General features: G+C 40.6%; 6 protein-coding genes, 1 long non-coding RNA gene, 1 other non-coding gene and 1 pseudogene across 23 annotated transcripts in view; 4 read left to right on the top strand and 5 right to left on the bottom strand.

Moving 5' to 3' along the window:
- The window catches only part of Gk5 (glycerol kinase 5), a 70,993-nt gene extending 7,061 nt beyond the window's left edge, over positions 1-63,932 (bottom strand). The window contains exons 1-15 of the mRNA XM_052717209.1: positions 63,680-63,932; positions 52,755-52,848; positions 48,255-48,330; positions 42,229-42,322; positions 40,132-40,263; positions 33,781-33,856; positions 27,961-28,022; positions 27,706-27,779; positions 27,425-27,485; positions 25,109-25,235; positions 23,104-23,208; positions 8,210-8,304; positions 6,105-6,208; positions 3,481-3,540; positions 2,139-2,272 (exon numbers count right to left, since the gene is read on the bottom strand). Of these exons, the coding sequence (XP_052573169.1) occupies positions 2,139-2,272; positions 3,481-3,540; positions 6,105-6,208; positions 8,210-8,304; positions 23,104-23,208; positions 25,109-25,235; positions 27,425-27,485; positions 27,706-27,779; positions 27,961-28,022; positions 33,781-33,856; positions 40,132-40,263; positions 42,229-42,322; positions 48,255-48,330; positions 52,755-52,848; positions 63,680-63,847 (1,462 nt within the window). The 5' untranslated portion in view covers positions 63,848-63,932. The remainder of the gene's footprint in view (positions 1-2,138; positions 2,273-3,480; positions 3,541-6,104; positions 6,209-8,209; positions 8,305-23,103; positions 23,209-25,108; positions 25,236-27,424; positions 27,486-27,705; positions 27,780-27,960; positions 28,023-33,780; positions 33,857-40,131; positions 40,264-42,228; positions 42,323-48,254; positions 48,331-52,754; positions 52,849-63,679) is intronic.
- Positions 63,933-105,083: 41,151 nt separating this feature from the next.
- Positions 105,084-217,764, bottom strand: Xrn1 (5'-3' exoribonuclease 1). Of its 4 annotated transcripts, none has more exons than XM_052717065.1 (42): positions 216,696-217,755; positions 204,291-204,523; positions 201,316-201,413; positions 198,788-198,897; positions 198,574-198,684; positions 196,916-196,998; positions 194,200-194,287; positions 193,946-194,114; positions 193,033-193,100; positions 192,483-192,620; positions 189,096-189,162; positions 188,787-188,892; positions 186,560-186,649; positions 183,872-184,028; positions 181,189-181,308; positions 177,466-177,635; positions 173,823-173,943; positions 173,633-173,731; positions 169,007-169,110; positions 165,457-165,588; positions 163,816-163,978; positions 161,473-161,586; positions 158,812-158,910; positions 155,772-155,887; positions 155,036-155,182; positions 149,766-149,855; positions 149,412-149,547; positions 144,118-144,174; positions 143,713-143,845; positions 140,561-140,630; positions 138,377-138,584; positions 136,459-136,554; positions 130,327-130,435; positions 125,716-125,777; positions 123,990-124,100; positions 123,719-123,841; positions 122,749-122,908; positions 118,309-118,484; positions 116,289-116,402; positions 114,993-115,092; positions 110,854-110,975; positions 105,084-110,300 (listed from the first exon to the last, which is right to left on the bottom strand). In XM_052717065.1, exons 1-42 carry the CDS (start codon positions 216,768-216,770, stop codon positions 110,004-110,006), a joined length of 5,142 nt encoding a protein of 1,713 aa, XP_052573025.1. In that variant the 5' UTR covers positions 216,771-217,755; the 3' UTR covers positions 105,084-110,003. The 4 variants fall into 4 exon arrangements, with proteins under 4 accessions (XP_052573025.1, XP_052573016.1, XP_052573035.1 ...); XM_052717056.1 differs by having other exon boundaries at positions 110,854-111,014; positions 216,696-217,752; XM_052717075.1 differs by lacking the exons at positions 196,916-196,998; positions 198,574-198,684; positions 198,788-198,897; ... (1 more) ...; positions 204,291-204,523; positions 216,696-217,755 and adding an exon at positions 195,437-195,455 and having other exon boundaries at positions 110,854-111,014.
- Positions 217,765-217,969: 205 nt separating this feature from the next.
- Positions 217,970-218,076, top strand: LOC128106075 (U6 spliceosomal RNA). Its single transcript, XR_008216586.1, has one exon. It is a non-coding gene; the product is annotated as a U6 spliceosomal RNA (small nuclear RNA).
- Positions 218,077-220,355: 2,279 nt separating this feature from the next.
- Atr (ATR serine/threonine kinase) lies at positions 220,356-333,397 on the bottom strand. Of its 2 annotated transcripts, XM_052717037.1 has the most exons (47): positions 333,243-333,397; positions 328,050-328,141; positions 325,896-326,045; positions 323,293-324,170; positions 322,339-322,517; positions 321,138-321,329; positions 319,629-319,819; positions 318,941-319,090; positions 315,970-316,162; positions 315,486-315,742; positions 314,398-314,588; positions 314,214-314,314; positions 313,759-313,930; positions 312,837-313,007; positions 309,922-310,116; positions 307,548-307,733; positions 304,230-304,322; positions 301,798-301,928; positions 298,341-298,484; positions 295,756-295,849; positions 294,545-294,670; positions 289,680-289,886; positions 288,315-288,428; positions 283,037-283,152; positions 278,029-278,149; positions 275,809-275,946; positions 274,570-274,762; positions 272,406-272,584; positions 268,994-269,158; positions 267,771-267,862; positions 262,228-262,319; positions 261,618-261,795; positions 260,588-260,767; positions 259,490-259,649; positions 255,994-256,173; positions 248,100-248,242; positions 244,314-244,411; positions 243,426-243,658; positions 242,180-242,314; positions 240,443-240,643; positions 238,846-238,989; positions 234,336-234,486; positions 230,664-230,820; positions 230,402-230,555; positions 229,098-229,249; positions 221,364-221,469; positions 220,356-220,551 (listed from the first exon to the last, which is right to left on the bottom strand). In XM_052717037.1, exons 1-47 carry the CDS (start codon positions 333,299-333,301, stop codon positions 220,378-220,380), a joined length of 7,908 nt encoding a protein of 2,635 aa, XP_052572997.1. In that variant the 5' UTR covers positions 333,302-333,397; the 3' UTR covers positions 220,356-220,377. The 2 variants fall into 2 exon arrangements, with proteins under 2 accessions (XP_052572997.1, XP_052573005.1); XM_052717045.1 differs by lacking the exon at positions 333,243-333,397 and having other exon boundaries at positions 325,896-325,977; positions 328,050-328,080.
- LOC128105983 (uncharacterized) lies at positions 245,591-245,772 on the bottom strand (annotated as a pseudogene).
- Positions 333,398-333,498: 101 nt separating the features above from the next.
- On the top strand, positions 333,499-443,589 carry Pls1 (plastin 1). 7 transcript variants are annotated; one of them, XM_052717171.1, is made up of 18 exons: positions 349,748-349,826; positions 356,748-356,850; positions 400,165-400,269; positions 408,123-408,286; positions 409,617-409,746; positions 411,247-411,379; positions 413,365-413,446; positions 419,487-419,652; positions 419,730-419,872; positions 421,790-421,885; positions 422,568-422,763; positions 423,339-423,359; positions 427,217-427,295; positions 431,306-431,420; positions 435,690-435,823; positions 436,682-436,805; positions 441,256-441,380; positions 441,829-443,589. In XM_052717171.1, the coding sequence occupies exons 3-18, from the start codon at positions 400,200-400,202 to the stop codon at positions 441,962-441,964; spliced, it is 1,914 nt and encodes a 637-aa protein (XP_052573131.1). In that variant the 5' UTR covers positions 349,748-349,826; positions 356,748-356,850; positions 400,165-400,199; the 3' UTR covers positions 441,965-443,589. The 7 variants fall into 7 exon arrangements, with proteins under 7 accessions (XP_052573137.1, XP_052573121.1, XP_052573154.1 ...); XM_052717177.1 differs by lacking the exons at positions 349,748-349,826; positions 356,748-356,850 and adding an exon at positions 333,499-333,695; XM_052717161.1 differs by lacking the exon at positions 356,748-356,850 and having other exon boundaries at positions 349,741-349,826.
- A 3,815-nt stretch (positions 443,590-447,404) lies between these two features.
- On the top strand, positions 447,405-503,615 carry Trpc1 (transient receptor potential cation channel subfamily C member 1). 6 transcript variants are annotated; one of them, XM_052717102.1, is made up of 13 exons: positions 447,410-447,748; positions 455,977-456,131; positions 462,937-463,038; positions 467,872-468,074; positions 475,910-476,041; positions 478,594-478,789; positions 481,772-482,108; positions 489,141-489,280; positions 491,027-491,170; positions 497,807-497,982; positions 499,320-499,521; positions 499,795-499,989; positions 501,726-503,615. In XM_052717102.1, the coding sequence occupies exons 1-13, from the start codon at positions 447,529-447,531 to the stop codon at positions 501,951-501,953; spliced, it is 2,430 nt and encodes an 809-aa protein (XP_052573062.1). In that variant the 5' UTR covers positions 447,410-447,528; the 3' UTR covers positions 501,954-503,615. The 6 variants fall into 6 exon arrangements, with proteins under 6 accessions (XP_052573083.1, XP_052573091.1, XP_052573062.1 ...); XM_052717123.1 differs by lacking the exon at positions 491,027-491,170 and having other exon boundaries at positions 447,405-447,748; XM_052717113.1 differs by lacking the exon at positions 462,937-463,038.
- Positions 493,044-496,971, top strand: LOC128096992 (uncharacterized). The gene is made up of 2 exons (XR_008213776.1): positions 493,044-494,472; positions 496,402-496,971. It is a non-coding gene; the product is annotated as an uncharacterized LOC128096992 (long non-coding RNA).
- A 17,664-nt stretch (positions 503,616-521,279) lies between the features above and the next one.
- On the bottom strand, positions 521,280-575,946 carry Pcolce2 (procollagen C-endopeptidase enhancer 2). The gene is made up of 9 exons (XM_052717024.1): positions 575,601-575,946; positions 574,708-574,816; positions 543,362-543,617; positions 537,131-537,255; positions 533,946-534,082; positions 530,741-530,895; positions 523,778-523,861; positions 522,040-522,207; positions 521,280-521,828 (listed from the first exon to the last, which is right to left on the bottom strand). The coding sequence occupies exons 1-9, from the start codon at positions 575,687-575,689 to the stop codon at positions 521,698-521,700; spliced, it is 1,254 nt and encodes a 417-aa protein (XP_052572984.1). The 5' UTR covers positions 575,690-575,946; the 3' UTR covers positions 521,280-521,697.
- Between the last annotated feature and the right edge of the window lie 770 nt (positions 575,947-576,716).

The raw sequence follows: 576,716 nt of genomic DNA, 5'->3' as shown, positions 1-576,716 counted from the left end.
TTCTTCTTCTTCTTCTCCTCCTCCTCCCTTTTTTTGTGGTTTTTCGAGACAGGGTTTCTCTGTGTAGTTTTGGTGTCTGTCCTGGAACTTGCTCTGTAGACCAGGCTGGCCTCGAACTCACAGAGATCCGCCTGCCTCTGCCTCCCGAGTGCTGGGATTAAAGGTGTGCGCCACCACTGCCTGGCTCATAAAGGGTTTTAAACAACTACTAATAGTTTTCATTTTTATATCAGTAAATAAATCTAGTCATGAAAATGAATGTTTTGTGTGTTTGGTAACTCATTTAATACCAGCCCTGAGAGGCTGAGACAAAAGGATTTTGAGTTTGAGGTCAGCCTAGATTACATGGCAAGATTGCCTATAGAGTAAATAAATAATATATATTTTTTAAAACTTTTATTTCTGGAACTTATTATTTATATTTAGGGTAAACATGTATAAGTGTGTCATTTTACTAAATATGTGTAGAACAGACCAGTTTCTAGGTAAATTTAGAAAACACAGAGGCTATCCATACTCTATATATTTCTAAGAGAGAAGCAAAAGTTTGGAATTAAATATAGATTTAATGACGTAGATAAAGCTCAAACCTCTTGAGTGTATTAATCAGAGTATTTGTGTGTCTTTGTGTGTGTGTGTGCATGTGTATTTATGTGTATGTGTCTCTGTGTGTGCATCTGTGTGTCTTTGTGTTTATGTATTTGTATCTTTGAGTGTGTGTATTTGTGTGTATTTATGTGTGTGTGTGTCTTATTTTTTTATTTTTTAGGTTTTTTTCTAGACAGAGTTTCTCGTAGCTTTGGAGACTGTCCTGGAACTCACTCTAGCCCAGGCTGGCCTCGAACTCACAGAGATCCACCTGGATTTGCCTCCCAAGTGCTGGGATTAAAGGTGTGCACCATCACTGCCCAGCATGTGTGTGCCTTTGTGTGTGTGTATCTGTGTGTCTTTGTGTGTGTGTGTGTGTGTGTATTTATGTGTGTGTGTCTTTGTGTGTATCTGTGTGTATTTATGTGTCTTAGTGTGTATCTGTGTGTCTTTGTGTGTATCTGTGTGTATCTGTGTGTATTTATGTCTTTGTGTGTGTGTGTGTGTGTGTGTGTGTGTGTGTGTGTGTGTGTGTGTGCTTACACGCATGTGCATCTCTGTGCCTGGGTCTCACTGTGGAGCCCAGCAGCACCCCTCTTTCCCTCCACAGCAGTGCTTTCCTTTGGAAAAGTCTCTTCATCTCACAGCCTCTTGTCTCTGGAACCACCCACTTCTCACTCTCCCCCACCCTGCTCTGTTAGTCGCCAGGCCACAGCTGCCTCTTCCGGAACTTCTACCCCAGTGGCTTCCCACCATCAGTCTCCGCTGGGTTTATCACAGATCTGACTCGGGCTGCATCTGCCTGATCCCACCAGAGATCAGGGACCGTGGCTTTCATTTCTTGATTCCCAGCAGTGACTGTCTTATAGAAGACACTCAACAAAAGCTGTAAGTAAAGGAACGGCCGATTTCCAAAACGACAATGGGTCTAGGGGCAAACACCCTCAAACTCTACACTGCAATGCATCTGATCTCTTTTTAACAATGTCACAGCTTCTGGGCCTCAAGGTTCACCCCAGGCGCTATCTGGTAACCCTTGCCTGCTTCAGGAGTATCCTGTTAGGTTGGGTTAGCTACAATTTCCTCTCAGCACTAACATTTCCTTTCAGTTCATTTTCACCTCTTGGTCCTGACCCTGCCCTCTGGCTCTACATTTTCACTTTTCCTTGTAGTGTCCACCACAAGGGGTAACTATGGTGGTTTCCACACTTCAAGAGACCCCCCTGAACAACACCCATCTTAAGGTTCTTTTCTTTAATATTGTACACTGAGAAAGTTCATCCTAAGACCATCCCTTGCTGGAGACCAAAGCAGCTGACCCTGAAATGCCCTCACTTCACAGTTCTTCTAGGTAGTAAAGTTAGGACGGTTAGGCTGACACACCCAAGGGGGTCAGAGGACAACTGGTGAGCCAGAAGTCTATGTACAATCCCCTGTGTGCATACACACGCCTTCCGGACGCTCTCTCTAGTTCTGTGACTGCAGAGGAGCAGTGCTATTGCAGAAACAGCTCCCAAGAAAGCGCTCACTTTTACAAAGACCACACGTACCAACAGCAAGGCCAGCCAGGGTGGCCGCGCCCAAGCAGGACATGTCGAAGTGGGCTGGTCTGTCTATCCTCTCATTAATCAAGTCTGAAGTCATCTGCATAACAAAACCGTTGTTACAGACTCCTCCGTCTGCCCTGTGGGAAGCAAGATAGGGCAGGTGAGCAACTGGAAGAGCATGAACTGTTTTTATGTGGGTTACCACAGTATGAAGTTAGCGTCTGGGGGAGCCACGCCAGGGCTTTACAGGTACTAAGTAAGCAGGTACCACTGAGCTGCGTCTCCAACCCATCCACGCTTTTATTAGTATAGTAGGAAGGTTTTTGTTTGGTTTTGGTTTTTCTGGTCCTGGAACTCGCTTTGTAGACCAGGCACATTTTTATTATTGCCTAGCACTGAACTTATGACAAGATCTTTACAACAGAAACAGAAAATGAAGCCCAGGTTGGCCTGTACTCAGTAGCACAAACTCCTGATTCTCCTGTCCCTGACTCCCAAGTGACTCCAGGTCCTCCTGTCCCTGCCTCAGAGTGCTGGGATCTGGCATATGCCATCAGGACTGGTTTATAGGATCTTACTGAGTAATCTTCAAAATTTTCCTTTTTATTCTTAATTAAATTTGCTCGTTGAGAATCTCACACATGTACATAATTCATACTAACTACGTCACCCCAACCCTCTCCCATCTCTCCACTATCTGTCTATCCACCCCTCCCTACAATCTTTCTTCTCATGTTCATGTCTATTAGTCTTATTCTGTGACCCACTGAGTTTAACCGGGGCCATCTGTGTGGCCATGGCTCTGGAGCTGTCTGTCTGTTGGTGTGTGGTGGACTCAGTGTGTGTGCAACTCAAGTCACCAATGTCCCTTTCCTGGTAAATACTATCCTTTATCCAGGTCACCGCTTTTACATCTCTCATTTGTTTTGGTACCAGTTCAAAATTATGACAAGTAAAATAAGGTAAAACAATTTGATGCTTCCACACCAAAAAGATAGCTACAACACAATAGTGAAATGTTAATGATTTCTATATAATATACATACTTGACAGGATCCCCTGAAATTTCATATTGTGTTACAGTCTCAATAATCCAAAACTAGCATTTTTCTCTCCACATCGCTATGACCAACAATTTTATTGCTGAAGAAGTAGACATAAGCTTTGGAAGTCAAGAAAAAATGAAGATAAATAACAGCTATTGCTTTTTTTTTTTCTTAATTTCTACTTTGATTGTTTCGTAGTGCCGGGGCTGAAAACCATGAGAATGTTCAATCACTGAACTAACTCATCAGGCTGATTTTGTAGCTCCTAACTGGACCTGTTATAAACAAGACTTACATACCGGATATTCGTGACCGGGATCCGGATTTCCTTCTGCATCATGTCGTATAACTGTTTGTTCCTAGTCAAAGACAAGATAGCGATTGAGAGCGTACTCACGTCATAATTCTGTATTTCACTCTGAAGTTTCAAACAAATATCAACTACGGTTTTATTTACTTAACTTGATAAAAGATGCAAAAGAAACTACTGAAGAAATACTGGCCAACTGGACACCGATAAACCTGACGTGCATCCTCCCGTGGTCCACCTTCATGTACAATAGTGCAATCTTTACTCGACAACTAGGTTTAAATTATTGCCAGTCTATAAAGGAGCATTTCAAGTGAGTATCTATTTAGTTGGTAGCCTTTACTATGATATACTCAAACAACATGTAAATGTACCAAATGTATCGTTTTGTATTCATAAAAAATTACTTTAAACAAAACAAACACTCCTTATTTATGACAATTTAATCATTTTCTGAAGATTTATTTAAGTGTATGGGAATTTTGCCTGCAGCTGAGTATGTGCACAATGCAAGCGAAGTGTCTGGGAGAGCCTCTGATGAGGAGGACATCAGATCCCCGGAACTGCAGTTAGAGATGGTCCCTGAGCTGCATTTGGGTCCTGGGAATCAAACCTGGATCCTGTGCAAGAGCAACCAGTGCTCTTACCCACTGAGATAGCCTACCAGTTCCCAGTTATTATTATATATTTTTTGTGAAACAGAGTCTCACCTTGTCAGTATTGCCTTGAACTCCTTCCCTGTGTAGCTAAGGCTGTCCCATACCTCCTGATCCTATTGCTTTTGCATCCCAAGGTTTCAGGATTATAGGCATGTGACCTCACACCTGCTGACAGTTCCTTTTTATAAATTTCTTTTTTGAAGACAAGATTTCATTATGTATCCCTGGCTGGCCTAGAATTCACTCTGTAGACCAGGTTGGCCTCAAACTCACAGAGATCCACCTGCCTCTGCCTCCCGAGTACTAGTTACTTTTCACATTGCAATGATAAAATAAGTAACAAAAAGAACCTTAAGGAAGGAAGGGGTAATGTACGGTCACAGTTGGAGGGCACAATCCATCATGACAGGAAGCTTGGGCAGTGGAGGTGTGAGGCAACTCCACAGTCAGGAAGCAGAGAGAAGTGCATACTGGCTCAGTTCAGTTAGAGAAGGTCTCCCTACTTTAGTTAACCTGCTCTGAGACATCCTCGTACACATGCCCAGAGATCGGTCTCCTGTGAGATTCTACATCATTTTAAGTTGACAATCGGTATTTACCATACACTACACTTGTCCAATATTCAAGAGACCAGGGAAACATACATAAAGAATAAATCTTATTATTCAGTCTTTGGGTGTAACAGACTGTTGTTAGTTTGAATTCTCCCTTTGAGAATTAGAGAGACAAAATTCAGACCCTCACATGCTCAAAGTACAAGCTCTATTCTGGGCTAAAGTCCCAGCCTGGGCTATCTTAAAAAATCATTCCGTTTTTAGGTATCAAATCTAAGTGGTACTGGTATTATCAAATAGAGCCACAAGAACAAATTATATCATGTATACCAGATACTGAATTGAGGGGCCAGAGAGGTGGCTCAGTGGTTAAAAAACTTGCTGATCTTCCAGGAGACCTGGATTCAAGTCCCAGGACCCAAATGGAGGCTCACAATAGTTTGTAAGTCCGGTTCCAGGGGAATCTGACACCCTCTTCTGGCTTCTGTAGGCACCAGGAATGTATATGATGCATAGACAGAGATTAAGACAGGACATCCATGCACATAAAATAAAATTTAGATTTTCTAAAAAAATAAAATAAAAATTTAAAACCATGCACACACACACTACATTGAAGGCATAAGTTTAATGATTTAATTAAAATTAGGAGTGTCAGCAAGGTGGCCCAGCAGGTAAAGGTCCTTGCCACCGACCCTGGGGACCTCAGTGAGGTTCCTAGAAGCCATAGAAAGGTGGAAGGAGAGAGCTGACTCCACAGCGTTAGTTGTCTTTTGGCCTCCACATGTGTGCTATGGTGCACACACACATCTACCCAAACACACAAACAAATAATAAGTCATAAAATAAACATTCTGAAATAAACAAAATGAAGTAAAGTCTCTCTTTCATTTTATAAAATGAAGTTGCTCACAGGTGTAATTTCAGTACTAGGTACCCCAAACGAGAGGATTGCCATGATTTTGAAGCCAGCCTGGGCTGCAAGAAGAGTTCCAGGCTAGCCTGAACAGTATGATACCCTGTCTCAAAAAAACAAAAACAAAAACAAACAAACAAAAAAAGAAACTATCAAGAGCTGGAGGGATGGCTCAGTGTTGAAGAGCACTGACTGCTCTTGCAGAGGATCTGGGTTCAGTTCCCAGCACCCACATAGCAGCTCATATCTGTCTGTAACTCCAATTCCAGGGGATCTGACAGATGTTCTGGCCTCTGAGGACTTCTACATGAATGCAGCACATATCATACATATATTCAAGTGCTTCACATATACACACAAAATTAAAGAAATACATATATTTGTAAAGAATCCTTCCACCAGAAAAGAAGATTTCAGTTTGGCAACAAATCTAAAGGAAATGACATAGTACGAAGGCAGCAGAGGGAGTTCCGGCACCTTTTACCTGAAAGCTATTGACTCCAGGATTGCTCGGACGAGATGGTATTTACTGGTGGAATGTTTCAATCCCATAAAAGAGGCACACGCACAGGGATCATTTAATGGGGCCTGAAGTAAGAGACAAAAAGAACATCATTTACGTTTTAAATTACATCTACAGGCTCGATGTATATCATAAAACACAGCCAAGCTAGAAGATGTTCATTTTAATAATTTAAAGTAAATTACAATCCAAAGAGCTGATTAAACAAGGTAACTATTTATTTTATTTATTTTGAGGCACAGTCTCACCATGTAGCCCCAACTGTCCTGGAACTCATTATGTAGACTAGGCTATCCTCAAACTGACAGAAACCCACCTGCTTCTGCCTCCCCAGTGCTGAGATCAAAGGTGTGTGCCAACATACTTGGCGGTTGTCCTTTGGTAGGGTTCTCATACAGGCCAATCTGGTCTTGATTCACCATGTAGGCAAAGCCAGCCTTGAACCCCTGATCCTGCTTCCGCCTTACAAATGCTGAGTTTACAGGCTTGAGCCACCACCTTGAGATTTTCAGATTTTTTTTTTAATTTTTATGTATGGCTTATGTTCTTGTGGATATATGCCACATGTGCAGGTAGCTGTAAACGCCAGAAGGGGGCACTAGATCCCCTGGAGCTGGAGTTACAGACTGTGGTGAACTGGGAAGTAACTACTGGACCTTTGGAAGAGCAGCAAGCTGAATCCCCACACTCGCCCCTTTTAAATTGTAGAGTCTATTATTTCAGAGATATGTGAGGTGATGAGAGGTCATAGAGATGCTGTCAAAACAAACACTATAAAATCCTCAGCACAGTTTTCCCTCAATCCTACAGGCATGCACCACCACACCCTGCAATATTGGAGATCAAGTCAGGACTTAATGTATTCTAGACAAGTGCTTTATTAATAGAGCTACATTTGACTTCCCCAGCCCTGAAAAAAATTATTTACAGGAGTTGCGTTTTTTTTTTTTTTGTTTGTTTTGTTTTTTTTGTTTTTTTGTTTTTTTTGAGACAGGGTTTCTCTGTGTAGCCCTGGCTGTCCTGGATCTCGGCTCTGTAGACCAGGCTGGCTTCGAACTCACAGAAGTGCTGGGATTAAAGGCATGTGCAACCACTGCTCAGTTAATTTTGTTCTTAATTCTTTTTTTTTTTGATATAGCTATTTATTATAAGTGCTAGAGATGGTTGAGAGCCACCATGTGGTTGCTGGGAGTTGAACTCAGGACCTCTGGAAGAACAGTCAGAGGTCTTAACCACTGAGCCATCTCTCCAGCCCTGTTCTTAATTCTATACTGAAAACTTTTCCTAAGTCTTTGTGATCACATTCTAAGTCAGAGGCAAGCACAACTCTGTTAATTAAATACAAAGTTAATTATTTCAAAGCCAGGCCTTTTACTGGGTTCACTTGTGATCAGGCAAAGTAACCAATACTCTACCATAAAAGTTGAAAAGAAAGGTTGATTTTTGGAAAAAAGCTAAGGAAACCTATAGATACACTTCAGAACATATACACAGGTATGTGTGTGTCCCATGATGTCATTATCCTTTTCTCTTTCTCTCCTTTTTGTTTTCTTTTGAGAAAGGGCCTCTCTATGTCATCCTGGCTGGCCTTGAGTTTACAGAGGTCTTCCTGCCTCTGCCTCTAAAGTGCTGGTGCTGGGATTAAAGTCGTGCACCACCAGGGCCAGTGACATCATTTTTCTAATTCTCAAGAGTATACGGTCTTTAAAGAATACCCATTTGCTGATACACACTGCCCAACAACTCCACAGTGCCTATTTATAACACAACCCTAGGCCATATTAAAAGTTCTCTGACTAACAGCTAACTTTTAGGTCCCACTTCAATAGAGCTGAAAGTTGACAGCAGCTGAATTCTGCCAGTGCAGCCGAACCATCAGGGGCTCAGTTAGAGAACACGGCTCGCTTACAGCATTTGTGCTCACGCAGCATAGTTTCTCCGTCCTAGAATGCACCTTTCATGTCAGTTCTGGTTATCCGTTCAGGTAACAGAGCCACAGCCATGTAATTCGGGGTGTGGCTGGAGGAGAAACTGTTTGCAAGTGCTGTAACTTTTTAAAAGAATACCTGTAATCCATTAAATGATGGAACAAAATAGACCCCTTCAGAATCTTCCAGACTCAGGGCCATTTTTTCAGTCTCAGCAGCATCTGTGAAAAGATCTGCAAAAACACAACACATGAACAACAATAAAACCCTAAAACAAAAGGAAGGGGTTGGGGAAGTTAGAGGGTCCCCACAAATTACGACCAGAATGTAAAAGCTCTTCATTTAAAAGGGTCAACACAAAAGGCATTCATCCTGTCTGACCTGTCACTGTGCGAAGGTTTACAGCAAAGGTTTACACAAGGGAGACGCTCCTAAAGGTCCTTTTAGATAAGTTCTGTACTTAGCAGGCCTTACTTTTTTCATTAAAGGTACTTGGGTAAGTTGAAGAATCCATGCTATGGGTTTTGTCTGTCTGTTTGTTGTTGTCGTTAATGTACATTATTCCCAACTGGACTTGGTGATGTATATCTGTAATCTTAGCATGGAAAGCTGAGGCAGGAGAACCCCCGTAGATTCAAGGCTAGCCTGGGCTACACAGGAAGATCCTGTCTCAAAAGCAACAAACAAAAGATTATTTTCCTTTGGCTGGCAGTATAGCTCAGTGGTACAGTGAGTGGGTACCTCAGTGTGTTTAATATGTAGTAGGCTACGGGTTCGAGTCTCAGCACACACACACAAAACCAACAACAAAAAAGATTCACAGATAAGAGACAGCCCAGTTTTTTTGACACAGGAATCCTCTATCCTATACAAGCTTATTTTACTTGAGCCGATGGGATCCACTTAATCAAGTGAAAAAAACTTCTCATTTAGTGAGTTCAATAAGGAGCAGTAATAGACTAAAGGTCACTCCTTTACAAAACAAGCAAACGAAAGCAATCGGCCTTCATTCATTCATGTTTTTACTGAGGTGTATGACATATGGAGGAAAATGTCCAAATTCAGGAGACTGAGACAGGAGGATTGAGAGTTCAGGGCATCTTCAGCTATATATCAAATTCAAAGCCAGCCAGGGCTACAAAAGTCCCTGGGGGGAGGGGGGGGAGAAAAGGAGAACACACAAGTATAAGGCACAGAGCTTTAATCCCAGCAGAGGCAGGCAGGTCTCTGAATTCAAGGATAGCCTGGTCTACAGAGTGAGTTCTGGGACAACCAAGGCTAGACAGACAGAGAGAAGCCTTGTTAAAAAAAAGTACAAGATTGATCAAATTCTTTTGTCTAGTGCTGTGGACAAAAGACCCAGGGTCAGCCGGGCGGTGGTGGCACACGCCTTTAATCCCAGCACTTGGGAGGCAGAGCCAGGCGGATCTCCGTGAGTTCGAGGCCAGCCTGGGCTACCAAGTGAGTTCCAGGAGAGGCGCAAAGCTACACAGAGAAACCCTGTCTCGAAAAACCAAAAAAAAAAAAGACCCAGGGTCTTGTGCATGGTAAGCTGCTGTGGAATAATACTTCTGTTCACTGTGAAGATGTGTTGCTCTCGTTGTTAATAAAAAGCTGATTGGCCAATGGCTAGGAAGGATTTTCTGGACAGAGAGAATGCTGGGAAGAAGGGCGGAGTCTGAGGAGATACCATGAGACTCAGAGCAAGCAGGATGGGAAGTAAGTACATGAGGTAACAAGCCTTGGAAAAGCACACAGATTAATAGAAATGGGTTCATTTAAGTTATAAGAGCTACCTAAAAACAAGCCTAAGCTATTGGCTGAGCATTTATAATTAATATCAAGTCCCTGTGTGGTTATTCGCGGAGCGGCTGGCGGGACAGAAAAGTGGCGTACAGTAAGCAAGCACCGACTCACTGAGGTACACCCCAGCCTCCACAAGAGCTTGCACAGTATAAACACACCTAGGGGACCCACACCTAGATGGAGACAAATCTCTCTTGTTTAACACCGTGCCTATGAGAGGCACTCATCTCACCACAGGTGTTTGTAATCTACTTATTCTCACATGACACAAAATTTCAGTGTGAGATTACATAACTCACAAGTCCATTCGATGAGAATATGGGGAGTTTCTGGCGTTTGGCCATGCTGAACGGTTGTGTGCACTCTTTTCAGTGGAAGTGACTGACATTTTTCTGTTTATTAATGCCAATGAATGAATAGCTAATTAAAGGAGCTTCACATTTACAACTAGCTTTGGCAAGACAGCTGAACAACTATTTAAAGTGGTTGTATTAGTTTAAGATTCCTCCTGGTTGGCTCAAGATTTCCAGTGACTTCATCTTCTTCCCAGTAATTATCATCACCATTTTTTCATTTTAGCTATTTTGGTGGTTTCCATGACAGTCTGAGTCTCACTTCCCTTGATCCTCTGTGAACAATGCAGGCTTTTTTGTTTTTTTAAACAGGGTCTCATGTAGCCCAGGCTGCCCTAAAACTTGGTATGTAGCCAAGGATGGTCTTGAATAACTACTCATCCTGCTTCGATTCCCCATCTACTGGGATTACAACCATGTACTATTATACTGTTTTGTTTTAGTTTGAGATACATAGTTTCATGTAGCCCAGGTTGGCCTAGAACTCTCCTGTGATACCAGGGATGACCCTGAATCCCTGACTTCCTGCTTCTAACTCTCCACTCCTGGGATCACAGGCACACACTACCATACTCAATTTATGCAGTTCTGGGGTGAACCTTAGGTAAATGCTCTACCAACTGAGCTACACTGCCTGTCTGAAGTAACTTTTAAATGAGAAAGGGGCAGAGTTTATGTGAAAAAGCTCAGTCATCCGTCAAGTATCATGCTGTCATTTCAGCCCTTAACTGAAGTGGCTTTATTTCACTTTTAGGTTTGGTACACTAAGAAGAGCTGGTTCGTTACACTAAAGAAAGACAATGTTGAAACAAGTTCATAAAAGCCATTTGCAGTTGAGTATGCAGCCCAGTGGTATAGTGCCCCACCGAGAACATGCAAGGTTTGCTAACACTGCAATCAGTCCGTCAGTAGAACACCTACAAACTTTACTCAATATGACAGGTATCAGATCTAGTAAGTCAAAACATCCAAATGACAAATCCAAATACTTCTGGTATTTCAAAACCACATGTTTAAAGAAATTTACTTGGGGGCTGGAGAGATGGCTCAGCAGTTAAGAGCACTGACTGTTCTTCCAGAGGATCTGGGTTCAATTCCCAGCACCCACATGGTGGCTCACAACCACCTGTAATGAGATCTGGTACCCTCTTCTGGCTTGCAAGGACACGTTCAGGCAGAACACTGCATACATAATAAATAAATAAATCTTTAAAAAAAAAAGAAATTTACTTGGGATGGAGGCAGGGGAACTAAGGTCATTCCCAGCTACAGAGTAAGTTCAAGATCAGCCTAGGCTACATAAGACCCTTTCTCAACCTCTCAACTCCCCTAAATCTAACCTTCAGAAAAATGAGGCGGTAAAATGGTTTAGCAGGTAAGCCCACCTGCTACCAAGTCTGATGACCTGAGTTTGGTCCCCAGAAGCCACACAGTGGAAAGAGAGAACCAACTCTCCCATGGTGTCCTCTTCCTCCACTGCGGCGTGTTAGCATTCCTGCACACATACAATAAATAAATAAGTGGAAAAACACATACCTAATAGCTGGACATGGTGGTCCATGCCCAAAATCCTAGCATTTAGGAGGTAAAGACAAGGGACCCAGGAGTCCAAGGCCAGCTTCAACTACGGAGAAAATTGAAGGATAACCTGGACTACAAAAGAATTGTATCCAAAAAAAAGGATCATTTTTAATTTTTATAATCAAGATAAGACATGCAAAATCAAAACTAGACAGCTGGCTGGGTATTTTAATTCCAGCACTAGAGAACTCACTCTCTGTGTGTTCAAGGCCAGTCTTGGCAACATGGTGAGACCCCCGTCTTAAAAAACAAAACCATAAAACCCTAGACAGCTAGCCGCATAGGCGACAAAAAAGCAGAATAAAAAGGTGCTCACTTAGTCACATTCTTCGCGGCTTGTTCCACTCTTGCTTGAAGAATTTCTCTAAATAATCTTGAACTGTCCTCCACTGGGCTTTCTGGTGAAGCTTTCCCATTAAGCAGCCTCCACACTCTGCTCTGTGTCTTCCACCGAATGCATTTAAGAATTCTGCGTGGAATTCGAGGCAAAGCTATCTGTGGACTCTGAGAACAGGCTGCAGGCAGGTGGGAAGACACAAAGAGCCACCAGACTGCCAGTCAGTTTCCTGTCTTATTTTCTCTGGTGTCTCCTGGCCTAGACCAGGACAGTCTGAAACTATCAAGAGCTTCTAGCATGGCAAGCAGGAGATGATAGGGGTTCTCTTGGTCATGTTGGGGAGCTCTACTTTTCACTCTTAGAGATTTTTTTTTCCTTTTTCTCAGGTCCAACCTCCTATGGTAACAGCAACCGCAATCTCTTACAGCCCAGAGAGTCTGAGTACAGGGGAGGGCAGGGCACACCCACCCCAGGCAGCCCTATGTCTGGAACACACACAGCAGCAATCTTAACAAAAATTCAGGATGAGGGCTGGGGAGATGGCTCGGTGGGTAAGTGTGCTAGCTCTGCCCGCATGGGGACCCAAGTTCAAATACGCTGGACCCATATAAAAACTGGCCCTGGTTTCACATGCCTGTAACTCTAGCATTGTGGGGGCGGGGCTCACTGAGCAGCCACCCTAGCTAAACGGGTGAGCTCTGCCTTCAGAGAAGAGACCCTGCCTTAAAGAAATAAACCAGGGCTGGAGAGATGGCTCAGCAGTCAAGGGCACACTGGCTGCTCTTCCAGAGGCCCCAGGTTTGATGCCCAGCACCCACGTCATGGCTGACAACCATCTGTATTTTTAGTTCCAGGGCATCCATTGCCTCTTCTGGCCTCAGAGGACACCAGGCATGCACATGATGCGCAGATGTACACGCAAGCAAAACATTCACACAGATTAAATAAGCAAATCTTTTTTTTTTTTTTTTAATTAGGAGAAGAAATAAAAGCAAGACAGAAGGACATACTTGAAGTTCTCGCTGGCCTCAGCACACACACACAAGTATGTAACACACACACACACACACTAAAAAAATTAAAATTTTTTTTTTTAAACAAGACAGGGTCTTACTATGTAACCCTGGCTATCCTGGAACTCACTATGTAGACCAGGCTAGATTTGAACTCACAGAGATCCATCTGCCTATGCCTCCCCAGTGCTGGGATTAAAGGTGTGCACCACTATGCCTGCCATAAAATTAAAAATATTTTTTTATAGTATGGCTTTCAGTTTGTTTGTTTACTTATTTATTTATTTATTGTTTTTTTCAAGACAGGTTTTCTCTGTGTTGTTTTTTGGTGCCTGTTCTGGATCTCACTCTGTAGACCAGGCTGGCCTTGAACTCACAGAGATCCACCTGCCTCTGTCTCCTGGGATTAAAGGCATGCGCCACCATGGCTGGGCTAAAGGCTGTTTACTAATGAGAGACAGACATGGAATGGATTGGTGGGATGGGAGGTGGGAAGGAACTGGAAAGCGTTAAGGGAGAGTGTTAGGTCTCAAACCTGGGACAAATGTTCCTATTTAACATATCAAAGCGGACTCTGGCCACCAGCCTCCACGCTGTGACAAAGTCCTGACTCCTCAGCACTTTTCCTTGGGCCCCTACCCTGAACTCTCCAGCTCTAAGCTTCACTGCTCCCACCCCACCCCATAACTGCTCTGCCCTGTGTAACCTCAGCCATTTTGGCTGTATGGCTCCTCACTTCTCTCTCTCCTCTCCTCTCCTCTCCTCTCCTCTCCTCTCCTCTCCTCTCCTCTCCTCTCCTCTCCTCTCCTCTCCTCTCGTCTCCTCTTCTCTTCTCCTCTCATGGCCCAGTTCAGTCTGGACCCTTCTAGATGCCTCTGGTTGTACTCTCCCTTTTATCTACAATAAGCTTTCTCCTCAACCCCTACCTAGGAGAGGTCAAGTTCTCATTTTTTTCATTCAAGGGAAAACCGTAATCAGGATATATTATGTAAGGGGAAAAGACAAAACCAAAAAACAAAACCAAGAAACTATCTTCAATGAAAGGGAAAAAGGGGGGGGGGGAAGGTCAGGTCAAGGGCACACAGAAGAGGCTTCCCCTTTCTTCCTTTCCTCTCTTATCCCTCTTGCCAAGTAGACAGAAGTAATTACAGAATGTGTGCAGCAGCGGGAGACTAAAACACACTGCCCAGCCAGAACTCCAGGGCGCAGCCCCTGCCAAACTGTCAGGGAGATCGCTGAAAGAAAGATTGGCATTCAAGACAATTACCTTGCAAAGATCTTTTTTAAAGGCTCGACCTCCCTCTCCACTCAGAGCTGCCCAAGTGAAGATGTGACCACAGCTAATAAACCAGGATCACTGAGAACAAACATCTAAGCAGAGCACTGCCAAGACTGGCCGCCAGGGGGCACAAAGGAGAGACAGATCCAAACCGCAGAACAAATGCATAGAAAACCGCAAGGACAATGGAAACATCCAAACGTACGGCCTACAAGAACAACTTAAGGGGCCACGGGGATGGCTCAGTGGTTGGGAGTGATGACTCCTGTTGACCTTGCAGAGGACCTGGGTGTTTGGCTGGAAGCTCCAGCTCACTCCTACTTGATCTGGAAAGCCCCATTCCTGTCTCTCCAAACCCCACCCTCTCAAGAATGTCCAAGAAAGAAAGGGTGCCAGAAAGCCCAGTTCCACATTCTTGGCGGCTGTGGCAACTCCTCCACTGAAGTTGCCAGTAGCTCAATACCTGGCCTAAATCGGTCAGATTTTGACTGTACTTGGGCACAAATCCACCCTGTGGAGGACCGTCAACACCCCTCGCCTGCAGGGTACATAAGCTCCCTGCTTCCACCCTGTGGAGGACCCGTCAACACCCCTCGCCTGCAGGGTACATAAGCTCCCTGCTTCCACCCTGTGGAGGACCCGTCAACACCCCTCGCCTGCAGGGTACATAAGCTCCCTGCTTCCACCCTGTGGAGGACCCGTCAACACCCCTCGCCTGCAGGGTACATAAGCTCCCTGCTTCCACCCTGTGGAGGACCATCATCACCCCTCGCCTGCAGGGTACATAAGCTCCCTGCTTCCACCCTGTGGAGGACCATCATCACCCCTCGCCTGCAGGGTACATAAGCTCCCTGCTTCCACCCTGTAGAGGACCCGTCAACACCCCTCGCCTGCAGGGTACATAAGCTCCCTGCTTTAGTTCGGCCACGTGACTTCTCCAGTCCCAATCTCTGGGGCTGGAGGACTCAGCCAGGAGTTGCTTTGCTCAAATATACCTGTTCTTTTGCTTTTTCAGTTCGGCTTGATCTGGCTTACTGTGTCGGTGGAGAAACCTATTATCGCCTTACAGAAACCTATTACTGAATTCAGTTCCCAGTTAACATGGTGGTTAGTACCCATCCGTAATTCCAGTTCTAAGGGATCCGACAGCCTTTTCTGACCACCATGGGCACCAGGCAAAACATTCATGAGTAGAAAATCAACAAATAAAACATTAATTTAAAGAAGAAAAACTTAAAATATCAAAATTCCATAGGATTTAAACAAGAGTCTCATAAATAGCATAACATCAGAAACACCTTAAAATTAATTAATTTCCTCTCTTGCAAGGGAATAGACAATAAACCCAAGATGCCATAGACATTATGATTATCAGAGGAAAATGTCAAGACAGCTGTTATGGCCACCATCTGAGAGGTGGACCTGAAACAAAAGACAGAGAGTGCAGAAAGAAAGAGAAGGAGCTGGAGAGATGGATTAGCGGTTAAGAGCACTGGCTGTTTTCACAGGGGACTCCGGTTTGGTTCCCAGCACCCACATGGCAGCTCAACTGTCTGTAACTCCAGCTCCAGGGGATCTGATGTCTTCTAGGCTCTGAGGGCCCAAGCACATCTATGGTGCAAACATGCACATAAAATCAAAATAATCTTTAAAAACATCCTCTTCCTCAATTAAAAAAAAAAAAGATACGAAGACCAGCCAAATGAAGATTTCAGAAATGAAAAACATAATAAACTATGAATTCACTAGATGGGCTGAAAACTTGGGGACGACAGAGGCCAACTGGGTCAAACTGGAGGCGGATGGCCGAACCGATCCTGGGGGAGAGAGGAAAGAGCCCGAAGAAGCAAACAGGAGAAACAGAAGCTCCAGGACTGTGGGGACACAAGAAGACAGCACAGACTCCTCTCATTTGAGTCGCGGAAGGAGGGTAAACGTCAGATGAACTACCCCTTGAAAAATAAAATCATTATAAGCTTCACCAGTGAAAGGAAAAAAACAAAAACAAAAACAAAACCCTATACCTTCAGGGGTTCCTAGAGTCATACACAAGGCCCTGGGTCGGATCCCCAGGACCCCCAAATCAAAATCTATTGCTCAGCGGGGTAAGTTCAGGAAACAGTCTCAGGCCACACTGCAAAAGCCAGAAGGAAGGAGTCTGAGGTGACACCCTGAAGACCTGCTAAGTATTTGAGGAAAGAGAGACATTCCCCTGGTTCAAACACCACAGGGTTCAACACATGAACTGAAACACAATATGGTACCCCTTTAAGACAGGAGGTTTCTTTATATTTAAAGATGGGGTCTGGGGCTGGAGAGATGGCTCAGAGGTTAAGAACACTGGCTGCTCTTCCAGAGATCCTGAGTTCAATTCTCAGCAACTACATGGCAGCTTACAACCATTTATAATGAGATCTGGTGCCCTCTTCTGGCATGCAAACATACATACAGGCAGAACACTGTATATGTAATAAATAAATCTTAAAAATAAATAAAGACAGGGTCCCATGTAGTCTGAGCTGGTCTGTGACTCACCAGAGCCCAGGATGGTCTTGAACTCCTGGTCTCTTACCTTTACCACCCTCCTAAGTGTCATGGTTTATTGGTATGTACTGCCATGCTCTGCTAATGCATAGGACTGTGGGTTTAAACCAAAGCCTTCCTACTAAGAAAATATTCTTTTGTCCAACTATACCCCAAGCTTCTATAATGGATAAATTAAAAATAATCAATAGATAACTCTACGCTGGGTATGGTGGTGCATGTCAATCATCTCAGTACCCGAGAGGCTGAGATGGAAAGCGTGCCAAAAGTTGGGCTACAGAGTGAGACCTGCCTCAGGAAGGTGGAAGAAAGGAAGGAAGGGGTGGGTGTGGGGGGAGGCACTCTAAGCAAATAAAAGGGAACCCCAACAAATTCCACACAGAAATGGGCTGGAGAGATGGCTCAGTGGTTAAGGGCACTGGCTGTTCTGCTAGAGGTTCTGAGTTCAGTTCCCAGCAACCACATGGTGGCTCACAACCATCTGTAATGAGATCTGGTGCCCACTTCTGCCAAGCAGGCAGAACACTGTATACATAATAAATACATCTTAAAAAAAACAAAAACAAATTCCACACACAAATATATGCTTAGACACACCATAACAGAGCTGAAAGTCAAACACTAAGGGCAAAGAAAAACAAAACTGAGGGGCTGGGATGTGGCTCAGTTGAGTATGTGTCCAGCAGTCGAAGCCCTGAACCCTATGCTTAGAACCACACCATCCTGGCATGGTGGTGCAAGTTTGGAATCCCAGAGAGTTAGAGGCAGAGGAGGAGAAGTTCATGGTCATCCTCCACTACCAAGGGAGTTCCAGGACAACGTGGTATACACGAGATCCTGTCTCAAAAGACAAACAAACAAACCAACAAAAACAAACCATAGACAAGCTGTATATGAGTAACAAACATTTCAATCATGGTGGACTGAGCATTCCTCATCAGAAACTCTGAAGCCAAAAGGCAGTAGAACAATGTCCTTTTTATCATCTATTTCTATTTATGTATTTATTTTGCAGTACTGGGAATTAAGCCCAGGTCTGGCGCATGCCAGGCAAGTGCTCTGCCGTGGAGCTACACCCCAGCCCAGAACATCTTTTAAATAATGAAAGAAAAAAGACTATTGTCCCAGAATTCTACATCCAGAAAAACTAAACTTCAGAAAAAGAACAACAACGAAAAACAAAAACAAAACCCCACAGTCTCCAAGGAAGGAGAATTCAGAACATTTGTTACCACTAACACCTAAGTTTTTAAAATAAGGAGGGCCAGCAAGGTGTCTCAATTAGTAGAGGTGCTTGTGTAAGCCCAACAACGGGAGCTGTGAGGTAATCACCTACCAGACACAGGGAGGCAGGGTGTTGTGACAGAAGTCATCTCTTGGTACACCTACTTACACAGCTCTGCTTTGGGGACCACGTTAATGCTCCACATTTAAACAGTAAAATAAATCCAGGCACGGCAGTGCATGACTGTCATCCCAGTACTCACGAGGCTGATGCAGGAAGACTGTGAGTTCAAGGCCAGGCTGGACTATATAGTAAATGCCATGCCAATCAAAGCTATACATTGAGACTGCCTTAAAAAATAGTGATAAATTAATAAATAAAAATAAACTAAATAAAGAGTTTTACATTTTTGTTTTTAGTCAGGGCCTCTGTGCTGGTTAGTGTTTGTCAATTGAAACAAGCTAGAACCACCTGAGAAGGGAACCTCAATTTAAGAACAGCCTCTATAAGATGGGTCTGTGGAAAATTACAGCCTCCACTAGATTGGAGTGTGGGCTGGTCTGTGGGAATTACAGCCTCCATCAGACTGGTCTGTGGGAATTACAGCCTCCATCAGACTGGTCTGTGGGCTTGTCTGTGGGGGATCTTCTTGATTAATGATTGATATGAACAGGCCCAGCCCACTGTGGGTGGCATCACCCCTGGGCAGGTGGTTTCTGGGTTGTATAAGCAAGTGAGTGAAGGAAGCCATGGGAAGCAAGCCAGCAAGCAGTCTTCCTCCACGGTTCCTGACTGCCCTCGAAGGTTGGCTGTGATCTGATGTGTAAGCCCAGTTAACCTCTAGTTGGTTTTGGTCGGTGTTTTATCACAGCAGCGGAAACCTAGCTAGGAGAGTCTGAGTCTAACCCAGGCGGACCTGGAACTTACAGCATTCTTTCTTCGCACCTTCTCAAGTGCTGAGATTATAGGCAAACAAAAAATAAAAACAAAGAAATGTCCCTCCTCTAATGAGGTAGACTTTATCTCTCTCAGGAAGGGGCCAGAGAGCAGGAGCCATTTACTCCAAGTAAACAGTTCAGAATGTGTACTTACAAAGAAGTCTTATGAGGACTGCGTGGGGCAGGCAGATGTGACTAGGAGTAGCAATTACAAGTGATCCTGCTAAGAACTACGTCCCCTGACGTTTGTCAGCTGAGGACAGAGGAGCTGAGAACTGCCACCACTGTAGGAGAGAAACAGGACCTTCGGGCATGCTCTTCCTCTGACTCTCCTGCCACAGTGGTCCTGAGTGCTTGGACCACGACCAGAGGCCTCCTCCACCTGACCAAGGGCCTAACCTTTCTTCTGCATCCAGCCTAACCACTTCTGGTTTGTTTCGTTTTGTTCAAGACAGGGTTTCTCTGTGTAACAGCTCTGGCTGCTCTGGAGCTCAGTCTGGAGACCAGGCTGGCCTCCAGAGAGCTGGGATTAAAGGCATTCGCCACCACTGCCCCAGCCAGCCTAACCACTTTTTTGTTTTGTTTTGTTTTTTACAGACAGGGTTTCTCAGTATAGCCCTTGCTGTCCTGGAACTCACTCTTTAGACCAGGCTAGCCTGGAACTCAGAGGTCCACCTGCCTCTGCTTCCCGAGTCAGCCTAACCACTTTTAAAGAAGCCTTCTGACCTTCCCTGTAGAAAACAACCCGCACTTACTCTGCCGCTCCACTTAAAAGTTAACACTGATATATATGGATTGTAAATACATATATGTAAGTATGTGTTCTAAATTTAAATTTTTTTTTTGCAATGAATTAAACTCAGGGCCTTAAACACGCTAGGGATACCCAGCCCATCGATTTACTTATCATTTTCATGGACAGGGTCTCACTAGGCAGTTCCTGGTTGTCTGGCCAGGGGCTCATTATACAGCACAGGGTAGTCTCAAATTTGAAATAATCCTCCAGGGAGCTGATGTCATGGTTGGCCCCATCACACCTCATGGACCTACTTTCTTATGACAACCTAGGCTATCCCTGAAGAACTTCTAGGCTCAAGCAATCCTCCTGTCTCAGTAGCTATGCCTAAAGATACACACCACTGCACCAACATTAGCATTTTTTAAATTTACACTTAATGTATGTCTCTCTTGGAGACTGGAACTGCCATGAGGGCAGGAGGTCCAGTCACCCTTACCGTCCAACATACAGTTCTGGGCTCTTCCCAACCACTCACCTACTTACGAACGGACCAAAGCTCACAGATAGGAAATGTTCGTAAGACTGAAATCATAAAGACAGGCTGAGGAAGGGGAGGACAGTGGAGTAAAGCAGGGTCTAGAGAAGGCCCGTGGAGAACTGTGAAAAGGAAGAAACAAACTTGAAATAAAGACAGATAACAGGGTCTCTACGTAGCCCTGGCTGGCCCAGAACCTGCTGAGGTGTGTGTGTGTGTGTGTGTGTGTGTGTGTGTGTGTGTGTGTGTGTGTGTGTGTGATCACACCCAGTTTGAAGACTGACTTAAAACAGCCTTTTCACCTGATTCTGAGCTTTCCCATTAAGGGTAGAAGGGAGGGAGGAGGCAGCAAAAAAGATGTATGCTTGTGTGGAGAGAGCCTGGGACAACGGCAGGGCTACTCAGTCTGACCAGCCATTTTCCAGAATACAGTTTAGGATTTTTTCAATGTACTCATTAAAATTCTCAGACAGGGGTACATCAAATAAATGTTTACTTGTTATGTGGATTTCTGACAAATAGACCAAGTATTAGCTACAGGCAGATTGAAAGTAAATGGTAAATCTTCAACGGACCATCTGCTCTTCTGGTTGAAACATTGTTTCATTTTCCTGCCAGAGGCTGGACTGGCCTCAGGAAGGGCTTGTCTCCAATCTGAGCCAGGAGTCCTGCTGCCTCTCAAGGTCAGGGTCCTGGCTCTCCCGAAAAGGCTTTCTCCCTGAGAGAATCCCCAGGAACAGCACACCCAGCTGGCTCCACACCCGCTTCAGCTCCCTCAACTATCGAAAATTCTGAAATGAGTGTGTGGTGTCACATGGAACTTGAACTCCAATGAATGTGAAATTAAATAGTCTAGGCTTTTCTTCCTACCTCTGTGGGTAAAACTGAAAAGCATTAACTAACTAACTAAATATGTGTGTGTGTGTGTGTGTGTGTGTGTGTGTGTGTGTGTGTGTGTGTGTGTATAAAATTTCTGATAATCTAAAGTTTTTTAAACTTCAAAATACTTTTTAACCTTACAGCTAGTGTCCTTAGCCACTGAACTATCTCTCAGCTCCCTAAACTTTCTTTTTAAAGTGGCTTTTGTATAAACTGAGGAATGACCACTCCATGGTATGGTTAAGGGGAAGGTTTTAATTGTGGCTATGAGGGAACAGCCAGAGGCATCTGGAAGAGTCCAGAGCAGAGAGAAGGAAGCAGACATGATCAGCAGACTGGACATGGCCAGGAGAGAAGCAGAAACAGAGTGGAGAGAGACAGAGGAACATAGAAAGAGGAGAACATCCCAAGGGTGGAGGCACAGGCCTTTAGTCCAGTACTCGGGAGGCAGAAGCAGGAAGATCTGTGGGTTCGAGGCCAGCCTGGTCTAGACAGAGTTCCAGGACAGCCACACAGCAGCAGCAAGCATCTTTATCTACCCAGCCACCTGTTTCTACTTCTGTTTGTTTGGGTTTTTCTGTTTTTTGTTTTGAGACAAAGTCTCACTATAGCCCTAGCTGGCCTGGAACTTGCTATATAAACCAGACTGAACTCAAACTTGGTGTCCATGCTCCGGTCTCTGCCTGTTCAGTGCTGGACTTAGAGGATTACCACCAGCTGGCTTGCTCCTTGTCGTTTACTAATCTCGCTGACATCTGCTACTGTTGGTTCTCTTGTTGTTGTTTTTTGAGACAGGGTCTCCCTCTGTAGACCAGGCCGGCCTCAAACTCAGAGATCCACCTGCCTCTGCCTCCCGAGCGCTGGGATTAAAGGCCTGCGCCACGATGCCTGGCTGCTACTAATGGTTCTTATCCCTTTGTCCTTTTATTTTGCTTGCAGCATAGCTCTTCCTATACATTTTGGTGTTCCAGATGCTTACATCTCTTTTTTTCCTTCCTTTCTTCCTTCCTTCCAAGACTAGATCTTACTATGTAGCTCATGCTGGTCTTGAATATGCTATGTAATGAAAGAGACCTTAAACTCTGCCTCCCAGATGCTAGGATTAAAAGAGTGTATGAGTTGGGTGTGGTGGTGCATGCACTCAGAAGGCAGAGGCAGGTGGATCTCTGTGAGTTAGAGGACAGCATGGTCTAGAGTGAGTTCCAGGACAGCCAGGGCAACACTGAGAAACTCTGTCTGGAAAAAACAAAATAAATAAATAAAATAAAAAGCATGTATGACTATTGTGTGATATTTTGATCATATTCAGACAATAAAGCTTGTTTGGAATCAGGGCGGAGCTAGCCATTCGCTGGCCAAAATTAACCATAGAGGTTTTGGTGGACTGAGGACAGACAGGAGACAGGAAATAGTAAGCTGAGTCTGAGAGAGGATCTCGGCCCTTTTTGGATGGAGAAAGTGAAGAGATAGGAAGTCACTGGTGGCTACTCTGCTGCTTCTCTGATCTTTCAGGTTCTTACCCTGATATCTGGCTCCTGATTTTTTATTGATAAAGAATAGTTAGATAAAGTCTTCAGACTATAGCTTATTCTTTTTCCTTTAAATTCCTAGCCTTAATACCTAGCCTTAACCAACCCAATATTTGAAAAAATATATTTAAATACTATTCTATATTTTCTCCTAGTACATGTTACTTTATTTTGGTGTCTCATCTGAATGGTCCATTCTTCATCTATTGATCTAAAACCTGTGGCAAACTTAAATCCAAGTCCGGCCTGTGGGTTTTGTTTAGCAATGACTTACCTAAGTTTTGAGCCCATATTATAGCGGTGCCTGTGTCTCCTGCATTGCCTTCAGCTAAACATACAACTTCTTGGCCAATCTTCCATCCAATTAGTGGATAAAAGCCTTAGAAAGCAAACAAGCAAACCAACAGTAAGTCACACAGCAAACACACCATGAATTGCAACACCACCCACAACACAAGAGTCCATAACACAAGAGTCTGATGACACAACCACCACCAAGTGCTTACGCACTAAGCCCGCCTGAGTTCAAATCCCAGCCCTCACTAGGTATGATCTTAAGGCTTCTGGACTTTCAGCCTTGGTTGTTCCAAGTGAAATGAGGCCTACCCCAGAGAGCTGCTGTAGGCCTAAACAGAGTTAACGCATCAAGGAACAAGCTCAGTGCCTGGAATACAGTATGTACAAGAAATGTGAAGGGCACATTCTGCTTTTGTTCTTCTTTGCTTTGCTGGTGGATGGCTAGTCTTGGTTCGGGAGCTGGCAATTGAATTGAGGGTCTGGTGCATGCTGGGTAAATACTCCACCACTGAACTATATCCCCAGCCCCTGGCTATTAGCTTTTAATACCTACCGGTACATCCATGTCTCTACACACATGGCAATGAGCATCTGAACTGCAAAATAAAGGTTACTAGAGATAACTGTGCCAGAACACCAACTACACTATTGTGTTTATTTGTAGTCTTCCAGCAAAGTCCTAAGTCAGGACAGTGAAATACAGTGACCACCTTCTAGCTTTGACCCTTGCCAGCCTGGGAAAAGGGCCCAGGCTGCAGAGGGAAGGCTGGGAAAATGATTTTTAAATGCATCTTTGACAACACTGGGGATGTAGCTTAGCTGGAAGAGTTCTTGCCTAGCACACACGAAGCCCTGTGTTCCATCTGAAGCACCATCTAAACCAGGCATCGTGGCAGAGCTATAATCCTACCGTCGGGGGTGTGGTGGTGGGGGGGTGGAGGCAAGGGGATCGGCGATTCCAGGTCATCTTTGTCTACATAGCAAGTTCAAGGCCAGTGTGGGCTACATGAGACTCGGTTTCAAAAAACTAAAAAGGCCCTAAACACATATTCATCAATAGTTGGCAATTACCACCCCCAAAAGTTTCTAGTGCATAGAAAAAAGAAAATAGGGTTGTCTCCCGAGGCATACAACACTTGCCTAGCATGTGTAAAGCCCTGCGTTTGATTCCCCATTAGCAACATCAAAATAAATCAATTAATCAATCAATAAATAAATCAGAGAAAGAAAGATTTAGACTTGAAAATAGCATAATCCATCTAACATTTTTTTCTATTAACAACTTTGGGGCTTTCGGTTTTGGTTTTTGGTTTTTCGAGACATTTTTCTATATAGCTCTGGCTGTCCTGGAACTTGCCCTGTAGAACAGGTTGGCCTTGAACTTGGGAGATCCACTTGCCTCTGCTTCCTAAGTGCTGGGATTAAAGGTGTGCACCACCACCACCTGGCAACATCTTTATTTTTTTTTTATTTTTTTATTTTTTTTGGTTTTTCAAGACAGGGTTTCTCTGTGTAGATTTGCGCCTTTCCTGGAACTCACTTGGTAGCCCAGGCTGGCCTCGAACTCACAGAGATCCGCCTGGCTCTGCCTCCCGAGTGCTGGGATTAAAGGCGTGCGCCACCACCGCCCGGCAACATCTTTATTTTTAATGCTGCCAATTTAATTCTTTTAATTATTTTAAAGGCAATGGAAATTAATTATCTCTAATAATAATAATAATATATCAAAGAATATCCTTAACATAAAATGGGAAATTAGAGCCAGGCAGTGGTGGTGGTGGTGCATGCCAGTCTATACAGAGTGAGATCCAGGACAGGCACCAAAACTACACAGAGAAACCCTGCCTGAGGAGAAAAACAAAGTGTGTGTGTGTGTATGTGTGTGTGTGTGTGTGTGTGTGTGTGTGTGAATTCGTATATACATCACAAAGAAACACAAGCATAATTTTATCTTAGGAACAAGATACATCCTGATTACTTACCTCCATTACTATGTTGAGGGCTGTTTCCTGTATTAATATCCAAAAATGTCCCGGTTCCCATGGTTAACTTCACATCTCCTGTCTGGAAGCAGCACTCTCCAAACATGGCCGACTGCTGGTCACCAACCTGCCAAGGTGTTCAACTGTCAGACGCACACTCTACCAGCACTTACTCAGTATCGTCCAGTTCCCGTTTACAGGAGTCTCACGATTACATATTTCACTTGCTTTTTTTTAGCCATTTCCTTAATTTAAAAATAAACCCCAAAGACAACAGTTGCATAGTTCAGGGTCTCTCTGGACAGCACTTCGGGCAGCTGACTGGTCTAAAGGGTACTGGTGCCAATCTCGTTCACGAGTAATTCCAGGAACGTCAGCATAAAATTGTTCCAAAAAACTGTCTTTTCATTTTCATCTTAGAGGGCTTCACTCATTTGTCAAGATCTCACGAACTTCTCTTGTACTAAGAGTGACAGAGGTTATAATAAAGTCAGAAGTCTTAAACCACATGTATTTCCTTTTCTTTTTTTTTTTTTTTAAAGACAGGGTTTCTCTGTGTAGCCTTGGCTGTCCTGGAACTCCCGCTGTAGACCAGGCTGGCCTCTGACAACTCAGAGATCCACCTGGCTCTGCCTCCCAAGTGCTGGGATTAAAGGCGTGCACCACCACTGCCCGGCCTAAACTTGTATTTCCTATTTTAAAAGATTTTAATTTTGCTATGATGGCTACATGTAAATACACATAAAGCTGCTCATTTAACTTCCTACAGCGATGGAAATCAATCCAGAAGCCTCACATGTGCTGATGAGTTCTCCACACTAAGTCACACTCAGAACTCTATTTTTATTCTTTGTAGAGACAGGCTGCCATGCTCACCAGGGCAGCCTAGACCTCCCCTCTTGCCTCAGCCTCCTGAGTAGCTGGGACTATTAAGCACACACCACTGCAGAGCACTTGCCTTGTCTGCACACGGTCATGGTCACTAGCACCATATTAAACAAAGAAATAAAAAAAAATAAAAAAAAAAATAGGGCTGGCAGGATGGCTCAGCAGATAAATGTATTTGCCACTAAACCCGACACTGAGTTTGATCCTGGGGAACCCCACACGGTGGAGAGAGAGAACTAACTCCTAGAAGCTGTCCTTTGACCTGACCTCTACATGCATGCCATGGTATGTACACACACACACACACACACACACACACACACACACACACACACACACACAGAGATAAATGTATGTTTAAAAAATAAGAGATAAATAAACCTTTTTGAGGCCAAACATAGCTGAACACACAACCCCAACACTGGAGAATCTCACAGGAGGATATTAAGTTAGAGGCAAGCCTGAACTGATAACAAGATCCTGTCCCCACCACAAACAAATTTAAAAATTAAAGCACCGTGGTAGGGGAACACATGCATGCGATCCCAGCACTTCGGAGACTAAGCGGCTTGCACAGAATTCAAAGCTAGCCCAAGCTACAGAATAAGACCTTAGCATTTATAAATCAACACATTACTTTAAAAAACAAAATAAATAATTCCCCCCTTTTAAATTAATCTCAGCGATACCTTAATCTAACACTAAACCTATCCTCAGCAATTATTTCATTTTTATACCGACATCTACCCGGGCAGTTGCATGCTAAGGGTTTTGTAATCAAATACAACTTTTGTATTTTGGATGTTGTATTTTGTAATCCAAATACAACTTCCTCCTCTAATATCAATTCCTTATTACTGGTTTGGGCTGTTGTGATGAAATGTAATCTAAGCAGTGGCCCCTCACTGCTTTTAAAACTGTGGCATCAACAGAAGTAAAATACTACTCAGAACACAGTATCTTTAGAAAATGTAACAGTTGGAAATGGTTACAGAGTACTTCCACCGTAGAAGATTGGCCAGCGGTCCTCCACCCAGAATACAGGGGATGCTTCCCATTATATGTATGACCCTTTCAACTTGAAAGAAAGGAAAGAACTAGTAGGCATAATGTCTGTTTCTTCTTCCGTGCTGACATTGAACCCAAGCCTGGCACATAGTGGCAAATGTTCTAACGCTAACATTGAGAACAGTAGGATCTCACTATATAGCCCTGGCTGCCCCAGAACTTGCTATGTAGACCAGGTCAGCTTTGAACTCACAAAGATCTGTCTTCTTGTGCCCCTGAGTACTGGGATTAAAGCCATGAGCCGCCACACCTGGCTCAGGCATTAGTGTTAGTCTACCGAAGACCTTTATTTCTCTTAAAGCCAGTTCCCAACTATTCAGACATATTCATTTAGTTTTTACCCCCATGTCGTTTACTTACCAAGGCAACAACTGGTATAGGCACACCAAATATCTCTTCATCCACTGATCCAAAATTATGGCTTCAAAGAAGATGAATGGAAGAGTTAATTGTTGCTCTGGACATATTCATTCTAAAAATTCAGCAAACTGCTTTTCACACAGGCCACAGCGTTACAGAACTGATACAGAGGCAGCAAGCGTGTGAACAAAACACAAAACAAAACAAAACATCCCTTCCCCACCAAAGCAAAAAGATTTCAAAGGCAGTTTTATAGGTCTGTGTCTGATGCTCACATTTACCTTGTGTCCTTCACAGGAGGCAGGATAGAGAGCGGTATGGAAACTATGGAGGCCATGAGCTTGCTCCAACACATCTGGGCATGAAAATATGGCGTCAGGACATGCAAGCTTGAATGCTTCACACCTCTACCCACACCGCAAAACATCCCATTGTACACAATAAACAGGACTGTTAACTACAATCAGTTAAAAAAAGAATCTAGCCTAAATTACAGAAAAAACTGCTGATTCAAAAAAGAAGATAAAAGTCTTTACCCCAAATGGATCAAAAAATCCAGTTGTACTGGCATTTGAATAATCCGTGGCATACGAAGAACCTAAATTTACATTAGAAATAACACATTTATTATCAGGTAATATAAATCATCTAACCTTGGTGTACAATCTAGACCTTTGTCTACCTTCAAATTCATCCTAAAATGAATGTTTGCTACATTCAAGTTTCCAGGAAAATTCCCACCAAATCTTTATGAACCTTTATAGTTTTTGACTCTATTTAAAATTCTCTAAATTGCAACTATGTATGTGTGTGTATGAATCACAGTACACAGTGAAGACAAGAGGGTGATTTCAAGTGTCTGCTCTCTCTCTCCACCATGGGTCCCGGGATCAGATTTGGTCCTCAGGCTTGGCAGTGGTGTCTCACCAGCCACTGTCCCCCTCCCAATACACACCACTGTCTTCATATGGAGGTCAGAGGATGACTTTATGGAGTCAGTTATCTTTACCATGTGGGCTCTAGGGACTATCTCAGGTCATCAGGCTTGGCAGTAGGCATCCTTACCAGTCAAGCCATCTTACCAGTCCTTGAAGGCTACAAAAGCAATTTTGTAGATAAAACCTTAGGATCCTGAGTTTTGTCTTTTTCTTTCTTTTTTTTTTTTTTTTTTGGTTTCTCTGTGTAGCTTTGGAGCCTGTCCTGGAACTTGCTCTGTAGACCAGGCTGGCCTCAAACTCACAGAGATCCACCTGCTTCTGACTCCCGAGTGCTGGGATTAAAGGCGTGTGCCACCACTGCCCGGCTAGGATCTTCAGTTTTAAGGGAAAAGGTGTAGAGATTAAGTTAACTGCCCCAACACCCCCCCACACACACACCGGCAAAGTATATCCAAGTACAGTGTTATCACTGTTTTATTTATTTTTCAAAATTTAAAGTTATATTTACTTTTTTCATGTGTATTAGCGTTTCGCCTGCATGTATGTCCGTGCACCACATGCATGCCTGGTGCCCTTGGAAGTCAGAAGAGGGCATTGGGTGCCCTGGAACTGGAGTTCAGAATGATTGTGAGCCAACATGTGGATCTTTGGTAATTAACAGCTGAGCCAGCTCTTCAGTCCCTTAAATTACTTTTTTTTTAAGTTAGTGTAGCATGAATCTTAGAAGTTCTTATTAATAGAAATAAACCTGGAGCTGGGTATTGGGGTGAATGCTGGAAGATCAGAGAAGCAGAACAAGCCACAGCCACCTCATCTTGCCAATTCCTCAGCTGATCCTGTTTCCTCAGACTGGAAACCTCTGGATCTCAGCTGAACTGTGCTGCTCAAAAGCCTAAAAGCTTAACCAGCTCTAGTTCCTCGTCCTCATGCCTTAAATACCTTTCTGCTTTCTGCTATCACTTCCTGGGATTAAAGGCTCTTTTTACCACGCCTGGCTGTTTTCAGTGTGGCCTTGAACTCACAGAGATCCAGATGGATCTCTGCCTCTGGAATGCTAGGATTAAAGGTGTGAGTGCCACCATTTTCTGGCCTCTGTATCTAGTGGCTGTTCTGTTCTCTGACCCCAGATAAGTTTATTAGGGTGCACAATATTTTGGGGAACACAATATCACCACAAGTTAGTACACAAATCAATGTGTTTCATTATGGCATTTTCATATACGTAATTGTACTTTATGCTAATTTGTCTCGCCCCCTATGCACCACACCCATTCTAACTTTTCCCTTCCTTCCCTAGACAGACGGCACTTTGGACTTGATGTTACATGCATTCCACCACCCTCTGTTCCCACCCCTTAAAAATCTCTTCCTTCTCTCCCATGATCCTCTGGTTCAATGACCCAGACCCCCCTACACACACACACACACACACACACACACACACACACACACACACACACACACACACACGTACTTAAATATAGATTCCACATATGAGAGATAACGTGGTATCTTTTCTTCTAAGTTTGGCTTATCTCATTGAACATGATTTCCAGTTCCATTCATTTTCCTGCAAATGTCATGACTCCTTTTTTTTTTTTTTTTTTACAGCTGAAAGAAACAGCATTTTATGTTTGCACCACATTTTTCTTGTATTGATTCTGTGTTGGTGGACTTCGAGGCTGGTTTCCTTTCTTGGCTATATAAATAGGACAATAAACATAGATGTGTAGGCGTCTCTGTGGCATGCTTAGAGTCCTCCAGTTATGGTGATATTTTATTTGTATTAAAATGTTATTTGTATGTTAATAAATAAAGTTGCCCGGGGGTCAGAGCTATTAGCAAGCCATAGGAAAGCAGGGCAGTGGTGGCGTACGCTTGTAATTCCAGCACTTGGTAGGCAGAGCTGGGTAAGTCTCTGTGTGTTCAGGGATACAGCCATTATTGGATACACATGCCTTTAATCTTAATACCAATCATGGAAAACCTGGAGGCCTATACAGACAGGCTGTGAGGAGGCGGTCATGTGGTTGGGTTTACAACCAATGAGAAGGCAGGACAGGAACTCTATATAAAGACTTTAACACAGGGGTAGCTCTGGTTCGGAGAGGTAGGACCACCGCAGGAGGAAGGGTAAGGTTTTAGCTCTTAGCTCTGACCTCTTGGCTTTCTTCTTTGCATTGGTTCTGTGTTTATTATTTAATAAGAAGGTTGGATACATCTACATTCAGTTATATACTTGAGTGGTATGGCCAGGTCATATGGTAATTGTCTTTTTACTTGTTGAGAAGCCTCCTTGATGGTTTCCACTGTGGCTGCACAAGCTCACATTCCCAGCAGCAGCAGTGAAGAAGGGCTCCTCTTCCCACATCCTCACGAGCATTTGCTGCCATTTATCTTCATGTGTTTTTGTTTTTGTTTTATTTTGAGACAGGGTCTCTCTCTATTGCCTTGGATGTTCTGGAACTTGCTATGTAGACAAGGCTGGCCTTGAACTCACACATAGTCACTTGCCTCTACCTCCCAAATGCAAGGATTAAAGGCTTGAGCCACCATACCTGGCTTCATTTATCCTCTTGATGACAGTCATTCTGATCTGGGCAAGATGGAATTCAAAGCAGCCTCAGCGTGCATTACCCTCACGACTAAAAATACTGAACACTTTTTAAAATAACTATTGGGCATTTCTATTTCTTCCTTAAGATGACTGAGGGGTTTGTGTTTAATTTTTACATTCTTTAAATATTCAGATATTAATCACTGGTCTGATGTGTAGGTGGCAAAGATTCCCCACTCCCTACTCTTTAGGGTGTTTCTTTATTTAAATGACTGTTTCCTTCACTGTGCAGAAACTTTTCATTTCGAGCAATCCTATTAATCAATTATTGGGATTATTCCTGTGCTAATAGAGTCCTTTCCAGAAAGTCCTTGCCAAGAACATATCCTGATGCATTTTGCCTTAAGATCCTTTTTCTTTTTAAGGTTTATTTTCTTTTTTATCTGTGTATGTGCCTACATATATGAAGGTGCCCACAAAGGCCAGAAAAGGGCATGGGATCCCAGGAGCCAGAGTTACAGACAATTATTAGCCACCTGAAATATAGAGAACCAAACTCCGGTCTTCTGGAAGAGCAATAGCAAATATTCTTAACCACTGAGCCATCTCTCCTGCCCAAAATAATCTGTGGTTTTTGTTTTGTTTATTTGAGACAGGGTCTCACTATGTAGTCTGGCTGTCCTGGAGCTTGCTCTGTAGACCAGGCTGGCCTCCAATTAAAGGAAATCAGCCTGCCCCTGCCTCCTGAGTGATGGAATTAAATGGGATGGGTGGCATGCCACCACCACACCCAGCTGTCTTGTGTTATTTTTATTTTTGTTTTGAAACAGAGTCTTACGCTGTAGCTCTAGCTGGGTTAGAACGTGCTATGTAGACCAGGCTGGTCTTGAACCTCGAAGATCCACCTGCCTCTGATTCACAAGTGCAGGGACTACAGGAATGCATCACCATCTCCAGCTAGGATTGTTTTCTTCTAGTTCCGTGATGAAGAATATCACTGTGTGCTGAGGACACAACTCAATAAATGTGTCTGCCACCCTGCCTCTGGCCCCACACGGTGGACAGAGAACACTGACTCCAGCAGCTTGTCCACTGGCTCCCACGGTGCATCACCTAGTTATTTCTCTGGTTGGCCACACACTTGTTCTTTTCTTTCTGCCCCCCATCAGTATTAAGGCCTGGCTGGTTTACTGTGCTGGACAAGACGGATTCCTTCCTAGTTCTCTTCTGTTGATCCCTTCCTCTCATAAAATGTACTCTTTCCTGTATTCTTATGATTGAGTCTTTCTTCCTCTTCGGCGTACGGTATTCCTTGATGCATCGTCTGTATCACCGGCTTGAAAGTCAAGGACAGCCTGAGCCTGGCTGTCCTTGAAATAAATGTCCTTGTTTCTCCATCATCTGTAAAAGGTAGCTTTGCCAGGCACAGCACTGTTGGCTGGCAGTTTGTACTTTCGGGGCCTGAAAGCATCATTCCACGCTGGACGTTGACAGGGCTGGGATGGCATTCTGACGTGTCTGCTTCTGTGAGTGAGTTGGCATTTTCTCCTGGCAGCTTTCGGTGTTCTTCACTCTGTGTTTTGGCATTTTGACTAAACCATGAGAAGGTTCTTCTATGGACTACCTATGTGGGGTTCTCAGCACCCCTTCTATTGGACATTCATTTCTTCTCTTGATTTAGGAAATTCCCTGCCATAATTTCTTCAAATAGATGCTGCTTCTTAGTGTTTGTCTCTTTATCCCATGAAAGTGTAGCTTGGGACTCGCAATCACACCCCAGATTTTCTGGACGTTGTGGTCATATTTGTTCTTTTTTTTTCCCCTTCTTGGGGTCTGGCTGTGGTACTCCGTGAACTCTGCCCTCTGTTCTTTTTATTCTTTCTTCCGGTTGGTCAGATACATTGGTGAAACTTTCCACTGTATTTCTTACTTGATTCACTGAGTTTTTCATTTCCAACATTCCTATTTGTTGTTTTTCAGAATATCCATTTTCCTACTGGACTCTGCCTTCATGTGGTCATCCAGATAGCTGGTGTTTTCTTTTAAAGTACTGACCTGGAATTCAACTAATCTGCCTGTTTGTGTCCTCTTTCCTGGCATCCATCATTTTTTTTTTTAACCAATAAACTTGAACTCTTCACCTCACACTTTACCTCCTTCTCGGCCTTTGATGAAGTTTAGTCATTGAGAAGTTATGGTCTTTCTGAAGGAGTCACGTTGCTTTATCATGATGCTTTGGTTCTCTCTGTTGCAATTTGGCTAGCCCCTCCCATTTTACCTGGGGATTTTCTTAATCAGCCAGCTCTTGAAGGCTCCATCCCCACTATGAGTCAGTGAAAGGGACACACAGTGCTTGAGGACGTGCCTAACCTTCCCCTACTTCTCGGGGAGCTGTGGCGCCCAAGCTGTGCTCAGCCTCGGCACTGTCCATCTCTGTCTCTACCCTTGTGGGCTTCCTTCTATTTCCTCCGTAGGTTTCTGAAGCTCTTTCTCTCTCTGGAATCAAGTCTGTTTCTTCTTATTCTGACTCTTTCACTATCACATACGGGGGTGCTGCTTCTAGCTCCCCATCTTACCTGAGAGTCTTATTTAAGCACTCTGAAATCAACACTGTTCCCCAAGTCTTAGACTTTGAAGTTTCATCAGCATCTTTAAGCCGTCTTCCTCTTCCAAAAAAAAAAAAAAAGGAAATACATCTAGCTTTATTGCAACATGCAGTTACTAGTGTGCCAAAACAGCAGAGCATTTGGGATATGGGAAGAAAAAACTGTGGTAGAGGTAATTTCTATTGTCTTTTAGGCAGCTCTGGTCCCTCAGCCTCGTTCTGATTAATTGCAACAGGCCGGTGAGGCGGCCCTTACCTTTTGTGAGCTTGTGTAACAGCCAAGTGTCAATGGTCCCGAAGCAGCAGTTGTCTTCCTCAGCCGCCTTCTGCACCTGGGAGACAAGAACGACATTGAGTCAACTCGAACGGACCACAGTATCAAGCACATGAAAAAATACACATCAGTGGATTCGCTGTAATCTCAATTATGAAAAATGCACCTAAAAAGATGATTTCTAGAATATATTCCAAAAGATTTTAATTATCAGTGAATGGGATTTAGAAGGGAGTACCTCCTATCATCTATGTGGTCCACTGAAAAATTTTAGTTTTACATCAACACATATTTTTAAAAAAAGAGAGCATGCGTATTTTTAATTTAAATACACAAATATACTAGTATGTCCTAAAGAAGTAATATTACACTATGGCTCAAGGGCTAAATCCAACCTATTGCCTATTTTTAAAAAAATGTTTATCCACCCCCGCACAACTGGTCAAAATACAGAGAGAACAGCTGACTGTGGTGTGCACAACCCATCTGATACAATACGACCCACATGGAAGTCTCAGGGAACATTGCAGAAGAGGGGTCGGGAAGACTCAGAGAACCAGAGGACCGAGGAGACATCTACTGCAAGATAGTGTCTTCTATACAGGACAGGGCAGCTGCACCAGGAAACCACAACAATAAGGTCACCTGAGGAAGATCGGCATGGCAATACCACTCTGTATGCCAACATGGATGGGGGAAATCTCACAGTCCCCACGCCTAGATGAAGAGCTACACACGCTGGCTGTCGAGAAAGGAACAATCAGTATTCTCTGGGCACGAGTCCCCTGAAAGGTTATCTAATCCCAAGTGCTGAGCTCTAAATACATGCACATATATATGTATTTATATGTATGTGTATATGTAATGTATATTATAATAATAATTACAGAAGAGGTCATGAATTTGAGACAGAGTGAAAAAGACATGGGAAGAGTCAGAGGGAAGAGAGGGAGGGGTAGAAATGATATAAATGTAGCACTCGTCTGAACTTCTCAAAAAACAACACTTTTAAACTTAAAAACAGGGAGGGAGCCGGGCGGTGGTGGCGCACGCCTTTAATCCCAGCACTCGGGAGTCAGAGCCAGGCGGATCTCTGTGAGTTCGAGGCCAGCCTGGGCTACCAAGTGAGTTCCAGGAGAGGCGCAAAGCTACACAGAGAAACCCTGTCTCGAAAAACCAAAAAAAAAAAAAAAAAAAAAAAAAAACAGGGAGGGAAGAAGGGGAGAGAAATAGCTCAGTGGCTAAGAGAATTCATTCGCAACCACCTGTAATTCCAGCTCTAGGGGATGCAATGTGCTTTTCTGGCCTCCACAAGTACCCACATGGGGCACAAGTGTGTGTGAGCACACACACACACACACACACACACACACACACACACACACCCCCCTAGGGGCAGTGGAAAAGTTCTCAACACAAAAGGCTTCCATACATCAAATCAAAAGGAGCTCGGGGCACTGAATGGCTTCTCAGGAAAGCGATAGAAAGAAGACTAACCTGTCAGTCTGTGTCTGTGTCATCATTTTCCTAAGATAGTTTTTTTATAAGGTCACTCACCTTCTCCCCCTTTCCTGATGACTGCAGCCTAGATGGATGTGTAAGTGCCAGGGAATGGGAGGAACTTTACAGATCTGTGGTGATATTGTGTTCCCCAAAATATTGTGCACCCTAATAAACTTATCCAGGGTCAGAGAACAGAACAGCCACTAGATATTAGAGGCCAGAAAATGGTGGCGCACACACCTTTAATCCTAGCATTCCAGAGGCAGAGATCCATCTGGATCTCTGTGAGTTCAAGGTCACACTGGAAACAGGCAGGCATGGTGACACACGCCTTTAATCCCAGGAAGTAATGGCAGAAAGCAGAAAGGTATATAAGGCGTGAAAACCAGGAACTAGGCTCATTAAGCTTTTAGGCTTCTAGCAGCACGGTTCAGCTGAGAGCCATCTAGTCTGAGGAAACAGGATCAGTTGAGGAATTGGCAAGACAAGGTGGCTGTGGCTTGTTTTCTGATCTTCCAGCATTCACTGGCCTTGGGTTTGTTTAATTAATAAGACTCTTTAAGATTCATGCTACACACATCCCCTGTAGATGAATGCTGGATCATTGCCAGACCATAGGTAGGTGGGAAGCCCACACCTGGGTATTATTTCTTTGATCAAAATGTTAATTACCATTTGTTTTGTTTCTGTGGGGCTAAGGATAGACCATGAAGCTTCAGACAGGCCAATCAAGTGCTCTGGCACTAAATTACACTCCTGTTCTCCCCCCCACACACACACCTTTGCTCTGGGGCTGGTGAGTGAACCCAGTCCTTGGTTGTACTAAGCAAATACTTAATCATCTGAGTTACATCTCCAGCTCTAAGCTATTTTTAAAGATCTATTTTTATTTTACATGGATGAGTGCTTGCTTGCCTGAACGGGCGTTATGTGCCTGGAATCTATCCATAGAGGCCAGAAAAGAGTGTTGGATTCCCAGGAACTGGAATTACAGCTGGTTATGAACCATCAAATGGATGCTGGGAACTGAGCCCAGGTCCTCTGCAAGGCAGGAAGTGCATCTGATCATCAAGCCATCATCTCTCCAGTTCCCCCACTTTCCTAACGGCTAAAACGTCAAACGAAGCTTTGAGGAATGGCAGTATCATAGATGATGGTTTATCCAAGGCAATTACTATTAACTGAAAACTCAAATACCCTAACAGCTATAGTTGATGGGATAGTTTTCATTGTCGGCTTGACACAGCCTAGAATCATCTGTAAAGAGAGTGTCACCGAGGGACTGTCTAGATTAGGTGGACGTGCCTGTGGGGGAGATGTCTCGATTACCTTGACTGATGTAGGAAGGCTCAGCCTAAAAGAGGGCTCCGACATGCCCTGTTTGGGTCCGTCTATAAACACAGAGAAAGTACCAGGTATGGTGGTGCACACCTTAGTCCAAGCGCTTGAGGCAGAGGCAGGTGAATCTCTGTGATTTCTAGGCCAGCCTGGTCTTTATAGAGAGTTCCAGGACAGCCAGAATTAGAGAGACCCTGTCTCAAAAAACCCAAAACACCAAAGCAAGAGAGAAAGTGCGCTAAGTCCTGGCAGCGCTTCCTGCCTTCTCTGTCCTGGGTTCCTGATGAAGGCTGCCACGGGACCAGCCTTCTCCAGCTCCTGCCATGCAGCTCCCCTGCTCTGACGGACTGGAACCTGGAACCCAGAGCTGGAATAAACGCTTTCTGCCAGAAGTCGTATTCGTCAGGGTATGTCATCACAGCAACTGGACCTAAACTCAGACAGTTGCCTTGGCAACTTCCGACACTCTCTATGAAGACTCAATATTGTTGGTTTAAAATTAGTGAGGCATTTGTGTCATGATATTGAAAAAAACATGTATTTTATGACAAAAATTATATGAAATTCAAATTTTAGAATCTCTAAGTAAAGTTTGACTCGAATCCAGCTGTGTTTATTTGTTCAAGCTGCAACAGCTGAGCAGCTGTGACATAGGTCCTCAGAACCTAAAACAGCATTCTCTGGCCATTCAGTACCAACACCAGGCCAAAAGCATGCCAAAGGGAAAAAAGGTATCAGAATCCCTTTAAACCAGGTAATATAAAAGTTGAAATTCTGGATAGCATTAGTAGACTACAAAATAATTTCCTAAAACATGGTTTACCTCAACTCATCTGTCCTCATCTGCCCAAGCTGCCCTCCACCTCACCTCTAACTCACTCCTCAGCACCCTACAGGGACCCCCGTGTGGCCACTGTCCTGGCCACTGCTTCTCTACTGGACTTCCACATGCCCATGGGCATTCATGCTTAGTTATTATTTATATTTATTAGGTGTGGTACATGTGTGGGCACATGTCTGTACACATGCAGCCCCGTCATCTACACACGATTATCTTTCTCCACGGCTCTCCACTTTTTTTGAGACACTACACTAACTGAACCTGGAGCTCACCATTGGGCTAGACCGGCTGGTCAAGAGCGCTCGCTGCCTGTCTCCACTGCCTACCCCAGTGCTGGGACAGCAGATGCGTGCCACAGTGCCGAGCTTTTATATGGGTGCTCAGGATCTGAACTCAGACCCTTCTGCTGTGTGGTAAGCACTTCAACTAAGCCATCTTCATTTATATTTATTTATTTATTTATTTATTTTTATTTTTATTTTTTTTTCGCGTCAAGGTCTCGTTTATTGACTGGGTATTCTTCATTTATATTTAAAACCCCCACATTTGGGAGTTTTTTTTGGGCAAAGAGCAGAAATTAAAGAAGAAAAACTTAAGTAAATAGCTGAAATAAAAATAACATCAAGCCGGGCGGTGGTGGCGCGTGCCTTTAATCCCAGCACTCGGGAGGCAGAGGCAGGCGGATCTCTGTGAGTTCGAGGCCAGCCTGGGCTACCAAGTGAGTTCCAGGAAAGGCGCAAAGCTACACAGAGAAACCCTGTCTTGAAAAACCGAAAAAAAAAAAAAATAACATCAAATGGAAACAAAAGAAATTACATTTTGGTAACAGAAATGATCCATGAAAGGAAAATGATACATGGTCCAAAATGAGTGTCATTTGGAAGGTATCTACCATGATTAGTTTTTGAAATGGAATCTATCTCACTGTACTGCCCAGTTGATTTCTGGGGCTCACATGAGCCTCCAGCACCAATCTCCCATGATGCTCAGGTAACAGGTACACACCACCACACCCGAGTCTATTCCAAATACTTTGAAGATTACATTCCAGAGTCTGCCACTTAAACACGAAGTATTTTAAAGTAATTTCTTACTTAGAACTGTTAGGTCAAATTTTTATTCTAAAATTGTTTCAATATGCAACTTTAAAGAAAACAATGGAATGCTTTATGAATTTGCTTATCAAATTTTATCCAGGGGGCATGCTGATCTTTTCAGGATTGTTACAGTAAAGTGTGACACCAAAGTGAGCCCCACATACAACATTCTTCACATGCCAAAGGTGGCCGGAATCAATGAGGTTTTCCTTCCTTCTTTCTCTTTTGAAAAGCAACCATTTATTAGAACAAATACAAGGGTATAAAAAGCGGGAAAGAGGGGGAAAGGGAGGAGAGTGACATCAGAATTGATTGTCAGCTGTAGAAAGACATAAACGTCTATTTTTTTAAAGCATTTACACTTAAAATGCAGATACATACATACATACATCACTTATCCTTTAAAGAAATCAAAAGCAGACAAATTTGACTAAAATAAAACCAAGAAACGCAACCAAAACTCCCCCACAAACCAAAAAAGTCCACAGAGAATTGAATGTCTCACTTCCATTCAGACCCTGGCTCCAAGGTATGCCCGCTTCCTACTCAGAAGAGCACAATGCCGAGGTGACCCAGCCTTTAGGCTCTCAATGGGGATTTTCTAATTCAGAAAAAAATATCAGGGCACAGGAGTGCACACCTATAACCCCAGCATTTTGGAGGTAGAGGCAGAAGGAGTCAGGTGTTCAATTCCTCATTGATCCATCAGGGCTGACATCACAGGACAAACAGCTGTCCTGAAAACTAGAAACACAGGTAAACATGAAGAACAGCTTCTCCGGCAGTAGGAGCCAGGGAGGAAGGCCGACAGAGCGGCTGATGAACTGCTGCAGGATGTAAGACAAGAATGAACGCCCGGGGCCCTCGTCTTTGAGGCTGAGCTTCTGGCAGGGGGGATGAAGTAACCACTGTGAAACAAACCCAGATTGTGCTGTACTCCTTAAAATTGGTCTGCAATCAAAAACAACAACAACAAACCAACAAACAAAAACATCAGCTCTGCAGAGCCTGACCAACTTTGGTTTTACCTGAGCCTAGTTCAGTCTCCTGTAGCATGCCTGACTTACCCAGAGCTGAGTGAAGGCCACAGGCCAGGACACACACTCACTAGAAGACTAACAGGTAACTGGCAGGCAGTAGGGTGTTTCCCCTTCATGAATGTCATCCCATCATCATCTCCCCAATGTAGCCAAGGCCAGCTTCAAACTAATTGTCAGTCTCCTGCCTCAGCCTTCCAATTGCTGGGGTTACAGGTATGCCCCATCATGCCCAGCTGTATCACAGCACTTGACTCAGGTGGTGCCACACAGACGTCTATTCCACAAGACACCACTGATTGGCACACTTCGGTTGTGCCCACCCTCCTACATGTGCTAGGATAGAAGACGAAGATTTTAAACACAGGAACCAAGTGAGGACGGCTGTCTTCCACATCAGTATCACCACCGAGTACTTCGTTTCCCCCCAGACAGCTCGATTACTGTTCTTCTTACTCTTCGGCTTTTTCTTCTCCGCCGTCATGATCCCCTCTTCACACTTACAATCTTTTCTTACCTCAGACAGGTTTTGTAGAATCCAGACCAATCTCAAGGTGACATGCTGGGTGGTGAAATTGAAGCGACTGATTGTGGACATTAGTTTACTTCTACTGAAGAAGTGAAGGACTCGGCAGGCTCCGTGCAACAGCTGTTTTAAAAACAAGAGATATTTTTAAGAAAACACATTTAGTGGTACTTGATTTTCTTTTTCTCTTCCCACTTTTATTTTTTATTTTTTGAGACAGGGTCTTACTATGTAGTCCTGGCTGGCCTTGAACACAGAGATCCAGCTGCTTCTGCCTCCCAAGTACTGGGATTAAAGTCCTGTGCCACAGTGTCCAGCTTAAGTAGTTTCTTTCTTTTTTAAAAAAGATTTATTTATTTATACATATACAGTGTTCTGTCTGCATGTTGCCTACATACCCAGAAGAGGGCAGTGAGCCACCATGTTGTTGCTAGGAATTGAACTCAGGAACTGTGGGAAGAGTAGCCTGTGTTCTTTTTTTTTTTTGGATTTTTCGAGACAGGGTTTCTCTGTGTAGTTTTGGTGCCTGTCCTGGATCTCGCTCTGTAGACCAGGCTGGCCTCGAACTCACAGAGATCCGCCTGGCTCTGCCTCCCGAGTGCTGGGATTAAAGGCGTGCGCCACCACCGCCCGGTGACTCAGAGGTTAAGAGCACAGGCTGGCTGGGCGGCGGCGCACGCCTTTAATCCCAGCACTCGGGAGGCAGAGCCAGGCGGATCTCTGTGAGTTCAAGGCCAGCCTGGGCTACCAAGTGAGTTCCAGGAAAAGGCGCAAAGCTACACAGAGAAACCCTGTCTCGAAAAACCAAAAAAAAAAACAAAAAAAAAAAAAACAAAAAAAAAAAACCTCTGAGTCATCTCTCTAGCCCTTAAATAGTTTGCTACAAAACAAAACAGAGGCTGGGGAGGTGGCTCAGGGTTAAGAGCATCTGTTGCTCGTGCAGAGCACCTGGGTTCGGGTCCACCACCCACATGGTGGCTGACCATCTTCTGTAACTCCAGCTCCAGGGGATTCACCTCCTTCTTCTGACATGTGTGGGCCCTGGGCACACATGTGGTGCACAGACATATATACATGCAGACAAAACACTCAGACACATAAAACAAAAACGTATAAGTCTTTAAAAAATACTTTTTAAGAACAAACGAAAACACAACATGGAGTCAGGTGTAGTGGTGCATACTTCAGTACCTGGGAGACAGGTAGGAAGACCACAAGTTCAAAGTCAGCCCGGGCACCATAACGAGTTCTAAGTCAGGGGCTACAACGGAGACCCCGTGTTAAAGCAAACGAGGGGGAGCTGGCTCAGGGGTGAGGGTGCTTGTTGTACACGTAGAAGACTGAAGTTCTGATCCCCAGCACAAACACAAATGTCATGAGGATGTGGAGGCCCACCTGTAACTCCCCAGACACTCTTCCTGCACCCACTCAGAACACTACTGTAGCTAAGAAGGCATCTAAGCACGGGGCGTCAGAAGTCAACACCATCAGGACTGAATATCGGTAATAACACCGAATGCTGCAGGATGCACCACATGCTGCAGGCTGCATCCTGTCGGAGGGGCCAGAAAACGACTTCATCTTTTCCCTCAGTAACAGCACACTTGGGAGTGTGGGGTACTTACAGAAATAACGTGACAGCGGCCAGGACACGCTGTTCTTACTGTGCTTACAGTCACTACCCTTTACGGGTGGCCCACAATGCACCAGGGTGTCATGTGAAGAACTGTGAAAGCCTGCTGGCTAGCTATGTCATACCCATTCACTTAGTTAGAAACGATGATGTAAATTGGTCATTTCAATCCATGTAGTCTAAACCTTTTCCCTTTTCCCAGGCAGAAACATGAATTCTCTTAATCATGTGAAACACAGGTCCACCCCAACCCCCCTCCAGCCTTCCTGAGGGTCAGTAGAAAGCACTAAAATCTACCACAAATGCTTTTTGGGGCTAGCATTACCTTTCATTTTTTTGGGGGAAATATGTGATTGACTCTTTTAGTCTTAATGTCCTAAAACAAAAGGTAGGGGACTCTTACAGTTAAGAGTCATTTATAGAAAAAAATAAAAACATTTGATTTTAAAAATTACCTTCAGTACAAGAGAATTATTCCAGGATTTTACAAGCTCAGCTGCCCTTAGGTCTCGCCAACTAATGAAGTTGTGAAAATGATGTCCTGTTTTCCTAAGGGAGACAGAAATAGTAAAGTATAAATCAGATACTATATTAAAGGTCTGCCACACAGGGCTGGGGATATTGGCAGGACATTTGCTAGAATGTGTGAGGCCCCAGGTCCAATCCGTAAAAAAAAAAAAAAAACTACCAAAAGAGAAAACAATTAAAAAAAAAAAAAAGATACACTATAATTTCAAAATACAATCAAGTAGATGGAACTTTCTATTGAATTCTCTGGTTTTCATAAATTGAACACGTGACATACAATTCTGTGACATTAACTGGATCATGGCTTATTCCACACTTGAGAGGCTGAAGGAGGAAGGCGGCCCTGAGTTTCAGGCGAGCCTGGGACACAGAGACCTTGTTTCATAAGCCAAGCCCCCGCCCAACCAAGAAATATTATGTAACATATAGTATCAGATTTTGAACAGACTTTACCGGAAAGACTGTCCTTTTGAAACAATGTAACATGTACACTTTCAACAACAAAATTACTGAAAAGGCCTTCGAGATATGCTCTATGTTTTAAAAAGCAAATAGGTCTGGCATGGTCCCACATGCCTTTAATCCCAGCACTGCAGAGGCAGGCAAATTTCCGAGTTCTAGCCCAGCCTGGTCTACACAGGGAGCTCCAGGTCAGCCAGCGCTACATAGTAAGACTCTTTGTTTCACAAATCATGAAACAAACAAAAAGCCCATGGGTCCCCTTCCCTCAGCTCACCCCGATACAATCATGTATCAACGTCTGACCCACAGGCGATCTCCAGCACTCCTCAGCCTCTCCATCTCCCTCAGCTTTAGAACCTGGTATCCATTATGATTATCAAGATTGTGTCCAGTAAAGAAAAGTCCAGGGCTATCGAGATGGCTGGGCAGGTAAAAGCGATAGCAGCCGAGTTCAATGTCAAGAGCGCACTGTGGAAGTAAAGAACCAACTCCCAAAAGTGCCTCCACACACACAGCGACACACGGCGACACACTCATACACATTCACACACACATACAGACACACGCGCAGTAATATTTCATCTTATCTGTGTGTACGGGTGTTTTGTCTGCATATGTCTGCATACGACATGCACCCAGAGCCCACAGAGGCCACAAGAGGTCATCGATCCCCTAAAACTGGAGTTCATTAGCTGTATTATGGGATTCTTAGCCATCATATGGGGGCTGAGAATCAAACAGAGGTCCAACTCCCAATAATAAAAATTTTTAAAAGAAAGAAAATAGAAAACTCAAAGCCAGGCACAGTGACACATGCCTGTAATCTCATTTAGAATGTCTAACGCAGGAAGACTGTAAGGGATACCACGCCAGCCTGGTCTACCTAGGATAGAGTGAGACCTCATCCAAAATTACTTATCTTCCAGTGGTGATGGCTAACACAAATAGGAACACTGAATAGGCAGGAGGATGAGTTCAAGGCCTGCCTGGGCTACATCATTCTCTTCAAAAGAACAAGGCAAAGCAAAGAAAAATCTAGCAAACCCTGGGTCAACACTACAATAACAGTACAGAGGTAAGAAACACAGAAAGAAAAAGCTGTCTTCTTCTGAGGCTCCTGCAAGTTACCCGCTGGTGTGTGCTAATATTTTCCTTTTTTAATTTTTTAAAATTTTTTTATTTTTACAGTGCTGGAGATTGAACCTGGGACCGGAGCTGCAGGCTCCAGTCCCGACCTCTTCTGTCCAAGCACAGGTCTTTTTCTGTGTCTTTTTCTGCATCATCAACTTAACCATCTTCAGCTCCTAATACTATCACTCCACCATTCACTTGGGCAGCCCATACCCCTAGTCACTTACTGGTTTCAGCAAACATTTCTGAAGGTGTTAGTTTCAGAAGATAGAGATAGAGAGGTGAACAGAACACAGGCACTTTTGCTCTGGAGAATATACTTTTACCTTTACCATGAGACTCGAATAAATAAACAATCACCCCATCGCTTACAGACAACAGGAACAAGCCCCACAAAGGAGAAATACAAGCACTTGAGTATCACATTAGGGACAACCCGCCTGTCGCCTGTCAGAAGGGAAGGCTTCACTGAGAAAGGACAATGGAATTGGCTCCCCGGAACCACAGCATCAACCAGGAGGTAAGAGCTCCCACGGAGAGGCTGTTAAGTGTTCAACGGTCCCACGGTAGGTGAAGCACAGAAGCGCTGAAAGGCTAACATGACGGAAGAGGAGAAAAATCACAAGACGGAAATGGGCTTAACTCAAAACACGCTACAAAACAATCGAGAAGCTGATCTCAAGTATTGGCACATACTCCAATATTCATTTACCCCAGAACTAGGTTAGTTTCAGCTCTATAAAAGCAGGAAACAGAGAGGACCGTGAATGACAGTATCATAAACGAACGGAATCCTGGTAACACTCTACCCCTTTCTGTAGCTTGGTGTCAGAAACAATTAGTAATAACCATTAACACAAACCTCACATGCTACAGTAACAGCCACATTTGGCTCGGGACAGCCATTTCTATAGGGTAACGGCCAATACAAATCCCCCGAGGGCATCCCCTTTGTATCCAGTTCCGCAAGCAGCACAGAGTTCCTGGCTGAGAACCTCAGGAGTTACTGAGTGATCCCAGTGTGTGACTCACATTTTACACTGCTAATTGGCACACACCCTGATCTGGGGTTGGCTGGCAAAGTCTCCCCGAGAGACTCCCTCGGCAACTGAAGAAACAAACAAGTCGTGATTTCTCAAAAGCGGCAAAATGGAGGAAATCCGAATTACAATTATTGCAGAAAGCAAGCTAAGTACACTGTGGACTAAACATGAAAAAAAGGCTTAGCTCAAAGAATATGAAAAAAATTAGGGACTGAAAAACATTAACACTGAGCTTCCTGACTTTGTGGGAGTATGAGGGGGGAGCTCAAGGAGAAAACATGAAATTCAAAGTTTTAAACTTCTGGATATGAACACCATAAGGAAAATCAGTTTCTAAGGCCATGAAGACAGGAATGCACTATGGTTAAAAAAAAAAAAAAAAAAAAAAAAAAAAAAAAAAAAAAAAAAAGCAAAGCCCAACATGATGTCTCACACCCAAAATCTCTGAATTCAGGAGAGTGAGCAAGAGGATTACCACAAATCTGAGGGCAGTTTGGGTTATTTAGTGAAAGCTTATCTCAAACAAAGCTACAGAGCCAGGGAGACGGCCAGCGGGCAACAAGCCACACGCAGTGTGTACTTGTAATCCCAGAGCTGGAGAGGCAGGGACCGGAGGACCCCTTGGTGCTTCTTAGCCAGTCCAGCCACTGGTCAGCTCCAGGTTCAGTGAAAAACCCGACTCAAGACTAAGGTGGAGACCAACAGAGGAAGACCTTTGACCCCTATACATGTGTGCTCACATAAGCATGTGTGCACATGGGGGGACGACAAGAAGGAAAGGTGCTGACCAGATTGGAACGAACAGTGACTGTGGCACGGGTCCCAGTCTGTCTTTCTCTCAGCGGAACAGGCCGTACTTCCTGCTCACTCTGAGCTATCTAATCTGGGGTCATCTTGCCATTTATGGGGAGTGGGTGGATGTTGCCATCAGGACACACATAATGGTTCTCTACTGCCCAGTGGGCAGAATAAGACTCCATTATCTCATCATAAAACAAGGATGGGGCCGTACACATTTCTTTCTTTTTGTTTTTTTCGAGACAGGGTTTCCAGGGTTTCTCTGTGTAGTTTTGGTACCTGTCCTGGAACTCACTGTGTAGACCAGGCTGGCCTCGATCTCACAGAGATCCGTCTGCCTCTGCCTCCCGAGTGCTGGGATTAAAAGTGTGCGCCACCACTGCCCAGCTATACATAAACATTTCTTTAAAACATGTTCATATTTCAGATTCTGCCTGCAAAAAATTTTCCAAATTTTTCAAAATTCATAAAATATAAACATTTCAAGATAGAAAAAGAAGGACAGTAAAGAAAACAAACAATAAACTGTTTGACTGCTACACCAGTACAGTAACTGAATTGTCCCAGAGCCTGACCTGCTTTTTCTAAAATTAAAGTATTGCCCCACTGTCACAGAAAAACTGTTGCCTAATACTTGCCTTCTGCCAGGGGCCAGGGATGACAGAGCAGCCTGGGTCTGATGAAAACAATTTAAGGGACCAATGACCTCATCTCCAACTCTGACCAACAGGGCTATCTCCTGCAAATCCCTTCCTGGGGAACTCTCCAGCCTCACCTCCCCATCATATACTTCTCACATCTGCCTTGGTAGTGCACTGTCAGGCATCCTCCTGGCCCTGAATCTCTTTAAGGACGGGAGGGAAGAAAACCTCAACGTAAACCTGTGACCTGCTTCTTTCTCATCCACTTAAGTGTCTACCAGAGATAATATGTCTGCTTCTGGAGACTTCTGCTGGCAATTCTCAAGTGAGAGCAGCTTTACAATGTCTGGAGACATGTGAGTTTGTCCTGAGGGGCGGGACATCTACAATGCATAAAACATCACCATCTTGCAAAGAATCACCCGATACAAATTGCCACAGGCTGGGTCTGCAGCTCACTCGGACTGATTCAGTATTATGGTTTTTTGTTTGTTTTTGAGACACGGTTTCACTAGATAGCCCAGGCTAGCCATGAACTAGTAGTAGGGTCTTCCAGCCTCAGCCATCTAAGTGCTGGGATTACTGGTGTGAGCTACCAAGCCTGGCTACATTTCTTCCTCTGGCCTAATACAGAATCAAAAGCCAGATCCTTGGGAATTCACCCCGATTCTAGCTTCAGGCTCAGCTCTTCCTGTCACCTTTTGGCCTGACTGCCCAAGCTCAAGACATCCGACAGAGTCCAGAGCTTTGATTCAAAAAACCATTTTATGGTTTTGTTTCTCCCTTCATTTTGACATGTTTCTCTGCAATGGTAGGCTGGTTTTGAACTCCTGGACTTAAGCAATCCTCCAGACTCAGATCCCTGAGTGCCGGGACAACAGGCACATGCTACCACTGTGCCCAGTCCCTTTTTATTGTTTTAAAAGTAGAAAAAAAAAAAAAAACCCACAACTATTGAAGGCAAGATGGTAGTGTTTAAAAATAACAGGCTTCACAGTTAAAAAACAAGCTAAACAAACAAACAAACAAACAAACAAAAAACGAACAAAAGACAAACTGCTTTGGGGCTAAGGAAGCGACTCGATGGCAGAGCACTGGCCTGGCCCCTTGAGACCCTAGAGCCAATCCCCAGCACTCAAAAAAAGGTGAAATAATAAACAAACAAAAACGCCAAGCCAGAAGCTGGTTTGGAATCCCACTAGTCACTGGGGGACCTTGAACAACCTACTAACATCTTCGCTTCGGCTTCTTCCTGGGTTTGTCGTCCAGACTGACATGAAGTTGGAACAGCAAAGGCGGCCACCACTCGGAAGCTATGACGGTGTCGCCACTGTGTCTACACACGCACACACACACACCTGCGGAGACTTACACACTAATCGGAGAGCATCGTCTTACGCTAGCCGTGTGTCTGATACCTGTTAGGACCTCTGACTCGCTGCAAGTTCAGGCGAGTTTTTCAGACCTTCATGTTCACTGGGAAAGTCAACTTACCCAAAAGAGAGGAACAGAGAACTTCATCTCCTTACTGTGATTTCAAGTTTTCTTTTGAAATGGGTACTCACTGTGTTGCCCAGGCTGCCCTCAGACTCGCCAAAAGGAATCCTCCTGCCTCAGCCTCCCAAGTGCTGGAACTGTAGGTATGTTCCACTCTGCCGCCTCGTTTTCTGCATGGTTTTGATTTCGCTATATGTACTACTGAAGTGGGTGCCATGCCGGGCTTCTTTCTCATTTTATGTCAGTTAAATTCAGATGACAAGCATTCTAATCTCTCTTAGCCAAACACAACAGTCCTCCATTCACAAACTGAAAACTCCCCGGACAGGTTCCCTGAGCCGCCAACTCCCCCAAGCAGTGCAGGCCACACAAAGCACTTACTTGTTCCACGTAATGAAAGTGGCTCTCTGCGTGGACATGCCAAGACCAACAATTTGACTCATCTGTACTCCTGCAGCTAAAGGTAAAGACAGATAAGACATGTTAAAAAGCCGGCGAAGTTGAACTGTGTAACAATACAGTACGGAATCTCTAACCAGGATGTCTGAGCTTAATAAGCAAAGTCTTACTAAGGTAAATTTTGCATTATTTTTACTTAAAAGGAAAAAAGATATACTAATAAAAACACCACCCTTTTGAAAGTTTAAATGACACAGAAAAACAAACACCGTTTCAGTCACACTCCGTTTTTGCTTTTTTTTTTTTTTTTTTCTGATAATCCTAAAAACCTGAATCTTAGTTAGGCAATAACCAATTATAATAGAAGCTGCCTGACTGACTCTGCTGCATGGAAACCCCCAGGGAATTAGGGTAACTGCTGAAGTTGAGATCGTATTTTTCAACACAAACAGATGTTAAGTATAGAAATAAAAACATGAGTTTTCTTTTTGTTTGCTTTGTTCTTCTGAGATAGGTCTAATTCTGTAGCCCAGGCTGGCCCAGAACCAATCACCTAGCCCTACAGCAATCCTCTTGCCCCAGCAACCCGAGTGCTGGGAGTAAGTCATGGACCTCCACACTTAGTTAACATTATGGCTTTGGTTGTTGTTACTTTGTTATTACTTTGCAAAGATTTATTTTTATCCATCTCTGTGTGTATACCACATGTGTGCAGGTGCCTGAGGAGGCCCAGGAGGGATCTGGCAACCCCAGGACAGGCAGTCGTGAGCCACCCAACATGGGTTTTGTGAACTGAACTCGCGTCCTCTGGAAGAGTAGTAGGCACTCTTTTTTTTTTTGGTTTTTCGAGACAGGGTTTCTCTGTGTAGCTTTGCGTCTTTCATGGAACTCACTCTCTAGCCCAGCCTGGCTTCGAACTCACAGAGATCCGCCTGCCTCTGCCTCCCAAGTGCTGGGATTAAAGGCATGCGCCACCACCGCCCGGCTGTAGTAAGCACTCTTAACCACTAAGCTGTTGTTTTGTTGTGAAAGGAGGGGGGAGGTTATATGATGGGGGGCACATGCCATGGTACATCTCTCTCCTTCAACCTTTCCATGGGTTCCAGGGATCAAACTTAGGTCACCAGGCTTGCATGTGGCAAGTGCTTTTACCCACGAAGCCATCTCACTATCCCTAAACAGTTTTTAAATTTTTTGTTTGTCTTTTGTGCTGCGGGGAATAGAAGCCATGGCCTCACACATGCTGGGCAAACACTGTATACCACCAAGCTACCTCACAAGACCAAAACATGAGCCTTTTGAATCAAATTTCCTAAAATACAGAAATGTGGTTTTTGTTTTGTTTTGTTTTGTTTTGAGACTGGATCTGACTATGTAGCTCTGGCTGACCCAGAATACAGAGTGGCCTTGAAGCCACACAGATCAACCTGCCTCTGCCTCCTGAGACAGAGATGTGGTTTTTTTGTTATGTCCTTTTTTCCTTTGCAACTAGGTTTCATTATGTAGTACAAGCTGGCCTCGATTTTCTTAACCCCCACAGCGTTGGGATTACATGGCACGTCACCACAATTCAGCTTGTAATATTCTTTTAGAATCAATTCACGTGAGTACTGAGAAAAATGTATCACCTCCTATACAGTATTTCTTCCAAAAATGTTCAACCTGAATCTAATCATGAGGAATCAGACAACTCAAAATAAGGAATGGTCTACTATACTGGCCTGTCCTTTTGAAAAAGGTCAATGAAAAAGGGCTAGAGAGATGGCTCAGTGGTTAAGAGCACAGTTGCTCTTGTAGAAGACCCGGGTTCGATTCCCAGCATCCACAGGGAGACTTACAACTTGAGTCTATAATTCCAGTTCCAGGGAATGATTCAGGCCTCCACAAGCACCAGGCACAGACTTGGTGTACAGACATACATGGATTTAAAACACCCATACAAATAAAATAAAAATAAATACATCCTTAAAAAAAAAATGTAACCGGGTGGCAGTGGCACACACCTTTAATCCTAGCACTAGGGAGGCAGAGCCAAGTGGATCTCTGTGAGTTCGAGGCCAGCCTGGTCTACAGAGCGAGATACAGGACAGGCACCAAAACTACACAGAGAAACCCTGTCTCGAAATAAAAAAAAAAAAAAGTAACTGTCAATCTCAAAAAGAGTGTGCTCTAGATGGACAGAACAGACCAATAGCTACATGAAATGCCTCACATGCTTGGTTTCCAGACTGAAAATAAAGTAATCTTTTTGCTTTGTTTTTCAAGACAGGGTTTCTCTGTGTAATAGCTCTGACTATCCTAGAACTCACTTTGTAGAACCAAGCTGGCCTTGAACTCACAGAGATCCACCTGCCTCTGCCTCCCAAGTGCTGGGATTAAGGGTGTGTGCCACCACCACCCGGCTAAGGTTACCTTTTAAGAGAATCCTGAAGAGTGAGTACTAGAAAGTAGTTTTAATGTGTATTCTTGCGGAATGTGAGGACTGTATGTTAGTCACATAGGAGGTACCCCTTTCCTATAGGGTCATCTTGTAATGTTCAGGTGTGACGGCGTACATCACAACTGGCCAAAGAGCTCAGAAAGGGGACTTTGCATAGAACCATAAACAAAGCAAAACTATGTTTCTATATCACACTGGTTAGTCTCTCGATTTAACACAGCTCGAGTCACCTAAGAAAGAATTTCAACTGAGAAATGCCTGCATCAGATCAGCCTAAAGGCAAGCCTGTGGGGCATTTCCTTGATCAATGATTTGTGTGGGATGGTCCAGGTCACTGTGGGTGGTACTTTTCCATGGGCTGGTGTTCTGGGTGTTTAGGGAAAGATGAACAAGCCAGTAAGCAGCACCCCTCCATGGCCTCTGTTTCAGTTCCTGCCTCCAGGTTCCTGCCTTGAGTTCCTGTCCTGAGTTCCCTGAATGATGATGGACGGACTTCTAAATTGTAAGATGAAATAAACTCTTCCTCCCCAAGTTGATTTGGGTCAGAGTGTTTAATAACATTACTAACAACCTAACTGACAGTCTAGCCGAGGAGTGTACACATGTTCACTGTACGGCCCTTGCCAAGACCAAAAACAGGGCATTATGCTAAGCATATTTTCTACCATTGAGCTATCCATCAACCCTTTATTCTTGCAATTGGTAAAGTAGATTCTGAAATAAAAACTAAAAAGACAAACAGGCAAAACAATCCAGTCCCCCAGAATTTGCAGCGTTCTTAAACATTACACTAAACACAGTGTTTCCCCTTCTTTCTTCTTTAAAAAGAAATTACATAAACGTGTGTGAGTGTGAACGCAGTACCTGCAGAGCCACAAGGGCCCAAACTCCTGGAGTTGGAGTTCAAGCTGTGGTAAGCCATGGATGTTGGTGCTGAGAAGCCAAGTTAGGGCCTCTGAAAGAGCAGCAAGTGCTCTTAACAACTGAACCATCTCCAATTGTTGTGGTGATATATTTGTAATCTAAGAAATAAAGCTTGCCTGAAGATCAGAGGACAGAACCAGCCACAGAGTTAGCCACTGTGGCACACACCTTTAATCCCAGCACTAGGAAGGTTGAGAAGTGATATGGTTGGGCAGAGAGGGAATATAAGGCAGGAGGAGACAGCAATTTGCTCTCCTGCAGAGGCTCTGTCAGGCTGAGGGGTTGGTGAGGTAAGAGGTGGTAGCTGTGGCTTGCTCTGCTTCTCTGATCTTTCAGCTTTCACCCTGATATCTGGCTCCAAGTTTTCATTATAAGACCATTTAGGATTCGTGCAACAGATGGTCTTCTTTTTCTTTTTCAAGACAGGATCTCCTAAGTAGCTCAAGCTGAGTCAAGTGTTACAACGGGTGTGTGACCCCAGCACATTGCACCAGGGGACCATGCAGGAAAAACCAGTTATCTCGCAATAAAGGTCAAGGGGTCGTGGACTGGTGAAGACGGAACAGTGCATGGTGACGGTTTCTAACCCTCTGCATGCTGCAGCCACCAGGGAACCCGATGAGCCCTAGCTGTAACCTGGGGCATTTATTTATCCTATATCGGAAAAGGGGCAAACGGAGACAGGGCTGCTGTTACTTTTCCTTGACAACGTAGCTGACTGTAAACTATAAATCTTCCAGCAAAATACTGGGAAACTAACACTTCCTCCAAAATATTTTATATATATTTTACATATATAAAATCATATATATGTGTATACATGTGATAATATGATAAATGATATATAATATAAAGACCATATATAAAATAATACTCTGATAAATGATATATAATATGTGTTTATATATATATTTGTATGCATATATTTATATGTATCATATATATGATAAATGATATAGTAACACACAAAATATCAAAGACTATATATATTATGTAAGTTTGTGTATATTTCATATATATATTATAAATAGAAATCCACAAAATTCTCCCCAAATCTGAGGAAAGCTCATCAGGAAAGAGTCCACTGCAGACTACAGTCTTTTTGTAAATCCTATTACCTTTGACAGCATCTTTTATTACGGTGACAAACTGAACCCAGAGAGTATCAGGATCGATTTCAACCCAGCCAGGCTGAGGGTACACATTCTCCACCTAGTCATGAAAACAGAAGGGTTAGTGAGGGGAATCAGACCAAGCTGACCACAGCTGCATCTCAAGACTACCGGTTAAAATAAGTAACATAACTGCATTTAATTATTTTTTACGTTCAAAGAGAGAGCTAGGTATAGCTCAACACCGGTATGTGCAAAACCACGGGTTCCTCCTCCACCTCACCCCCAAATGTTGAAAAGGAAGTCCACGAGTGAACTGGAGAGCTGTCTGTCACCACCAACGCCGTACTCACGCACTGACAGAGGGGTTACACTTACCATTCTAGCTTTACAGTCACTCTTCAAGATTTCTACAGGGAAGGTGCTTTGTAATGAAGATACGAAAGATTCCTTTAAATGTTTTTGTGTAAAACAAAGAGAAAACTTCTGAAAAGAGGAGGAGGAGGAAAGGATGGCGGCGGCGGGCTCTAATGCCAGTGAAGCGGCAGGGGCTCCTCAAGCTTAAGAACAGCCTGGGCAGCTGGGGCGGTGGTGGCGCACGCCTTTAATCCCAGCACTCGGGAGTCAGAGCCAGGCGGATCTCTGTGAGTTCAAGGCCAGCCTGGTCTACAGAGTGAGATCCAGGACAGGCACTAAAACTACACAGAGAAACCCTGTCTCAAAAAACCAAAAACCGGCCGGGCGGTGGTGGCGCACGCCTTTAATCCCAGCACTCGGGAGGCAGAGCCAGGTGGATCTCTGTGAGTTCGAGGCCAGCCTGGGCTACCAAGCGAGTCCCAGGAAAGGCGCAAAGCTACACAGAGAAACCCTGTCTCGAAAAACGAAAAAAAAAAAAAAAAAAAAAAACAAAACCAAAAACCGCCAGGCGGTGGTGGCGCACGCCTTTAATCCCAGCACTTGGGAGGCAGAGCCAGGCGGATCTCTGTGAGTTCGAGGCCAGCCTGGGCTACCAAGTGAGTTCCAGGAAAGGCACAAAGCTACACAGAGAAACCCTGTCTCGAAAAAACCAAAAAAAAAAAAAAAAAAAAGAAAGAAAGATACAAATTGCCAGCTGTGGTGGCACATAGCTTTAATTCCAGCACTGGGGAGACAGAGGCAAGCAGATCTCTGAGTTCAAGGCCAACATGGTCCACATGTGGAGTTACAGGACAGCCAGAGCCACATAAGGAAGTCCTGTCTCAACAAAACCAAAAATAAATTAATAAATAAATAAACAAATGAAAGAAAAAGAAAGAAAGAAACCAGTTGGAACGGGAGAGATGGCTCAGCAGTTAAGAGTACTGGCTGCTCTTCTACAGTGAACCTGGATTCCATTCCCAGCACCCACATGGAGGCTCACATGGATCTCCCAGTTCCTGGAAATCTAACGAGCACCCCCTTCTGGTTCCCATGGGCACTGCACACACATGGTGCACAGACATACATGCAGGTAAAAGACCCATACACACAAGTTAAAAGTTTTAAAATCTAAAAAAAAATTTTTTAAAAATAAGTAAACAAACCAATGTGTTACCATTAACCGTAGATAACTAAAGGGTGATAGTAATAATAATAATAATAATAAACGAGGCACTGTAGAGATGGCTCAGCAAATGAAGGTACCTGAGTCCCATCCCCAGACGTCAGATAGAGGTAGAAAGAGAAGTGATGTCACAAAGCTGCCCCTCTGGCATCCACAGGAGCAATATGGCACTGTGCACACAACAGCAATACTCAACGTAAATGAATACACAAGCCAGACAGTAACAAATACTGATGGAAATGCAAGACAACTAGGTCTCAGTGAACTGATAGCAAAAATGCCAAATGGTACAACCAGTGTAGAAAAGGGCTTGGGTTTTGGTGTGGTTTGGTTTGGTGTGATGTAGTATGGTTTGATAGGGTTTTGAGACAGAGTCTCACGTGTAGTTCATTCAGGATGGGCCCAAACTTGGCTTAGCTGAAGATGACTCTGAACTGCTAATTCTCCTGCCTCAACCTTCCAAGTATTAGGATTACAGGTGTGTGCCCATACCCCTGACCCAGCAATTTCTTATTAAGATAAACATTCCTTTCTGGACATGACATGATGGTGTCCTTAATCCTAGCACTCCGAAGCAGAGGCAGGAGGATCTCTATGAGGCCAGTCTTGTCTACATAATGAGTTCTAGGCCAGCCAGGGCTACATAGTGAGCATATGTCTTAAAAAAAAAAAGAAGAAGATAAACACTCATTTACTGTATGACAACACACCCACTCCTAAGTATTTACCCTAGAGAAATGAGAACACATGCTCCCATTGAAGTCTGTACATAAACATTTATAGCAAATCTATTCATAACCACCAGAAATTGAAAACACTCCAAACAGACCTCAATAGCAGAATGAATGAGGTACGTCTGTATGATGGATTTCCATCAGAAATAAGATGGAATGGGCTGGTCTGAGATTCAGTTCAGTGGTAGGACATTTGCCTAGCAAGTACAAGGCCTTGGTTTAGTCCCCAGGACCAGAAAGAAAACAAACAAACCAAGAATGAACTGTGGATGAACTGTGGATGCACATGGCATGGGCAAATCTCAAAAAGCTATTAGCTGAATAAAGCTGCCCCGAGGTTCCTACTTACTGTATGATTCTATATAAGACATTTCTTTTTCATTGTTCTTGGGGATTTTGTTGTTGTTGTTGTTACTGTTGTTGTTTTTAATTCCAGTAGAAAGAAATCTTTATGTAGCACACCGCAAGGGGTGGCGGCCTGCAGAGCAACAACCTTGTGCTGCCCCTCAGGCCTCAGCCTCCTACAATTAAAGCATGCACTACCACATCCAATTTGTGTGTATGTGATATGTATGTTTGTATGCATGCTTGAATGCATGTGGGGGCACAAGCATGCATGTGTGTATGGAAATGTCTTAGTTCCTTATCTCTTGCTATGATAAGATGCTCTGATAAAAGCCAACTAAGCCGGGCGGTAGTGGCGCACACCTTTAGTCCCAGTATTCGGGAGGCAGAGCCAGGCAGATCTCTGTGAGTTTGAGGCCAGCCTGGTCTAGAGAGTGAGATCCAGGACAATCACCAAAACTACACAGAGAAACCCTGTCTCAAAAAAAAAAAGGCAACTGAAGGACAATCCTTTCTCAGGACCCATTCGGGTTACATAGGAGCTCTGTCTGCTTCTCTTTTCTTACGTTACAATAAAACTTCTAAGAAAAAACCACTTAGAGCAACAGGAGACAAAGGGTCTATTCTGGCTACAGTTCAAGGGTACAGTCCATCATGTCGGGCAAGTCAAGGAGGCAGGAACTTCAAGCAGCTGGTCCCAGTGCATCCACAGTCAAGAACGAAGCAATCAGTGCCCTGATCACAGTCCGCATTGTCCACAGCCCAGGTTCCCCAGCCCAGGCAATGGTCCCACCTGCAGTTAAGACGGTCCTCTCATATCCATCAACCTGATCGGATAATCCCTCACGGCCTCGTTGCATTATCGAGAGACACTCTCCCAGAAGATTCTAGATCCTGTCAGGTTGATAATTAGCCATCCAAGAAGGCTGCGAGGTAGAGGCTCTTATTTGATCAGGGACTTGTCTATTCAGCTAGTTGATTAGATCCAGCAGCCCTTCCTCCACCACCCAAGCACTGGGATCCTGGGCGGGCTGCCATGCTCCCCAATATCAACGTGGGTGCTGGAGACCCAGTCCTCATGCTTGTACGGCAAGTCCTGTACCCACTGAGCAACATCCCCAGTCCCACACTCAACTTCTATATGGTCATCTTCAGAAGACAAAACTATGTAACGGAGAAAGTTAGGTGGGTACTTGCAGGAAGACTACACGGTGGTGCGTGAAGGAGTTTTTAGGTTAGTCTCACAGGTACTAAAACGCACAGACAGGTGGTGGTGGCGCACGCCTTTAATCCCAGCACTCGGGAGGCAGAGGCAGGCGGATCTTTGAGGCCAGCCTGGTCTACAGAGCGAGATCCAGGACAGACACTAAAACTACACAGAGAAACCCTGTCTCGAAAAAAAAAAAAAAAAAAGAAAGAAAGAAATCTCCATTTTACTTTTTAACTTGGTGGTAATTAAAAAAAAATTCAAAGCAAGTTCCAGGACAGCCAGGGTTACACAGAGAAACCTTATCTCAAAAAACAAAAACAAAGCAAACCAAACAAACAAAAAACCCCATTCCTTTTTGCTGTCGGGTGCGTGTGTAGGTGCACTTCAGTGCCGGTGTGCATGTCCGTGCTCGTGTGGAGGTCAGAGGTCACCATCAGGTGTCTTCCTCTCCCATTTCCACCATGTGCTTTCGGACTTGCTCTTGTTCTGTCACTGTGTCAGCGAGAATGGCTGACCTCCCCCACTCCCCCCCCCCACCCTTCACCCTCCCCTCAGCTCCAGGGATCTGCCTGTCTCTGCCACTGTCGCTCCCTGGCAGTGACATGGCTGCCCATGCCGCACAGCAGCCAGCACTGTAGCCAGAGCCTCTACTCAGGTGAGGACTTGCTGTGTAGCTCAGGCTGGACTCCAACCCCTGGTGCTTAGCTAGGTGGGCCACCACCGCACCTAACCTGCCTTGGTTTCCAGTTTTTTCATTTGATTTCAGTTAATGGCTAGAAATACAAGCGTTTTAAGGGGCCAGAGAGGCGTCTCAGTCGTTAAGAGCGCATGCTGCTCCTCCTGAGTCATCGAGTTCAGCTCTCAGCACCCATGGCAGGAGGCTTACAACCATCTTTAGCTCCAGCTCTACCCTCTGCAGGCACTGGCATGCATGTGGCATACACTCTCACACACAAGCATACATACCCATAAATAAAAATATAAAAATAGTCTTTAAAAATGTTTTAAGAGCTTGTGTATAGCTTAAAGCTTAACTGATGACTTGACCATATATGTTTATTCCCGCTACTTTTCGGGGCTGCTAAAAGACAGACATCAAAAAACAGCTCCAAGATAACCAGGTATGGGTGGGCTACACACCTGTTATCCCAGCACCCAGGAGGTCTGTTTTGAGTTCCAGGGCAAACAGGATCAGACTGGATTTAACAAGTGAACAGAGCACGGGCAGGTGGCAAAAGCCTGGCACGGGGACAATGCCCTGCTCGGATTATGCTGTCACTCCCGCCAACCCCTTCTCCCCATTTCACTCAAAGTAAAGGCATAATTCCTTCTAATGCTCTCTGAGACCCAAGTCTGATTGCCTCTCCTCTGTCCCCAGAACGGGAGCACCCACAGCTGTCTCCTCTGCTCATTTTTCCCTCAGCATCTATGAGTGCCTGTGACTTCACAGGCGCTGCAGAGACCAAGGGTGTGTGTGCGCTATGGTGATATTTTATTTGTATTAAAATGTTATTTGTATGTTAATAAATAAAGTTGCCCGGGGGTCAGAGCTATTAGCAAGCCATAGGAAAGCAGGGCAGTGGTAGCTTACGCTTGTAATTCCAGCACTCGGGAGGCAGAGCAGGCGGATCTCCATAAGTTCAAGGCCAGTCTGGGCTACCCAGGCTGGAAACCGGACCTGCCGCCAAGCCAAGCCGCGGTTTTTAATGAATTCTCCCCACGTTGGGCGCCAAATGTAGATGTATCCAACCTTCTTATTAAATAATAAACACAGAACCAATGCAAAGAAGAAAGCCAAGAGGTCTTTAGCCAAGAGCTAAAACCTTACCCTTCCTCCTGCGGTGGTCCTACCTCTCCGAACCAGAGCTACCCCTGTGTTAAAGTCTTTATATAGAGTTCTTGTTCTGCCTTCTCATTGGTTGTAAACCCAACCACATGACCGCCTCCTCACGGCCTGTCTGTATAGGCCTCCAGGTTTTCCATGATTGGTATTAAGATTAAAGGCATGTGTATCCAATAATGGCTGTATCCCTGAACACACAGAGACTTACCCAGCTCTGCCTACCAAGTGCTGGAATTACAAGCGTAAGCTACCACTGCCCTGCTTTCCTATGGCTTGCTAATAGCTCTGACCCCCGGGCAACTTTATTTATTAACATACAAATAACATTTTAATACAAATAAAATATCACCATAGTGCGCCAGTCACCCAAACTCTCAGACAACAGCCCATGGCAGAAAGTGGAGATTCTAAGGCTGAGCCCTGGAAAAGGTAAGACCCAGGGATGCTGGAGGGAAGGCTTTGTAAGGCTCCCTGAAGCCACTGAGCCCCGCCACTGCTTCTCATCACCAGGCAACCGGCACTAGGTTTACTCTCTGGAGAAGGGGAGCTTACAAACATTAGCCAGAGTTCAGTGTTCCCGGGAAAGCATGGTACTGAAAAACGAGCAGACAACCCACCAAGAGCACCAGTTGAAGGAACTTTCCAAAGCACAAGAAGTGGTCACAATAAAGAAAACTGGAGAGCCGGAGGGAGTTGACTTAAGTAACAAGGTCATGTGGGGGGAAAATCTGCTATTCTCTAGTGTGTTCTTCAGAAGCAGGTTCAACAAAACCTACTCCCCTTCCACCGAGTAATTCTGCAAGGCTTTTCTGACTATGTTAGAATGTTTCCACTGCAACAAACAATTCCTCCCTCAAAACAACTTCATGTAGGTAACTTCGCTTCAAACCTCCAAACCTTTAGACCTAATGGTGGGACTTGAAGATTACATCCCTACACTGCACCAATCTGGACAGTTATCTGTTTTCCGTTGCTGTAACAAAACACCCGAGGTTTTTATAGTTCAGTTTTAAAGGCTGACAGTTCAAGATCACACAGCCCTCTTAGGTCAGCAAGGGCTCCCTTGGCTGCATCTTACCATGGTGGAGGGAGACAGCATTCTACCAGGAGCACATACAAACAGAAGAAATAGCCAGGCATGGTGGCGTTCCCCTATGATCCAGGCACTTGTCTTGAACAGGAGTTTGAAGTCACCAAAAGTGGGGGAGCAGGGAGGAAGAGGAGGAGGAGGAGGAAGGAGGAGGGGGGGAGGGGGAGGAGGGCGAGGGGGAAGGAGGGGGGAGGGAAAACAGGGGGAGGGGGAAGGAGGAGTGGGAAGGAGGAGGGGGGAGGGGGAGGAGGGGGAGGGGGAAGGAGGAGTGGGAAGGAGGAGTGCAAAAGAGGAGAAAGAAAAGAAGGGAAGGATGAGAGAAGAGAAAGGAGGAGGAAGAGACTGGAAGCAGAGAACAGGAAAGCAGTGTTGGCAGTATTCTTGCTGTTACAGGGAAGTACCTTAATCCCCTCTAAGGACAGCTCCCTTGTGAGTTTATGATTTCTCCCTAGGACCCACTTCTTACAGATTGTACAGCTCCCAAAGCACCACACTGGCTGCCAAGATTCCACACTTAATCCTTAGGAACAAACTCAAACCACTGGATCCCTAAACGTGTAACATGAAAAATGTGTCCCCTACGGAGGAAGTCTAAGCCCAAACAGGACAAAACAGTGAAAGTTAAGAAGAAAACATCTGCTGATTAAAAGGCAGAGTCTTTTCTTCCAGTTCTGGAGGGCTCCATGCCTCCATGCTGGGACTTTCTATCCTGCTCTTCCATCCATTCCATTTTATGGGTTTTCACAGAAGCATCAGTTCCACTGGGAGGAGCATGATAAATTTCCTCCAATTTCTAAAACGAAGTATCAAACATACAGGTGAGGGCTGCAACTATAGACCATTGTTCTAGGATTTCACACCAATATTAAGGGTCCCTTAAAAAGACTTTTTTTTTTTTTTTTTCTGAGAAAGGGTTTCTCTGTGTAGCTTGGGAGCCTGTCCTGGAATTCACTCTGTAGCCCAGGCTGGCCTCAAACTCAGAGATCTGCCTGGCTCTGTCTGGGATTAAAGGCGTATACCACCACCACCCTGCTTTTTTGTTTATTTGTTTGTTTTGTTTTTAGTATTTTCTGTGTGTGGACAAACACTCATGCCACAGAGTATGTAAGAAGGTCAGAGGTCAACTTGGACAAGTCATTCCTCTCCTTCTACCATGTGGGTCCCATCTCAGGTCATCAGACTTGTCAGCAAGCGACCTCACCCACTGATCCATCTTGATGGCCCCAAGAAAGGCTTTAAAACAAACAAACACACAAACAACTACTAGGGTTGAGGTTGTGACATGCAGGGTCTTGTGGGGGTGGGGTAGGGTTCTCCAGCATCACCATAAAAAATGAAAAGAAAATATTACTGAGTCTCCTGAGGCACCTCACACAAACTGAATACAAAGGTTCATATTTGGATTTCCATTTTAACTTAAAGATCATGGAAGCCTGTCCTGATCATGTATCCAAAGGATCATCTCTTCTTGATTTATTTCTTTTTCACATGACTTGTTTGGCTATATGAATCAAATCCTCCTATACTAAGAATTTATGGAATTTTATGGATTTAATGGAATAATCCTTCCATTGCATTAGAAGGGGTGTGACTTCCATTAAAAAGACAGACACAGGGCTGGAGAGATGGCTCAGCAGTTAAGAGCACTGGCTGCTCTTCCAGAAGACCCAGGTGCTGTGGAATAATGCCTTTGTACACTGATTTAATAAAACACTGACTGGCCAGTAGCCAAGCAGGAAGTATAGGTGAGATAAGCAGACAAGGAGAATTCTGGGAAGAGGAAGGCTGAGTCAGGAGATGCCATCCTGACATCCAGGGAGCAGCATGTAATGGCACACAGGTAAAGCCACAGAACATGTGGTGATATATAGATTAACAGAAATGGGCTGAGTTTAAGTGTAAGAGCTAGTCAGTAGTTAGCCTGAGCTAATGGCCAAGCAGTTTTAATTAATATAAGCCTCTGTGTGTTTATTTGGGTCTGGGCAGCTGCAGACTGGGCGGGACACAGGAAAACTTCAGCTATACCAGGGTTCAATTCCCATCACCCACATGGCAGCTCATAACTGTCTGTAACTCCAGTTCCAAAGGATCTGGCACCCTCACACAGACATACATGTAGGCAAAACATCAATGCATGCAAAATAAATAAATATTAAAAAAGAAGACGGAAACAAATTATATGGCTAAGTCACATAACCCATGATGTAAACTGAATTCCTAGCACTTTAATTAACTGTATATCATTTATTCTATTTTTACTTCATCTTATTTTGAAACAGGGTCTCACTGTGTAGCCCTGGTTGGCCTGGAACTCAGAGGTCTGCCTGCCTCTGCATCAAACTCACAGAAATCCACCTGCTTCTCTCTGCCTCCTGAATGCTGGGATTAAGGGCTTGTGCCACAGCTTAAAGGCAGAGGTCAGAGGACAACTTGCAGGAGACAGTTCTCTCCTCTCTTAATGTCCCTCCCAGGGGTCCAATTCAGGGTGTCAAGCTTAGGAGCAATGTGCAATCATCTTTACCTGCTGAGCTGTCTCCTTTTTGATCCAAATACTCATTCATTAAATTAAAAAAAAATTTAAAATGCACTGCTTAAGCAAAAGTACTTTGTGACTAGAATTATAAGAAAAAACTACAAAGTATCATTGTGTTTGTGATAAAGACTTGCAGTAAGACAAGAGCTCAGTGTCTGCCTTTTGTCTGTCCTCTCAGGTTGGAACAGGGATGGACTAAGTGGGGGGACCATGCTCTTACACAGCTAGCCAGAGAGGGAGCTGCTGCAGGCCATCTCAACTCAACTCCTAGTACAGAACCATGAATGATAAAAAAAAAAAAGTCTAGTTCCTCAAAGTATGCGCTCAAGGCAGTCACTGCTTACTTTCACTCTAGCCAGTGGGTTTCTGGGATATTGCTGAGATGAAAAACACCCACAGAGTGAGAAGTAGGGTAGCACACTGAAAAAGAGTCCAGTGCTGTAGGGAAGGGGGGTTAGATGTCTCTCATCTTCACTAAAAAAAATTTTGTTTTTTTCCGAAGCTGAGGACCGACCGAACCCAGGGCCTTGGCAAGCACTCTACCACTGAGCTAAATCCCCAACCCTTCACTAAAATTTTAAACATTAAAAAATGCTGGTATTGGCCAGGCAGTGGTGGTGCATGCCTTTCATCCCAGCACCAGGAGGCAGAGGCAGGTGAATCTTTGAGTTCAAGGCCAGCCTGGTCTACAGAGCGAGATCCAGGGCAGCCAGAGAGCTGTTACACAGAGAAACCCTGTCTTTAAAAAAAAAAAAAAAAGGAGGTGGAGGAGGAGGATAAAATAATGCTGGTATTGAAACGAGTAAATAAGAATACTATACCAAATCAACTGCATTGACCATTGCATAGAAATCAACACTTCATTAATACGGGTGTTAGCTCTTGGCCAATATCATTGGCAGTTTAAAGCTCTGCTAACAAAGCCCAATCAATGGCTTGGCAGGCTTCTCAAGCTAGAAGAAGATATTTTTATGAATTCTCAAAGATGGAAAGAAGTATGGACTACTCAGCTTTCAAAACTTGTTCAGTACGTCCGATGTCCATGGCAGTCAGATGCTAATGTGAGGACCAAGCACTTTTAGGAACACAAAGGTGACAACGAGTAAGACGGCTTGGCAGGTAAAAGTATTTTTACCAAGCCTGACGACCTGAGTTCAATTCCAGGGACCAACATGGTGGAAGGAGAAAACGGATTCCCAAGAAAGTTGTCCTCTGAACGCCAAAAGTGCACCATAACACGTGAGCACACACAGATACACATAATAAATAAATGTAAGGAATTGTTTTTAAATGACATAACTGAAAACTAAGTTTACATTCCATCAAAATCTGAAGAACTAAAACGTGTGAAGACAAGAGTTGGAAGGTCGATGAGGAGTGCAGAAAAACCAAGCAAATCACAAACCACCTTCTGTCCACACACACGCAGCCTGCTCGCATACACGCAGTTCCACCCAGGTAAAGCCAGAGCCATGAGTCTCCCGGGACAGGAAGCGAGCGGCCAGCACCGGGCCACATTGACCTGCGTCCCTAGGGGTGCAGAAAGGGCGAGGGTGCAGCCAGAGCCCCAGACCCGCCCTCCGCTCCCCGTCACCTTCTGCGCGCTGGAGCCTCGCACCCGTGCCATCCGGTCATAGACGTGGCAGCGGATCACCGTGCTGCCCACGTCCAGTCCTAGCACGAAGCGAGAGGGCGACGGGGCCCGCGCGCTCGACTCCTCGCGCCGCTGCTGCTGCTCTGCACCCGCCTGCAGCCCCGACATCGCGACCCCGCGCACCGCACCGCAGCCGCCGGGGGCCCGGCCAGCGCCGAGCTATAAACGCCCGACCCCGGGCGGAGCGCGCGCCGCCCGGACACCGCCCCCGCCGCGCCCTGCCCCACCCCTCCGGGAGACCACCGCCCCGCCCCTCCGCGAGGTTCGGCCCCGCCCCGCCGCGAGACCCCGCCCCCGCCTCGCCCAGCCCCCGCTTCCCCGCCTCCATCCCCGCCCCCTCGCCCCGTGACGTCAGGGCCGCGCGCCGGGCGCCGCGTGGGAGCTCGGCGAAGATGGCGTCTGCCGCCGCCGTGTGCTGGCTCTCACGGTTCAGCCACCTTTACTTTGAAACTTTAAGTTCCCTTCTAACCCAGATTACTTTTTACGAATGTCTGTTAAGAAAAATCAGGTGACACGAAGGAAAAGTTTTATAAAGTTTTTCTTGTAGATTGATGCGTTTTGCCTGCATTTATGTATGTGCTCCATGTGTGAGCCTGGTGCCTGTAGAGGGCAGGAGAGAACGTCGGAGGGTTGTGAGCGGCCATGTAGGTGATGGGAACCGAACCCAGGTCTTCTGCAAAAGCAGCCAGTGCTCTTAACCACTGAGACAGCTTTCCAGTCCCAAGAAAAAGCATATTTGGACAAAAGCAAACAAGGTTTCTCATGACTTCTTTACCCAGAAAAGCTCTGTGTATAATAACACAGCAATGACTAAATGTCCATGTGACATGGGTCTTTGCCGACACAAAGAAAGCAAGCTTAGGGTTACTTTCCATCGCAGCATCTGCAGATTGGAGAATCCAGGAGCCTCAAAGGCGCACTTTATTTATCACCACTACACATAGGCCCAAGGCTCTTCCAGGTATATGGAAAAAAAGGGCAAGTAGCCCTCTAGCCTCAGGCTCCCTGACTGATCTGTGGGAAGTGGTAATGTCTGCTCCACCCACCTCCACTTCGCTCTGTAAAATCCGGGGACTGTAGAAGTTCCTTGGCTTTTGTAATATGGTCAAAGCTAGACTTCATGAAAATGTTTTGTGAGGTAATTTGTCATCTTAAAGGACTATTATTTTCTTGTTCTTGTTATCCTGTTGGCTTACTTGCTCTCCACAGATTTGCCTGAATTGGGTTTGAACTATGTTACTTGAAGCATGAACATGAATGAGCTCCATGTTTTTGTTTGTTTGCCTTTCTCTGTCCTTACACAACACACCCAATTGTTCTGTATGGCCTCAGCCTGCCCTCCCATAGCAGACCATTTGGTCAGGAGAGTGTGTGTGAGTGGGGGGACTTCGCAACGTTGGAATTATTAGTCATGTGTATGACTAATAGTCTATGCTGTTCTGGTTCTGAGAAACTGAAACTGAACAAATACCAGAGGGAAGAGAGAGCCAGCGCCTGAGAGCCACAGCTTAAGCTTGAGCTTGTTCCTCGAGGCCGTCTCTCACTAGGACTTGGGGCTCCCAGGGATTAAATATGCTTTTAATACAGACTCTGGGGCTAAAGCTCAGGTCCTCATACTTGACTGGTAAGCATTTTACCTACTGCGCTATCTTCCCTGAGGGAAAGAGGCTTTAAGGAATTTGGTATACACAGCTGTGGGACCTGGCAAGCCTGGAAACGTGTAGGGCAGGCTGGCAAACAAGGCACGTTTCTGTGCTACAGTTTTGAGAATTCCTACTTTCCAAAGCTTGCCCTTGCCTTTAAGATGTTTAACTAATTGGGTGAGGATGAATCACATTTTAGGGGCAATCTTCTTTATTCAGGGACACTGACTTAAATGTCAATCACATATAAAATATACCTTCCACAGCAACATGGAAATAACTTAGCCAAGCTTATACATACGGTTAGCCATTAGTTTCCCTGCCTACAACTAAGGAAAGTTCTGTGTTACTAGTGTTACCAACGTTAATGTTTGGCATATTTCTCACAGCAATATTTCTTGGGATTCTTGGACTCTGGTACTTTCTTTGTGATCATTTTCCAAAGCTCAAGCATCAAAGATTCCTGAAATGTGAAAATGTGGACCTAAAAACTAAGAACCTCAAAAAAAAACTTAGTCTAAGATTTTTTTTAAAACAGTTTTCTAATTGCCAGGCGGTGGTGGCGCACGCCTTTAATCCCAGCACTCGGGATGCAGAGCCAGGCGGATCTCTGTGAGTTCGAGGCCAGCCTGGTCTCCAAAGCGAGTTCCAGGAAAGGCGCAAAGCTACACAGAGAAACCCTGTCTCGAAAAACCAAAAAAAAAAAAAAAAAAAAAAGCCAGTTTTCTAAGTCTTGTTTTATTTCTCTTTAGACAGAATCTCACTGTACCAGAGACTGGCCTACAACTCAAGGCAATTCTCCTGTCTCAGCCTCATATTGGTATTATAGCAATGTGCCACTATGCCAAGCTTTTGTTTTCTGATTTCAAACAAATCTGAAACCTTGATGAGTGCTGTCATCTGAAAAAAATTCAGTGTTTTAGAATATCACTTATTCTTTGGTGATATCATAAATGCACACAGTGTATCTTTTTAAACATTATTTTTTTTTATTTTATGTGCATTGGTGTTTTGCCTGCATGTATGTCCTTAAGGGTGTCAAATTCCCTGGAACTGGAGTTACAGACAGTTGTGAGCTGCCATGTGGGTGCTAGCAAGGGGGAGGTCATTTGCCCTGCCCCTTGGCATTGTTATAAAAAGTCCTTTTGAAGAGGCAGAAGGGTTCTTTGGATATCGACCCAGGTCCTCCTGAAGCTATCCTGTGTTTCTGTCTTTCTTTTCTTCACTATCTTTCTATCTAAAAGTTTCTGATCCCTCTCTCCTCCTCATAGGAACCCTTTGAAAAGGTGAGAGCTGGCCTCCCACAGATGGAGCCAGAACTAGGGACTTGGGTGCAAAGGAAGTAAGTGGGGGAGGGAGCACTGTGGAAGAAGTTGGACATGTATGGTTTTATATTAAGATTAAGGTGGTGGTATTTTATTCTTTGGGAGCAAAAACTAGATAAAGCAGAATGGTTTAAGTTAGGCTACAGCAAGTATGTTTCTCTGTCTAGGTTTCTCTCTTTCTCTCTCTCAATTTCTATTAAATTAGGTAAAAATATAGGGTTAGGTATACAGATATTATGTATGTTTAATAGGAAGGAATTTAGGGTAAGAGTAGAATTTCCCTAGTGCTGACCTGGCACAGAAAACAGCAACCAGGAATGAGCAGCCACCGTGGACTTAGCAGTCAGAGAAAGAGAAGCCGATATGGGGCAGGGAAGTAGTAAGCAGATGTCTGTATATTCACTTGTAGAGAGTTTGAAAACTAGGGGAGTTGAGGTAGAACAGCAACAAGTACAGAGGTTCTTGGAGTTCATAGAGGAGCTATGTCCTTAGTTCTCTGATTATGTGACTCTGGACACAGACTCGTGGGGCAGAATTGGAGCCGGAATGCAACAATATTATGAGGAACATGGGCCAGAAAAGATTCCAGTGGAAGCTTTTGGCCCATGGACACTAATTCAGGACAGCTTAGATCTAAGTCCTGATCTAAAGGGGGAATTTTCCCTGAGGCAGATATGGGTGGAACCCTCTGCTCCACTGGAGCTGCCACCAGATGAGAACACTTTTACAACATTGTTTAATCAGGTTCAGTTCCCTCTTGGACGTGAAGCCTAGTTTAAGGAACAAGAAGTCTTGGGATGAGACAAGGGAGGAACTGTAGGGTTTGAGAGACTTAGTAATTTCTCTTTCCCCCAAACTGGAGGCTCTTCAGGTCTCTCTTTCTCAGAAGGGTACTCCTCTTCCTTTTGTAGGGGTGGAATTAGACTCACCTAGGGGGTCATCTATCAGAATGGCAAAGTTGCCCGTAATTGCCCTGGCACAAAAGCCTTCCAGAACATGGCAAACCCTTGCTGCTAGTCCTGCGTCCCACCCACCCCCCCCTCAAGCCAGTATTAGAGAAGCAGCTAGCAGAGGGGAGAAAGTGCAAGGATTTCAAATGTTTCCCATAACTGAACAGGCATATGCCCAGGGTAATATAGTGTAAGTGAATGTAAATGGAACCAGGGGTACAGCAGCCACAACTAGTTGCAGATGGGTTTCCTCCTGGACCCTAAAGGGCTGTTTGAGAACCATAACTTATAACATTGGGGTGGCATTCAGCCATGTAGCACAAGGCATGAGAGAGCCCTCAGGGTCTCAGGATGCTGGGGTCTCTAGGTGGGCAGGCCCAGAGACAGGAGGCACAAACAGACTGGGACAGTAAAAAGCTAAACGGAGCCAGCAGCCAAAGTCATGCAGTCTCTTTTTGCTGGCTGAGCAGAAAGCTTTCTGAAAGGAGCGTTGTTGCAGCTCAGTTACCTTGACTGTAGGCCATCTCTCCTAGGGAAATCTAACTGAAACTGCCTCTGTGGCTGAGAGAGAAGCTTCAGTGCTGCTTGTTTGAACTTAGTTGAATTGTTGCATTCAGGGGAGCTGCAACAAATTTAAGTAAAGGGACTGCTCCATGACCAGCAACTGGTCACTGCTGAGTGCACTTCCACTGTGGCAGGGTGCTGCGACCGGCTACAGGATGCCTGGGAGGGCCCGGTGGGGAAGGTGGCTGGGGGGCGGCATAGCCCCAAATGTTACAGCATAGCTGCTGATTAATTAGGCTCTGATTTCAAACTTTCAGGGGAATTTTAAGATTGTCATTAGAACTGACTTTTTTGAGCTTTTGCCAAACTTCAGAAATGAAACAGTTTTGAGTTCACTTAGAATTTTGACTGTGGTGACTCATGATTCATATATCCTCTGTCTTGTTTGAAGAGAATGTAAATAGTTCTGTTAAGAGATCTCTTTTGAATGTTTGCTAAAGTTTGTAAAGTGTAAATAGTCCTATAGCATTTGCTTTTGAATGTAAGTTTGTAAGAATTGTAAATATGTATAGTAATATTCATACTAGAATTATGTTAATCTGTTGATATTGATGAACCATGGTTTGATGAAGCTAAGGGAGTCTTTAAGCTAAGGGAGTCTTTAAGTTTGATGCAGTTGCATCAGGAGTTTATTGATTTATTTGATGCATTTGCATCAAGATCTTATTGATTTAAAAAAGGGCTTGGCACAGCTAAGGCTGTTATAGACATCTTAGACCCATCCAAAAATGACATTATATCTTGGTCATCTTCGACTCTTTTTTTTTTTTTTTTTTTTTTTTTTTTTGGTTTTTCGAGACAGGGTTTCTCTGTGTAGCTTTGCGCCTTTCCAGGGACTCACTTGGTAGCCCAGGCTGGCCTCGAACTCACAGAGATCCGCCTGGCTCTGCCTCCCGAGTGCTGGGATTAAAGGCGTGCGCCACCACCACCCGGCATCTTCTACTCTTATTAATGGGTGGTATGGCAGCCATAGGGATTGTTGTGGTTGTTCCAGCTACTTGCAAGCTCTTGGTAGGGACCTGAGTCAGAGATGAGTTAAGCTCTGTACTTTCCCCTGCTACAGGCTGGTAGTAAGAGATGGGTAAAGTTCTTCTTGCTATCTGCCAACCTAAGACAGAGTACACTTGATGGAAAACGTATCTCCATGACGGGTAAGGCTGATTAGTGAAGAAGAAGAAGAAGAAGAAGAAGAAGAAGAAGAAGAAGAAGAAGAAGAAGAAGAAGAAGAAGAAGAAGAAGAAGAAGAAGAAGATGACCTAAGGCAGGCACAGTCTATCTGAGGGGTTTGAGGGGCCCTTTAAAATATTAAGAATGGGGAGTTGTAGAGACCCACAAAGGTTTCCTAGTGGGTTGCTCAGGGTCAGAGAATCTGGCCTGCTTTACTCAGCAGGGCTGCATAAGGGGAAGATTTGACCATGGGCATGGTTACCAGGTGTTTGGAAGGATCTACACTTGGCTGTGTGGTGTGCTTTGATCTAGCAAGGAGGAGGTCTTTTGCTCTGCCCCTTGGCATTGTTATAAGAAGCCCTTTTGAAGAGGCAGAAGGGGCCATTGGGTATTGACCCAGGTCCTCTGGAAGCTATCCTGTGTTTCTGTCTTTCTCCTCTTCACTATCTTTCCATCTAAAAGTTTCTTATCCCTCTTTCCTCCTCATAGGAACCCTTTGAAAAGGTGGGAGCTGGCCTCTACAGGGGAGGAAGTGTTCAGGTCAGTCCAGCTTGAAATTTCTGTTGATTCTTGGATAAAGACAGTTTTGTTTTGGTTGGTTTGGTTTGGTTTTCTGAGACAGGATGTAGTGGTTTGAATAAGAATGGCCCCCATAGGCTTTTATATTTGAAAGCTTGGTCTTTAGGGAGTGACACTACTTGAGAGGGATTAGGAGGTGTGGCCTTGTTGGAGGAAGTGTGTCACTGGGGGTGGGCTTTGGGGTTTCAAAAGCTCAAGCCAGCTTCAGTGTCTCTCTCTTCCTGATGCTTGTGAATCCAGATGTAGAACTCTCATCTACTTCTCTAGTACCATGTCCTGCATGCTGCCATCCTCCCTGCCATGCTGATAATGGACTAGCCTCTGAAACTGTAAGCTGACCCCAATTAAATGATTCATTTTGTAAGAGTTTCCGTGGTCATGGTGTCTATTCACAACAATCAAACACTGACTAAGACACAAAGTCTCATGTAACTCATGCAAGCCTTGAACTGAGTATGTTGCCAGGGATCACTTTGTACTCTTAATCCTACTACCTGTTCCTTCCAAGTGCTGGCATTACTGGTGGGCATCACCTGTGCACAGTCACAAGTAAATTTTGCATGCAAATTTCAGATATTGATTGTCAAGGAACCTAAATGCAGGGCTCATTAAAAATCACCCACTGAGGGCTGGGGAGATAGCTCAGAGATTAAAAGCACTGGTGCTCTTCTGGAGGTCCTGAGTTCAATTCCCAGCAACCACATGGTGGCTCACAACCATCTGTAATGAGATCTGGTTCGCTCTTCTTGCCTGCAGGCATACATGTAGGCAGAACACTGTATACATAATAAATAAATCTTAAAAAAAAAACAAATCACCCACTGCCCAAGAGGGCAGACTGCTACCTGATGAGGCCTGGAGAAATAAAGGATCCTGTGTTTCTCCCAGGTTCATCTTTCTCAACCAGCACTTCTCACCCTGCTTTGCCCATAGGGGAAAAGAGTCCCTGCAGCACATAGGGCATAGAGGTTTCTAAATGACTTTTGCTAGGTCAATCCATTGTCCATTATGCAGAGGCCACTGCTTCCCATGGCTTTAATTTACAGCTGGGCTGGTTACTCCTTCTCCTCAGATTCTAGGCTTGGCTGTTCTCCCAGGCTCTTTCCTCACCACTATCACTTCTTACACTTAATCCTCTTACCTCAGGATTAGAACCCATGTACCTGCCTCACACACACTGAAGGAATTTGTACGTACTTCCCAGGCCAAAAATCAGAAAGGTCGCCATTTCTTCATATCCTACAGAGAAATGGATGATACTTCAGGTCTGAGCTCAGCAGCCTTGGTGGCCTTCTTCCTTCCAGGAGACTTGTTGGTGGCCCTCCTTTGTTGACCCCTGCTTTCCTGGGACAGAGGAATTTCTTGGAACACAGACCAAAGCAAACTGGGCCAGTTGATGGCCGACTCCTCCCAGAGCTTCAAGGCCAGCATGCATTTTCGTCTTCCAAGCCCACTCCTGCACATGTGCCAGGAACTAGCTTTCTCAGTACACCTGTCTAAAGGAGAAGACATGGTTCTAGTGATTTCTGTTGAGGATTTCAGCTACATAGTGTTTAGGGTTCATTGCTGCTTTTAGGCAATAGACTCCTTGAGGGAAGGCACTGGGTCTCAGTCTTTTTCTATTTTTTTTTTTTTTTTGGCCTCTTAGGCACAGAAAATATTCAGTGACTAAATGAAATATCCAATCAGTGTGTCCATGTCCTTCTCAGACCTCATCTTCTGCTTGACTTGGCCACAAGACACACAGGCTGCTGAGCCATCCTTGTCTCCATGTTAATGGGGCCATACAACCACAGGAACACACTTGGCCCACTTGCCTGAGAAGCCTAAGCCAGGTACAGACTAAGTTCATGAATGTCAAACCACTGGCTTGAAGCTCAGACAGCAGGTCCATTACCTCCTGTTGAGACCTAGAAAAGAGTCCTAAAAATTCTCCCAAACCTGTGCTTTACAGCATTTACAAGATGAGGTATTTGGATACATTGTTTTCTGAAAGAAGGTTTCTCAAACTGTGCAAGTTTAGGGTCCCACAAATCTTCACCCTTTCTCCCTTATTTAGTTCTTAGAAATCCCTGCTTTCCTAGAGCCTGAACTCCTTCTGCACACCCAAGTGGTGGTCCACGATCCTGCCATACACCCACCCAGAGCAGCAGTACCCACTCCTCGCCATCTGAAGCCCCTCAGCTCTAAGCCAGCTGAGGCTGAGCCAGTCCTCCCGGGGAGCTGAGTACTGTGCTGTCTAGCCCTGGCTTCTGGCTGGGGCAGCTCCAAGAGCAGGAGAGTTCCGAAAGACGAGGAACCCTGCCCAGTCCTCACGGCTATTCCGTTGAAGTTCATCCCATTCTCTCCCTGGAGCAATGAAGTCAGAAGAAATTAGAACAAAGAACTTCAAACTTGCAGCCTGGGGTCCTTCAAGATCTGGAAAGACAAGAATCAAAATCTAAAGGAGCATTGCAAATTTTAAGGTGAAATACTACGAGAAAACTCCACGCTAGAGAAAGTGATTTTGTAAATCAAATAAGTAGGCAGAAACTTGACTCCGCATTTCTTTAGCGAGCAAGGCTGGGAACCTCACCATGCTCTACCCTTAGGAGAAAGACCCTATGGGCCTCAAGCTGCCCTTTGCTGGTGGGATAGAAGGTCAGCGTGCTGGCTTTCCTATTCCTTTCCCCTCCTCTACTTCTTTTTTGTTGTTTCTCTCTCTCTCTCTCTCTCTCTCTCTCTCTCTCTCTCTCTCTCTCTCTCTCTGACAGTGTCTCATTGTGTACTTGAACCTAACTTCAGACTCATGACCCACTTGCTTCAGCCTCCTGAGAGCAGGGATTACAGGTGTTCACCTTGATCGAGAGGCCACTGTGTTGATCTTCGGCACCTGATGGCCTTAACCTTCATCCAGCCTGGCTACTGCTTCCCAGCTTCTGGGCTTGGCGGCTTTCCTGCCACTTTCCTCACCACGGTCACCTTTTGTACTCCATCCTCTTTCAGCAGACCCAGGGTCACAGCTCAGTGTGCCAACCTTCCACAATGCTCCAGAGATTTGGACAGAGTCCCTGGCACTGGGTCAGCAGAAGCCATTCCAATCACTGCAAAGGAGTTTCCTGTGTGAGCCTGTGTTTAAGTCTCCCAGAACCCAGCAGTAGACCACCGCTTTGCTGCAGTAGGGAATACCACCCTCCCCACACAGCCGATAAGTAATGGGAGAGGATTTCTCCCTACTCAGTAGTTCTTTGGGCATCCTGAAACCTCCCCTCTTTCCAGAGGTAAGAGTTAGAGTGTGGCCTGTCCCTCAGATATGATTGCAAAAAAGCCAGCTGTGGACCTGATTTTGTATCTGAAGCCAATGAGAGATGCTTGAATAGCCACAAGGTTTCAGCTGGCCAGACCCTGGCTAACCCTGGGGAAGTTGTGGTTATTCTTGTAGTTGAGCTCTGGGGAGACTTCAAAAGGGTTACCATCTAATCTAAGGGAAACCAAAGTCACAGTGGCACACCTGCCCTGTGTATCTGCCATCTCCAGGCCCCTGAGAAGCATCCAGTGTCAGAAACACGAGCAGGCTCGTTCCTCAGCTCTTCAAATCTTCCCTCCTGAAGTATTAAGTGACAGGAAATCCTTTCATCCACTGACTTATCTGTATCAAGTCGTGGGAAGGAAGAAACCACAAAATGCACAGGTTTGTGAACCAGCTTCTTGAGCATGTGACACCCAGAGGCTGGTGTGTCACTAGAAAGACCTCTGCTTGAGAGAAGCACCTGCCTCTTCTTCTCCTCTCAGTAACAAGGCTTCCCAAAGATGAGTTGAGCAGGAATGATTGCGTGGCTCTGGACGTACAGGGCATGCTACCGCGCGAGGCCGAGGAGCCTGAGATGGAGCCTCCCCGGAGGGAATCCCCCAGCAGCGGTCCTTTCTCTTCTGTCTGTGGTCATGCTATGGCAGCAGGTGCTTGCTTCTTGCTATGGTAGTGAGATGTTCAACTAAAACTGAGCCATCAGTAGTTGGAGTGACTGTGTGTGGAATGCCAGGAAAGCAATCTACATCTGTGTGGTAAGGGGTGGCAGAGCAGCGTGATGAGTTGGATCTGGATCTGCTGGGTGAGCATGGAGATACCCTGAGGGCTACGTAAAGGTTTAGGAAAATGTTTGCAGTCTATGAGAAGAGCACATAAGAGTTGAGAGTATCCAAAAGTGGCCAGGGAGGTGGCCTGGGCAACGCTGTGTGGAGGAAGAAATGCATCTGAGGCCAGGATGGTGGCCAAGAAGGGGTTTGTTTGTGTAAAGGAAAAATTATAACAGAAAAAGGGAGCTGCAGCTAGCATCCTCCATTAGTCTTTGATTTGTTGAGTAACTTGGTATATGCAAGAAGATGACCGTACAGGTTAGATCTGTGCTGAAGGGCCTTTCCTGGGATCAAAAAGCTTGGAACATGTGGGAGAAGTCAGATGAGAAGAGAGAAAAGTGAGGCAAAAGTACTGGTGAAGACAGGGCTCAGAGAGACAGGGCTCAGCGGTGAAGAGCACTTGCTGATGTTGCAGAGGTCCTGGGTCTCATTCCCAGCATCCACATGGAGGCTTACAGCTGCCCATATCTTCAGTTCCAGGGAATCCAGCGCCCTCTTCTGGCCTCTGCTGGGGATGGGGCACCAGGCACACACATGGTACACATACATACACACAGGCAAAACACTCATACACATAAAATAAAAGTAAATGAATCTTTTTAAAATAAAAAAAAAGTGCTGGGCGGTGGTAGCACATGGCTTCAATCCCAGCACTTGGGAGGCAGAGGTAGGAGGATCTCTGTGAGTTTGAGGCCAGCCTGGTCACAAAGCAAGTCCCAGGACAGCCAGGGCTGTTACACAGAGAAACCCTGTCTCAAACATATAAACAAACAAAAAGCCAAGCCAAACAAACAAAAATAAATAATAATAGATAAAATAAGATAATAAAGATAAAAATAGTGGTATTTGATGTCCAGGCCACTAGACCTGATAAGACTGTTTACACAGTCTTATCAATTCAAAGGAGACCTGGGGACTGGAGCTTGAGTGACTCTGGTGAGCACCATGGTGGGATGGGATCTTTGTGAGGCCCGGCAGTATGTACCTTCACTGGCCATCTCACTGGCCAGGTTTGTGATTTTGTAACAAAAGGGACGAATGGGGGCAGTATAGCCATCACCCCAGTCAAGATGGAGAGCATTTCTACCCTCTCAGAAAGTGGCCCCCACCCCTCCCCCACATCACCCCACAGTGCTACACAGTGAGGGGAAAAAACAATGCCTTCTACTTATGTAACTCGGAATTCTTGAACTTAGCACTGGTCTCAATCATTACAGAGGTAAGCTCATCTGAAAATGTTACAGTTTCCAGAGGAGTTTTAAGCTATTGTAAAGATGATTATTATTTTAATTGTACATATTTGGTTCTTTGTTCTTGTTTTTGAGACAGGGACTCACTCTGTAGCCCAGTAATCCTCTGCTACTCAGCCTCTGCCACTCAGCCTGGGATTGTAGGTATGTACCGCCACACCCAGCCAATTCCTCATTTGCAGGTAGAGCATGCATATCACTGTTTTCCTTGCTTTGCTAAGATACCTGAGAGAAGAAGGAAATGTGTATTTTGGCTCATAGTTTTGATCAAGAGTGTGATAGCTAATCCTGATTGTCAGCTTGACAGGACCTGGGATCCGCTGAGAGGTGTGCCTGTGGGCAGGTGTGTGAGGGCATCCTCAGGAAGGGTGATCTGAAGGGGAAGACCCTCTGAGAGAGTAGGCAGCACATTCTGACGGGCAACATAGGTACAAATAGAAAAAGATTGTTGGCGGTGAGTTTGGGCATCTTTCCCTGACCACAGACTGCAGCTTCTTTGGCTTCTCAGCCATGACTCCTCACAAACCCTCCAGGCCTCCTAGTGCCAGACTGAGGCTGCTGAGGCCTCCAGCCCTGCCGACTGAGCAGCTGCTGGTTTCTCCGCCTCTAGCGTGCGCATGGCCCTTGTTGGACTATCCAGCCCTGTGGCTTGTAAGCCGTTCTAATAAAACTCTTTGTAGCTTATATGCAGTCTGTCCATTCTGGTTCTCTAGAGAATCCTAATGCAGGCGGCATGGTGGAGGCGAGAATGTCTTCTCAGGGAATGAGGAAGCAGAGAAAAGGCAAAGCGGAGGAGGCAAGGACAGGGACCCACAAGCGCCCGCTTCCAGTGACTACTTCCTCTAATGAGAGCCCGTCTCCCAAAACTTCCAGAACCCCAAATGGTGCTACTAGATGAGGACAGAGTGTTCAGAATATGAACCTTGGAGAGACATTTCCTATTTTAAAAATCTAGTAGTGTGGTAATTCAATATAAGGATATGCAAATCAAAATGACAATGAGGCCGTCTGATACGGCTCCCAGCAAAGGATGTGCAGGAAAAGGAACGCTCAACCCAAGTACACACCTGGATCCCCACACGTGGGAGCTGGGGAAGCGTGGGTTACATGAGACTGTGTCTCCAAGCACACAAACAAGTGAGGAAAACCCAGGCCTTCAACTGAGAGGAAATGTCAGGTGTGGTGGTGCATGCCTATAATCCCAGTACTCAAGAGGCAGAGGTAAAAGGATTTCTGTAAACGTGAACCTAGCCTCATGTACACAATAAGTTCCAGGTCAGCCCGGGTCTTTAAAACAAATGGAGGGACTGGGCAGATAGCTCAGTTGGTAAAATGCTTGCCTTGCAGGCACACAGGGCCTGTGTTTAATTCCTAGAACTAGTTTTAAAAGAGCTGAGCACATGTATAACACCAGTGCCGGGGGAGGCAGAGCCCCATGGGTTTGCTGGATAGCTAGTTCCAGACCAGTGAGAGACACCGTATCAGCAAAGAAGTTAGACAACACCTCAAGGATGCCCTGAGGTTGATCTCTGGTCTCCACATACATGGGCAAACACATGTAAAACACACACACACACACACACACACACACACACACACACACACACACATATACATGGGCAAACACATGTAAAACACACACACACACACACACACACACACACACACACACACACACATACCCAGTGAGGCGTACAGAACAAAAGAAATTACAGCTAATCATTATGTGCAAAGTCTGCTAAACCAGGTGGGGTTGCTGGTAATCCAGCACTCAGGAAGCTGAGGCATGACAATTGCCACAATCACTGCAATGCCAGCCTGGGTAGACTGAGACTTTGTCTCACAAAACAAAAACAATGGCTGGGGAGAGTGTTTTTGTATGTTTGAAGCCCTGGGCTGAGTCCTCAACACCATGCAAAGCTAGGTGTGGCTTTGAGCTCACAGAGATCTGCCTGTCTTTCTACCTCCTGAGTCTTGGGATTATGGGTGTGTGAGCTATGATGTGCCTAATGATGTTTTCTTTCTTTCTTTTTTTTTTAACATTTGTAAATTCTATAATCTTCACTTAAAAATGTTCCTCCTTTAGATACATTATCTTTTTTCCCTCAAGTTTTGTTCCTCAGGCACCACCTGCTAATGTGGTGATTTGAATGAGAACAGCTCCCATAAGCTCATATATTTGAATACTTGGTTCCATTTGGTGGAACTGTTTGGGAAGGATTAGAAGGTGTGTTAGAAGAGGTGTGTCACTGGGCGTGAGCTTTGAGGTTTCAAAAGCTCACACCATGCTTTCTTTGCCTAATGCTTGTGGATCAGACGTAAACTCTCAGCTACTACTCCAGCACCATGCCTGTCTCCTGCCATGCTCCCACTGTGTTTAGTATAATGTTTAAAAAAACTGCAATTTTTTTTTGGGGGGGGACTGGATTGTTTTTCCTTCTCATCTTTTTAGTTTTTATTTCAGAATCTACTTTACCAATTGCAAGAATAAAGGGTTGATGGATAGCTCAATGGTAGAAAATGTACTTAGCATAATGCCCTGTTTTTGGTCTTGGCAAGGGCCTTACAGTGAGCATGTGTATACTCCTCTGCTAGACTCAGTTAGGTTGTTAGTAATGTTATTAAACACTCTGACCCAAATCAACTTGAGGAGGAAGAGTTTATTTCATCTTACAGCTTGGAAGTCAGTCCATCATCATTCAGGGAACTCAGGGCAGGAACTCAAGGCAGGAACCTGGAGACAGGAACTGAAACAGAGGCCATGGAGGGGTGCTGCTTACTGGCTTGTTCATCTTTCCCTAAACACCCAGAACACCAGCCCAGGGAAGAGTACCACCCAGTGTGGACTGGACCATCCTACACAAATCATTAATCAAGAGGAGACAATCATGAACATTTATCAGCTATCAACGGAGCTTTTTATGCTTGAATGTGCCTTTTAATGTCTGGTAGACTGGGGGCCCCTGAATGGATTAAAAGTAGATAAGAGAGGAAGGGCCGAGCAGCATGTGAATGTCATTCTCCCTAAGTGTCTACTGCCCTGCCATCACCAGCCATCTTGCTCCTTCCACCTCCCAGTGTAGACATAGAACAGAGGCCTCTGGGCCTTCAGCTTTAGACCAGGGCTACCTTGTTCGTTCCTCTTGCTGTGAGGATTGAGTAGCTACTGGGCTCTGTCTCACCACTGTTCATGTGGTCCATGTGGACTATCCAGTCCCTAATCATGAAGTGAAGCCAATAAACCTCCTTTACAATTTGGATGTTTTTGAGATGTCTCATGTAGCCCAGGCTAGCCTCTGATTCAAACTTACTTTGTGGCCAAAGACGACCTTGAACTTCTGATCCTCTTGCTTCTACCTCCCAAGTGCTGTGGTTATAGGTATGCATCATGGTGCTTGGCTCCCCTTTCACAGCTGTCTGTTATGTTTTCTGTTGGTCCTGTTCCTCTAGGGACCCTGGGTAATAAATCCAGATTTTAATTAATTAATTAATTAATTAATTAATTAATTAATTAATTAATTAATGTGTGTATGTGCGCGAGTGTGTGCCACCACCGCCCAGCTCCCACATTTTATTCTGAGCCACTGAAAATTAGTGCAGGCAGGATGTTCCTATTTAGACTACTTGACTTAAAATTTCCTCAAAAGCAACTGTATTCTCTTACGTGATTGTCATGAATAGTGTGTGAGCTAGAGATCTCATACAGATTAGCCAATTGCAGAGTTTCCCTTACAGGAAAAAAAAATTTCCAGATCATGTTTGTGTGCCATGTGTCTTTCATTCCCTTATGTTCTGGACCATTACACAATCTTGTCTTTAGTTACATTGACTTTGTTTATTTATCTAGACATGGCCTCAGTAGTTTATGTTGACCTGGAACTATTTCACAGTGTCCAGGTTGACCCAAAACCCGATGTTACTCCTGCCCCAGCCTCTTGAGTGCTGGTATCAGGTGTGTGTGTCAGCAGATAGCCTTTCCTCCTCCTCCTCCTCCTCCTCCTCCTCCTCCTCCTCCTCCTCCTCCTCCTCATTCATTTCTTGTTTTCCTTTTCAGTACTGGGGACTACAACTTCTACATGTTAGGAGCATTCTACCACTGAATGCTATCCTCATCCCCCCCCCTTTCTTCCCTCTCCCCCCTTCCTCCTCCCTCTTCCCCCTCCCTCCCTCTTTCCCTCCCTTCCTCCCTCCCTTCCTAATGACATTCAAGGATAGGAGACAGTTATTTTGTAGACTGTCCTTCTTCATTTTGGGCTTGTCGGGTATTACTTCACAAGCATACTCAAGTCACACGTTTTTGGCTGGGTTAACGCCTGGATTGTGCTCCTGTCAGCTGACCTAGTTTGCTTTCTGTTGCCGTGATAAAGACACCTGACCAAAAGCAGCCAGTGGAGGAAAGGGTCTGCATTTGGCTTCCACATCCATATCACAGCTCATCATGGAGGGAAGCCAGGCCAGGAACTCAGAAGCAGAAACTGAAGGCCATAGAGGAATGCTGCTTGCTGACTTTGTAAAAAAATTTTTTTTTTTTTTTTTTGGTTTTTCGAGACAGGGTTTCTCTGTGTAGCTTTGCGCCTTTCCTGGAACTCGCTTTGGAGACCAGGCTGGCCTCGAACTCACAGAGATCCACCTGGCTCTGCCTCCCGAGTGCTGGGATTAAAGGCGTGCGCCACCACCGCCCGGCTGTAAAAAAATTTTTTATTTTATGTGCATTGGTATTTTGCCTGTATGCATATCTGTGTCTGATATATCTGTGAGGGTGTCTGATCCCCTGAAACAGGAGTTACAGGCAGTTGTGAGTTGCCATGTGGGTCCTGGGAATTGAATCCAGGTCCTCTGGAGGAGCAGCCAGTGCTCTGAACTGCTGAACCATCTCTCCACCCCTATGACTTAGTCAACCTGACCACCTGCCCAGGAGTGGCTAGCCCACAGTGAGCTGGCCTCTCCCACATCAATTGTTAATCCAGAAGTTGCCCCCACAGACTTACTTTCTGGCCAATCTGATGTAGGAATGTTTTTCAGTTGAGGTTCCCTCTACCCAGATGTCTCTAGCTTGTGTTAAGTTGGCAAAAAACTAAGCAGTTAGCACAGGTGCCCAGCAGGCACTGAGGAGGGCTGTTCCTCAGATCCCTGACAGAGCAGGGCCAGCCATGCTGCCTAGTGTGCTCCATGCTAGTCACAGCTCTGCTTCTTAGGGTGTGGCGCTAACTGGAGCGTGGAGTGAGTCCACAGCAGTCCTGCTGTCGGTGGCCTGGTTCAGCTGTTGTCCATCATATTTCCTCATTGTACAGTTCCTGTTACTGTTTTTGTTGTTAGCTGAGATCTTGAGGTACTTTGAGGTCACATAAATACCCTGTCACTCATCAAACTTCCACTCAGTGCTCTTAAGATCCACTGATGACTCTTGGCCTAATCAGTAAGGACAGCTACTGAGTGGTGAGGTTTCATTCCATTCTTCCTGCTGCACCTGCTAGTTGCCCTTCTGTGACAAAGAAAGTTCTCCCACATTCCATCTGTCGCTTTACATTGATACACACTCCTGGATTAGGATAGTCCAAGGGTCACAACTCACTGCTGTCCTTATTCTGATACTAAAGCATGAGCCTCTTTGACATTTTTGTCTTTTCTGTGACACTCATTCTATATGCATTCCTTAATCTGGAAGCATCTCCATCCCTCTACCTGAGTCCTGGGAGCAGCCACTTCTTCAGGAAACCTTTGAGAAGAAAAGAAAGGAAGGAAGGAAGGAAGGAAGGAAGGAAGGAAGGAAGGAAGGAAGAAGAAAGGGAGGGAGGAAGAGAGGAGGGAAGGAAGGGAGGAAGGGAGGAGGAAGGAAGGGAGGAGAGGAAGAAAGAGAGAGGAGGGAGGAAGGAAGGGAGGGAGGAAGGGAGGGAGGAAGGAAAGAAGAAAGAGAGCAAAGAAGGAAGGAAGGAGGAAAGGAGGAGGGAGGGAGGAGGGAGGAAGGAAGCTCAAGCTTTTAAGTGTAGACAGGTGTTAAAAGGCACACCTATGCCCACCCAACCATCCCCATGGCATAGTGGCCCCCAGAGACACAGGCACCACCTCCACTGACTGGTAAGAGTTCTGTGGGCATGTCACCTCCCCCCATTATACTGCCACCTACAAGTCTCACTCCACCCCAAAATCCACAGAACTCCTCATCCTCCCCCCAACCATCCCTTATGGCGTCAGTGGCCCCTAGAGGCACAGGCCCCACCTGCACCAATTGGAGGAAGAGATGGGTAGATGACAGTGTAAGAATATATTCAACAACATAAAGAGCAATACGGCACCACCAGAACCTAGTGGTCCTACAACAGCAAGACCTGAACACCCCAACGCAGATGAAGCAGAAGAAAACAACCTTAAAGTAATGTTATGAAGATGATAGAGGCCCTTAAAGAGGAAAGGAAAAGTTCCCTTAAAGAAATCGAGGAAAAGACAAACAAAAAATTGGAAGAAATCAATTAATCCCTTAAAGAAAAGCCAATAAAGCAAAGAAAAAAACAAACAGATGAAGGAAACAGTTCAAGACTTGAAAACTGAAATAGAAGCAATAAAGAAAACACAAACCAAGGGAATTCTAGAAATGGAAGATCTGGGTAAACAAATAGGAACTACAGAGGCAAGCATAACCAACAGAATACAAGAGATGGAAGAGAGAATCTCAGGTGTTGAAGATATGATAGAGGAAATAGACTCATCGTTCAAAGAAAATGTTAAATCCAACAAATTCTTAACACAAAACATCCAGGAAATCTTGGACACCATGAAAAGACCAAATCTAAGACTAGTAGGGATAGAAAAAGGAGAATACCAGCTTAAAGGCACAGAAAATATATTCAACCAAATCATAGAAGAAAACTTTCCCAACCTAAAGAAAAACATGCCTATGAAGATGCAAGAAGCTTACAGAACACCAAATAGAGTGAATAAAAAAAAGTTTTCATGCCACATAATAATCAAAATACTAAACATCTCTGTGAGTTAGAGGCCAGTCTGGTCTATAGAGTGAGATCCAGGACAGGCACCAAAGCTACACAGAGAAACCCTGTCTTGAAAACAAAACAAACAAACAAAAAAACTGGAATAAACACCTGTATCTCATTGAATCACCATGGTTTAAAGTTAGAATACAACAACAACACAAATCACAGAAAGCCTACAAACTCATGCAAACTGAATCACGCTCAACTAAAACACCACTGGGTCAAGGAAGAAATAAAGAAAGATATTAGATTTCCTAGAATTCAATGAAAATGAATGCAAAACATACTCAAACTTATGGGACACTATGAAAGCAGTGCTAAGAGGAAAATTCATAGCACTAAATGCCCACATAAAGAAGATGGAGAAATCTCTCACTAGTGACTTAACAGCACACCTGAAAGCTCTAGAACAAAAAGAAGCAAAGTCACCCAGGAGGAATAGATGGAAATAATCAAATTGAGGGCTGAAATCAATAAAATAAAAACAAAGAGAACAATACAAAAATCAATGAAACAAAGAGTTGGTTCTTTGAGAAAATCAACAAGATAGACAAACCCTTATCCAAACGAGCCAAAAAACAGAGAGAGAATATCCAAATTAACTAAATCAGAAATGAAAAGGGGGATATAACAACAGATAATGAGGAAATCCAGAGAATCATCAGGTCATACTTCAAAAACCTGTACTCGCCGGGCGGTGGTGGCGCACGCCTTTAATCCCAGCACTTGGGAGGCAGAGCCAGGCGGATCTCTGTGAGTTCGAGGCCAGCCTGGTCTACAGAGTGAGTTCCAGGAAAGGTGCAAAGCTACACAGAGAAACCCTGTCTCGAAAAACCAAAAAAACTAAAAAAAAAAACCAAACAAACCTGTACTCCACAAAATTGGAAAATCTAAAAAAAAAAAAAAAAATGGACAATTTTCTGGATAGGCACCACATACCAAAATTAAATTAAGACCAGATAAACAATTTAAATATAATTATAACCCCTAAGGAAATAGAAGCAGTCAATAAAAGTCTGCAAACCAAAAAAAAAAAAAAAAAAGTCTGCAAACCAAAAAAAAAAAAAAAAAAAAAAAAGCCCAGGGCCAGATGTTTTCAACACAGAATTCTACCAGAATTTCAAAGAAGAGCTAACATGAATATTCCTCAAATTGTTGCACATAATAGAAACAGAAAAAAAACATTGCCAAACTCTTTTTATGAGGCTACTGTTACCTTGATACCAAAACCACACAAAGATGCAACAAAGAAAGAGAATTGCAGACCAATCTCCCTTATGAACATTGATGCAAAAATACTCAATAAAATACTGGCAAACCAAATCCAAGAACACATCAAAAGAAAATCATCCACCGTGATCAAGTAGGCTTCATCCCAGAGATGCAAGGATGGTTCAACATATGAAAATCTGTCAATGTAATCCTCCATATAAACAAACTGAAAGGAAAAAACCACATGATCATCTCATTAAACACTGAAAAAGCCTTTGACATAATCCAACACCCTTTCATGATAAAGGTCTTGGAGAGATCAGGGATACAAGGACTATACCTAAACATAACAAAGGCAATATACAGCAAGCCAAAAGCCAATATTAAATTAAATGGAAAGAAACTCAAAGCAATTCCACTAAAATCAAGAACAAGGCAAAGCTATTCACTCTCCCCATATCTATTCAATATAGTACTTGAAGTTTTAGCTAGAGCAATAAGACAACAAAAGGAGATCAAGGTGATACAAATTGAAAAGGAAGAAGTCAAATTTTTGCTATTTGATATGAGTGATAGCATACATAAGTGACCCCAAAGATTTTACCAGGGAACTCCTATAACTGATAAACACCTTCAGTAATATGGCGGATACAAGATTAACTCAAAAAAATCAGTGGCCCTCCTATATACAAATGAGAAAGAAATCAGAAAAACATCACCTTTTACAATAGCCACAAATAATATAAAATATCTTGGGGTAACACTAACCAAACAAGTGAAAGATCTGTATGATAAGAGCTTTAAATCTCTGAAGAAAGAAATTGAAGAAGATATCAGAAAATGGAAAGATCTCTCTCCCATGCTCTTGGATAGGTAGGATCAACATAGTAAAAATGGCAATCTTAGCAAAAGCAATCTACAGATTCAATGCAATCCTCATCAAAATCTCAACACAATTCTTCACAGATCTGGAAAGAACAATCCTCAACTTCATATGGAAAAACAAAAAACCCATGATAGCTAAAACAATCCTGCACAATAAAGGAACTTCCAGAGGCATCACCATCCCTGACTTCAAAGCTCTACTATAGAGCTATAGTAATAAAAACAGCTTGGTTTTGGCATAAAAATAGATATGTGGACCAATAGAATCAAATTGAAGACCCTGACATTAATCCACACATCTATGAACACCTGATTTTTGACAAAGAAGCCAAAATTGTACAATGGAAAAAAAGAAAGCATCTTCAACAAATGGTGCTGGCATAACTGGCTGTCAACACGTAGAAGATTGCAAATAGATCCATATCTGTCACCATGCACAAAACTCAAGTTCAAGTGGATCAAAGACCTCATCATAAATCCAGTTATACTAAATCTAATAGGAAGTGGGAAGTAGCCTTGAATGCATTGGCACAGGAGACCACTTCCTAAATATAACACCAGTAGCACAGACACTGAGACTGACAATTAATAAATGGGACCTCCTGAAACTGAAAAGTGTCTGTCAGATAAAGGACATGATAAATAAGGCAAAACGACAACCTACAGAATGGGAAAAGATCTTCACCAACTTGACATCTGACAGGGGGCTGATCTCCAAAATATATAAAAAATTCAAGAAACTAGACATCAAAATACCAAATAATCCAATTAAAAAATGGGGGTACATAGCTAAACAGAGAAATAACAACAGAAGACTCTCAAATGGCTGAAAGACACTTAAAGAATTGCTCAACATCCTTAGGCATCAGGGAAATGCAAATCAAAACAACTCTGAAATACCATCTTACACCTGTCAGAATGGCTAAGATAAAAAACACTGACGGCAGCTTATGTTGGAGAGGATGTGGAGTAAGGGGAACACTCATTCACTGCTGGTGGGAGTGCAAACTTGTACAGTCACTTTGGAAATCAGTATGGCAGTTTCTCAGAAAACTGGGAATCAATCTACCTCAAGACCCAGTGATACCACTCTTGGGCATATACCCAAAGGATGCTCAATCATACTACAAAGACACTTGCTCAACTATGTTCATAGCAGCATTATTCATAACAGCCAGAACCTGGAAACAACCTAGATGTCCCTCTACCGAAGAATGGATAAAGAAAATGTGGTACATTTACACAATGGAGTATTACTCAGAGGTAAAAAACAATGACATCATGAAATTTGCAGGTAAATGGACGGAACTGGAAAAAAAAATCATTCTGAGTGAGGTAACCCAAACCTAGAAAGACAAACATGATATCTACTCACTCATAAGTGGATATTAGATGAAAAGCAAAGGATAACCAGGCTACAATCCACAGCCCCAGGGAAGCTATGTAACAAGGAGGACCCTAAGAGAGATGCACTGAAGGGGAAATAGATGAGATCTCCTGGGTAAACTGGGGGTGAGGGGGGGATAGAGGTGAGGGAATGGGAGATGAGAACATGAGGGAACAGGATGGGTGAGTTGGGGGAGGGAGGGGGAGGGAGAGCAATGAAAGAGATATCTTGATAGAGGGAGACATTATGGGGTTAGGGAGAAACCTGGCACTAGGGAAATTCCCAGGAATCCACAAGGATGACCCCAGCTAAGACTTCTAGCAGTAGTGGAGACGGTTCTTAAACTGGCCTTCTCCTGTTATCAGATTAGTGACTACCCTAATTGTCATCATAGAACCTTTATCCAGTAACTGATGAGAGCAGATGCAGAGATCCACAGCCAAGCACTGGGACAAGCTCTGGGAGTCTAGTCGAAGAGAGAGAAAAGGGATTCTATGAGCAAGGAGGGTCAAGATCATGAAGAAGAAGCCAACAGAGATGACCCGAGCTAGTGGGAGTTCATGGACTCTGGACCTACAGCTGGGGAACCTGCATGGGACTGAACTAGACCCTCTGCATGTGGCAGACAGTTGTATAGTTTGGTCTGTTTGAGGGGCCCCTGGCAGTGGGATCAGGATCTATCTCTGGTGCATGAGCTGGCTTTTTGGAGCCCATTCCCTATGGAGGGATGCCTCACCCAGACTTGATACAGCGGGGAGGGGCTTGGTCCTACCTCAAATTGACATGCCAGGCTTTGTTGACTCCCAAGGGAGGCCTTCCCCTTTCTGGGGAGTGGAAAGTGTGTGTGTGTGTGTGTGTGTGTGTGTGTGTGTGTGTGTGTGTGTGTATGTGTGTGTGTGTGTGCAGGGGAGGGAGCGGGAAGATGGGATGGAGGGTGAACTGTGATTAATATGTAAAACAAATAAAAAAATTTTTAAAAAGCACACCTATACTCTAGCTATGCAATTGCTACTGGAGCAAAGATTCATCTAGGTCCTGTCACTCACACATATGGGCATTCCTGGATCTGCCTACATTTATATCTATCTAATCATCTATTTTTAAGAATTTGCTTTTATTATTTTTTCTAAATTATATGCATCTGTATGTGTGCAGGTTTGTGCACATGAGTGTGGTGCCCACAGAGGCCGGATGTGTCAGATCTCCTGGAGTTGGAGTTACAGACAGCTGTGAGCTGCCTGATGTGGATACTGGGAACTGAACCAAGGTCCTCTGCAAGAGCTGAGCTATCTTGTTAGCCCTCTCACTGTCGTTTCTTTATTAGAACTCTACCCCATGTACACCCCTCCTATGTACAATGTGTGTGATGTGAGTGGGCACACTCATGCCTTGGTTAGGTGTGGAGACGGAGGGCAGCTAAACTTGGTTCTTTCTGTCATGTGGGTTCAAGGGTCAACTGCAAGTCATCACACCAGGGAGCGGGTGCCTTGAAGTGCCGAGCCACCACTCTGGAACCTGCTATTTATTTTTAGCTTTTAAAGATTTTATTTTTATTAGTGTGTTTGTCTGTGTGAATGGAGGCCATGTGTGTTTGGATATGTGCAGAGGTCACAAAAGGGAATTGGAGCTACAGTTACAGGCAGTTGTGAGCCACCTGACGTGGGGCTTGGGTCCTCTAGAAGAGCAGAAAGCACTCTTAACCCTGAGCCATCTCCCCGCCCAACCTGTGTGTTTATTTATCCTCTAGAACAGCAGCAAGTACTCTTTAAAAAAAATTATTTATTTATTTATTTATTTTCTATTATCAGCTTGATACAGTACAAATTCTTATCTGAATAGTGAAATGTTTCACTGAGGCTTGCCCAGTGATTGAGTAAAACCAAAACTTATTCTAAGCCACAGTCATCCTAGGGTCCCCCCTGCTAGGTAGCCTCCCTGGTTCTGTGGGTTGCAGTCTAATTGTTCTTTGCTTTACATCTAGAATCCACTTATGAGTGAGCACATACCATGTTTGTCCTTCTGGGTTTGGGTTACCTCACTCAGGATGATATTTTCTAGTTCCATCCATTTGCCTGCAAATTTCATGATGTCACAGTTTTTTACTGCTGAGTAGTACTCCATTGTGTACATGTACCACATTTTCTTAATCTATTCTTCGGTTGAGGGGCATCTAGGTTGTTTCCAGGTTCTGGCTATTACAAATAGTGCTGCTATGAACATTGTTGAGCAAGCGTCCTTGAGGTATGATTGAGCATTCCTTGGGTATATGTCCAGGAATGGCAGCAAGCACTCTTAACCTTTAGCCATCTCACCAGCCCTCCGCCACAACCTGTTTTTAAAGGCACACTGAGATTTCTGGTTTTGATTCCTTGAAGGAAAATCTAAGTTTTTCTTTTCCCGTTTATCTGTAATCCATTCTTTGCCAGTGAGAAGTCTTGCTCCTGTGACTCAGGTATATTTACTAATTCAATTGATCTTAGAATGCAAATAAATTACTTTCAAAACTGCTACTCTGTGTTTGTGTGAAATCAAAGTCTACGAGCTAGAGGCCAATATTTGTCTAACCTGGTGACAGAGGGTCAAATGTTCTTTGCTGCAATTCTTCCCCGCCAAAATACGTTTGCATCATTCATTTGAAATACGATTTAACGCCAGCTGTTTAGCTCAGTTGGCTAGAGCATGGGGCTGAAATGTGACTTAGGGAGTCATGTAGGTGGTACCTCTCAGTAATGCCATCACCTGAGAGGCAGAGGCAGGAGGATCAGTGCAGCTATGAGACCAGCTCGTCCATTCAGCACGGTCGAGGCCAGCTAAGGCTTCCTAGGAGACCCTATCAAAAAACAGAACAAAAATAAAATAGAAATAAACAACAAAGATTTTAGATTTCTTTCTGTTTGTATTTCATCTGATGTTCTCCTTTAGGTTTGTTGGTTTCATTCACTTGTATGTTTTAGAACGGAAACATTTGCATCTTTTAGAAAAGCATAATGACATACAAAGGTGTGCTCAGAGAGCAGCATTCTTCTCTCTCCTTTGTCCATTCTTTTCTCACCGTCACCCCAGACATCACCTCCTACTCATTCCTTTCCCTCCCTCCCTTCCTCCTCCCTTCCTCCCTTCCTCCCTTCCTTCCTCCCTTCCTTCCTTTCTTTCTTTTTTTTTTTGGTTTTTTTTTTTTTTTTTTGGTTTTTCGAGACAGGGTTTCTCTGTGTAGCTTTGCGCCTTTCCTGGAACTCGCTTTGGAGACCAGGCTGGCCTCGAACTCACAGAGATCCACCTGGCTCTGCCTCCCGAGTGCTGGGATTAAAGGCGTGCGCCACCACCGCCCGGCTTTTTTTTGGTTTTTTGAGACAGGGTTTCTCTGTGTAGTTTTAGTGCCTGTCCTGGATCTCACTCTGTAGACCAGGCTGGCCTCGAACTCACAGAGATCTGCCTGGCTCTGCTTCCTGAGTGCTGGGATTAGAGGCATGCGCCAATGCCACCCTCTTTCTTTTTTTAAAGCTACATCTTCAGCCTATCATAAATTATATTTGCTATATTTTATCTTGTTTATTTATTAATTTTTCTGGGACAGGGTCTCTCTATATAACCCTGGCTGTTCTGGAACTCACTACGTAGACCAGGTTAGCCTTGAATCCACAGAGTTCCACTTGCTTCTGTCTCTTGCTGTTACATTTATTTATTTATTTTTCCTGTGTGTGTGTGTGTGTGTGTGTGTGTGTGTGTGTGTGTGTGTGTGTGTGTGTGTTCCACATTGTGATTGTAAAAGTTAGAGGCAACCTGTAGATGTTGGTTTTCTCCTTACACCATGTGGGTCCCAGGGATTGAACTCAGGTCATCAGACTTGGCAGCAGATCCGTTTACCTGCTGTGAGGCTTTTCATTGGCCATTGTGGTAGTTTGAATGAAATTGGCCACCATAAGCCCATGGAGAATGGCACTATTAGGAGGTGTGGCTTTGTTGGAGTGGATATGGTCTTGTTGGAGGAAGTGTGTCACTGTGGGGCTGGGCTTTGAGGTTTCCTATGCTCAGGATACTGTCCAGTGTCTCAGTCAATTTCCTGTTGTCTGCAAGATGTAGGACTCTCAGCTATTCCTCCAGCCCCATGTCTGCCTTCATGTTGCCATGCTCCCCACCATGATCATAATGGATTGAACCTCTGAAACGATAATCAAGCCCTCTCAAATGTTTTCTTTTAATAAGAGTTGCAGTGGTCGTGGTGTCTCTTCACAGCAATAAAAACCCTAAGTAAGACAGAAGTTGGTACCAGAGACTGGGGTATTGCTATAATAGGCCTGACCATGTTTTTGTTTTGATAATATGGACTTTGGGAGTTTGGGTTAGGAAAGCAGTGGAATGCTTTAAGTGCTGTTTAATGGGCCATACTAGTGGGAACATGGAAGACAGTGTTGCTAAATGTGATTTGATGAACTGTGGGGATCAAGAAGTTTTAGAGGAGAAGAATATTAGTATGTGGCCTAGAGACTGGTCTTATGATATTTTGGTGAAGGAAGTGGCTGCTTTTTGCCCTTGTCAGAAGAGCCTGCCTGAGGCTAAAGTGAGGAGTTTTTGATTAATTCCATTAGCAGAAGAAATCTCAAAACAGCCTAGTATAGACTCTGTTGTGTGGATATTAGTGGTTATGCTAACGAAGGTTTATAATGAAAAGGAGTAAGCTGAGCAGGGTAAATATAAATTTTAAGGAGAAAAAAGAGCACCAGGAGCTAAGTCCTGTGTTCAAGGAGATAAACGGATTAAGGAATGAAATAAAGGGAGTGGTGACCTCAGGGCAAGATCCACTCAGCTAAGTTTCCTACTTGTGGAAAGAAACTAAAGAAAATCTTAGAGCTGGGTGTCATGGGGCACAACTTTAATCCCAGCACTGGGAAGGCAGAGGCTGGCAGGATCTTTGAATCTGAGGCCAGCTTGTCTTGTGATCCGGTTTCAGGACAGTCAAACTTAGGCAGTGAAGGACAGTGAAGGACAGAAATCTGGTGGAGATAATTGAATGAGGGGACCATGCTCCAGCCCCAGTGAGCAGCAGAACTTGGTAACTTTGGCCACATAGTTCTGGCTTCAGAGTTAAGGAGAGAAGAAATGGATTATAAAATTTGCCTTCTTGTCTAAAAAAAAAAAAAGTTGCTGAGGCCAGACGTGTGTCAGGGGTGTCCCTGATGGATCTTCCAGTTCCCTCTCTGCCAGGCCATTGCTTGCCAAGGAGAACTGCTGACAGGGAATGGAACCAGAGAAAGAGTATTGCAGTCAACAAAGCTGAACAGAGCTGGCAATCTAAAGAGCGTTTGGACATCAGACATGGAGATGTAGTTTGGAGTCTGCCCAGCTGATTTTTGGTCTTGCTTTTGTCCAGCCTTTCCTCACTATGCTCCTTCCCTATGTTTTAGAGTCGGAATGTATCCCACAATTTTTCTTTTGGGTCACCAACCAGCTCCCAAATCTTGAGTAAATGTACTCTTTCTTTCTTTCTTTCTTTCTTTCTTTCTTTCTTTCTTTCTTTCTTTCTTTCTTTCTTTCTTTCTTTCTTTCTCTCTCTTTCTCTCTCTCTCTCCCTCTCTCTCTCTGGTAGCTAAGATGGAGCTCAGGGCCACACCACATCTAATTTCTCTTTTGTCTTCTAACTATTCCCGATGGACCCCCATATGCTTATTGCTTTATGTCACATTATAGACAACTTCTCTGGTCCATTTTCAATCTATTCTCTTTGCACCTGTGTTTCTGATATAACTAAGTTTTAGAATTTATATAATTTAGACATTTTGATGCAGTACTGTGGATTGTATCCAGGGAACCTCTGTGATGGTATTGTGTTCCCCAAAATATTGTGCACCCTAATAAACTTATCTGGGGTCAGAGACAGAACAGCCACAATATTAAATATGAGGATAGGCAGTGGTAGCACACGCCTTTAATCCTAGCATTCCAGAGGCAGAAATCCATGTGTTCAAGGATACAGTCAAGCATGGTGACTCACGCCTTTAATCCCAGAAATCGAGCCTTTAATCCCAGAGAGTGGTGGTAGAAAGCAGAAAGACATATAAGGCGTGGAGGACCAGAAACTAGAAGCATTTTGGCTGGTTAAGCTTTTAGGTTTTGAGCAGCACAGTTCAGCTGAGAGCCAATCGGATATGAGGACACAGAGGTTTACAGTCTGAGGAAACAGGACCAGCTGAGGATCCGGCAAGGTGAGGTAGCTGTGGCTTGTTCTGTCTCTCTGATCTTCCAGTATTCACCCCAATAACTGGCCTCAGGTTTGATTTATTAATAAGACCTATTAAGATTCCTGCTACAAACCTCTGTATCTGCTTTCCTTCTTTTTCTTCTTTTTTATTTTCTCCTTTAAGACAAAGTCTGGTATAGTCCAGATCGGCCTTCAGAGTGACTTTGAACTTCTGGCCTTCCTGCGTCTACCTCTCAGTGCTGGGATTGCTGGAGTGCTCGAGCATGCTCAGTGTCTGCCTCCACCCCACACTGGGGATACAACCCAACCATGGCTTTGTGCAGACCAGACAAACATCTACCAACTGAACTACATTCCCAGCTCAAATTCTGTCTGTTCTTGCTTCTGATGATTCTGCACTACTCTTCTGTTGAGTGTTTTTTCTTTGCTTTTCTTGTTTGGTTATTTTGAGCACAATAATTGTGAAGTTTCTCACATTTTTTGCTTGTCTCTGGCTCTCAGGGTGTAAATGTTTCCAGTTCTCACCCTCTGAAGTATGTTTCTTTCTGTTTTGTCATTTTTATTGGATTTGTGTGAGTGTAGGTCATTTTTATTGGATTTATGTGTGCACACACTTACACACGTGCATACCACAGACCTCGTGTGAAGATACAGAGACTATTTGAAAACAGCTCACGGGAGTTGGTTCTCTCCTTCCACTATGTTGTTTCCAGGGCTCAGCTCAGGCCCCTGGGCCACGTCGCCAGTGCTTCACTCACGGAGTCCTCTCACTGGCCTGGCTGCACCATTTTATTTTTAACACTGTGAAATTGTCTTTCATGGGGTTCTCCATAGACATTGCTCATGTTGTGGGTTATAGAAGCATCCCTGGACAAGTTCGTGTTTGCGTCTGCAGCTTCAGGGGAGTTTCTGTGCTAACTTCTCAGCCCAAGAGTCTCACCATAGTGAGTGTTCAAATTCAGACCCTGCACTTGTTGGTGGGTGACCCCGCCCAGCAGTCCCTAAGCATCTGTGACAACTGTGACTACTGGATCAGCTTCCTGCACTCCATCTAGTCAGCCACCAGGAGACAAGTCCAGACATGTCACACTCATTGCCCTTGCTCCTGAGCACCAGGCATATGCTGGGCACAGTGGTTGGTACCATAGTGGAGAAACACTGAGCCTAGAAAACCCTAATCTTTTCCTTAATTTTATATGCCATCCAAGACAGGGCCCCCTTATGTTGCTCAGTCTAGCCTCAACTTCTTCAATGATGTCATCCCCCTGCCTCAGCCTCTTAAGAACTAGAACTACAAATACATGTCTGGCAAAGCCCAAATCTGGCCCTTTGGGTTGTGAGCCTAGCCTTTGAGCTATCTCTCCATCACAAACCCAAAATTTCTCAAACAGGCTGCTGGCAAAAGTGTCTTATCTTTGCCCTGAGGAAGACCTTATCTTGCTTCTCATTATTGAGAAACACACAGGTTCTCTCACCCAGATGGGAACACTAACATCTTTAGCTTCCAAGGCTAACTGCTGTACAAATATACTTAAAAAGAGAGTCTGAGATAAAAACTGTTGACAGGCCTGTGCGAACACAGCAGAAAATTACCTCCACTGAGGAGGTGACACTCTCCATTCATACCTGCAGCTGGCCGCTCAGGGGCTCAGAATGTGTCTTTCTTGATATCATGCATGGGGGTGTGTGTGTGTGTAAACCATTATCTTTTAGTTGCCTATGTGTGTGTGTGTGTGTGTGTGTGTGTTTCTTTATCTCTTTAAATCTTTTTATTACATTTATTTATTTATTTTTTCTGTCTCTGTGTGTGTTTGTATATAAGGCCGAAAGCATACCGTGGTGCACATGTGGAGGTCAGAGCACAGATTTCAGATGTCAGTTCTCTCCTTCCATCTGTGAGTCCCAGGAATCGAACTCATGTCATCAGACTTGTTGGCAAGAGTCTTTACCCACTGAACCACCCTACTGGGCTCCTGGTTGCTGCTGTTAAGCATTAACCAACCTCTCTTTCTTCTTCCCTCCCTCTCTCTCTCTCTCTCCCTCCCTCCCTCCCATCCTTCCTTCCTCCCTCCCATCCTTCCTTCTGTCCTTCCTTCCTTCTAATATGACTTTCCTGACAGATTTGATTATTCTTGCTCTGATCTCATGCCCTTTCAAATGCCTCTGTATCTGTGTCAGCTTGAGTCCTATCAAGCTTACATAGCCAATACTTTCCTTGGAGAGAGACCCTCTTGAGGCTGGGGACCCATCACTTTGTCACCTCATCCAGCACAGCTGGGTGCGATAAATGCTTGTTGACTAGCCCAGGAAGGAAGGAACACATCTAAGTTTAAATCATTTTACGGCCATTCCTGTTTTCAGATCTATACACCAAGCTATTGACTGGCCTGGGGTTTGGGGGCCTGGCTCAGTGGTAGCACACTAGTCAAGCATGGGCAAGCCCGGGTCCAATCCTCAGCACCAAAAGTAAACAAGGAAAAAGTGGAACTAAGCTCCTCCAGGAGCTGCTGCCCAGGCTGATTTCTTTATAATCCACATTTGGGTTCATCAGATAACCTAAGTACTTCACCATGAACTTTTCCCAGGCCAATCATCAAGCGCTTCATGAAGTCAGTGCACTCCGATGACTGAGGTTGCATGTTGCGGTAAGACAGAAGTCCCTTGATACTTCTCTAGTTCTTATCTCAGAGGCTGCTCACCATGTACATTTCCCGTAAGACTCAAGCCAGGCATTGGGGTTTATTCCTCTAACCCCAGCACTAAGTCAGGATGGCTACTGTGAGGTTAAGAACAGCTTGGACTCAAAAATGAGACACTGGGTTTTGTTTGTTTGTTCTAAAGATCTCTTTAAAAAACAGGACAAACATGTGCACCAGTGAGATAGCTCAGAGGCTAAAGGCTCTTGCTGCCAAGGCTGGCAACCTGAGTTCAATTGCTGGACTCTGTATGGTGGAAGGAGAGAGCTGGCTCCCACAAGTTATCCTCAGAACTCCATGTGTACCTTGCTCTGTGTGTGTGTGTGTGTGTGTGTGTGTGTGTGTGTGTGTGATAAATCGGGAAATATAGTTAATAATTGAGATAGGCTGTGGATGCAGAGTTGCCTAGTGTGCATGCGGCGCTGGGTGTGATCACCAGCCCCACATCAGCCCAGGAAGATGGCACATACCTGTAATTTCAGAATTTAGGAGATGGAGGTGGGACAGTCAGAAGTGCAGGGTCATTCTTAGCCATATAGCAAGTTCCTAGGGATCCACGGGACTCTGTCCAAAAGAGAAAAACTGTAAGGGTGAAGTCTTGTCCCTCTTTTGCTGACTGACTGAATTTTAATCTGTTTTTATGTTTTGTACCCTTTAAAGATAAATTTTGAGTTGGGTGTGTCTTTAATCTCAGCACTCGAGGGGCATAGATAGGCAATCTGTGAGTTTGATGCCAGCCAGAGCCATGTGGTGAGACATTGTCTCATAACAGATTTAGCTATTTATTTATTTATTGATTGATTGGAATTTTTCCACTTAAACAAACTAATTCCTGGCTGGCCCAAATCCATTAGTGTTCACTGAGTTAGTTCCTGTGCTCCCCTGGTCCTTGGGCATTCACAAGTTTGGAATACACATGAAGCATTAAGTCCTTATCTTACGTTCATTATGGTCTTCTATGGTTGTTGATACAGTTGCTGGTGTAGCTAGAAAAACTGTCTAGCTAGGAGTTATGGCTTCCTATCCACTAAAAGAGATACCACAATTGGGTTCTTTGTAGTTTAACTTTTAACCAATTCTTTTGAAAGATGAATGGGATTTAATTGAGGAGGCTCACCGTGTCCCCATTGTGTTTAACATCTCCCATTACAAGAGCTAAGCTCAGGTAATCAGATTTTAAGATTTAAATTTCAGTTTAACCTAATGCCTTGTAATCAGGACACCCAGTTCTTCTTTTCCCTCTCGTTGAAAATAGATTCTTTTCTAATATGCTGTATCCCCTCTATCTACTTCTTTCAGTTCCTCCCTACTTCCCCTCCCTTTGGATCCATTCCCTTTCTCTTTCATTAGAAAAGAACATGCTTCTAAGAGATAACCACCAAACATCACAACATAAGATATAAGATGAAGCAAAAACTTTCATATCAAAGTTGTACGTGGCAACCTAGCAAGAGGAAGAGTCCCAAGAGCAGGCACAAGAGTCAGAGACCCACTTGTCCTCAGAGTCAGGAGTCTCATAAAAATATTAAGTTAGTAGCTATAATGTATAGGCAGAGAACATGGTACCTAGGCCCTGTGCTTCCTGCTTCAGTCTCTGGGAGCTGATATGTACTTTGCTTAGTTGATTCAGAAGACCATTTTCTTCTGGTGTCCTCCATCCCCTCTAATTCTTACAATATTTCTGTCGAGTCTTCTGTAGGGTTCTCTGAGCTCCGAGGGGAGGGGTTTGATGGAGACCTCCAATTTAGACACTCTCTCTCCATAGTGTCTGGCTGTGGGTCTCTGCATTTGTTCCCATCTGCTGCCAGAGGAAGCGTCTCTAACGGTGGCTGGGAAAGGCACTGATCTATGAGTATAGCAGAATACCATTAGAAATCATTTATTGACTTTTTAAAAAGACTAGTCCTCTTTGGTTTTACCCTGGGTCTCTGGGCAATGTAGTCTCTGGTTCTTGGTTACCCAAGCAGTATTGGGTTTGGATTCCTTTTCATGGAGTGGGCCTTAAGTCAAATCAGACATCAGTTGGCTACTCCCACAAGTTCTGTGCCACATCTGCCCTAGCGGTGTTCTGTGGTTGGGTTGGTGTCCATGTTTCTCTTTTGGCAGCCTCAAGAGTACCTTCCTGTACCAAAGAGACTAGAATGTAGGGGAGAAGGCTCCATGTAGGCACCAGCTGCATTTCTCCATGTTCAATGAGTTGTGTGGGTATTGTCCTCAGCAATGGGACTCTACTGTCAGTTTGTGGGGAGCAATCCTTTGTCTTAGCATCAGCCTGGGTTGTTTGGGGATTTCCATGGGACCCTCTTGGCCAACAACTCAAATGAATGCAACCTGGTCCCTTCACTAGAAGCCTTGCCAGCTGTAAGAGATTGCCAATTGAGATTCCATATCCTCTATTACTATGAGTCCTCATTAGGATCACCTTCATAGATTCTAGGAAGTTTCCACTGCACTAGGTTTCCACACCATCCTCGAAAGGCCCCCCAATTCCAGCTGTCTCTCCTCATACTCTCTCCCTCTATCCCATCTCGCTTACTGGCCCCCTACCATAATCCTCCCATGCTCCTGTCTCCACTCACCTCCAGTCCACCATAAAATCGAGTCTATTTCCCCTTCCCAGGGAGAACCATAACTTTGCCCCTAGAAACCCCCTCTTTAGTTAACCTCTCTGAGTCTACAGATTGTAACATGATTATCATTTACTTAATGACTAATATCCACTTATAAGTGAATACATACCGTATTTGTATTTCTGGGGCCTGGGTTACTTCACTCAGGCTGGGTTTTTCTATTTCTATTCATTTGTCTGCGAATTTCATGTCATTTTTAAAATAATTATTTTATGAGCAGTGATTGGTATTTTGCCTGCATGTATGTCTGTGTGAGGGTGTCAGATCCCCTGGAACTGGCGCTACAGACAGTTGTGAGCTGCCATGTGGGTTGCTGGGAACTGAACTTGGGTCCCCTGGAAGAGCAGCCAATGTTCTTAATCACTGAGCCACCGATCCAGCCCCACACATGTCATTTTTTTAACAGCTGAGTAATACTCCATTGTGTAAACATACCACATTTTCTTTATCCATTCTTATGTTGAGGGACATTTAGCTTGTTTCCAACTTCTGGTTATTATGAATAAAGCTGCACTGAACATGGTTGAACAAGTATCCTTGTGGTAGGATAGAGTGTCCTTTGGATATATGCTCAAGAGTGGTATAGCTGGGTATGGATGGTAGATTGATTCCTGTCGCGTCCGCCTCGACCAGCAAGGAAGGCGAAACACCAGGCTCTTCTCCAAGCAGTTTATTCAGGAACCTTGAACAATCTTCTGACCCCGGGGAAAGCCGCCTTCTCCTCTTCTTCTTCTTCTTCTTCTTCTTCTTCTTCTTCTTCTTCTTCTTCTTCTTCTTCTTCTTCTTCTTTCTCTCTCTCTCTCTCTCTCTCTCTCTCTCTCTCTCTCTCTCTCTCTCTCTCTCTCCCTCTGATCTCCTCCCGGGAAAAGCCAGCCCATGCCCTTTATAGCCACTGGGCAATCAACCACGTAGTGCCACGTGGACAATGCCGATAGGGTCAGACATACGCAAGCAAGCCAGATTAGGTCCAGGTGTGCGGAACCTAGTCAGATCCTAGCCTTAGCCAAATAAGGAGCACCTGCCATCGGGAAGGCGGAAGCCAGACGCCGCGCCATCTTTGAGGCGCGGCCGTGCACGGCTTTATTGTTTTAAGCAGCAGGCAAGAGCAGAGGTCTAATCTCTGCCAAAAAACAACTTGGACATTGTACTGGTGTTAGTCCAGGTGTCATCCACCCAGAGAACACTTGACCCGTCCGATACCCTTTTTTGCAGAGGTGGGAATTAGGGTATCAACCCACATGCAATTAGACTTGCTCTTCTTGGGTTTTGCAATACAGCTAGACCCAAGTGCAGTGCACTAGCCTCGCATCCTGCGCGATCAAGCTTTTAATGTGGCCAGCCAGGCCTGGGGAGACTGTCCAGCCTCTATGGCTGTAAAGGCTTGGATAATCATGGCTGCATTGCGCTGCTGAGAAACCCTTAAATGAACAATGCACCACAGGCACATCAGGGAGGCAAGTACCAGTAGGCCTGCCAGGGCACCTAATCCCGCCCACTCCTTTAAAAAGGTGATAGGCCAGGTGCACACAGGTGGAGCTGACCGCAATGATCTCATTGTGCAGGATCTGAGTTCTGCTCCTGCAGCAAGTCAACTCAAAAATAAAGCAATACACTAGAATGTGATGTTATGGGTAAAGGATATGGCCAGGCTTTTATAAGAGCCCAGAGTAGTCGATCCTCAGCTGCTCCCGCTGGTATGCTTGTCAGAATCAGGGCTATCAGGATCAGGCACATCAGCTTCTGGGGTGTCATCACGTCTCTCCATCTGAGGGGCCGTCGCACCAATCGTTCAGGTACCCAGATAGGGTCTAGCCGGTCCTGTGGGAAAACACAAACAGAACCTCCCGCCCATGTCAGCACGGGATAGGAGCCATGCCAGCTACCCGTGAGGATATCTTTCCACTTCACCATGCCCTTCATAGGGCTGTATGGATTAAGACCTCTTATGGTGGTGGAGGATCTTCCTATCAATAAACCCACCATTCCTGGCTTCAAAGGGCCTTTAAAATCAGACTCCACTAATTGTACTCCCGTCTGCGGAGTCAGTAATTTTAAACCGCACCGTTTTCGCTGTTAGCTCAGGTTTTTCTGTGTTGCATTGATTTTCCACAGATCTCAGCTGTAGATGCCTTGTTGTGCTGGTTCTGGCGTCCGCCATTCTTAGCTTCTTAGCGGCTTTTGGAGCTTTTAAAAACCGCTCAGACTGCCTGCTTTGCAGTCTGCTAGGACACTAACCTTCTGTGTCTCAGGTTCTTTCACCACATACATTAAGCTTAGATTCACAATCAACATTTACACCTTTTCACAAACTCACATATAACATGTGCTTAGGCCTAAACTCACACTCAACATTTACACATTTTTACAAACTCACATATAACATATTAACATCTATTTATTTATACTCTTTAATGAAACTATAGAAGTTACCTTCTCCTTGAGGGCAGCTACGTTTGAGATGGCCCATTTTTCCACACCGAAAACATGCCCCAGTGTTCCCTCCTTTCTTGCTACTAAGTTGTATAACTGCAGCCGCAAGACCTGCGTTAGTTAGAGGTCCCCCTAATTCTCTGCACACTTTTTTTTTTTTTTTTTTTAAAGATTTATTTATTTATTATATATACAGTGTAATGTCTGCATGTATCCCTGCAGGCCAGAAGAGGGCACCAGATCTCATTACAGATGGTTATGAGCCACCATGTGGTTGCTGGGAATTGAACTCGGGACCTCTGGAAGAACAGCCAGTGTTCTTAACCGCTGAGCCATCTCTCCAGCCCCTCTGCACACTTTTATCCATACTTCTAGACCTTTGTTCTTATAAGGGGTGATTGCAGCCTTGCATTCTTTGGTACATTGTTCATAAACTAGCTGCTTTATAAGCGGCATTGCGGCATCTGGGTCCCCAAAGATTCTGCCTGCAGCCTCGACCATGCGGGCCACAAAATCTGAAAAAGGTTCCATAGGTCCCTGAAGGATCTTAGTAAGGTTACCGCTCACTTCCCCTTTATTAGGTAGGGACTTCCAAGCCCTTGTTGCTAGTTGATTTATCTGGTCATGGTATCTCTGTCGAGTCTGGGCATTGAGAAACACTGGGCAAGCTAGCTGCATTTCAGTTCTAACCTTTCTCCAAACCTCCGGGTTACTCTTCTTAATCTCTAATTTCTTTGAAAGGAGCAGCTCGTTAAGAGCCAGAAAAATTGGGTGCGAAGAAATTGCGCCCATGATACTAGCAGCACTTTTGCCTTCACCTGCTTTCACTTTCTTTAATTTTCCTGTCCGCTTTTGTCGTGGCTCCACTTAAACTTCCCGTCCGCTTTTGTCGCGGCTCTACTTAATTTTCCCGCTTTTGTCGTGGATCCCCACCTTACCTGGGGACTTACCAGTGCACTGCCCTGACTGCGAAGAGTTCTGAGCCTTAAAGGTTTCCCCGTACGGGCCACCACTTGCCCCTTCCGCCTCGACCAGCAAGGAAGACGCAACACCAGGCTCTTCTCCAAGCAGTTTATTCAGGAACCTTGAGACAATCTTCTGACCCCGGGGAAAGCCTTCTTCTCTTCTCCTTCTCCTCACTCTCGCTCTCTCGCTCTCTCGCTCTCTCGCTCTCTCTCGCTCTCGCTCTCTCTCACTCTCGCTCTCTCTCTCTCCCTCTGATCTCCTCCCGGGAAAAGCCAGCCCACGCCCTTTATAGCCACTGGGTAATCAACCACGTAGTGCCACGTGGACAATGCCGATAGGGTCAGACATACACAAGCAAGCCAGATTAGGTCCAGGTGTGCGGAAGCAAGTCAGATCCTAGCCTTAGCCAAATAAGGAGCACCTGCCATCGGGAAGGCAGAAGCCAGACGTCGCGCCATCTTTGAGGCACGGCCGTGCACGGCTCTCTACAGATTCCCAATTTTCTGAGGAACTGCCATAATGATTTCCATACTGGCTATACAAGTTTGCACTCCCACCAGCAATGGAGGAGCGTTCCCCTTGCTCCACATCCTCACCAGAATGAGCTGTCACTTGTGTTATTGATCTTAAGTCATTCTGACAGGTGTAAGATGGTATCTCAAAGCAGTTTTGATTTGTATTTCCCTGATGGCTCAGGATGTTGAACATTTATTTCTCAGCCATTTGAGATTCCTCTTTTGAGAATTCTCAAAATGTTTAGATCTGTACCCCATTGGGTGGGGGGAGTGTTTTAAGACAGGGTTTCTCTGTGTAGCCTTGGCTGTCCTGGAACTTGCTTTGTATCCCAGGCTGGCTTTGAACTCACTGAGATCCACCTGCCTCTACCTCCCAAGTTCTGGGATTAAAGGTGTGCACCACCACCGACCAGCTTTTTTTTTTTTTTTTTTGAGCTGAGGATTGAACCCAGGGCCTTGCGCTTAGCTAGGCAAGCCCTCTACCACCGACCAGCTTCTATACTCCATTTTTAAATTAGATTATTTGGTTTTTTGATATCTAGTTTCTTTTATATATTTTTGGATATCAGTCCTTCTACCAGGTTCAGTGTATCTGGATTCATGTTGTGGTCTTTGATCCACTTGGACTTGAGTTATGTGCAGGGTGATAAGTATGGATCTATTTGTATTATTCTATGCAGACATCCAGTTAGACCAGCACCATTTGTTGATGATGCTTTTGTAATGCCCATGTGTGAGGCCCCCAACAAAACCATCAAGGAGTCAACTTCTGACGTAAGAACAGTCCTGGAAGGTGAGGTCAGGGGTCAAGCTGATTAGTGAGACCAGTCACAGTGGGGTCTAAAATTGGTTGAGACCCTTCATCATTGAATAAGGTGGAAGAGCAAAGCTGGCATCAATCTCAGGTCTCCACATGTACACACATGTGCCCACATACATATATCCTCCCATACACGCATGAAAAATGGAATAAGAAAAGGGACAAGGCATGGTGGTATCTGCCTATAATCCCAGCACTTGGGAGATGAAGAAAGCAGGGTCAAAAGGTCAAGGTCATCCTCATTTATCTAGAGACTTTGAGGGAAGCATGGGTGTACAAGATCCTGTCTCAACGACAAAATAAACAAAAAAGGGAATTAAGACTGGACGGATCAGTCTGTCTACTGGTTGAGCTGCATTTAAGACTTTAAAAAATATTTGTATTTTATGGGTATGAGTGTTTTGCCTGCATATTTGTAGGTATACCCCTTCTGGTTCTCCTTCAAATTCATGGCCCCTTTTAGAAATTTGTTGTTGCATACATATACATGTGTGTGCATGTATGTGTGTCCCTAAATACGGAAGTACAACTTTAGTTTGAATCTTAAATCAGTCTTTTAATAAAAAACCTGGTTCCAGATATTAGGGATGCTGAAAGATCACAGAAACAAAGGAACAAGCCACTGCCACTGTCTTAACCTCTAGGACTCCTCAGCCTGAAAAGCTCAGCTGAAAGCCTTCAGTTCCTGTCTCCTCAGGCCTTATATACCTTCCTCTGCCCAGCCATGTCACTTCCTTCTTAGTGCTGGGATTAAAGCCGTGTGATTTCCAAGTACTAGGATTAAAGGTGTGTGCTACCACTGCTTGGCTGTTTCTCTCCTAGACTGAATCAATCTCATGTAATCCAGGGTGGCTTTGAACTCACAGAAATCCAGACAGATCTCTGCCTCCTTAGTGCTAAGATTAAAGGTGTGTGCCACCACTGCCTGGCCTCTATGTTTAGTCTAGTGGCTTGTTCTGTTCTCTGATCTTCAGGCAAATTTTATTAGTGTACACAATGTATCACCACATACAAGCCATACAGTCTGTGTAATGTCACTTGTATGTACATGTCCTCAGGGCTGATCATTTGGTATTGGATAACCAACTTGTGTGCTCTTCCCTAAGGAAGACTGTTTTTCCTGCTCCCAGCATCCCTTAGTTGTCTGTAGTTATTTGCCTAGGGCTGAGGCTTCATGACCTTTCCCCATCCATGTTAGTATGTCTATTGTGTCATCCTTGTTTAAGTCATGTTCAGACAGCCATGATGGTGAGACTCCATGGGTGTAGCTTCTGACACTTACAGGAGACATAATTTCACATCAAACTTCCTATTCCTCTGGCCCTTACAATCTTTCCACCTTCTCTTCCACAATGTTCTCTGAACTTTAGGTGCAGGAGTTGCATTGCCTATCAGTTGGTATTGGGCCTTTCAACTCTGCATTTTGATTGGTTGTTGTTTTTTGTAATGGTCTCCATCTGTTGTGAAATTTCCTTGATGAGGGGTGAAGACTATACTTACCTGTATAAAGAGCTATTTAGGATGTAGCTAGGGATTATATTGGCTTGGCCAAGTGGTAGTTGTAAGTTCTTCTCCAAGATTGTGACTTCACTAGCCCTGGATTGTTGGCTAAGTTTCCACTTCTAGGAATGATTTTCTTCTTGTTGAGTGTCTTAGTCCAGGTAGAGTGCTTGTCAGTTACTAACAAGGTATTCAAGCCTCTATTGCACCCTTAGGTTTACTGTGCCTTGCTGGATGTGATTCATAGGTATCATAGGTTGGTGGTACTGTTGGTGGCTTCCCTCCTTTGGAATCTTCTAGTACCACGAAAGGTAGTCCTCAGAGGAGGTTTTCAGATCAGATATGGTTGAGGGGCCTCTGACACTGTGTCTGGTGTGCACGATGCTATCACCTCTTGGGGAAAGCCAAGGCCAACAGCATTAGTGTATAATGTCTGTGGAGTCTCTTGGACAGCCCTGACCAACAACTCAAAAGAGGGTTTCTTCTGCTGGTTCCTGGAGGTGTCGTTAGATTATCTCTGGCTCTTGGTGGGAACGCTGTCAGCACAGATGAGAGAATTTTATAAAAAAAACAAAAAGCACACACACTTATATTTTTAGGCAGTTAATAGCATGATTCCTTATGACTTTGACGACATTCTTACTGTTATTTTAGCTACCTCCCCCTTTCTAATGAGATCCCTCAATTTTCCCCATTTCCTCCTTCAGTTCACTTGTATCTTGCTATTCTTCTCTCTATGGCTCCCCCATACAACGGTCCCTTCTTACTCTCCTGGTTTCTGCAGTTACTCCAGGTTATGAACTCACATCTCAAGATTTGGAGCTAGGAAGCTCAGATGATAGAACATGAGACTTTTAAGTCTTTTTATTATTTTTTTAAAGATTTATTTATTTATTAATTATGTATGCAGTGTTCTGTCTGCATGTACCTCTGCCCGCCAGAACAGGGCATCAGATCTCATTGTAGATGGTTGTGAGTTACCATGTGGTTGCTGGGAATTGAACTCAGGACCTCTGGAAGAACAGCCAGTGCTCTTAACCTCCAGGCCATCTCTCCAGCCTGACTTATAAGTCTTGCTGGATCTTTTCTCGTTCATCATTTACCCAGCTAGATCCTGAGGAAGGGTATCTGTCTCCTTTCTTTAGGGGTTGCAGCATCAGAAACAAAAACTTGACATTACCTGCCAGTGATGACATTCTGATATACTTACAAATAAGATGTAGAGCCAAGATGTGAATCATACCACCTGACTCTGTAATTCAGACTTCCATCAACCACAGTGACTCAGTTTACAATAATGCAGCACTAGATTGAGAACTGAAAGGACATCCAGGTGGGGCATGGTGGCACAGGCCTGTAACACAAGTACACAGTAGTCTGAGACAGGAGAATCTCATGTTTCAAAATCAGCATGGGAAATCAGAGTGACTCAAAACAAAGACTCCAATCAGAGGTTACATACGGAGGGGTTGAGACGCAAGCGGACACTTGGCTTTCGTATTAACGCACAGAACAGCAAACACCAAGTACTTCTGCCACCATTCTGTCTTTAATCAAAAGCACAGCGCATTTAACACGTACATGCCCAGACCTTCAGTGACATTTGCATGTTGAAATCCCTTTGCACAACTCTTTGAGGCTAACTTCGTGCTGTCTTTACAAATGTACAACATAAAAATACATTTGGAGTCCATTCCATGAAAGTTTAAAACACTTTAAGTATAATTGACAATGTAAAGGTATTTAAAATAAAAATTACAAAATGAGCACAAAGAAGTCTTCCCTTTGGAATTTTTAATAAAATACTGCTCTGTCTAAGATCTAATGAAAAATTCCAGTTACTTACAAAATAGTTACATGAGGAAAGAAACCAAGGAAGATAGATATGTATGAAATCACAGCTTAAATGAGGAAAATGCTAAACACTTTGATACACAGCACACCACTGATTACTCAAATGTTAAATGAAAACACTCAAAGTAATTTGTTTAGGAAAATGGAAGTATAAGATATTTAAACCCTCACCCCCCAAAAAAGAAAAAGTTAAAAAACAAAATCTAGCTGTGTGGTGTTGGCATATACCCTTAATCCCAGCACTTGGGAGGCAGAGGCAGGAGGATATCTGTGAGTTCAAGGCCACCCTGCTCTATAGAGTGAGTTCTAGGACAGCTAAGGCTACACAGAGAATTCCTGTCTTGAAATACAAAACAAAATACACACACACCCACACCCACACACGTAACTAAAGGAAAGGCAGGATTAATAGAGCTTAAAGCACACTGGGCATTAGCCATACTCTAATCTTAGAATTTAGGAGTTGAGGCAGGAGAACTCAAAGGGCTTTGTAGCAAGAGGGAGGAGGGGAGAGGAATTGGTTGGAGAGGGGAGGAGAGACTGAGCCTGAGTGAGCCAGAGTGAGCCCTTAGAGCAGGCTGTGGGGCACATTCTCACCCTATCATTTTGAGAGAAACAGAATGAAAACTTGGTTTCTAATCCCTAAGCAGCTACACAGACCACCACCTGCCGCACTAATCGGTAGTGATGGGCCGAGTACTGGGAAAATCAACTTTTATCTACAGCTTTCGATATGTAGATTAGTCTACTGGCCAGCAGTCTCCGTCCCCAGCTGCACTTGAGACCAGTCACTGAAGAGCAGGGAGTTTATTCTTGTCACTTCAACTCTCTCCCTCCTGCCCTCTCTCAAAAGAAAGGACCAGTGCTGTCTAGCTCAGCATGTGAGAGTCAAACTCAGCCTGCCTGTCTGCTCCTCCGTTACTGGAGAGCCACTGTCTCCCTCCAGCTGTCTCTTACTGTGCCTGGCAGAAAATGAGGATGTCTAATGGGAATATGAATTGTCAGGCTGAAAAACACTAAAAATTTAAGCTTTATGTTTTTGCTAGCAAAGGATGTGCCTGCAAAAAAAGACCATTTCATTGCAAACAAACAAACAAACAAAGGAACATAGAAATGCACACAAAGAACTGTAGTTTCAATCCTGTCACCATTTCTAAAAAGAAATGATCATTTTTTTGGTGACAGATTTTAAAAAAAAGATACAGAATACCTCTCATAATAATTTCTAACAGATTCTCTTCTATAGTAAAAGAAAAGTCTGGAAGCAAGCTGGTACAAAGAACTATAGCAGAGTGTGAGAGCGACCTTCAGTGGAGAGCCATGGAGTTCTGTCATATAAGATGGAAACTAAACAACCACTATGAAAAAATATTTGATACAAAGAGAATGGACACACAGAAGGGGAGTAAATAAAATGACTCCATAGTTCATTTCCTTGAGATAAAAAAGTACACTGAAGTCTGCAAATACTATTGGATCCTACAGGTCTCCCTCTTTGCCTCCTCCCGAGAACCAGGAATCTAGAACTGTCTAAACACACAGGAACGGAAATAGTAACAGGAAAAAAGACATCAATACTCCTCACTCTGCTCATCAGGGAAGGAGGGGAATACCTTCAGTGTTCGTTACTTACTGCTTTGAAAAGGAAGAAGGGTCTTTTTTCTAGACAGCGTCTACATAGCCCAGGCTTGCCTTGAATTCATGGTCCTGCTGTAGCATCCAGAGTGCTGGGATTAGAGGTGGGGGGTACCATTCTCAGCAAAGGACAACCTTAAATTGAAACTGGGATTCAGAGGAAATAATTTTCTGATGCAACTGAGGTTTCAATGTTTAAGCCTTTAGTCTGTGAAGTGTTTAAGTCAATTAATGCATTTTATCTGCCAAATTTTAAAATTAAGGTAGTGACTAGGTAACACACAGAATTGTGAAAAGAAACAATGGCTGAAAGGATCCATCTTTAACTTAATTTGCTTAAAAAAGACAGACTTACTGAACAAGGATATTTGCAATAGTTTTCAGTGAGGAGAGGAAGGTTTAATCAAGTAACTTTAGTTACATGAAAAACAGAGTCTGGGGGAATTTTTCCTTTTGTGACCGAAGTTTACCATTTCCACCAAAAGTTCTTAGATTGGACAGTCGACTGAGCATATTTTAGAAGCTTGAGGGTGGGCTCAGACTCCATCCCAGAGGGGAAAACCGTATGGTTCCCACAGTACAACTACGTTGCAGAGCAACTATGTTGCTAGACCCCTCCAGACGTGTCCACAGATCCAGTGTCCTCATAGCTCTCCAGCTAGTAAGTCTTGTCTCACATCTTTCATAGGTTGCATGTTTCCACAGATGTCAGACCTGCATTGACAACAGAGCTATGGGGGAGGGGCAGAAAATACGTAATCACTCCCTATCTGCTGGTATGCAGTCCTCTCTTATTTTAGTTTCCCTTCAAGCTTGACCCTTAGAATTTTTGTTTTTTGAAGGAAGGTCAAATATTCGTACTGGCTCTCCATATATAATTACTAGCTTGTGCTCAAATTTTAGAGAAATACCCTCACAGGTTCAATGGCACCGTGTTTACTAAAATCTCTCAGGGGATTTTCAAAAGGAATCCTTCCTCTGTGTTCTACAGGGAACAGAGTTATACACCATGGTGGACCCATCACACAGGATTAAGTGAATGGTAGAATAAATGTAAGTGAGGCTCTTGGAAGGAGTTACCATGGCACTGTCATAACTGAACATCCCCTTGTGTCTCCAATGAATGTTTGTGACAGTGAGGGTGGACACTGAGAATGACCTGAGCCTTAGCCCAGTGTCCCACTGCATGTGAGGGAGTGCTGGGCACTAACAAACAGCTCAACTTCTATCAATGGAAAACAAAGTTACAGAAAGTCACATGACCATAGAAGAGGACGATAACGACCATTTACCTCTCTACACTAAAGGCACCAACCACTAGTACACATATATCCTGGCACCATTTCGAGAAACACTGAAAACAGCAGAGAAAGGAATTCAGTTCAACACAGCATTTTAAAAAATAGTAAAACGATTTTAAGACTTATGGCAGAGTTTTCAATGAGCTAATGAAATCACACACAACAATAAGCAGCTCCATATAAAGACTGGTTCCTACTTTTTAAAAAGTATGATCATTTTACTCTTTAAAAATATAAACATATCACAAAACTAAAAGATAAATATATGCTCATATATAAATGCAGGCCCTGATGTCATTGAGAAATTTGCATAAAATCCCAATCGTTTCAATGGTGTGAACACAGATATCCATGAGTGACATGCAGAGACTAACGTGGTATCACCGAGAAGTTCAGCAAATGCTAAAGATGTACAACTGAATGGGACAGGCAGTCAGCAACATACACACAAACATCTGGAATTTTATAGTTTAAAATGTTATCAGTCCCAGGAAGCTCTACACATGGACCCATGATGAGCTTTCACCTATGTGAAGTACACAGAGAAAAGCCACACAAGTGGGTGTGGTGATGCATGGCTGAAATCCCAGAACTTGGAGGATTGCCATGAGTACCAGGCCAGCCAGGACTACACAGCAAGACCTCGTCTCAAAACAAACAAATCCCAAGAAGCCTAAGCAAGAATAAAGTGATTAACATTTTGTACTGTATTCTATTTGAAGACTGATTTGTAATCACTGTACCCTGTAGATTTTGAAACTTAATTTTATTAGATATTCTTAATGCTGGTTCTTGAATAATCTTAAAAAAAAGTCATCATTTCTCAAATCTAGATTGCTATTCCTAGTTCGAAGCAGCCAGACGAATGATCTGGAGGGTTTTCTAAAGCTGCTTTGGTACAAGATTTATAACAGAGCAACACTGGCAGCACCAGCCAGGGTGCTGGCTCCACGGCCACGGCCAGTGCGCTGGCTCTGCAGCATGCTGGGAGCGAGTCTGGCAACAGACTGAAGTGGTGACAGAGAAAGGGCCACTCTCCCAGCCACGCTGCTACATTATTAAAGAGAAATAAAACCCACATTTAGGAAATTATGAGGCCTAATTCATGCTACACTTAATTATCCCTCAATAATAGTGTAAAAAAGCTTATTATTATTATAATATGATGACTAATTTATAGTTCAAGGATGCTTCTAATGAGGAAGCCAATGGTTAGAGTGTACATTTTAACATTTAGCCCACTGATATCTACTTTATGTTTTTGGTTTTTGAAGCAAGGTCTCAGGCTGGCCAGGAACTCACTATGTAGCCCTGGCTAACCTTGATTATATGGCAATCCTCCCGTTTCAGCCTCTCAAGCACGAGGGTTATAGGCATGAACTACCATGCCTAGTTTGATGTTTATTTTAATACAAGATTTAATTTGATCTTTTTTTTTTACAGCTTTATTGAGGTATCACTGATGTACAACAAATTGCACATATTTAAAGTGCACAATTTGATATATAGTCTTAAATAGCATGAAAAGTGCCTGATAACTTAAAAATAGAAAATATTCAATCTAAACATATTCTAAAATAGTACATTTCTGACACATAGATATCAATTTATAAAAATGTAGATGGAAAGAAAAGACATTCATTCCCAGGTATCAAATTTATTCAGAAGGTTTAGGAACACTAAAGTTGACAGCCAGTTTCCTTGACCTCCTCCTCGAGGAGCTCGGGGCTGATTTCTGGTGGGACACACCATGGCCTTGGGAGGCAGTTTCGACTTGAGAAGACACAGGCTGAGCAGCTGGAGAGGACTTCAAAGAGGCTGATGGGCTTTCTTGTGGAATTATTTTGGTGGCTTCAGAAGACCCTGGCTTGCTAGTCTGAAGCGGTGTGGCTTGAGAACTCTGGGCCTCCTTATTCTCAAAATTCTTTCTGTTTGCAACCCTTTTTTTCGTAACCTTAAAGGAGTAAAAGCATCATTAAGTAACAATATAGGCAGAAAAAAAAAAAAAGCTTGTGTCAGAAAACACCATAAATCAGACTGTTACTATGTGCCAATCACTGCTGATTTTTGACTTCTATTTATTAACAGCAGCAAAATATTTACAACGGGGGCTGGAAAGATGGACAGTAGATGAGGTACTGCTCTTGCAGAGGATCTGAGTTTGGTTCCCAGTATCCATGTCTGATGGCCTGTAACTCTGCTTCAGGGGAACCAACACCTCTGAATTTCCAGGGCATCTGCCCTTGTGCAGAATATACCCTCCCTCATGCAATAATTAAACCAAAATAGATCTTTAAAAATATGTACATTACTTGCTACAATTAGTATTATTTATTAGACCATAAACAGACCAGAGATCAGCTGAAATGTATCACTACTGCAAGCTTAATTCATACACAAAGGACTTCCAGGGAAGTACTAACTATGTACATTTTTTATGAATAGCTTTGTTCTGAATATTAAAAAAAGGTAACTGTTAAAGCCACAGTTTTCTCGACAGCTCTCACCTGCAGAGGTATGAACTGATTGTGCACTCCGCCTGGCACTCCTCCAGCCAAGGGCATGGTCCCAGGATGTGGAGGAGGATGGAAGACCTTCCCAGCAACCGGCACTGCTGGTCTCCACGGCACTGAGCCGAAGAGATGAGACGAGGAAGGCATTATATTAGCTGTTAAGAACCGAGATTCAGAGATGAAGACTTCTCTCTCGAGCCTTGGTTAGTTCCTCCACCTTATTTGGCAACGGTAACTGCTCTTGTCTATCACATCACTCACCCTGGGGTCCTTTCTTAGGGCCATAAAACTACCTACAGAAATGCAGTTTTTGTGATGCTGGCCCACAGAGGCCAATGGTACCAAATGCTGACATGAGCTTTAGGAACAGTTGTAATTATGGGACTTTGAGGAAGATGGACTTTCCTGTGGAATCATTTCAATGGCATCAGAAGACCCTGGCTTGCTGTTATGAAATGGTGTTGAGTTGCAAAGAACTCTGGCCCTTCCTTATTCTCAAAATCCTGTTTGTTTGGTTTCATGACCATATAAATGATCATGAAGCTACTCCTTGAGGAAGGCCTGGGAACAAAGACAGAAATCATAAGGCTCTCACCTGACCCAAATGCTAAGTTTCATCCACAGTGAGCGTAGAATACAAAAAAACCTAAAGCTCAAGTCTTGAAATATGATCACTTTCATGGTACAGGGAGAGTTTCTTTTCTCTATTCTAGTAGAATTCAAGGACTCTTTTTTGTTGACTATTGGAAACACACTGAACTGGCAATTCCTAAAACTGTCTCTCTGAGCCACTTGGAGAGCTGGTGAAATTCAGACTCTTAACAGAGTGACTAAAATTTAACAAGCCAGATTCTCGAGGTCTCAGGAATCTTTGTATGCAGATAGGAGGACATTTTGTGGAAATCAGTTCTCTCCTTCCACTATGAGCCACACAGGAATTTAACCCAGGTTGTCAGGTTTTGCAGCAAGCACCTTCACCTACTGAGCCATTCATTTCTCTGGCCCTGGTGTTTTGAATTTCAAGGCAACCTGTTTTTTGTTTTGTTTTGTTTTCAATCTAGAGATGCATGTCCTTTAGCTCTAAGAAAACTTTATCTTTCCTTCCTTACCACTCATCTCTTTCTCTGGAGTGCCTATAACAAGGTTTGTGGATCTGTGCATTGTTATGCTAAATATTTGCTACTTCTTATTTTCTAGTTTTTAATCACCCTTTTACAATTTCAAGTCAACAACTGTGATCATTTAAATGAGACATGTCACCCACAGGCTCAGGTATTTGAATACAGTCCCCAGTTGGTGGTACTGTTTGGCGAGATTATGGAATCTTTAGCAGACAGAGTCTTGCTGAGGAAGTGTGTCCCTGGCAACTGGCTTTGAGAGTTTATAGTCTCACCCCTGTTCTCTCTCTCTCTGCTGTTTGAATATGTGATCTCTCAGCTTTCTGCTTCAGTCATCTGTTACCATGACTGTTTCCATTATGGAATCCCCCTCTGGTATTTTATCACAGCAACAGAAAAGCAACTGATAGAGAAGTTGGTACCAGGAGTGGGGTGTTGATGTGGAGAACCTGATCATGTTGTACTTCTGAAGAATATGGAAGACTTTGCAAGTTTGGACTAGAAAGGTGGCTGAATGCTGTAACCAGAGCTTAATGGGCCATTCTAGAAGACAGGAGGGATGAGAGTAATGCAGAAGATAGAGGCCTAGCTCATGATGTTTCAGAGGGGAGAAGGGCTGTATTAACTATGGAGTAGAGACAGTGTGATATTTTTGTAAACAATCTCACTGTTTTCTGTCCATGTCCTGAGAATTTACATGAGGCTGAACTAAAAAGACTAATTTCTTTGGTAGAAGAACTTTCAAGACAGCATAACATTGAGTCTAAGGTATAGCTCTTATTGATAATATGTATACAGGTCTGTAATAAAAAAGAGCAAGTGGGGCAGAAAGAAATAAAAAGGGAATTTGGAGATAAAAGGGGATTTCCCCTTTAGAACCATAAGCAAAAATAAACTATTCCTTTTGTAAGTTGCTTTTGGTTATGGTATTTTAGATACATTAGGAAGCTTAATGTACAGCCAAGGCATGTGCTAAATGAGGCTGTCATTATTAAGGAGATTAGCGTCACTCCGGGAGAGACCTCCTGCTCTGCACCAGAACAATGGGAAAAATGCCATCAGGGAGGACCCCACCTAGCTATGTCTCCACCTTGTAAAAGGAAAAAACATAAAGGGCAGCTTGTTCCTAGAAAGCAACTGCTTCAGCCCAGGAAAGCTGCTACTAAAGTGGTTGAAGGGGGTGAGGATCCAGTGTTAGATGGCAGTCAGACTTGTCAGTGTGCCATCTTTGGAGGCATGAAAGATGCAAGAGTGAGGGAGAGGGGGTCATGGATTCTATCTGCATGGTTTCAGAGAGCTCCCGAGGCCAGACAATAATGTGTGACAGAATCCCTGTAAGGAGCCTGTGAGAGGCCATCACATATAGCTATGAAAATGAAGTTGGGGTTGTGTTGAAGATCATAGGTATGAGACATCTGCCAAAGAGAGCTGATACAGGAGTGGAGCCACTCTAAGAGCAAAGCTGGAGCCATCTAAGTCTCATGAAACTAAAGTCCAGACATTGGACACAGAGTTGGAAGATTTTGTGTTTGCTCTGCTGAGCTTAGATCTTGTTCTGATTCAATCCTCACGATGCCCTCATTTCTCTCTTTTGGATTAGGGATGTATATTCTTTGGCACTATATGTTGGAAGTATGTAATTTGCCTTTTGAATTTACAGGGGGGTCACAGTTAAGAGACTGCCTTGGGTCTCAAAAAAAGAAACTTGGGCTTTGGACTTCTCAACAGTGTTGAGACTGATAAAGACTACTGGGACTTTTAGGGTTAGACTAAATGCACTTTGTGTTATGAGATGGCTGTGAGCCTACAGAGGCCAGAGCAGAATGTGCTAGTTTAAAATTGCCCCATAGGCTCAGATGTCTGAACCCATGTTCCCCAGTTGGTGGTGTCATCTGGGGAGTTATAGAGCCTTTAGGAAGTGCAGTCTTGCTGGAGAAAGTGTGTCACTGGGGGAAGGCTTTGAGTTTATAGCCTTGCTCCAGGGCCAGTTTGTTTTCTCTATTTGATGCCTGAGGTTGAATATGTGATCTTTCAGTTTCTGGCTGCAGCTGCCTGTCACCATGCCTTCCTGCCCATTAGGGACTCCTCCTCTGGAACAGTAAACCAAAATACACCCTTCCTTCTGTAAGTTGCTTTTTGTCATGATGCTTTATCAGAGCCACAGGAAGTAACGGATACAACTACAAACTTTTTTTTTTCAATTATTCTTTTTTCATACAATCTTGATTTTATTTGGCTAGCTCTGTAGAGCTAGAGATTAAGCCCAGAGCTTTGCATATGCCAGGTAAATGCGGTATGTGAGGAGGATGAGGAGCTCTTGTAACCTCTACTGCAGGGACTATGGTTTGTAATTTAACCCTACTCTGCTAAACTGACTACTTCAATGTTTTATTCACGGCAAACTGATTTCAAATTTCTAGTCTGCTGATATTTCTTCTATTTATCCCCAGAGGTTTTGTTTTTAAAATCCCTTATTATTTAATTTAATAGACTTTGGGCAAGACGACAAGGTAACTGAAAGTTATAAACTTTTTTGATTTTTAGTGATAGTTCAACTCAGGATGGTGGGTACACTGTAATCCCAGCACTCAGGAGACAGAGGAGGAGAAATTAGAAATTCAAAGCTGGTCTAGGATACATGAAACACTGTCTTTTTTTTTTTTTTTTTTTTTTTGGTTTTTCGAGACAGGGTTTCTCTGTGTAGCTTTGCGCCTTTCCTGGAACTCACTTGGTAGCCCAGGGTGGCCTCGAACTCAAAGAGATCCTCCTGGCTCTGCCTCCCGAGTGCTGGGATTAAAGGCGTGCGCCACCACTGCCCGCCTGAAACACTGTCTTAAAAACAAAATCAAACCTTAAAACACTAAAAATGGTACAGCTCAATGTATGCATACATGCACTAAATGTATTAAACAAAATAAGACAAACCCAAAAACCTCCTACAAAGACGTAGTTCTTAAAAGAATTTAGAGAAAATAATAACTCAAGGATAATACTTAGAAAAGCAAAATATCTTACCAGTAGGTTGGTGAAAGATGGGAGGAACGGTTCCGGATGGAACAGCAGGAGGATAATTTGGAAATATTGGTGGAGGCAAAGGATAATTCACACCAAAGCCCTGTGTAAGTATTTTAAAATTATAAGACAAAACATCCAAACATTTCTGTAGAGACTAATTAAAAATCTAACAGATGGCTTTGTCGGGTGGGAGAGCTGTCCCTGTCATGAGAGAGTGGGAGAACAGGCCCTACACCTCACCAGGACAACTCAGTAGAGCTAACCTTGTTGGCAGAAGTGCAGGTGAGCCTGTCCTGAAGGCATGACAGTAGAAGAGCTGACTCTGTCCCCTACTTATCTGCCATATGGTGGCATGGGCAAGGGAAAGATGCCCCCCTCCATCCCTTACCACCTGTGGCAGGCAGGAGAGCTGGTGTTGGGAGCACAAGAGTAGAAGAGTGGGCTCCTTACCTCGCCTGGGCAAAACAACAGAGCTGCCCCTGGAGGTGTGAGGGCGTGATAACAGGAGAACTGGCCCACCCTTTGCTGCCTGCTGCACTGAGTGAGCTAGACGGGACAGTGCTGGAAGCTCCCCCTGGTCGTTTTAATGAGGCAAAGCTGGCAGGCTGACCAACTCAGCTACCACCCAGGCCCAGACCCAGAGCTAAGAGTTGGCCCACCCCAACATCCACCTCATCTATGAACCACTGGAGCATGTGAAGGGGCTGGACCTGTAGATTCAATGCTGCAGGATCTCCATGACACAGGATAACAACAGGATATCCAAGAGGAGTCCCAGTGAGAGCCCAGTATCAACAGGGTAGAAGAAGCCAGAGGCCTCGAACCAGACCAATGACTCACTGCAATGAATACTTACAAGATGAACTCAAGGGTATATTGTATGACTCACTACAGCCTCCAAGCTGAGACTTTTTTTTAAATTATTTTTTTATGTTAGTTTTTTTATTTTATTTTGTTTTGAGGGGGAGGTGGCAAAGGCAGAGGGTAGATATGAATGGGATCAGGATGCTTGATGTGAAACCCACAAAGAATCAATAAAAAAAAAAAAAAAAGAAAAAAAATCCAAAAACCCAAAACTAACAGATGGGCTAGAGAGATAGCTTAGTTGTTAAAAGCACTTCCTGAGGATGGAAGTTTGATTCCTAGCATGCATGTAGGGCAGCTCACAACCACCTGTAACTCCAGATCCAGGGGATCTGATTCCCTCCTCTTCTAGTCTCCTACACACACACACACACACACACACACACACACACACTTTAAAAACTTAGTAGGGAATTCATGAATGATTCTTACCAGTTGTTGTAAAGCAAAAAGTGCAGCTCTCTCCTTGGCTTCACTTTCAGAGTGGCACTGTGGCCCATGTACCAGTAAACCATTAGACAATTTCACCTGACAAACTGTCATTGTCTAAAACAAGAGAATATAGACGTCTGTAAGATTATCTGTCTAGGAACCCAACTTCCTCTCCTAAAGTTTTGTCCAATCAAAGAACAATCATTTAAGTTTTAGGTTTCCATGAAAACCTTTTAGAATTGTGCCTTATCTTTTTTTCCTTAAAAGATAAATAAAGAAATAAAAAACAAACAAAAATTCAGGGTCTATGTAGTCCTGGCTGGCCAGGATCTATGTAGACCAGGCTGGCCTTGACCTCAAGACATCTATCTGCCTGCCTCTGCCTCCTGAGTGCTGCTCAGCTCAGTGTCTTACCTTTTAACATTTACAAGACAGAATGTTCTTTAGAGCAGGCACTGAAGGCCTAGCTCTGTGGAAGGCTGGAGGGGAAAGACAAGATTGTTTGAACTTAGGAGTTAGTGACCAACCTGACTGCACATGAAGGAAGTTTAAAACAGAATCAAAGAACAAGCTGTCCCTGTCATGAGAGAGTGGGAGAACAGGCCCTACACCTCACCAGGACAACTCAGTAGAGCTAACCTTGTTGGCAGAAGTGCAGGTGAGCCTGTCCTGAAGGCATGACAGTAGAAGAGCTGACTCTGTCCCCTACTTATCTGCCATATGGTGGCATGGGCAAGGGAAAGATGCCCCCCTCCATCCCTTACCACCTGTGGCAGGCAGTATTTCAATGAAAACAAAGGCTAGCAAAGCTTTTTTTTTTCTATTCCAAGAATTGGCAAACTAAGCCTTTTGCTAAGAAAGTTTTACATTAAAAAAACAAAACAAACAAACAAAAAACCAGCTGGGCGGTGGTGGTACACCCTTTCATCCCAGGCAGAGGCAGGTAGATCTCTATGAACTCCAGGCCAGCCTGGTCTACAGAGTGAGTTCCAGGACAGCCAGGGCTATTACACACAAAGCCCTGTTTCAAAAAACAAAAACAAAAAAAAAAAAAAAAAAAAAAAAAAAAAATCCAACCCAACCCAAACCCAACCCAACCCAAATCAAACCCCAAACCAGAATTGCTTATGAAAACCTTCCCACTATTGTAGAGATGAGAAAATGTGACAAAGACTGTATGGTCCACAGTATGAAATAATGGCCAGTGACAGAAACAGCTTGTACACTCATGTTTCCTACCACCCTCAAGCAGCAGCTGGGACTATTAACCGCCCAAGTGTGAGAGACTCAGAGGTTCTTCTTTGGTTGGAGCCTCCAGCTCGCCCCTGCATGGTCTAGAAAGTCCCATTCCTGTCTCTCTCTCTTTCAAAACCCTCTCCCACCTGTAACCCACACCCTGAGAATCTCTGAACAAAGGAAAGGCGCCAAAAAGCCCAGTTCCCCATTCTTGGTGGCTGTTGCAGCTTCTTCCCCTGAAGTTGCCAGCTGCCCAAGCTCTTGCCTAAGCACTCAGCTCTTGACCGTACTTGGGGACAAACTTAGCTTGTGGCAGACATCATCCTCTCTCACCTACAGCCTGAAAATTTCTCTGCTTTAGTTTAGGTGAGTGACTTCTCTGGCCTTGATCTGTGAGACTGGAGGAACCAGCCTGGGAGTTGCTTTGCTTAATATACCTCTTGTTATACTTTTTCAATTCGTCTTGACCTGGTTTACTGCATCTCGGAGAAACTTATGATGGGGAGAGGGGGGGTTGTACAGAAAACCTATTACTGTCATTGAGCTTTAGGAGGGATCTTATCTATTCTGTTGGTACAATATGTGAGGCCTTGAGTTCAGTTCCTAATGCTGTTGAAAAACACAACTCCTAAAACCACAAACATGCAAAATCCTCACACTCACACACACACAAAAATCCAACCTCCACACTACTGCATTTTTTTTCTAGCTAAAGATCTTTCAGCCAATTATGCTCAGTTAAAGATTTATATCCGTGCAAACATCAAGCAGCAGTATACTCTACCTGTGTTGTCCTCAGAAAGGAGAAATCTGGTTGTGGCATTCCAACAAGGGAACAAATTCGAGCAAGTTCAGTTACTGGTGTGGACACAGGAGGGATATGGCTAGGCCAACACACACTATCCACAGATGCAATATTTTGGTATTCACTAGTACCATGAGGCTTGTTCATAAAGCATGCTATCAAGAGAGAAGGGAATATTCATATTAATTAAAATTATCTTGGACTATCCAGTTGTGGTGGTTTGAATAAGAATGGCCCCCACAGGCTTCTATATTTGAATGCTTCGTCATCAGGGAGGGGAACGGTTTGATGGATTAAAAGGACTAGAAGGTGTGGCCTTGTTGGAGATGGGCTATGAGGTTTCAAAAGCTCAGGCCAGGCTCAGTTCCTCTCTGTCAGCCACTGCTCTAGAGCCATGTACTGACCATGATGACAATGGACTGAACTGAAACTGTTAAGCAAACCCACAATTAAACTCTTTGATAGGAGTTGCCTTGGTCATGCGGCTTCCTCAGAGCAAAAGAACAGTAACAAAAGACATCAGTTACTGCAGGTTTGTAGTCAATCAAACAGAAACTGCTAGATGGTCGAAAAATGACAGGCTGGGCACAGTAGATTGCACCGGTAATCCTGAGGCAGGTGGATTGCCACCAGTTTGAGTCCAGTCTGGGATACAAAATAAGATTCTGTCTCCAAAAACCACTAGAAAAAAATAGTCAAGAAGTAAATTTAGATGGTTATAGTTGATTAATGAAAATTACCAAGGTAAAACTTGAAATGGGGCATGATAGAGCTTATCTGAACAAAAGTATATGTCAGTGAAGAATTAATCCACCCTAGAATTTATTATGTGGACCATGCTGTCCTCAAATTCAAAGAGCTCTATCCACCTCTGTTCCCAGAGTGCTGGGATTAAAGGGTATGCTACCATATCTACCTCACTTCCTGCTTTTGACTGGGTGTCATGAAACTTAGATGAGCTTCAAACCTGTTACACAGTCCAGGCTGGTCTTGAACTCAGTATCCTCTTGCCTCAACTTCCCAAGGGCTGAAAGCACGTGTGCATCAAAACTCTGTTTATGCAGTACTGAGAACTAAACCCAGGCACTCTACCAGTGGAGCTACATGCTCAGCCTTGAAACCTCTATTTTAGAAAAGAGATTAAACATCTGGGAATCTGAGGCAGGAGGATCACCAGTTCAAAGTCAACCTGGACTACTTAATGAGATCTCAAAAAAACAAAATAAAAAGGGTTGTGGGGTACAGCTTAATGGTAAAACAGTCTAGCTTACTTGAGGCCCAAGTTCAATCTCTTATAATAAATACTTTATAAAACAGAAGGGGGAAGGGTGCTGAGTGACCTTGCCCAAAGTCACAGAACCAGTTAGTTGTACGACACAGGCTAGATTCTTAAATACTTAAATTCTTCACATTTTCAAAATACTGAAATTAACTGAAACCTACTTGTTTCTGAAGCTTATCAATTTTGCTTAAAAATTATTTTGATTTATTCCAGGAACATATCTATCACTATGATAAATATGTAATTAATTTCTAATAGGTTTTGAGAGCCAGTGAGATAGCTCAGTGGTTAGAGCCACCTGATGCCAAGCCCAAAGACCTGAATTTGATCCCCCAAAATCACATGGTGGAAGAAGGAAACTGATTGCCATGGGTTGTCCTCTAACTTCCAAATGGCACCATGGCATGTGCATGATCCCACCTCCACAATCAATAAATCTGAAATATTTTTAAAAATCCATTAAAAAAGAAAGCTATAAATATAAGTACCTATATATGTATATGTACACACATACATATGTATATATATGTATATATAGATACACACACACACACACACACATATATATATAAAAGCATCATAATAATATATTTTAAAGATGGGGTTTCTATATGTAATCTGGCTGCCCTGGAACTCTCTATGTAGACTAGGCTGGCTTTGAACTTACAGAGAGCCACCTGCCTCTGCCTCTAAGTGCTAGGATTAAAGGTATGCTACTACACCCAGCTTCTAATAGCTTTTGAACTTATTAATTACCCAATATTTACTGGAGTATATTGGAGCTAGACATTGCCTTTGGTCCAGATTTTGATACTTAGTAAGTTCAGACTGAATTACTCAAAACTTTTTTTTTTTTTGGTTGTTCGAGACAAGGTTTTCTCTGTGTAGCTTTGTGCCTTTCCTTGAACTCACTCTGTAGCCCAGGCTGGCCTCGAACTCAGAGATCCGCCTGGCTCTGCCTTTCCAGTGCTGAGATTAAAGGCATGCGCCACCACCCAAAACTTTTTTTTTTTTTTAATACTCTGAGAAACTTCAGTTCCAGTGCAGTTTTGTCTGAGTCGTTCTCCCTGGTCAGTCTTGGCAGATGATTACACAAGTGCAATATTAAAATGTAAGGTCCCTGAGGCACAGGCACAAAGACAGATCGGTACTGAGATTCATCACTGAGCCACATGTTACACTACAGGTTTCATAGATTTAAAGTATACTTCCAATATGTACCCTTGTCAATAATTTGTAATTGATGTGATAGCCTTTTCAGTATCTACACTGGGTAATTTATTATAATTTAATGCTGTTGTCAAATGATGGCATCTATATGATGGGACTGATGTACTATTGCTTTATATATTACTATCACAAGTTATTTGGAATGATTGTGCTCATTTTATAAACTGGAAAGATATTTAGAAAAGTTAAAAATGTATTTAATACATACACAATCACCTTTAAATTATGAGGGATAAAAGGATGTGAAACTTTCATGACTGTGTATTTATCTGTAATAGTTTAAGTTGTCACAAGAAGATGTAGGGCTGACAAATCTTTTGATTACATATTTATTTATACTGCTGTATAAGTGACACAAACAAAAACCTGTGAATTGTTTTTGGACAGACTCCAGTTATGTAGCCTGGGATGGCTTTGAACTTGAAGCAATTTTTGTTTCAGCCTCTCAAGTGCTGGGATTAAAGGTGTACATTAACAAGCCTGGCTTTAAAAAATGATTCTCAGCTGGGCATGGTATACTTGGTGGGCAGTGTCAGGTGGATCTCTGAATTCATGGCCAGTCTGATCTACATAGTAAATTCTAGGCTAGCCAGGTCAGAACTACACAGTGAGACCCTGTCTTTAAAAAAAAAAAAAAAAAGCCCAAAATAAACCCAAACAAAGCACGGTGGCTGGTGTATGCCTGTAATTCCAGCACTCAGGAAGCTAATGTCAGGAGGCTCATGAGTTCTTTTGTTTTGTTTTGTTTACTGTTTTTTTGAGACAGGGTTTCTCTGTGTAGTTTTAGAACCTTTCCTCTGTGAGTTTGAGGCCAGCCTGGTCAGGGCTGTTACACAGAGAAACTCTTCTCGAAAAACAACAACAGAAAAAAGATAAAGAGTTCTTGGTCAGCTTGAACTGTAGACCTCCACAGTGAGACTCCATCTTAAGAAAAGACAAAAATACATTAAGATAAAATAAAATCAAGTAAAACAAAAGCTTTATTAACAAAATTATTTATTATTTATTTGTATATATTAATCCTAAGACAGGATTTTACTATGTAGCTCAGGCTGACCTAGAACTCATCATGTAGTGCAGGATGGCCTTGAACTCATGGAAATTGTTCTTCTAAGGGCAAAGACAGCATGTGTGAGGCACTATACCAGGCTCCAAAGAACAGCTACTTATTTACTTAATTTTTAAAAGATCTGTTATTTTAAATTGTGTGTGTGTGTGTCCACGTGTGGGTTTACGAACATGAAGGCAGGTGCACGAGGAGGCCAGAGGTGTTGGAGCCCCTTGAGCCAGGGTTATATCTGGCTGGTAGCCACCTGACAAGGTTGCTAGGAACTGAAATCTGGTTCTTTGCAAGTGGAGTGCACTCTCTTAACCTTGAGCCATCTCTCTAGCCCTATTTCTTCATTTATGTGTGTCTGTGTGCAGATGAAGGCCAGAACAGCGTGTATCCTCACTGTCTGCTATTCCTTTGAGGCAGGGTCTCTCCTTGAACCTTTTCCTAGTAGCTGGAATAATAGGTGTTTATGGGCTACCTGGTTTGTTATATGTGTGCTATATAGGTGAACTCCAGTCTTTATAAATATGTGGCAGGTATTCTTCACTGTTGAGCCACCTCTCCGCCCCCTAGTTTAAAAAGAACAAATGGGGTTGGAGAGGTGGCTTAATGGGGAAAGGTGCTCGCTGTCAAGCGTGATGACCTGAGTTCAATCTCAGGGACATGCACGATGGAAGGAGAGAAGTGATTCCTCCAAGTTGTCCTCTGATCTCCACATGTGTGCTGTACACATAAATATACACCAAACAGACAGGCAGACAGACAAACATAATAAACTTTTTTGGAAGAAACCAAACGAAGCAAACTTTTGGAAATGATATTCACTATTACTAACAGTACTCAGTTAACTCACCCAGCTTCTTATTTTGTTCAGGATGTGCTAACAGTCCATGTTCATCTCTTCTACTGGAAGAAGCAGTGACTTCTTTATCAAATTGTTTCCCATCACTCTTACTGTCTGCTGTGTCAGGGCTATCAATCTTTAGAATTTCTTTAAGCATCCGTGTTCCTTTCTTTTTAGAAGATTCATAGGTAGGTGCGGGGTGAGAAGAAAGTAAATGTTAGGCTTATGTAGCTTATTCATTTTCTGAGGTTTTTTTTCTTTTGAGGTGTTGTCCTTATGCACGCTAGATAGGAACTCTACTATTGGGCTGTCTCTTCAACCTCTGCTCATTCTTTTGAAGAGTTCCTGTTGTTAAAAATTAAGATGCTAACTAAACTCCTCTAAGACAAATAGATGGTCAACCGCTGAAAAACATTCACTTTCAAAGTACAGAGATATTTATGCTATTTGACTTTTAGTCTAGTCAACAGCAATGTTTTAAAAAGCAGGGGACTGACGGGCGGCGGCGGCGGCGGCGGCGGCGGCGGCAGCGGCGGAACCCTGTCTCAAAAAAAAAAAAAAAAAGAAGAAGAAAGCAGGGAACTATAGTCTATTGGGATAGCAAAAGAAAACCCGACAGAAACAACAGCACAAAAGGATGGCTGAATTGCTCAAAGCATCCTGGTTTTCCTCACATGATGACGATAGTTATTCAAGAGCCAGGTGTTGAAGCACGCCTTTAATCCCAGCACTCAGGAGAAAGAGACAGGCGGATCTCTGTGAGTTCAAGACCAGCTTGGTCTACAGCGTGAGTTCCAGGACAGTTAGAGCTGTTACACAGAGAAGCCCTGTCTCAAAAAACCAAAACCAAACCAAACAAAAAGGGATGCAAGATACCATGCAACATGAGACACAGGGTTTGAACAGATGCATGGGGTACGCATGCATGGCCAATGGAAGAGAAATGACTGTAGTTCCCAAAGATGCCGAGCATACAAACCATAGCAAACGACTGTGGTGATAGATGCTCCTCATCTGGGGGCTCTCCATGGTGAGGTGACTGTACATCAATTTCTTTAGAGATATTCAAAGATGCTAAAAAGTTCTCAATTCCAGAGTGAGGCTAAAAAAATAAATATTTATACATAAAGATCAAAGAAGGAAGAAGTAGTAAAAAGCTAGATTTTACTCTAAAAATTCAACTTTCACTCAATCATTTTCCTAGATGTACAAGTTTGGGGAAGAGACACTGAATTTATTTATTTATTTACCTTATCGACAACATTTGGGTAACCAGTCACAACCTTCTGGGCTTCTGAGGCTCCTGGACTTTCATTTCTCTTCAATAGTTTAATATTACATTTGGCAGATCCTCCAGAAGTCTGGAAGGAAGAATAAGTTTTGTGCAGGTAAACTTATAGTTACCATCTATTCTAAATAAACTGAGCAAAGTATCTATGTATTGCATTCTCTCTCTCTAAAGATTTATTCATTTGTGTGTATGAGTGTTTTACCTGCATGTCAGTGCACCACAGCTTAAGTGAGCTGTCATGTGGGTGCTGGGAACCGAACCCAAGTCCTGTGGAAGAGCAGTCAGGGCACTTAACTAAGTGAGCCAACTCTCCAGCTCCAAGTACTTTCTTTTAATGCCATAAGAAAAAAAGGGGAAGGAGAGGCTATTACCTTGAATGGGGGAAAATTATCTTTATTTTCATTAATCTGTGAATAGATTTAGATTTCATTCAGTTTTGAATATGGACAATAACCACTGATATGGACTGTGTGTTTGTGCTGCCCCACCTCAATCAGGAACTATCAGCTTTGTGAGGTGGCATTCTCATGATAGGACTGGCAAGTGTAATAGGAGAAAGAAGACAGTGCATCCTCTCTAACATGTCAGAATTTACGACAGGAGCCTAGAAGGCCAAGAAAGCCCTGAGAGGACAGAGGCCTTACCAAATCCTAACTATTTCAATGCTGCTGTCTCTCTCAACTTACACATTTCACTTTACTATTAAAAATGTTATTTTGGCTGAGTGTAGTGGCACACACTTTTAATCTCAGTACTCTTTTGAAGGTATAGCTGGAATGATCAGGAGTTCAAGGCTAGCCTTAGCGACCTACATAGTGAGTTAAGAGGCTAACTTGTGCTACAAGAGACCTTGTCTAAAAATCAGCATTTGCTCCCAAGCCTGGCCACCTTTTTTTTTTTTTTTTTGCAATGGTAGAAACTGAACCAGGGCCTTCCACATTGAGATATGGAAGCTCTCATCATTGAGCTACGTTCCCAGCTCAAGAGATGCACTCAAAAATGTAAAGTATGATATAATTCATAAAAGTATACATAATTATATATGCCAAATTCCTTGATTCTTAACATGTCTACATGCTCTTTATTAATCCATAGAGACTTTGTAAAACAAAATAAAATGCATGATCTCAGCTCCCCCTTTCTAACTCTATACAATTTGACTTTTTAGATGCTGCTACCAGTGTACATACAAATAGACACTCTGGAATATTTTTATAAAATGTGAGGAAAGCTTTAAGTGATCAAAAGTTTACTTCCATCTTAAAGATAAAGAAGTTGAGGCTATTAAGAGTTGCTCAAGACCACCCAACTCCTTTTTTTTTTGAGACAGGGTTTCTCTGTGTAACAGTCCTGGCTGTCCTGGAACTCGCTTTGTAGACCAGGCTGGCCTCGAACTCACTGAGATCCACCTGCCTCTGCTTCCCAAGTGCTGGGATTAAAGGTGTGCACCACCACTGCCTGGCAAGACCACCCAACTCTTAAGTGGTAAAATGAGGACGACAGATGTCTATTTTAAACACTAATCTCCAGCTATGTTCAGTCTCTGTCCAAGTGACTGTGACTATGGCTTTTGCCACATTCCTTACAGATGGTTGAAAAGGCCGCAAAATTTACTTAGGTGCTATACAACAACCAAGTGCATAAGAACATCCATCTATGAAAAAGTTTATTTAAAGAAAAATTACCTGTTTATTGGACAGTTTTTGTGTCTGACACTCAGCTTTAGGACTCTTATATTCTTCCTTAACTGGAGACAAGAAAACAGAAATTTTTGGAAGCAAAAGAGCTTACTAAACCCCAGTTAAATCAAGTATTTCCCATAGCAAACAGTGTTTAAATTTCCTCCCGGGTCTGTGCTCCCCCTCCCCCATGCTGTCAATGCTGGAGAGCAGACCTAGGTGCTGGTCCACGCCAGGCAAGTGCTCTTCCACTGATCACAGCCCCAGATGAGAAGATGTATAAACTGAAGAAATTTATAATCCAGGTGAGGTAGAGAAAGATCATTGCAGATTATCAGATGGAAAAGGAAAGTGGCATCTGAATTGGGTGACGCAGGGGTGGTAGATTCTCCAAGTGCAAAAGAAGAGGTTTAGAATTCTAGGCAAAACAAGCAAGCAAACAAACAAACAAAAAAACACAACCCAAAAGGATTCGAGAAAAGACATGAAAGCAGAAAGGACTGTACTTTTGCAGTTCTAAATGAGTCAGTTCTGCAGGAGCTTAAGGAGTAACATCAAGCTTAGTGGAACTAAAGAGGCAGGTGAGTCATAATCGGGGAGACATTGACACCTATGGAATTAAGTTGTAAGCAATGGGCAAGCAATCACAGAACGATTCTGAGCAGGTAGTAATCTGATCAGAATTGTAATTTGGTAATATTAAATTATGAGCAATACACTATTGGCTAGATAAAGGAGAGTAAGAGACAAATAAAAAAGCTTTTAAAATTTTCATTTCTGAAGCTGGGGGGTTATGGTGCATGCCTTTAATCCCAGCACTGGGAGGCAGAGGGAGGCAGATCTCAGAGTTTGATGCCAGCCTGGTTCAGGAAAGCCAGGAATACAGAGAAATCCCATCTCAAAAAACAAAAACGCAAAAACCAAAACAAACAAATACAAACAACCATTTTTTGAGTTTGTGTGTGTGTTTGTGTTTATGTATGCATGGTATATATACGTACATGTGCATGGATGCCAGATGTAAACAAGGGGTTTCCTTCCTTATGGATTTCCACTTAACTTTTCTGGACAGGGTCTCTCACTGAATCTGGAGTTTACCCATGCAGCTAGATGGGGAGGCCACTGAATTCCAGGGGTCTGCCTGTCTCTACCCCTAGCTCCCCTTGGTGCTGGAACTACAGACAGTGGCCTTGGTGCCTGCCTTCAACAGTGTGCTGAGGATCTGAATTCAGGTCCTCAAGCCTGTGCTATAGGCACTTTACCAACTGGAATAGTTCCCCAGGCCCTAATTGCTTTATTTTGAGACAAGGTCTTGCTGTGTATCCTAGTTCGGCCTGGAAATCACTATATAGCCTAAGGCTGGCCTTGAACTTGTGGCCCAATTCTCCTAACACATCCTTCATAATGCTGGGATTATAGGTGTATACCATCATGCTCATAAAAGCAACTTTTACCATTTCTGCTAAGGGGAAGCTAAGAGACAATAGGGGAAATAAAAAAAATTGAGAGATTATCTTTAGAACAGTTAGGAAATGAAGGATACAGAGATGAAGGAGATGAAGCTAGTATATAATCTCCTACTGTATTAGATGCACTAGGTTATATGGTTGTTTGTAGCTATATTTTACTCCTTACCACCAGACTGCTTATCAAGCCAGATGGAGAGGAAAGAACAAAAGACTGGCCATAGTGACACCTGCCTGTGATCCCAGCATTTAGGGAGTGGGAGCAGGAGGATCAGCAGTTCAAAGTTATCCTTGAGTACACAGTGAGGTCCCAGCCAACCTAGGCTTTGGGAGACTCTGTGTCTAACAACAATGAAAACATTATCACAACAACCAGCAGCAAAAAGCAGGTGAGGAGATATGAAAGGAAAGGAGACACCAAGGGAAGAGCATGAGGAACATGTCAGGACATGGGAAGGGAGAATAAAAACGGGAAGGAGACAAGGAAGACAGGAAAGGAAGGGAATGAAAAGGTGAGGGCACACATGACTAGAGCTTTGTTGAGACACATGGCTTCATAGAGTAACTTAAGTCACTGTGGATAGAAACAATTTTAGTACATTTTCATTAAATATACAACCTTTAGCTGAAAAAGCCAAAGCATGGAGAGAGATAAAAGAAGGTTGGCCGGGCGGTGGTGGCACATGCCTTTAATCCCAGCACTCGGGAGGCAGAGCCAGGTGGATCTCTGTGAGTTCGAGGCCAGCCTGGGCTACCAAGTGAGTCCCAGGAAAGGCGCAAAGCTACACAGAGAAACCCTGTCTCGAAAAACCAAAAAAAAAAAAAAAAAAAAAAAAAAAAAAAGAAGGTTGGATTTGATTTGGGTATGTAGTATGTACGTGTGGAAATATATGGAACCATATTAGTAGCTACAATTAATATATACTAATGTATAATAGAAAATAAAAAAAATGTCCCCCAAAAGAACTGAGGCCCAAGTCCAGTCAGTTTTCTGGTGATTTTTACTAATCACTGTAAAAGGATGTAATGGCATTTTTTCCAAAACTCTTCAAAAATATCGGAAGGACTATACCTCACTTCTTTCTCCTCAAATTAACACATCAGGTAAATTGAATAAAGGATAAATCACCGCCTCACCCCCACCCCCAAATACAGAAAAACAGAACAAAGCTTGTCAAGGATCTAGGGGAGGGACAGGAGGAGGAGATGGCTCATGCAGGAACCTGTCAGCTGCACAAGCATGAGTGAGGATCTGAGTTTGGGTCATCGGCATCTCTGTAAGAACTGGACTGGGAAGTATGTACCTGTTACCTCAGCTCCAGGTAAGGGTGGAGACTCAATCAGTGAGCTCCAGATTTAGTTAGAGACTCTGTCTTTAAAAATGAGGTAGACGAACCAGCAAGATGGCTCAGTGGATAAAGGTCCTTGCTGCCATAGTGGAAGAAGAGAACCAACTCCCATAAGCTGTCCTCTGACCTCTACACATGTACACAAAATAAATGAATGGAATAAAAAGTTTAAGAAAAACAGTGGAGAAAGACCGTGGAAGACACCTGGCACCTCTCACACACATGCCTGTATGCACATGCAGATAAATCTACATGAACACGTAAGACCCTCATAAAGGAATTTAAGGCTCTAGATATGTAGCTTAGTGGTATATTGTTTGCTTGGTGGGTTTGAGGTACTGGGTCAATCCTCAGAACTGAAAAGGAGCCGGGCGATGGTGGCACACACCTTTAATCCCAGTACTCGGGAGGCAGAGCCAGGTGGATCTCTGTGAGTTTGAGGCCAGCCTGGGCTACCAAGTAAGTTCCAGGAAAGGTGCAAAGCTACACAGAGAAACCCTGTCTCAAAAAAACAAACGAAAACAAAACAAACAAACAAAAAAACTGAAAAGGAAGGGAGGAAGAGAGGGAGGAAGGAAGGAAAAAAGAAAGCAAAAATAACAAATATTTAACTAAATCTAGCTCCTCATAGGCCAAAATAAGAATTTAGAAAATAGAGAATTTACTAACCAAATAGAGGACAATGAAACCCATAGCCAAAAATCACATGTGATAGTAAAGACAGAAAGTTCACTTCTAAGATCAGGGTCAGGCAAGAATGACTGTTCTTTTTTTAAAAACAAAAAATTAACATATGGCCAAGTGGTGGTGCATGCCTTTAATCCCAGCATTTGGGAGGCAGAGGCATGTGGATCTTTATGAGTTCAAGGCCATCCTGGTCTACAGAGTGAGTTCTAAGACAGCCTTGGCTATATAGGGCAACCCTGTCTAGAAAACAAAAACAAACCAACCAACCAACAAAGAAACAACAAACATAGCTTTATCAATAACAGCATCAAAAAGAATAATAGAGAAATAAATTTAACAAAAGAAAGAAGTCTAAGGATCATGTACTGTAAATGATAACACATCAATGAAAGAAATTAGAAAGAACTAAATAAATGGTAAGGCATTTGTATTCACAGGCAGGGAAATGTAAGACACTGTACCCAATGTAATCTATGAAAATTCCAGGCAGTGTTTGCAGAAATAGATAAGATTATGGAAAGTCTATATGGAAATGCAAAGACTCAGAATAAATGAAACCATCCTGGAAAAGGCAAATGAAGCTGGGGGACTCCAAATTGTTTGATTTCTAAACTTACAAAAAGCTAGAGCAAGGAAGACAGCATGTTGTTTGTATGGATGTGTATAGATCAGTGGGCTGGAACTGAGAGCCAACGAATCATCACAAATACGTACAGTCAGCTGATTTTTACTAAGGGTACCAGGATGATGCAATGGGGGAAAGAATGTTCTTTTTGACAACTGTGCTGCAAAAACTGGGCATGTATATGCAAAAGCATCAATAACCTACCCTTTCCTCATTACAGAAGACTTGAAAATGATGGTTGTGTTTTCTCTGTCTCTGTGTGTGTTTGTGTGGGCATGTGCATGACAGGGCACACATGCAGTTCATGGGTGTCTTGGGGATTGAACTGCAAAGCCTTTTACCTGCTGTGTCACTGCACTTGCCTGATGAATTTATTTTAAAGTGTGAGTTATATTTCAACAAAGCTGTTCAAACAACAAACAAACAACAACAAAAACAACCAAAAAAAAAAAGCAGATAGCACATAAACACTTTTCTACTTAAAACTTACGTTTCCGGTGAGGGTCATGTTTTCTTTGCTGATATTGAACACTGTTGTCATTAAAGTCAGATTTATGTGGTTGAGTTACTTGACTTATTTCTTGATGTAGAATTGCACCCTGAAAGTTCAAATTCTCAGAAATCAACTAAACAAAACCTTAATATAACTTCAAAAAATTTTAAAATTAATTTAATAAAAATTACACAGCTTATTAGAAAAACACACAGAAAACTATAAAGAACTAAAAAACCACCGTGGAAATAAGAATCATTAACACAATGGCCACCACCCCAGAACTCCTCTATGTGTTAGTTAGAAAACAAGAGAAGTAAGAAACAAGCACCCTCCCAAAGTTCTCTTTTCAATAAAAGTAATTCAATTCAATTTTGTTTCAAGTTAACAAATACAGAAACTAAAGACGTGTGAATCTTTGAATGGTTCTTCATAACAGACACTTTCCTAAATCTTTTTAAGATTTCCTTTATTTATGTGTATGAGTATTTTGCTTGCGTTACGTCTGTGTACCATGTATGTGTGCCTGGTGGTTAAGGAGGTCAGAAGAAGGCATCAGGTTCTGGAGTAACAAGGTTGTGAGTCACCATTCGGACAATGGCAACCAAACCTAGGTTCTCTGTGAGAGCAGTAAGTGTTCTTAACTGCTGAGCTATCTCTCCACCCCCCCAGAAACGCCTCTAAAAATTTCTCTAGGTCTGCTTCCAAACAAACTCCCTTTCAGTGTAAGTGGGGAGTTGGTTAACAGAAGGAAAGGGTTGACAAGAGAGCTAAGGAATGGGAATATGCAGATTCACCTGCAGGATTCTCTTGATTCCTTAATGTTAAAGATTTTTCCAGTAAAAAGTTTTAAGATTAATAATTTTTCTTGTATATTGTGAAAGCTGAAGATATTAATTCATTTACATTCTTTTCTACGTTTCTTCTCCAATAGCTGATTTTAAAATTAATATTTATATTGCCAAATGAAACACATCTTTGCAGCAAGATTGATCACAAAGCCATAGTAATTAAGATAATTTATAAATAGGCACGATAGCAAAATGACATGACTAAGCTTCACATAGACATTTTACAAGATCATTTTTATCGTGTGTGTGTGTGTGTGTGTGTGTGTGTGTGTGTGTGTGTGTGTGTGTGATTACACACTGATGCCTTTCTCAATCACTTCACCTAACTTTTTGATAAGGTCTCTCATTTCAGCTAGACTTGACTGGCCAGCAAACCCCTAGGATCTGCCTGTCTTCACACCCCCCCCCCCCCCCCCCCCCCCGCCCCCAGTCTTGTGGCTACAGACATGTGACATTATGCCTGGCTTTTTACTTGAGTGCTGCGGATCCAAATTCATGTCCAAGTACTTTACCCATTGAGCCAACTCTCCAATCTTAAGATCCTGTTTTTTGAAAGGAAGAGAAAGCCTGAGGGCAAAAGAGACAACTTGCTATAGCTGAATCTGCAAGAGGAAGTAAAAACGGAAGCTGGGAAGCTTTAATACAAAGTAATTTTCTTCATTTTTCTCTTGGCAAGTCCTATTTATTTTCAATTCTGGGCACATACAAATTCACATTGGATACGAACACACATCATATCCTAGTGGTCACTGAGCTTGTCCCAAAACACTTGTGATATAGGATGGAGTTGGGGGGGAAATCCCTAGTGATCTCAGTCAGGGCTCTTCATTAACAGTCACATGGCATGAACTTCTACCATCAGAGCAAGACAGGTAATAGAGCTTTTGGGAACAGCAGTACTTTCTGAGGGGTTTGGGGTCTGAGAAAGCGAATTAGAACAGAAGGATCAATAGATAAGCACGAATAAATATTATGTGCCTACTACTGCCAGGCATGTTAAATGTATTTTGCTTCTATTACCTCAGTATCTATAGTAATGCTACCATCATAATAATGTTATGGCATATTTTTACTTTGTTTTACATATAAATAAACTGAAGTCCAAAGTGATAATTTCATTGAAGAATTACTGAGTTTTGAGCTCAAACTCCAAAATTTAAGTTTAAAGTACTTCAAAGAACAGATATATAATTCTAAATTGAAAGCAAATACTATAGTTGTAAATAGTTCTTTGGGTCATTCTTTAATTAAAACAAATCAAAAACCTTACGATTTCTGTGTGTATGTGCATGTGCTGGAGTTATGGGTGGTTGTGAGCTGCCTGACAGGGCGCTGGGCACCAAACTTGAGTGCTTTGCAATTAGAAGTACCCACCACTCTTAACTGCGAAGCCATCGTCTCTGTAAAAACACTTGCGTTGGGCACACTGCTATGTATTACTAAGGAATGCCTGGATTTTTCTTTCTTTCTTTTTTTTTTTTTTACTCTTGGTGAGTTCTCTAGAATTTGCTTAGGTTCAGCTTCCTCCTCCTCCTCCTACTGGTGGTTTTTTGAGACAGGGTTTCTCTGTGTAGTCCTGGCTGCCCTTGAATTCACTCTGTATACCAGGGTGGCCTCGAACTCAGAGACCTGCCTGTCTCTGCCTCCAAAGTACTGGTATCAAAGGCATGCACCACAATGCATAACTATGCTCAGCTTCTTAATACTTCATGAGTTTAAAAGTGTTGATTTAGGTAGCTTACAATTCTTGGAATATACAGGAGATAGACAAAACATGGCTGTGTTCAGCTGAAATAAACTGTATCTGATAACAGAAATGACATGCAGAGCCGGGCGGTGGTGGCACACGTCTTTAATCCCAGCACTTGGGAGGCAGAGCCAGGCGGATCTCTGTGAGTTCGAGGCCAGCCTGGGCTACCAAGTGAGTTCCAGGAAAGGCGCAAAGCTACACAGAGAAACCCTGTCTCGAAAAACAAAAAACAAACAAACAAAAAAACAAACAAACAAAAAAAGAAATGACATGCAGATTATGAAACAATGTATCTCATGAGTCTCAAGGAAGGAACAGACCTTGACCCAGATCTAGAAGGATTTAGCAGTTAAGGAAGAAAGCATATTCTAAGTAGAAAGAATAAAAAGAACATACAATCCCAATTGGAAATCATTTGTGGGAAATGCAAAGTAAAAAGCACTATCTGAAAACATTATTTTATCAAATAGTTGGACATATTTTATGTGAATTAGTATGACTCTTAGACTGGAGTTCCCAGAGGTTTCTGGTCTTAGAGAAAGAATTCAGAGAAAGACTGGGAAGAGACTCATCAATGACAAGCTTGTCAGAGCAAAGCACCAGTGTACTCTCCAGACACAGAGGGCAGGCAGGCTCAAGGGTCAGTGTGTCCTGGTGGTCTCTGGAGCCTGGATTTTTCTTAGGGTCTTGTTCATTATCATAGATCTTTCCATACATCTAGCAGGGGACTGTTTTGATCTTGAATGGCCCCACAAGGACTGTCATACCACCTGGTTAGGTGCACTGTAATGAAGTCACAGATGTACTTTTAAAAGCCAATTTCAATGCCATTGTTTTTGGCAAGTTTTAATAAGTCCCTACCTGTCTTTCTTATCAGTTAGAGATTACAAAAGACCTTATGAGTGAGAGGATTCAGGCTGGAATCCAATGGTACTGAACAGGGAGCCCAATGCATTCAAAATTAATAGAGCCACAAATTGTTAGGGCTGGCAAAGATATCAGCAGTCTCCAACACCTTCATTTTATATGTGTGATCACAGCAGTCCAAAGAAGTACATTTGTGTAACTTGTATTATGAACCCTGAACTCCAGAACTTGAGGTTCAGTGCCTACTACAATCTACTGCTATAGGGCATAAAGTGGTTTTCAACCCAGAAGATACTTTACCCAATTATGCCTGGAGGCCAATGCAGGTGAAAGGATCTTTAAGAAATATTAGGAAATATATACACAGAACTCTAAGTGAAAGAGAGAACATGGAAGAGCATAGACTAGAGCTTAGGTTAAACCTGGGGAAAACAGTCTAAAGTCTATTGTGAGAATTGAGAAGTTACAAAAAGATAACAGGAAGAAGACAACAACTAAAATTTTCTTTTAGGGGTGACAGCATACCAAAGTAGCAGCAGAAAGCCAGTGTGGACAGACAGAGACTCAGTCAGACATGGGGGGACAAAAGTTCTTGATTCCAAGCTTTTTAGATTGACTGCCAGGGCATCAATGGTGTTAGAAACAGGGGTAGGAAGAGAGGCTTCAGATGAGGTTAATTCTGGGACATCTTGAGGTTGCTGTGACAGTGGAGTATCCATACACGCCTTCTCTACAGGCTGGCAATACTGGATTAACTACTTGATTGAGAGGTCTGAATCAGAGGTTATTATAGATCAGTTACACTTAACAGACAGGGAAGAGTTCAAGTCATTAGTCAGATGATAAGGCAAAAGGGAGAAGAAAGCCTGTTTACTTCAGTGGAATGGTTTCTATTCAAACGTTGGAAAAGCAAGAGGTAAAAAAAGAGGGCACAGGAAAGAATCAGGAAAACGTTTTCACTCACTCACTCACCTACTCATTCATTTTAGGAAGCTGAGTTATGTAAGCTGGTCTTGAACTCCTGGGTTAAGTGATTCTTTTGTCTTAGCCTTCTGAGCTGCACAGAGTAGTTGGGACTACAAGTATGTGCTACTGTGTACAGCTTGGTAACACTTCCTTTCAGAGCAAACTTCTTTGAGCACAGAATAGTGACACCTATAATCCCAACCCTTGGGAGGTAGAGACAGGGATCAGTAGCTTAAAAATGCCTGTAAAAGTCACCTATATATGTCACTTTCAATTCTTCCTCTCTCTAGTTTTAAAAAAGATATTATTATTTTTGTCTGTCTGTCTGTCCGTCCGTCCATCCATCCAATATTTGCCACATGTGTCATGCCTGAAGAGGCCAGAAGAGGGCATCAGCCCCCGCTTGGCATGATCAAGGCAACTCTTTTAAAGGAGTATTTAATTGGGGGCTGGCTTACAATTTCAGAGGTTTAATCCATTATCATCATGGCTGGGAGCATGGCAGTACACATAGTGCTAGAGCTGTAACTGAGAGCTACATCCTGATCCACATGTGGAGAGAGAGAAAGAGAAAAGAAACACTGGACCAGGTGTGGGCTTTTAAAAACCTCAAAACTCATTCCCAGTGACACACTTCCTCCAACAAGGCCACACCTCTGAATCCTTCTAATCCTATCAATGAGTTCCACTAGCTGGTGACTAAGCATTCAAATATACGAGCCTATGGGGGCCATTCTTATGCAAACCACCACACTGAGCAATTTTCTCAAGCTAATGAATTTTTTTGTTTTATATTTGAGATAAGGTTTCAGAGTAGCCTAGGCTAACCTCAAATTCCCTATGTAACTGATCTAACTGTCTCTTCAGCTTGAGTGTTGGGATAACAGGCATATACCACTACAAATGGTGAAGTTCATTCTTTTGTGTGTATGTATGTACAGACGTTCATGCGTGTGTGTGCGCATACATGAATGTGTGCTGGTTCCTGTGCATGTGTGTACTAGGTATTTTGCCCACCACTTTATTTTTTGAGCCAGGGTCTTTGGTTGAACCTGAGTTCATTGATTCACCTGGCCTGGCTGATGAGCCAGCCCCAGGGATGCTCTTATACCTGGTTCTGCAGCACTGGGATTAAAGAGTTACTGGTGTGCTGCACCTAGCTCTTGCATGTGCTGCTGAGGACTGAACTTGGGTCCTAATGACTTCACAGCAAGCACTCTACCAACAAAGCCCATCCCCATGCCTCTTTTGGTTTCATTTCTTGGTCCGAGTTTCTACTCTCTAAGCATTGCTTCTGTTTTTTTGAAGTGCCAGGCTAAACTCAGGGAAGATGAGGAAGCTCTGTATCATTGCCTAGAGTCTCAAACCTCTTCTTCATCTCTGTAAATGTTTGCTCACTACCAGCACAACACTGTACATTCAATTGGGAAAATATAAGTTAATGAATGCCATTAAGGCCTTTGTTAAATTCAAAATGTAATTATTACAATTTTCTGAACAAATAAAAATTATGCCAAAATCGATTTCAAAGAAGTTATATTCCCACTTACTGGCCCAAATGTATGTATGCCTAAAAGGAATTATGAGAATTCATGACAGAAACTGTCATGAAATTTGGAGGGAAATATATCATTGCAAATGAAAAGAAAAGTTTTTTTCTTTAAACTAACTGTCTATAAAACAAAGAATGCTAACCTTTTCTTGTACCGTTGTCTGAAAGTGTTGAATTTTTCCAGATCCCTGTAGAGATTGCCAAATGTTGCAAAATTCATCATCACCTTTTGTAGGTACCTAGTAAATGAACAAAAATTTATATAAAATATGATGTTAAAAATAAAACTGTTTGTTAAAATTATTGAATAATTAAACAAGACACTTAACTTTCACTATTTGAACGTTCCAGTTTCCCTGCTCTGAAGCTGAGCATAGTGATTGCTATGTACTGTACTGGAATGTAACTAGTCTTCATAAATATATGGTTCTCAATTGTTCTATTGAAAAGTACTGAAGTCCAAGCCAACCATCCTATACAGATGATACATAGAGGTGGAGGTAGAAAGATCAGGAGTCTGAGGCCAGTCTCAGCTACGTAACAAGTCTGAAGTCAACCTGGGCTTATGTGAGAACCTGTCTCAAACTTCCCTTCAAAGGATGATAAACAATATCCCCACCAACAGACTGATTTTTTGTTTTCTAATGTGCTAAACTATTAACTTATTCAATCTTTCACTTCAAGACTTTATTTAAAAACCTTCACCTTTGGGCACACACCTAGAATCCCAGTACTGGGAAGTGTAGGCAAGAATACCAACTCCAGGCCAGGCCACCCAGTGAGAACCTGCCTAAAAACAAACAAATACATCTCCATCTTACACAGAAATAATGTATAATAACTTTAAAAACTAGCTACAGGAGGTAAATCGTTTCCTGCAGATTAAGACTGGAAAAACCATGCACCAAAACTTAGCACTGGGCCAGTAGAGGTGGGGTTGCCTTTAGGAGGTAGAAGCAGAGGCAGGCAGAGCTCTCAGAGTTCAGCCTGATCTAGTCTATATAGCAAGTTCTAGGCCAGCCATAGCTGCATAGTGAGACCCTGTTCAAAAGAAATAAACCCCTAAAGAAGAAAAACTTAATTGTGCTTACTTGTGTAATTGGAGAGAATTTTGCTTGTGTTTATTAACATTTAATTACCTGTTTTTTTCAAACTGCTTTATAATAAACATATATCAATTTTGCAATGATAAATCATACATGGCATTTGTACTAAAAAATATGACTAAGCCTAAGACTTGGAATCATGGAATTAAAACTGTCTCACAGACAATAACCTAATTTTGATGCTCAGAAAGATGAAGAACACGATCATGAAGTGCACGGCAAGGATTTGAAACTTGTTTCTTGTTGGATTTACACAGGAGGCCTCACTCTCACGTAGTGGAGGATGAGCTCAAACTTCTGAGCGTCCTGCTTCCAACTACCAAGTACTAGGATTACAGGTTTTTTAAAATTAAAACTTGTTTTTGATGAGTATGACATAATCATCTCCCATTATGGTTCAAATTTCTTGTCATTCCTAAGGTATCATAGGACATTTCGATTACATAAGAATGTAAGTGATGGGCTCTTCAGTTTTATGTCAATGGAAAAGATGGAGTCATTTGGGAAGAGGGACTCTCCACTGGGAAAATGTCTGGAGGCAAGTCTGTAGTGCATTTTCCTGATTGATGATGGATGTGGGAGGGCCCAGCTTACTGTGGGCAGTACCACCCTTGGGCTGGTGGTCCAGGTTCCTATAAGAAAGCAAACTGAGCCAGGTGGTGGTGGCACACATATTTAATCCCAGCACTCTGGAGGAAGAGGCGGGTGGATCTCTGTGAGTTCGAGGCCAGACTGGGCTACAGAGCTAGTTCTAGGATAGCCAGGGCTACACAGAGAAACCCTGTCTCAGAAAAATAAAACAAAAATAAATAAAAACTGTATCTTTACATCAGGCTCTGTATCAATTTTTTTTTAAATCAAGAAAGAAAACTCAATCAAATCAAGTTTCCACTTAGAAGTTCTCTATGATTTTTGATTTGCAAAGAGAGTGGAGAGAAATAAATGAGAAACTTACTTGAGTAGGGACAAAAAGTGACTGAGGGGAATGGTTGAGTCCTCCCAGGTGCCCAGATGAAACTGACGAGTTTGAGCTGCAATAATTCACAGCTGGTTGTGGTTTCACAATGGCTGTCAACTTCTGATTTCCAGTTTCAGATCGACTCCCATGAGAAAGGTTCACCAAGGCACTTGTTGGCAGTCGGTAGCCCCTACCTGGTGAGCACCTGTGATTAAAAAGTTAGTTTAGTGGTGGGTCTGGTGCATGCCTATAATGCTTGTGGTTGACAGCCAGGAGTAGGAAGATCAGGGATTCAAAGTCATCCTTAGATACACAGGCCATTCAAGGCTGCCTGTACTACAGAGTAAGACCTGCCTCAAAAAATGGGGAAGAAAACCAAAAGCAAAAGAAATTTGGTAATGTAGTTCAGGGTTGGATCCCTGCACTTGAGAAAAGGGGACTGGGGAGTCTTGTCAACTGTTTCAACTCTATTGCCTAAAACTTTTCCTCTTTCAAAATACTATCTTCTTTTATTGAAGGACACTGAAAAAGTGGAGTTCCTTTATGAGTTTCAGGTTGCTACAATATGTGTGTTTTCATGAGAACGACACATAGTACTGATTCTGCATTATAAGTGAGTATGCATGCAGGGATTGTTCACACAGCTCTCTATCAGATGCCCTTAACTAGGACTAGGAGAAAAAGATATCAAGAAAACAACAACAAACCAAGCCAGGCATGGTGCTGCATGCCTGTAATCACAGCACCAGAGAGGCTGAGGCAGGGTATCAGGTGTACAAAGCCAGCCCTGGCTACATTTCAAGTTTGAAACTAGTCTGCCTAGATGAAATCTTTTGTTAAAGAAATTAAAACAATGAAAAAGAAAACAAAACCCAAAGCCTAAAACATACAGGTATTTTTTGACAGTGTTCTGGTACATGGCTGTCTGCCATTCCTGCATTTGGAATGTAAAGGAAGGAAGATCTTAGGTTTAAGGACAACTTTGACCAAGCTCTTGTCTCAAAACACACATAAAACAAAAAGTCATGTAATATATATACTAAATATATATGCACTTATTGTGCAAAGCGGAGTTACAACCGAACAACTGAATAAGAGATCCAAATTCTGTTGCTGCATTTGAAGAGTACAAACTGGAAGGTCTTAGAGGAAGAAGCACATTCAAGTTTCAACACAATAAAAGTTTTATATTATCACTCAGTGTGCACAGGGGTCAGAGAACAACTTGACGCAATCAGTTCTCTCCTTCCTTCAGCTCTCTGTGTCCTGGGCTAGCCCTCACTGCCAGGTTTGGGCAGCAATCTCCTGCACCTGCTGCACCACCTACCTGACCCAATAAGGGCATTGTTAAAAACCACTCAGTATAGACTTCGGATTTTATGTCAGGAGGCTAAACAAGAGGAGTTTGAAAATTATAACTACCCACTAACCAAAACACAGACACAAAGGAAATTAAGGTCATGTCAGCTTTGCAGTTAAATTAAGAAAGAAAAGCTGGAAAAGGATCCTATTTCTTCCTTCCAACATTCTAGTAATCTTTATTACAAAGTCGAAATGAGAAAGTTCATCCTAACTATTATCTCCTGTAACTTTAAACTTGGTAATTTGTCAGCTTAAACTTCGTATTAGAGCTTCCTCAAAATGACTTCATCTTCATTTGTTTTGAAATAAAAGCAACTCAACTCTACTGCTAAACCTGATAACTTCCAGTTATTGCCTTTCCCCTTCAGAATCAAATTTCCTGTCTCCCTTACTATAGAGCCATTCACTCCTCGGGCCACTACAATCTGGCTAAGCACCTACAACTGCACTACATTAGACAGTAAAGACTTACATGTCACTGAATTCAGCTAGCGCTATTCAAGTCACTTAACTAGGAAATATTCTTTGTTGCATGTTCTAGCCTGTCTTCCTGAGTACTTTTCACTCTATTCTTCCATCTTTGCCCAGTTAACCACTATTCATGTACTTGTCACATTTTAATGAAATAATACAGTCAGGTGCTGACTCTCCTTTGCTCAAATGGAAACTCTAAAGGGTAGACAAAATGTCTGTCTTACTGTTATAACAGTGGGAGCAACTATGGCGTCAAACTGTGGGCAAACACATGTAAAAATAACACAAAGTCAGAGAGAGGCTGCACGGACTATTCAAAAACAGTTATTATGTGGAAATACAAACCTTATTGTTAAGCCTCCAGGAAATTCCTCATCAAATAATACTTCAAATAGTACATCAGCTTCTCTACTAGCTGTTAAAGATGAAGAGAGGGAGTCAGACTGATAAACCATACGAGAAGCCAGTAGCAAGTTTTTAAGAGTGCTCAGAGCATTTGTTTTATTTTAAAAGTTCACACACACACAAAACCATTTTAAATATGAAGAATGACATAACAACACACTGACTGTCATCCAAAGCAAGAAATAACACAAATGCCTTAGAAGACCATTGTGTCCTTATTTCTGAAAAGGCAACCACAACCTTTACCTTGGCAGTTTCGTTTCCTATATATATCTTTACACTTTTACTATCTATGGACATATCTGAAATAATGTATAGTAGTGTTTTGAAAGTTCTAAGCAATATATATATACATATATGTGTATATATATATATGTATATATATATATATATAAAAGATAGAGAATATACTCTTGTAACACACTTGTATTTGTTTCAAAATCATGAGATTCATTCCTACTTTCTGAATATACCTCAGTATTTCTTGTATTCTATCTATGATTATATATCACTGATCTGTTTTCTCTGCTAATGGACACAGTTTATAATTTATGCTATTATAAGAATGCTATTATGAATATCACATAAACGTGTCCTTTATGTAGTAGGCTAATCCTTCCCTAGAAGTGAAGTTACTAAGTATTAGGGAATGCATTTAAAATTTTTTGAATTAACGTTGGCATATGATATTACATATTTAAACTATGTAATGTAATAAACTTTACCATACGTAATTAAAGAAGTCACAATAAGTGAGATAGTTATTCTCAAAGTCTTCTGTGTTATTTTGTTATGCACACCTTACTGATTAGAAAACTATTAAAACACTATAGACTAGTGCATATATCTAAAATTTTATTTAAATAAGATTATATAGCTTATATTCTTTTTTGTTTGGCTTCTTTCAACACCATCATTTTGAGAGCCATCCATTTTGAATGTACCATTTTTTTCTTTTTTATTATTGAGAAGCATTTCATCATGTAGTATCCAGTTTATTCATTCACTTACTGACAAGCATTTGGATTTTTCTAATTTTTGGTTATTACACAAGGCTTGGTGTAAATTCAAGTCTTCTTTTCTTCTGGGTTGGTATCTAGGAATGGAATGACTGAGAAGATGGCGTATTTTAAGAACTTATAGCTGGTGAAATGACCTGAGTACAATCCTCAGGACTCAAATGGTAGAAAGAGGGAATGTTTCCTGCCAATTGTCCTCTGATCTCCACATACACACACTGTGGCACCCAAGTGAGCATACACACATCCCCCTCCACACACACACCCTGACACACATAAAGAAAAAGAAAAAAGATTTTTTAGAATACCTATAATGCGAGCACTTGGGAGACTGAGGCAAGAGGATGCTGAGTTTAAGATTAGCCTGTGCAACATACTATGTTCCAGGAGAGTCTTGGTTACATAGGAAGGCCATGTCACAAACAAAGCCAGACTTGGTAGTGCACAAACAAATTTCAATACTTGGGATGCGAATGGACAAAGACCATGAGTTTGAGGTTAGCCTGGACTATGAAGAGACTGTGTCAAAAAATAAAAATATCCGTCTTCAATTACAAAAAAAAAAAAGACCTATCAAACTACTTTCCGAAGTGCCTGTGTCCACATTCTCACTGACAATGTAGGAGAGGTTCTAGTCATTCCACGGCACTGCTGGCACCTGCACACTGCCTTATTTTCTTTCTTTCCATCCTTCCTTTCTCTTCTGAGGTAAAGCCTGATGTAGCCCAGGCTGTCTTTGAACTCACCATGCAGCCAGGGATGACCTTGAACTTCTGTTCCCACTGCCTCTGCATTTGCCTGTGGTGCTAGAGCCGGAACCCAGTGCTTTGCCCGCATGCTGGGCAGGCAATCTACCAACTGAGCTGCACCACAAACCCCCTTTGCATTTGAGTCAATCTAGTTGGTGTATGGCTGTATCTTTTTTCCTGCATATATCTCCACCTCTGTAAAATATCACTCAGTTATTATGCTTATTTAAAAAGAGCAGTTAAGGGATGTTCGGTGTCAAAGGCACTTGCTGACGAGCCTGAAGACCGGGGCACTAGCCCTGGAACCCCAGATGATGGAAGGCAAGAACTAACCCCTGCAACTTGTCTCCTCACCTCCACATGTACCCACACCCACACACAATATACACTTGGGAGTCAGCCAGTAAGCGCCTCCACGGCTTCTGCCTCCAGGTTCCTACCTGGTTTGAGTTCCTGTCTTCCATTCCCTCAGTGGAGTACAACTTGGGATATGTAAGCCAAATAAACCCATTCCTCTCCATGTTGTTCATGGAGATGTTCCTCTCTCATGATGGTCATGGTGTTCATCACAGCAACAGAAACCCTAACTAAGACACCTAAGTTTTTATGAGTTCTTGGGATGAACGTGGGTCCTTATTCTTATTAGCAAACATTTACAGACGATCTCTTTATCCCCATTTTCTTATTTTTTCAGTCTCACTCTGTAGCCTAGACTGGCCTGGAATTTTCTATGGATCCAAGGTTAGCCTTGGACTTGGGTAATCCTACTGCTTTAGCTTCCCAGGTGTTGTGACTACAAGTGCAGACCTCCACAACTGCCTATAATCTAGTTGGATTCCTAAAAGTCAAGTCAATATGTACAATCATCTAAAGTCTTCTCACTGTAAACAACATAGTGTTTATTTTGAAAGATTTCTAGATTATCAGGCTTACTCGAACCTATAGATTATAATGCAAATTAAGGTAAAACTATGAATAAGATCTGTCAAAAGTTTACGATGTGATGAAAATTTCCTTTTAGTTTCATAAAAATGTAGTATATCCTCTAAGTCCTTATTTAATTATAGTGTGATATACATAAACTACCAAATTATCAATAGTTCTTCTCAATTTCCCCTCCATTCACCCACTTCTCAGATGATTATGTGAAAGAGAAAAAGAGAATTTTCTTTGAAAAGTACAACCAAAAGGTAAAAACACTCAAAACATAAAAGGATTTAGCCTTTTCTCTGATTTATTTTCTGCTTAGAGGCACACAATACACAAAACTGTGTTCTACTTCACCATGTGAATGCACTGCAGACATCAAGTTCTGAAACCTTACCCCCTTTAATTCCAATGATGGTGCCTCGGAGGCCGACTGGTACTGAGAAGCTCTCTCTGACGTTCACAACGCGATCAAACAGACGGAACTCAGCATCCCGATCAGGGACGACCCCATGTTGCTGCTCTAATGGCTGAAAAGAAGAGAGCATGCATTCTAAGGAAAGAGCCTCCTCCTTACACCGGAAACGGTGTGTGTTTGTGGAGGCATGGTCTTATGTAGCCCACACCGAGTGCAAACTTCTCCTACAGCCTTAGCCATCCTCTAGAAGAACCAGCAGACTTCTGACTCGGTCTCCTAAGTGCTGGCATTCCAGGCATGCCACCATGCAGGCTTGAGACAATTGCTGTTTCCTCCGTGTTTTCAAAGGAAAACAGTGACTTTCAATTCCCTACAGATACTTACTCTGTAGAGCAGATGGGGCTTCACTGTTACTCGTACTTTCTTATTATTCTTTCTTTGCTGAAGAAAAAAATCCAAATAGAAAATTACAAAACCATTCAACAGTTTCAACATCTATGTATTTTATAAAGCCAAATAAAGGGATTACATTTTAAGAATGCCTAAGGTTTGGCACTTGCAGGAGTGAAATACATATTTATAAGATGAATATAGCCTAAATTCTTAAATTGTGTTATTTTAGGTAGTATGTGTGCAGCTGGTTCTCCCCTTTACCTTTATGAAGAGCCCAGAGATCAAACTCAGATCACGGGGTGGCAAGTGCTTTTTACCTGTTAAACCATCTTGCTGGCCCTAATTTTTTTGAAGTAGGTCTCACTATGTAGACCTGGTTGTCCTGGAACCTGCTATGTGAACCAGGCTGGCCTTGAACTCACAGATATCCACTTGCCTCTGCCTCCCAAATGTTGAGATTAAAGGTACATGTCATGGCCCTCAATTCTTATTTATAAGTTTTAAAGCTAAATATGTAAATCATATTTATTTTTAATTCTATTTTTGTGTATGCGCGTGCACGTGCATATGTGTCATGGCCTAGAAATGGAGATATGGGGACACCTTGAAGGAGTCAGGTCACTGGGCTTGATGACAAGCATTTCACCCACGGAGCCATCTCACTGGCCCCAGTAAATTGTATCTATTGCACAGAACAGAAAAATTCAAAGTTAGAAGTACACTGAGGATTAATACTTTAGACTACTCAAGTGAAGTAGTGGGAAGGAGGATAATCAGATCAATTTTTACAGCATGGGTAGGTGAGTAGGTCTAGGCAGAGTCTCCTCTTTTCCAGTGCTGGTGGTTAATTTCAGGTCCTCAGTGGTGCTAGGAAAGCACATGACTTGGAGCTGTATCAGCAGTCTTGCTGTGAGCACATTTAATGTGTAACTGGCAACCCGAGACACAAGCTTACTATGTAAAGCCTAAGAAACTTACTTTTAATACAGAAGATTTTATATATTTTAAAGATTTGTTATGTATAAAGTGTTCTGCCTGCAGGCCAGAAGAGGACACCAGATCTCATTATAGATGGTTGTGGGTCACCATGTGGCTGTAGAGACTTGAACTCAGGACCTCTAGAAGAGCAGTCAGTGCTCTTACCTGCTGAGCAGAATCTCCAGCCTGGAAGATTATATTTTGTTTTGAACTTTATACAATGTATTTTTTTTCTAAGAAGAATTACAAAGAATAGTCAATAAAAGTTTTTCTGAGATAAGGTTTCACTCTGTAACACAGGTATCCTCAAATTAATGACGATCTCCCTGCCTCAGCCTTCTGAGTGCCAGGATTACAGGCACCAGTCATCATGCTAAGGAAGATTTATACTAAAGAGAAAAAAAGTATGAAGCATTTATCTACAAAAACATTATCTGGGGCATGTGAGTGTATACTCAGGTCTTAACCTTAGACCAAGTGACTCAGAACCAGGTGGTTGCTTTTTTGTTTTTGCTGAAACAGACTAGAATTTATTCTGTCATTTTAAAAGAAAATATAAATTAAACCAAACCAACCAAAACTAAAAGACCCAACCAACCAACTAATCACTAATATTCCCCCCAAACAATGAGAGGAAAAGGGAAGGGAAAAAGGGGTTGGGTTACTAGGATCAAATGATTGTTAAATAAAGTCTTTTCTTTCTAACCTGTTAAAATAGGCAGACTAACATAGCTAAAAAAGCCACCATTTTTCAGTCTTTCAGGTAGGAGTGAAGAGAGTAAAGATGAAAAACTTATGCTAGAAGAGTAAGTTAAACAGTGGGTAGGAGCTTTCAGTGAACCATTCTGGGAGCTATCCATAACGGTTCTGCTCCCAGGTTCTGACTGTAACATCTTGTGGTCACATCTAGCCATGAAGGAGGTTGGGAAGCACAGCCAGGGAAATGGACACAGGTAAAAAATTGGACTCTGTTACAAAACAAATAAAAAAAAGGTTGATTTGGGATCTGAAATTGTCCCCATCTGTCCCTTTGCTGGTCTGCAGGCACACTCATTCCTATTTCTGTGTATACAGTATATCCACTTCTCATAAACACATATTCCTTTGACATATTCCTGAACCCAGATCTGATATCCACAGCTCTTGCAGTCAAGTTTACAAGCATCTTCTAAAGGTCTAGTTATCTATAACTGTGACAACTTATAGTTAAAACTAACCCATTTCATACTGACAGAAAAGAAAAAAAATAGGTCATTAAATATTCTTTCTAAATATGATATCTTGTGTATATGTAATTTTGCTTTTAAATTTTATTTTAAAGTTAATTTAAAATAAGTTAATTATTTTTAAAACTTAAACAAAAATGAACAGAAACTTTCCCAAGAGATGGAGAACAACAATTAAGGTTCCTGGCCAGGAACAGTTACATCTAAGCAAGCGTCACTTCTCCAGCATGGCTTTGCACTTTGGAGTGTGGCTTCTCACAGAATCCATTATGGCTCTGTCAGAACTGCAAATGAAGTCCTGTGCAGCCTCTCCTCTGCTCAGAGCTCAGGGAATGAGCAACTGTTCTGAGGCGTGGCACAGGCCATCTTCTGCAGGTCAGAATCAAACAGACCCAGCCTCTGGCTTTTCCTTTCAACAGAGTCTCGTTATTTTAGCCCTGGCTGGCCTGGAACTTGCTAAGCATGGGCTGGGTTTACATTTATGACAGCCCTCCTGTAGCCACCTCCCAGTGCTAGGATTATGGCTGTGCACCACCATATTTGGCATTTCAGAACAAGTACTTAACTAGAGTCCATGGTCATTTACTTGTACCTTCAAGTTTTAAGAATCATTGCTCTTGAGTGAAACCCAGAATGCTTAAAACTGTTCTTCCAGTATGATTACTACTGTCTAATAAGAGAACGCATTGTGCGTGTGTGGTGTGAAGGATCCAATCCAAACCTTAGACATGTAGGTAAGTGCTCTACTACTGAAGCACATCCTAGTCTAAAAGCTACTGAAAAATTCATTTAATGATGGCCCTGCATTATAAAGAAGTTTATATCATTTTCAGAACGTTGTATTTAGTTTTTTCTTCTTTCCTTATTACTCCAATAACACACCTAAACCCTAATTACACTCCTTTCACATATAAATACACTTTAAATTCCTGTCTTACTTCTATGCATGTTATAATAAAATAATAAACTATAATTTTGTATATGTATTTTATGTTTGGAAAATAAAAAATGAGTAAAAAATTGTGTTGTGTGTGAATATAAGATGATGTATATATGAGTGTTTCTGTGCCTACAGACACACGTGAGGCGGCTAGAGGAGATCAGCTGTCCTCCTCTATCATGTTCTGTTTTAGACTTTTGAGATAGGGGCTCTTCCATGAACGTGAAACTTGCTGTTATCTTTCCAACTGCTACCCCCAACTAGATTGGCAGCTAGCATACCCCAGAAATCCTGTCTGCCTCCTAAACCCTCTGTCCCCCCCCACCCCCCAGGGAGTGCTGGGGTTACAAGCATGCATGGCCACGCCTGGCCTTCTATGAGTACAGGGTTTCTGAACTCAGGCCTCAGGCTTATACAGTGAGCACTCCCATCGCGCGAGCCATCTTCCTAGGCCCGTTTTTATTTTGGAGACAGGATCTCATTCTAGCCCTGGCTGGCCTCAGACTGGTACAATCCTCCTATGACAGCCTCCTACGTTCTGGGACCGCAAATGGGAACCAGAGAATCCTTTGTATCCAAATGAGCTCACTGGCCCGAAAAAAGCTTTTCAATACTCATTTTACTTGTATGTGTGTAGATGTTTGCCTGCAGGTAGGTAAATACAACACATGCATGCAGTGTCTGCAGAAGGCAGAAGGGGGAGTTGAATCCTCTGGAACTGAAGTTATAGATGGTTTTGAGACACCATATGGGTGCTGGGAACTGAACCCAGGTCCTCTCCGAGAGCACTAAGTGCTCTTAGCCATGGAACCACCTCTCCAGTGCCTGGTGTGAATAATTAAACTCTTAGGGGTGAGGGTATTATCTCAGTGGTAATGTCCTTGCCTAATTCACAGTACTAAAAACACATTACACAAAACAATTCTCTTGGCTGTGAGTCTATTAATTTTTCTTCAAAGAGAAAAAAGTCATGCAGTTGAGGTTTTTGTGGCTATCACCAAAGAGTCTGAGTATATTTCATGAGAATCCAAACACTACCACCATCAGCATTCATAGCAGTGAACTCACTCTGTAGACCAGACTGGCTTTCACTCAGAGATCTGTCTCCTGAGTGCTGGGATTAAAGGAGTGTGCTGCTACCACTAGTATATATAGGCCAATTTGTTTGCTTTTCGAAACAGGCTTTCTTTGTGCAGTCCTGGCTGTTCTGGAACTCACTCTGATTCTCGCCTTTACTTTTGGAGTGCTGAGATTATGGGCATGCTAACTACCATACTTGGCTTGATGTGGTGCTGGGATAAGATCAGGGCTTTGTGTATCTTAGGAAAGCTCTATATCAACTAAGCCACATTCCCAGTCCTGAAGATAACATGTTTTATTCAAGCTGATCTTACTGATGATCATAATTTATGAGGTAGGCATTATTTTATTACTGATTTACCAATGATGAAATGGAGGCATGAAAAAATTAAAATATTGAAAAAGAATCTTAGTTCACGGTGGTAGGAATGGCTCTTGAGCCCAAGCTTTAACTGATTTTGCTAGTAATTCAAAAAAGAGTGTGTCATCAAGGCATCATTAAGAGAAATTAAAGTTTAAACAAATATTAACATAACCAATCTACTTCTAATGTACCGTTTATTTAAAAAGGATAAAACAGGTTAAGTCAACTATCTAAGTTTGTTGTTTTGAAATAGCAGAATAGAAAAATAAGAGATTAGTGTGTGTGTCTCTGTGTGTGCATGTGCCTGGGTCTGAGTGCACACACCATGTGACAAATGTGGAGGTCAGAGGACAACTTTCGGGGAATTGGTTGTCGTCTTCTACCATGTGCATCCTGGGATTGAATTCCCATCATCAGCACCTTTACCGATTGAGCCATCTCACTAGCTCTCAACTGTGTCATTAAAGAATGTAATTACAAGAGTGACCAAGAGGAAATCATCATTATTTCTCATCCACAAACTTTCCATTGTAACGAGAATCATATAATTAGAAATATTACAAAGAAACAAATTTTAAAATTCATAGTTTTGGCACACTGGATTATTCAGTATTAATGAGAATCATTAAGTACATACATTAGTTGGCCATTTTAACTTCAGCTCTCATCAGTAACCATGGTTACTGAAAGTTAGTACCTTGCACTTCTCAACTTCTTCCTCAATTTTTTCAACAATGGCTGCATCCAGAATGTGTAAGTCACAGGAAGAACGGGACAGAGTGCTGACAGGGTGTCCTTTGAGCCAAGTCATAATTTCTTGAACTTTTTCAGCACTACAATAAAAACAGCAGTAATTTTTCCACACTGATTAAAACTTTCTGAGGGTTTATATTAAGAATCTGATAAAAATTTTCTGGGAACTGTGAATTAACAGATTTAAGAAATTAAAGCAAAAATCAAACAATATAAAATAAAAGGTAACATTAGCTGAACTTTCAAACCTAGTTTTGAATTGAACTACAGGGCAATAAGTACCACAAATCTTGCTCACCCGTTCTCATTTTCTCCAGGCCAGATGTCATCTTCATAGAACACATCTTCTTGGCTGTTTTTGGCTATATAACTAAACAGTTCCGGTGCTCTAGTCAACAAAGAAATAAAACACTGCCTTAAAATATGCAATTATCTTCATATAAACTTCCTGTTAAGTGATTTTGGATTCTAATGGGGACATGTGGAATATACTGAGGATTATTATAGTATTACTAAGGGGTCGTATTAATAAGGAATGAGACTAAAAGGCTTGATAGAGTATTCCTATAGCTCCAAGAAATTCCCATTGGCTGAGAGAAATAGTTCAATTGCTTAAAAAAGTCCAGTTATGACTGTGATTCTTCTTTGATTAAAATATGAGGGATTAGATGTATGAAAACAGTATTTGTGAGTTCACTGTTTTTGAGACAGGGTTCCTATGTAACCCTGGCTAACTTCAAACTTATAATCCTCCTGCTCCAGCTTCCTCAGTGCTGGAAGATAACTGTGCTACAATAATGTATAGGTTTTAAAAGTTAATTTTCTAATTTTTGTAACAGAGCTGGAACATTTCATAATGTAGCAAATTATAACAGTTTCTAAATTTCTTCTGATAGTCTTCAAAATTATGTTTCTTTTGGAATCATGTATAACTCTCAGGTACACCCAAGCAGATTAAACAAATCTTTGGTCCTTCCTCAATTCACTAAAATAACAATAAAGTAGAAAACTGGACATAGACCAAAAAAGAGAAATGGGGTATGTAATGTCCTATAATGGGGAAACAAACTTTTAGAAATTAGACACTGGATGGATGAGATGCAGCTGAACTGATGGACAGGAATAAACCGAATAAACAAATAGGACAAGTCACCGGAAGAAAGAGCAGCTGCCAATCACATAAAAGGCCACAACACTTCTGGCCTAGTGTTTCATGAGCTGAACTAAAAGCGAGTTTCTTACTCCCTGTTCAGTTTCTCATGTGTGAACTGCTCTTTAAATATGCACAATAAACTTATACAACTGAAAAAAATAGGTACACAAAAAAGTCCAAGATTTTTTTGAATCTGTAAACATTCAGGAATTATAGGCTTCAGACATATTTAATAGCATTTACATTGAAAATGTGTATGGCAAGCAGTTGGAATAGTTGTTTACTTGCTACCACCCTTGCATAAATACCTGCAGTTATATTTTAGACAGGTTAGCCAAGAAATACCCTAGCTTTGGTTATACCAGAGACAGAGAGCTGTAGGGGGCAGGGATGGTACAAGGGCAAAGGACAGGTGCTGAGCTGTATGTGGAATTCATGCACACATAGGTAGTATATAGCATGTCAGAAGCATCGCGTCTCTCGAAAGCAGACTCTGAGGAGACAGACCTGCAGTTTGTGGGGAGACTTGGAAATCAACACTGTGGGGAGGGGAAAGGAAACAAGCAGAAGCGGGCAATGGACACCGAAGACGCTGAGCTGTGAACTGTTCTCAGTGAACCTCCTGGCCAGTCCCACAAAGATCTCAAACCGGGGCAGCCCTTCGAGTTTGTCCTGGGCTGGGGCAAGGAGGTTGCCTTTGCTTTTGTATCTCCTGCACCAGGAACTGTGTGGTGGCAAGGGAACATGACTTTAGGTGAGGTAGTTCTCTTTATCCACAAAATTCCAGAAGGTGGAGGGCTGTTAGCAGCATTACTACTACCAGGGGAAAATTTCCTTCAGTCTAAGAAAGATCTAGGGTGGGTGGGAAGTAACCACAGAATCCATGGGACAACAAAACCCATTTTACCTGGTTAATTTCCAGAATACTAGCAGTCAGTTTTGTTCCTTACATCCATCATGCAAGGAAAAGGCTAGAAGATACCTCTCTAGGAAAAATTAGCCAGTTAGAGAGAAGATATACATACAGGGTAATGAATATTAGAAGGTCATTTTTAGAAATAGTAACGTCCCATGTGATAAGCCCCACCCAAGTGCACTAAATTCCCAATAGGCTTTTTGGTAAATCCTTGTTAAATACAGACACCAAGAAGCATTAGAAAGTGGAGAAAAAAATTCTAACATAAAAGGTGCAATAAATAAAATAGAGGAGAAAAAACAATTTGGAGAAAATGGAAATAAAGACATTTAGGTGGCTCACAACTGCTTGTAACTCCAGCTCCAGGGGATCTGATGCCTTCTTCTGGCCTCTGCAGGCACCCACAAACATGTGGTATATGCAGACACATTAAAAAGAAAGACATTCCACTCATTTTATATATAGATATGATGAATGTATGTTGATGCATGCCTATAATACCAGCACTCAGGAGGCTGAGGCAGGAGGTTTACAAATTTCAGGCCAGTCTGTACTCTTTTTGAGTTTGAGACCAGCCTCGGGGGAGGGGTGCCATACTGGGAGACCTTGTCCTTAAAAACAAAAACAAAAAAACAAAACCAACCAACCACCAACCAACCAACCAACCGTCCAACCAATGAAGAAGATAAAACTGAAGATGTCTCCTCGAGTAGGACAGTACGGAAAAGGGATGAGAAGAAGAGAAGGAAGAGACAAAAACTGGTCCAGGAGTCCCACAGAGGAAGAACAGAAAAAAGGTTGATTTTGTTGTTATTAAAGAAACATCACAAGGCAGAGTCCCCGAATGTAACGGTTATCAGTTCTAGGGGCTAACCAACAGAAGAGATGGGGAACAAATCTGTACCAAGGCACATATCATCACAGTCAACAGAACTGACAGAAAGAGTCCAGAAAATGAATATAGGTCACCAAGGGGATGAGAGATGGCTTACAGGTTAAGAGCACTGGTTGTTCTTATAGAGGACCAGGGTTCAGTTCAAAGCACCCAAATGGTGACTCAGAGCCATCTGTAACTCTAGTTCCAGGGGATATGATGTCCTCTCTTCTGGCCCTCCACAGGCACTAGGCATATAGTAGTGCATGGGCATACATGCAGACAAAACACTCATACATACAAAATAACCTGAAACAATAGTATTTTTAGAAAAAGCAGATAGATCACAATACAAAGAATCAAGCCAGGACTCACAGGACTTATCAATGGCAATAAAGGAGACAAGAAAAGAATGGAGCAGCGCTTTCAGAATCCTGAGTGAAAAGGATCTCTGGTCTAGGACTCTACCTAGACAAGTTACAATTAAGTGTAGGAGAAAGAAAAAAGTACTTCCAGACACAAAGCCGCCCACCCCCATCCCCACCAGTTACTGTGGTTAAATGTACCATCAACATGGGGATAAAGATTAAGGAATGGGAGCCAGAAAATAGAAGAATTTGTATGGACATAGAGACCGTCTCTGGTCCAAGAGCTGGGCCATAAGCTCAGAGTCACCAGTTTTAGCTGAAGTAGAGACCAAAGTGTTGTGGGATGGTCTGTATGTCAAGTGTGTTGCTGATTGGTTAATAAATAAATCACGGATTGGCCAGTGGCCAGGCAGGAAGTATAGGCGGGACAAGGAGGAGAATAAAGCCGGGAAGTGGAAGGCTGAGTCAGAGATACTGCCAGCCACCAAGATGACAAACAGCATGTGAAGATGCCGGTAAGCCACGAGCCATATGGCAAGGTATAGATTTATGGAAACGGATTAATTTAAGCTGTAAGAACAGTTAGCAAGAAGCCTGCCACGGCCATATAGTTTGTAAGCAATATAAGTCTCTGTGTTTACTTGGTTGGGTCTGAGCGGCTGTGGGACTGGCAGGTGAGAGAGATTTGTCCTGACTGTGGGCCAGGCAGGAAAACTCTAGCTACACCAAAGGCTTAAGGACAGAGATGAAACTAAGAGAACTCTTCATCTCTACAGCAGAATTTTCAGCTCAGGTCATATATATGTGTACAGATGTCAATCAACTGAAAAAAAAACAGTGAAAATAAAAGTGTGGATAGGTAAGAAAATGTAATGATAATATATGACATGGTCTAGCTGTGAGTATTTATCATAACCATGTAAACCTTATAAAATTAACCCAAAATTGTAATAAAAACTGTATGAAATATGTTCATGTCTACCAGGGAGCTGAGAGAATGAGGAAGAGCTGGAACTCATAGACAACCCTTTCACAGCTGGAAATCAATGGATATATGACAACTAGAAAAATAAAAACTATTTTTTGTAGTACTTCAGACCAAACCCAGAGCCATGAACATGGTAGGCAGGAGTTGTTAAATCTCAAAGTTAAGAAAAAGAAGTCTGAATGTAACCTTTTAAGGAAATATGGAAATGAGTATAGAAACAAGCTAAATTTTCATATGGCAATATGGAACTATATGATCCCCTTCCAAAGAATCTGAATGGTGAGCCAGGAAGATGGCTCAGTGTATGAAGGTATTTGCTTCCTGATGATGTAAGCCTGACAACCTCAGTTAAATTCTTGGAACCATGTCAAGGTCATCAAGAACTCCCTGACAAGGTTGTCTTCAGACCTCCCTAAGTGTGAGTATGTGCACTCTAGTGCATACACACACATGCACAAATAGAAAATTTAAAACAATATTTTAAAATAGATACAGAATATGACTTTATTTGGAACTGAGGTTCTACTAGAGACAACTAGTAGAGAGGGCTCTAATCCAATATGACTAGTACCACTGTAAAAAGGAGAAAGGAAGATAGACACAGGTGAAAACTTAGGTGATAACGCACGGGGAGAGAGACTGTCACTTGAAGATAGAGGACTGGAATGATCAATCTACAAGCCAAGTAACACATAAAGTTACAGGAAAGTAAGAGAGCTAGGGGACTATAATCCCGCTGACATCTTAATTCTGGTTATCAGAACTGTGAGATAATGAAGTCCACCTTGGTGAAAGCAGCTAGCTTGTGGTACTTTATTATGAGAGCCTATGAAACCAACACAGGGATCCTCAGTGACAAGGAGGATAGAAACCTGCGCAACAGTATGAAGAACATTAAGTTGTAAATCAGAAGTGAAAACATTTTTTCTAAGTAACTTAGCACTTACTAATAAAAAATGGTAACACATTTCCTATGGGATTATTAATGCAAATATGTTGTTGCACTTTTTTTTTTTTTTTTTTGAAACAGGGTCTCACATAGCCCAGGCTGGCCTTAAATGCATTACACAGGTAAGACTGGCCTCTAATTCCTGATCCTTCTACCTTTCCTCCCTTGTGCTGGGGTTAGAGGTGTATGCCATCATGCCTAGCTGTTGCTGTACATTGTACTGAAGGACATACTCTCCCTTTCAAATGGGTATGAGCCAGGCAAAATAGACAATACATGCCTGAGCTGAGAGGCTGGGGAGAAGCTGGCTGGACACTCACCTCTCTATGTACTCTGCGAGAAGCTGCTCTGCTGCCGATGAGTACATCCACTCACTCCCAACTTTCTTTGTATATCCAGGGACTTCCTCATTCTTCTTGTTGAATTTGAGATTTAAACCCACATTTGCTTTATGGTCTCCATGAGGGCTAAGTTTAAACCACATATACATACAAGTGTTTTAAAATTTGTTCAAAAATAAAAGTTTTTTTTTTTTTTTTTTTTTTTTAAACAGTGCTAAGAGATTGAATCCAAAGTCCCGAGCATGCCAGACAAGTGGTATAACACTTAGCTACATCACCAACCCCAACAATTATTTTCAACTTTCAGAAAAGCTCAGTTCTGATTGTTCTACATTTTAGTTTGCATGGTTACTACTAACTAGTAGTAATTAAAAAAAACTACAGGACAGGTTTTAAAATCCAAGTTAAGAAAGCATATAAATAAATTATGTAATTAGAAAAAAAGAAAGTAACAAAATTCACAGAAATATATTCCCAAGGCTCACACACACCCTCTGATACCTTTTTTCAAGGTTAGCTGCTAAAATTTCATACTGTCTTGAAAGCATCTAAAGCATATGCTGCTGTTCATGTAAATGACCACCACAGAAGGAACTGATGGGCAACTTAGTCCACAGTCATGAATTGGAGAAAATTAATACTGAGATAGTAAGCATTTAATCTCTATATTTAATTTTTCTGCCACTTTAAGCAAATATCCCTAATACAAACTTACTTTCTCCTAGATCCTCTTCCAATAAAAATACTTCCTGTAAACCTTGAAACAAGGTATCCACTCACTCCAAGGCGACCGGCCAACACATATCCTGGGTTGTACTTTATAGAGTATTTCTTTAAATATAAAAATAAAGAGGTCAATTATGGAAACATGTTTACATTAAGTACTATCTGGTTACCTCTGAGATCTGCACATAATTAAAACACCACTGACCACTGGATTTTGGCAACATAATCACACACAGTCCCTTGGTCCCCCGACCCCTGAAGGATCTGAAAGGCCCTCTCTTTCTCTTTAAAGCACAGTCTTCCCAAGAATGAATGAAGGAGTAGGAAGCATAGTTTATAAATCTGTCTTAATAAATTCTGTAGGCACGAAACAGAAAAGTCTTCACACAACATTTTTAAAAACTAATTTTCATATTTTAAGCAGAGCTAGCTAGAGAGTATATGGGATAAAGTAAGGCCTCAAAAATGAGTACACTGAGCTTGGTGGTGGTAGCGCACGCCTGTAATTCCAGTACTCAGGAGGCAGAGGCAGGTGGACCTCTGTGAGTTTGAGGCTAGCCTGGTCTACAGAGCTAGTCCAGGACAGGCTCCAAAGCTAGAGAGAAACCCTATCTCGAAAAACAAACAAACAAACAAAAAAAATCAATCAAGAAAAATGAGTACACTGAAGTCAAACACAGCAAATCATCAAATCAGTTGCAAGTAAGGGAAGTAAAAAGTGTCCTTCATATACGAATGTAAGTAATCTTTTCCATTAATATTTACTATTATATGAAAGTCACAGTCAAACAAATGGAAACTTAATTTGTGTAGTTAATGACTGTGAAATTAAGAAAAAGAAGGGAAAACAGTAATCAAAATATATTGTATGAGAAAATATATTTTCAATTAAAAAATAAAATATATGGCAGGACAAAAGAAGAAAAGACAAAAAAAGAAGTATTAGATGGTATAATTTTTAATTAGGAAGAAATTTGCAAATCTAATATCAACTATCACTAACAATCATATCTAGTCCTTATATGATGCATATAGAAAGACACTAATTTTTATTCATAGTCTAATACTTTGTAAGTTATATGACTATATATATTGAGACCATTTCATGTAGCTCAGGTTGGCCTTGAACTTTCTATGTGCTTGAGGATAATCTTGAACTTCTGATCCTCTTGCCTCCACCTTCTCAGTGCTGGGGTTATAGGTTTGGGCCACTAAGCTGGTTCATATAGTGCTGGGGACTGAACCTAGGGAAGCTCATGTAGGTTAGGCAAGCACTCTACCCAATGAGCTCCATCCCCAGCCCCAACAGTTTATATTCTTACTTTATGCTCATACATGAATATGGAAATATTTTCACCAACATAAAATCAATTTCTTGGAGTGGGTAAGAGATTAAGTCAGCTACCATTATTTTATTGATCATATGTATCTACAATGATGTCCAAATAGGTAATTGTTTTTGGTGGGCTGGAATATCAAATTACTATTAAAATGTATGAATATGTTAGTAGGCAAATATGGCAATATATGTACATAGCCCTAATACTTGGAAGACAATGGCAGGATGATCAGGAATTCTAGGTTATTCTTGGTTACTCAGTGAGTTAAAGGCCAGCCTGGGCTACACAAAATATTGTCTCAACACTCACACAGACACACAGAACATGGTTGTTCAACAAGAGTATCATCAGATTTAGTAATAATAAAATATAGAATAAGAATGCTTTGTAAACAGATCAAAATAATTAAGATGGTATTTCTTGATTATAAGAAGTATCACTTTATTACTAAGCACTTTGAAATGTGCAGAGGCACATTCAGTTATGATAATTGGCATAGGTTACTAGCATTTAGAGCCCATGGACAAAATGTCCTATTTACAAAGCTGCCATAGATACAAGTGTCCTATTCCAAGTACTAATGGTACTCCATTTGAGAATTCTAAGCTGTGCTGTAATTCAAAGTTAATTAAAATCATCAATAGTACCCTAAAAAACATAAACGGTATAGCTAAAATACTAGGGTAAAGAAAATAAGAGTAAAAGGAACACCTTTTATACAGGTCTTCCAGCTTAATCATCTAATGGCACACTGATGCCTTCTGACCCTGTCTTCTAAACGCTTTCTATAATAGTTGATGGTAAGATTTTAGGGACACCTCTACCTTCTATACCCAAAGTTCCCTCCTGAATATGCTGATCCTTAATGCCTTAAGTCAGATCACAACAATACAGAATAAACACCAATTAATAATGTAATCTCTGCATTTTTTTTTTTTTGCTAAAGATTTACATACGTGTGTGTATATACTGTTTCAATGCTAGGGGTTAAACCTGGGTACTTACATGCTATGCTAGGCTGATATGAATAGGTCTACATGAGATTTGGGGAACAGATTTCTACTTTTCCCTTATGTTTTTAGTGTGTGTGTGTATGTTTATGAATGGGTATGAATGCACAGTGCATGTGTGAAGGATAACCTTGGTGTCATTCCTCAGATCCATCTACTTGAGTTTTTTCTCTTGTGAGGCAGGATCTCTCACTAATCCTGGCATTCATCAATTAGGCTCAGCTGGCTGGCAAGCTAGCCCCAGAGACCTGTCTTCCCAGTACTGGCAGTATAGCATGTGCCATTAGCCCAGCTTTTTTTTTTTATTATTATTATGTGTATTGGTGTTTTGCCTACATTGTATGTGTTTGTGAGGATGTTGGGTTCCCTAGAACTGGAGCTACAGACCATTGTGAGCCACCATGTGGGTGCTGGGAACTGAATCCAGGTCCTCTGGATGAGCAGTCAGTGTTCTTAACCACTGAGCCATCTCTCCAGCCCCCATAAGCCCAGTTCTTATCCATGAGTATTGCAGATATGAACTAGGGTCCTCATGCTTCATTAAAAATACTTTACTGACTGAACTATCTCTCTATCCTTTACGCTTATTCTTAAATATTGAAATTAATTTTAAGGAGGCAGAAAAAATATCCGAGCATTAAAAAAGTTTATTCTAAACAATACCAACTATTGTACTTACATGCTGGTTCTGTATTAAAGCATCAAGGTTTGGTTCACATGGAATGCTGAAAACCACACGAATCCTACCTTCTGTAATCACGTCACCCGAATCCTGAACCTGGGGGTAGGGTAATCACAGTGTTTTAATCTTTCATTACATTCATTTACTTTTCTCCTTATTTGAATGATACTCTCCTAAATTAAAATTTTATTGTCATAAAGTTAGAAAGTGGAAATTTTCTTGTAATTTATAGTAGGATTTTAAAATATTGTAAGAGTGAGTCATTTTATATTTAATAGGTATTAATCACATATAAAAATTAACTTATTTGTAGATAATTTCAAATTACCAAAATGTCTGAAAACATTGACCTAGATTCACTCATTGTTAATACTATAAAGAATATGTCTTTAATATTTGTATACTATGTGCATATGTACATGCATATAACAACAACAACAAAAACAACTACTACTGCTACTACTACTACTACTACTACTACTACTACTACTACTACTACTGCTACTACTACTATTTGGAACAGGCTTTCAGTATGTATTTCCAGGTTAGCTTTGAACTTATTTTGTTGTCTAGGCTGGCCTCAGACTTGGTGACCCTCAACTTCAGCATCCTGAGTGCCGGGGTTACAAACATGCATGACAATCCCAGGTCCTTTCAGTGTTTTGAGGATACCTTACAGACATTATGTCCTTTACCTCTAAGTATTTTGTGTATATTATTAAGGATATTTTATTATAAAACAACAGTATCATTATTAGGCATATAAATTTACATTGATATTTTAATTTCAACTATTCTTTACATTCCAGTTTTATCAATGGACCCAATAATGTCCTATGCAGAATTCTTTCCTCTCTCTCCAAGCTACCATAAGATATTGAACTTAGCTATCTGTGTCTTTTTGTTATGGAGGCAGGTAATGCTATGTAGTCCAGGCAGGCTTCAAATTCATCCTCCTGCCCCAGCCTCCCAAATGTCAAGACTGTAGATACTCCCGTGGCCACTATTAAGCTATGTTCCCAGCTCCTAGCTGTATATTGAGCATTCTTTAATGTAAACTATATCCAGATCATTTTTTGGTGTGTGTTTTAAAAACAATAAGTATTCTAAAGAATATAATTTGTTCTTCACGTTTCATTCTGCCTTTTTCCTTTGTATATACTAGAGACTGAACATAGTAAGTTAAGCAAGCACTCTACCACTGAACTGCACCACTATTTCCCTCAAAGTTCCTTATTTTGCTTTTTGTAGTGAAGTTATATGTTGTGGAATATCAGTTTAAGATGTGTTACATTCATTTATGCTGTGGAATATTTGTTTAATAATTCAAAGAAGTGTTGCATTCTTTAATGCTGCATTTGTTTAACTCTGTAAAGCTGTGTTACTTTGCCTATCTAAAACATCTGATTGGTCTAATAAAGAGCTGAATGGCCAATAGCAAGGCAGGAGAAAGGATAGGTGGGGTTGCCAGGCAGAGAGAGTAAATAGAAGAAATCTGGGAAGAAAAGATTGGGGAACAAGAAAAGGAGGAGAGGAGGACATTAAGGGTCAGCTACCCAGCTACACAACCAGCAATGGAGTAAGAAGGAAAGAAAGATATATAGAATAAAGAAAGATAAAAACCCAGAGGCAATATGTAGTTAAAGAGAACGGGATAGTTTAAGTTAGAAGAGCTGGCTAGAAACAAGCCAAGCTAAGGCCATGCATTTGTAAGTAAGAATAAGTCTCTGTGTATTCTAATCTGTTACTGTACTCAATCGTTTTGCTACTCAAACATTTAAGATCTGGCCAGTAGGAGTTCTTTCACCTTGTTTCTGTGCTTACTGGCATAGGTCTTTCTATTCTTTTAAGCACTTTTACTTTTTGGCATCTGATGTATCAAAGTCATTTTGTATCTTACCTGCTCCAGACCTAGAACCAGATACTTTAGTGAGAAGGACTATTGCTTTTAGTGAAGTGCTATGGTCTTAGAGGTCAAAATTTGAGTATTATGTATGTTCACTGCTACCAGAGTGTGTCTGTGTCTTATTCTTTTGAAAAATAGAGCTAGAAAAATATGCATGTATACACACACAAACATGTGCCATATGCACATATGCTTCAGAATCCCTAACAGTACTGCCAATCTGTCCCCCAAAGACTCTTATTTTCTCTTATTCCATATCTGTATGTACTTTTTTCTGTGTGAGAAGTAAAATTATTAAACATATCAATACATTTAAAAATTCATTAGCCCTGAGCCTAAAATCTACTTAAAATAATTTTAAGGTTGTTTCAGATAAAACCTAATAAACAAGTATATTATAAACACAAACCAGGTGGTGATGTTGTACACCTTTAATCTCAACATGAGGCAGACACAGGTTAATCTCTGAATTCAAGGCCAGCCTGGTCTACAGAGTGAGTTCCACGACAGCCAGGGCTACACAGAGAAATCCTCTCAAAAACCCCAAAACCCCAAAACCAAACCCACTAGATTTTGAATACTTTCTCCCACCTCCTGATCACCCACTTGTCTCTATAGCTCAATACTGTGTTCTTAAGTTTCATGAGTGAATTCTTTCTTATGTTTCCCCTTTAGCATTACATTTTTATTTTGCACTTAAGATGAAAAACTGTATTAATAAAAAGATAATTAATAACAAAATTGAAACTAACTTCTCCAGTGCAGCCATAATAAGGAGTTCCCAGCATAAAGACCATACTTCTCAGAGGAAACAAATCATCCAATGTTTTGATATTGGAGAAACGAGAGTCAAAAGCTCGGATGTCCTACACAAAATGAAATAGGAGTTAATCATCACAGCTAGTATTTCTAAAGCCTGCACATCATCTTTTCTTCTTATGAGATTAAATCTGTTTTATCTGCAAATGTCAAATATAAGATTTTTCTACATAATAATACCAAAACCTAAAACATACTGACTTGTTACATCATTCTCTCTTCTAGATACTTCATACATTTATCTATTTCATTTACTTCTTACACAACCTTTGGTTGCAGACCTTTACTTTTAACCTCATTTTATGAAGACTGGCACAAAAGGCAATGAATCTTGTCCAAGGTCACATAGCAAAGAAGCCACCTCAGGCAATCTGTGCTCTTAATTACTACACTATAGTTTATTTCCCAAATTTAGGGTTAGTATAGATAGCAGTATTCCCTTTATCCATGGGATAGGGTAAGATTTCAAGCCCCCTCCACACTACGTATGTCTGAAGCGATGGTCAGTACCAAAACCTATAAGTACTTTTTTATACTTACACATCTATGACAGCATTTACTTTATACACTAGATAACAGTGAAAGATAACAGTAATAGAAGACTAAGACTATGTGAATGTGGTCTCTTCCTTTCAAAGTGTCTAGCACTGTATTCACCTTTTCCCTTCATGTGATGATGTGACGATACATGCCTCCATGGTGAAATGTGGTTAACAAATGAGAACTTATGAAATGTGGACACATGCTCCAAGCTTTACACAGAGCAGCAATAGCGAAACAAGCACTTTCCCTTACAATTTCATGAATTACAATTTCCCTTACTATCTGTAATCGGACCATCCTCATCCTATGAGGAAGTTCATCTTTTCACTTAAAGGGAGCATCTTCTAACTGCCAGTACCATGTTCTTGCACTTGGGAGTCGTTTAGTAAAGTAAGTGTTATCACACACATGATCCTGTGACGGTTGAGCTGGCACTGAGATGCTACTCAGTGGAGAGCCCACCCAGCATGGATGCACCGGACAAAGATGATTTCCACCCGAATGACAGCTTAAGACTTGTCTCAATACTCAGAATGGTGATCAGTTTTAAATGCATGAACCAACTCTTGGATAAAGAGTACCTACTGTCCCCTCACAATATTAGAGATTATGCACACAAAGGGAAAGCCTTTAATATTCATTAGGCAATTTCTGGCAAAAAGAATTTTTTTAAAGAAAGGATCTTGATATGTTGTCCACCATGGTCTCAAACACACAATCTTCTTGCTTCAACTTTCCAAGAGCTAGGACCACAGGTGCTCATCACTACACCTGGCTAAGACCAGGATTATTGAAGTATTATGAAAAAATGCCAACATGTTAAGAATGGTGTGTTGTAGAAAATTTATTCTAGAAAATAAGTTCTTAAAAACTACCACAAAATCAGCCAAGCATGGTGGCATACACCAACAATCCCAGCACTTGTGAGTTCATGGCAAGTCTAGTCTATATGGTGACTTCCAGGACAGCCAAGGCTACATAGAGAGACCCTGTCTCAAAAAACCAAACATCAATGAACCAACCAAAGGAAGAACAATAGAAAAACAACCATAAAATCAAAACCGTATTCCTACTTGTACATGCTGAGTGGGCATGGACTAATCTTTAGACAGAATAATATTAAAAAATCTAAAAAACCCAAAGCAGAGCAGACCCATTTCTTTAGCGTGTGTGTTTGTGTCAGAGGACAAACTTGTACGAGCTGGTTCTCTCCTTCCAGCACAGGGGTCCCAAGGACTGGACTCAAGGCCTCATGCTTGGTCATTCCACAGGTAGAAATTCAGTTGTCAGGCTTGTCTGCAAGCATCCTGACCTGCTGAGCCATCTGGGCAGCCTCCAAATAATGTATTTTGTGATATATATATCCCTTATTATACATTGCTAAGTTATTATTATATTCATAAATAAATATTAATTATTGTGACTGTCTTTTTTCTTTTTCACGTTGCTGAGTCTTCAAATATCTAGGACTTTATGAATGCTAGGCAAGCACTCTATCACTGAGCTGTATCTCTAGTTCCCCCCAAATTTTGAGAAACGTTCTTGCTAGGCTGACCAGCTGTCTATGCTGGCTTTGAACTATTTGGTTTCGATAGACCTTGAACCTGTATTCTTTCTCGTTTACCTTCCAAACAGTTGGGATTACAGGCCTCGGCCACCAGACCATGCTGCCAGTATTTTTAACCAATGTGTAACAGTGACATTACAAAAGAATTGAGACTTGGGGACCTTACCTTAACAATAGTTTGATAAACAAAAGGAAGAATTTGTTTTGACCACTGTTTTTCCAGATGAACTTCACCATTCTGATTGATTTGATATTTACGACCCGTGAGCAACTGAGCATACACAACAGCAGATGTTTCATTTATTATTATTCCCTTTCTTCTTAGGTATCTAAAGGAAAAATAAAAAAGAAGATATATATGTAGAAGTATGTACACAGTCCAGGGATAATCATCAATCAAACCAACTATTCACAATCAAATACTTACTGCAAATAAATGCACAGCAGTTCTCAGCAACCTATAGAGCAGTGATTCTCAACCTTCCTTTTTTTGTTTTTGTTTTTGTTTTTGGAGACAGGGTTTCTCTGTGTAGATTTTGGTGCCTGTCCTGAATCTCGCTCTCTAGACCAGGCTGGCCTCGAACTCACAGAGATGTGCCTGGCTCTGCCTCCCGAGTGCTGGGATTAAAGTTGTGTGTCACCACTGTCTGGCTGGTTCTCAACCTTCCTAATGCTTCGACCCTTTAATACACTTCCTCATGTTGTGGTGAACTCAACCATAAAGTTATTTTTGTTGCTACTTCATAACTGTAACTTTGTTACTGTTGTGAATCCTAATGTAAATATCTGTGTTTTCCGATGGTCTTACATGACCCCTGTGAAAGGGTGGCTTGACTCCAAAGAAGTCCCATAGGTTGAGAACCATTTCCATAAAACCTTTGAGTGTTGATTTTAGTCTGTGGACCATTTCTCCACTGTCACTATGTGACTGAATGAGAAATTAATCTGTAAAAACTCTAGAACTTCAGCCGGGCGGTGGTGGCGCGCGCCTTTAATCCCAGCACTCGGGAGGCAGAGGCAGGCGGATCTCTGTGAGTTTGAGGCCAGCCTGGGCTACCAAGTGAGTTCCAAGAAAGGCGCAAAGCTACACAGAGAAACCCTGTCTTGAAAAACCAAAAAAAAAAAAAAACTCTAGAACTTCACATTCAAGAAAGCTCCCCTTTCTTGTAATAAATGTAATAAAAAATTTATATTTAAGAGAAAGTAAAAACAGGCACCATGGAACTCACCAGAGGAGTATTTTAAGTATAGTATTCATTGCAAAGGCTCATTTGTTCCATTTATATATGATATAAACTTTTCATAAATAATTACCTTATTGATTCTTTTGGCTTTCAATTAAAATTTGCATACCTTTTAACACTCCAATCCTTTTTTTAAAAAATGGCTTTAGGGATTGAACTCAAACCTTGAACATACTAAGCTACAATCCCCAGGCCCCTGGACATATCTGCATTTCCTCATCACATAGCTGACACTGCTAGAAGAGTGAATCGATCACATAGTCCTTTTGCCTCAGTTTTCCGAGGGTGGTAATTAAAGTTGTGTGCCATCATGCTCAACTAAGTTATTTTTAAAAAATGTGTCTATTTAATGTGTGTGGGTGTTTTGTCCCAGTGTTTGTCTGTGTACTGTGAGTATGCCTGGTGCCATTGAGACCAGAAGAAGAGGGCACCGATGCCCTGGGACTGGAGTTAAAGAATGAGAGAATCACTACATGGGGTCTTAACTCTGGTTAAAAGAAGCCAGTGTTCTTAACCTCTGAGACATTTCTCCAGCCCTCAATCAAATTCTCTATGACACTCACTGTTCTGAAATTCCTTGTATTTCTTTAGTCCAGTTTGACTGTTCTTTATCTGCAAGTTGGATGACTTTAGTTGGTGGAGCAGTTTTCCCCAAATAAACCTTCTGTGTTCCTGGAGGTTCTTCTAAGTAAAACCTTAGAATCAAAACAAAGTAGAAATTATGTTAAGTCCAAACTTGTGCTTTAATGTAGAGCTTTTTGCAGGGTCAGTGTTGATAGTAAACAAGTTTTACATAGTACACTTGTAAAAACAAAACCCCCAAACTCAAACCTTTATGGAATACAATAATATAAACTGGAGAATAAAGACATGTGGAAATTTCCTTCGTTGGGCAAGTTGGTACATCCCTGGATGCTCAGTTACTTGAGGAGCGGAGGGAAGAGGGTGTCTTGGGTATGAATTTGAGACCAGCCTATACAACATAGCAAGACCCTGTCTCACCTCAAGAGAAGATGAACTATTCAAGTATAAACATAACAAGATGATATATCATTAGTGTAGTAAAAAAAAAACACTAATAAAAGAAATCAAAGAGTTAAATAATGGAGAGGTACATAGTGTTCATGGGTTAGACAACTCAATATAATAAAAGTATCAAACCTTCCAGAAATTCATCTATAGGTATAAAAAATTTTCTTTTTCTTGTTTTTAAGTTTTTCCCCTCTTTTTCTTCCCCCTTCTCCCCCCTCATCCCCATTTCTCTTTCAAGACGACATAGCTCGGGTTAGTCTTGAACTTGTAGAGATCTTCATGCCTCAGCCCAGAGTGCTGGAATTATGAGTGTGAGCAATTATATCCTTTAGGTTTAATAAAATTTCTATAAAAATTCCTTCAAAATTGATAGATACAGAACAATTTCTCTTAAAAATCCAACAAATTAGAATAGCTAAAACCATTTTTAAGAAGAAAAGTCATAGCCTGGCGGTGGTAGTGCACACCTTTAATCCCAGCACTTAGGAGGCAGAGACAGGTGGATCTCTGAGTTTGAGGCCAGCCTGGTCTAAAAAGTGAGTTCCAGAACAGCCAGGGCTACATAGAAAAACCCTGTCTTGGGAAACCAACCTACCAACCAAACAAACAAATAAACAAAACAAAACAAAACAAAGAAAAGAAAAAAAATAAAAAGAAAAGCCAAATGTGTCACTTTGATGTTAAGACTTGGCATACAGTTATAATCAAGGAATGGGCATAGGAGCTGGAGAGATGGCTCAGCAGTTAAGAGCATTGGCTGCTCTCCCAGAGGACCTGGGTTCAATTCCCAGCATTCACATGGCAGTTCACACCTATCTGTAGTTCCAGTTCCAGGGCTTCTGACACCCTCACACAGATATATATGCAGGCAAATCACCAACCGACATAAAATAAAAATAAATAAAAAAATGAGCATAAAAGAGTCCATAAACATGAACAGACTAGAGAACCAGACAAACATACACACAAATACACTCAGCTTTAAAAAAGGTTTGTTGTTGTCATGCCAGGGCTTTGTGCATAGCAGATAAAAGCTCTAGAACACTCTACCATGACTCAGATCCTAAGGCTGGAACTAATTGTTTTTCTTAATTTTTAATGATTTACTTTATATGTATAAAGTAGAAAAGCCTGTATGTATGTATGTATGTATGTATGTGCCTTTAGTGTGTGCCTGAAGAGGCCAGACAAGACTTTGGATCCCCTGAAAATGGATTAAAATGGTTGTAAGATGTGCTGGTGCTGGGATGCAAACTCAGGTCCTCTGCAAGACTGCAAGTGTTCTTAACTGCTGAGCCATCTCTCCAGCCCCTGTACCTAACTTTAGACAAAAGCAATCCAACAAAGAAAAGCTAATCTTTAACAAATGATGTAGCAACTGCATGATTCATAGGCAAATATATTAAACAACATACATTTGTAAAATTATGCAAAAAATCATTTAAAATGATTACTAACTTAATATAAAAGATGGCAAAAACCATGAAATACTTAAAAGAAAATATTAGCAAACTGGACTACATCACAAAGGGAGAACTAAATTCTTTTTTTTTTTTTTTTTTGGTTTTTCGAGACAGGTTTTCTCTGTGTAGCTTTGCGCCTTTCCTGGAACTCACTTGGTAGTCCAGGCTGGCCTCGAACTCACAGAGATCCGCCTGGCTCTGCCTCCCGAGTGCTGGGATTAAAGGCGTGCACCACCACCGCCCGGCGAGAACTAAATTTTACTCTTTCAACAAAGACTCCTCAAGACTTCTCACAGAAAGACGAGTGCCAGCAATTACAATTTCAACACAAGTACAATAATCAATAACATTTATGAAATAACACAACTGGGAGATGTGTGCAGGGAGAAGGGGAAAGAAGAGTGGACAAAGACTGGTCTTCTAAAATCATAATCAAATGTACAATAAAAACACATAAAAAGATATTTTTTGACATATAATAATTCAGAATACAACACTGACCCAATTTCTCTGAACAAAACTTAGTTTTAGCTATGCACAAGTAAAAAAGAGGACAAACTTTATATGAAATAAAAGTTTAAAATGACTAAGAAAGACCTGCCTAACTATTCACTAATTAAAAGAGTATGAGCTTAAATAAAATGGCAAAAAGTTATTCTTAAAAATATAAGACAAGGGGGGCTGGAAAGATGGATCAGTGCTTACGAGCACTGGCTGCTCTTCCAGAAGACCTAGGTTCAATTTCCAGCACCCACATGACAGCTAATAACCATTTATAATTCCAGTCCAATAACCTCTTCTAGTCTTTGCAGGCAACACTCATACACACAGTACATAGACATATATGCAGGCAAAACACCCATACGCATACATAAAATAAACGACTCCTTCAAATAAAAAGGACAAGTATAGGTACAGTGGTGTACTCACATACCTTCCACTCTCAATGGAGTTAAGAAGATGTGTGCACGTATGAGATGAGACTTGTTAATAAAGTGTGTTCCAGACAAGCCAGAACCACACAGCAAGGGCTTGTCTCACTGATTTGATTTAAAAACTAATGTAGTATCTATTTGAGCATGTAGAAGCATTTACTGTACAGGCCTGACAATCCCCAGAATCTATAGTAGAAGGAGAGAACAGCCTCCTTCTTTTTTTTTTTAGTCTTACTTAAAATGGTTTCATAAAGGTAATTATTAAATAAATGTTAAGACTTTAAATACTGATTCAAGGAAATACATACACATAATAAATCAGTGTATTATTGAAATGAAATCTGGGAAGAATACAGAAAAGGTAAGGTTATATATGTTGTTAATTCTTATCAGAAAGAAAAATATATTTGCTAAATAATATAATAGTTATCACTCAGAAAAGAACTGGGTGATAAAACTTCCAAGCTATTAAGAACAAAAGAAACTAACACAATGTAATATGTCTAAAATATCCACAGGGGTAGATATAATAAACTCTGAACTGTGGTTGACTTTCAAATAGTGGGAGAATAGTTTTGCACTAGAGTGTAAATGTTCTTATAATAATTTTATCACTCAAAAATAAATGAAAGTGATCAAGCAGCAAAGCAAATATGTTAGAAAAATCATAAATTGCATCTTACTTGGTTTCACCATCTGATACTGCCACAACTCTAGCTTCTTCCAGATGGGGCCAGTTAACAAAGACCGACTTTCCCAGCACCGATGAGGCAATGTTTTCTATACTCTTAAAAGCACAAACAGAAAAGTTCATTCATGGTTTAGGTCCTTTTTAGAGGCATTCTCCAGTTCCATTTAAGTTTAATTTGTAAAATAAATGAGGTGAATTAAAGGTGTTACAAAATTTCCTTCACTAGGAAAATTCCGATTTTACTCGTTAGATTCATATTTATCTTTCTTACCTCTCTGATAACAAAGAAAACTGAAAAGAACAGTAGTGAGGTCTCTTTAGTTTCATTTTGGTTGATACTCAGAGCAGAATCTAAGAAATATCTCACATGAAAAAGAAGTATCTCATTTCACTTGTGGTATGTTAGCAAAAAAAGAACATTAGAATTAAAGTCAGGGGACCCAGTTCCAAATTTTGGTTTTACTCCTTCGGATCTGACCAAATTATGTTTTCCTTTATGAATAGAAAGGATAATGTATTCCTTCCAATGTTGAGGATAAAGGAAAATAATACACTATTCTGTACAAGGTAGTATTTTAAGTAAAAAAGTTCTAGCTTTAAAAAGAAGATATTATTCAACTTACACATATAGACTAGAAAACAACTTTGTAGTAGAAACTGATGTGTAACTGTAAATTTTATTTATCTTTTGAATTATATTTAACTTTTTTTGTGTTTGCTGTTTGTTTTGAGATTAAAAAGGTCTTATGTAGCCTAGGCTGGCCTGGAACTTGCTATGTAGCCAAGGATTACCTTGAACTTCCTGATCTTCCTGCTTCCCCTGACCAAATGTTGGACTGCAGATGTGCTCCCTTAACCATGCCCACTTTAGTACGGTTCTCCCAGGACCATATTCTAACCCAGGCTTTGTGCACACTAGACAGGCACTCTATTAGCAGAACTACACTACCAGCTCAGATGCTAGATGGCTTCCTTAGCCTTCACAGAGCCCTGAGTTCCATCTCCAGAACTACAGAACAGGGTGCAGGTACGCCTTTGATGCGAGAGGATCAGGAATTCAAGGTCGTCCTCATTTAGGGAATTTGAGATCTGACATACATTAGATTCTGTCTTAAAACATACATATATACACACATAAATAAATAATATTTGAGTAGTAAGATGACTTTTTTTTTAGCTTTTTAGGAATATTATTCTGATAATCAGACTTTTCTTAAAGTGAGCATCTAAAAATACAGAAAAACAATTCTGTGAAAGAAAGTTTGAACATCAGAACTGTGTTCATTAATTATTTGTTCCTTTGTCTATATTAAATTATTTATCTCACTGCCACTTTCAGTTGTTTTGAAAACAAAACAAAACACCTTCCTTTCCCAGATTACTTCTTTCTGAAGCTTTAGATGAAATCCACTATTATGTCATGTGCAGTCTTGCTAGTATATACATCTTTTCCATTACAAAAGCCTGACGACTTCCCAAAAGTTCTACTTTCTTCTGTAGAAGCTTTTCTGGAAGATCTTCCTCTTTTCTGCCTCCATTTATGCTTGCAGCCTTCTCTGCCCTAATAAAAGTAAATCTTTAAAAAACAACAACAGGCCGGGCGGTGGTGGTGCACGCCTTTAATCCCAGCACTCGGGAGGCAGAGCCAGGCGGATCTCTGTGAGTTCGAGGCCAGCCTGGGCTACCAAGCGAGTCCCAGGAAAGGCGCAAAGCTACACAGAGAAACCCTGTCTCGAAAAACGAAAAAAAAAAACAAAAAAAAACAACAACAACAGCAATAACAACAACAACAACAACAAAAAACCCTCTGTTTTTGAGACAGGGTTTTGCTGAGTAGCTCTGGCTGGCATGGAATTATGTAGATCAGACTGGCCTCAAACTCATGGAGATCCATCTGCTTCTGCTTCTGCCTCTGAGAGTGCTGGGATTAAAGACATATAGCAGCTAAAAAAAAAAAATCCATTTTTATTTTATGTGTATGTGTGTAAGTGTGTTCATGATAGACAGAAGTGGGCACTAGATCCCCAGGAGCTAGAGTTACAGCAGTCTGAAATGGGTACTGGGAACAGAACTTGTCCTCCACAAGAACAGCAAGTACTCTTAACTGGTGGGCCATCGTTCCAGTCCCAATCATAGCTTTCTTGATCAAGAAAATAATGCCTGCCTCCTTTACTTCCTATCCACCTACTCTTCTTACTGCCTAGAGTCTTTTTTTTTTTTTGGTTTTTCGAGACAGGGTTTCCCTGTGTAGCTTTGCGCCTTTCCTGGAACTCACTTGGTAGCCCAGGCTGGCCTCGAACTCACAGAGATCCGCCTGGCTCTGCCTCCCAAGTGCTGGGATTAAAGGTGTGCGCCACCACCGCCCGCCCTGCCTAGAGTCTTTAAGAATTGAACTTCTGCCTTTACCAATGGGGTCTGGCCTGGCATGGTGCAGCAGCATCGCCACAGATGGCACTGAGGCAGAGCATGGGGAGGCCTTGCCACTGTTGCTGGGGGGCTGGCCTATCTGCAGCTTCCTGAGTCCACAGCAGCAGGCCTAAGGCTCATGGGAGCCCCAATGAAGATGACAATGTCTCAGGGGCAGCCTGTAAAGATCAACTGTAGCAGGGAGGGAATGAAGAATCCTAACATACACTGGATGAAGGATAGGGCTGTGATCCAGAATGCAAGCCAGGTGTCCATCTCAATAGGCAAGCAATATTGGGTTGGCTTCCTCAGCCTGAAGTCAGTGGAGCAGTCTGATGCCGGCCTATACTAGTACCAGGAGTGATATATTGGAATAAAATTCAGACTTTGTTTCAGTTTCTACTTTCCTTCAAAGTTTTGCAACATAAAGCTTTTGCTCCAAGTCTTCCTGATACCACTTAGCTATCACAAGTTGTGATACTAACTTGTGACTCATTTTTTTTTTTTTTTTTTTACTTCTGAGTCCTCAATGTCACTTTAACTGGCTCCTTTTGCAGTTTTTATAATGTGAATATGTCTTTCTTTTTTTTTTTTTTTTTTTTTTTCCAGTTTTTCAAGACAGGGTTTCTCTGTGTAGTTTTGGTACCTGTCCTGGATCTCGCTCTGTAGACCAGGCTGGCCTCAAACTCACAGAGATCTGCCTGCCTCTGCCTCCTGAGTGTTGGGATTAAAGGCGTGCACCACCACCGCCTGGCCTTTCATTTGTTTTTTAAAAAAAGATTTATTTATGTGTATGAGTGTCTTATTTACATGTATGTCTGTACTTCACAAGCATGCCTGATGCCCACAGAAGCTAGAAGATGATATTAGATACCCTGGAACGGGACTGTTGTGGGTGCTGGGAACCAAATCCAGGTCTTCTGGCAAGAGCAACAATTCCAGCCATCTCTCCAGCCCTAATTGTGGGAATTTTTTTAATGTTGAGACCATGAACATCCAGTGTAACTTTGTTTAGGGAACTGAATCTCAAGACCTGAGCCATCAGTTCTCTCTTGGGAAGTTACAGTAACAGTAACTGTCTCCAACCTCTAGCTTGAGGAACTTAATATATATCAGCAGCTTTTTTAATGGAGTTTCTCATTTGAACTGTGGTACATAAAGTAATAACTGGTCTATTTTCTCAGTTTTTCCAATACAGTACAAGGCTAGTCTCATTCTAAATGCACAGGAGATTTACTACCTACAATATAAGCTACTATTTACAATGAACAACTGAGGGTACTAGGGTTTCTATTTTTGTGAAATACTAGTTAAGAAAGGTTACCAGGATAGCTTTAATTAAAAATCTTAGTAACCACCTTAAGATTTCATCATGATTAATCTCCCAAACCAGTAACTTTCCTATTTTAACTTTTCTTGTCCATCAAACTACTACTACTTTCTAGCCTATTAGCCTGACAGCTAAGTTAGTTACTATTTCCTTCTAGATCTATTGCTACTTTGTTTATATCCTCATCTTTTAAGTCTACAAACTCTGAACTTGTAGGTTTTACTATTTTTTTTCTTTTTTAAAATTTGGTTTAGAATACTGCTAAAAGATTAATCTTTATGAAGATATCAATTTCAAACTAACAGTAACAGGAGGGAAAACCCAAACTCCTTAGCCTGGTATTCAAGGGCCCCCATAATCTGCCTCAGTTTGTCTTCCAGCCTGACCTGCCACTGCTTCTCCACACAAGTCCTCTGCTTCAGTCCACTTTACCTATTCCTTTCCCTCAAATAGATCACAATTGTTCAAAAAGAAAAAGTATTAAGAAATATTTCAGACACAAAGGTTAAAAAAAATAAGACAATGCACCCCAACTATTTATTCTGAAGTTGATACTACTTCCTTTCCTTCAAGGAGAATGCCTTTCCGCTCCTTGTCCTAACGTCTCTCAGCACCTAGCTCAAGCCTCTGCTCATCTTCTCCATGTGTGTCCCTAGTCACTGGTCAGCAGAGTTCATTACCTCTTCAAACCCGCTTCATGTGGTGCTAGGTATAGAGGCTCATAGTCCCTCCTATCTCATGTTGCTGTGTGTTATCTTTAAAGCTGAATCTGCGTTACGGCACATTAAATCTCTTTGTTAAATGCCTTGGCAGGTATAAGCAGTTTTATGCATGCCAAATATTCTATAAGTGAATGAATAAATGAATAAATAAAGTACTTACAAGTTCATCTGATTCTGCATTCACTGAGATTTCCAACATCATGTTCTCACCACGACTACTCTGCTGGAATACTTGAACACCACTTTTCTTCAAAAAAAACTTTAAAAGAATTCAAAGAATTTAGTTTTATTTTTTTATAATCATTTCACTTTTAATAAAGTGAAAAAATCTGAATTAAATAGCCACTGACTTTATGTTTGATGTGTTTCAAAGTAGGGAATCCACAGAAATATAATGCCTTCTGGTCAACCTTGGTTATTCTGTTCTTGTTTATGTCTATACGCCAAGCATCTAGTGATATTACTTTATACCTAGAAAATAAATCAAGGTACTTAATTTAAAATTCAAACATTATAAGCAATTATAGCTTTCAATCTTCTCTTGACTATTTCATAAGAATCATTGTTGCTTTAAAAAAGAGAGATGTGTATGGTAGCATATGTCTGTAATTGTAACACTTGAGCAGCAGAGGCAGAAGAATACAAGTTCAAGGTCATCCTGAATTACATAATGACTTCTAAGCCAGCAGAAGCAAGATAGTGAGACCTACAAACACACACACACACACACACACACACACACACACACTAGAAGAGGAGAACTATTATTCCTTTAAAGAAAAGGGTTTATACCTATAACCCAAACTAGGGAGACTGAGGAAGGAAGATTGCTCTGAGCTCAAAGCTATTCTGGGGTATAGAATAAAATTCTGTCTTAGAGGAAAAACAAAACTGTGGTGATTCCCCTGCAAGCTTTAAAGCAGGTAAGGAAAATTGATCCTCAAAGACAAGAATGACACTCGGCTCAGCCTGATTTTATTGTAACTTGGGTTGGACCAGGACTTCTAGAGTCTGGCCCAGATCACTTTACTTTAGTCGTATTTAAGCACAGCACATTCTGGAGAAAAGTATTCAGATAACAATTAACTCAGCCCTCAGTGCACAACAATTTAAGACATATTTACATTGAGATTTTTTTTTTTTTTTTACAAAGTACATCTGGCTTCTTTCACAGGAATGAGTAATGTTAACTCAAAGAGAGTACCCAAAGATTTAAGGTTGAGGGAGAATGACTGAGGTAAACATAACACCTGTGGGTGTCAGGATTGGCCTGGCCCTAAGATAACATAGAAGTCACACTGTTGTAAAGCACAAGTGACATCACTCATAAGAATGGTTTCATGATCTAAAAGCAATGCTCAAGATTTAGGGGAAAACGTCTTTAATAAGTAAAAACAAACTCTGGAAGATATGGGCAGAGCCTGTCTCAACAGACAGCAAAGGATCACCGGGTTGTAGAACATCATTCCTAGCATTCCAGGAAGAGCAGTTGGGCACCTCATTCCAGAGGTAAGCTGTGTGTTTAACTTTCCTGACTTTTTCAGTGCCTTGGCTCTTTGGGGACCCGTCACCCAGCTCCCAAATAAATCACACGGAGGCTTATTCTTTCTTATGAATGCCTGGCCTTAGCTTGGCTTATTTCTAGCCAACTTTTCTTAAATTATCCTGTTTCTCTTTATCTACATTTTGCCTCTGGGCTTTTACCTTTCTTTATTCTATGTGTCTTCCTTTTGTTCTTACTCCATTGCTGGTTGGGTAGCTAGGTGCCTGACTCCCAACATCCTCCTCTCCTCCTTTTCTCCTCCCTCTTCTTGCTTCTCTCCTATTTATTCTCTCTGCCTGGCAGCCCCGCCTATCTCTCTCTCTCCTGCCTAGCTATTGGCTGTTCAGCTCTTTATTAGATCAGTCAGGTGTTTTAGCAGGCAAAGTAACAGCTTTACAGAGTCAAACAAATACAACATAAACAAATGCAACACACCTTTGCATCATTAAACAAATGTTCCACAACATAAACAAATGTAACACATCTTCAACTAATATTCCACAACACAAGGCCTTTTTCCCCTCTACAAAAAACAAACAAACAAAACAACAAAAACCAAATCAGGGGCCAATGAGGTAGGTAAAGGCACTTGCTGCCAAGCTTGACAACTTGAGTTAATCCCTAGGGCCCACATGATAAGAAGGAGGAACTGACTCCCAAAAGTTGTCCTCTGATCTCCATATACTCATAACACACCTGTTTACACACACACACACACACACACACACACACACACACACACACACACACACGTGTAAAACAAAACAAAAATTCTAAAATATGACAAACAAACAAACAAAAAACCCAAAAATAAAGCAAAAACAAATAAACAAACAAAAAAAAACAAATTCAGAGCAATCCAGCTTCTCTGTTGTTACTAGTCTAGATACAATTAGGTCTGTAATTCCTAACTAAAGGTTTTTAATCCACTAATTTAAAACAAGCTACATATAATTTATTTATTTATTTAAAAATTGAGGGGCCTGTTGGTGGTGATGCATGACTTTAATCCCAGCACTTTAAGGGCAGAGGCAGAGGCAGGTGGACCTCTGAGAGTTCGAGGCAAACTGAATTTACAAAGTGAGTTCCAGGACAGCCAAGGTTACACAGAGAAACCCTGTCTCTAAACAAACAAACACAACCAACCAACCAACCACCAATTGAGGAGAAGGAGATGGCTCAGGTAGTAAACTGCTTGTCTCCCAAGCTTAAGGAGTTGAGGGCAATCCCCAGCATCCTCTGAAAAAGGCTAGTGTGGCAGCGTGCCTCTGCAATCCAGTGTTGAGGAGGCAGAGACAGGAGGAGCCCTGCACCTGCCGGCCAGCCAGTCTAGTCCAATTGGTGAGTTCCAGGTTCTATCAAATATAGATAGATAGATAGATAGATAGATAGATAGATAGATAGATAGACAGACAGACAGATAGATAAACGAGTAAATAAATAAATAAATAAGGAAGGTGTGGGATGATTGAGAGAGATATCAAACCTCTGGCTATGAACATACATGAACAAAAAGGGAAATATAAAGCATAATGTAAATCTATATTTCATGTTCTAAAAGATTAACACTTCACCAGTCTATTTATTTTTCTTTGTACTTTTACAAAAAGAAATACCACAAATGAGAACTGTTCACTCAGTTGTCACTCACATACATGATTTTCAGGATGGCAAAAAAGAGAAAAAATAGGGATGGCATTTTAATGGGAAGTGAATGAAAAAACAGGATTTAAGGTAGGAAAATGGGGGTTCTCTGTTTTTTTTTTTTTAAATCTCTGGCTGGGTAGTTGATGGCTGTAAGAGGTTAAGTTATAGCTTATCAAATAATGCTGGGACTAGAGACATGGACAATGAGAACAAAAATCACAAAAATTTAAAACAAATTTTCTAAAGTACAGAGATACACTAGACAGAAAAAACCATAAAACTTTAGTACAAGGAAAGAGAATTAGCATCTGCTCAAAGTAGAGAATGATATGATCCATGGAGAGAGATGCTTTGATGCTCAGCAAGCTGGGTGTTGCTCATTAATTATTAATTTTGTTTTGAGATCGGGACTTCTTATGTTGCTGATCTTGAATTCCTGGGCTCAAACAAGATCCTTCCACCTCAGCCTCCTAAGTAGCTGGGACTACAGACTTGAACCATTATTCCCAGCTTATTGGATATCAATTAATTGTCATAAAATATTAATTCTTCTCATAGATACTCAAGCCTCTGTGTGTGTGTATATGGAAGTTCTTTTTTTTTTTTTTTTTGGTTTTTTTGAGACAGGGTTTCTCTGTGTAGCTTTGCGCCTTTCCTGGATCTCGCTCTGTAGACCAGGCTGGCCTTGAACTCACAGAGATCCGCCTGCCTCTGCCTCCCGAGTGCTTGGATTAAAGGCGTGCGCCACCACTGCCCGGCACGGAAGTTCTTTTATTATTGGAAAAATTACCAAATAACATTACCTTGTACAGCACCGTTCTATGGCAGGGAACTTTTCTGGCCATGGAGAGGAGTAGGTGAACTCTGTGTCTCTATCATACCAGCACATTAGACATTCACTGTGCTGGTTTCTTTTCCTCTCTTCCTTTTTGAGGGAGTGATTACATGTCTCCATGGCTTCCAACAATCGCTTCTGATGTAAATAACAGTAAAAGATTAAAAGAAAAATTGCCATAATCTCAACATACAGAAAAGTATTTTCCTCTTTGTATACTACCAGGCTCTTAAAAAATAAGATCTTGGGCTGATGGGGTGGCCCAGAAGATAAGGGCACTTGTTGCTGTCTGAAGACCTGAGCTCAACCTCTGGGACACACATGATGGAGGGCGATAACCAATGTTCACAGGTTGTCCTCTGACCTCCACCTGTGGAACATGTCATGAATGACATGCATGAGGGTGTGCAAGCAAAACAAGAGGTCAGTGGCTTTCTCAGGTGCACAGCGAGTTTGGCACCAGCCTGACTTAAAACACAAGGCAATGAAAACGGTCCCGAGAGAAGAAACCATGGAGTAAGAAGTTGAACTAGAAGCTGCCCCAGTGTAGAGGAGAAGAGGATAAGAAGCAGACTCAAATCCAAAGACAGAAAGAGGAAACTTGACAGACAGGTCATGTACTGAAATGAAGTATGCCCAGCTGGGCATGTGGTGCAATCAGGAGACCAAAGTACCAAAACGAAGAATCCATGGGATAAAAAAACTAAAAACTAAAAGCATAGAAATTATACTAGAGTATTTCTCAATTCCAGAGAAAGAAATGAACATCTAAACATAAGAGGCATTCAATTTTTACTTATTCACTGATTTACTGACAGGTGTGCACACATGCAGGCATGCTTGCTTGTGTGAAAGGTTAACATCAATTGTGTCTTGCTCTATTGCTCTCCACTGTATAATTGTTTTATGTTCTTTATTTTTAACTTACTTATTTTATGTGTATAGGTGTTCTGCTTGCATGTAAGTTTATGCACTATGTACATGCCTGTTGCCTATGGAGGCCAGAGGAAGGTGTCACATGCCCTGAAACTGGAGTTACAGATAGTTGTGAGCAGCCATGTGGGTGCTGGAACTGAACCCAGGTCTCTTAGAAGAGCAGTCAGTGCTCTTCACTGCTAAGCCATTTCTCTAGTCCCATTTTTGTTTTTTTGTTTTTTTAAATTAAACTATTTACTCTGTGTGTGTGTACACACATGTATGTGTCTGTGGATGCACAGATGCCATAGCACATGTGTGGAGGTCAGATCAAAGAAAAGTAGGAAAGGAGCCAGGTGGTGGTGGCACATCCTTTTAATTCCAACACTTGGGAGGCAGAGGCTGGCAGATCTTTGTAAGTTCAAGGCCAGCCTGGTCTACAGAGTGAGTTCCTGGATGGCCAGGGCTACACAGAGAAACCCTGTCTCAATAAATAAACAAACAAACAAAACCCCCCAAAACAAAACAAACAAACAAACAAACAAACAAACAAAAAAACCCTGGGGCTGGAGAGATGGCTCAGAGGTTAAGAGCACTGACTGCTCTTCCAGAGGTCCTGAGTTCAATTCCCAGCAACTACATGGTGGCTCACAACCACCTAATGAGATCTGGTGCCCTTTTCTGGTGTACATACATGCAGACAGAATACTGTATTTATAATAAATAAATAAATCTTAAAAAAAAAACCCTGATCCAACCAATCTGGATCATATTAAAAACAAAAACCCCCAAATTATATAGAAATTAGCAAGCCTCTTTCAGTAATAACCTTAAATGTAAATGGCCTCAACTCAACAAAAACAATGAGAGAGAGAGAGAGAGAGAGAGAGAGAGAGAGAGAGAGAGAGAGAGAGAGAGAACGCAGACTATAGCTGACTGGACTGAAAACCAGGATTCAACTGTTTGCTGTCGCCAAGAAACACCTCACTGGCAAAGGTACCCACAGACTGAGATTCAAAGTATTTCAAGTCAGTCTATCAAGTGAACAGAAGGAAAAAAAGCTGATGTAGCTAACCTCATATCTGAAAATGTAGACTTCAAACCAAAATTGGTCAGAAAAGATAAGAAGGCCATTACATATTAAGGGAAAATTAATCAAGATGACATAATAACTGAGATACATCCACTAAATGTTGCAGTTCTCAATTTCACAAAATAAATACCAATAGGCATAAAAGGTCTCACAGATCTCAATAGAATAATAATGATGACTTTAGTACTGCACTCTCATCCACACAAAAATGAATAGAGAAACTTCAGATTTAAATTATACCATAGATCCAATGGACCTACGAGGAATCTATCTACAAGAGATACCAAATACATATTCTGAGCAGCCCATAAAACCTTCTCTAACACAGACCACATTCTTGGCCACAAATCAAGTCTTCACAAATACAAAAGAATCAAGATATGTATGTAGTATACCCAGTAAATCCAGCACTTGGAAGGCAGAGACTAGAGGATCAAGAGTTCAAAGTTATTCTCAGCTACACAGCAAATCAAGGCAAGCTTGGACTATGAGATTATCTTAAAAGCCACAAAAAATGAATTGAAATAATTCATTATATCTTATCAGATCATAGTGGAATATTATGACATCAATAGCAAAGAGAAACTACATGGAAACTGAATAATATACACTGGCAGGAAGTGGGTGAATGAAGAAATCATGGAGGAAATTTAAAAGTTTCTGGAATCAAATGAAAATGAAGGCACAACATTCTGGTATACAGTTAAGGGGGTTATATGAAAGTGGAAAACTATGAATTCTTACATGATAAAAAGAAGTCAGTGATCTCAAATAAACCATCAAATAAACGCCCCAGGCTTTAGAAACAAAATAAGGCATATCCCAAACAGTAGGTGTCAAGGACTTTCTGAAAGGACTCTAAGAACAGAGGATATAATCCCAAGAATTCAATGAGATTCAGTGAAATTAAGAAATTTCTAACAGTTGACAGGCAGTGGTGGGGCATGCCTTTAACCCCAGCACTCGGGAGGCAGAGGCAGTCAGATCTCTGTGAGTTCAAGGCCAGCCTGGTCTACGGAGTAAGTTCCAGGACAACCAGGACTGCTTCACAGAGAAACCTTGTCTCTAAAAACCAAAACCAAAGTACCTTCTAACAGTAAAGAAAACAATCTGTTAAAAGTTAAGAGACAGCGTATAGAGTGGAAGAAAATTTTTGCTAGCTATACATCTGATAGGATTAATATCTAGAACCGGTAGTGATTCTCAAAAATTAAGTAAAAAAAAAAAATCATTTAATGAAAAGTAGACAAATGAACTAAACAGACAGTTCTCAAAAGAATAAATATAATAGCTAATATATGAAAAATGTTCAACATTCTTAGCCATCAGGGAAATACAAATTAAAAGAACTCTGAGTCTATCTCACCCCAATTAGAAGGACAATCATTAAAATAACAAATGATAGGGGCTGGGAAGACAGCTCAGTTGGTAAAGTGATTAGATATTAAAACATCAAGACCTGTGTTTGATTCCTGGCTTGCCCATGTATTTTTGCTGGGCATGGTGGTGTACACTTGCAATCGAAGTGCTGGGTAGATGGAAATAAGGAAGGCCCCCTATTAGGCCAGTGGATGGTGTCTGAAGAATGACACCTAAGATTAGCTTTGGCCTACACACACACATATGCACACACATACACATCTAAAGACTATGCGTTTATATGTAATTATTTCATATACTGACCTCATCAATAAAGGGTATTAATACCACAGCTTCCCATTCCTGTTGTTTCCCATTTAGGTCAGTTTTAAAATCAGGTGGATAATACTCTATAATTGGTGAGTCCTCGCTGGTCATCAAATGCTGTGAAAATATAAACAGGAAAACAGATATCAGAGACAATATCAATACAACTTTTCATTAACATATTTAGAACATTTCCTTACCTTACTAGGTTACAACCATGTATTTGGTACATTATAGTTTTCAACTCAATGAATCTATTTTTTCCCTTTTGTTCTGAGACAGAATCTCCCTGGTCTTGAAATTAAGACCTACCTGGTCTCAGTCTACCCAGTGTTGGAATTATAAGCCTGTGTCAGCTTGGTCAGCAAACTGTACGCATTTCAATTGTACTGCTATTCATTTCTTTCCTGTTTAACTTAGCTATGTAGCAAAATCACTTTTACTATGAGTTACTTCTCTTTCTCTCTCTCTCTTAATCCCAGTCTTGAGACAGAATTTAAGTAGTCTAGGCTGGCCTTGAACTCAAGAGTCTCCTGCCTCAGCCTCAAGAATGCTGGAATTATAGGTGTGCACCACCACATCCCTGCTACTATTAGTTTTAATTCTGTCATTTTTACTTAGGAACTTTTATTACATTTATGTATTCGTGTGTGTGCACATATATTATGGGGTGCACGTTCACGGTATGTGTATGGAGGTTAGAGGACAACCTGTGGGAATCAATTCTCTCCTTGCATCATGTGGTACTGGGGATGGAAGTCACTAGGCATGGCAGCAAGTGCCTTTTACTTGTTGAGCTTCTTGCCAGCCCCATTTCTAGTTTTCTACTGTCTTTTCGCTCTGGAAGATCTACCACCTAAATTCTGTTGTTTTGTTTTATTTTGGTTTTTTTTTGTTTTTTGTTTTTTTCTTTTACTTACAAGTTCAGTTCAGTTCTTTTCATATATTTCTAAGAGTTCTTCATTTCAACCTCAAATTAGTAATTTATTTCCATGCCCTAATCAGTTGATTCTAGTAATATGATTACTAGCATCAAAGATAATCTAAAAAGAAAAAAAGTAAAATCCAAGACCCACCATACCATTAATAACAGTCTGATAATACAGAATTTTATTAAATTTTATAAAAGAGGTAGACAAAGAAAGCATACCAATGTCTTACGCAAAAAAGCATTAGGAAATGTAAAGGGAAGATTATAAAATTAAAAAGCAAAGTAGCATATTCCTAAAGTGATAATCTAAAATTTAATTGCTATTGCATGACACTAAACAAATAACACAAATGTGATTATAACACACTTATTGGCTAACCGTGGTAGTCTAGCAGAGTTAATATAGCTGAAGGAAAAACCAAAAACAGACATCAAAGATATTTAAGAAAGGGAGGCTGAGGCCATGATCGAGTATAGGACAGGGCTCAGGAAGAGGCAGAAGGGACCATGACAATGTTAAAGGAGCAATGGCTTATGTGTGTGCATCTACTCCAAGTTGTGAGACCAGACATGGAATGAGAGGTACAGACACAGACTTAGAAAAACTAAATTACTTTTATAACTTGCTTAGTATGCTTAGTGTGACTTTGGAGACCCTGTCTTCTTCTTGTTATATGAAATATGTTCCCGGGCGGTGGTGGCACACGCCTTTAATCCCAGCACACGGGAGGCAGAGCCAGGCGGATCTCTGTGAGCTCGAGGCCAGCCTGGTCTACAGAGTGAGATCCAGGACAGCCAGGACTGTTTCACAGAGAAACCCTGTCTCAAAAAAACAAAAAACAAAAAACAAAAAAAGAAATATGTTAATAAGAGAAAAGTCCTTCAATTTGATAGATGGAATGATTGAAAATCTATGTCCTGAGGTGATACTAGTGTCAAGATAACAGCTCATTAGAATGGCCCTCATTCTAATAGTGGAGGGATAGTAACAGAAAACAGGACTTAATCTTCAGACGTGTAGAAAAGGAGATGGCATCTGATTTTTACCTGTTTTAGATGAATTTCTTCAGTTTAGAAATAAAGATGTTCTTAAAGTGATGAAAAATGAAGAAACTAGGTACTGAAAAGTTTATAGATTTTCCATTAAAAAAAGTCAGTTAAAAGTGAAGAAATTACTTGTCAAAGATTTGCTAAAAATGTAATGTTGTATTTAACTCAAACTCAAAATAAAACCAGGCGGTGGTGAAGCATGCCTTTGATCCTAGCACTTGAGAGGCAGAGGCAGGAGCCTCTCTGTGAGTTCAAGGCCATCCTGGTCTACAAGGTGAGTTCCAGGACAGCTAGGGCTACACAGAGAAATTCTGTCTTGAAAAAAACCAAGAAACAAAAAAGTTGAAAATGAGTATTGTCTAAGATAAATAAAAATTTGTTTATTAAATTAATTTGGGCAGCAGTGTTTCCAGGCTTATATGAAGAATTAAATATAAAAAAATTATATAAGGGGGTTGGAGAGGTGGTTCAGTGGTTAAAAACCCTAACTGTCTTCCCAGCATCTACATGGAAGCTCACAACTGTACATAACTCCAGTTCCAGGGAATCCAATGTCCTTATCTGACTTCTATGGGTACTACGCATACATGTGGTACATAGATATACATACTTGCAGGCAAAACACCCATACATATAATATAAAAATAAATCCTTATAAAAAAAGAATATTAAGAAAAATCATTCAATTCCAAAGCCTACCTGGTAGCACGTAGGAAGCAAATTCTTGCTGGCTGACGGAAGGACAGCAAGAAGCTGCTCGAATGGCTTAAAGGGTTTCCCCAGCTCAAAGCGGATTGTAAGTGCACTGATGTTGCGGATGTCAGACAGGAAGGGTGCATAATGATAGGGATAATACCTATGAAAGAAAATGACTTTGAAACTGGAAACTTTATATATATAGATATAAAGATAGATAGATAGATAGATAGATAGATAGATAGATAGATAGATAGATAGATAGGTAGGTAGGTAGGTAGGTAGGTAGGTAGGTAGGTAGATAGATAGATAGATAGATAGATAGATAGATAGATAGATAGATAGATAGGTGGGGACTTAAGAGACAGGGTTTCTTCACCTAGAAAACCAGGACTGGCCACCAAATCACAACTTTCTTAAATGTGCATGGTGGTTTTGGGGATGTTTCTTTTTAAGTCCCAAATGTGGATCACAAATCTTTCAATGTACTGGACAGTAATGAGGTGGTTAGAACCTTCATTCTAGTCATTTGAACCTGAACCCTCATAGCAAAGGGCTGGACACCTAGTAAACCAGCCCCTGTAGGACAGTGGGTGTGGGCTCATACAGCCATCAGTCAGCTCTAAGAACATTTTATCTTTCAATCAGTGTACACATCACTGCATTTGGGATAGAGATTAAACCACAAAATTATAAACTGTTTATAATATAATCTTCCCATCTTTAACTACAGACATGTTTTAATAAGGCTTTGAAGATAAAATTAAAAACATTTCAATATGACACAGGGAGACAGAGACTTGGGATATAGAGAGAGAAAGGAAGAGAAAAGAGGGAGACCAAAACTTGTTTTAAATTTTATTTGTGTATGGGGATGTGCATGCATGTGGAGGTCAGAGGACATCTTGTGGGTCCCAGGGAGTGAACTCAGGTTGTCAGGCTTGGTGGCCAGGGCCGTTACCTGCTTAGCCAACTTACTTGCCTGAGAGACTTTCACATTCCATAATTATGACATAATTCTGTCGACAGCTCTAATGCACAGGAAAGTTTAGAAGGTAGAATGGCATACAGAATAGTGTAAAATATATTGACCTTCTAAACAAATAGGCTTGACTTGACTTTTGCACAATCTTGGGATGATTACTTAGGTTTTCTAAGCTTTAATTTTATCCGTATCGAGTAGGAAACATATACTTTGAGTATATGAAAATATAGTTTTGCAGTGCCTGATTTTACTGCTTGGCAACTAAGCAGAATTACTGGCATTTAGCCTTCTTTAGAAATAACAAATAAGAATTTTTACATTTAGATTTTTCTTAAGAGAGGCCCGAGAATGTAAGAATTTCTTTTCAGAGCTGGCTAACAGGTAGATTAATCCCTAATGCCACATTATTCTGCATTGTTTCGAGCTTCTTGATATTCTAAAGAGAGTCCACCACACTGCTCTGAGGACAGCTGAAACAGCTGTCTTCACAACAGTCTTTTCTAAATGCTGAAGAACAATTTGGGTTTCTTTTTCCTCTTCCTTCTTTTTCTCTTTCTTTCTTCCTTTCTTTTTTTTTGAGGCAAGGTCTTGCTATGCAGTATAGCTGACCTTGAACTTATGGTGATCCTCCTGCCTCAGCCTCCCAAGGGCGGGATTACAGATACGAGCTGCCACATCTGGATGTTATTTTTCTGTTTTAGCAAATGAGTAGATGTAATTTGATATGAAGTATCACCCCCCTAATACTCATGTATAGAAAAGACTGGTTCCCTTCTGTTGTGCTATTTGGGAGGTTCTGGAAACTTTAGAAGGTGGGACTGGATGGATTTGGGCCACTGAGACATGTCCTGAGGGGCTCTTGTCCCATGCCTTCTTCTATCTTTCTCTCTACTTCCTGGTTACAAGGAGGTATTAACTGTTCCTCCATGTCCACCCTGCCCTGATACTTTGTTTCACCACAGCTGAAAGAGAATGGAGCTGGCTGAGCATAAACTGAAGCCTGAAACCATGAGTCACAATGATCTCTCTTTTTTAAGTCGTTCTGTCAGAAATTCTTGTCAAAGAGAAAATCTGACCAATACAGGAAACAGTAGAGAAATGGTGAATATTACTATTTTTAGTAACACAAGCAAAGCCTTTCTTTCAGCCACACATATAAGTAGTTCACTCTTCAGAAATCACTCCTGTTAACAAGTACTGTTTTTGAGTACACAAAAATGTGGAGAGTATTACAAACACCCTCATGTAGTTATCACTCAGACTCAAACAGCTAAGACACTGTCATTCCTAACAGACTCTTTCATTTTGACTTTCCTGGTGGCACTAGGAAACAAACCCCAGACTTCATCCATGCTAGATAAGTGCTCTAGGATGGAACTATAACCATGATTTTCTCTCTTTCTCTCTGGTACTGGAGAATGAACCAAGAATCTCATCCAAATGCTTTAGTGCCAAGCTATATCCCAAGCCCATTTTGATTCAGACTGTTAGAGTATTTTGAAACTTTAGATTAACAAACACTAGGGCTATACATATCTTTCTTTGTAGAAAGTCTTTAAAATACTTTCATTTAAAAACAGACTGTATTTAATTTAAACTTGATTGTATACATATATGAAAAATGCTTTTAAGTAGAAATAAAAGGAAAAGAGATGTGTAAATGAGACTCTATTAGTAGAAACCATTATAAAATGAGATGCCTTTACCAGCTCCAGGATTGGACTCCATGATAGTAATAGTGTAAGATCCATTGTATAGCTTGAACATAACAAGCAGCTTGATCAGCCAGAAACTCACTGAAACAGAAAGGGGCATTTTCATTATAACATTGTTTTCTGAAGATAGGCCAATGTCTTCAGTTGTATTTTTAATACCTAAAAATTATAAACAGAAAAATTCCAAAATATTTACAATTCCATCTTGTCACATGAAAGGTTGCTTTAGTTTTCTAAGCCAACCATCAATATCGTTAAACCTATTGTGCATACTTAAGTTGTCAGTCTGTTATATTTTTGCCTTAATGTTTGTGAAGATTCCATCTAATGAACTTTCCACAAAGTGGTACTATCACTCTAGTGATAGTGGGAATGAGAGTAAACCCGGGACTTCTTAGAAACCTAGTGATAGCATTACAACACCTTTTAGAAAGTGTTGTATGTTCTGATCAAGATTCCCTCTAGTCTTCTTTCTCAAAAGCCAAATGCTATTATTAAGATTTGGGGAAAACAAATCTTCAAATCACCACAACAAAACAGACCATAGTCTAAAGCCAAAAATAACCACTTAGAAATTTTGTATCTCTGTATTTCTAGTAGGTATGGTTATATCTTTAAAACGTCTTGTTATTAATTTATTTGTGTGCGTGTATGCATGCCATGTACTTGTATGGAGGTCATGAGACAACTTTCAGGAGTTGGTTCTCTTGCTAGGTATGCTTTTAAACGTGACATATAACACTTTCATACTTTAAACAAGTATTTCCTGATTGGTAGAAATATGGAAAATGGAGAAAACAATTCTTATCACCTTCTACCAATTACTAGTCATTTCGGTGTGCTGCTTTTCAGTCACTGCTGAGATGAGGCCGCGCTATCTTGCCCCGTGAATTTCTGGGCTCCAGTGATCCTATGGGCTTAGCTTCCCAAATAGCTTGGACTGGCCACACACTACTTACTACCCCAGTTAGTTTTTCTTGTTTACCCAATTAAAAAAGTACCAATAAATGTGTGTATTATACATGTGTGATTGTGTTTCCTGTCTTTAGATTATACCCATCTTTCTGAGTTGTGGGGAACTTTTTGCAATCACCATTGAATAGGTGTCCACATTCTGGAGACGGGGAGAGGAGAGATGATGAGCCAGAGGTATACTGAGCCTTCCTTTTTAAAGACAAGATCTTGCTATGGAGCTGAGTTGGCTTTCAACTTTCACCCTCGTGCTTTGACCTCTTGACTGTACTCAAGTGTTACAACCCCTGGCTCTCGGGTGGTGCTTCTTGTCAGACTTAAAAAATTGATTTGGTTGTTTCTGAGACAGATTCTTGTAATGTAGCCATGACTAACCTGGAACTTGCTTATGTTAAGTTTTTTGATTCCAAATTGTGGCAATCCTTCTGACTCTGCTTCCTGAGTCCTTCCTAAGGGATTACAGGCACTGGCTACCATGTTGAACCTTAGACATTTATTAGTATTATTTTTTCTCTGATATTAGAAATCAAACTTGGGGCCTCCCAGAGTCTAGACAAGCACCCTTCCACTGAATTGTATCCTTGGTCCATTGATTGGACATTTAGATTCCTTTTAATTTTTCAGTAGTTTAAATACCTTGAAATATGTATAAGGATGTTTCCATTTGCTAATTAAATCAAAGTCATTTTTATGCATGTGTCGTGTGCATGCTTGCATGTGTGTGAGTGTACATGTTTGTGTGAGGGTGCTTATGCACATGTGTACTTGTTTGTGGAGGCCAGAGACCAATGCTGGTTATTTTCCTCAACTGCTCTCCACCTTGTATGTTGGGGAAGGGTCTTCTGTTGAACCCAGAAGTTACAATTTGGCTATTATAACTAGCCAGATTGCACTGGGGACATCCTGCTTCTACATTCAGGACATCCTCCTGAGCTCTAGGACCATAGGTGGGTTGCCACACCTGCTTTGGTATATGCACGGGTGCTAGGGATGAGAACTTGGGTCCTCAGGTAGTGGGGCAAATGCTATCCACTAAGCCATCTCTACTTACCAAGCTATCTCCCTAGTTCATCTCATCAGCAATTTTTATTATAGAAAGAGAACACATGCCAGAATTACTATCATGAAATGCATACTTTAAGAAACCAATAAATCTCCCACTACTTCATTAAAATCATGATGTTTTCTGAAGAATTGTAAAATCTAGTTTTTCTACTGCAAAATAAAACAATCAAAAAAAGCATACTCAGATACTACATCGACCCCCATCTTCGTCATATAGTATGTTCTTTTATATTGTCTAAATTCAGTTTCAAACAGATCATCATCTTCCGTCTCATCTTCAAAATTATCTGTGAGAAAAACCAGAAAGATGTGACTGATATATATGAATATTGTTTTCCACCTGATGTGGCGACGAATGCATATCAACACTGATGCTTATAAACTATCATAGGAACTTATCCAACTAAATATTGCTGGGTTAGTACTAATAAAGGAACAGCTAACAACTATTGTGTCAAAGAAATAACATTAGAATACAGTGTGTACTCACCTTTGGAAGCCACTACTTCACCTTCACTTTTGTCTAAAGCAGCCCAACTTAAGGAATTTTCCTGGCCCTATAAAATTATAAATTATCATAAGATGAACAGCAAGATGTTTCCAAGTCAGACATGTAAAAAGGAGATTAGGAATATACTAAATACAACTGAAATAATCTTTAAAGGATACTCTACAGCAGCTTACTTTAAAAATAAGATTTAAGCCAGGCAGTGGTGGAGTACGCCTTTAGTCCCAGCACTTAGAGGGAAGAGGCAGGCGTATCTCTGTGAGTTCAAGGCCAGCCTGGTCTACAGAGTGAGTTCCAGGATAGGCTCCAAAGCTACACAGAGAAACCCTGTCTCGAAAAACCTTGAAAAAAAAAAAAAACAAAAACCTTGAAACTGTATGTCTTTTTGCTTATCGTTTTCTAAAAGTATATATTTTATTATATAGAACTGATATATAATAAATGATTCTCACTAATGTAAAAGTATATTTAATTATATGTACCAAGACCAAGAGTATTTAGTTTATCAATTACAATACAAACAAAAATGAAATAATTTTACAACCTATCAACTTAACATTGTTAGACACCATTGTGGTGATATTGTGTTCCCTAAAATATTGTGCACCCTAATAAACTTATCTGGGGTCAAAGAACAGAACAGCCACTAGATATAGAGGCCAGAAAATGGTGGCACACACGCTTTTAATCCTAGCATTCCAGAGGCAGAGATCCATCTGGATCTCTGAGTTCAAAGCCACACTGGAAATAGCCAGGCGTGGTAACAAGAGCCTTTAATCCCAGGAAGTGATGGCAGGAAGCAGAAAAGTATTTAAGGCATGAGGACGAGGAACTAGAGCCTGGTTAAGCTTTTAGGCTTTTGAGCAGCACAGTTCAGCTGAGATTTATTCTGGATAAGGACTCAGAGGCTTCCAGTCTGAGGAAACAGGATCAGCTTAGGAACTGGCAAGGTGAGGTGGCTGTGGCTTGTTCTGCTTCTCTGATCTTCCAGCATTCACCCCAATACCTGGCTCCAGGTTCGTTTTTATTGATAAGACCTTTTAATATTCGTGCTACACACCAGATTTTGAGCTGTTCCTAATACGACCTATCGTTTCAGCTTGACCCCAATGAGCACTTCCTGAATCTCTGACTCCAGTCATTCTTGAGTTTCTCCTAACCCTGGATCTTCCATGCTCGCCCATGTTTTTATTTTTATGATTGTAACCTTTCCTCTCATGTTTCTGGTAGCTTAGCTACCAGCAGTGACTCCCGTTAGCTTTTCTTTATACAACTCTGGCCTCTACCAGCTTCACAGTCATGGGCCATGCCTGCATGTATTTTTACTAAATAACTAACTCACATATTCCTGGAAGACTGGTGAAATTTATGAAGTTTAAGGACTGAGCTAAAGTAGAGGAAGCTAGGAGTTACTAACATGCAGGTTTTGTGAAGAGGTTTCCTCCACAGTTGCAAAGTTTCTTCCTTCTTTCCTTTTTCTTTCTTTCTAGTTGAGAGAGCCTTACTGTGTGGTGCAGGCCTGACCTGAAATTCAAGATCCTCAAGCTTCTGCATTTCCAGTAGGAGTTATAAGTATGCACCATCACACATAGTACAAAGCTTGTTTTCTTAGGAGAAATACCTGTAGTGGAATCAAACTGATGACTGCTAAGTTCCACTAAAAAAGAGCTATGCACATATGCTAGGCTGGAGAGAAAGCTTGGTGGATGAAGCGTCTGATGGCAAATGTGAGTACTGGAGCTACATCCCCAGCACCACGTAGAAAGGCAGCCAGCTGTGGCACCTGCCATAATCCCAGCACTTGTGAGGCAGACATGGGGATGCCCTGAGCTAGTGGCTAGCAAACTAGCTGGAATCGGGGAGACTAGGTCAGCTGTGGTCACCTGCTTCAGTAAAGTGACGAGCAACTGAGGACAACAATTTCAGATCTGAACTTGCACCAACGCACACATGCACTCACACATACAAATACACACAAACACTACACACATAAATGTGAAAAAAAAAAAGAAATAGAAAAACTGTGCCAGAGAAAATTAGGATATTTACATTTCCTAGGGGAAAACTTACTAGTCATGAGCCTAAATAGAGCCAGGATGCCATCATTATGGATAGGTTGAAGAAAAGTTGAGGTTTCTTTTACAAACTAACACAAGCAAGACATCGTTTAATTGGAGATCTTCTGTAGACACTAGAATATTCTAAGGGAGTCTATCATTCATTATTAAGCAGAAACATTTACTAGATATTATACTATTTTAAAAAGATTTATTTATTTTTATTTTGTGTGTATGAGTGTTCTGTGCACATATATGTAAGTGTACTGCATGCATGCCTGATGCCTATGGAGGCCAGAAGAGGGTGCTGGATACCTTGGAACTGGAGTTACAGATGATTGTAAGCCATCACATTTGTGCAGGAATAAAACCTGGGTTCTTTGCAAGAGAAGCAAGTGCTCTTAATCACTGAGCCATCTCTCTAGCCCTTAGATACTGTTCTATTAATTATTCTTAGTCTACTGCTGGCTTAGTGTCACAAAATGAAATGCTATAAATATTCACAGTTAACAAACTAGTTCAAGAGAACCATGTAACATACTTAGGAGATGGAGGGAGGAGATTGGGAGATCGAGGCCAGCCTATGGTACATGAGAGCTGGTTTCAAATAAATAAACAAGTAAACAAACAAATAAAAAAATCCCACAGGTCCCAAATAAATATAAAATAATCTAGTGATCTGTTGTTTTAAAATAACACAATTTAAATATATGATTTTAAAAGCTAACTTACTACTTCCTAAAACATTCTCTCTCTCTCACACACACACACACACACACACACACACACACACACACACACACACACACACACACACAGTGTTCCTAGTATCCACAGAGGCCAGAAGAGGATGGAAGAGCCCTGAAACTGGAGTTACAGTTGTAAGCTGCCTATGGGGCTAGGAACTGAACTTGGGTCTTCTACAAGTGCTCTTGACTGCCGAGTCAACTGTCTAGCCCCATTTATCGGCTTCTTGATAGAGGAAACATACTGCTATTCCTTAGAGGGGAAAGTAAGAAACTAATTTTTCCTTAAATACGTATTTATGATATGAGAGAAACACAGAGAGACAGAAACCAAATCAATTTTAGATGCTCATAAGAAGAAGAAATGAAAACAATGCTCCGAAACCTAAGGAACTGAAAAACAAGGAATATTAGTTTAACCATTACAGTTAAAAGAAAGAAAGAAAGAAAGAAAGAAAGAAAGAAAGAAAGAAAGAAAGAAAGAAAGAAAGAAAGAAAGAAAGAAGAGAACAGGAAAAGAAAGAAGAGAACAGGAAAAGAAAGAAGGGACACTAGAAACTGGTCACCTTTGATTTTCTCTTTTCCTTGCAGTTCTTGGCTTCTTCGGCTGCCACACCTGCTGCTTCATTGAGATACTTGTTACCAACTTTGCTTTCAAACCATTTGAGGTCCACAAAAACTTCACTGAAGTGCTCTCGATCAAACTGAACAAAAAAATTATATTTTAAAATGACTTAAACATGTGTGAAAGAATACAAACTAAATTTCTAACAGCAACTATTTCTGGGGTATAGAAAATAGGAGAATGTTTACATACACACACAAACACATACATACACAGTATCATTAACTTGGATAATGTTTATATATACACACACACAATATCATTAAATCTGAAAATTAAACATAAATAATTAAAATCAAATAATTCAAATGAAATTATACAGAATGAACAATCAGAACAAAGCTACAAAATAGTTTTATCCCCCCTCTCGTATTAACTAAGTGATTAGTGACCATTCACAGCTACCCCAGGATAGCAAAAAACCTTGTTAACTAAATGATTAGTGACATTCACCGCTACCCCAGGATACCAAAAACCTTGTAGTTACTTACATCTGACAGTTTCACAAGGTATTTCTCAAATCGTGGTAAGTTGAGATGCCCACTTTCATTAATATAACCTAAAATGAATCAAATTTAAACTTGTAGTTTAAACTGACATTATTTTCTAAATAGCTCTATAAAATTCTTTCTACAAACTGCTGCATAATTATTTTAATGAAGAAAACCCTCCGTTTTACTGTCTATAAACTAGCTTTAGTTCTTATAACCTTTATACTACTATATTTTAGCCACTGGAGTAAAATATTGGAAAGTCCAGGTTACATAATAATAATGCTTCCGTATTTCCAACCATATTTGTAACAACACCATGTGTATTACAGTCTATCTGGATCATTCAATTGGACATGTTTATGCAAGAAAAAGGGTGTAGCTGGTTGTAGAGGAACACATGTATTCTGTTATATGAGGTTATACAGGCTGAGGAAGGAGGATTTTGAGTTTGAGGCCAACCTGGGAATACATGGTAAGACTAAAAAGAAGAAGAAGGGGGAGGAGGGAAGAAAAAAGAGGAAAGGAGTAATTTCCTGTAATTTAGAAAAATTGTTTACCAATTTCCCATTTTTACTGAAAAAAAATTTTGATTCATATTAAATACTTTTACGTATACTTTGAACAACTGGATTTCTACAATGAAATATGAACGAAATGAAATGAAAGTAATGAGGTCTGCTGGTTTTCTTAAGGAATCAGAGGTGACATTAGTTATTTAATGAGTGAGGTTATTTATATGTGGTCACTTTCTTTAGTGACCACTGAAAATAACAACCTCAGTGCCTACCACTTAGACTAAAAGGAGTCCACAATGTTTTCCTAATTTAGTCATGCATGCAATAATCTAATAAATAGAGAGAAATCTTTAGGGTGAGCTGGTAACTAAATTAGCAGTAAAGAGTGGTCTTACCTCCAAGTTCTGGCAGGATGGCAATATATGTTCCATAAAGAAGAGGCAGCGCATCATGATTAATATGTAAATGAGGTAGATGAGGGATAAAATCATTGCCAACAAGAAATCCCATCAAAATCCAATCATCTATAATTTTTTCAATATCATATTTAAATGTGATCTTTTCCTATGGCAAAATGGAGAATAAACTGAAATCCTATAGAAATTTCTATATGCAAGAAACTGCAGTCAATGGCTATATTAATACTTACTTTTAATGCTGAAAATTCATAATCAATATACTCTCTCATTAAAGACAAGTGTAGGAGGTGAAACGTCGTTTCTTCTGGTGCACATACCCTGCAATTAGTCAAGTGATCAAAACAGAGTGGTCCAACTTCAAAAATGCAGCAATGGTTAAGTAAAAGTTATCATTAAGAGATAATTCTTATATTTAAATCAAGTAATTTATATACAATTATATGAGAATGCCATCATAATGGGTGAAACATGGTAAAGTTCAAAATAATTGGTTTACATTATACTTTTGGTGGAAGGACTCTTAAGAACTTGTATGATCTAAATACACAATACATATAAGAAACTAGTGTGGCTACTGGTCATTGTAAGAAGTGTACAAATTAGTGAGGGCGTGAGGGTGGATGTACATTTTTAAATTTATGCAATGTGGATTATCTCTTGAATTGGTTAGGAAGCTATATTGGCTTATACTCCAAGTTTAGATATAAAAAAGAATATTAGGGGGACAGTAATATATTTAAATAGATAATACATAAGCAAGATTTATGATAAGGATCCAAGGGCAGTTCAACATAAGAAAACCAACATCATATAGCACATGAACAGAGTGAAGGGGAAATTTTTCTGGGATCATTTTGCAGAAAAAGGATTTAACGATATTAAACACTCTCCCATAATAACACCTGAAATGTAAGTACTCAGGAGGCAGAGGCAGCAGGATAATGAATTTGTGGCCAGCCTGGTCTACATAGAGTTTTGGCTGGCTTAGCCTATAGGAAGAAACTATACATAGAGTTTTGGCTAGCTTGGCCTATAGGAAGAAACAGTGTTAAAATTAGAGAGAGTGGGCTAGCAAGAGGCTCACTGGGCAAAGATATTTGCCATTAGGTCTGATGACCTGGAGTTTGATCTCCAGAGCCTGCTTCTACTACAGGCTGTCCCTCTGACCTCCACACATGCCATAGCATTGCATGTGTGCGTGCACACACACATTCTCTCTCTCTCTCTCTCTCTCTCTCTCTCTCTCTCTCTCTGTCACACACACACACACACACACACACACACACACACACACACACACACACACACACACACACACATTGTAAAATATACTCTCAAAAGAGAAAAAGACCTATAGAGATAAATTTATTTCCTTAATATGACAAAGGACATTTATGAAAACACATAATTAACATTATAGAGTGAAAACATTATTCCTAAGACCAGGAATAAGACAAGGATACCTACTTTACCACAGCTATTCAACACACCATAGCTATTCAACACTGTTCTTTAACTCCTAGCCAGGGCAATGAGGCAGGAAAGATAAAGAAATGGAATTAAAATTGGAACGGGATAAGTACAATTTTATCTGTTTTCAGATGGTGTGATTTTACATACAGAAAACTCCATAGGATATATAAAAACATATTAGTGCTAATAAACAAATAACGCATCTACAGGGAACAAAATAGGTAGTGTTTCTGTACACCATCAAAGGAAATTAAGAAAATTATTCCAGGGGCTGGAGAGGTGGCTCAGAGGTTAAGAGGACCAGGGTTCAGTTCCCAGAACCCACATGGTGGTTCACAACCATCTGTAACTCTAGTTATAGGACCTGACATCCTCTTCTAGCTTTGGGGGGCACCACACATGCATCTGGTGTATATACATACATGCAAGCAAAACACTCATGCACCTAAAATTAAATAAAAAAATCTGAAAAACTTGATTCTATATACAAATGGGCATCCAGAAGAGTTAAATACTTAGGAATAAACTTAACTAAGGGTATATCAGGGAAACTACAAAATATTACTTAAAGAAATTAAAAGAAGACACAAAATGTGTACACATGGATTAAAAGGCTTAACATCAAGATGTTTTAAAAGATCTACAGATTTCTTAGATCTTTCTTAAAGCTATCCTTTATCAAAACCCCAATGATGTTTTTCACCAAAATAGGAAAATCTATCATTTAAATCACCAAAATAGGAAAATCTATCATTAAAAAATAAATAAAGAAAAAAAAACACCATACTTCCAAGAGACCCTAAACATACAAAATAATCTTGAAAAAAGAATAAAGTTGGGGTTTCATTCTTCTTGATTTCAATGTTAACTACATTAAAATCTACATGAATACACCAGTAATGGTATAAAAACAGGTAGATATTACTAAAAATAACATCGAAACACAAGAAATAAAACTTTGCATACATGAGCAAATGATTTTCAACAAGGAACCAAGAATTTCAATAGGGAAAGGACAGTTTTCTCAACAGTCAGTGATGGGAAAATTGAGTTCCCACATACAAAGAATGGAGTTAGATTTTTACCTCATACTATATACAAATACTAATTCAAAATGGATAAATGATTAAACTATGTAAGCTGAAACTATGTAACTCAGAGCGGAGTCGAACTCAGCAGCAGAGTGTTTACTGCTGGGTTCAAGTCCAGCACTGCAAAAATAACCAAAGCCCAAACAGCAAAACAAACCCTCTACAAAACTTTTAGACTAAAACACAGGGGTAAACTTTAGGAGATTAGATTTGACAGTGTTTTCTTGGGTACTACAGACATCTAAAGCATAGGCAATAAAAGAGGAGGATGCCCTGGACTACAGCAAACAGCACCCATGAATGAAGACTATCTGCAGAGCCCATCTCTAAGGGACTACTAGCCATGCTTCAGTTTTGGTCCTTCTCCCAACACCTGATTTACCTTTGTGGTTTTTTTCCACCAAACCGAACTTCTTCTCTTAAGAGAGAAAAATGTGCCTCGTGACTTGTTAATCCAAGCATGATCTGTTGAAAAATAATTATGAAATATTTCTATCCTACCTTTGTTCATACCATTAGGTTTACAAAAGCAACTTAATATCTATATGGAGAAGATTGCAAAGTCAAAATGTGAAAATTGAAATCAAATATGCAGATATCACAGAATGACCCAATGCCAGGATATGGATGGAATCAAGGGAGTTCACTTTTCTAGAACTATGTCCACCTCAGAGCCCACGAGCCTTGTAAGTGACACTATATTCTCCACTCCTCCTCCCCTAAATCACAAAACTTTCTCTGGATTTCCACAAATTCCTACTTCTTATGAGGATTAGAAATTAGAAGCAGCAACTCTCCTATGCTACAAAAATATAGAGGATGCTTAGAGGTCAGGGTGACATTAATATGAAAATTCATCCCAACACGGAAAAGGGCACTTTAATTTTCTCCTATGTCTTACTCCCTCAAGTGAACTCAAAAGTGTAGTGACCATGTGAATCAATGGCAATATATATTGTTTATTTTATTTAAATTCTTATTCAAACAACAAAACAAAGTGAAAATTTACAACACAATCAGCAGATGTGGTGATTTACCTTAAGCAATTATTATTATGTATGTGATAATGGCACTGTGGTTAAGTACCTTAAAAACTTGTTTATACAAATATGAAAATATGTATTTATTAGGTAAAAACAGTGTATGGAATTTGTTTCAATAACCCATGTTGGTAGAAAAGAGGCAGATGACTACATTAAATTAAAAAAAATTAATACTTAAGGAAACTTGCCTGGTGTGATGTTGCATACCTTAATCCCAGCACTCAAGAGGCAGAGGAAAGCAGATCTCTGAATTTGAGGCCAGCCTGGTCTACAGAGCAAGTTTCAGGACAGCCAGGGCTGTTACAGACAGGGCTACACAGAGAAACCCTGTCTCAAAAACAAACAAACAAAAAAGCCCAGAAAACTTAAGGAAATTTAAGAGTACAAAGAAGGTCATTATACTAGCTTGCTTGTTTAGTTTTGGTTAGTATGAAAACTTCTCTGATAGGGGGCTGGAGAGATGGCTTCAGCAGTTAAAGAAAGGTTAACTACTGCTCTTGCAGAGGACCTGGGTTCAGTTCCAGGTACCTACAGGGCAGCTCATAACTACCCCCTAACTCCAGTTCTAGGGGATCCAATGCCCTCCTCAGGCAACAGGCACACACATGGTACACATACATACATGCAGGCAAAATAGTCATACATATAAAAGGTATTTGAGGCATGGAGCTATGAATTAGGAGGTTTTCGTGACAGTAAAAACATGAGGTTAAACAGTTCTCTTTCCTTGGCTTCAGCATTTCCTCCTCAGCATCATACTCATAGAACTAGGGTTACTCAGGTCTGTAGACTATACTGACATCAGTTATTCATAATCTATAACAAACAAACAAAGCTTATTTTCTCAATTCTTTTAGAACTTAGATAATGGCAAATGTCAATCACTGCCTTCTATATTTGTTGCTACAGCCAATGAACTTCCTGCATTAAAAACTCCACCTCTTAGGTATTTAGTTCTATGACACAAGCTTATAATGACAATAAGTGGTATACCTACCAAGTCAGCATCTAAGCCATAAAGACAATGTCTGGTGTTTGGATCATGATCTGGCTTTGCTTTCTCGGATCTGATAAATTCCATGATTTTATGCTCTCCTTCTCCAGGAGTCTAAACATAATGTTTAAAAAAGAAGGTGGTAATATGCTATGCTTCAAACTTTTAAAAATTTTAAACTTTTAAAAATTCCTTAGATTAAAAAAAAGATGATAACCTCATGGCCTGAGAAGTAGATGGTAACGCCTTGCCATGATTTGTCAGTGGAAATTTTCATATTTACAAAATACTTCAGATGTTCATGCAACCTGGCCATGAATTCAGTCCCTATAAATAAAAAGTTTTAAAAAGGTTAATCTGAGAAAGATGAAAATACCAAAAACAGTTAAGTTCCCAGTAACAACATAGAATCAGTATCTTCAAAGAAAGCCCGAAGCTCTTTTGTTTATCCTGCAAGCAAATAATAGACTGTGTCTTCTAGCAAGTATCTTCAATGCTTCAAATGTCACTAGCAACCTTAAATGAAGTCAGTGCCACAAAGGTAGTCATGAATTTTACACAATCTACACACCGTGCTTGAAGTATTTTATCTAAGAGCAGTTTGAACTTTAATTAACTCCAACTTTGTCCATTTTTGCTGAATTCCTAAGCATATTATTAATTTTATTTATTATCATTATGCCTGTGTATGGTGTGTAATGTGTGAGGGTGAGTATATGTATGCTATGGCACATATGAGGAGGCTAGAGGAGTTTTCTGTAGTTCATTCTATCCTTCGACCATGGGTTCTAGGCTTTGAACACAGGTCAACTTGTGTGGAAAATGCTTTTACACACTGAAATGTTTTTCTAGATCCTGAAGTATTTTTATAAGACATGGAGTTTTAATCAGATTGCTAACAATAATTATTATTGTTAATTTATATTATTAATAACTAATATTGCTTTCTTTTTTTTTTTAAGTGTGTAGTCCAGGTTAGTCTTAAACTCACTATGAGCTAAGGATAACACTAAACTTCTGATCCTCTGCCTCTATTTCCCAAGTCCTGGGATTACAGGCATGCACAACCACACCCGATTTACACTGTGCTGAGGACCGAACCCAGGATCTCATGGTGCAAATGATGGCCTCTACCAAATAAACTGTACTCCCACTCCAACAACTACTAGGATGTGTATATATAGGTTCGTGCAGAAGCATGTGTTTATATGGAGGTCAAAGGACAACCTGTGATTGGCTGGTTCTTCCTTAGATACCATCCACTTTATTTTTTCACTTTTTAGTCAGAGTCTCTATGTATCCCTGGCTGCCCTAGAACTTGCTATTTAGAACAGGCTGGCCTCTAACTCACAGAGATCTTCCTACCTCTGCCTCCCAAGTATTGGAATTAAAGCTGTGTGCCACCATGCCCAGCTTGTCTTTTGAGACACAGATTCTCACTGAAATCTAGGATTCAATAAGTAGGCAAAATAGGTTGACCAGGAGCTCCAGGAATCCTTCTAACTCATCTCCCCAGCAAGCTTACAAGTGTGCACCACTATACCCAGTTTCTTATACGGGTGCTGGGGATTGAACTCAGGTCCTTATGTTTGTGTGATTAAGTACCCTACTGACTGAGTTATCTCCCAATAACTGCTATGTTTTAATTTTTAAAATACTTATTTTATATATATAGTGTTTTGCCTGCACATATGTATGTGAACCATGTGCATGCAGTGCTCTTGGAGGCCCAAAGAGGGTATCTGATCCTCTAGAACTGGAGTTACAGAAGGTTGTGAGCCACCATGTGGATGCTGGCAATCGAACCCAGGTCCTCTGCAAGAGCAATTAGTGCTTTTAACCATTGAGCCACCTCTGTAGCCCCAATAACTACTATTCTTAACATGAAAAATTATTTTAATCTGGAAAGTCAGTATACAATGATTATACCATAGAAAATCTCAGATGATCAACAGTCAAAGGCAATACTATCTTAAACTATATCCAGGAGAAACTGGTTATTAAACTGAACAATGTGTACCTAAAACAACAACAAAAATCACTAGTTTGTATGGAATTTAAAGTTACATTTAAGATTTTTGCCCAAAATAAAGGATTGTAAAGATGCCAGTCAACCCCCTCAAGTGTATCAAGTAGGGTAATATATATAGAATTAAGTTAAATAAATTACTCATAAATTACTATTTTTTTTATATTTATGTATTAATTTTATTTGTGTGTGTGGAGGTCAGAGGATAACTTGCAGTAGCTCCAGCATGGAGCCTGGGAATTGAACTCACGTCATCAGGATGGGCAGCAACTGTCTTTATCTGCTGAGCCATTTCCCTGGCCCTATTTTCTTAAAGTCACAGAAATCCCAGATTCCTTTGGGAGGTAGAGGAGTAAACTCTCTGGACTGAAAGAATGGATTTCTCATCCTGAAGCCATGGGGTAGGTATAGAAACTTGTCTATTTCATACTGGTGAGTAAGCAGAATCAACTGAAAGCCCCTGTGAGTTCCTCCAGGTTAGGAACTCTATGTAGCTGACAAAGTCTCTCCATATCTGCTCATCAACACCTGGAAACACTACAGGGGGTCTTTATAGGAACCTTACAGCCAACATGATGAGATCATCTCATGAGCAGATAGAAATGGGAAAACATGGCTAATGAAGGCCTGAGGACAACTAGTCTAAAAACAAATCCCATTAGGGAAATCTTCAGTTTCTATCTGAAATCTTTCAGAATGACTTTCAGTCAATTTACCTGGCGTAATACAGTTAGAGTCAAATCTGGCTTCTGTGGGAAGCGTTTCTCCCTTTTCTATTGCTTTTTTAATTTTGTCTTCTGCCTCCTTGGCTGACCTTAAAAGAGAAAAAATATCTTACATTTCTAGAAAATAAACATTTTACACAAACTATTATTTAGAAGCTTTTTTATATAAAACACTAATTTGTTGGCCCTAAGGTTCAAAACTATACAATTTAAAAAATAATCATAATAGAAATGAATAAGCCTAGGAATTCTTTGCTTTTATTTACAGAATTGAGGTTTGCTTTTTTTTAATATGAAGACTATAGAAGATGGACATTAAAATAGTAAAAAGCTCACAAATCATTACAAACACTTAAGTAATTCTAACATAATATACAGCAAATTTATTCCAGAAACAAGGACAAAGGTTTTAAGTGTCAATTGTGTTTGCTATATTTAATTATATCATTTAATGATTTTAATAATTTTACTAATCATCAATGATATGAGTATATAAAATATAGCAAAAAAATGATTCCAGGCTTTAAAGATTACATTCTATGGGGGAGCAGGGTGGGGAACAGCAAGGGGAGATATTGAGTAGCCATTCTTAATTTAGCTGCAATATAGAAACAACTATTAAAATAATCTAAGTAAAGATAAAGACAGCCTACACTGAGATACTAGATTTTAAAAAGATGACAAAAAGAAGTATAAATAGGTTGTAGATGTGAGAAGGAGTTCAAATTACTCTTGGACTTGGGTTGGGCAGCTATCATACAGTATGGAAACAGGAAAGAGAAAAGAGCTGCTTTGGGGAGGAGGAATTCAGTTCTGAGCATGGGAAGCCTGCTGGGATCTAGGCTATCCAAACAGAGACAGTCAACAAGTGTTTCACTAGAAAAGGAACTTGGGAGTGAGAAAACCACCATAAAGATGAATTTGTGAGTACTCAGTAGAGACATAGTAGTAGAAGTTATTAGATGTGATCACTCGGGGCTCAAGGAAGTTAACTTTAATGATAATTTAAGAAAAAAACAGCAGCAGAGAAAGGGAAGATGACAGAGGTCCAGCATGATACCAAGAGAGCAAAGCTACATGAAGGTGAAGGACAGAAATCCCAGAACGAAAGAAGGATCAGCACTGTTACTTGCTGTGGGCGGAGAAAGCAATGCACACTTAGTCTTTGGATTAGGACATAAGCCTGTGATCTTGTAAGGAAATTTTAGTGGCACAGTATGAATAAAAACCAGAAGGCAGATTCAGAGCTAAGACATCAAGCATTAAAGTATGAAGATGCCACGGGACTTTCTAGGAAATATGGGGCTCTTGGAGACAGCCTAGCATTTACTACATGTTTGTGGTAGTTACAACAGATTGATTGGTCCTGAATTCCCAGCCAGTAAGTAGTCTATACTTCTGATACTGAAAAGGTTCTGAAGTTAAAAACAGAGCTGGAAGGCTTCCCTGCAGTTCAGTTTCTGGAAGTGAGTTGATTTTTGTTAGTTAGATGCCTCCATAAAAGTTGGGAAGGTGGGAAGAAGTGAGAAGATACCACCATGACAGTTGAGACACTAAGGCTGTTGGGGGTGAGGGTTCAGCTATGATAGAGGAGTGACAAGAAGAGAAACCAGTACTTAGGAACATTTCAGTACTGAGAAGCAAGGAGTAGGGTATCCATTCTGTCTAATGTAGATCTAGTAGACAGAGCTAGGATGCACTGATACCTTCTGGTGGCTGAACTCTATGGAGACCAGGCTGGTCTTGCACTCAAGGAGATCTCCCTGTCTGTGCTCACAAATATTGGGATAAAGGCCTGCACCCTCAGCATCTTAACATGAATTTTTAGGCTAGTAGCTACCTAATACTAGTTTAGTAAATACCATGTATAGATACCTAGTATAAACAGTTTTCCAATGTCTAGAAATTCTGATTAAATCTTTAGGTAGTCCTCAAATATCTAAATTTTAGTTTAAAAAAAAGCCAATTTGGGTGGCAGTGGCACACGCCTTTAATCCCAACACTCAGGAGGCTGGCGGATCTCTGTGAGTTCAAGGCCAGCCTGGTCTACAGAGAGAGATCCAGGACAGGCACCAAAACTACACAGAGAAACCCTGTCTGGAAAAAAAAAAAAAAAAAAAAAATAAAATAAAATTAAATTAAAAAAGCCAATTAAGGATCCTAGTATTTTCAATACTTTTAGACTGTTTTTTTCTTTTAGTAGTTAAATCAATACTCTGCCATTCTCTCCTTAGTCTCACTGGAAGGTTTCTCTAAGACATTGTCCCATCTTTCTTGACAACGTTCACATTTGATGCAGGAATACTCTGTTATTCTTTATCCAACCATTATGATTAAATGAGCCAGCCTTTCATTATGCTAACACCTCAAATACTCTGGACTTAGGATACCTCCAAACAAGCACAGAGCCTGACTTCACTGTTATTTAGATATACTCCACACATCCAGGATTTTGATTTTAAGACTCTTTTGATTTCCAATCCTTTTACTTCTACAGAGTGGTGCTGATAATGCCAGGTTCCTACCTGAACTCTCTCTCTTCCCAAATCCCAGTCACCGTCTCCTCTCATTTGCCTTACTGCCCATTAGGGCTCATGTTTACTCAAAGTCAGCATCTAGACTAAGACACTCACTCACTAGGGTTGTTGAGTCACTGTCATTAAATGACCTCCTGGCACACTCTGGGGTGACTGAAGCAAGGTGGATCACCACAGGCGTCCTGCTCTACTTCACTACTTACCGGTCATCAAAGCCAAGTTTGAAGACTTAGAACTAAGAGCGGAGTGACTTTATATGAAACCCAACACAAGCTTTGAGATATAATTCATCAGAATTACTAGTTGATTATTTGACTAGTCAAATATGATAATAAGTATGGAGTATACCAGTTACTTTGAGGATTTAAATAGAAAACAAATTTGAATAGAAGATGCACTCTATTATGTCAACTGTTTTAAATAATTTACCTAAAACGCCTCCCACGCTGCTGGTTCATTTTTGCTCGAGGAGCCACACCATCAACAGCCATAAAGAACACTTTCCTAGGTTTAATAATTCGAAACAACACCTCTAAGTAGTGAAAAATGTCAGTAAAGATTTTGTCATCTGAAATTCTGAAGTGAACATCATCATCATTAGGATGGGAACATTGATGTATAATTCCATTCATATCCAGGTACAAGTTATCAAATTCTGGAATCTAAAAAGCAAAAAAAAAAAAAGTTCCAGATTATTAATTATTGTAACTATTTTAATGCCTGGCAAAAAGTGATTCTTCAATGGTTCAAAACAAAAAAAACAGACAAAACAAAACAAAACAAAAAACAGGATGTAATATATATAAAAACTCAAGGGGGCCTCTTCCAGAGGACCCAAGTTTGGATCGTAGTTTACACTGGGCTGTGCACAACCCCCTGTATCTCTAGTCCTAGGGGATCCAATACCCTCTTCTGACCTCCTCAAAAACCACATGAATGTGCACAAACATGCAGACACACATGCCATAAACATACATATAAAGTTAAAAAACACATCTTAAAAAAAGTTAATAAACAATCACAGTTGAATAAAGTAAGCAGAGGAAAGCAAACAGGAGTAACTAGTAATGCAGAGACAATCACGTAGTTATATAATGTACAGCTTGACCTAACTTACTATGAGGAAATAATCTATTTATTCAAAGAAAGAGCCTCAGGAAAAAACCAGAGAAAGCACTTAGTTAATACGGCACTCAAAATATTAGTTTCTCCATGTTTGCTACTTGGCATCGCAAAGTCTCAATTTCTTATATAAATGGGAAAATAATGCCCATTTACATCAAAAGGTTTTATAAAAGAGTATTAAAGGTTTTATAAGTGACTTAATACCTTTTGCATTTGGTTTATGCGAACAGAGCCACTTACTCGTTACATTAGTTTTTAAAAGCTTAGATTATCTGAAAATGGAGGCAAAATAGTGAGTTGATGGAATGGAAAGTCAGACTCCAGGCTTCACTCAGGGGCTTGGTAGGGGAAGGTGGGGCATCTACTTTTATAGAAGGTCTCATGACTCTGGTTTTCATTTTTTTTGTTTTGTTTTAAGCAAGCACATTATCAACACAAATGTACACTGACAGAGAACTGAAATGGCTGTAAGTATCCAGTTCAATCAAATAATTTTTTTTACTAGTCTCCTTTATACATTAAATAAAGAAAATTAGCACTAATTAGTAAACATGTGCAGTAACAATATTATTTGCTCATTATTTAAAAAATGGCATGCCTTTTGAGGTTTCTGGGTGACAAGATTTAGATCATTAAATACTGCCAAGCATTTATCTAAAACATACCTACTTTACAGAATTAAATAAGTGCTAAATAAAAACTCTTTAAATGTTCTTATTGAGTAACAAATAGGATCAACTGAAATTAACAGCCGTAATTGCAAGATTTTAAAGAGCATTCAAAACTTACTATTTGTTTCAGGAATCTGAAAACCCCAAATGAAGCCTCATTGTAAGTTCTTGAGAGTGGAATAATTTATACAAAATGATCCAATTTCCTTTTGTTTTGTTTTGTTTTTGTTTTTTCTTAAGACAGGGTTTCTCTGTGTAGCTTTGGAGCTTTTCCTGGAACCCACTCTGTAGCCCAGGCTGGCTGCAAACTCACAGAGATCCACCTGCCTCTGCCTTCCGAGTGCTGGGATTAAAGGCGTGCGCCACCACTGTCCGGCTAAATATAATTTTTAAGACTTAAAATAATTCAAAGTGAGTGTGTGTGTGTGTGTAAGTGGTCATGGAAGCCAGAAGAGGGTGTCCACACATTTGGAGCTGGGGTTATAGTTATAGGTGGTTGTGAGCTTCCCTAGGATTTGGGTGCTGGGAACTGAATGCTAGTTCTCTTCAAGAACAGCAAGCATTTTTAATACAGAATCATCTCTCTAGCTACACAGTTCTAGCTATTTTAATACTAATAGCATTGTGCTAGATCAAAGGGTTGTACAGCTCTAAGAATTTATGATGCAAGTTGTATTTTTTTTTTCCGTAAAGAATACGTTTACATTCTTTCCTTTCTGAACATCCTATAGGAAGCCTCAGACAAGTATAGTTTTCTAGAAAGGAGTGAATAGGCTTGTACTAATGGATTTTAAAAAGGAAGGCTTCCTGTACATCAGGCAACAGCTATACCCAGGAGCTTCCTCCATATTAGTCAAGTGCTGTTCCATGGAATTACACCTTGACTATAATTGTTATCTCCTCTCTTCTCAGTGGTGGTGCTACTGACTCGAAAACCACACCAGCAGCCCATCTACAGGAAATGGAATGTCCCTAGCAGAAGGCCAGCAGCGTGGCCTCTGCCAGCAGTGCAACCTGAGGAGTCCTCAGAATCTTGGAGACATCTGGGTTTTTGCTGTCCACTACAGAAAAGAATTTCATGATGAGTGAGACTGAAGCAAAGTTAGCAAATTAATTTATCAATCAGAAAGGCAATCGGTATTTGAAGAGAGTCAGGTGTGGGCGTTTTGAGAAAAATGTATGTAGGGTCTATGTAGTAGCAATATATGCGGTTGCAGGCTTGAAGCTACTTACTCTGCATCTAAGTTTAAATATTAAGAGAAAGTGAGTATTGGCATATTTTTGTCACTTGTAGAATTTTGTCCTTGAAGAGAGGCTAAGTACACTGTGCGGGCTGGTAGGTGAGGGGAGTACAATCAGAGATAAAACATTGATCAAAATGATCCTTACTTATACATTAAGGTCACAAGGAGGCCGGACTTAAGGAATAGTTCATTAGCAATTGTAACCACCCCGACAGTGATACTTCTTAGAAAGTGGAGTACAGCTGTAGCCAGACTTTCTTTTTGGCTGCCAGCCCCAAATAATGACATAGAGACTCATTATCAATTATGAAAGCTTGGCCTTTAGCTTAGGCTTGTTCCCAGCTAGTGCTTATAACTTAAATTAACCTGCTTCTATTAATCTACGTTCTGCCACTTGGCTTTTTACCTCTCTTCCAATCTGTATGTGTGGACAGGTTTTTCTTTGGACTGCCAGCTCACAAAAAAACGACATGGACACTTATTATTAATTATGAAAGACTGGCCTATAGCTTAGACTTGTTCCTCTAGCTCTTATAACTTAAATTAACTGATTTCTATTTATCTATGTGTTGCCACATGACTCATGGCTTTTACCTCTCCTGCATCTTGCTCCCTTTCTATGTCTGGCTGTGGATTCTGCCTTTTTTCTTCCCAGCATCCTCTGTGCCTGGAAATCCTGCCTAGCTATTGGCCATTCGCTTTTTATTAAGACAATCAGAGTGACACATCTTCACAGAGTTAAAAAAAGGTTATTCTACAACATTTCCCCCTTTTTGTCTAAATAAAAAGGAAAGGTTTTAACTCTATACAGTAAAACTATATACAATAAGAAAAACTGGGCTAGAGAGAAGGCTCAGAGGTTAATAGCACTGACTGTTCTTCCAGAGGTCCTGAGTTCAATTCCCAGCAACCACATGGTGGCTCACAACCATCAACAATGAGATCTGATGCCCTCTTCTGGTGTGCAGGCATACATGCAGGCAAAATATTGTATACATAATAAATAAATCTTAAAAAAAAAAAGAATATCAGGTAAGAACTACATTTACAATATCCAGTCCATTTGAATTTGGCAAATTTGGAGAAAGTACTGTATTAGCTATCCTATTCTGATGAATCAAAAGTTTTGTACCTAATTTTCTTTTTATCATAGCTTATATTACCAACCTAAAAATAATGTTTTAGACCTTAAAACATTTTCTTAAACAACTTAAGCTTTTATGTTTCTCAACCATATATACTTAACATCTTTTTTTTTTTAAATTTGGTAACAAAACTATAACTATAACTATCTCATCCTCAGCTCCACCAGAGACCTGAGAAGGATAAAATATTACTTGAGTAAATAGGAAGTACAGAGCAAACAACATCCAAAACTAAGAAACTACAGAGACATCTGACTGCCGGACAGTCACCCAGGTTTCCTCTGTAATGTTGGGGTATCCATCTTCAGCCTACAGGCCTAGAATAACTGACAGATTTTTCTGTGAAGCAGGAATTTTGAAGGACTGTCCCGCCTTGTCTTGGCAAAGTTTGGCAGTCACGTTCTTTTGTGTCCTGTTTGTCCAACTGGACAGCAACTGTCAGCAGTCAAGGCAAGGGCACTTTCTTGACCAGTGGCTAACCTTGCCACAAAGAAAGCAAACTCCATATGGAGGTTCTTCAAGGCCCATCATCTTCTCTGAAGTAAATTGGTGCTGCCAGAAGCAGACATGTCTCACTGTTGTGAAAAACCTTATGTTATTAAAACATCTTAAATGCCATATTCTGTAGGTCTCTAAAGTGTTTGAAGACCTGTCTATTTAAAATATCTTTTTTTGACCTTGAAAACATACCTAACATGACTACAAGTTTGTTATAGGTGACTAACTACTAACCTGGATTTCTTTATTATCCTAAATAGTTTGTAATAATAACTTTCAAGGACTAGAAATTTACATTACATTGTTAAATGTGCTCCATAGGTACAATACCTTAAACAAGATTAGAAACTTATGTACAGTATGTTCTAACAAAAATTATCTTGAGTTTGTATCACTACATAAAAATACCTTAAACAAGAGTAGAAACACATATACAGTATAACAAAAATAACCTTAAATTTGTATCGATATACAAAAATCCATACCAATGCAAAATATTTAAGATTAGTAGTTGCTTTTTTAGTTTAAAGGTAGATTAAGTAATCTACCCTTTTATCCTATTATTCCTTTATCCCCCCTTTTCTTTTCAGAACAATATTCCTTAATCTGATCTCCTTTGTTCAGCTTTTTTCCTGACCGTTACCAATAACAACTTATAACCAACCCCTCTAAATGATGACAAAAATCCATAATCCACTGAATGACAAAAAACTACCCACTCCACCTCTTGGGAATGTGGGCATTGTGTTCTCTAGACTGCTTCCTGTTGTTTCTGAGTGGAATTGGCAAAAACTGAGATAATGGTCAAGTCCTGGGGGAGCTAGTTGTTGTTCAGTCTTGGTGTGATAGGATGATGCAAGACTTATCTGCAGTCCTGGCTAGAATAGTCTGTCATGCTGGACCATCTTAGCCAGCAGCCTTGAAACTGTTCTTGATGCAGAACTCTGAGAAAACTACAACAGAGGCACTCTGAGAGACTGGATCACCTGGGCCACCCCTTTTCATTAGTGTCTGGTCTTCTTGCTCAGGAAACACACAAACTTTCAAAGATAACATATATATCGGCATTAACACAAGTATGGTCTCTGTGTTGTACACAAATCAGACAAAGATGATTTTTTTTGTTTTATGTTTGAGCAGGTAAAATATATGTCACTTGTCTTGTAGGTTTTTTTTTTTAAGTTTATTTCTTTATGTCTGTAGCCAGGATTTTCAGGGGGTCTCCCCAATCAAATCTGATCTCTATCAACCTTGAACGAATCAACACCCCTTTCATTTTCTGTGGAAACAAAAGCATAACCTCTTCTCCAATGCAACATACTTTTTGACTTCCAATTTGAAGGCATTTAAAAAATATATAGGTTGGTTTAATTTAGCAGTTTCCATAATCAATGTCTCTCGACAGCTATTATGTGTTCATCAGCAATCAATAAATTCAAAGTCAATGAGATGCCATATAAGAGCCAGATGTGTATTTCCCACCTTCATGTGGCTTATCCTTTTGATATTATTTTAGTCTCTCTTTAAAGACTTTATCATATCATTTATAAACTATTTTTTCTAGGATTGTCTATACCCATTTTTTTAAGCCTATGCACATTTTAAAAACACACTGTAAACTGTTTAGAGTTTTTTTCTGTCTGGATCTGTTTTTACTGAGCATCTGTTGTGTTCTCTGATTGCATGAGACAAATCTTAAATTGCTATGTCAGCTGCCGAATGGCTCAGTTTAGTGCATGGACCTGGCACATGGTGCTGGCAGCTGCCTACAGCCTGCAGGCAGCAGGTAGCTGTACCTCTGTATGCCACTGTGCCTACCCAAGAGAACATGGTCACCAGGAAGCCGTGTTCCTAACCTTTTTTTTTTTTCTCCCTTTTCTTAAAAGCTTTCTCAGGCTTTATTTGTATATACATGAGAAGATGTTGGGTGCCATATGTAGAAAGATTTTTCTTTAGGCTGCCAGCTGACAAAAAATGACATGGAGACTATTATTAATTATGAAAGTTCAGCCTATAGCTTAGGCTTATTCCTCTAGCTCTTATAACTTAAATTAACTCATTTCTATTTGTCTATGTGTTGCCATGTAACTCATGGCTTTTACCTCTCCTCCAGCATCTTGCTCCCTGTCTCTCAGTCTGGCTGTGGATTCTGCCTTTCTTCCTCCTAGCATCCTCTGTGCCTGGAAATCCTGCCTAGCTATTGGCCATTCAGCCTTTTATTAAGCTAATCAGAGTGACACATCTTCACAGTGTACAAAAAGATTATTCCACATTTCCCCCTTTTTGTCTAAATAAAAAGGAAAGGTTTTAACTCTAACACAGTAGGCCAGGTTGGCCTAGAACTGAGAGACCCACCTGCCTCTGCCTTCTGAGCACTACCACTCAGCCACCATTTCTAATTTATAAAAGTATTTTCATTTTGTCTCCTTCTGTCCTTCAACTGTTGAGGGACACTAATAGGAATAGATATGCTATTTCCCATTTAGGAAATCTCAAGCTAAAGTTACTACCTTTTCTTTTTCAATGAGGTATGGTAATTTTAACTAGACTATGTTTGGCATTGGTCAACTGAATAAATATTCTCAGGTATATGATATATTTTTTAACATGTGCTTTCAACTTCTTTTTTAATATATAGAACGTTTTAGAACTTGCTCTGCTGTGCTCCCCCACCCCCCCAGGAATACCTGTTATTTACTTATTAGCCCTTATATTACCTTATCTCTCCTATTTGTTACTTTCTCCTGAAAAACTTTTCTTCTTTTTTCCTGGTGCTAAGGGCCTGAAGCATGATAGACAAATGTTTTACTGTTGAGCTGCATTTCCAGCCCTTGAATCCTTTTAAGTCTTTTAATTTTTAAAATTTCTTCTTTCCACCTTGCATTAGTCAGAGTTCTCTAGAGGAACAGAATTGATAGACAGAAGGAATCTTTCTATATTACAAGGAGATTTATTAGAGTGGCTTATAGGCTGTGGTCCAGCTAGTCCAACAATGGCCATCTCCTCACAGAAAGTCCACAAACCTGACAGTTAACAACACAAAACTGGGTGTCTCAGATGATCTACATTGGAATCCTGAAGTAGGTTCTAATCCCAGAGAAGGAATGCCTCAGCAGCAGGATAGATGATCTTGCCTGCTGGAATGAAGATAGGCAGGCAAAAGGAAAAACCTGTCCTTCTTCCATGTCCTTTACATAAGTCTGCCACCAGAAGGTGTTCTAGATTTACAGAGGGTCTTCCTACCTCAAATAATCCAATCAAGAAATATCCCTCACACATGTGCCAGGCTGCTTGGTTTTTTATTCCAGATGTGGTCAAGTTGACAACTAAGATTAGTTGACAAATAAGATTAGCCATCATATACTTCTTAAAATTTTTCCCCCGAGTATTTGCATGTATGTGCGTATGTGCTACTTGGTGTCCAGAGGTCAGAAGGGGCACTAGATTTTTGGGAAGTGTAATTACAGATGGTTCTGAGTCACTATGCTGGTACTGGGGACCAAACCAGGCTCTTCTGCAATAGCAACAAGTGCTCGTGATCACTGAGCCATCTCTCTAGCCTCTCCATCTCTTTTTAAAAATTCTCATAGCACCACCTGTTTTTGCCTTTTTCTCTCGTAGGCATCTTTTTCATTTATTCATTTATTTTTTTAGTAATCTCTAGGTTCTGTTTTCATAACTGGTAAATATAGTTCTTTCACTTTTTTTTGTTCTTTCATGGTTTATGTAATTTTCTTAGTGCATATATTTACAAGTTTTCAATGTATGTAAGGAAGTTTCTGTGCTTCTTTTTTTTCCCTATCATAATTTTATTTGACTTTTTTCTCTGCTGGTATCTGCCATAATGGACTGACACTTCTGAAAGGCTCTCTTCTTCCACACACTCCCAACTGCCACAATGTTCTGCCTAAGTGCATGGGCAGGCATGTGAACTCTCTGAATGGATCATTTGGGAGTAAAGTTCTAAGGCCTGGATAGTAGAGGAGAAAAGCAGGTGACTGTTGCATGAAATCTTTGGGTTCACTAATTGTCAAGAAAATTCACGAGACATAACCTCTTTACCTCCTTGGATCCTAGAATCCATATTTACTTGCTTGAGTGACTTTAGGGTCATTTCTCTTATCATTTAATCTACTATGTGGATATAAGAAATGAAAAAAAGTACCTGAATCTTCATTGTGCAAGGGAGGACACAAATTAGGCAAAGTTCAGTTTGTGTCCAGGTGCCTCATTTGAGGAAGGGAAGTACAGCCTCTCAGAGGACTTCCCAGCTAAGTGCAATCACACTAGGGGATCGACTTGTACTGCTATGACATGGAGGCAGTTTTCTTTCCAATGAAGTCAGGTAAAAATGAACAGTTGCTGGCAAAATTAAATAAATAAATAAAAATAAAAAAAGAAGAGGTGGAGGAAGGGAGACAAAGACTCAAAACACAAATAGTTTGGCCTGTAAGATGGCTCATGCCTGACAACCTATGTGGGAGCCCTGGAACCCACAGCAGGAGGGAGAAGAACTGACTCCCGAATGTTGCTGTCTCACCTCCACAATATGCACCATGGCACGTTCCTACATTCACACACGTATCATTCATAGCAAACACACACTAATAAAAAAGTTCTCCCCACCCCTGCAGTTTGGGGACATTAAACTCTGGACCTTCATGCTCTGCAAGTGCTGTATCACTGAGCCACAAACCCAGCCTCTGCCCGTCCCTCTCCCTTGTCTGGGTACTAGGGGATAAAGCCTTAGAACTTCATGTAGGCTAGGCAGGTGTTCTAACACTGAGCCAGCTACCCCCACAATGCTATTCTCAAAAGTTTGACACGGTCCCACTAAGTGACTCAAACTGCTCTTGAACTCATTTTGTAACCCAGCCTCTCAGTCTTTGCTTTTTTTTTTTTTTTTTTTTTTTGAGATAGGGTCTTACTATGTAGTTCATGCTAGCCTTGAAATGGCCATCTTTCTTCCTCAGCCGCCACACTGCTCGGTGTATCACCACTGCTGGGTGGGAAGTAAACAAAGCTTTGTATTCATAGCTAGAGAGATGGCTCATAGGTTAAGAACACCTGTTACACCTGCAGAGTACCCAGGTTCGGTTCCCAGAAGTTACACACTGGTTCACAATCATCTGTACCTCCAGTTCCAAGGGTCCATGGCCCCTTTCTGATCTCTAAGGGCACCAGGCATGCATGTGGTACACAGACATACATTCAGGCAACACACTCATACACAAAAAAGAAAGAAGCCAACTATATAAATAAATGTATGCCATTTGGCCTTAGTCCTTCTCTGTTGTTCATTTTTCAAACGAACTGTATTTTCTTAAGCTTTGGAATGAGTAGAGGTTCAGATAAGCTTTAATTTAGCTTTCTTTTGCAGTTTTTAGGAAGTTTTAAAACATGGTAGCTTGTTTTGAAAGATTCCTTGACTCTAATTCTTCCAAGCTGAATCTGACCATCTTTTCTCTATTTCCCCTGTCTCTTCTCTCCATGAAAACATTTACTTTTTTTTTTAATTTATTTTATTTATTATGTATACAGTGTTCTGCCTGCATGTGTCTTTGCAGGCCAGAAGAGGGCACCAGATCTCATTACAGATGGTTGTGAGCCACCATGTGGTTGCTGGGAATTGAACTCAGGACCTCTGGAAGAGCAGTCAGTGCTCTTAACCTCTGAGCCATCTCTCCAGCCCCAACAACATTTACTTTACTCTTAGTTATTTCTCCTTAGGGTACACTGTGCCCCAAGATGGTCACTTGGTAGGTCAGCTTTGAGTGTACAGGTGGACACTGCTTTTTCTTCTGATGACCCCTCACACTGCTTTTTCTTCTGATGACCCCTCACTCAGTCTTAAAAAGGACACCCCTCCTCCCCACCCTGCTTTAGAGACTGCTGTCTAATTGGCCAGCATAGCCTTTGTGAAACTAACACGGGAAGTTTCTGGAGTTCGAAAGTTCATCACATATTTCTTTCTCTTTCCTCTTATAACCCTGTCTAGAGTCTACTGGCTATTTGTCATTATCTTGTAGTATTTTGAACCAGTAACATGGGGACACTGTATCACATGACTTGGTATAATTGTTTTATGGACTTTTAACTTTGTTATCTAGTTTCCTTTTTTATTTTCATGTGAGGATTCAAAGACTGTGCTGGTCCCAATCCTCTCTCTGGTCCCCAAACCTCTTCCTCCAGGTACGCTCCTGCTTACCCTGCCACCCACACAGCAGGCCAGTGGTCAACTTTACTTTTTGAGACAGGATCTCTCAGTGAATCTGAAGCTCGCTAATTCAGCTGGACTAGCTGGCCAGTGAGCCCTCAGGATCCACCTGTCCCTACTCTCCAGTGCTGGTGTTATCGGTACCCTATGCCACTTCCAGCTTTTATGAGGGTGCTAGGGATCCCAACTTGGGTCCTCCTTCCTCAGTCCTCATTTTTGGTCTCCTTTTAATAAAATATTTGTGGAAGGCATTACTTTGATACATCAAGATTCTATTTATCCATTTATCCATTTATTTATTTATTTATTTACTTATTTTTTTTTTTTATTTTTCTGTGCATGGTTGTTTTGCCTGCGTGTATGTCTGTGTACCATGCTCTGGAACTGGAGTTACAAACTCAGGTCTTCTTAATCACTGATCAATCTCTTGGTCCCCTATTTATCTATTTATTTATTTACCTTGAGTTAGGGTCTCAGTATGTAACTCTGGCTGGCCTCAAACTCAGAGATCTGCAAGCCTTTGCCTCCTGAGTGCTGGGATTAAAGATGCTGATGCACCAGGTCTTACTGTTCACTTACAGTGTAATTTTAAAGCAATCCTTACTTTCAATTTCAATCTACTATGAAACTTTCAGAAAAATCTATCTTGCTGTCCATGTCATAATGTTGCTTTTAATGATTGCTTTGTTTTTGCAAAATTCCTCAGGATACAGAATCCAGGTAGTTTAACCAAATAAATTATTGTGGCCAAAGCACAGAAAAAAAATGTTATTGAACATATTAGATGCTATCAAATATTTATTGATCAAAGAAAAACAATGTCTCCATTTTCACTCTTCTCCCTGGAAATAATACCTCTAAATCTAACTCAACCTATGTTTCAAATAAATGAAAGACAAGTTAGCACTCTGGAACTTTTTATAAGCTTTTTTTTTTTTTTTATATGCCAAGATACTGGACTCCACTGTTATCCTTACAAGTACCTTAACAAACAAAACAAAACCCCATATAATTGACAGCTCCCAGTATTAATACAGTGCTACTTATGACAAGTAATTCAATTAGCTATACAAATTTTAAAAAACTAGTTTCTTTTCTTTCTGTAAACCAGACAAAGTCATTATCAAAGTCATTCAATGTGACACACTAAATTTATCATTCAAAGTCTAGTTTATCTATTAGAATATTTTGTTTCTCTCCTCTGTTATTTAAACATGCAAATATATTCCAATATATAGATATACAAATACACACTTTTAGAATTCACATAAACGCTGCTGTGGGGGGTCATTATACACCAACTATTAGTAATAATGTTTCAGGCTTTTTCTGCCATATCAAAGCCACTAAGCACCAACCCCCACCCCTACCCTCCAGCTAAACGTTTTGTTCGTTTAGACAAAAGGGGCGGTGGGTACTGTTTGGGAGCTAACAAGATTATCAAATGGTATCACAATACAAGTCACTGGCTACTTCAATCGGTCCAGGCGTCGGGGATAAATGCAGCTCTTCACAGCTGGAGTACTAGGTAGGCGATTCCACAGTAGGGACATTTGTTATTGCTTGTACACAGGTCTGTTGCTTTGCGTGGGACAAGAGACCCGGGAAGGCATCCCACTCAGTCTCGCATCCTAAGGCGAAGCCAGCTGCAGCTCCCGGAGGACAGAGGGCTCACTTAAAGCCTCCTAACTAAGGACTCCTTTGGAAGTCGCGGAAGGCTCTCCCAGGGGAGCTACCTGCCGCAAGCACCCAGCGCGGCCACACGGATCGTACCTGCCTCTACCCGGTGCTCACCCGGAGGCCGCCAACCCCCAGTCCTCCCTGTCCTCCTGTCCGGCTGCTGACCAGCACCGCAGGCAGCTCGAAGGCCCGGGTCCCACAGCACAGAGAGGCCCGCGGGCCCGCCTTTTGCGCCGCGGCCTGTGCTCACCCACCTGATGCTCCTTCACCACTTCGCTGAGGCAGGGATACCGCTCCGAGATCCATCGGTAAAACTTGGGGACTCCCATTTTGACCGTCGACACTAATTCCAGTCGGAGCAGAAACGAAACCAAACGCCCCGCCCGGGCCTACGCGGCCGCCTCCGGCCGTCGCTCGGAGGATGACAACACAAGGTCCTCCAGACCATAGAGCAACCCGCGGGCCTAGAGGGGCCGGACGATGCCGGTGGGCGGGGCGTCCTGTCTACCTCGCCGCTTTTCCGTACTCGTTGGTGACGGCGTGACGGCTGTGGAAAGCAAGCTCAGTTTGAAAATGCCAATTGGTAGAGGTGTGGACTTGCAGATGGTATGAAAACAGTTAAGGGACATTTGGGAGAGTTAATTTTATGTCAGCTTGACACATGGCAGAATCACTGGGAAGAGGAACCTCAACTCAGAAAAACGCTGCCTCCAGATTGGACTTTGGGAATAACTTGATTAACGATCCATGTAGAGGGCCCAGCTCATTGTTGGCTGGTACCACCCCTGGGCAGGTGGTCTTGGGGTATGAGATAGCCGACGACTGAGTGAACACGCCAGAAAGCAGCGTTCCTTCGTGGCTTCGATTCCTGCCCCAGGTTACTTCAATGATGGACTGTGATGTGGAAGTGTAAGCCAAATAAACCCTTTGCTTCCTTCCCAAGTTGCGTTTGGCCATGGTGTTTATCACAGCAATAGAAACCCTAAATAAGAGAGGGTACTGGACATTGGATTTTGTACTGCGGGCTTTCCCTCCTGGGATCGCTAAATGGACTGGAAAATGTCTGGTTAGTTTGTGAGGGGAGTTATTTTCTGACTAATGTAAATCTACATTAGTTTCTTTTAAAGAGTCATTTTCCAGCGTTTAAAGACTGTGGGTTACTTTCCTTACCCTCAAATTTTAATACCCTGTTTCAAAACAAAGAAACCAAACCAAAGGCCTGCTGTGGCCGTGCAGGCCTATAAATCCCAGCACTTAGGAGGCATAGGAGGACCAGAGGTTAAAGGCCATCCTCAGGTACATAGCCAAGTCCAGAGAGATCCTGGGCAAATCAAATAAAAAACTCAAAAAGGAGCCGGGCGGTGGTGGCACACGCCTTTAATCCCAGCACTCGGGAGGCAGAGCCAGGCGGATCTCTGTGAGTTCGAGGCCAGCCTGGGCTACCAAGTGAGTTCCAGGAAAGGCGCAAAGCTACACAGAGAAACCCTGTCTCGAAAAACCAAAAAAAAACAAAACAAAACTCAAAAAGGTGCTCGCTTCGGCAGCACATATACTAAAATTGGAACGATACAGAGAAGATTAGCATGGCCCCTGCGCAAGGATGACACGCAAATTCGTGAAGCGTTCCATATTTTTCATGGATCATAAAAAAAAAAAAAAAAGAAAAACTCAAAAAGCCTGGTGTGGTATGCAAGCCTTAATCTCAGCACTTGGAGGCAGGAGGATCAGGAATTCAAGGTCATCTTCACCTACATAACATAAGTTCCAAACCTGTCTGTCTTACATGAGCATCTGCCTCAACCAAACAGTTCAAAAGCCACCATGAACATCTCTATACCTGTCTCTATCATTATGTGACTTTCATTACAGTAAGTACTTCCGAAGTTATTGAATTTTTTCCTTTGGTACCTGTCTTTCATGATTAGGATTTGGACAGCATCCATCTTTAGTCAAGAGAACCTTACATATATGTGACTTCAGTTTCCATGCAAGGACTGTATAGAGAAGACTCATTCTCATGCACTCTCCTTTTTTTTTTTTTTGGTTTTTCGAGACAGGGTTTCTCTGTGTAGCTTTGCGCCTTTCCTGGAACTCACTTGGTAGCCCAGGCTGGCCTCGAACTCACAGAGATCTGCCTGCCTCTGCCTCCCGAGTGCTGGGATTAAAGGCGTGCGCCACCACCGCCGCCCGGCCCACTTTCTCTTCTTAATGTCTACAAACTCACAAAACAAAACTGTTTTATTCTTTGAGTCTCCCTATGTAGCCCTTGCTGTCCTGATCCTATGCAGACCAGGTTAGTCTCAAACTCAAAGAGATCCACCTGCCTCTAACTCCCAAGTATTGAGATCAAAGGTGTACACCACTACACCCAGCTTGTTTTATTCTTAAAATGTTTTCAAATCTCAAGTCTTTATACAAGTTAGATTTGTAAAAAAAGAAATATATATGATTTTGCACTGGAAAATGAAAATCAGGTTGAATTATTTAGATTATAAAGCACTAAATATTGACTTCGACCTTCTAAGAGATTAGGTTGGCATTGCATTTAGAAAATGATTCTTAAAAAAAAGAATGAAATTATATATCATTTGCAAGAAAATGGATGCAAGTGGATATCATTATATTAAGTGAATTAAGTCAGTCTCAGAAAGATAACTTTTTCTTTCATTTATGTTTCCTAGATTTTATATAGCTACTTAAAATCATGTTTGTATATGTGACATGAAAGCAGAAACAACACTGTTGAAGGGAACAAAAGGGATGGAGGCAGGGGCCAGCAGGAAGTATGGAAGCTTTCAAAGTATATTGTATATTGGTATGAAATGACCCTTATGTAATCCAGTACTGTATATAACAAATATACATCAGTGTAAATTAACTACTTAGTTTAAACATGTCTATATGAATAAACCACCAAAATAAAATTAAAATGGATAAAAAGCACACACATGCCCCCCCCCCCACCTACATAGTATTTGAAAACAAGATTGCCTGATTACCCTGTCCTTAACTGTTAGCATCAAGTTCTGAGTAGTATATTATCATTCATGCCTTCTGGCTTATTATGCTTTACCTCACTATACTTTTTCTAATAGGAAAAAAAGGCAGAGTTCTATTTAGCAGTTTTCCATTTATCTGTAATAAATGTATTATTTTGCAATTCTTTTCATTTAAATCTATAAGAAAAATGTACAGAAAACAACCAAATACATTAAAAACTTTAGATTTTAAAATCTTACAGAATTTTAAGTATTGTGTTTTCCATGACTACTGTACTGTGTATTGTGGTACACCAACAGAATGGTAGTGTCTTTAAAATTATAGAATGTTGGGGTTGAGCTGTAGCTCAATGGTAGAACATATACCTAGCATGGTTCAATCTTCAGTATCACCAAAATAAATAAATGAATAATTACATCGCTGATTAAGTTTTTACATTCATGTTTCTTGAGTTTCTCTCCCTTGATCACATTTTCATGTATACTACAGAGCTTTATGAAATGAATTTAATGATGTGCTATCACTTCCTACAGATCAGAAGAGGTAGCTCTGTGTACAGGTCCATTCCAGTTCCTGCCCACAACATGAAGTCAATACAACTTTGTTGCTGTTCAAATGAAACCTTATGCTAACACTTTGAAAAGGAAATTGATAAAAACTACAAAATGAAATTAGGTTGGCTGGTTCCTTGCAATTACATTTTTTTTTTTTGATCATGAGAATACAATGTTCTGTCTCTAGTTGGAATATACAAGTATGTACTAAGAAAGTAGTGTTTAAGAATTGAATACATTATTTTAAATACAATCACAGAGAAATACTAGTTTCTTTGAGAATATAAGTAAATATGTGTTGTACTTTAGACTTAAAGGCACACCACTGATTAATAACACCTGAATTTTAGATTATTAATATAGTGTTTGAAATAATTTTATTTTACATATATGGGGTCCAACCAAGGTACATCTGACATAGTAAGTTTTCATCAGTAGCTTCTTGGATGAGGTAATGCACATGTCCTTCAATAGATAACGGCAACCCTGTTACTCTATTTCGAGTCTTGATTACACCTTGTAGTCGCTGTTCAATGTCAAGAACATGGGTCTTGGCCTAAAAAGATAGAGAAAGTTGTTAAGACTATAGACCCAATAACATGTAGTGTTGGTAATTTGGAGTTTCTACTTTTCTCACTACTTAATGTTTTACTAAACAATATCCCATTTGTAGCAATGAAACAAAACCTGAGATGCTGACTTTGATGTTTACAATGATTAACATCTACTAATGAGACATGTTTCTGTACTATAAAATTTACCAGGTAACTCTGCACATCACAATTCCAGAAAGGTAATAATTTAAAACATCTGTTTTGAGGGCTAGGGGTGTAGTTCAGTAGTAGACAAGAGACCCTGGGTTCTATTCCTTTCTACTATCAGAAACAAAATAAAGCAAACAAAAAGTAACCTATTTTGAAATGTTAGTTCTTAAATATTTGAGTGAAGATTCTAATGATGGTGGTAATGCTCTAATGGCTAATAAATTAGTTCATGTAAATGGAATTTTAAGTAAACTACTTGGAATTCTTTACATCTTTTTGAGAAGTAAAATTGAGAATGATATTAGAATAATATTAAATTATTAAAATTATTTGAAAAATAATTTTCAGGATGAGGATGAAGTCTGGTGATGTTGAAATTAATTAGAGCATGTACTTAGCATATACAAGGTCTTGGGTTGAATCCAGCAGGAAAATGGGGGTGGATGAGAAAAAGACTCCTCAATCTATTTCTGTATTTCTGGGGTTGTAACTAATTTTAGATTTAAGAGTAATAAATATTTAGGTCACCAAGAGTATTTGGGATCAGCTCTCACTTAAACAGAGAGAAACTATTAGCTTATGCCAAGCTGCAGCTTTTACTTACCTTTTCATTGACAACTTCCCCAGTTTCGTTCAGTGGTGCTTTGGAATGTCCTTTCACTGGTTTACTCCATTCCACAAGAGGATCATGTAGAAAAGTCTTTAAGACACTAAAATTGAAACAAATATAATATAGTAATGATAAATTCTTTACATTTGCAAAAAGAAATCTTACTAAAATTAGTATTTAAAAGTAGAATAAACAAGGAATAGGGAGATAAGGTAGTATTACAAGTTCTAGGACTATACTACATTTTCAGATAGTTTATATGAAACTATTTTGGAGAGTGTTGAGGGGGTAGGGGTAAGGTAAAGGTAAGGAGGTAAGGTAAGGGAGAGTCAGGTGTTTTGGGGGGTGTTAGCTGAATTCTGTGTGACATCTCAAGAGATATACTGTTAACCCGTTAAATGAGTATTTATGAACTTATCTTCTACCATGTTCAAGGAATATACAATACGTTCAGTTACCATACAGATTAAGCCCACACCTTTCTTCTGTGCTCTAGATATCAACTCCAACTACCTATGAGAAAGCTGTTTGGATGTATTACAGATACCTCAAACTATCTTCAAAACAAAATTCATTGTCTTTTCCTAACCATTCTTTTCTGTATTCCTAAAGCAGTAATGAGTGTCATTTGCAGTCTTGCCCTGGACTAAAAATAAGCTATCATCCTTAACTCTTGTTCATCTGTCATCCAGTTTTACATCCTAAACCCATATGGAATTTCCCTACTTACTCCATCTCTACTATCGCTACACTATTCGAATACAGTCTGTGTGGTGATATATTGTGTACCCTAATAAAATGTGCCTGAAGATCAGAAAACAGAACAAGCCACTAGATTAAACATAGAAGCTAAGCAGTGGTGGCACACATCTTTAATCCCAATACTTGGGAGTCACACACCTTTAATCCTAGCACTTGAGATCTCACACCTTTAATCCCAGTATTTGGGAAGCACACAGGCCATTAATCCTAGCACTAGGAAGGAGGTGATGGCTGGGCAGAGAATGGTATATAAGGCATGAGGAGATGGGAACTAGAGCCTTTTCAGGCTGAGGAGTCCTAGAGGTAAGAGGTAGCTGTGGCTTGTTCCTTTGTCTCTCTGATCTTTCAGCATTTACCCCAATATCTGGTTCTGGGTTTTTTGTTTGTTTGTTTAAAGAAGACCATTTAGATGTCAAGTTACAAGTCTGGAACTCTGATTGTTCTGCAATGCAGAGTGGATGCTTTCATTTCCTCTCCCTCTACTTCTTTTTAAAAAATTCCTTCTTGAAACTCGCTACCCTTTTACTTCTCAGAACACTTTCCTCTTGTGCTTGGTTAACTACTTAAGATTTCAGCCACTTCAAAAGGTCATTTCCTGACTTTACTAGAAAAAGTGTGTTGTGTATAGGCTCTTTTAATGACTCATAACAAGATGATTTCCTCTGAGTGAAATGTCCCCTTTTCTACGTTTAACAGATATTCTATACCAGTCTAACAGATATTCTGTAATTCTCCTTTTAAAAATAAAAGAGAACTTTACATGTCCTTTAAAAACCTGCTTTTAGCCGGGCGGTGGTGGCGCACGCCTTTAATCCCAGCACTCGGGAGGCAGAGGCAGGCGGATCTCTGTGAGTTCGAGGCCAGCCTGGTCTCCAAAGCGAGTTCCAGGAAAGGCACAAAGCTACACAGAGAAACCCTGTCTCGAAAAGCCAAAAAAAAAAAAAAAAAAAAAAAAAAAAAAACCTGCTTTTCTGAACTGAGGAGGTGACTCAATCAATAAGATGCTTGCTGTACAAGCCTCAAGACCCAAATTCAGATCTCCAGCACCCATGTAAAAGGCTAGGAGAGGAGTGCATGTCTCTAAGTCAGACACTGAGGAGGTGGAAACGGTGGGGACTGTAGCTCAGTGGCCAGCCAGTCTAGTCAAATCAGTGAACTCCATGTTCAGTGAGAGGCCCTATCTCAAAAACTAAGTGGAAAGCAATTAATGAAAACAGCTGATGCTGACATTTGGCCTCCACATGCACAAGACTACATTAAAAATGAAGGACTGATTGCCTTATCTCTAAGATCAACAAAATTCCCCTTGCTCCATTAAACCTGGCAATTAGACAATAAAAAGAAAGAAAAAGCATTACAATTGGAAAAGAAGTCAAACCTTATCTGCAGCTGAGTTACTGTTGTAGAGGGAAACCCTTAGGTATCCACAAAGTAACTACTTAGAGCAAATGAAACCCAGTAGGCTTCAGGACAAGAGCAACTGTACTTCCGTGAACTAGTAATCAACACTAGAAATAAAATTGACAGAAACACCACGTATGGCACATGTGTGTGTGTGTGGGGGGGGGGGGCAGAGGACAGCATCAGCTGTCGTCATTAGTTGCTTTCCATTTATTTTATTGGCCCTAAGGTGCCTTCCACCTTTTGTCTGAGACAAAAGGGTCTCTCATTCACTGACTTTGCCATGTAGGCCAGACTAGCTGGCTAGCAAGATCCAGTCATCTGCCTGTCTCCACTTCCTGTTTTACCATCAATGGGATCATAGGCGCTTGCCACAACACCCAGCTTTTTACACAGATTCTGGAGAGCTGAACTCAGATCCTCACACTTTTGAGGCAAGAGCTTTATGGACTGAATAGTCTCCCAACTAAGGAAAGAAACTCTTGAAAAAATTTGTATGTGCACACAGAGTACAGATGCCTAGGGAGGCATTGGGTCCCCTGTTCCCCTGGAGATGGAGTTACAGGCAGTTATCAGCTGCCTGCCATGGGCGATAGGAATTCAATTTGGGTCCTCTACATACAAGAGCAGTATATGTTCTTAACCACTGAGCCATCGCTCTAACTTTTAAAAGTGGTTAAGGACACTGGCTGCTCTTCCAGAGGACAATTCCCAGCACCATCATGGCAGCTCATAACTGCCTATGACTCCAGTTCAAAGCGATCAAACACCCTCTTCTGGCCTTCACAGGCACCATGCACACATGTGTTTCACAGACATACATCTAATCAAACACCTATACCATAAAATACAAATTTTAAAAATGAGAGAAAGTATTTGTTGATCATATATATGTCAGAAGGTTCTTGTATCCAGAATAAGTAAGAATTCTTATAATTCAAGAATAAAAGACAACCCAATTAAAAACAGGCAAAGGAGGCATGCAAAATGGTATGTGTCCATTGTTCTAGCTAATAGAGATACTGAGGCAGCAGGATAGATTGAGTCCAGGAGTTTAAGGACAGATTAGGTTAACACAGCAAGATACACCCAAAACAAGAATAATATGTTAATGATTTGAAATATATTTATAAAAAGAAGATATACAAATGCTAATAAGGGAACAAAAAAAACAATGCTGAACATTCATGGTCATTAGGAAAATGCAAATTAAAACTACAATGGAATACTACTCCATCTCCAGCACGACGATTAAAATAATAATGACACCTTCAGTGTTGGTAAAGATGTGGAGAATTGGAAACCCATACACATTACTAATGGAATTACAGTTTTTATAGATGCTCTGGAAAAGTGTGATGGCTATTCAAAGTACCATGATTCACCAGTTCCACTCCCAGGCATACACAAAAGAACTGATAATATTCATCCACATAGTGCTTTTGCACAAAATTCACAGCCATGCTATCCATAATAGCCAAAAGGTGGGACAAATACAAAAATGTCTATTAGCTGATGGTTAAATAAATAAAACATCATATCATTCATACAGAAGAACACTAGATGGTAATTAAAAAGAATGAGGTACTTACACATGATGAACCTTAAAACCACTATGCTACATGAAAGAAGACAGACATAAAGGGCCACAAATAATATGACCAAACTGACAATAAATGTCAACTATAGGAAATCCAGAGATAGGAGTGGATTAGTGGAAGTGCAAAGGAGGAAGTTGAGAATAATTGATTGTTAATGCCTCAGAAGTGTCTAGTGGAGTGGAGAAGATGGCTTAGCTATTAAAGGCTAGACTCACAACCAAAAAATATTTGTTTTGTGTCAGGTGCTGTGGGATATCTTTCTGTATGCCATGAATATGTGTTGCTCTGAAACAGAGTCAGGCATGGTGACACGTCTTTAATCCCAGGACCAACCATAGAGGTCTGGAGGTCTATACAGACAAACAGGAAGTGACAGAGATGGGCAGGAAGAGGAAGTGATGTAGCTGGGCTGAGAGAGCAAATGAGAGAACAGAAAGGCATATAGGTGTGGGTAGACAGGAAGTAGCTCACTTTGGAAGCTGCAGAGTTGGTGAGGTGAGGTTAGCTGTGGCTTTTCCTATTCCTCTGATCTCTCTCAGGCTTTAACCCCAATTTCTGGCTCCGAGTTTTTTTTTTTAATTAATGAGACCATTTAGCAATTCATCTACAAATGGCGCACAGACGTGGCGGCAAGACCTTCCACCTAAAACTTAAGAGAACTTAAAAAAAAATTCTAGCCGGGCTGTGGTGGTGCACGCCTTTAATCCCAGCACTCGGGAGGCAGAGGCAGGCGGATCTCTGTGAGTTCGAGGCCAGCCTGGGCTACCACGTGAGTTCCAGGAAAGGCGCAAAGCTACACAGAGAAACCCTGTCTCGAAAAACCAAAAAAAAAAAAAAAACCAAAAAAAAAAAAAAAGATTCTAAAATGGAGCTAAAAACAGCTTCTTAATGTCTCTCAGGCTAGCCGCAGCCTGCGAGCTTGAGCTATGATGGCGGGTTTGAGGTTTGTGGGCTTGACCTGCAGCATGGAGGATTCCTGCCATGATACACAGAGGTGTCTCCAAGCTGTGCAGTACACACACACACAAACACACAAGGTTTCTGGGTTATAAGCTGCTGGATGGAGGCATAGATCCACTGCCTCTCAACGTCAGTGTAGAGCATGGCTCCCAGAGCTGGAGATGAATTACCTCTGCCATGTTGAAAAGCTGAAATGGGCGGAGTCAGCAGCCAAGGCTGCTGATTCAGTCCTAAACACCAGTTTGGCAGTTTAAAATCTCTCTTGGTCAGAGAAGGATTATAGATTCACAATAAGTCAGATTCAGATGAAATAAAATTCTAAATAGTTTACATTATATGTAAAAATGTACATGGGCTTGAAAGAGAGAGGAAAAGGAGTATATGCAGTTATATTAAGAAATAGTGTAAAAAAAAATAAAGTCTTTAAAGAGACAGTAAAAGTAATATAAAAAATTTGCCCCGTAAAGATGGAAATCACACAGAGTCTGGATTATACTGTCTTTGGGATTTTTAACTGGAGAGACATTTGATTGTAAAGGCTACTGAGTTAAACATATATATATATTTTAAAGGTACCTTGACTTCAAAATTTATATTTAAGGATACGATGCTTTGGAAAAGAGGTTCTGCTTTTGTTTCCACAGAAGATGAGAACTTGTGGATTGATTCCAGGCTCATATGGTTTGATCAGCCAAGAACCCCTGAAAGGTCTCAGATGATACCATGGCCCAGATGATCCAGCATCCAGAACAGCTTCAAAGCAACTGGCTCAGACAATGTAGCCTCATAGACTATTCCAGTCAGGACTTGATCTTAATTCTTAATTTTCTCAGAATCTCCATTACATTGCCAGTGCCCTCAGCCAGCAGGAAGTAGTATGAGAAGCTATGCCCAAATTCCCAAAATATTATTTATAAATGTTTATTTTTATTTAAAGGGGGTTGATTATAAATGCAATCTCTTTCTAAAGAAGAAAGGGGGATATTGTAGATATGATAGGATGAAAGAGTAGATTATTGAACCTACTTTTTTTTAAAAAAGATTTATTTATTTATTTTATGTATGAGTGCTCTATCTGAATGTACACTATGCCAGAAGAGGGCATCAGATCCCATAATAGATGGTTGTGAGCCACCATGTGGTTGCTGGGAATTGAACTCAGGTTCTCTGGAAGAGCAGCCAGTGCTCTTAACCGCTAAGCCATCTCTCCAGCCCCTATTGAACCTACTTTTAAAGAGCAACAACTTGTTTAAAAATGTTTTACATTGCTATAGATTTTAGCTTACTGATACAAATTTAAAGTTAATTTTGTTATACTATATGTATATTTGTACTCTTGTTTAAAGTATTTTTTGTGCAACTCATTTGAAATTGTAGTGTATAGTTGAGAAATACAGATTAATAATTAGTCATCTATGATAATCAAACTTATAGTCATGTTAGTTAAGTTTTCGAGGTATATATAGATATATTTCAGTTAGGTAGGTGATCTTCAAACACTTCAAAGACCTACAGAATATGGCATTTAAAAATGTTTTAAAAACTTAAAACTTTCCTGGACAATGAGACACATCTGCTCATGGCAGCACTGATTTACTTCAAAGAGGAAGATGGGTGTTGAAGACACTCGGTATGGAGTTTATCTTTTTCCTGGCACAAAATGGTCATTTGGACAAGAGACTGTTCTTGCCTGGACTGCTTGACAAAATGTTGTATTGATGGGACATGCAGGACCCATGGAAAAATGACCACTGAATCTGCCAAAACAAGGTGAAATGGTCCTTCAGGTTCCTGTTTTGCAGAGGAGACTGCCAGATATTCCACAGGACACAGAGAGAAGTGACTGAGAGATTCTGGCCTATAGGCCGAAGATAGATGTCCCAATGTTACAGAGGAACTTTGGATGACTATCCAGGCAGCCAGCTGTCTCTGTCATTCTGGATTTTTGGAAGTTACTTACAATGCTCTTCCTGTTTACTTAGGTAATATTATATTCTTCTGGGGTCTTTGATGTAGTTGAAGACTAAATAATTATAATTTTCCTTGGTTATGATAAAAGATAAATCAGATATAAAATTTTAGACTCACAAATATAGGATAGATGATAGAATATTTTCTTTGATTTTGCAAAATACAAATCAACTAGATATTGTAACTGTAATTCTTGCTTGATAACTGTTTTGTTATATGTAATTTTACTATGTTAAAGTTAAAACCTTCCTTTTTGATTAGATAGAAAAGGGGAAGTGCTGTGGGATGTCTTTCTATATGCTATGAATATGTGTTGCTCTCATTGGTTGATAAATGAGGCTGCATTGGCCTATGGCACGGCAGGATGGAGCCAGACAGGAAATCCAAAAGAGATAGTGAGAGAAGAAAGGAGAATGGGGCAGACGCTGCTAGTTGCCACCAGGAGAAGCAAGATGTAAAAGTACGGGTAAGTCATAAGCCATGTAGCTAAGTACAGATTTATAGAAATGGGTTAATTTAAGATGTAAGCACTAGCTAGTGAGAAGGCTGAGCCATTAGGCCATATAGTTTGAAAAATAATATAAGCCTCTGTGTGTTTATTTGGGTTTGAGCAGCTGGAGGACTGGGCAGGACACAAGAGAACTTCCAGCTACAGTCAGGTGTTGAAAATATCTTAAAATTAGAGAATGCTAATGAATGAATAATTATGGGACTATACCCAAACCCATTGAAAATCAGTGTTTTGTTTTGTTTTTGTGGGGGGTAGGGGGAGGGAGCAGATCTTACTGTGTAGCACTGCCTGGCCTGGAACTCAGTATGTAGACCAGGATGGCCTAGAACTTCATGATTCTCCTGCCTCTGTCTCTTTGAGTGGGATGACAAGCATGGATCATTATGCCAAGGCTTAAGTTATTATTTTTAAAAATATACTTTGGCTAACAAAAAGTGGTTTCTATATAAAGAAAATGTATTAAGTGACCAGTATTTACATTCAAGGCCACTAGTAGATTATTTTCAAAGCACAGATGATTACCTCATTAAAGGTTCTCTCTGATCCCTCATCAGTCTCAGTGTGACTTCACATGCTCTTCGAAACAGACCTTCCGTTCCCATAGGACCCATTCCATTAACCATATTATGAGTCAGGCGAAATGGTACAATTTCTGGAACTTCAAAAGTTTCTCCCTTAAAAACAATTTTATTATATGGTAACAAGAAAATTATAAAACCTTTGCTCAAAGAATTTGGAACTTCATGTCTAGACTCCTTTAGGAAAGAGAAAAAAATATCCTGCAAATATTTATGTAATTACATCAGAGTAATTGAGTAATTGAAAAGAGTCACATAACTCTGCCTTTGCTTCTAGGCAATCTGAAACCATGGATTAATCTTAGGTAAAATCAAGAAGACAGATGGATTTCTCCAATTTAGTTTACTGAATATTGGTATAAAGAATATTTATGCACTAAATATTTAGTACCAATAATAATATACAATTATTCTCATGTCTTTCTTTCCTCCTCTTACTTTCTTTTTACACCTATCACTTTAAAATAGAAAATAGCCACAGATTTTTCCCTCAGATAGGGAAAGAAACAACTTAGTCTAGCTGTTCATTTTCTGACATTATTGATCATGTCTCTCCCATAATTCTTTTATCCCTCTAAGCAGTTACCCAAAATTCTCCTTTTGTATGGTTTGATCTATACTACTTATTATCTTTGATTTCTTCTCAGCTGAGTCTATGAACTTTTTCACCTTCCTGTGATAGCTAATAGCGACCGAAAAAAGATTAGGGTCAAAGAAACAGATGACCTTCTAAACTTCCTCCAGAACTGTAATTGTAGAAAATTACATAAGTTCTTAGAGATGTATCCAATAGCCTTAATTTCCTTTCAAGAACCCACCCTGGACTATTTATTTTGTTGCTAGGGCTTGAATTCAGGGCCTAGCACATGCTAGGTAAATGCTCCACTGAACTATCCCAGCCTGACACTTTTTCGTTAACCAAGACCATCCTCATATATTGTCAGATTTGGAATTATTAAACAGCTCTGACTTTATGGGACTAAGTGTCTGTAAAATGAACTTATCTGCCCATGTTTATATAGTTAGTTACTTACTGAGTCAGGACTTAAAGTTCATGCTAGCTTTCATACATCATTCTTTCAAGTTCTCTGCTTTCTAAATAGCTTTCCTAAGGGATCCACTAATGAAAACCAGTTAAGAGATGCCCAAAATTATGTAGTTGTAACTGATAGGTATAGTTAGGGAGAGCAGTGGTTTGGGAGAGAAAATACAAGGGATTATATCCAATTAACTGAAGTCATATCATACCTTATTAAAAAGACAGTTGAAGTCTACATGTACACATTCACCAGTGAAAGAATCAAACAGAATGTTTTCGCCATGACGATCTCCAAGCCCCAGGATATAGCCAACCATTGACATGACTGCAGTCGAACGGCAATATGCAGATCTACTACTGTACCTAAGGAAATACAACCCCAGTCAAATACCTTGTGCCAGCTTTAGTTAAAAAAAAGATAAAAAATTTAAACATTCAACGATAACAATGTATATATTCTTGGTAACTTGCCATGATGTAGGATCAGGGAATGTTCTCAGAAACCACTCATGAAAAACAGGAGGGTGCCTGGGCAGGAGTAAATCTTGGAATACTTTCAATTTTTCAGATAAGGCTGCTGACTTTGGTAGCATACACTGGCGAAGCTCCTTTCCTGTCATGTACACTCCTACAAAGCAGAATGATTTTAATTGCTCACACAGCCAAATAAGAAGCAAGAATAATTTTTATTAAAACATGACAGGAATTGTTAACTTTTGCTCCAACTGAAAAGGATGGAAAAATACTAGTTATGCATCGAAATGATTATAACTTGATAGCATACAAAATAATAAACTCTGTTTTTCCTTAATACTCATCGAAAGTATAGCTTCTTATTGATGAAAATTAATGTAAACAAAAAATTTATGATTTAATAACTCTAGAATATAAGATTCAGAAAAATTCAGGTGTGAGTGATCACTCTGGACTGTGAAAATACTGTCACCCTTACTAAAATTATAGTAACCTCTTTTGATCAGGATGTCATACTGAGGTAAGCTGAACCACTAGTTTAAAGGACACACTGGTATTCTGAAATAATTTAAGGCTAGTCTATGAAATTCATGGGTTACCGTGGTGGTTAAAAAGAAAATGGCTCCCAAAGGCAGTGGCATTTTTAGGAGGTGTGAGCTTGTTTAAAATAGGTGTGGCCTTGTTGGAGGAAGTGTGTCATTGTAGGGGCAGGCTTTGAGGTCTCTTTTGATCAAGCTTCGCTCAGTATGAATCTCAGTCTACTTCCTATTGCCTATGATCAAGATGTAGCCAGCACCATGTCTGCCTGCACACTGCCAATGCTCCCTACCATGATGATAATGGATTGAACCTCTGACACTGTAAGCAATCCACCCCAATTAAATGTTTTCATTTAAGAGTTGCTGTGGTCATTGTGTCTCTTCACAACAATAGAAACTCTAACTAAGACAGTTACCATTACTACTGTTATCCAAATCCAGGTCTCACTCTGTAGCTAGGGCTAGCCTGAAACTTAGGAATTAATTTTTTAAACCAGGCAGTCCTCAAACTTTTGGGTATCCTTCTTCTGCATCCTGAGTGCTGGTATTATAGGTTTGTGCCACTATACCCAATATGTTCTTGACTCTCTTTTCTTTGTTGAGAACTGTCTCACTATGTTGCTCTGGATAGCCTGGAACTCACTTTGTAGATCTGGCTGACCTTAAACTCAAAGACACTTGCCTGCCTCTCCCTCCTGAGTGCTAGAATTAAAGGAGTCCAACCATGCCTGGCATGTAACTAATTTTGTTGTTTGTATGTTTTAAGACAGGGCCTTACTACATAGCTCTGGCTATCCTAGAATTCACTGTGTAGATCAGGATGGCCTTGAACTCACAGAGATCCACCTGCCTATGCCTACCAAGTGCTGGGAATAAAGGTGTGTGCCAACACGCCTGGTGCTGGCATGTTATTAATTCTTAAGATAAACCTTAAACTGAAAATCATCTGGACACAAAAGTCTATGGACAAGCTTATGGTTTGAGACTTTTAGCCTCATTCATTGCATAGTTCTACTATTTTCATAAGATGGGATCCTTAACATTTGATTGATGTTTTTTCTGTTCAAGATGTTCATTCACCATATGAAGTTTAACTAGTTATTTAGGTAGTTTGGCTTGTTAATAACAACAATGATCTATAAAACATGCTTAGTATAATACCCACACTATAATAATTTATCAGTACTAGTTATTGTTATGGACTAAATTGTGTTCCTTAAAAAGTATGCTAAATAGCTGGAGTGGTGGCACATGATTTTAATTCCAGCACTCAGGAGGCAGAAACAGGAATATCTCTGTGAGTACGATGCCAGCCTGGTCTACATAGTAAGTTTCAGGACAGCCAAGGCTACATAGTTTGACCTTGTCTCAAAAAACAAAGCAACCTTCCAAAAATTTGTTAAAGAAGGTAACCTTATTTGGAAATAAAGTCTTTGCAGATAAAACTAGGTTAAGAAAAGGTCATTAAGGTGGAATTATAATTCAATAATCTAAGAACTGGTATTCTTATAGTAGAAAAAAGAGATTTGGGCCAGGGAGATGGGGTGAGTGGATAAACTACCTGCTCTATAAGCATGAGGATCTCCGTTCAGATCCTCACAACTCATGTAAAGCTGGATGCAGCAGTGCACATTTATCAACCCAGTGTCCCCAGAGCAAGATGGGGGACACAGATTGAAGAATTTCTGGAAGCTCAAGGGCATCTAGCCTGGCCTCTGCAGCAACAAAAGACGCTGTCTCAAACCAGGTAGAAGGTGAGGACTGACACTCCAGGTCATCCCTGACCTCCACATGCACACTGTAGCTCTGTCATACTTGCACATACGAACACATGTACACAGATTTTAAAAAGATAAAGATTAAAATATATTGTATACATGTGTGGAACGGTTAAAGAATAAATTAGCTGAATTCTAAAATAACAAAAACAAAAACCGGGCACATTTGGTGGTGCACACCTTTAGTCCCCGCACTTTGAGGGGCAGAAGCAGGCAAATCTCTTTGAGTTTGAAGCCATCCTAGTCTACACAGTAAGAGCCTGTATCAGAAAGAAACTAAACAACAACAGAAAATAGCTGTGTAACAATAGAGAAATCTCATCAGTTATTTTTCTCTATTAAAAAGTTACTTTTTTTTTTCTGTTCATGATAACAAGTATCTCATGAAAAAGGATTTGACACCACAAATGACTTGTTTCTTACCATACTGTTTTTCTTTTTAAAAATTTGAGACATGGTATCACTCTGCAGCCATGGCTGGCACTGAACTGATGATCCTCCTGCCTTGGCTTTCCTGACTGCTGGGATTATAGGCAAGCACCACCAAACTCAACTAACTTTGCCTATTAACAGTAGAACCCATTTATAGTCATTGCCTATGACAGAAATTCTTTTTTTTTTTAAAGATTTATTTATTTATTATGTATACAGCATTCTGTCTGCATGTTCACCTGCAGACCAGAAGAGGGCGCTATATCTCATTGCAGATGGTTAGCCACCATGTGGTTGCTGGGAATTGAACTCAGGACCTCTGAAAAAACACCCAGTGCTCTTAACCGCTGAGCCATCTCTCCAGCCCGACAGCAATTCTTATGGTGTTTACTAGTTAGTAATATTCTATGTCCTCAGTCCTGCATATATTAATTCCATTTAATATAATAAAGAGCTTTTCCTACTTATCTATTTATGAAAGTACATGTTTACATCACTATGAAGGTATACTTATTTTATCTCATGGGTTATAATTAATAACTATCAATATTTTTTTGCTAAAGTTATCTCAAGTTAGGACAGCCTCTAATCCAACCAAATATTTTCCTTTCTCTTACAGTGAGAAAACTATCTTTCATTATTCACCTAATATTTACTTATTTGCTAAAGGCATATAAAGTTATTTCAGAATTGCTAACAAATATTTCAAAAAAATAAAATGTTCAAAAAAAAAAAGAGTCAAAGGAAGAAAGGGAGGAAAGAAGACCTTACAGGTTTCTGTATATAGAATATAAAGTTCACTAGGCTTAGGAAAAAATATATGTGCATTGGTATGATAAAAACTATCATATTTGTATTTCAAATGTTTGTAGCTAACAAACCCATAGTATACACTTCTCCCATAAAAATGAATACAATACCCTTTTCCTTATATAGTTTGGTAAGAATAGGTCTCAAGCCAGCAGTGTTGTTCACCCATTCGATAATCCCACATTCATCATTCAGTGGAATAACTGCGTATGTTCGGATATGAAGTTCTCTTCGACGTGATTCTGCATCTTTTCTTAAGCTCTATGAAAAACATAGAAATGAAAAACAAATAGTACTTAATACCTGTTATGTCAAATGTATCTAAATATTGTTCACTTCCTAGGAAAAGTGCTGATGGAAGCCTTTAATGAATAATTCTGAAAGTTAGAGGAGGAAGCTATAGGGTCATTTCCCTATTCTACCTCTGAACCTTAAAATGCCTTGTGGAATCCTTTTTTTTATTCTTCACTATGATTGTAACAGAACACCATATTTGAAAGATAGTATTTGTAACCATAACAACAAAATACATTGTTTTATTTTTTACTGCATTACGGACATCATTAATGTTAAGTATTTAAGCACAGAGACTGATGTTTAATTTTACCTAAAAACTACAAGAAATCCTTACTGTTATATAGTGATATTTTATTTGTATTAAAATGTTATTTGTATGTTAATAAATAAAGTTGCCCGGGGGTCAGAGCTATTAGCAAGCCATAGGAGAGCAGGGCAGTGGTAGCGTACGCTTGGAATTCCAGCACTTGGTAGGCAGAGCTGGGTAAGTCTCTGTGTTCAGGGATACAGCCATTATTGGATACACATGCCTTTAATCTTAATACCAATCATGGAAAACCTGGAGGCCTATACAGACAGGCCGTGAGGAGGCAGTCATGTGGTTGGGTTTACAACCAATGAGAAGGCAGGACAGGAACTCTATATAAAGACTTTAACACAGGGGTAGCTCTGGTTCGGAGAGGTAGGACCACCGCAGGAGGAAGGGTAAGGTTTTAGCTCTTAGCTCTGACCTCTTGGCTTTCTTCTTTGCATTGGTTCTGTGTTTCTTATTTAATAAGAAGGTTGTATACATCTACAACAAAATACATTGTTTTATTTTTTACTGCATTACGGACATCATTAATGCTAAGTATTAAAACACAGAGACTGATGTTTAATTTTACCTAAAAACTACAAGAAATCCTTACTGTTATTTACCTTCCTCTCTGTAAAAGTCATAAGGAATCATACTATTTATTAAAAAAACAAAAAAGTCTAGCATAAGCATTATCAGAGAAGCTCCATCCAGCAACTGATAGAGCAGAGGCAGAGACCCACAGCCAAACATTAGGCAGAGCTTGGAGAATTCTGCTGAAGAGGGCAAGAAAGGATTATAGGAGCCAGAGGGATCAAGACACCACCAGAAAATGGCCAACAGAGCCGGGCAGTGGTGGTGCAAGCCTTTAATTCCAGCACTTGGCAGGCAGAGGCAGATGTATTCTGTGAATTCAAGGCCAGCCTGGTCTACAGAGTGAGTTCCAGAACAGCCAGGGCTGTTACAGAGAAATCCTGTTTTAAAAAAAAGAAGGAGGAGGAGGAGGAGGAGGAGCAGGAGCAGGAGGAGGAAGAAACCGGCCAACAGAATCAATTAACCAGGGCTCATAGGGGCTCACAGTGACTCAGACAATCAGGGAGGCTGTATGCGTCAGACCTATGCCTTCTGCATATATATTAGTTGTGTAGCTTGGTGTTCCTGTGGGACTCCTAATAGTGGATGTGGGGACTGTCTCTTATTCTTTTGCCTGCTTTTGGGACCCTTTACTTCCTACTGGCTTGTCTTGTCCAGCTTTAATATTAGGGGAAGTGTCTAGTTTTATTATAACTTGACATGCCATGACTGGTTGATATCCTTGGGAGGCCAGCCCTTTTCTGAAGAGAAAAGAGGAGGAATGGATCTAGGGCAGAGGGAATGTGATGGGGAAAGGCACTGGGAGGGGAGAAGGAAGAGGAAACTGCAGTCAGGATGCAACATATGAGAGAAGAATAAATTTTTAAAGAATTAAAAGAAAACCCTACAATGCATGTAAATCTGTATATAAATATATACAGTTTAAATTCTCTTGTCTAGACTGACAATGCTCCCTCAAAGAGGACTATATCAAAAAATGGAATGATAAAATATATCAAAACACAATTATAATAAAAATATGAAAAAAAGCATGAGTTGTATGATATCAAAATTTCTTTCATATTCTTACATTTAATTATAATTGTTTTATTTTAAAGTTATCATCTGGTAGAAGACAGCTTTATGTCTCATTTGATGAATCCTGATATACCAGGTATAGACAAACAGAATGTTTAATTCTGGAACTTTTTGAAGGAAACAGCACATTTCTCTAACAATTAACCTGTTCCTTTCAGAGATGTGATCAACTGACCAAAAATCATTTAAGCCAGGCCTGGTAGTATATACCTGAAATCCCAGCATTGAGAGGTGGAGGCAGGTGGATCAGGACTACAATGTCACCCGGACTATCAAGGAGAATCTGGGATCTCAAACTAAAAAAAAAAAAAAAGGACAAGAACAAAAACAAAAGCACCCAAAACAAAAAAACCTTTAAGAATAAGTAGTTATCACCAATGCCAGGAAACAGTATGACAGAAGCTCCTGTACAAATCGGTCTAACCTCTACAGGTTAGAAACTTCACATTTTCTTTTTTGACCATTCTAACAAGAAGCCTTAACAGTAGTATTAAAACTTACTACAACTAAGTTAACAAACTAAAGCCAGCCCATCTGACACTTAAATCAGAAAAACATTGAAGGAGCTCTGGTATTAATGGTTTAATCATCTATGAAGAAACATTTATCCAAGTAACATTTTAAGTGAAAATTAATTTTCACCATATTGCCTTTGAAATGACCATTTGTATTACCTTTTAAATTATATCTGGTTAAAGCAAGCATAGTCTACATTGTCTTTTGGGAGGAGGGGCAGGGGAAGCTTGAGTCCAGACCTCAGCATTCTTATCCAGCATCCCCAACCCATAACTGTTCATGAATGCCTGTCTGAAGAATAATTCAAAATAGACAAGACTATATAAGTGACTTTTTATTTTGAGAGTGGGTCTTGTTTATAAAATTTACTAATCAAATAATTGAATTCGATTAATCTACAATCCTCAGTCATTTTTGACTTACATATTGTGATGTATTTGACTTTTTTTTTTTTTTAAACAGATCTAAAGGGCTTCTGAACAGAAACAAGAATTTTTTTTTTTGAAACCTTTTCCTTTTTATTGCAATCAAATGTTAGAATTTCACAAACTTTTGCTAGCGAGTTATTGAGCTGCTTGTTCAGATGAAAAGGATATTTTCAAATAAATCAAACCCAAACAAAACTTCAAAATGAATTGCAACAGTGTACACTGAATGACAGAAACAAGAATTTTTACCGAAAGATGAGTGCTACATTTAAGTCAAGGTCAAGATTCTTTGTAGTCTATCTATGCTTGAAACCTTCCTGCTTCAGGCTCCTAAATGGTGCTACCACCACCATTCCTGGCTAACCAGATTTCCCATATTTCTTTGAGACAGATAGCAAGCACTTACCAACAGAACAGGAAAAAAATGCTAATGATTACTTTTGAACAGTGAAGTCATACAAACAGAACCTGATTTTTTTCTAGCAATGAAACAGAAAGCCCAAGTCTAGATAAGTAGAGTGTTTTATACAAACCATTAAACAGAAAATATTTCCTTTATTAAGGAAATGTCTTACGTTCTTCTCTATAAACAAAATCATAAAAGTTAACTGAAACAGACAATTTAAATCTATGTATATATCCAAAAATCTGGTAAGAGAGAAATGAGAAAATGAGAGATGGTTCAGCAGTTAAGAGCACTGGCTGCTCTTCCAGAGGACTGGGGTTCAATTCCCAGCACCCACGTGGCAGCTCACAACTGTCTGTATCTCCAGTTCCAGGGAACCTGGTACCATCACAAAGACATACATGAAGGCAAAATACCAATGCACATAAAATAAAAAATAAATTTTTAAAAATGAGAAAATGAAGCTGGGCGGTGGTGGCGCATGCCTTTAATCCCAGCACTCAGGAGGCAGAGCCAGGCGGATCTCTGTGAGTTCGAGGCCAGCCTGGTCTACAGAGTGAGATCCAGGACAGACACCAAAACTTCACAGAGAAGCCCTGTCTTGAAAAACCAAAAGAGAGAGAGAGAGAGAGAGAGAGAGAGAGAGAGAGAGAGAGAGAGAATGAAAACATACATTTCAAGAGTGATCTAACCACCTACTGAGAAGTCCACATTACTATGACTATTATTTTCCTAATTCTAAAATAAAAGCAATGGGGCTGGACAGATGGCTAAGTAGGTAAGAACACTTGCTGCTCTTCTTGAGGACCCAAATTCAGTTCTCAGTACCTGTCTCAGGTGGCTCACAGCCAGCTAAAACTCCAGCTCCAGGGAATCTCATGCCTCTGGCCTTAGCAGACACCTATATTCATGTACACACACACATATTGAGAATAATAATAATAATAATAATAATAATAATAATAATAATAATAATAAAATCTTAAGAAAAGCAAACTAATTCCAACCTTGTTAATCAAAGAATTGAATTCCATTAGTCTACAGTCTTTCCTCAAGTCGTCTTTTGGTTTACACATCATGATGTAGAACTTTCCATCTGAGCCCTTTAAAGAGATCTTCTTTGGTTTCTGAAGTGAAGAAAGAATTTCTACCTAAAAAACAATGAATGTTATATTTAAGACAAGGCTGGAATTCTTTGTTAAATTTGAATATTATAAATATTGAGTTATGCATCATAATAAAAAAATAATAAGTGGGGATATGTAGTAAATTAGTATTTTAAAACTTCCTTTTACCTTAGCTACCTAGAAGTTAAAAAATAAGGTTATCGAGTTCAAGGCCAGCCAGGTCTACAGAGTGAGTTCCAGGACAGCCAGGACTGTTACATAAAGAAACCCTGTCTTGGGCTGGAGAGATGGCTCAGCCGTTAAAGGCTAGGCTCACAACCAAAAATATAAGAACCCTGTCTCAAAACCACTGCCCCCCAAAAATAAGATTGAATGGATATGAGGTAAAAAACAAAACAAAACCAAAAACAAACCCTGACTTTGCCAACAAAACAGGTACTTACACATGCATATTCAGGTAGTCCTTTCAAAGCAGTCACAAAATTTTACATAACCAAAAAAAATTTAACATAATGTTGGAAAGGTATTATCAAAATACATCATATAAATGTTCAAAGAATAAGTTTATAAATTGAAAGTAATTTGCTTTTGAAAAAATCTCCAAAATGAAGCTTACCTCATGAGTAAACTAAAAAATACTGCTTAAGTTAAAAACAAAACATGATTATTATAATGTAAAATGTAAATGATTTTTAAAAGTTTTAAAATGTTCTAAGCCATAGAAAATTTGGAATAAATAGGGAGTTTTCCAAAGTTTCCCCTAGAAGTATTCCCGCACTATTTCCTTAAAATAAACATTCATTTATAGCCACGTTTCATGGGTGGGCAGTTGGAACAGAAGAACAGGTTATGTCTACAGGAAGAGGCCACAGGCTCATTCCCAGCAGTGCATTTAAAAACAGGGATGGGCTGAGGAGATGTTCAGTGAGTAGAGTACTTGCTTCCCAAGTGTGAAGACCTGAGGTTGGAGCATGTCTATGATCCAGTGCTTTCTGGTGAGATGGGAGGCAGAACCAGGAGAACTGTGGGAAGCTCATGGGCCACCCAGCCTGAAATTCTGTCTGAAATAAAGTGGAAGGTAAGGACCAACACTTGAGGTCATCCACTGACCACCTGTGGGCTGTGGCACGTGCTCACATTAACTCATGCACACATGAACAATAAAAAGTGATCTGAATTTTGGTTCCCATAAGAAGCAAATCAAACACATTTTGTTTCATCTGCTCTCCATTTTTTTAAGACAAAAGAAAATACAGGAAAATAAAATTGTGAAAACACAGTCATAGTGAAATATGAGCATGTGAAGGCTGGTTATAATTCCTTAACATTTAACTTTGTACCACAGTACAAGACAATTCCATTTTTCTACATTTCTAGGATTTTCTTTGCAAATAAATTCAGTTAGATTTTTACCTTAATTTGAAGTCGTAAGCTTAACTACATTAAAAAATTATAGTTATATAAAACTGAAGTTTACCACATCATCGAAGCCTGCAAGATAGGCCCAATGCCCAGGAAATGGGTCATGATTAGCATGGGCACCCAAAATTGATGGAAGAGTAGGTATCATGACTGACTGCAAAGGAATGAGGATTTCACTAAATGTTGGGTCTTCTACCAGTTTTTTAAGCATTTTAAAGTGAGTGCTCATGCTTAATGTAGAATTACTTCCATCAACCTGAAAAAAAAAAATCAACACAAACAGTATATTTCAATTTTTCTGAATTAGAGAACTTTAAGCACAGTAAACATTTCATTTTTGCAATCTCAATTGCTCAGCAGTGTGCAACGTCCTAAGTATTTTTAATCATCTCATTTAAACCTCTTCTACCTCATAAATAAAAATTACTTTATCATAGGAGTGTCTAATGACTGAAGGATATTAGTAGAAACCAGTGACCTATTATCGGACATGAGAAAAATCTATAAATAAATTTTTTTGGTTATCAAATCTCATTTAGCAATAAAATGATACCTGAATTTCTTAGTGTAAAGATCAATGCAATGTGTGTTTGATTATGAGCTATTCCAACTGATTACCATCAGTTACAATATCCAATATAAAGTATGAGTACCTTTAAAATCAGAAAAAGAATTTAATTCCTACATGTAGTTTGCCATGAATGTTTCAGATGAAGAACTAAGCACTTGACCTGAAAAGTACTCACAAGGCCAGTATCCATAAAATAACAGCTTTTCCTAGTGTCAAGTACATAACAGGTCAAGTAAAATTAATGGAAATAATGAGCGACTATCCTTTTGAGAAGAGTTTATTCATGAGAGGAGGAAGAAAAATAGGGTCACCTGTTCCCTTTTTACCTAGAAATGATTAATGGATTTTGATTATTTGTCAAGGGACACTAGCTATTTACCTAATCAAGAACCTCTCCCTTTTATAATCCTCCACACACTTTTATCTCTCCTACAGTCTTTTGTTTTGTTTCCTACCCTAATTCCTTACACAGAAGTGGACACTCCTTTAACCACCTTCCTACTTCAGTCACAAGTATACTGAAAATAATGCTTACTACTCCAAATGATAGCCATCTGCTTGTTTTCCTACAAATCTATCAGCAATTCAAGGCAGGTTTCTATTAGTCGTCTTTGTTTCCTCAACATGGTGCCTGTGCTCATGGGTAAAGTGATTGCCTATTATGCATAAGGCCTTGGGTTCAATAATCCAACACTTGGCAACCAACTAATAAAAAAATCCTCCATTCTGTTTTCTATCATATATGTAGGTTAATATACAAGTTTTCAAAACTTAAGGATATGACAATATAATCAGAGACTGCTTTAATACATTTTACATGGAATTTTTATGGTTGATTTAGTAATTTACTTAAAACTATTGAAAACTATTAAAAGTATTATTTTCAGAAAAATTCAGAAATGCAGAGGATATCTGGAAGAGGGACATACAAGTTACAAGTTTAAAACAGATTTATTAAGATAAATTATATAGGGGTAGAGGTGTAGCTCAGTGGTAAAGCCCTTGCTTAGCAAGATCAGGTTTCCGGTTCAATCTCTAGTATTACGAAGAATAGGGGAGGAGGTAGAAAAGATTCATTAAAATATACCATTTGATACATTTTGATACATGTATACTGATGTACTTAAAAATTTTAATGAAAAAACAGCTCAAATTATATATAAGTTCTTGTATAACATTATTTAACATTGCTTGATAAGCAATAAAGACCTGTGACAGTACCGATTTGTTGCACAATTCTAGTAGCTTGTCTGTTAGGCGAGTTGCATCTCCAACAAACTTTTCTAAAGACTTTTTCATATGGATAGCTTTGGTAAGAATTTCTTTGCATCTGTTCACACGCATGGGATAAGAAGACTGTCAATTAAAAAAAAAAAGTAGAGACAATTATATATGAAACCTGATTGGCAAGAACAACTTAAAACAATACTCATAATGTGAGTTTATAATGATAAGCATACAGGAAATCAATTTGATAACATCAAGAGAGCCATAAAGAAATTTTAATCCTATAATCGGTGAATTCCCTTGATGGGATCTACACAGAAGAAACAATCCGATAATAAGAGATGTAGCAAAAAAAAAAAAAAAAAAAAAGAAAAAAGAAAAGAAAAATAGAAAGCAAATAAAAAGCTTAATTATTTAATGAATGCTTAGTTATTTTACAATTTTATCCAATTACTAAAATGTGTTTTCAAAGAATATTAATATAGTTTATCTAATGTTAAAGTTAATTATTTAATATTTGAGTGAAAATATGAAATTATCAATTTAAAATTTACTGTTAAAATATGATTAGAAAATATACATAAGTTATAAGAAAATACTAATGACTAGTCTGAATTTTAATTTTCTTTTTATTTGTATACTAACTTTTCTATAATATTTACCCATTAAATATACTAATCAATGTATACATGCTCACTAATAATACAGTCCTTGTTTTAGTATTAGACTAAATATTTTGAATTAAAATACTTAGGAAAAGAAAGGAATCACAGGCCTGGAGAAATGGCTTAGTGATTAAGAGCAGTTGTTTTCACAGAGGACCTAGGTTCAATTCCCAGCACTCACATGGCAACTTACAACCGTTTATAATTCCAATTCCAGTGGATCCAACACCTTCTTCTGACCTCGGTGGGCACCAGGCATGCAAGTGGTGCACAGATATACATCCAAGCAAAATATTCATATACAAAAATCTCTAAAAAACTAGTTATCATAACTATTCACAAAAAACTTCATGAGGAAAAAACATGTTCAAGTCTTTAATCTTAACATACTGGTCAATTCTCATTTGATAAGTATCTCAAAATATTTAAACAAGGCAAAATTTTTCTCTGTTAGAAAGTATTTAAAAATTACCAACTTAATATAAGTCAGAACCCTGGAACTAGTATTTATATATTTGCTTTAAGAATCTGCCATAAGTGTTAGGAGACACTGTGGTGACTAACTAATGTATTACCTTTGACACAGCTGTCATCATCCACATTGCTTGCTGAGGATAGGCCAGAAACACCTTGGCTATTATTTCCATCAAGACAACAAACACTTCATCATGAGAATGACAAATTCGAGAGATCAACTGTGAAAAAGCAGTCAAAAACTGATATGGAGCTAACCGATTTGTGTGCTCTGTGAGAACGCTATTTATTTTAGCCAAATCATTTCTCATTTGCATACGATCAGAACGGCCACCTACGGGGAAAAACAGTTTGAGACAGGAAAAAACAAAATAAAACATCAGTGCATTCACAGAAAAAAAAAATGTGATAAAAACTGCCTTTAAAATACATTACCTGCATTCCCACAGCTAGTTTGCTGGATAGTTTGTGTAAATGAGAAAAGCATTTAGGTCTAAGAGGCATTTGGTTTTTCATCCATTGTAAATTTTAGGGTGAATTACATGCTTAAACTGGTATCTTTCAAAGTGTTAGTTATCAAAAAAATGAAGACTATTACTTTTCATTCCTGAATCAAACCACTTTAAAAGTCTACCTTTCCCTTTCTTTTCACACTTTATTTCTTTTCAAAAAACTTATTTTTCAATTGTGTGTGTGTAACACGCACATGTGCACGTGAGTGCGGGTACCTGTGGAGGATAGCAGCTTTGGATCTACTGCCTGACATGGGTGCTGGCATTAAACTCAGGTCTTCTTCAAGAGCAGTATGTGCTCTTAATTGCTAAGCCATCTCTCCAGCCCCCATCCTTTGTTTCTTACAACATTATAACATTTTAATTATCAAACTTATTACTATTTTTTAGTAAGTGAGATTGTGATGCCAAATGTTATTTTATACCAAAGTTATAATTCTTTCTAGTGCCTTAAAATTTTTATATAAAGAATTATACCTTTTTCCCATTCGTATGCCTTAGCACCAAAATCAAGCCATAGTGATAACATTCGTGGCATTGACTGATATATGAACTGATTTCCATACTGAAGAGATCTGCAATTATATAAATGAGAAATATGATTAGCACAGTTCTTTTTTAGATTATATGAATTAGAATTTAAAGTCTTAAACTACCACTTCAGTTATGTACAGCCTTCTGACAAAAACGATGGTATCACTTACTTAGCCATCTCTCTGGTCTTGACCTCAGTATGCAGTGGAGGATGAGACCCTGAATCCTCTGCCTCTATCTCCTAAGCCAGAGACTACAGGCATGGGTCTTTCTTTGGTACCACATATCAAACTCAGGGCTTCATGCATGTTAAGCAAGTACCCTAGCTATTGAGATATACCCCTAGCCCCTGAATACTGATATTTCTTCCTAGTAGGTTATTCCCTCCCCGATTCATCTTTTCTTGATAAAGTATTCAGTTAGCATTAACAAGTATAGATGTTTTGAGAGTTAGTCAAAGTCTTTTAATACTTCCTTCAAATGGTCCTTACAATCTGTACCTTCATTTGTATTCCATGGCAATAAGCTTGGTCAGGCCTAATCATTGTATTTCTAGAAAATTACATTTCTGCATTTTTCTTCCTTTGCAGCTGATGATGAAAAGATATATTTTTATAATTATGGGTGGTGATATATTGTGTACCCTAATAAAGCTTGCTTGAGGATCAGAGAACAGAGGCAGCCATTAGATTAGACATAGAAGCCAGACAGTGGTGGCACACTCCCTTAACTCTATCACTCAGGAGGCAGAAATCTGTCTGGATCTCTGAGTTCAAGACCACACTGGAAACAGAGCAAGGCAGTGGTGGCACACACCTTTAATCCCAGTACTGGGAAGCACACATGTCTTTAATCCCAGGAAGTGTCAGCAGGGCGAAGAAAGGTATATAAGGCATGAGGAAACAGGAACTAAAGCAGTTCAGCTGAGACCCTTTCAGGTGAGGACTCAGAGGCTTTCAGTCTGAAGATTTGTGGAGTTGGTGAGATAATAGGTGGTGGCTGTGGCTTGCTCTGCTTCTCTGATCTTTCAGTTTTCACCCCAATATCTGGCCCCAGGTTTTTTGTTTGTTTGTTTGTTTTTATTATAAGACTATCTAAGATTCAAACAACAATCACAAAGCCAGCAGCTTGAGTTTTTACCACAAACCTGCCCTAAGTATGTAACTCTTAGGTGTGTCTGCTTTATTTCTGGTATGCTGCACATACAGCTCCATTCATTCCTGGAGAAAAGTGTGAACACAAACTCCTACTACCACAAATTATGCAGTGGGTTTTCCACATTTGGAGAAACCATGGGGGTCAGCACATCTAGAGTATAATGGCTAAGCTTATCTGAGGAAAACCATCTTCCTGATAACTCATGATCTTTGTAATCATGATATCTCCCCTGCCAGGCAATTTTTTTTGTTAATATTTGTATCATTCATTTTTATATCTGCAAACAAGTTCTATTACATACCTAAGTGTTTTATATATATAAGGTTTCATTCCCTAATTAAACTGTTTTTGAGGACAATAATTCACACTGAAGCAGTAATAACATAATTATTCAAGGCACATTCAGTTACTCAAGTGAATATATCATAATAGCTAATTTTTACTCCTTTAAAAATATATAGGGGATGGAGAGGTGGTGCAGTGGTTAAGAGCACTTTTGCTCTTGCAGAGGACACAGGATCAATGTCCAGCACCCACATAGTGGTTTATTATCATTCATAACTCCAGTTTCCAGAGGATCTGATGCCCTCTTCTGACTTTCATAGGCTCTAAGCACATACATAGTACATATACATTCATGCAGGCAAAATACACATAAAATAAAATGAGGAAATCCAATTAAAAAAAAAAACTTTAAATGCCAGTATAAAACAATACCAAACAGTTATAAGTATGTAGTAGAAGCTGAGTGTGGTGCTACAAATTTAATAATCTCAGCAATCAGGAAGCTAAGACAGGCAGACTGAGAGGCCAGCCTTGGCTATATAGGCAACATCCTACCACAAACAAATAAAATCAACAATAAAAAATGGTAACAGTCAAAAGACAGAAGAAATGAATGTAAAGTAGCTTTCCTTCTTTGAAGTGTAATTTAAGAAATGTAATGAGTATGTTCTATATACTAAGGACCTGATATATACAAAGAATAAAGAAAAAAATTTTAAAAATTGTTTATTCTAGAAAAGAAAATTCAATTAGTAATTGTATTGTTTCTTATTCCATTTCAAAATGTCAACAAGCCAGGAATTATCCTTTAATAACACAGCCATAAAGAAAACCAATAATATTTATAATTATTAGTAATTACAACTATGGAAACAAATTAATGAAATTGAGTTTAGATTTCACAAAAATTGAAATTTTCTTAGGAAAAAGAAATTTGGCTAAGTGTTGTTATTTTAACTTGGGATAGATAAATACTGCTTTAATTACTGAAAAGAAACATTTAACTGAGTAATGATAAGACCTAAAAATAAGGAATTATTTTAATAAGTTTATTGCTGTTAAGTCAGAATCCTTCAATAGAAAATAATAGCACATAAATACAGGAATTATGAAACGTCATTACTTATAAATTAATAATTTGACAAATAGAAAAACTAAGCATGAATATATATATGTATATTACATACATATAAACACACACACACACACACACAGGCATCTGAAATTAAAAGTTATATTTCAACCAGAGTAGGAGGATCAGAAAATTCAAGTCCAGACTTAGCTACATAGTGAGTCTGAGGCTAGCTTGGGCTACATAAGACCTCACTTCACAAAACAAAACAAAAAGTTGTATTTCATCCTTTGCCTAATTCAAGAATAGGCTCCCGACACGCATGGTGGTCACACTGAGGCAGAGGAATATGAGTTCAAAAATGGCCTGAGCTATAGAGCAAGACTCTGTTTCTAAAATTCAAAAGCAAACTTAAGAAAAAAACAAGCTCTTTACTTAGTGTAACTTTAAAATAATGTCCCTATTTGTTAATTTTTTACAGGATTTGACTAGGAGAAAATACTCAATTACCATTAAATTTAACAATTAAATATATTAAGTTAAAGTTCTTCTGAAATACTATACACAGTGATTTGAGTGATGACTATCACAACCTCCTGAGTATGGGGATTATAGGTATGGGTCACCATGTCCAGCAAATGACAGATTAAAAAAAATTTTTTGTTGTTAAACATGCTATGTAAGTGCTCTACTATTAAGTTATATCTGCAGCCCAGTACTATTGATTTTCTAAAACTGTATCTACATATACCTTTTCTACACACACACACACACACACACACACACACACACACACACACACACCATTTTTTAAGACTAAGAAAAAAGTTGTATGAAGGAAAATATTCTGGGATGTGAGAGATGGCTCAGCTCTGGTTGTACTTACAGAGGACCTAGGTTCTCTTCCCAGCACCCACAAGGCAGTTCATGGTCATCTGTAACTCCAGTTCCAGGGGATCTGATGCCTTCTTCTGGCATCTAAGAGTACTACACATGCACATGGTAAACATACTCACATGCAGTCAAGTAGGCAAACACTCATACATGTAAAATAAAGGCAAATTAAACATTGGAAAAAAGAAGGAAAAATATTCTCTCTCATTTAAGGTGGTAGAATGAATCCATGCATAGTAAAACAGAAAACTCCCTGAATATGCTATGGTATGTGATAAAATTCACCATATTTAATCTAAACATGTGGTTCTCATACTCACCTTCCAAAATGCAGGACTATATACCGGATGAGATCACCTTGCTTCTCCATTTTGTTGTCAGTTACCATGGGCATCAATTTGTCATAGTACTTGGCAAGGTAGAAATGCCCATCTTCCCACTCTGGCAGAAACAAGGTCACATCCTATGAAAAAGACATAAGACACATATCTAAACAAATCTCATATTAGGCTGGAGCATAAAGTACTAATAGGCGATTAAATATCAAAAGTATGCAGCACACAGCAAATTCAAGTTGTTTGCTGTGGGATGTTCTGTATGGCAAATGTGTTGCTGATTGGTCAATAAATAAAACACTGATTGGCCATTGGCTAGGCAGGAAGTATAGGCGGGACAAGGAGGAGAATAAAGCTGGGAGGTGGAAGGCTGAGTCAGAGAGACACTGCCAGCCGCCATGAAGACAAACAGCATGTGAAGATGTCGGTAAGCCACGAGCCATGGTGGCAAGAGTTTCCACCTAAAAACTGAGAAAAAAGATTCTAAAACGGAGCTAAAAACAGTTCCTAATTGTCTCTCTCAAATGAGCGGCAGCTGCCGGTTTGAGCTACTTGTGGGTTCCTAGCATGTGCGCTCGACCTGCAGTATGGTGGGAATGAGGCCTCCGCAAGTGGCACACTAAGCTGCATGGTGGATTTAGCCTTTGCTAGTACAAAACAAAAAGAGGTTTCTGGGCTACATGCTGCTTGGATAAAAGCATAGAGACCCATGATAGTTCCCAGAGCTGGTGGTAAACGTACCGCCTCCATGTTGGGAAGCTGAGGTGGGCGGAGCCAGCAGCCACAGCTGCTGCAGTTTAAAGCAATAGATTCACAATAAGATTCAGATGTAATAGTTTACAATGTGTGTAAAATATATGTAGGCTTGAAAGAGACAAAAAAGGTGATATATACAATTATAGAAACAAATATATAGTTTTAAAAAATAAAGTCTTTAAAGAGACAGTAAAATTAATATAAAAAAATAAGCCATGTAAAGATGAATATTACACAGAGAATCTGGATTGTGTTGTCTTTGGGATTTTTAACTGCAGAAAAACATTTGATTGTAAAAGCTGTTGAGTTATGCCAATATGTATACTTTAAAGATACCTTGACTTCAAAATTTGGATATAAGGATATGTTGCTTTGGAAAAGAGTCTCTGCTTTTGTTCCCACAGAAAGCCAAAGGCTATGGATTTGTTCCAGATTAAGATACATCAGGTTTGACCAGCCAAGACCCCTGAAAGGTCTCAGATGACGCCATGGCCCAGATGATCCAACATCCAGAATGGTTTGAAGGCATCTGGCTCAGACAATACAGCCTCATGGACTATTCCATAATTCTAAAATTTTTTTTGTGTCCCCATAAGATACAGCGCCCCCCTCCAGCAGGAAGTAGTAAGAGAAGCTACGCCCAAATTCCCAAATTATATGTAACTTTACTTTGTTAAGGTTTTAACCTTAACAAAGTAAAGTTACATATAATTTGGGAATTTTTTAAAAAAAAAAAAAGAAAAGGGGAAATGCTGTGGGATGTTCCGTATGGCAAATGTGTTGCTGATTGGTCAATAAATAAAACACTGATTGGCCATTGGCTAGGCAGGAAGTATAGGCGGGACAAGGAGGAGAATAAAGCTGGGAGGTGGAAGGCTGAGTCAGAGAGACACTGCCAGCCGCCATGATGACAAAAAGCATGTGAAGATGTCGGTAAGCCACGAGCCATGTGGCAAGGTATAGATTAATGGAAATGGATTAATTTAAGCTGTAAGAACAGTTAGCAAGAAGCCTGCCACGGCCATACAGTTTGTAACCAATATAAGTCTCTGTGTTTACTTGGTCGGGTCTGAGTGGCTGTGGGACTGGTGGGTGATAGAGATTTGTTCTGACTGTGGGTCAGGCAGGAAAACTTTAGTTACAGTTGTTGTGTTTTAACTTCGGTTTGATACATAGTATTCCATCAGAATAATAAGCTCGAATGGTGTTGATAAACATTCTAGCCAGGTGTGATAGATAACACCTGTAATACCAGCATTCAGGAAGCTAAGGTAGCAGGCTTTCAGTAAGTTTGAGACAAACCTAGGATACATACAGTGAGTTCCAGGCCAATTTGGGATACTGTCTCAAAACAACATACACAAATCCAAACCCCCAGACAATCGGAAACCAAAACCCATCGCAAATAAAACATTCTTGCACAAAACCTATGCAGGCATGCTAGGTCAGATTATATTCATGATATGAGCCTCTTATGAAATTACAGTTTCTCCTATGGTTAATGTTACTGGTTTGTTTGTAGACATGTTTCACCATGTTGCACTGAGGCTGCTGAGGCAAAAGTGCCACAAGTATGAAGCTCATATGAGCTACACAACTGAGTACCAGGTGAACCAGAGATACAATGAAAGAACTGACTTCAACTACCTACCCCATCCCTAAAAAGGAAGTCCTGGCTTAGACTAATGGTTGATTTGTTTATGATGTAAAGAAGAGATCAACTCTTCCCCCTGTAAAACATCTAAATGACACAGCACCATGTCTTGAGAACTGTTTTTCAGTACTCAATAATAATTTACAACTTGTCTGTTTATAAAATTATTCTATCTTACTGGTTTATCTAATTGTATATGAATATAGTATTTTGATTATAAAACCTTTATAGGTCTTGACATGTATGTATGCTGGTTAGTCTCTGGTTTCCCCAACAGATATAGTTACTACGCTATAGCTTTTCCACCCTGCTTAGGGATGCAAGAGATTGGCATTGATGACTTCTATCATTGAGCCTGTTTACCCTGTAGCTTCTTTTTTTTTTTTTTTTTTTTGGTTTTTCGAGACAGGGTTTCTCTGTGTAGCTTTGCGCCTTTCCTGGAACTCGCTTTGGAGACCAGGCTGGCCTCGAACTCACAGAGATCCGCCTGGCTCTGCCTCCCGAGTGCTGGGATTAAAGGCGTGCGCCACCACCGCCCGGCTTACCCTGTAGCTTCTAATCAGGTCTAGGAGATTAGAAAGCTGGAGCGAGTCAAGGTTGTTAAAATCTATGGTTTTCTTCCTGCTGAGCTGTAAGTTCAAGGCGTGGTCCAATGACTCCTTCCTACAGTAATAATTCTTTACTTCGGTAAATGTTCTCTCCCATTTTGTTCCTTCTGATCTACAAGTGGTAATGATACACCACCATCTTTGTTGATTTCCTTTAACATGGTTATTTATTAAAATTTTGATTATCTCTTTTAATCTGCCATCTATTTTCTGTCTGCATTCAACCTCATACGACACTGTAAAAAGGTATCTTGGCTATGCTGGAGTATAAGTTAAGGCTATATGACAGCTAATACTAGATAGGATCCTGGACTGGATTCCAGACACAGAAAAGACACTGTTGACAAAAGTGGTAAGATTTCTGAAAAGAGAACTATGGTTGTACAAGTTACTTAAATTAGAGAAAACTAATTTCATACAGGAATTCTCTGTGCTTCCTTTGCCACCTAATGTTTAAGTTTCTGATTATTTCAAAATAAAAAACTAAGACATTAGAGAGACAAAATCTCTTGGTTATTATAAGCCTTTGCATTTCCACATAGCTCTCAAATTCCAATTGTCAATTACCTATTAGTTTTTTATGAAGACTGCATCAAACTTACAGGTCATTTTATAGTGAAATGACATCTTTACATTATTGAGTCTTCTCATTCAAAACTGTGCTACACTCCCAATTTATTTAGGTCTTTTAAAAGCTGCACACAAGGGCTGGAGAGACTACTCAGTGGTTAAGAGCACTGGATGCTCTGCCAAAGAACCAGGTTCAATTCCCAGCACCCACATGACAGCTCACAACCTTCTGTAACTCCAGCTCTAGGGGAACTGTCTGGGTCTGCAGTGGCACCAGGTGTATGGTTTACAGACATACACGCAGGTTAAAGACCTATACACATAAAAATAAATAAATAAAGTTAAAAGCTCACCCAATAATGTTCCAGAAATTTTTTTACTATAGAGGTTTTTTAAAAAATTTGAGATTATAATTACATCATTTCCCCCTCCCAACCCTCTTATATATTCCTTGGTCTCTTTCAAATTAATAGCTTCCTTTTCAATAACACATACACACACACACACACACACACACACACACACACACACACACACTGATAAATGCATACATGCAACCTGTTCAGTTTGTATGATTTTTTGGGTTTTTTTTTTTTTTTTTTTTTTTTTTTGGTGTAGCTGAGGACCTAACCTAGGACTCTACGATTGCTAAAGTACTCTACCACTGAACTAAATCCCCTATACTTTTTATTTTTGATGCTATTCTAAATGCTTTTGATTTTTATTTTACATTTTTATTTTTCCATTTCTCATGTGTGTGGTATATGAATGTATACGTATATACATGTTTTTGCATGCATGTGAGTGCACATGTGTAGACCTGAGCTTTATTTCTGGAACCATCCTCAATTGCTCTTCCACCTTATTGATTGAGGCAGAATCCTTCAATCAAACCAAGAGTTTGTTGTCAATATGGCTAGTATTGATAGCTAGCTTGTTCTGGGGCTGCCTTGTTTCTGCCGTCCTAGGGTAGAATTACAGGTGAGCTGCCACATGTCCCCACCATTTACATAGGTTTCTAGGAATCCGAATTACAGTTTTCGTACTAGGATAGCAAGCACTTTAACTGCTGAACCATCTCCCCAGCTCCTTATGTTGTACTTTTTAAAAATCTACATCCATTTTTCTGAGGCATAATTTTCATATAAATTATGGACCCTGAGTATATAGGCTTTTGACAAATAAGTATATCTGTGGTGTAATGGCACCAATTAAAATAATGAGTATTTATTAATACAACTGTTTCTGGAGTTCCTGTGTATACCTTCCTTTGCCACAAGTCTTGTCCTATACCTATTGGCCAGACAAATATTGATATTTCTATCAATATGTATTACTTACTTACTCTGGTTTAATATGACATAAAAAATGCATCTATCACATCCCTCTTCTCTCATTAAACATGTGCATTGCTGCATGTACCAAAAGCACCTTTTCTTTCTTTTTTCAGAGACCTGGTCTCATACTATAGCCCAGGCTGACCTTGAACTCATGATGCTTCTGCTTTTACTTCCTGGGTGCTGGTATTATAGGTGTGTGTACCACTATGCCCCACACCTAAGAATTTTTAATAATTGTGGAGTAGCATTCTATTGTATAACCCCATCATAGTTTTGCTTATTCAGTTTTCTGTGGTAGACCAGATGGCCTATTTTGTTTCTAATGAATAAAATTACAATTACCAACCATGAGGCGACCTAGTTGTCACAATAATAGGTTTGCTAGTCTTTTAGACATTAGCCATTCTAACCTTTGGTTACTTCACTGTGATTTTAATTTGCACCTTACTACTAATTAATGGCATTAAACATCTTTTCATGTGCCTTTTATCCATTTATATGTACTCTGTGAGAAGTGTCTATTCCAGGTTTTGATAGATATATTGAGTTATTTGTCCTGAGATCTTTATAATTTACATATAAGCCTGCTGGTAGATAAACAGCATATTTCCCCCTAGCCAATGGCTTTCTTGACAGTGTCTTTTCTACAGTATGCTTTAGCTTTCATGGGACTCCAATTTATGAGGCTTTCTTTTCTGGTTAAGGCTTTTTTTGACCTAAGAAACTTTAACCTAAACTAAGGTAAAAAAAAGATTTCCATCTATATCTTTTATCTTTAAGTTTATAAGTTTAGTGTTTCAGTTTTAGGCATATTAAGCCCATTTTGAAGTAAAGTTAACTATTTAGATAGTCAAAGATTATCTTTTTCTCACACAGCTTCCTAGCTCCAAGCAATAGTTACTTGTAGATTGTGGTATTTTTTTCATTTTATATTTTTACAAATGATTAAAAAGAGGGTAGAGAGATGACTCAAGGTTAAAAGCACTCGTTGAGTTGGTTCTCAGTACCCATAGCCACAATCATCTACAACCTCAGCTCTAGGGGATCCAACACTCTCTCTGTTCTCCTTAGGCAGCTCCACTCACATGCATATTAACCATATAATATATATATATTATATATATAATATATATTATATATATAATATATATAATAATATATATTAACCACATATAAATATACATACATACATATAATTAAAAATGAAATGTTTTTAAAAAACAAAAATTTATTGTGTACATATATGCCAAGTACACACAAACATGCACACAAATAAATATAATAAAACATTTTACAGTTACATTTTTCAATTCACTTTTGTTTCTTGAGACAAGATCTTACAATATAGCCCTGACGGCTCTGGAAATCTCTATGTATATTAGGCTGGACTTGGACTCAGAGAGTGCTGAGATTAAAGGTGTGTGCCACCACACTCCACTTAAATTTGATTTAGGTAATTTAAAAAGGAATAGGCCTAAGTATAATTCACATACTATAAAGCTCACACTTTATTTTATATGTGTAGATATGTGTGTACATATTCAGATGTATGTGTACGTATGTGTATGTGAATGCTAGGGGTTGATGTCGGGTGTCTTCCTTGATTGCTCTCAACCTTCTTTTGGAGAAACAGTCTCTACTTAACCTCTGATTCAGCTGGACTGGCAGCCAGTAAGTTCTTGGAGTTCTCCTGTCTCTCCACCTGTTTGGTTACAAATGCATACTGTGGCACCCAGCTTTTGCAGACAGAACTTATATAGCTCTGGTTGGCAAGCTAGTGGATGAGGCAGAGGATGACCTTGAATTCTTGACCCTTTCATTTCCTCCTATGGAGCACTGATATTATAGACCTGTCTGCTACCACTCAAAGAGTTGGTATGGTGCTGGGGACATAACACAGGGCCTCCTGCATGTCAAGCCAGGACTCCATCAACACCTGGCTTTTTCAAGTTGGGGCTGGGAATCCAACTCAGGTTCTTAAGCTTGTATGACAAACATTCTACCACTTGAGCAACATCCCCAAGGCCAATTTCATACTTTTCAAGTTTCCTTTTTTAAAAAAAATTTATCAGAGTTGGGAAACCATCACCATTATCGAATACTAGAACACTGTCATCATCACTTCAAAAACAAAAAACCCCACAAAACTCTGCAGTGACTGGTTATCAACACCCATCTCTGACCTCCAGTTCTGAAAACCATTCATCTATTTTCTGAATAATTCTACTTCATTAATTTTTACGAATTTTTAGAATAAAAGTCCTAGGTAATTTTGAATTTCCATTTTCTTTCATACATTATTGGGAGATTTGTCTTTTATAATTTTATATCATCATCTTGCAAAATTTAATACCTGGTAGAGAAGCTATGTATTATTTTTTTATAAAGAAATTCCATGGGCTGGAGATGTTGCTCAGTTGGTAGAGTGCCTGCCTAAGATAGACAATGTTCTGAGTTCAAGTCTCAGCAGTAGATTAAACTAGGTATGGTGATGCACACTCAAACCCTAGCACTCAGGAGAAGGAGGCAGGAGAATCAGAATTCTAAGGTCATCTTTGACTATACAGCAAGCTTTAAATCATGACACCTAACTAAAAGCACTTAGGTTCAGATATGGTTAACTTTGTATAGAAAGATAAGAGTATTACTGTGGTGAAAGGAGGGGGTTATAGAGTGCTAATTATACTTCTTCATGATTTGGTAGTTGGTTTAAAGAATAGATTCACTGTGCAACAATTTCTAACCTGGAGTGGTAGTTTTCATACATGTATTCATTTGTGGTAATTCCATATACTTATGATTTTATTTATGAAAAGTTTTTCTGAGTACTATTATATGTATATATATATATATATATATATATATATATATATATCTGCACTTCAATACAGACTTAAAAAATCATTTCATCCATTAAAAAAACAAATGCTTTACATTACATATATACTTACTTTATATTTCTTCATAACCGCATTGCTTTCAAAGTTAGCTGTTTCTTCCATAAACCGGCCAACTAGCAGTGTAGCTCGTCCATGGATTAACATGTGCTTACTCTCAGTTGGGGATTTATTTTCAGGAAAACATAATTCAACACCCTTTTGAAGAACAATAAGTGCCTGGTGAACATCACCCTAAAAGAAAAAAGATAATTAACAAGTTTTTAATTTAAGAATATATTCTTAGTCAGACAGTGGTGGCACATGTCATTAATTCCAGCACTTGGGAGACAGAGGCAGGTGAATCTAAGTTCAGGGCTACCAGGGCTACACAGAGAAACCTTGCCTTAACAAATTCATTTGTAAATTAATTTTTATCTCTCACTAATTAAAGTTCTAAAGAAGCACTGACTGATTTCATGTAGAATTCTTTAATCATTCATCCATTTACTCATTCATTTTAAAATTAAAGTACAAGGAAAGGAAGATATATACAGGTGACTTGGAATAACAATGATCCATAAATTAAAATCTCTGGCTTAAAAAGTTCAGTTAACAGGACTTGATGTTGTATGTCTATATTTCCACCACTCAGAAGATGCAGGTAGGTGGACCACAAAGTTCAAGGTCAGCCTAGTCTACAGTTAGATCTTATCCCAACAAAACCAAACCAAGCAACCAAACAAAAAAGAATAAAAGAATTCACAATCAACTGAGGAAACAAACTATGTGAAACACCAACATGTTGAGGTGCTATAAGATAGAAACACAGATGGGCATTTTAGGGATAGAGAAAGGAGTCCCCAAAATCTAAGGTACAGGAAAATAAAGAGACCAGTAGTCAAGAAAGATTAATATATATATATATTATATATAAAAACCAGATATATATATATATATATATATATATATATATCTGGTTTTGATCTTAAACAAAAAAAAAATCTGAATTTGGTCTCAAAAAATGAGTAGAAATCCTTCTGGGACACAATTTAGTGAATGGCACTTTAGTTAGATTTTATTCTATGTGTATGAGTGTGGGCCAGAGTATGGTGTACTTGCACCATATAGGTGCAGGTGTACTCAAAGTCCAGAAGAGGGTACCAGATCCCCAAGAACTGTAGTTACACATGGTTATGAGCCACTTGATGTGGATGCTGGGACTAAAACCCAGGTCCTTTACAAGAGAACAAATATTCTTAATTAATAGTCATCTCTTCAGCTCTAGGAACACAAATTTTGAATTTATGCGCTTGAGGGTTTGGGATGTGGTCATTATATGGCCCTATCTGGCATGGAACTCATTATCTGGACCACACTGCCCTTGACTTGTGATGATCTTCTTGTATCTCTGTCTCCTGAGTACTATGATTACAGGCCTACGCTACCACACTAGGCAGAAACAATACTTTAAATTAGGACCTATGACCAAGCAGTGGTAGTGAGCCATAGTTCTCAGTCAACATACTGATAAAAGTAAACAACTGATACTTAACAGTATGCAGTCCCCTTTCTTTATAGGGGTATGTTACAAGACCTCCAATGGATGCCTCAAATAGTGAACAGTAAAAACCCTACAGGTACTAGGTTTTTCTCAAACATATATACCCATAGTAAAATTGAATTTATGAATAAGGTACAATAAGAGATTAATAACAATCACTAATAATAAAACAACAATTAAAGAATACACTGTAGTGTAAGTTATTTAAAATTTACTATTTCCCATTTAAAATTCTCAGTCACAGGTTGACCTGAGGTTACTAAAAGCAGGGAAAGCAAAGCTAAGATAAGAAAGGGGTGACTAACACTGTTAAGCTTCAGTGCTTGTTAGGTTTGATAGATAAAGCGCACTTCTGACTTAAAGGCATTTTCAACTTACAATGTGCTTATTGGGATGGAACCTCAACCTAAGTTGAGCAGCACCAGCAGCCTCATTTGAGGTGAAACCTATATAAAGTATGTGTGAGACAGGGACAAATGAAGCTGAAGGGATAGGACAGCACTCAACCAGAAACGGCCTTGTGTACTTCCCAGAGTTAGACAATCTAAACTGTATGAAGAATACTTTGAAGTACTGAATCTTTCGAAGAAGCAGTATGTTTCAAAACACATTCTGCAAAGGTTACAGACAGTAATATAAACAGAGAAATTATGAGATCCATAAGAAGGTTGTGGACATTGTTAGAGGCTGAAAATAATGGCATGAATTAAAATAGGATGATAGGGCTGGAGAGATAGCTCAGTGGTTGAGAGCACCGGCTGTTCTTACAGAGGACCTGTGTTCAATTCCCAGAACCCACATGGCACCTCACAACTGTTTGTAGTTCCAGCTCCAGGGGACCTGACAGCCTCGCACAGACACGTAGGCATATAAGATAAAAATAAATGAATCGTTTTAAAAATTGGATGAAAAAGAGAGATGATTCAAGAAATCTTTCTAAAGTTAAAGAGCAAATATTTAGCCTAAAGTTGAATGAGGAAAGAGTTTAAGATAAAGCCCAGATTTGTTTTAGATAAAGAGATGGAAGTGAGGCTGGTTCAGAAAAATAAGCAACATGAGAAGAGAAACAGGTATTATTAGGTAACGAACTGCATTTCAAGCATATTGAGTTTAGGCAATACAAGGACTAACACAAGCTCACATAACATGGGCTCAATTACCACTTTCCCCATTGGTCCAGGAAACATCTCCTCTGTCCTCTCTTAGTCACCACCAAGTTTCTACAATCACATATGGCATCACTTTAGCTACAAAATGTCAACTGCAATACATTCTGTGCCTACTGTTAATTCTAAACTAGTGACTATCATTTAAATATAGGACATAAAATACATAAGTAGTTCATACATTCAAAAAGTTCCAGGGGGGCTGAAGAGATGGCTCAGTGGTTAAGAGCACTGGCTGCTCTTCCTAAGGTCCTGAGTTCAATTCCCAGTAACCACATGGTGGCTCACAACCATCTGTAATGAGATCTGGTGCCCTCTTCTGGCCTGCAGGCAGAACACTGTATACATAATAAATCTTAAAAAAAAAAAAAGTTCCTATTTCTATTGCTGGAATCTGGGGGCTGCTAAGAGTATCTGTTCTGAAGCTAAGCCCTTCCTGACGGGATGACAGAAGTACATCTTGATAGTAACACTGGCAAGTCCACACAGAAGTGTTTCCCAACATCAATAAGCAAGAAAGTGTTACAAACATTTATACACATTTAAATACATACTGAGGACCTACTACATACACAAAGTAAAATAAAGACTTGGTATTTTCCTCAGAAATATTAGGATGGATGAAAATTGAGAGAACTTTACCATAAGATTTAAAAAAGGAGGGTATTTGAGGACTGCAGAATAGAAGAAGGAATCTTCCTACCTAGACTATAGTAGAGAATGAAGAAAAGGACAGAAAAGGAGAGTTCTGAATTTGGACTCAGGGTTTTCACAGCTGGATGTTGACAGAAGTATGTAAATCCAACAGAACATTTTGTGATGAGGTTCCCTTGGCCAGTACCTTGGACCACAGCCATTTTGCCCTTTCCACATACAGTTCTGCAAGTCGAGATTCTCCTGCATTAAGGAGAGCATTGTAGGCTGTCTGATGGTGCCCAGCCTTTCTAGCTACTCTGGCACTCTGCAGCCAGCACTCTCCAACCATTTCGTTGTAATCAGGCCTAAGAAAAAAATGTAGCAAAAACAGGAGAAAAAGAACATTTGTGAGTATATTCAATAAGTTAAACAGCTTTTCATAACACAGAACCTTCTCAGTGTACTATTTCAATGCTTACCTTGTAAACCAACAACAAACAAATACTGGTTTTAATTGCATTTTATACTGTTCCATTTGTATCCTATAAGTCTATCTAGGTTTTATTTATTTTTTTTTTTGTTGCTTTTTTTTTTTTTTTCCTAGTATTTGAGAATCAAATCCAAAGTCTAATACTTGATAGGCAGGTACTCTACTACTTAGATATATCCCAGCAGAAGACTTTATTCTTGAATTGTATTGGTATTCACCTTCCAAGATATGTTAGTCACATTTTAAAAAGATAAAAACATATATATGTTTCATATTATCATTTTTTGAAACAAGGTTTTCTATAAAGGTCCACTGACAGCTAAGAAGACCCTCCTGTACTGGCTGCCTGAGTACTAAGATCACAAGCATGAAATATCATGCGTGGCTATAAAATTGATTCTTTAAAAATTTCTTTAAACATTTTACAATTTCAGTTTATCTTAAAATTTAATTATTTACTTTTATGTGTATAAGTGTTTTGTTTGTGCACTACATGTTTTTTCTGGTGCCCACAAAAGGTATTGGACCCCCTGGAACAGGTGTTACAGATGACTGTGAGCCACCAAGAGGGTGTCTAGAACCTAATTCTGGTCTTCTGCAAGAACAGCAAGTGCTTTTAACCAAAAGCCATCTCTCCAGCCCTTGGTAAAATTGATTATTGTGGTCTGTTTGTTTCAACTATGTAATGAATTCATAAGAACTGTAAATAGGAAATGTAGATATAGAAAGAAAAATACTACCCAAGAAAGTATGAACATGATACTAAATTCAAGGCAACTGACTTTTTTTTTCTTTAAAGTAGAAATGAACCACCTTTTGTTAAGGCTTAATAAAGCTCTCCGGAGGGCCAGAATAGGCTCCTTGGCTCTATAGGAATTCTGGGTCATTTCTAGTCGAGCTGCCCAGTTCAGAGAGTCTTCATTACAACTGTCACCTGGAGATTTGTGAAAAAGTGGTTTGATGCTATGCTCCAGTTCACACAACATGTGCAATCTGAAAACAGACAGAGCATGTTAAAATGTTACCACATTCAGTCTTATTAACCTCACATATTAAGTATGCACTTTAGATCAGCTATGAAAACTAAACTTTTAACATATTTTCTTGCTATATAAACAGCAACATTTATGATTTAAAATTAAGTGTAAACACCAATTTATTCTCATTAAAACATTTAGTGCTTGATGTCACCCCAGAATTCTTGTGAATTAAATTGAAGGATATATAAAAACTAAATCCAAATGTATAAGAATCAAACTTTACTGCCAACATGAAAATAAAATATGGATTCATTATGAATATGAAATATTTATATAATGCTGGTACTAATATAAAAGTGCCTGATATAGCAAATACAGCAAAAATAAACCTGTAAAGTGATAGTTAATTTTTTTCCTAGGTGACAGAAGCCATGATACAGTCATACCATACCTTGCATTTTTATAATAATCAATGTCTATGACTCACTGTTGAAGGCACAAAAATATAGCTGATAGCTACACAGTGAAATTAAATTCAGTGATCCATTATCTAGTTTCCCTAAGATGTTACTGAAGAAGACCATACAAAATACAGTAAATTCGAACAACAACAACAAAAAACTATATTTGGTTTTTAAACTTCTAATACTTCAATTATAGTATTTATTTTTTTAAGATTTTTTTTCCTCAGGTGAATAAGTAGACTTAAAGGAGACTTTATTAAGATATTTAAAAACGAATGTAAGAACCAATTTGTGTTGTCAAGCAATATATCAAAAATATTATCAGAATTATTTAAACATAAAAAACTGTACCAGGTGACATGTATAAGTGGGGAATATAAAAGTGGTATCCCCAAATACCTCACAATAAATTCATATCCTCGTTGGTAGGAGCCTCTTTCAAAGCTTGCAGCTGAAAGAGGTACAATTTGTTCTGCTCTCACTAGTTTCAATGTGTCATAGAAAGCTGTGGTGTCTCTTTTCTTGGCTGATAACAGTAGCTGTCCCAGTCTGACACTCCATGTGGTAGATTTCCCATCTGAAATATAAGTCAAGAAATGCTGTGATGAGTGGGTCCAGGAGCCAGCTTTGCTGCATTTGTAAGATGGGCAGCAGAAATACTGAAGAGATGGTTTCATTTTACTTCAAACAACTAAACAGGCAATCATAAAACAGGCCAGATTAATTGTGAATGTTGCTAAACTATCTAAATTGGATTTTTTAAAAAGGATTTATTTATTTATTACAAATACAGTGTCCTGTCTGCATGTTGCCTGCATGTCAGAAAAGGGCACCAGATCTCATTATAGATGGTTGTGAGCCACCATGTGGTTCCTGGGAACTGAACTCAGGACCTCTGGAAAAGCAGCCAGTGCTCTTAACCTCTGAGCCATCCCTCTAACCCCTAAATTGGAATATTTATAGCATAATAAAGCTGCTATTATTTTAATATTTTAAGAAGTAACTTTACCTCCTGCCAAATAGTTTTCCACCAAATCCCACTGTGACAGTTTCCAAGCTGCTTCTACTCTGTATGTATTTAATTCATCTGTCCATTCAGACCTATTAAGAGAAATACATATCAACTACATTTAATTTATTTACATTTAAAATAGCATTTACATTTTATAGGTTTAGACATTTTACTTATTTACTGTTCTATTGTATTTATACTATATTTCATAGTGTGATACAAAATAATTACCCAAAACACCAAGAAAATCTTAAGTCTTTTGTTGCTGAAGAACATTTCCACTAATTTTTATTGAGCTGGGCATGATGTTATACATCTTTAATCAAAGCACTCAGTGGGGCAGCATCAGGTGTATCTCTGTGAGTTCAAGGCCAGTCAGGGATACATAGTGAGACTGTCTCAAAATATCAACCAACCAACCAAGCAAATAAACAACCCCTCCAAGAAAACCTATTTATTTTGTATGCAATGCATACATGAGACACTGATTGCTCCTGGCAGCACTGATCTGATCCCGAGAGAATGTTGGGCTTTTAAGATACTCCATTTGGAAGTTTGTCTTCTTCCTGGCACATAATAGCCTGCTGGGCAAAGAACTGCCCTTACCTCAACTGCTGACAGTACAAATGCTGTCCTTTCTGGATGAGCGGGAAACAAGTAAAAGCAACTACTGAACTCTGCCAAGACAGCGTAAGATGGTCTTTCAAAATTCCTGCTTCTAAAAATAGTCTGTCAGATATTCTAGGCCTGTAGCCAAATTGGATGCCCCAACAGTGCTGAGATATTTTAGGTGACTGTCCAGGCTGCCAGCTGTCTCTGTCTATTCTCAAAAGATTTCTGAAAGTTGCTTGTGTGCATTTTTCGATTTTCTCATGTATTATTATATTCCTTCTCAGGTCTTTGATGGGGTTAAAGACTAACAGTTACGGTTACAATCTTCTAGTATCTTAGAACATACTAGGTACTAGATTCAGATTCTTCAGGATAGGACAGCTTTTGAAATAATCTTTCTAGCATACCATTTACCTATGTTCTAGATATCTCTGGATTTTAGTATGTGTCTCTTGTTTGATGTTGTTCTTGTTGGTAGTAGTTCCATTTGTTTATGTCATTACCCTTTATTTCTCCTTGATAATCATTCCTATTGTATATAGTTCTGTGTTAGGTTAGAACTTTCTTATTTAGACAAAAGGGGGAGATGTAGTGGGTAGCTGTTTGAGCCATGCCCTGAAGCACCGCCCCTAGTGAGGCAGCTATAGCTGTTATACCTGCCTGTGACCTTGAGGTACCGGCCTCTGGGGCGTGGCCACTGGGGACCCTTAAGAGGTGGGATGCACGTACAATGGTCCCTCTTGGCTACCGTGTGGTTCTGGATGCTGAGATCTTGGACCAAGCCGTTCAGTGTAGGACATAGCTCAGCTTTCCCAGACCCTACGATAAATCTCCTGTGGTTATGAGTTTACCCTCAAATAAATTCCTTCGATCATTAAATAGACTCTGTGGATTAATCCCAATAGCACCCATGCAGGTAAAAAAAAAAAAAACTCATTGGATGCTGTTTTCTTTTTCTACCATGTGGGTCACTGAGACTGAACCCAGCTCAGTCAGATTTGGCAGCAGGTGCCTTTACACCAATGAGCATTTTGCTGACCCTCCACTAATTATTTCTGATAGGTATGTTGGCATATATTAGAAGAGAGTTAATTCCCCAATAATGACACAGTTCTTTATCAAATTATCTGAGTGCTTAACTTAAAATAAGATCATAGAAGAAAGAGTAATTCAACACAGAGTAAAGCACTTCTAAAAATACATGGGATTTTTGGTGTGGGTCATGGACAGTTGGGTCCTGCATAGGATTATCCAATAAAAGGACTTAAGAAAGTTACTTACATGTTAAAAAAAAAAAAAAAATCAGCTGTCTACAATATATGTGTTTTCTTTTCTTTTCTTTTTTTTTTTTTTGGTTTTTTCGAGACAGGGTTTCTCTGTGTAGCTTTGCGCCTTTCCTGGAACTCACTTGGTAGCCCAGGCTGGCCTTGAACTCACAGAGATCCGCCTGTCTCTGCCTCCCGAGTGCTGGGATTAAAGGCGTGCGCCACCACCGCCCGGCTGTGTTTTCTTAATCTACTTTCAGCTATTTAGAAATTTTTGATTTGCAAAATCAGTAATTATTCCTCTCTCTGTGTCTCTTAAAAGGTGGCCCAACATATTAGCAAAGCTGGCCCCAAACTCCTGGGCTTATTATGCCATCCTTTGTCTCAATCTCCTGAGGAACTGTAATACACATGTGCCACTGTGCTTGTTTCTTTAGTTGTCAGTTTGACACACCAGAGAACAGAGAACCTCAACTGAGGAATTCCTCTCATCAGACTGGCTTGTAGCCATGTTATGAAGCATTTTCTTAATTGCTAATTCAGGTAGAAGGGCCCAGCCCACCATGGGTGGTGCTATCCCTGGGCAGGTGGGCCTGCTCAGCATAGGGAAGTAGCTGAATGTGAGACTGGGAGGAAGCTAGTAAGCAATGGTCCTCCATGGTCTCTTCTCTACTGCTTCTTGAAGCTCCTGCCTTGAGTTCCTGCCTCGGCTTCCTTTGATGATGGACGGTAACCTGTAAGCTGAAATAAAAACCCTCTCCTCCCCATGTTGGTTTTGGTTGGTATTTTATTACAGTAATAGAGAAGCCAATTAGAATAGCCACCCATACCCAATACATGGGCTATTTTCTTCTAAGGACTCTACTCAGGTGACACTAAGATGAACACTGATACTTTGGATTATGGCTACATAGGAGCAGCTAGTCTTTTCATTTTTTTAATTATCTAATTTGAATATTGGCTATAAGCTAGATTCTAGGTAAATCTAGGCAAAGAATCTAGTTCATAGCCAATATTCAAATTATATAACTAAGAAAATAAGCTGGGCAGTGTTGGGTCTTTAATCCCAGCACTCAGGAGGAAGAGGCAGGCAGATCTTCGTGACTTCAAGGCCAGTTTGGTTTACACAGGACAGTCACGAGTGTTACATGTAGAAACTCTATCTTTAAAAACCAAAACCAAAACCAAAGATGCCTTATCTAATAACATCACATATAGGTACATATATACCTATATTATTAAAAAACAAACAACAACAATGAAAAAAGATGAACAAACTAACAGATGCTGGGCTAGGACCATTATCCTTAAATGCTCTTATTGGTCTTTCTGGGGCAAAAGAGGAAAATATGACAAATAACCTAATAATTTTTAGTTTTAAAGGTTTACAGCTAGGGCTAGGATTTAGCTCAATTGGTATAGTGCTTGCGTACCATGCACAAGACCCTAGGTTCAAATAAACCCACTATGGTGTTGCATAGCCATAAATCCCAGGACTTGGGAAGTGAAGGGAAGAGGATCATAAGTTCAGGTCATTCGTGGCTACACAGTGAAGGGGCTACATGAGACCTTGTTGAAAACCACCCTGTCCCCAAAGTCTAAAAAAAAAAGCAGTATATACTGAACATACTTCAATTTCTAAATATTAATGTTACCAAAACCATTGTAGAACAAAGCTAAGAGTAAGGTAATAAATATTTAAAATTTAAAAGTCTAATTGAGCTGGGCGGTGGTGGCGCACGCCTTTAATCCCAGCACTCGGGAGGCAGAGCCAGGCAGATCTCTGTGAGTTCAAGGCCAGCCTGGGCTACCAAGTGAGTCCCAGGAAAGGCACAAAGCTACACAGAGAAACCCTGTCTCGAAAAACCAAAAAAAAAAAAAAAAAAAAAAAAAAAAAAAAAAAGTCTAATTGAAAACAATTTTAAAAGCTTAGCATCAGATGCTAAAGTATCAAAATTTGAGGATAAAAATATAATTATTATTGAAGTGTCAGAGAGATGTGTCATCCCAAGCCTTATACCAAAAGTACCAAATGATAAGAATTATGATATGAGAATTTATTAATAAAAGCAAACAAATTAAAAGGAATTATGTACAGGTTAAGCACAGAAAAAGAACTGTTTAAATTGCAAATAGAGATCCTCCCCCAATCTGTGCCCTTGTTGACCATTTTGTTTTACTATGATACTGTATCCTTTCATGGAAGTGACCAAAGCCTTTTCACAGCCCAAAGACTGAGATATATTAGGTCCCAGTCAGAAAACAAGAGGAGTCTAATTGTACATTGAATATTTTAAAGAACTTGACACATCAGTTTGTGCCATGACAAAATTCCCTGAACAACTCCAGTAATCCCTTATTCATGAGGTCTTTCAATCTGCAGAAACGTAAATACAGCGGGTAGCAATCTCCCCATTTCTGCACAACTTCCCCCATTGCTTCAGGAGTTCCACTGTGGTAACTATCACACTAAAGTGAGTGTATTGTCTCAGACACAGAACGGAGGTCCTTATTAATCACTGACTTTAACTTGAAGAAACTGAAGATAAACTTTTTCAGTGTCTAACTACAAATACAATCTATATTCTCTGATTAAGTGAGATCCATTCCTTGTGGAAAAATCTGCCTACCTAGAATATCTGGGATGTAAGATGTATAACAAAATAGGGATTTTTGGATCTCAGGGAAAGCTGCTTCAAAAGCAGAGATAACTTCCTCAGTTAATATTTCAACTGGAGGAAGTATTTAACCTTCATCTTTGCTGTGAGCAAACTTGGTGTGTGTGTGTGTGTGTGTGTGTGTGTGTGTGTGTGTGTGTGTGTGTGTGTGTGTTGCTGTTGGGGGATGTACAATTTACTACAATAAATCCCTTTCTTTAGGAAGATTGCTTTCATAATTATGAATCTTTTAGATAAAATCAATTCTGTAGTGGTATTTCAAAAATCACTCAAAAGTTTTCTCCTGTTCCTCTGCTTCCAACATAGAAAACAACTGGTGTTAATATTACTGTCAGAGCTTGGATGAGTTTTGAAGTCAGGGAACTATCTATATGAGTCATATCAGTGACAGGTAACTCTGAAACGTTCCTGGCTTAAAGAACAATCTAATTTACCTGGGTGTGGTAGCATACACCCATGAACTCAGGAGGTGAAGGCAAGTGGATCTCTGAGTTTGAGGCTAGCTTGGTCTACACAGCGAATTTCAGGACAGCCAGGGCTACAGAGAGAAACTGTCTTGAAAAACAAAATAAAACAAAAAGAACAATCTAATTCAAGAGCGATTCTAGACTTGATGGATAAAAGATATTAGCTGGGAGACTAAAATATTAAAAAGTAGAAAAAGGGCTAGCAAGAATGTGCAGTGGAGAGACATGTACTGTGTTAGCCTGACACCTCAGTGTGATCTCAGGAGCAATGTAAGGGTGGAAGGAGAGAAGTGACTAGACAACATTGTCCTCTGACCTCCACACATGCATGCATCTCCCACCAAACCCTGCCCCTACAGTAATAATTTTGGTGCTTTCTCCAACATAATAAAAGCATATAAAATATTTCATTACTTTAGTTTACCTAAATCCATGCAAATCACAATCACTTGCAAATTCACAAATCAAAATGTCTATCCAGAATGATGAAAGAAAATTATTCTTTAATAAAACATTACCTGTTAGCATGCACTCCATTCACCTGAGTTATTACAGTAGACAGCTGACCAAGACCTAACATGGACTTCACTACACCATGATAATGAATGATCTAGAAAAACAAAAAAAACATTTATGACAGTAATTTCATTTCAAATATAGCTGAGGGAATAAGAACAGCTTAATTTCCTATATTCCTGCTTGTATGTACCTTTCCTACTTTAGCAAAACTATATGGCTTGGCTCTGTAGCAGCACCTACTGCCAATACCAATGTCCTAATATACTGAAAGTAACAGAAAAAAAAATAGAAAATCTAAAAATAATTTCAGATTGAATTTATTTTTTCATATTTATTCCAATTCCAGATCAAATATAGAATGTAAAAGTACTCAATATCTTTAGCATCTTGCTTCAAGATTATGCATCATAAGTCAACAGATAGAATGTTATTAATATAAATTTGGTTAATTATCAACTTGATGGGATCTGGAACCATCCAGGAGACAATACTTCAGAGGTACTTGTTCAGCCCATTTTCTTCATCTTATACATTTCAAGAACCCCACAGGGAATAGTCCTATGCACAGTCAAGATAGGTCTACCTATCAACTGAAGTAATCAAGATAATCCTCCATAGGTATGCCTAAAATCTCATATCCCAGGCGATTGTAGATTCTGTCAAGATGATAATTAATACCAAACACCATGACAAGACAGTTTGAGGCCAGAATGAGCTAAATGACACCCTGCCTCAACAAGAAAAACAAGATGAAGGAAAAAAAAAAAAAGATGATGAAGCAATAAATTAGTTTGATTCCCCCTCCCCCTTGAGATCAATTCTTCACGCCCTGTAGCTCTTCAAATCTGATAGATTGGTTAGCTAGGGAGGCCCAAGAATCTGCCTGTCTCAGCCTACGCAGTTAGCTAGTGCATGCCACTACACCTTATGTTTTTATGTGGATTCTGGGTATTGAACTCAGGTCTTCTTGCATGGCAATCACTTTACTGATTAAGTATCACTTTACTGATTAAGTTATTTCCACAGCCCTAATTTAAGGGATTTCTAAAGTCATAGGACTTTGGCATTGAAAAGAATTTCTGAAACCAAAAAACACAAGTCTCTAATTTTACTGATCTGGAAATTAAATTGTAGTGTTAAACATTTTCCAGATACATTGTGACCTTGACAAAGACAGTTTGGAAACCATTACTATTTAGCAGCTTTTAAATGATCACCTTACCTGGTCTGGTTCTAGCTGAATAGCCCTGTCATAGCAGGCAGTGGCATCCCTCAGCAAGCCAATACTTTCATGTTCAAGGATCTGTTCCTTTAGGGATGGCTCTGCTTTTCGAATTGCACTTACTCCAGCCACTCCATCTGGCTCATGCATAGCAGCATACAATTTCTTTGTTGATCCATTAAAAAACAAAAACAAAAACCCAATCAAATAAGAGGGGAAAACATAATAAAAAATAAAGCCCACACATAGACAGCATGTGAGAAATTTTTACTGCAAATAACACTTTTGTCTTGTTTTTTGATATTTTTATTTGTTTCCAGGCAGAATTACAGTAAAATTACAAACAATTTTCAGGCATCCTATTTCCTATACACTTTTATTACACTTAAATACAAATTGACATTAGTAACTATTATTGATCCTGAGGACAGCAGAGAACCTCATACCCCAAATTTTCTTTGAGTCCAAATGAAAGGAGTTTCTGTGGAGTATAATTTAAGTGTTTTAATGTATTTCAAAGGCTTTTAAATTTTAAATAAACATTTTAACATACTGATACTGAACAAACATTGAACAAACCCAAGTAATTCATAATTTGGGCATGGCTAGATATGGGGGTACACACCTTAATCCCAACATTTGTAAAGTAGAGGCAGGAACACAAGGAATAATAGACTACATATTGAATTCAAGACCAGCCTGAGCCATATGAGACCCTGTCAAAAGCAAACAAACAAACTAACAAAGAAAAACCCCATAATAAACAAACTAAAAAAGAAAACCATCCTGGCTTAAAGGGGATATTGAAGTTTAAAGATAAAAATCTGGGAAGCAGGTAGCACAAGACACTCTTTAGAGGCAGAGAAAATAATACTAGAAATAAACAGAAAACAACAGAGTAAAGAGAGATACTGGAGTTTCTACCTGTGTGCACATAGAGCAGCACTGGTGCTGCTGAAATGGACTGCACTCAGAAGAAGCTTCTCGTGCAACTGCAGGGCATCACCTCTGAGGCAAAGAAATGCAGTTGTCACTGGACAAGTGAACCTGCTGGAGGTGTTTCCAGAACTCTATCCTAGTGGATGTGAAGTAGTATCTTACTGGGATTATCATGTACATTTCCAAGATGGCAGGTGGAACTTTTCCAAGATGGAACTTTTGGCTTTTGTCTCAACAAAACTGTTATCCACTTATGGTTTGAGCAGAAAAATTAAAGAGCTTATAAGTGAAAGAGACTTTGGCTTATTATGTTAAGAATGAGCTGTGAGAGGTAGGTATGGAATCAGACAGAATTGGCAGGGAATGTAGATAAATTTGATACAGAACTAAAAAAAAGTAGAGTCAAGAATGAGCCCACATCTATAGCTAGAACATCTGGAAAGATGTTTGATCTTGACCACTACACTTTCTGCAACCAACTGTGAAAAAACAAAAGATGCCACAAATGAACATCTTACTACTGTGGAATTCAGATAACTGAGCAGACACGAGTATTGGAAAGTGCTAGAGTTCTTGCTGCTCTGTCCTTGAAGCTCATTTATCTGTATCTCAAGTGTAGAACAGATTGATAAATGCCACTAAGTACTTTTAAGATATCTGATCTGGGTTCAGGGTTTATTATGTGGAAGGGGAAAACTAGGAATAAAGCAGACCTAATACACAAACGCCAGCAACTTACTTTGAAATACAACAAAAAGCAAAAGGAAACTGAAGGTGGAGTGTGTGGGATGGATGGATAGATATGTGACAAAGCAAATACTGAAAAATGTTAATTGTGGAATTCGGGTGCAGATATATGTGTGCTAACTGTGTAATTTCGAAAATATTTCTTGCTTGAATTATCTATATAATAAAAACTTTTAAAAGCAAAATGAAATTAAAAATAGACTACAGGGAGGAAAAAGCACTTACGTTCTCTGTTTTGTTGCTTCAAGAATTGCAGGGCAAATAAAACAGACACAGGATGTATATACATGATCACTACTTTAGGTTCTTCATACAGAGAAGAAATGGTGCTCATCAGGGGCTGGAGATGTGGAGACTGGGGAATTATTTACACAACTGTACAACATTATACAAGATGAGCAAGCCACACTGACTGTAGTTAATAGCATAGTATTGCATGTTAAAGTTCAATAAATGTTCTTATGTTAAGTGCTTTTAACACACACACACACACACACACACACACACACACACACACACACACACACAATCAATCAATCAATCAATCATCAATAGAGTATGGGGGAAATTTTTGGAAGTAATGATGTTCCTAGTATTGACTATGATGACTGTTTGTGGGTGTATTATCTACAAACATCATGTTGCACATGTACAACTTTTTGTGCACCAGGTATGACTCAGTAAAGTAGTTTTGGGGTAGGGGGGTGCACTGGCAAGAGAAACCAGAGAAAACAGAATCGAGGAGGAAGAAAATATTCCCAAAGCCACAGGAGAAAAGGCAAATGTCTCCCAGGTTAAAAGAAAAAAAAACTCCAAAAAAAAAACCAAGAACAAAACACTTGTTTTGTGTGTTTTGAGACAGAGTTGTATGAAGCCCACGACAGCCTTGAACTTCAACTCTTGATCCTCTTGCCTCTACCTCCCAAGTGCTGGGCTTCTCAATGTATACCACCAAAACAGCTAAATTCAAAATTCTTGATGAGAATAGAAAGGCCCATCAAATGATACTGTGAGATTAAGAAAATAAGGATTAAACTTGGTAACATGGAGGACATTGATCTTTTTAGCAAGAATAGTACTGAGACAAAAGGGTATGCTGTCTTAGTCCCACATACTTCCTCTTTTGTTTCTTACACAGCATATTATCTTCGAAACCTTTGTTTCACCAGCATCCTCACATCTCCTTACTCACTTACCCCAAACTGAGGTCACTGCCTCTCCCAAGGACAACAGTAATGCCTTGAATCATAGCCTTTATACTCTTCTTCCACAACTGCTACAGACATTTAGCTAAGATCTATAATACTGCCCCAGTAAGCACTCTGTAAGGTTCTCTATGGCATAGGATCTTTTCCTTTATCATCGCTAAATGTCATTCTAAAACTGACATTTTACTCTTTCCATACATGATACTCTTTCTCAACTCCATGGAGCTATCTCTAATAACTATTATTATTTCAGACATCATCGACATAAAGTTATTCCTGGATCCCTCATTTCCCTACGCTTAAGGAAAATGCAGTGCCCTTCTTCAGGACAGAAGCATCAACACACTTAGATACTATATCAAATTCGTGTCAATCTCTTCCCACTATCAGTAAGCATCTAAAGTATTACAAATATTTAGTATCTAGCACAATGTCTGAAATAGTCAATAAAATTAACATCACCATAAATGACTGCCAATGTTACTTTTATTATTAAATTCATTATATTAATTTCAAACCTGTAGAAATCCAAGATGCTTTTGAATATTTTGTTTCTTTTCTGTAATAAATGACTCAAAGTGCATTACGGCTCGTGTGTATGCTTTGGAGCGAAAGGAAGCTACGGCCAGAGTATCCTGAGGTATGAGGTCTAGAAAACGAGTTACACTCTGATAGTCTTCAAAATTCACATTTGATACTGGATTAAAAAAAAAAAAAGAGTAGTTAAAGACTGATAAGAAAAATTTGGAAGATGAAGTATTTAAATTTTTTCATTAAATAATACAAATGCATTAAGGGCTAATATTTAGACCTCATCGAAGAACAAGATGACTGCTCAGAGGATCTTGCTCCAGCAGTTCTACCATTATTATTAACTTAACTGTGGACATTATTCAACTCACTGAACCCATTTCTTATCTGTTAAAGGGAAATACTGACACTTGTTTTGCCTTCCTTACAAGTTACTTCAAGGAGTAAAAGTAAAACTAGGATTGAATGTTAAAAAATGTATGAAAACAAAGTAAAAGAAATAAAAGTATTTATTACTCTGATAAGACACAATTATTCAGTAAGAAAAGTTCAGAATTATGGAAGAGGACTTTTATTTTAAAGTTTAGAAGCTCTTTTCCCCTCCTCAAGTGCTGAGGATTGAGTCCTGGCCTTTGTTCATGCTAGGCAATAGTTCTCTGAACTATTTGTATTCCTTGCCCCCAAATGTTAATCTTAAAAGATGGAATTTTTAGCCCCCCCAAAAGATGGAATTTTAATTGCAGTGTTAATGAAAGTAATAGGCAAGTTAGTGCTTGTTTTTAACAGTAAAATTTTCACAAAGAGAACTAGGAACAAACACTTAATTGCTACTTAATCATACTCCATAGAAAACATTCCTGTCAACAGGCAACTATCTGCAAATACAGAGAAATTTTGTGAAACAACAATCTATTGTCTTTAACAGGCATATGGATAAAAGAAGGAGTGGTTTTCAAACTGACAGTTTTGTAAGTGAAAATCTGTTTAGTAATTATCAGATTGTCAATTTTTAATACTAGCCCTAAAACCTAGCAAGAAAAATGTGATAGCCACGAGAATGGCTGAGGGATAACAGTAGCAATAGGATTATAACCATCTACAAACTGCAAGAGCAGTAAAAAAAGTGGTTCAAAACCATGGAAAGAATTCATTACTGTGTGATCAATATAATTCTTATCATCAAATGATTACATCACAGGGGCTAATTGGTAGGATAACTCTGAGATTCATTTTACTCTGGAAGATTATTTAATCTTGTTAGTGAAAGCTGTAATCCTACAAAAACAAAATTACAGACTAGTAGCTCTAACACTGTGTGTAGCACAACAGTGTGCTCAGAGTCTCTGCAGATTCTGTTGGGTAACAGACACTACTGAACCCCAAAAAAAAAAAATCAAATAAAAATCTTCTTTAACATTTAAAACTTAAAAATGTGAAAACGACATACACAAACACAATACACCGAAGCACAGGGAGGAAATGAATTAACAGTAAGGAGTAGCAAAATCACAATATCACTCTATCATCTACTTCACAGCTCACAATTTACACTCATATATATCATCTCATCAAAGCCTCACAAAATCTCCTAAGGGAGAAACCCCATTTATATAAAGAAAAATTAGTTATGTATCTTGTCCACAGGTGTAAGAGCAAGAACTTAAAAGAGCAGCTTCGTGCCACTCCCCATTCCCACTCCTCCAAGGCAAGGCCTCCCGCAGGGAGTCAGCAGAGTCTGATACACTCAGTTAAGGCAGGTCCAAGCCCCTCCTCCTGGACCAAGGCTGTGTAAGATGTCGCACTATAGACTCCAAAAAGTCCATTCATGGCCCCTTAGGGATGGATACTGATCCCACTGCCAGGGGGCTCCTTAAGCAGATCAAGCTATATAACTGTCTTGCCTATGTAGAGGGCCTAGTCCAGTCCCATGGAGGCTCCACAGCTATTGGTCCACAGTTCATGAGTTCCCACTAGTTTGGTTTGGTTGTCTCATGAGCAAGGAGAATCAAGATCATGATGTGGAAATGTACATAGACATTGTCTTAAAAAAACAAACAAAAAACCACTAATGCTTAAATTGTAGAATTAACACAAGGACAAGTTAATTGGTGGATATTATAAGACAGTATGTATACATTAAGTTGACCTTACCTCCTTTCAGTTTGTTTTGTGGGAGTTTCTCAGCATTTAATGCCTGAAATTTGTGCCTTGCCCATTGGGTGAGATGGTCAAGCATAGAGAACACGGTCTGTGTACTCAATTGGCACAGATCAGATGCACTGTCTTGGGTACTGATGGCATGCTGATCATCATGCTTTAGCACTGCCATAATTTCTGCATAAACCTAAGTAATTAATTTATAGTTAATAATGCATCCATCTATATAGTAACATTTTATTAATATGCAATATATAAAACTAAACATTCTAGCAATAATTAAAAAAACAGTAGATTAATAGTAATCATATCTATAGCTAAATTAATGAGAAAGAAAAACTGACTGAGAATGACCAAATAGGAAGCTGGAAAGATGATTTGGTGGGTAAGAGCATTTGCTGTCCTTGCAGAGAACCTGGGTTCAATTCCCAGCATCCACATGTTGACCCACAACCATCCATAACTCTAGTCTTACAGGATAAAATACCTGCTTCTGGCCTCTGTGGACACCAGGCACACACAGAATACGGTGGACAGATATATATATGCAGGCAAACCACCATACACATAAAAGAGCAAGTAAAAAGGGCCAGAGAGTAATGGTTGAGTGGTTAAAAGTGCTTGTTGCTCAGAGGATGGGAGTTCAGAAGACAAAATGAGACAGCTCACACTGCCTGTAACTCCAGCTCTAGGGATTTTGACACTCTTTTCTGGTCTCCCTGGGTACCTGCAAATATATGTGATGCCCACACATAAATAAAAAATTTTAAGAAGAGTGATTATAATTAATTTCAGAGTAAATACCTAAATATACTGATAATATATTAGGCTTTTTTGTATTAAACATTTTTTTAAAGCTAGTAAGATAAGATTTTATTTTTTGTTTTTGAGATGGATCTCATGTAATACAAATTGTACTGGCTCTGTAACTGAGGATGACCTCTAACTCCTGATGCTCCTGCCACTCTGCATCTCAAGTGCTAGAATTTAGTATTTGTGTATGTGAGTGAGAGAAAGTGTGTACAAGTGTTCCACAGTGTGCATGTGAAGGTCAGAGCACAAGTTTTAGGGTTCTCTCTTTCCCCTGCAGAATCAGGAGATTGAACTCAGAACATTTTATCTACCGAGCCATCTTGTTGGCCCCTACTTTACAGCTTCTAATACTAATATGTTAGAGAAACTAAATTTCACATGTTTACAACATGTGTCTGAAACTAAATAAATAACTCTCACCTCTTGCTGATCTTCTTGATTACAACCCAACAAGACATATACTAGAATATGTGGAAGAAGATAGATGGTGACCTTGAAATCATGCTTCATCATTATGCTACAGCATGTAAAGATTTTACTCGCAAGTTCATGCCGAACCTGTAAACTCAAATGGTTAAGAAAGATTAGTAGTTTTACACATTTTATTCTATTGCTTGAATGTTAAAATGCAGCAGGTGAAATAATTTATGACTGAGTAGATCTTCTCCATGCAGTGAAGGATGTACATTCAAGCAAGGAAAACTTCAGACCATCTCTCTAACTGATCCCAAATGCCAGAACTCCTGAGATCCCTATAGGCAGTGTAAGAGCTAGCTGCAAGCTTACGTTAGTGTAAACAGCCTTAGCTCCTTTATAGCTCTTTTTCAATGTGTTATGTTTTGATATAGATTAACATTCCTAGTTTATCTTTTTTAGCTATTATTAAATTTAGTGTACTAATTCCTTAAGTGAAGTAACAAAAAAAGTATGCTGAGTCAGCACATTAAGTATGAGGCTGGTACTTTAAGCAGTGTGCAGTGACAAACTATAAGATATAAAGAAAAGTAATAGCTGAGCGGGGGTGGTGGCGCACACCTTTAATCCCAGCACTCGGGAGGCAGAGGCAGGTGAATCTCTGTGAGTTCGAGGCCAGCCTGGTCTACAAAGTGAGTTCCAGGACAGGCTCCAAAAAGCTACACAGAGAAACCTGTATTGAAAAAAAAAAAAAAAAAAAAAAAAAAAAAACCAAAAAAAAACACAAAACAAAACAAAAAAACCCCAGAAAACTAAGTTAGTTGGGCATGAGAAGTTCAAAACTTGTGTACTTTAAATCGACACAATTTTCAGACTTCAATTTCAAGTCAAATGTGTAATCTAATCTTCAACTTATGATCACTGAACTATTAGAAAATGTTTTAAAGAGTTTTTAAGTCAAATATTAAATTTTGACTTAAAACAAAAACAACTAAACAAAATATCTGCAACTAGAAGCAGTTACTTTAATAATATTCAACGTGCCGGGTGGTGGTGGCGTACGCCTTTAATCCCTGCACTCGGGAGGCAGAGGCAGGCAGATCTCTGCGAGTTCAAGGCCAGCCTGGGCTACAGAGTGAATTCCAGGACAGGCTCAAAGCTACACAGAGAAACCCTGTCTCAAAAAAACAAAACTAAAACAAAAACAAAAAAAAATTATTCAACGTTTCACACATCTTTTTATCTGTCCTTAAAAAAGTGAAAGAAGGCTGGAGAGATGGCTCAGAGGTTAAGAGCACTGGCTGCTCTTCCAGAGGTCCTGAGTTCAATTCCCAGCAACCATATGGTGGCTCACAACCATCTGTAATGAGATCTGGTGCCCTCTTCTGTCCTGCAGGCATACATGCAGACAGAACACTGTATACATAAAAAAGTGAAAGAAAATGCTTTAAAACTGACATTTAATACTTGAGATATTTTAAATTACTAATTAACAATAGAAATGTAAGCCGGGCGGTGGTGGCGCACGCCTTTAATCCCAGCACTCGGGAGGCAGAGCCAGGCGGATCTCTGTGAGTTCGAGGCCAGCCTGGGCTACCAAGCGAGTCCCAGGAAAGGCGCAAAGCTACACAGAGAAACCCTGTCTCGAAAAACCAAAAAAAAAAAAAAAAAATAGAAATGTAAATTTAAAGCAAAAGTTGTATTTAAACATGCCTTAAGCATTTTCTTAGAATGTACAGTATAATTTTGTTAGTTAGGCCCATACAAATTTTAAATTAGGGAAAATTTACAATATACCTTTAGTTTTCCATGAAATTTCATTAAAAAAAAAATCTTTATTTGCCTGGCGGTGGTGGCTCATGACTTTAATCCCAGTACTCAGGAGACAGAGGCAGGCGGATCTCTGTGAGTTTGAGACCAGCCTGGGCTACAGCATGAGTTCCAGGACAGGCTCCAAAGCTACACAGAGAAACCCTGTCTCGAAAAACCAAAAAAAAAAAAAAAATCTTTATTTTAGATAAAAGTATAAATAATATATCTTCTTTCAAAAGTATTACTAAATGGTAATACATCTTGTTTACATAAAAATATGTAAATGTAAAAAAATATTATCTTTTCATTCTGTCAGCCTGAATATCCTCTTGTATATGCTATGCATTCAGTATATGTTCTATATTCCTCCAGAATTTCTGTTCAGTTAATAAATTCTAAACCAGGGTCTCTTACCTTTGTTATAAGATAACCTGCCCAAGATGATGACCATTCTGCAAAGTTATTACCTAATTTACTTAAGTAAATTGGCTTCTTTACTCCAGACCAATCTGTTGACTTCTGGGAACTCTTATATCTGTAAATTTGAAAATTTATGTAAAAATATGTATTTAGAAGTACTGTAAAGAAAGTGTAAGAAGTTATATGCACCTCTTCACTGAGAACTGTACGGTACTGTATTATATTTGCTGAATACTAGTGAAAGAGTATTTTTCTACTACTATCTGTATTAATAGTGGAGTAGGAGGTCATTACATACTCCTCAGGTCACCTTAGGATGTGAGTATGTCTCTCCTCAGAGCCTTCTAACCTCCAGTCAAGTTCAAGATGCTCAGTTACATTATTTGCCACTGTTCTTCATTTTGGGCATCCATCAAACTCATTGATTACCACATTAAGTGACAATTTCAGTGCACTGCTGTATTCTTTCTTCCTCAAGTTTTTTTTTTTTCGAGACAGGGTTTCTCTGTGTACCTTTGCGCCTTTCCTGGAACTCACTTGGTAGCCCAGGCTGGCCTCGAACTCACAGAGATCCGCCTGGCTCTGCCTCCCGAGTGCTGGGATTAAAGGCATGCGCCACCACCGCCCGGCCTTCCTCAAGTTTTATAATCATAACTGACTTCATTGTTTGGCTGGACCACTTAATTCAATGCTAAGCTTCCAAGGAACTTTCTCCTTCACTCAAATTATAAGGGCTCCTCTGTACCAAATTATCTGTACCATGTCTACTGCCACTTTTGGCCAATGATCTCATCTCCTCTACCTCTGACTTCACATAGGAAAAAAAATAAAAAAAACCCACCACTCTTTCTCACAATCTAATCTGTAAACCCAGCTGATGTCTAGCTTTCCTTAATAAAATGAGAGAAATTCTCCCATTTTCTCCCATTAGTTCAACATGACTTTCTTTTTTGTCCTCAGCATTACATTATGTTAAACATGTTCAAACAGCTCTCATCTCACAACTAAGTACATAGCTGTAGGATTTTCTGAAAGGCACAGGTTCTTTTAGAATCATCATGTGCGGTGGTGGCTCACACCTTTAATGGCAGCACTTGGGAGGCAGAGCCAGGCGGATCTCTGTGAGTTCGAGGCCAGCCTGGTCTACAGGGGGAGATCCAGGACAGGCACCAAAACTGCACAGAGAAACCCTATCTCAAAGGAAAAAAAAAAAAAAAGAATCATCATGTAAGCTCAGGAATTGATAAATATAATAGTTTCTCTATACTCAAAGTCTCCAGCAAGCAAGATACATTCTACTATAGTCCGTGTTTTTAAAAAACGAGAAAACCCACAATCTCAAACCTAAAAAACGTTTATGTAAAAACATTTTTATGGGACTAAAATGCTTATGTGAATTTAGTTTAAAAAATTAATGACTTTGGCCAGGTGGTGGTGGTGCATGCCTTTAATCCCAGCACTTGAGAGGCAGAGGCAGGTGGATCTCTGAGTGCAAAGACAGCTTGGCCTACAGAGCGAGTTCCTAAGCAGCCAGGGCTACACAGAGAAACCCTGTATTGAAAAAAAAACAAAACAAAAATAAAAGTAAAAAAATTACTAAGTTTGAGCTACAAGTCAGGATCTGCCTAGTCACAGTCTCAAGTTTTCTGCACAAATTATTTCTGTGGCAACTTTGAAGTGCACTGGATTTATCTGGTTCTAAATATTAAATATTCCAAATACATGCATCATTTACACCTATAATCTAGGTTTAGAGACTGCATATAAAAAACTCAATGGTACCCCATCTGGGAAGTTCCTTAAATCTCTCAGTTACAAATGTATTATATCATGGCTATTGTGATGCTTAGCAGACAAAGGTACTTGCTGTCAAGTTTGATGACTTAACTTGCTCGCTGGAAACAACATGGTTAGAAGAAAACAGTCAACTCCCACAAATTGTCTTCTGACTTCCATGTGAGCTATAGAATGTGTGTACATAAGCACATGCGCATGCATGCTCGCACACACACACAAATAAATATGTAAAATAAAAAAAGTTATATACAAATAAGCATTACTGTCCTAAGGTTACTCTTGTACACAACTACTTAAAACTGGGCAGAAACGTGCACTTCTACATTTTCGTGTGCCTATGAGTGTGTGTGTTCTAGAGTAAATCTATGCATGCATGTGGAGGCCAGTGGACAACCTTGGGTGTCTTCTCAGATGCAGTATACCTTTTCTTTTTCTTTGAAATTGAGACAGGGTCTACAGCTTGCCAAGTAGGTTAGGCTGGCTGGCTGGCCAGCCCCAGAATCCCCATGTCCGTTTCCCCAGTGCTAGGTTACAAAAATGCATTATCACAATGGCTTTTTTTCACATGGATTCTGGATATTAATCTCCTGTTTTATAATACTAGGCAAGTAATTTACCAACTGAGCTATCTCACAGCCTGACTTCTACTTCCTAATAAGTAAAAACAGCCACTCCCACAGACTATTTCCCCCAAATCCAAGGAATTCATTCAACAAGCTGAGATTAATTAGGCATTCATTACTGAATATCAGCTAAATGTCAGCCACTCTGTTCATACTTTATTATCTCCTATATTCTTTTAATAATCAATATGAGATGAGTAAAATCATCCATTTTCAAGAAGAAAATGATGAAGCCAAGCATGGTGGTACATGCCTGTAATTCCAGTACTTGGGAGGCAGATGCAGGAGGAGCTTAAGTTTCAGGACTGTCTGGGATATGTAGAAAGACCTGTTTCAAAAATCAAACAGCCAGCAAGGTGGCTCATACCTGTAATCTCAGCACTAGAGAAGCTAACACAAAAAGACTGTCACAAATTCAAGATCAGCCTGAGTACAGAGTCAGTTCTAGGCCAGCCTTAGTTATAGAGTGAGACTATCTCGAGCAACCAACCAAACAGAAGAAAACAAAACAATAACAAAAAAATCAGAACTTATATTTGTGCTGTGGAACAATCCTTTTCTACACTATAAATATGTATTATTCTCACTGGTTAATAAAAAGCTGACAGGCCTGTAGCTAGGCAGGAAGTTAGGAGGGAAAGCCAAACAGAAGGGTAGGAAGCAGGGCAGAGTCAGGAGAGACATCAGCCAGTCACCGAACAATCAGGATTGTAAAAATGAGGTAAAAAGCCATGAATCATGTGGCAAAGCATAAATAGAAATATAGGTTAAGTGTAAGAGTTAGCTAGTAGCAAGCCTGAGCTACTGGCCAAGCATTTATAAGTAATATTAAGCCTCTGAGTTGGCTATTTGGGATCGGGTGGTTGGTATAGGGAAATGTCTGTCTATGTATTTGTTAAATAATTTAATCAAGACTTAGGAGCTAGCAAATACAGGTCCAAGACTTAGACTTAGGTATCTATGACTTCAAATGCTATGAACTTACTAGTAGATTGTTAGAAGCCTTACAAATACAAATATGTTAGAATATAGAATAATGAGGTGAAGAAGCTGGGTATGGTAGCACACACCTGTAATACTAGCACTGAGAAAGCCAAAGAAATAAGATTGTGAGTCTGATGCTAGAGTTAGGTAAAAACCATGTTCCCGGCCAGCTTGGGGAATATAGGGAGACCATATTAAAAAGAAAAGGCAGAGAGAGGAGGTAGAGAGAGGTAATGAAGAGAGGAAAATGTGAAATCCTCAAAAAAGAAAAGCTAAATATTAGTTTTATACTCCATATTGACATATTATATCTTCAATAATACTAGTCAGAAGAAATACAATGCTTGCAAAAAAGGTTTTTAATTATAAAAAAGTTATCTAGTGAATACAAATGCAAATTTTAGTATTCTTAACAAGAAATTTCACTAGAAGTATAGGTACTTGACTAGGGCTCAAAGAAATAATTTTTCTGAGCTCACATATCTAGTAATTACACGATCCAAACTACCTAAAATTAAAGCCTCCAGTTTAAAAAAAAAATCCAAAATTTCTAATTAGTAATTATTCCTATCAAAGTTATTTAAATTGAAGAAATAGAAAACACATTTTTAAACTAGAGGGAGAAAAAGATGGAAAATCAGGAAGGATGACAATCTCTAATTGGGTTTTTTGACTAGTTCTAAACACTTAAATTTCTCTACTTAAAGTTTGAAAAACAATCTCTCCTGGGCTGGAGAGATGGTTCAAATGGTAAAATACTTACAAATACAAGTTTATGAAGACCTGAGTTAGGATGTCTAGCATCCATATAAAATTGTGCAACTTCAGTCTCAGAGCAAGTGAGTGTATCCCTCTGGTTTGCTAGCCAGTCTAGTTGCTAAGCTACAAGTTCAGTGAGAGATTTTGTCTTAAACAAATAAAGGGAGAAGTGATGAAGGAAGACACCTGACATCAGCCTTTAGCCTCCACACATACAAGTACATCCTCATACACACATACAAACAATGAACACAAAAGTACCAACTCATACTCAATGTAGATATTTCAAAGCACTACTGACAGTTGAACTGAAGCAAAATTCTTTTAATTTCAATGAATTAGTCTTAAATATTTAAAGTTATAAAATTTATCAAATGGAGCAGACTTTACTTATTGTTTTAAATGAGTATAAGCATAAACCACAGTAGAAAACAACATAAGAACATACTTATTGTGGTTTTGTATTTGTGTGATGAATGCATGTGTATGCAGGTATGTGTGGAGGATGGAGGCCAATGCTGGGTGTTTTCTTTAATCACTCTCCAGCTTTTCATAGTCTGAGACAAATGCTATTTGGCAGGGCTGGCTGACCTATGGGTTTCAGGGATCTGCCTGTCTCTGGTCCCTCTTCACCGCTGATGGTGCTACATGTACATAGGTCTGGCTTTTTACATGGGTTCAGGGAACCCAACTCTGATCCTCATGCTTACACAGCGAGTACTTTACTGAGACCCCCAACCTCTAAAAATACTTTTGATGATAAAACTCTATGAAGGTAATACTAAATTTTACAAAATTAAAACAAGTTTTGTGAAAATAATTTAAATGAATAGACATACCGAGTATTGAGATGAGGTTCTAATATTTCCCGGACATGCTCAGGAAATCTCTTCCACAGCTGATGACCTGGGCCATTGCTCTGTATCTCTCTACAGTCATAAATGGAAAGTAATTCCTACAAATACATTTTATAATAGTAAGTCCACATGAAACAGATAAATGAAAAGTTAAGATTCAGAACTCCCTTAGGACATTTATTTCAATGATACAAACCATTAAGGTACCTTACTTGGGGTCACAAAATCTATGACAATACTTAATTATGAAGCCAGTTCATGTAAAATAGCCTTTAAAACATAAAATTAAAAGCTATTTTGAGGCGGGCGGTGGTGGCGCACGCCTTTAATCCCAGCACTCGGGAGGCAGAGGCAGGCGGATCTCTGTGAGTTCAAGGCCAGCCTGGGCTACCAAGTGAGTCCCAGGAAAGGCGCAAAGCTACACAGAGAAACTCTGTCTCAAAAAACCAAAAAAAAAAAGAACTATTTTGAGACAAAAAGAACTTTGTATATTCACAAAATTACAGTATTAGAATGTTTCTTTTGGATTAAGGACTGATCCCTCTACATATGCTAAGTATGCACTCTGCAACTGAGATACACACCCAGGCCCTGACCCTGAGAAATCTGATTTCTTTGGAGTTATATGAAAGTAGCTAGAAGTCCAAAAGAGTGCATCAACTCAAGACAACAACTTCTAGATAGGCCTTACCCTTTTGGAGGAGGGGATAGGAGGTGTGGGGGTAGATGGGGGGGCAGCAGGAGGAGTGATGAGAGGAGGATCTGTGGTTGGCATGTAAAATTTCTTGAAAAAAAAAAAAATACAGGGCTTAAGGCCGGGTGGTGGTGGCACACGACTTTAATCCCAGCACTCCAGAGGTAGAGGCAGGTGGATCTCTGACTTCGAGGCCAGCCTGTTCTACATAGAGAGTTCCAAGACAGCCTGCGCTACACAGAGAAATCCTGTCTTGGGGAAAAAAAAACAAAAAACTGAGCTTAAAATCCTTTAAACAGAATGCAAATGTTAAAGACCAGTTCATAGCTAGGTGTGGTAGAACACGCCTGTATCCCCAGCATTAGGGACAGTGAGACACAAGGATCTCTATAAATTCCAGGCCATGGGCTTGAAACCATGGACTTACACAGGGAATTCCAGGCCAACCTGGTCTACATCTTGAGGTACTGTCTTGAAACAAACAAAACAATTAAAAAAGCCCAAACCACCAACTTATTATTCAAGCTCAGAGACTGAATGATTCTATTTTTGTTCCCATAAAGAACAAAACAAAACAAACACAGCTGGGCATTGTGGTACACGCCTGTAATCCCAGCATTCAGAAGGCTGACATAGGATTTACAATTTGAGGCAAGGATGACACACACACACACACACACACACACACACACACACACACACACACACACACACACGTAAAATTAAAGCCTGTCTGAAAAAGCAGAGAGGGAGAGACAGGAAGGGAGAAAGGGGGAAGAGGGGAGAGAGTTGTGGGGGGAGAGGAAAGAGGAAGATTGATTTTGATGTTTTTAAACAAGGTGTGGGAGAAGGATTTTATGACATAAACTTGCTGTCACTAATACCCATCTTTAAAACAAGACAAATAATTTAAGGTATATCTTGTACTGCACAGTATTCTTTCTTTTCTGTTCTACTGAAAATAATCATGTGCAATAAATATATGTTTTTCTGATATTTTTAAGAAATAAGCAATATTAGGCAAATCATATATTTTTTGGGGGGGGGGGCGGTTTCAAGACAGGATTTCTCTGTGTAGTTTTGGTGCCTGTCCTGGATCTAAGCTCTGTAGACCAGGCTGCCTTGAACTCACAGAGATCCGCCTGGCTCTGTCTCCCGAGTATTGGGATTAAAGATGTGCACCACCACCGCCCAGCAGCAAATCATGTATCTTATATTTAGGTTTTTAAATTAAAAACTAAGACAGCATTTTAAAAATTCACAGAAATACTTAAATGTTACTTTTCACTTAACATTAAAATTTTGTTTTAATCTAGCCTTTTCGAGTTTGGCAGAGTCCCTTCAAAAGAAGCTCTCGTGAGGCTGGTGAGATGGCTTGGTGGACAAAGGCACGTGCCACTAAGCCATCCAACCCGAGTTAGAACCCCAGAACCCACAGGGAGGAAGGAGTACTGACTCTAAGTTGTTCTCTTTCCTCCAGATGGGAAGTGCACGAACGTGGGTGTGTACACACACAAATATCTATAGAAATATGAGAGAAAATAAAGAAGGCCTCCTCTATTAGTACGATGTATTAGATCAGTGATTCTCCTTTGATTTCAGGATACTTACCTACATTGCTAAAAACATCAATATGGGGCTGGGTGTGGTGGTGTACAACTTTAATCCCACCACTTGGGAGGCAGAGATGGGCAGATCTCTGTAAGTTTGAGTCTAGCCTAGTCTACACACAGTGAGTTACAGGCTAGCCAGGGCCCCATAGTGAGTTCCTTATCTCAAAATAAACAAACAACAACAAAAAACCCCAACAAACCAATAAAATGCTTACATGTACAGACCTTGCTTCAAATTCCATAGAGGAAACAGAAGTAGTTAGGAAACCTCCCAAACGTCACTCCTAGAATCTATGTGAGCCTGGCAACACCAGTTACTTGTCCGTACTTACTTGGGAGGCAGAGATATGCAGATCTCTCTGAGTTTGAAGTTAGCCTAACAAACCGATGTTTATAGGTACAGACCTTGTTTCAAATTTCATAGAGAAAAGAGTAGTTAGGTAACCTCCCAAACTTCCATTCCTGGAATTTATGTGAGCCTGGCAACACCAGTTACTTGTGCACCTTTGACCTGCTTTCTTTATTGTTATTACAATGAATTGTTCTTTCTATTTGTTAAATTTCATGATTTTATTTTATGTACATATGTTTTTGTCTACATGTATGTCAGTGCACCACATGCATCCCTAACATTTATAGAGGCCAGAGAAAGGCACTGGGTCCTCTAGAACTGGAACTCCAGAAAGTTGTGAACTGTCATGTGGGTGCTGAGAACCAAACTCAAGTCCTCTGGAAGAGTAGCCATTTACTGGCTGGGCCATTTCTCCATCCCCAATGAATTATTCTTAAGGGGTTTTGCTGTTGTTGTTCTTTTGAGGCAGGGTTTCATGTATCTCAGGCTGACCTCAAATACACTATGTAAGGATGACCTTGAACTTGTATCATCTTGCCTTTATCTCCTCAGTGCTAGGATCACAGATATGAGCTAGCACGCCAAGGTATGTTGTAGATCGACACCAGGCTTTATGCATGTTAGGTAAGCACTCTGCCAACAGAGATACATCTTCAGCTTCTGGCCTTATTTTTAATGAAGGCTAACCCTTCGACCTCTGCACTGTATTCCGTGTCTCTTCACCTGTTTACAATACTGCATCAGGACTGAGAGTATAGCTCAGTGGTAGACTGTATGGATACTTAGCATTAACATCCACATTAAAAAAATAAAACACTTCATCAATTCTCTTCTACATTATCACTGCCTCCTTTCTGATGACCTGTTCCCAGGGAATACAGAAATACTGTTCTTTTTTTCTAGCTTTACTGTTCTTTATGCCCCAGCTCCTCTCCCATTCTTCTCTTGTGCTTGACAGTAAAATTCCTCAAGAACTGAGTTTTTGCTTTTTTTTATTTCTCTCTTCCTATATTCATGATAAATGTTTGAAATAGATCTTGTCAAGGTCAACAATTGCCTCAGTTTCTATGCAGTCAGTGGGCAGTTTTCAGTTCTTAAACTACTATAGTTGTGATCAGCATTTAATACAGACCATAAAGAGAAGACTTCTCCAAACTTTTATCTTCTGGAACAGCACATTCTCCTACCATCACTGGCTGCTCTCTGTTTTGTCTGCTTGTTTGTTTGTTGTATCTTTATTCTCTAGCTTCTCATCCCAGGACCAAAGACTGGAATACCCCCTCTCCTTTTCTGTAACAGTCTCGGTAAAGCAACCTTCCTATACATCCTGAGCAGTTGGGATCACAAGCAAATATTACCACTGACTTATAGAATCTTTTAATCAGTACTTCCTCTCTTGATTATTTCACCAAGATGCAACATTTCAAAATGCCACATCCATAATGAAAATATCCAAATGTATATCTATAACCTAGACAATTCAGTGTGATTCCAGACATAAATGTCTAACAAAACAACCAACACCCTCCCCCCAAAAAGGGAAAAGAATAGCTGTAATGAAGTCACAAAACTCAAAAAATTTAACTTAAAATTCTTACAAGAGGCAGGGCTGTCAAGTTGGTGAATTTATAAAAATAAAATCTATCAATGCAAACTATATACTTGGTCTAAGACTGGTTTTAATGTGTAGTTATTTATACAACTAATATGTCTGCATATGTATAAAATACATTTTCTCTGAATTTTTTTAAAAATTTATTTTAAAAAAGGGTCTCACTATCTATCTTTAGCTGGCCTGGAACTCTCCAGATAGATCAGGCTAGTCTTGAACTTGTAACTCCCTGCCTCTGCCTCCTGGGTACCAGGATTAAAAGCATTTATTTTTATTTAAAATTTAAAAATTTGTGGGATATTCCAAGACCAGGCCTCACTATGTAAAGCAGGCTGTTCTGCCACTAGGTTAATCTCAGATTTGTGGTGATCCTCCTGCTTCTTTCTGTCTCTCAGGTGCTCAAATTACTGATGTGCATCACCATTCCTGGCTCCTTAGTCATGAGCCATGTTTTATAAAGGCAGTAGAACAACCTAGGTGTTTCAAGCAAATTCTTAAATACACTATAGTATATTCATATTGAGTATCATTCAGTTACTGCAAAGAATGAACTAGATATAAGTTACTGACACAGAAAATTACCCAAGATAGGTCATTAAACACAAGAAAATAAAATTGAAGATCAAATTTAATATTTCCCATTGTTTAGCTTAAAAGATATTTTGTATTTGTATAAATATTAAACATTTTTTAAGTATTTATAGTATGTTAAATACTTTTAAAAAGTAATATATACTTTAAATTTTTTTTTATGTTTGCAACAATGTAATGGATTTCATTAAGGCATTTTCATATGTATGTGTTATAATATTTTGTTCTTATTCATTCAAGAAAATAAACTGTGTTCTCTAAGATATTTATTATGAATCTGTATCACTTAGATGATAAAGGTAATAGTTAAGTATTTTACAACTATGGAATTTATAGCTTCCTTACTAGCACTTAATACTGTAAAGTCAGTAATGGCTATTACATACAAGCATGCTTACCTGAATAGCATAAGCAGCTGAATCTTGGGCTCGGCTATTATCTGCATATGCAAGGTAAGCTCTTGTTAGCTCCATCAGCAATCCATAGGCAAAGCTTAAATCTTCTACTCCAGTCTTAATAAAAGCAAAAAAAAAAAAAAAAACCAAACAAACAAAAAAAACTCTCAATAATTGATATATAAATTTTCTGCAGGTGTTAGTTACTGTGTTACCATGGTGAACTTAGAAAGGGAAAGGAGAATGAAGCGCAAACAAAGTTGGTATCATGGCTGAAATATAATCCACAGCTAAGAAGTCGAATATTATATCTTTTTAGAATGTTATGAAACTGTATCAAAATCATTCAACTTTGAATAGTTCCGTCAGCTGCACTGTTTGTGTTTGAACAGGCAGAAAGCAAACTGTAGGGCCACCGAGACGGCTCAGTGGGTAAAACTGCTTTCAGTGTACACCTGGTAACCTGGATTTCAATCCTCAGAACCCATCTACAGGCAAAAGTAAACTAACTTCTCAAAGTTATTCTCTGACCTCTACCTGTGTGCAATAGCACGTTTCATACACATACACACAGAAGCCTGAGAGTTGCTTTACAGAATGTAGTTACTCCAAGGTAATTTCAACATTCTTTCTACTCGGAATCACCAAGTACACTAACACATCAAAATTTTCATTTTCATTGGTGATCTCAGTGAGAAAGCACTTGCCTAGTAGCAAGGCCCTAAGTTCAAGCTCTAGCACTGAAAAACAAAAACAAAAATCACAAACATACATACAAGCAAACAAACAAAAACTAGCAAAAAGTACAAATTGATTGTTATACATGGATTTCCTTAAAATATACACATTACTAGAATTCTCTGAAAAACTAGTTTTTTATGGAAACACTAGCAATTATGTTTAAATGTTAATCTTTAGATAACTTATTAGACCTAATATCATAATTAGATTAATAAGCTTTGCTTCAAGAACAGAACACATTAGATTAACTATTAGGTTCAAACTTACTTTTGGCTAAAGAGCTAATGACAGTAGTTAGTTAATAAAAGCTACTTAAAATTTCTGACTGTATAAGTGAAATACATAAAACTCAATTCAAGGGGAAGAGAGATTGCTCAGCAGATAAGAGCACTGGCTGCTCTTGCTGGGCTCAGTTTACAGCACCTACTGGGAGCTCACAACTGTCTACAATTCTAGTTCCAGGGGCTTCAATGCCCTCTTCTGGTCTTTGTGGACACTATGCATGCATGTGGCACAGACATACATTCAGGTAAAATCCTCATACACAGGATGAAAAATTCAAATAAAACAAAACAAAACAAAAATAACTTAAGAGAAATATTATCATTCAAAATTACCATTACTTACCACAAAAGTAAAATCTTTTCCTTGAGTTTCCGTTGTTGAGAAATCCAATCGTCCTGGATCTATTGCTCCCAATTCTCCTAGACATTCCCCACACAGTAAGCGAGCTTGAGAGTTTGCATCTTGGCAGCCTTTCAAAATTACCGTCACTAGCTGTGAGATAACAGGCTCCACAGTTTCACTATCAGTTGCATATTTTATCAATTTTTCCTAAAGTAAAAGTAGAAAGTTTATATAGAACTCTTACAGCATGTTTTTATAAACTAAAGCTTAAAAATATTAATACTGACAAAATTAAATTCCTGTATCTTCAATCTTTTCAATCGGTTTTTGATGACTTTATATAATATAGCTCACAATATGTTTTGCAGGAATAGTATGTGCTCTTAACTGCTAAGCCATCTTTCTTGCCCAAGAATTATCTTTTAGATAGCATCATTTTAGTGCTTATTTTCTATTAAGTCTATGCCTGTTTGCCAGTGTTAAATAGTATATAATGACACACACACACATTTTTACTTCTAGTTATTGCTCATGTACCAATTACTGAGTTTATTTATTAGAAGGTGTAACATTCATAGCGATTCTCCTCTTGAGCAAGTATTATTTCATCTTAGATTTACAGTTAAATATATAAATAGTAGTTATCAATCTTCTTTACAAACTCTCCTCTGTCACTTAGATTAAATGAAACCCATCCTCAAATAAGATTAGGAAGGGCTCACTTGTAAAAATAGTACTTCTTCAGTTTTTATGTACTCAAAACTGTGTTCTTAACCACGATGCTAATAAGCACAGCTGGAGTCTCTTTTTTTTTTTGAGACAGAGTCTCTAGGCCCCTATCAATCAAGTTTCCTTACCCTTGCCAATTAATTTTAAAAGGGTGGGAATGCAAGAGAGATGGCTCAACAGTTAGAGTACTTGCTGGTCTTACAGAGGACCTGGGTTCAGTTCCCAGCACTCACAGTGTGGCTCATAACCATCCATAAATCCAGTTCCAGTTCTGACCTATGTAGGCATTGGGCATGCATGTGGTACACATACATGCAGGCAAAAGAAAAAAATCATACATAGAAAAATAAGTCTAAAAAAATTAAACAAATTTTCATTTTTTGGTCTAGAAGCTCTGATTTTTTTGTACTACTAAAGTCTATGGTTTATCTGAGTTGACTACTTGGTATTTTCGTTGTATAAAATGGATTACTTTCGTATTTATAATAGACATCTTTTCAGAAAGATCTCTTGAATTAGTTTTAAATATTAATTCTGTCCTATTGCTTTGGTATCTTAAGATAATAATTATTTTTAATGCTTTATCAATGACACTTAAATTTTTTAATCAAATGTATTCTAATAGTCCATAATTTGTTCGTTTTTTTAAATTGGCTTCCTGAGTTCAGTCACCTCTGATTCCTATCTTCTTGGTTATGTCCTTTAATCTCATTTATTTATTTACTTTAATTTTTCTAAAGTTTCATTTATTTGTGTGTGTGTGTGTGTGTGTGTGTGTGTGTGTGTGTGTGTGTATCTGTGTCGAGGTGAGTGTATAAACATGTAGCATGCAGAGACCAGAAGGCGGCACTGGATGTTCTCCTATCACTTTATACCTATTCCTTTGAGGCAAGGTCTCCCTGTACCTGGGGCTCAAGTTTTCTAGGCCTACACTAGACTGAAAACCACCCCAGCAATTCTTCTTTTCTCTCCAACTCAGAGCTGAGATTATAGGCATATATAGAATGTATGATTTGTTATGTGGGTGTTGAGATCTGAACTTCGGTCTCCATGACTAGAAGCAAGCACTATTAACCAGTTATCCATCTATCTAGTATTCTCTGATTAAAATTAAAATTCTCATGTAATTTTTTTGAACTTGCAAATATTTGAAATTCTTAATTTAGGTTTTAGTGCTAAATCTAGTTTTCTTTTACTTTTTGGTTGCTTTTAAAAAAGAATTGTCATAACTGAAAGACTTTTTCCTTTGAGACAGGTTCTCACACTGTACCTTGGATTGGTCCTTAAGCAATAAAGTAATCTTGCCTCAGTCTTTCAAGTGCTGGGATTAAAGTACTATGCTTGGATTTCTTTTTCACTTTATTTTGTTCTTTGTTTTTTGAGACAGTCTTACTATACAGCCTTGGCTGGCCTGGAACTCTCTATGCAGACAAGGCTGGCCTTGAACTCAGAGATTCATCTGCCTCTGTCTCCTCGGTGCTGGGATTAAAGACATGTACCATTTCACAAAGCTTTCTTATATGTAATTTTTCTACTCATATTGTGAATCCTCCATATAGGCTCTAACAATAAGAATTTTGTAATGACTTTTAAGACTTTCATTTCATAAATAAATACCTATACCAGAATAGTACAGTTAATTGTTTAAAAATAAAGCACTATTTTATTTTTTCTTTTTTGACACCAAAGGTAGGATTTGATAAATTTATTTCTACAAGACTTTTAAGTCTTCTCTCTACCTTTCTTCTTTCTGTTTATAACAAGGTCTTCAAAGCATGCTGTGATGGTATTGTGTTCCCCAAAATATTGTGTACCTTAATAAACTTATCTGGGGTCAGAGAACAGAAAAGTCACTAGATACTTAAGATAGGCAGTGATAGCACACGCTTTTAATCCTAGCATTCCAGAGGCAGAAATCCATGTGTTCAAGGATACAGCCAAGCATGGTGACTCACGCCTTTAATCCCAGGGAGTGGTGGTAGAAAGCAGAAAGGTATGTAAGGCGTGAGGACCAAAAACTAAAGCATTTGGCTGGTTAAGCATTTGCCTGGTGAAGCATTCAGGCTTTTGAGCAGCAAGTCAGCTGAGACCCATTCTGGATGAGGACTCAGAGGCCTCCAGTCTGAGGAAACAAGATCAGCTGAGGATCCAGCAAGGTGAGGTTAGCTTTGGCTTGTTCTGTATCTCTGATCTTCCAGCTTCACCCCAATACCTGGCTCACAGGTTTGATTTCATTAATAAGACTCTTTAAGATTCCTGCTACAGCATGCCTCCTTTTCCTCCCTATTCTTTTACTTCTCCCAGGGAAAATGACTGTCCGAGACCTCAGCATCTATATACTTTCCAGTATCTTCTCTGTAGCCAGTACCCAGAAGGCATTTCCAGTGTTGCTCTTCCACTGAGAGTAAAGTTCTAGTTCTGGTCCTCCTCTTTATACATACCGTTCAGAATCTTTGGTTTTCGGGATTCTGTCTTGTAACAATATTGAAGGTGTGGATTATGCTAGGATTTATGCACTCTCCTTGTTGCTACTTTTGAAGGTGGAGAGATTGAGAATTGATTCAGGCATTCATCTTTTTTTGTTTGTTTGTTTTGCTTTGTTTTTGTTTTTCGAGACAGGGTTTCTCTGTGTAGTTTTGCGCCTTTCCTGGATCTCGCTCTGTAGACCAGGCTGGCCTCGAACTCACAAAGATCCGCCTACCTCTGCCTCCTGAGTGCTGGGATTAAAGGGGTGTGCCACCACCACCCGGCAGGATTTTTTTATTTATTTACTTATTTATTTTTTATTTTTTCAGGCATTCATCTTTATTCCAGGACAATCTACAAGTCTCTACCATTTTATTTTCAATGAATTCTTCTCTGCTTTGTAATAATTAGTAAATGTGACTTTTAAATAGAATTCTACATCCCATCAAAACTAATTTGAACTTCTTACAATCTTATCCTTCTGGAATTTGCCCAAAAAGATCCCTTTAATATGAGTAGCACAACTGGAAGTACGAAAGAAAGGAACAGAGGGAAGGATGAAAGCAGGGAAAAAGGAAGGAAAGAGAAATGTTGACAAGGTGGTATAAGCCTATAATTCTATCTCTCAAGAAGCTGAAGCAAGAGAATCATGAGTTCAAGGCCATCTTTGGCTCTACTCAAAGTTTGAGGCAACTTTGGAATACTCAAAATCAAATAAACAAAAACTAATACAGTTAGCTCAGTCCAATTGTAAAATTGGACTAATAAAAAATAATAAAGTTAGCTCAGTCCAATTATAAGATAGTAAAATTATTGACATTTTATATGACAGATATCAATGGGGTAGTAATGTCAGCAGAGTCACATAAACTGCTGATATACAAACATTCAACTCCTTACTTAAAAAGATGAAGTCGGCAAGGCTTGGGGGATGGCCCAGTGGTTTATGAGTGCTTGCCATACAAGCATGAGGTCCTGAGTTCAAACATCTAACACTCACTTTAAAATGTGGGACATGGTTGTGCACGGGTGCAAACCTGGAACTGGGAGGGAGAAGCTCAGTGGTCAGTCAACACAGTCTAAACAGTGAGCTTCCAGACCAGTAAAGGTAGAAAGCGACAGAGGAAGACATATGAACAAATGAGAATGCACCACATACTTACACCACATAAACACCACATCGAAAATAAAAATAATTTTTAAAAATTCCAAAAATGGGCTGGAGAGATGGCTCACAGGTTAAGGGCACTGGCTGCTCTTCCAGAGGTCCTGAGTTCAACTCCTAGCAACCATATTGTGGCTCACAACCATCTGAAATGAGATCTGGTGCCCTCTTCTGGCCTGCAGTCATACATGCAAGCAGAACACTTTATACATAAATAAATCTTTAAAAAAAAATTCAAAGAAGATGCAGTAGTTTAAAGTACAACTATGAAATCAGAACCCTTCAAAACAACAGACTATTGTACAAATTTTTGAGACTGAAGCTAATGGGCATCCATCTTACAGATTATCCATTTTTCAGTCAGATTTTATAATCTAGGTAAAATATAAATGACTAATTCCACTAAATTTTTAGAGTTCTCAAGCAAGAATGTCAATCTATCATCTTTTCTTTAAACTCCCAATACTTTTTTCCTTATAATTTTAATTTTATCACTTTAGCATACCTGATTTTTATATAATGTTTCCTTCAAACTGGTAAGAGCATGAATACGAACATCTACATTTTCGTGTTGAATTGCTTTCATGGATAGCTGGAGAGTGGTTTGAAGGTCAGTACTCTCAGAAGTCTCCTAGACAAAGAGCAAAGAGACATACTTTATTAACTATCCAAACAACCTCTGAATAGCCTGTGTTTTCTATATAACATGTTACTATTAAAATAGCTAAACTATAACCCAACTAAAAGTTTTCCCATCCCCTTCTTTGCGAAGTCTATGTCATCAGTGTTTTTTTAGGGGAAATTATTTTTATTCTAAAATCTTTAGAACTAGAGATTTTCTTCCAACTGAATAAAAATTTATCTAAAACAAGCACTTCTTGATAAGAAGTACATGCTTTCACTAATTTATAGAGGCTACATAATGATCTTGAACCAGGTCTGTGAACTCGGTAGATAATTCTATTAAATCCTTTCACTAATCAAAGTATTCTATTTCTGTTCTGAAATTCTATGAAATCATAGTATTTTCATAATTTCATAAAGTTTTAAGATTTCAAGATAATCAACAATCATTTAGATCTTACATAGTGATACTATGATTTATAGCATAATATAACTGGAATCATCCCATATTTCCCCTCAGAAATGTAGAGAGGGTGGCTTCCATTTAATACTAATTGTGTCTCTCACCTAAATAGGATGTGGTAGTGGTGCAGTAGTGCATGACTATAATTCCAGCATTTGGAATGCTAGGCAGGTAGATGAAGTATTCAAGATCAGCCTCAGCTACATAGTATATTTGAAGATGGCCTCAGCTACAAGAGACTGTCCCAAAACAAAGTAAAACAAAATAAAATTGTTTTAACTGGTAAAACTTCCCTCTTTCCAAAGTCATGGATTCTCGTTAATACTATCTAATCACCATCTATCTTCCTTCCTTCCTTCTTTCCTTCCATCCTTCCTTCCTTCCTTTCTTTCTTTATGAGGCAGGGTTTCTCTGTGTAACATCCCTGGCTGTCCTGGATCTCACTCTGTAGACCAGGCTGGCCTCGAACTCACAGAGATCTGCCTGGCTCTGCCTCCCGAGTGCTGGGATAAAAGGCATGAGCTATCACGCCTAGCTCTGATTGTAAAAGATCTTTTTTCAGTGTACTGGAATTCAGAAGCAATTTTGTATTTAAAATCTTCCACACCATAAGTAAAGAAATGAAATACCTTTCTATATTCCTGGAGAACTGCTTTTATCTTTTCTAATTCTGGATGATCAGGCAAAAAATATATTTCATGAAGAAAATCTTGCACAGCATCCCTAATAGAAAGAATTATTTGCAAGACTATGAATATAAAACAAAAGTTGAAAGTAAAGCTAATAAAATTCATACTTAAAAGCTCATTGTGATTATTCAAATGCAAAGTAATCTTCCTGGCCATGTCTACGGTTCCAGCTAAATTAACAATTTAGCAATTACAACTAATTAGCAATTGTACTAGAAATAAGTCAGTGGTAGAGTGATTGCTTAGCATGAAAAATGCCTCGGCTCAATCCCTAGTATTACAACAACAAAAAAACCCAAAAACAAAACAAACAAAAAAACTCAAAGTAAACAATTACAATAAAACATTTAATAATGGCAAATAATCAGAGACAAAAAAAAAATCCTTGATAGTCTGTCATATCAGTCCACAATAAACCATGCTTCTCAATATGCACTCATATATACAGCTCCTTATTCTTTAATCCAGAACAGGTACAAGAATTGTTTAATTGCTAAGTACATGTGGGAGAAGAAATGCTGTGGATAGGAAAGAGCTTAAGCCTGGTAGTTTCCATTTTTGTGCTCAGGAAATACTGAGTCACCATGTAAGAAATCAATCTATCAACATGGACAAGACACACAGAGAGAAGGGCTCTGACATTACATGGACAGGGAATCCACTTCAGTCTACCTTCTGAAAAGTGGCCATACCAGTGATCTCTGATGAGACCAACAGAAGAAATAGCAAGCTGAACTCAGCCTAAACAAAAAATTATGAGCAAATAAAGGAGTTCACTATTTCTAAGGCATCACATTTGGATAACAGAAAGTAGTAGAAATCAATTCCCAAATATAAATTTTCATAAAGAATTTTCAGAGAAAAATATGCAAATAATCCTTATTAATGCTATAACATTTTAGTTGCTTAAGTTATAATAAAAATCTTTCTAGGTTTAAATTATTTTTAGTCCTAGTTTTTAGTAGTGCATAAAAAAATTAGAAATAGCTACCATGTATGCTATTGGATGCTAAGTCCTGTGCTAGACATGGGATGAACCAATAAACAAATGCATAACAATTTGTTTACTCAGGAGGGTGAGGGTCTACCTAGCACCAAGTGAAAGAAAATTTTTCTTATGACATGAAAAAGAAAAATTACTTTACTATCTATAACAAACAATAAGCATAAAAATATTTGTTTAACAACTGAAAAGAGATGTAAAAAGTTATATTAGTGATTTATTGCTCTAGCATGTAGAAAACTAAAAAAAAAAAAAATCTAACAGTATTTTCAATGAATAAAAAGACATTAACCTTCCTGTTTTCATGCCTGCATGTTTACTGGGATAATGTAGAGGAAGGGCAACAGCATATGGGTCGGCAGGTGTGTAGTACTTAAATTCTAACTTTTCAGAAGAACTATAATATACAGAAATCAGTTAAGCAACGGGAAAGATATTTTTGGTAAGAAGCAGCCTGAGTGAAAATTTAAGTCAGGATAAAGTATGGTCTGTTCTGTCATTAGTCCTGCTATAGTAATCAGTGGGATGGTAAATCAGTAGGAAAAAATTTCAAGATATAAGATGTGTCCAGCTTTAAAGGTCAATCTAAACAATTTGCAATTCAATAGTTAGAAAACAGAACCAGAGAACATTTCTCTATGTTGAAATAATACATTTAAAGAGATATTTTTTTAAAGTAACAAAAATGTCATAAAAGTTTAAAGTAAGGAAGGCGAGTTCAAAGGTTAATGTGATGAAACAATAAGGAATTCCAAGTAACTAAGTTATGGGGCAGAAAGTGATGAATATCCCTCTTAACCTTCCTCAGGGTATCCGATTCAATTGAGAAGAAAGGTAAAATTACCTTTACCAATTGAAAAATCAATGAAAAAAATTAATTGCTGATCTATTAATAGATGAGTTTCAAATATATTTATAATAGAAACAACACCCACTGAAAATCCATGTACTCAATAAGTAGTTACATACCAATAATTTTAATTTACTCAAGAACTCTACATTTTAAAATAGCAACTCCACATTCTCAAAGTCATACCAATACTTAGAGACATAAAAATACATTTTTAAAGTATTTTAGGGCTGGAGAGATTGCTCATTTGGTAAAGCACTTGCTGTGTAAGCACCAAGACCTGAGTTGGATCCCCAACTAACCACAGGAAAGCATGTTCCTGATATCCCAGCACCAGAGAGGCAAAGACAGGAGGATCCTTGGGGTTTTGCTGGCTAGCTAGATTAGAGGAATCAGTCAGGTTTTAAAAGACTTTGTCTCAAAAAACAAAGTGGTGCCATTTAATCCCAGCACTCAGGAGGCAGGCAGATCTCTGTGAATTTGAGGCCAGCCTGGTCTACAGAGTGAGTTCCAGGACAGCCAGAGCTACATAGTGAGACCCTACCTCAAACAATCAACAACAACAAAAATAAGGTGCACATGCACACACACACACACACACACACACACACACACACACACACACACACACACACTACACAAGTATTTTATGCTTAATTTCAGTTTCAATACCTGTTTTCAATGATGAGGTAGTGAAAAATAGCAGCAGTTTCTTTTGGCTGCATGTGTATGAGAGGTAACAAAGCAACTATGACGTGACTGAGCAGGGGGCCCAGGTAAGCATGATCCAGACAACGAACAAAGCAGTCCCATGCCCTAAGTAAAAAACAAAAATTGATTCAAAGTATTTTTACATTTGGAAAGTACTATCAATTAGTTGTTAGCTGAATAATAATATATATATGAGATTAAAGTAGCTTTTGATATAAATATCAATGTACACACACACACACACATACACAGTGATCTCTAAGTTATATTAAATCAAACAAAACTTAAAAACCCCAACTAACCAACCAAACTAACAAATAAACCAAATAAAAACAAAGGTGAAACAGTATTTTGGAACAAAATCAATACAAAAGAAAACCTGAATGTTATGTTTTTATACATTTGCTTACACAGATAATCCATAAAGATAGTACAACTTACAAAGATTTTTTTTGACTTCACAATGTTGTACATATATTTAGAAGAATTTATTTGAAGGCTGGATGTGGTGATGCACATCTCTAATCTCAGCACTTGTAGAATAATGTTACAGAGTTCAAGGGCAGCCTAGGCTATGTAAGACTCTCAAAAAAATTTAAAAGTGAAGCTGAATTTTCATGTTTCCATGAACTAATAATACAGCACAATTTTCCCCTGAGATACTGAGCAGTGATAGCAAGCCATAGTTTCTAGTAATAGGTTTCATATAACCACTGGGGTGAACAATGGATATTGTACTTAACAACATATGACTGTGTTCAATAGACTACATGAGATACTCAACACTTTATTATAAACAGACTTTGTGTTATATGATTTTGATCAAATGAAAGCTACTGTAAGTGTTTCGAGCTCATTTACTCCAGGCTACATTAGGCTACAGTGCACAGCAGGTTAGGTACATTAAAAATGTATTTTCAGCCCCAGCTTGGTGGTGAATGCCTATAATTTCAATATCTGGGAGGCTGAGGTAGAGGACTGTTGACTTCTGGGTCAGCTTGGGCTACATAGCAAGACACTGTCTCAAAAACATACAAAAGATTGTTCCAATTTGTTGTATTTTCAACTTACGATAATGTGTTTATCAGGATGTCACACTCTTTCCCCACTCCTGCAAAGAAAGAACTAGCTATGCTTTTAAAAAGAGGGTTAACTGGGCCTGGTGGTGCATGCCTGAAAGTGCATCCCACTTGAAAGGTAGATCAGGAGTTCAAGGTCATCACCATGTACATATCAAGTCGAATTTGAGGGCAGCCTGGGTTACATGACACCCTGCTCAAAATAAATAAATGAATAAGCAAACAAACATACGGAATTAAAGATAGGCATACTGGTACAGGCCTGTAATTCCAGAAATTAGGAGCCTGAGGTAGTGGTATGGCCACAAGAAAACAAAAAGACAGATAGGGTGGCACACACTTAAAATCCCAGCTCTGCCCACACAGACAGTTACAGGCTAGCCTAGGAACTATGGAAGATGAAAGAGGTAGGCGAGAACTATGCTGGCTAGTTTATGTCAACTTAATACAATCTAGAGCTTTTTGGGAAGAGGGAATCACTATTGAGAAAATGCTCCCAAGAGATCAGCCTGTGGAGAAGCCTGTAGTACATTTCTTGATTGATGATTGATGTGCGTGGGTCCATTCCAAATGGGGTGTGGTATCACTCTTGGGTGAGTGGTTCTGGATAATATAATAAAGCAAACTGAGAAACCTATAAGAAGCAATCCAATAAGCAGTACTCCTCAATGACTTCTGTGTTAGTTTCCACCTCCAGGTTCCTGCCTTGCTAGAGTTTCAGCCCTGACTTCACTCACTGATAGATTATAACCTGAGAATTGAAAGTTGAAATAAACCCTTGTTTATTCACAGCAACAGAAATCTTAACAAAGACAAAAAATGGTACCAGAATCATGGTGTGAATCATTGCTGTGATAGACCTGACCACTGGGTTTTGAGGAAGACTGTGTTGGCATGTGAACTTTGGGCTGGAAAAGCCGTTGAATGCTCAGAGTGCAGTGGGCTGTTCTGTGAGAGCTTGGAAGGTAAATATGCTGAGTGCAGTGCAGATGAAAGAAGTCTGACATATAGCTTCAGATGAATTCAAAGACTCTACTGAGGCTGTTTAATATTTTGAACTAAGAATCTATAGTTCTGGTCAGCTGGGGCTAAAGAATCAGCTATAATTAAGAAAAGACCAGCACCACTTAAGTGAAACCTTTGTTTATTAAGTAAAATTGATTCTAGTTAGCTGGAGCTAAGAAATTAGTACTGATTTTAAAAAAAAGATTGGCAACCTTGAAGATCATAAATCTGGGGATATTTCTTCAGGGCCAGCACACCAAACCTGTGGTTCAAAGGAGCCAGCGCTGCATCTCATGCTGAACTTGGTAGTGAAAGAGTCACACATGAGGTACTGGTTTTGAAGGATGAAGGGGTTATAGGAGAGTAGCTGAGGTTTGGCACCATGTGGCAGGGTTAGGATCCCTGAAGAGAGCCCAGTAGAGGCTACTAGTGACAGCTCAGTTGCAGCAGAGACCCCAGCATTTAGAGATGTCAGTACTATGGACAACTACGAGGACAGCAGCAGCGGCGGTGAAGTGAAGCCAACCTGATCCTAGATGACAAGGTGCAAGTGGTGTGGATGACAGAGCCAGAAGAGTATGACTGCCCAAACCCTTTGGTGCATACAAGAGCATGAGTTAATTGATCCTAGACACTGGATACTGAGTTATTTACACTGTTGGGAATTTGGCTTTGATTGTTCAGACTGTGACTGCACCCTGGTTCTTCCTTCTTGGAGTAAGAAAGTATGTAACTTATTTTTTATTTTATAGGAACCCGCAGTTAAGAGACTTCGAACTTTTGGAGTGACTTAAATGTTTTAAAGAAATTGAACTTTTGATTTTTTTTTTTTTTTTTTTTTTTTTTTTTGGTTTTTCGAGACAGGGTTTCTCTGTGTAGCTTTGCGCCTTTCCTGGGACTCACTTGGTAGCCCAGGCTGGCCTCGAACTCACAGAGATCTGCCTGGCTCTGCCTCCCGAGTGCTGGGATTAAAGGCGTGCGCCACCACCGCCCGGCAGAAATTGAACTTTTAAAGTTGGAATTTAAATTTTAAAACTGGAATTTTAAAACTGGGACTTTTAAAAGTTAGAATGTTTTATATGTGACATCAACCATACCATCTTGGGGAAGAATAAAAAAAGAAAGGTTATGATTTAATAAGTGATGTGTTTGTGTGTCAAGCCGACAGGGGTCAAATGCACTGGCTAGTTGAATGTCAACTTGATGCAAACTGTAGTTATTTAGGAAGAAAGCACCTCAACTGAAAAAAATGTTCGCACCAGATCAGCCTGTGGTAAGAACTCAAGTGTTTCCTAGAAATACAAGAAAATTTATCAATTAAGACTGTCATTTACCTGCAACATAACTCAGGAAAATCGTCCTTGAATCTAAGGCCAGTTCTCAGTGTGGTCATCATTTTTACTCTCACAGAGCTAACATGTTTAGGTCCCATCAACTTCATCAAAGACATCAAACTATTCAAAGCCTACAAAGAAATGAGTGGTCAAAAACAGAACTTACAAACAAGATGCCAGAGTAGACAAGTGGCAGAAGTGAGTGCTTCCTCCACAAATGTCAAGGTATCAATGTACACACTACAAAAAGTCTAATAAATGCTGGCCAGTTGTTTTTTTTTTTTTTGTCAACTTACAATGGGAACCAAGATCTGAAAAACACAAATTACATTCTTACTTTTGTTGCCCTTGAAGGTGCTCTGCTATTTTGATCCACTGGTCCTCTAAAACAATAAAGCTTGAAATTTACTAAGTATATGATACATTTTAATTTTCTTCAAATATGTCTCACACCACTAATATAAATTCAGATACAGATTGAACTTAAAAGTTATAAAATATTTCTAAAGGTTTATTATGTATACAGTATTCTGCCTGTATGCTAGAAAAGGGAATCAGATCTCATTATAGATAGTCGTGAGCCATCATGTGGTTGCTGGGGATTGAACTCAGGACCTCTGGAAGAACAGCCAGTGCTCTTAACCTCTGAGCCATCTCTCCAGCCCCATTATAAAATAATTTAAACAGAATGCCTCATAATGGACAATGCTGGTTTCAATGATAGTAAATTTAAGATGTTCTGAATTTAACACAACAAACAATTGCTGGATATACTTAGACTAGAAAGAGTGAGGACTGCATCAATAGTTCTAGGCTCTAATGAATGGGTAAAGAAAGTCTCCGGTGAATCTTATGCATGTACTTAGAAGTTACTATTCCTGTGTTGAAACACCATGTCCAAAAGCAACTTGAGGAAGAAAGGGTTTATTTGGCTTATGCTTCCACATCACTATTCATTATTGAAGGAAGTCAGGACAGTAACTCAAACAGAGCAGGAACCTGAAGGCAGGAGCTGATGCAGAGGCCATGGAAGGGTGCTGCTTAAGACTTGCTCCTCATGGCTTGCTCAGTGTGCTTTTATTAGCACCCAGGCCACAAAGTTCCAGGGGTGGCCCTACCCACAATGAGCAGGGCCCTCCCTCATGGATCACAGGCTTGCCTACAGCCCATTCTTTTGAAGCTATTTTCTAAATTGAGGCTTCCTCCTCTCCAATGACTCTACCTCTCAAGTTGACATAAAACTAGCCAGCACATGTACCAAACCATATAAATTATAGCTTATAACATAAATTCCACTTTAAGATTTAAAGTCATTCAGTCTCTCATTTGGCATAAATGTTTGGGAAGCCATATAAATGGAATACAAGTTACTGATAATTTACTAGTTAACATTGAAATAATAGGCACTGGCTTAGAATTTGTAGCTAAATTTGTCTATATGTCTTACATGGATCCTTAAAGTTATCAGAAGGGAAATGCATACTAAAATAAAAGCTGCCACTGGGCTAGCAAGACGACCCTCAAGGCAAAGGCTTGCTGCCAAGTCTGACAACTTGGTTCTAGCCCTAGGACCCATAGAGTGGAAGGAGTGTACTAACTCCTGCATACTGTCCTCTGACCTTTACATGAGCACTGTTACATAGTCGTGCTAACACACATACACACTAAAAACAGAAATACCAACATCAGACACAGGTGAACCATAAAATTCAATTATACAACTGATGTTCAAGTTCTCAGTTACTATTGTCTTATGTCTTCCACTGGGCTAGATATCATAATGACATGGATTGTTAGTATTATTACCTGACAAGTAAAGCTAGCTGATCAAGGTGGCTGTCATAATCCCAGCACACAGGAGGCTGAGGCAGGAAGACTACCATAAGTTCAAAGGCACCCTGAGCTATAACGACAAAAGTATAAAGTTCACCTGGGTGAATCTGACCAAAGATACTGATTCTGAAATGTTCTTGGAAGCTAGAATCAAACTGTAGCTGAAGTTACATTATCTTTGCATATTTAGTTATAGAGCCAACAAATTCTTTAGACCAGCTTAAGTTGGGTTTCCTATCTGTCTTCATCAGTGAGAGCTGCAAGTGGTACAATTTCTATTTTTACAACGTCTAAAAAACAGATAGATGATATTCTGTGATAAGTATCAAATGTTTGGTTGCTTCTCTTTTTTGGCAGTCTCACACTTAGCTAAGGCTTGCTTGGAGCCCACCATGCAGCCCAGGCTGGCATCAAACTCTCAGTGATCCTTTCAGCCTCAGTCTTCCACATGCTGAAATTACAGGTGTAGGCTACCATACCTAGCTTGTTCACTAACTTTTCATATTTGCATGCTTGTAACTAGAAACAAAACTTGTATTTCCTGAATATTCGATATGAATTTTATTCTAGCCCCTTGGAATTCAAATACCACTACTTACCATTTTCTTATCTTCAATGCCAACACTGGAGCTCAGTAACTGCATATTAAAAAAGGCCAGAATGCCCAACAATTTTGGTTGCAAATAATCAGCCTATGGATTTAAAGAAAAGATATTATATGTTTTATATATAAAGTGTCTCTCTTCTTTCCCTCTGAACCTGAGATTTATTACAGAATTCCTAGTGGGCAGCTTTCTACCACTGAACTACATCAGGCAAGAAAAATGGCAAGAAAAAGAGCTAGTGATGGGTGGTAACTGAAATATGTTCCAAGGTAGCATGAGTTAATGTTAAGGCACCTGATTCAGGTAACTTTAGGGTTATAGTCACTGCTAAGCGAAGAAGAGGAAGAGTTTGTACTAGTATACAGTGAAGAGGAGTTAGATATTTATCCTACATGTCTCTTTAGCACACAGAAACTCTTACCAAGCAAAGGAATTTTTGGTTTGTGAACCTTTTTGTTTAAATCATCATTAACTTTTTTAGATTAGCAAAGTATTGGGTTTAACTATAGTATCTCCATAATATGTATTTTGTAAACTTCTGATTTGGATTGAAATTAAACTCTGGCATAATAAGCCACAATTCCCTAATTATATGGTTCTAGTCTATGTTCTTAAATAAATTGTAGGAATAGGTGGCACTCAAATCTACATAAATATTCTAATTTTAAAGTTCCTGGCATCCAGACAAATAGTACTTTAAGTATGTATGCCTGCCATTCACCAAATATATACTATCATGCTAGGTACATGTGTATAAGATAAGCACTAATATACATGGCAATTAGTAGGAGGCACTAAATAAATCCACACATAAATATGATTGTGACAAAGCTGTAAGAAAATAAACACACACACACACACAAGAAAAAAAGAAAAGAAACGAAACACAAGTACATGATAGAAACTGGAAAATGAATTTAGCTAGGGGTGATAAGGAAACTTTGCAGAGTGAAAAACATCCAGGAAATTATTATTGTAAGTACAGAGACCATCTAAAGCCAACAGCTACAAATCTGGAAACAGAGCTAAAGTAGTGAAAGGAAGAGTTTAACAAAAGGAAGAGGGAAAGGCACACTGTTGCACACGGTCTTACAGATTTAGTTTGAAGAGCTTATACATTATTGTCAGGTTTCAGAAGAAGAAATGGGTAGGAAACGGTACAAAATACCATTGCCCAAAGTAGGGAAGATTGGGGAAACAAGTCAAGAAAGAAAAGGCTCCTTTGGGGTCCAAGGTTACACACAGACAGCTCCATGTAAGGAAGCTGCTGTGCTGGATGCCAACTTGACACAGGCTAAGGTCACCCGAGAGGAGGGAACCTCAAGAAAATACTTCCATCAGATTGGGCTGTAAACAAGCATGTAGGGCATTTCTTAATTAGAGACTGATGGGGGAGGGCCCAGCCAAATGTGGGTGGGGCCACCTCTGGGCTGGTGATCCTGGGTTCTGTAAGAAAGCAGGCTGAGCAAGCCAAGGGGAGCAAGCAAGCAAGCAGCACTCTTCCATGGCCTCTGTATCAGCTTCTGTCTCCAGGTTCCTGCCCTGCTTGAGTTCCTGTCCTGACTTCCTGTGATAAACCGTGATGTGGAAGCATAAGCCAAATAAAAGCATTCCTCCCCATGTTTCTTTGATTATGGTGTTTCATCACAGCAATAGTAACCCTAACTAAGACATTTGCCTAGCATACACAAAGCTCTAGGTTTGATCCCCAGCACTGCAAAATGGATTCCTTAAAATTCCCTTTTAGAACTGGCACTAGTTGTTAAATATATTTTCAGATAAACATTTGTGTGCATGCCATCTACTTCCTCCTAGGATCTAACCTATATAAACCCCAAAGTTCAAAGTTCACAGTTTAAAAGTTTGAATTAAAACGTTAACTATCCTATCAAAGCAAGGAATCAAATGAAATCATGATGATAGGGCAGAGCCAATTACACTATTGCTGTGGGATGTTCTGTATGGCAAATGTGTTGCTGATTGGTCAATAAATAAAACACTGATTGGCCATTGGCTAGGCAGGAAGTATAGGCGGGACAAGGAGGAGAATAAAGCTGGGAAGTAGAAGGCTGAGTCAGAGAGACACTGCCAGCCGCCATGATGAGAAACAGCATGTGAAGATGCCGGTAAACCACGAGCCACATGGCAAGGTATAGATTAATGGAAATGGATTAATTTAAGCTGTAAGAACAGTTAGCAAGAAGCCTGCCACGGCCATACAGCTTGTAAGCAATATAAGTCTCTGTGTTTACTTGGTCGGGTCTGAGCGGCTGTGGGACTGGCAGGTGAGAGAGATTTGTCCTGACTGTGGGCCAGGCAGGAAAACTCTAGCTACACACTATTCCAAATCACTCCAACGTGAAAAAAAAAAAAGCTGAAAAATAAAGAGAAAGGAGAAAGCTTGATGTGTTGGCACAGGCCTGTAATGCTAGAACTCAGGAACCAGAGGCAGAAAGATAAGAGGTTCAAGGCCATTTTCAACTACATAGGGACTTTGAGTTAAGCCTGGATTTTATGAGGCCCTCTTTCAGAACTAACAAGCAAGCAAACAACAACGAAAGTAGAAAACAAAAAAAGAAACCACATCTTTCCTTTACTCCAAACAAAGGATTTAATTTAGCTGCTTTGTCAACGATTAGTTGTAAGAAGAAACAAGATGAGGGGAAAGCTGTAAAAATATAATTAACCTTGTTGTTTACTTAGTGAAAAATAAACCATGCCAGGTGTGATGTTGCATGCCTTTAATCCCAACACTAATAAGCATATCTCTAAGAGTTTGAGGCCAGTCAGGTCTACAAAGTGAGTTCTAGGTCATCATCTAGTGAGACCTTTTCTTAAAAAAAAAAAAAAAAAAGAAAAGAAAAAAAAGAAGGGGGGGAGGAATCTTAGGAAAAAATAAAACCCTAAGAATCACCTGGAAATCCACATTTTCAAAGATACATATGCAGTTAACATCTTCTGTGACCATACAACTTTAACCTTTTCTAAAAGAAAATTCCAATTAAAATTTAAAAAAAAAATACCTATACTTGGAAAATGGGGGCAAGGAGTTTCCTCAGCTTTTTTTTTTTTTTTTTAAGATTTATTTATTTATTATACAGTGTTCTGCCTGCATGAGTCCCTGCAGGCCAGAAGAAGGCATCAGATCTCATTTCAGATGGTTGTGAGCCACCATGTGGTTGCTGGGAATTGAACTCCAGTCCTCTGGAAGAGCAGCCAGTGCTCTTAACTCCTGAGCCTCCTCTCCAGCCCCTCAGCTTCTTAAGTAGCTACAAAAAAGGAGAAAAACAAACCAAATATCATGGGCCTTACCATCAGTTCAGGTGATGTGATATCTCGTGGTCCCTGATATGGATCATCACTAGATGCAAACGAGGCAAGAATTGACAAACCGTTGAAAACTTGTTGATAATGTTCTCCAATACGTAGCAATAATTCATTGTGCAATCCTTGAAAATCCTGTCTTAACAGGCTCCCCAGCTCAATTTCTGTTTCATTCTAAAGATATTAAAAAATTACTTTCCTCATATTAGCATCCAAAAATAAGTACAGATTTTTAACATGTTATTAGTAAATCAAGTGTTCTAGGTCAGATGGTATAGCTTACTAACAGAACTAAGAAAAGACACTGGCAAAGAATTCTAACCTTCTTCTCTCCTGATAGGTCTCCCATGGGCTGTATGCAATGAAGAAAAGCGATCAGACTTAATTTTTGAAATAAAATTTGAAAAGTCCTATGTTTGCCTAAAGTCTTTTACACCAGCAACACAGTATTTACAGATGCACGGACCCTGGCAGCAAGGACAGTGCTACACAGCAGGTTTTTGGTCAGAATGCTGGAGTCTAAATTTGAGCTGTCATTTATAAGCTGTCCTGTGATTTGGACACGTTACCTAATCTAACCTCTCACTGCCTTAGTTCCATCATCTGTAAAACAAAACACTGGTTGAACATTCCTAGTTAAAACCCAAATATCAATTCTTTAACACTGTCATGATATCAGAAGCAGAAAATTTCATACTTGACTTTAAATGATAGGTTGCAGGCAAAATGCACACATATTGAAAATATTGTATAAAATTATCTCTTTTGCTGTTGTTGATTTTCGAAACAGGGTTTCTCTGTGTAACAGCCTTAGCTGTCCTGGAACTCCCTTTGTAGACCAGGCTGGCCTCGAACTCATAGAGATCCAAGTGTTGGGATTAAAAGCATGCGCCAACACACCCAGTTGTGCTAAACATTTATGTGTGAAACATGAATGAATTCTGTGTTTAGACTTTGGTCTCATCCTCAAAATATCTCATTATGTATATGTAAATGTTTCAAAATACAACAAAAAGAAGCAAAGAAAAATCTGAAATCTTGTCTCAAGCATTTTGTACAGGAGATAAGATGTACTACCTGCATCTCGCCAAATAACTGAAACGACCCAGAGAGTATGTGGACAGAGAAGTTTCTGACATATCGTATGTACTCCATAAATATTATCATTCTGTCTCTATAACACACAGTTAATGTCCTCGAGATAAATGAAAACAAATTAATAGTCATTAGGTGTAAAGTGAAAAGAGATCTGCTGTCTCTTAGAGAAAAATAAAATTAAGGTTTTTCTATTTCCATGGTCTTACCTGCCTCAAAGACATTGTTGTTAATGTAAAATCAAAAAGAAGCCCAAGCTATAATTTTAAGCTTAAAAACTGGCAAGACATGCAAACCTAACAGCCTAAACCCATAATGAAATGAGAGAATAAAGTCCCAAAAGTTGTTCTCTGATCTACACATGCACAGTGGCCCATAAGCACCCATGCACTGTTTCTATCTCTTTCACACACACACACACACACACACACACACACACACACACACACTAATTTTTAAGATTTATTTATTTACTTTTCATGTCTATAGTATTCTGTCTACATGTCTGTATGTGCACATGGGTGCTTGGTGTCACAAGAGGTCAGAAGAGGGTAGCAGATCCTGGACCTGGAGTTACAAGAAGATATGATCTGCCATGTGGGTGTTGGGAACTGAACCCAAGTCCTCTGCCAGAACAAGTCCCGTTAATCACTCAGCCATCTCTCCAGACCCATTAAATTATTAATAATTTAAAAAGCAGGCAGAATTACAATCATATTATCAGAGTAGCAAGTAACTAAACCAAACACAGGCATACAGTTAAATGTAGTTGTCTCTTCCTATAATTATTTGTATATTATCAGCTAATATAACTGTAATCAGCACAAAATTACTAAAATAAAATTATGTAAGAACCTCATGCCGGGCCTGTGGTGGAGGACGCCTTTAATCACAGCACTCGGGAGGCAGAGGCAGGTGGATCTCTGTGAGTTTGAGGCCAGCCTGATCTCCAAAGCGAGTCCCAGGAAAGGCGCAAAGCTACACAGAGAAACCCTGTCTGGAAAAAACCAAAAAAAAAAAACCAAAAAAACAAAAAAACCTCATTCATGAAAGGATGACTATTTTATCCTATTACGGTAAATGATCAGAGAAAATATCAAAAGACTAATTCTATTTAGAATCCTCCCAAGACAATGATTATTTAACACAATAATATTCTTACAACCTATAAATTACTCATTGTCCTTCCTAAATTACAATGTTACAATAGTTTTTTCCAATAACATTAACTTAAATAAAAGAATAAAACATACAAATATTCAAATACCTTCAGATAATGAAGGGCACGTTCTAATTCATCTTTGGTACAAGAACAAACCAAATGAGAAAAAATATATTTGAAGTTATTTATTAAAATCTCGCGACGATTGACATTTAATTGTTTTCCTAAAGTTCGAATGAGAGCAGATGCTGCAGGGCTTGCTTTGGCAGCAAGATCAGGCAATAGAACTTGTAATGTCCTCTGAAAAAGAGCACAATAATTATCACAAAGTCCATTTTTCTGGGTGATAAACTGTTCAAATAAGCTGTCCACAAAAACATTCTTTATTGCCATATGAAGTCATTTTATTTACTCACTTGCCATTTACTCACTTGACAATAATACACTGATATTACTATGATTCAGGCCCTGTATATACAGCAATAAGCAAAACAGACAAGACCCAGAGCTTCTATCATATGCATTAAGAGACAGTAAGGAAATATAAAAGTAATGAAGACTGGATTCATTCTTAACTCCTATTAAATTGTATGCTAACTTAAAAGAAGTGAATTTCCCATGAGTATGTGATAAAACATATACACACTCTAAAGTAAAAGTCCTAAATCTGATGTATCCTTTCCTGCATTTAGAGAATAAGCATGTAGAAAATAGCCATAAATGCAAACTTAAAGAATTTGTAGGGGCTGGAGAGATGTCTTAGAGGTTAAGAACTCCAGCTGCTCTTCCAGAGGAACAGGGTTCAGTTCTCAGCATCCACATGGTAGCTCACCACTGTCTGTAACTCCAAGATCTGACACCCTCAAACAGACATACGTACAGGCAAAACACCAATGCACATAAAATAAAAATAATTATTGAAAAAAAGAATTTTTTTAAATTATAGAATTGATGCTGCAACACTACAAAAAACTGTTACATATATCTAACATCCAATACAGCAATCTACTTTCATTTTTGGTCCGTTTCTTTTAAGATCTAGCTTATTAAATTCACACAAAATCCAAAGGTAAAATAATTATGATTTTGTTTATTTATTCTACATGTACCTAAAGAATACTACTACATGTTAAGTCATTATCTAAACATGGGATGTGACAACGAACAAGATCCAGCCTTTGCCTGAGGGATGTAACATTCTGTCACTCAAGAGACTGAGACAGGAGGATAGCACATTTGAGGACAGCTGTGCTATAGAATGAGACTGCGTCCAAAACAGAAAGAAAACAAAACAATAAACGAATAGGTTTGCCTTCAAAGACATACCTTATGTTACACCTTTTAACTTAGTTATACTTAAATTAAGATGGCTACATAAAATGGCATAAATTTAGACATTTAGTTTCTTCTCAGAGTTTTATTTTGCCAATGGGTAATGTTGCAATAAACATCTGTGGCTTTTGAAGGAATTAATGAGTAATAAGGTATGAATATCTTTATGGTTCTTATAATATGCCATCCAACTTTCTTTGTATATATAATCAATTTATAAGCAATTTAAGTTTGTTAAAATAATATTGTAGGGGAAACCTCTGTATGAACTGTTATCACGATTTATCAAGATTAACAATAAGCCTGACTTTGGGGCAAAAATGAGAAAACAATATGCTCCATCATCCTTTAAACCTTAGCCCTAATGAATTTCACAGGCTTTTTAAACCCATGCTACAAAGTCTGACATCTGAATTCATAGCAGATCATACCACTAATTCTGTATTTTATAATTCAACTTCTTTTTTTTTTAGGTTTTTCAAGACAGGGTTTCTCTGTGTGGCTTTGCGCCTTTCCTGGAACTCACTTTGTAGCCCAGGCGGGCCTCAAACTCACAGTGATCCACCTGCCTCTGCCTCCCTAGTGCTGGGATTAAAGGTGTGCACCACCACCACCCGGCATAATTCAACTTCTTAAGGGTAAATATTAGTTTTTCAATAACCAATGGAATCCAGGATGGTACGAAAAACATAAAGACTCAGATAGTTAACCTGAATATGGTATCACTGAATATGATATATATAGAACAGTAAATAAAGATCTACATAAATTTAATTTTTACTGTGTAAGCAAAAATTTCATCAAAGTAAAAATAAATATACAGTTTAGGGGATAGTGAGGTAGCTTAGGTGGTAAAGAGCATGCCAAATAAGTATGAAGACCTGAGTTCAATCCCCAGAAAAACGCTGGGCATGCTGACACACTTTTGTAATCCCAGTGCTATGGAATCAGAGACAAGAAAACGATAAAGGCTTGCTGCCCAGCCATTCAAGCTTACCTGGCAAACTTCCAGGGCATTGTGACAGACCCTGTCCTCAACACCCACCCCTCCAAAATTGATGGACAGTGCCTGAGCAACAATAGCCAAGGTTGTCTTCTGACCTATGCATGCACTCACATATACAAAGCATGTAATTTTGAAAATGTAGGGTCCATATGTCCTAAATAAGTTTTTAGTCTTAAGTTTTTCTTTAAAATACAAACAAACAAGTCAGGCAGTGGTGGCGCTCGCCTTTAATCCCAGCACTCGGGAGGCAGAGCCAGGTAGATCTCTGTGAGTTCGAGGCCAGCCTGGTCTATAGAGCGAGATCCAGGACAGGCACCAAAAAACTACACAGAGAAACCCTGTCTCGAAAAACCAAAAAACAAACAAACAAACAAAAAACAAAACAGGGGCTGGAGAGATGGCTTAGAGGTTAAAGAGCATTGACTGTTCTTCCAGAGGTCCTGAGTTCAATTCCCAGTAACCACATGGTGGCTCACAACCGTCTATAATGAGATCTGGTGCCCTCTTCTGGTGTGCAGGCAAATATGCAGACAGAACACTGTATACATAGTAAATAAATAAAGGAATTAAAAAAAATTAAAAAAAAAAAAAAAACTAAAAAAAAAAAGAAAGAATAAACAAATGAAATATTTAATTGAAAACTTCAAATAAGTCAACTACACACACACACATTGCAACTTACAGTTAGGAAACGATTAAGATCAGGAAAGTCAAAAACATTGGCAATTTCTGACAAGGTATTTAAAGCCATTTCTCTGTGGTGAACTACATCATGCTTTCGCATCTCAGCAGTCTGGCAAGGAGTACCCGGGAGTGCTGTCATCTGACTGGAGTGGAGAGATTCTACTAAAAACTAAAGCAAAAACATTTTTCTTAGTTTTCAAACAAGGAAGGAATTCTGACTAACCTCGCCTCCCCGCTCACCAACTAATACCTTTCAAGCTAGCATAAAGGGTAGCATCATGTTCTACACTGCCACAGTTAGACTCATTCAATTCTTGTAATCACTTTACTGAGGTGGATTTTGTCATTATCTCCATTTTACAGAAACGCAACCAGACTTAGTTAAGAAACTTTAATATCATGCTAAGGATTATATCACAAATACAGGGTAAAATCAATATTTTAACATGGTCTAACTTTTCAGTCATTGCTTAATATATCTTTCTGAAAACAAAGTTTCATGTTTACAATATCAAGATATAAAAGTTTATCATCACTAAAAAGTCTAAAAAATGATGACTCCCTAAAACATACCAAGAATAATTTGACAAATTATTATAAGATAATATTCTCTTTCATTTATAACCCATATCTTCAGACCAATAGAATTAAATACAAATGGCAACAATTCAGTTCTAAATAAATACAGTTTTAAAAATAATTCTTTAAAACAAGCAAAATAAGACGTGTACACATGCTGTTTTTCTTAAGCCCAGTCTGGTCTCGAAATCCTGAACTTTAAGAGACCACACCACCTCAGCCTTCCAGAAGAAGTAACTGAGATTACTAGCAAAGACACTACTTTGCCTGGTTTCTACTTCTTTTTAAACTCCTGTAAAATGTTATTATTGTCTATTGAAAGGCTGAATGCTGGCTTTCACCTGACAGATGGGTTTCTTGTATTGGCTGAAAAAATTTTGCAGTTTAACACTTTTAGCTGCGACTAGTGCTCGAATCTCTGTGTACGCCGCTCCAGAAACAGACGCTGACTTAGACAACAGGCAATGCAGTAAGTGCAAGAGTGCAAAAGGGATCAAATCTCCTTTCGCCGCCCTGAAAGGCAAAACAAACCCAGGCAAACCGAAGTTAATGTCTCAGGAACTAACGCAGATCCACAAAGAAACATATGCTGAGTCATATTTTCCTATAATATACATCTTACTCACCATTTACTCTTTTTTCCCCCCAGTGCTAAGGAACAAATCCAGGCCTCTGTGTACGGCAGGTAGGTACTCTACCACTGAACTACACCTCCAGCCCTCACTGTCTCTAATGCTAGGCAAATAAGACAGTGACAAACATAAGTAAGTTTCATTTCAAACCCTGTCAAACACACCTTCCAATGTCCCCTGTTGTAAGAATCAAGGTGTCCTTCAGTTCGTTATTTCTCGATATTTGGGCATGTGTATATGCTTCCTTCATTCTTAAAACAAAAAGCTAGAAAAGCAAAATTCATTGGTCAGAAAAGTTCAAGAGCTAGGTTTATAAAAATCTGTATGTTTTAATTTAAAATTTCCAACCTCTTTTATGAATCCATCTTCAGAGTCCAAGGATTCCAATATATACTTAATATTTCCACTAAAAGCAACTCTAACATCCTTGTCTGGATCTTCCATCAAATTTAATAAGGTCCCAAGAACTGCTTTTACCTCTGTTTCATCTTCTTGAAAATCAAGATGCTTACAAAGATGATGCAGATTGTCTATGAAAGCTAAAGGGAGACAGTACATATTTTCTAATTTGAAACATCACATATCAACGTTGTACTTAAAATACTGTTAGCAAATAGGATACAGAAAACAATCCCATGTTGCCTTATATGCCAATATTTAGGCATACACAGCACACATAATTTAAGAAGATTAGAACTTATTAATTTATTTTTGTTTATTTTTTTGGTGATTTTGTTTTTGTTGTTTGTTTTAAAATAGTTCTCACTGTGCAAACCTGACTGGACTGGCTGGCTGGCCTGGAACACACTCTTGCAGACCAGGCTGGCCTTGAACTCAAGAGATCTACCTGCCTCTGCTGGCATTAAAAAGGCATGTGCCAACACAGCTAGCAAACTTACCAATTTAAATTACTTTATACTCAATAAAAGTAATAAATGACTTAAATTTAAAATAAATTCTAAAATCTAAGTTATCAAATGATCATTTTTAGGTCTTGTAGATCATTGTCTCTTAAGACTCAAAAATAAACTTTAATTTAAAAAATCTCTCTAGCCGGGCGGTGGTGGCGCACGCCTTTAATCCCAGCACTCGGGAGGCAGAGCCAGGCGGATCTCTGTGAGTTCGAGGCCAGCCTGGGCTACCAAGTGAGTTCCAGGAAAAGGCGCAAAGCTACACAGAGAAACCCTGTCTTGAAAAAATCAAAAAAAAAAAAAAAAAAAAAAATCTCTTAACTAAGAGGGGTCTTAAATTTATTATCAATTTTACAGAACTTAGGGGGTTCTTAGAACCACTTACCAACTATATGAAAGTTTGTGAATGAACTGTAACTTACTACTAAACACATGGATCTTCCAAGTATGTGTGGAAATCTCAACCCTCCAACAAACTCACACCCAGTATCACTGTGAAGTGTTTAATCCTAAGTGACCGCTCACCAAGTTTTACTGGACTAGGTGTTTTTTCTGTCAGCAAGAAAAGGAACGGCTTGCAGACAGAAGCTCGTACTTGAAAGGATGAGCATTCATGCTGAGGAGTGGCTTTCAGGTTCTTACAGAACAGGTCCACATGTTCAAAGAAAGGCTCTACTGAGGAACTCGCCAAATAAAACATGCCATGAAGAGTACAGACAAGTTGACCAAGGATAGAAGCAAATTCTTTTTTGACAATGTCAGAATCATCTTTGACTCTATCTCTGAGGAAAAAAAAGAAAAAGTACTAAATCTTCCCAGTAAATATTTTGGATTAAATTTCCATAATTTGAGACAAAGGGAAAGAAAAAGTGAAACTCAGAAGGGAAAGATATAATTTTCAAGCTAAAAGCAATATGTGCTTTATATACTCTACAATAATAACTTAGACACTCAGATTAAAGGTTTATACAATCAAGTCATATATTCAAATTGAAGTCTTAATACATACATAAGCATCTTGGGAATCTGGTTACAAGAATTCTGCTGCTGCAGTAAGATAAAAAATCCTTTAACACAACTAGCCCGGATTACTTCATGGGAGCTCATCAGGGCCCAATTATAAACTGCTGTTCTCCATTCAAGGAATATTCTTCTTGGAAACAGAGTCAGAAGAAACACACATTGTGACTGTGCCTGTGGAGCTAAAAAGAATAAACTTTATTAAACAAGATTTCTTTAAAAACTTTTGCTTACTTTTTTTTGTGGGGGTGGAGGGTTCAAATATGCCAAAACTCTTGTGTGGAAGTCAGAGGACAGCTGGTAGGAGTCAGTTCCTTCCTTCTACAATACAGGTCCCAGAGACCAAACTTAGGATATCATGCTCAGTGGCAGTTACCAGGTGCCATTAAGCAAAGTTAATTTTACAGAAGTGTGTGTGTGTATGCACAAACGCATACCCACATGCACACATGCTTGTATAGGTACGCTGTGAAATTAGCATTTACAGTAAATACACTACCTAACATAATTAAATCTCAGAAAATAAAGCAAGAACACTGAAAAATGTTTGCATACAACTTTCTTAGGTAGTTAGGGAAATGAAAATTGAATACACATGTATCAGAATCAAAAACATTAAGATAGTTATCTCCCTGAATTTTTATTGATCTAAAGAGCAAGATATTTTAAACCTGATGATGTCAAGTACTGAACACAATTCTCCTATTCTGCTAGCAAGAATGTAAAGTGGTACATCTTTGGAGAGCAGTACAACAGAACAGAATGTGAGATGTGGAAATCCTACAGATGAGTAACTCCATTCCCCGGTAGTTATCTTCAAATAGTACTTTAACTAATATGCATCTGAATATCCTGACCTTTTTGAAAATTCAGATTCTCAATCAGTATATTCCAGCAGAACATAAGATATTATTTCTTTTCTTTTTAAATCTTGTATCTTTATTTACTTTTATTGCATGAAAGTTTTGCCTTGCATGTATGTCTGTTTGCCGTGTGTATCTGGTCTCTGTGGAGGTCAGAAGAAGGTATCAGACCCCCTGGAACAGAAGATACAGGCAGAAGATACTCTAAATTTCTAAGAAGTTCCCACAAGCTTGCACTACTGGTCTATGGACAATACTTCAAAGATCAAGGCTTTGGAAGATTTAAAGTTACTTAAAAATATCACAACAACTTAAAATTGTCAACAACTGGAAGCAACTAATTGATAATGTTTATCTTTTTAAAGATTTAGTTGTACTGTTTTAAATTATGAATTGAAGTTGGGGAGAGGAACCGTGCAAGTGAATGAAGGTGCCTGAGAAGGCTAGGGACATTGGACCCTCCTAGAGACAGAGTTACAGACAGTATAAGCTTTCTGATATGGTGCTGAGAACAAATTCAGGTGCTCTAGAAGAGCAAGCAGCTCATGCTCTTAACCACTGACCCATCTCTCCAGCCCCGATATTGTTTGTCTTATAGCTGCTTATTAATAAATAAAATATGAGATTACATAAATCATCATGAATAAATCCCATAAATACAATGCTGACCCAGTCAGTCACTGGGCACATGTGTGTAATACCAGTACTTAGGAGGATCAGAAGTTCAAGGCCAGTCTCAGCTATACAGTCAAGTTTGGAGCTAGCCTCCTTTACATAAAAGTCTATTTAAAAAATAAAGACAGCCGGGCGGTGGTGGCGCACGCCTTTAATCCCAGCACTCGGGAGGCAGAGCCAGGAGGATCTCTGTGAGTTCGAGGCCAGCCTGGACTACCAAGTGAGTTCCAGGAAAGGCGCAAAGCTACACAGAGAAACCCTGTCTCGAAAAACCAAAAAAATAAAAAAAATAAAAAAATAAAAAAAATAAATAAAGACAATACTGACTAAAAAATGCAAGTGTAAAAATGAAAATAATTCTTTTTTTATATTTTATAAGAAATACATATATAATAAAAGTAATAAAATAAAGCAAGAATGATAGTTATCTCTAGGAAAAGGAGAGGAATAAAACTGGCAAAGAACAAAGGGTTTGTTTACTTATTTACTTATCTTTCATGTTTTGAGTCAAGGTCTCACTATGTAGCCCAGGCTGGCCTCGAACTCGTAATTCAATTCTCCTACCTTGGCCTCCCAAGTGCTGGAACTGCAGGCATGTACCACCATATTCACCTCAAAGGATTCTCACTAAATCCTTACAATTTTTTCATTTTTGTTCTGAGCCATTACAGGCCTATAGGGCTCCACCATTCCATTTTTAGAGGGCACTGGGGATCAAACCTGGAGCCTCTAGTCTGCTAGGTCAGAGCTCTACATACCTAGTAGGTATATTCCCAGCACCAACATTTTTATTTATTGAAGTAGGATGTTGATATGAGTGTTTAGAATATTATTCTCTACTCTCTGTGTAGTTTTGGTGCCTGTCCTGGATCTCGCTCTATAGACCAGGCTGGCCTCGAACTCACAGAGATCTACCTGGCTCTGCCTCCCGAGTGCTGGGATTAAAGGCGTGTGCCACCACCACCACCACCCACCACCACCACCACCACCACCACCTGGCTCTCTACTCTTTTTGTGTATAGTCCTAAAATATTTCATAGATTTCTTAAATGAAGATTTTTGTCATTTTTGATTTGTTTTGAACATAAGGACTCACTCTGCCAGCTTAGTCTGGCCTTGAACTCATGGCACGCCTGTCTCAGTGTCCTCTTGTGCTGAGATGGCAGGTGTGAGCCACCATACCCAGCTCAAGATAAAGATACTTGCAGATACATTTCAAATTCTGTACAGATGGAAAGGGTATAGGTATAGGGCAAGTATCCCTTTTCAACTGTTTATATACCAAACTCCTTTCTGTGCTGTTCAAAGTATTCTCCTTTTAATTATTGAAAAAATTGTGACAAAGTATTATAAATTCTACACAGAGATCAATTATACACAACAAAATAAGCTACATACATCAGATAGTTTTTTATTACTTACAGAAACTATCGAAAACCCTCTGGCTTAATGGCAGATTAGTAGCAAATGTGGTCAACTTTAAAGAGTTTTCTTCAGAATGGGAATAAATCCATGGAAGTGAGAGCATTCCACATAACTCTTCCAGAATATGATCCTCAAATGAACTTTTTACTACACAGACAGACAACAGGACATAGATTATACCTACTCCTTCATATTTAATTTTTTTCAAGAATGTAGATATGCAAAACATCAAGTGTAATTATAACCAACATTCAATAAACAAGGATTCTTAAAATGAAGGGCCATAAACAATCCTCTGTTTTAATTGGGGGTGGTCTGTGGCAAACTCAGGGCCTTGCACATGCTAAACATGTACTCCACCACTGAGCTATACTTCAAGGCCCATGCTGAATTCCATGAGGCCAACCAAACCAGATGTGACTTAAAAACATATACATCTATGCATTGTCTATATAGATCATAGCATTCTTCAGATTCTCAAACCAAAACATTTAAACATTTCAAATAAATATCAACTAAATTAATCAAATATTACACAAATAAATGTGAAACTCAGAAACTACCAGTAAGTTTAATTAACAGAAGTTTTGAAAATATTCTGAATACAGTGAACATTTTTTCATTTTTTAGGCAAAAACAGAAAGCCTATTTCTACAATGACTAAGGTTACCTTATTTGTACTCACCTTGCATATACATCAAAGCATCATAAATCCGCACCATGTTATCAATGACTAATTCCAGTTCAAGTTTCTGAACAGAGCCTAACAAACTCCTACAGCTCTTAAGCACTTTTGTATAAAAATCCAAAGACATCCAAGTTATCACTACTGGAGGTTTCTTCTTATATGTGTGTTGACAGTCCTTAAAATTATGGCTGCAATGAGTACATTTTTTAAAAGACATTAGAATTAAGAATTCTGTTTTGTCCAACATAATATTTTAATAAAGCCAAAATTAAGCACAGAACTAACCTATAACCTTAAGCCAATTTAAAGTCAGTATGCAAACCAACCTTATATTTAAGTGTATTCTCTCTCTCTTTTTTTAAGTGTATTCTCTTAATGTTGGTTTAAGTCACTTTTTTTTCTGTTGTTGTTTGTAGTATGTGTGGGGAGGTGGGGGAAGACATACAGACACACTGAGTCTAACTTTGTAGCCTAGGTTGGCCTGGTGGCAATCCTATCTTAATCTCTTAAATCACTCTTGTGATGTGTGGACTGATCTAGGATCTTTGAATGTTAGTATTACCAGGTTTAAATAATGATAGAAGACATGCTCGTGTAATTAGTAACTGATGTGGCAAACACTCTTCTGAAAAGGACAAGAATCTAATAATCTATTCCTTCAATTTATCTCAAATTCTAAGTTCAGTGGCATCTGAATTAATATAATTTTCCTAAAATCTCTTCTTTTATAATTCTGTATTGGTTAGTTACAAATCAGTCAGAAAGTACAGAATGAGCATAAGCTGTCCTAAATTGTGGCAGTAGAAGAAAGTCTTCAAAAGGTTTTATTTGTTTCTTTTGATAGAAAATCTATATAAGGATACTGAACAGAAAATCTGCCTCTTCTGCACTCTAAATTTCTGCTCTATTTCAAAAAATATAGTCAAAAGAACATGAGTTTCTGAACTGTACATAAGTATGTTCTGCTATCTTCATATCATGTGTCCTTGGGAAAAGTTATTTAGGCTTAAGAGAAAAAAAGTCTTAATCTTTCTGCACTTTAACTTCTAGTTGGTAAAGTAGGTAGAACAGCATTTACCTCTAGAATTGACATAAAGATTAAGATGGAAGCAACATTTAGCACAGTACCTAGCCTTTAGCAGACATTCAACAGAAATTTTCTTACCTACTTCACTACAAAGTTTATGTCCTAAGGTCACAGAAATTAAGTGAGTAATGAAGTTTCTTAAAACGGTAAATACAAATTCATTAAAGGCAGCCCACACAGAAAATAAAAATGTTATTTACAGGCCAGTGAGATGATTCAGTGGGTAAAGCACTTGTCCTAAAAGCCTGATGACCTGACGCTCATCCCTGGAACCTCTGTAAAAGCAGGAAAACTGACTCCACCAAGTTGTCTCCTGACTTCCTCATGCATTCCATGGTATCCATGCACCCACACACGTAATAAAATTTAAAAAAAAAATAAATATTTCAAATGTTTCTTTTCTTTTTTTTTTTTTTTACCCATCCACGTCTTGCTGAGAACAGTGAACAGTGCAGAGAGCAGTCAGCTGTAATACAACAGTGATTCCTTCTAACTTCTCAGCAACAGAATTCTTCAGAGTACCACATTCAAGGGACGTCTGCAGGGATTCAGCCTTTTGTTTCAGTACATTCCATAATATGCTCTTTTTGTCCATATCCACATGAGTAATTCTATAAATAGTTATAATCACAGTAAGAGGGTATTAATATATAATACAAATGCATTTCAAACAAAATATCAGGTAGGGTCACAACTCAGGAATAGAGTGCTTACTTAGTATACATAAGGTCCTAGGATTATACTCCAGCACAAAATTAATAAGTAAACGCCTATATTTAAAATAAAAGAGACAGCGCCGGGTGGTGGTGGCACAGGCCTTTAATCCCAGCACTCGGGAGGCAGAGGCAGGAGGATCTCTGTGAGTTTGAGGCCAGCCTGGTCTACGGAGCGAGATCCAGGACAGGCTCCAAAAATACACAGAGAGAAACCCCATCTCGAAAAAACCAAATTAATTTTAATTAATTAAAGAAATAAGAGAGTCAGCAAGATGGCCCAGCAGATAAAGACATTTAAAACCAAGCCTAAGAACCTGAATTTGATCTGTGGGGACCCACATGATGGAAGAGAGAACCCATTCCCACTGACCCCCTACACAGTCATTGTGGTATATACACACATGTAGACAAGACAGACAGATACACAGACAGACAGGCAGGCAGGCAGGCAGACAGACAGACACACACACACACACACACACACACACACACACACACACACACAAGTAATTATAAAAATAAAACAAAAATTGCAATGTATTATCAATTTTTATCTACATTAGGATAGATTTGAAAAATGTTCAATTTGGTTGAACTACAGCAACTCTTTAGCTACACACAAAAAATAGTATGTTTGTTAAGATTTGAAATATAACACACAGGCTGACACTTCTCAATTATTAAAAAGCTAAACTGAACAGGCATGCAAAAACATTCAAAGTAACTATATTTATACAGATAGTATCATACTAGAGTAAATCACAATGACTAGCAAATTATTTTAAGCATTCCTATTGCCTATGTTTAGAAAGATGTTCTTAAACCAGAGTACTTAACATAAATTTATTTTTTAAGGTAAATAAAATTTATAAACTGTCTAAAATAAAATCAGATGACGTCATACCCTTCAGACTGTCTGCATGGCCTTTTGGAAGAGCTGAGAGAGGAGCTGAGTCTACGCCTCTTTGGTGACACTTCATCATTATTACCGCTGAGATTTTCCTGTTGCATTTGGCACTGAATTCCCTTGATAATTTCTATACTTTCCATTTTCAAGGCTGCATAAAATGGTCCCAATAAGTACTGAGAAAACAAAAATAATAAACTACCTCTTAGGAAATATGTTTACATTATTTATAAACAGAAAAAAATGCATTAGGTGTTAGTTACATGTTTTCTAGGAAGATAAACTAATTCTGAATCTTATAAGGCAAATCAAAAATTCACATTAATCAATATTATTTTATTCTATCAATTAACAATGGTTCTATGGCTTTCAAAGGTCTACAGCACATATACACTATAGTCTTTCCCCTCTTTCTCAAAATGCTATGCAGAAATTTTTATAAGGGAATCACTAACTTTTTCATACTATAAATCTAACAAGACTTATAGACTAAAATAAGCTAAAATGTTTAATTTTTAAAATACTGAATCAAGTTACTACATATTTGAGTATTTTATTGCCAGTCTTTCCCCACAGTCCAAACAGGAAAAATGGTATAATCTGGTATCACTAATTACTCATTCTAAAGTGAAATCATTCACAGATAAATATCTTAATGATTAAATTGTTTTCTCCAATTAAGATAACTAGCCCTCTTTCAATTAATGCTGCTATAAACACATATTTTAAAAATTCTACTTTAAAACAATCTATTCCATTGGCAGTTCACTAAGATAATGAACAAATTTTTCTGAAATGAAAGTAAAATATCTATGACAGGGAATGAAACTAAGCTATGAAAATCATCATGCCCTCCATATGCATTATTGTGCAAGATGTTCTCTTTTGTTAATACATCCTATCCACTTAAAAGAACAAAACATTTAATGTGCAGTCTTAATAATTACTTACCCCAATATGTGTCTGAACTCCAAGAACATCTACAAGAGCTCTACAAATATTTGTCACATATATCTTCCTGACCTGTAAAGCCGATTCATACCCAGCTGGCACAAATTTAAGGAAATACTGCAGTAAATGACACAAAGCTGCTTTCAGCAAATCAGACTTGAGTCGCATAAGCACACGATCTTCAAACATGACACAGAGTTTTTCCAGCAGCACGTTTAAGTAGACAGGCTCGATATTTCTATAAGCCTCTGCTTCAAAGGGGAATAGTGTCTTTACCAGCTTTGACACCGGCTCTTCATACAGTTTCAATTGGTCAGCATCCATTCCTACAAGGTGTTGTAGTAATTCCAAAAATAAGCTGAAAAAAGTGCTGGCTGGCTGTGCTGGTAATCCTCCAAGCTCAAAGAGTTCAGTTAAAAGGCTAATTGCTAAAGACCTGATTTTGGGACTACCATGCTCTAGCAGCGCACAACCTATCTGCCATAGTAACAATTCTTGTCGTCTAAAAAACACAGTTGGAACAATATGAATAAGAACCATTAATAAAGTGACTTCAATAAATTCTACATTTTGCATGTTCATGAATTGCAAAGGAGCTGGCTGTAAACATCCCATGTATTCATCCAATTGGCTTAAAAATCTACTAACAACCACTGGCCATTCCATAACATTATCCACTGCATTTCTTTTGTGGAGGTAAATTAAGTCTTCAAAAAGATAGAGTAATTCCCGTGTGAGAACACCAAAAATAGCAGGATTCTTGCTTTTAAAAAGGAATAATAATGAGCAGATAACTTCACATATTTTCTTGTGTAACATGTGGCAGGATGGAGTTGCTGCAATCCGTAAAAGTCTTGTAATGATCCAATGACTGAATTCTTTGAAACAAACAGAAAATAATTAAATAAGCAAGTATATCATAAGTGTGAATTTGTTAAGTGCTTGATGATTGATTTTTAAAGTATAACTCTCACGAGAACAGTCTAGGTTTCCCACATGATGGAAAGGCTGTACTTCAGAATAGTAATTTCTGAGCTACACAAAAGGTTCTAGCTTACCATCTACTAGTTACGTCAACTTCACCTCTCTGAAGCTGCATAATAATATCTATGATACTGGTGATTGTGAGGATCAAGAAATATAACGTATGTGAACTAGCATAGTTCTCAAAGCATAATATATATTCAACAAATAGTAGCTACTATTACTCCATCAACAAAAATCCTGTTTTTCTTTTTTGAGACTGGCCCTGAACTTGCTATGTGGCCAAGGATGACCTTAAACTCCTCATGATACTCATGCTCTCACCTCTCAAGTGCTAGGGATTAGATGTGTAAGCCACAACACCCAGCTTCCTTTAATGAAAAGTTACTGAATGGAGACTTGGAGGTGTGGTTCAGTGATAGATTATCTATTACATGTAAAGTGCTAGATCCAATCCCCTATCCATATGCACATGCCATTTACTTATTTGAGACAGAGTCTGTCTATGTATTTATTTATTTGTTTAAGACAGTCTCTCTACATAGCCCTGGATGTCCTGGAACTCACTGTGCAGACCAGGTTGGCCATGAACTCAGAGATCTGCCTGCCTCTGCTTCCCAAGTGCTGAGTTTAAAGGCATGCACCACCATGCCCAGTTCATCTTGTTTTAAATATTAGTGGCTCTCAAGTTATTTCATAACCCACTTGTTGGTCATAGTTCAAACTTTAGAAAATATAGCTAAGACTGACAACATGACTACAGTATAATTTAAGAACTTATGACAGAAGAAATACAGAACATCAGTAATAAGAACATATAAAGCAGCAGCAACCAAGGCAGTCCTAGGTGGCCACGAGGAGTCAGAAAATACCCTTTGAAGGCTATATTACCAAAGCAGATACTTGTAATACTACCAACAAATTCTAAAATATTTCATTATATAGGAAAAAGTTTACTTCGCATCCCTTTATGAGGGAACTAGAAAAAAAAGAAAAAAAATCAATGGGGTAGTAGCATAGAAAAAAGCTTCAACATACAAAAAGAAATTTTTTTTAAAAGGCAGTATAGTAAGTTCTTTGTTGCTGCTGTTTTGGTTTGGTTTTTTGAGACAGGGTTTCTGTGTAGCCCTGACTGTCCTAGAACTTGCTCTGTAGACCAGGATGGCCTTGAACTCAAGAGATCCGCCTGCCTCTGCCTCCTGAGTGCTGGGATTAAAGGCATACAACATCACACCAAGCATAAGTAAGTGTTTTTGAATAAAATGTCTAAATAGGCTTTGTAGTAACTAGAGAAGATGTTCCAGTAAAACTTTAAAAAAAGTAAGTCGCTAAAGCTGGGAATGGTGGTGCATGTCTTTAATCCCATCACCCAGGAAGCAGGCAGATCTCTGAGTTCCAGGCCAGCCTGGTCTAAAAGTGAATTCTAGGCCAGCCAGTGATCCTAATGCAAAAACAAAAATAAAAACAAAACAAAACAAAAAACCACTATCACCTTTCCCCTCAATATATAGTAAATATGACTTCTGGGAGTATGTAATCAAGTATGTGTGCTATTCAGAAAAGCAGAAAAGAGATCTCATAAAACTGACTGACGATTTACATAAAATAATAGCACTTACCAATACAACTGTCTTTGGCCTCATTTTGTCCCTGGCTTCCATTCACATTTACAAACATAAGTGGAGAAGACTTCATGATATGCTGGATGAAATCAAGTAACATCACAGAGGTCGGCTGAGCATCAGTTTTCTTAACAAGTTCTAGAGCAACTAAGAAATATAAGATTCTTCTTAAAAAGTCATGACAAACTAAACAATACAGCTTTTCTTAGGAAACTAGACTTTGGTAATCAAAACTTTTGTCCAGCAGAGTACTCGTGCTAAACTGATATGGAGAAATACTATCAACTTATCTAATATTCTTTTTGTATGTGTGTAGTGTAAGTGTATGTACATGTTCATGGGTGTGTGTGAATGTGTATGTGGAGGTCAGAGGTCAATGCTGGGTGTCTGCCTCAATCATTTTTGAGACAAGTTCTCTCTATGAACCTAGACTTTACCAATTTAGCTAGACTGGCTAGACCAGGAAGCTCCATAAGATATGCCATGAGATCACAGGTGTGCATCACTGCAGCGGGCTTTTTAAGATTGTGCTGGGAATTTAAAGGCAGGTCCTTATGCTTGCACAGTCAGCTCAATGTCTGAATCATCTCTCCAGCCTGCCACCTAATTTTATAATAACCATGTACATTAATTTATCATACATCCCATTCTGCAAACATTTGTACCAGAGGCCTACAAGATGCCAGGCACCATGATAAAATCTGAAGATAAAAACAAAAAACAATTGGATCCTGGCACCCAGCCATGGATCTCTGTATCTGCTTCCATCAGTCACTGGATGAGGGCTCTATGATGACAGTTAGGGTATTCAGCTATCTGATCACCAGAGTAGGCCAGTTCAAGCACCCTCTCCACTATTGCCAGTAGTCTATGATGGGGTCATCCTTGTGGATTCCTGGGAACTTCCCTGGCACTCTGTTTCTCCCTATTCCCATGATGTCTTTATTTATCAAGGTATCTCTTTCCTTGCTCTCCCACTCTGTCCCTGGAGTCCAATCGATGAGAGAGAGGAGGGATTCTATGAGCAAGGGACACCAAGACCATAATAGGAAAAAATACAGAGACAACTAGGCAAACTAGTGAAACCACCGCATGTACTGTGGACCAATAGCTGAGGAGCCCCCATGGTACTGGACTAGGCCCTCTGGATAGGCAAGACAGTTGTTCAGCTTAAACTGTTTAGGGGGCTCCCAGGTAGTGGGATCGGAACCTGTCCCTAGAGCACGAGCCAGTTTTTTGGAGCCTAGTGCCTATGGTGAGACACTGTGCAGCCTTGGTGCAGGGAGGAGGGGCTTGAACCTGTCTCAACTGAATCTACTAGGCTCAGCTGACTCCTCATTAGAGACCTTGCCTTGAAGGAGGTGGGAATGGGGGGTGGGTTGGGGGGAAGGCTGGGGACAGGAGGAGAGAGGACAGGGGAATCTGTGGTTGGTATATAAAATGAATAGAAAAATCTCTTAATAATAATGATAAAAGACAAAAAAAATAATCTGGTAAAGAAATAAAAAATAGTAGTGCAACATGGCATGGTAACTCAGGATAAAAGGAAACAGTTCTGGAAAAATACCATGAAGGAATTCCTAGATAAGGAGTTGGCAGAGGGAAAAGGAAAGTAGTTCAAACAGAGGGAGCCCCATATGAAACCACATTTTGTAAGTGTTCATAGTCCTTTGCTATTTTTTTTCAGCAACCTTTAACTTTGTGGATTGAAAAGAATAAAGTTTGAATGGTTATGATAAATCATAAAATGTGTTGGTAACAAATTCCACTCTACCTTAACCTTTTGCTACGACAGGGTTTATTTTGGTTTTTTTTGGTGGCATTTGTTGTATATCTACCAGAGGCATAAGTTGTCAATAAAAAAAGTCCATATGATTGGACTTGATCAAATGTTTTATAGCTAGCACATCAAAGCACTCTAGGAAGCCAGTAGAAAATCATGGTTATTAACAGAAACACAAACTTGGTTTTACGGTCTAAATTACATATTTTTAAGTAATAAGCAACACTGAGTAACAACTTGATTGAAATTAGTATCTCTAACAAATATTAACTCTGTAACTAAAACTGCCTAGAGGAAAAAAAATGGTAGTATAATGACACGGAAACCATCTAATTCCTAAGGTCATGTAAAAAATATTTTCTTCTTACCAACATTTACATCTGTAAGTATTCGGTCAATGAATTGGCAGAGAATTTGTCTTGGTTTCTGAACAACGGTATTATATTCCTCTGGAGTAGCACTAAAATACAAAGAAAAGCTTGTTAAAAGAGGCACAGGGGGAGCTAGCAAGATGGCTTAGCACATAAAGGCACATGCTGCCAAGCCAGACCTGAGTTCCATCCCTAGGACTGACATGGTGGAAGGAGAGAACCAACCTCCACGAGTTATCCTCTGATCTCCACATGCACTGTGCTTGTGCATGACTCTCCCTCCTAGTAAATAAATCAATGTAAAAAAATTTTTTATGAGAGGCATGGTGGCACATACCTATAATTGGAAGCTAAGACAGGAGGCTAGCAATTCTAGGCCAGCATAGGCTACTTAGAGAGATTCTGTCTCACAAACTAACCCAATAAAAAGCTTTTAATCTTTAAAAGGACTCACCTTTTAATTTGTAAGAAAATTCTCTAAAGTTGAACTTGCCAAATGTAAGTAGTTTAAGTGTTAACATAGACAGTATTCTACTGCTTAAAAATGAAAGTCTAGCCAGGCAGTGGCGTCCACCTTTAATCCCAGAACTCAAGAGGCAGAGACAGGCAGATCTCTGAGTTCGAGATCACTGGTCTACAAAGTGAATTCCAGGACAGGAAGGACTAAAGAGGGAAACCCTGTCTTAAAAAAAACTAAACAAAAAGTCTAAAGACACTACTAATTTTGTGGTGGTGGTGGGGGGTGGTCTTAAATGCCAGTGCAAGAATCTGGCCTGCAGATTTTAGGAATGTGCACTCAAAATGGCAACCACTAGCCACCTGTGACTATTTAATACTTGAAATGAGGTTACTCCAAAATAAAATGTGTTATAAGATATATATACTGGATTACAAATACTTGCACAAAAAAAGTTAACATTGCATTAATCATCTTATACATATGAACATGGTAATATTTGGATATAATTAGCTAATACACAGCCTATAAAACATATTACTAACCTAATTTTATTTTTTCCTTCCTACTTTTTAAATGTGGTTACTAGAAAATTTTAAATAATTACATATGTAGCTTCAACTATAGTTCCATTAAACAGTACTGATTTAGATCTTTAGAAAATCTGTAGCACAGTGCTTCTTTAAGAAATAAATTCTATGAATGGGTATGGTCACATACCCCTTAATCCCAGCACTCAGGAAGCAGAGGCAGGTGGATCTCTGTGAGTTTCAGGACACTAGACCTACATTACAGAGAGACTCTGTCTCAAACAGACAAACAAAACACAAATTCTAAGAGTAGAAAAGAAAGTCTGTAATTAAGACTTAAGAGCCACATCAAATAATTACAATTTGTGATCTTAATCTAGACCTCAAATGACATTAGTAATCTTAAATTGATAATGGTACCATGATTATATTTTAAAAGTATCAAACATGTTTCCATAGGTAGCAGTTATCACATCTATGTCCATATATATAAAGTCCAAGGTTCAAGCACCAGTGGAACCATAAGCCATCTTGCTCATGGTACTGGGCAGACAGCTCAGTATTAAGAGCACTTGCTGCTCTTGCAGAGGATCCTGGTTTAGTTCCCAACCCCTACACTGTAACAACGATTCATAAATCCAGTTTCAGGGAATCCAATGGCCTCTTCTGACCTCTGAGGGCACCAGACACACACACGGTACACACCCATACATATAGCCAAAATACTTACACACAAAAAATAAAATAAATAAATCTATAAAAGAAGGCTCTATCCTTTACTAGTAATTATTGACATGGATGAAATGATGTCTAGGATTTAGTGTAGAATAATATGTGCTGAGAGAAAGAAGGCTATGAAGGAGTAAATCAATATACAATTCTTTCTTTTGTTGTATTTGAAAATTTTCATAATAAAAAGGTAACAAAAATGCTAAGAAAGAAATGTATATATTTCTTCTTAGGGTTAATCAAGAAAAAGTATTAGAGAGAAATACAAGGTGGCAGAGCATTTGCCTACCATGTGGGAGACCCTGGGTTCAATCAGCATTGGGGAAAAAAAATGAGAAATACAATTCAACAGAATTGTTCCCTAAAATCCTGAATGAATTCAGCTTGAGTTCTGTGACTTTATATAAAATCACCACAAAACAGAAAATGAAAATTTAATAGTGTCTGTGCTACAACCCATGATAATGACAGTTATTCTTAAGAGTCAATGCAAATTTACTGAGCACCTATAATGCAACAGGCCATGCAAAAAAGCTAATGTTGAGAAAGTAAAAGAAGCAGTTCAGTGGAGACTTGATAGGGTAGACTGTCAGCCCATTTACCAATCCACATAAGAAGCACAGTTCCGGGAGAAAAGTAAAACAGCTGAAATACTCTGAGGTTTCAAAGCAATAACCAAGTGGGATATCTACAAGATACATGGATACTTCAAGATCTTAAGATGCATGGAGATCTAGCTATACAATATGTATGAAATAAAACTAAACATTATTGTCAATGCTACTCCGACTCAAAAGCAACAAGATAGGATACTAAACCTAATTTGGATCTGAGGAAGCTGACAGTTCTAGAAGTTAAATTACCTAAGGTCACACAGCTCATATTAGTGGAAGCCTGGGATACAAATGCAATTGTAATGAATAAAAACACCAGAGACACCAACACTAAAGTTAGAAAAGCCATTAGGAGACATGGAAAGGCCAGACAAACAGAAATCTGAGAGGTTAATTCTAAATGCCAAGAAGGTTGGAATTTCCCAAAGGAAACAGTGAACAGAATTAGATCAATTTTAGAAAATATCATTTGGGTTTATTTTGATAAAATATAAATTGTATAATTTACCATTTTATGATTTTTTGTTTTGGTTTGTTTTTTGTTTTTTTTTTTTTTTGGAGACAGGGTTTCTTTGTGTAGTTCTGGTGCCTGTCCTGGATCTCACTCTGTAGACCAGGCTGGCCTTGAACTCACAGAGATCCGCCTGCCTCTGCCTCCCAAGTGCTGCGATTAAAGGCACGTGCCACATCGCCTGCCCATTTTATGATTTTAAAGTGTATAGTTCTATAGTATTAAGTTCAGCACATTACCACTACCCATGTCTAGAACTTTTTACCTTCCCATACTGCAACTCTACACCTTATCAGCAGTAACTTACCATTTCCCCCTCTTGTACTTCCTGACAATACTCATTCCACTATTTTATCTCCATGAACATGATTACTCTAGGTATCTTCTATTAATTGCACATTGTGACTTCATTTAGTTCTCAACTTTCCTAACGCTGAGGCCCTTTAATACAGTTCCTCATGTTGTGGTGACCCCCCAAACATAAAATCATTTTTTGATGCTACTTCATAACTAATTTTGCTACTGTTATGAATCATAATGTAAATATTTTTGGAGGTAGAGGTTTGCCAAAGGGGTCATGACCCACAGATTGAGAACTACTGGGTTAGTATAAAATCTGTTGTAGTATATTAGAATTTCTTTCCTTTTCACATTGAATAATAGTCTCTGCATTTACGCCACATTTGGGAGGATTATGTCTACTTATCTATTGGTGAACATTTGCTTCTACCATTTAGGTATTGTGTGAATAACACTGCTATGAGCAACAGTGTACAGATATCTGTTCAAATCTCTGTTTTCAATTCTTTTGGGTCTACATGAAAAAGAATTGCTGGATTACAGGATAATTCTATATTTATTCCCCTCCTTTTTTGTATCACCTCCATTCCATTTCCCACAGTGATTAAGTTATATCATTCTACTTTCTCCATATCCTTACCAATTTTTTTAACATATACAATAGTTATTATAATGGTCTGAAATGGTACCTCGTTTTTTGTTTTTTGGGGGGGTGAATCCATTTTTTTTAATCAAAGTATGAGTTTTTTTTAATGTTGTTGAGTTATGTAGGTTTTTAATATAGTAACAGCAATTAAACTGTTTTAAATTTTCAATTTTTTTTTAGTCTATATGTGTGTATAATGCATGTACCTACATGTTCATGTGAGTACAGGTGCTCATGCCATGGAGCATGTGTTGTGGCCAGGGGGGCAACCTCAGGTGTCTGTCACTGCCTTCCATCTTTTCTGAGACAGAATCTCAGTGATGGTGAACAACAAAATTTTTATCATCAGTTTCCCAAAATCACTTTTACTCATATACTTTTAGAAAGACAGAAATCAGTAAATGCTCCCATAAAGTATATTATGCACAGTGAAAAAAAATCACAGGGTAATGATGCAGTCAGGACCAAAGTGGTTTTTCATTTATCCTCTAATTTAAGTTTTTGGGATGGCTAGCAGGAGGAAATGAACACGGTGCAAAAAAAAAAAAAAAAAAGGAAGCAGCTATCTCACAGACTTAAGGCCAGCACTGACTTGACGTGCAAAGTTTCTAGTTTAAGAAATCGAAAAGCAATTTCAACTGTAAATCAGCGGCCGCAATGCTCTCCGCATAGAGGGAAGCCTAGCCGCGATGAAGGGGCGTGGCAAGCACCAACTCTTCAGATTGGAACCTGGTTTTCAGGACCCTCCCGGGGCTGACAGAAACAAAGCATCTGTTTTTGGCTTCTTCCTTTGCCTTTTTCAGGCAAGGTCTCACTAGGTAGACCTGGCTGGCGCCGGGATCCGCCTGCCTCTGCTTCCCGAGGTCTGGGATTCAAGGCGTGCGACGCTCGGTGGGGTCGAAAAGAGGCATTTACAAATGGAACGGCAACTCTGAGTTTGGGAAACGCTGTGCACGTTCCTCTGTGGCCAGCCCCTCGGATTTCTGACTAAAATCACATCTCTCGGCTGGCCGAAGCACGGCCTCTCTTCGAGAAGAAACGACAACGGCCCCTTTAGCCATTCACCGCCCTCGCTGAGAGGCGGGGAGGCCGTGATTCTCCGAGAGAGCCTAAGCCAGTGTAACTCCCCGGCAGCCGCCAGAAGGAACAGAACCAGGGAAAGGTTTTCCAGAAGCGAACGAGGGTGGGAAAACGCCCGGAAGAGACCCTTCACGCAAACCAGAAACTCGCGTGGGCAAGTCCCCGCGCGCGCGCGCGCGGAGCGGCCGCTGCCCGGGCACCCGGCACGCACGTCGCCACCGCGCTCCCGCCAACTGCCACTGGCGAGGGGGAAGCGCCCGCAGGCCGCGGCGCCGACGGAGCAGACCCGGCGTCGCGAGGCTGGCGACCACGCGCGACCCTACCTGCCCAGCTCCCGCAGGGCGGGGATCATGGACGCCAGCTCCAGCCCGTGGTCGCCCATGCTGACACCGAGCGGCTCTCAAAACAGCCGCCGCCGGCGCTGGGCTCCTCCACAGCCACCTCCGGAGAAAGCGGAGCGCCGACGGGGGCCCGCGCGGTCCAAAACTCCTCCCGGAAGCCGCCGTCGGCCGCGACCCGCAGGCGCTTGTTTCCGTTCCTGTTAGGACCTGGGGGAAATCCCGGAGGCGACAGGGGCGGGGCCGGCGGCGGACGCGCCCGCCCAATTTTCCTCCCCCCGGAGGGCGTGACCTCCCGCGGGTAGTTTTGCTTTCGAGATGCTCCAAACCTGGATCCGCAGTGAAGCAGAACTCCCGGGATCTGGCTTGGAGAGGGACCTGACAACCCGACAGTTAAAGTCATAGATTTCACTATGTCCGAATTACTTATTTAACTGGGTAAGGCCACGCACTAATGCTTACATTTGTTGTTTGGCACACGAAGGTAATTACTGATACAGCCTCCGAAAATAGTGGTGGAATGGCAGCCAGGTGTGCTCCTGACTGCAGGATTGTAACTGGCTGTACCTTGCCCACCCTTCCCTCTGCCCCTTTGCCTTTAGATATGCTTGATAAAATGACAAGAGTCTTATACAGCAACATAAACTCACACTTTCCTCCTCTTCACCTTCTTTTGTTTCTCTTCATAGCTCTTAGAACCTAATGATAGTGGCTGTGTCTTAGAATATAAGGTTTTGAAAGCAAGGTCTTGTTTATTTTGTCTGTTGCTGGCAGCCCAGGAATTGAAACCGTGCATGGACATAGTTCATGTTTAGTAAACATTTTTGAATGAATAATTGAATGTTAGAAGAAACAGGATTAGGAATTATAGCCCCCCCACCCCCCCAAAATTTATCATTACACTTGCTCGAAGCTATATAGCCTCAGGAAAGTACTTAATCTCTTTATTTCCATTTTTATTTCCATCTCCCAAGAGTACAGTAATAGATAAGAGGTGCTAGAATCAGACAATAGAATGTCATTTATTTCCATTGCTACTTTCCCCCTCTTCTTCTTTTTCTCTTCTCCCTCCCTTTGTTTTTAAGTCTCACTGTGGATCTCTGGCTGGCCCTGATGAAGGATCCCATTCCCCAGCCTCTGAAATGCTGGAATTACAGGTGTGTGCCACTATGAATGGCATACTTTTTAAAGCTTAAATTATAAGTCACTGTGCTGGCTAGTTTTGTATCAACTTGACACAAGCTGGAGTCTGCTGGGAAGAAGGAACCTCCATTGAAAAAATGCCCCAACCAGATGGCCTGTGGGGAAGCTACTTCCAACTACAGTGCCTTGTGCCTGGAGGGAGTCAGGAGAGAGTCAGGAGAGAGCATCAGACCCTGTAGAGCTAGAGTTATGGGCAGTTATATCCTGCTATGTGGGTGCTGGGAACTGAACTGTAAGAGCAACAAATGCTCTTATCGGCTGAGCTATTGTTCCAGCCTCCAAAAGGCGTGTGTGTGTGTGTGTGTGTGTGTGTGTAAGATACTGTGTGTGTTAGGCATTTTTGTGACAAAAAGATGAGTAAGATAAAGCTAGTTTCAAGTTGTCACTCTCAAGATAGCGGCAGCCTGCAGGTTTTGAGCTACTATGGGAGGTTCCTGGCGTGTGCGTTTGACCAGCAATATGGCGGGAATGAGGTGTCTACAAGTGGCACATTACGCTGCATGGTAGATTTAGTCTTTGGTAATACAAAAAAAAAAAAAGAGGTTTCTGGGCTACACGCTGCTTTGATAAAAGCATAGACCCACTGTTTCTAAGAGTTGATGGCTCCCGGAGCTTGTGGTAAACTTACCACCACCATGTTGGGAAGCTGAGGTGTAGCTAGAGTTTTCCTGCCTGACCCACAGTCAGGACAAATCTCTCTCACCTGCCAGTCCCACAGCCGTCAGACCCAACCAAGTAAACACAGAGGCTTATATTGGTTATAAACTGTATGGCCATGGCAGGCTTCTTGCTAACTGTTCTTACAGCTTAAATTAATCCATTTCCATTAATCTATACCTTGCCACATGGCTCGTGGCTTACTGGCATCTTCACATGCTGTTTGTCATCATGGCGGCTGGCAGTGTCTCTCTGACTCAGCCTTCAACTTCCCAGCTTTATTCTCCTCCTTGTCCCGCCTACACTTCCTGCCTAGCCAATGGCCAATCAGTGTTTTATTTATTGACTAATCAGCAACACATTTGCCATACAGAACATCCCACAGCACTGAGGTGGGCGGAGCCACCAGCCAAAGCTGCTATTTTAGCCCTAGTCATGCTGCAGTTTAAAGCAATAGATTCACAATAAGACAGATTCAGATGGAACAAGACTTTAAATGCTTTACAATGTGTGTATAAATGTACGTAAGCTTGGAAGAGAGAGAAAAGGAATATACACAGTTATATAAACAAATAGTTTTTAAAAATAAAGTCTTTAAAGAGACATTAAAGGTAGTATAAAAATAAGCCACATAAAGATGGATATTACACAAAGAATCTGAATTGTGTTGTCTTTGGGATTTTTAACTGAAGAAAAAAATTTGATTGTAAAAGCTGTTGAGTTAAGCCAATATGTATATTTTAAAGACACCTTGACTTCAAAATTTGGATGTAAGGATATGTTGCTTTGGAAAGGAGGCTCTGCTTTTGTTTCCACAGAAAGCCAGAGGCTATGAATTTGTTCCAGATTAAGATACATCAGGTTTGACCAGCCAAGAGCCCCGGAAAGGTCTCAGATGACACCATGGTCCAGATGATCCAACATCCAGAACAGTTTCAAGGCAACTGGCTCAGGCGATACACCCTCATGGACTACTCCATAATCCTAAAATTTTCTTTGTGATCCCATAAGATACAGCGCCCCCCTCCAGCAGGAAGTAGTAAGAGAAGCTACGCCCAAATTCCCAAATATACCAAGCTGGCTTTGGAGATGGAATTGGCTCACTCCTTCTCTAAATCCAAACATTGCTAAAAAAAAAAAAAAAAAAAGGTTAAGAGATTCTTTTGTCCCATATCAGAAGAGCCCTTTGGTGCGGAACAGAGAAAAACCAATATTTTTATTTAAATCAGGTTGATTATAAATGCAATCTCTTTCTAAAGAAGAAAAGGGGATATGATATAGATATGATAGGATGAAAGGGTAGATTACTGAATCTACTTTTAAAGAGCAACTTGTTTAAAATGTTTTACATTGCTATGAATTTTAGTTTATTGTTACAAGTATAAAGTTAATTTTGTTATACTGTATATATATATATTTCTATTCTTGTTTGAGGTATTATGTTTATGTAACTCATTTAGATTGTAATGGATAATTAAGAAATACAGATTAATAATTAGTCATCTATGATAATCACACTTGTAGTCATTAGTTAAGTTTTCTAGGTATACATAGATATATTTCAGATAGACAGGTAATCAATCTTCAAACACTTCAAAGACCTATAGAATATGGCATTTAAAATGTTTGAAAAATTTAGACTTTCTAGACAGTGAGACATGTCTACTCCAGGCAGCACTGATTTACTTCAGAGAGGAGGATGGGCATTGAAGACACTCCATATGGAGTTTATCTTCACCTTGGCAAAAATAGCCATTTGGGCAAGAAACTGTTCTTGCCTGGACTGCTTGATCAGCTGGACATGCAGGACCCATAAGAAGGTGACCACTGAACTTTGCTTGGCAAAATGGTCCTTCAGGTTCCTGCTTCACAGAGGAAACTGCCAGACATTCTACAGGACACAGAGAGAAGTGACTGAGAGACTCTAGGCCTGTGGGCTGAAGACAGATGCCCTAACTTTACAAAGGAACATTAGGTGACTGTCCAGGCTGCCAGCTGTCTCTGTTTACCCTGAAAGACTCCCAAAAGTTGCTTGCATCCTCCTCCCGTTTCTCAGGTAATATTATATCCTTCTGAGGTCTTTGATGTAGTTGAAGACTAGTTATAGTTTTCCTTAGTTATGATAAAAGATAAGTTAGATATGAAACCTTAGACTCACAAATATAAGATAGATAGGGTATCTTCTTTAATTTTGCCAAATACAAATAGACTAGTTATTATAAATAGACTAGATATTGTAACTGTAATTCTTGCTTGATAATTGTTTTGTTATCTGTAATTTTACTATGTGAAAGTTAAAACCTTCCTTTTTGAAAAAAAGAAAAGGGGAAGTGCTGTGGGATGTTCTGTATGTTAAATGTGTTGCTCTGATTGGTTAATAAATAAAATACTGATTGGCCAGTAGCCAGGCAGGAAGTATAGGTGGGACAAGGAGAGAGGAGAATTCTGGGAAGTGGAAGGCTGAGTCAGAGAGACTCTGCCAGCTGCTGCAATGAGAAGCAAGATGTAAGGTACCGGAAGGCCACGAGCCATGTGGCAACTTACAGACTAATAGACATGGGTTAATTTAAGATAGAAGAATTAGATAGCAAGAAGCCTGCCATGGCCATACAGTTTGTAAGCAATATAAGTCTCTGTGTGTTTACTCGGTTGAGTCTGAGCTGTGGGACTGGCGGGTGAGAGAGATTTGTCCTGACCGCGGGCTAGGCAGGACTGGAAAAAACTCCAGCTACAGGAAAATAACAACCCCAAATTAAATTCAAAGCAAAGTGTTATGGAAAGAGACAGACAGAAAGTGAGAGAATCAGCATGCGTTGGATGACAGGAGGAAGAAGCACTCATATGTTCTGCAATGGACAGAGTTGGCTCAGGAAGGGGCTTATGGAGGTGTTACTGTATCTAAGACAGGACCTGAAGGTCCAGCAGGACTGGAAGAAACAAAGACTGGAGAAGAGGAATATCCTAACCAAATGCAACAGTATAAACTGAAGGATACAGAAGGTTTGAATGGTACAGCTTAGCTGGTATTTAGGAAACATTTAGAATAGGCATACCTAACCTGTAGCCCGCCATTGGCAGGCCCCCATTGGCAGGCTACATATGTCCTAGGATATCTTTGAATGTGGCCCAACACATCTGAAAATGACAACATCATATCCCAGTGCCATAAGGACACACCTTAGTAAGTTGTGGAAAGGCACTAATAGTTTTTACAGAGAGTGACAAATACATGCCCATAATTCCAACACTTTAGAGGAGGAGGCAGGAGGATCCCTAGTTCGAGCTGGCTTAGACTATGTAGTGAGGCCCCATCTCAAACAATAGCAAAACTAGTCAAAGCTCCATCTAAATTTGGCAGAAGGTGTGAGTCAGACGGAAAGGAAGCTGGCAGCCATTTATACATCAACAACTCTAGCAATACATCAATAAATGAGCCACTGATGTCGAGGTCAGTGTTCCAAACAAATATCTTCCCTCTAAGTACTCCTGTATTTTTCTGCAAAACTTCGTGGAAGAATTTTTCATAAGGCTGATTCTATATTTTTGTCTCCTATTCAGTCTTAAGCCACTGTATATTATACTGTATCACATTGTTCCTCCATTCCCTGCCTTAATTCTCACCAGAATCACCAATGGTCTCTTTTTCCATTAGTTATTGCTATTGTTATTGCCGCTTGAACCCATTGTGTCGCAAAGGATAACCTTGAACTGCTGATCCTTCTGCTTCTACCTTCTGGGTGCTAGGAAAACAAGCATGTGGCACTACATCCAGTTTATGTTGTACTGGAGCTCAAACCCCATGGTGTGGTGGTTTGAGTGGGAATGTCCCCCATAGGCTCATATATTTGAATGCTTGGTCCCCAGTTGGTGGAACTGTTTGAGAAAGATTGTTGGAGGAGGGGTGATGCTGGGGGTGGACTTTGAGGTTTCAAAAGCCCATGCCATCCCATCCCAAGTTAGTGCTCATTCTGTCTTTCTGTCTCTGTGTCTCTGTCTGTCTCTGTCTCTCTCTCTCTCTCTGTCTCTCTCTCTGTCTCTCTCTCTCTCTCTCTCTCTCTCTCTCTCTCTCTCTCTCTCTCTCTCTCTCTCTCTCTCTCTCTCTGTCTCAGCTACTGCTCCAGTACCATGCCTGCCTGCCTGTTGTCATGGTCTCTGCCATGATGGTCATGGATTCTAAACCTCTGAAACTATAAGCAAGCGCCTAATAAACTTTATTCTCTGAGTTGCCTTGGTCATGGTGTCTCTTCACAGCAATAGAGCAGTAACTAAGACTCACGCCTTCGTTCATGCTAGACAGACACCTAGGCAGACCTTCCAGATGCTCTTGGGAGCAGCCCTACACCCACCTGTCATCCTTCTCTCAAAGTTGCTGTAGTCAATAGCCTCACAGACCTGTGTCCTCTCCTCACAGCACTCAGGAAAAGCAAAATCCTCATCTTGCCACCCCACTGCTGCCCAGGATCCATGGCAGCTTGAGTAATGTCACACATTAACCAGCCCCATTCCCCTATCCAGTGTCACCCTGACTCCTGTCATGCATGCCTTGAAGCACAGGTCATATATTAACTAAGCCCACTTCCTCAGTATGCAAGGATCACCCCCTTTCTTAGAAATCTGTAAGAATGGACACCTGCCTTGGCTTTGCAGGATGGGCGCTGGAGCCTCTCGGACCGCAGCTGTACTGGCAGTGAAGTTAATGGTCCTCTTAATAAAGCTCTCACCTAAGGGACATTCAACTCAGTGCCTTTCTCTCGAATCCTTCTCTTCCCTCGTGGCTTTCAGCTGGCTAAATCCAAAGGACACTGGCCACTCTTTTCCTTTCTTCTTACATGGTTTGACAGTCTCGTTCACTGCCTCCCTGAAATGCTTTCTTTGGTTAGCCCTTGTCTTTTAGCAGTATGTCCCTTGGCCATTTCCCTTAACTTTTGGTGTCCTTGGGATCCTCCCCTGGGTTTCTCTTCTTTCTTTCTCCCTCTCTCCAACCCCATGGCATCACAGGAGCTGAGCAAGCTGTCTACTACAAGTGTACCCCAGTCTTCATTGCATTTTTAAAAAAATTATTATTATTATTGGGTGTGGTGATATGTTGTGTACCCTAATAAAATTTGCCTGAAGATCAGAGAACAGAACAAGCCTCTAGATTAAACATAGAGGCCAGACAGTGGTGCACACACCTTTAATCCTAGCACTCAGGAGGCAGAGATCTGTCTGGATCTCTGTGAGTTCAAAGCCACCCTAGACTATATGATATTGACTCAGTCTAGGAGAGAAACAGAGCCAGGCAGTGGTGGCACACACCTTTAATCCCAGCACTTGAGATCTCATGCCTTTGCTTGGGGAGCACACAGGCCTTTAATTGCGTGAAGTGACAGCCAGGCAGAAAAGGTCTATAAGGCGTGAGGAAACAGGAACTAAAGACAGAGGAGTCCTAGAGGTAAGAGGTGGCTTGTTCCTTTGTTTCTCTGATCTTCAGGTAAATTATATATATAATAATGAAATATATATCCCACCACACTTGGGTAACTTTATTCCTTCTCAAGACCAGCTAACTTTCCACCAGTTGACCATCCTAGAATTCACTACTTGTTCCCTATCCTGTCTACAGGATTTATATTTCTTTTTTTTTTGGTTTTTTCGAGACAGGGTTTCTCTGTGTAGCTTTGCGCCTTTTCCTGGAACTCACTTGGTAGCCCAGGCTGGCCTCGAACTCACAGAGATCCGCCTGGCTCTGCCTCCCGAGTGCTGGGATTAAAGGCGTGCGCCACCACCGCCCGGCTCTTTTTTTTTTTTTTTTTAAAGATTTATTTATTTATTTATTATGTATACAGTGTTCTGTCTGCATGTTTGTCTGCACACCAGAAGAGGGCACCACATCTCATTACAGAAGGTTGTGAGCCACCATGTGGTTGCTGGGAATTGAACTCAGGACCTCTGGAAGAGCATCCAGTGTTCTTAACCTCTGAGCCATCTCTCCAGCCCCAGGATTTATATTTCATCTGCCTATCTCTTTCCTAGATTTTTCTACCATAAATGGTCTCCGGCACTTTTTTTTTGCTTTACTTTTTAAAATGAGAAGTTTCAAGTATAAATAGAAGTAGATAAAAATCCAGAATTTCCTTATGTCTACCACTAACCAACAGTTCTTTCAATTGGTCAATGCTATGTCCCCACCTTCCCCAGCTGGGCATCAGACCAGGCACCTTGGGCAAGTATTCTACCCCTAACTACACCCCCAGCTTTCATCAATCTTTGTTACATTTATAACCACCCCTCCTACGCCTCTTTCCCCAAGTTGGATAGTTTTAAGTAAAATCCCAGACATAATATCAGTTTATCTGTAACTACTATGGCTTGTATATCTAAAATGCTATTTCCTAAATGTCAAACCCATTATTTCCTGCCAGATCTCATTACCACATCTGCTCTCAGTCAATCCTCGTGTCTTGACTACTTTGCTTCAGAAGCATTCTAGGGTGTGTTAGTGCAAGTCTGTAATCCCGGTCTTTGGGAGGTGGAGGCGGAGGAACAGGAGTTCAAGGCTAGTCTGAGCACATGCGACCCTGTCTAGCTTGGCTTCCCTTGTGTGTTTAATTTTTTCTCCAACCCATTCTTCATACTGGGGGTCTCAATGCTTCTTTTAGGTTAGTATTGTTGAAAAATTTTAAATAGATGTCTTATTTTTTGTTTGTTTTGTTTGGGACAGGGTCTTGGTATGTACTATGTTGGCTGGTCTGCAGCTCACTCCGGCCTCCTGAATGTGGGGATTACAGTTGTGTGCCACTAGGTCTCGGAAGTATATGTCTTTATGCACAGTTTTTATTAATCATGTATATTCTAATATACATACTATAAACGATAAAATATAAATCTTAAGTGAGATAAACAATGTAAACAGTTCTAGAAGTTACTTCCTGTTCATAAGTGGACACTATCTTAGTATACAAACTCACTCAGTAATTTGTGTCTTTTTCTTTTTTGTAGAGCTCTAGTTGGAACTTGGGGCCTTATACATGCTTGTTTCTTATTTGAGGAGATGAAGTGTCGGAAGGGGGGGGTGAAGCTTTAGAAGTAGAAAGTTTGGTGTGGGTATATCCCATGTCCCTGGTATTTGCTAAGCTTTGTATCTTAAGGTGTGCGAACATAGGGACACCAACCTGAAAATTTTCATTAGTCATATATATATATAAATGACCAGTAGGTGGCACTACAACCACATTGAGACCTTTGTTACTTGCTGGCTAGAGGCTGGAGGAACTGTCTGCCAGCTGTGCCAATCCCATCAAAACCCATTGTTAGCATTCCTGTTTTTAGGATTTCACTGTATAATGCACAGTATAAAGGGTATGCATTTTAGTAAATCCTAGGTGAGACAGGAATGTAAATAGTTTCAAAAGTTTCTGTATTTGGTTTGTGATTTGTGTCTTTTTTTTTGTTTTTTTTTTTGTTTTTCGAGACAGGGTTTCTCTGTGTAGCTTTGTGCCTTTCCTGGAACTCACTTGGTAGCCCAGGCTGGCCTTGAACTCACAGAGATCCGCCTGGCTCTGCCTCCTGAGTGCTGGGATTAAAGGCGTGCGCCACCACCGCCCGGCGATTTGTGTCTTTTTATTTTTGTGATTTTGGCGATAGAATACAAGGCCTCGTGCATACTTGGTAAGCTCTCTGATACCAAGCTATATCACTAGCCCTCTGTAGCTGATGTTTTAAATAAGTGCTTGTGTAACGCAGTTGTGAATTGGAGTTGTTCTACATAGTAAAACACAACCTTTTCAAAACTCAAATCTGATTAACCCATTCCCTTCTTCGGTATGGGGTTATGTATTGGATATTGTCATACATGGGTTTAAAGTTACAAGGGAGAACATGTCTGTTGGGTAAAGTCTCAAGTAATGAACAGTGTAACTACAAACCATCATTCTGAAACCTTATGAAGGAAAACGAACGATTCCTCGTAGCCGAATGACACCAACACACCTGTTTTCACCTAGTTGAGACATTGGAAACACCCAATTACAACACAGACCAAATCTACTCAGTTTTATAAGTCACTCAGTAAAGCCATGTGTCTTTCCATCTCTGAGACAGTTACACACACACACACACACACACACACACACACACACACACACACCTACCGAAGGCTACGACGTCACTGAATTTGGAAGCAATTTGTAAAGGACACAGACTACTTCATATGTGTGGACGCTTTCTGTATAGGTAACAAATTAATATTATTGACATTACAAAGGCCATGACCCTAAGAGTGTATGAAATATAATAGTAATGATTGGAATACTTATTTTTCACTGTTTTCAAAATACTTTGTCTACCAGGTAGCCCTTCAAGCTGTAAGGTACAGAAAGCTCTGGAATTTGAACATGCATTGCAACAGTCTGGAGAGAGCTTGAAAATGGATTCCTAGAAACATGCCCTGAGGTTTTGGGCACAGATAAGTCAGAAAGGAAGCTCAAATTATATATATAATTTAGTTACAGGTAAATGTGGCAAATACTAGTTTTGGCTTTCCAGGAAGACAATGTAAGAGAACAGGGCAAATCACGCCCCTGTGTTGATATGTTGCTGACTGTCCAGAATTTTGAAATGCTGTCATTTTCGTGTATCATTTTGTGTGTAAAAGGTGAAAAGGCGCGTGGGGACTGTGTATCGTCTCGGCCGTGCCCCCCCTCCGGTCTTCTTTGATCGTTTGCCATCTGTTTCAGCTAATGTTTACAGGTTTGTTTTCCCCACCTCTGCTTATGCTCACTTACTCTAGGATAATTGTGCAGTTTGACTTCCACCTGCTCAGGCGTGTCTATTTCAAAAGCTGGACTGCCCGTTTAGTTTCTCATTTTAATTACAATTTCAAATCCCCAAAGGTTTAGATAGGTTTTATGCCCATAGCATCCCTACAGGAGAAGGCGAGGATCCAAAGAGGGTTGGAGATTTTTCATCTCTGCCTTATTTGTTAGGTGATTCTTTTCTCCTCTAAATGATGTTTTTAAAAAAGAAAATCAACATAAATCAAGAGTTGAACTGAATGTTAAACTGAATATTGCCCTTTTCACTTGTATTTATTTTTTCTCTACTTTATTCTAAAAAAAAAAATAGCCAAATAAACTCAGTGTGTTTATATTCTATTGCCTGGTTTCATTCAAAATGCATCATGGTTAGACTGGGTGCCCATCAAAAGAGGAGTGGATAAACACAGTATGGTCTATCTACACAACGAAGTACTATTCAATTATAAAGATGAATGAAATAATGACATCTGCAGGAAGATGGGTGGAGCCAAAGATCATTATGTTAAACTGAGTAAACCAGACTCAGAAAAGACAAATAGCAAGTTTTCTCTCATATGTTGAGTCTAGATTAAAAACAACAGTAACTTGAAAATAGAAAGAGAAGTATTTGGGAAGAGAAATGTGACAAGGAGACAAGAGAGGGTAATGGGGGCGGTTGAAATATGATCAAAGCATATTATGTACATGAATGAAAAGGTTGCTGTGAAATCCATTGTTTTGTGCAATTAATATATGCTAAACTGTTTTTTTATAAATTTTATTTATTTATATATTTTTTATATATGAGTGCTCTACATGTATATACCTGCATGCCAGAAGAGGGCATCAGATCCTATTATAGATGGTTGTGAGCTACCATGTGGTTGCTGGGAATTGAACTCAGGACTTCTGGAAGAGCAACCAGTGCTCTTAACCACTGAGCCATCTCTCCAGCACGCTAAACTGTTTTTAATGGATCTGATTTTACTGAAATTCAAAGTGAAGCTGGTGCCTGGGACAGCCACTGGTTGTAGTTATAAGTATTTTTGAAACCTTGGATTCTGGGAAGTAAATGCTAGCTAAGAGTCCAGGATGTCAACAGAATAAAGACATACCTTTTCAAGGACTAATATTGTGGTAATAACAGAACTTTGGAATTGAACTTGATTTGGAATCCTAGTCTTTTGTGCTTGTGTGTCTGTGCAGTAGTTAGTACAGAAAAAAAAAAAACCCACAAGAAACAAAACCTAACCCATGGCTGAACATTACCAGTGATGGTAGCGAACGCTAGAGGTTTCTCTTTGTGGTAGCTCTTCCCTTACCAAAGAGCCTAGCAAAATAAACTCATAATCCATCTGAATCTTTGCAAAGTGTGGAATCAGAGAAGATTGTCTTTATATAAAAGACGGTTTAGTTATTTAGTTGCCTTTAGTTTTTACTTAGTTTTGTTATGCAAAAATGTGATTTTTTTTGGTCCATGTGTGTCTGTGTGTGGTAGCTAGAGGCTGACGTGGGGTGTCTTCCTTGAGTGCTCTCCAACTTATATAGAGAGGCACGAACCTCTCACCTGAACACAGAGCTCTCCCATTCAGCTCGTCTGGCTAGCCAGCTTCCTTCAGAGAGACTCCATCCTCACCCCCCCCCAGGCTGGGATGACTGGTGCCTGTCATACCCACCTATATTGGCTACCCTGTTGAGGATCTGAACTCTAGTCCTCAAGGCTTGTGCGGCAAATACTCTACCCACTGACTCATCCCCCCCCAAAAAAAAAATTACATATAAATGAAGATACTTTCTTATGGCTGTTATGGATATTCTATGAAAAAAAAAAACCCAACACTGAAAATGCTGAAAATGGTGACTTATACTAAATAGGAGCCAAATAACTTAGTTATTATTATTATTATTATCATTATTATTATTATTACTATTATTTTACACAAGCAATAGAAGATACAGAAAATATTCCCACTTTGGTTTTAGTTGATAACATTTCTTTTTTAAACAACAACTGGTATATATGATTGAACCTAATTTATGTGATAGCAAATATTCAGAATTGGGAATTATCTAGAAAAACTGGAGCATATGGTATAGTAATTAATCTTGGCTGTCAGTTTGATTGGCTCTGGCTGGAATCAACTGTAAAGATGTGTATTTCCTGGAAGGATTAACCTAGATGGGAAAGCCTCCTCTAAGGCATGCCCCCTCACCGAGTGGCATGCAGATAGATATAAGAAGACCCTATCGAAAAGTTGCTTCTCACCTGCATGACTTTGCCGCTTGCTGGTGAGTGTATCTACTTTGCTGGTGCCATGGTGGTACCATTCTTTACTGCCATCAGAGCTCAGCCTCTTCAGCTTTCCAGTGTGGACGAAAGAACAGCGTCTCTCCAGGAATCCAGTGACAGATTGGGATTGCAGAGACCTCCAGCCTCAGGGACTGGAGCTGCTACAGCGCTCTCAACCTCACCAGTGTGTAGACAGCCTTTGCTGACTACCCAAACTGCGCTGCAGATGTTGTGCAAGTCAATCTAATACGTCCCCTTTGTAACATATATTCACTCTATTGGTTCTGCGCCTCTAGGGAGCTCTGGCTAATTTTGACACATATTTACTACTGATCTCTATTTTAAAACACTTTAAATTAGATTTCATTCTACTTTGTGGGTGAGTGTTTTACCTGCATGTATGTCTATGCACCAGTGTGTATGCTTGGTGTCTGAGGAGGTCAGAAGAAGGCATCATATCCCCTGGAATTGGAGTTACAGATGATTGTGAACTACCATGTGGGTGATGGGAATCAAATCCGGGTCCTCTGCAAGAGCAACAAATGCTCTTAACCACTGAGATATCTCTCCAGCTCATGGTTATATAAACACAGTATACTCGCGCTTACTAAGTACAACATCTCTTCCCTGTGAATTCTTGCTACTGAGGCTACTTCAGTCATCCCCCCCCCCCATTGTGTGTTTGTTTGAGATAGGGTATGTAGACCTTGAACGTGCTATGTAGCAAAGACTGGCCTAGAACTCTTAATCTTGCCTTACTTCCCATGTACTGGGATTGCAGGCAGGCATGGCTTTAATTACTTTTAAATGATTCTCAGTAGAGTAATTTTATCAAATATGATCTGAGCTGAGAGCTCTGACCTGGAACCTCCTTTTTTTTTTTTTTAGTCTCAATGAGGCATCTATCTATCTATCTATCTATCTATCTATCTATCTATCTATCTATCTATCTATCTATCCATCTATCTGAGACAGTATCTCTCTATGTAGCTCTGGCTATCCTAGAATTCACTATGTAGATCAGGCTGGCCTTGACCTCACAGAGATCTCTACCTGCCTCTACCTCCCCAGTGCTGGGATTAAAGGCATGTGCCATCATGCCCAGCCTTCTCCCTGAGTTTGAAAATCTTATGTTTCATTGTGGTGATGTATATAGTCAGTTGAGCAGGCAACCATTTTCTCCTTCTTTCCCTTCCTCGTACTTGGGATGCAGCCCACGTTCTTGTAAAAATCTTTTTATGTTGTCCAGGCTGGTCTTCCACGTGCAATCCTCCTGCCTCAGCTTTTCCAGTAGCTAGGATTATAGGCTTACATCACCAGGCAGGTCCACTTACAATTTTATTTATAATCATGTGCATTTCTAATGATATACTCTGCTATTTTAGATTCGGGAGAAATTTCTGGGAAATACTTGGATTTTCATCATCAACAATTTGTGTCTTGGGGCTAGTTACTTTTGCAAATGATTAACAACTGATTATTTTACCTTCCTTTAGAGGGAATGAATTTCTTTTGCCTTCCCTCCAAATCAAGTGATGTCATTTGGGTTCTGCATTTTTTTCATGGACTTATCTTGGTCAATATTTTTACTACATACATAGAATATAAGTGTACTTGATTATTTTCTTTCCAACACTATTGGTCAATAATTTATAGAAAATGAACTATGTATTTAAAGTATCCACTTTAGCTTTGGAATTTGGATATATCCATGAAAATCATCATTATTGTCAGTAAAGAGAACATTTCTATGACCCCCAAAAGATTCTCATTGTCCTGTCGCAGTTGAGTCTTTCTCCACCTCTGGCCCAGGCAATTACTGACTTCTTTTTTGTCGTTAGAGGCTCAGCTTCACAGAAATGAAGCTCTACGCTGTGTATTTCCTCTCTGGTCCCTTCAGTTCAGCATTAGGATTCTGAGATTTATCTATCGTGGGGAACAAATGAAGTCCTGAGTGGAGGTGTAGTTTTTGACTTCGGGTGGGCCATGTCAAGGACTCCAGTGCCTCAGCCCTGTGGAGGTGGCAAAGCCTTCCCTGGGTCAGGCTCAAAGGAATAGCCAAGCCTCCCTGTGGACCATTTACAGGGTTGATAGTGTGTGCTGGAGGTGTCACCATAGCTTTCTGCCTGAAGACTGCCTCCCTACAAAGACTGCTCTCCTGCTGAGACCTCCTAAGCCTGCCTCCTTCAGCTCTATGCAATAACCACACCTCCCCTGTTCAACCATACATAACACACACACACACTTAGCTTTCAGGGTGCTGTGGCTTCTCCATTCTGGAGCCCAGACCATCCAATCTCAGCTTCTTTCTGTCCATGTGTCTCTGTGTATTTGCCCTCTGGGTACAGAAAGACATGACATGACTGAAGCATTTGAGTAGGTCATTCTTTTTTAGTACCAAGTAGTATTCCATTGTACTGATCTAGCACAATTTGTTGTTCATTAACCTATTCATGGTCAATTCCTTCCAGACTTTGGCAAAACAAAACAAAACAAAACAAAAACAAAAACAAAAAACCCCTGCATTAGTATGCAAATCTTTGTGTGGTCATATATTTTAATTTCTCTTGGATAATAGCTAAGAATAAAATGGCTGGGTGGCTGGATCAAGTTGTACATACATGTTTAGTTTAAGTAAATATTTTGTGAGAACACAATTCCTCTTGTAGATCCGAGCTCAGATAAAAACTTGAAGTTTATGGGACTTTCTAGGGTATGGGGTTTTCTAGGCAGGGAGAAATCCTTTTCTCACTCACTCCTCTTTGGTCCACTTCCATATTTATTTACTCATCCAGTTCTTTTGGACTTTAAATAATTTCAGTCACCTTCTCCAGCCGTATTCCTGATTGCTACCTTTTCTGGACTAGATGCTAGCAGGCACAAAGGACCTTAGGTCTAAGGGCAGCGAAACGGTGGCAGGGTTCCCTGTACAGCTAGGGACCATGCCACCAGCAAAGTATACAAGAACCCTTGAAGCCGCATTCCATTGGCTCGACTCACACGCGCTAGCAAAAGATCCCACCTTTGTTTGAGTGTGGGCTTTGGTTATTTATTTTAAATAGGTGTGGCCATTAAATGAAGAGGAAGGATTATCTGAATTCTCCAAAGGGGAGAAGGAAGAGAGAAATTGTTTTACTTTAATACATATTTTGTCTTTCGGGCTGCAGTTTTCAAAAGTGGTAAGCACACCAGTGGCACCAGCTACCAGGGAACGCATTAGAAAAGCGCAGACAGACGTGGAAACTCTGGGTTTGAGAGCTGGTTGAATAAAGCCTCCGGGTTATCCCGATGCCCCCTTGCTTGAGAATCGCCGTGCTAAACTCATCGCAGGGGTGCAGATGGTCGTAATTAAGCTGAGTAAAGTGTGGGTAGGAGGGATGACGCCCCTGCTGCGCCTGTCCACCTCGCCTAATCCTTTCCGGCTCCTGCCAGCCTCCTTTCACCTGAACCCAAAGGTCTGGCGGCCTCTCCCCTGGGTGCAGCAACTAAAACCCGGCAAGTGGATTCCAAGGGTGGGGGTGCGGGCGGAGCATGCGCAGTGGCCGGAGCGCAGCGGCTAAGAGGCGGGCGAGAGGTAGCTGCCGCGGAGCGGACGAGCGGGCGCGGGGATCGCGGGCGGGAGCTGCCGAACGGCCGCCGCAGGTACCGGGTGCCGGGACGCGCACGCGGGCGGGGGGCGGGAGAGGGAGGCTGTGCGGGAAAGCCAAGCTTGGCTTCGCGGCGCTCGGCGTGTGGCTCAGTTCCTCGCCCCGGGCGTCTCCTGCACCTGCGGGCGCGCTGCTGCCCTGCGGGGGGAGTCGGGCGCTCAGGTGTGCAGTCCCGTGTGTAGCAGCTTAAACCACTGCCCGGGAAGCGCATCGTGATACCCTGCATCTAGGTAGGGAGGGGTACCAAGTTTTCTGTTTTAAACTTTGTGTGACTGTCGATGAGGCTTTCGGAACCATTGTGCTTCTCTCAAGTTGTGTGACTACTCCGTTCTGCCCCTGGTGCATAGGATCAAATATTGGCAGACTGAAATTGCATCCGTGTTTGCTGGATTTGGTGCCTTTCCTGGAGTTCTGGGGCCTCTGGATGCAGTGTTAGGAAATGTCTTCAGTGGAAGTCAGTGCCAAGAATTCTGTGCGGTTCAGCAAGCTGCACTGTCAAGTACATGCTTTACAAATTAAACAAAACAAAACAGAAAACCCTGTTTTCAACATTATTACCCGCGTCCCAGGCTTCAGTGGGTAATATTGAAAAGAAGGAAATAGCCCTTCTTGATTTTTTACATTTTTGTGGCTTATATGGACAGTATTTTGACCTTAAAGCTGTGTATATATGGGGCGAACAACTAATGGACAAAACTGTAAAATCATAACTAGAATTTCAAGATGAATTTTGGTCCCACAAAGGTGAAGCAAGGGCGTTTAATTACACCCCCACCTCTTGTAATCAACTCCTCTTTAAACTTAATTCATTAGTGAAATTCTATAGGAAAGTGTTGAATTTGTGATGTGGGAGGCACAACGTTGTAGTAAGTTTAGGAAACAGAAAATTGAAGATGAGGAAGAAAAAAACCTTAAAGAGACTGGAAGGGACCCCCTCTCCCCTCCTTTTTCGGCCGTGATGAGTGTTCTAATGGCAGAAATAATATACAGTTGGTCTAGTTTGGTACTGAGGGACCTGTGAGGTCAGCCAGTTCAACTGCTTCAGTTTACAAATGAGAAAGCTGAGACCAGGGAGGTTGGGTGACTCGCTGTGCCCGCCCAAGCCCCTCTGGGCAAAGCTGGGCCTGGGCACCTGGTTTTCTGATTTCAGGGATCTTTTTACTGGGTCTCTCTGATCCTCTCCTCGCTGTTGATGAGATGATTAAGGCTTGCCTTCTCTTCCACCTTCTCAGTCTGATTGAGGCAGGAAGTTAGTTGTTTGTACTTTGCTCCTACCTCATGCACCCATTCACAAAGACCCACCACTCAAGCCTTGCTTATGCGTTTGCTGGTCTCGGAAACCAACCCCTGTGGCCTCTCTTTGCTTGTTGGCTTCCCTTCCGTTTGAACTCATTGCTCAGGCATAGCCTCTTGGTAGTTTCCTTTGCTCATGGCAGTCACAACTAGCTTGCTCTCTTCCCAAACCCAAGGTATTTTATGGCTTCTGTCTGTGCTGCTGTTCTCCCCTTTGGATACAGCTTCTTGAGTCATATTTTAGAACATGTTCCTATTTTCTGACTCGAAAGTTGTTAGGTGTGTAAACTCCGGAAAGTGCATGACTTAAAGATCCCACCCAGTACTAAGTTCAGACTCCTTCCAGCTGCTGTTTGTGGGGAGGAGGGACATTTGAGGAAGGAGGGACATTTGAGGGAGGAGGGACATTTGAGGGGATTTGGTGTGGATGTTCTGTGACAGAGAGGTCACCCAAGACAAAAAGCAAGTTGGAGAGATTTATGAATCCAGAAATCACAGATTATTTGGAAGCGCTGGAGATGGGGTGAAAACACAAGAGAGGAGTGTTTGCTAGGACTTGGATTAACCATAAATGCCGAGTGGAGAACACAGATTTAAGAAATGGCAGGGCTGGAGAGAAGGCTCAGTGGTTAAGAGCTCTGGCTGCTCTTCCAGAGGACCTTAGTTTGATACCCAGAACCCATGTGTTGGCTCACAAACATCTGTAACTCCAATTCTAAAGGATCCAATGATTTCTTTTGACTTCCTCTGGCACCCAGCATGCACCTGGTGCACAGACATACATGCAGTTGAAACACTCATACACATAAAATATTTTTTTAAAAAATGGTGTAAAGGCCATGTGTGATGCCCTCCTGTAACCCCAGTACCCAGTAGACAGAGGCAGAGAGATCTCTACCAGTTGAGGTTCATCTGGTCTACATATTGAGTTTCAAGCTTGTTTCAAAACCAAAAAACAAAACAAAACAAATAAAAAGAAATTATGTAAACTAAAAATGTGGTAAATAGATTAGGTGGAGAGAGGGGAGAGGTATTGAAAATTCCTCTTTCAATACTGGGGTGTTGGCAGTGGGTTTATAATATCTTTTTCAAATCTTACAGGCACTTCCCATCAGAACATTGTTTCTTTTCTGTCTTACTGTGTGTGTAGTAGTCATACTTCTCATTCCAGAAGATGAACTCTGAGGGGCAGTCATTACACTCCATCCTCCCAAGGGGTGCTACTGCTTTGCATGAGATACTCAACACTTACTGCATGGATAAATAGTGCTTTGGCATGAGGAAGGTGGGTAGTTAGGCTGATAAACTGCACAGTAGTGCTTTGTCTAGCCCCTGACCTCACTGTATGAAGGAGAGACTCATTGTGTCATTGGAAGAAATGAGAGACACAGAATCACTGGCCAGTCCATAATCAGATGTACGGATTGTGAGTTGGGGGTGGGGGCGTTGGGTGAGGCTTGGGACCTGGAAGCTTGTACCTGTGGCAGTTGGGAGCAGTCTAGAAAGGCCATTGCTAGCTTAGCTTACTTAAGGAGAAAGAAAATCAGGTTAGCCAAAAGCAGGTCAGCCCAGAGCCTTTGGACAGTGGGGTACTCTACGCTTAGAGTACTCAGCTGGGACAGGACCATGTTCTCAGAGAGGAATACTGAAGTAGTCCTTTTGACCTAGCAATATGGGGCAGGGTGAGAGGGAATATGAAAAAAGTGTGATCAGACTCTCCCTAGAAAAATAAGACAGATAGCAATGATGCTAAACCTAAATTATAGCTGGAGAAGTGTTTGGAATGTCCTTGTTGCCTTGGGACAGATGTTGCAAATGGCTCTTTTGCAAATCAAAGCACGTTCTTTCTGTGTAACCACACACACACACACACACACACACACACACACACACACACAGCACCGAGGAAACTGTTGGAGGGAACGTTCTCACCCTTGACATTCATGGTGTGATCCACCACCACCTTCACTTCTGACAGGCAGCGATAGCTGGTCTCATAAACATGGCAGAGAGAGAGACGACTGTTGAGGGGCCGCCAGAAGAGCGTTTGGTGCTTAGCAGCAGGGAAATCAAGGGCTGGCCTCGTCAAGAAAGGTTATGAGGCTGAGGAGATGGGCCAGTTGTCAGAGCACTCACCTAGCGTGCACCAGGTTTAGGGTTTGATCCCATCTCTCCATAAAGTGGGTGTGGTGCTGTAATCCCGTAATCCCAGCATTTAGGAAGTAGAGGCCAGCTTTGGCGAAACCCTACTGGGGGTAGGGAGGAGAAACTTTTCAACTTTTTTTGTTCTCAAGACAGGATTCTTTGTGTGACAGCCCTGGCTGTCCTGGAATTCACTTTGTAGACCAAGCTAGCCTCGAACTCACAGAGATTCACCTGCCTCTGCCTCCCCAGTGCTAGGAACCGTGGCCCAACTCTAATATGGTTTCTTTAAAAATTAAAAGCTTCTTAGCTGAGCAATGGTGGTGTACGTCTTTAGTCCCAGCACTTGGAAGCAGAGGCAGGCAGATCTCTGAGTTCGAGGCCAGCCTGGCCCAGCCTGGCCTACTGAGTGAGTTCTAGATCAGCCAGGGCTACACAGAACAAAACAAAACAAAAGAAACCACATTAGATAAATGGCAAATCATTCAGTATGTTTGAATTGATGTTCCATGTATTTAAACATGCCCAGATAGTAAATATAATTTTATATGGTAAGTTAGAATTTACCATGGTCTTGTTTAAGATCTAAGATGTCTGTATTATGTAGCTTCTCAAGATAATAGTACATTTAACCTTTACAAAGCATCCTGTGAAGTAGATAGAATTATTACCCTCATTTTACATATGAGAAAACTGAAGCTTAAGAGTGTTGAAAATTATCTGTGTGAGGCCACACAGTCAACATGTGATTGAGCTGAGATTTGACCCCAGGACGGCCTGACTTCAGGCCCTGAGAGTTCAGTCACATGTCTCTATCTGTGGGTGCTCTATCAGGTGCTTAGAGTGGCCAAAGGCTATGACTTTCAGTATTCCATGAGCAAGACTTTAGTTTGAGGAAGCCAAACAATAGTAACGGATCTTTCTGTGTTTTATTTTTGTTCCGCTTAGTCTTTTATCACTTTTGCTTTGAAGCGTTCCTAGAGACAAGAGACAGCAGTCTTTTTTTCTGGATGGGACATTAAAAGAGTTTCTGATTGGCCCTGGCTTTCTTTTTGGGTAGTGCAGGGTGAGGGTGGTGATCCATACAGTGCCCCTGGAGTTGCAGGGAAGACATGCATGTATATAAGAACCTCTGGGTGATCAGGTTTGGTAAGGATCCTTCTTTCCTGACCGTCCATTTCTTGAAGCTTCTGAATTATATGCAGGCCTTAGTTTCAGGCCTAAGGATTGTGTTCATAAACCCCGAGTGGGAATCCTTGCATGAAGAGTGTCTCCATGCCTCCCCAAGATTGAAGGGCTGGAGAGATGGCTCAGAGGTTGAGAGCACTGGCTGCTCTTCCAGAGGACCTGGGTTCAATTCCCAGCACCCACATGGCAGCTCACAACTGTCTGTAACTCCAGTTCCAGGGGATCTGTGCCTTCTTTTGGCCTCCTCTGGCAACAGGCACACAACTCAAGTGGTACACAGAGCAGACATACATGCAGGCAAAACACCCACCCATACACATTGAGAGAGAGAGAGAGAGAGAGAGAGAGAGAGAGAGAGAGAGAGAGAGAGAGAGAGAGAGAGAGAGAGAGAGAGAGAGAGGAGAGAGAGGAGAGAGAGAGAGAGAGAGAGAGAGAGAGAGATGGAGGGAGAGGGGATGGAGAATGCTGAGTCAGTAGTTGGGGTGGGCACAGATAGCTCAGGGAAGGTGTCAGTTCAGGGAAAGGTAATTTATAGCCCCTTGTTGTGAGGCCCAAGATTTGACTACAGGTGATCTACTGAGTTGCCTGTGAGGAAGTGTGTTCTTTTCCTCTTGATGAACCACCAACCATCTCCTGAGAATCTTGAAATGGAAGGCAGATTGGAATTCCCTCGAGTTCTGGGTGTTTAGCAGCATTTAATCTGGGTCTGAAGAAGGGCCAGTGGCTTTCGGCCATCACCTATTACTATTTTAACATCCAAAGGCTCCTGATGTCCTAGGGGTTGGAATGAACATTTTACTGTGGGTGATGCTAAAACTGGAGAAACAGAAAGAGGTCTTTGTACTACACCCATGTTTATTGGTTATAAAATGATTATATAATGTCAGTTGCTGGGAACTTTGCTACCATGTAGGGTCACATGAGATGTGAGGTTGTGTCAGCTTTGATCACCCTATTTCTATTTATTACTCCTGTGTCTGGAAGAGCCTGTTCAGTGTGTGTGCATGTAAAAGCACACATTTTTTTTTTTTTTTACAGCTTTCTGTAAAAGCAAATTGTTTTCTATTATTTTCTATTTTATTCTCTTATTTGGTAAATTGCGTCTTAATAATACTGTGGACACAGAAACAGTGAAGAATTAGATTGGCAGGATGTTTTTCCTCTTAAAACATTCATTTTATTGGAAAATATTTTTGGAGAGCTCTAGATAGTTTCGTTCATAAGGTCCAGTTATGAAGAGGATTTTATCTTTTATAGTAAAGTGATAAACTGATTTTTTTTTTTTTTTACTCAGTGCTGGATCTGAACCCAGGGCCTTGTGCTTGCTATGTGAATTTCTAACACTGAGCTAAATTCCAGCCTCATAAGCAGAGGGGCTTTGTTGTTGTTTTCAGTTTTAGAGCAATTCAGTTGCAAGAAAAAAACCACAAGAATATTTGGATTATAACTCATGTTATAGGCATGTTTTCTTTAAAAGATCCAATCTGGGGCCATCGAGATGGCTTAGTAGGTAAAGGTGCTTGCTGGCAAGCTTCACTACCTGAGTTCGAATCCTCAGAAACCATGGGGTAGAAGGAGAAAACTGACTCCTGAAAGTTGTCCTCTTACCTACACACATGCATACACATTAGAGAGAGAGAAAAGGGAGAGAGAGAGAGATCCAATCTAATCATGAAGACAGAATGAAGAACCATAGTCTTTTCTGATATTAGAGGAGGTAGATGATTTAGTAATGTAGTAAGTGTGTATGTTGAGGGTGGGAACTCCATTATGACAAAAAGCCAAGGGTTTGGAGGTGTGTTTAACTAAAAACACTAGAGGAAACCAGTTTTATTATGTTGTTAAGAAAGTCTTAAATTGTTGAAAGATACAGATCTAGGAAATAACTTACTTTAAAAAAAAATGATTGGGCCTGGGGCTCAGTCTGTAGAGTGCTTAGCACTCACAGAGCCCTGGATAAACCAGGTGTGGTGGTGCTGGCCTGAAAACCCAGCACCGAGGAGACAGGGGCTAAAGAATCACAACCTCAGGGGCATCCTTGGCTACACAGCACATCTAATTGAAAGAGGCTAGCCTGAGCTACTACATGAGACCTGGTTTCAAAAACAGTAAGGGACAGTACAAAAAGTCTCTTCAACCTTTTGGGACCAAGAAGTAAAAGGTTTTAGGAGTATTGCCAAAATAGAGTTTGGATTAGATTTAAGACATCATTGTAGTTTTTCTTGTATCAGTATCTCCTCATCTGACCCCACCTCTCCACTTAATGTGCTTCCGGGCCCTCTGTACTCCGCAGGTAAGTCAGCGTTCGCAGATCCCAGTGGTCAGGGCCGGAGTGGAGGCATCGCGGTGTGCGGCCTAGAACCAGTACTCATCAGGAAGTCCGAGCACCCTGGCAGGTACAGGCAGCATGCACATATTGTTCCCATCGATGGAAAGATTAAAGTGTCCAAGTGACAGAAAAGCAGGTCCAGAGCTGAGTCTTTGTGGGGAAGGCCCAATAACATGAGTAGGCTCTTCGTATTAGTTCCCGTTGTCTTCTTCAGTGCTGTTTTTTGTAGGTGTATCGATTCCTTTTTTCCTCCGTGTTCTTTGTCCTTGATAAATATACACTCGCTGTGTACTGTTTATAGATGAAAATCAATGCAAACTAGAGTTTTGAGGTTTGATAATTGAGTCTGCTGAGTGTCTTAATGCTGTTCATCAATAATTTGGTGGAAAGACAATATCAAGTTAGTATATAATTGAACCCGTAGCCTGCTATCAAGTTAGTGTTTATAACCTCTGTGAACAAACCAGAAATTCTCAGGTTCTGGCGCTCTTCCACTGGAGAGCTTGCTCAGATTTTTTCTTTCTTTCTTTCTTTCTTTCTTTCTTTTTTTTTTTTTTTAAATCTTGCAAAGACCCCGTGTCCTACCTCTTTCCTTAGGCTTAGTTTACTGTGGCACCCACTTGGTCCAGGGCATATTTTTAAAGAGTGGCCCAGTTCTTAACAGAGTTTTATTATCAGGTCAGTGAGGTGCCAGCCGTGAAAAGCAGCTCATAAAAGTCTCACTGATGTGTTTTAACAGTGGCTGTCCTGCAAGTGAATTAACATCGGAAAGAAAACAGTAATGGCAGGGGCAATTTTCTTCACTCCCGCCCACCCTGTGCACACGTGCACACGTGTGTGCGTGCGTGCATGCGTGTGGTTTTGTTTTGTTAAAGATAGGGACTCATATAGTTCAGACTGGCCTCAAACTTGCTAAGTATGTGAGGCTGGCCTTGAACCTCTGACCACTCAGCCCTCCTTCAGCATCAGCTTCCAGAGTGTTGTGTGGCTCAGGCTGGTCCCTTCTCTTTCTTTTCTGTCTTCAGACCTAGCTGGCTTTGAACTAACAGAAATCCGGGAGTGTGTGCCACCCCCTCACTGTGCCTTTTCTTCTTTTTAAAGTATTTTATTATAGCATTTTTGTACGTGTGTATCATTGGAATCAATCTATATTCTATTATTCATTTTGTGTGTATGCATGTGTGTGCCACAGGATATGAGTGGAAATCATGTTCTCTCCTTCCACCGTGTGGGAGGGACCTAGGGGGTCAAACTCAGGTCTTCAGGATTGGCAAGAAGTGCCTTTACCTGCTGAACCACCTTACCTTACAGACCTCCTTATCTTCTTCTTAAGCAGCCATTTAAACCCAAGATTATTTCCGGTGGAAAAAGCCTGAAAAATCTCCCGCTGTTTAATGGTCCATCAAAATGAGCCTTTGGGCAGTTCAAACTTTTAATATGAGCCATCAATTGGCCTGCACCAGGGAAGTCAAAGTCTGTAGTCGTTTCTGACGCCGGGAGAAGGGAAACCTTCAATAAGTAACAGTGAATATGAAGGAAGCTGAAACTGGAGAGACGGAGGAAAAGCTTTTATGGATAGCTGTAATTTTTTAGTATGTGTGAATTTGCATCCTTCCATTGGTAAGCAGCTAGTATTTTGAGAATGACCTGCCTCAGTGTATATGGGGGGACCCTGACTAGAAACCCTGAGTCTAGTGCTTTTCCAGTCACTCTATGTCTTTTTCTGATAATTTCATAGAGATAATTTCTCTGTGAAATTTATATCTGACACTTCCAAAATTCTAAATTGCGTTCTGTGGTAAGCCTCAACTGTGGAGTGCCTTAAGTGATTTCTCTGTTGTCAAAGCTGCCTTCAATAACTGCCTCCTCCATTCCGAATCTCCCTTGACAACCATGTGTATTGATCTCTAGTATGGAGACGGGTTGGTGGCATCTCACTGGCCTTCTTATTAATCACAGGTTGCTCAAGGAAGATAAAGGGAGAGGGCCGAGTGTGTGGATATGTGTGACATGGGGCTTACATTTGAGATTGTTTGATGGAGGGAGTAGACACAGGGACTGTACTAGTTACTATTCTATTGCTGTGAAGAGACACTATGACCAAGGCAGCTTATAGAAGGAAGCCTTTAGTTGTGGGCTTGCTTACAGTTTCAGAGGGTGAGTCCATGATCATCATAGTGGGGGAGTGTGCTGGCAAACTGGCAGGTAGACATAGTGCTAGAGCACTTGCTGAGAGCTTACATCCACAGGCAGGCAGGCAGAGAGAGAAACTGGGCCTGGTATGGGCTTTTGAAACCTCAAAGCCCACCCCCAGTGACATGCCTCCTCCAAACAAGGCCAAAGGCTACACCTCTTAATCCTTCCCAAACATTTCCCCCAGCTGAGAACCAAGCATTCCAATAAATGAGCCTATTGGGGCCATTCTCATTGAAACTACCACAGGGACCATTACCTGTGACATGACTGTGTGTGAGGAGGGACAGCCATCAGGAGGGACAGCCATCAGGAAGAACAGCCATCAGGAATGACAGTCCAAGGAAGGGAACTCTGATAGAGAACAGGTAACTCTGGCCAGGAGGTTAAGGAGAGCTTTAAATTGGAGGTGATCTGAAAAAGTGTAAGGCCAGGAGATGAACTGGTTAGGAAGCTTAGGGCAAGGGCCAGAAAAGCAGTGGCTCTGGGAATATCCTTGCTGGGGGCTGGGCATGCCTGGAGATTGGTTCCTAGATCCTTATTTCTCCTCCTAAATGAGCTCCTTTACTTTGAAGCGATGCCTAAGGGTGTGACTCAGATTCCAGATACTAATCTCATATTGTGAATGAATGAAAAAATAAAAAGGAAAGGACATGGTTGCTTCTCGGTATGGTGGAGGAGAAGGTTTATTGTAGACAAAAGGGAGAGCATAAGCCGGGTGTGGTGGGGCATGCCTTTAATTCTGCTGTCCCTCCTGATGGCTGTCCCTCCTGATGGCTGTCCCTCCTCACACACAGTCATGTCACAGGTAATGGTCCCTGTGGTGGTTTCAATGAGAATGGCCCCAATAGGCTCATATATTGGAATGTTTGGTTCTCAGCTGGGGGAAATGTTTGGGAAGGATTAAGAGGTGTAGCCTTTGGCCTTGTTGGAGGAGGTGTGTCACTGGGGGTGGGCTTTGAGGTTTCAAAAGCCCATACCAGGCCCAGTTTCTCTCTCTGCCTCCTGCCTGTGGTTTAGGATGCAAGCTCTCAGCAAGTGCTTGGAGGCAGAGGCAGGCAGATCTCTGTGAGTTCAAGGCTAGTCTGGTCTACAAAGAGAGTTCCAGGACAGCCAGGGACTGTTTACACAGAGAAACCTTGTCTTGAAAATCAAAACAAAACAAAGTAAAAAGGGTGCCGGGAGCATAGCCAGAGACAGAGACATCTGGGTAGAGCCAGACCAAGGGGCCAGGAAGGTAAAGGGTGGACCAAAGGGGCAGGTAACCAACAGGGAGGGAAGCCCAACCCAATATTTGGGCTGGTGAAGTTTAGGGTAGGGAGCAGGGTATGCCAGCCAAACCCTGTAAGGGGCAGGGACTGAGGGATGCTGGGAGAACCTGGCAGCCAGGTCCACTTTGATATACTAAATAGGCACCTCAGGTTTGAGACCTGACGATGAACAACTTTGGAACTAGATCTCTGCATTTTCATGGTAAAAATGGGTTATATTTATTTTCTAATTTTAGCATATCTCCTAATGGTTTTAGGGTACCCACTCAGAAGAGAAGTTGTTCCAGGAGCCTTATAGGCCATTGAGAATGGATCCCTTTCTAAAGGAATCCACTTCGGGTTCTGGGTAGAGAACATGACGTTCTGATCCGCTCCAAAAATTAAACATCAAATACTGTTATCTCTTCTCTTAAGAGTTAATCTTTTAATCTCAGGGCACAGAGGCAAGATGAGTCTGAGTTTGAGGACAACCCCATTGACATATCAAATTCCAGGCCAGCAGAGTTAATCCAGCAGGGCCTGTCAATCACCCTGCTAAAGGACCACCCCTAGAGCAGGCAGTCTTCTGAGCCAATGAGAGGAGTAAGTACGCCCTTAATGAGGTAACATACTTTTCCTTTCCAGAAAACCCCGCCCTCCGTGTAGCCAGGTACAGATCCACTGCCCTGTGTCTCTGCTACGTCTGTCTGCATTTTGAAACCATAGTTTATGGGTAGCAATGCAGCTTACATATTAATTAGCAGACTATATTGATGTGATAAAGTTTTAAATAGGAGGGGGAAGGGGAAAGTTTCAGGTGACTAGCCCCTTCTCTGCTTTTCTGCATCCCAATTCCCTTGTCTTTCCTGCCTCTTTCTGTCATGTGCCAGCCAGAGCTTCAGCGCGTTCCTCTGGCACTACTCCCCTTTAGTCATGGGGCTGCTTACTAACGGACATAGCTTTCTCTCTCTCTCTTTCCCACTTCCCTCCTCAAGTCAGTGGCCAGGATTTATAGCTTGCCTGCCCTGTTGTTTTCCTCTCAAATCTTTACTAAAATGGTCTTTGAGCATCCTACAGAGCAGTTTTTAAACATTTCTTTAAAGATTTATTAGTTTTCACTTCTGGGTATGTGTATGTGTACATGTGTATATGTGTGTGTGTGTGTGTGTGTGTGTGTGTGTGTGTGTGTGTGTATGTGTGTGTGTGTGTGTGTACGCCTCAGAGACCAGAAGTGGGTGTTGGATTCTTTGGAGCTGGAGTTATAGTTAGTTGTAAGCCAGCTTATGTGGGTGCTGGGAACCAAACTTGGATCCTCTGGGAAAGCAGTGGGTGAGCTTTACTGCCGAGCCATTTTTCCAGCCTGAATCTATTTTTAAATTCATGTACTAACAAGATTAAGATTTACTAAAGAGGGCAGCAGTGGCCCATGCCTTTAATCCCAGCACTCAGGAGGCAGAGCCAGGTGGATCTCTGTGAGTTCGAAGCCAGCTTGGTTTACAGAGTGAGATCCAGGACAGGCACCAAAAACTACACAGAGAAACCCTGTCTCGAAAAAAAACAAAACAAAACAAAACAAAAAAAAAAAAAGAAAAGATTTACTAAAAAGGGCCGAGCATGGCGCATGTAAGAATCAGCTAGAGAGCGTGTTAAAAACAAAAACCATTTCTGTGTCTTAACTCTGAATTTAAAAAAAATTTTTTTATTTATCTTTGACATTTCATGCTTGTAGACAATGTATCTTGATCATAACCAACCGGAGAATTTACATGTTAACTAGTTCCCAGATTATGCCGAGGCTGCTGGTCAGGGCAACTCACCTTGTTTATGTTCAGCTGTCGGCAGATTGTCCCATGGTGGCAGCCTCTTTCCAACAACCTGGGGTCTTCATGGCAACTTGGGATTCATCGGCACAGTTTCTCACAGTGGCCTCTCAGGGCTTCCTTGTAGAGACTACAGGCCTGCCACACCTTGGGGAGCCTTGGTAGCTCTGGAACCATGGGACAGGACTCCAGGACTCTGGAGTTGAGTCAGGATGGAGCCTGGCCCCGTGGCACCTGGGTTGCAGCAGCTTTGGTCTGCTGACCTGGGAAACACCTGACTTCAGCTGCTTTTGACAATCAGGGAATGCCTTCGGCCTTTTGAGCTCAGCTCTCTCTTTTCAAGTGAATTTGTGTTCCTGAAGTTGGAGTCTTTGATCTATGAGGCTTTGCCTCTTTTCCCAGTGTGGAGAGAAGATTTCTCTTTATGGTCACCACTGTGTTTTTCGCACATGCCTTGGGTATAATTTTTTGAGCTCTTTTTCTCCATAAACTGTACATTTCTTATATCCGTTGGCCATACTCATTCCTTTGCACTGCAGACCTGGGTAAAAGCGGTGAGTAATGCTGTTTTAGACGGAATCTTATCTATTCTTCAGTTCTCCTTTGCCACGTCAAGGAAGAGAAGCTGCCCCTGAATGTGAAGGAAAAGTCCTGAAAGGAGCCTGTGTCCGCAGTAACCAGCTGGCTGATTAGAATCGCAGTACTGCGGAGGAGAGATCGGAATGTTGCAGGCCCATGGGCTAGTTACCTTATCCTGGGCTAAATTCTGGCCCTCCTGAGCAGCGTTACTTGTTTGTCTCCCTGTGTTGGAACTTGTGACAATGGGGGAAAACAAACAAACAAACAAACAACCCCCCCCCCAAAAAAAAACCTTTTAGAATCTATTGACTTAGCAGGCAACTGACTTATACCAATCCAAAAGCTAAGGATGCTGTCAGATAGCATTTGAGCCTAGAGGAAAGCACCCTCATCCTGTGCCTGCCTCTGATTTACCTGCCAAGTGTCTTCAGCTTGCCTTGATGATTGATGACTTTCTCTCTTCTGTAAAACTATAAAAACTTTTGGAAACTACTTCCACCTTGGAACGTGGAATTTGGGGGCAACCTAAATCTATGTTCCTGGGACATGGTCACTCACAATGGCTCCAGAATTAGCTATCCCTTACTTCCTTTTAGAGGAGAGCTGTGGGTTTTTGTCAACAGCCACATTCATGAGTTCATTACTTTAAAATTCAGCCCCACTCAAGTTCTTCGGACGTGGAAAGGATGCAGGGGATTCTTTTCCAGTCTGTAAGCAGGATGGCTTCTGTCACAGTTCTTGTGGGAGTCCTTATTCTCTTCTGATACACGTTTATTATATAAAGAAAACAGTAGAGGAAGGGATATTTATTATTGTAGTACCATGAATTGAACCCAGGCTATTGCATGCTAGGCAATTATTCTCTACTGCTGAGCTTTATCCTCAGTGAGGAGAGGGCATTTAATGTCGGCATTAAAGGACAGGAAGGTGCTCATCATCTTGTGAGTGGTTGGCAGGGGGAATGTATTAATTTGTTTTCTGTTGCCCAAGTCTGAGTATTTGATAAGGAAAGGTAGTTTATTTGCCTCACATTTTTAAAAAATTTTATTTATATTTCATGTATACTGGTGTTTTGCCTGCATGTCTGTATGAGGGTGTCAGGTCCCCTGGAACTGGAGTCACAGTTGTGAGGTGCCATGTGGGTGCTGAGAATTGAACCCTGGTCCTGGGGGAGAGCAGTCAGTGTTCTTACCCACTGAGCCATCACCAGGCCCTTGCCTCACGTTTTTATAGGCTGAATGTTGAAAATTAGGCAGCCTCTGGTGACAGTCTCTTTGACTCTGTAAAAACACCTAAGAATCAGTTATGTGCTGAAGGACCTGATGTGGAAGTGTCTCTCTTTGTCACAACCTACTTGAGAGAACTGATTGACTATGAGACCGGCGTTTATCCTATTCTGGGAGCAGTGCCCAAATACCTTTATTATCTTGAACTAAGCACCATCTGTTAAATGCTCTAACCACAATACAGCCTCACTGGAGAACAAGCTTCCAGCCCGTGACCTGTTGGGCAATACACTTATTCCATATTTAAATCATACCAGGGAGTAGTAATGAGGAGAGATTTCCGAAGGGCCAGCTGAACCTCAGATCAGTGGTAGGACAGAGAAGGATAGGCTCCGCCCATGGCAAGACCTCTAGTGCCAGAGACTGTTGGAAGTGCAAGGTTGTAGATTCAGACATTGTTCTGTAGCTTGTATTGAGTCATAGGACTATTCTGTAACTTCGTCATAGGCTTATCGTAGGCTTTCCAGACTAGAGGTTCCTCCTGTTCTTATAGTTAGTAGGAAGTACCCTAGTTCTTAAACTCATATGTGGCTAATACCATTTGAAATAGCTCCTAAAATGCTGGGGTTTTTTTTTCTGCTTCTGATTTTAATGTGTATATAAAGTGACTTAAGGGCTCATATAAATTAATTCATTACTAGATGTTTCTAAGAATTTAAAAATATGTAAGCTAGTAAGAGGACAACTAGCTATTATTCCAAAAGACACATAAATAAATCAGTGTTCGTGTGTTTTCTGTCTCTCAAAATATATTTTATTGTAGGACTGGCAAGATGGCTGAGTGGGTAAAAGTACTTGCTGTACAAGTCTGATGACCTGAGTTTGGTCCTCAGAACCCACACTGGAAGGAGAGAACCAACTCCTGAAAGTTGTCCCCTGATCCCCACACATACTTATCACACCCACACTTCTACATACATCACACATCACATGCATACTAATGAACTCTATTAAAATGTAATAACTATTGAGCTTATTCTTCTTTTTGGTGATGGGAGTTGAGTAGAGTGCCTCCCTGATGAGCCTAAGTGAGGTGAATGGCCTCAGCAGTATGATGCAGCCTTAGGCTACTACTGACCTCTGCTGATACCAAGAAACTATTGTAGTTTCAGCATGAATTTTTGTGTGTTTGAGTTCCACCTTACCATATGAGTCTTTTGTCCAGAACACCACTGCTCTGTATACTATCCATCCTTTGACACTGAGTTATCACCTTGGCTGTTAGATTGATTGCTGTAGTATTTCAGTACTATGTTCAAGTTAGCCCCTGAATGGTGTTCAGTTTAAAATTTATGACTTATTTCTGCAATTTTCCATTTCCTATTTTTGGATCACAGTTGGCATGGATAACCAAAATCATAGAAAGCAAAATCACAAATAAGAGGAAACAACTATAGTACAAAAATAGATGCTAAAGAACTTGTTCTTATATGGAAGATGTAATAAAGTATTAAGCGTGTGTCTTAGTCAGTGTTCTATTGCTGTGAAGAGACACCATGACCACGGCAACTCTTATAAAGGAGAACATTTAATTGGGGCTGGCTTACAAGCTCAGAGGTTTAGTCCATTATCGTCATGGTGGGGAGCATGGTGGCACACAGGCAGACATGGTGCTGGAGAGGTAGCTGAGAGGTCTACATCTGGATCAGCAGGCTGCAGGGAGAGAGAGACACTGGGCCTGGCTTGAGCTTTGAAACCCCAAAGCCCTCCCTAGTGACACACTTCCTCCAACAAGGTCACATCTTCCTAATCCCTGTCAAGTAGCCCCTCTCCCTAATGACCACGCATTCAAGTATATGAGCCTATGGGGGTCGTTCCTAATCAAACCACCACAGCATGAGAGTAGGGTGGGAATAGGGGAGGTGTATATTTAGCTGCTCATTAATTCTCTTTTTCTCCCATTCATCGGTTTATGAGAAGCCAGGCAATGAGGTGTGAAGTGAGACACATTGGTCGAGAGTTTCCCATAGCTCAGGTTCTCCTTGAACTTACTACCTAGGTTTCAGGGTTGAACTTGAGCTCCCGAGGCTCCTTTCCTCCATCTTCCCCAGCGTTAGGATTATAGGTGTGTGCCACCATGACTAAGAACACTGATATGATTTTTATTACAGTATGTTTGCTTGACTTTGTGGGTCCTTGTTGTTAATTTCTTATTGTGTGTCTTAGTCAGACCCTCTGTCCTACTGCTGCAAAGAGACACTGGTCAGGGCAGCTCTTATAAAGGAGACTATTTAACTGACATGGTGGCTTACAGTGTCAGAGCCTTAGTCCATTGTCACCGTGGCAGGGGACATGGCAGCGTGCAGGCAGACGTGGTGCTGGAGAGATAGCTGAGAGTCCTACATCCTGATCGTAGGCAGGGGAGGCGGGTGATTGGGCTTGGCATATGCTTTTGAAATCTCCAAGCCCATCCCCAGTGACACACTTCCTCCAACAAGGCCACACCTCCTACTCGTTCTCAAATAATACCTCTCCCTGGTGACCAAGGATTCAAGTATGGGAGCCTATGGGAGCCGTTCATATTCAAACCACCACATTGTGCCTACTTTATAAATTAAACTTTCAGCAAAAGTTCTGTAGGGAAAATCATAATATAGATTTGGTGGTTCAGTACTGCTCACAGTTTCTGGAGTCCGTTGTGTCTTGGAACATATCTTCCATGATGAAGGGAACAATTAGACTATTAAGCCCACATCTGGGCTTTATTAACAGGAAGTCCTGAGGGCTACTTTAACATTTCCCTAGAGTGAGCCGAATAACTTGAATTCACAATACTTTTACTGAATTTTTATTTATTTTAAACCAACTCCAAATATGGATAAACTAATATGTAGTAACAGTGGTTGACATGTAGGAGATCATGCTTGCATGTGAAACTGATTTCACCTTTAAAATAAATGAATACTTGATTTAAATATGTTACTATTGTGTTGAGAGAAACCATATTGAAAGTGACTGGGAGAGTAGCTTACAAATGCTTAAAGAAATGTTAGTATACTAGTTGGCTGCAGTTCATTTTCCTGCTGTAAGTGAATGGAGGACCAAGAGTTTCTTTATTCTGTATCTTCCTGTGTAAATAAATTTATTATGCTGTAGGAGACAGAGCCTTAATTGAAATACTTTTACAAGGCTAATATTGCCAATGTGGTTAGAATGTTTTAAAAAGGGAGAATGGAAAATAGTATGATTTTTCTTTTTAGTTATTTTGTATTACATTACCTTATTTTGTGTGTGTGTGTGTGTGAATGTGTTTGTGCCATCATCCTATACATATTGGGGTTAGATGACAACACAGTCAGTTTTCTTCCTTCTACCTTGTAGGTCCTGGGGCTCGAATTCTGGCAGTCAGACTTAGCAGCAAACATATTTACCAACTGGCCTAATTTTCTAGTAATTAAGAGGGAATGAGTGCATTTAGAAGCAGTATTCAAAGGAAACATATAAGATACCCATTTTTGCAAGTGAATATTTGTTAAGTATCCGTGAAGATGTCCTGTATATGGCTTCATATCCTGTGCAGATGTGAAGGGGGCCTTTGGTCATTCATGTTCGTTTAATCTAATGAGGACATCGAGACACACTGAAAGCTCAACATTTAGGAATGTTTTGAGGCAGGCTTCCTTCTTTCCTTCCTTCCTTCCTTCCTTCCTTCCTTCCTTCCTTCCTTCCTTCCTTCCTTCTTTCTTTCTTTCTTTCTTTCTTGTTTTTTCGAGACAGAGTTTCTCTATGTAACCCTGGCTGTCCTGGAACTTGCTCTGTAGACTAGGCTGGCCTCGTACTCAACAGAGATCTCTGCCTACCAAGTGCTGGGATTAAGGAGTTCTTAATCCCCATTCATGCGTTACCACTGCCTGGCTTTGTTTTCATTTCTTTTTTTTTTTTTTTTTTCTTTTTGGTTTTTTGAGACAGGGTTTCTCTGTGTCGTTTTTGGAGCCTGTCCTACAACTTGCTCTGTAGACCAGGCTGGCCTCAAACTCACAGGGATCCGCCTGCCTCTGCCTTCCAGGTGCTGAGATCAAAGGCATGTGCCACCACTGCCTGGCTGTTTTCATTTCTTAATTTAAAAATTTATACATGTGGGTGTTTTGTCTGCACATATGTCTGTCTGTGATGACCCAAGGAGGTCAGAAGAGTGTTGGACCCCCTGGAGCGGGAGTTAGGGACAGTTGTGAGCCACCATGTGAATACTGGGATATGACACTGGGTCCTCTGGAAAAGCAGCCATTGCTCTTACCCACTAAGTTGTCTCTACGGACTCTGCTTTTGTTTCTTGTGGGTGTTTATAGTATCCAGAAGTGGAAATGCCGAGTCCCATGGTAATTGCATTTCAAAGAACTGCCAAACTTTTCCAAAGGTGCTGTACCTAGCAGCAGTGTGAGAAGGTTTTCATTTCTCCACATAGTACGTACTCACCAGTGTTTGTTATCTGTCTCCTTAATTATGACCACTAAGGCAGCTGTGAGATGGTATCTCATTGTAGTGACATTAAATAATTATTAATAGGCTTTATCTTTTAGATAAATGTGCAGAGTATTCCTTGTGTCCCCTCACTGGCACATTGCCCTATTATTAACGTCTGATACTGCCTGCTCTGTTAGTTATGATGAATGAGCTCATATTGTTACTAGAACGCACAGGGTACTTATTACTCCCTTGTTTTACCTATGGCCTTTTGTTCCAGGATCCCATTCCGCATGTAACTCTGCACCCTAGGCTGTCTTTGGTTGTCTCAGTTCTCATAGTCTCCTTGTGTTTTGATGATCTTGAGAATTTGGAGGAAGAATGCTGAAGTTGCAGGATGCTGCTCTGTTGGGATTTTTCTGATCTGTAATAAAGAATGTGTGGGTGTTTTTTTTTTTTAATGAAATAAACTGTGGTGACGTTGGTTTTTAGTATTAGAGCAACTCACGCAGAATTTAGCAATGCATAATCAGAATCAGCAATCAGTAAAACAAGGTTCATAGACAATTCTCCGGCCTTTGAAAACTTCAGTTGCTTTTGAAAGATGAACAGAAATTGAACTCTAGTTGTATTTTCCTAGCAAGGTCTTGATTCCATTGGAAGAGGACCAGAGTATGTCACAGAATTTATCTTTGAGACAGTCATTGGGGAATCCAGTGTCAAGGCCAAGGTGAATTTTCTCCTGTTTTGAGTGTAACAGACAATGTTTTGCATGTGTCAAGTCACGAAGGCAGGTGATTAACTCTTATACACATTCGTTCCCCAGCACTGTGGAGGAGAGCCGCCAACTTAGGTTCATTCTAGAACTCTGAACCAATGCCTTGTGAAGGGGGAGGGATCTGAGGCTCTGAGAGGTTGAGATATTTGGCCTGAGATACACAGCCTGACAGTAGTGGATCTGAGGCCCCCCCCCCCCCCCCCCCCCCCCCCCCCCCCGCCCCCAGGCTGTGGAAGTTAATCTAAAACAAGAACTGATGGATTTAGGAAAGTCCTTATCTTACCTGGCCTTGGGATAGCATCTCCCTGTGTCATGCTGTAGGCAGTCAGTCCCTCCAGTCAGCTGCACACCTGTTGACTGCTGACAGAGGAGAAGCTAGTCAGCTTTGCCTGGGCCACTACTGCATCATGTCAGCCTGTGAACTGGCAACTCTGGCCACAAGTCTCCTGAAAGGATGGAAAAGTGAACTGAAATACTTCCTGATAATAACCTGCTAGTCAATTATAAGTGAGTTTTACCATCAACTAATAAAGTTTCCAATGTGTCTGTGGTTGATTTAGCAATTTGATTTTCATTTCCAGACACAGCTACATCTTCTAAGGAATAACAATCAAGTTTCCTTTTTTCATATTACAGTCCTTCAGGTCATGGCCCTGATGTTCAAGCTAATCAGTTAACTGCATAGCTTTGTATTTGGTATCTTTATGTGCCAGGCTCTCAGTGTTGACACTAATTTATGTAATTTGACAACTTAACTTAGGAGAGAAGATCTGTCTGGGTGACATCACCCCAGAGGGTGAGGTCCGGGAGTGAATAAAATGGAGAAAGTGAGCTGAGCACAAACATTTATCTTTCTCTGATTCCTGTCTGCACATACAATGTGATCAGTCACCTTATGTTCCTGCCACCATACTGTCCCTGTCATGATGGAATATACCCTCACACTGGGCCAAAATAATCTCTCCCTGCTTGTTACTTTTGTTCAAAATGAGAAAAGTAGCTATTATAGATTCATACGTATGCAATTTAAGACTGTACAAGTCTGGTGGCTGCCAATCCGAAAATAAGTCTAACACTGAGCTAAGCTCATAGTATAGTTTTTAACATGAATGCTCTAAACTAATTCTCTTCACTGCTTTCATGAAACGTTTCCATAAAAATGTTCTACTGAGCTGGGCATGGTAGCAGGTGCCTGTAATCTAGCTCTGAGGAGGGTGAAAAAGAGATCAACTGTAGCTTGAGTTTTCCTGCCTGGCCCACAGTCAGGACAAATCTCACCTACCAGTCCCACAGCCACTCAGACCCAACCAAGTAAACACAGAGACTTATATTGCTTACAAACTGTATGGCTGTGGCAGGCTCCTTGCTAACTGTTCTTATATCTTAAATTAATCCATTTCTATAAATCTATACCTTGCCACGTGGCTCGTGGCTTACTGACATCTTCACATGTTCCTTGTCATGGCGGCGGCTGGCAGTGTCTCCTTCCGCCTTCCTGTTCTCTCAATTCTCCTCTCTGTTAGTCCTGCCTGGCCACTGGCCAATCAGTGTTTTATTTATTGACCAATCAGAGCATTTGACATACAGACCATCCCACAGCAATCAACACTGAGGGTTACATAGGGAGTTCAAAGTCAGCTGGGGCTGCACAGTGAGACCCTGGCTCAACCAACAAAACCCTGACAGTTCCATCAACTCAAATTTCTTATCTTTTGATGTTTCTGTCTTTTTCTGTAAAGAATAAAGGAGAGAAAAATTTGATGTAGTAGTTGTGTTAGTTAGGGTTACTATTTATGTGCTGCAACACCAGGACCAAACAACTTGGGGAGGAAAGGGTTTATTTGGCTTATGCTCCCACATCACTGTTCATCATTGAAGGAAGTCAGGACAGGAACTCAAACAGGGCAGGAACCTGGAGGCAGGAGCTGATGTACAGGCCATGGAGGGGTATTGCTTACTGACTTGATCCTCATGGCTTGCTCAGCCTGCTTTCTTATAGAACGAAAGACCACCAGCCCAGAGATAGCATTACCCACAAGAGGCTGGATCCATCAGTCACTAATTAAGAAAATGCCCTAAAGCAGTGTTTCTCGACCTTCCTAATACTGTGACCCTTTAATGTAGTGTAGTCCCTCATGTTATGGTGACTCTCCCAACCACAAAATTATTTTCATTGTTACTTCATAACTGTCATTTTGCTGCTGTTATGAATTATAATGTAAATATCTGTGTTTTCTGATGGTCTTAGGCGACTCCTGTGAAAGAGTCATTTGATCCCCAAAGGGGTCATGACCCACAGGTTGAGAGCCACTGCCCTCGAGGTTTGCCTATAGCCCAATCTTATGGAGGCATTTTCTTAGTTGAGGTTCCCTCTCTCAGATGGCTTAGCTCATGTCAAGTTGACATAAAATTATCCAGCACAGCAGTGAACGTAAATAAGGAGATGATGCTAAATGTTGGGGGGGGGGGGGACTATCTATTATAAGTGAGGGCACAGTAAAACCATTGAACCAGACCACTCCATGGGTAGGAAGAAAGGTTCTTTGGGGATCAAACTGCCAAGGCTATTTCTCAGGGGCAGAGAAAAGCAAAATGGTGGGAAAGAAAGAAGATTTTATATGACGGCCTAGCATTGTGGAGGGTCTTTGAGCTGATACAGGCGCTTTAGATTGATCCAGAACTGGATGTCTTTGTCCAAAGTAGTTGACCTTTGTGGGTGGATTAAGGGAGGTTCCTGGTTAACGGAAACCTGACTTTAGGCCTCAGTTTACCCAATAGCAAACCTATTTTATCCCGCCAGAACTTTGCATAGAACGTTGTCAACAGCTCTGCCATTTGGGGGAGCTGCTTTGGACCTAGCATCTATTACATCACCTCCTACTTCGTTCTTCACCACAAATTCATTAGTTATTGATATTATTATTTTTTTTTTTTTTTTTTTTTTTTTTTTTTTTTTTTTTGGTTTTTCGAGACAGGGTTTCTCTGTGTAGCTTTGCGCCTTTCCTGGGACTCACTTGGTAGCCCAGGCTGGCCTCGAACTCACAGAGATCCGCCTGGCTCTGCCTCCCGAGTGCTGGGATTAAAGGCGTGCGCCACCACCGCCCGGCCCAGTTATTGATATTATTAATTAAGTCCTAGGCAGTTTCATTTTTCTAGTTGTGACCTCACTCCACTACATGTCATCTAACCGCAATGGTGTTACGTGTCCCGGCATCTGCTGTGCTGTGTGCTCTCATACCTGCTCATCTTAGTGTTAATGACTGGGTACGTTTAATGACTTGATATACATGTGTTTCAGATACACCTGGTGGTTGAGACTGCTCAACTTGCTCTGTAACTGTGAGTAAGTCGTTCAGTTCACTTTCAACCATCTTCCTGTCAGAATGGAGGCCCACCCACTTAGCTAATACATTAACCTGTCATGGGAGCCTCTCTGCGATTCCCGAGCTTGGCACTTAAGATCCAAAGGTCAAAAATAAAAGGCCAATTTCCTAGATACTTGTGAATAAGGAAAAATATCTTTTTGTTGCAGCCAACATTTTTAGAGTTTTGGAATAAAATTACACCTCCCCTCTCGATCTATCTATCTATCTATCTATCTATCTATCTATCTATCTATCTATCTATCTATCTATCTATCTATCTCCTCAAAGAGGATGGCTCACTTTTCCTTTTCAAACACGCCTCAGAAAACACTTTGATTCCCATGTTGTTCAGGATGGAAGCTAATATTTGTTTCCACTAAATATCTCATCTTCCTAGATTCTGTTAGGAGAGTAAAAACATTAAAGCTTTCAAAATGCTTATTTTGCTCAGATTTCATCTAAATGTGTAAGTGCAGCGTGCTGGTAATCGTAGTATTTAGATGCTTCAAGGACTGTGCTAAAGCTGCCATGGCAACACCGGTGGTTGGTAGGTTTTTACTTCCCTTGTGCAAATGAGAAAACGAAGGCACAGAACATAATGTGAATTTCCCAAAGCACGTTATATGGTCAGAGCAGAATCTGATCTGCTCCTGTCAAAGCTACGCAGTTAACCAATTAGTTTGCTCTTAGAGGGACTAGCTTCCAGGGTGATCTCTGACCAGAGTGGCTTTTTGAGTCTTGCTCAGAGGAGCCGAGGTCTCCAGTGATTAGGGGAGAATATAAGAGTGCCTCAGCATTTCCAGCCATTTATTAGAGGACAAAATTCAGAATTTCCAAATTTTGTTCCTGTTCAGATTCCTGGATCCTGCCCTAAAACCTCTAAAGGAGAATCTTTGGGGTCTAGGAATCTGATTTTATATCACCCCTGGGTCTGCTCTTAGGACTGTAATGAGAATGGTACCTAAAGGCAGGGTAACAGGAATGATCTCTGGGCCTTATCCATTGAGAAAGATAAGACAGGCTGGGCAGAGCGGTGCACGCCTTTGATCCCAGCACTTGGGAGGCAGAGGCAAATGGATCTCTGTGAGTTCGAGGCCGGCCTCATCTACAAAGTGAGAGCCCCCCGCCCCTCCAAAAAATGAAAAGATAAGACAAAGGCCTTAGCTAAGTCATGGTAGCGCACATTTTTTTTTTATCCCGAGACAGGGTTTCTCTGTGTAGTTTTGGTGCCTGTCCTGGATATCGCTCTGTAGACCAGGCTGGCCCTGAACTCACAGAGATCCACCCATCTCTGCCTCTCGAGTGCTGGGATTAAAGGCCTTTGCTTGGCATTATTGGCAGACTCCTGATTATTTACATTTTTGTACTATTTCCCATTTTAAGATGCTAAACTAAATCCTCGCCTAACTTCTGAGGGTTTTTGTTGTTGTTGTTCTTTTCACCCTGAGGATTGATCCCAGGTCCTTGTCCATCACTCTGGCCCCAAGCCAGTACTCCTATATTTTACGTAATGTGATGGAGTGAAAAATCTATGTTAGGAGAACTGTAAAGACAACGTTGGTCCTCTCCCAAGACACCTTGTTCTGCTCTCTCCTCCCAGTCCTCCAAGTAATAGCTGTTCTCTCTTGTGACCAGTCCAAGGCCAAGATGATAAAATTAGCTGACTCTGGAATAAAACCGCCTGAGTCTGTATTAACTCTCTCAATTGCTCCCATTGCTACGAATCTAGCAGTGTAACTGGCACCGATTTATTACCTTCCTGTACTATAGGTCAGGAGTTTGGCTTAGGTGCCACCAGGCCAAGTTAAGGTATTGGGCAGAGCTGTATTCCTTTCTACAGGGTCTATAGAAGGATCGTTTCAGGGCTCCTGTTGGCGGAAGTCGCTTCCCTGAGGCTCCCCTGCCTGCTGCATGTAAACATGGGGGTCATTCCCTGCGTTGGAGGCTGCCCACACTCCTTCACTCAGGCATAGTCACGGTTAGGGACAACAGGCCAGGCTTCTCGGCACTAGAATCTCTTTCCTCCTCTGATTTGAGAGACACTTGGGCCCGCAGAGATAACCCAGGGCACAGTTTCCTCTCCCCAGGCCCCTGCCCTTCACCAACAGCTGCAAAAGTCCCGAGTGTGTTTACAGATCCTGGGGATCATGTTAGACGTAGCTTCAGGGTATTTTCTTGCCTAATATTGACATATTTGTTTATTGCATATTGACATGTAAAATTGACATTACCTGCTTTTGACAAGGAAGACAGTAGTGATTATTGCTTCCAATGTGTGATGAGCATTAATGTTGATTTAAAAACAGTGGGCTAGAGAGATGACTCTGTGGTGAAGAGCACTTGTTGCTCTTGCAGACAACCTGGGTTCAGTTCCCAGGACCCTCATGGCAGCTCACAACCACCTGTAAATCTAGTTCCAGGGGATCTGACTCCATCGGGCCTGCATAGTCACCAGGCATGCATGTGGAACAGGTGCATGCTTACAGGCAAAACCCCTCTCTATAAGATAAACATAGACAAATCTGAAGCAAACAAGAAAATGTGACTTAGCTAGATATTCTTCTAAATTAAAATCACGTCTGGGCCAGACTTCAAAGCAAACACTTTTAAGAGGTCTGTTTCAAGACTTTAAAGTCAGGCAGAGCTGCAGCATCCCTTACCTACGCGCAGGAAGGGGAGGCGATTTCCACTGTGCCTGTTTCTTTGGTAATTTGGGTTCAGGAAAAGCGTTATGATTTGAAGTAGGCACCCTCCCACGACCAGTGTATTTGCTTTCAGGTGTTTGTTGCACGCCGTGGACTCACCAGCCAATGCACCTTGGTTCATGTTCCTTAGATACTTAACCCTGCCCTTCCGTCTAGCTACCCATATGTATTCTGTTCACAACAAGTTTGACACCTACTGATTCTAAGGGATACATTTTTTCCCAGATGTTAAAAATCTGGCATCTATTTTTTTTCCAATTGCTGAATTAAGATGAGAAGAATCCCTGTGATCTGCCAGTTTTTCAAAGGCTGATTTCGAGTTCTGTGTGACATCTTCCTCCACCAGTCTCTGCAGCATTGGAGAAGTCCCTGCAGCGCATTGGATACAGTAGACACTTAATAATCACTGATTGAACTGAGATGAAGTATTGAATTAAAATAACTTTAATTTAAATAATGTTATCTATATATCCAAGTTCTGCAAGATATGTGCATTGTCTCCTTAGAACATTTTTGTCAAAAAAACTTTGCTAAAAATGTCTAATGTAAGTAGGTAAAACCAGGGTTGTTAAAGATGGGGTTTCCAATTTCTTATTTTACCGAGTATTGTGTTAATTCATATTCTGTTAGATTACCTAGCAAATATATTGAGGGCAAGGACACTGAAATTTTTCCCCATTTTTGAAACTCTAATTAACAAAGCCGTTCAGACAACGTCATAAATTGTAAATAAAGAGCTCGATGAATTCACCAACTGCTTCTGTCACCAAGTACCAAGTTCTTAGCTACCACCAGGATGCTTTAGAAGTTTTGGAGAAGTAGACAACTTTTAAGACATGGAGAACTGGGGAGATGGCTCATTCGAGGGTGTCTCCTATGCAGGTATAAGGACCACATCAAAAGCCAGGTGGGCAGCGCATGTCTACAAAGCTAGGGCTGTGGGGTGCTGAGAGGCAGGTCCCAGGAGCTTGCTGGCCAGCTGGGGTGCGCACACGTGTGTGTGTGTGTGTGTGTGTGTGTGTGTGTGTGTGTGTGTGTGTGTGTGTATGTGTTTACAAAAATTTAAAGACGAGGCTCCTGTCCTGAGGATGCAATCACACATTTTCTAAATGTTCTTATTTCGCCAAATATTTGAGTCACATACACAATTTTGATTCAGATTGAAAACAAACATTTGGACATGTGTTTGTGTACGTGTGGGATGAGTGTGGAGGTCAGAGACTAACTTGCAAGAATTGATTCTCTTCTACCATGGGGGTTCTCTGGATTGAGCTCAGGGTGTCAGTGTCCAGCTTGGTGGCAAACACCTTTACCTGCTGAGTTATCATGTCAGCCCTTGACACAGACGTTTGGTTTTCTAGTAATTAATGTACACTGTGATCACTGAAATTACGGTTCCCTCAAATATTCACAAGTGTTAAAACCACATTATACAGTTGGCCTTACCAGTGACTTGGCATCATTTTGCTTTATACAGTTTTTAGCAGCAGTTTTTTGGGTTTTTTTGAGATAGGATATCATGTAGCATGGGCTAGTCTCAAACTTGTTGTGTGGTAGAGGATGACCTTGAACTCCTTCCTGGTCCTTATGTCTCTACTTCTCAAGTGCTGGTTACAGGCTTGTGCCACTCTGCCTGACTTGTTATTGCTACTTTAGACATTCTTAACGTTGACTCTGTTTTCCCCTAAATGGTTTGCTTATTTTATAGCTATTTATCATTTTCTATATTTTCTTTTTCTTTTTCTTTCTTTTTTTTTTTTTTTTTGGTTTTTTTTCGAGACAGGGTTTCTCTGTGTAGCTTTGCGCCTTTCCTGGAACTCATTCTGTAGCCCAGGGTGGCCTTGAACTCACAGAGATCCTCCTGGCTCTGCCTCCCGAGGGCTGGGATTAAAGGATTTTCTATATTTTCAAATTTAAAGAAGAGTAACTACTCAGGATCAATATTTGAAGAGCCACCCAGGACAGATAGATACTTGATTTTCTGTCTTTGTGGGATAGTGGTAGGGAAATCAGACTTGACCAGTACAGACATATAAGCACAGTTCCCTGCTGTAGTGGTGGCGTCACACACATTACAAATGGTCTTTTTAGAATGGCAGAATTTTTATTTTTTTAAATTTTACTTTATATGTAATTATTAACTTATTAGATAAAAATCACTTTATTGTGCTGACCTCATGAATAAAAACATCACACAGCTAGATTTAGGTAGCCACTGAAACACTGCCCAGTTCCAAACTCTGTACATCCCAGTGAACTTCTGTAATGACCGTTCTGAAGCCGTGGATCTTCACCAAGGGTTTTACGCAGCTTTACTATCAGTTACATTTTTATGTACTGTAAATCAGAAAGAAGAGAAAACTACTCTGGCAGACTGAAGCTAGAAAAACAGTTAGCCTTTGTCTTAGTCAGGGTTTCTATTGCTGTGATCGAACACTGTGACCAAAAGCAACTTGGGGAGGAGAGCGTTTATTAGGTTCACATATCCCAAGTGACAGTCCTTTGAGGGAAGCCAAGACAGGAGCTCAAACCAGACAGGGACCTGGAGGCAGAGCTGATGCTGAGGCCACGGAGGGGTGCTGCTTACTGGTTTGCTCAGCCTGCATTCCTATAGAACTCGGGACCCACAATGGGCTGGGCCCTCCCACATCAATCATTGCTTAAGAAAATACCCTACAGGCTTGCTTTCCTACAGCCTGCTCAGATGGAGGCGTTTTCTCCCCTGGAGCAGATGAGTCCAGCTTGTGTTAGGTTTACATAAAATTAGTCAGCACAGTTTATATCGTCTTTCACAACTTGTGTCCTGTAACCTGGCCTTCTGTCCTTACTCGTGACCTAATTTTTCTAAATGTTACATGAAATAGAATTTTTAGTGCAAGAATGGTTACTTCATCCAGCTTCCTATCTATCCTTAGGTCTCAAACTCAGGACAAATGGCTGACATGCCGTGCCTCTTTAACATATCAAAGAGGACTCTGGCTGCCAATGTCCCTCACTCCCTCCTCACAAGTACCTGTCACAGAGTCATCCTGCTGGCATACCCCACCCCCTATCCTAGACCTCTCCAGCCCCTGAGTGGCTTCTCCGAGCTTCTCTTTTCTCCTGTATAACCCAACCATTTTGGCTACGTGCCCTCTTGGTTCTCTTGGTTTCTCTCTTGATGTTCTTGGCTCCCGGTTCCTCTCTTGGCCCCCTCCTCCCTCCTCTCTTCCTGTCTGGCCCTCCTGCCTCTCTCCCCTCTCATGGCTCAGTTCAGTCTGCTGGCCCCGTTCAGTTTGGACCCTTCCCTGTGCCTATGACTGTTCTCTCCCTCATATCTACAATAAAACTTTCTCCTCAACCGTACTTGGAGCAGTCATGTCCTCATGTTCACTCACTTATGCATTCCCAAAGAAAATCCTCAGTGTTCCTACCCCAAACACTCTGAGCCTGTGCTGGAGATGGACTGATGAAGTTAATCTTACATCCCAGAGCTATCCTGGAGTGGTTCTGGGCCACCCAGATAGAATATATTTTCTTACATTTGTCCCTTGGAATTCTGCCTAACTCTTCTAATTCAACCAGCTTGTGGCCTTATAGGAAAGAATATCCCTTTGTTTAAATGCCTGTGTCTATTTTCATGGAGATGTACTGTCAGAATAGTAGATTGCATCCGTGTTAAGTGGCAGTTAGCTCTGTTTTGACAGGTGTATACAACCATAAAATCACAATCAGAGACACACAGTATTTGCATTGCTACTGAAAGTCGCCTCCTGTCCCTTTGCATGTTATTCCTAGGCGATCCCTGTGTTCTGACAATGGCTACTCTGCTGTCTGTCTGCACAGGTTAATTTGCATGTCTAGAATTTCACATTCATATACATGAAATTCTAAAAGTGCGTGCAGTACATACTTTTGTTTTAAGGTTGCTTGTACTTTCAAAATTACTTTTTCTTTCACTTTGTAAAGCTGTTTTGTAATGTCTATTTTTTTATGGAGACATTATAAAAGAGGTTTCAGACTTCCTCCTCAGAATGTGCCGCCACCACACCATAAATGTGGATTGTAGAGTCGATAAGGAAACTGTTCTTGGGCCAGTTCAAAAGTACACTTGGACTCTAACCCCTGAGGTTCTTCCTAGCTTAACACTGCATAAGTGGTATAATGTTTCCAGTTACTATTTAAAGACAACGTTTATGTTGGTTTGAAATTAGTCCAGTAACTCTGGGGTTAGGATTTTTATTATTATTTTTATTGTTGTCTTAACACAATTTCTTAATTCTTTCTAGGAAACACAAATTAATGCTAATTGCTTAATGGTTTTTCACATGATTAAAAAAATTGGCATTTACAATTAAAGTGATGAAGGAATGTATATAAAAATAATGCAGGAGTTCATAGGACAGTCCCATTCAAAGCCTATGTGAACGCACTCTCCGAGGTTGGGTGCAGTCTCACAATATATTTTAAGCTCTCTAGCTATAATAGATTAGACATGATGTTGTCATCCATAGTTTTGCCTCTTGATTTTTTTTTTTTTTTTTTATAGTTCCAAGCCACACCCGTGTTTCAGGTTGGCCTTTCTACCTAGGCTAAATTCTTTTGCGATTAAAATCTGTACTAGTAGGCAGAACATTCATTTCAGCGTAGAGTGAGTTGCTTGTTTTCTTTGCTCAAACACTGCCTTATGCAGATGGTTATCCAAGGACAGGCACAGCTCAGAGAGACTGAATTTTAAATCCGTTTGTTTCTCTGGACTTCCAACTGCCAGGTGCTAAGACCCTCCGTAGCAGGTATGTATGCAGACACTTCCCTTTGCCCATGGCAGTCCCAGACATGGCGGCTGGCGTTTCCCTGAGATTGTTGATTTGAGCTACTGCCTTACAGATTTTCTCACTAAACTTCCTTGTTCTGGGGTTACTTTGCATAATCAATACAAATGATAGCTTTGGTATGGTGGTCACACAATTCTTAATTGTGTCTTCCAAATTAATAAGAAAGGATGGCTTTGGTTTATGCAGGGTTGGATTTAAAAATTGCACGTAATTCTTGGGTAGACTTTGATTTTCTATTCAGGAATGGATATGAACTATTTGAGAAGTGCTGAAGTAACTCAGTATCCACTTGGTGCTGCCTTCCAGAAGGTATATGTACTGTTGCTTAGAAGCCTGATGCTTTCAGACCAATGAAATGGCTCCTACAGTCTATAGTTTTATTGTGGATAAGTAAAACTCCCTTTTTTCTTTTTGTCCCTGAAGAGATTCTACAGTTACGTTTTTGTTTTTTAAAGCTGAGAGCAGCCCATTGCTAGTGATGCAGTGTTGTGTCTGTGCCTCTAGGCAGTGGCGAGAGTATCTAAATTTCAATAAGTTCTTTATTCTCATTTCTGCTCCTTTAAGTCTCGAAGAGCCAGGATTAATAGGAGGTCGTGTTCTTGCATAAGGATTTCACCATTGCATTGCCTTGGGGACCACAATCTTTTTTTTTTTTTTTTTTTTTTTTAGAAAGTTTCCTTCTAAGCAGTTTCTGTGTGAGCTTGTCACTTTTCACTCTGGTCATTTAAGATGGTCTGTGAGTTGGGCTGTTTTCTCACTAAAGCAGAAATCGAGCAGTTCCCAGCCCACGTGAAGCTGAGACGGTCTTGAATGATGCATGTCAAGGAGACTCGGAAAGTGATACAACTGCAGTTTGAATAGGCCCGAGTGCCACAGAATTAAGGACTCGTGCATTCTCAAAATGGAGACACCTTTCAGAAGTTAAGCATGTTCCTCTGTGCAGTAATGGTGAACACTTAACACCTCGGCATAAAGTTAGGATGCAACCTGCTCTGCTTGGCAAGCAGGCACACATTTAAAGCAATTCTGTGTGAATTACAGTGTAGAGTGACTCCGTGGCTCTTCTTAGGGAAACAAACTCATTATGACCAGCTAGCCCTAGAAAGAGAGTGCCATAGAAAAATGTCACATCGTTTTTTAAAAAAAACAAAACAGAGCCAAGCCAAGCCTTCCTCAGAGCTTTCTTTGGAACCCAAATTGCTTTTCCTGTGTCATGCCCAGACTTCAACAAAGGCTGTACCATTCATTGTGCGGCTCCTTTCTTAATGAACTAGCCAGTCGCTCAATTGTGTTCTTGTGGAGCTGGGGGATAACATTCCTTTATGATCCTCCGTTTAGATCACCTTACCACCCAAAGCATGATATTTGATGACCCTTATTAGGTTACTTTGCGTAGCTACAAATGTTGTTCGCGGTGTAGCCTTATCAAGCCTTTTGAAAAAGTCCACATCCTTACCGACCCACAGTCCCTGCAGGAAAGGGTTCTGTTGCTGGGATCCTGGTAACAGGAGTCTCGGAGACTGGGGCAGCGCTGGGGCCAAAGGGCGCTGAAAATGCACATATCTTCAGCTCTCAAGTACTCTGCCAGAGGACTGGCCTGGTTTTTCCTGCTAAGTGCTGATTTTAATCTCAAGCTCAATGTTTCTGGACCTGAATTCTTAAAAGAATGGAGAAAGATAATGGCTGTTTCTGATCATGTTCTTCTAAAAATCAAAGTTTCTATTGTTCCCTCTCCTTCCAAATGCTTCCCATGCAGTTCTCATCCTTGTGGGGCAGAAACGTCCAGCAAACCACGGGAGGCAAATGGTGCAAGGATTCTTATTTCTTCACCTGTTCACAAAGTGGGAAGCTGAGCTGTTTCTCCCAGAAGTCCCTCTTAATGAGCCCTAGGCATCTGCAGTTTCTCAGCTCTCCTCATCAGTGAAAACACAGGGCACACCCCACTTCTAAGCAGAAGGTTGTATGAAATGGCCTCATGCCCTCAGTATAAGGGACATGAAACACAAATGATCTTATGTTTAGGAACAAGTATTCGGAGCTGGAGAGAGGGATCCAGTCCTTAAATACACCCACCGCTCTTGCAGAGGACCTGGGTGTAATTCCCAGCACCCGTGTGGTGGTTCACAACTATCTGTAACTCCAATTCATGGGATCTGACACCCTTTTCCGACTTCTGTGAACACTGCATGTGTGTAGTGCACATACATACATGAAGGCAAACCATCATACACATAAAGTTAAATGAATAAATCTAAAAAAGTTGTTAGAAAGGACCAGGATTAAAATGGAGACAGCATTCTTACTTAAAAATGATTTCCCTATTCATTGAATCTGGGAAAAACAACTTAATGATTTTTAGAAAGACAGTTTCCTTAAAAACAGTTGAGAGCCGGGCGGTGGTGGCGCACGCCTTTAATCCCAGCACTCGGGAGGCAGAGCCAGGCGGATCTCTGTGAGTTCGAGGCCAGCCTGGGCTACCGAGTGAGTTCCAGGAAAGGCGCAAAGCTACACAGAGAAACCCTGTCTCGAAAAACCAAAAAAAAAAAAACAAAAAAAAAAAAACCAGTTGAGAAAGCCCCAGGCCTTTAAATTTCTCACCTTTCCTCATCAGTAAGAGCATACTAGGCGCATGCTACTTCTAAGAAATAGATTTTATTAAAATGGCCTTCTCTCCAGTAACTCATTAGATACATGCAAACTTTCCAAAACCCGAAACAATTCAGAATCTGAGACACTCAGATATAGAATGTCCAACCTGTATATATTTTAAATTTATTACTGTACTCACGTTCAACTTACTGTGTCCTGGTGAGATGGTCCAGTGGGTAAAGTGCTTTCCCCCAAGCCAGACATCTAAGGCAGACATCCTGAGTTCATCCCCAGGAGCCGCATGCTGGGAGGAGAGAACTGACTTCTGCAAGTTGTCCTCTGACCTCCACATGTGTGCTGTGGCCCATCTGTGCATGCCTGTAAAATAACGAAATAAAATGTAGTAAAAATTTGATCTGGAAAATGTATTGTTGGTGGGCGGTGGTGGCACACACCTTTAATCCTAGCACTTGGGAGGAAGAGGCAGGCAGATCTCAGTAAGTTTGAGGACAGCCTGGTTTACAAAGCAAGTTCCAGGACAGCCAGAACTGTTACACAGAGAAACCCTGTCTTGAAAATCCATAAAAGAAAGAAAGAAAGGAAGAAAGGAAGGAAGGAAGGAAGGAAGGAAGGAAGGAAGGAAGGAAGGAAGAAAATGTATTGTTAATGATAAGGACTTTGTAGTATCCTTAACTAATACTTCATGGTACATATATACATATATACACAGGATAATGTTTACTGCCAGTGGCTGAATTTAAAGTATTTTGAATAATCTTGATCATTTTGAAATTTTTTCCTAATACATAATCATAATTTGCTTTTGTTTGATTTTCTAGCATAGGGAAAGCTGCTTGTTCATTTAGTGAAAGTAGTTTAGATATCAGCTGGATTGCACAGTCTCTTCCAGGTATATATAAACTGCAGAATATTGCAAATACTGAAAGTAAAAAAAAAAAAAAATTAGCCGGGCGGTGGTGGCGCACGCCTTTAATCCCAGCACTTGGGAGGCAGAGCCAGGTGGATCTCTGTGAGTTCAAGGCTAGCCTGTGCTACAGAGTGAGTTTCCAGGAAAGGCGCAAAGCTACACAGAGAAACACTGTCTCGAAAAACCAAAATAAATAATAATAAATAAAAAAATAAAAGAGAAAAGAAAGAATGAATAATGGATCACAGTACAACCTTTTTTTTTTCAAAAAATTAAAAAAAATTTATGTATGTGTGTATGTACAAGCGCTCACAGAGGCCAGAAAGAGGGCATTAGATACCTTGGAGCTAGTCATAAGAGGTTGTAAGCTGCCCTAAGTGGTACCTAGAAGCCAAACTCCAGTCCTCTGAAATAGTAGCAAGCCCTGAGCCATCTCTTCTGCCCCCAACCTGTAACACAAATCTTAGATGGTCTTATTAATAAAAAACCCAGAGTCAGACATCAGAGTGAAAGATCAGGGAAGCAGAGCAGCTAGACACTAGTTCCTACCTCTAGGAAATTCGTAGCCTAAAGAGAGTGAGTTCCTGTTTTCTCACACCTTATATACTTTTCTCTGCCCTGCCATATTACTTCCTGGGATTAAAGGCGTGTGTCACCACTGCCTGGCTCTGTTTCTCTCCTATACTGGATCAGTCTCATGTAGCCCAGTGTGGTCTTGAACTCACAGAGATCCAGACAGATTTCTGTCTCTCGAGTGATAGGATTAAGGGAGTGTGCCACCACTGTCTGGCCTCTATGTCTAGTCTAGTGGCTGGCTCTGTCCTCTGATCCTCAGGCAAGTTTATTAGGGTACACACAATATCACCACACCAACCTTTTCATTGTGGAATGCATTCTCCACTCGTGGGGGATCTCTTTAGCTGATTGTGTCATAAAATCATCTACCACAAGCACCAGGTTACCGAGCTGTTGAAAACGTACCTGTTAAATATTCTTGAAGCTAAACTGGTGCCTCCTCTAGTTTTAAAAGTAAACCTAAGATGTTCTAATATTTCCCTCTTGCATCCTGACAGAGAAAGGGATTCTTGGTGACCATGTTGTGTTATTAAGAAACAAGAGCGTGGTTTCAGTACTCTCGTCTATAAAAAGAAGAAGTCAGAGTAGGTGAATTTTAAGATTCAAGGGGTTTGTTGTTGTTGTTTGTTGTTTTGTCTGTTTGGGGAGAAGTGGTGAGATGTTTAACTTGTGTAATTTACCGCTTTAATTCTTTTTTTTTTTTTTGGTTTTTCGAGACAGGGTTTCTCTGTGTAGCTTTGCGCCTTTCCTGGAACTCGCTTTGGAGACCAGGCTGGCCTCGAACTCACAGAGATCCGCCTGGCTCTGCCTCCCGAGTGCTGGGATTAAAGGCGTGTGCCACCACCGCCCGGCCCCGCTTTAATTCTTTATAGAAACTACTTCCAGGCAGTGAGCATTGCTGTGAGGGTAAGTTAAACAGTCTAAAAGAAAGCACTAAGTATGTTTAGAATAAAGTGACACATTAATATGTGCTTTTCAAGTCAAGACCTTAGAAATGTTGGTTACACCCAAGTCAGAAATGTAGATGCCTCACCTCTCTCTATGGCCACTCAGCTTTGTCAGAACTCATGCTTGAAGTATTTGTCCCTTCATTTTTCTTGCTGTGGAACTCCACTTGTACATTAGTCAGTAGACTTGTTATTATGGTTATGTGTGAGCCTATCTGCCACTTACGAAGCATATCTACTTACTAATAATGTCTTATGATAGGAAGTCTTGCTGATTAACTTTTCCACTTAAAACACTGAAGAGGGGCTGTGGGGATGGCTCAGTGGGTAATATGCTTGCTGCGTATGCTCAAGGACCTGAATTTAGATTACCAATACGCGTTCAAAAGACAGGCATGGCTGTTCATGCCGTGGAGGCAGAAGCAGGAGAATCCCTGGAGTTTGTTGGCTAGCCAGCAAGGCCAAATCTGAGAGCTAAAGGCACCCTGAGAAACCCTGCTTCAAAACGACCAACCAACCAACTAACCAAGTGGAGTCTGATCAAGGGAGGCACTCATTGTTACCTCTGACCTTTACGTGCACATGCTTACACAAATGTATGCATACACTGGTGTGTGCTCACCGGAACACATGTGCACACACACACATAAGCCGTGTTATACACATGAATATGCATAGTTGCAGTTATTACTTCAGAACCCATGGACCTGTAAAAAGTCCAAGAATGGGCTTGTGAGTAAGGTGTATGTCCACAAACTCCTTGAATTTATGTGCAGAATTTGGATCAATATGTAATTTTGTGTAATCTGTGTGTAATTTACTAAAAAGACTAAATATCAGAAGACTTTAAGAATTATTCAGGTGGTGCATGCCTTTAATCCCAGCACTTGGGAGGCACAGGCAAGCGGGTCTCTGAGTTCAAGCCCAGCCTGGTCTACAGCGTGAATTCTAAGACAACCAAGGCTACACAGAGAAACACTGTTTAAAACAAAAACAAAACAAAACAGGCAAGGGATCAATTCTGTAGAGGAAGTACAGGTATCTAAATTTATCTTGACTTTCCATCTAATTTTCACCACTTTGAAATGTTTTCAGCTCTTTCAGTATTTCATAACCTTACCATGAAAATCAGTAGTTGTAGTAACAGTACTTTCTACAATACCCCAACTCTGCCTTGCTTTATTCCTTCTAATATATGCACTCCTGACAGTGTTTGGTTTATTGGAGATAATAACTCTTTATCTTTTAGAAATATCTGTTCTGGAACTTACTATATCGCCCAAGCTGACCAGAAACTTGTGGTCCTTGGTCTTGTGGGTGCTGAGAAGATTATATTTGTACAACCACTTTGCCCAGTTCATTATTTAATTCTTGTTATATGTAATAAAAGTAGCCTTTAGTTACTAGTAAAAAGAGAGAATTCAGGTTTAAATTATAATTGATAAAGTAAAAAGAACTGTGTACAGAATTGTTTGGTAAACCTCTATACTGAGTCATCTCATTTCACCGTTTACACAAAAGAGGCTCAGATCTCGCTCTTGAATATCATGCAGAAAGCTGATTCCCTGTTTCCCTTGAGAACCTGATGCATGACTTCATTGCTCTTGGCCAAGAATCATGTGGTTTATTGAAAGGAACACTGGACAAAGACTCGGGCACACTGAAAATAGTCCTAGCTTTGACACTTGCTAACACTTGACCTGCTTGGTAGGTTGGCCTCTCTGACACTGCCTCCTTATGTACAAATCAGGAATGAGTGGGTTTATGAACATAGTAATTTATGTAGTATTTATTCCTATCACACACACATATATTATGAAATTTCAATTTAGTTCTGCTTTCCCTACAGGAGTGTGGGGCTGCCTGAACCTCAGTCCCTATTCAGGGCACCATCTGTGGGAGGCCAGCTCCCACCTTTTACAGGGTTCCTATGAGGAGGAGAGAGGAATAAGAAACTTGTAGATAGAAAGATAGAGGAGATGAGACAGATGGAAACACAGGATTGCTTCAGAAAGACCTGGGTCAATACCCAGTGGCCCCTTCTGTCTCTTCAAAAGGGCTTTTTATAACAATGCTAAGGGGCAAGGCAAAAGACCTCTCCCCTTGCTAGATCAAAGCATATCGCACAGCCAAGTACAGACCCTCCCAAACACCTGGTAACCATGCCTGTGGTCAAATCATCCCTTTATGCAGCCCTGCTGGGTAAAGCAAGCTCGGATCTCATTAGGAAACCTCTGTGGGCTCTTACACAGGGGTATGTGAGAATCAGGTGCAATAATACATGTGAAAATATCTTATAAATTAGTAAACACTTAAGCATGAGCCTTAAATTCTTCTATCAAACTTATTTCTAATATTTGAGACAGCATCTTAAACCTTGTCTGTCCTTGAACTCACTGTATCTTTTAGACTTAGATCTAAACCCAACAAAGACGTGTTCCAAACAAGGATGAGACAGACGTGGATATAAAACCAGCTCTTCATAGTACAAGTCATGTTAAAGGAAGTGCTTCAGGCAGAAGGAACAAGATACTGTGGAAATAAAGATCTGTACAAAGTGCAGAACGTGGTGCTCCGTGGGTGGTCACATACAATTGTTTATTGGTATTTTTATTTTCTTCTCTGGTTTTTCCAGACAGGGTGTTTCTGTGTAACAGCCCTGGCCATCCTGGAACTTGCTCAGTAGACCAGGCTGGCCTTGAACCCAAGGATTTGCCTGTTTCTGCCTACCTAGTGCTGGGATTAAAGGCATGCACAACCACACCTGGCTATTAATATTTTTAAAGGTTATTAATTTTTAAAGTTAAATTTATTTCATTGGACACAACTTATAAGAAGCATATATATTTGATAATAAAAAGGTAATTACTTTAGAGTGGTAAGATGTGGTATAGGCTTTATAACAAAAATAGCACACAGACTTGTTGTTTGTTTTTTCCATTTTGGGGGGCCCACCACCCAGCTCCCAAGTAAACACACACTTATGAATGCCCAGCCTTGGCTTGGCTTCTTTCTAGCCAACTTCAGTTAAATTATTCTGACTACCTTTTGCCTCTGGGCTTTTCCTGTTCTCTTAATTCTGTAAATCTTACTCTTACTCCAGGGCTTGCTGTGTAGCTGGGTGACTGGCCTCTGGAGTCCTCCTCTTTCTCTGGCTCCTAGCTCTCTCCTCCCAGTTTTCTCCTTTATATTCTCTCTGCTGGCCAGCCCTGCTTAGCCTTTCTCCTGCCTAGCTATTGGCCAATCAGTTCTTTATTAGACCATCAGGTGTTTTAGACAGGCAAAGTAACACAGGTTCACAGAGTTAAACAAATGTAACATAAACAAAATTAACCTTAAAATAATATTCTATAACACAGAGTAAGTGGGGAAAATGGAAGTATAGATCGAGTATTCTTTATCTGAAATACTTGCAATTAGATGTGTTTCAGATCTCATAGCTTTTTCAGATTTCAGACTGTCTGTACAGGCTTTCTCTTGAAGCATCCCAGCTGTACCAGTTGGCGCATTTTAGGTTTAGGTTTTCAGATTAGTGATGTTCAAGCTCCCTACCATTGTGGCATTCTGGTGCTCTATGTATGGCATGGAGTAAGAATGTTTTGAAGATAAGCTGTAACAAGTTAAAGACCATGTTATAAAGCTAAAGGTAACCACAAAAACTTTTGTAATTAATAATCAAAGAAAAGAAATAAATTGGAATTAAAAATGTTTGAGTAATCCCCAAAAAAGATAAAAGAGAGGAGGAGAAAATTGAGAGACTCAGAAGACAGCTGGAAGAGACTTAAAGCTAACCATATCAATAATCACACTAAAGAGTAATGCATCCTAATCAAGAAAAGCTTATTCCAGGAACGTACAACTGTTTACATTTGAAATCAGTAATTGCAGCTCAAAATATTAACAGGCAAAAGTGTATAATCATTTTAGAGACACACAAAAACATTATAAGTTTAACATCCATTGGTGACTAATGAACCCCCCCCCCCCCCCCCCCCCCCCCCCCCCCCCCCCCCCCCCCCCCCCCCCCCCCCCCACACACACACACCAGACCTTCCAACTAACTAGACTAGATGGGAGACGCTTCCTCAATCTGATGCATGCAGGCTTTCCATGGATGCTTTGACAGCGTGCTTCATGATGAAAGAATGGATGCTCAGCCCGTATCATGGCTGGGAGCAACCTGTAAGACCCAATAACAAGCTTCTACACAATAAGATGGTAGGCAAAAGATTTGAATACGATGAAAATATTTATGCTGAATGAAAAAACTTCAGAAGAATATGTTGTTAATGATTTTAAGGAATAAAAACTATTCTGTAGTGACAATAGTCACTGTCTTAGTTAGGGTTTCTATTGCTAGGATAAACAACATGATCAAAAATAGCTGGGGAGGAAAGGGTTTACTTGGCTTACACCTCCACGGCACAGTCCATCAGTGAGGGAAGCCAGGGCAAGAACTCAAGGAAAGGCCATGTAGGAACACTGTTTACTGACTTACTCCCTCCTCACTGTTTACTCAGCCTACTTTGGTATAGCACCCAGGAACACCAGCCCAAGGATGTGGCACCACCCACAATGAACTGGGCCCTCCTCCTACATCAATCATCAGTCAAGATCCTAATAGGGGAAATCCTCAGAATCATCTGAGTAAATGGTACATTATATCTTAATTTCTCTGTTGGGTGACTTATGTCTAATAATTAGGTAGCAGGTAGGAACTGCTTTGGGAGGTATAAAATAATTGTTCACTGTAAAGTGCGGTTGGCCAGGCGGTGGTGGTGCACAGAGCCAGGCGGATCTCTGTGAGTTTGAGGCTGGCCTGGGCTACAGCGTGAGTTCTAGGAAAGGTGCCAAAGCTACACAGAGAAACTCTGTCTCGAAAAACAAAAACAATATATATACATATATATATATGTGTGTGTGTGTGTGTGTGTGTGTGTGTGTGTGTGTGTGTACTGTGGTCATTAATTTTTCTATTGTTGAAATTCTAGAGAGGAGAAACTTCCAGAGCTGTGAATACTGCTTTCTTTAATTCTGCAGTAGCAAACAAGATGGATGCTTCCTAGTTTGTGGGCAAGCCCCTGCTGGTGCATAGAGAATCAGTCTTACCTCAGTAAGAAAACTCCTGTCTGCTGTTGGGTAAAAGCCTTCAGTGGAGGCATGCCGCTTCTTCATAGAATAATGTTAATTCAGTATGCTTTTTAGGAAGGGTGATAATAGTTTGAGAATTGTTAATTGTTATGACTTCCCGTTGTCATTGATAATATATATTTTTAAAAATCCGTATTTTTCTTATCCATAACCTTTAGAAACTTAGGATTTTATGTGAAGTTTTTATGAATCCTTGAAAAAATACAAGCATATGCCACATGAAAATTTCTTCCTTTGCTTTTTAATAGGGACAAGTAGAATTGCATCTTGCGTGTTGCAAGAATATCATCTCAGGAATTCATCTCCTGAAGACGTTTTTTAAATGTCAAAAATGGAAAGCTTCCATTTTGAAGCAGTGTGTATTTTGAAGGTTAGAGGTCATGCCCTGACATGGCAGCCCTGGGGAGGACTGTCTGCTCACTTGGCACCAGTTACCCTAGAGGCTCATTTGCATTTCTATGATTTCTGTGAATTCTGGGCTAGAGCTGGGAAAAGGTTGCCAAGCCAGGCAGTTACACCTAGGTTATTCTAGAATATTCGTATGGGAATTGTGAGTCACCAGTCACTGTTTCCTGTTCTCTGAGAGCTCTTTGGTGTGGTACTGAAACATTCATTCTGAGGCATTTGGCATTTATAGGCAATTACAGTCCAGGCAATCACCACCCCCCATACACCCCCACCCCGCAGTATATAATTTCCTGTGACTATACAATACATAAAACAAGAGCAAAGTACTTTTCAGAGACCAAAAAGAGTGTTGTAAAATAATTCATGTCATTTTCCCAAAGCTTAGTTAAATCTTCCCATCAATTTTCTCAGTTTCTAGAAAGATCACACAGTGCATATACACTTTGGTCTAACAGTTCTGCATTGCACAGTTACGTCCTTGACCATCTTTGAATGGGAAAAGATCACAGAAGCTTGGCTTGAGCTGTGGGCATGGAAAGAAACATAGAGTGACCTCTGTTAAGAAGGTAAATAACTCGGTTTGAATTTGACAGGTTTCTTGGGTACAGAATCCAGCTTTTTTATTTACTATACATACTTTGGCCTCAGTTTCCTTAACTGTAAAGTGGGAGTTGGAATGCTGCCAATCTTACAGAGCTGCTGTGAGGCAGGTTATATGTGTAGTCCCTAGGAGAGGGCTTGGTCTATGGTGAACACTCATGAGATTTGTTGTAAAAAGAGTAAGAAAAGCACCCCCCTTGCCTTGTTTGGACTGCCATTGTGTGAGTACTGTGCTTAGTGTTTTAGGGGAGCGAGCTTGTGGGAGATTTTGTGAACTATATGTTCATAATCTTTAGATGTTTGTGGCTAGGTACCAAGCACTGATGGCCACACTTTTAGAATGGTGTGCTTATAGGTGGGTAAGAGTCAGGTTGAAAACGACGTTGCTTTGTGCAAGCCTAAGGGTTGTGTAGAAGGCACGGACCCTGGGACAGAGATCTCTGGAGCTGTAGGTCTTGTCTTCTTGGTGTCCCTTGATGGTAAGAATGGGACGGGTGGCCAAAGGTCTCCAATCCACTGAATCAGACTGTCATCAGAATGTGATGATGGAGACACTGAGGAGTGCTCCACAGCAGAGGGGAGTGCTCCACAGCAGAGGGGAGTGCTCCACAGCAGAGGGGAGTGCTCCACAGCAGGGAGGAGTGCTCCACAGCAGGGAGGAGTGCTCCACAGCAGAGGGGAGTGCTCCACAGCAGGGAGGAGTGCTCCACAGCAGAGGGGAGTGCTCCACAGCAGAGGGGAGTGCTCCACAGCAGGGAGGAGTGCTCCACAGCAGGGAGGAGTGCTCCACAGCAGCACCCCACAGTCCCGCTGCAGAGCTTCCGGGAGCTGCTTAGGACTTGCCTTCTGGATTCTGTTGTTCAGGCTTCCCTTGAGAAGCACCCTCACCCCTACCATCCCAGTACAATCATTTTAATTTTTGAAAAATGTTGACACAATGAGCTTTTCTTTTTTGTTTCTATCTTGTTGCTTTATCGATAGTCAGAATACTTGGTACAAATTACAGGTAGGATAAGGGTTTTCCTCATGAGTAAGGTCAGAGGGCACTGAGAGCCAGCAGTCCTCAAGTTTTTTAAAGCAGTAATGAAGACTACCATTTGCAGAAACATGTATATGGGACTGCAGATTGTTATTGCATTGAGCAAAATAAGCCGAATTCAGGAAAACAAAACAAAACAAAACACAAAAACCCTACATTTTCTCTCTTGTGAAATCTAGATTAAAATGAAAAGAAAGTCCAAGAGGGAGCTGCTTGGTCAGAAGAAGGGAACTAGCAGGAGGGCAGGCTATTGATGAACCTTATTAAACCTTTCCCATGTGCAGAGCCCATTCAGGCGACTGGGGTGACAAAGGAAGATTGGTCCCCCTTGTGAGGAGCAAGCAATGGGTTAGGAAGATGAGGTGAGACAAAAGAACAGAGTGAGCGCATGCATGCAGCGTGTGACCGGGAGTGACTTACTGTACGTGAACTGAACAGCACGGAGGAGGGGAAGGACTAAGGCAATGCAGAGGTATCGCGTCCTGTGCCTGTGAGGAGGAACTGGACAGGGAGCGCGCAGGAAGGATGTTAATGGGGTAGTGCAGGGCGTGATGAAAGTGTAAAGGTCGGAGAGGAAAAGCCCCGCTATGAAGCAAACACTAGGCTATTTTTTGTTGTTTTGTGGAAAACTGCCAGGCATCCATTTTGGAGATCACAAAGTGAGTCAGTCTGGAATCCAGTGTCACTTCACCCTGTGTGGTATAGGCCTTCATTCTTTATAATGGTGCCTCATTGGTATTCTCAGGGTCTCTGGGGCTGTCCAAGTGCCGAGGCAATTCTCAAACAAGCAAAATCTTTTCTTTTTAAAAATAGTTTGGGACTTGGCAAATTCAGGCTGTTGACAGTAAAACTACATTTAAAAGAAGAGTTTATGTAGCGACTCCTTATGGAAAAAAAGAAGCCAACCTCAATTCTTTCAGAGCTGAAGCGTTCTCGGGGAGATTGTGAACCTTTTTAGTACCTGGCACCTCTGTCCAAAGGACAGTTGTGCTGGTCTATAGCATAGGAAACTCGTATTTAACCAAGTAAGCAATATCTCAATTCCTACTTATAGTCAAGAGTTACACGTTCCAAATAACCAGAGAAAAATCTGATTAAGAATAGCAGGATGAAGGAGACTATGATTGTGGAGTGTTTACAAAATGAATGATGGAGCCCCTGAAAAGAAATTGAGTTCTTTAAGGAGACTGTGGGAAGACTATAGACACATGAAAATACTTTCTAGGTTTGCCTTAAGCTAGAAAGGAAACTCTTCAGTTACATTTTATTTCTTAGCCACTTGTGTTTGTCACGTGGTGGTAGATTCCGGTGACACTGAGATCTGTAAACTTGTAATGGGGGCGTTGAAAATAGAAATATCAGGAAAAGGGAAGGCTGTCCTGGGTGATAAGAGAAGTGGAGGAGGGTACAGAGTACCATCAGGACTGCCTCTCACCAGAAATGCTCAAGTTCTGTCTGCCTCGTGAGTCCGCAGGGGCGCTGTGGGAATCACCCCTTGGCTTAGTCGGCAGGCTCTTTTTGGTGGAAGTTCTCTGTGCCTGCTGCCAACTGGGGCAGCAGCCTACCTTGCTGGCATCTGCCAGTGTTCCTTCCTTCCCCTCAAAGTAATCTCTCATTCTTTCCCTGCCTTCTTCATCTACGCCTTGTCTGCCAGCCCCAACCCAGTTCCTGAACACTCAACCTCGGAAAACCTTTTCCTAGGTTTATGCTTTCCAAGGACGGAGGAGACCACGGATTTCTGACTGATCTTGTATCCAGGACCCTAAGGCAAGATATTGCTGTTGCTTTAAATGAGGAGGGAAAAGACTAAGCAGAATGTAATATTTCAGTAAATTCTATCATAATTTAGCTTGCAGTTGCTGAAGATCGAAGTACTTGCAGTTTTCCAAAGCCTTGAAAGTTTCCCCTGTTCAAAGAGAGATGGCCAAGAGGTCGTCTTTATATTTTGTTGATTATTTTTAGGTTTTGCCTCTTTTCCCTTCCCCTTTCCATCTGCTTCACCCATCCCTCTCATGGGCACTAAGACACCTTCTCCTCTACCCATACCCCTGGGCTGCACTCCAGACAATTTCTTTCTTTGTGTGTGTGTGTGTGTGTGTGTGTGTGTGTGTGTGTGTGTGTGTTCATATTTGTATGTGTGTAGGTGCCCATGTGTACATGTCCATGTGGAGGAGAGAGCACAACAGCAAATGTAGTTCTTCAGGTGCCACCCAACTTCTTTTTACTTAATGTGTGTGTATCTGTCTGTCTGTCTGTGTCTGTGTGTGCATGCGCTAAGAGGAAGTCAGGAGATGGACAACCTTGGAGAGTTGGTTCTCTCCTTCCACCCTTAGTTCTGGGACTTGAACTCAGGTCCTCATGCGTACCTTTGCAAGTCCTTTATCGACTGAGCTATCCTCTCAGTCCTAACCCATTTCTTTTAATTAGTAGTTTGTGACTTTGGTTTAAGAAGTATCTTTTTTCTGTATAAGAACTTTTTCACATTAAGAGTTATTTTTTAAAGCCTGAAAAAATACAGACACAGTGTAACTCTGTGGACTAGCACCTAGCTTCCCACACTAAACATACATTAAACTTTTTGCCATGATCCCTTAAACATATCTTTTTTTAAGAGTCATAGATCAAGTCTGTCTTACCCCACACTTCGACCCTGCCTGTCTCTCCATGATAGACACTCTTCTGACCTTGTTTGTGGTTCTTACGTGTTTAGCTTTATTGCATGCATACGGTATCATAAGCAACATTTACAGTGTTGCATTTTTTATGATTTATAATAAATGGCATGCTGTATGCATCCTTTAGCAGTTTTCTTTTCCCACTTCCTTTTTTTAGTAATAAAGACGGGATTTTTCTTGTGACCTCTAAATATCTACTGACCAAACACTAATGTTGCCGTGTTAGTTACTTCTCTTGTTGCTGTAAACACAACGCTGACAAGGCAACTTTAGGAAAGAAGGGTGTGTTCTGTGCGGCGGAACCCTGCAAGGAGATAGAATTCTTCGTGGCAGGGAAGTCATGGCGACAGGGAAGGAGGTAGCTGGTCCCGGCATCCACTGTTAGGAAGGAGAGAGGGAACAACAAGTGGGGCAGGTCTAGACAGTCTCAAGGCAGTCTACTTAATCTTTGTGGGCCTCACACTCACGTTTAAGGGATCACGCATGCTCTGTCAGTAGAACTGATTAATGTGTGTGAGGAGTTTGGTGTAATTCCAGGCCCGTTGAAAGCTCTTTGTAAACATTTGACATCATGCTTTAGGTTCCTGTGTGTGTGTGTGTGTGTGGGGGGGGATAGAAAGGGGACTTTTGGAGGGTGGATGAGGGAGAAGCTGGCCAAACCGAGTCAGAGGAGTTTGAGAACTCAGAATTGGAGCATGTGGGAGATGGGAGATGGGAAATAAAGCCTCTGGGAACTCACAAAGTGTCTCTGTAGCAGAGGAAACAGTGTTGGCTCCTGAAGGTTGGGGCTTTAGGGCTGGTAAAAGGCATGCCATTTTTCTTAGTTTCAGGGCAATTCAGGTCTATTTCTTTTTTTTTTTTCCCCCTGAGACAGGGTTTCTTTGTGTAGCTTTTCGCCTGTCCTGAAACTCACTCTGTAGCCCAGGCTGGCCTCGAAGTCACAGGGATCCGCCTGGCTCTGCCTCCCGAGTGCTGGGATTAAAGGCACGCGCCACCACCACCCAGCTTCAGGTCTGTTTCTAATGCCTTTCCCCTCAGACTGTTCAGAGGCAGTTAGATCCAGCCAGTCATGTTGGGCATTTAGGCAAAGCTTTAAGAGCCTTTAAAACTGTAGACAAGTGATAGAGATCATTTTGATTAAGACAAGATGACCAAGACCACAGAGATTCACAGTAACTACCACTGGAATAACATTTTGAAAAACTAACAAGTTATGCTTAGAGGTCATACTAATTAATTTCTTTCAACACAAAATAACTGTGCCTATAAAGAGTCATAACCTCCAGGCATGGTGGTGCACGCCTTTAATCCCAGCACTTCGGATGCAGAAGCAGGTGGATCTCTGAGGGCCAGCTGGTTTACATAGTGAATTCCAGGACAGCCAGAGCTACACAGTGAGAATTTGTCTAAAAAAACAATTCATAACTCTAGAAAAATGTCTAAAAGTGAGGATTTAATAAAAATGAATGCTTAATGCTAAGATGTAAGGAACTCTCTTGAGTGAGTAGGATCACCCAGTTATACCTTTATCTTTTCCCCTACTGATATGAGATCTTTGTAATTTTTTTCTGGGGGGGGGTTCTTAATATTTTTATTAAGAGTTTTTTTATAGTTTTATTATTTTCATCAATTAAATTTATTCATTTATTTTATATCCGCAATTTTCCTTCCCTTCTCCCTTCCATTCCCTCCTCTCTTCCTCCTATTCCCCCCCCCATCCATTCCTCCCCTGTTTCTGTTCAGAAAGGGACAGGCCTCCCATCGGTGTCAACAAAGCATGGCATATTAAGTTGAGGTAGAACTAAGCTCCTCCCCTTGTATTAAGGCTGAGCCAGGCAACTCAGTATGAGGAATAGGCTCCTGGAAGCCAAAGTGTTAGGGACAGGCCCTGCTTCCACCACCTAGGTCACTTACGTGCAAGCTCCCTAGCTGCTGGTCCATAATCTGTGAGCTCCTGTGAGCCCAGGTTAGTTGTTTCTGTGGGTTCTCTTGTGATGACCTTGACCACAACACACACACACACACACACACACACACACACACACACACACACACACACACACACGGCTTGTACAGTCCTTCCTTCCTCTCTTCAATAGGATTCCCCGAGGTTCACACAGTGCTTGGCTGTGGATCTCTGCATCTGTTTCCATCAGACACTGGATGAAGGCTCTCTAGCCTCTCTGGGGCTGTGGATTGTAGCATAGTTATCCTTTACTTTACAGATATCCACTTATGAGTGAGTCCATACCATGTTTGTCTTTCTGAGTCTGGGTTTCCTCATTCAGGATGTTTTTTTTTTTTTTCTAGTTCCATCCATTTGCCTTCAAATTTACTGATGTCATTGATTTTAACAGCTGAGTAATACTCCATTGTGTTAATGTACCACATTTTCTTCATCCAGTTCTTTGGTTGAGGGGCATCTAGGTTGTTTCCAGGTTCTGGCTATTACAAATAACACTGCTATTAACGTAGTTAAGCAAGTGTCCTTGTGGAATGATTGAACATCCTTTGGGTATATGCCTAAGAGTGGTATAGCTGGGTCTTAAAGTAGATTGATTCCCAATTTTCTGAGAAACCACCATTTTGATTTCCAAAGTGGCTATATAAGTTTGCACTCCCACCAGCAGTGGAGGAATGTTCCCCTTGCTCCACATCCTCTCCAGCATAAGCTGTCATTTATGTTTTTTATTTTAGCCATTCTGAATAATGTAAGATGGAATCTCAGAGTCGTTTTGATTTGCATTTCCCTGATGACTAAGGATGTTGAACAATTTTTTAAGTATCTCTCAGCCATTTGAGATTCTTCTGTTGAGAATTCTCTGTTTAGGTCTATATCCCATTTTTTAGTTGAATTATTTGGTTTTTTGATGTCTTGTTTCTTTAGGTTTTTATATATTTTGGAGATCAGTCCTCTGTCAGATGTGGGGTTGGTGTAGATCTTTTCCCATTCTGTAGGCTGCCGTTTTGTGTTATTCATAGTATCCTTTGCCTTAGAGAAGCTTTTCAGTTTCAGGAGGTCCCATTTATTAATTGTCGATCTCAGTGTCCTTGCTACTGGTGTTCTACTCAGGAAGTTGTCTCCTGTTTCAATGCATTCCAGATTATTTCCCTCTTTCTCTTCTATCAGGTTCAGTGTAACTGGATTTATGTTGAGGTCTTTGATCCACTTGGACTTGAGTTTTGTGCAGGGTGATAGATATGGATCTATTTGCATTCTTCTATGTGCTGACATCCAACATTGGAGTTTTAAAGAATAATGTAAGGTTAAATAGTGGGCAATATAATATTTAAAACCACTTTTAATTGCGTTAAATTAGGACTAATCTCTAGTAAAATCTATCATTTTGAGAGCACATCAAAGATTATAAACAAGCTGGTATGCACATCACTCCAGTTTTAGTACATGTGCTGCTGAAGCAGGCGCCATATTTAGGTCATAGCACTTTTTGAGTGTTTCATATGATAAATTTCAGCAAATGAATTACTTTGATAACTGGTATGATTTTTTGAAAATCTGGGAATATAGAAGCTCATATAAATGAAATCATATGTAAGTATATGCTTCGGTTTCTATTGCCTTATAAGGTGCAAATATTTGCTTATTTTCTGTTGTGCATGTTAACTGTCTTGTATAACTAGGTATACATGAGAGGAACATAATACAATTTATGTTTATCGTCTATGCTGACTATAAGAATCATTAAGTCATCTAAAAATAGGAGTGGTGGTGGGTGTGGTGGTGTATGCCCATAATCTCAACAGTTAGGAGGAGGGGGCAGCATTATTTTGATTTCCCAGGCTAGCCTGGGCTACATAGTAAGACCTAGTCTCAAAAACAAACAAAACAAAAAAGTTGAACTGTTACGTATCAGACGTCTTAAACATGTAAGTAACTTACAAGTTTAGATTTTTATTGTACAGAAGAAAACATGGATATGAACAAGGATGTTCTTTGAGGCATTGTGTGTAAGAATTGGAAAACATGTAAATACCCTGCAACGCGAGGTTCAACAAGTAAATTATGAGATAGTAATATGTGGTCATTAAATATTTTATTGATAAACTGTGGTGATATTGTGTTCCCCAAAATATTGTGCACCCTAATAAATTTTTCTGGGGTCAGAGAACAGAACAGCCACTAGACAGGCATAGAGGCCAGAAAATGGTGGCACTCACACCTTTAATCCTAGCCTTTTGGAGGCAGAGATCCATCCGGATCTCTGTGAGTTCAAAGCCACGCTGGAAACAGCCAGGCGTGGTAACAAGAGCCTTTAATCCCAGGAAGTGATGGCAGAAAGCAGAAAAGTATTTAAGGCGTGAGGACGAGGAACTAGAGCTGGTTAAGCTTTCAGGCTTTCGAGAAGCAGTTCAGCTGAGATTCATTCTGGATGAGGACTGAGAGGCTTCCAGTCTGAGGAAACAGGGTCAGCTGAGGAATTGGCGAGGTGAGGTGGCTGTGGCTTGTTTTGCTTCTCTGATCTTCCAGCACCCACCCCAATACCTGGCTCTAGTTTTGTTTTTTATTAATAAGACCTTTTAAGAGTCATGCTACAATAAACAACATGGAAGCATACTAATAATGCATTAATACTAAATATGACAGTATGCTCACATTTTACCACCCCCTTACACAGAGGTACCTGTGTTTAGAAAGTGGATCTGAGAAAAGATAAAGAAGATATTAAGCCGGGCGGTGGTGGCACACGCCTTTAATCCCAGCACTCGGGAGGCAGAGCCAGGCGGATCTCTGTGAGTTCGAGGCCAGCCTGGACTACCAAGTGAGTTCCAGGAAAAGGCGCAAAGCTACACAGAGAAACCCTGTCTCGAAAAAACCAAAAAAAAAAAAAAAAAAAAAAAAAAAAATATAACATTTCAACCATAAATGCATCTCTGCATGGGCAGACTCGAACCCTTTTTGTGGCTGTTATACATGTCATTAAGTTTTACTTTCTTCCTATTTGCAAATGCTATGCTTCCTTCAAACTGAAATAGTCAGATAAAAATATAAATGAAAATTGTACCGACTGTTGAGAAGGTTCGTGCCTTGTAGAAGCACAGGGTGTGAAAAACAAGGCTTACCCCCCTCCTGCACCCCCCAATACTGAGTCTGTTGTTATTTCCTGGCCTGTTCTGGAAGTGTCCCCAGGAGACCCTGCTGTTTGTTCCTTGTCACGAGACCTTCTTGTAGAGACTGCTGCCTCCATCCATGCCTTACATGCGTTAGCCAAGTGTTTCCCAAGAGCTAATATTCTTTTTGTAATACATTCTTTCTAGATATAAAGACCTGAAGTAGCCTTTCTTGTCTAAAGATGGAAAACAGTACCACCACCATTTCTCGGGAGGAGCTTGAGGAGCTACAAGAAGCATTTAATAAAATAGGTAAGTCCCAGGAAGCCTAGCTAAGCCATGGTGTTCCTGTTCTGTTTGCTGCTAGACTTCAGGGATGGAGCCACGCCTTTGACTTCTGCTGCCACTCAGCTCTCCTCAAGGACATTCCTTTCCTTTTTTAAAATCAGGGTTTCACAGCATTCTTTCTGAAAGATAAGCTAACGAGGAGCTTGCATTTCTAGGTGGACTGGACTTTAGTTCTTGGTCATGACTGCTCAGAGGATAATCAAGGTTAATGAGTGACAGTGTAACTGAATACACTTCCCGTGGTATCCCTCATCACAGAGGAGAAAATGCAGAAACACTTCCTTGTCTATAAACCGAACTCTGCCTTCGTGTCTCTGTCACTGCCAACAGTACTTTCTACCTTAATGCAGAACGTTTAAAAGCAGTTTTGTTTTTAAAGGCTGTATGCCTCATTTTCCCTCCCATCATACTTTTTTAAAAGCTCCGTATTGTTTTCAAAGACTGCCTGTCTCCTGTTTTCTTCTTTCACTCTCTGAAGTCATCAGCGTTTTGTCTTTGACATTGTTAGCTTAGCAGCTTTGTACTTTTCTAGAAACCCTTTTTTCCTCGCTGTCTGTCGAACCTCAGTTTCCCACTTTCCCTTTTGAAAACTCTGGTAAACAAGGAGAATGTGGCAGAATGTGAGCACCCCTTTGCTTGCTTGCATGCTTTCTCTCTGTGTCCCTGTCCCGTGTCCCACCCTCCTTTCTTTCTTTCTTTGTTATTGTTTTGCTTAGTTGTAAATGTATTCAAGTAAAGGTGAACCCTGTGAAAGCTGAGCTCAGTGTTTCCCCTGTCCTCAGCAGACTTCTTGGGTAAGGAAGCACTTTGTGGAAAACAAGTCAGGTGGTGGAGCAGGATATCATGCTCGTGGGTGGTCTCACTCTTGGATTTCTCACCTGGTCTCACTCTTGGATCTCTCACCAGCCTCCCGAACGATGACTAAAATTCATGTAGGACGAACCTTAGAATACAATAATAGTAATTGTTAAAAATATAGCTTAGCTTGTCTCCAAAAAGGGATTCACGCATCATTGATGTGTAATTAAGCACTTCTAAAAAAAAAAAAGTCTCTGTGCCTTGCCCTTTGGCCTGGAGATGGAAGTGGAAGCATTCTCACTTGTCACTGGAACACTGCACGAATATGGCATGATTTGCAGAAAGCTATTAGCAATAAATGTTTTAGAATATTGTCTGCGGTGCTCGGCATTTTTTTTCTCAAGCCAAGAGTTGGGCAGTTATTGACTGTTCTTTCCTATTTTAGGCATCCAAACCAGGTGATAAAAACGGCTCTGCCAGTTTGGCATCGCCGTCATTTTACAGGCGCCTTTTGATGAAGGAGACCCTTCCCGGGCCTCAGTGAAATGAGTCAGTCATCTATTTTTCTTGGTTGAGCATGCCAACTTTAATCTTTCTGACTCATGGAAACATAATCCTGTAATATTTAATTAATGGTATTTTGAATAGACAGTCCACTGATGGAATAATTTGGACAGCATGATAGCCTGCTTTGTGAGGAGCTGCTAGTACCGGCAGAGTATGTCCTCACTGACTTTTGACAAGATGGACTGACTCCTGAGCTCAGCAAGCACGAGCAGCTCCTTCAGCGACAGAGAACACACCTGTGCGGCCTCGCTGGAGGGAGCATTTTGAGGTCATTGGGGAAAGTGGGAAGTTAAAAATATCTGTCCTGTTTTCTTTTTCAAACTGGGTTAAAACACACAGACCGTTTTGACCACCGTGAGTGTACAGTTCAGTGGGATCGAGTACAGCCACATTATCCAGTACCACCATCCTTTCCCGGAAGTCCTTTTCAACCCGCCACACTCAACTCCACATCCGTTAGACAGCCGCTCCCACGCCCCTCTCCTCCAGCCCTGGAGACTACCACTCTCCTTTCTGTCTGAATTGTCCTCTTCTAGGTACCCTCCTCAAATAGAACCATACAGCATCTGTGGTTTTGAGACTGCTTTGTCACTTAGCGTGAAACGATGCCTTTATGATGCAGCATGTGTCATGCTGTCTTCCCTTGAAAGCCCGAATAATGTTCTATTGTGTGTGTGTCAACAACAGCGTTTTGCTGGCCAATACTTTCACTGGTAGCCATCTGGGTTGCTGGTTATTTCATTGCTGTGAAAACAGGTGCACAATTACCTGCTCGCGTCCCACCGTCAGTGCTGGGTGTACTCCCCACGTGGACTTACAGGGTCAGACTGCAGCGCCTCATTTAACTTTCTGGTGGACAGCTGACTGTTTTCCGTTGTCGACATGACACAAGTGTTCTCACTGCTCTTCATCCTCACCAGTACTTGCTCTGTTACTGCTGTGTGACAGCCACCCTTAAAGGCTACGAGTAGTATCTTGTTGTGGTTTTGTATTCCCCAAGTAAGGACAGATGTTGAAACAGTTGTATGGTGACTTGTATGCTTTGTCTGAAGAAATGTATGTTCAAGCCTTTTGCCTATCTCAGGGTGTTTTCCCATGTTTCCCACTGATGATTTCAGTCTGGGGTCTCATGTTAAGGTTTTTTTATCTGTCTTGAATTGATTTTTGTTCAGGGTGAGCAATGATGATCCTACATTTTTTTTCTTTCTTTTTAACACGGTGGTGTTATTTTCCCAGCAGGATCTTTCTCCAATGTATTTTTGTCACCGTTGTCAAAGATTGGGTGGCTATAGATGTATGAGTTTATTTCTGGGACCTAGATTTCATCTTATTGGTCTATTTGTCTGATTTTGTGCCAGTGCCATGCTGTTTTGGTTGCTATGGCTCTGTAGTATAGTTTGGGATGCTGTAAGGCCTCCAGCACTGTTCCTTCTGTTTGGGGTTGATTTGGATATTAGGAGTCTTTGGTGTTTCCATATGAATTTTAAGATTTTTTTTTTCTGGTTCTGTGAAGAATGTCATTGGAATTTTGATAGAGGTTGCATTGAACATGTAGACATGTAGATTGTTTTTTAGCAATTTAGTCATTTTTATAAAATTAATTCTGCCATCCATAAGCATGAGAGGTCTTTCCTCCATGTAGTGTCTCCAGACTTGTTCTTCAGAGTTTCAGAGTTTTCGTTATAGAGGTCTTTTGTCTCCTTGGTTAGGCTTATTCCTAAGGTTTTTGTTTTTTAAAGCTGTTATGAGATAACTGCTAAGTCCATTTGACCTATGGTATGGTTTCACTCTGGTGTTTTATTGTTGATTTCGTTTAGAGGATGTACCTAAAGATGAGCGGGGGCATTGAAGTCTTCTACTGTTATTGTATCAGGACCTAATTGACTTCTGCTATTAGTATCTGTGTTATGAAACTGAGAACCCCAGCATGCAGTCTCAGTCTCTCTCCCTCTCTCTCTCCATATATTATATATATGTATATATATATATATATCACATATTTGTATAAAATCCCTTTATCATCTTGATGAATAGTTCCCTTTATTAATTTGTAGCTGCAGTCTTGATCTCTTCTGAGTAACTTGGTTTAAAATCTACTTTACCAGACATTGAAGTAGCTATGCCAGCTTGTATTTGATTTCTTATGTGTTTGATAGATTGACATCATCTTTCATCTGCCTGTCTGTGGATGTTTTTTTGCCAGTGAGCTATGATTTTTTTTTTTTTGGAAATAGCAAATGATTGAATCTTGTTTTTTGAAATATGTTTTTTAATTGATTCTTTGGGAATTTCACACATGCACCCCAGTCCTACTCATTTCCCAGTCCTTCCATATCCACCCCTGTAACCTCTCCCACAAAAGAAAACTAAAAATTAAAATTAAAAAAAAGAAAGAAAACATCTCACCGACCCCCCCTAGGCAACAACCTGCTTCTCTGTTAATCTCAGCCATCTCTCACATACCAGTCATAACTGTCACATCTCCAGTTCCTCCATATTTGTACCACTCTGCTCCTCGGTCTTTCCTGCCTCACCATCTCATATTCATTCGTCGTAGTGGCATTGGAAGCACCTGTGCGCCATGCAATGTACCCTTTTGCCCAAACGGCTTTATTTGAAGTTGTTCATCGCAATGAGTTGTTGGTCTAGTTCAAGGCCTCTGGCTTCTGGTACACCATCAATGCTGGACCCTCACCCAGACTCCTCTGGACGGGCCCCTTCATGTGTTCCAGGAGCTCATAAGTGGGGTAGATGTTGGGGTGAACCTACTTAAGGCCCTAGATGTGGTGTGTGGTACTCTCCCCCCACCCCCATGAGGGGCGGGGCCAGCTCTCATGAGTGTTGTGACAGATGAGGAGCAGAACCAGCTCAATGCAGTGCTCCAACATCAACATGGCTTCAGGCAGCAGCCCAGACCACAGGCATCTGAAAAGCCTTTGGTGGAAACACAGTCATGGACATCACCTTGGCCTCAGGTGGCAGCACAGGCTACTCACACCAGCCTGTTCCTCACTCGAGTCTCCAGTTCCACCTCTCTCCACAGAGTGCGAGCCTCTCTGCTTCTCTTTCTCTCCCATTTCCTCTCTCTTCCCCATCTCTCCGTCACATATTTGGTCATTGTAGTGTCGACCACTGCGGAGCCAGGCATGGCATTTAGGTGGATCTTATTTTTTTAACCTGATCAGCTAGACTGCGTTTTTTTGGGATATGGAACTATTTTCATTGAAGGTTACTATTTAAAGATGTTTGATAATTCCCATGAGTTTGCCAGTTAATTCTCGGATTAACTAGATTCTTGATCCCCCCCCCCCCCCATTAGTAGTAGGTTTTTGCTGGCTTACTGTGTTGAACTAGGCAGATTCTCAGCAGATTCTCTGCTCATCTCTCTTATCATTAAATTACTTTTCCTGTGCTCTGTCCTGCTCTCCCCCCTCTCATTCTCTCTCCCTCCCTCCTCTCTCTCTCTCTCTCTCTCTCTCTCTCTCTCTCTCTCTCTCTCTCTCTCAAGATAGGATTTCTCTGTCTCATTTCTCCATCCCTGACTGTCTTGGAGCTCACTCTGTAGACCAGCCCGGCCTTGAACTCAATCTGCCTGCCTCTGCCTCCCAAGTGCTGGAATCAAAGGTGTGCGCCACCAGTGCCCAGCTCCTCCTTCCTCTCTTTGCTTAGTATTCCTTTAGGTAATTTTTGCTCTGCGGGCTTGATGGTCAGTGAACTGTATTAATTTGTGCTTGTCTTGAAAAGTTCCTATTTCTCTATCAATTTTAAACAATAGCTGTGCTGGACATAGCATTTTTGGTTGGCAGTTATTTAAGGGCTTAAAGTAGGACATTTTATGCTTTCTAGCTTTTAAGGGTACCAGTAAGAGATCTGACATTATTCTGATATGTTTTCTTTTATAGATGAATTGGTATTTTTCCCTTACAGCTTTTAATATTTTAACATCTTGACTAAAATATATTAAGAAGACACTCTTCTATCATCATGCTTATCTGGGAGTTCTCAGTGTTGCTTATGTTTAGATGTCCTTTTCTTTTTATAGACTTCGGAAATTGCCTGTTACAATTCTATTACATAGATTCTCTGTATCTTTAATTTTTATCTGAGTTTCTTCTGCTCTGTCGATTATTAGTTTTAATCTTTTGATCACTATCTTAGAGTTCTTAGACATTATGGTCTTTCTCTCCTTCCTCCTATTTGTTAATGTTTGACTATAGTACTGTATTGACATTGTTATCCATCCCTGAATTTCTCTCTTCTGCTTGGTTGAGTCTGTTGACATTGGGTGTTTTCCACTGTATTTTTGATTCATAAAGTTTTAATTTCCACAGTTTCTGTTCATTTAGTGTCCCCCCAACCCTTAATATTTTTGCTGACTTTCTTTTCCCTGTTTCTGGCTTTTATATACATGGGTGATTTACCTGTAGTTTTTTGACCTGGTCATCAGTGTTGCTGTGTTCCAGACTGATTTCCTTCCTTCCTGCACCTGCTTGTTTGAAATCCTGTTTGAGGTTGTTGACCTGTTTTTGTTTTTGTTTTTTTTTTTAGATTTATTTATTACGTATACAGTGTTCTGCCTGCATGTATTCCTGCAGGTCAGAAGAGGGTACAAGATCTCATTACAGATGGCAGTGAGCTACCATGTGGTTGCTGGGAATTGAACTCAGGACCTCTGGAAAAACAGCCAGTTCTTAACAGCCATGCTCCTAACCTCTGAGCCATCTCTCCAGCCCCATTGACCATTTTTATTAGTGAACTTAGGAGGTCTTCATCCATCATTACCTCCATTTCAGTACCTTTGAATTTAGTATTTGGGGAGTTATGATCTTTTGGAGATGCCATCTTGTCTTGCTTTTTTGTTTCTTTATTGCTCTGACACAGCTGATAGTTTGGATAGCTGTTCTCTTTTTATTTGGGGATGTTTTTTACTGAACATCCTACTCCTGAGGGCTCATTCTCCAGTGCCAGTCAGAGAAACTAATGTAGAGCATTGGGTGAAGTTAAAACATTTGTTTAAATGTGGAAATAATATTGTTACAAAGGGGAAGAGAAAAGTGCAAGATGTAAAAGTAAAATAAAATGAAAAGGGGGACATTAACGAAGGTGTGTGTGCTGGTGTTCAGCTCACATACTCCTTTTGTTCAGCTGGGACCTCAGCTTCTGGGCTGGTGCTGGCCACAGTTGGGCTAAGTCTTCCCTTCTCAGTTAAACTTTGCAGAAACACCTCCTAGACACACTCAGAGGTGTGTTTCCTGGCTCTGAATCTTCTCAAGTTGATGTAAAGATGAAGCTTCACATATATGGTTGTCTGGTGTAATGGTTAGCACTTTGGCCTCTGGTAATTAGCATCACAGATTCTGCACGAGGTGACTCCGTGCCATATTCAGAACAGCCAACTTGGCAACTTGATGTGTTGCCAACTCTGTAGACTTATTTTGTTATCTCTGTTCTGAGTCCAGAGGTGCTCCCAGTCTCCAGGGAACCCTACAACCTGCCCAAGGCCATCTTAGTGATAACAAGAAAGGATTTACAAGTTCATTTCCAAAAGTCTAAATGTAGAGGTGAAATTTCTTGACCACCTAATCTCAAGATGTCATCAAACGTGATTGAACATACATAATAGTTTGATAAATCTATAGCAAGCAATAAATTATCAATAAATAAACTGTCACCAAAAGTAAAACATAGAGAAAAGTGATTACATACAGTTTTTAGGAGTTGAGTTCTATTGATTACATATGTTTTATATGTTGCAGATAGATATTTTATAAGAAATGTGGGGCCAACAGATTCATTTCATAAATTTATCAGCACAAAGTCTGTTGGTTATTCCATCTTGACCTTTGCTGATATTTTTCTTTTAATATATATCCAACACTTCCCCGGGCTTATTTCTCTGAAATTTAGTCAGTTGTCAAAACTGAGTTTTCTGTCAGAGCTCTGTCCATACTGTACACTTAAAATACATACATGATCTCTAAATCTATGAGATGAACTCTATTTAAACATGAGTGTTGATTAAGTGTATTGTACAGTATGATGGTTTTAGAGAAATGTCCCCCATTGTCTCTGGCATTTGAATACTTGGTACCCAGTTGGTAGCACTGTTTGAGAAGGTTTAGGCAGTGTGGGCTTGCTAGACGACATACGTTGCTAGGGGTAGTCTTTGAGAAGTTAACGACTCAGGCTGTTTTTAGTTCACTCTCTCGGTCATGCTTGTTCCTGCTCCTGCCATGATGGACTCTTAACCTTTTGGAACTGTAAGTCCAAATAAACGTCGTCTTCCCTAAGTGGTCTTGGTCACGGTGTCTATCCTAGCAATAGAGAAGTAACTAATTCACACACACCTTGTGTTGTTCAGGAATAGGAAGAAAGGCTCCTGCCACTCATGAAACAAACTTTTAGAGCTCTGGATTTCCTGCATTTGACAGTTGACCATACGTTTTTTACAGACATTGACAACAGTGGCTATGTCAGCGACTATGAACTTCAGGACCTGTTTAAGGAGGCAAGTCTTCCTCTTCCTGGGTACAAGGTGCGCGAGATTGTGGAGAAAATTTTAGTGGTTGCTGACAACAACAAAGATGGCAAGATCAGTTTTGAAGAATTTGTGTCTGTAAGTAATCCAATACTCTTCTAAGTTATTCATCATTTGCTGCAAGTAGACTTTCCATAGTGTTAGCTTTGGTCTGCCCTGGCTGCAGAGGCCAGACAAAACACTGCTTTTAAAATGATGGTGATGATGCTGATAACAAATGCTATTGTGAAAATGATTTCCACAGATCATAGAGCAAAGGAGACTATTGAATGGAAATCTGATTCAGATAATAGTTGTTCACGCCCTAGAATTACTGTACTTAAGTTGAATATTATTGACCATTAGCATAATTGAAGAAGTATTTGTAAAATATAAATCTTCCAGTTTTATATTCTTTATTAATATTTGAGCTCTGGGCCTTGTGAATAATGTGATGAGCAGAAAGAGACATGGTCCTTGATTTGTGGGATGTACAGGTGGGGAAGGCAGATCACACAAATGGCTGGAAATGCCAACCATGGCGACTGCTGTGGTAGGAACAGCACAGGCTCCGGGAGCACTTAGGATGGATGGGGCTGAGCTTGATGGGGAGACTGGAGGACCCAGGACTCAGAGAAGTTTCCTTCAATCTGTGAAGAGGAGCTGACATCTGAAGGAAGAAGTTAAATCGGAAAGGAGGGGCAAATAAGGTGGGAAGCAGGTAGTGGCAGTGTGCCCTGAGGCCCTGTGGTATCGGAGATGCTGGATCTCTCAAGCAATCTAAAAGATGATTAGTACGGCCAGAGCTGAAGAAGTGAGGTTAAAAAGTACAGCTGGAGAAGTGAGCAGGAATCTGGTCTTGTAGAGGGCCACGTCAGATCTTTGTTTTTATCCTAATCGCAACAGGAAGTCTCTGAAGTGGGAAGAATGAAGTGATCTGATTAGATTTGCATTAAAAAATCATGGCTGGTATTGCATGGAGAAATGATTTAATTTAGCCTTGCTGGTCTCTAGAACCCAGTGAATAACTGGGAGAACTTGTTTTTGTAGGCCTCTAGTATTTCCTACAAAGCTGACTTATTTGTTTGAACATGGATTGATATTCAAGCAGGAGTCTGCCTTCACTAAAGTATTTTAAAGTCATCATCATGCCGTGGTTTCTTGGGTTGTAGTATAAAAGACCTTGGCTAGTCAATAATATTTTCCAGTGTGTTCAGTTTCAGCTCAGTTGTAACGTGTTCCAGTTGTTGGGTTACAAACATTAGTCCAGTTTGTATAATTGGTAAAATGGCAGAATTATCTGTTTAGACAAGTGTTAAGTATGAGGACACCCAATTCATATTATGTTGGTGTCATTTCAAATAAATGCAAGCATTGAATATCCTTCATGTCACTAGAATGTCTCAATTTTACTTGTTTTCCATTCCAGCTAATGCAAGAGTTAAAAAGCAAAGATATCAGCAAAACATTCCGAAAAATAATTAACAAGAGAGAAGGGATTACTGCTATTGGGGGAACTTCATCCATTTCCAGCGAGGGTACACAGCATTCGTACTCAGGTAATCTACCTCCCTGAATTTTAGTCCTTAATTCATTTACTAAGTGTCACATGTCATCCAGGCTAAGCTGCCACTGTGATTGATACCATCATTTTATATACACTGGAGGGAGAAAAAGGCAATAATTATTAATTATACTGTGACATCAGATTTAAATATATCCCAAGTTTAGCATTGCCAACATGAAAAACAGCAGAATTACTGAAAGCTGTATGTTCCTACTGTATGTCAAGTCAAAGGTACTGAAAACGAAGCAGATGCTGTTTGTATTTCAGCTCTGGATGGGTCTCTAGTTATGATGTCTGGGGTATTTGTAAAGGATTTTAGGGAGTGATCTCTGAGGATCAAATCTAGGGCCTCATGCATACTTGGGAAGTACTGTACCACTTAGCTGTCCCAGCTTTTGTCACCACTTTTGAGCGGGTTTCTCATCATGATGGCAGGCTTGACTTGTAGAGCTGATCTAGGGATGATGGAGAGGCTTATGGTAAGGATTTGTTCCTTTCTGTTTTCCAAGAGTGGAGATACTTGATTCTGTTTTCATCAAGCCACCAAGTGGGTAGAGGGATGTGTCCAGTCTGATAGGATCACTGGATCATTTGCTCAGTTTGAAACCCAAAGCAACATTAATGCTTTTGAGAAACCTTCTGCATGTTGGACAAGAGCTTTGCTCCAGAAACACATCAATTCTGTGTGTGTGTGTGTGTGTGTGTGTGTGTGTGTGCGCGCATACTTTTAGCATATGTTCATATTCAGTACTGGGTTTCACTGTGATCTTTTTATACACATGTGTCATGTATTTGGACCATATTGTTCCTCTCCCACTCTCACTGGCCACCTTCTTCCCAGTTCTAATTCAATACTTTTATAAGCCCAGATCACAGCAGTCTTAATCTTTTTAGGTGATAGAGTTTATTTCCAAGGTTTTTTTTTTCTTAACCTTTTTCTCTGACTTAAACAATCTATATGTAGGTATATATATATTTGACCTCATGTGGTATTTTTCTAATTCACGAGATTTTAGGAGCAGTTCATGTTTGGAAAGATTTTAACATCAAACCACTTGCATTTTAAAAAATTTATTTAATTTTAGTTTATGTGCATTGGTGTTTTGCCTGCATGTATGCTTATGTGAGGGTGCCAAATACCCTGGAACTGGAGTTACAGACAGTTGTGAGCTGCGATGTGGGTGCTGAGGATTGAACCCAGGTCCTCTGGAAGAACAGCCAGTGCTCTTAACCACCAAGCCATCTCTCCAGTCCCCCAAACCACATACATTTTATACTAACTAAAGATGCATACCTTCCTTCTTCCCTTCTAATATGTTGACTGAAAAAGTGCAATGAATCCCCCTTTCTCCATATATTAAATCCTTGAGAGTATCTCAGTAGTATTTTAATAGTGTCATTTATTATCTTTTAATAGAAATGAACAAGTAGGTTCTTGTAGTGTGATAAATGCTGTGAAATGAAGTTTGCCTACCGAGATTTTCTGTTTCAGAGGAAGAAAAAGTAGCTTTTGTTAACTGGATAAACAAAGCTCTAGAGAATGACCCAGACTGTAGCCATCTTCTGCCCATGAACCCCAACGATGGCAGCCTTTTCAAATCGCTTGCAGATGGCATCCTTCTTTGGTGAGTTGAACTTCTCATAGGAGCCAAGTGCTCTCACTGCCCCCCTGATGAGCATTCCCTGAACACCGCAATCTGGAAGATCTGTTTTCTCGGAGTTAGTAATGACTGTCTAGAAATTTGAGTACTGTGTACTTTTCAGAATTTCCCCCGTGATATAATATTTTATTTTATAGTGCCTTTTGTATGTGTTAACATGATACTGCCAGGAAGCTTCTGAACCCTTTAATGCATTGCAAAATGGTGATGTGGTTTCTTTTCACTTCTCCATAAAAGAGTGCTGACGGGGGCAGGAGCCTGAGGAGAGGGAGGAAGATACTCCTTCGTTAAACCTAAATGAAGCAGAATCTTATTTCAGCCTTGGCTCTTTTCAGTCTGTTTTGCTTACTACACTGTAAACTTCCTAAGAGTGCATTTATCTTTGTCTGTATACCACATGTATATAGTCACAGCACACTTCTTTTTGAAAACATTTTAAATTCGATTTCTTCCTCTGTGTGTGTGTGTGTGTGTGTGTGTGTGTGTGTGTGTGTGTGTGTGTGTGTGTGTGTTTTGCTTGCATGTGTTTGTGCCCATGCTTGGTGATTGTGGAGAACATAAGAGGGAATCAGATCCCGGAAACTGCAGTTATGGATGCTTGTGAACCACCTTGTGGGTGCTGGGAATTGAACTCTGGTCCTCTGAAAGACCAGGAAGTGCTCTTAACTGCTGAGCCATCTTTTCATCACCAAGTCCCAGCATACATCTTCTTATAATGCAGGTGTCTTTAAAGTTTTTTTTATTTTTTTTTTTTATTTTTTTTTTGGTTTTTCGAGACAGGGTTTCTCTGTGTAGCTTTGCGCCTTTCCTGGAACTCACTTGATAGTCCAGGCTGGCCTCGAACTCACAGAGATCCGCCTGGCTCTGCCTCCCGAGTGCTGGGATTAAAGGCGTGCGCCACCACCGCCCGGCTAAAGTTTTTTTTAATTAAAAAATATATAGTACACTTCCAAAGTAGAAAATACATATCACAAATACACACAAATACACATACTCCTGTTGTTAACTCAATACTATGGCTCATTGTCTTCAGTGCTGTTGTTATTGTTTGTGTGTGTGTTTACTTAAAAGGAAACAAAGTCCCCAAACCTACCCACAAGTATAGGAAATCGGTATCTATAAAATATACCTATTCCAGGCCAGCCTGGTCTACAGAGCTAGTTCCAGGACAGGCTCCAAAGCTACATAGGGAAACCCTGTCTTGAAAAACAGCAACAACAAAACAAATTAAAAAAATATACCTCAGCCTCCATTTATAATTTTTTATCTCTTCCTTCAACTTGTAGAGAATGTCTATGAATCAAATCTATACTTCCTATTTTAGTTTCCAAAGATAAAATGTATTCTGAAACATAGAGACAAAATCCATATTCTTTCTTTTTAAAATGTCTAAATTATTGAAGTCTTCAGTCGAGGCTTTTGTTCCTTCACCTCTGAGAAACAGTGTCTTGATTTCTGTGAAAGTTGGCTGTTTCAGAATTTGTTTAAATTTCAGGTTGCCGATATTAATGACCACCTGGTGAAGACTCATATCAGAAAGCACAGGTGGCTGCTGTGGAGAGGGAGCAGGTGTGCTTCAGGACAGGTGCAGATAGCCCAGGTGTGCTTCAGGACAGGTGCAGAAAGCGCAGGTGTGCTTCAGGACAGGTGCAGAACACGCAGGTGGCTGCTGTGGAGAGCGCAGGTGTGCTTCAGGACAGGTGCAGAACGCGCAGGTGTGCTTCAGGACAGGTGCAGAACACGCAGGTGGCTGCTGTGGAGAGCACAGGTGTGCTTCAGGACAGGGACAATGTTGTAGGTTTTCAATTGAAGCTCCTGACATGAACTGTAGCTCAATAAAATGCAAAGGCTTACTATTCCTTTTCAAAAGTAACTAATCTGACTGCTTGCCCCAATGAATTAAACATTTCTAGGAATTTTCATCTAAATGATTCCTGTTTTCTCCTCAGCAAAATGATCAACTTATCTGAACCAGATACGATCGATGAAAGAGCTATCAATAAGAAGAAGCTCACTCCATTCACAGTTTCTGTGAGTACTCTTGCTGGTAATGTGTGGCTAGGCTAAAAAATATCCAGTGTTGTTGGGAACTTAAAGATAATTTGCCATTTAAAACAATTTTCAGTGTTGTGAATCGAACCCAGGGCCTCTTGATTGCAAGGCCAGTGTTCTGCCAACTGAGCCATAGTCCTGCTCTCCCCACCCCCACCTCCTTTTGGTTTTTCAAGACAGGGTTTCTCTGTATAGTTTGGCTGTTCTGGATCTCTCTTTGTAGACCAGGCTGGCCTCAAACTCAGAGAGATCCGCCTGCCTCGGCCTCCAGAGTGCTGGGATTAAAAGCATGGGCCACCATGCCCGGCTAGCCCTGCCCTTTATTTTTTATTAAATAAAAAATCAGCTGTATTTCATAATAAAATAAATTAAGATTTTAAGTAGTTTGGATGTTTCTTTATTGAAGTTACTAGTATTCGACTTATATTGCAGTTGTTCTTTTATTGATGGTCGTTTACTTGATGCCAGTGTCTGTCCATGTTCCTTCCTCTCTCATCTCCTCTCTCTTTCCTTTCCTCCTTCTATCCTCTCCTCCTTATCCAGACTCCTTTCTTTTCTTTCACACTGAAGATTGTACATAGGGCACACGGCATGCTAACCCAGTCAAGAGGTACAGGTTAAAAGAGAACACCGTGAGCTGGGAATGGTGGCGCACGCCTTTAATCCCAGCACTCAGGAGGCAGAGGCAGGCAGATCTCTGTGAGTTCGAGGCCAGCCTGGTCTACAGAGTGAGTTCCAGGACAGCCAGAGCAGTTACACAGAGAAACCCTGTATTTAAAAACCAAATAAAAGAGAGAGAGAGAGAGAGAAAACACTGTGCAGTAAGGTCATGTTTTACTAGTTTCACAAAGTGTTTATTCTTCCTGTGCTAATTGTTCTTTAGAGGCCTTACCAAAGTCTGAATTTATAGATGCCAATTTCCCCTTTCAAAACTGCTAAGCATAATAATTAATATTCACTGAGTATTTTGTTTAAAACATATCACGTGGGGCTAAGCATTGTGGTGCATACTTTTTATTTATTTATTTATTATGTATACAGTGTTCTACCTGCATGCACACCAGAAGAGGACACCAGATCTCATTACAGATGGTTGTGAGCCACCATGTGGTTGCTGGGAATTGAACTCAGGACCTCTGGAAGAGCTGCCAATGCTCTTAACCTCTGAGCCATCTCTCCAGCCCATGGTGCATACTTTCAATCCCAGCACTCAAAAGGCAGAAGCAGGTAGATCTCTGAGTGTCAGGCTGCCTGGTCTGCATACTGAGTTCCAGGCCAGCCAGTGTGACATAGAGACCCTGTCTCAAAACCAACCAAGTAAACAAAGAAAGAACAATAACAAACGCATTGTGTGAATTATTCCCTAACTCTTCCTGAAGTTTCATAATGAGGTATACACTATGATTTTGCAGATTAAGAATGTGCAGTCCTTGATTTTGCTAAATTTGTGTTACATTCCTTCTAAAGGAGGTGATGACCTCAGCAGAGTGACGCTGGTTTTTTTTTTGTTTGTTTGTTTGTTTTTTGTTTTTTGTTTTTTGTTTTTTCGAGACAGGGTTTCTCTGTGTAGCTTTGCGCCTGTCCTGGAACTCACTTGGTAGTCCAGGCTGGCCTCGAACTCACAGAGATCTGCCTGGCTCTGCCTCCCAAGTGCTGGGATTAAAGGCGTGAGCCACCACCGCCCGGCCAGAGCTGTTTTTGGAACTGGAAAGGCGTTCCTTTTTATTGTCATCCTTGAGAAATGGAAAACTGGGTGCTGAGCACAAGGCTTTCCTGCCCTTTCCTTGATAACAGGCCAATGATGTTGTATCCACTACTAGAAATACCATTCTTGAAGACTGTTTCCAACATGGTTGCCAAAAGATTATTTTCTCTCATGTTTTGTGACAGACTTTACAGTTAATGAGCATAAATACTGAATGTTTACATCTGCCTTCTGCTTCAGAAACACATGGGTTGTAAGCTTTTATGGTGCTGAACCTGGAACTCAGTATTTCCTGTGTTTTTGTAAACTTACTGTTTGCTCTTCCTTGTACACTTGTGTGAAGTACATTAAATAACATAAAATATTTTGGATGTCACAGTAGCCACAGAATGGAGCTGAGGGGCTAAATATCATATAGTTCTGTTTTTGGAGAGAGCATTTTTCCTATGCGATCATTAGTCTAAGCTTTTAGGATGCTTGAGAATATTGATGTAAAATGAGACAAGTGTGGGAACTTTGGGAAAAGTATTACCATGGATGTTAACCTGCCTTGGTTGTTTAAGATTTTAGAGTCTAGAGCAGAAGCTGTATTCTAGAGAATTACTGTTGGGGTACTGGGGCACTCTGGAGTGTGAGGAAGAGGATAACAGGTTTGGGGACCGTCTCGGTTACACTGAGACCCAACTTCCACAAACAAACAAAACAAGTGCTACTAGTTTCACACGGACACCCCGGGCCCCCCCCCCCCCCGCCCCTCCTGCCAAAAAAAGAGCTAATTTATTTGTTTCAGAAGACAAGATTGTAATAATTCCTTTTCCACCTTATGACAATGCATTTATGTGGTGCCATGCTACATAAAGGATGAAGGATGACAGTGATGTATGGTGGTTATAAAACTAAGGGAAATGGACAACAACTGGAAGCTGATACCCTCATATTACCATCAAAACCTATTGATAAGACAAAGTTGGGTTTGCAGCTTATCGAAATAAGAGGGAATCCCCAACTACAAAGCCTTTATAGTGTCTTGGACCTGGGAATGTGAAGGCTGAATCTGAGGATTTGCATATGGTTTAAGATGTAGGAAGTGGGGAGAGGATCCTGATTCAGATTGGATAAAGGTGTCAATAGAACAATGTGAGACTGGTAGGTAGAAGCAATGGGGAAGTTCTGAAGTGGGAAATCAAAAGATTCTTAGCTCTAAGGAGATCTTTTTAATAGATCCTTTAGACAGTGCCTATGGAAAAGACTCTTGGAAGAAAAAAAATCATATTAATGAAGACAGAGGGCGAGTCAGTTCATGCCGGTGGAGTTGAACAGATGCCATGCCTATGTAGACAAAGTGGGGTGGGGGGTCAGTGTCCAGACCGAGAACAGTGGTAAAAAGTTGTGACTCTTAGTAATGACGACAATCAATTTAATGGGCTTGCATACTTCTTTTGAACACAACTTCTTGGTGTCAACAAATATGGAGTGAGTTATTGTAAAATTAAGTTTGTTGTAAACATTGCAAACGCAGTTCTTCCCCCTTGCTGATGCCTTCTGGGGAGTCACAAGTAGACAAGTATTCTTTATACTCTGCAAGGAGAAGCTTGGAAACTGTCAGTGGTCAAGCCTAAATTTGCAGAGAGGATGTGTCTTGAAAACTGTATTGATCTGACGTTGGGTGTTTAAAAGCATCTGAAGCTATTGAATGTTTTATAAGCCTCCAGTTACAGTATTTACCAGGTACTGGTAGCACTTCCAGATTTGTTTGAAGCGAACTGTAGGTTCTAAAGGTGTTGAAGGGTTTTCCTATTCTGCTGGTGCCTTGGGGAGGAGTATACTGGCAAGAACTTTCATCATTACAAAGACAATTCCAAACCCTGACTCTAATCACTTCTGGTTCCTTGGGAGATTTAGTAGTTTACTTGGAGCCGGCAAGGTCAATTACGGCCATATGTTGTAGCAGGAAGCCACTGAAGTACTCCACTCCAAAACCTCTATGTTGTTGCTGTTGTTAACAGCACATAATGAAGTTGTTACTGCGGCCATACGACAGTTATCTCTGGAAAGCATGAGGCTGAACGTTGGTGTAGCTTATCAGATCTCACTTTGTTCGTCTTAAGGTCTATCTTAGTAGTTCCTTGAAAAATTCCTTGAATTTGAAACCTCTTTGAACATCTGATTCTTGAAAGAAATGCTTCTAAATAGAGACTTTCTAAAGATAAAGATTCCTTACCCAACCCTAATAAACTAGTAATGCTGAAATTTCTAAAGGAAAATACCAGTAGAACATGTTTAAAAGTGAAATATTATATAAATGTATTAATAATTTCCTTTGTGCATATGCCATGTAAACATGAGAATCCAGGGGAGGGGTGGCTAATTTTGTATGTGGAGATTCTTCAGAGGAGGAGATGTGTTTAAGATAATGAGTGGGCATGCAATGTGGAGAGCGACATACATCAAGGAAAGGGGCTTTCTCCACAGAGGCGAAAATGAGGCCATAGTCAGTTCCTGAAAGCTTCTCGTTGCCCCACTAAGTATTTGAACTTGACCGTCTCCTTTCCCTCCATGCCTGTTCCCTCTTACCCATTCATCTGTTTACTCAGTAAATGTTTATTGGGTATATAACTCATGCCTGGTGGCTTGAGGAAAGACTAACAGATCAAAGCTTTTTCTGTTAAAGGGCTCACACTTAACTTGGTACAGGGGTTGGGATTCTGAGGTAGAGTGTTGGCCTAGTATGAGTGAGTGCCAGTGTTTAAACCCTAGCACTGAAAAAATATAAAATAATTCTCAACTGGAGGAGATATAACAAGAAACAAGTAGGTATATTAATATTGCATTGCATTACCTTGTGTGAATGGGTCTGAGGATTGTTTTGTTTTTTTTGTTCATTTGTTGCTTTGGTTTTTGAGACAATAACTCATGTCAATCAGCAGGTCTTGACCTTGCTTTGTAGCTAAGACTGGCCCTGAACTCCTCTTGCTTTGCAAGTGTTAGATTGTAGGCATGCACCACTTTGCTTGGCTGGTAATATATAATATTTTAGAGATAGGAGTAAAATCAGGAAGAGTACAGAGTGTGGTTGGTGATGCTGTTTTGTGTAGGATATAAGGAGAAGAATGCAGATTAGATGTGTTTGAGCAGAATTTTCAAAGCAACTGGGTAGACCAGCAAGGTGGCTCATTGGGTAAAGGTGCTTGCCACAAAGCCTGACTAGCTGAAATTGGTCTTCCACATAGTGGGAGGAGAGGACTGACTCAGAATCACAGATCCTGTACAGTTTGAGTAGAGAGAGCAAGAAAGCAACAGAATGATGGAGAACGAGAGAATTTGAGTATTAGTGTTGACAGGAAACATATGAAAGGTATTGATGAAATTATTAAAGCCACTCCACGTAGTTAAAAGGAAAGTTTATTAGTGGCATAACTTACAAATGAAGGGATAGGTAGGTCGCAGGGTCTGGGGAAGGTGTATCGCAGTCCAGCGGTGTTCTCTGGAGCTCTACTCAGTCAACCTCCCCCGTCCACGGTCCAGGAACAGAGAGAGCTGGCCCATCCGGATCTCGGGTCTTCAAGGTCCTCCCTTGGCCCCACCTTGTAGGCGTGACAGTTACCGGAAGCATCAATGGGGGTTGGAACTTCTAGATCAAAGCTGGAATGGCTACCCACTACAGAAAGGTTTTAAACCCGATGAATAATATTTGTATTTCTTTGGAACAACTGATATTAGAGCTCTACTGACAACAGGTTGGGCAGGGGAAACGTGAGAATGGTCATTCAAAATTAGGAAACTACTGAAGAAAGATACAGTTTTAGAGGTAAATACCTCTGATTATTGATAGAAATTGGTACCTGGCTGTGGAAGGCCAGGAGGAGCAAAGACCCTGCTTGGGCTTCTGGCTTGGGAAGAAAGGCAGCAAGATTAAAGCTTTTACCCAGCAACCGAGACAGTAGGTCAGTGAGAACCGACGTTAATAGGGATGGTAGGAAGATTGGGGAAGAATGGCAAGAAAAGCTGAGTATTCTGGACATTTTGAGTTTTGAGGTGCTTTTAGAACACACAGCAGATATAGCCAAGAGGATATACAGTCGTAGAGCTAGAAGTGGGTGCTTGCAGAGGGTGTGGACTGAAGATGAAAATCTGATGGTCATTGGCCTATCTAGATGACAGTTAACCATGTGAGTTTTACTACTACTAGTAGTAGTCTAGTTGTATAAACATTACGTTTAAAAATCTGAAATTTTTCCAGTCAGTTGTTACAAACAGCTGTGGATAAGACTTTAGAAATATTTCCTCACTTGTGTATTTCTTTTGGCATTTCAGGAAAATCTGAACCTAGCCCTGAATTCTGCCTCGGCCATCGGTTGCACCGTGGTCAACATTGGTGCACAGGATCTCAAAGAGGGAAAGCCTCACTTGGTCTTGGGGCTTCTCTGGCAGATCATCAAAGTCGGCCTTTTTGCTGATATTGAGATTTCTAGGAATGAAGGTAAGATCGCCTTCATTACCCTTCAGTTGTAGATAGCCTGTGAAGGAAGCGCTGACACCTCTGTGTTTCCCTTTTAGCCCTGATTGCTTTGCTGAATGAAGGGGAGGAGCTAGAGGAGCTGATGAAGCTTACTCCTGAGGAGTTGCTGCTGCGCTGGGTGAACTACCATCTGACCAACGCAGGGTGGCGCACCATCAACAACTTCAGCCAGGACATTAAGGTTTAGATTTTTGAAAAATTATATTCTTCTTCTTATTATTATTACTATTATTTTGGTGGGGAGCATATGTCATAATATGTGTGTGGCAGCCAGAAGACAAACTGTGGGAGTTGATTCTCTCCCACCACCATGTGGGTCCTGCCGCTGGAACTCGGGACACCAGGCTTCCGCAGCAAGTACATGACCCACCGAGCCATCTCACTGGCTCAGGGCTTAGATTTTAACATTCAGATTTTTTTACAATGAAATAAGGGTGTAGACTATAAGAAATAGGGGGTTCAGACTTAAATTTGAATCCACAAAGATGCTTGGGATGAAAGATGAGGGTTTATCTTTTACTCTCTGAGTTAGATACTTCCAATTAAATTCACAAAAATCTTTTAAAATAGTACACTGGTTTATTGACTTTTAAAAATAAGACTTAACAACTGGCTGTGAGATTAAGGGGATGATATAGCTTTAACAGATGAAAGCGTTTTCCCCGTCACTGGCCCACTGAATTATAATGAACTAGGAATTACTGCATCTGTTTGCTGGATTGGAGCCCTGTGGGTTCGGCACTCTTCCTCCCATTTAGCTAATAACCAGCTAATAGAAAATCAGATTGTCCTAGGTCGTGGGGATCAGTTGACTATGGGATCTTATGGTGTGTCTCCTAACCAGAGGAGCTTGGCAACACTTTCCTCTCCACTGGAGAACCTTGTGGAGGAAACTGTAACATCCACTTCCGCTTCCCAGTAACTTTCCCGAGGTCGTGCTGGCCTGGGCACCGCCAAACTGCAACCCTGTGACTTTTCTTCCCTCTGATTTATTTTCCAAAAGGAACTGGAAAAAAAGTAGAATAGTGCTGCCTTTTATTTACATTTCCTCTTGAAATATGACAGCTTCGGTCACGTTTTGCCACTATGGTGACAGTTTTCTCGGCTTTCAGGCACTAACTACTGTTTTAAAAGCTTATTAGTCTGACTCCTTAAAATTCTGTTCGGTGCATTCAGATATTTATTAAGACTCTCCTGACATTATACTGGGCATGGCAATGTAAAAGCTGGCTTTGGAGAAGTTGACCAATTAGACCTAGCGAGCTATGCAGAATTTACTGGCTTAAAACAATGATTTGGTATTCTTCATAATTTTGTACGCCGATGGCTCTGCTCTACATTTGTCTTCTGGGATCAGTTGTCAGTTTGGCTGATCTGAAAGGTGCACAAAGGCATCGGTCCTGTGTCTCAGCATTCCTCTGTCAGGCCTTTCCACATGGCTAGCTCGGGCTTCCTCATGCTCTGAGAATAATACCACATAGTTGGACATTTTAGGTAGAGGTTAACTTCAAGAGGGAGGAACTAGAGGCTCCTTGGGATCTGGAGCTTGAAATAACAGAACATTCACAGTGCTCTGTGTAAATAGCTAGGCCAGCCTAAATAAGAGGGAGGGAGATGATCTCTGCTTCCTGCTGGGAAGAGCTACATGTATGGTTAGAGAAAAAATATAGCAGCCGTCTTTGGAGATAACTGCATTAGATGATGTAATCTAACGATGTCACAGTTTATGTATAGAGATGGGAAGGGTGCAGTATAATTTAGGGGAGGCATTGGTTCGGTCTAGAGAGGCCAGCGAAGCCTTCCCAGAGTAAATTCTTGACTTGAGCCCCAACCACTCTGATGGTTGGGGATGTAGACACACGGAAAAGGTAAGGGGAGAGGCTTCCAGGTATAGGGGACGGCATTGCTAGGAGCTCCGGAGTGTAAGAGCATTGCTAGAAGCCGGAAGTATAAAGTAGTATTGTGTATTCAGGAACCCCTGGGTAATGATGCACTAAGATTTCATGCACTGTTTTGTTTTGAGATGAGAACACTTTTCACCTAAACTTATTTTGTATTTTATTCATTTAAAAAATCCTATTTTCTTTTTTTCTTGAAGGACTCAAAAGCCTATTTTCATCTGCTTAATCAGATTGCTCCTAAAGGTGACCGAGATGGTGAACATGCCATTGCCATTGATCTTTCAGGATTTAATGTAAGTGATTTTTTTAAACTAGTTTTATACACTGTAGTAATAGTACACATGACAGAAAAATGATCATTTCCGAGTGTATATTCAGTGCTGTTCAGTACATCCACAGTTCTTTGTAACCATCACTACTGTCTTTTTCAAGGGATTTTCTTAATCTCGTTGTGAAACTGTTCCCATCCAACAGTGACCATCCATTCCCCCAACTCCTCATGATTCTTCTGTTCTACTTTTTAACTCTGAATTTGAATAGTGAGGGCAGCAATTTATAGCATAACACATTCTATCTTTCTCCCCCTCCCCCTCCTCTCCCTCTTCCTTTCTCCATCCTTCTCTTCCTGCCCTCTTTACACCAAGTAAGTTCCTGGTACCTTTAGAGGCCAGAAGAGGGCATTGGATGCCCTGGAACTGGAGTTACAGATAGTTGTAACCTCCATGGAGGTGCTGGGAACTGAACCCAGGTCCTCTGGAAGAACAACCGGTGCTCTTAATCTCTGAGCCATCTCTCTAGACCCCCAAGAGACTTTAAAGTATTTAAAATAAAATGGGAGGTTGGTTTGTGATTCTTTCACATTCTGCTATTATTTAATGCATTTGTGGAAATGCAATTCCTTGTAAATATTATAGCTATAAAATGATGTCAGTAAAAGTTTGATATTGACCATTTTTGCTTTGTTTCCTTGTTTAGGAGAAAAATGACCTGAAGCGTGCTGGATTCATGCTTCAGGAAGCAGATAAGCTTGGCTGCAGGCAGTTTGTTACTCCTGCAGATGTGGTTTCCGGAAACCCCAAGCTAAATCTAGCCTTTGTAGCGAATCTTTTTAACACATACCCATGCTTACACAAGCCTGAGAATAATGACATTGATATCAATTTATTGGAAGGTACGTTCTTTCTGCCTTGAAATGACTTATTGCGTTTTTTTTGTGGTATTGTCCTATTTCACCATCCTGGGTAGGGGACTGTGGTGGGAGATGCGATTGTGTGTGTGTGTCTGTGTGTGTGTGTGTGTGTGTGTGTGTGTTTGTGTGTGTGTGTCTGTGTGTGTGTGTGTGTGTGTGTGTGTGTGTGTGTGTGTGTGTGAGCATGTACAGTCACAGAACGTTCAAGTTACAGGGTGTGATTTGCTGGGTTTGTTATAAGAAAATGCCTAGTAACCCTTACTAACCTGCCATTTCTCCAGAAGAGCTAAGTGAAAACTATCAGACATTTAAAGGATTCTCATAAATGATCCCGTAACATAACTCTGCCACCAATATAGAAAATGAATTATCTACTAGGAAAAGTAGTTCTTGATAGCATTTTTGCCTTTGAAAGCAAGTTTGACTTTATTATTGTTCTTTTTAATGTTTTTAGAGTATATGAAAAAATTATCATATCCATTACTTATTATTGTGTGTAGGTGGTTGTTATCTGTCTCATAATATAATACTTTCCTGTTTTGCTTCATGAAATGCAGATTTGACCCCTCCTAATGTAGGTACTGTATTTAGTACTTTTCTATATTCTATAAATTTATTCATTCTGAATTTTCCTTTTATTAGTGGTATTTATACTTTCCATCTGGGTTGATATTTATTGTTTTGCATTTTCATGCTATGTTGTCTTAATATAACTTTAAAATGAATGACTACAAGCAAGAAATGCAAATGAAATTATTAAGTAGAGCAAGGCTTTGATCATGTACACTCTACCTAATTTGCCTTCTTTAACAATGGGATATTGTGGTAAACATATTAGAAACTAGTTTTGACAATTAGACTTCATGATTTGATGTAAAGTCTTTACCTCTCTCCTGTGACAAATCTTAATTTTTTTTATCATAACTGTCTTTGAAAGGATTTATTTATAGTTTATAACATAATTTGTTTCATTTGATTTATGTTGCATATTCTAAATGTCATTGACGCTTACAATATATGAATTGTCTTAATGACAAAAAACATTGGCAATAACTAGTTCCTTCTCCTCATCTCTGTCACTCAGACTTTCTTCCACTTTCTCCCATTTTCACACCATCACCCACGTGGACACCATTAGCATGAAAACCAAGAGTCAAAACAGTGGCAGCCTTGCTGGCTGTCGGAGGGAGAGCCAGCCCTGAGGCTTAGGTGCCCTGCCTTGGGAAATGAGAAGTGATGTTGCTGCGTGCCCTCTTGGCAGCCTGTTCCCGCTGTCCTCCCCAGTGAGTCAGAGGGAGTCAGTCAGTCTTTCTCCTCGGGCTGCCACGGCTAGAGTTCCAGTGTCCTGTCCCTTCAGCAGGACGGCATCGCGAGCACTAAATTTCAGATGAAAGGTGGTCTTAGTTATATGTTTAACCTACTGCACTCTTGGTGAGAGCCCCGCCAAACGAGGACTGCATTCTTCACAAAGACACGTAACTGAGAGGGGAAATATCAAAAACGTAGATTTCATTTTTTAAGCAAAGAAAAAAATAAGGGAAAGCAAAACTAGAACTTTAAAAATTAAGTCAAAAAGGAAAACTTTTGTTTTTGAGTCTGGAAAACTTCAAAATCCCTCTGTGTCTCACAACAGAAGGCATTGTTTAGAGTGGCATATTAAAAATGATCTGCTTTTTATAGTCACTGAATTCTTTGCTAAATGCCTTTTCCAACTTGCTCGCTCTCCTCTGTCATGTGTGGGTTCTTTTGCTAGTGTTCAGCATGCTTTTGAGAGTTTTCAGTGTGAACACGGTTGCTACATATTTCCTCGAGTATTCCCTATCCTGGTTAGGATACTGTGGGAAATATTTATCAATCATCTTTCTTTAGAACATATGTATGTCCTGACAGAGCTGCCAATAATGCATTTGACTTTGGCTGTCAATGGGTTATTTTCCTCTGTAAATTTGTTTTTTACAGATCCTTATGAAATTTTCGCTTTGAACTTATCACACCCCTAAATTCATATATTAGTATGTCTCATTGGCAGAGAATTTTGTCTAGCGGGAACTAATGAAATTTAAAGGCCCAGTTAAACGTTAAGTCTTCGTATCAAATTGTGCCAAATGCCTATGCTGCATACAGAGAGAACTATCTGAGAATTCATTTGTGGTGATAGAAAATAAATAGACCATAAAATTAGAAAGACTTTGTTCAAATCATGGTTCCACCATTTACTATCTGAGTAACCCCCGTGAGCCTTGGCTTTCTTATATACAGAAAACACAAGTCATAATATTTACTCTGAAGAGTCACAGAAGAGGTTTCACCTGATCATGAATGAAAGCATTTAATCTGCAGTGTGTGCTTCTTAATGGTTAGGGTGGGAAGAGGAAATCACATTCAGTGGGTGTTGAGCATGATATTTCTCTTCCTGTCTTCTTAATAATGTAGTTTTAAAATATACTTGTCTTATTAAAACTTTTGCCAATTTGACTTGCAAATCAAAATATTTTATAGCACTATCGAGTAATTAGAAATTAAGATTTTTTTTTTTTTAGTGACACGATTGCTTTAGTTGTCTGCAATCTAAAAGCATTTTCTAGTCTGCAATACATATGTTTTTGAAATGCTTTATGTGGCTCCTGCACAAATGCGTAGTGCTTCTAGCTTTGAGCATCTACTTACCAAGGTGACTTAAGTGACACTAGGTAAATAAATGCTCACTTAGAAAATCTGTTTTACTTTCCATGTGTTAAAAATCAAAATAACACAATTTTAGTTGAGAACAGAAAAAAATTCCAATCTCTAAAACTTAAAACAGTTTCTAAACTTTTAAATGTAAGTTTAATGTCTTTTCAAATAACCATTGTATTAATAGTTTCAACAGACTTTGAGTATTCTAATAAAAAATTGTGACACTCTGATCTTTATAATTTAAAAACATAATTTCGATTTTCCTAGCTAGAAACAATGTAAACATTTCCTAATTACTGGGGAGAAAATGTATCTTGATATGGTACCAGTAAGTTAGAGAAAGAAGTCACATGTATCAAACAGTAAACATAATGTGCTTATGTTTATGCTGTGTTGGAAGCGGTTCAGGGATTTAATTTTCACCACTTAGTTTGACTTGACTCTTTTAATAAAAGTTTTCCCATGTAGATTGTTTATTATAAAGTAGTGTAATAGATATTACAGAGCAATCAGTTACTTTTTGAGATTAGAAGGGATAGAATTTAAGCAAGAAATTATTTGGTTAATAAATCTAGAATTATATAGATTCTGGTAACTATTAGGTAATAGTATTGAAAATCTACATGGAAATTTGATGGAAATAAATGGAATCCTTTAGATTGTATAAGGTTTCGCTCCTTTGTGGATATTTAGGTTCATACTCTCTGTGGCACTTCATTTGAAGTTGACCGTAGAGATGACTAAGAATAAATCCTGTTGTTTAGGTGGTTATAGATTCCTATGCCAAATGGCTTTGCAATTCTCTCATAGACCAAAGTCTAGAGTGACCTACACTGCCCTGTGCATTAGAAGTGATGAGAAATAGAAATGTTTTAACAAGCATTAAGGTTCTAACTTTAGATCTAGAGTTTGGTGATAAGATACAGTCTGAGTTATTTTATTGTCCCCCCCACTTTGTCAAAGAGTAAGACATGATGGAATCACTTAGAACCATTTGCTGTCAGTAGATTCTGTAAGGCAGATATGGCAGGGGGAGCTCACATCTCTCCCCGACTTGTGCATCCCATACTCATGGTTTTTTTAAACAGATGGTGTACACCCAAGGAGACAGGCTGAGCAGAAATATCCGTTGAGTTATCCCCTTGAGGTTATTTTTGGTATCCAGTAACTTACAGTGATGAAATGTATCTCAGAACAAAATGAAATGTGGTGTCTGTGTTCCTCGTGAATTTTCAACAGCAGCAATCTAAAGTAACTCAGAAAGCTGGAAAATGTTGATACCCCTCACTGCATGTGTTTTATATCACTTGAAATCTTCTCTCACCTTCATTATTCGGAAAGTTTAAATTTGTATGTCCAGGAAGACTCCTGTGTAACCATAATCTACCCAAATGTAGAAAGGCTGCATTTGAGAAAGGTAGAATTTTCTAGTCTGTTTACTGTTACCTTGCCTGCTAAAAGCCTGGCTTTATGTTTGGCCAAATCAGGTTATAACTTTATGCTACTTAAATTGCATTTCTACTCTCTGTTGCATCTCTGGACAGAAAAACCCATGGCTCAGCAGTAGTTCATAGACCTCAAATAAGAGACTCTAGATGGAGAGAGAACAAAGGGAGGCTTCGTGGATAGTTGGGATGAGAACTATTTTCCCCTTAAAGAAATTATGCCAAAGTGGCCAGTTTACCCCTACCAGAATGCTTTAAGAATTGTTCTTAATCACTTTGGCCTGAATCATCATTTGGGCTTTTGTCTACCCTAGGAGAGAGCAAGGAAGAGAGGACGTTTCGGAACTGGATGAATTCACTGGGGGTCAACCCATACATCAACCATTTGTACAGGTAAAATAGCTGACTGTGTTTCAGCCTGGCCGTCATAATCTAACTAAAGTTTCCCCTCTAGGGATGTTTACATGAGGATGTTTTCTCAAACCACAAGAATTTAGCCAACTTTTGCTGTTGTCCTAGCTAAGAATTTCTGTCCCCTGCTATTTATTAAAATATTAATAAAAATTGAAAGCAGCATTGCCTTATTTATTAACTATTATCTTAATAGACATTTAGGAACAAAAGTCTGTAACTTCCAGCTGGATGAAGAGATGTACAGCAATTAAACTAGCGCTTTTGTTACAGGAACAGGGCAGCCGAAACTCCAGCATTGGAGAGAGATGTGATTAGATGTTCATGGATCCATTTGAAAGGATGTCTATAGTATGTTATTGAGAATAAACCAGGAATAGGTCTAAGTATGATCTGGTTTAGTTTCAAATTGACTATATATAAATTTGTAAATGAATTCTTAAAGTCTTGAGAAGTACATACCAAATTATATAAATCTAAGTAATAGGAATAGAGAATTTTTTAATATGGGTTGGTCTTTTTTTCTAACAGTGAACATGTATTTTCTTATCATTAATGGCTAAACATTTTTTTTAAATTAAGATGTACTTATTTTTTCTTTAAATATTTATTTTTTTATTAAATTCTTTTATTTATGTTATATACCAATCACAATTTCCTCTCCTCCCGTGCCCTCCCCCCACATCCACTCCCCAGAAAGGGTAAGGCCTGCCATGGGAGTCAACAAAGCATGGCATATCAAGTTGAGGTAGGACCAAGCTCCTCCCCACTGCATCAAGGCTGAATGAGGCATTTCACCATTGGGAATAGGTTCCAAAAAACCAGCTCATGCCCTAGGGACAGATCCTGGTACCACTGCTAGGGGCCCCACAAACAGACCAAGATACCCAATTGTCACCCACATGCAGAGGGCCTAGGTTGGTCCCATGCAGATTCCCTAGCTGTTGGTCTAGAGTCCATGAGTTCTCACAATCTCCAGTTAGCTGTCTCTGGGGTTTCCCCATCATGATCTTGATCCCCCTTGCTCATATAATCCCTCCACCCTCTCTTTAACTGGACTCCTGGAGCTTGGACCAGTGCTTGGCTGTAGACCTCTGCATCAGCTTCCATCAGTTACTGGATGAAAGTTCTGTGATGACAATTAAGATAGTCACCAATCTGATTACAGGAGAAGGCCAGTTCAGGCACCCTCTCTACTATGGCTAGGAGTCTTAGCTGGGGTCATCCTTGTGGATTCCTGGGGGTTTTCTTGGCACCAGGTTTTTCCCTGACCTCATAATGGCCCCCTCTATCAAGATATCTCTTTCATTGCTAGCCCTCTCTGTCCCTCCCCCAACTCAACCATTCAGATCCCTCATGTTCCCATCCCCCATCCTCTCCCTTCTACCCCCTCTAACCACCTCCAGTTTACCCAGGGGATTTCATCTATTTCCCCTTCCCAGAGTGAACTATGCGTCCCTCTTAGAGTCTTCTTTGTTATCTAGCTTCTCTGGGCTGTGGATTGTAGCATGGTTATCCTTTGCTTTACACCTAATATCCACTTATGAGTGAGTACATACCATGTTTGTCTTTCTGGGTCTGGGTTACCTCACTCAGGATATTTTTAGCTCCATGCATTTGCCTGCAGATTTCATGATGTCTTTATTTATTTATTTATTTATTTATTTATTTATTTATTTATTTATTTATTTTTACTGCTGAGTAATACTCCATTGTGTAAATGTACCCCATTTTCTTCATCTGTTCTGCAGTTGAGGGGCATCTAGGTTGTTTCCAGGTTCAGGCTGTTACGAATACTACTACTATTTTATGAGTATGGGTGGCTTTGCCTGCTTGTCTGTCTTGGTACTATGTGTGTGCAGTGCCCGCAGAGACCAGAAGGAGGCAGTCCAGCCAGTGTAGGCGATTTGGCGAATGCTAGACCAGTGAGAGACCCTGTCTCAAAAAACAAGGGGGCCGGGCGGTGGTGGCGCACGCCTTTAATCCCAGCACTCGGGAGGCAGAGCCAGGCGGATCTCTGTGAGTTCGAGGCCAGCCTGGACTACCAAGTGAGTTCCAGGAAAGGCGCAAAGCTACACAGAGAAACCCTGTCTCGAAAAACCAAAAAAAAAAAAAAAAAAAAAAAAAAACAAGGGGGAGAGCTCTTGAGAAACAACACCTAATGCCGTCTTCTGGTGGCCATGTGTACATGAACATGTACACACTTCCCACACATGTAAATGCATGTATATCCACGTGCGCGTGAACACACACGCACACACATGTAAAAAAAGGATTAAGAGTTTTTGAGAGTCAAGATAACTTTTATAAATGTTGAGAACACTAAAGTTCTCAATGGTTGAAAAAAGAGAATTGATCAAATTTTTAGTTAAAGGATGTTTGGTTATTATTATGATACCCTCCCTGAAATATTAGTAAAGGAATCAAGGCATATGCATTTTTTTTTCTTGAGAAAGAGATAGTTCACTTTCAGAAGATCTCCAAAGTAACATAATCTTAAAGAAACTGTTGGTGATAGAAAATCAACAGGCAGCAGCATATGTCTGTGAATTTGGGTCTGGTTATATTCCTAACCCATCCTTAGCACTTAGTAACCCACCTATAATATACTTAGTTGGTTCCAAAGAAACTAAGATGACTATAACACTGATGTTAACTAAATATTCTTTTCTTTAAATAAGCTATTAAATATATGTTTGGAACTATTAGTCCTGGAACTTTTCTACCACCATTTAGTTCTGGAATTTGTTGTGAAGTCCCTGGAAATTATTCAGCTCTCTGAGCCTCTAATGTGCAGAACATGAATGATAAAATAATACCATAGTAAATAAGAAGGAGGGTGAATGCATTTAAAGTAAAAAGAAAAGAAAGAAAGAAAAAAAAGTAGGTGAAATTCCAGAACTTACACAAGGACTTTAGTGATACCTTTTTACATACAAAATGCTCATGTGCTTTTAGATAGTCCATTAAGATCTTAATAACTGTACATTAGATGTCTCTATTGCTTAGCACAGAGCCTGACTTCATTCATTTACTGCTGCATGGTGTGTGCCCAGAGAAGGAAACGTAACTCTGATAAGAATCTTAGCAGACCACAGCCAGTGGATAAGCTATTAGAGGAGAAAGGCCACGCATTCCTTCCCAGAACTACTAATTACTGCATTGATATTGCTTTATTTCCTTCACATCAAGAGCTGAAAACAGACTTGAGAGACTTTAAGCTTCTTGGAGAATGTATTTTTCTGAATCCAAAGTAACAGTGTTCTTTAGTATTCTTACATTCAGAACTCCTACTTCCTTATAAAATCGTTCCTCTTAACATTTATTATTGAACAGGAACAGCTACCCACTGAATAGCTGTAATTTTCCTATAACTATTTTTAAAGTTTTAAAAAAAATCAACTCATTCTATTGTATAAGTCTCAAACAATGTAAGTGTATTGGATAAAATAAAACATGCAATTCCCCCTTGTTCCCTCTCATATTCCCCTTTTCCCTCACAAGTGGTCACTCTTAGCAGTCCTTACATATGTATAAAACTTTGAGATCAAACTATATGCGTATCCTGCCACTTGCTTTTAAATACTTAATGTATCTTGTAGAACTTTTTATATCAGTATTTTCAGACCAAATTTAACATATCTGAGGGCAGCCCAGGAGTCCATAGTAAGGATAGTTGACTCAATTATCTTTATAATACTAGACATTTGTTTTCAAATTTATAAAGACAGTAGTAATAAGAATCTGTGTGTGTGTGTGTGTGTGTGTGTGTGTGTGTGTGTGTGTGTGTGTGTGTGTGCATGTATCCAAGTGTGTGTATATGTACAAATGCCTTGTAAACATGAAGAAGTTGGACAGATTCTTAGGTTGAGTTTGAGGTCATTTATAAGCTTTGAATAACTGTTGTGTTTTAAAGGCACATATCCATCTGTAGTGTAATTATAGTAAGGGACAATTTTCACTCTCGTATATGCGTTTCCTTCCTGTTTTAGTGACCTTGCCGATGCGCTGGTGATCTTTCAGCTCTATGAGATGATCCGAGTGCCGGTCAACTGGAGCCAGGTCAACAAGCCTCCTTACCCTGCTCTCGGGGGCAACATGAAGAAGGTGAATGGAGTGACTGTAGTTCTGCGGTTGTTGCTCTGATGTAAAGCCAAGGGTTTCGTTTTAGAAATGTCGCTGTGTGATTTGTGCCTATAGACTTATTTCACCTCCACATGTGCTAAGCTTAACGGGTTCTTTATCAGCTCGGTTATTAAGTGTCTGGAAGGTAGTCCTCCCAGGCCGACACTTCATTACCATGTTTTCATCTCTAGCAGGTTATGGTACTTCTGTTATTGAGACGCAGCCTAAGTGCACTCTTCTGCCGTAATTGCCACAACTTGCTGAGTCTTCACTGCTCACTCACTCATTTATTCATCAGCTGTATTCTGACTTCTTAATACCCACACAGGGCAGTGCATGGTAGGAAAAAGCCAGGGAGCTGCTGCCTGGGAAGTGCTATAGAAATGATGGCGCTAAGATACGCGTACCAGCGACCATGAGCGAAATGGGTACTGTGGGTTTTAAAGAGAAAAGGGCCACGCCTTACCCTGTCCAACTGGCTTCGTGCAGGAGGTTGTATTTGAGTCGGAATCCAAAAAATGATTGAATTTTGTCACAGGGAAACTAGAAGAGAGGTGGAGGCTGAAGGAAATGGACAGTGGTGGGAAGCACGTTGCTGAGAAATGAAATGGTAGAAAAATGTTCCTTCTTATGACACTTCTAGAATCTTTGTAATATATAACAAGAATATTTAATAAATCCTTTGACCTTAAAAATTCAGCTTATTAATCTCATGAAAAACTAGAAGGTCGGGCTGGGAAAATGGCTCAGTTGGGAAAGTGCTTGCTGTACAAACACAAGGACCTGAACTCAGTCCCCAGAACCTATGTAAAAAGCTGGGTATGGTGCTGTATAGCAAATTTAAAACCAAATGCTACCCCAGATAGACTCCACCCTCTCCTGTGCATTAGCACTAATTTGTGGCTTCCTATTCTTTACTGGTTGTGTCGGCATCATCTTAGACTCTAACTAGCAACCCCATTGCCCTTCTTACCGTCAGCTTTCCTAAGAATTTGCCTTTACTGAAACACATTTCGCACAGAAGCCATGACCGTAGTTAATTGGAAAAGTTTCCCATTCATCCCTACTGTCTCTCTTCCTGTTCATACTAATAAATGTATTTTGTAAACTAGAAGTTTATTTCACTTATCATAATTATATACATCCTCATAGTGCTTATTTATACTAAATATGCTAAGAAGGGATAATTATGAGTACTAGAATTAGTTTTTTAGTAAAAAAATTGTATTAGGGGTGTGTGTGTGTGTGTGCGCGCATCTCTGGCTCAAATGTTTTGAATGGAGTCTTGACTAACTTAGGAAAGAAAACTAAGAGAAACCAATTATACTATTTTTCTTAATTAGTATTTATTCCAAAATGTATTTAGTAAACACCTTTTATTTCTACTTGTGTGATAAGGTTTTAAGATCCGGGGCTGAAAAGATAGCCTAGAAGTTAAGAGCACTGACTGCTCTTCCAGAGGACCTGGGTTCAATTCCTAGCAGCCACGTGCTGGCTCACAACCATGTGTAATTCTAGTTTCAGAAGATCCTATGCACTCTTCTTGCTTCTTCAGATACTACATGCATGTGGCAAAACACCCAAATGCTACAATTTAAAAAGAAAAAGAAAAAGAAAAGATTTTAGAGCTTACAATTTCATCAGAGTAGAAATACCTCATGGGAAAGTGCTGCAATGATGGTTTAGTGGGTAAAGGTCCTTTCTACAAGCGTGAGGACCTGAGTTCAAATCCCAAGAATTCACATAAAAATTGGACATGTAGCATCAGTGTCTATAGTCCCAGTGCTCCTACAGGGAAGTGTAAGGAGGAGGCAGGAGAATCACCAAAGCTTTAGGGTACCCAGCAAAATAACAAGGTGAAGGGGAGGACTGATGCCTGAGGTGGCCCTCTGCCTCCACACGAGTGTTGTGACATGCATATGCCACATTACATACACCTGCACACACATACATACACACAACTAAAGCAAAAAAAGCAAAAACAGAAAAAGCATACCTCTAATACACATATCACCAGACGATGACTACTCAGAAGCCTCTGTAGAGACTGGACCAAAACAAACATTTAGAAAGGACTTAACCTAGTTTTTAATGAGTAAGTAGATGGGGGAATGATTTACTTGGCATTTGTATTACTTATGTTCTGTTGCTGTGAAGAGACACCATGACCACAGAGACTCTTATAAAAGAAAGCATCTATCCAGGTGGTGGTGGTGCACACCTTTAATCCCAGCACTCGGGAGGCAGAGCCAGGTGGATCTCTGTGAGTTCGAGGCCAGCCTGGTCTACAGAGCAAGATCCAGGACAGGCACCAAAACTACAGAGAGAAACCCTATCTCGAAAAACAAAACAAACAAAAAGTATCTAATTAGAGGTTTACTCATACTTTCAGAGGTTTAGTTTATTATCATCATGGTAGGAAGCAGATGGGCAGTGTTGGAGCAGTAGCTGAGAGCTTTACATTCTGATCTTTAGGCAGCAGGCAGAGGGAGACGTTGGACTTACTGTGGCCTTTTGAAACCCAGTGACACACCTCCTCCAAGGTCACACCTTGTAGATGTAACCAACCGTCTTATTAAATAAGAAACACAGAGCCGATTCAGAGAAGAAAGCCAAGAGGTCAGAGCTAAGAGCCTCACCCTTCCTGATTCAGGGATCCTCTTTAGCCAAGAGAGCTCTCCGAAAAGGACCTACTTCCTGTGTGTTTGTCTTTATATAGTCTTTTTGTTCTGACTTTCCATTGGTTGTAAACCCAAACACATGACTGCCTCGTCACTGCCTTTCTGTAGAGACTTCCAGGTCTTCTATGGTTGGTATTGAGATCAAAGGCGTGTGTCTCCAATGCTGGCTGTATCCTTGAACACACAGAGATCTACCTAGCTCTGTCTACCAAGTGCTGGGATTAAAGGCGTGCGCCACCACCGCCACGCTCTTGCTATGGCTCTAATAGCTCTGACCCCTGGGCAACTTTATTTATTAACATACAATTAAAATTACATTTCAGTACAAATAAAATACCACCATAACACCTCCTAATCCTTCTGAACAGTTCATCAACTGGGGACTAAGATGCACATATATAAGCTTATGGGGACATTATTCAAACTGCCACAAGTGTTCACAAGTCATCTTTTTACTGTAGATGGCACTGGGCTGAGAACAAAGCTGAAGCGTGGAGAGAATGGTAGGGATTTGTACTGAACAGTTTTATCGGGAATTGATACTAAGCATAACAAAAGAAAACACATATAAACTAAGTATAACATAGTCCATGAATTTAAGGAAGTTAAGAAGGGTTAGCTAATTGGCTGGTATAGTTAAGACTATTTAGTTATGTTTTGTGATTCTTAGGCTTGAACTCCAGGCCTCACACATACTAGGAAAGCGCTCTACCACTGAGCTACTGTTGGGTGACACTATTTATTCCTGGGGTGACTTGAGCAAGCAAGCATCTTCTCACTTCAGATAGAGTACTGATGACAGGCCAAAGTATGGATACCACTACAGTCCAAATTGGTGAGCCAATGAGTTTTATTGGGGTTACTTACAAGAGTATGAGTGAGGGGTTACTTTCAGGAGCGGAAATGACACCAGTGCCTACCCCAGCTTGGGTGACAGCTCATGAAAGCTGGAAACCTGGCCCACACTGCACAGCCTGCAGGCAGCTTAAGAGGGCGGAGAGTGTCCTTTTCCCAGCAGCTCAGCTGGTCTCAGCCTCTTCTAAGCAGGTCAGCTACTCCGGCGCAATCTCTCAGCACCCTTACTTGGGGAGGGATGAGCCCAGTGAATCTGGTCAGTTTCCGAGACTTCCTGAATTTTAAGGAGCTTCCCTTTAGAACACCCTGTCTTAAGAAACTTCCCTCCCAGGTAGAGTATCTTATCTAGGAGGAAACGGCTGCACAACAGCCACATCCCTGACAAAACCTTTGCTGAATCAAGTGGGCAAGGACCTGAATTTCAGAAGACCGCGTGAAATAAGAGTTTTTAGTCATAGACTTTCCATTAATAAACGGTGTGATTTTCTGTCAAAACTTGGGGTTGGAGGAGAGCGTAACACTGTTCAGCCATTTTCATAATCTAGATGAACCCCTTTGTTGTTTTCGTCACTTCCCTGTCAACTTGGCTGCTGTGAAATGAAATTTGGTCACACAGTGCCATTGCCGTTGCTTCTCAGGTGGCTGGACTAGGTTGGCATAGTCTAGGAGTGTTTTTGCAATCTGTTTTCATACTAACCGTTCTGCTTCCTTCCAGATCGAAAACTGTAACTATGCAGTAGAGCTTGGGAAGAACGAGGCCAAATTCTCTCTGGTTGGCATTGCTGGGCAGGACTTAAATGAGGGGAATGCAACGCTGACCCTGGCACTGGTGTGGCAGCTGATGAGAAGGTAAAGGCGCCTGTCTTCATAGCAACCCCGAGTTTCCTTCAGCGAATCACTGGAACTAAAGACGTAGCTAGTGTTGGAGCCTCGTGAACCTACATAAGAAATATACAATGTGAAATAAATTAATTCTGTAAAAGATTTGCTATTGGTTATATATTCTCAAAAATTACAATGGGTTCATCTCTAGTAATACAATCACTTTCTACTAATGGTTGTTAAAATGGCCTTGTAAGGAATTGCTTTACATTTTTAAAATACTGTCTGGCAGTGTTTGGTTTTGATTAGTGAGCTTTGTAACTTGTGAGTGTAACCAAATGCAAATGCCAGACTAAAATTAGAAATTTAATTTTTGGAGACAGGAACTTTCGACCCTCTAGTTTCAGCCTCCCAAGTGCTGGGATTATAGGCGTACACCACCACACCTGGCTATTTCTTCTCTTTTCTATTTTTTTTTTTTTTTTTTGGTTTTTCGAGACAGGGTTTCTCTGTGTAGCTTTGCGCCTGTCCTGGAACTCACTTGGTAGCCCAGGCTGGCCTCGAACTCACAGAGATCCGCCTGGCTCTGCCTCCCGAGTGCTGGGATTAAAGGCGTGCGCCACCACCACCCGGCTTCTTTTCTATTTTTTTTAAAGATTTGTTTATTTATTATGTATACAGGAGAGGGTGCCAGATCTCATTATAGATGGTTGTGAGCCACCATGTGGGTGCTGGGAATTGAACTCAGGACCTCTGGAAGAACAGTCGGTGCTCTTAACCTCTGAGCCATCTCTCCAGCCCACCTGGCTATTTCTTAAATGTTGATATAAATGATATGAATACAGATTATCGCCTTATCTCAAGTTCATATTGTTTCTGTTGCAGATACACACTGAAGGTGTTATCAGATCTTGGAGAAGGTGAAAAAGTCAGTGATGATATTATTATTAAATGGGTCAATCAGACTCTCAAAAGTGCAAACAAAAGCACTTCTATTTCCAGCTTCAAGGTAACAAGATCTTTTAAAAGTTACATCTAAGTTTCATGGAAAGGATTTCTAATGAGAATTATATTAGTGAGGTTCAGAATTATGTTAGTATTTTATTAAAGAAACATATAACCCAGAATAGGGGTAGTAATTATCTGGCATGTGTAAACTAGAAATAATTTGAATTCTTATATTTTTGATTGGTTATCTATTGAATATAAATGCAGGTTAGTGCATTTAATGTGGTAATCTGATGTTAGAAATAGAATTGAGCCAAAAATCCAGTTGTCAAATGAAAAAAGAAGCTACCAAGTGTTGGTTGTTTATATAGGACCTGTAATGTTTTGTGCTCCCTAGCAGCAGTCTCTGAATTGTATTGGCATCATTTCCAAGCCATACAGAGCCAGCCAAAGCGATTCAAGTGGGGATTGAGAAAACTGGTAGGAAAAATGATTCTCATCATCCGGCTTCATAGTGCACTTAACACTTTCTTCTGAGCATTTGTGGATGATTCATAAAGCACGGAGAATGTCATCTGACAAACATACCCACTAATTTTCATGCATTTTCATTGTGTTTTGCTGTTGCATGCAAGCTGGTGTTAGCTACAAATAAGCATGTCTGCTTGAACATATCATTCAGTGACCCTTATGTTTGTGATTTTTATTATATGTTTAAAAAAACACAGCAATTTCTGTTTTTCAAAACAGTTTTAAAAGTGCCAATAGATGGAACACTAAGCTATTTTTAAAGACACCTACCCATCTTTATTCCTTTCTTTGCCTTTGTTCTATATATTTAACAATATTTGAGAGTAGCAGAAACATCATACATTAATAAATTAAGTCACTACAAAAAGCAAGGCTCCGAATGGTTTTAACAGAATAGGTCTTGGGAAAGATGTTCTCTGAGTCCTAATTCAGGTACATCTTTTTTTCTTTTATATCTTGGAGGACACTAGTAACATTATTGTTTGTTGATTTCTTTTTAAAGTAACTTTCAGTCTGATGTCTCCATGTTTTAGATATAAAATAAAAAAATTTAAATGTAAAATAGGTATTCAAGCAATACAACTGATTTTCTCAAGTGTATAGTTTGGTTGACCTTTCTAACTCAGTGGTCAGTGAAGAGTGACAGAGAATACAGATTTGATGGTGGGATATAGGCTCGAAGTGCATTATATACCTTCAGGAAAATAGCCTTAAGTAACTCAGTATAATAGACATTTAAAAACCTAAAAAAGGAAAAAAGAGCAAGTTGATCTGAACATCAGCTGGATGAACGATTTGAACTGGTGGACAAAAGAGGGAGATAACAAGCTAGAATCATCCACCTTGAGTAAAGGCAATGTTGAGAGGACAGTTTCTAAAGCATATTGTACAAAACAGAGTAAGTCAAGATTGGGGGAGAAATTTGTCCTAAATCAGGAATACTGTGAATATAGGAGTAATGTGAAGAAGGTGATTGTTTCAGAAAGAAAAGTCTGAATTCACAAACGGTATTAATCACATTCAAGACATGCCATAACTAGGCATTTTAGAAAAGACATCTAACCCCTTTTATTTGTAAAGAATTTTTCCCTCACTGAGAAGATAGAGAAGTAGTATATCAGCAAGTAATAATAATTATAATTGCCATTTATTGAGAATGTCATTATGCTAAGCACCCTTCACATTTACCAACTCTAGGAGCAAAACTGTGAGCATTAGAGAAGTTGAATAACTTGTCCACTGTTGTGCACCTTTTAAAGGGAAGAACTGGCTTTCTTATCAAGGTCTGTCTACTTACAGATTCAAGACCAAGCTTTGTAGTTGTATGGCCCTGGGTTTGACTCTTGCCTCAGCACCTGTTACCTATGTGACTAACATATTCCTTATTCATTCTGTAAATATCAAAGATCACTGTGTCAGGTGCCTTGTTACCATGGCTACCAGTGTCCTCAAAGAACTCACTGTTCAGGGAAGGACACAGATAAGAAAAGGAGCATTGCATTATGAGGTGTCAGCAGTACTGTGTCAATAGCTAAGGGCATGGCAGCGTACGAAGACATCTGTTTTTCAGAAACCTTGGCAGTTTAGACTAGTAGCTGGGCTGCATCTATGGGTGAATGGAACAGACCTAATATTTGCTTCTTCATTTAGTACCTGCGTGTTCTTGGACAAGTTATGATATTAATTTCTCTGTGTTTCAGTTTCCCCAAGTTCTTACCTGGATCATTGTAAAACTAAATAAGTTAACAAACAGAAAAAAACTTAAGCATGTCTGGCACACAGTAAGGGCTCAATAAATGGGGCTTGCTATACTAATGGCACTGCCTATATATATAAAGGGCATCAGATGTGAAGGGATTCCTGTTAAGTCTTTTAGAAAACTCTCTTGGTCATATCCCTGTTTTAAAACAACAGGAAGAATAATGAAATAGAGTATCGAATCAAAGGAAAGAGATGCTACAATTCATTATCTTGGGAATCAGGCTAAGCTCTAGGTTTCATTCGCTTTTAAGATTCTAGAGACTTTTTGCTTATATAATTTCTTTATGCTTAACTTAAAGGGAAAGTGTTATAAATGTACTTACTTATATATGGAACTAGGGATTTTCACAATATCCTCTAGCCCTTTGCAATAATAAAATGACTTTCAATGATAATGTCCAAGTTAGCGGAGTTAGAAGATAGGTCTGTTTCCTTGGAAACATTATTTAAAGATCTGATAAAATCTTTAGAAACTTAAACTTTTCATTTAATTCAGTAAAAAAATTCTTCAGGGTAAAACATGAAAAATAAGAGGGGGAAAAAAAACATTGTTCATTATAATAATGGCCAAGAATCCTGTGGCATTCCCATCCCAGAGCTTAGGTAAAGGTGTTTCTGGATTCAAGAGTAGAAATGTAAATTGGTTTAGATTAAAGAGGAAGGTACTGGCTACAATAGCAGAAATGCAGAGGTTGGTTAGACTTCGGGACTCTTTGAGCCAGTAGTTCCCCTCCCCACCCCACCGCCATTAGTGCTTTGCCATTTGTAACACGCCAACTACAGCCAAAGCTGATTCTCCTCTTAGTTACAGTGCCGGTTATGACAGAGGGTTCATCCTCTCAATCACTTTCAGAAAAAGCTGTTGATTCTGAAAGCCTAATTAACTTAGGCTCGAGTAAATTCCTTGTGGTAATAGGATAGAACTGCTCCGTTCATCTTAGACGGCCCCGGGACAAGGGCTTTTTTAGATACTTGTTTTTCTTAGCTACCCCTTCACCGTCAACGTTTTATAATTGTGGGTGTTTTGCCTACGTGTAAGTCTATGCACCACATGCATGCCTAGTGCCTGTGGAGGTCAGAAGAGGGCTTCGATCCCTTGGAACTGGAGTTAAAGATAGTTGTAAGCCCCCACATGAGTGCTGGGGATTGAATCCAGGTCCTTTGGAAGAGCAGCCAGTGCTATTTAACTGCTCAGTCATCTCTCCAGCCCTTTCCTATGAATTTTTAATATGTAGCTATATTGTACCTCTGGTTATGTGTTGTATTCTTTACACATAAGGTTTGTTTCGAATGCATGATTTACACTCAGTGCAGGTTCATTCCTAGCGCACTGGATGGTAAGAGCTTTCCTTGAAGCTCATGTCCGCATGAAAGCTATGGACACAGCAAAACTATGAGTTCTGTTAAAATTGAGAGAGCTAAGGAGTGGGCCAGTTTGGGGTAGGCAAGCAATAGAGGCCATTATTCAAGCTGAGAACAACAGATCATCTGTCCCTGAGCAGGCAAGCTACAAAATCAGTTCCCGTCAGGATTTTTTATTTTAACTCCAATAGTCTATCCCCTAATTTTTAATTTTCAATTTTAAGTCCATTTTTAATTCACTCTGGAAGTAGCTGCAAATGGAGTATCTTGGTTGTTAGTGTTAGACTGTCACAGTTCAAATACTTTGTAGTTATTGGCTGTGTTAGCCCTTTGATCTTTTGGACTTATGCACTTCATCATTAAAAGAGGATATTGTTCATTTGTTTCTGGGATGTTGGAGTGAAAAATAATGACAAATAAAACATTTAAATCACTAAGAATGCTGTCTTTATAAATGTGAGGGTCCCTTTCATTTGACTGCTCTTTCTGAAAATACTAACTGAAGTCTTAGGAATTTATGGTCCACAAAAAATAAAATTATTAATTTAAAATGCATCAACTCCATCTCAAAGTTGTTTTCTATAGAATAGATGTTACAGTTGGCACAAGTAGGAACTATCACACCCATAAATCATATTCAGGTCTGGGGCAACTCTCTATACAATATAATTTACTTGAAGACTGAAGGAAAATCATATTTAAATGGTTTATTATATGTGTTGGTTGCAAAAAAGTTTAATATTAAGTACAAAGAAAATGTATAGGTTAGTTTCAGTTATGTGACTATGACCAGAAGAGTCTGACATTTGTGAAAATTAAAGGTAAGATGTTCATGCATGTTTATCTTTATTTCCTAGGATAAATCTATTAGTACAAGTTTGCCTGTTTTAGATTTAATAGATGCCATTGCACCAAATGCGGTTCGTCAGGAAATGATCAAGAGAGAAAACCTTACTGATGAAGACAAACTGAACAATGCTAAGTAAGCTCTTCTGGTTTATATTAGACCACAGTGACCTTCTCGTCACCTAAAATCTCACAAGAGACATTTTTACCTTTTAAAGTCCAATTTGTACGGGGAATATGATTTTTAAAAGATCACATCCTAAACCTTTTTGTAAAGTTAATCTCATAAAAAGGTTCTTCTCTTAAAATGTATTAATCAAAAACATGGTAGAGCCGGGCGGTGGTGGCGCACGCCTTTAATCCCAGCACTCGGGAGGCAGAGCCAGGCGGATCTCTGTGAGTTCGAGGCCAGCCTGGACTACCAAGTGAGTTCCAGGAAAGGCGCAAAGCTACACAGAGAAACCCTGTCTCGAAAAAACCAAAAAAAAAAAAAAAAAAAAAAAAAAAAAAAAAAAAAAAAAAAAAAAAAAAAAAAAAAACATGGTAGATAACAAATCCCAAGATGTCTTTCTTGTATTTTCAAGGTACGCCATTTCAGTTGCTCGGAAGATTGGTGCCCGGATCTATGCTCTACCTGATGACCTCGTAGATGTCAAACCAAAGATGGTTATGACAGTGTTTGCCTGCTTAATGGGAAAAGGACTGAACAGACTCAAATGATGAAACATCTACTATGATCTGCCACATTAAACACATTGAATGTCTCAGTTTACAGAAATTTGAAATGTAGTGGGTATAAAATCAGAGTGTCTATGCTCAAAATAGTTCTGTATTCAGAAATGAATAATATCCTGTCCACACTAGTTAGAATTTGTCAACCTTTTTGGATAACACAATTACTTTAACAATCAATACCAATACAGGAATATCAAGCTGCTATTTCATAATTGAATTATTTTATTTCCTAAAGGTCTTACCAAAATAAGACTAATCATTCTTTTTCATAGCTTGAAAAAGACCTGTATAAAGTTTTGTCAGGTCCTGCTATTAAATGTGTTTGGATTTTTTTGAAGTGTTATTTAATTTTGATCACAAATATACCTAAAGTCATAATCCAACTTAATTCTCTTGTTTTTTTCCCCATGTAAAGTGATCTAAAACTGTAACCTTTCTGTAAATTTCTATCTCGTATAAAAATTTAAAAAGATAAGTATAGTTCATCAACATTAAACTTTTTTAATATGAAAACTGATTCTTGAGTAAACCCCAAGGTTCACTCTCTTGCATAAGCTGTAGGAACTTTTAAAGTTTGACTGTAACTGCTTTGCTACTTTACATGTCCTGGTTTGATAATATAGCTTTATTTCTGACATGTAGCATAATACTAAAGGTTGGTAAGATTTTACATGTATGTATTTCCCTAAAACATCTGAATTACCCAGGTTTTCTTAAATGGTATGTATTAAGTGGTCAGCTAGCCAGTAAGTATTTATTTTGCCCCTACAATGTGTGTGACACCTTTCAGCTTGTGGATATTGGATATGTGAAGGTATCTTTTACAAATATTAATTATGAACGTGCATGTAGTTATTTTTCACCTAATTCCTTTCAAAGTACTTGCAGCCAAACACTGGATAGAACATCTCAACAGACATTGATATGGCCCTGTTAGCATCACATTACACTTACTAGTTTCAGTACTAGTCGTAATGATGCCTACAGAAATAGAATATGCCCACCGAATAACTTTAGTAGAAAGCCTATAAAAGCTAACGTCCGTCATAGTTTCATGTTTTTCACAGCCCTGTGTAAACTGGAGATATTTAAGGGTTGTGTTCCTTAGGAAGAGTTAAAACTTGAAACCTCTTTTCCTCAGAATTTTTAGCGGTAGAGAAATCTGGCTCATAGGTGAAGCCGGAAATATGTTCCCATCTTCCACTTTAGTGCCAGCGAGCAATCCTACTATGCAAGGAAAGTGCTGCACTCATCTCTGTGTGAATGAGTTGTCTACATCCTCCTCTTCCACTGATCAAAACAGACTATGTGAAGAGGGAGAGTGTCTGTGTGTTTAGGGTAGACTTTTTTTTAATGAAATACTAACAGGTGGAGTTCTTAAAATATATTCTTCTACAAGAGATTTCTTTGCCTTTTATATTTTGATGATTGTTTTCTTATATGAAGATGTAAGTATGCTTTTGCTCTTTTTCTGAGATTATTGAAATCATGCTTCTTTGATTTTTTTCACCATAATATTTACTAAGATAATCTGATTTACATGGAATTTAGTACTTTAAAGTGTTCTTTTTCTCACAAAGTATATTTAATAAAATGCTGTGTATGTATAATGTGTATTTATTTCATTTAAAGAATTATATAGAACCTTAGTTCCCATAAAAGAATACAACACCTAAATGAAGTAATACAAAAACTTTATTCCTTTGTAGGTGAGATTTTTTTTTTTTATTTCATATAAGAAAAAAAAATTAGGGGTTAGAGAGATAGCTCAGCGGTTAAGAGCACTGGCTACTCTTCCAGAAGATCCTGGTTCAATTCCTAACACCCACATGGCAGTTCACAACTGTCTGTAACTCCAGTTCCAAGGGATCCAGCATCTTTACACACAGACATACACGCAAGCAAAACACCAATGCATATAAAATAAAAATAAATAATTTTTTTTTTTTTTTTTTTTTGGTTTTTCGAGACAGGGTTTCTCAGTGTAGTTTTGCGCCTTTCCTGGGACTCACTTGGTAGTCCAGGCTGGCCTCGAACTCACAGAGATCCGCCTGGCTCTGCCTCCCGAGTGCTGGGATTAAAGGCGTGCGCCACCACCGCCCGGCTTTTTTTTTTTTTTTTTTTTTTTTTAACAAGATTTATTTATTTGTATACATGTATCCCTGCAAGCCAGAAGAGGGCGCCAGACTCATTACAGATGGTTGTGAGCCTCCATGTGGTTGCTGGGAATTGAACTCAGGACCTTTGGAAGAGCAAGCAGTGCTCTTAACCTCTGAGCCATCTCTCCAACCCCAAAAATAAATAATTTTTTTAAATAGAAAAATATAAATTATAAAATTTTAATGTTTTTATCATTGTGTGTGGATGATGTGTATATATGGGCATGCATGCATACAAATGTGGAGCTCAGAAGACAAATTTGTGGAGTCGGTTTTTTCCTTACACCTTTATGGGAATTAAACTCAGGTTTTCACCAGGACGTGGTAGCACACATCTTTAATCCAAGCACTCGACAGGCAAAGGCAGGCAAATCTAGAGGCTAGCTTGGTCTAAGGAGCAAGTTCCAGGACAACCAGGGCTACACTGAGAAACCCAGTCTCGACAAATCAACAAAAACAAACTCTCAGGTCTTTAAGTTTGCAGAAACAGCACTTTTATCTACCGAACCATCTCACTGGCCCTCACTTGAAGAATTTTATTAAAGACTAACTACATGATTATGGTAAATTTAGTTTGTGATGAAATAATTTGAATGAATAAAATTCACTAGCACAAATCTATTGTCTCCAATGTTCAAATCCTACATGAGATTCTTGGGATTTTGCTAAGAAAAATATAGACAGTCTTTTGACCTAAATCCTAGTGGAGACAGTAATTCAGTGAAGAAATAGCAATAAATAAAGTTAGAAAGAGTGGTAATGGAAGAAAGAAGCAGAGTTTTCCCGTCCCTGGAGCTGCTTCCAAACTACCACACAGAGACTTATATTAATTGTAAATGTCCAGCCAATAGCTCAGGCTTATTACTAACTAGCTCTTTACATTTTAAGTTAACCCATATTCCTTATTTACGCTCTGCCACGTGGCAGTACGTTTATTAGCATGGCATGTTCATCTCCCACTGCGTCTGGCTGGTGAATCCTGACTCCAACACTCCCCTTCCCAGCATTCTCAATTTGGCTTTCCTGCCTAATTTTATCCTGTTCAGCTATTGGCCAGTCAGCTTCTTCATTAATCCAATCACAGCAACAAATCTTCACAGTGTACAAAAGGATTATTCCACAGCAGCTACAGTCTGATTTGGGAGCAGAGGGGGAGATTATTTGGATAGTTAGGCAAGGTCTCTCTAAGGATGTTTTGTTTTGGACTGTGTTCAGTGGGGCAAACAAATGCAAATAAAGTAGTAGATACTATGAAAAAGAAAGAGACAGATGCAGCCCTTAGAGTAGCAAAGGGGAGGAGGACATTGAAAAATATAAAAAGTTCTGTCTTACTTGTAGGACTAGATGTAAATCAGAATTTCTTTCCCTTCTCTGGAGTTGTGATTGCTCTTTTTTTTTTTTTTTTTAACCTCTGACTTGGAGTTGCTTAGAGTAATGTGCTACTTTTGGGTTTTGCATTCCATTGCTCATCATAACTCCACCACTGGTCTTCTTATCATCTATGCAAAATATGTAAGTGATGTTAGAATGATCCAATTTATGCTGGCCAAGCAGTTTATTAAGAAGAAAAAAGAAGATAGTCTGTAACTGAGACAATCCAAAAACCCAAGGTGTATTATAACACCAGATTGCCGAAAGTAGACTCTCTAATGCTTTAGAAGGTCTCCTAAGATTACTACCAAAGTGGGTTGGGATTCTCTCAAATCTTAGAAATCAACCCAGGCCCAATAGGAGTTTTTTGGATAAAGAATCTGTGTGTAGGGCTGTGAGCCCTTTGAATTCTTTAACCTCAAATACATTTTGGATAGGTCAGGGTTAGAGTTCTGCTACTGGCTAAATATTTTTCTGATCAATAAAATATGCAAGTACACACACAGAAGTAAACATGTTCTGTTTCCACTGGCCTCAGTTGAGCCATTTGGAAATTTCATCAAATACATAAACTAGAAACTGTATGTAACATTACGGAATAATGGGGAGATCATCTAGAAACAAAGCCAGAGTGACTCTAGAGACTATTTTAAAGTAAACACGTAGAAAAAAGAATGTTTGAAAAGATGTCTTTGGCATCTACTAAGGCCTTTTAGTGAACATCTAAAGAGAATGTTGATTTAAAAAATTAGGAAATTAAAATGTTGGTAGAGAAAGTAACGGGACAAAGCAGCCTGTATGGGAGAGGAAATATTGCCCTCAAATTTAAGATACTCCTAAGTAAATTTATTCATTGTCTTAAAAATCTAAAACTTAAACTCAAGGTTCAGATTTTCCCCTAGCATTGACTGTAGGAAACAGTAGGAATTATTAAAAAGATGCAATTTCAAGTCACACTTGCTATGTGTCAGTCAGCTGATGTCTAAATAACAAATCTCTTAAAATTAGATGTGATCCATGTAATGCAATGGTTATAGGTCACCTTTGACTTACATATGAATACATGTGTATAAAATAACTTCAGTAATATCAGGAATGTTAGACCATAGTAGATCATAAGAAATTTTTTCAGGACTTTTAGGAACAAGGGTAACGTAAACACAAACTCCCAAATTCGGTGGCTTGGCCGGGCTCTAGGACAATTCCGTAGGGGAATTTCAACAAAACATTAATTCCTCAAAAGCTCAATGGCACACTGCCCCGTATTTACTTTCTATGCTGCAGCAGCAGCAGCAGCTACAAGCAGCAGCAAATTACCTCAAATCCACAACCTAAGAACAGAGGCCGGGCTATTCCCATGCCCCTTCTTGGGTGCTCAAAGATGCTGCAGAGGCGCTAGGCGACTGACATGGGAGGCGCGTCAGGCCTGGAGCCCCGCCCACCGGCCCCGACAGACCCCGCCCACTCGAGCCGGGCTTCGCCGCAAGCCCCGCCCCGGTGCCGTCGCCTCCGCGGGCTGAGGATGACGTGAGGAGCGGGCGGCGGCGGCGGCGGCGGCGGCGGCGGCGGCGGCGGCGGCGGCGAGCCTCTGCCTCCTGCGGGTGCAGCTGGGCCAGCGGTTCCCACAGCCCCGGAGCCAGCCGTGCTGCGCAGCGCACCGCCGAGCTCCTCCGCCGCCGGCGGCCCCCTCCCTCCCTCCCAGGCCGGGCCGCCCCCTGCGCGGCCCCTGCGGCTCCTGGCACGGCCCCGCGCTCAGCTGCCGCCCTGGCGCGCTCCACTCTGTCGTCCCCGGACGGGCGCGGGCCAGCTCGACCGGGGCGCCGGCGGCTGGGCAGAGGGCGCTGGCCCCGGGGCCGCGCGGGCGCGGCCACCAACCTGGGGCTGTCCGTGGAGGGCGAGTGCTGGTTCCGGGGAGAGGCGACGCCCTTCGGGGCCAACGGGCCGCAGGCAGATGTGGCCGTGGGAACGACTCACCCGTTTTCCAGCTCTGGGGCGGGGCTGGGGTCGGGGTCGGCGCCCATGGGGGCCCCGCCTCCGTCCCCTGGCCTGCCCCCGTCGTGGGCCGCGATGATGGCGGCCCTGTACCCGAGCACGGACCTCTCGGGCGTCTCCTCCTCCTCCCTGCCTTCCTCCCCATCCTCCTCGTCGCCCAACGAAGTGATGGCGCTGAAGGATGTGCGGGAGGTGAAGGAGGAGAACACCCTGAATGAGAAGCTTTTCTTGCTGGCGTGCGACAAGGGTGAGAGCTTAGGCCCTTTTCTCCGCCCCTTGGACCCCCTAAGACTCACTCCCTGGGTCCTGCCCCTGCCTCGACTTACTCCCGGCCCTCCCGCTTTTTCTTGCGCGCAGCGGCTACTCCCATACCTGTAAGGCCGGCAGGACTTCTGCCAGATTGAGCATGAGCCAGCAGGCAGGTAGGGCGGGGGCGGTGGACGCCTCCAGGTGGGATGTTTTGGTTGCTAGTTGGGAGCCCTGATCCCAAAGTTGCGCCTCTTCTGCCACTGATAAACTCCAGGCTGGAGTCCTTCCTTTGGGAGCCAGAGACGAGTTTTGGACCTTCTAATTAGAAAACTCTGTTAATTTCCCTTATGATGTCTCCTATTTATGGATTGTCACCTTGCATTTTTGTTTTGTTTTAAAGACTTTCCCCCTGTTTAGCATCAACCACCAGTGCCTTAGCCTGTTACAGTTGAGTAGACTTAGGTATTTATTCCATTGTCCTTAAGCAGAAATAACATGAAATAAGGACAAGACAGGAAAAATCCTGCCCTAGCTGCCAAAACTTTCCCCAAACCTATGGAACCCCTTTGAGTGTTGGTACTTTTTTTAAATTAGGGAGAAAGGTTTATTGCTTCAGAGAGTTGGTGGGAGGCAAAGGTAGTGAAAAGTATAGGTAAAATATGTGGAATGTATTGTTTTGAATCTAGAAACTGGTCACTTTATGGCCACATGAAAAGCATGCTTTCAAGTCATGCGTTATAATAAAGGAATGGGAACTTGATTGCTTTCAGAGTGCTTTTATCTCCTAAAAAAAGCTACTAAAAAAATTCTCATCCCTCGATTCAGCAGTTTGTTGTGCAAAGGCTGTGTTGTTCATTTAGGAAAACTTTGTTAGAACCATACAGACTTCCGAAACCTAATTCTCAAGGCCACCCTGTACTATGGGAAAACTAGTTACAGATGTTTTTGGTTTTGTTTGCATGTATATGTTTAAGTCAACAACAGTCTCCTTAACCTCCTAAAGCATTTGAAATAGTTTTTCATTTTTTACACGACACTTGATCTTAGCCAAGCCAGAAAGCAATTGTATATGCAACCTTTTGAAAACACATTGACATATAAACAAAGTCCACTTATGTCTATTGCCAACTCACTTTTATGATTTATGTGATAATATTAAATAATAAACATTTGTTAAAATCTACCATAGACATCTTTGACCAATCTTAGAAATATAAAGAAATATAAAATATGTCTAAAATGTCACAAAACCTATGATCTGTGGATATTTTAAAGTACATAATTTTCCCCAAGTGCGTTGCCCAAGTTGTTTCCCTCAAAAACTGTCCAAAAGGAGAAAGGAAATGATTGTGTTGTATTACAGTAGTCAAGAACCATTGATTTACTCTAGTTAATTGTGTGGTTATTTAAAAGTACGTTAGGAAAGGGAATTTGATATTCTTGTCAAACTGAGAACAGAGAAGTGTTGTAATAAAATATGATTGGAGTAAGTATTTTTGTGATACATAAATTTAGAATGGTTGCATGAGATTTCTCAAAAGGAGTTTTAATTATAAAATTTTTATAAACTGTCCATAGTACCTGTTTAAGCAGCTTGAGATCTATCTATCTACCTACCTACCTACCTGAAAACAGGGATCTGAGATATATGTATGTATGTATATACATATATATATATATATATGTGTGTGTGTGTGTGTGTGTGTGTGTGTGTGTGAAGTCATCACTATGCTTTATTGCTCTGATTATAGTTGAAGGAATTAAAATAATTTATTTTAGAAAAGGCATCCATATTTGGATGTACTAGTTGGAAATTAACTCTTATCTGTATGGGTAGTTTATAAACTTGGTTTTCTGTGTAAATTTAAAAAGCAAGCATGGTATCTTTAATAGCCCCAGAGAAACTCAACTAGTTTCATTTAATAATCCTTTCTACGTGTATGAAGTATTCATAGAATAGTCTTCTAAAATAAAAGCTAGCGATTTCTAAAAGCTAGAGATTCCTAAAAGCTAGAGATTCCTAAAAGAAAATTAGCAGAGATGAGGTGGTTGTATGTATTTTAGTGAATGAATGGCCATTTAAAATGAGTAGTGTACAGATTAAGGAGTAAACAAAATAGGAAAGGGATAGATTTTATGGTTTGGAATAACTAGCTTTTATGTAAATTAATTCCATAAATCTAGGTAATTGCTGATCCAAGTATTAGTCAATTAGTAATGGTTCTTATGGGTCATCAAAATAGACCAGAATCATCTCAAAGCTAACCTATGGTTCTTTTTTTATATTAAAAAAATAAAAAATGAATCGAAAGTTTCTGTTCCATTGATATAAAGCACAGTTTTAATATAAACCTACCGGATTAAATTCTTACAAATTATATATATATACATATATATATGTATATATATACATATATATATGTGTATATATATGTGTGTGTGTGTATATATATATATGAACTCTTTATAGTCAAAAAGGCTGAAATCCAGATACAAAAGCTGAACAAGAGCTGACAATAAATGAGTTGTCTTATTAATATTAAGAAGACCACCATGTTTTTCTTTTTTCCTCTCTTATTGAGAGTTAGTGTGGTAATTACCCTATTTAATTTGTGGAAGCCTATGATTCCCTCAGGCCTCTTGGCTGCTGAATGGGTAAATAATGTTTTAGGAGCACTAAACTTAAGTATAAGTCTTAATTTTTTTCTCATTTAAAGTGTTAGGTAGATACCTTTAAAACATTCGTGAATGTAAGCTTTTTGATTTGTTGATGTCAGTAATCAGAGCTTATGCCAAATAAGGAAGAATGAAAGTATTTGCTCTCTGCCAGTGCTGCATGTGGGGTATTTCCAGAAAATTCATATTTTCATTAGTAGTCCCTTCTGGACATTCCACTATGGAGTTAGAGAGGGTATGGGAGGGCAGAATTTCACCTGTACCCCTGGATTCATCCTAGTTTGTGTCTGTCAGTCACCTTTGTGGAAGGCTTGCTACATTATAAGGAAGGTTATTTTAAGTTCTGCAGAAGCTTTGTGTACCTTGGAGCTCAGGATGCTTTCAAAATGTGCAACATTTCCTCGAGATTATATGCCACTGTTGTATTAACACCTCACTTAATATGTTTATATAGTACTTTCTTTCTATTTTTGCTGTTTGGAAGAGATTTGAAGGGTGTCAGGTGAGGGAGGAGAGTGGTTTGGATAATTAAAATGCAGAGTACCAAGTGTTGCTGAGAAGTTTTGTGTAGATAGGCAGCACCTAATATAAAGATATGTACGATGAGGGAAAATAATTTGCAGAAAGGAGGGATGATGAGAGCATAATTAGCATTAAGAGTATTGGGGTTACTATAGGCATCGTTCTATACTGCTCACAAAGTATCACTAGTTACAGAGCCTGTGCATTCTGTCTGTACAGGGGGTCTTTGTAAATCCCCCAAGTTTTAGAGTGTGCTAGTTGAGAAGTGTAGCCATAGGGAGTGGTTCACAGTTACTTTAATGAAAGATGAGCGAGCAGCTAGCTGCCTTACTGACTTATATAGTGACCTCACAGTGTGTTTCTTTTTCTTATTTCTAATTTGCTGCTCTTTGCCATGCTATCAAAATATACGCATGAAGTTCTTAATTGTGTTAAGGCATTGAACAAAAATTGTTATTAATGAGTTACCGACTACATCCATATTCTTTAGGAATTTTTCTATAATAAAGATGTTTTCTTGTGCAGTAGTAAGGAACAGTAGGGTAAAAAGATGTATATTTGTGTATATAATAGATCTTTCTGAGCAAGTGTTCAATTTAACTTAAATTTCCCATATGAAATTTGGAAGATAGGATATTCCTAGTACAGAGCTCGCTCGCTCTCTCTTCTGGGAAGTTAAAAACCAATGATCCAAGTGAAACCTCAGTGCGTTGTGTGTTATGAGGCTGACAGGTTAACTCTGATGCACCGGCACTGTTGCAGTCTGAGCTCCTCTTGCCCTTTATAGTACTGTAAATGTCTTCTTCAGACTGATCCGTCATTAGTGATGCTGAGAAGTCTAAGACTAGGAGTAGTATTTTAATACAGGTAATGAGAAATTCAAATAGTATTTAGAAGGAATAAATGATAACATTAAAAATCCAAAGGGAATGATTAGGACTAAAAGTTTCCAGTACCATATCAATTATTTATGAGTTCAGTAGAATTTCTTTGGGTTCCAAAGCTTTTTCCTCTTTCTCTATTTTTTTTTTTTTTTTTTTTTTTTTTTTTTTGGTTTTTCGAGACAGGGTTTCTCTGTGTAGCTTTGCGCCCTTCCTGGAACTCACTTGGTAGTCCAGGCTGGCCTCGAACTCACAGAGATCCGCCTGGCTCTGCCTCCCGAGTGCTGGGACTCTTTCTCTATTTTTAATATTAATCGGGAATTTTTTTTTTTTTCTAAGACCGAGTTTCTCTGTGTAGCCCTGGCTACCCTGGAACTTGCTTTGTAGACCAGGCTGGCCTCAAATTCAGAGATCTACCTGCCTCTGCTTCCTGAGTACAGGGATTAAAGGTGTGGGACACCACCACCTGGCTTAATTGGGAATATTTTAAGTAGAATGTTATAACTCCAAAGTTTTTTTGTTTTTGTAGAAAGTTTTTTTGAAAAGATTTATAATTTTTTTAATATAAAAGTGTCCCACACTTCACAACTAGCCTCAAGTTCTGTTTGGTTAGTATAAAGTTTAAAAACTGATCAGCTTTTTTGTGAGAGTTGTGGGGGTCGGGATTTTTAGACAGAATCTTGGTCTGTAGTCCAGTTTGGCCTGGAACTCGCTGTGTAAGTAGCCTAGGCTGGCCTCAAACTTGTAGCAGTCCTTCTGCTTCTGCCACCTGGGTGCTGAAACTATAGGCATGAGCTACCACATGTAGCAAATAAATGATGAAATTTATCATCACATTAGAAAGTCAAATGAGAAGCCAGTGAGGAATAGAGAATCATCTTTACTAACTAACATTGTGACATTTCTCTACTGTATCTCTCTGAAGGATTTATCAGAGTTGGGCAGAGTGAATTTATTGCTGAGGATCTCTGGGATTACCTTGATATTTTGTATACTATCTTATTTGCTGGCCCAATTTCCAATGGGCTTTATAGAACTTGGTAAAAATTATGTCCGTTGAGGATGTTAGGAAATTGTAAAGTTGATATGCTTTGAATTTTACAGAATGGATTGAAGAGGTAAGGCTAGAACATGGTGACCAACTGATCCATAAGCTAAATCTAGTTATTTAGTCTGTGAGCTAAGACTGGCTTTTACATTTTACATTTCAAATACTTAAAAATATTTCTAATTAAAAGAATGGTATTTTAAAACATAAAAATTCTATAAATTTCAAAGTTTTATTGGAACACGCCCTCAGTTGTTTCCATATTGTCCGTGCCTGCTTTGGTGGGAAAGGGCTTGGGTAATTGTGACTGAGATATCATGTCCACAAAACCTAGCGTATTTTACTGTCTGGCCCTTTTTCAGAACTCTTTTGTTGACCCCCGGTGTTAAAGTAGAAAGCATTGTATGAGTAATAATACAGAAAAGAGCCCAGTGTGAACGGAATCCAAGTTCATTTTGTACAGAAGCAGCTAGTTTAAAGGGTTAGAGAGGAATGTGAGCAGGGGTTCCATAGAGTCAGGGCAGGGAAAAATTATAAAACAGCGGGGGAAGTGTACAAAAAGTGGATGGTTGATTTGTGTGAAACTAGTGTGGATTTGTTACCTGGCGCTAAAAGCAGTTAAATGGCTGTGTTTTCACAGGGCCCAGGAAATGGGCCCTGTCTTCAGTGTTCAGATGAACACAGAGCCATGACTTCCCTCAGGCATGTATGTGCCCAGGATCATGCTAGTGATGCAACCTAGAGCTGTTAGAAAGTGTGTTAAAGGAAATGTTCTGTTCATATCTTAAGGGCTAAGATTGAAGCCTCAAAGCGGGGGGGGGGGGGGGGGGGGGGGGGGGGGGGGGGGGGGGCGGGGTGTGTGAACATTAGCTTGCTTAGGATTTGGTCAAAGAGAAAATCTTTTTCAGTAGGTGTATCAGTTAGGAGGCTGTTTCACTGTCCAAAAGGATTGGTAACGGTTTGGATGAGGGTTAGCTGTGTTCACAGGGACAGGTGAATGAGTACAGGAGGTACTTGAGATCGGACTGAGATGACCTGCTGTTGCATTGGTGCACTGCCTATGGAATAAACTGAAAAATATTTCTGTTTTATTTGTTGAACAAAGACAACTAGGGGCTAGGGGTGGCAGATAAAGTGTCTGCTCTGGAAACCTGAAGAGTTTGGATCTCCAGCCTTCATGTAAAGAGCAGAGTGTGTTGATATGTCTGTAACGCTGGGCAGTCGAATCCATGGAGCTCAGTGGCAGCCAGTCTAGCCAGTCAGTGAACTCTGAGCTCAGGGAGAAAGCCTGTCCAGGGGGGGGGGGGGAGTAGAGAGCAGTAGAGGAAGACACCCAATCTGGACCTCTAGCCTCCACATTCGGTACACCCACACACACAGGAACACACACGTAAACCCACAGACACCCAATTAAAAATGAAATTTAAAAACAGCTATGCCATCAAAAAAGTAAGCAAATTATATTGCTTTTCCAAAAACAAGAGATATGACTTGCAAGCAACTTCATTATGAAAGAAAACATCATCTGGCTTAGCAGGTGTTTTGTCTCACATCTGGGCTATTAGCTAGCCTCCTGTCTAAGTTTTCTAACCTTTTCACACTTGCGTTCATCCTCACAGTTAACAGTTGTTCTAGTCTTTACAGCATATCACTTTAAATGACTTGTAGATTTAGTAATGGCTGAAAATACTACAGAATTAATGAAGCGCATTGACCTTAGATTTAGGAAGCCTATTGAGTTCCAAGAAGGTGAATTCAAATGAATGACCTTCACCTAGATATAGCAGGATAACAAAGCGGAGTTTTATGAGTAGTGTTTTCTTATCCTTATGCTTAGAATCAAATGTGTCTGAAATAGTTTTAAATATTTTTTAGCAATAGTGATGTCATTTGAGTGGATTATTTGGCCCTCTTGGCACAGCTCAAGACTAAGAACATCACTTCATCAGTGGAATTTAAATGTTAGTGCTATGGGGAAATTATTTCATGACTAGTTTTTTGTTCTTGAGACCTAAGAAGATGTGTTAGTAAGAAAACTGTTATTTAGTTTCTTTTTTAATGTAAGCAGGTATTAAAAATAATAAGTTTGAATTTTTCACAAATAAAATCTATTACCTTAGTTGCAATATTGTTTTCTTTATTCATTTAGTCGAATTGAATGTTTTCTCTCTGTGTACCATGCAATTATTTCTTTTTCCTTCCAGTTTCCACTCTGATTATTCTTTCCCTATTTCCTACTCACAGACATCTAAGGAATAACTATGAAAAACCGCTTACTCATTTTTGTATTTAAAAAGTAAAATGAAACATGTATCCCTTGCTTTCTTTCTCTAGTGAGCATTTCCCTTTGGACTTTTTCTTTTTCCCTGCACAATCTCATTAGCAGGCAAATATACTGCACCTTTGGTGACAGTAATTCCCGTTTCCTCACATGGGATGACTGTTCTGTGGTGGCCTTCAGTCAGGCAGAAGACAAGCCAAGCAGTCATTCTAGTCCTAACTTGGCATTTTGTGAGCTGGATGTTCCCTGTTTATTAACACTCCACCGCACCTTCCTTAACAAGATGGCGTGTGCACGTGTTTGTGAGAGAGAAGAGGGGGGTAGCAACTTTTAGGTGCCCTTACTATACAGTATGTATATCCTTTACCCCGGTCTCCATTTTAACCAATATGATGCATGAGTAAATGTGTGTGTCTGAGATCCAAAACTAATTCCTTCTAAGTTTCATTTTATTTTTCTATAATAGTTGTCAGTCTATATTTTGGTGTATTCTTTATTAAATTGTTTTATATATCTTCTATAAGTTTTTCTCCTTATAACATCAGGTTAAGAATTTTAAACTAGAAATTTTTATTACATGCTACACATTTATTTTTTTCTACTCGTGTTTTATATTTATTGCATATATGTGTATTATTTTATCAAGATATACTTTTTTTCCAGGAAATGTTCACATTTTCTGTGCACATGTCCACATGCAAAGCAAAAATGAGTTTAGGTATTTTTAATCTTTTAATTCAGCAGGATAAAAATTTTCTTTATACTCATTCTTGTTTACTGTCTTAAATATTAAAGTATGTTTGTATATTGTTATTTAGGTGACTATTATATGGTTAAAAAGATTTTGGAGGAAAACAGTTCAGGTGACTTGAACATAAATTGCGTAGATGTGCTTGGGAGAAATGCTGTTACCATAACTATTGAAAACGAAAGCTTGGATATACTGCAGCTGCTTTTGGACTACGGTTGTCAGGTACAAGGCTAGATGATTTTATCCAGTAGCTTCTAAGAAATGTTAGCTATGCCTGCTTTCATCTCTCCTTCCAGCTTCCTTTCTGTTTCTTTCCTTTGTTTACCCTCTCTGCCTTTGCCTTTCACCTTCTATTTGGTTTTGAGCCACTAAGAAGTTTACAAAACAAACCCAAATAAGCTATTTAAAAACGTAATATTTTAAATTTGTGTTTTTCTTCCTGTTTCCTTTCCCTACATCAGACGAAAGTAAACTATCATGAATTACTAAAGATGACATTATTTTTATTACTGATAGGATTACTATTTGTATTATATACCTAAAAATAGTGCAAGTGTTCTAGAAATGCCAGGGGACAGGGTTTTCTGTGACCCGTGTTATTTATAGGCACAGGAACAAAATGTTCCTCACAAAACAACTTACAGTTCGATTTGGTTTCTCCTAAGTTTTATTATGTTTTCTCTTTGTTTGAAATGTAGTGTTTGCTTTCATCTAAAGATGAATGATTTGTTTTAAAACTGGAACTGATAGAACTTTCCATTTGTCTTCATGTCACTTAAGGTAGAAGAGCAGACATGTACATCTGGAAGGTCTAAGTTAATAATAGCATCATTTCCTTCCCCTTTTGGTTCACTCATGAGAGACAGCATAAGAGCTCTGCTCCTTCTGTTGCAGCTGTCATGAGCCATAGCTTTTGGAGTGACATCAGGAAGCTCAGCATTTTGGTTTTTTTAGTGTGGTAGGTGGGTTTAGGTACATCCCTATTATTTTATAATGTGGTATTGTGAGTGATTTATATGTATATGTGTGTATATATAAGTACACACACACCCACACACACACACCCACACACACACACACTTGGGGTAGAAAAGGGAATTGGGTACCCAGCCACTTTAGCTAGCTATAGTACAACAGGAAACTAAATGAGATGTGAGCTGCCATAGTAATTTCCTTGAAGTTTCCAGGTTAGGTTTAGTTGTAGAGCGCTTCTCCTTCAAAGTCAGCTTTTTCTCATTTTAGATTTCATTTTAACAAACTTAATTTTTTAGTTTTCTGATCTGAAGGGAGTCAAGAAAGGTCATAAAAGGGCATTAGAGCTACAGCTGAGCAAAATGATGCATGGGAGCGTTCACATTGTTTACTTAGAGATTGTTAGCACCGTGTCTGTCTGGTGGTTAGCATCAGTAAGGAAAAGTTAAATTATATTCACTACTTAACAGCTTAGATGAAAGCACATATATGTATATATACCTTTTAAAAGCAGAAAACTTCCATCAAAATTATTTAAAATTTAAAGTTAAACACTTAAAGGCATAAGCTTCAGTTACCTAGAAAATAAGGTTATAAAGAAATTCAGTCCTTGATGATTTGGGGTAAGAATTGCTGTGGTATAATAACTGCATTTACATACATGGCTTTATATACATAACTCTGCAGTACACATGGTTCTTTCACACTCCTGGTTACATTTGAGCATCACAGTCAGGTTGTCTAGATGCTGTATTTTATAGATCAGAAAACTGAGGCTCACAGACTTTAATGAATTGCCCAGAGTTGTAAAATTAGTAAAGGCAAAGATAATGTTTGAATTTAATCTTTTGGCTGCAAACCCTTATGCTCTTTCCAGTTCTCTGTATTCTCTCCAAGTTACCTGTGTCTCCTTCTGTCAATCAACAAATGTCCAAGACCTTTAGCTGGGTGTGATGGTGGAAATGAGTGGAGAAAATATGACGTATTCACCAGTAGACAGTAAAATGAACTGAGAGAGCTAAAGCACATATGGACTACAAAGGAATTTAAATAGAAGGCTTTATTTGTTAAGTGCTGAGGGTAGCAATGCTTGATGCTTGTATATTGCTTTACAGTTACAAAATGCTTCTTGTTTTATCTTGGGTTATCTCAGTGCCTCACACAAACAACTTTGCCTGCACCAAGGGATATTTGGCAGTATCTGGAGACATTTTAGTTTCACAGTTGATGGGCAGATTACTGTTGGTATCTAGTGGGTAGATGCCATGATGTTATTAAACACCCTACAATACACAGGAAAGGTACTATAACACTACCAAAACCATATGTGACCCAAAATGTCAATGGAGCTGCTTTTGAGAAGCTCTATTTTATGCTTAAACTTTCTTGCAACTCAACATAAATATTTTAGCAATATATAAAAAAAATACTGAGACCATTATGGTTTGGAGCTATCAAGAAAACTAGGTTTCTGCCTAGCATGTGTGAGTTTCTGCATTTGATCCCTAGCACTGGAGAGGTGGAGGGGACTTTTTTTCTTTAATATATTGAAGCTGGAGAGATGGTTAAATGATTAAGAGCACTTGCTGCTCTTGCAGGAGACCCCAGTTCTGTTCTTAGTACCTACATCAAGTAATTCATAACTCCAGCTCCAGGAGGCACTGGTGCCTTTGGCCTCTGCATTCACATGCGCTTATTGATCACCATCCATGTATGGTGTATACATCCATGTATGGTGTATACATCCATGTATGGTGTATAAAAGTGTATCTTTGTTTGTTTGTTTGTTTGTTTTGAGAAAGGTTTTCCCTATGTAGCCTTGGCTGTCCTAGAACTTGCTCTATAGACCAGGCTGGCCTCCAACTCTGAGATCCTCCTGCCTCTGCCTCCCAAGTGCTGGGAACAAAAGCATTCACCACTACCACCCAGCCTAAAAATATGTCCTTTAAAAGTTTTAAGAAGGATATCACTGGAAGAGTGTCTATTGAACCCAGCCTTGAAGTATTAATTTTGGCTGGAGAGATGGCTTAGTGGTTAGGAGCACCTGTTGCTCTTGCAGAGGACCATGATTCAATTCTGACATCCACATGGTGACTCACAGGCATCTGTATGCAACTCTAGTTCCAGGGGACCCAACACCCCTTTCTGGTCTTTTCAGGTACAAGACACACATGTGGCACACAGACAAAAGTGCAGACAAAACACTCATACACATAAAATAAAATTTAAAAATAAAAAAGGAATATTAACGTTGCTAACATTTATATTGTGCTGCTTTGTGCCAGTGGGCTTGCCTTCCTGGTCTTGAGAAAGATTAAGTAACTTGTCCATCTTTACTCTGTAAATGGTAAACTTGGGATCTGCACCTAGGTTCTGGCTCTAGAGTCCATGTTCTTCTTGTTAGCCAAGTCTACTCAAAAACTTAGAAGTAGTTAAGGGACAGGGGATGCTGAGAAGAATGTAAGCAGATATGTGAAATGTGTTTCTTGAGACAGTGAATTCACAGCCTTTAGAATAAAATACTGGGCTTGTAATATAATGGAAAATCTCAGGAAAAATACCTAAAATAAAACTAGTGAAAAGGCCTTGAATGGGAGGCTGAGAATTTGTGTTTTATGTAATAGATAGTGAGGCATCATTCAATGCATTTTGATAGAAAGTATGGTATATGTCTTGTGGTATTTTAGATAGATGAATATGGTGATCAATTTAGGTAAAACTAGGAAGGAAGGGAAGGCTATAGCCCATATGAGCATTTTGTAGTAATTCTGGTATGAATATTAAGATCTGACCTGGAAGACTGGCTGTAAGAGCGACAGCAGCTGTAAGAAGAAGGGAGGAGCTGGGAGTATAGCTTCTGGTGAAGGAGCTGGGAGTATAGCTTCTGGTGAAACCCTTGTCTTGCATGTCTGAGACCCTGTGTGTGGAGGGTAAGGAGGGGGCACAGATAAAACAAGCTGTCAAGAAGGGGAATTGAAGCCGGGCGGTGGTGACGCACGCCTTTAATCCCAGCACTCGGGAGGCAGAGCCAGGCGGATCTCTGTGAGTTCGAGGCCAACCTGGGCTACCAAGTGAGTTCCAGGAGAGGCGCAAAGCTACACAGAGAAACCCTGTCTCGAAAAACCAAAAAACAAAAAAAAAGAAGGGGAGTTGAGGAGTCCTGGGGTTTTATCAATCTTAAATATGCATAACTAAGAGAGAGGAGAGAAAACGAGCAAGCTCGTGAGGAGAGGTTAGGCTTGATATAAAGGAATCCAGTTTCCAGGTTTTAGCTTTATTTACTTATTTGAGAGTTGTCGGACAATGACCAAAGTACTCTAGGTATTGTAAGCAGGAAGATGGCCCTGTATATCTTCACAAGGGCAGCAATCACAGAGCATAAAGCTAGCACAGATCCATTCTTCAGGAATTTTTACATTTAATAAAGGACACTGGAAGGAAAAAGTTGCATTTTAAAAGATCAAATGAATTATTCACAATTTTGGGTCAGTTAGAATGGTGGTGTGAAAGTCAAAAGGGAAATTTTTAATTTCTTGCTTAGAAATAAAGACACAAGAGGAGAGAGGGAAAGTCACTGGATTTTGAAAGTATGGTACTGAAAGATTTAGGGAATATGATGAACATTAATTTGAGAATTTTAACAGTGAAATAAATAAGAAAACATTTAGTGACAATAGAAAGATACGATCAAGTTAAATTAACAAAAAGAGAAGAATTTAAAGTTGTGGGATGTGGGACTAATATTCCTGTGGATGAAGGACCACGTTCTTATAGAATATTCCAGAGCGTTAATATATACTATAAGTGGAAATTAGGTATAGAAAGGAAATATGCGTATCTTCTCACACTGACTTGCTGGACAAGTTCTGAGGTGAGAAGGAAGTGACTGCAATATACAGTAAGTGTATTGCTGAATCTGCTTTAGAGAGAACTGTCAGATTACTTAGAAATTGGAGATAAAAATGAGTGAGGAAATTTTGTGTGCTTGCAAGTATTTAAGAATATTCTAAATTGGGTGTGGTGACACACACCTGTGATCCCAACATTTGGGGGACTGAGGCAACAGGAACATGAGTTCAAGGCTAGTCTGGTTTTAAGACTATGTCTCAAATAAATTAATTTTTTAAAAATTAAAATATTTTCCTTCAAAACTGCCATTTGTTTATCAAATAACGTACTATTTATATAGAACAAGTCAATGGCTACTCTTTAATTACATGTTTTTTAATATAAATACTTTTCATAGCTGAAGCTTATCCTTTTAAGCATTGAATATTAACATACATCTTTATTTTTTACTGAGTAGAGTGTCTGAATATAATTTAACTTTACTATCCTTAGTTGGAATTCTTGAGAATGTAATCATTTTACTTTGCTTCTTGACGTCCAAAATTATTAATAATTTGTCCTTGCATTAAAGTCTGCAGATTGCTGTTCTGATAGTGATTTTGTTCTACTGGTATTTTATTCTTTCTGTGGTCAACTTTGAGTTTTTTTCTTCTTTTCTCCATTTGTATTGGTTTTATTGTAGCTGTTCTTTTATTCAGTAAAGATATGAGGAATTTTTGGGAAAGCCATTGCCCTTCACTTAGGGACAAATCTTAAGTCAGTGTGTTAGACCTGTCTCCCCTGGGACATAATGCCCATGATGTTACTCTGTGACTTGGGTTGTTGTTGTTTTGAGTTGTCAATAAATTCATGACTATATTTTAGATTATTAGAATTGCATGGTGTTTGAGAGCAGTGGCATTACTATAGCTAGCTTTATTGGTTAAAATTAAAACTGTAGATAAAATATCTAGTAACACTTGATACTGGGTTCTTGTTTTTAAAAGCTTGTGTGCTTCAGCTGACTAACTGTGCTAAAGCTGAAGGGAAACGTGAAGCTAAAAAAGAAAAAAAATGCTTGCACTTTTTAGGGCCATATCTAATGAACCCTAAAATAGTCAAGGGATTAAATGTCCCATCTAGCAAGGAAGCTTTTTACAGGAAAACATAGGTGATTCCTAAGAGTTTAATGAGAATCCAAGCCCTTTCTTTGGGTTGTCGGATATGATTTTCAACATCCCACTAAAGCCTGCCATTCTGGTCTTATTTGACATTCAGATAAGGAGAGTAAAGCTTTATTCTATGCAGCTGTAAAGAATGCTCTAGATCTGCTGTAGTTTCATTTCTGGGGCAAGAATGTTGACATAGTAAAGGTTATGCCAGTTAAAAATGTACAGCCTGAAAATAATCACGGTGTTTTCTTTGATTAAATCATTACTCATTACTAAATTTTCCTTCTGCTAGTATGGTTTTCCTTAAAAAAAAACCAAAAAGCAAAGAAGCCAAAACTTGGTGTCATGGTTGCCAGTAGCACGCAGGCTTTGTTAGAGAGAAGTGCAGAGCCCTGAGTCCTGAGTCTGTTAGGTTCAGGTCTGGTCAGTCCGTCTCCGCAGTAGGTTGACCAGAACTGGAAACTCCTTCCTGACGACGACGCTACCAACTGGTAACTGGATTCGCTGTGATTTCCATTTGACAAGTGCTGGTACCAGCGTCAAACTGTACCATTTCTGTCAGCCATGCATGTTTTGAAGAGAAGACCAGAGGGCTTTTGTATATTTCCTTTCTTTCCTCTTCTGAGAATTGCACTGATGATGTCCCATCCAACACATTCCTTTCATAGTTCCTGGTAATTTCTTTAATAAATTTAGAACCTTAAGGAATTTTTGGTCCATGGTTCAAGAGAAAACATCTTGAAGGTTTTTTGGGCTTTTTTTTTTTTTTAGCTTTAAACATTGCATGAATCAGCACTGTTCCACATAGAATCCCTTCTGTGAAATAGTCATTATTTTACCAGGTTGTGAATTGAAACCAGAAATGTTTATGTTGTGGTACATAGAAGTACTACTGATTTTGGCAAGCAAATGTACTACGTGGACAATATAAATTTTTTAAAATCCAATATTACTGTATATAATACAGTGTGAAGAATTTTAAAATAACCATGAATTAGTAAAAATAGTTTACATTTTTATCTTCCATTTTCATTTTAACTTTTATTTTTTTAAAGTCCGCAGATGCACTTTTGGTGGCAATCGACTCTGAAGTAGTGGGAGCTGTTGATATACTACTTAATCATCGACCAAAACGATCATCAAGACCAACTATAGTAGTCAGTACTCTTAAATATTTATTAATTTGGATTTTTAGCCAAAGTGGATCTCCTGCCCCATTGCCATCTTTTCTCCCCCTCCCCAATTTATTTTGTTTTTAAAAATACTTTTACTTTGTAAAATATTACTTTGAAGTAAGTAGAGACAATAATAATTCATTTTGCTTTCTGGAAACTTTTCATAATTAGTTAATATTTCCATATTTTGTCAGTGTGAACCAGTATTTTTGATTTGGGATATTCTTTGGGTGATGTTGAAAATACAGACTAGTTTCTAGATAGACATAAGAAATGCAAGTGATGAAACCATAAAACTGGACGACAATGTAGATGAATATTTAGCTGGTTGGCATGGAAGAACTGTTTCAGCTTAAAGCAGTGGGCAGGCATTGCAGCAGTACACATTCTGGTTGTTATAGAAGTTGTATCTCAGTTTTAGACGCTGGGAAATGTCGAGCTACAGATACCTGGGAACAGGCTTCACTAAGTATCTCAAATAATAACAGAGCCGCCGGGCGGTGGTGGTGCACGCCTTTAATGCCAGCACTCAGGAGGCAGAGTCAGGAGGATCTCTGTGTGTTTGAGGCTAGACTAGTCTACAGAGCAAGTTTCCAGGCCAACTATCTATCTATCTATCTATCTATCTAGATAGATAGATAGATAGATAGCAGCAGTAGTAGTAATAGAAAAAATGATGGAAAGCACCAAAGTCTGTTAGAAAAGAACATTTAGAAATTTTCAGAAAATAAAACATAAAATTTTAAACCTTAATTGCTAATCAAGTAAGATACTGAATTTTGCTTATTAATGACCAAATTAAGAAAAAAAAAAAGTGGCCGTGGTTGTATAATATTGCAGAACAGGGTGTTTTGGGAAATATTTTGGATATCTTATATATAGAAGAAAGATATTTGTATTCTTTAGCCTAGTGCTTTCTCCTCTAGAAATCTGAGAAGGAAATGGGCAAGTCATTGACTTATATTTTATGTGTAGCGGTTTGAAACAGTTTGACATACCCTAAATGTCCAATCAGTATCTCAGTGGTAGAGTACTCACCTAGCATGCCCTTGATTACAGTCCTAGTACAAGGGGAAAAAAGAAAAGGAAAAACATTCTAAAAGACAAGACAGGAAATACCAATAATTGTGTTTATAAACTTTGGAATAGAAGGCAGTAATTAAAATGACTTTACATTTTTTTGAGGCAGGCTTTTTTTTTTTTTGGCTTTTCTAGACAGGGTTTCTCTGTGTAGCTTTGTGCCTTTCCTGGAGCTCACTTTGGAGACCAGGCTGGCCTCGAACTCACAGAGATCCGCCTGGCTCTGCCTCCCGTGTGCTGGGATTAAAGGCGTGCGCCACCACCGCCCCGGCTGAGGCAGGCTTTAATGTATCCCAGACTGCCTTGAACTCTGTATAACCAAGGATGACCTTGAACTCCTGAGCTTCCTATCCTGCCATTAAAGTGCTGGGATTATAGGTGTGAGCCACCACACCCAGCTAAAGATAATATTCTTAAGTTTTAGGAATGAAAAATATTAAGTGAGATAAAATGAGGATACTAAACTATACATATAATTAACTGAAGGTTAAAAGGATACATAGAAAAGGGGCTAGAGAGTTGGCTCAGTGGTCAGAGCACTGGCTGTTATTGCAGAGGACCTGGGTTCCATTCCCAGCACCTACATGGTAGCTAACAACCATCTACAACTCCAATTCTAGGGGCTCCATCACCTTCATCTGGCCTGTGGGTACTGCATGGATATTGTGTCCAGACATACATGTGAGTGAAATACTCATGCACATAAAATAAATAAATATTTTTAAAATCCTTAAAATACACACAGAAAAGAGATATATAAATATAGCCAAATGTTGCTGTATAGTGGTCATTTATTATTGATTGACCTAATTAAGGATTTTAAAAAATATTTTATTGGTTTTCTCAGTAGGAAGATAGTTTTTGATAATGTTAGTTTAAAATGAGATATTTTTTTGTACATTGAATTTAAAAAGTTTTAACATTTATTGTTGAGGATATAGTAAAACAATCAGTTAATCAACTTAAATAACTGCTGGGATTATCAGTTGCTTGTAATCAGAATAAAAATATTTTTAAAGAACTAAACTAATTTTACTTCCATTTAGACCACTAAAAAAAAAAACCCGCCGGGCGGTGGTGGCGCACGCCTTTAATCCCAGCACTCGGGAGGCAGAGCCAGGCGGATCTCTGTGAGTTCAAGGCCAGCCTGGACTACCAAGTGAGTCCCAGGAAAGGCGCAAAGCTACACAGAGAAACCCTGTCTCGAAAAACCAAAAAAAAACAAAAAAAAAAAAACAAAAAAAAACCCCTATGATTTAGGAGGCTGATGTTATTATAAATAGTGTAAGGTGTTTGTCTATCATGCAACCTTTAGCAATACACATAGACGCACACATACACAATTTAAAAACTAACAACAACAACAACAAAGTGTGACTCTCCTAGAATACCGTTTAGTTCAGATGTTGGGAAGAAACCAGTAAGAATGGAGTAAAAGGGCTGAGAAGAGGACCTTTCGCTAAAGGACAGAGCTAATAGAATCAATTCAATTTCCACCCTTTACCCTGCAGTTACTCCTCTTTGTTTATACTTCCTGTGGCACCTCCCAGCCTTTGCACACATTTGCTCTCTCTGGAGCAAGGTGCAGTGCTGTGTGCCGGCTGAGAGCAGTGGTGGTAACTTCATCACCACTGTCATCAGCAGTTGAGAACCTTGTCAGTCCCCGGCTAGTCGGTGAGGAACACACGTTCTGCTGTCTCTGACAAGGAAGGTTATTTATTCAGGCTTTATCTGAATACTTACAACAGCTGTAAAATCACCTTTTAATAGCTGTATTGTTTCCAGACAAGTATTTTAATATATTTTTCTTTTACTATTTCAGTGAATTCATTATATAGCCTTGGCTTGTTGAATTGTCTTTTCACTATTAACTTTAAAATACTGGCTATTGATTTGAAAATATGTAGGTCATACTATCAGCAGTGAAATTATAAACTTAATCTTACACGTCTTGAGTAGTGGTTTTCCAGCCATGAATGCTTCACAGGAAACACAGGGCCACTTTTCAGTTAGGACTCAAAGCCTGGGAGTAAATATAATACAAGGAGAGAAAAGGACCAATTTTAGGCTTTTATGTAACTGTTACATAAATTCAGGAATATGAAATCTCTAATAATTGAAAAGTACATGAACCAATTTCATAAAAGAAGAAAAGCATATCGGAAGATATCAAAACTTACCAGTATTTAAAAGAAAGTAATTTAAAATTTCATTGTTTTTCACTCATGTTAAGAGTGACAATACCCTTTGCTGTGAGTAAAACTTTAGTATGAAAATGGATACATCCCTATATTATCAAGAATATAAACCATTGAAAAGACTTTGGCATTATGTATCAAGAACTTCAAATTTTTCCTGGCCTTTTGACCTATACTTCTACTTCTAGGGGAGGATCTATGCTAAGAGGTAGACCTTAATTTCTAAGAAGCTCTTTTCATGGCAGTTTTCTATAATGAGTATCTTGAACACAGATTCTGTAAAGTTCCTTAAATTGCATGCAAAATTCTGTGCATGATTTTGTCCCTTGAAGATCCTAGGCTCTAGAGCAATGAGATTGTTTTTTTGATCTTTGAAGTATTAAGAACTATTGCTTTTATCAGTAACTGTTGTTTTTATCACTGGTGATTAGCACACTAAGATTTATACAAAAATGTGTCCTTCAAAGGGGTCAAGTAAAGAAGGACTAGAAGGAAATACTGTACTGTAAAATGTTATTGAGTAGAAGGAATATGGGTATTTTTATTCTTCTTTCTGCTTTTCTGTATTTTTCAGATATTTTATAATGAGTGTACACTACTTTTACAATGTTAATAAAAGTTACCAAAATGTGAACTTGATGAGCTTACCCTGGAATCAAACAGCTCTCAGGGAAACCTCTGCAAAAAAGTGAGAAGCATTGGAAAGAATATGCAATAGTCATAAAATAGCCAACCTTTTAATTTAACCCTAATTCTTAAATTACTAATTTTTTTTTGTTTTTGTTTCTTTTTCTCATTTCATACCATTGTAGGCCTAAGGGTCCTTGTAGTGGGAGGAGCTTAGGGTCCTGAGTAACACAACCTGGATGTGATTGGCACCTGTGCTGATTATGGTTCAGGCACATTAACTTCTCTGAGCCTCAGTTTCTTCATTAGTAATTATACTCAGCGTCATAGTTCACTGTGGGGGTTAAATGGGATGATAAATGACTAACAGTTCCAGTTCTCATTAAATATTAACTGTGATTGTAGTGATCTTGTGCATTTGTGACGACTTGCAAACTAGGCAGGGATTGGACTGTATAAAGTAGCAGCTTTATTGCTATCTGTAGGACAAGGCTGGCCACATAGGTAGAAATTTTAGTTTTTCTCATGCATTTATACTATGGCTGTTTTTTAACATTCCTATTTTTCCATTTTATTCTTTCCTAAAATTCTTGTTCTTTCTCCTTATCATGCATGTTTCTCTTAATTTAAAAAAATTAATACTTTTTCTTAAGGTATTTCTCTAGATACCCTTGCTTCTGTATTAGGAAAATAGGAATGTTGTCTATTGAAGATTCTATCTGTTATATTATATAGCATTTGTTAATTAGAATTGAAACTTTAAAGTTTCAGAAATGAGTTGAAGTAAAATGTATTATTCTTAAAATAATTCTAAAGTTCCTTATATGATATTATTATTCCATCCTTTAGATAAGTATATTTTTGAAGTCACAGATAATAACCTTTGGACATTTGTATGACTATTTTTCAGAAACTTATGGAACGAATTCAGAATCCCGAATACTCAACAACGATGGATGTTGCGCCTGTCATTTTAGCGGCTCATCGGAACAATTATGAAATTCTTACAATGCTTTTAAAGCAGGACGTGTCTTTGCCCAAGCCCCATGCAGTTGGCTGTGAATGCACGCTGTGTTCTGCAAAGAACAAAAAGGACAGCCTCAGACATTCCAGGTTAGAAAATTAGGATTTTGATAAATAGAAGAGTGATGTGCCAAGGTACATGTCAATGATGCTTACTTTAAAAAAAAAAAAAAAAAAAGTTCTTTTGGTGCAACTTCTGAGAAATGTGCTTGGGTGCTTTAGGAAAGCCAGATTTCTAGCTCCTTTACTCATGAGGTGAATTCTGAAATTTTCAGAAATGTTTACCAAATGCTAAATAGGAAAATCCTTCAAGTTATAAATGAAGTTTATTTCATACTCTTTCTGCTAAGGCTTTTTAGAGGCATGTTATTAGTTCAAGAGTAGTTCCAGGTAGCAGAAGTAGAAGGGCACCACTTGCTACCTTATAAAGAAAACAAAACTACTACTATACCATCATCATCTATTAAAGACTATTGAGGTCCAGCCCCTCTATACTCTTTTCCCAGAGTTCCAGAAGAGACGCCATCAGAGGCAAATTAATTAATCTGAGAGATTCTCGAATAATTAATGTACACAAAACTTTTTAGTCCATTCACTTTATTCTTCTGAGTCAGTTCTCTCTCTATGCAGCTTCTTTTCTGCTCTCATACTTAGCTCCTTTCTTGCCTGATTTCTCTCTATACTTTTCTGCTGTTCTCTTTAAGTTCTATCTTAATTCCCCATCTAGTTCTTTCTCATCTTGTTCTTTCCCATCTAGTTCTTCCTCATCTTGTTCTTTCCCATCTTCAATCTCGTTCTTCTAGTTCCCCAATCTAGTCCTCCTCAAGTCTCTGAGGTTTATAGTTATATACCCATGCAATAGCAATGCTCTGGCTAAGGCAAGGTCACCAGGCTTGAATTCCCTCAGGGTCAAAAGGAGGGACGATAAGATCCACACTAAGAGCAGTAATTTTCAGCTATCATAGTGACCCAAAAGGGAAGTGGCTAATGGGGAATGAATCAAGTAAAGGCTAAATTCGGTTAATAGATCTGAAAAGGGAGATATATGTGCTCAAACTAAATTCTTAGAAGTGGTTAGGTAAAATGTTAGGATTTTATAAGTCACTGAGTGAAATAAAACTGCCCTTTATTCCTTTGGAGCTGTATCTCTGTCAGCTTAACTTGGTTGCCCATTTTCTGGCAGGGCGGGGGAAGTGTAGCTAGGTAACTAAGCAACCTGCATCACAGCTTGATGTACCTGGTATGTAAAAGTCCTTTAGTTCTGAGTAATTGTTAAAGGGCGATCTAAGCTACAGATAGCACTTGAAAGAAAGGAAGGTTAAGCTTAATTAGCACATCTGCCTGGCCTTCTCTAACAGATAGTCTGGATGCTATCTATCAGCAGTCTGTTCTTAGAAAGTCTGGGAAGTATCTCAGATAAGATACTTTTGTCTGGAGGTGGACCTGGCTGAATGTTGCTAATGACGATAATTACAGAAAGGCTTGAAGTTAGGGGTCTGGCTGTGTGACTGTTGTTAGCACAGTTGGGAAATGTTATCTAAATACTTTAGTTGTATAGGGGAAATTGTGCCCAATGAATCATCAAACATACTGTTCTAGGAATGGAAAAGCTACAATAGCACACGAGAAATTCCTTAAGCCTTGACTTTATCCTTTGGAAGAGCCCTTGGTTTCTTCCAGGTATAGTTTTGTTGTTGTCATCTGAATTCCTACTTCATATTCCTGTGACCTGCATCAATAATCACCACCACCATCATGACCATCATCATGTTAACTTTTTGAGACAGAGTCTTGCTGTATAAGCACTGGCTAGTGGAACTTACCTTTAAAGCTGACCTTCAAGTTATGATCCTCTTGCCTCTCTGCTTCTTGAGTACTTGGATTGTGGGTATGCACCACTATTCCTATTAGAAGGCAACTTTAAAACATTTATTTAAATATTTTTAGTTTATATGTATGAGTGTTTTGCATGCATGTGTATCTGTATACCACATGTTTGCAGTGAAGACCAGATCTTCTGGAACTGGAGTTACAGACATTTGTATAGGGAGCAGAGGAAGCCCTGAGTGAGTGGAGTCCTGAGTGAATGTATATGGTTGACATGAGCATAGCCATGTTGAGGACTTCAGTGGCTCAGCCCCTCCAGGGTAGTAAAGTCTTACCCAGGTGATGCTCAAGAGGAGTGGCAAATATATCATCAGGTAGCCAGGTGTGAGTGTTTATAAAGGATTGATAACATAGTTTATGAGTGTGCAAAAACTAGATATTTGTAGCCTGAGACAACTACCTACAGAGATCTCCTACTGAGAATAGCTAAGCCCTCCCTCTGTGCTATATATATTAAATATGCTGAGAGGTTTCAGAGGTACCAAAACCCTACCTGCTCCCAGCTTTACTCTGTGTGTGTGTGTGTGTGTGTGTGTGTGTGTGTGTGTGTGTGTGTGTGTGCGCGCGCGCTGTGTGTGTAGTTTGCCCTTTCTTCATTCCCTTCCCACACTTAGTCAGGGTTCCAGGACGCAAGCTTCACAGGTCATGTTATACTTGTTTACCATCATGTGGATGCTGGGAACTGAACCCAGGTCTCTGCAGAGCAATGAGTACTCTTAACCACGTAACCATCTTTCCAACCCACAAAACCTAATTTCTCACTAAATATTTGAATTCTTCATGCCTCTTCTTTTCCTTCTTAGACCATATTTATCTTTACTTCTTTACTATTTGTCATCTCTTATCTCCCCATTTGAAATTTTAAGATCAAGAAAGTACTTGCCTTCTATAGTTTGAACAAGATCACCCCATAGGCAATTTTATTACAAGTATGGTTGTCAGCTGGTTGAGAAGTCAGCTTTTCAGAATAAGCCTTTTGTGTGCTTTACATATGGTTTTTATTCTCATTGTGGTAGTGTTGAGATATGGCCAGTCTTAGACATGGTAGCACACATCTATTACTTCATTACCTAGAATGCTGAAGCAGGAGGATCATAAATTTGAGGCCAGCAGAGGGTATTTAGAAAAGTAAAATTACTTGGTCTCAGGCGTTATTATACGTTGTATCCAAAGATGTTTGCATTGTATTGAAGCAATGTTATTTCCAAAGAAGAAATAACAACCTCTTCAGTCATTGATTTCCTTGTCTGTAAAATAGAGCTGTTAAGTACTTTAGAAATATTTAGGTAATAAATACCAATTTAAAAAAACTGTGATGTTCAGTTTTTACTGAATGTAGGGAACTTTCACACTTGCAAAGTAGAAAAGCATAAAAATAGTTGTAAGTTGAACCTTACAAGCTGAGGAGCATCACTGTAGTGTCTCCTGCTCTTGATGGTTTCAGGCATCAGTGTGGTAACTATATGGCTTGTCTACTCATTCTCTTGACCCATGAATTATTTGTAAGTGTGTTCTGCTTTATATTCATTTATACAAAGGATTCCCAGATTTCTTTCTCCTGGTAACTTCTCCCTTAATTCTGAGGAATTAGAGAGTATAATTCATTTCTAATAAAGTATAAAGTAACAAACTAAGTTTTACTCTTTTAAAACATAAAATTCTGATCTTAGGGTACATGGTGGTTTGAAAGAAAATGGCCCCCAAAGAGAGTGGCACCATTAGGAGGTGTGGCTTTGTTGGAATAGGTGTGATCTTGTTGGAGGAAGTGTGTCACTGTGGAAGTGGGCTTTGAGGTCTCATATGCTCAAGATATCACCCAGTGTCTGAGACTAATTCCTCTTGCCTGCAAGTCAAGATTTAGGATTCTCAGCTACTTCTCCAGCACCATGTCTGCCTGTACACCACCATGTCCTGCCATGATGATAATAGACTAAACCCCTGAAAATGTAAGCCACACCATTAAATGTTTTCCTTTATAAGAGTTGTCATGGTCATGGTGTCTCTTCATAGCAATAGAAACCCTAAGAAAGACAGGATATTTATAAAGTTTATCATTGATCACTTTAACTTTAGAGTTTAACCATTTCAAACTAAAACATCATGCTATTAGCAACTCTCTGAGTTCATAAAAACAACAGAGTCTAATTTTTGTGTCCATGTTGGCACTGTTTTGCAAATTTTATCTAAATGGCATAATTTGGTTGCTTGTGGGTCCTGCATATGATCTTGCATTAAGTAATTTCTTTGTACTTCTTTAGGTCTTTTCTTTTTCTAAACTTATGTGTTACCCACATAATCTAATTGTCTAGTCAGCTGGGGATTTGTGGAAACACTATTGATCCACCTGTAGCTTTCTCTTTTCCAGAGTATCTCTTGGCATTTCTGGTTGGTCCTCTGCAGGCCTCATCTTGACCTGCAGTCTCAGTCTAGAGAAGCCGGTTTTCCATTGGTCATTTTGTCCAGTCCACTATTTGGTTCTTCTAGCCCAAAGTTACAGCTTTACTAGCTTGAAGCAGATAAAAATACACCTCTTTATTGAACAGGGAATAGGAAAGACTGAGGCAGATCTCAGCCATAGCTTCTTTTTTTTTTTTGGTTTTTCGAGACAGGGTTTCTCTGTGTAGCTTTGCGCCTTTCCTGTGACTCACTTGGTAGTCTAGGCTGGCCTCAAACTCACAGAGATCCACCTGGCTCTGCCTCCCGAGTGCTGGGATTAAAGGCATGCGCCACCACCGCCCGGCCAGCCATAGCTTCTTAAACTCAATGGGAGGGTCATGAAACTTGTCAATAGTAAAAGGTTTGTGAATGTGAAACAGCTAAAAATTCAAAATCAAGAGCAAATTTGGAGTGTTTCTGGCATCACGTGCCCATATTGTGTTGTGCGGCTTCCCTGAAGCCCTACTTGTGCCTGCATGCCATCTGTAATGGTCTGATAGAATTCATCAATGTAGATATATCAATGAAAGCACAAAGATAAGTTGTCCACACATACTTGGTAGTTCTAGTGCAGGCAGTTGCCTCTTCAGAAATACTTAAGATATAGATAGACTAGATATTGTGGTGCATGCCCATAATCTGAGCTACTTTAAAGGTTGAGGCCGATGGACTATGAGCTCACGGCCAACCTGAGTACTTAAAAAAAAAAAAAATGGGACATGTGGACAATTGGATGTTGTTTGTTTTATTTTGTTTTTTAGGTGGTATCTTGCTATGTTACCCAAGCTAACCTTGAGTTCAAGCAATCCTCCTGCCCCAGCTTCCTGAATATCCATGAATACAGACTAATTTTGCTTGTAAGTAACACATTAAAACCATAAGTTCAAGAGGAATATATCAGTAAATTTAGAATTCCATCCAGAAAAACATTCATTATTGTAGCTGGAGAGATCTCCAGCTCCTGCCAAGCCCCGGCAGTCCTGCAACCCACTTACAAGATAAACACACAGACTCTTACATTATTTAAACTGTTTGGCTTAATGGCTCAGGTTTCTAGCTATCTAGTTCTTACATCTTAAATTAACCCATTTCTATAAATCTATACCTTGCCACATGGCTCGTGGCTTACCAGTATCTTACATGTTGGTACTCATGGCGGTGGTTGGCAGCATCTCCTGACTCAGCCTTCCTGTTCTCAGAATTCTCTTCTCTGCTTGTCCCACCTATACTTCCTGCCTGGCTACTGGCCAATCAGCATTTTATTTATACAGAGCGATATCCACAGCACATTATGAAGAAAGTAAAAAGTTAAACAACTGCCAGGTGGTGGTGGTGCATTTAACCCCAGCACTCAGGAGGCAGAAGCAGGCAGGTCTCTGAGTTCAAGGACAGCCAGGGCTACACAGAGAAACCCTGTCTCGAAAAACCAAAAAAAAAAACAAAAAAACAAAACAAAAAAACTAAACAACCAACTGAAAAGATATTTGAATCACTTTTGACTAGAGAATAATCAACAGAAAAGTGGGTTATAGAATACGAATGGGCATTTTACAGAAGCATAACTATATATTAAGCATAAAAGAATATTCAAGCTTCTAAAGAAATAGAGATTAGAACAGTCTAAAGTTCCATTTACTATTAAGTTGGCCAGGTTTAAGATGACAATGCCTGATACAGTGGACATAATGAAGGCAAGTGGGGAAATTCTCTCTTCTTATTTTATGGCTTTCAGTAATCTCTCAGAATATACAGCATGCATGCTATATTTACCCAGCAATTTGAGCTGTGTTGTATAGAGTGTGAGAATTAAAGAGTATCTGCTGTTTCATTTTTTAGTAGAAACAAATAGGAGCACCTTCAATGCTCATTAGTAGAGATCCAATGGACAGCCTTTAAATGGAAAGCCAGTTGTAGGAAAGAATGAGATGCATTGATATATGGTGACTGTAGAGGAGGGTTGTGGCATTCCAGGTTAACAGATTGTCTACTCTTTAAAATGACAAATGTGTATTAAATTTACACGTAAAAGAAACATATGGATTATATTTCCCAAATTTGTGAACTAAGAATTATATTTAAATGTTTATAAATAAAGCATTTTGATGAATTTTTGTTTGTTTCCTATTTGGGTATTGAAATAGGAATATTTATTAAATTACAGAGAGTAAAAGGGATTATCTCAATTAGGTAGTAATTATACATAACTGAATAATTTCACTCATAACTATTTGAAAAATCTTTCAAAATTGTAACCTGACTTATTGTAGCATATGTTAAATATATTTAGAATGCTAAAGTTTGCTCTCTGGGAGAGGAAAGACTTAGTAATCATTCAGTCCATATGATATTATTTCTAATACATTTCCTTTAAAATTATGTGGGTTCAGGAATAGAAATTTACTTTATATTACAGACGATTTCTTTCTGTATCATTTGTCTTGTTTTAAAAAGAGAAATCACAAGGTAGCTATCTTTTCAATTAACTTTATCTGATTATACAAACTATAAACAAAAATAGAATTAAGAAAGGAAAAATGTAGGTTTTAAATTAGACCACTAAAGTGTTCACATTTTCCAGACTAACTGAAATGTTAAGTGATAGGAATTATAGACAGAATATTTCTCCTACAATTAAGATGTTCAGAAGTAAAAGAATATTCAGTTTAAACATTGTAAATTTTTATTTTCTTGAGGCATGGTGCTCTACAGTCTTAATGTAGTTATGCAACTGACAAATGCATTTAACAGGAAACATTTATCTGAAGAGAAACAACAATAGTGTTCTTCTGTATAGTCATAAGTACAATTAAATTGTGGGTTGTTTATTCTTTTTTATTTATTTATTTTCTTGAGAACTTTCCACACACGCAATGTTGTCTGTATCACTCCCCCATCTCCCTTCCCTCTCAAGCTCTTCATGTATTCCCCCTCCTAAATCCATGGTCTCTTAATTATTATTGTTAAGTATTTATACAACCTCCCGAGTCCATTTAATCCTGCTTGTATGTACATGTGTCCCAGGCTGACCATTTGGGATTGGACATCCTATACATGAGCTACCCCTGGAGAAATCTAATTCTTCTCTCAGCAGGCATTGACCACCTACAGCTCTTTATCTGGAGTGGGACCAGATGGAATGTCCACTCTCAACATTGGCACATCAGCTTGCGATGTCATTATGCTGATCTTCTTCAGGCAGCCATATTGTTGAGATGTCATGGGTCATTTTGACTATAGTAGTTTCACCTCTCTGATCTCTGACCCCTCCAGGTAGGGGCAGCTCTTACTATTATCCTAGGTCGGCCTGAAACCTACTTTGTAACCTGCAAACTCCCAACCCTGTCTCAGCTGCCTGAGAGCTGAAATTACAGCTATACCAAGGCAGCCAAAAGTTTGAAAAGAGACAGTAACTTAAACAGGGGACAACATTTTCCAATATTTGTTCCTCAGAATATTTACGTTTTAGATGTTTCTCCTTATGGAAATTATCTTGAAATAAGCATATATGTATTTATATTTTAATGTTTTATATTTTATAAACATTGTATATTAAACTAACAAGGGTAATTTTTTTTACATTGTGTAATCAAATGTTATCACAGGTTTCGTCTTGATATCTATAGATGTCTGGCCAGCCCAGCTCTAATAATGCTAACAGAGGAGGACCCGATCCTGAGAGCCTTTGAACTTAGTGCTGACTTAAAGGAACTCAGCCTCGTGGAGGTGGAATTCAGGTGGGGAGAATGGATGTTGTTTGTCTTTTGTCGTAGAATCTTCTGCTTCAGTCTGTTCATTGGCTGAATGATAATTTGTATTTATTTACATTTAATCTAAGATGACTAATGTCATTGCCACTTGGAATTTTCTTTCTCTGTCAAAGGAACATATCTTGGTGCTGTTTACTTGACTCCGCCTTGGTCCTTTGCTCTTCTGTAACCGCTCTTTGGTAACCACTTAGCCCCCCAGCAAACCTCGTGATCATCCTTATGGCGAGTGTCTCTAGTTCCCTCTTATCAGCTCCCATTTGCAAAGTGCCGGCAGGGACTGTACACGAACCCACTTTCTTGTCATGGTTGCGCCTGGGCCCATCTTGTGTGGCTGTGTTCCTTCTTGAAAAGTCAACCAAGTTCATTCACACCTGTTGGAGTGGGATCAGAAACTCACAGTTTTCTTTAGCCTTAATTCAAGCATACATAGTGTGTTCTTGAAAGTTCCGAATCCAGAGACTTATGAAAGATTACATGTAAGTTTTCAGGTTTAGAATTACTATTCTTTAAGTACATTACATTAAAAAAAAAAAACCGATATGACATCTATATACTTTGGTGAACTCATAAAACATTTTTAAAAAACTTAATTTTATTAGCACATGAGGCTATGAATAAATTCTATTTAAATATGAAAATTTTATTTTAACCTTGGTTTTGTTTCCATATTTATCTAATTTATTCCAAAAAAGATTTGAACAACTGCTATGATTGTATTACAATCATGAACTAATAAAGTTAGATTAAAATGTTACCCTAGAACTTAGTTATTTCAACCTGGTGTTTAATAAACAGAGAAAGATCTACAAAAGCTAGATGTTTTTGCTAATGTCAGCAACAAGTTGGCAGCAGAGTTAAAACGTAAAGAAGCAAAGTTATTAGCTAGGCATGGTGCTACATGCCTGCAGTCCCACCATTTGTGAGGTGGAAGAAGGAGGATTTCTGTAAGACGGAAGCTAGCCCCCTGGGCTACATAACAAACCTTGTCCCAAAAACAGAGACAGGGGTAGGGTGTGGTGGCACACTCCTTTAAACCCAATCTTGGGAGGCAGAGCTCACTTTTTTGAGTTCAGAGGCCAGCCTGGTCTACCTAGTGATTCCAGGCAGCCAAGGCTACACAGTGAGACCCTGCCTTTAAAAACAAAAAGCAAAACAAAACAAAATGGGACAAAATCCCCATAAGTTATATTTGGGGGACAAGATCTTTCCTCATCACTAACTGTAGCTCTGTCTAAACTGTACAGTCACTTAATTATCTTCCCATAACCTATTACAGATTAAACAGTTTAATCAATTGTATGTTTTGCTCTAGCAGTCTGTTAAATGTTTATTTAAAGATGAGATGTCTTTGTAATAACACTTTTGATGCATGTTCCCATCTGCAGCTGTAGTCCTAAACCAAAAGGCATGTGATAAATACTTCATTTGTTAAAGAACTAATGTTAAACAACTAATTGTTCTCTAGTTATGTAGTAATGCAGACAATGAAGAAATGTTTGCCTCTACGGAAAAGTTGTGAGTTTTGAGTCTAGCTAAATACAGCCATTCATGGGAACGTTGACTATGTGCAAAGACTAAGCAGCTTCTCTGTTCACCTTTCTTTTTTCATGGGGCAAAAAGCTGAATAAAATAATTTTCTAAAGTCCGGCCTCTTATGCATGACTCATAGTTGTTTGTAATATACTTATTTTTGGTTAGCTGAATTATAAATTTCATGTAATTGATGTTTAATGAATAATTATGTGCTAAAACTTCATTTCTCACAAACTATGTTAAGTACAGTTTTTGTAAGTAAGTCAAAGACAGCGGTAAGGTTTGGAAACTAACACTTCTGAAGAGAGTTCCTTAGGAGATGCCGTTAGTGTTTTTCTAACTTGAATTTCACTCAAGTGAACACTTTAAATATGAGTCACAGATGGGCAGTGGTGGCGCACGCCTTTATCCCAGCACTCGGGAGGCAGAGGCAGGCAGATCTTTGTGAGTTCAAGGCCAGCCTGGTCTACAGAGCGAGTTCCAGGAAAGGCGCAAAGCTACACAGAGAAACCCTGTCTCGAAAAACAAAACAAAAAATAAATAAATAAATGAGTCACAATACTTTTTCAGTATTAGAAGTAGCATATGTATATTTTTATGTGTATATTGTAGAAAATTACTGTAGGTAAAAAACACTGTTTTTATTAGTTTATGTGAGTAATGTCAAGGGAAATTTTAGCCATCTTACAGAGAAAGAGAAGTGAGTTGGGTGAAACACTGACCAACAAGCTTTATAAGTGCTTCTCGGAGTATCAGTATATTGAGTATACTGTGTTCATCTGAAATCATCAATGTGGGCACAGGAAGCGTATTTCTCCACAGCTGTGGAGAGTATCTGAAGCTCCTGTGATTGTCAGCAGGAAAAAGGGCAGATCTTATGTAGCCCTGTCCGAATTTAAATATTACTGAGTAAAGTAATTTCTAGTGATGTAATCTCATTGGGCAGTGGGAATGGCATTCCTAATAGTGGACTATGCATTTTGTAGGAATGATTATGAAGAGCTAGCCCGTCAGTGCAAGATGTTTGCTAAAGATTTGCTTGCACAAGCCAGGAATTCTCGTGAACTGGAAGTTATCCTAAACCATACATCTAGCGATGAGCCTCTTGACAAACGGGGACTACTAGAAGAAAGAATGAATTTAAGTCGTCTAAAACTGGCAATCAAATATAACCAAAAGGAGGTATGAAGCTTTCTGTGATGTATTTAGATTATTTTCTTTACCTTGCTTCTCAAATAAAATAAAAAGTTATAGCAATATAGATATACATTCATAACTCAACATTGTATATACAGCTTAAAGGAAAGACCATGTGAGTGTCTGAAAATCAAAGCAGATTCTGTTTGTAGGGTTGTCACTCAGATCTCTGGTGTCTGAACATCAGCCAGGACCATGAATAGCATGGTCTCAGTAGGCTGAGTGCTCAGATGGTCACGTCCACAGAAAGTGGAGCTCCTGAGAACTCAAAACTGGAACCTGGGAGGAGCACACAATCACAGTGGGTAGTGAGGCCATGGGCCAAGAAGCAGCTAAGGGCTGACTGGAATATCTTCATGTGTCTGTGTTTCTTGGGCTTTTCACAGCTTGGTGGCTTTGGGGTAGTAGGCATTTTTACAGGGCAACTCCTAACTCTAAAAGTCAGTGAAGAAGGTAAAAGAAGCATGACCTTGAAGGAGGCCTTTCAGAGGTCACATTGTGTCCCTTGTGCTAGAATGTAATCCCTTCTACTGGCTATAGCAATCACAGGTCACTGAGATAAAGGACAAATGGGAACAGTGATTTCCTTCTCTGCCCACCACCTCTTGATGACAGGAATATTAGAGAATCTTTGTCCATGCCTCAAACCACTGTAGACTTAGAACATTTGCACTTGAAATCTTGTTATTCTAGATACCACTTAATAGAATTTCTAATTAAATTATCATTATATTAAAGATATCAAGTATAGTAGTAGGGCTGATATTTGGGGAAAGATGACACCCCCTAAGTTCTGGCTGCTGCTGAAAAGTGGTTTGGGAAGAAAGACTGTTTCAGTCACGGGTATCTCACCTTGAGGGACAAACACTGAAATCCAAACAGAAGAATAAGGAATGAAGTAAGGGGCTGGAGAGATGGCTCCGTGGTTAAGACCCAGGCTGCCTTTCTAGATGACCTAGGTTCATTTCCCAGCATCCATAAGGCCGCTTACAACTGTAACTCCAGTTTCATGGGGTCCAATGCTTTTTTCTGGTCTCTGTGGGCATGAAGCACACAACTGGTGCACAGACATACATGAAAGCCAAGTGCTCATACACTTAAAAAAATTAAAGAATGACATAAGACCTAGTTGCTAAAAATGAGTATAGTTGTATTAGAAAAATTCTTGATAAGTATGATAAGATGCTGTCCAGTTATTTTTTTATTGCAGACTAAAAATGTGTGAATTAGATTCTAGTCCAGAATGAATCTGTTTTTGTTTTTGTTTTTCAAGACAGGGTTTCTTTGTGTATCCTTGGCTGTCCTGGAACTCACTCTGTAGACCAGGCTGGCCTTGAACTCAAATTTACCTTCCTCTACCTCCTGAGTGCTGGGATTAAAGGCATGTGCCACCAAAATCTTTTTAAAAATGTAATATTCACAAAATACTATTTTATATTACTTGAATAATATGATTATCTATACTTTGGTAATATGAAATCTGATTACATTATACTAGAAAAATATTGTCATTTAAATTTGTAAGCTAATTGTACAAGTTAACTTCTGTACTTGTACTAGAATTTTGTTTTTATTTGAGATTTTTCTTCTCATATGAAATTCACTACTAACCAATTTTAAGAGTATTTTATTTTTGCTGGATGGTGGTGACACACGCCTTTAATCCCAACACTCTGGAGGTGGAGGCAGGAGAATCTCTGTGAGCCAGCCTGGTCTATAGAGAGAGTTCCAGGACAGCCAGAGCTGTTATACAGAGAAACCCTGTCTTGAAAAAACAAAAACAAAAAGAGTATTTTGTTTTTAGGGGGCTAGAGTAGTGGTTCAGTGGTTTAGAATACTATTGCTCTTGCTAAGGACCCTAGTTCACCTACGTGGTGGCTCACAAACATTTGTGATTCATTTACAAGGGATCTAATGCTCTGTTCTTACCTCTGTGAATACCATGCATGTACTTGTGTAGGTAAAACATACATACTCATAAATAAAGCTTAAAAATAATTTTTTTTTTTTTTTATTTTTCGAGACAGGGTTTCTCTGTGTAGCTTTGCGCCTTTTCCTGGAACTCACTTGGTAGCCCAGGCTGGCCTCGAACTCACAAGATCCGCCTGGCTCTGCCTCCCGAGTGCTGGGATTAAAGGCGTGCGCCACCACCGCCCGGCTTTAAAAATAATTTTAAAAGAGTGTTTTAATGCTCAGGCCTGTAATCCCAGCTGCTGAGGCAGGAAGATCACAAGTCCACAGTCAGCCTGGTCTGAGGAGTGAGCAGCTGAGTTGTAGAGCATTTGCCTACCATGAGGCCTAACTTCAGGCCTCAGCACTGAAATCAGTATCCCTGAAATAGTTTAAGTCCTTCTCAGTGTTTTCATGAAGTGTGTATAGATCTAATAAATGGACCATTTTTTATCATGCCATTTGGGTTTCTTACAACTCAGGAACTAAAGCCAGCACTTTCTCAAAGATTAGTTAGTGCTGTCTATGGAATGCATATTAACTTTCAACCTTTATTCATATTCTTATGTCTTTGTACTGGCTTATATAGGCTCTTGATAGTCTTTAAGTGTGATCACCTCAGTGCGATAGGCTGCTAATACTTTTAATACTTAAAATGGCAGTGTGCTATGAATAAGGTGGTATCCTAAGAACTTGGTGCTGAATCTTCACAAGTTTACAAGGAGCTACTATTACTAGCCAGATATTAGAGATGAGGACTAGGAAGCTTAGACAGGTTGGAAACTTATTCATGGTTGTCTTTTCGGTGTCAGAACCTGGATTTGAATCGCATAATCAGGCTCCATAGTCTATGCTCTGAACCTCTACACTCTTAGTTGTAAGAGGAAAAAAAAAAAAAACCTATGTACAGTGTGTAGGATTATTCACCTAATGTTAAGACTTTGAGTATCAGCTAGTTACTATTTAAAGGTTTTATTTCCCTATTTTGTTTTTTATGTTTCTGTATGTCCTTTTCAGTTTGTCTCTCAGTCAAATTGCCAGCAGTTCCTGAACACCGTTTGGTTTGGACAGATGTCAGGTTACCGCCGTAAGCCCACCTGTAAGAAGATAATGACTGTTTTGACAGTTGGCATCTTCTGGCCAGTTTTGTCACTGTGTTATTTGATAGCTCCCAAATCTCAATTTGGCAGGATCATTCACACACCTTTTATGAAATTCATTATTCATGGAGCATCATATTTCACATTCTTGCTGTTACTAAATCTCTACTCACTTGTCTACAATGAAGACAAGAAAAATACAATGGGACCAGCCCTTGAGAGAATAGACTACCTTCTCATACTGTGGATTATTGGTAAGTGTCAAGTGAGTTTGAAAGATTTGCCTTTGTTATTTAATATTCCTTGCTTGGTAACATTGTGAACATGGAGTTCAATTTGTAGTTTTGTCCTTTGGCACAGCTAAGACATGAACATTTTCATGATCATTTATCTAATACTTTTACAAAGGTTAATGTTCCCGATTTTATAACTTTGTATTAAAATACATGAAAGTCAGAAATTGTGTGTGTGCGTGCACACACATGCTCATTTGTGCTGGTATGTATACATGAGTGGGTATGAATGCAGTGTGGGTGTGTTTTGTGACAGAAACTTTCTTGAGGAGATGCAGCACACATGTCTACTTATCCCAGATATGGATCCCATGGCAGACCAAAGTACGGATACTACCACAGTCCAGTTTGATGAACCAGTGAGTTTTATTGGGGTTGTTTGCAGGGATATGGGTAAGGGGTTATGTAAAGGAGCAGAAATAACTCAGAGAGCTATATCACCAAAGGCCACCCCAGCATGAGTTATAGCTCACAAAACTAGGAAAATGGAGCACATTGCACAGTATGCAGGCCACCTAGCTGGTTGGAGAGTATCCTTTCCAGGTACCTCAGTTGGTCTAAACCTCTTCCAGGCTGGGCTGGTTTCTGTGCTTCTAGGCAGCTGGTCTGGTCTAAGAGCTTTTGCAGCTTTACTTGTCTGACAGTCTTCTTTGAAAGCTTGGCCTCCTTTGATCTGACAGGGACTCTCAGGTTTTATTGTTTACTTTAGAAGGGAAGGGGAGTAGTGAATCTGGTTAATTTCAGGTACTTTCTGAAGCTATTTTGAGTTGTTTATGTTCCTGCTTAAGGAGCTTCTCTACTGGATGGATGTACACAGTGTACATGTGTAAATAGAGGCTAGCAATAAACCTTGGGTATTATTCCTCAGGAATATCCACTTTATTTCTCACTGAGAGGTGGCCCTTGCTGATTAGACCATGCTAGCTGGCCAGCAGGCCCTAGTGATCCTCCTGTCTCTGCTGTTGGTATTGCAGGTATATGCTGCCACACCTGGCTCTGTGTTTGTGTGTGTGTGTGCGCGCGCGCGTGCGTGCTAGGAATCTAACTCATCATGCTTGCACATCAAACATTTAAAGACTAAGCTATCCTTCCAGCTCGTAAAAGTTTATTTTTTTAAAATGTGTGTGTGTGTTTGCATGTACATGTACATGCATGGATGCCAAAAGTCAGAGTTGGGTGGTTGTGTTGTTCAATTGCTCTCCACCTTGTTTTTTGAGACAAGGTCTCTCACAGAACCTGGATCTCACCCATGTGGATAGCCTGGCTGGCTCTAGGGACCTGTCTGTCTCAACCTGCAGAGCACTGGGGTTACTGATGTGCACTGCTGCACCTGGCTTTTTGTGCCCATGCTGGGCATCAGAATTCACTTCTCCAGTCTTGTGTGGCAAGCGCTTTATCAACTGAGCCATCTCCCCAGCCCTAAAAATTATTTATCCTTAATGATTATTCAACAGCATAATTTTTATGAGTGAATGCTTCTGTATATGGCATAATTTTTCTTGATATCTTAAAACCTAACAAATTTCAGACTTTCAAATGTCTTACAACCATTTTGTTTCATTGTCTCAGTGGTCTTATTACTAAGAATTTACGAAGTTTTGTAGTTATAACTTACTTTATATTATGGAGATTGGATTTAAAGGGCTCCCATGTGAGTCACTCTGTAGGTCAGTTTTTTGCCTTGGTAATCTAAGCTCTGAAGAAATGATAAGTTTAAAATAATAAAATGTTTTTATTTTCTGAAAAACATTTTATGAGTCTTACATTGTATAGTAAATGTATTACATGACATTCTTCAGGGACTAACTGTCCTGGACCTTGTTTTGATGGAAAGGTAAGGGATCGTGCAGAATCCCACTGCTTATTTATGGTCTTTTAGAGAATCCCTTTCTTCTTTTGTGTGTCTTCAGCTTCAGCATGCCCCAACTATCCATTGACTGTTTATTGTAGAATAAAAGGTTATAAAATATAATCTGTGGTATATTGATTATATTTATCTTTTGATTGTTGTTCTTGTTTGCATTATTAGATAAATGTCTACTTTTTGTTTTCCTTCTGCTGTTAAATGTAATTTTCATATATTGTAATTTTAATATGAAAAAATCAATTATTTTCAAGTGACTTGATTTCAGAGTCAAGTCAAATCATGATGTATTAATGTGTAAAGTTAGGTAGGTAGAATAAAAATAGTACACTAGGTTAAAGAGGAATTTCATGTTAATATTTTCCAGTTTCCTGTTTCTTTACTTACCTAAGATTTAATGTTTTAATTTTGAAAATAATTTATATTTCCCATATATTATATGTAGCTTTCCAATATAAATTTTTATATTATTAAGTTTAAAAGGTTGTAAAAAATATCTAAGAAGAGACTTCTTTATATTTACTTATGCTATTTATGAAAGACCCTTATATATATCTTCTCTTGAATATAAGATACCTTGAATAAACCTGTTGTTTAGTAGAAATTCTAATATTCTTGGATTTTGTAAATTAAGATTCAGATTCATCAAGTCTAGTAAAAAGAATCCATCTGTTTATATATCTTAACAGTAAATAAAATTCACTAGACCCAGACTTATAACATTTTTAGATAGCATTGATTTTCAGAAATGATGGCTATTTCCTTTTAAATATGATGACCCTATTTTCAGTAATGTTATGTGTGTATTCATATGTATTCCTCTGCTTACATAATATGATCAGTTTTCTAACCCTTGTCGGCCTCGCTAGAAGGATTGATGAGTTAAACTAGTAAATTTCCTGAAGTTTTTTACCTTGCTCAGCACAGCGTCTACTCTGAAACAGTTAGATCTGAATGCTCCTTGCCAGGCATGTCTCCTTACACCTGTTGAATAACTTGACCACTCTGGGCCTCCTTAAATATAGATATCTAAACTTGTTATAATTGGTTGTCTAGGAACCATTTGCCCGTTTGTCTAAAGTCATTCATTAGTTTAGTAATTTCAAGGAAATACAGTAACTTTTTATTCATAATGACCAGATTATTTTCTGCTATTCTCTAAGGCTTCATTTAAAAAAATAATGTTAAACCATTTTTTTTTTTATTTTTGGTTTTTCGAGACAGGGTTTCTCTGTGTAGTTTTGGTGCCTGTCCTGGATCTCGCTCAATAGACCAGGCTGGCCTCGAACTCACAGAGATCTGCCTGGCTCTGCCTCCTGAGTGCTGGGATTAAAGGCATGCGCCACTGCCACCACCCGACTTAAACCATTTTTTAAAAGGAAGGAAATAATTTGCTGATGAATATCCAGAATAGTATCATTTTTCTTAATGTTTTTGTTTTTAAACATAGTAGAGCATCTATTGCAAAAACATATATTAAAAAACGTTGTATATCTCCTTTGTCCAAGCATAGAAAGGAACAGATACAGCCCCTACACTCATTGACATTGTGGTCTATGAGGCACAAACAATACCACCAACAATAAATTTAATTTGAGAATCAGTGAACAGTTGCAGACATGTTACTCTACTAAGGAAGGATCATGGTGCTAGGGTACCAAGTATATTATGTAGGTGTGTGCCCAAGTCAGGGGGGTAGTTAAAAAGATGTTGAGGAAGTAAGAAGTGAACTAAAACATTGTCTTAGGGTTTCTATTGCTGTGATGAAACACCATGACCAAAATGCAAATCGGGGTGGAAAGGGTTTATTTGGTGTACACTTCCACATCATGGTCCATCATTGAAGGAAATTGGGACAGAAACTCAAACAGGACAGGAACCTGGAAGCAGGAGCTGATGCAGAGGCCATGGAACGGAGCTGCTTGCTGGCTTGCTCATCATGACTTGCTCAGCCTCCCTTTTATAGAACTCAGGACCCCCAGCCCAGGAATGGCACCACCCACACAATAGGCTGGGCCTTTCCCCATCTATCACTAATGAAGAAAATGCCTTCAAGGCAGACAATTGAGTGATATAGCATGACACTCGAGAAGTCGTCCAAGCTTGAAGTAGAAATATCTTAATATCTGCATACAGATAGTATGTGACTGGGCATGGATGAGACATTAAAGGAGAAAGTATAAAGTGAGAGAGAGGTTCAAACCTTTAAAAATCTCAAAATAGTGCAACCTAATGCATACTAAATATTACTAATTCTAAGAAGCAAAGTATACCCAAAACAAATGGAACACTGATAGTATAGTGATGGCATTGCTTGTAATAGTTTATAGTTATGTTTCCCATTGCTACTCTAGCTCTGTTTTACACAGTGTACCCTAAAATTTTGAAATTCATCAAGTATATGATCCTTATTTTAGAGGTATGTGTGTGTTAAATGATAGAGGAGAAACTGCCTACTTGGCAGTGGTTCTCACTAGACTTTCACATGTCTGCCTTTTTAAAGACTGATTTAATTTATTTTATGTACATGAGTGTTTTGCCTGCATGTATGTGTTTGCACCACATGTATGCCTGGTGTCCATGGAGGTCAAAAAAAGGGCATTGGATGCCTTGGAGCTGAACTCATGAATGGTTGTGGAGCCACCATGCAAATGCTGGGAACCAAACCCGGGTCCTCTGTAAGAGCAGCATGTGCTCTTGATTAGTAAGCCATCTCTCCAGCCCCATGTCAACTGTTTTGATCAAAGGCCTTCTCCAAATAATGGAGTAGAGTCGTATTTAGATAGAATCCTGCATTATACAGAAGTAAAGCATTTTCTTGGATCAGCATCTAAAGTGTTATCTGGCAATGTTTTATAAGTAAGATTTACACATTATTGTACACCGTGATCTAGGATGAGATAATAACTTGAGTTCTTAGAGAAGGTATGACTGTGGATTTTATAGTTTGTGATCTCTATTCCTGGGGTGAGGTTGAACAAGATATGTTCCCAGATAGTTTTCATCTCTATTCCTCTTAGGTAAGTAAGAAAATATTTAAATTGATAAAATACAACCTGCAAGACTTCTTCATTTAACATTTTTAGATGGTTTTTATCACTCATTTTGGCAAAAAGTTACCAAGTAGAATATTCATGTTCTTTTTTCTGTCAGTTCTATATGTGTTTTAGTTTGTTTCTACATAAACTATAGTACTACATAATAAAGGTGTTATTCCAAGGTTTCATGTTTTCACATGAAATTATTCTGCCTGCTGGTTAGCCAGAATTACTTTATTTCCATTCATGTGTTATGTTGTAGCTTTGTTCTTCTGTTACTTCATAGTCTCTTTAAAATGCCTTAATGATTAGTCAGGTATGGTGGCACACACCTTCAATACCAGCCCTTGGGAGACAGAAACAGGCAGTACTTTGTGAGTTTGAGGCTAGCCTGGTCTACCCATCTAAGTCACTTTTCTGAGGAACATTATTATTTGAGTACTAATTGTTGGAGAAGATCTGTTGTCTTATTTTGTTTGTGTTTTTGCAATGGTACATAGATATCTGGAGTTTGGCCAGGGGTAGTGTTTCTTGATAGAAAAATCATGTCTTGCATTTTGAGTGGGTGTTTGGATCTGTTTTCTGTTACCTGCACTTGTCAGGTTGTAGACCAGCTGAATGCAGCTTAAGCTTCAGTCTTGGGGCAGTTGACTGTGATGATAGAATATGGTGTTAGAAGTAGTCATGGCTCAGTGTAAGCTAAGTGAAGTTTCTAAGCCCAGGAGCAGACCTTCTGTAATGTTAGAAGATTCTCATAGCCAACATTTGGAAATCTATAGGAAGTGCTCAGAAATTGTCCTCAGGCAGTTGGAACCTGTGGAATTGGTGATTGAGTCTAGCATCCACACTGGAGACCAGCAGCCCTTAGCTGCAAGGATGGGTGGAGTTGGTGTCACAATTCTGGGCTCCCTATCTGAGGAGGAGGGGCCAGAGAGGGGGCTAGAAGGCAGGTGTGGGACACATGGTCTCCAGGCAGGTCATAGGGTTGAGTAGAGTTGTCAGTGTGACTCTAGAGTCCCTGCCAGAGTGTTCAGAGTAGAGATGAGTGGAATTGGTGGCTGAATCTGGGATCTCTACCTGAAAGGGATGTGGAAGGGCAGGATTTGGTTTTGTTATGAATGTGAAGTTTAAAAGAAACAGGAGTTGGGGTTGATTCAAGTTTTGAATTGTTTAGCATTGAACACTAGAGAGATGGAATGCTAGTAACTGAAATGAGAAAATCTGTAAGTGTGGTATATTTGAGATAAGCTCAGTTCGGATGCATCTTCAATTAGAGGTGCAGATCAAAAAAGTGCCTAAATAAATTGAGTTTAGGAGAGAGGTTTGGAGATAGAAATTGTTATGTAAATATAAATTGAGCTTAAATGTATGTGTTTAAGGAGCTGGGAGACAGCTCAGTCAGTAGAATGCCTGCTGTGCAAGCTTGAGGACCTGAGTTCAGGATCCCAACACCACATAAAAGCCATGTACTACAGCATGCATCTGTAACTGTGAAGACCAAGACAGGTGGATCCTTGGAGCTTGTTGGCCAGCCACCAGTGAGCTCCGAGTTCATTGAGACCCTGTCTCAAAAGGTAAGGTAGAGAGGGAACGAGGAAATCAGCTGACATTGGCCCCTGGCTTCTCTACAATATGTGCACACATGCATACACCCACTGATCACACAAAAAATTATAGAAATTTGAGACTTTTTGTTACATAGATGTCACTTAAAGCCACTAGACTGGATAAGGTCATTAATATATTATGTGTAATAGTGAAAAGTGTCAAGAACAAAACCATATGTGTGAGTGTGTGTGTGTGCATACGTGCATTTATCTTGTCTCTTAGTTTGTTTCACATCACTTAACATTCCTTTTTGGGCAGTATGAAACTTAAGGTTGTTTTTTTTCAAGTCACATGAAACGTAAGTGTTTTTTTCTTTCAAATTTTAAAAGCTTTTCACTAAAAGGCTGTTGTTCCCCCACTCCACCCAACCCCCACTGCTTTTGGAATACAGCTATAGTTAACCCAAGCACTATAAACACTTTGTCTCTTAAAGTATTATTTAGCTTATTGAATTAATAAGTCTTATTTTCTTTATTGTTTTAGGGATGATTTGGTCAGACATTAAAAGACTCTGGTATGAAGGGTTAGAAGACTTTTTAGAAGAATCTCGTAACCAGCTCAGCTTTGTCATGAATTCCCTCTACTTGGCAACCTTTGCCCTCAAAGTGGTGGCTCACAACAAGGTGACTATTCACTGTCAATCAAAGATACAGCATCTATTTAAAAGATTAATATGTTTTGCTATGTAACTTACTATAGACCCAAATATGTGTCTGGTGTGTCTTCATTTTAAAATAATCTGTGTGAATCCAGTTGCTTACTTTTTTTTTTTTTTTTTTCCGAGACAGGGTTTCTCTGTGTAGCCTTGCGCCTTTCCTGGATCTCGCTCTGTAGAACAGGCTGGCCTCGAACTCACAGAGATCCGCCTGGCTCTGCCTCCCGAGTGCTGGGATTAAAGGCGTGCGCCACCACCGCCCGGCCAGTTGCTTACTTTTTTAGTAGTTTGAATGGTTTACCTTTTCAGTGATGGTTACCTGCCATATGTTGGGTCTCATGGTTGATGTTAGATATACTGCATCTAATTTTATCCTTACAATTGATGATTACCTACCATATGCTAGATTCCATGGTTGATGTTAGATATACTGTGTCTAATTGCATTCTCACAGGAATTCTTTAAGACAGAAGTCCTTATCCTCATTTTGCAAGTAAGAAAATGATTCAGAGATATTAAGCAACATATCTAAGACTATAGTGTTTTTAAAAAAGATGATTTAAATCCAGGTGCTAGATATTTTCTTTCTACCAAGTGTCTTATTTCTTCATTTAGCTCATTTACCATCCATACTTAAGACCTCTTCTAACTTTACTTTCATCAACATTTATGCCTTCTCAAAGCCACAAAATATAATAGACTCTATGTTAGCTATGGGGTGTCACATTTAAGGGACTAAGATATACAATATTTCATGATTTTTTGGCTATTTATACATTATAGAGCAAAGTGATTCTATTGGCTTACTTTATTTAACATCTGTTTCTTTAATTGGTCAATAGTGTGCATCATGTTGGTCAGAGAGAGAGTAAATGACTGGAGTAAGAAGTCACTAAAAAGTCAAAATTGGTCATATGTAAATGAATGGCTGATAGTTGAGGGACATTGATTTTTCAGACTAATTTCTTTAGTTCTAGAAGTAGTTTTCTAATCCAAACAGGACACTTTGAGAGTGGAAGGATTTGTGGCTAACAGTTCCACAGAACAGCTGTTATACAGTCTCTGCAGTGGGACAGTAGATGTTCCATGTCTAGATACAATAATGCATTTCTTTACTTGAAAGGGGGGCAACTTTTGTGGTTTGCTCTAAATTCCTAGGTCAAAGGACTAGGTTTAGTGTGACCTAGGATGACATCTAATTAACTGACAGCCTACATTCTCACAATTTGTGTTACAGAATTTAAGGAAACTAGCCAATATTTCCTCATAAGAAGTTCAATGATAATCTTTTTGTTTCATTTTGCTTTTTTTTAAAGATTTATTTATTTATTTTGTGTCTAAGTGATCTAGCTGCATATACACCTTTATGCCAGAAGAGAGCATCAGACCCCACTGTAGATGGTTGTGAGCCACCATGTCGTTGCTGGGGTTTGAACTCAGGACCTCTGGAAGAGCAGCCATTGCTCTTAATCGCTGAGCCATCTCTCCAGCCCCTAATGATAAGTTTTATAACTTGTTTAATTTTTTTTAACTAGAAAATTTCTGGTAAATTTCTGCATATAAAGCGGTATTTCCTAGCATACATGGAAAGCTTCTGTTTGGCTAAAACATTATTTAGATCTCCCACAAGAAGACAAGATAGTTTTCTTTAAGACATTTCATGATATTTCTCTTCATTTTTCTGATTGACTTTGGCTTCTCTTCCCACCTCCAGTTTCATGACTTTGCTGACCGGAAGGACTGGGATGCATTCCACCCCACACTTGTAGCAGAAGGGCTTTTTGCATTTGCTAACGTTCTGAGTTACCTCCGACTCTTTTTTATGTATACAACCAGCTCGATATTGGGTCCACTGCAGGTAAATAAAGGTCTTAAGGAACGTTTGTTACATGCCACGACTATTGCATCTGCTTATCCACTTCAACACTGTTCTCATGGTGTTAAAACTACATTTGGCATCTGAAAATGATTATCAAGTACTTTGCTTCTGGCTCATTGATAATTTTCTTTCAAAAATTGTAAACTTTTCAAGCTGTAGTCCATTGGCCTCCTCCCTTCATTCTCTGGCCATAGATATCCTTAAAACAATTGTTATGCGACTGGGCAGTGGTGGCGCATGCCTTTAATCCCAGCACACAGGAGGCAGAGCCAGGTGGATCTCTGTGAGTTCGAGGCCAGCCTGGTCTATAGAGCAAGATCCAGGACAGGCACCAAAACTACACAGAGAAACCCTGTCTTGAAAAAATGAAAAAAACGAAACAATTGTGCTTCATAGAAAGGAGTAATAAAAAAATCTGATTTTTACCAAAATAAAGTTTATATTTAAACTTTGAAAGATAGTTGGCTTTTAATAAAAATACTATCTACATGATTTTAACACATAGAGATATACATGTGAAATGAATGACAATAGGAACATAAAGACCCTCTGGGAGAAATGGAAATACACTGTTGTATGGCTTTCAACTATATACAAAGTAGTATGCTATCACTTGAAATTAGGCTGTGATAAGATAGGTGTCATAAGCCCTAAGGCAGTCTATGAAATAAAGCAGTTATAGTTAATAAACCAACAAAGGACATAAAATGGCATTTTAAATTACCAAAAATAAAACAGTAAAAGAGGGAAGAGGAAGAGATCCCAGATGGATTAAAGAGGAAGAAATAGCATCATATATGGAAACAGTTCAGATACCACCACAATCCTCCGCTAACTCACAGTCAGTTCTGTCACAACTGTACCCCATGACCTGGTACCAACTTCTGGCTCAGTTAGGGTTTTTTGTTTTTCCTCTGATAAGACACCATGACCTAAAGGAACTTGGGAAAGGGCTTATTTAAGCTTAAAGTCCTACATCAAGGTTCATCATTGCAGGAAGTCAACAGGAAGTCAAGGCAGAGACTTTGAAGTGGAAACTGGAACAGAAGCCATTGAGGAATACTGGTACCTGGCTTGCTCTTCATGGCTTGCTCAGTCTTGATGTTTTTCTGTCAGCTTGGTGGCTGCACATGAATCTACTGATACTTTAATTATTGTCTGCTGCCCCATGGCCCCTCAGTCACAGCCCCACCAGCCACTTAGGCCGAGGCCTAGTGGGGCCATGATATGTGGGTTTAAATTAAGTCTCTATTGTTCTATTTTTCAATAAGACTTAGAAGTCAAAGGCTGGGGTGAAAACCTGCTAGCTCAGAGAGGCTGAGTAGCAACTAACTGACCTTACTCTTTGGTCAGAGACACAGCAAGAGACACATCTTTTCCTTTGTCCCAGAACTAAGAGCTCCATCTCTAATCCCTGCTCTTTCATGCCTATGTGCCTTCTCTATCCAAATTGCTGCCTTCTCTAGGGCCAATTCCAGTCAGCTGGTCACTGACTCTGCCCCCTGATTCAAGGTATAGCTTTATTGGGCAGTCTCAGGAGTGTCAGAGTGTGATCAAAATATCCCACAACACAGCCTGCTTTCTTATAGCATCCAGGACCACCAGCCCAAGGGTGGTACCACCCACAGTGAGCTGGACCTTTCTACATCAATTCTGAATTAAGAAAATGCCCTTGCCGGGCGGTGGTGGCGCACGCCTTTAATCCCAGCACTTGGGAGGCAGAGCCAGGCGGATCTCTGTGAGTTCGAGGCCATCCTGGTCTCCAAAGCGAGTTCCAGGAAAGGCGCAAAGCTACACAGAGAAACCCTGTCTCGAAAAAACCAAAAAAAAAAAAAAAAAAAAAAAAAAGAAAATGCCCCACAGGCCAATTTGGTGGGAGCATTTCCTCAGCTGAGTTTCCTTCATCCCAAATGACTCTATCTTGTGTCAACTTGACATAAAACTAGCCCAGTACAATGCTGAACATGTAATTTTTATTCTAAGACTTTATAGTTTCAAGCCTTATTTTTAATTATCTTTTCTACTTTGAGTTGATTGTGCGTGTGTGTGTGTATGTGTGGTGTAAGATTTGTATGCTGTAAGATAAATGTTCGATTTTACTGTTTTCCATGTGGATAATATGGTCATTTTCCCCCCACCATCATTTGTTGAAGAGACTACTGTTTCCTCATTGTGTTTTCCTGGTACTGTTGTTGAAGAGAAGTTAAGTTTATTTATTTTTACATTTATTTCCAAGGTCTTTATTTTGTCCCATTGGTCTATACATCAGTCTTTACTATAGTTCGATACCATTTAAATTACTGTTGTTTTATAATATATGTTGAAATTGGGGACTGTGTTATCTTTAGCTTTGTTCTCAAGATTGTCTTTTTTGAGGTCGTGCAAATTTTATAATTTCTGTGTGTTTATATAAGCATATTATTGGGGTTTTGATTTTGTCTCGACTCTAAATATTTTGGTAATGTGGAAATTTTAAGAGTTAACTTACAATTGTGAACATCTGCTGTGTCTTCTTCTGTCTCTTTGTCAGTGTTCTAGAGTTTTCAGTGTGTAGGTCTTCTACTTCAGGGTTAGGTCCATCCTGCCTCATTCTTTTTCATGTTGTTATAGAGGATTTGCTCTCATAATATTTGACCCTTTTCAGATGGTTGTGTAACTCGTATATAGAAATGCAACTGTTGCCTGTTCATCTTGCTTGATGGAATGTTTCCAGATTAATTTCTAGTTCTCAGTTCTAACAGTTATGGGGTGTTTGTCACTCTCTCTCCACAAAGGATCATTTCATATTCAAAGGGGACAGTTTCACCTTTTCCAGTGTGGATACCTTCCCCTCCTTGTTTAATTGTTTTTAGTGCAGTTTTCAGTACTGTGTAGACAGATACATAAAGAGAAGTCCTTGACTGATCCTGATATCAATAAAAATGTGTGTTTTTCACTACTGGTTTTGTTAGCTATGGGCTTTCATATATGGCACATATTGTGTTCAGGTAATTTCCTTCTGTTTTTGTTGAAAATGGATTTTTTTTTTTCGGTCTTAAAAAGGGAATTGAAATTCATTGTATGCTTTTTCTAGGTTTATTGATCCAATTATGTAACTGTTATCTTCTTTCATTCATTTGATGATATAGCCACTAAATTATTTTTTCTTGTATCCCAAAGATAAATCCTAATTTCGAAGTGAATGTGCTTTTTTCATGCACTATTGAGTTTGGTTTGATAGTGTTTGTGTAAAGACTTTTTTCCTTTTACAATTTTTATTACATTTATTTATTTATTTTGGTGTGTGCATACTGTCTTAGTCAGTGTTCTGTTGTTGTAAAGCAACACCATGACCAAGGCAACACTTATAAAAGAAAACATTTAATGAAGGGCTGGCTTACAGTTTCAGAGGGTTAGTCCGTTATCATCATGGGGGGGAGCATGGTAGCACACAGGCAGACATGACCCTGGAGCTTTACATCTTGATCCACAGGGAGCAGAGACAGGGAGGGGCAGGAGGGCAAGGGCTGTGGGGAGGTGGAGAGGGAGACAGAGGAGACACAGAGAGACAGAGACTGGGCCTGACATGGGCTTTTGAAGGCTCAAAGCTCACTCCCAGTGATAGACCTCCAACAAGAACACACCTTCTACTCTTTTCAAACAGTTGCACTCCATGGTGGCTAAGCATTCAAATATATGAGCCTATGGGGGCTATTTTTATTCAAATCACCACATATATGCATGTGCCCATGGCATGTAAATCGTACAGACCAAGCTCAAGTTGTCAGAATGGGCAAGTGCCTTTATCTGCTAAGCCATCTCACTGGCCCTTATTTTGGTAAAGATTTTTGTATGTATATTGCAGGGATGTTTAAGCCTATAGCACTCTTTTGTTATAGTCATTGTCTGCTGTTGGCATCAGGGTGATATAAATGATATTTTTGTCATCGGCCTCATAAAATGAGTTGAAAATGTTTTCCAAATACTTCAAGATGGATTTGCATTAAGTTTTAAAAAACATTTCATAGAGTTTTTCACTGAAGTCATCTGATCCTTGTTAAGAGATTGTTATTATTGATTCAATTTTTTTATAACTTAGAGATCTGTCCAGACTTTCTATATCTTCATGACTTATTCTTGCTAGGTTGTATAGTTCAAGGAGTCTGTTCGTCTACTTGGACTACCCAATTTGTTGTTCATAATAGTGTCCTCTGATCTCCCACCTTACTCTCTCTCTGTCGTGTCTCTTACTCTTTGTCTCTGTCTCTTTCTTGCCTATCTCCTTCCTTTTTTCAGTTTAAAATTGTGTGTGTGTGTGTGTATGTGTGTGTGTGTGTGTGTGTGTGTGTGTGTGTGTGTGTGTGTGTGTGTGTGTTCATTTGCATGTGCACATATGTATGGAGGCCTGAGGTTGGTTTCCGGTGTCCCGCTTGATTGCTCTCCACCTTACCTTGTACAGCAGGGTTTCTCAGTGACGTTGGCACTCATTGATTGCCCGTGTTGTGTGGCCACTGAGCTCTGGGATCTGTCCACCTCCTCTTCCTTCCTTGTAAATGACTACGCCTGGCATTTTTACACGGGCCCTGGGGGTCCCATCTCGGATCCTCGTGCCTGTGTAGGAGGCACTTACTGATGACCCATGTCCCCAGCCCTCTTTTCTCTCTCAGGGGTTTTTACTGTTCCCCAGACTTGGGAGTCCCTGGGCTCTTCAGATCCTATTTCCTCAGCCTCTAGTGCTGGACAGCAGATGGGCTCTAGCACAAGCTTCATTTCCAGGATTCTCACAGCCAAGACTGGTTTTCCTCGGTCTGCACTAGTATTAATTCCTTTGTAAACTTCAGTATTGATGGTTTAGTTCTCTTTTCATTTCTTTACACTTGATTTATGTGATATTATCATATTACAAATGCATAGTGCTTATGATCTTTCCATCCACAAGAAGTTTGTTTTTGCTGCTGACCTGTCACACGCATGTTTAGTATTCCAGCCAGTACCCTCTACTGTGATATCCACCTGTCTATTTTTAGTTTTGTATTATGTAAGAACTGATGTCAGTTCCTGGTGTTCTCCTTCTGTATTAACTCACCCTGATATTCAAATTGGTTACACCTTTTTTTTAGTTTAGTTGTATTAAATTTTTTTTTTGAAAATTAAGATTATATCACTATAAGTGGGTACTTTCAAAAACTCTATTTATAGATGAGTGAATAGTGCCAGAACTTTCTTCAAAGGTCATTTTTCCTAAAGTTGTCAAAAGCACTTGCTTTATTACTGCCTTAGCACATTCCCTGCTGACTTAGGTATGGATATATTCTGAATATTCATAGTCTGAATGAATGGCTTTGTTTTCCTAAGTGACCCACTAAGATACCGCTAGTACATTAAGAGGGAAAATACATCTCTTTCTCACGTATTTTGAGGCCAGCTTGGTCTGTCTATAGAGCAAGTTCCAGGATAGCTAGGGCTACATAGAGAAACTCTGTCTCAAAAAACAAACAAACAAACAAACAAACAGAAAACCCACAAGTGTTCCAATATTTTTCTTTTAAAAAAAATCAAGATTTATTGAAACTATGTAATCTGGGCTGGGCAGTGGTGGCGCACGCCTTTAATCCCAGCACTTGGGAGACAGAGGCAGGTGGATCCTCTGTGAGTTCGAGGCCAGCCTGGTATGGAACTACAGAGTGAGTTCCAGGAAAGGCGCCAAAGCTACACAGAGAAACCCTGTCTCAAACAACAACAACAACAACAACAACAACAACAAAAAAAAAAACCAACTATGTAATCTTCAGACATTGGAGGAGTATGAAAGAAAATAAAATTAGGCTTGAATAAAACTTCTCATTGCCCCATGCTAACGCATAAAGATAGTCATTATTAATTCTTGCTACTAGAGTGGCTTGCACACATAATACTGTCTTATAAAAGTGAGGGAAGGATGTTCACTCTTGGGAAGAAATTAGCATAGTCCCAGATGCTGATACTGCTCTTCAGGAGTTAGTTGAGAATTAGTTACAAAATCAGATAAAATGCTTCATTTTGAAATGATTTAATATTTGTAAACTTTAAGAAGTCACATAAATATAAGCATTTATTTTCCCTTAGGATTTTCAGAGAGTTCTTTCTTTTATCCCTGCCAACTGGCCTTTAAACAATCTCCATATTGTCAGCAATATGGAGTGATACTTGCATGATCCTAGTGTGTGGGAAGCTGAGGCAGGAGGATTGTGAGTCCTATGGCAAGATTGAACATGGGGTAGTTTGTGTCTCAGCAACAACCAAAATAATTATAATAAATACTAAAAGTAGGTGAAAATCTCCATGTATCTGTTCTCCCTACACAGCAATAATAACCTTTTAAGATCTTGTCTGGCAAGGACTGTGCATCTAACACTCACAGTGCTGGTTTGGTTAGAATGGCCTTTTTTAGTAGATAACTGGGTTTGTTGGTTTTGTTTTTTGTTTACCTACAGCTGGCGTTTTGATGTTCTTAACATACTGAAATATGTCAGCCAGGTGAAATAATGAGCATGACTTGTGGCTTGTGTGTTAGCTTTCCTTTTATTGCTGGGTAATTTCATATTTAATATGTAGTTTTTCCAACAGTCTTAATGTATACTGTGTGTATGTCCACAGATTTCCATGGGACAGATGTTACAGGATTTTGGGAAGTTTCTGGGGATGTTCCTTCTTGTTCTGTTCTCCTTCACAATTGGACTGACCCAACTCTATGACAAGGGCTACACCCCCAAAGAGCAGAAGGACTGTGTTGGCATCTTCTGTGAGCAACAAAGCAATGACACCTTCCACTCGTGAGTCTCCTCAGAGTTTACTAGATGAACTTTCTGCTCCTAAGTTCTGTAGGGGTTAGTCATTACATGAATGGAGCTCCAATTGTTCTTTTAAAAAAATCTTCTTTAAATGTCTGCAAGCTTTAACAAATGTTCATTTTTCATCATCTTTACCTAAAGGATCTTCAGTAGTAGATCCAAGACATTACATGTTTCTTCTCTACTGAAATATGTCTGAATAGAACTCTTGACAAATTCACACTCTTAGCACTTTGGAAAACTCTTTTATCCATCCCATATATTAGAATGTTCAGCATCTCTGCCTCCAAACTATTAAATACCTGTAGCAACTGTTGGTTGCTGGTACAACCCAGAGCACTCATGTTTTCAACACTTCTCGAGAGGTCACTAGAGTTGAGAATCATTAGAACTTAAGGGCCAGTCCCGCAGTGGATCATAAAGAATGGTACCAACACTATAAAGCAGACAGAGTACCTGCCCTCAGGTTCCTTTTCCAGTGCTGTGGATCTAAGCCAGGGCTCTGTGTGTGCTAAGCAAGTGCTAACCACCAAAGCTACATCCCCAGTCTTACTCTCCTCATTCTTAAATAAAATACAGAGGAGTATGTACTGCACATTTTTTGTGTTCATATGATGTGCCACAATTCTTTAGGTACTTTGTGTGGCCTCTCATTTAAAGACGAAGATTTCTGGGCAGACCAGGATAAATGGATAAAGGGATGAGCATGTAGGACCGTGCTGCCTGACTTGGGGCTATTGCAATTTAGAATTATCTAAAGGTTGAAGCAAAGGACTGACACAATGTAACTAGATACCCCGTGGACTGCTGTGTTGAGACTAGAAAGGACGCAAAAAAAATTAACTAGGAATAATATTTTTGAATGTGTTTCCTCATTTAAAATAAGACTTTAGGGTCTGGAAAGATGACTCTGTGGTTAAGAGCACTCACTGTTCTTGCAGAGGACCTAGGTTTGGTTTCCAGCACCCACCTGATGGCTCACAACTGAAACTCCAGTTCCAGGGGATCTGGTGCCCTCTTCTGACCTCTGTGGCCTCCTGCATGCATGTGATGCACATGCATAAACTCATACACACACACATAAAACAAAAATAACATTTAAAATATGACTGTATGTACTGTGAAAATAAAAATCAAACAATAAAATTATTTTTATATTTTGATATAAGAATATTTTGTATTTTGTATAAATACAAAATTATAATTATGTATTATACAAGAATTATTAATGGCTCTTATGTATAACTTTTATATAAATGCATTATCTCTGTTCTTGCTAATTAATTTCCTTTTTAACCACAGTGTACTTGCCCTTCCAGGTTCATTGGTACCTGCTTTGCTCTGTTCTGGTACATCTTCTCCTTAGCACACGTGGCCATCTTTGTCACAAGGTTTAGCTATGGAGAAGAGCTGCAGTCCTTTGTTGGAGCCGTGATTGTTGGAACTTACAACGTTGTGGTTGTTATCGTGCTTACGAAGCTGCTGGTGGCCATGCTTCACAAAAGCTTTCAGTTGATAGCAGTAAGTGTTCTTTCAAAGCCTTATATTCTCTCCAAATCATATGAGATATATGAAATCAAATAACTGAAGATTACAGAATTAAGGAATAATATTTTTAAATTAAATATAGATTTTAAAATATAATGTCTAATAATTGCACATCTTTGACCAGTTTTTTAATATGTAAGGTGTGGTGATGTTTAGACAGTTTTAATCAATATCTCCCCAAACCTGCCAGTATGCATTCATGTTTGTGTGAGTGTTCTTCTATCCTGGTTTTTCCTTGCCTCACAGAATCATGAGGATAAAGAGTGGAAGTTTGCTCGGGCAAAGCTATGGCTTAGCTACTTTGATGACAAATGTACCCTGCCCCCACCTTTCAACATTATTCCTTCACCGAAGACTATCTGCTACATGATCAGTAGCCTCAGTAAGTGGGTTTGCTCTCACACATCGAAAGGCAAGGTCAAACGGCAGAACAGTTTAAAGGTGAGAAATTAGAGGTTTGAACTGCACCACCATTTTGCAGTTGCTAATTGCACTTTTAGTTTTTCTTTGTTTTGTTTTTTTGAGATGGAGTCTTACTGACTATATAGACGTAGCTGCCATGGAATTTGCTATGGAGACCAGGCTGGCTTCAGTTTGCAGCAGTCCTCCTCTGTCTGCCTACCATGGGCTGGGAAGATGAGTGTGTGGCACCATGCCTAGCTCAGATGTTTGTTGCAGGATATTTGATCACACTGTGACCCTGAGAGATTGCATTTGCTGGAAAAACCTGTTTCAAGTTGTGGTGTGCCTCAGCCCTGGCACATACCTTAATTCCAAGAGCTTTCTGCTTGAATATTGTAAATAGGATTAAATAAAGTTAACCATAGGCCAAGAGGCAGAGCAAGCAACCAGTTGACAGGAAATGAACATAGGATGATTAAGAAAAAACCATAGAGAGTAAGAGGGAATCAGGAGGATTCCCTGGATAGAGAAAAACACAGGAAGTAGAAGGGAGGGTCGTTCTGTTTGAGAAGTCGTGTTTGAGACAGTGTAGGAGAAGGTGGGAGGCTTCTGGCATGTCAGCTGAGGAGGAAGGTCATCTGGGTGCTTTCCCTGCCTCTCTGAGCTAGCAGGGTTTCACCCCAGCATCTGGCTTCTGAGTCTTCTTTGGTAAAATCAAATGATTGAGATTTTGTTAAAAACAGCAGATGTTTCTTAAAGCACAAATATGAAGGTTTGATAAGGACTATCCTGAGGTGTTTTCTACTGTATCCCTAACGCATGCTCTAGTATCTAATATAAAAATTCAGTGAATAATTGAGAATAAGAAATAAAGCTAAGGATTTTAAGGTTGGTTTTGGTTCTTTTCTTAGTTTTCAAATTTCCCTAACACATGAACTCTTTTTTTTTTTGGTTTTTTGAGACAGGGTTTCTCATAGTCATTCATTATAGATTTAAAGAACAACAATTAGTTCATAGCATTTTTAGGACTTGAAAGTTACTCAGTATATTTCTTATTCGGTGCATGTTACTTATAAACCAAGGATTGGTAAGTTTCCTAAAAGACCAGACAGTAAATATTTTATACTTTGAAAGCCAAACAAAACAAAAAACACCATCTAAGAAGTTATATAAAAGAAAAAATTTCCAAAAAACTTACAGATGAAATTAAAAATATAACAATAAGTAACAGTCACTGTAATAAGTTACTAGGAAAAACAGAATTCCCTGTGGTAGGATTAAAATTTTGCTTAATTAGAGTTAAAAATCAAGTTGTCCATTATAAAATTGATTACAGATATCTATCTGTAAAACCGTTCTTAGCTCACAAGACAAGAAAGACAGAAAGTGGGCTTGGGGTGGTAGTTTATGAATCTCTGTTGTAAACTGGGCATTACTAAATTTTTTCAATGAAATTGACCTAAAGGAGAGTGAATGAAACAGATACATAGGCTATATTATTAAACATGTACTGACTATGATTTTTACCAAAGTAAACTGTCCTCTAAATGCGTTGAAAGTGTCTATTTGTGAGTATATTTAAAATTTACCTCATTTAAATACTGTCTCTGGGGCTAGAGAATGCCTTGATGGTAGACATTTGCCTAGCATGCATGTGGCCCTCAGCTTACTCCTCAGTACTGCAAATCCATATGTATATATGAGTGTGTATACATGTTTTCTTACACATACATTGTTCTGCTGTCGTTCTTACCATGGGACTGCTTGCTTTGAAGGAGTGGAGAAACTTGAAACAAAAGAGAGACGAGAACTACCAGAAGGTGATGTGCTGCCTGGTGCATCGGTACCTGACGTCTATGCGACAGAAGATGCAGAGCACAGACCAGGCAACCGTGGAGAATCTCAATGAACTGCGCCAAGATCTGTCGAAATTCCGAAATGAAATAAGGGATTTGCTTGGCTTTCGGACTTCTAAATATGCTATGTTTTATCCAAGAAATTAATCATTTTCTAAATCTTGTAGAAATAATTTTCCATAACAAATCTGAGACTGTATTTGCCTACCTTACAACTACACTAATAAGATATATATGGACATAAACAATAACACAAAAGCCATTCTTTAAATATTTATAACATAAATATATGTCATGTAAAATATGTATATAGAGTTAGTTTTTTAAAACCTGTCTGTGGCTTTTTGTAGAAGTGAAACAGAACAAGTAAACGGGTTTGTTAGCATGCAATTTTATTTTCTTAGTTCGTTAGTGCTTAAAATTTATAATATTTAAGAGGGGCAGCTATCAGTGTACACATTGCCCGCTCTCTTTTATAAAATGAAGATCAGCAAATGCAGCTACCTTAAGAGACACTTGAAATGTAGAGTTCAGGGTGTTTAAAATCTCTGGTTTTAGGAATTCACATAGAGTTCAGTATTTATTGTTTAAGAGTATAGTTTTATCTAAAATACCCTATTTTTTCTTTTGTTATAATCTTAAGCAACAAAGAAAAGTCTCTAAATATTTGAATTTAAGTCGGTCATGTGGTGCACGGCTTTAATCCCAGCACTTGGGAGGCAGAGGCAGGTGGATCTCTGAGTTCAAGGCCAGCCTTGTCTGCAGAGTGAGTTCGAGGACAGCCAGGGATACACAGAAAAACCCTGTCTCAGAAAACAAACAAAAAATTATTTAGTTCTGTCAGTCTAAATTTACCTTGTTTTTTGTTGTGTATTATATTTACTCTTACATGGTTATAATAATTTTATATTTTTTATTTTGTTTTTTTGACTTAATATTTTATATATAGTTCTCTGTACTGATGTAGTTCATATATTTAAATATTTATAGAATTCTGTGATTTTTGAAAAATAGTAGACATCTTTTAGCCATAGAATATTTGTTCATATTTATGCATTTGATAAGTTACTTCTCTAGGCATTTGGTTAGTTTTAACTTTTTCTTCTAACTTTTCAGGTTTGAGTAAGTTACACAGTATAAGCTGCTTGCCTTCATGTGTGGTCACAGTGGGCTTGGCTGGAGAGCATCAGGGGCCTTGAAAAAAGCTGCTTTAAGTTCAAATGAAGGTTCTTGAGCTCTCTTTCGAAGTGTTTACCTTCTAGAAAAGTGACTTCATGCTTGCTGCTTGAGATGTAAAACATTGTTTTTTCAGTTTGAAAATAAAAGGTGTATTTGACCTATTTTGGTGTTCATATAAGGGTGTAGCTGAAGCTTTCCCCAGCTATTGCACAGACTCTTGCAGCATGTTCAGTGAGGAACACACGTTTACTTTCTTAGCTGAACAGGGTGCAGGCAGCCCTTGGTCCGTGAGCACCACCTACCCAGGGGCGTCTGAGTAATCTAGTGTTAGTTTTCATCTTGCTTTTTACATTTGTTTTTGATGTTCAAGTTTAAGTCTTCCCTCTTTTGGGCAAATTCTTATAAAAATGTTTATTGTAAAGTTATATATTTTGTCTACAATGGAATTATGCACTTCCCTATTGGGATTTTACATCAGGATTTTTTAGTCATTCTAAAAAATATACTTAATTATTAAAAAAATCTATAGAGTGCCTATTGTGTGCATGAATTACTGATGAGGTATATTTTGAATGACAGCATATTATAAGAAAAAAGGTGAATAAAATTTGATATCAGATTATAAACTGATAGAGCTTTAGCATTTTACTTAGTATTATTTGCTTTTTATTTTTTAATTATTTTATGTGTGTGAATATTTTGCCTGTTTGTATATTTGTTTACCATGGTACTCACAGATGCCAGAAGGAACTGGAGTAACAAGAGAGTTGGGAGTTGCCTTGTGGCTGCTGGGAATTGAACCTGGGTCCTTTGGAAGAGCAGCCAGTGCTCTTAACCAGTGAGCCACCTCTCCAGCTTCTCATCTGCTCTTTAAGTTTGAGATCCAGGGATGGCAAGATGGCTCAGTGGGGAAAGGTTCTTACCACCGGGCCTTGTACCCACATAGAGGAGAGACTCCCCCAAGCTGTCCTCTGACATCCACATGCATGTTGTACCACACAGTGTCCACACTCATACACACACACAATATAAATTTTTTATTGAGATATAATTCATATCCATCTATAAAATTTAGTATTTTTTTAAATTTATGGTCACAAAGGCCTAAAATGTAAAATATCAACATCAGACACTCTTAGCAACACTTCCCACTTCTGAAGTAATTACACTTAACTATTAGCTGTTTCCTGGTATAACATATTTTAAATTAATATATCCATACAAAGATCTGTATGTGACCATTCAAGAAAACTTTATTCATTGTCCCAAACTGAAAACAACTAACAGCCTTTTAGCTAGTGAATGATAACTAAATAGTGTATTCACATAGTATCAATCTAGAGTAACAGGCTGTGTCCAAGTTCAGGCGGAGGAGCAAAGCTGCTGAGATAGTTACAAGCATGTGTGCCGTGTGTGCACACGCACACACTTGTATATAAGGGTCTGGCGTTGCACTCGTCGGATTGTTGGGCAGGTTCTGTTGTCCTGGCATCCAGTGTTAGAAGTCTCTGGGGTAGCAACTAGGAAGGAAAGGCAGAGATCCAAAGAAGACAGCCAAGACCAGCCAGCACCATGAGAAGGGATTCTGATGAACGGTTCTTCCTGTGTCTCCGGCCTTGTATCCTGTGGCGACACTGTGGCCTTTGCCTTTGCCTTTGGAAGTGTGTTGGTAACAATCACAGATGCTGAAGGAGGAGCAAAGCAAGGTGCTGCTGCCCACATCATCAGGATGAATCCCACATCATCAGGATGAATCCCACATCATCAGGATGAATCCCACATCATCAGGATGAATCCCACATCATCAGGATGAATCCCACATCATCAGGATGAATCCCACATCATCAGGATGAATCCCACATCATCAGGATGAATGGGCCCATGTGAGTGAGCAAAGTCCAGCGGAAAGAACGAAGGAACTGCTGTGTCACTCTTCAGATCTCACACCCTGATTGGAAGCACACAAAGAGAATTCTGGGAAATGAAGTTAGTCCTAGGCAAGTTAAATGGTAAAGCCACCACAAATACAGACTGGGGACACTTGCAATAACATGGATGAATCTTAAAAAGTGAAAAAAGCTAGTCACAAAGACTATAGACTACACACTCCACCATGTAACATTATACAAGATAAAAACGTTAGAACGGAAGTTAAATCATCGGTTGCCATGGTTCCGCTAAAGGAAACCGACTGTACAACTCAGGAAACTACACCTTTATTTAAAGTGCTGAGTTTTAAGCAGGGCCTGGTGGCACAGACCTGTAATCTCAATGTTCAGGAAAATGAGGCAGGAAGATTTCGGGGTTCTAAGCCAGCCTTGACAACAGAGTGTACTGCAGACTAGCCACAACTACACAGTGAACCCCTGCTTTGAACTGTGAATTTTAATGTGTTAGGATTATGTTTGTGTCAACCTGATGAGAAACTATGTGTAGCGGATTAAAAAAGTTAAGAAAACAACAGGTGCCTGGCAGTGGTGGCACACGCGTTTAATCCCAGGACTCGGGAGGCAGAGCCAGGCGGATCTCTGTCTGAGACCAGCCTGGGCTACAGAATGAGTTCCAGGAAAGGCTCCAAAGCTACACAGAGAAACCCTGTCTCAAAGAAAAAAGAAAAAAAAGAAAGAAAGAAAACAACAGGTATCTTCTTACAGTTTGCTACAGCGGAGGAACTAATCTGTGGTATATAGCAGGAAAGACTTGCTGTTCGGATCCACTAGCAGCATGGTAGTGGAGAGCTCACAGATAATCACCATATGAACAGTACTTTTCAAAATGAATTTTACTGTCTAGGTAGTCTGCTTTTTCACACACACTGGAATGATCAATTTCTAAACAAAAACCAAGTTGACATTCTGATTGGAATTACGTTAAATCTAGAGACTAACTTGGAGAGAATTTACATTTTAGCAATATCTTTCAGTCCACCAACATAGCACATCTGTGTATTTATTCAGGTCTTCTTAGCAATATCCAGTAATTTCTAGCACTAGAATCCAGTGGGATTTCATTTTAATAATTAAAAATATGAAGATTCTATTGCCCATGTGTTTGGGGAATTGTCTCCCTGTGGGGGCACTAAGCAGGTCCTCCTGTCTTCCTACAGTTCCAGTGACAAACCAGTTTGGTCCATTCAAGTTCACCATGGGAAAACAGTTTATTAGGCTCACGGACAGAACAATGGATGAAGGTTAGAGGCAGGAACATGGGTGACCTTAAAGCTTCCTCACTGGAAATTCTGCCCTCAACATGGATGGTGGCTGCCCCATGGTTGCATAGATGGAGCCCCTTCCCCTACCCTTCCCCAGCCTAAGTACTCTAGCCCTTTCCAGAGACCTGAGGCCAGTGCAATTAGGGGCAGAATTGCATAAAACTGATTGGGGTGGCTGGATACCCAGCTGAGAGTTGAGTGACCACCCACCTCCAGCCCCTCCTATGAGGGAGTGCCAACAGTCAACAAACCCAGTGTGTGCACCACTGTGCTGCTCCAATGGAGATCTGTACTTTGATCATAATTAGTAACGTGCAAATTTCACTCAGACTACAATTTTTCCTAAAAGTAGAGGTTGTAAATTAATTGATCCAGTAGAGGGACACATATAACCAAATACTAATCATTGTTAGTCTTTGATAAAAAGATAAAACTGGAAATGTTTTTTGTCTCATCTCTAATGGATACATACTATCCCTTCCTAGTCAAGGGGATTTTTTTTTTGTCCTAAGACTTTTTTTGTGCTTTTTTGAGATGGGATTTCTCTGTGTTGTCCTGTCCATCCTGGAACTCACTTTGTAGAGCAGACTGGCCTCAAACTCAGAGATTTGCCTGCCTCTGCCTCCCGAGTGCTGGAATTAAAGGTGTGAACCACAATGCCTGGCGTTTCCTAAGACTTAAATTATTGTTTTTCCCAGTGCATTTCTGAAATACTAAATAACCTTAGATCACGAAAGTAATCTTGAAAAGTAAACCAACCAGGCCTAATTCAGAATTAAACTAACAAGGGCTGAGGAAATGGTTTAATTGGTAAAGCGCTTGCCATGTAAGCCTGAGGTCCCGAGTTCAATCCTCAGCACCCACCCATGGTCTCAGTGATAGAGGCAGAGACAAAAACCCCTAAGGCTTGCTGGCTAGCTAGTCCTGTTGAATGGATGAGGACCAAGTTCAGGTTTCTCAAGTTGGGAACCTTGGAAGATGGTTCAGTGGGTCCAATGCTTGCTATGCAAACAGGAGGACATGGCTTCAGATCCTCAGCACCCACATAAAAGCCAGACATGGTAGTGTAAACCTGTAACCCTAGCACTTGGGGACTGAAGAATGTGGACCATTCTCTGGCCAGCCAGGCTGGCTAAAGTAGCAGTCTAGGCTCAGTAAGACAGCCTGTCTCAGAAAATAACACAGAGAATGCTAGAGAAAGAGACTGTGAGTTGACTTCTGTCTGACCTCCATACATGCGTGATCGAGAAAACAACACACCTACACTATATATATAGTAGCAACTGAACACACCTAATGTCAACCTCTGGCCTCCCCATGCATGTGCAAACATGAACATACACAAAGAGAAAAACTACACTGAGGAAATATTAGGGATAATGGCTGCTCTGGGGGGCTGGAGAGATGGCTCAGAGGTTAAGATCACTGGCTGTTCTTCCAGAGGTCCTGAGTTCAATTCCCAGCAACCACAAGGTAGCTCACAACAATGAGATCTCGTGCCCTCTTCTGGCCTGCAGGCGTATATACACACAGGCAGAACATTGTATACATAATAAATAAATAAATAAATCTTTAAAAAAAATGGCTGCTCTGAATTTCTCACAGGGAAGTCAATATTCACTTTCTGGCTTTACCCTCCCACCATGTGTAAACATACTGTTTCTAGAGGACATTCTTAGAAGACTTTCTCTTTCATTTGATAATTTCACATTACTTCCTTTATCTGTTTTTATCTGCATTTGAAGATGAACACCAGCCACACCACGCAAAAACTGGGAAATGTTTTATGTTTCTTTATATGCTTTAAAATAGCCATTTTTAAGAGACATGGTTTCTGATGCATATTAAATTATAGGAACACTAGTAAAACAGCAGGCTTATTTATATAGGATATAAACACGTTTTCTAAAAAGTGTCCTAGGCAATCAAAATTATGGACAAGCTCCATTCTCTTCATCCTGCAATTCGCAATCAATTCATTCTCTGCTTTCCTCCCCCAGGAATGTTATTTAAGGGGGCCAGGAAATGGCTCAGCAGGCAGAAGCACTTGCTGACTTGAGTCAGATCCCCAGGACCCACAAAAAAGCTGGCCCCAGCCACTGTGGTATGTGTTCATAAGCCCAGCATTCTTATGGGGACAGGCGACTTCCCCTGGAGGCTCACTCACGCTGGATAGCTGCAGGGTCAGAGAAGAGAGACCCTGCTTCATCCATGTTTTTATCCCGTGTTGGACTTTGCATGCTACAATAATGAGCTGCCAGGCGAGATCTAACAATAGCAATTCTGTGGGAGTAACCTTGGTCACTTCTTGGAGTGGGTAGTGATTAATGCAGAGATGTATAACTGTTTAAAGTGCTGAGTATAAGCAACTGGGCATGCTCAGACCTAAATGGGACATTATCAGTCTCCAACCACACACACATAGGACTCAGAATATTGTGGAAAAGCGGGGTAGAAAGAATGTAAGATCCTAAGGATGAGGAAAAGTTCTGGAAATGCTGTCCCTCTGTCACACATGAACTCAAAGCAGCTGTGTGTACCTACGTGAGACCTGCACGAGATCAAAACAGTTACAGTTCCAGCACAGGGGGGTTGGAGAGATGGCTCAGCAGTTCAGAGCACTGGATGCTCTTCCAGAGGACCCAGGTTCAATTCCCAGCACCCACATGGCAGCTAACAACTGTCTGCAACTCCAGTTCCCTGGGATCTGACATCTTCATGCCAATGCACATAAATAATTTTTTAAAAATTCCTTATGGAGGGCTGGAGAGATGGCTCAGAGGTTAAGAGCAGTGACTGCTCTTCCAGAGGTCCTGAGTTCAATTCCCAGCAACCACATGGTGACTCACAACCACCTGTAATGATAACTGGTGCCCTCTTCTGACCTGCAGGGACACATGCAGGCAGAATACTGTACACATAATAAGTAAATCTTAAAAAATAAAAAAAAATGAAGAGACTTGTGGCCCTCTTTAAAAAAAAAAATTCCTTATGGAGGGGGAATGACTCATGAGGTCCTACCTGACGAACTATTGGCAACTGATGGTAACTGGAGGAAAGAGGGTCATTTTTGGTCAGGAGTATAGCTGCTGGTGAGTTCCCCCTACCTCGGTGGATGGCCTCATGACCGTGTGCATAAAGGCAGGACCGATTAGACTCAGTGTGTTAGAAATACACACAAATTATAAAAGGGGGACACGAAGTTGGGAGGGAGACGTGATGACAGTTTCCTGGAGGGAGTGAGGAGTGAATATGACCAAGATACATTTATACATGTATGAAATTCTCAAATAAAATACATAAAATTAGAAATCACTTCTAAACAAGGAACTGAAGAGCATCATACTGGGCAAAATAAATCAATGCAGAGACACAAAAATAGAGAAAACCTCCCTCAAAGAAAGTAGAAGGGAAGTACCAATGCTCAGGCTGTCCTCTGACCTCTGAAGACATGCACCTTCACACATGAATATGTGTACACACATGCATGAAAATACACATCAAAAAGAAATAGTAATCTACCCTTTGGGGCAAATTATCTGGTGTGAGTCAAAAAGATTGTCAAGGAAGAAAGTGCAAAAGCTGTCTGAATAACCACTCAAATTGATTGTGAGGTAAGTCAACATGTTTTAAAACTCTTTGTCGCCCACCCCCACTTTATTTTGATGGAAATAGCAAACAATGATATTCTCTATCATGTTTGTTTTAATAGGGATATTTTCTTTTCTTTGTAAGCTGTGTGACTAGATTAAGCACAGGGTGGAACAGTTTTCTTCTCCCCTCTGTATTCTCAACTTTAGTATGGCATTAGTGTTGAATGGCACAGATTTGTTGAGTGGAAATTTTCCATTATTTATGTGTGTAATGATTCTAGGGATAGCATATAATTAGATACTTCATATTGAACTGGAAAAAACTTTGATAATCTCTTTCAAGCTTTTAATTTAGTGGATGAAAAGCTAGCATTTTGATTAATTTGTCAATTGTATAACTCACTTGAGATCCTGAGCTCTATTGTATGCATTGGGCAAGACACATAGAAAAGTATTACTTTTTAAAATGAATTTGTCTAGTCACCTTAGCCAAGCGTGAGTGGTCAGTGAGGTAGTTAAGACACTTAGGAAAGCCACATTAGCCTCAGACAATACAAGCCAGACCAGGAGGGACCAGAGTGCTCAGAGGGGAGAGTCTGGTTATCTTAGTTACTTTTCTACTTCTGTGAAGAGACACCATGACTGAAGCAACTTATTTTTTTTAAAGGCATTTAATTGGAGCTTGCTTACAGTTTCAGAAGTTGAGTCCATGACCACCATGGCAGGGAGCATGGCGGCAGGCAGGCAGGCAGGCAGGCATGGTGCTGGAGCAGTAACTGAGAGCTTAAATTTTATCTACAGGCAGCAGGTAGAAAGAGACAGAGACAGAGAGACAGAGACTAGGTCTGGTGTGGGCTCTTGAAACCTCAAAGCCCCTAGTGACACACTTCCTCCAACAAGGCCACACCTCCTAATCCTTCCTAAACAGTTCTACCAACTGGGAACCAAACATTCAAATATATGAGCCTATGGGGCCATTCTCATTCAAACCACCACACTGGTTCATCTTCTTTCTATGCCACTTTTTCACCTGTTTGATTTGGATGTAAACAATATGGACACATTTCAAGACCATAAAGGGTCTCAGAAAGGATTCTACCTGCCTTTCTCGTTCTACCGATACACTGCAGTTCTTGGGGAATACACTGTGCATGAGGATCCAAGTGTTTTCTCTCCTCATCCAGGAGGCTCTTCCTTGCATTATGTAACCACTGGCATTATTTTTTTCAGATGAGTCAGATGTATAAAGTCTTAGCTTGTAAACTTTCCTAATAGGTTTTTATTCTTAAAAGCTCTGTCTCCAAAATCTAATTAAGTCTCACCATCAGGATACCATAGACATCCTTCAAGCAAAAGACAATAATTCTAGCTCATACTTAATCAAATGTTAGCCTTTTGAAGCTACTTTGCTTTTGAAAGGAAAAACAAATGACAAAGAAAAAAATCAATAATTTTAACATTAAAATGCCTCTGTAAAAATTTCTGCACTTGATCTCAGCCAAAAGACAGACAAGGGATTTATTTCCATGTATGTTCCAAAACTCCTCTGAATACAACACAGTCTGACTACAGCTCTAAATACAACACAGTCTGACTATGTAGTGCCTGCATTGCGAGACCCCAGAGCAAGACCACCACAGAGCTGATATCTGATGCAAAACACAGGGCTTTATTGATAACAAGCAAGCCTGGCCTTGGTCCGTGTCCAACACTCGACACAGTGAGTGGAGGAGGACAGCCCTGAGCTCTCAGGGTAAGGGGTTTTTAAAGGGAAAAACCACCAGCAGGGTGGTACAAGCCTTGGCATTATATGACTGGGTAAGAGTATGTAACCTTTGAATTTACTGGTTGGGGGTTACAGTTACCATTTTTGGGCAGGCCTGGACAAGTCCCAGGCTTTGTCCTTGAGCTGCCATGGAGGCTGGCTGGCCTTGAGCATTCACATTGACCCATGCACATAGTTCTAAGTTGGTGAGGGGTCCCAGACAGTAAACAACTGGCTGAACCTTGAGCGGTCAGAGTATGAGTACGTGCAGAAAGGGAACTACTGCAAGGACTATGTTTTTTGTTCATGGCCCTCCCAGAAACTGCTTGCTCAAGTCTCAGGAAACTGAAATTGAGGCCTGATCACTGACAGAAGACTGAGCAGCCTGTTACAGAGTCTGCTTGGTCCTTTCAACTACCGCTCTGAACACCTGTGAATCCTTCCATGCTGACAAAGTCATAGGTCCCACCGGCCAGCCGCGTGCATTCAGTCTCAACACTCAGAAGGCTGAAGCAAAAGACCTGGAGTTTAAATCCAACCTAAGCTACATAGCAAGTTGCAGGCAAGCCTGGGCTACATAGTCAGACCCTGTGTTAAAACAGAGCAAGAGGGTTTAAGAGGGTATGGCACTTAAGACTTTTAATGATAAAACACAATATATTCAATATTTCGTCCTCAAGTTAGAGCCTATTTTTATATCTAAGACAAACATGTGAAACCCTTATTTTTAATGACATTTTATTTATTATTTAGCTTAGACATGTGTGCACATGTGTGTTTGTGTGTGATGCGCACACATGCCATAGTGTGCATGCAGAGGTCAGAGACCAATTTGCAGGAGTCAGTTTTCTCTTTCCACTATGAGTTTTAGAGATCCAACGCTTGTGGTTCATTGGATGATGTCTCTTCCTGCTGAGCCATCTCGCCAATTCTCCTTTTAATGATAAAATAACTCTTACTTCTCTACCTACCTGCAAGTTTCTCCAACTGAGTTTTTATTTGGATAACATATCATCTTTGTCTTATACTAACCTTATTTCTTCCTTTTCAATTTTTGCACCATACTGTAGCTAGAGTTTTCCTGCCTGGCCCACAGTCAGGGCAAATCTCTCTCACCCACCAGTCCCACAGACGCTCAGACCCGACCAAGTAAACACAGAGACTTATATTGGTTACAAACTGTATGGCCGTGGCAGGCTTCTTGCTAACTGTTCTTACAACTTAAATTAATCCATTTCCATTAATCTATACCTTGCCATGTGGCTTGTGGCTTACCGGCATCTTCACATGCTGTTTCTCATCGTGGCAGCTGGCAGTGTCTCCTGACTCAGCCTTCCACTTCCCAGCTTTATTCTCCTCCTTGTCCCGCCTATACTTCCTGCCTAGCCAATGGCCAATCAGTGTTTTATTTATTGACTAATCAGCAACACATTTGCCATACAGAACATCCCACAGCACTTCCCCCTTTTTTTTTTCAAAAAGGAAGGTTTTAACCTTAACAAAGTAAAATTACATATAATTTGGGAATTTGGGTGTAGCTTCTTTTACTACTTCCTGCTGGAGGGGGCGCTGTATCTTATGGGGACACAAAGAAAATTTTAGGATTATGGAATAGTCCATGAGGGTGTATTGTCTGAGCCAGTTGCCTTCAAACCATTCTGGATGTTGGATCATCTAGGCCATGGTGTAATCTGAGACCTTTCAGGGGGTCTTGGCTGGTCAAACCTGATGTATCTTAATCTGGAATAAATCCATAGCCTTTGGCTTTCTGTGGGAACAAAAGCAGAGTCTCCTTTCCAAAGTAACATATCCTTACATCCAAATTTTGAAGTCATGGTATCTTTAAAATATACATATTGGTTTAACTCAACATCTTTTATGATCAAATGTTTTTCTGCAGTTAAAAATCCCAAGGACAACACAATCCAGATTCTCTGTGTAATATTCATCTTTACGTGGCTTATTTTTTATATTAATTTTACTGTCTCTTTAAAGACTTTATTTTTTAAAACTATGTATTTGTTTCTATAACTGTATATATCACCTTTTTTGTCTCTTTCAAGCCTACGTATATTTTACACACATTGTAAACTATTACATCTGAATCTGTCTTATTGTGAATCTGTTGCTTTAAGCTGCAGCAGCTGTGGCTGCTGGCTCCGCCCACCTCAGCTTCCCAACATGGCTGTTGCTAGAGTTTTCCTGCCTGGCCCACAGTCAGGACAAATCTCTGTCACCCGCCAGTCCCAAGCCTCTCAAACCCGATCAAGTAAACACAAAGACTTATATTGGTTACAAACTGTATGGCCGTGGCAGGCTTCTTGCTAACTGTTCTTACAGCTTAAATTAATCCATTTCTATTAATCTATACCTTGCCACGTGGCTTGTGGCTTACCGGTACTTTACATCTTCCTTGTCCTGATGGCGGCTGGCAGTGTCTCCCCCTCCAGCTTCCTGTTCTCTCAATTCTCCTCTCTGTTAGTCCCGCCTATACTTCCTGCCTGGCCACTGCCAATCAGTGATTTATTCATTGACCAATCAGCAACACATTTGACATACAGACCATCCCACAGCACATGGCAGTGGTAAGTTCACCACCAGCTGTGGGAGCTATCATGGGTCTATGCTTTTAGCCAAGCAGCGTGTAGCCCAGAAACCTCTTTTTTGTTTTGTACTAGCAAAGACTAAATCCACCATGCAGCTTAATGTGCCACTTTCAGAGGCCTCATTCCCGCCATACTGCAGGTCGAGCGCATGCTAGGAACCCACCAGTAGCTCAAACCAGCAGCTGCTGCTCATTTGAGAGAGACAATTAGGAAGCTGTTTTTAGCTCTGTTTTAGACTCTTTTCTCAGTTTTTAGGTGGAAACTCTTGCCACCACATTGGACGCCATTTGTAGCTAGAGTTTTCCTGCCTGGCCCACAGTCAGGGCAAATCTCTCTCACCTGCCAGTCCCACAGCCACTCAGACCCGACTAAGTAAACACAGAGACTTATATTGGTTACAAACTGTATGGCCGTGGCAGGCTTCTTGCTAACTGTTCTTACAACTTAAATTAATCCATTTCCATTAATCTATACCTTGCCACGTGGCTCGTGGCTTACCGGCATTTTCACATGCTGTTTCTCATCATGGCGGCTGGCAGTGTCTCTCTGACTCAGCCTTCCACTTCCCAGCTTTATTCTCCTCCTTGTCCCGCCTACACTTCCTGCCTAGCCAATGGCCAATCAGTGTTTTATTTATTGCCTAATCAGCAACACATTTGCCATACAGAACATCCCACAGCACCATACACTTCGTTTCTCCCCTCACTACACTGCCGAGATCCTCCAGCACAATTTTTAATAACCACTTGACCATTAGTCTTAAATGCTTTTAGTACTTCACCACGAGGTTTGCCAAAGGGTTCCCTGTGATAATGATGACATTTTCTTCTAGTCACAGGTTGCTCAAGGTTTATTTTTGACACGGAAAAAAAATTGTGGAATCAGATTGATGGCTTTCTGCGTCATTAAGGACAGGACCTGGGATTGCGGCTGCGCACCACCATGCCTGGTGTATGCTGGGGGCCACCTCCAAGGCTTGGTGCTAGGCAACCGCTCGACCAGTGGAACTCCATCCGCAGTCTCATCTCATTTGTTACCTAGCAATTCGATAATATGGTTTGTCAGCTTTGTTGCTAGGCAAACTTGCTTTTGGTTAAAAACATAAGCTCTGATTGGTAAATTACCTCTGGACTAGGAGGAACCATAGACAACTGGGACTACCTAGTGAGGAACCAGAGCTTTGGGCTTTCCCAAGCACCTAGGGGCTGTGCCTCTTGCACTGTGGGATGGGGCTTTTCTGAAGACAAATCCTTTGGCTGAGATGTCCACACTCACCTGATGTGACTGTTGTCTCCTGGCACCTGACACATCACTTAGGAAAGCCAAAGTAAAAGTGGCAAAGGATAGCTATGAACACGTGTATTATAGAATGTGTGTCTTGATGTACATATCTCGTCTGAGGAGAATGGTACCAAGAAAGACCTGTAGCGTTCTTAGGAGTCCGAGTGTCCACTTGCACCAACACTCATCGTGCAGGAAGTATATTCAACTGACTTTTCACATGTTGAAAGCATTCCTGGGCTAAGCCCTACTTGATCGCCATCTGTTTGTTTGATGGATTTTGTTTGGTAATGTTTTGTTTAGAGCTTTTGCACATATGTTCCTAAATGAACTAAATCAGACTGGATATTTCCCTGGTGCCTACTGTCTGCTAAACTTTAGAAGGTTATTAATCTCACAGAAAGTGCTCCTGTTCTTTCCTTGTGTACACTCTGGGGTAGTTTGTGTTACAAGAGCAGTTCTTGCTCTTTAGATGCCTGATAAACTTTCCAAGTAAAACTAATGGGGTTTGGAGTTTCTTTGAAGGAAAATTTTTAAAATACTTACTGGATGTCTTCTGTGGTTGTAGTATTATAAGATTTTTTTTTTTTTTCTGCTTAAGTTTCTGTTGCTAGACACCCCTGTCCTCTTCCCAGGAATTGCATTTTCCCTCATTTCATACATGTTTTCCAACCTGAAGGCATAAAGAGCTGCTGTGGGATGGTCTGTATGTCAAGTGTGTTGCTGATTGGTCAATAAATAAATCACTGATTGGCCAGTGACCAGGCAGGAAGTATAGGCAGGACAAGGAGGAGAATAGAGCTGGGAAGTGGAAGGCTGAGTCAGAGAGACACTGCCAGCCGCCACGATGACAAACAGCGTGTGAAGATGCCGGTAAGCCACGAGCCACGTGGCAAGGTATAGATTTATAGAAATGGATTAATTTAAGCTGTAAGAACAGTTAGCAAGAAGCCTGCCACGGCCATACAGTTTGTAACCAATATAAGTCTCTGTGTTTACTTGGTCGGGTCTGAGTGGCTGTGGGACTGGCAGGTGAGAGAGATTTGTCCTGACTGTGGGCCAGGCAGGAAAACTCTAGCTACAAAGAGCTCATAATGCCATTGTGCTGTGGGATGGTCTGTATGTCAAATGTGTTGCTGATTGGTCAATAAATAAATCACTGATTGGCCCGTGGTCAGGCAGGAAGTATAAGCGGGACAAGGAGGAGAATAGAGCTGGGAAGTGGAAGGCTGAGTCAGAGAGACACTGCCAGCCGCCATCAGGACAAGGAAGATGCAAAGTACCGGTAAGCCACAAGCCACGTGGCAAGGTATAGATTAATGGAAATGGATTAATTTAAGCTATAAGAACAATTAGCAAGAAGCCTGCCACGGCCATACAGTTTGTAACCAATATAAGTCTCTGTGTTTACTTGGTTGGGTCTGACGGGCTGTGGGACTGGCAGGTGATAGAGATTTGTCCTGACTGTGGGCCAGGCAGGAAAACTTAAGCTACACCATCGTATTATCATCATCGCTTTGTTGGGAGACAGAAAGACAGACAGACAGACAGAGAATATGGAGGAAGTGAGTGTGTTATGTGGCCTCTGTTTCTTGGCTGAAGTGACATTCCTTGCTTCAGCCTTCAGGTGAGCACAATTGTGCCCGGAACTCTTATTACTACTAAATCATCTCTAATACCTGAGAAAAGGTCCCCTTTTACTCATAAAATTGTTTTTACCTGGTTCTCTTTTTAAAAACTGTATATTTTATTTTACACTTATGGGTGTACATGTACATCTATGCACCACATGCATGCAGTGCCCAAAAAGACCAGAAGAGGGTGTCAAATTCCACAGAACTGGACTTAACAGATGGTTGTGAGTCACCATGGCTGGGCATTGAACCTGGGTTCCCTGGACGAGCAGTCGGTGCTTTTAGCCCCTGGGCCATCTCTCCAGCCCCTACTCTTTACTACTTTTTATGTTTAATGTTGGCAGAGTTTTCTGAGCTCTATTAGTTGTTTCAAAGAGGAAACTTTTAGCTTTGATAACTTCGTCTGGTATTTATAACTAGTTTTTGACTCAGTTTCTGTTCTAAGTGTGTTTCTCCTCTAGTTGGGTATGTTGTATATGTGTTTGTGTGTGTGCACATGTGTGCATGTGTGGGTACAGACCAGAGACCAAGAACGAGTGCCTTTCTTATTTACTCTGCACTTTATTTCTTTGAGGGTCTTTAACTAACTTTAACTGGAGCTCAGATTCAGCTGGTTTCTAACAAGTGCTATGACTGCTGCCTGACTCAGTTTCCCCAGCCTCCCTATTTAGAAGTATTGCATTTACAGTGCTGGGCTTACAGTTGTGGCATGTAGCTTTCTTGTGGGCACTGGGGTTCCAGACTCAGGTCCTGGCAGATGCTTTAATGGTAGCCCCCCTCCACCCCCAACCCGGCCCCACCCTCCCTACCTTGGGCCTTTGGTTTGCTTGTTTGACTTTTGAGGTAGAGTCTCTCCACGTAGTCCTAGCTTGCCTGGAACTCACTCTGTAGACCAGGCTGGCCTCAAACTCCTAAGAGCTCTGCCTGCCTCTGCCTCCTGTGTGCTGGGATCAAAAGCAAGCACCCGCATGCCTGGCTGTCTTGTCTTTTAAAAATTTACTGTTTTTCTCTTACTAACTTCTTAGTTCGTGCCCTTTATGAAATTATACAATTTAAAATAGGTTTTTTTTTAAGATTTACTTATTCTATGTATTGCTGTGGGACGGTCTTTCTGTGTTCTGTGAATATGTTGTTCCCATTGGATAATCAAGAAGCTGCTTTGGCATATGGCAAGACACATTATGGCCAAGTGGGAAATCCAAGCAAAGATACAGGGAAAAGAAAGGGGGAGTGAGAGAGACGCCAGCCCACTGCCAACATGCCAACAGACTAGTAACACCATGGCCACGTGGCAATACACAGATTAATCAAAATGGGTTAACTCAGCAAGTAGCCTGAGCCACAGAAGGACAAACATGGTATGTACTCACTCATAAATAGATACTAGAAAGCAAAGGATAACCAGACTGCGACCCGCAGCTTCAGAGAAGCTAGCTAACAAGGAGGACCCTAAGAGGGACGCAAGGATTGCTCTGGGAAGGGGAAATAGATGAGATCTCCGTGAGTAAACTGGGGATGGGGGGGAGCAAGGGAGGGTAGGGGATAGGGGATGAGAACATAAGGGAATGGGATGGTTGAGATGGAACAGGGATGGAGTGGAAGAGCAATGAAAGATAACATGATAGAGGGAGACATCATAGGGATAGGGAGAAACCTGGTGCTAGGGAAGTTCCCAGGAATCCACAAGGATGACCCCAGCTTAGACTACTAGCAATAGTGGAGAGGGTTCCTGAACTGGTTTACCCCAGTAATACCCCAACTGTCATCATAGAGCCTTCATCCAGTAACTGATGGAAGCAGATGCAGAGATCCACAGCCAAGCACCAGGCCTATCTCCAGGAGTCCAGTCGAAGAGAGAAAAGAGGGATTCTATGAGCAAGAGGCATCAAGATCATGATGGGGAAACCTACAGAGACAACCAAACCAAACTAGTGGGCACTCATGAAATATAGACCATCACCTGTGGAGCCTCCAAAGGACTGGACTAGGCCCTCTGCATAAGCGAGACAGTTGTGTAGCTTGATCTGCTTAAGGGGTCCCCCGGCAGTAGGATCAGGATCCATCCCTGACGCATGAGCTGGCTTTTTGGAGCCCACTACCTGTGGTGGGACACCTTTCACGGTCTTGAAGCAGTGGGAGGGGCTTGGTCTTGCCTCTACTGAATGTATCAGGCCCATGGGAGGCCTTACCTTCTTGTAGGAGGGAATGGGGGTTGGGTTTGGGGGGGGGGAGACTGAAGGGGTAGAAGGAGGGAAGAGAGGTGATCTGTGATTGGTATATAAAATGAATAAAAAAATTTTCTTAAAAAAAGAAATGAGAAAAAACAGAAGAAGCCTGAGCCATAGACCATACAGTTTGTAATTAATATTAAGCCTCTGACTGGTTATTTGGGTACCTGGTTACAATTTATATGGTGCTCTATCTGTATGTACATCTGCATGCCAGAAGAGGGCATCAGATTCCATTATAGATGATTGTGAGCCACCTTGGTTGTTGGGAATTGAACTCAGGACCTCCGGAAGAGCTGCCAATGCTCTTAACCACTGAGTCATCTCTCCAGCCCCCAAAATTATAAAATTTAAAGTGTTTAGTTGTTTTTAGAATTTTTATTTTGTTATGTTATTTGACAGCATATTTCTTACTTTCCAGTAGAAGATTCTATTATTGTTGTTGTTTATTTTTGTTTAGTTTTTTGACACTGATGTCTAATTATTCACTGTTGCTGGGGAAAGGTATCCATATGACATATTCTTTAAAATTTGCTTCATGGTACATTAAGTGGGAAAGTTTAAAAATTCTTCTATATATAGGCTGGTGAGATGGGTCAGTGGATAAATGTGTCTACTGCAACTCCCTCCATTTATAACCGAGGAAACTGAAATTCTGCCTAAATAAATGATTTTATAACAGAAGCTAGAACATTTGCTGGACCAGGAAGAATAGTCTTAGTAGTCGGCTTGATTGTCTCTGTTTTCAATAACGGAGTTGAAAGAGCAGCCGGTGCGGGAATTACCCATGGACCCCTGGGCAGTTGTGTTCTCTCAGAGCTCCCAATGGAACAAGTAGCTCGGTTACTGTTCTCAGTTTTTCCTGCCTGTGACTCCAGACCCCACTCAGAGTCTTTGCACTGGTAACACAAGAGACACTGGGACCATGACGCTGTGTGCCACGCCAACAAGCTGTCCTAACACATCAGTAAGAAGGGGCTGCTGAGAGACCAGAGGATGTGATCATCCCCATGTCCCTAATGTGCATTCCTGACAGGATTCAATTAGCAGGCTCGTCTACCAGGTGGCGCTGTCCTGAGAAGCCACCACTCAGCTATTACAGGGGCCACTAGTTCATCCTCCTCTTCAGCCAGTGAAGCCCTGGTGTTGATGGACATCTCAACAGAAGCATTTAGAACAATTTCTGACCCTTCTAGCCGACTCCTATTAATCACTTTTAGACCTAATCAGCTGCCAACAGCTTTTCAACTTACATTAATAGTTTTCTGCCACATAAGTGTTCATCAGGTCAAGAACTGGGAATTACCATTTTCATCCAAATTAAGAGTTTTCCTTATTTCTACAGTTTTATTCCTACCATAGGCAACATTGTGACCCACGCCTTTGTTCATCCATAGTGTTCCCTTTGCACTCTCTTTCACAGCCCCTGTCCAGCAACCTCCTAGGCGGCAGCCTGTCCCACCCATTGCAGGCAGGGCTGTCCCCTGAACAGTTCATCTCAGCTGCTACAGTCCAAGTCAATAAAATGGGTATGGACAGGGAAAGGGCCCCGCAGTTCATGGCTGAATGGTCAGGTTACCTTATTGCTTAGTCTAGCAAATGCAAGCCTAAATATTAGTTCTTCGTACTAAATGCTTCAAGTGGGAAGGCGGCTTTCTCCTGGGGCAGGGGGAGCCTCTTCTGGTGACATGGTGAACACTGGGTTTAGAATTAGGACTCGGAGATGATTGTCCTGTCTCGGATGAGAAGTGTACTCTGAGGAAGTCCCTACATACACCTTCCATTTCAGAGACAATGAAGGAGTTTGGACTGGATCCCAGAGCGACTCCTTTCTGGGTTTGCAGACAGAGGTCTTTATTACATCACTCTCCTCGCTGGAACTCGTAGAGCGTCAACTCTAAACTGATACAATGAGAGCCGTCTGTGTAAACAGCATCTTACTTCCTGTGAGAACAAGTGTACTGGCTGCCTTGTGATCACTTAAAATATTTTATTGAGCATTGATTTAAAAAATGCAAGAGAAACGTGTGACACCTCAGGGCAAATGCTTGAAGGTAACCAAATGTCATTATAAATATTGCACTTTATAAAATCCCTTTCATATCTCCCTACAACTCAATTCTAGAATATCTTTCTACAGAGATGTATATTACAAGCTTCCAGCCGCCAGCGCTTCCTGCTGTCCCCTCCCAGGCAGTGGGTGGGAGGGTCCTCAGATATCTGCTCCTCACAGTGCAGGCTCAGAACTTCCACCAGCAGCACTAGGGGGTTCACACATCCCTCACGTGAGGACGAACTTGGCCCCGACTCTCAGAATGCTCAGCGTTAAATTGTACGGGGAGAACAGATCTTTCAGAGGTGATGAGCAAGGGCAGCCGAGTAACGGGGCTCAGGCTAACACTGCTTGTTCTTCAGGGCGTTCATGGGTTTCTGGTTCTTATTCTTGAACATCTTGACAAAACTGTTTGGCATGATTTTGCCACGCCCATCATCACCCACTTGTCCCATGATAATGTAATTTAGACCTAAAAGAAAGAGAATATAAAAATAAATGGTTTTTTTCCCTTTGTGTTCTTGACTAAAGGCGTCCTTCCCCATCAGAAGTGGGCAATGTGTTAGCCTTGAGTCTACGTCCCTACACCAGCCCCTCCCTGGACAGGTCCATGACTTGCTCAGAGGCGGTCTCCTTCCCCTCTCTGCTTCTGAGCAGGGAAGAGGCGACAGCTCCATCCTTACCTCTCCTGAGAAGTGGACACTGCTTGCAGACCACCGTGAGCTTGACACTCATGTTCTTGCCTGCCTGCTGAATGGCCAGGTTGCCCTCCCTGTAGATGCTGATGATTGAGACTGTGGCCAGCAAACTGCCACCTCGAGTGACCGTAGTGATGACTGTGCCCGCTAACACTGTAGAGGGCAACGGACAGTGAAGGCAGATCCAAACAGAGCGAATATGATTCTCATTCTTTTACGTTTCAGAAATGAAAATGTAGTGTCAAAGAGTTCTCAAAATCGGTCGCTAAAATACAGGTTAGAAAATGATTGTGGAGCTACAAGGCCATGCTTGGGTGTTGCTTCCCAGGAGAAAAATCTAGCTGCTTTCCCAACGGCAATCTGTGGCTGAGATGGAGACCCTCTTAAAATGTTCTCTCTACCATGTGGATAGATTGCCACTTAAAGGATAGAGTTATGAGCCTTACTTGTGAGTACTTAGCAAGCCTCTTTATCTCATTTAGAAAATTGAAGTAGAGAGCTGAGCTATAACTTAAAACAAAGAAAGAGCTGTGTACTTGGACTAGCGCTCCCTAATATAACCAAAAACTGTCCCCAGGGAGTGTTTCCTTCCACAGCTCAGAACTCACTGTCCCTCAGTGATAATGTCTGGTCACTGTGCTATCTATGTGAGTCATAGACAATAGGCTAAATCTAGTTTTAGACATAGGTCACAACGCCTCAGGGCAGTGTGAGCCCCCAATGTTATACAATACACCAAGCTCCTAAAATCAGAATTCCTAGCACATCTTCCTTTGATTACTGGTGATGTAGATCCATTGCAAAATGTCAGTCTGTAGCCAAGGGAGATGAGGTGGCGGGGGGGAACCTCCCAATGCACAGAAAGGCAATTCCTCTCCGGTCTCCCACAGAAGACTAACCCAGGTGTGGCTGCAGATGCACCTGGCAATATTTGCTTACATTTCTATGCAGTCATTTGAACTCAGCATGAAAACTGTAGTGAAATCCACCCCTTCCCTGCAAGCCAAGTCCCTGGGCTGCAGAGTTACCACTTAGGGCACTGAAAACGAACCGGAACGCTTGCTTTTGAGAACCTGGCTGCAGCATCTTTCTTTTCCTGGTAAGATTAAATTTGGCATCTTTTGTTCTCGAGTGCTTTTCACGATGATGCAAGTTTCTAATTAGGAAAACCCCTTAGAAACCCCAGGCACCTGAGTACTCCCCCCTTCAGGGTCCAGTTTACAAGAGCTTCAAATGGATGGCAGATTTTCACATTTTACCTGAGCACTTTGGAAACACATGGCTGAGAAGATACTTGCACTTCTTTTTGGGAGAGGCCAGCTTTTGAATGTGAGCTTAACTATTTAATGAACCTAAGCTGAATCCCAGATGTGAGAAAGTCGTTCTCGGTGGACGAAAAAGAAAGTATGATGGAAAGACTATACAGGCTTTTTCACGAAATCAGCCAGAATACATAGAGTAGCAATGTAAGGTACCAAGAGTCAACTTATTAAACCGGTGTGGGGAAAAGGGGGGGCACTGTTTCTAAAGCTTATTCTTCTTGCTGTGAAGCCACACAGTTCAAAGAGCACAGGTGTACACACTCTGGTGGGCAGGACAATGGTACCGTAGGTAAATGACTGGTGTTGCTGAACCGCCACCAGACAAGTCATGGGAGTGCCTTTGAGATTAAGCATAGTCTCAAGTTTCTCATTAGAGAGAAAGGCTGGTTTCTGTTTCTTACCAAAGTTGCTTGAACAATAATTGCTCTCCAGAGTCCCCGTCCGTCTACACTTTTGCTGACACAAGGCCACAGTGGGTTTTAAACCTAATTCAAAGAAGAAATTCAAAGAACGGAGTCAGGAGATTCAGGAGAATGAATTCAAGTATAATTGGTGTTTATATCAGAGTCTAGTCAGTTGAGATTACCGTTTATTTCTCTGAGCCACCAACCCACCACTGCAATGAAATAATTATGAACCACACAAGACAAATTCTTCATGCTATCAGCTACTGTTCTTTCTCACAGGAACTCAAAACTCTCTACTGAATTTTAAACCTGAGATCAAAGATAATCCGCATTTAGCCTCGTTCTCTTCTCCCTTTGTATCGGCGGTTCTCAACCTTCCTAACGCTGCGACCCTTTCACACAGTTCCTCGTGTCGTGGTGACCCCCAGCCATAAAATTATTTTTGATGCTACTTCCTAACTGTAATTTTGCTAGTTATGAATCATGATGCAAATATTTGGGGAGGCAGAGGGTTGACAAGGGGTCGTGACCCACAGTTTTGAGGACCAATGCTTTCTACGAACCCCACACCATAACAGAATTGACCTGTGGGTCCAGCTTAGGGAAAACAATCAAACAAACAAGAAAGCAGCCCCACAAATCTGAACTGCCAGAGCACAGGTTAATTCTTCACTAGAGGATTCCATGGTGTTCTCACAAGGGCAAGAGGAGTTTTCTTGGTGTAAATATGTAAACAGTTCTTGCTTAAAATAGGCAGCTATCCAGATGTCACTGGTGCAGGGACTTAGGGAGGCTCCTCACATGTAAAGTGTTAGGTTTGACGCCAGGAATCATTGAGTATTTATTTTGAACCCAGTATTGGCTTTAAGAATCTCAAGGGCTGAGATGTAACAACACAGTTATCAGTTCCATCCATTAAGAGTCACAAGTTAAAAGTAAAACTAGACACGACCACAGTTGTTCTCAACTGATGGTAACTTTGTTCTATGGGTGACATATGATGGTCGTAGGAACCATTTGTTCTAACTAGGGAGGCCACAATGGCATCTAGTTCACAGCTTAAACTGTGCATCTGTGCTGGCTGGGTTTTGTCACACCCTGACACAAACTGAGACATATCTGGGAAAAGACAATCTTAACTGAGAAAATGCCTCCATAAGACTGGAACGTAGACGAGTCTGTAGGGCATTTTCCTGATTAATGATCACACACTGTGGGTGGTGCCATCCCTGAGCTGGTGGTTCTGGGTTGTATAAGAAGGCAGGCTGAGCAAGTTTCGGAGCAAGCCAGTAAAGCAGCACCCCTCCATGGCCTCTGTGCCAGTTCCTCTCCTGACTTTCTTAGATGGTGAACTACAAGCTGTAAGATGAAGTAAATTCTCCCCTCCCCCAACTAGCTTTTGGTCATGGTGTCTTAGCACAGCAACACAAACCCTAGACTGCATTGCAGCTCATGCGGGGTCCTGTAAGTGAGTGTGGGGATCGCAAAAAGTTTGGCAATGCTAATAGGTTCCTGTATGCATAATGGCCAAAAACTAATTCAGTTTCAGAAACCAGGTGTCTGGATCCGAGGTGTTCGTGGCGGTGCTGGTCTATGCTGCACTGTGAGCTGCCGCCTTGGTCCTGAACACAGCGCTCCGTTCAGCAGATGGTCAGGCCCCATTACACCAGCCGACACTGCCTGAAACACCTTGGTTCAGATTCCAGACTACTGCATGGGGGCGGCCGTCACATTTTTACTCTATCTACGAAGTTTCCCACCCTGACAGAAACACCGAAATTAATTTCTCCAGGGGAGTCTCACTGGGGAAACAAACTCTTCTTAAGGATAGGCTGTATGCCCAGCAGTAGTCTGTCAACAGAAAACAAACTCAACAGCATCTTTGGAGGTTGTCTCACAATGTTACACCAGAGCATTTTTTTTAACCTTACAGATCCTTTGTGTATATACTACAGCTTTTGTTTTTTTATGGTTTTGGTTTTTTATAGGATTCCTGTGTGTGTCTCTGAATCTATATGTACTTCTTGTGCCTGTTCTTTGGCTTTTTTTTTTTTTTAAAAATTTATTTATTGATTATGTCTACACTGTTCTGCCTGCGTGCATGCCTGCACACCAGAAGAGGGCACCAGATCACATTATAGATGGTTATGAACCACCATGTGGTTGCTGGGAATTGAACTCAGGACCTCTGGAAGAAGCAGCCTATGATCTCAACCTCTGAGCTCTCTCTCCAGCCCTGGCTCTTTTTCTTCAACATATTTGCTTTTTTTAATTCAGCAACATCTTGGTAGGAGGGATCCCTGTCATTCGTGCTCGTTAGTTCTTTGTCAACTGTCAACTTGTGTCACAAGCTGGAGTCATCCGGGAAGTAAGAACCTCAGTTGAGAAAATGCCTTCATCAGACTGACTGTAGGCAAGTCTCTGGAGGCAAGTTTTTCTTTTCTTTGTTATTTTAAGTGTATGAGTGTTTTGCCTGCATATATATATATATTATATATATATATATATATAATATATATATATATATATATACCACATGTGTTCCTGGAGCCCAGAGAGGCTGGGAGAGGAGGTTGGACTCCCTGGAACTGGAGTTACAAAGAGTTGTAAGCCACCATGTGGTTGCTGGGAGTCTGACCCAGGACCCCTGGAAGAGCAGCCAGTACTCTTAACCTATGATCCATCTAGCGTTTTTTCTTGATTAACGATTACGCAGGAGGGCTCAGCCCACTATGGGTAGTGCTGGGCAGGTGGTCCTGAGTTGTATTAAAAACAAAACAAACAAACAAACAAAAAACAAGCTGAGGAGTCATGGGAAGCAAGCCAGTAAGCAGTGCTCCTCCAGGGTCTCTGCCTCAGTTCCTGCCTCCAGCTTCCTACCTTGAGTTCCTGCCCTGACTTCCCTCGGGGATGGACTGTTACCTGGAAGTGAAAGATGAAATAAACCCTTCCACCCCAAGTTGCTTTTGGTCAGTGCTTTACCATGGTAACAGACAGCAAAATGGAACATCACTGTTCCAGGAGTGCTAGGCTCACTGGGGCACTAAACTTCCCTAACAACTCGGGAAAAACTCAGTGGCAAATGGGATGAAGGAAAGCATCTTTCCAGATGAACTGTGGGAAACCAGCTCCTTTTCAGCCTGGGGACATCTGTTGGGAGCTGGGTGGGTGCCTCACTCTGCTGCTTCCTATCTTTCCATGCACCTCTGCCCTCTGCTCTTTGAGTCATAGGCTACACCACTCCACCTACTGGTTTTGTTTACTCTTTGGGGGCCTGCCACCAGCTCCCAAATAAATACACAGAGACTTATTCTTACTTAGGAATACCTGGCCTCAGGCGGCCTTTCTAATACAAATTATCCTGCTTCTCTTTAACTATGGTTTGCCTCTAGGCTTCTTACCTTTCTTTATTCTCTATATATCTTTCTTTCCTTCTTACTCTGTGGTTGGCTCTGTGGCTGGGTTGGCTGGTCCCTGGTGGCCTCCTCTCCTTCTCCTCTCACTCCTTGCTCCAGCCTGATTTCTCCTATTTGTTCTCTCTGCCTGGCAGCCCCATCTATTTCTTTCTCCTGCCTAGCTATTAGCTGTTCAGCTCTTTATCAGGAGTTTTAGACAGGCAAAGTAACACAGCTTTACAGAGATAAACAAAGGCCACATAAAAGAATGCAACACATCTTTGCATCATTAAACAAATATTCCACAGCATAAATGAATGTAACACATCTTCAACTAATATTCCACAACAATCTCTGTTCTTTATCTCAATTTCTGTACTCATAAACGTAGGCCCTGGCTTTTACACTTTCTCCCTATGCATTCGTATACCATCTTCAAGGGATCTACCATCTTCATGGATGATCCCTCAGGGGTCCACCATTTTCATGAATGATCCAGTTTCAGCTTCATTAGGGGTTATCCCTTGGTCCATCTGCCACTCAAACCCAGGCTCACATGTCCTCACGCAAAACCACATATTGCTGATCTCTTAAACGGCAAATTTAGGCATCCTAATATCCAGGGTGGCCTCCTTTCTTTCAGACTCATTTGGTTAATCTAATGGCTCCCCTATCCCAGCATTGGAGGGTCAGTGCTTTGACATGGTCCCTAGCCAATCAACCCTAGCTTGCTTTGACTTGCTTAGTTATATCACTTGGTTTCTACAGTCTGTTTTTCGGTCAATCATTTTCACTACAGTCATTTAAATTGTCCCGTTCCCTCTCTCAACCCCCGGAGGTCCTGCAGGAGAACGCTCTTTTTGGTGCCCGCAGTCACGTCATCTGAGTCACAGAGGTGCACCAGAAAGTGACAGGCTCCTGCTAATTCAACCGACTTCCCATTTCCACAGCGATTTCTCAGATTTTCACTCTCCTAGCTGCTAGTACTGCCACTTACCTTCTCTGCCTCAGCAGGTGACCCTGCCTATGTTCAGAGGGAACAAAAGTCACAGCAGAAAATGTCCTTGATGTCTCCACTGACCCTCAAGGCCACCTCACCCACATACTCTCTTGCTTTGCTTCTCTTATGGAGGAGGCTACCCTCTCTGGTTCAATCCTTTTGGATATGGAGTATGTAGTCTTTGTGACAGGCCTTTCCACCCCTGTCCCTTCTGTCCCCTGCATTCCTTAGTCACTGTATCACACTGGCATTAATGTGTTCGCCTCTCAATCCCTTCTCTTTTCTTTGGGGACCAAGAATGTGCTATGAGTTGCTAGAACTTTCTCTTCCTTCATTTTGATCCACATGGTCCCCACCCTATCCTGGCTTCTGCCTGCATTGCATCACTTATAAAGCTCCTGATCATGGATTAAGAACAAACATTTTAATCCTTCCCATATGGTCTCATCAACAGGAGACGCACTGACCACCTCTTCAAAAGGCATCTTCTTCCAGGACCTGGTCTACGGATGTCCTTCCTCTACCTCCTCTACTAAGGTTAGAGTTCCTCAAACGTTTGTTTTAGCTTCTTCTTCTCTGTACCAGAATCTCTCCCAAGGTAGATACTTCCCCTTTTTTAAAAAATTCACTTATTTTTATGTGTATGAATATTGTTACCTGAAAGCATATATGTGCAGCACATGTGTGTCTGGTGCCCTTGGTGGTCAGAAGAGGGGGTTGAATTCCCTGGAACTAGAGTTATGGATGGTTGTGAGATACCCTGTGGGTTCTGAGAATCAAATCAAGCCCACTGGAAGAACAGGTATCTAAACTACTGAGCCATCTCTCCAGCCCTAGAAGTCCCATTGCATATACATGACCCTTAACTCTGCATACAGCTCCCTCTCTGGCCCAGAGGCCCAAATGTCTGCCTGTAAGTGTCATGAATGTTTGGGAGCTCACTGCAGTCCACATTTGCAGTTTTAGAGAAAGTTCAAATTGGAGCGAAAAGCCAGAAAGCCACCAACACCGTGGGTCTGTCCAGATAGTTCACTACACAAGGCAATGCCCAGCCAGGTCACAAGGAGGCCAGTCTGTGGAGTGCTCGGAGAAAGTAATACTTGTCTAGATTCTTTAGGTTTGCTCATTTTGTTAAGCTTTAACTATTTGGATAAACTAAGTCAGACAAAAAAAAAAAAAACCCTGTAATATTCTATAATGGTAAAGTTTGCTGCATTTGTGGTTTATTTTGATGCTAAAGGATCTTCAATTAAATCTTCAACTCAAGTTTTTAAAGCTCAAACTTAACAGGGATAAAGCTGTAAAATCCTGACCTTACATAAACTATAACTTGTAAACTATTCATTTGGTAAGATGCTTTATTTAGCCTCCAGGGCACGCCTGTGTTCTGGACAACCCTATCGGAGGAGGGCAAAAGCCTATGTATGCTATTATCTGCCACTTTAATCCTCACCCTAACTTGAGGCTTCGAATCTGAGTTCCTGAATTCCCACAGGGTGGAGCAGTTAGGCCACAGAGACCAGATACCAGGCCCCACTGCCTTCGATCATGACCCCACCACTGTCCGCAGCTTCCGTAATTAGTGAATATTTTTGCTTGGTCCACTCTATATTGACATCTTCTGACACACGAGAGGAGACCAAATCTGAAAACTGGCTGTTGTTAAAAGCCGGCAGGTATCACGGCCCTAGAACAGTAACCTAAAATAGCATTGTATGTAATAAAATGAAAACTATAGGAAGAGAGAAGGGAGAGGGAAGAAAAGGTGACCCAGGACTACAGTCGTCTAATTACATTAAACAGGAGGAATGCTCTAGAATCCAACAGCACTGTAGCGGGACTACGTAATTCATTGTATTATATACAGTTAAAGTAGTAAGTTTCAAAAGTGTGTACTTCCTATGGGGAGGTGTGTATGCAGAGGCTGGAGGGCAACTCTGTAGGGTCAGCTCTCTCCCTCCACCTTTATTCGGGTCCCAGGGCACAAACTCAGGTACCACCCTTACATAGCAGAAAAGGTGTGCACCCTTACGCCTTTTCCTGCCGAACCTCCCCAGCCTGTATTACATGTTCTAAGAACCAGAAGAGATGAGCTCAAATCTGAGATAACAAATACTTAAGGAGACAGAAATGCCAATTACTCTGGTTTGATCATCGTGCCCTGTGTGCATGGATCAAAGACTATAGACCACACATATGTGCAATCATTATGTTAATTTAAAAAAAAAACAATGAAGGGAACAATTTTGCCATGTACCAGTAAAGGAACCTTGGGTTTATAAAGACAGTGTTTATATTATAATCAGCCTCCTTGTGCGTAATTATTAGGTGGCCCTTGTTTTTTTTCCTATGGCTAATGCAAACCACTAATTGGTAAGCATTCTTACCTGCTTTTCTTTTATCCATGAAATCTCATTAATCGTCTCACACAAGTTTTCATCTAGTTATTTCTGTTTCCGGTACCTTCTTATTTTGCCTTAAAATAAGAAGAATTTCTACTTCAAAAGAATTCTTTTTAGAATTCTAAAGTATTTGTGCCAACTTGCAAACAGCAGAACTTACCCGTAGTTATGGGGACCGTGGTGGTAACAGGCATGGCTGTAGTTGTGGGAAGTTTTTTCGGCCTGAATTTGTAGTGACTAATAAATCCATCTGCTGTTAAACTTAAGTCTGATAAAAACTGAATGAGAAGTTCATTTCTCTCAGACACGATTGGCCTAGGAGAGAAACATATTTACAGTTTACGTGGCACCTCTCTGAAAATGTCAAAATCTTCCAGCTTTCTTTCATGGTTGTTATTGTTTTTTTTTTGAGACAGGGTTTCTCCATGTAGTCCTAGCTATCCTGGAACTTGCTTTGTAGACCAGGCTGGCCTCGAACTTTGCTGCCTAAGAGAGACCTTCCTGCCTCTGCCTCCCAAGTGCTGGGACTAAAGGCATGCACCACCATGCCTGGCTAAAACTTCTAGCTTTCATATTTGTTTTTGACAACAGATTAGCAACTTGTTATAAACCTAAAATGCTAAAATGCAAAACACTTGAAAAAAAATGAAAGTCCCAACACCCCACCTTCACAAGGGCCCCATCTGTTATCATCCTCTTTGTGTAGAATGGGCAACTGAACCTAGAATTCAGTGACCTTCCCAAGGTCCTGCGGTCAGCATGTGGGAACCAGGATTTGAACCTAGGGCCCAGTGACTCTAGAAACAGTGAAAGATACTGGGACCAGTGTGAGCACTGGTGTTATGGCTCTTCCCACAAGTCCCCAAGGCTATGCCTGACTTGTGAGTCTAAACTAAGTCTGTGATTCACACCAGCTGCTGGTAGTGGAGAATCTGAGGGACAGCTCTAATGACAGAGGGCTCAGAGAGACCACATCTCGTTTTTAAAGGGAGGTCTAATGCCTGCCTGCAAAGGCGACATTTCTGTTTCTAATGCCCGTCAGGGAAATGAGGATAAGAAAGAGAGCAGGCGACTACTGATTGGTAGTCATGACACCATGAAGAGCTCCAGCACTAGGAACTTGTTGGTGAGCTGAAACTACAGGTTAGAGATGATGCTAAGTCTCGAAGGCCCTCTGAATCTTGGAGAATAATTGTACGAAGTGTCAGTTTCACTGAACTTGCTATTATTTCCTAAACAATGGTGGCAATGCTGTTTGGCTAATTTTATTTAAGAACTAATTCCTAAGTAGGAAAAGATTAAACAAGTTATTTGATTGAATCAGTCAGTGATCTGATGAAAGTTCTTTTCTGGGGCATCCCTCCGGTCAAAGCATTTGAGCCCGGACAGTCCATCATGAGCAGGTCACTTCTGTACCATCTGCTGTGAGCAGGCAGATCCATACTGGAACGGACCAGTTGGAGAAATCGTGGACTGCCTCTGTCTTGACAATAACCTTTTGAAGCGAGAGTAGGGTGAATGGAAGGAGCCTCATGACCTACATCTGTACTTCCCATCCCCAAAGCAGCTAGGACATGTAAATGATGCTTCAGAGATTCGAGCTTTAAACAGAAATATTTTAACTTCCTTATGAAAAAATGAAATAAGTTGGGTGGTGGTGGCGTACACCCTTAATTCCAGCACTCAGGCAGCAGAGGCAGGAAGATCTCTGTGAGTTCGAGGCCAGCCTAGTCTACAGAGTGAGTTCCAGGACAGTCAGGGCTACACAGAGAAACCCTGTCTCAAAAAAACAAAACAAAACAAAAAAAAACATGAAATAAAATTTTAAAACTTTCCTGTACACGATTCTCACCTACAATTACAAACAAAACCCGCTAATCTTGTTTAAATGATAAATTGCAACAAGTCCGTCCTACAGGAAACAATGGAAGTCCAGTCAGGCTGGCCTTCTACACAGGCACACGTCATTCTGGTGACCCATGCCCTGACTCTTCTTCAAACTAGCTGGGAGACATTGGATCAGAAACTGATTTTTTTTTTTCAAGGAAGAGTGTGTTAGTAACAGAAGTAGACTTTTGTTGTGGTGCTTTGTGGAAATGTAACAGGACCACAGTGCCCTGAGGACCAAGTGCTGCATCCACAAGCTGATGTGATGAATAATGAGGAAGGGAGACGAGATCTCACCCAGACATGGGCCAAGAAGCTGAAAGCTAATGACAAATCCAGAGGGTGTATCTGATGGAGACGTGCTTGAGGCCTGGCTTCTCCCGCGGCTACCAAGTTAGTATGGCTGAGCTAGTGACAGAGACAGTGTGCAGAAATAGAGAAAATACATTCTCTGCAGCCAAAATGGATGCTGGGAGCAGAAAAAGTCACAAAATCATTCAAGGTGGTTGAGCAGTAGGTTTCTGTTTGTTTTTTCTTTTGTTTTCCTATGAGGTGGGAAAGAAGTATGACCTGATCAGCTGTATGGGGTTCTGGACAGTCTCGAGGGGAGACTGGGGACAATAAGGAATAAAATGATGGCAAAAGGAAAAAGTCAAAGCTGTGGTCGGGGTGCTGCAGGGGCTGATGACCCAGGCCAGCGGCTTTATTAGGATCGCAGTTCCTTATATACCCCTCTCTAATGGGGAAGCAGAAAAAAAGGCATAAACATGAGCCAGCAGAATTACGGGGAACCCAGAATAGTTCAAGTTCCCCTTTAGCGAGGTACATTCTGGGGCAGCAAACAAAGCATTTCACATCCCAGTGTCTGGAACATTTAACCACATACATGTAGGGGTGGGGGCGGGGCACGTCAGATGCCAGTTCTCAGACTACTCCCGCCAGACCCTCACCTCAGTCTGTAGCTGGCCTTGCTTGGCAATGACTCTGGCCAGATGAGGGGCAAAATGCCCACATCCCGTCATCAGGGCTGATGGGCAGTCGCCAATCCAGTCTAGCCCCTAACATAAGTCAATATGGTTTTTCTCCAGAGTTCTGATAAACACCCGAGGAATAGGAGGTGTTTCAACACTACACAGATCCTCCTAGGGAAATAAGCCCCTGGCCTTTTCTCTTTTTCTCGGGAGTTCCCATTCTTCCCGATGCCTGAGTTCCCTTCAGCGGGGCTGTGACGCAGGTGAAGCACTGCCCCTGGGGACCATCAGCCCTGCCTCTATATGTCCATGTGGCTGCTGGACTCCAGGTTTGGATGCCTGGTCTTTGCCGCTGCTGGTGGACAGGGCTCCACTGTTATGGGACCCAAAACTTTGCCAACAAACAAGAGCATAAAGTTTTCCAGAACATAAAGGCAAGTAGGGAGATTAGTAGGACGGAGGTTTAGAGTCATTAAAATATTAGTGACACAAACAGGCACTACTTACGCGGGTGGACTGTCACCACAGTACTTTCCGATTCTTTTGGCATCGTTGACTTCTCCACCGTTAAACACAGCCACGTAGTCGTATCGGCAGTAGTTATCACGCTCAACATCAAACTTCTCAAACTTTAACTCTATAAGCTTCAGGAAAAGCACGGCATGGAAATGTCAGTAACCTGAATCGCCTCAAGTGGAGATCCCCCTTGTAATTGGTGCTGGAGATCTCTTATGGCAACTATAAATAATAATCATGCACACTTGAACGTTGCAAAGAACCTAGATTTTACATGTTGTCAGTGTGTACAACCACAAGTGTTAACTACGCTAAGTGAAGGATATGCTAATTAGTTTAACTGTAATATTTCACAGTATATGCATCGCCAAAGCATCACTCTATATACTGTAGGTAGATACAATTTTTATTTGCCAACTATACCTCAATAAAGATAGACAGAAAAAGAATAAAAAGGGGGGTTCTATCTGGATAACTGGGTGTGTGCTGGGGTGATAAAGGGATCTGTATACCAAATCCATTCTTCTCTGGGAAAAGAATTAGCAAAAATCAAAAGTAATATCTAAGATGTTCCCCATATTATATTACATCTGCGTGTGGTATGTGTGCATGGTGTGCATGGTCACAAGATGTGTAGGTTTCTCCTTTTGAGAGAAGACAAACATTCTAATCACATGTAAAGGAGTCAATTTGGGGCTGAAAGTTTCGGGGACGTGGGAACAGACTAGAGTTGCTAAAGAGGGGTGCACACACCGTGTACACATGCCAAGCACAGTCACGTGGGGTATGGCTGAGTTTTGAAGAGGTTTCATAGAGGCATCATACACAAAGTGTGAGTATTAAAAGTTTCCTCTTTTTTTCTTTTTTTGCTCTAGTACTAAGAATAGTGTCCTAAATTATTCACGTGAACAACACATTTTAATTTTATAAGCCACCACTATCCCCCTTACAAGCAGTTTTGTTAGGAACATTTTCAGTATGTGAATCTAAAAAAATCTCCCTGGGTCATTAACACCCATGGCACTCAGCTGCTGTCCAGTCTTGCTGGGCAATTAGGTAGCCAGGGACCCTGTCTGTTAATTCATGGAGGATTGTGGAAATTAATTCCCACTAGATGAAGGGTATTCATTCCCAGCTCAAGAAGATGCTTGCACATTAATCTGAGCAAAGGTACTACAGCTGTATCACAGTTGGACAGAGAGGTCAATTTTGATTGGCTCATAAGTGCTGTACATGTAGATATTTACCTGCCTTTAAGAAGCCAGCGTCTATGGTGCGGGGGAGGGCGGGGGTACTGCCTTGCTCATGCTAAAAATTGCTTTCAACTATGTTTAAAAATCTCCTTTGGGGAGCCACTGAATTTTCATCAGCAACTAATAAAATATTTTCCATTTAAAAATTGGCTGAACTTTCTTGCCCTGAAAATTAAAAAGCTTTTGGAGAGGAGATTAAAAGGAACTGGGAGGAGAGAGGGGAGGGCTGTGACAGAATCCAGAGGTCGCGCTTTTGAAGAGCATTCCGTAGACTTGCACAGAAATTCCTCAGGATCCAATCTTCCTGCTGTTTTTCCTCTTTGGACCGAATGCCCCAGGGTTCCAAATACCGCGATGCTGGTGACAAATTTAACTAAGTGAAACAAAACAAACCCGAAACTCCAGGGTCGTGGGGGAAAGACCATGAGAGAAGATGCGGGACTGAAATTTGGAAGCTAATAACATTGACCTTATTTGGTCAGCTATATTAATGTCATGGACAAATGGTCAACGCAATTTCAAGAGTTACATAATGGTTTTAAGTATTTCAAAAATGTACTTTTAAATATTACTATAAACTGTAATCCCTTCAACAGACGTGTAGTTTTTCACTGTTAAACAAAAGGATACATTTCTGGTCTTTAAATGAAGACTGGGTTTTGAGATAGGGTCGCAGTGTGGACGTCTGCATTTGTGTCTATGTGTGTGTTCACCTCAGTGACTTGCAGGGTGTTTTTGCCTGGATCGTAATTGATGTTAAAAGCAAACCTGTGGCAGGTATCGTGGGGCTGTAGAGATGGCTCAGCGGGTAAGAGCACTGACTGTTTTCCAGAGGATGGGAAACCTCTCTCCCAGCACCCACATGGCCTTTCACAGTGATCTGTAACTCCCATGCCCAGGGAAGCAGATTCCCACTCCAGGCCTCCCCAGGCACCAGGCACACACGTGGTGCACAGACATGCATCAGACAAAATACTCATACACAGAAAATAAAAAATCAATCAATCAAATAATTTAAAAAGCAGTGTTGTGATGTTCAGAGAGTGTTTAGACTAAAGTCAGTAGTGTTTGAAACAAGAATAATTTTACAAATTTATTTTTTAAGATTTCCTATAGCAAGATCCATCCATTCCTGAATCAAATTCCGTCCTATAATTGATATGCGGCGGTTCCTAGAAAGGGCAAAATTTCTTATAACCACATATTAATAAACACTGGAAAACTGGATTTCAGCTGATTGTTTTAGAGCAGTGGTTCTCACGACCCATATCAGATATTAACATTACTTTTTTTAACAGTAGCAAAATTACAGTTATGAAGTAACAATGAAATGATTTGATGGTTGGGGGTCAGCACGCCACGAGAAACTGTATTAAAGGGCTGCAGCATCAGGAAGGTTGAGGACCACCACTCTGGAGGAACAGATGAGGAATGGGCACACATTTTGTTTCAAACAACCCAACACTCAAAAGCTGACCCTCTATCACCGGAGATAGAGGGGGTTCCTCGAAGGCTCTGTAGCAGCTTGCTGCCTTTGTGGGAATGAGGGGTGCCCTGGACGAGGTGGACTGACCACATGAGCAGAGGAGATGCTGGGATGTGCCTGTGTCTGAGGACCTTCATACCCACGCTGCTAGGCGCTGACGCTTGCAGCCTCATGCTCTTTACATCTGCCCCAGGCCTACATAGTCCTATGCGGAATTTGCTTATAATTTGCATTTTCAAAACTGTTTTTGAAAGTTATAATTATATAATGGAAAAATCAAATCTATATCTTTGCAAGTCAAAGAGTGCCAAGGGCAACTTTAGCTTGGGTCTTCGTAAGAAGAAGTCCTGGTGTCCACCTGGGCTTTCCCAGAGGCAAGGCTCACACTGTGAGCGATTCACACATACTCACTTTCATCACATTCTCTGGAGCCTCACCTGGTTCTTCGGGGCTACGATGTGCCACACACAAGTAACTCCTACAGGGTAATCTCGATCTGGCCAGTTGGGGGTTTTAAAAGAGCCGGAAGGTTTTTCAAGGCGTCCTCCACAGTACCTGTCTCCTGAAGTCATTAAACATGAAAAACATACAAGTTCATACCCTAACATAGGTCATAGTAGTACAATCACCCAGAGGTTAGGAATGAGAACTTTAGGGATATCACAACATATCAAGGCAATGGTAGGTGCTGTTCAGTTTCCTCTTTAAAGAAATGATCACACAATCTGCTCTACACATCTAATTTGTTTGTTTTTGAGATGGTCTTACATCTCAGGCTAGCCATGAGTGCACTACGTAGCTGAGTCCGGCTTTGGTCCTCCGCCTCCACCTCCACCTCCTCGTGCTGTGATAACAGACACGTTATCCCCACAGCCAGTTCCCTGAGGACTGACTGTGTCATGTCTGAGGAAGGAGTGGACTCAGAACCAACCACGGCATTTCTGTTGTCAATTTTCCCCTCTTTCTGAACAAAACATGCCACTCATTCTGAATTGCAGACAGTGCAATGAATCAGTTTCTAAGAATTCTCAAGGCATTGGTTCATTTGTTATTTATTAAAGTCCCATGGACAAAATTCAAATTAACTATTATAGACAGTTTTCATTACGAATATCTAGTATTCTCTCTCTCTCTCTCTCTCTCTCTCTCTCTCTATATATATATATATATATATATATATATATATATATATATATAATATATATATACACATATATATGTGTGTGTGTGTGTGTGTGTGTGTGTACATACACATATCCACTATATAACATCTAGTAACACTTAGTTGAACCCAGTTGGTAAAGTGCTGATGAGGACCTGAGTTTGAATCCCAGAACCCAGGTCAAAATGCCAGGCATGGTAGCATGTGCTCGTAATCCCAGCACCGGGGAGGTGGGGGGAGGCACATAGATCCTTGTGGCTCACTGGCTAGCCAGGCTAGCACAGCTGGCAAGCTCCAGGTGCCAGTCTGAGAGCCTACCTCAGAATCAAGGTGGAGGCTTCTAGGGAGCAATACCTGAGGCTGATGTCTGTCTTGCACACACAGAGGCTCATATGACTGTGCACCCCCATACCCACACAAAAGTGTGTTTATAAACTTCCAGCAGTACAGGAAAGCACACAAGTGAAAAAAAATTACCCCAATCCCACCACCTAAAATCGACCACAGTTAACATTTAATGACTCTTAATGTAGACACTGGAGGCATGTACTGCGTATATATTGTTAAGTCAAGGAAATAGTTTGAGCAGTCTAATTAGATATAAATTTGGATACAAATTTAATTTCACTTCGATTTAACTTACAAATAACTGAGTTGAGACTAAAGGAACAAAACCTTCCTTTGACACGGAAGACTCTAGAAAAAAATGTTTAAATTTAAGAAATCACACTATAAGAATTGAGTTTAGAATAATTTCTAAACGATGAGCGAAAACCTCAAGCATTTAAAGTGAACAGACTATAAAGTTCTCTGTGTCTCTGTTCTCTGTGTTCTGTGTGTCACCTGTTGTCAACAGTTATATGTTTCCTGTTTTCTCTGTCGCTACCCAATCCCCCAACACCTGCTTCACTGTTTTATTAGTGTTCTCATTTCACAGGTTTGAGGAGGTAAATTCACAAATCTTAAGCTTTACGTGACTGGCAAATGGATTGCACCGGTGTGAGCCACACTCCTGAGATAACAGAGAATCCATCTCTCACAAACCTCCCATCATGCCTCTCTTCTGAAAAACCTTCCACCACAGTTTTATTGCAGAGCTTTGTATAAATTGAGTCGTGCAGGGGCATCCTTCTGGTCTTCTGTTGCTCATCGTGATGTCTGAGAGGTTTCTCCATGTGGCTGTCGTCGTGGTTGTACTTTAGACTTCTGGGTAGTATCCTACCGTATGCAGACTCTGCAATTTGTGTGCCCATTCTTCTGCTGGTGTTTATTTGGGCTTCTGTCTTTCTTTGATATGTATTGCTGTGATAAACAACTTGGGTGGGTGGGGGTGAGGGAACTCTGGGATTTTATTTGGCTTACATGTTCGAATCGCAGTCTATGATGAAGGGAAGTCAGGGCAGGAACTGAAGAAGAGGTCATGGAGGAGTCCTGCCTACAGGCTTTCTCCCCAAGGTTTGCTCACCTGCTTTCTTATACAATCTAGGACCACTAGCCCAGGGATGGCACCGCCCATAGTGGGCTCGGCCCTTCCACATCAATCATTAGTCAAAAACTTCCTCACAGACTTGCCTATAGATGGAAGCATTTTCTCCGTTCAGATTCCCTCTTTCCAGATGACCTCGGCTTGCGTCGAGTTGACAGAAAACTAACCCGCACGGGTTGTTTTCAGTTTAGGATATTGTTAGTGAGGATGTCTTTTTTTTTTTTTTTGCATATCTTTTTTGTTGATGTGTATTTTCACTTTTCTTGCATTAATACCTAAGAATGCATTGATGGGCCAGAATAGATACAGGTGTTTAACTTCACTAAATAATCAACACCACCAAAACTTCTCCTAGCACCAAAGAGTTTATTATCATTTTATACCTCTTGAGGAGCGAGATCAATGGTTACTCCCCATTCTTGTACCACACCATGTTATCAGATTTTTATCCAAAATAATGAGGAAGTAGTGGCATCTATCTCACTGTGATCGTTGAAAAAATTTTAAGATTTTATTTTTATTTTATGTGTATAACATATGTTTATGTGTACATTCAGTGTTTTCCTGAATGTATTATCAGTGCACCATGTGTGCAGTGCTCACAGAGGCCAGAGGAAGGCATCAGCTCTCCTGGGACTAGAGTTACAGATCCTGGTCCTCTGGAAGACCAGCCAGTGCTTTTAATCACTGAGCCATCTCTCAGCCCCTCACTGTCTTAATTTGCATTTTTCTGATGATTAAGGATAATGGCCATTCATAGCAGCCTCTGCGAAATGCTTGTACAAGTGTTTCACTCAGTTCGTATTTATTGAAATTCTTCTATTGTTGGGTGTTATTTCTATGTATTCTAAGTATAAACTGACAACTGTGGATATTTCCTCTAGTGGTGTGGATTGCCTGTTCATATGTGTAATGGTGTAATTGAATATGTATCTGTTTTCATTTTAATGAAGTTCACATGGTATATGGTTTTTTTCATCTTTTTACTTTTGGTCTATTTGGTCTTTGTATTTCAAGTGGTTTTTGATAGACAACATGTATCTGGGACCTGCTTTTAATCAATCATAACAATAACTTCCTTCTATTTTGGTGTTAAATCCCTTACAACTAGTGTATTTATGGATGTCTTGGGTTCAGTGTGCCCATTACTATTTTTTCAATTTGTTCTCACCTTTTATTGCATGTGTTCTTCCTTCAAGCTTTCTTTAAGTGGGGAATTTTGGTAGTCTATTTAAATCTTTTGTCTGTCAGTCATAGATCTCCAGGTTTTAATGGATGTTCGACACACTGAACTTATAACCTACACAGAGATCATGCTGAACATTTTTGTATGTGTGTGTGCACACGTGCATGTGTGTATGCATATGTGTATATGTGAGCGTGTATGTGTGTGTGTGTGTGTGTGTGTGTGTGTGTGTGTGTGTGTCTGAGGTTGTATCTAGCCATCCTTTGTTGTCAAATATAAGACATTATATCTTCCATAATACAGCGCTCATGTTTTAGTCATGAACACACATGAACAGAAATCGAAAGACAAACCTAATATGCGCTCGCCTGTGCTAACCACTCCCAGGGGGCGTCCTTCACTGCCTTCAGGTCAGCCCTGCTATGGTTTCCCTTGACGTGAGGTGCTGCCTTCAGCACTTCCCATGGCACAGATATAGAAATGTCCCGGAGATATTCATGGCACTGCTGGGAGTGCTTTCCCTCGCTGCCATCCTGCAAAGCTGGCAGTAGAGGATGCTTGGCATCTTCATTCCAGCACTTAAGGACACATGGCACTGCCCTCTGCTTCCTCTGCTTCCTCTGAGTCTTACAACAGAAGGCCAAGCCCAGTGTCTAGTTCTTCCTTCAGTCCATCTGCTTGGCATTAGGAATCTTATCCTTTGAGTTCTGCAATTCAATTATAATGGACTAAGCTTTTATATTTTTTTATTTTTATTTACTTATTTATTTTTTTGATTTTTTGAGTCAGGGTTTCTCTGTGTAGTTTTGGTGCCTATCCTGGAACTCGCTCTGTAGAGCAGGCTGGCCTCAAACTCACAGAGATCCACCTGGCTCTGCCTCCCGAGGGCTGGGATTAAAGGCGTGCGCCACCACTGCTCAGCTACTTTTTTATTTTTATAGTCCCTTTTTAATTTATCCTATTTAGAGTTTATTATCTTCTTGGCTGCATCAATTCATGTAAATCTGGGTGCAGCTAAGTCATTTTTTTTTACATTTTTGTTTCTGTACTGTTATCACTGTTTTAGAGATAAAACTTACATATCCATTAGGCAATTTGATACAGACCAATTCTCTGGTCTTTTGGTCTCCCTTTTCTTCGATCTTTTCTGTGCTGGTCTTTCAGACTTGTAACTTCTATTTATGGGGAACTGTTTCTGTAACCTGCACACTACTTATAAGATTGTAATTGGGTAAATTATAAGATATCAAATTCTGTATTTTCTAGCTCTAAAATCATCATCTTGTTATTTTTTACATATTTTCTGTTTCTTGTTTATATTTATTCTACAAACATTCCTTTTAAATCCTGAAACCTTTTCCCCCTCCTTCAATACTGGAAATTGAACCCAGAACTTTGCACATGTTAAGCAAGCATTCTACCGCTAGGCCACACCTCCACCCGCCCCGCCCCCCGCCCTGCCCCCAACAAAGAGTCTGTTCTGTAGCCCTGGCTGCCCCCTCAACTTGAAATCTTCCTTCCTCAGCTTCCTGGGTGACTGGGATTCAGGAAACAAATTCACATTAGCTGCTTAAAGTGCTGCTGGTAGTGAGCCATCCCTCCAACCTGTCTGTCTGTCTATCTATCCCCCAGACTTGCACTTGTCTCCTGTTGGTTTATTTCCCTACAGAGAAATCACCAGTGCACAAATATAGTAAGTAGCTCAATTGAAAACTGAAGCATTCATCTGTTACTTGCAACCTCTGATTTATGATGGGTTTTCTCCTGCCTTTTTCTTCACTACAGATATGCACCATGAATGGGCTGCATTATACTCTAGATTCTGTTATATTCCTATGAAAAATGATGATTTTTCTCCTAGTAGACATTTAGCTACACTTAAACAGTCTGTCTTCCTGGCAGTGGCCAGAGGCTCTAACCCTTGTTCAGGCCCTTGTCCCGAAATTGTAGTGTTTTGTTTTGTTTTTTAATGTGCATTGGTGTTTTGCTATGGGTGTTGGGTTCCTTGGAATTGGAGTCACAGAGAGCTGTGAGCGGCCATGTGGATGCTGGAAATTGAACCAGGTCCTCTGGAAGAGCCATCAGTGCTCTTAACTGCTGAGCCATCTCTCCAAAACCCCACCCCCAAAACTGTAGTTTTGCTGTCGAAGACGTGGGTAGATTTTCCGTGTATATTTGGAACTCCATGCTTCTGTCACACATGCTAGGATTCCTCCCTCACTGCTCCGGTGGCGCCGTCAGCCCCCAATCCTGTCTTCTGACTTCTCAATCTAGTTGTGTGGCACTATCACCCAAACCCAGGCCTGATGAGCAAGCAACCTCGGGCCGGGGCTTCAGAAATGCTGCCTGCTCCAGTCATCCTTCAAAGTGCCTCCTGGAGAGCTCCTACAAACTGACACGAAAATGTCCCAAGACACAGCGCTAAGTAAAACGAGAAAGTTACGAAATGATACGTGATGTCACGTAGGTTTTTAAAGAGTTGTTGTGAAAGTATATGAATGTAAGTAAACACGGAGAGAGAGAGACACAGAAACCATTGGTCATGCCTTTCTGGAGGATGAGGTAAAGTAGTGGCTTGTACATCTGTGAAGAAAAATTCAAGCTTCTCATTTAACTCTACGAATTTCTATATTTGACTTTTTACAAAAATATATATGGGCTTTTTAGAATGACCTCTTGGTGACTTGTTGACATTCCCTGGCTCTTTGAGAACTGCTATTGTGCTTTGAAAGAGGAAACACAAAGTTCCAAGAGCAGCACCTGACACACAGTAGGTAACGAATCCCCATGGCCAGCCATCACTCTTGCCACTGCTCCTGTGTGAAAACGGGTACCTTTTCCGTCTGGTGCAGCAGCAGAGAACGTGGCCATGAAGCCACTCCCGGCAGTGTTGGCATCGGAAATCATTTGTACCATCATCTTGTTGCCACTGGCTACAAGGGATCCAGGTCGGAATGTACCACAGAAGCGCCCGATGCGCTGGCCATTGGCATGGCCGTTGTACACGTCCACGAAGTCATAGCGACACAGGTTGTCGCTCTCAAGGTCTATGAATCGGAAATTCAGGACGACCACTTTGCCCTCGGGGACCTGACAAGAAAAAAAGTCAGATTAAAAAACTGTGTCAACGAAGCAACATCTGTGGCCGGTCAGCACTAAAGATAGCAGAGCACAGTATACCAGGCTGGAGTGCGCCTCTGTGCAGAGTCTGAGCACAGAACACAGGCCCGGGTGTGCCTCAGTGCAGAGTCAGAGTGCAGTGTACCAGGCCAGGGTATACCTCAGTGCAGAGTCTTTGCCTAGCCTGTGTGAAGCACTGGGTTCGATCCCAGCAACGCACACTCATAAATGAATAAGTAAATGACCCAAGGTGATTTTCTTCTCAGGGCTGAACTAAGCCAGGAAGAGTTCCCAGCACACTGCTTCGGAATAAGAACACACATCCTTACCGTCTGCTCAACAATTCTGTAAGACACATGACCCTATTCTGCAAAAGAATTTATCTCAACAAAGCCGTAGAATACTGGACTGATCGATCTCATTACCTGGTGTCACTGTTTATAAAGAATACCAGTTCTGACTGGTTTTATTAGTGTATATTTACATATTCTAAAATACTGTGCTACCCAGACATGTTGCTTGGCAAAGAAATATTTTGAAACATCTTTTCTTTTTTTGCAAATGAAACAAAAGACAACCTCACTATATAGTATGCTTCTGTCAAGTTCAAAAGTTAAGGCTTATTTAGCAATTGTACAGTTAATTTTCAGATAGTTCAATTGAGGCCAGGGAAAATATGAACCAAAATCTGTATTAAGTTAACTGGATACTTGTTGATTCATCTCTTCTAAAAAATCACTACGTTTTAAAACCTTTTCATTTGTTTCCCTGGGTGGAAAGTGTGTCTGTCGGGTGACCCTGAATCACTATGCACAGCAATTAAAAAGGTCATCTCTCCCCTTGTCATATTTTCTTCACTGAAATTTCTCCGTGTGATTCTTATGATGCTTCCTTCTTTGTCCTGTGAGGAGGAAGGAGAAAGTGTCTACAGAAGCATTCGGTGGGATCGCTGGCCGTCAGTCTGAGCCACGTGTCTTTACTTCCTGTATTCGGGTTGTTCTGCCCTGAAGTTCAGATCGTGTGCTGTGTCTCTTCAGCCACATGAGCTCACTGTCAGGATTTTCTTATGTAAAGACACACTCACGACACGACAAAGGACAAGGTTGGGAACGCATGCCTGCAAGCTTAAGCCGACTGGCTCTACACCCATCTTAACGGAGGGCCTCAGAACTGAAGGCCAGAGATACACTAACATTAACCTGGTTTCCCCAGGGCACGTTTTGTTTGACTACAGTAGAGTAACGTAATTTCAGTGTCACTTAATTTTTCTCTCAAACCCATATACAACCCACTGTGGAAACTGTAGTGGAAAAATCCCAAGAGGGGGGCATTCCCCTCCTTTCCCCTCCACCCCCCCTCCCCCACTTGGAGACAAGGTCTCAAGTAGTCCAGGCTGGCATGGAATTTGCTATGTAACTTCGGATGATGTGAAATTCTGATCCTCCTGCCTCCACTTCCCACATGCTGGGACTACAGGCATGTGCCACCAGGCTGTGGTTTATAATGTGCTAGGAATTGAACCCAGGACCTTCTGCTCACCAGGCAAGTTCTCTACCGCATATCCCAGCGCTCCCTGGTTGCATTCTAATTGCTAAATACTTGCATTAATTGTTATTATCAGGAACTCTAAGAACCTAAGAGAAAATGCAGCTTGACGTTCAAGGGTTCTCACAAGAGCACACAGCATTGCTCTTTAGAAACTTCTTATTCCAAATCTCCTCCAAATGCTCACATATGATGCAGACGCTTGATAATTACTTATTTTGGTGGCAATTAGATGACGCTGTTGTTCTGTGAGATGATATTGGCTAGGGGATTCATTATCTGCCTGGAGGAGAAATAATCCCGCGTCCATGCTTTTCCCAATCAACAGCTGAGTCCTGTGTGGGCCAAAGCTGATGGCAATGACCTCGGTTCACCCACGGCCCCTGGGATGTCCTTATTGTCACAGGCACACTTGCCAAGTCACTTGATGCCAGGGCTTCTGCCAGCAAACAGGGGAAGTGCATGCTAAGTTGGTGGCTTGCATTTTCAGGGAAGGATGAGCAAAACGCAAACCCACGGCCAGCTTTGCGGTGGAGGACACGTCTGTAGAAACGGTTCTGTTCCTGGGTCTGCAGCTCTCCTCCACCAACATACCACTTAGGACTTTGAGAGAAAAGATCTGTTTCTGCAGCACATCTGGCTTCATCATTTCCAGCTTCTAGGATTTCTCTGTTTTTTTACAAACAGACATGGTAATTCATGCGCTAACTGACGCTCAGACCATTCACATCAAGCCTGAGAAGAAAGGTGGTCCACTGTTACCCTGTGCGTGCACCCCATACATGATCCAGAAAACTTTACATTAAAAGTATGCATAAATATCTGGCTATTTTTCAAGATGGGAATAAATCAGAAGCTTACAAGAGCTTGTTCATACATAGTCCGTGGATATCTCAATACTATTTTAAGGGCAATCTTGCCCCTATTTAGAAAATAAAACAATTTTAATAGAAATAACACATAATGTTGTGAACATTTCCTTTTTTTCCTGGGAGTTTCACCAAAAAATTTAAACTCCTTTCACATCTAGGAGTGAGAAAACCCATCCCCTGGAGTCTACAGAGCGCCAGTCACACCACCCTGCTGGAAATCACCCCAAACTTTCCCACTGCCTTTGGAACCACAATAACCTTGATCTCCAGGTATCATGTACATTTTCTAAACACTGTATGTGTTATCTCCTACAACCATCCCCGGTGACTCCGTGAAGCTGATGGCATATTAGCCAAGGCTGGCGGAAACTGAGGTAGAGAGGTCGCGACTCTGCACGATGCAGCCCTTGGCCATCTCATGTATCTTCTCACACATTTGGCCACGGTGCAGCCACTTCACTGAGGAACGCTCTAAAGATGGCTCCCACCTCAGGGGCCGCTGCTGGCAGCACTCCCCCCCCCCCCCATACTCTGTGTCTGATTCACCTAATCTTAGGTCTCAGCTCAAGGATTACTTCTTCACAGAGGCCCACCTGAGCCCTTCAGGCATATACTGACCATGTGTGTCGCACAGCTATACTACTTCTTCGCAGATTATTTGGCACCCATCTTACCAACAGCAGGCATGGCACAGGGAGCAGAATTTACCTATAGCCAGCCAGCACGGTGCTTGGAAAATGTCCATTGAGCAAATGACTACATCCTGGTAATCTTAAAAAAAAAAAAAAAAAAAGTGGCAGGCTGTGATTCCTACTGTTCATGCATACAATTATAGAAAAATGTAAACTCACTTAAAGGTACAGAGCAAACATTATTAACCTTAGGAATAGGAAGAGACATCATAACAGTTATAATATAATGTGTCTAAGGCCACTTAGCAAGACTGTGGCAGAGCCCAAGGTTTGTACTTTGTTGTTGGAATACATTGCTGGCTGGTTAGAGGTTACAGTCTGCCATAGCCTGGAAGCTTTCTCTAAGCTCAGCAATATGGAAACTCCCTCACTCCCCAGCAAGGCTTCCTGCTCTCTACCTGTCCTTATCTGGAGAATGTCCCTGGGCCAGGAGGACTGACCTTATCTAAAAGCTGTCTCTAAACCAGATGCCTGATTCATCTTCAGCTTGACCCTTGGCACAGATCCCTGCTAAGAAGATTTATGCCAGGAGCTCTGTTATAGGACCCTACTGCCACATACTAAGCCTTGTGATAGGAGTGAGCCATTTAATGCAAATTAGGGTTTGTCCCCAGGCTCCCCAATCCTATATGTTCCTTATGCTCTGGAATAAAACTGAGCTGATTCATTAACATCTGTCTTCTGGGAGGCTGTCTCTATTCCTGCTCATGGGCCATGCACAAAGCTTTCTGTTGCCCTTTCTGCCTCTTTCCCCTCTCAGACTGATGGCCGACAGGCTGGGAGAGGGAAAGAGGACCCTCCACAGTGTTTCCCATGACTTCACTGTGGTGGAGACTGTGGAGAGGCTTCTTAAGCTCATTTCCTCTCTATCTCGACACACAGGAAGTCCACATTCCCCAGCTTCCTTTGCAGGTAGAATGAGGCCACGTGAAGAGGTCTGGGCCAGTTGGATGTCAGTAGAAGTGACATATCAAATATTCCTTGCAGCTCTGTTTGGACTTTAAAGAAAGGATTCAGTAGAGGAAACAGGAGGTCCTAGGAGATGGCAGAGCAAGGAAGGAGTCAGTGCTGAGGACCGCTGCCCGGAACAGCCACTCATGGTGCTGTTAGTCGCCAGGGCTTGGGCAGCCGCTTGTCAGGGAAACTTAGTACTTTGTTAGTGACCTGGGTAGTGGCACACATCAGTTGTCCCTCCCCAACACCTCTACGACACGCCACCGCCGCGTCATCTTGGTTGTTTTAGGTGTCTATATGTTCTTCATAAGTCAACAGCTTGGTGTGTCTCCCAGACGAAGCGGGTTCTGAAAATAGGCAAGGGAGAAACAGCCTTGCCCGATGACAGCTATGTGGAGTGTACTTGGCCAGCAGCATTCCAGTACCGGCAACTTATTTTAGAGGGGGTGTGGACCGTTTGGATTCATCACCGAAATGAGCCAATGCAGAATAACTGGGGCACAATAAGCTTGTCAGCTTTCTCTCACGGTGACAGCATGTCTGAGACGGAAGGACTTATTATAAGACAAGACAGCGTTTATTTGGGCAGATGCTCGCACAGGTTTGTGCTTCTTAGCCTGTGATGAAGTCACATATCAGGGTCAGGAACACGTGGTAGCGTAAAGATGGGTTCAGTGCAGCTAGGAAGGGAAAGAAAGAGACATGAAGGGGCCAAGACCTTGATTTCCCCACTAAAGAAATGCCCGCTTCAGCTAGGATTTCTATTACTCTGATAAAACACCATGACCAAAACAAGCTGTGGAGGAAAAAGTTTATTTCCTCTCACAGTCTGTCGTCTATCATCCAGGGAAGTCAGGGCAGGAGCTCAAAGCAGGAACCTGGAGGCAGGACATGAAGCAGGAGGCTGTGCTCTTCTTGGCTTGCTCCGTTGGTTTTCTTATAAACTCTAGGACCACCTGCCAAGGAGTGGCACTACTCACAATGAGCTGGGCCCTCCCACATCAATCATTAATTAAACACACACACACACACACACAAAAAAAAAAAAAAAAGAAAAGAAAAAAAAAACCACTCCACAGGCCTTTCTAGTTGGGGCATTTTCCCAATTGAGCCTCCCCTTTCCCAAATGACTCAGGCTTGTGTCAAGTTGACACTAGCCACCAGGGCCCCATTGGTCTGATTTCCTCCCAATGGGCCCCATTTTCTAACGGTACCACCATATCCTAATGCAGTGGTGCTCAACCTTCCTAATGCTGCGGCCCTTTAATGCAGTTCCTCATGTTGTGGTGACCCCCGACCATAAAATTATTTTCGATGCTACTTCATAACTGTAATTTTGTTACTGTTAAGAATCATAATGTAAATATCTGATATGCAGGATGGTGTTAGGTGACCCAGATGGTGTTGCAGCCCATAGGTTGAGAACCACGGTTCTAATGACACCCTAAGCTGAGCACCAAAGCTTCAATATGTGCATTTTCAGGACATGGGCAAGATCCACACTACGAACACAGCAATGGATCTAAACTTAGTCTCTAAAATGCCACCTGACTCCTTTACCTGGAGGACAGCTGGAGTAAGAGGCATCCAGCAGCTATTTCTTGACCTGAGAAAAGAAATGGATCCCTTCTTCCTTTCTATCCCAGGAGCATTTTCCCTTCCCGGAATACATTTTTTCTTCATCTCCCACCACTGACTCTCACGCCAATTCCAAAGTTGGGCCAAACACATCTTCTCTAGGAGCCTGCCTCCCACACCCCCTCAGGCCATATCTAGGGGGAGTTACCACTCCTCTTTCCCCGCCAGAGCCCACTGTTCCTCCCCCTTGGCAGACAACCAGTCACCACTCATCTCATGTGATCTTCGCATGGGCTCAGCCTCACAGTACACAGCCAGACAGTTCCCCTCTGAGACCTGTCTGCATAACTGAAACACAGCAGCGGGGGGGGGGGGGGGGGGGGGGGGGGGGGGTGGCAGCTGAGAAGGTCGGTGAGGTGGAGGTGGTAATGAGAGACACATTCCTATCTTCATTTTCTTTATTTTGATCAAGGTGAGAATAGTTTTAGGCTTTTCTGTGCTGTCTGATTATCTGTTTTGCAAATCAACACGTGTTCATTAAACACCAGGGAAGGACAGTCACAGCCAAAAGAAAGAATTGAACTCCAAGAATCCATGTGACCCAGAGCCTGGCAATAGCTCTCTGGAGCAGGCTGGACCTCACTGAGATGAGAAGTGGCACCTAAGGCTGGGTTGATATGCCTGTCCCATGGGGCCGGCCTCCATGGTCACACTCTTTCTTCTCTTTTTTTCCTGAGACAAGGTTTCTCTGTGTAACAGCTTTGACTGTCCTGGATCTCACTCTGTAGCCCAGGCTGGCCTCAGACTCACAGAGATCCGCCTGCTTCTGTCTCCGGAGTGCTGGGATTAAAGACGTGCGCCACCAAACTGCCCGGCTTTTGTTACACTCTTTCAATCCATGTGTACAAGGTTGTGAATTTTAAAAACAACTTCTTCTTGTGAATTATGCTTCCTGATAGAAGACTTCAGAAGGTCACAAAACTAAAGCAAGCCGATTTCTCTACATCTTCAGAGAGTCATTTTAGGACATTCTTTCAGGTCTCCAGAAGTTGTCAAGATGAGTTAACCCAGAACAACATAAACTCGATTGGTGGAGATTTGTGGAAGGAAAAAGTGTCCCTACATTAAACAATTAGTCCACGTTATAGCTATTTTTAAGCACAACAGAAATAAAAGTCAGGGGAGTCTTTTACTATGAGAGTCCTCTATCACACAGCACTGAAGATTTCTTCTCTGTGTGCGCACACGTGTGTGCATGAGTGCGTGTGTTTCCGAGTGTGTGTACACGTGCACGTGGGCACATGTGTATATGCAGGTGCACAAGTGTGTGGAAGCCAGAGGTCACCCCAGGCATTGTTCTTCAGGAGCTGTCCAGTCCCTGGGACCTGGGACTCTCGGATGATGTTACGCTGACTGGACAGCCAACCCCAGAGATCATGCCTGGCTTTCCCAGGGGCTCCGACGATCAGATTCTGCAGCAACGTTTTACTGCCTATGTTCTCACCCAAGCCCTGGTGCTTTCTTCTGAAATGATCTCAGTGTAATCCCTCCAAACCTTTGTAAGGTAGAGCCTTGTTCTATGCAGTGACCCAAAGAAAGGGCAAAACCCTGAAATGTCATTTTCAAGAATACGTCTGTAATCTGGAACTATAACGGAATTTTACTAGGACTGAAAGGAAAACCCTTCCCTTCTGAGATAAGGCAATTGAAAGGCAGTTAAAACAGAATCTATACAAATGAGCATCCACTGTCCTCTCCCATGACTAAAAAGGCTTGGAGGGGCTGCATACAGTTGCCTAAAGAGAGAACTCAATTATTTGGAAGTCTAATTTCTTTGTAAAAGTTAATGCTGCTGTCTACAGTCTACAACAGAACTGCAGGCTTTAACGAGACATTCCAGTCTGTGCCATCTCCTCATCCCTGCACCGGCCTCTTACAGGTGACCAGTTTGACTCTATGCTAGCCTTTCCAGGACTCGCCTCCTTATGAAACAGCAGCCTGTGGTGCTTGAGTTACCTCTTTTACCCATTATCCTTTTGCTTCCTATAATCCCCCATGCCCCTCCATCAAATTTCTAGTTAAATCAATATTCAAAATTTCCTGTACCACCTTCATGTAAACATTCACTGCTGAGCTAAAGTGTTCTATTTCTCGTGGAATTTGTTTTCCCTAGAGCGGTAATTGCGTTTCTTGAAGTTTGCTTAGTTTTCTGAGTCTCTATCACTGAATCCTCCCAATACAGGCATCAGTAGCCCGTGGTTCCCACTTTTGCCTTGGGAACATCCATTCTGTTACTATATATGTAATTACACAAATCCTGTGCTTGAGGGAATATTTCTACAGAATAGATTCATAGAAATTGATAAGCTCAAGACTTGTGAATAATTTATTTTATTTTCCATGTGTGTGTGTGCGCGTGTGCGTGCGTGTTTGTGTGCGTGCGTGTGTGTGTGTGTGTGTGTGTGTGTGTGTGTGTGTGTGTGTGTATGGGGGGGTCATAAGATGCACACATGAGTGTGGATGTTGGTCCTTGCTTTTCCCCTTCGTCTGAGATGGATCCTTGGTGGCTGGGTAAACCAGGCTAGCCTCAAGTTTCTGGAGGTTCTCTCATCTCCACTTCCCATTTCCTGTAAGCATGCTAGGATTGCACAGCCTTGCACTACTGTTTCCGGCTTTTAGACACAGAGAGTGTTTTTACACACTGTGTCATCTCCTTAGCCCCAGCATTTTAAAATTAACAGAATATTAACGCCAGAAAGCTGTATTTAATTCCTATTTTCAGTACTTTCTCCTACACGGGACGCTATCCATATGTGCCAATTTAGTAGGTGCATACACACACATTACAAAGAATAAAAAAAGGAAAGATATTGTTATTTTGAGTTCACTGTGGTCATTGTGGGGGAAAGCTGAGCCTATTTAAGGTGACAAAAGACCAGAGGGAAGATGTCAGGTAAGAGACACTTCATCAAAGACACCCTGGAGGTGGCAAGCCCATGGGCACCATCAGCCATAGAAATGCAGTCAAGAGAAGAGGGACGTGGGTTATTTACCTTAGAAGACATGCAAACAGGCAGGAGGCACAGTGGTTCATTTTTGAAGATGTTGAGTTTAAGATGTTACAGGCGTATGCTACAATATCCAAGGGCAGTTAGCGTGACTGCCACAAAGGCCCCAGCCTTGCCTACCTCCACTCTATCTTTCTGGGTGTCATTTCTGCCTCAGCTCATCTTCAGTTCCAAGGGTAGTGATTCTTCCACACGATGATGTCATGACAAGAACCACATGACCAGTCTCCCAGGCAATAAAGACTTTCTGGGACCAGCTGGGCCCCGAAGAACAAGCAGGCCTGAGAAATGGATCAACCAGACCAGTGTGACCCCCCCATGCCAGGCTGTGCACAGCTCTCCCCTTTCTTGTTTCTCATCACGTCATTCTAAAGCTCTTGCCAGTAGTTCAGGATGCTTAGAACGTGTGCTGGACAAGCCTACAATCCCAGCATTTGGGAAGCAGAGGCAGAAGGACAGAAGCCAGTTCAAAGCCAAGCTCGTCTACATGATGAGTTCTAGGGGACAGAGAGTCCCCATCCCCCCCCAAAAAAAAGCCTTACCTGTCACCACAGCACATAGAAAGCTGTGGCAGAAAGATATTGACTTCAAAGCAAGCCTGGGCTACACACATAGTGAGACCCTGTTTTTAAAACCAAGGGTGAGGAGGGAGGAGGAGGACATGGGAGGTGAGGGAGAAATCCAGCTAACTTTGTTTTAAATTCTCTTCAAAATAATTATCTTCCACTTAGACAGCCTCACCCAAGAAGCTTTTAAAAAAATTAATGAAGCCGGGCGGTGGTGGCGCACGCCTTTAATCCCAGCACTCGGGAGGCAGAGCCAGGCGGATCTCTGTGAGTTCGAGGCCAGCCTGGGCTACCAAGTGAGTTCCAGGAAAAGGCGCAAAGCTACACAGAGAAACCCTGTCTCGAAAAACCAAAAAAAAAAAAAAAAAAAAAAAAAAAAATTAATGAAACTAAAAACGGAAGAAAAGCGGATAAACTAGCATGATATTTAAGCAAACCGAGGCAGAGAGTGAGTCACTTGGTTCAGATGGCGTGGCATTTGATTAAATGTTCTTAGATGTTCGGTGACAGCGGCACGCTTAGGAGGAACCATGAGGACACCAGTGGGTAGAGGAGGCTCAGCACTGCCACTGTGCAGTGTCTGATGCACGTGGCGGGACAGGCCATCGTGGGTGCGGGGACCTGGGGTGGCATCTGTGATCTAAGAAATAAAGCTGGCCTGAAGATCAGAGGACAGAGCCAGCCACAGAGGCGGGGCCGTGGTGGCACACACCTTGAATCCTAGCACTCAAGAGGCAGAGATCCGTCTGAAGCTCTGTGAGTTCAAGGCCACCCTGGGCTACATGAGATTGATCCAGTCTAGGAGAGAAGCAGAGCCAAGCAGTGGTGGCACACACCTTTAACCCCAGCACTAGGAAGGTTGAGATAGAAAGTGAATTGGCTGGGCGGAGAAAGGCACATAAGGCCTGAGGAGACAGGAATTAGAGACCCTTTCGGCTGAGGACTCAGAGGCATTCAGTCTGAGGATTGGTGGAGACAGGATCGGCTGAGGAGTTAGTGAGGTGAGAAGGGGCTGTGGCTTGTCTCCTCTGACCTTTCAGCATTTATCCCGATATCTGGCTCCAGGTTTTTATTGTAAGACCATTTAGGATTCATGCATCAGGGACCGGTGTCCAGTGTGTCTAGCGCCTCTCTACGTGTCCTGTCCATCCACATCTTTAGTTCTTCAACTGCAGAGCTTGGCTTGAATTCACGGAAAGATTAAAGCACCTTTACTCAGACCCCTGTCCCCCACTGCCTGAGGGGCCGTCTGTGCAGGGTGCTGTGGGGCTTCTTAATCAGTCCCAGGAAGCCAGGCACAGAGGGTGCTGCTGTTCTCACCCCAATCCTGGGCCACCATCCTTGTGCAGGGTCCCACAGTCCCCTGACATCTCAAATGTCAGTCAGGCCAGAGTTTTTCTATCTGAAGCCTCATCCCCCTTTTATAACTTCAAAAGCAACTCCATTTAGGTATGATTACTAACATTACGTTCACTCTGAGTGCATGTGTCAGTGGTGTTTAGCAAATTTATGCAGTTTCACAACTACAATTACCATCCACTTCTAGAACATTTCTGTCGATCGACTCCAAAAGATCTCTTATGCCAAGTGCAGCCTGTCCCTGTTCCCACCCCAGCCTTGGGAAGCCACAGATTGGCCTTTTCTGAATGTTCTATGTACATGGACTATTGTAATGTAGGGTCTTTGCAGCTGGCTTCTTTCGCTTAGCATAGTGTCATCTGATCCATCCATGTTGAGTCATGAGTGAGTACCACGTTCCTTTTATGACTGAATACTTCATTGTATGTATACACCTTTCATCCACTCATCAGTTGATGGATATTTGGAATACATCTACTTTGGTGGTGTTAACAATGTGTCCTATGGCCAGTTTTTCACAAGTCTTGTGGATGCATATTTTTCACTTTTCTTATACTTAGGGTGTCAGTGCTAGGCCACACAGTAGATGTTTAACTTTAAAAGAAACTGTTTTCTGAAGTGACAGTACCATTTTACATTTCTACTAGCACTGTGAAAAGTTAAGACTCTCTCTCTCTTTCTCTGTGTGTGTGTGTGTGTGTGTGTGTGTGTGTGTGTGTGTGTGTGCTGTGAATGAGTGCACATGTGTGCATGTCTGATATCTTCCTCAACTACACTCCTCTACTTTATTTTTGAGACTCTCACTGAACCTGGAGCTCACTGATTTGTTGAGATCCACTGGCTTCCAGCCTCAGGAATCCTCCTGTCTCCGCCTCCCCAGCCCAGGAATTGTAGGCCTGTCCCTGTGCTGGAGCTGAAGACTTTGATGGAAGGCACTGTGCCCGCAGGGCTGTCTGCCCAGCTCTACTGGCTGTCCTCCTGACTCCCCCTATTCTCACGTGTTTGGCATTTGTGCTTTTTACTTTTGTGTTCACTGTAGTGTTTATGCAAATTTCTCCAGTAGCTAATGACGCCATGCATCTCCTCCTCACACACCTACTGATCATTCATTTCCCTTTTGGTAACATGTCTATTCAAGGGACTAGAGAGATGGCTCAGTGGTTAGGTTGAAGCTCTTCCAGAGAAACCAGGTTTGATTTCTAAGCACCCACATGGTTGGTGGCTTATAAGTGCCTGAACTCCAGTTCCAGAGGATCTGACACTCTCCTCTGGCCTTCAAAAGCATCCAGCATGCATGTGGTGCACAGATATACATGCAAGCAGAATACTCATATACACAAAATTAAAATAAATAAACATTCATTTTAAAAAGTCTACTCAAATTTTGATCTGGTTTTTCTAAATTGTCAATCCTAGGGCACTTTTAAAATCTAAGTACAAAGAGAAGAATCTAAACTTAACCAATAATGGGATGTACACATCTGAGGCACACAGCAGATCTGGGTTTGTACATCCACTCTATGCCAAGAGGGAAAGGCAGGGCACCCCTAGGCGGCTTCTTTAATGAGGTCACCCCACCCAAAGTAACAGTGACCTCAGAGCCCCAGGGAGAATGCCACAGCCCTGAACATTGTTTCTCCCTTTCATTTCTCAATCAGCCATAACTTTGCTTTATTTCAATGCCAACTCTAACACCCGCCCCCCAGGGTATTTCTAGGGGAATGGAAGCTAGCTGTTCATGCTTGCCCATCGCAGTGAAAATGAGTGTGTGTTTCGGGGAAGGCAGCGGCTCGGCTTGGTCTGCCCTCAGCAAAGGCCTTGGACACACTCATGAAAACGGCAGCTTTGCCACCTGTGCCAGCAATATGGAACGCTTCAAGATGATCAGCCGTGGTTTTAAAGAGAGAGAAAAGAAACAAATATGTAGTGACGCACGCCTTTAGTCCCAGCACCCGGGAGGCAGAGGCAGGCAGATCTCTGTGAGTTCGAGGCCAGCCTGGTCTACAGAGTGAGTTCTGGGATAGCCAGGCTACACAGAGAAACCTTGTCTTGAAAAAAATCCAAAAGAAAAAAGGCAGGCAGGCAGGTGAGAAGGAAGGAAGGAAGGAAAAAGAGAAAGTGGGAGGGAGGGAGGGAGGGAGGGAAGGAGGGAGGGAGGGAAGGACTCCCTTTTACTCCTTTCCAGAGGGTAAGATGAGGGACAAGAATTAAAACATCGTGGGACTGAGGGGTGGGGATTGATCTCAGGGCTTCCTGCATGCTAGGTAGGCAATCATTCTGACAACTGAGCTGTATCCTCAGTCCCACTTTCTGCTCTTTAAAAGGAACTAGATTGGTGTAGGGTTGTTTGTTGTTTGATTTGGTTTTGGGTTTTGTTTTGTGTTCCTAGTTCTCTGAAGGATATCATTGGAATTTTCTTATGCATTACATTGAATTGGTAGTTCTGTTTGGTAATATAGTCGTTTTCACAATATTAATTCTGCCATCTCCATCGTCATGTACCTTCTTCAATTTCTTTTTTCAGTGTGTGAAGTTTTTACTGTAGAGACATGCTCTCTGTCCCAATGTGGGAGAAACTTTAAGAGATGAGCTAAAGCAGGTTACTGAAGGTGACCTTTTGTGTCTCCCTCCCTTCCCTTCTCCTCTTCCTCTCCCTCCGTCCTGCCTGTCACTGGGTAAGCGACTCATTTTCACCCTGTGCTCCTGCCTCACTACCGGCCCAGAAACAGCAGTCAAGTGACCACTGGCTGAAACCCTGAAACTGTGACCCCAAATGAATTGTTCTTCCTCAAAGTTGATGTTACAAAGTTATTCTGTCATAGAGAAGAAAGCCAGCCAAGTGCTGTGTGGGTGCCATGACCTGTACAATATAATAACCTGTATTTATCTACCAGTCAGCTGAGTCCAGAGCAGGGCCTGCCATTCAGTCAATGTAGATAAAGCTTGGCTAGCATTATGATACTATGGGGGCTGGAGAGATAGCTTAGTGGTTAAGAACATTGGCTGCTCTGGCAGAGGACCCTGGTTCAATCTTCAGTACCCACATGGTGGCCTGAAACCATCTGTAACTTGGGTTCTAGGGAATCCAACATCTTCTTCTGGTCTCCTTGGGCACTGCACACTGTAGTGTACAGACATACATGCAAGCGAAACACCCATGTACATAAAATATAAGCAAATAAATAAAAAACTTACTATCTATCCGAAGAAAACCACTGGTAAGTGCCAGTCTGAAACCTGCTACTTAGGAAAAGGTTGAAACTGTTCACTATGGACCTGTGTAACAAATGACCTGGAATGTGCTTATAGTCTGCCACCTTGCTACCTACTGGAGAAATTCAGTAACTTATTATGTGCCACAAACAATGGAGCATATCTTGCTAATTTTATCAGCTGTATCCTTAATGTAAAATAATCACCACTCCATTTATAAATAAATTAGATATATCAGCGATGGGGGCTGGAGAAATGGCTTAGTGGTTAAGAGGGTCTACAGCTCTTGCAGAGGACCTGGTTTGGCTCCTAGCACCTATATCAGATAGTTCACAACCATCTATAACTCTAATTCTAGGGGATCCAAAGCCCTCCTTGGGCCTCTGCACACATCTGCACACATGTGGTGCACATACTCTCACCAGGCACACATATGTATGCATACATTTTTAAATTCTTTAAATAAAAAAGATATGTCAGTGATAGAGCTACAGTTTTGTGAAAGAGCCCTTGCCAAGCATGTTCAAGGCCAGGAATTCCATCTCCAACACACACAAAGGATAATTAGTGGCTAATTTGATAGTTGCCTCAATGGCTCTAAGTTGTTTCTTTCTTTCTTTTCTTTCTTTCTTTCTTTCTTTCTTTCTTTCTTTTCTTTCTTTCTTTCTCTCTCTCTCTCTCTCTCTCTCTCTCTCTCTCTCTCTCTCAATGGAAAGCTGTGACAGTTTATGTATGCGTGGTGCTAGAGATTGACCCCAGGGCCTCACTCATGCTGAATACACATACTGAGCTACATTCCCAGCCAGACTTGTGGTTCCTGCCTTCAGCTCAGAAAGTACCTTTGAGGCCTGAAAATAACTGAACCAGGTCATAAAACTAAGAAGTGACTTGGACTTAAACACTTCAAGAATGAACTCAGTTCCTTGAGGGTGGGGCAAGGAACAACAGAAAGCTGTGGGGTTTACTTAGTTTCTTCTGTGAAAGCAAGCCAATTTTTTCTTAATAATTAACCAAATATTTATTGAGCACTATACCTGTCTGTGCCAGGTCATGTACTGGGCTCTAAGGAGAGGATGAAGGCTAAGTGTGGCTTCTCTGCTCTCCAGGACATCGTCAGGGACAGTGTCAATGATCTTCTGGCCTCCAAGGGAGCTTGATGGATCTTAGTAACATGCACAGTCCATAAATTTTAGAACTGCTTTCAATACCAACCTTAATTGAGCCATGATGTTTTCTAATGAACACAGTACTGTGTTCACATGAGCAAGAGATGATTCTAATGTATGCCAGTCTTTCTGCTAATGACCTCAAAGAATGATTTTGGGGGAGAGGTTGAGAGAGGGTTTCTCTATGTAGTTTTGGTGCCTGTCCTAGATCTCACTCTGTAGACCAGGCTGGCCTTGAACTCACAGAGATCCGCCTGGCTCTGCCTCCCGAGTGCTGGGGTTAAAGGTATGCGCCACCACCACCCAGATTCAAAGAATGATTTTTAAAATTAATTTTATTTTTATATGTGTGAATGTTTTGGTTGCATGTATGTCTGTGTACCATGTACATGCCTACTGCCCTCAGAAGCCTGAAGAGAGCATCAGATCCCCTGGAATTGGAATTACAGATAGTTGTGACCTGCCATGTAAGTTCTGGGAATCGTACCCAGGTCCTTTGGGACAGCTCTAAACCTGAGCCAACACTCTAGCCTTACAGTTTTTGTTATTATTTATCTCTACAAGTTCACAATTCAAAACAATAAGATGTCAAGAATGCCACATGTGTTTCCTGTCTTCCTCAGATAGCTTCAATGAACTAAATCAAATAAGAACCCAAAAGCAACAGAGTCATTCCTTCTTACAAAATCGAGCATTCCATACATGTTCAGCTGATGAACATATCACACTTGCAAGCTACAAGGCTGGCTGCTTCGATGTGGGCTACATCTGTGAACAAAATCCTGGCAACATTTAGCACTAGAAAGTGTTTTTCATGGTCTGTTGCACGTTTCCTAACTGGCCTCCACTCTTAGACTCCAGTCTATTCTCCATACAACATCCAGGTGATCCTTTGAAAACACAAGCCATGAGCTGAGAATGCATCTCATTTGGAACAGAGTGCACAAATCCTTTGGGTCTAATCCCTTGCAGTGCATCAAACCAGGAGTGGTGGTCCACGCCTATAACCCCAGCGCTGGACAGCAAAAGGTGGAAAGTCATCCTTGGCTACTTAACAAGTTTGAGACCATCCTAGGCTGCAGGAGACCTTGTCTAAAAAATAAAAATAAAAAAGTCACTTTATATCCCACTATTCCACTTAAAAGCCCAGAGAGACACGGGCATGGCTAGCTGGATGTGTCAATTTGGCTAGACAATAATAGCGCCTAGTTATTAAAATACACCTTTCAGAGGAGCTAGCCTCCATATTCACCCATATAAACTGTTGCTTTGAAATATGAGTCTCTACATACGCCTACATGTAGATTATATGTTAAATACAGTATTTTTATTTACAGCTGATTATATTCTATTGTATGCATGTAGCACATTTTCATTATCTATTCTTTAGCTGATGGACGTCTAGGCTATTTCCTTTGCTGTATAGAACCTTTTAAATTTTATGAGGTCCCACTTGTCTGTGGGCTGTGCTACCAGGATCCTGTTCAGAAATTCCTTTTCTGTACCTACAAGTTAAAGCTTCCTTTTTTTCTCCTCTATCTGATGTGGGGTGCCAGGTCAGGTCTTATGTTGGAGTCTTTGATCCATTTGAAATTGAGTTGTGTACGGACGGGGTGAGAGATAAAGATCTAGATTCTTTCTTCTACATGTAACTATACAATCTGACCAGCACCATTTGTGGATGATGCTGTCATGCCTCCAAGGTGGTTTTTGCTGTTGTTGTTCCTATTTTTTTGCCTCTTTGTTGAGAATCAAGAGGCTACAAGAGTGTGGACTCATGTAGGTCCTCAATTCTATTCCTCGATCAACGTATCTGCTGCTACGTCAGTGCCATGCTGTTTTTATTACTATAGTGTCACTTAAAATCAGGGATGGTGATATCTCCAGCAGCAGTTTTATTCAGGATTATTTTAGCTATCCTGGGTTTTTTGTGTTTTCCTATGAATTTTAAGATTATATTTTCAGTTTCTGTGAAAAATTGCTCTTGGATTTTGATGGTGATTACATTTAATCTGGAGGCTGCTTTTGGTAAGATGGCCATTTTCACAATACTAATTCTACCGATCCAAGAGCATGGACCATCTTTCCATACTCTGGTGTCTTCTTCAATTTCTTTCCTCAGAGTCCTAGAGATTTTACTGTACAGGGCTTTCACTTCTTTGATTAGATTTATTCTAAGATTTTTTTTAAGACTATTGTGAATGTTTCCTGATTTTTTTTCTTGGTATGCTTATTATTGTTATCTATGAATGCTACTGATGTGTGATACTGTTATATCCTGCTACTTTACTAAGTGTACTTATCAACTATTGAAGTTTTGGAGCCTTTGGGTCTATTATGTATAGAATCATATCTCCTGCACTAAGGATGTTCTGACTTCTTTCTTTCCTATGTGTATCTCCTTTACCTCCTTCTCCTGTCTTATTGCCTAGTTAAGACTTCAAGCACTGTATTGAACAGTATGAGGGACAGTGGACATCCTGGGCTTGTTCCTGATTTTAATAGAAAGCTTTGAGTTTTTCTCCACGTAGAATGATGTTGGTTGTGGGCTTGTTGCACTTTATTAAGTTATGGGATGCCTATGTATGCCCAGATTCGGTAGGACTTTTATTTTAAAGGGATGTTGGGTCTTGTTAAAGAGCCTTTTCTAAATCTAATAAGATGAGCAAGTGATTTCTGTCCCTGAGTCTGCTCATGTGATGGATTAATTAATGGATTTACATATGTTGAAGCATTCCTCCATCTCTGGAATGAAACCAAGTTGATCATGTTGGATGATCTTTTTTTATGCATTCTGGAATTTGGTTTGCAAGTATTTTGTTGAGTTGTAGTTTGTTTTTTTTGTTTTTTTTTTTTGTTTTTTTTTTTTTTTTGTGTGTGTGTGTGTGTGTGTGTGTGTGTGTGTGTGTGTGTGTGTGTGTGTGCCTGTGTACATCAGAGAGATTGACCTATACTCTTTTAGGGAGGTGGTGGTATCTTTGTCTGGTTTTGGTATTAGGATAATATTGGCTTCATAAAAAATAATTTAGAAGTGTTCCTTCCTGTTCTGTTTTATGGAATAATTTGAGGAGTACTGGTGTTAGTTCCTGTGATGGTCTGGCATTATTCTGAGCAGAATCCATCTGGCCCTGGGCTTGTTTTAGTTGGGATATCTTTTAATTACTGAGTTCATCTGGGTTGCTATGAGTCTGTTTAGATTATTTACTTCACCTTGATTTAACTTTGGTAGGTTATACGCACCTAGAAATCCACCCAGCTCTTTTAGATCCATTTTGTTGGTAAGGCACACAGTGACCACTGAGGTGTTCACTGGCTTATTGATTTTTTTCATTTCCAGCATCATTTCCATTTAGGTTTTTCTTCAGCAGTTGTATCTCTTTGTTGAATTCTATTTTCATACCTTGGATTGACTTCCTCATCTAATTTATCTCTCTGTTTTTGTTCTCTTGGAGTATACTCATGTTCTTCTTTGAGCTGATTAAATTTACATAAGGCATTCTTTTGAATTCTTTGATAGTTCGTACAGGTCATTTTCATTGGGGAGCATTATTATGGTATTTGTAACTTGTGGGGGAGATTTTTTCATGCTGTTTCTATGCTGAGACTTACATATGTAGTTTGTTGGTTGAGCACACACACACACACACACACACACACACACACCCCTCCACCCCCGCGGTTGTTGTTCAAGTTGCTTTTCTACTCTCAGTTGAGGCCTGCCAACGTTGAGGAAAGGACTACGTTGTAGTAGGGTTTAGATCTCCTTTTCCTCTGTGGGGCGAGTGTAGGACATTCCAGAGAGGAGGGAAACTGCAAGGGTCCTGTTCTCAAGGGCTTTACATTTTAGAGGGGACACAGATTAGTAAACAGACAAAGAGCAGAGTGTGACCCATCGGTGCTGTAACAACAGTTCTCTCTGGATGGCTGGGAAGGCAACCTTAAGCCCCAAGCACAGCCTTCTGGTTCACAGATGTACTGGGTGCTTGCTCTACGCTGCTCTGAACGGACAGACTCAGAGAGCGGTCACCACCACCAACAAAATCATCTGCACTTGGAGCAGTGGCGACCTCACAAGGTTTTTGAGGCCCAGCAGTGGAAAGATGATCTGCAACATTCGCGTCTCAGCTCAGATGTCACCACATCACCGACCCCTTTCCAGTTCAGCCTGCAATCCTCGTCACATGTCTGTGCGTTGTCTTGACAGCCCTCGCTACCCCTTGATCCCTACCCGTTCCACTGCTTCTAGACAAGCACTGTTCAATGCAGGGATCTCCCCTACTACATCCCAGAATATAACAGAGCCTGACTCACAGCAAATGCACAGTAAATATTCCATGGAATTTTTTTTGTTTTTGTTTTTGCTATGCAGTGGGTGCTGTGCTTTTTAAACTTCTTATTTACCTTTTACTTTGCGTATGGGTGTTTTGTCTACGTGTATGTCTGTGTATCATGTATGTGCCTGGTGCTGGTGGAGGTCAGAAGAAGGTGTCAGATCCTCTTGGACTGGAGTTATAGCCAGTTGTGAGCAACCATGTCGGTTGCTGGGAATCAAACCAAGATCCTGTGGAGAAGCAACCAGTGCTCTTAACTGCTGGGCCATCTCTCTAGCCCCCTAGACACTGTACTTAATGCCATCCATGTAATAATGTGACACCTAACACAGTCCTATGAGGGAATAATATAATCCACATTTACAGATAAGGAAACCCAGGAACAAAGAGAGTACTTAGCAAGACCAAGGTCATACAGCTGGGAAGAAATTGTCTAGGTGATTATGGCTCGTAACAAAATTCCCCAAAGCCTCCTGGCTTAAAACAATGATATTCTCCTGTTGTGTGTTGTGATACTGTGGAGTCACTGGCATCTCATTAGAGTTTCTATTGCTGTGAAGAGACACCATGACCACGGCAATTCTTAGAAAGAAAAACATTTAATTGGGCTTCCTTACAGTTCAGAGATTCAGTCCATTATCATCATGGTGGGACATGGTGGCATGCAGAAAGACATGGTGTTGGAGAAGTAGCTGAGAGTCCTACATCTTGACTCACAGGCCACAGAAAGTGGTCTGAGACTCTGGGTGGTATCTTGAGCATATATGAGACCTCAAAGCCCGCCTCCACAGTGACACACTTCCTCCAACAAGTGCCACCAGCTTTAAGGGTCATTTTCTTTCAAACCACAGCTGGCCTCAGGTAGATGGTTCTTGCTTGAGTCTCTCCTGCAGTTACCGTGAGTTAGCAGAAAGCACTTAGTCTTCTGAAGGCCTGGACCTCCAAGGTGACTTTTTTACTAATAGTCTGACAAGTCAGCTTTGAAAACAACTGCTGCAGGCTGCCTGAACGTCTCTCCAGGGATATACTCACAGAATGACGGTCCTAAGAAGGCATCTTATATCACCTGGGGGTGTGTGTGTGTGTGAGTGTGTGTGTGTGTGTGTGTGTGTGTGTGTGTGTGTGTGTGTAAATTGCATGTGTGTGCACGTGTATGCACATGTTTGTGGAAGTTGGGCCAAGCACCTTCCTCAATCATTCTTCACCTTTTCTGAGCAGGGTCTCTCACTGAGCCTGGAGCTCACTGATTAGGCTAGGCTGTTGCCCAATGAGCTCCAAGAGGCCTCCTGTCTCTGCCCACCCTGTGATGGTATGCTACACACGTGCCACTCTACCCAGGATGACTGTTTTTAACCTGAGTGATGAATATCTGGATTCAGGTCCTCATGCTCACAGCTCAAACACTTTACTAAATGAACCATCTCCTCAGACCCCAAATACACTTGAATGTTGTAGGGTTTTTTGTTTTTGTTTTTGTTTTTTTTTTAGATAGTCCAGGTTGACCCCCAAATATATAGCCTAGGCTATCCTCAACTTCACCATCCTATTGCCCAAGCCTCCTAAATGCTGAGACTACAGGCATAAGCTACCACCTCCTGGGCTCTAGAATGAACATTTTTAAAAACCAAGGCGAGACTGGGGATGTAGTCAGCGACTCTTGGGTTGATGTCCAGCGTTGAAAACAGAGAAAAGAGAAGGGTGGGAAGGGAGGAAGGGAAGAGAAAGAAAAGGAAGGGACGGAGGGAAGAGAGAAGATAAAAGAAGGGAGAGGAGGGAAGGAGAGGGGAGGGTAAAGAAGGGAAGGAGAGGGGAGGGGAGAAAGGAAGAAAAGACAAAGGACTTGGGCAAAGCCAGGACTCACTCTTTCCTCCCTAGGCCACTCCCACAAATCTCATCTGCTTCATTCTATTTGCTCCTCCAGACCCCTCAAGACTCTGTTGGGGGTCACTGGGAAACCAGCAGGCATGGCAATCTACACCTTGAACACTAGGCCACGGTGTGTCTTCACTGGGAATCCCTGGATAATGCCTTTAGCTGGTTTGTGTAACTAGGGCCCTGTTTGGTGATTTGGAATTCCAAAGAAGGATAAAGTATCCATCTCTAAAGACAGAAATGTACTTGCAATATTATTTTAAATAATTTTTTAATTCTATGAGCATTGATTGGTGTTTTGCCTGCATGTGTGTCTGTGTGAAGGTGTCAGATCCCCTGGACCTGGAGTTACAGATAGTTGTGAGCTGTCATGTGGGTGCCAGGAATTGAACTTGGGTCCTCTAGAAGAGCAGCCAATGTTTTAACTGCTGATCCATCTCTCCAGCCCCATATACTTGCAGTGTTTTTAATGTAGTCCTGGGGACAGGACCCAGGACCTTGTACAGGACAGACACGTGCCCTTCCACTGAGCTCGGGCCTATCTCACTGATAGTCCTTTCTCTGATTCTAAACACCCAGTTTCAAAGTCATGCGGAACCCTCCGTTGGTGCTGGGGTGGGAGTTGCCTGGGAAGGGCGGGTTGGAGGTACTTCTGTGGATGAAATCTTATGAAAGATCATACTTTAAATGAAGAAAGGGCACAGTGAGAAATTTCCGATGGGAATTTGCCATGCCTCAAGGGATTACCATACAGATTGAAACCAGTTGGCTTGCAGACAAGTTCTACACAAACACCACACTTTCATTCCTTATTACAGCCCTGGAGAAGTGGTTTAAAAAGATCAACATCACCTCTAGCGCTGTGTCGAGGGGCCTCCCATCTAATACCTACTTCAACCCTCACATCAAGAGGGTGCCAGCTTCAGAAACTTCACCACATGCCTAGCAAATGTGTAAACAGGGATTAAAACCCACGTCCATATGACTCTCCAATGCTTATTCTTCTAGGCGCCAAGGAATGCCACACAAACAAGCCACCATTTTGATCCCTGTTCACCATGGCTCTCCCTGCTCCTACTCAGGGGTATGATTTCTCAACCATTATTATAGTTTCCGGATTCAGTTCAGCGCCGGATGAGCACATCATGAACAATATTAGTGAACTAATGAATTATGCTTCCTTCAGAAGAGGTCAGGTGTAGCCCAGAGATTTTAGCAAGTCCGTGTCTAGCAGTCAAGTTCAGCATCCATTTCTGGGGGCATCTAACAGGAAAATTGCCACAGGCTTCCTTGTGCCTTTCTTCTCAGTCTGTCCTTGATGAACTGGTCTCTCTCTCCCTTGGCATTTTGGAAGACACTATCTGGCTATGTGCAGTGTCCAAGAGTGAGCATTTGAAGAGGGATTCTAGGGTGTGGTGATGGAACAGGGGTGATATTTAGTGTCAGGACTTATGCTTTAGGAAGCTTCAATCTGACTCTCCGCTGCTCTAAGTCTGCTCATTCAGGATGTTTACACTGGTTGTCCAAGACTTACCTCTCATGAGCTAGCGAATAATGTATTTGAAGAAAATACTTGTTCCCCCCTGCCTCAAGTCCCTAGAGAAAGAAATTCAGAGATACCCAAAGGCATAATTGCACTGTTGAGGTGTAAATGTGTGAGGGCCACACATTTACAGGCTGCTCCTCAAGCTCATATACATATACATGTCCATATACATGACATCTCTGAGTGAAGAACAGAGCACAGCAACCATCCACAAGAGGATGTGAAAAGGGAAGCTGTGAAGCCTCTAACACCGCATTCCTCTTCAGCAAAACGGAACCCACCAAGGCGCACTCTTTCACTGACAGCTTTTAAGGAATTTACAAAGTCATTGTTGTGAAACAATTTAAATTTGCCACTGGGTTCACACCATAAACTGAACTGCAGCATAAGCAAGGGATGTAAAAGTGTATCTGTCAGTCCTTTTAATAATACATTTTAGAAAAAAAATTCTCAGCCGGGCTGCAGTGGCGCACACCTTTGGTCCCAGCACTCGGGAGGCAGAGCCATGCGGATCTCTGTGAGTTCGAGGACAGCCTGGTCTACAGAGTGAGATCTAGGACAGGCACCAAAACTACACAGAGAAACCCTATCTCAAAAAACAAAACAAAACAAAATTCTCCCTGGGAATTTACCTTTATTGAATGCCTTCTCCATTGACAATGTTGTTATCAAAGGATTTCTGTCAAAAAAGGAAAACACGAAGACTTCATTTTCATGCCTCCCCGCCACCTCCTCTGTTCATTAAGCCTCTTAAAGGCATTGGATTGAAAACAGCACTAAAAATACAGGCGGAATAAATAAGCGTATTTATAAAATATCGGGTTTCCGATCAATAAAAACATACTTAGCTTCCATATGAAAGAGCAAAGGAAAACAAATTAAAAGAGCCCACAGAAGCCCTCAAAAGCAAGCAGAAAACTAAATAAATTTAGAAAAAGTGGACTGGGGCCCCACTGGGAAAGTATTACCCACTGGCTTATTTATTTAGGATTTATATTTGTCCTTCCCCAAAGGCCCGAAGGCAGCAGAAAGCTTTGTAATTCTAGTGTCTTAGTGACTGAACCCTCGCTGGAGGAATTTACCTACTATAAGACCCGTGAGCTTCCAAATTAGAAATTTTCAGTTTAAACCAGCCTCGTCATATGGCTCCCAAACTGGAAGATGCAAACACATTCTAGTGATCGCACTCATCTGGGCTTTCCTCTGGTGTAAGGCATATTGACTTTAGCACTGGGTAAAATTATTATTCGGGTGTCTAAATGACCATGCCTATAAGAGATATATAAATTCATTAAAAAATACTTAAGATTAGAACTTAAGTTTCCATATAACGTTAAATCCTATGTGCAGTCAAAAGCCAGGAAAAATGTGGTTAAGCCCAAAATTCCTTTTCTCTATCTACCCTGCTGAGGCTAGTCCAGACAAATAATAGTTACAGTGATTTGAGAACCCTTTCTTTACCCTTAGGTATAATTAACTAACTTAAATGCTGAGTTCCTGCCCAAATTAATTCTTTGTTTTCTCAAATTATATATCTACCACTGGTCTTTCTAGAACTTCACCATATATTTTAAACATACACAACTCCATGTCTGCCATTGCTGATTTTCTTCTCATTAACCATATAAAAATTGTTGAGAAGAAAAAAACCCTAATCTCTTTTTAATTTGTAAATTCTCTGAGCAAAATGTGAATGCTATTTAAATTTAAGCAGGCTCCTGGAAGACAGAATCAGTATGATGACTTTAACATACATGAGTTATAAGATTACCCTCAAGGCAATGGTTCATTATTATTCATGTATGGAAATAACCAAGGTAAAACTGACCTGTGAATCCAAAATTTTGCAAAGCCTCTTCAAAATTTTCAATACATAAAGCTACTTAAGAGTGAGCAGATTTGCCCTGGAGGAGGTGGGAATGGGGGGTGAGCTGGGGGGAAGGTGAGGGGGGCGGGAGGGGGGAGAACAAGGGAATCCGTGGCTGATATGTAGAACTGAATTGTATTGCAAAATAAAAAAAAAAGAAAAAAAGAAATGAAAAAAAAAAAAAGAGTGAGCAGAAAAATAACTTCTAAATATTCCTGTCACTGATTCACTTATCTGCTTCTTCCCAGATCTGAACTCTCTGGAAATGGAAACATGCCTTGTCTCTTTACCCAGAGGTCCAGCACAATGGAGTACCTATAAAAGGGTTTTCACTCAGTGAATTGTGGTGAATGTTTATATAAGAGATAAATAAGTATGGACACAGCTAATTATATTATGGAGACAGAAAATTGTGAGTCTTTGAATGAATGGTGTTTATAGGCACGATGGTATTAGGCAAGATACAAGTTCTGTTTAGTTTGGGTTTGTTATACAAAGTACAGAATCTCACTATATAGACCAGGCTGACCCCAATTTACAGTGTTCTCCTATCTCTGGGATTACAGGTATAAGCGACCACACCCAGCTCAAATCTAACAAAAGTTCTTCAGATAGCAGTTTCTCGACCTGTGAATGGGTATGTTAACACTTGCCTCACCCAGCTCAGAGAATTAAACGCAAATGAGATAAATGGTTCAATATATGTGAAGGCATGCTGGAAACATACATTATCATCTGAGTAGCATGAATTGCATAAGTATAGTAAATGTTAGCTGGCCAGAATAAAGCAGGCAGCTTATGAAATGGCAGTACATGCTCTGACTAGGCAGCTGAGGGTCTTTCTGCAGGAGAGTTTTTGAAGTGAACTTCAGACTCGTTGGGTTTTCTTTCCCCAAGTCAGATTCATGCTGAAATTAGTATTTAAAACTTTAACCGGCTGACTTCAATGCTCTTCAAACATTTTTTACAAATGAGGCAATTACAAATCTTACAAACTTGGTGGTTTTAATAGTGATGTGTAACAACTGAGCGCCACACGTGGACTTCTCTATTTTAAAACTGATGTGTAAATTGTGTCCAGCTTAAAACCGAAGAATAACATCATTTTCGCCCATCTCTGCAGACCCAGCATTATCTCAGTAACAGCATCTCCTTTGCACACTCCGATACTCTGCTGGACTGTAAGTTCAGGAACTCATTTTAAACAATTCCTATACATGTTCAAGATTTCCCAGAAGGCTCTGGGCTTCAAGTTTCCTGTAATTTACAGTTTCTGTAAGCACAGCTTCAGCAGTTGACTTTCCTACAAAAGAGTGAAACTGCTTCAAATCATCACGTTGTATCTTTGATTCTACTGTGGGGGTTATAAAAAGGAGCAAAGGAGCAAATGAGTGAAGATATCAAGGAACCACGAATGAGAGAGTCCCCAAGTTTGTGCTGAATTTATCCAGAAACCATTAACGGGATGGTGATCTGGATGCCAGGGGCTCTGAAGAGCTAGACCTTCAGGGAGTCTGGGGGGCTTCATCTCACTAGCCCCACACCTCACAGTCATCTCCACAGGCTCACACCACTTCTGACAACACCTAGGCTTGCCTGGGGGGTTGCTGTAAAGGCTTCTGGCCAGTGTTCTGATGACCACTGAGTTCTACCTTAGCTGACAGGGGTTCACTGCTCCCTTCTTCCCGCTTCCTCAGAGGACCTCAGATACCTCCCATCATCCCCTGCCCGTTGTTGCCAAGGAGTACTGTAACCAAGTGTGGCGGTAGTGTGCCAAGATCTGGAGTTTCATCTCTTGCTGCAGGGCTTGGCGCATGGTTTGCATGCTTCCATCACTCGGGGTGACATCAGCCTCACCCCGATCTTTTATTTCAAACCTGCTTACAAGATTGATTTTCACTTTTCCAAGGACTTAGTTGTGGAATCACGCTCAATTCTTGCCCCTTACTACAGAGGCGAGGAATGGCATCTAATGCAGATGGCCATGTGGTTAACTTTCTGTAGAATTAACATCTACAGGAAGTTAAGAAACACCCATTCTCATTATGGATTACATAATACCGAACTATTTCATAACCCTCAAATCCTCTGACTTAATGTCTAGCCATGCATTTTTTTTTTTTTTTTAAGAACACACTCAGCCAAACTAATTACTAAAACCTTGTCACCTGCCGGGCGGTGGTGGCGCACGCCTTTAATCCCAGCACTCGGGAGGCAGAGCCAGGTGGATCTCTGTGAGTTCGAGGCCAGCCTGGACTACCAAGTGAGTTCCAGGAAAGGCGCAAAGCTACACAGAGAAACCCTGTCTCGAAAAACCAAAAAAAAAAAAAAAAAAAACCTTGTCACCTAAGGCCACCACAAGTTGATGGCCGGAATGATAGGGCTGAGTCATCAACTATGGAGGACTAATATCAGCTTCCCCATTGACAGAGCAGAAGTACACTAAGGTGTCTGGAGCATTCTCAATACGTCTCTACACAAGTAAAATTAATCCCTAAAATTCTCTAGAACTGTCCAAAGGGACATTTTATAATGATGGAAATATTTATACACATGCAGTCACACCCACACAGAGAAAGAGAGAGAGAGAGAGAGAGAGAGAGAGAGAGAGAGAGAGAGAGAGAGAGAGAGGAGGAGGAAGGGAGAAGGGAGAGGAGAGAGGAGAGGGAACGAGCTATTGAGCACTTAAGAGTGGCTACTGTGATTAAGGAGATGAAACGTACTTCATTTAAATAATCCATGTAGACAGTGTGCTCAACAGTGCTGTCATCCAAGAAGTTGCTATAAAATTTAAAATACTAGAATAGAGCTGGGAATGTCGCTCAGTTGTTCGGTAAGGGCTTTCCTTGTTGAGAACCCTGAGTTCAATCCCCATCTCTCATGGAAGTGAGTTCTATCAGGCCCGTGCTGGTTAGTTTTTGCCAAGTAGACACGACCTAGAGCCAACTAGGAAGGCACCTCAACTGAGAAACTGCTTCCAACTGATGGGCCTAGGCATATCCCTGGGGCATTTTCTTCACTGCTAATTGAGGTAGGGGGTCCTAGTCCACTAGGGGTGGTGCCATCCCTAGGCAAGGACTGGACTATATAAGAAAAATAGCTGAGCAAGCTAGGGGAAGCAAGTCCATAAGCAGCATTGCTCCATGATCTCTGTTTATTTTCCTGCATCCAGATTTCTGCTTGAGTTCCTCAACGATGGACCGGAAAGTATAAGATGAAATCAACCCTTTTCTCTTCAGATCGGTTTTGGTCAGTGCTTTATCATAGCAACAAAAAAACAAATTCCAACAAGGAGAAATACAAATTTCCAATATGCAAGCTACACTTCCATAACATTTGGTTGTGACAAACTTTAAAACACGCATCAGGTTTCTTTCATTTTCTCACTGATCAAACAGTTCCGTGATAGCCATCTGGTGGTGACATCCACCTTGCCGTGTGTGCACATCTTCAGTTGGAAAGGTTGGGATGGGAGGGGACTGTGAAGTCTGATGTTGGTGGAGGATGACAGTAGCTGGGAGGCAGAGAGAGGATAATCCCTGGGGCAGAAAGAGGATAATCCCTGTGGCTTGCCAGCCAGTCTATCCAATGGGTGGGATAAGGGTTCAGTGAGAGACATTGTCTCACAAAATAAGGTGGAGACGAAAGCACTACAGGTCAACCTCTGGCTTCAACTTGCACACATGTACATGTACACCCACATACACATATATGACCATTAACATAATAAAATGTAATATATAATACGGTGTAATATTGAGTTCCAGTGGAGCAGAAAAGATGGATCAGTTGATGTGACAGTCGATCTTGATTGTCCACCTGATGGAACTTAGAGTCACAGAGAAGACACACCTCTGGGTGTGTCAATGAGGTTTTAGGTTCTTTGAGTTTCTTGTGAGAGGAGGGTTGTTGTTAGTTTGTTTTTCTGAGAGGATTGACTGAGGATGGTCCCCTCTCCCAGGCACTCCAGATGTAAAGAGGTTTAAGGAAACAGCACTATGCATGATCCTGCCTTCCCTTCCTGTGGGCCCAGTGTGTCTGTCCTGCTACACTGACATCACACCCTAACGTCCTCAGCTTCCCAGCATGGACTCCACACCAGCTGCTCTCCGGGGAGCTTTCAGTGCCAGATTGGGACAGAGAGGTGTCCGGTTTAGTTGACTGAGCAGTTAGTGTTGGTTAGTTTTATTTTTCCCCTCCATTGTGTTGACAAGCACTGGTGGACTCACCAAACCCCATGACACAAACCAGTCTAATAGATCCCCTTTTAGCACACAGACGGACATAGACACACACAGACACACAGACACACAGACACACAGACACACACACACACACAGACACACACACAGACACACACACACACACACACACACACACACACACACACACACACACACAACTGGTTCTGTTCCTCTAGAGAATCCTGTCTGATATAACTGGCTTTGAGAAAGTCTTTCTAGACTGCCTTGGGTAAAGCCCCAGCAGAGGTCACCCCTGTCTAGGACAGGAGTCACAAAGGGGACAAGCTGGCACATGGGCCTCTCAGCTGATGCCACTACACCCTGGCTGCATGCACGTCTGCCTGTGAAACACCTGAAGGCAGAAGATGCCACGTTTCTTCATCTTCGTTGTTACTGGCCTTCTCACTCCGTCCTCTCCTGGATACATCACAGCATCCCCACACCTCCCCACCACACACACACACTCTGCTCACCCAATGCACACACACTCTGCTCGCCCAACGCACACACCTTTTGAAGTCCAAGACTCCCTACTCAGACTTACAGGTTGCCTTCAGACTCATGAGCCTCTGGTTTCTATTTCCTCACTTCTCTCCAGACTATGTTCTTTGTTCCTTCTGTCCCAGCCACACTGACCTCCTTGAGTTGTTCTTAAGGCAATTAAACCTCTTCTCCACCCCACCCCTTAACACTCCACACCCACCACACCCACCCTTAGGCCTTTTTTTTTTGTGGCAACTGTACCTCATCTGACGCGAAGCCAAGCCCTCCCTGATCCGGAAACATCCTCCCTGGACACACCCCTCCCTCATTAAAGTCTGATGGTACAGCAGCAACATGACTGGTATATCCCCCAAATACACAACCAACCACGAATTTTGACTTGTTAGGCACACGATTCTTCTTGGATCACTTTGAACTTGAAACCACTGAGTCATAATTAAAACACAACTACAATATAAAACAAAGCCATTTTACATTTGTTTCCCAGCCTTATTTCACATTTATTAATATCAGTATTTCAAAGCTGTTTCTGGAACTTCTTTCCTAGCTCCATGTGCTGTAACAACACAATGAAGTCTGTACTCACTCACTGAAATTTTGCAAGAGCACAGCCATGCACACACACACAAAAAAGCCAAATTTTATATTACGGAGGGGTCCTCCTCCCAAGTCTGCCTGTCAAATGTCACTACACAAAAGGTCAAGTCGGGCTTATCAAATCAATGTCTCTATCTAATTCTGTTAGGCCTCTGCTTTCCCATCTATAAAATAGGGGACATAATGATCAAATGATTCTGGATTCAGTGAGACGCTTGTTAATTCCTTGGCACATTTAAGTACTTAAAACATGGTCTGGGGCTGGGTATGCAGTTCAGTGGTAGAATACTTGTCTAGCATGCATGAGGCCCTGGTGCAACCTACAGGAACATAAAATACATAATACAACAAATCCTAACTGGTGGGGGTTACAACCTGACGACACGGACTTTTTGGATGACCAGATAACTTCCCATGAACAGCAACTAAATGAAGACAGCTATCGTTACAGCAGCAATGACTGGAACTGTGACTCAGCCAGCTGACTCTAAATCCAGACTTGTATTTACATTAGTTGTGTCTCTATCTGGTTTCTTGCCTTGACTCGGGCTTACACAGCAATGACCACCGTGGCGTTTTTATTAAGCCCTCATTAGCATCCTCCATTCTTAGATGCCTTTAGAGGTGGCTCCTAAGAAAGCACAATAAATGGCGGCCAGGGTGGTGACTGTTGTTCCTCTCCTCCTGAGTATAAAGTGGTCAAAACTACTTTGATCTTTTATTTCCCATGGGGGATTTACGCAGGCTCGAACAGCATCTCACTTTCAAAGGTCCTCAGCACAGACCTCTGACTGGAAACAGCCTTAATCATGAATCCATAAAACTCAACCAATTCAGGTCCGAGTTTTCAGAAACATCTGCTTGAAGGGTTTCTTCCCTCCACCATCATCTTGAGCCTTTTCTAATCACTATTGCAGGACACCACCGGCTCTCTTAATAAAAAACCTCCCAAATGAAGCAAATCCAACATTTCACATTCTCAGGCATCTGCCACTAACGCAAACCGGGACACCAGGGGGTAAGGGCATCAATGTGCACTCTTTCCATACCCAAGTCCAGAAGAACACCTTTAAAATAAATGCTTACTGTGATTTTCCAAGTACATTTGCTATTTGGAGGGTACATTCCAGGAAAACCTTCACTGCCAATAAATCCAGACTCTCCGGTAAGAACGCCGCCACATGTGAACGCAGGTCTGGGAAAATAAAAGAGGAGAATACTTTAAATTGAAACATGGTCGAGCAATCTAATGGGAATTTCAAGAAGGTGTACGTGCTGATATGAACGAGTTAATACTGTTTAACAAAATCTTGTACCAGATTAAAAAAAAAATTCTGAAATCTTGCCAGCTCTTAGAATATTTAAATCATAGCCCGACAACTTGCCCACGTTCATCATTAACTTAAGATAGGTCATATACGTGCATATTTAGTAAAATACCCCACTCAGAGTCTTGTATAAATGAATGACTTATCTGGAGAGAGTGGGAGAGGTGATGAGGGCCACTCTGGGAGAGCCGCATGGTTTAAAAGCCATGGTAAATACCAAGTTTGTAGATCCCCAGATTTGGAGACAGGCCTTGTTTTCTCCCCTTTTCGGACAACTTGGGTTTCTCAGCGCACCCCTCCCCGCGCCCAGGGAAAAATGGGGGACAGAGGTGGCTGGAGGTGATGTGGGAGTTAGCCATCCCGTAGGTGCGTCTGCCCTGGCACTCGAATGTGAGTGGAGACTCAGAAGAGCGGCTCACTGGGGTTCGCCTTAGATTGGCCAAGGCTGGGAAGAAAAGAGCACATTCGAGCGCTTGTGTAGCCTGCACCGGCACACAAACCCGCGGGGAGGCGAGGCAAGGGAGAGCCAGCCGCGCCACGTGGTAGCCCTGGGGGGGCCGCAGCTCCAAAGTTCGGGGGAGCAGGGCAGCCCGCGGAGGGGTGGCGAGGTGCGGGGTCAGGGGTGCGGGGGAAAGGCCGGGCGGGCGTTACCTCTCTGGGGTCTGCGACCGGGCCAGCTGCGCGGCGGCCAGCAGCAGCAGCAGGCGGCAGAGCGGGATGCAGGCGCTCGCGCCCCCCATGGCCGGCAGCTCACTGCGGCATCCCGCTTGGCGCCCGCAGCCAGGTACCAAGTGCGCCGCGGCCGGCGGGAGGGCGGCTTTTGAAGGCGATCGCGGGCGGCCGACTCCACGCCTAATTTCCCCGGGGGACGCGCCCTGGCAGCCGCGGGCGGCGGCTGAATGTCCCGTTTGTTCTCCGGCGGGAGGGGCCCGGGCCTGTCCCCCGGGGCGGCCGCGGGGGAAGGGAGCCCCGCCAGCGGTACCCAGGGCCAGCCTCGGGGGCGGGGGTGGGGGTGGGAGTGGGGGTGGGGGGTTGCCCCCAGCTTGCTTTTAAGTAAAACGCAGCGGGCCTGCTGGGGAACCCCCAGCTCCTCCTTTGTCTTCTTGGAACTGCAGCCCCAAGGGACAAGTAAAGAGATCCTTCCATAGTGGACCTCCAGCCCTCATTCTCGCTTTAAATTCACACACACACACACACACACACACACACACACACACACACACACACACACACACGCTAGAGCCTGTGATCACGGGAGTGTAACAATGGCTAGAGAGAAGAGTTTTGTGGGCAGATTCCAACATGCGTTTCCAAGCAAGCGATTTGTGAGTGAATTGTCATTAAATGTCAGATCCTCTCATCTCGCTGCCCACGTCAGGTTCTGGAACCGGTGTTTCTCTGTGGGCATCTCTGTTACTTGAAGAGTTATCCCAACGGCTGGAAAAGGAAACTTTATTGATGAATTAAAAGATCGACGCACTTCAGCCGAGAACAGTTCTAGCCTTGTGGCGTCGAGGCTTTATTTAATGAGAGAAAAAGTTCATCCCTTTATGGTAGCACATCACCAAAAAGTCATAAAAGACCGACAAGAGTAGAATGGACTCGACACTCATGGGAGATACAACTTAACTTTGAGGCTTTGTAAGTGTTGTTCCTTTTAAACTATTTTCACCTTCGTATGAAAAAAAAAAAAAAATCCAGGCAGTACTTCTCGAGACTCCAGCTCTGGGGCTGAAGGAGTGTCGCTCAGAGGTTAAGAGTGCTGTT

The sequence above is a fragment of the Peromyscus californicus genome, unplaced genomic scaffold, assembly GCF_007827085.1.
Source record: "Peromyscus californicus insignis strain IS unplaced genomic scaffold, ASM782708v3 Scaffold_11__1_contigs__length_118956290, whole genome shotgun sequence".
Lineage (NCBI taxonomy): Eukaryota > Metazoa > Chordata > Mammalia > Rodentia > Cricetidae > Peromyscus > Peromyscus californicus.
The sequence above is the reverse complement of the archived record's forward strand: the minus strand, read 5'-3'. Positions and strand labels throughout refer to the sequence as shown.

Coding starts and splice junctions, on each gene's coding strand:
- Xrn1 (XM_052717056.1), bottom strand. CDS start 216,770: ATGGGAGTCCCCAAGTTTTACCGATGGATCTCGGAGCGGTATCCCTGC. Junction 189,163..192,482: donor AGGAAAAGAGAAAATCAAAG/GTGACCAGTTTC, acceptor ATAATTTTATAG/GGCCAGGAAAATTCCTTAAG. Junction 140,631..143,712: donor CATCATTGGAATTAAAGGGG/GTAAGGTTTCAG, acceptor CATCTTTAACAG/CTAGTAGAGAAGCTGATGTA.
- Atr (XM_052717037.1), bottom strand. CDS start 333,301: ATGGGCGACCACGGGCTGGAGCTGGCGTCCATGATCCCCGCCCTGCGG. Junction 314,589..315,485: donor ACCTAGTCCAGTAAAACTTG/GTGAGCGGTCAC, acceptor GTCTCCCTTTAG/CTTTCATAGACAATCTGCAT. Junction 238,990..240,442: donor TTGCAGGCTTCGATGATGTG/GTAAACTTCAGT, acceptor ATTGTTTTTTAG/GTAGAAATTCTTTCTTCACT.
- Pls1 (XM_052717177.1), top strand. CDS start 400,200: ATGGAAAACAGTACCACCACCATTTCTCGGGAGGAGCTTGAGGAGCTA. Junction 411,380..413,364: donor GCAGATGGCATCCTTCTTTG/GTGAGTTGAACT, acceptor TTTTCTCCTCAG/CAAAATGATCAACTTATCTG. Junction 422,764..423,338: donor TGATATCAATTTATTGGAAG/GTACGTTCTTTC, acceptor CATGAAATGCAG/ATTTGACCCCTCCTAATGTA.
- Pcolce2 (XM_052717024.1), bottom strand. CDS start 575,689: ATGGGGGGCGCGAGCGCCTGCATCCCGCTCTGCCGCCTGCTGCTGCTG. Junction 537,256..543,361: donor TGCTGCACCAGACGGAAAAG/GTACCCGTTTTC, acceptor TAATGACTTCAG/GAGACAGGTACTGTGGAGGA. Junction 522,208..523,777: donor TTATTGTTCAAGCAACTTTG/GTAAGAAACAGA, acceptor TGCCCTCTACAG/TGTTAGCGGGCACAGTCATC.
- Trpc1 (XM_052717102.1), top strand. CDS start 447,529: ATGGGGGCCCCGCCTCCGTCCCCTGGCCTGCCCCCGTCGTGGGCCGCG. Junction 482,109..489,140: donor TCTCATACTGTGGATTATTG/GTAAGTGTCAAG, acceptor TTATTGTTTTAG/GGATGATTTGGTCAGACATT. Junction 489,281..491,026: donor AAGTGGTGGCTCACAACAAG/GTGACTATTCAC, acceptor TCCCACCTCCAG/TTTCATGACTTTGCTGACCG.